This window comes from Cavia porcellus, unplaced genomic scaffold (assembly GCF_034190915.1).
Source record: "Cavia porcellus strain 051 isolate PalLab524CR breed Dunkin Hartley unplaced genomic scaffold, mCavPor4.1 scaffold_4, whole genome shotgun sequence".
NCBI classification, from domain to species: domain Eukaryota; kingdom Metazoa; phylum Chordata; class Mammalia; order Rodentia; family Caviidae; genus Cavia; species Cavia porcellus.
In genome coordinates, this window is record NW_026947487.1 from 20679268 (window position 1) to 21255983 (window position 576716).

The window sequence follows — 576716 nt, forward strand, 5'->3', positions numbered from 1 at the left end:
GCGCTTCAGCTCTGCCCTGGGAGGCCCACTTCTCAGGATGAGAGGATAATTCACTCGCTATAGCCCATTCAATCTTCAGCCTCTCGGCTGACGCTGCCAACAGAAGTGCCAATTAATGCCAATTACAATGGTGACTTTTCTGATATGGGCACCTACTCTTATAGGCCATCAAACAGCCATCATATATTAATGACTGTCACTCATTACCAATATGGGCGAAGTTTGAACTAGTGACCTAGAGGAGAACTGCTCTTTATCCTACTTCCAACTCCCTGAACCGTCCAATTCCCCTCCCTCTTTCTTGGCCAATGTTCTTAATTATAGTTTTGTACCTGAATAATGAATGTGCTGCATTTTGACAGCGACAATCGCTAAGACTTTGACAGCAGAAGTGCAGATCCTGACTACTATTTAGCAATCCCTGTCACAGCCTTCAGGCCGTGAGGTCCAGTTCAGACCTTCAGGGGGCACTATTATTTCCTTTGTCATTTAATCCAGTGCATTTTTTATTTGTCTTTACTACTCCTAAGTAAGGGCAGCATTTTTATGCAGATACACGTGTCATGGACTTCGAGGAGGATGGTGCCGTTAGGCTTTCTTATCTGCTCATCATTTCCCATAGCCTTATGAGGCAGAAACTCCCCACACAATTAAATATGCTGCAAATTAATCTGGAGGTGCACTTTTCCATTTGGAAAAAGGAAAGTAAGTTAATACAACAAACATCCAAATGACGGAGATACCGAGCTCCCTATGTGGAACAGATACCTTAACTTTCTTTCCTTAAAAATCATTTCAACCCAATCTGGGAGACAGATTCTCGAATGACCAGGTGCTATCCATTGCCTTCTGTCTGCAGTCCCTGGAGTAGGGCCTGGCCATGTTTTTGGAGGCCCTCCACCCACCTCCCTGGACTCTGGGACAGAGGACAGCCTAAAGCAGTTGGTGCCAGCAGTCTCAAATGTGCATGCTTCCTGCATCCTGTAAGGAAAAGACCAGATTGCTCCACAAAGCTAAAAAAGTGGCAGAAAAATGTTCTTGTTTTCATTCTTACTCAACGATGCTGATGCCATAGAGGAAAGAAACGTGGAAGTAAGAATCGCAGTATGGGCTTTTTCTTTCTGTTAACATTTCAAGACTCCCCATCTCTAAAAGCACCACCTAAGATTTTAAATAAAACACACTGATGTTATTATTGTCCCCAACCACTCACTGAATTCTACTGAGAGCTTTCCATACATTATAGAATATTTCATCCACACCAAAGGAATTAATGCCCCATTTAATGGATAAATAAATTGAGGCTCAACAAATATCAACTAAAATGTGCCACCAAGCTCAAAAAGGGTTTGGGCTCAGGACTTTCAACCTCCAAAGCAAAAGCTCTCTTCACTATATTGCCCTACAACATCTTTGTTCATAAAGTTTTTTCCTTTCTCTGACTACATTTGGATTGCTACTATTTCAACTTTTAAACAGTTTGTATGCAAGATGTTGTTTTGTGTAAAGAGGAGGAAAGATTGACAAATCTAAACCAAACAGGGAAGAATTATAAATATTTTGCTTCACTATCACAGCTTTCTCCATATGCCTGAAATAAAATATTTCCAATCAGGATCCACTGCTGCAGAAAGCTTACCAACAAAACACGTCTTGATTTGTGCGTAATGTGTGTAAATGTAAATAAATTTTTTTAAAGAAACAATTGAAATACGACATTTATGGAAAGTAACTGATTTTCTTTCTTTCTTTCTTTCTTTCTTTTTTTAGGCAAATGAAATCTAAAGCTGTACAGACTACTGACAGACTGACGACTGGGTCAGTTGCCAGAATCTGGTTAGGAAGTCAGGATGAAGGTCACTAATTTCATTCTGTTTTATTTCAACAGGACCTTGAAACAAAGAACACAGCCTTAAATAGATGGTGAGAAGGGATGGGCTATTAAACTATGGCTTTCCTGTCAATTCTGTGTGCTTTTTAGAATTAGAAAGATGGTATTTTAACAGAATAAATGTCTTAAATTTTATCAGAAAAGTATAATAGCCAAGAGCCACATCCGGAAATAATATTTGTAGCAGTGACTGATTTTCATTTTTGTGATGTTATTTGTATTTTTCTTCCTATTTCCAAAAATTATAATTTGAAAACAAAATCAGCTAATTTTTTTATGAAGTAGATATCTGAACTTCAGAGAAGGTATTTTTCAGAAATTTTTGTACTTTGTCCACTTTTTTTCTACAGTCTATTTTGGATATTGAATTTTATCATTTTTCTCATTAATTAACAATGAAATCATATATTTTGCCACAACAGTTACTTATAAATTATTTTTCAATAAAATTAACTTTAGAGAAGCGAATTAGCATGACATCTGATAAATTACTAAAATATGTTTTTGTCTTTTATTAGAGTAAATGTCTAAATAAATTCATAATTAGTGTGAGCTGTGTGGCATACACAAAATTATTATACACAGTAGGATTATAGTTTAAAGAGATTTCCTTAAAATCTAAATACAAAGCCCTACAAGTTATACTTAGTTCTCCTCAAAAAATTGCATTTTTCTAACTAATAATTTTAAAATATACCTTATGCTATTCTCACATACACAGAAGGCTAGAGAATAAATCTAGTAAATAACATAAAAGGAAACTAACTAAAAAATAAATTAGTCACAAAATTCAAAAGAAATCCAAATGTGGAATAGATACAAATTCAAAGCATAAATCCAAAATGAGGCGTAAATATCTAACAGGGCCCCGAGTGTCCTATTAGTCTCACACTGCCACACTTTCCCTAATACTTGAGTTACCGCCAGCATCAGGAACAGCCCGTCACACAAGTTGTGATATAAGGGCCACACCCAACATTTCATAGACCGCATGGTCAACTCAAAACAGTCAAGATTGAAAAATACACCTCACCACCTCAGGACAGAAAAGAGAGAGCATTTTGTTTCCCCTTCAGCTGCAGAAACTTCTCCATTGGAAAATTCCTTCCAACATCACAACAGAACAGAACCGTACGGGGCTGTGGACTGAATGCTGGTTCCCAGCTAAAACGCAGATGTTGAAACTCTGATTTCCAATGGGGTAGCATTTGGAGTTGAGGTCTTCTGGAGGTAAAGGGGTTATGAAGGTAGACCCTTCATGATGGGATTTGTGGCCTCATAATTAGAACAGGAGGACTTGTTTTCCCTCCCTCTCCCCTTGCCATGAGAGGTTACAGAGACAGCCCTTAGGAGAATGTAATTATGCTGACACCCCGAACTCTGTTCCAGCCTCTAGAACTATGAGAAATAAAGATTAGTTACCTAAGCCACCCAGTCGATAATATTCTTGTCACAGTAACTCAAACTAAGATGTCTGACACATCAGTGAAGGATTAAATGTTCACATATCTATACCTAGGATTCCCCTCCACCAACACTGTTTCTAACACTAGTGAAACCTACCTCTTCAGAGCAGGACTTCTGATGTTTTGAATCTGGATTGGCTCCAACTTGTCCCAAGCTTGAAACTCCATAGAATGGCACAATCCCTCACCCTTGTAGCAGAAGGGGATACATTCCAACATCCCTCGTGGATGCCTGAGGCCAATGATACTACTGAAATCTACATGTACTGTTTTCAGTAGAAATCTACATGACAGGTAGCATATACAGCATAGATACTCTGGACAAAGGAATGATTCAAATTCCAGATGAAAAGTCATGGGATAGCATAGAGTTTCATTATGCTTCTCAGAGTAATGTGTAATTTGATACTTACAAAGTATTTAGACCACAGGAAGCTGAAATCACAGAAAACAAAACTAGAAATAAGGAGGGATTACTATGCAATTCCTGATACAGCTATGCTTTCCTGTTGTGTAGTTGGCCAACCTGAAGTATTCACCATGTTAACCTTCCATGGGGTGGGTAAATTTCTGTGATGTTTGCTTTTCATGCTGATCTCAATGAATTCTCATGCTTTCTTTCTTTTTTTTTTTTAATTTTGAAGGTAGTAAAATACGACAGAACATAGCAAATTGAGACAGTACAGTGAAATTGGTACAGAATGTCACAACAGGTTACCAGGATAACAGTAACAGGTGCCATAGTATAGTTATCTTCTCATGCTTTCTTTTTATTTTATTAGCACTTTATTAGCAATTAGCTCAAGATCATATATTAATGGAGAAAGGTTTCTCTTTTCAACACAACCTAAAATGGGTGGTTCAAGAGCCCTTGTCAGGCAATTTGGGTCATACTCCCTCTGCAGTCTTTCCTCACCCTAGGAAAGAAGCTTCTGCCTGCCCCCCTATTGTATTCTTTACCCCTCTAATCAGCCCTCTCCTTTCCTATTATGACTTGTATCTTGCAATCGCCCCAAAGCTTCTTGTGCTTATAGGTAGAGCTCTGTGGAGATGACTGGACCCAGGGTGTGTAAATATGAATTAAGATTTTGTACGCTATGCAATAGGCTTGTCGTCTAAATGGAACAAGGGAAAAGAGAGACTGGCTGCAGCTGCTGCTGCTGCTACTGCTTACTGCCTATTCTACCATGAACTGTTTCTCCTCTGCCATGTCACTCTGCTTCATAGCCAGCTGCCTTTGGATTGAAGCCTTTCTTCTTTTAACTTGTAAATGTTGAGTATTTTTGTCCCAGCAACAAAGAAGTAACCTACGATAACTCCTCAGGAAGAATTTCATCCACAAATTATAAAAGAAGCCCTCTTGATGATGAGGAAAGGAAACTCAGTCCTAGAAAGCACCATCTTCCCTCATCCTCCAGAAGTCACATCCTTTCTTGACTCCCTTTCTGTCCCATTTTATCCAACTCACTTCACAAAATCAGACTCCATATTAGCATGGCCAAGAGACCAACTGCATGTGTTGATCAGTTTTCTATCACTATAACACAAGTACCTGAGAGACGCAACTTAAAAAGAGAAAAGTTTTATTTTGGTTCTCAGTTTCAGAAATATAAGTCCATATTCACTTGGCCTGGTGGCTTTTATGCCTATACTAAGGTAATTCATCATGGCAGAAACACTTGGTAGAAGACAGTTGCTCACCTTATGGTAACCAAGAAAGGGACAGGACCACCAGGGACAAGATATAAGCCCTGAGGGAATGTTCCCAAGAATCACACTCCATTCATCTAGGTCCCATAAGTTCCCAAGACTTCCCACAAGTTACAAATCTATCAATGGATTGATCTTTAGCAAAATCAAAGCCTTCATGATTCAATCACTTTACCAAAGCTCCACCTTTGCTTCATTGGGGACCAAGCCTTCAACTCATGAGTCTTTGAGGTACATTTCAGACCTAAATCATAACACTTCCTCTAAGGCAATAGCAGGAGGTACATGTGAGCAGGATCTCCACTTGCAAACTTCACAATCTTCTGGCTCCAAAGAATTCTTATGCCATCTTATTTATGAACACATTTTGAATAAGAACAAGTTTTTGCCCCATAATATCTGTGAAGTGTCAGGTCCTTTAAGCTTTCCCATTCTGGCTCTTAAACATTCCTCACTCCCATGGGGCTGGGGATTTAGCTCAGCGGCATAAGGGCCTGCCTTGGAAGCAGGCAGTCATGAGTTTGATTCCTGGTATCAATTAAAAGGAAAAAGACAAAAAAAAATTTTGCATTTTCATACAATCCTAATAGTTTATCATGATCAACTTCCCTGGTTATGTAACCCTAAAAGGTAGATACACACTCTAAGGTTCACAAATAATTTTTCTTCTTATTTCCATCCAATAATTGTTTATCAGATTGCATATTTTTACACAGGAATTGTAATCACTTAATCATCCAAACTTTCCTTTCTTGCAAAGATAACCCTACTGTGGGAGAAAAAGTAATTATAATCCTATTACAATTTCTATCTTGTTTGTAAATTTATACACTCTCAGCATAAATAACAATGTTAGTGACTAGAATCTATAATCAATGCTGATAATCTCTTAAACTTTTTGCTTGTTGTATATTAACTTCACAGAACAATATTACAGTGGATTGTGATTTTGACATATGAGCCATTAGCTTATGAATCTTGCTTTTCAGAATTTCTGATTAAATGTTTTAATTTAAATGGAAAATAATATTTAATGTAATATCTAGCCTAAAGTGTCTCCGAAGCTTCAATTGCAAACAATCTTAATAAAGAATGTTCTTGTTTAATCTACAAAATAAGTACATTTGATTTTAATTACTTGGATAATGACCAAGCAAGTACATCAGGCACATCCCTCCAAGAGATAATGAAAGACACAGAGGAGCAAACAATATTCCTGCGAACAGACCATCACATTCTGACTCTGAGGATGACTCCACTAATGAAAATCTGTCTTGGCAAATGACTCATCTTCTGAAGACTGTTCTGAAGATGTTGGAAATCAGAATGATGCATGTGAAAATGAAATTAATCAATATGAAGATGGGGAACAGCAGTCTATCACAGAAGGGCTGTTTGATAATAATGAAATTGAGGAAACAGCCAGTGGTAAGGAAACAAATGAAAGCACAGGAAATGTCAATGATAATAATGAATAAGTAACTAATTCTTAAAATGCAAGAGGAAGAATTAGCAAGGAAGACAAATGGTCATACATATAAATAACAAAGACATGAAACTACAATTATTTTTAAGTTCACTATAAGATTCTGAAGTTACAAAAACACTAATAGGGTAGTAAATTTAATATAGAGAGGAATCTAAAATTTTCAGAATATCATATCAATAATGAAGCTGTAGGGAGTGTCCAGTTTGGCAGGCACTATCCTAGAAGAGGAAGCAGCAGTGGAGGATAAGACTAGAAAGTTCTACTGGGTTTCCAGGAGGCATCTAGAAATGTCAGGATGAAAACTCTTCACAATTAACCAGAGCTGCTTTGATCACATTGCTCCAAGTCCAGTGGGCTGCCTTCACCGGCTTCCGTGCATCACAGCAACGTGAGAGTTCTGTCTCTGCGGCTGTGTGGTCTTAAAAGTATACTTTTTTATCTCAACTGTATGCTGTTCACCAACTTCAATTCCCTAATACATGCTAGCATTTGCAACACCAATGTGCAGTTCACACAATCATGTGTTGCCACCTGGAGTAATTAATAAGCTATTGTTTAACTCACTCCTATCATCTAAACATTGGATACACTGGCCAACACTTTATATTTATCTTTCCTGCTTGCACATAGATAGACTTTAGATTTTTATTTGTTTGTTGAGTTTCATTTTTATTTTTCAACAAAATCAGCCCCGTATGTCTGAGTGTTTTTTCTTCTTGTGCTACAACTTGTCAGCAGTGTTCCCTCAGGCAAGACCATACTCAATCTAAAGCCCAACATTTAATAAGTACCAAGTGTTAAAAAGTTAAAGAAAATTACATTGACTCTCTCAGTCAGTGAAGGGATGGAGATGGAGAGAGAAGGAATGGTTTAGATAACTGTATTACCACATGCAAATACTACTTTAATTCAATTATTTTAATTCAATTTTTTAAAATGCATCATAGGGGTCATTTAAAATGAGAACTGAAACATTATAATTGGATTTGGCAGTTAGAGCGTTTGTTGGATTTTCTAGGTCATTTCTGTGAAGTTGTAAGAGCATAAAGCAGTTTACAGTATGTCAAAGATTGAATGAGAAGCCAAGGGAAGGACAGTGTGTGTGGACAATTCTTTTAAGTCATTTGGAACAAATTAGAGAATTAAATCAGATCAGATTGGGTAAGGACATTGTGAAGAATGAGAATGCATTGAGTATGTATATAGGATAAAATAGAGGAGGGAGAGAAAGAGATTGGAGGGGGAGGGAGGGAGAGAGAGATACACACAGACAGAGACAGAGAGACAAAGAGAGATGTCAGGGATACAGGGGAATGGTGGCCAGTTCTGGTTTGCAGAGATGAGTAAGGCTCTAACTGCCTTTGAGAAGCCCAGAAGCTGAGACAGAGGCAAAGGAAAATGTACACAAGGAATTGCAAGTCATGGAGAAGGTTAGGGCCATCAAGAAAACTGGACATCTTCCAGATTGTGCCTGCCAAACTGGACAAAAGGCAGTTTGACTACAGGGAAAAAGTGAATGAAAATTTTGGAGAAAACAGTGATGCACACAGTAGTATGAAATACTATTGGGGAAGATAATTAATAGAAAGCACTTTGTTTGGGCAGAGGATAAAATATGGACTGAAAACATAGTTTGGGACCAGAGAGTAAAAAACTTCTTCTATTCCGCTCTAAAGAATTTGAAATTCATTGCATTCATTTACTCTCGAAACATTTTGTGAAGGACTATTTTCTTTTTCCATTTTACCTGGCTCTGTATTGTTTCAATTTTTACCTTGATCATGCAGTACGTATGTAATAAAGTAGAAGAAACACTTAAAAGCATTTATCAAGTGACCACTGTTTGCCAAGCACTGTGGAAAAAAACATAGCCATATGAAATCTGTACCTTCCAAAAATCACATGACAAAAAGATGATAAGGTAGAACAAAATGACTTGCTTTGGCAGGTAGCGTGCAAGTGGGAGAAGTGGGTGATTCCTCTCCACAGGAGAGTGTTTAACTGTTTGCTGTGCTCCAGTTTACTCTTTCCCTGTTATAGAAATCATGGAGAACACTTGAAGACAGACCAAAGCACCCTGCGATCTAGGCCAGCACAGGCAGCACAGCACAGGTGATACAGATTCGGTCACCAATTCAGCCGCAGAGATTAGGGTCTGTTATTGTAGTGTTAATATCCTGCATATCCTGATAGTCTGGGGCGACAGCCAAGTCACAGAAGTGATTTGCTCGCTATTGTTGGCATCACACTTGTTTAATGCTTTGTGGCTTTTCACAAGTCATGTGATACACTGGTTTTTGGCAAACAAAAATTGGAAACCGGTATTCTTGTGATACATAAGCCCATACTTAACTCACTGGAAGTTTCTATTTTCTCAGATGCACAAGCTTTGAAATATTGATGGAATTGATATATGGTGAGGTATCCGAGGATTCTTCACTTCAATGCTACCAACACCCTTAAACATCTCTCTAAGTTTAGTTTTCATTACTCCCACCACAAACCAACTGCCTGAAAAATGAAAGAATTAAATTTTTCTTCAATTAATTTCTGTCTGTTCTTGTTAATGAAATTATTTCCCTTACCTAGAATATCTTTTACTTACTATAGTCCAATACTCAAACATGGCAGATGCTATTTTCATAAAATATTTCATCAATCCTTTCTGTACCCACAGACACACACTTGCATGTATACACACAAACACTCATGAAACATACAAAGTAATGCTTCCCACAGATAAAAGAAACAGAAAGAAATTAAATTTTGCTGTCTCACTATGTGCTTGGCACTGTGTGATTTTTATGTTTATCCTTTAATTCCTTGAGTACTTCATCTACTTCTCTCTGGTGGCATTTAATATCTGTACCTTATTTCATACACTCTCTCTCTCACTCTCTCTCATTGATGCAGACAACATCAATGTCATTCACAATCCCCATGCTAAGAGCTAGCATCCAGCAGGGCTACATAACTTTTTAATGAACAAACCCATGTCATCAATTTTTATGTCTTTAACATATATTTATATGTAAAAATAGTTTTGAAAGGGGGGAAATTTAATTACCAGTACATAGGATCTCTGGTCTCTACTATTATGCCCAATTTCTTGGCTTACAAACTCATTTGAGTACCAGATTGCCAGATCCATTTAAAACCTGTATTTTGTCCCCCAAAAAGGCACAGGAAGCCCGGGTCCTATCTCAAAAGGCCTTCCTTATGAAGACATTCAGGGATTTCTCTGTTACTCACCTCATGAGCAGGATCACTTATTATCATAAGCCAAACTCACTGTAGCCCCTGATCAGTCAGAAGACACCAGTCAAATTGTGGGAGGAAGCCCAGAGAAATGGTAAAACAGCTTTAGGCTTCACGGGACACTAATTAATCATTTTGGCTAGAATGCCCCTCTCCCCATGGAGCGTGATGGCTTCCAAGGAAGTTTGGATGAAACATTTCTCCAGATGGATCCAGTACCTACATTAAGACTCCGCCACCCACACCCTTATGTATTCATTAATTTCTCCATGAAATGTTTGATAGTGTGTGGAGCTGCGGATCTGTGCTAACAGTAGACTAAAAACTACGTTATGCCACTATTCCCCTCCAATTATTCGTAGCTGAGTGTAAGTTGAAATGGAGGCAAATAATTACAATGATGTCATTAACAAATATTAAGCAATTTGAAGTGACCCAAACTAAAGTTTTAACTGTAGCAGAATGGCAGCATCACACTAATATTGTGAAATGCAGCTCTATTGTTCACTGCTTTGCTCCCAGCTAAAGAAATAAAGCATCTGCTAAGCTTAAAGCTATACAGGAAAAAAATCTCTCGAGTACAGTTCCCTTTGCTCATTGCATTTCAACCACGGTTATACAATGAGAGCTGCGTGTGTTAGAGTGAAACACAGACAGCATTGCCCCATTGCAGGGACGAGGAGAGTGAGTCTTAAAGAGGTAAAGTCTTCTATGGTTACTTGACTTGCATCATAACAGGCAGTGTCAGCATTCAAAGCCAGCTTTCTCTACTTAAAGCCTAATTTCCTCCCAGAGTTACATTTCATCCTAGCATACAACATTTTATCAGTTTTTGTAGCGCAGAGGCTGAATTTGTTTAAAAGACACACATAGAAAAAAACTTTCAAAAACCTAAATTTCTGCGAAGAACAGACTATAATTAAAAAACTCAGCCACAAAATATTAGTTTTGTCTTTACCTAAAATTAATAACTATCAGCTTGATTTGCAAGACTGTATAGCAAAGGTTAAAATAAATGTTGATAAATTAAGACTATTAACACAGACCGGTAATAATCTAAACAACAATTTGGTAGTATTGCTATTGTACGCTTTAATGAAATGAAAATCTGAATTGATTGTATAAAGAAAGAATCTCTTGTTTATTCTAATCTTAGTATTATGGTAGATAATTTCACCAGCAGTCCTGATGAAAATGTACCTGCTAAAACAACGCCACAGGAAACTAATGATTATAATGAATCTACTTCTCGCTGAAGTACAAAGACTCTGACTCATAAATCGTTTAAAAATTACTGAAAGCAAACAACTGATCAAGACAAATAAATTATTATTTTATCATTGTTTATGTGTCTTCTACTTTAATTTATTACCTACTTCTTGGGGAAAATGATCAAAGTACCTTTTAAATATTTGCATTTAATTTTAACCTTTACTATCTTTATGCTGCAGAAGCTTTTGAAAACTGAATACTAGGAACCTTTGTCTAATTGTCATTGTAAAATGGCCATTTAACCTTTTCAGTTCCTCTTCTTCAGGAGGTTATCAGCAGACAACTGATAAGTAATATTAGCATTCACCTCTCAATACAATATTTTGCCTATTTTTAGAACTTTACAAGTTGATTGTAAATTATTAGTCAAGCAGAAAATATGCTTAGATACCTATGTTTTTTTAAAATATTTTTTATTCCAAAAATGTGTCTAAAAATCAAGATAGTGCAAGTTCCAGCCCAGCCTGGGCAATTCAACAATGTGGCAAGAGCTTATCTCAAAATGCAAAATTTTTTTAAAAGGTGGGAGTATGACTCGGGATGTAGGTCAGTGTGAAAGGGCCGGGTTCAATCTTTAGTACCAAAATAAAATAAAAATTTTACATGCACTAAAAATATTAGTTACTGTGAGAAGGAATTCTGACTTTAGCCAGGAGTGATTTATTATTCAATGAAATATATCAATGTTTATCTGTTTATCTGCTTGTGCAAAATACTAAGTGCCAGTGACAAAAATATCAATGAAACATTGTCCCTGCCCTTAAAGAACACCAAATCAGGGCAGTGGGAACCCTTTATAGTATCTGTCCAGCCAAGTAAACTTTAAAATAGCACCTTTGTTCCTAACAGTATCCACCTGATTTCTATTACTTTCAAACAAATGAAATTTTTAAAATATAATGCTTATGTGACTAATTCCAATATAAAACAATGACTATATCAAGGCATGCAGAACAAGCTCTGGAAGCCCAAAAATAGTCACAAATCACTAACATTGCAAAATTGCTTAACAGAAAAAGCAAGATTTGCTGTCAATTGCCCTGTATTGGAGATCACCTCATCTCCATGTCAAAAGAGCCTTCTCCAGCTCCCAGCTCCCCCTGTAACCCACATAAGATAAAGAATCAACTCTAAGCCCCAGCCTTGCCAAAATCTACTTACTGACTCTAGCAGCTTGAAGCTTGTCAAAGGAGGGAGAGTAGGTCACCAACTGAGCTGACTTACTTACCCAAGATCATACAGTCTTCAGCAGCTTTCAAACACAAGTATTCTGATTCTAAACACCATTCTTTCCCACCATACTGGTCATGTGGCTATGGGGTACTAATAGAGGAATCTTGCAGAACCCCAATGCCTCTGGACTCAAAGCCAAACTCTTTGGTGCAGCATTCAAAACCTTCCTCAGTCTGGCTTCCACCATATCAGACTCTGTCAGCTCCTCAGCTTGGCACCTCTGATCCTGGTTCCCTTCATATTCCTCTCAGGACTATGGCCTCCGGCCTACTCCTCTATGCTTGAAGCTTTCTCCAGCTCTCCACAGGCAGAGTCTTTCAGTTCCTTCTCTGCCTGACTCTGCCTTTCAGTCACCCTTCAGAGTAACAGTTCACCGTAAGTACTCATTCCTGCTCAGATTGTGAGCATGTGTGAAATTAGCAGTTCCACCAAATCACATTTGTCCAGAACCAGGTAAGATTAGAGATGGCTTAGAGAGAGGAAATGTGGATTCAATATGGGTAAAACACTTTGCCCATCCAAGAAGCACAGTGCCTGCAATCACACTATTTGAGATGTTTCTTTAGGTATAGCGAAACTTGGTCTTCTATTAATATGAAAATGTTTAACCTAGGTAGGAATTAATGTGAGGTACATTTCTTCTATGACAATAAGAACTAAGCCATGACAGAAACAGGTGCCTAAGAAATAGGGTACAGAAAAAAAGAAGAAAGGTCAAAAGAAAGGGACATCCAGATAGCAAATAGATACTTGGCAGAGCTTAGGAATCATGCATTTCATTGATTAGAAAAGCAGCAATAGACATCACTATCACTGGTATCACCAGAATTCCATTTCATTCTCTCAAAGAATTTACTGCAACTAATGGTTTGAAATGTTATTTCAATTGATTTTTAAAACATGACAACTTACATTTCCTTTTGCCATTGTGCTATTACCATTGATAAGGCCCCGGCCACAACATTAACAGATGAGAAAGGCCAATGTGACTATTTTGTTTAAAATTATTAGATAATGTAGTAGATATCAATTCAATTTTTGGTCAGTTAGCACCAAATAGAAATGCTGAGTACCCTTTGTGTAGTTCCCTAGGAAACACACTTCCAACTGTTCTTTTTTTATACCAGCCACATGGAAAGGAGTGAAGTATACAAGACCAAGGAGAAAAAAGTAGCTCAACCCTATTTTTGTTTTGTCAGTGACCTGATATATCGTATCAGCCACACTGTGTAATCTGCGTGGAGGTTTCTTCATGCACAAAATTAGGATACTAATGCAGCTCCCCCTCATAAAGCAGAAAATGAGAAATAACTAGTTAAGTGCATCAAAAACTAGAAGCTGACTAGTTCAATGATAAACAAGGTAAATTAGACAGAACTTTTGTCACAAAATGGCCTCGTGATGAAAACTGTTTTATAAACAAATACAATCATCTTTAAAAGAAGGCATCAAAATCAATTTTACACCTAGCATACTTCATGACCCCCAAATACAAAACAAAGGTTTGTTTTCATTTTACTCTTTCTTCTGGAATCCATAAGGCTGTTTCTGGCTTTAACAACTGCAATTAACAGACTACCAGGAATCAATTTCTTTCTGTGAATGTAAAAATCTGGTCTCATAACAGCAACAACAACCGTAATAGCATCAGGAAACAAAGCGTGCTTTCTTTGCATGCTCTTGTTTAATTCACATGGTTCACTTTACAGGGAAGGAAACAGGGAGATAAAGAGTTTAAACAAATAACCTGATCACAGTCACACACTGGAGTCACAAAACTCAGATCCACAGTCACACCCTAGTATTTGTGGCTTTACCACAGCGTTTCTGGCCTGGGTGGGCTTCTCCTTTGGTCTAGGTTGTTAGGAAACACATCTAGACCGCTTGGAGAGTTGTGTGTTCTTAATACACGGTTCACTGCCCACTCTACCTTCCTGTGTTCAACTCCCAGCTGGTTGCTGAGTCATAGCATGAGCACAGTCCTCCACCAAGCACCGTTCTTTCTTTGCAGACACTATTTTTTGATATCTGTTTTGGACTTTGCATTGTAAAAGGAACTGACTGCTGGCTGTGCACAAATGAGACTTAGAAAGACAAGATTCCAGGTATGAATATCAAGCCGAACTGCATATGAAATGCACTTTCAAGGGAAAATATGCACATATTAATCATCAGTACAGAATTACAGCCTTCTTTTTTTTACTATGTTGGCTATTATAATTGACCAGTATATTGCAACAGTATTTAAATACTGTAACATTCTAAAAATAATTTCCTTTCTCCATTAGGTCTCTCTTAATTTTTTTTCCTGCCAGCACCCTCCATGTCAGTTAACAACCGTATTCTTTACATAATTCTAAAATATTGAGCTGTATGCTAAATAAGTAAAATATTTTAAGATAATGTCCTGGGGGAATAGTATTTCATATTATAACTCAATATGCCCTAAGGTAATTATTCAGATATCAATATGCAAAATAGCAGTATGTTGTAGTACCTTATATTTTTTATTTTGCTCCTTCACAGCAAGTAATAAATTTAAAGGTGAAAAGAAAAACATTAAAGAAAAAGTTTGCAGTTGATTTTTTAAAATAAGATTGTTTGCCTAGGGAGAGAGAAATTTCACTTGGTTCTTTCCTAATTATTCATGTAAATTAAATTCTACAAGTGAAGAAAAATTCATAAAAGTCATACTTACTCATCTGAGAGGGAGATATGGCATATGAATGGGGCCCATAACCTCCGAAGGTGAAATGTAGAAATATCACAAGCAACTCCCACATTAAGTTAAGTGAACCAAAAAAAGGGAGATTCTTGGTGTGAAGGAGACTTCAAGGATTCCCTCCCTAATCGCCTCTTAATAGTCTCCCATTCTGACACAGGAAACAAATCAAGAATTCAGAGAACATGGAATTATTAATCACTTATATTTAATACCAAATGTAAGCACTACTGGACACAGTTTAAATTTTAAAAACCGTTTAAATGTAATGCTTAAAATGGAAGCAGGGAATGTAATTTAATTTTCTAAGACATCATATATGGCACATGCTAGCAAAAGTTAATTGTGCATTCTCATGTATTTTCTGGAATCCACGGTTTTCTTCTCCAAAGATTAAAATATATCACAATGAAATTAGTCATAAACTACTGCAGACTTAGATCCTGACTAATATTCAGTATTTAAAACTAATTCAAATCTTACAGCAAGTATTTATTGAATGCTTCTTATATGAAGCACTGTGCTAAACAACACAATAGCTTTTCAATAATCAATCCTTTCACAAAAAAACTAATCATGAAATGGGAAGTATGTCAATCAGTCATGAGATTTTCTTACTTTGCATATTTCCAGGATAAAATTAACGGTTGTAAAGGAAAGAGAAATCAAATCTGGTGACTAGTTGAACATGGAGGATGAAGCTGGAGAAAAAAAAGATAAAACAAAAAAATAAATCAAAAACAGACACTGAGACATGACAGAAATTGGAGGAGACATAAAACCAGGATGACAGTTGAAGCACCATGCATGGGAAATTTAAAGTAACAGCCTGATATTTGGACAGATGTATCCTAGGTATTTGTGGGCATTTGACAAAACATTGAAAACACTGAAGGACTCGCTTAGAACATAGTTAAAGAAAGTTCCAAGAGTACTCACAGCTAAGACACAACCTCTGAATCTGAATGGAAAGACAACACCTATGGTTTAAGAATGTTTTTTCAGGGGCTGGGAATTTAGTTCAGCAGCATAAGTGCCTGTCTGGCAAGTGCACGCATGGTCATGAGTTTGACCCCAGTACCAAAATAACAACAAAAAAGAAAAAGAATGTGTCTTCTGAGCCAAGGATTATAGCTCAGTGGTGCAGTACCTGCCTGGTAAGTATGAAATCCTGTTTGATTCCCAATAGAATAAAAAAGTTCTTAACTCAAAAATGTATTATCCAATAAGATACACAAATGTTGATTACACACATGAATAGATACCTGACTTCAAAACTCTTTAAGAAAATATATATTGATGCCACTTCAAAAGAATGCCTATAAAAAATACATACATACATAAAATAAATAAATAACATATATAACATAAATAGCATACAAGTATATGCACATATATGATATTTATATACATAACATATATATACATTCATACATATTCATATATATTCACATATATATAAGTATTGGCAAATATATGGAAAAATTGGAACCCTCATGCATTGTTAGTATAAATGCAAAACGTGCAAGTGCTATGAGAAACACTGTAGGAGTCCTTGAAACATTAAATACAAAATTATAATATGATCCAGCATTTCTCATACAGGATACATACCCAAAAGTATTGAAATAAGGTACTCAAGAAGTACTTGTTCACCACTGCACATAGTAACATTATTCACAATAGCCAAAAGGGAGGAAAACACAAATGTCCACTGACAGATGAATGGCTAACATATTGTGGTGCACACCTAAATCCGTAAAAGAAGAGCAGAATCGTGACAGAGGTTACAACAGGGATGAACCTTGAAGACATATGCTAAGTCAAATAAGCCAGACACAAAATAACAAATAATGTGTAACTCCACTACCTCAAGTACCTAAAATAGGTAAGTTCATACAGCCAGAAAGCTGAGAAGAGGTTGACATGGCCTGGAGGAGGGCAGGATGTGGAGTAATTGCTTCATGCATACAGCATTTCTGTATAATGAATAGCTCTGGAAACACACAGTGGTGAGGTTTGCACAACACTGAATATATCTAATGCCCAGCAGTGTGCAGTGATTGAGGAAGAGTGATCAGTAAAACCATGAGAGAAGAATTTAGACCCCAGGGGCCATGGAAGGCACACAGGACAAACAGAATTTCACACAGAGCCCTCACTTGCCATATCCACCAAACCAGTGAGCACATGAACACTGCCCTCTAACCATACACATTATGCACACTGTAAGTAAGTGGCTCTATAGATCAGAAATGTGTTATCTGACGGCTCTCCATGGGTTGTAGCAGCACAGGTAGTCATTTCGGGCCTTGGCATTGATAATCTAAGTGTTGGAGAATCTAAACCCTGGGCCAATTATATTAACACATCAATTTAGTTGGCATTTGTTGAGCAAGCTGCACACACGTCCAGAGCTAGTCATTAGAGATACTGAAGATTACTCATAAAGCAGATAGCTATCAACCAGGAAAGACTTCAGGAGAATGGTGAGAATCCCTCCCCCTTACCACACGGTGTTTGGTAGAATGTGTCTGCCTAGAATTCATGTGTTGACACTTAATCTCCAGTGTGACAACTTTAAGAATGGAGCCTTCAGGAGGTGATGAAATCATGAGGAAAGAGCCCAAAAATAAGATTAGTGACCTTATAAAAAATATATAAGACAGTAGGATGAGCTGGTTTGCTAATAATTAGTGTTATACTTCAAAAGAACTGGTAGAGAGGATTTTGAAGGTCCTCAACACACGAAAACAGTAAATGTCTAAGGAAATGGATATGTCAGTTATCCCAATCTGACCATTTCATGTTTTATACAGTACTGAAAGGTCACATTACACCTCAGAAATATAGACAATTAGTTTGTATCAATTAAAAGAAACATCCATCGTTTTTTAAAAATGCGAGGGAGCTGTTAGCACCCTCCACCACGTGAAGATGTGCCCACAAGGGCCATCAACGAAGCAGAGAGTGGCGCCTTCCAGGCATGCAGCCTGCCAGGACCAGATCTTCCCACCCTCGGGAACCGTGAGCTATAAACTTCTGCTGGCTATAAATTATTTTTCCAAAGGTATTTTGTTATAGCTGCCCAAATACACAATGAAAAAATGTTTCCCTAAAAACATTCAATATAGCTACAAAGCTATTAAATCTTTTATTTCATAATCATAATAAAAAACAAAATTCATACTCAATTCAAAGACAGAGCACACCAACTCAAATTTCTCCTGCATTAAAAATGTTAAATATCAGCCTTTTTGAAAAAAAAAAAAGTTCATGAAGATTTTACTTCTCACTTTTACCAAGGCTGGCAAGATAATTCAGTTATATTTAAAGAATCCAAAACTTACATTGTTTAAGTTTAACAAAGCTAAATATTTTGACATCATAACTTTTTGTTCCCTGTAATGAGGCAAATATCTCAAATTTTCAAAATATCAAATACAATAAAATAATAAACAGTTATGAAAGTGTATATATTTCTCTTTGAAGAAGCTTCAACAATTTCATGGAGCAAAAGGGAATCACAGTCTCAGCTATAATATTAAGGTGCCATATATTTTTTAATCAACTAATTTATTTTTAAACATCTTTTAGGAAAAAAAGTGACAAAATAACACTTTTTAAAACATATCGCATATTTGTATTTTCCTTAATATTTTAACAGTAAATATTGCTTCGTACAGTTTATTTGTTCATTGAGTGCTTTGTTTCTGAATGATTATCAGTTATTAATTTAACCATTATTTACTGAGCATCTACTATGTGCCGTACATTATACTATTGTATTTAAAGCTTACAAAAAGGGAGCTGAGAGGATAAGAAAGAAAAAGGAGTGTACGGAAGCAGGAAAGAAAAGGGCCTAATCTCTTTTTTTTCCTTAAGGAAGTGAGCTGAAATACAGCTGTGTGAGTACCATGGGAACCCAGAGATAAAATAACTAATATCTCTGTAGCTAAAGCATGGTACCAGCTAGTTGGGGACTTCGGGGTATTAAAGATATGTTCCTGCCTTTCTTAAGCTTTTAACTCTGCACGAAGATAGAATATGTACACAAATATACAAATCCATCAGGGTGCTAGTTATGAGAACCATGCCAGTAAGACAAAAATATACTTTGCTAAGAGACTTCCTTCTCATCTGGCTAGAAAAAAATAACAAAACTGCACTTCATGGAATACATTCGAAGAGGCAAGCACTTTGCTGAAGTTTTTGTACTCATAACTTTCAAACATGACTGTCAAGATTTCCAGGCAGCTTCTAATATGGCCCCCATTAGCTCTGCCTCCTGATACATTCTTGTGTGACTCTCCTCCCCACGATGATGGGTGGGATCTGAGCATTTCTTGTGGTCAATAGGCTGTGCCAGAGGGGATGAGATGTCATCTCCTTGACAATGCAATGTCTGTTGTGCTAGGACATCTTTCCCCCATCTGACTTTGAATAAGCAAGAAACCATATGGTTTAAAAATACAACACCTGAGGGCAGCCTGCATCCTCCAGTGAGCTAGAAATGGAGGCCCTCACTTCAGCAGGCCCAAAGGCACTAGCTTCTGCCACCTTGGCTCTGCACTCACATGCCTGTGGAAGCACAACCTTCCGCAGTCAAACCTGCCATAACACAGAGCCCCTGCTCACCCCAGATCACAGCTTCTAGAAGAGACCCTCGCCAAGGCCTTGTCTGGCCTCCTGGGCCACAGAAGCTGTGAGATTATAGTTAATGGCTGTTTTAAGCCATGAGTTAGTAGGGACATTGTCTCCATAACAGGGAACAACTAAAGCAGACATTGTCATGCCGTTCTAAAATGAAGAAACCACAGTGTTGAGAAGATACGATCACAAAGAGCCAGAAAGCAAACTCAAATCGATGCTCGTACTCTTTGCAATGACTTATGGAATGCTTTATGACAAAGCACCTGTGTGCAGTAAGTCAGAAGGCAGGTGGAAAAAGAAGTCATTTCTAACTGAAACTGATGCGTAGCGTGAAGGAAAGGCCCCGGACAGGGATGTGCATGGCATGGTTAACAACAAGTGTCCTGACTTTACTAAAAGAAAATACAATGATGTTAACTATAGGTTCTCCATATTTTCCTGGGCTGGAAAGGAAAAGAAAAAAAAGTCGTTATTTTTTCAGTACCAGATATCACTGACTTGCCTTCATCTACGGGACGTTTAGCATATAGTTCATAGCAGAGTGTTTTGAGAGCACCGGAGGGAATGTTGTATGTTTTATATCCGCTCATCTCTGAAAGCCACAGTGCCATTCCAGCCCCTGGTAGTAGTCCACAATAAGTAGTAATCAAAAGAAAAGTGGATGTAAAACATTTCAAAGAAAATGTAAACATGGATGCCAACAGACGGCACAAATGTGAAGAGGAATAAAATCTGATCACTTAAAACTTCCTCTCTGATGACAAAGAAGAAAGTCAAGATGGAAAGCCAATTTGAAAGACGGGTTAGTAAGTCTGAGATACATTAGGAAATTCATGTAGGACTAGAAACTGGAATCTAAAATCTGGCAGCTGCTTCAAAGAGATGGGTAGAATCAAGGACGTGAGTTCAAAGATAAGAAAACTCTGGGTAATAAAGGTATACTGTCATATTCAGACATGCGCATGCATACAGAAAGACAGAAGTCAAAGAGACTGGGGTGGTGGCTCACAAGGTATAAAACACAAACACATGGGATCATGATAACTTTAATGAACAAGTACGTAATAGTTGAGTCTTAAACATCCACTCCATCCTAAATGATTAGTCCCCACCAAGATTAATGATGGCCCCCAAGAACTAGTATTGGTCTAGAGGGTACACACTTCCTGTATTGGCTCAATCATATTGAAGGGAAGAATTAAATTTCTGAAGATGGAACGGTTTTCTAAATATTCCTAAAGTAACATGAAACAACAAGTAACCATTAGCCACCATTTTGTAGCCATAATCTAAGCAAGTATGAGAAAAAGGCCAACTGGAGGAGAGAGAAGGGCAGAGTTCACAATAAATTAAAGCCACAGCCCTGACTTGCTTTGTCTGGATTTCACCATCCTCCAGGCTTCTTATTTAAAATATTTTCTTATTTAAAATCATATCACTCACCATAAAATGAAAACATATTGACTAATACACAAAAATCAACTTTTCTTAGCTCTGTTAGAGAGTCACAGGGCAATAAAGTAAACTAAATTTCAAAGGTCGATGTGTCCCCTCCCAGGAGGGACATGAGCCACTGTTCACACTCAGCACAGCCTGGAGGAAAGGGTGGTAACCAAGGAAGAGATGAGTAAGGAGCCGGTACAAAGCAGGAGCTTCCTCAGTTAACAGTGACAAGGGAAGAGCAAAGCTTAAAATGAGGGGGAGAATGGAGAGAGCACCTCACTGCTCTACGAAGGCCAGATTCCGTCCTAAACAAATTATACAGCAGGGTAAGGAGTGAACTTGAAATGGATTTACCACTGACTGACTGATAATGGCCTTTGGGAAAAAACATACAGAAAATATGGGAGAGACAATATTAAAATACAGAAATAAGGGACAAAATAAGTTACAATTATCAATAAAAGGGGAGCCACCCCAAAAGTAAACAGCGTGACAACAAGCCTGGGCAACAATCCACAGCAGGTGGCTACAGGGGTTCGGAGTTCCTCAAAGGCTTGATGAGTGCACCAAGGATAAGACTTAACTCATTTGTTCCTCAAGTAAGTTATACTAGTAAGTCAGCAAAATGCAGAGGCATGGTAGAGTTGAACTTCAGCAAGGCTTACGACAAAGCCTTTCCCACTGGTCACACAGTGAGGAGGGAGCTACTGGTACAAAGAACCCTCACACTGTTTTGTTTTGTTCTGTTTTTTTCTCTTTTTCCTTTTAAATAAATAAAAAAAAAGAACAACCTTTTAAATAAATAAAAAAAAGAACAACCTTTTAAATAAATAAAAAAAAAGAACTACAATAAGAGAAGAACAAGAATATGAAGAAACAGGGAATGCAACCCCAATCAAAATACCATTAGCACACCTCACAGAACTAGAGAAAACACTCTCAGAATTCATTTTTAACTAGGAAAGACGTAGAATAGCAAAAAAAAAAAAAAAAAATTCTGGGCAACAAAGGCAAGGCCAGGGGTATTACAGTTCCTAACTTGAAACTATGCTATTGAGATACAGTGATTTTAAAAAATCAGCATGGCACTGTCTAAAAATAGACCAGAGGATCAATGGAATAGATTAGAAGAAGCAGACAAAACTTCAAACACATTCAGCCACCTTATCTTTCCCAAGGGGCTATCCATATTTACTGGAAGAAAGCCTGTTTCATAAATGGTTTCATAAACTGGTTTTTCACATGGCAAAAACTAAAACTAGTATATTCCTATGCACTAAACTAAAATCAAAATGCATCAAAGATCTAAATATTAAGTCAGAAATACTAAATCAGGGGGCTGGGGATTTAGCTCAGTGGCATAAGCGCCTGCCTTGCAAGCAGGCAGTCATGACTTCAATCCCTGGTACCGATAAAAAGGAAAAAGACAAAAAAAAGAAACACTAAACCTGCTGGAAGAAAGAATAGGTAGAATTTTTGAAAACATAAGTGTAATCAGAGAGTTCATGAACAAAATGTCAACTGCACAGGAAATTCTACAAAGAATCACTAACTCAGATATCATCTTATTAAAAATATTTTCAAAAATAAATAAATAAATAGCTTTTGCACAGCAAAGGAAATCACCAATAGAGTGAAAAGACAACTCACAGAGCAGGAAAATGTTTTAGCCAGTTGTTCTTTAGACAAAGGACAAATATCTAGAATATATAAAGAACTGAAAAGATCAGATCCCCAAATTTAAAGACTATGTCCAAAAATCACTAACTGAGATGAATAGACATTTCTCGTACGTAAAAGTACAGACAGCAAGTAAATACATGAAAAAATGTCAACATCACTGGTCATTCAAGAGATTCAAATTAAAATGATGCTGACTGGCTGGGGATATGGTTCAGTGGCACAGCTCCTGCCTGGCAAGGGCAAGGTCCTGAGTTCCATTCCTGGTACAAAGAAAAAAGGAAAGTGAGAGAGAGAGAAAGAGAGAGAGGAAGGAAGGAAGGAAGGAAGGAAGGAAGGAAGGGAGGGAGGGAGGGAGAAAAGTGCTGAGACTCCATTCCCCCAAAAAGAATGGCTATTATGAAATCAGCCAATAACAAATGCTGGCAGTGATGTGAGGAATAAAGAAATCCTTCTCCACTGTTGGCAGAAGTGTAGACTGGTACAACCACTATGGAAAGCAGTGTGGAGATGCCTCAAAAAACTAGGACAGAGGTTCCATCTGACCCAGCTGTTCCCTTTCTCAATATGTTCCCAAAAGAATTCAAAGCATCATACTACAGCAATATATGCATACCTATATTTCTAACAGCATAGATTGTAATAGTTAAATCTTGGAAACAACTCAAATGCCCATCAACCAATGAATGGATAAAAAAAGTATTTTTTATATAATCCAGTACTACGCAACCATAAAGAAGGATGAACTTAAGACATTTATAGCTAAATGAATGGACCTTAAGACCATACTCTTAAGTGAAATAAATTGGACACACATGTAATAGATATTGTGAAATAGGAAGTAATTGTTTAAAGAGAAAGGGTAATCGAGGGGAGAAAAAAATGAGGAAAAAGTATGAAATGGGAACAAAGCTTTGTAATAAGGAGGGCAAAAGAGATTGAAGAACAAGGAATGGACTAGGAAAAAAGGGGGAATTAAGATACATCATGTACAGATGCAAATTCCCTACATGAATATGATAAAAATTATGCATATCTAAAGTATATCAATAAAATTAATTGTAAGAAAATTTTTTAAAAATAGAGTGATATATGCTCCTTTAAAAATAAAAAAAAAAATTTTTAAAAGAACCAGGGACTATAGGAATTTGAAAGAAGAGTAGTTATTCTAAAGAGTATCCAAGGAAGTGACTTTGTATTTGAAAAACTACTCAATTAAGGTAAGACATTAGTGTAATTATTAGGACAAGCTTAACAATAACACTAATGATTAATGTATCACTGACTTTATGCCAGTTATGGTCATAAGCATCATATTTTTTATTCTTCACCACACTCTTCTTAAGTGGGTATTATTTTCTCCAGTAAAAATAAGAAAGTTGAAGCTCAGAGAAGTTAAATAAGTTGCACAAAGTAACATAGCTAGAAGTGGGACTAGAATTCAGGTCTGAGTGTAAGGGCTGCGTTCTGAGGCTGGAAGTCGTCCTGGAGTTAATGCAGGGCACCGATGCAGAATAAGGAAGAGAAGCACCTGGCAGCGCGGAGAGACCAGTGTAGGGCTGAAGTGAACGGCAGGATCCTAAAGAGTAGGAAGCAGTACAAAGCCAGTGGCATGTTAGGCAGAAGGGACAGATGACAGGGCCGAAATGAGCCGGGGGACAGGAAACAAGGGGCAGGGACTTGGTTGTGGAGATGACGAGATGGGAGCAGAGTGGTGTGAAATGCGGTTAATGAAGCAGATTGAAAGATGGTACAATTTAACTTTCTACTAACACTGACGTTAGAAATGGCACCTCCGTGTACATCATGCTCAATCTGGTCGGCACCCATTCTACTGCTGATGGAAGTGCACAGACCCATTGGTACTGACGGGCTCACAGGGCCTACGTAATAGACATTTCTACAGCCCTCTTTAGTTACTCCAAATAACTTCGCTACTCTTAATGACTTCCTGATTAAAACACTTAGTTTTTCTCACAAGTCTCAAGTTTTCTTTATTGATCAAGCAAGGCAGAGACATAAAGTTTAATGTTTTTATTGTATGCTCCATTAATCTCATTTTTCATTTACCCCCCATATGCAACACTGAAACAGTAACAATTTGTATAAACTTTCAAACAGTAAAAGATACTACTAGTATATGTTGTCGCATATTATAATAACCTAAGCATACAACATTTTTCCAAACAATATACAGCAATGTGTGCTATTTAAATAACAAATCTGGAATGTGTGCTATTTAAATAACAAATCTGGAATTTGAGGAAGCAATTAAAGTTTATTAGAATAAATAAGAAAAGTTCAAAAGCAACAGAGCCTTTTAAGTTTTTGTGGTTAATACACACATATTAATATAGCCATAATCCAAAGTAGCACTATAAATGGGAGCTAACATTATTGTGCTTGTATAAATTATAATGCATGTACACTTTACAAATTTTAGGTTTAAATAATGCAAAGAAAATCCTGTTTTTATCTTAACTTACAAAAACAGTTGGTCACCTGGTGAGTCCAAGGAAAGTCTAAAGTTTTCCGTCATTTATAAGCAGTCCCCTGCCCTCCATGTAAAATCATTGGCTTACAGAGTGAATCATTATAAATCTCTCACAAGCTTTTAAACCAATCAGTCAAGCTTAGAATGCAGTGATTTGGAGAATCATAGCTCTGAGGCTTTGGGGCCTTACTGTGCAAGGGTAATAAATGTAAATGATTTTGTAACTTGTAGAAACACAGGTTAGTTTGCTCTTTACCTCCCAAAGAGCAACCGGGTTTGACTAAGGAGGTTTATTGTGATCCTAGGGAAAAAAAAATCTATTATGTCATTTTCTTTCCTGAATCCTGGGGAAAAGAGTAACATAAAAAGCAGTTAATCTGTTAAGCACACAAAGCCTACCATGTAGAAAACTGCCACTCAGGAAGCCTCGATTCTTCATATAATTTGTAGCATACCCAGTGAGAAATGAGTCTTTCTAAGCAACATTCTATAAGTGGTGCCATTTACTCAATTTTTCCTCCTTTGGCAAAAGACTTCACTATAACACAGAACGTTCATCTAATGTTATCACCATTCATATCTATAGTTGCTTTTAAGAGATAACATTTAAATTCTGCCAATAAATCTTCTGCACAATTTGAATGATTTTTTTCAATTTGAGACTTAATGTTACAGAGACACCAAAAAGATTTACTGAAAATGACATTTAAAATGAAAATTACATACGTATTGTAATACACTTAATGTAAGCTTAATTGTACACAGCAAAACTATAAATGATGTCAAGTGAGGCTCTAATTAAACTTATAATTTCTTCTCAAAAGGCATCTAGTAAAAATCTCTTAATCCAAAATAGGTAATAAAATGCATCTCACATGTCTGCTCTGAGTTTGTCACTTTGTGTTGTTTTATTTCTGTCCACAGTCTTTATGTGTATGCTCCAGAGTGCCCTCTGGAAGGTCATGTTGTCACAGTGTCAGAATACTGATTACTGAAGCCAGTTCACTCTTCCCGTGAGCTGGAACAAACCATGGGGCCCAGAAGGAAACCCAGTCACCCTTCCTGAGAGACGGCAGGAGCCCTGCTGGACCTGACTGGAGGAATAACAAGGAGCCAGTTTGCCCTTCCCATGAGCCAACTGGTACACCAGCTGGGAGACAAGAATACCACCCCACAACCCGAAGCAACCAGCTGATTTGAAGAATAGGCCGAGTTGATAGCAACTGAGGTACCAGAACAACCTAATACTATTATATTGCTTGACTGACTTTGCAGGCCTGGGGCCAGTAGTCTGAGCACATTTTAAGAGGATAACATTATACTATGGGGGCAAATATGGGGATTTCCTTCTGTCTTATTTTTGAAATCCAATATTGTTCTCACTGTTTTGTTTTCTTCCATTTCAATGTTTTGTTTTATTAAATGTTCAGTTTTGATTGGTTTTATCTTGTTCTGTTTTGTCTGATTTTTATCATGTCTAATGGTATGTGCAGCAATTTTGAAGATAACAAGAGGCATTATGGTAGCCATTGTTGATTTCCTATCATCCTGTTTTGAAATCCTGTATCACTTGCACTGTTTTGTTTTGATTGCCTATATTCTGTTTTATTTGTTTGGTTTTATTTTCTTTAAAATATGCTTTCATTGTTTTGTTTTGATTGGTTTTATTGTTTTGTTTGATTTCATTATGTCTCATAGTCTGGACAGCTATTTTGAGGAAAATGAGACATTATGGAAGCCATTATTAATTCTGTATTAGCCCGTTTGAAATCTTGTATTATTTTTTCTGTTCTGATTAGCTTTATTCTGTTTTGTTTGGTTCAGTTGTATTCTCTTTGAAATAAAAAACTAAAAATAAAAAATAATACCGATTATTTAGTGTTTGCTTATATGCTCAATGTTCAAGTCTTACACAAACAAATTCCTCAAGCAGACATTGTGAAGTTCTTTCTACTCATTCCCTCCAATTTCTCAGGCCCATTTTAGAACTATCTGTTCCCACCCATGGCTTCTTCATTTTTTGCTTTCATATATGGAAGGTAGTTTAATATCCTTTTAGCAGGATTCCTATATGACATCTAAATGACAGGAAGGAAGAAAAGTCCTCAATACCTGCAGTGGAGGGAAATTCAGATAATATGAATAATCCTAATATAAAACACTCCCCCTTATCCTGTGCTCTTTCCTCAGCCTCAGCTGTAATTTTTTGGAAAGTGCTCCTATTTCCCCATTTTGTGCCCAATATTATATAAGTTAAGCTTATAAATGCCAAAAGCTATAAATTGTGTATCGCTTTATTAAACCAATGATTTGTATTTTATTCAGCAGGACAACTTTCAAAGAAGGTAGCTCCTGAGTTAGCTGAAAAGAGCCACCGTAGATAGTATATAAATGAAATTTAAAGATAGACATATAGCATGAGATATATGAATATAAATTATCCTTTCTAATGAATCATTTGTCTTCATTCATTCATTCATTCATTCATTCATTTATTTTTGGTGCCAGGTATCAAACACAAGGCCTACAAGCGTACTAGGCAAGTACTCCACCATTGAGCTACATCCTCGGCCCTATGCATCTCCTTGATTTGCCTTTTTTGGGGGGAGGAGGTATCAAGGATAGAACTCACGACCTCACACTTGCCAAACAAGCACTTGTGCCACTGAGCTAAAACCCGACTCTTGATTTGCCTTTTTTAAAGTTTTTATTTGCATTAGTACGTGTTTGCAGTACATAGTGATTATGTTTACTGGGGGGATTCGGTACATGTACATCACATCTTAATTCCTTTTATATCCCCTCCCCACCCACTCTTCCCCTTCCCTCTCTCCCTTGGTCCTTCCTCATTTGCAAAATATCTCTCTGCCTCTTTCCTATTACATATTTTTCATTTGATTTTTGAAACTACAATACAATTTACTATATTTAAGGCACAGAGGTAGCATGGCATACATTAAATCTTCATTTCAATAGAATAATCAATACTTCCTGTGATAAAACCAATTTTTTTCTTTGAAAATTTGTTACAATGGTTGACTAAAAATGATTACCAATAGAAAACAGCTAATTAAAAACAAGCAAAAATTGACTGAAAATTGGCTCAAAAAATTTATCAGAAATAAGGGAACTTAAAAATAAGAATATTTTGAACATATCTTTACAGTTTGACCTCATTTCCCTTTTTTCTCTCCAACATGAATACAAAAAATTACTAGTAGATTGACAAAACACTTATTGGTGTATATAAATAGTTGTCAATTTCTCTGTTTAGTGAAGCCTTCAAACTTCAAGACAGGTTTTATTAAGTATATTTATATAAAATATTGACAATAATAAAATTAATAGTGTCACATACTAAAAAGTCCATCAGCTCTGCTTTCATAAATATATTTCAAGAGAAAAATGAACTCAAGTAAGATCTTATGGATGATTTCCACTGAATATAAACAAAAATATTGGCACTATAGTTAAACAGTAAGATGAGCTTATCAGAGGTTACAGAATGAGTTTTCCTGGCACTTTTTCCCCTCAAAATCAGTTTTAATACATTATTTGGAAATAGAACAATTAATTTTCTGAAAACAAAAGGCCTTACAAAGCAATAGCTCCAGGCTTCCCCACGAGTAGCCCTACCATTTCATTCTCATTTGGTTTTGTATGTGTGTGTAGACTTGTGTTTTTGTTTGTAGACAAATGAGCTCTATTCGTTTTCATTACAGTCATGCATCCTGGAATAATTGTTCAGCCGACAGCAGATTATATTTACAATGGTAGTCCCATAAATTTCTAATGGAGTTAAAAGCTCCCAGTTACTTCCTGATGACGTAGCCCTTTTGACATCATAGTGCAATGTCTTACTCATGTGTCTGTGGTGATACTGATGTAAACAAACCTACTGAGCCACAAACCATGTAAAGATACAGCCCGTGCACTGATACATGGTACATAATTCTTAATAATGATAATAAATGGCAAGGCTACTGGGTTATGTATTTTCTACATGATACTTTTACCCTTATTTTAAAGTGTCCTTTAAATTATAAAAAAAAAAGTTTTCTGCACAGTATACCATGTCATGCCAGCAGCAGCCTCAATATTTGATGTTTACCAGTTCTCTAGACTGCATCTTTTTCCCTTGACAACATTTGCTCTTATTGTTGCCTTGTTCATCATGGGCTGTATCATATTTTAAATGTAGCATTGGTGTGTAGCGATAGGACCTGGGTTTGTGTCACTACACTCTGTGTTGCTCACACTGCTTAACTGCCTCGAGACAGATATATCCTCATCATTAATCTACGTGTGATTCTGTTTACAGGGATGCTAAATTATATAGGTACTCTCACATTCAGGTTTGCTGTCTATGAATTGAGTTTTACATTTCTTGGTCAAGTTTCCAGTCATTGTTATGTAAAGTGATCCAGTTACATAGTTTAAGAGTGAATTTATTAACATTAATTATTGTTCATACAAAGCAGAAAATACAATCTTGAAAAAAAAGTTTAAGTATAATATCATGGAGCCAATATTTCAACAGTAACATACATCAGGTAATAAATAGCTCCCTTTGATCATTGTTTTTAAAGTCTCTTGAACCATGCTTTGATTAGTTCTATTTAATATTTAACATCTGGTTAGTCAATTTCAATCTGCAAGAAACACTGCTGGAAAAATTCTATGCTGACTAAATACATTTATAATAGTACAAAGCTGACATGTAATTGATTTTAGTTCCCATAAAAAGATTATGTTAACTTTCCTTAATCTATATATTTGTATTTTCTGAAGTCTAGTGAATTCACACTAGGGATGCTAAATTTTATTTCCTATCAATATTTTATGTAAAATTGATAGGATTGTATTTTAGTCTAAGTACTACTTTCCAATTTCTCCCTTGAAAAGGAAATAACATGCTGAAAAATAGTACTACGCAGCTGAACCACTAATACAATAGAGACTTCCGGGATAGCTGCAGTCACTGAAAGGCTTACTGCAGTGTTTTCTCTAGGCTCTCAGGCCCCAGAGAGATTTTTAGACTTGAAAAAAAATAAAAATTTTTATTTCTCGCACGCTGAGTTTGACTTTAAAGGATTTTTGTTTAGTTTATTTGTTATTGTTGCTGTTTTAGTGGGAAGTAGAGTTTTCTGATCATTAAATAAGAAAACATTTGCAAATTTTTTTAAGTTAGTGTTTTGGTGATCATTTAATATTACTGCATATGAAAATATCTGAATATTGTTGATTCTCAATTCAAGTCATAGTTCAACTGATACATTGATGCTCAGAAACCTCAAAAGAGAAAAGCAAAAGATAGTAGACATTTGTTTGTTTATTTATAATTGTTAAATTAACAACTGTATATTTACTATTGCATGTTTTGAAATGCACATATTATGATAAGCCTAAATCAAGCTAATAAACAAATGCACATTTCACATATTTATCTTTCTTTGTAGTGAGAACAATTAAAATTTATTGCTTAGCAATTTTTAAGAATACAATGAGAGCTGGCACTTTTTACATGGCTATATTCTTTCCTACATCTTGTAGGAATTTTCTGGGAGTATATAAAATGACAAATACGTTGGTAATAATTCCATTCCATTTTAATAATATTTATTGAGCATTTGTGATGGGATAGTTTCCAAGGGGCTTACAAATTAAATAGAAAAACCATAAATTTTGCAAAAATATAAATTATTATTGCTCTCAAGATACCAATAGTCTAAAGAGGAAATATACACAAAATAGGAGACGTGCTTCAAAGACAGTGGTTTTTTAATGTGCTTAATAATCTCTGTATCCAACCCAGAGATTCTTTTAATAATTCTGGAATAAGGTCTAGCATTATAATAAAATTCCATACAATTCTAATGAAGATGGCTCTAGACAATGGAATGAACTTTCCAAAGTACTCAATGAAAATCCTGCACAATATTTATAGTGCTACCTGTCTAATACAGATATCAGATGTAGGAGGCACACTGTTCCTTGAAATCTGGGTAAGATTGGTTCAAAATTCAAAACTGGCCCTAAACCCTCTTAAAAACTTCTGTGTATGCTGAGGAAGTAAATTTTCAGCCTTCATTTTCAATTCCACATCTCCGCTCTCTACTTCATTATGTATTGTTTCTTTTCTTTTCTGCACAGGTTTCCGGACGTTTGAACTTCTTTCTCTTATCATTCTGTCTTATATACACACACACACACAAACACACACACACACGAATCAGAATTTTACTGGCTCTGAACTTTGCTGGAATGATGTGATACACTATATGTAAAGCAATGAATAATACTTAGAATCAGTATTCTATGGGCATACTGAATTGTCAGATCATTCTGTAGGATTACCCTTTATTAAGTTAGTAGAAATGAACTACTGTAATTTCTTGATCTTGAAGAATAGATGACATTTTAGGATGTTTCATCCTCCAAACTCTATGATTATATAGGTAGTTATTACTGTTTGCTTAGAACTTTTCTCTAAGACTCCCTAAAACAGTGTATTTACATATAATATAAACTTAGTTAGAAACTTGCAGTAGTAAGCAGTTCATTTAAAATTTGGGGGCCTGAGAGACTAAATAGGAAGTCAGAGGAGTCATATGCTACGGAACTGTTAAATCAACAAAGGATAATTCAGAAGTTTGTCAGAAAACTGCACATACATTTCCCATTTCTGCCTAAATTACACTACCCCTGGAAAGGGAGAAAAGGTCTCCAGACTCCTCTCTGTGAAATGGAAAAACCTCAAATTGATTCAAACAGCAATATGAAGTTATACTATTTGTAAAAAATATACACCAAGTACATAATCACATTCAGTTATACATCAGTGACCTACATAATGTGTTAATGTGTTATTATTCTTAAAGTGATTAGACAGATCCAAAGAAAGAGGGAATCTTTAGGAAGAGCTCCACAAAGGAGCAGATACTTGAAGTAGGGAAAAGATACGTATATATTCTTTTTCTTTTTCAGATCATTTTCTTTATTAGTACAGCAGGTTTGCAGTATATGCTTACATTCCTTGTGTGGAGCTGGTGCATGTACGTAACACATTTTAATTCTTTTTTTCATTCCTCCTGCCTTCCCTCCTCTCTTCCTCCATTCATCTCTTGATCCCCCATCTTTATTCTCTCTCTGTATTTCTTTTGGATGTTTGCAGTACATAATGTTTACATTCCTTGTGGGGAGTTGGTACCCGAACATAAGTCATCTTCATTCTGCTTTCAACATCTGTCCCTCTCCTTTCTCCCCACTCCCTTCAACTCTTGATCATGTTTCCTTTTGAGAAAGCTTCATCTCCCTATGTCCTATTTCTTTTATTTTGCTCTTTATTTATATTTTGACTTTTTCAAATAAGATATGCCATGCAACATTTAGGCATGTGTATCTGATTTACTTCATTTAATATTGTGCTCTCAAGTTATACCCATTTTCCTAAAAATTACTCAAGTTTGTCCTCTTTTATGGCAGAATAGAACTCCGAGGTATATAAATACATTTCCTTTATCCATTCATTTGTTGATGGTCATATAAGCCACTAGGATGGATACACATTGTTAAAGAGAAATGGAGAGTTAAGAGTGAAATTGATGATACATTGGTGAGGAACGACAAGGATATAAACCTGGTCAAACTGCATACTCTTTTGTGCTACTGAAAATGAAATTAAATAGTTTGAATAAACTCAAGTGGCTCATGAACAATGTCAGAGATGTAATTTTCAAGCATATGATTAGCAGATAGATGATGATTGCTTTAGAGCTTGGGGGAGATTTAATGCAAAATTAAAAAGAGAGTAACAATTTTTAAACAGTTGAATAGAGTTTTAAAGACATCTAGTAGAATATGAAAGCATCTCAATAAGTCTAATACATCAGAAGTGAATATGAGATTATTATGGTCAGTAATAATACCCAAAGTTTACTAAGAGTATATTATAGGCCAGGCACCATTATGTATAACCTTCCAAGTATTAAATTATTTTCCTCTACAACCTATTTATATAGTGTTACATGCCCACTTGACAGATGCGAAAGTTAAGATATAAAGTGGCTAAGTCATATGCCCAAATTTGCACAGATATTAAAGGAACTGAGATTTTAGGGCAAGCACTGAGTTCTTGAATCTGATCTGTTAAGAACTGTAACTCCCTGAGGATTTAGCAATATAAAGAGAAAGAAAAGAAACTAATAAATATCACCAAGCAAGAACTGTAAGAACTTAGTGGTCAAATAAAAGAAAAGAACTGAAGAAGACTCCAAAGCTTGCAGTGTAAGAAACAAAAGGATTAATCACGTGTTTAATAACTATTTAACTTTTAGAAATGTATTAGTGACACAATAATAGAAAGAGATGAAGATGTATTTGCCAATCAATATGTGAACATCATTTCTGTTAATGCAAGAAATTTTCCACATTGAAAAAAATAGATTAGGAGCTGATTGTGTCTCTTAGTAGCTATCTTTAAAGTATCACAGCAATTTTTCATGTGAGATAATACTCTGTATTTATGTAACACCTTTCTTCTAAGGAGCTCAAAGCATTTTACCACAGCACATTACCTTATTCATCCTCATAACCATCCCCTTTTAGGAAAGGAAGTGTCAAGTATAATGACCACAATTTTACAGATGGGAACACTAAGACAAATGGAGCGAGCGACTTGCCAAGATCTCAGAAAATCCTCTAGCAAAATGCAGTACAGAAATGATGCTTTTTTAAAAATTCAGATTCTCTTCCAATCTCTTATCAATGATATGCCTCAGATTTGCCTTACCTTTTGACATTACTTTATCTATAAATTAGCATGTTCAAATCAAATCATAATCCAGCATGATCTGAGCAGTGGGTGTCATGAATTCAGTTAATTCCTAAGTGAATAAATTTATGCAAATGGTAAAAGTATACTTCAATCCTTTAAAAAGTCAAAACTGTCCACATGCACTACGCATTTGTTATACTGATTTTGACCCTGAAGAAGATTTGCTACATATAGAAGTTCAATCAAGATAGGGAGGGGGAAAGGGTAAGAGATAAATATACATACGCAAGAGATAGCATAGCAAGAAATCAAGTCTCTTTAGAAGAAATTAAGTACTTTTGCCTATGAATAAGATGACCAAGGCCACTCATGGACTGTGGGGAGAGAACCATTCTCCCTGGGAGGTGATCCCCGCCAGAAAACCAGCCCCACAGGCGGGTTGCTAGTGGAATAGGGACAGCTACTCCCAAGCCCCTCTCTCAGAGTCAGCACCATTTGCAGACAGTAGGGGAGAGATGCACGCCTCACGGGAAGGTGATCCCCACCTGGAAACCATATCATTTTCATTGTTTTGTTGGGTTGAGCTTTATTCTCTTTTGTTTTGTTTGATTATGTTAAATGTGATGGCAGGAGCAGCTATTTGAAAGACAGAAAGACATTATGGTAGCCATTTTGGATTTACAATTGGCTTGTTTTGAAGTCCTTTATCACTGTTTGGCTTTTATTGCTTCTATTCTATTCTGTTCTGCTCAAGATTTACTATGTTTGAAGGTATCTGCAGCTATTTTGAAGACCACAAAAGGTAATATATTAACTATTGTTGGTTTTGTTAGGTTTTGATGCCCTGTGTCATTTATACTGCCTTATTTTGACTGGTTTTTATTGTTTTATTTTCCTTGGTTTTATCATCTTTAAAATAAAAAAAATTAGAGGACCAATAATAAATCCATAAAAATCCAGAAAATCTTTTAAACTCAAAAATTATGATAGTGCTTGCTCCTATATTAAGATTTCTATCTCATTTTTAATTCATCTCATTGCAAAGCCAATGTAAAATGAGTTGATAATCACGTGCTTCCATGTTCAGTCTTAAAAAGGGAGAAAAGAAAGAAAAAGTGTCAATTTAAAGAGAAAAGGCTGTTGAATATATCCACTTCCAGAGTGCTGTTACAGAACCCTTATGCACTCTGTGGGTGGTGAATACAGTATACAGTAAAGTGAAATAGATGCAGAGAGACAATCTAAGATCAAAGGTTCAACCACAGGCTCAGACAACTGAAGGCACATATGCATTTTACCTTTCCTCCTTAGGCTGCATAAACTCTGGGCTTGAAATGTGTAAAGCCTTTCAGAATCTCAACAACAAGTTGGCAGGATATTGCAGTTCAAACGCGAACTGGAATAGCTTTTTCAGTGAGACTCTATGGAAGAAAAAAAGATTATGAAGTCAAATGATGTACAACGATGTGCCAGAATCCGTATCAAATCAGACTCACCAGTATTCTCAAAGTGGAGAGAGTATTCAGGAAGCTAAGTTGTATCAGATTTATTCCACTGTCTATAGTAAGTACAGTGTTCCATAGATAAAAAACCTCGTGTTTTTCTCCACTGTATAGCTGCCAATAATAACTACAGTTAACATTCACCAACAATAGTCAACCATTTTGTAATTAAAATTAAAAGTCTAAATAATTAATGCACATTGTCTGGTGACTCATACTGTTATTTCAGGTTTTGCGTTTTCTAAAACGCCAAATTCAATAATCTTAAAATTGACCCTGAGGAAAAAAAGTAGTTTTTCAATAACAAAAATAATGCAATGTAAAGTTAATGATGTACTCAACAAGTATATTCTGAACACTTGCTATGTGTCAAACATTGTTGAGAGTTATAGAGATAAAGCAATAACAGAAACAAGTCATTAATTTCTTGATTCACACACTCCAGAGAAAGATGATAGAAATAATTAAAAGTTAATCAATTAATTACAATATATGTTTGGTGGTGATAATGGCCAAGAAAAAAATCTGGTAAGAAATCAGAGTGCAGTAGAATGTAAAGACGTAAATGGGTAATAGAACATCATATCCTGTACTGCTTGGGTCGTCAAATTCAGAAACAATCTAAGGAAATTTTAAAAAATTATTTACATGATACCTTGCCAAATTAAACAGTTAAGGAAAATCCATAATTGCTGGGGGGAAAAAACATATCCATTCTGCCTTTCTGTTGATTGCTAGGATTTCTTCCATACGAAGATGATGACCATCAAGCCTTTCTTTCATCCTCTAAACACATACTGAGGACCTACTATGCACAAACCCAGATGTGTGCTAAATGAGAACCAAATTTTGTCCTCAGGGAAATTATACTGTCACTAGGAGGGCATAAAACTAATGTTAGCTATGAAAATGCTATAAAATAAATGCAAAGAATTGAATATTCTCATCTAAAGAGCTTAAGAGAAACTTCATAAAGTGGTAGCTATGTAGGACCATGGATGTGAGAAAGATTCAGGCTGAAGAGCAAGAGCAGAAAGGAGATGATAGAAAAAAAGGTTGTGGTTTTTAGTAGAACCAGAAACATAGAAAGTAGGTAGAGATTATGCTAAAAGTACAAATACATCGTGGACAGATCCTGGATTGACTTGAATGAATAGATTGTAACTTTCTTCTGTAGGAATATTTCTGAAACAACAAAAGACAGTAACACTTCTGAATGAGAGAGATACCTCTGGCATCAAAGCAAAGAAGAAATAGGAAAAATAGAACAAAAAGAGTGTTAGCTGTTACAGAAATCTCGCGGGAAAGAAAAAAGTCTAACCCGAAAAAGTGGAAATAAGAATTGAAAGTCGAGAATAAACTAGGTGCTCTTTTTAACTGGCAATCAATTGGTGAGGGAAATGGAATGGTAAAGATAGATTGTGTGTGTGTGTGTGTGTGTGTATGTGTGCATGTGTGTGTGTGCGTGTTGGAAAATAGGGCATGTCCGGAAGTGTCTCAGATATTTTTTGGAATAAGTCTGACTGTAAACACCCTACTTGAGACTTATATGTATCATTCTACTTAAGGAAGAATATATTAAAATGGGTGTTCAATACTGATAGTTTCTGAAAATATAAAGCCTCAAGCCAGTTACTGCCCAAAATGAAAGATAACAGGCTGCTGAAACAAGTATATAACATAGAGCTTAATTATGAGTAAAAAATGTTATGGAAGCCCTAGTAATTAATGTGTGCTCTTGAGTAATTGGTAGAAAGTATATTTACCAATCTTAGATTTAATATCTGTGACTCTTTTATTCATGGAAAAGAATAGAGAGTAAAATGATTTGATCAGTCTTCCCCTTGCCAAAAACAAAGATTCACAATCAAGAGTCATTCTCTTCTGACTTCAAATCTTTGGAAAGAATAAGGACTTTCAACTCCCTATAAGAGAAATTTTCCAAAAACTAATGCTTTTCAATGTCAGAGAGTTCTTCGGCTTAAATTATTCCTTATGACTTACTCTTTTATATCATTTTGAGTAATTCCTCTATCACCTTTTTAACTTTCAAATATTTGTATAATCTTATAATATAGTTCATAGTTATTACCTGCCTAGCTATATATTTGTCTACTTAAATCATTACTTATAAATTAATCCTTTCCTTCTCTTAATCATTGCAATTGCTTTCTCCTGGCCTGGTTCTCTCTGGTTCCAATTTTTCTGTAAAGTATTGCTTCTCAGTGTCTAAAGTCTAACACAGTATTCTAGGCTTAGATTGTATTTGGATACTTCCTTCTTTATTACTTAAATGTAATTTACAGTATACCATTGCCACTATAGATACTACACCAGGTACAAATATACTTCACATTTTAAAGATAATCACTTTCTTTGATAAAGAAGATACTCATTTTTATATAATACTTGCCGGCTGTTAGAAAATAGAATATCCACATTAGTAAAGTAAGTTACTATCCACTTTGGTAAAGATTTTTTTTTACATTTTTTTTAAAGTAGACTTTATTCAATGAGTATGTTCTTTTCTATTTTCTCTTACTTCTAGGATGCTCGTGTATTTATATTCACATTTCTAAACTTGATGACCATTTGATAGAAAATTTCACACATCAGTAAGCCAATTGGTAAAATACATATATCTGACGATTCCTAACTGCAACAGTATATATACTATGATTATGTAAAATGTCCTTTTGTCAAGAAATTCACAATGAAGTATTTAAGAAAAAAGATATTATGCCTATTAAATATTTCTAAATAAAACACACACACAAATGGAGAGACAGAAAAAAAAGGATAAGCAGTATAAGAAAATATTGACAGAGAATATGAATAAGGACATATAGAATTCTCTATACTAATCTGTGTACTTTTCTGTAAGTGCAGAACTATTTATTACAACTATTTCAAAATACAAGTTGTGTTTTTGATTGGTAATTTATCACTTAGAAAATGTTCTCACATATACTACTTCACTCAGTCCTTCTCATAGCTTTTTTCCTATAAATGAAAACAAACTCAGAAAATGTCAGAACTGAGCATCAAAGGCTTCTGATTCCAAGTATGTGGTTCTATCTACTGCTGCTCTATATTGAAAACATTACTCAAATCAACGGCCTTAAGGTATTTTAAGTGTTTTGTTTCATTAAGAAATGTTTTTGCAAGCAATTGTTCAAATAAATGAACTTAGGCTTGTTTCTCCACATCCAAAGGCGTCAAAAATAAAAAGCTTATAAAAAACCCTCTGGATAACTAGCAGAACTCACTTGAGCTATTCATTCTACTAGTGATCACCTGTTCCTTGTACTTTTCACAGTGTATCATGAACTGGAATCTTTTTATTAATTTTAAAGCAGGTAAAACAAAACAGAACAAGGCAGATTAGAAGAAAATAATATAAGGGACATAGGATTTCAAAGCAAGAAAACAGGAGATCCAAAGTGGCTACCATAGTATCTCTTGTTTTGTTCTAAATAGTTGTCTATATCTTCACACACAATGAATTCACACAAAACAAAATAGTGTAAAACTGATCAAAACAGAATAATAAAAGCATTACAGGCCTTCAGAACCAGACAATAGGAAAATCAACAATGGCTACCATAATGTGTCTTGTTATCTTCAAAATAGCTGTCCCGTACCTTCAGGTATATTGAAATTAAACAATACAAAATAGGCTAAAACCACTCTAAACAAAGAATAAAAGTATTACTGGATTTCACAGCATGACAATAGGAAATCAACAGTGCATTCCATAGTGTCTCTTTTTCTTCAAAGTAGCTGCTCATTTCATCACGCATAATGCAATTAATTCTCGTAAACTGTTTAGGAGAAATGAACTGGAATCTTAAATATGTTACAATAGTAAATATTCAATGCCCAGTTTATTCATGTAATCTAATCAAAAAAGAACTTGCAGGAAAAAATTTAACATATGAAATTAAGGTCCTGGAAATCCTCTGATTTCTTTTTGGCCCTGAACACATCTGAACAGCATGCTAGATTCCTGGAAGAATCGGGGATGCCCCAAGTGTTCCCATCCAGGCTACCCCACACATTTAATGAACTGAGAACTCTAGTGGCCTGAAACAGTAACCACAACTAACCACAACTAGACTCTCCAGGATGTTTTCATATGCTAAAGATACATTATGAATAGGTCTTTTACTCAGACTTAATGATTTCCACAAGCCATGCTTTAGTTTCAATAATTATTTTCATCTGTGATTCAAGATCTTTTTCTTGAACAATTACTATCCATCTATATCCAACAGTTGCATCACTCCCAATATTTTTATTTTTGTTCAATGTATACCGATTTCCATAGTCAACTATCTTATCATTTTATACCCTTTGGAGATGAAATGAATAATCAGTCTCCATAGAACAGATTTTATTACATAAAAATTATTTCCTCTGCCTAGGAACTATTCACCAGCCAGTTAAATAGTTAAAGCTCTTTCCTCCTGTCTCTGGAAAGATTGACCCTGAACTGACAACAAAACCCTAGGTGGGATATTTAAAGCTTAAGCAAGTGGTCAGTTAAGTGCCTATAGAGGTATAAGGACAGACAACATATTTGGTATGCTAATGGAACCTATTTACTTCAAGGAAAGTGACAAAAACATCAATCAAATCAGAAAAGGCTATTAAGGATTGTTAACTCCCTTTCAGATGAGCAGTGATTTCCATTGGGATTTAAATAAATATTCATGAAAAGAACCAATGACAGAAATTTCACCAAATCTCACACCACGGTAAGGTGGACAAAACCTTTGCACAGTTTATGAAAAGATTTGGCTTCCAATTTTATGAGACTTTGAGTATTTGCACTAGGCTTTTCCTTTTAAAATATCAACAAAGATTGGCATTCTTTTGTCTATTTTAAACTCAATGTACATTGATTTAAAAATATACCAATCTCTCTGTAATTCTCAAAAAACTTAGAATACTTGCATTTTTCCCTACCATAAAAACTGCATCATTGCTAATGCGTTGGTATCTTACAGACTGTATTTCAATTAAAAGGAAAGAAAAACCTGTGGAGATATAAAAGATTAACAAAGCAGGATAAGGCCTTAATTTAAAACTGCATACAAATTATATGAAGGGCAATTTTTTATTAAATAAGTCAAGCATTTCCACATTTGTCACTTCTTGGTGACATCTCTGTGCAAATTTACAATAAACATCCCCAAAAATAAAACCCTACTAGAAAAATCCAGTTCAATTCAATTCAGTAGATATCTATTGATCTACTCTGTTTTGAGAATTGCTTTAGACCATGTTAGAAACACAAAAACACAGTACAATCTTCATCCTAAAGGACTTACAACTGAAATGGAAAAGTAAACAAATTAAAAAAGCAATTCTTAGACAATATAGAACACCATTAAGTAAACATTAAACATATAAGAAAAAGAAACAAATCAACTGTAGACCTCAAATTTCATGTTTCTAGCAAGACTTGAGGAAAGATTTAGAAATATTGGGATAGGCTAGATTATGAAGGAAATTGAAAACCAAAAGAATGTTAGAATTAGTAACTAATGTATTATGAAATTTCTTAATTACTTAACTAACACAATAAAAATAGAATTTTAGGAAGCCTCTAATGTGGACAAAATCAAAGAGATAGAGACAGTTTCCAAAGTAGTACTCCAACTATGAGCTGACAAACACCTACACATAGTAAGAATAGTGAGAGAAATAGAAAAGAAATCACCAAAATAGGAAACTTGAAAGGAAAATTGCCAAGAATTTGACTGGTATTTGGAAAGAAAGGAGAAGTCATGGTTTTGTATGTGATGGCACCACTGGCAAAAGGAATGAATGACAGGGAAGGTTACATGGAAGGCATAGACATTTCATTTTGGAGATGCTGATTTTTGAGAAGGTATACCAGAATGTGAGTAAAGCATGAAAGTAGAGGTTCCAATCTGAAATCCTGAGGCTTGGTTTTCCCACTTGGTTATTAACTAACAATAGAATTATATAGTACTTCTCCATTTTCATCTCTCTGCCAGAGTAAATTTTCACCTCAAAGAAATCTTCATGAAATTATCCTTGATAAGATTCATACTCCACTAATTGAGTCCCTTCTAACTGCCAGTCACCATGGTAGATACTTTCACACACATTATCACATTTAATTCTCACAGCAACTGCATGAAGTTGTTTATCTAGAAAGTCTAATTAATTATATTGTAATGAAAATGCAACTGCCAAATATTAATCAAGTATTCATTGAATTAATTAGACATATATTGTTTGATTTCTAATCCTATACTGCTCCACTGCCCAGATTCCAATTTTCGTTTTAATAGACATTAATAGCACAACATAACACAAAGAGTAGTTCAATGTCATATAATGTACATGAATAAAATGCCTTAATGAAAACTGAAATATATTGGGTGATGAAATACACAAGTTGCAAACTAAGCTCAATTTTAGACAAATCACTAAATTTTCTTGAGTCTTAGTTACTTCATCTGTCACACGAAATTAATGATTGTTTGGAAGTTATTGTATGAATCAAAGAAGCTATTGGCATGAAAGCTTTTTACTAAACAGAGGGTGTAAACCCAAGGTTTAGAGAGGGGGGAAAGTGTACCTCTGATTTTTAAAATCTTTCCTTGAGATTGTTGTGAAGATACAGGGATGTGGATGGTAAAAGTATTCTTTCAATTCCCATTACCTGGGAGACCTTGTAGTTCTCATCAGGTTCCAAACAACCATCCCTTCGCCTCCTGAGTCTGTACCCAGATGCATTCCTGCTGCTAAGACTACCAACTTGCTATTAATGATGGTTCATATGGCTTTACTCAATCATTGTGGTAACTCTTGACTTTGAATCATTGAAACTCATCAATCACTGAAACTCACCAATGAATTGAGAAGTCCTTTAAAGAAACAGAAGAATGCAGACTGAACATATCCCTGGATATTACCTGTAAATGTGAGTTGAGTTTACCAAAGTAATTTACTACTTCAAAACAGAACATTAAGAGGAAAGCTATAAATCTATTTAGCACAAACTAGTAGTTTACCTACCAGTTCATTTTAAGTGTCTATATAATTACACCTTAACTCAGGCAGTACTGCAATGTGAGTTTTCAGTCAATGATGAACCTTCATTCCTTGGGAACTAGTGAAGCACTAAACTGCAGAGGTGTGGGTTACACCTCTGTCCTTGAACATGCCCCCCACCTTTCCAAATCCTAGTCTTGTTTCCTTATTTGGTATGCTTCCCTTCTTTGTCTCAAGCTACACAGTTCACTTCCATCTTAATGTTGACATGATATTTTTCAGAGGCTGCTCTGTCTTTCTACCCACAATTGTTCAACACAGAAGCACCATAAAGCAGTACTAGTTGTCATTCACTGCCATTCTCTTCTCATTCTATCTAATGAATCTGTGCAGTGCATGAACTATAAAAGCTGTACCTCTCCTGGTGATTTCTTCAGTATAAATGCACATAAACAATCCCTAAAATACCTTTTACCTTGGTGTCAGTGGGGTGAAAAGGTTCTGGAAACTCTATACCTTCAGCTAGGATAAGAACCCACGGCTGTCAGAGACTGAGAAAGATGGTAAAACAGTATGCAGCAGAGTAAACAGCCTTTCTGAGAGAAATAGTCCAGACGCTGGAATACAGCATTGTGGGGAAGACAAGAAGAAAGAAAGTGGGTACTCTCAACTCAGGAAGAACCTAAAATGAGAACTGAAGCCCACAGAGAGAATAAAAAAAAAAAGACTTAAACAGAAGAGGGTGGTAGCTGGACATGCTTTCACCTGGAGCCAATGTCACCAAGTAAGAAAAGCTGTTGAAACCTGGGAACACACTTCACAGTGAAGGTGGTGGCTGGTGAGCCCAAAGACCTCTAAAGAAAGACATGGTGGCAGAGGGAAGCAGCCGACTGGAGAACTTCGCTGGTTGACAGTCCTCTCATGGGAGTGGGCAATTGGCCAGGGGCCATTTTAGAGTCCAGCAGGATAAGCCCAGAGCCAGAATGGCAGGGGGATTTATTCAGCCACACCTACCTCAGAGCAGCCTGGTGGGAATTGCTTGGACTGAATCCCACCCCTGTACTCATTCCAACAGCCATGGCCAAGGTTTCCCTAAAACTATCCCCAACCAGCCCCATCTCCTGTGCATACTTTACCTGGTGAAGGTTCCTTGCTGTTAACCAGCCTGGGAGGTAGGCAGCAGTCTCTCTGACCCCTGCTTGCACCCCAGCAGCCACCAGTAGCCCTACACCAGTGCACCCAATAGTCAACATCAGATATCCCTAGCCAGCATGGTATAGAAAAAACAAACAGTCTCACTTCAGAGAAGTTGTAGCCAACACAGGAAGTGCTAGGGACCCCACTACCCGCTTGTCTGGAAGAAACCAGAAACATGACAAGAGGACAAAAGGCAGTCTCTGGCCTCCAACCCAAGCAGTACTGGTCCAGGAGATATAAAAATGGAAGAGATCAGGAATCACACACCTGAAGTTTCTGAAGCAATAGCAACTGAAATAAAGATACAACTTTAAGAGGCTATAAAAGAATTTAGAACAGAAATACTATCTCAGGTAAAAGAAGAAATGAGAAACATAATAAAAGAATTGCTAAGCACCTCTAAAGAAGACACAGGTGGAAGAACAGAGGAGCATAGAAAAATGCAGCAAATCATCAATGAAGAATATAAAAAAGATTTAGAATATATGAAACAGATTCAAAGAGATTACCAGGAAATTAAAAACTCCATTAAAAGCTAGTAAAACTGCTTGAAAGAAACTTAAGATAGACTCTCAAAGCTTGAAGACAGCTTGTGATCATGAAAGGAAAGATCTCTTAAAAATAAACAAAGAACCAGGAAGTAACAATACAAAGGCTACAAGATGAGAAGAAAAAGTATAATTTAAGAATAAAAACAGTGAGTGAAAAAGAAGAAATGCAAAGGCTATTTACAGAAATAATTAAAGAAAACTTCCCAAGCATAAGAAAAGGAAATGATATTCAGATAAGTGAAGCATACAGAACTCCAGCCAGCTATAACCAAAATAAATCTACACTCAGCCATATAATAATCAAGGTCCCAGGAATTTGACATAAGGACAGAATATTAAAAGCTGTTAGAGAAAAGGAACAGATCACCTATAAAGGAAAACCCATCAGAATCACGACAGACTTCTCGACACAAACCATCAAATTAAAAAGAGCTTGAAGTATTCCAAGTCCTGAAAGACTCCAACCCAGATTGATGTACCCTGAAAAACTATTTTTCAAATTTGATGGAGAAACAAGATACTTCCATGACAAAGAACAACTGAAGGAATTCATGACCACCAAATCAACCCTACAAAAAATACTGAAGAACATTTTGGAGAGAGAGAAAAAAGACCATGGTTTCAGGACCTGTGCAGAGGAGGCTCACTGAACAGGGCAGACAGTGGAATGATGGGGAAAAGTAGGCAACCAATGGCAGGAAAATAGCATGGCAGAGATGAGGCAGAAAAGGTTGGCCATAATCACTAATATAGATGGCCTTGATACACTAATAAAAAGAAACACAGGCAGAGTGGATCAGAAGACAAGGTCCATCAAAATACTTTACATAAGAAATACATTTAACCCAAAAGGGGTTTATAGACTGAAAGTCAAAGATGAGAAAACAATGTTCTATATGACAGGGAACCAGAAAAAAGTGGGGGTAGCTTGCCCATTAGCTGCATATTGGTTAGAAAGCCATGACACTTTTATAAAGCTACAAAGAACAATAACCTTGAGGCTCTCGTAGGTAAATGGATACAACTTGAGATCATGCTCAGGAGTAAAATGGTTCAGAATGACTTAGTTGAATAGCACATTGCCTCCCTAATATAAAACCTAAAGGAGCTAGTGGGATCCAAAATGTACAATACATCCTGTGAAAATGAAAGGGGAGGAACTGTCTAAAAAGGGAAGACAGTGGCCATTGTTACTCTGTCATCATGATTTGAAACCCATATTGTTTTCATCATTCTGTTTGGTTTTATTCTGTTTCAGTTTGTCTACTTGTATTAGATTTGATGGCATGGACAGCTATTCCCAAGATAACAGGATATTATGGTAACCATTTTTTATTTCCTGTTAGCTTGATTTGAAGCCCTGTTTGCTTTCATTGCTTTGTTTTGACTGACTTTGTTCTATTCTGTTTTGTTTGGTAGTATCAATACTGAAGGTATAGGCAACCACTTTAAAGACAATAAGATTCACTATGATACCCATTGTGGTTTGACTATTATCTTCTTTTGAAGTCCTGTAATGTCTGCATTGTTTTGTTTTTACTGGTTTTGTTCTGTACTGTTTTTTTTCAATTTTATTATGCCTGATAATGCAGGCAATTCTTTTGAAGATAACAAGAGGCATTATGGTAGCCATTATTGATCTCCTTATATTTTGTTTTTAAGTCATGTACCATGTTCATTCTTTTGTTTTGATGGATTCTATTTTGTTTTGTCTCGTTTGGTTTTATTCTTTTCAAAATAATAATAAAAAAGAATCCATGGCTGTCATCTGCCACTCAAGGTTCCCACCCATGCCAACTTGCATTCTTTCTCTCTGCAAATCTTCCTTCTCTTTCCAATTTCTTTTTTTTTTTTTTTTTTTTTCTTTTTCTTTTTTATCAATACCGGGGATCGAACTCATGACTGCCTGCTTCCAAGCCAGGTGCTTATGCCGCTGAGCTAAATCCCCAGTCCCCTCTTCCCAATTTTCAAAAGCTGCTTACCCACAAATTTTGCCTCAGTCTGGTCTATAGTCAGGATGAACTGTCTCATTAACATGGACTAAACTACATAGTGTCTTTGTGTACTGAAAGAATGAAGTACACTTCTTATTTTCCTCAACTATGTGTGCTGCCCCTCAATGTCACTATGTCAATTACTATTTATGATGCTACCACCTATGGTATTATGCTTAGAACTTACAAATGTTAGGTTAAACCATATGAAATTACTAGATTTAAAGGCCAAACATAAGTAACTTCTTATGGGCAATGTAATATTTTTCATTAAAAACTTTCAACAATCTTTGAAAAATAGAATTATCTCCATGTTAGAAGTAAGAATACTAAAATTGAGATAATCAACTAGGCTACAATCAGACACTTAAGGAAGTGGTGGAAGCCAATTTAAAAATGACTACCAAAATGCTTTCATCCTACTTACGCTCACAATGATAGATTTTTGTGGTAGATAGTAATAGGAGAATCCAGGATCATAATTATAGATAAACAGTACAGACTAAGATCAGACACAAAGATGATAATATAGAGGCAACAGATAATCATAAATTTAAAGAACTGTCCCATGAATGACAATAATATACTATTCTTCCTTTCAAACACAAGATCGAAAAAAAGTGCATATAACATCACAAAATCAGCCGGAAAACAAAGAAAATTATCCTGGCAATCTAACTTTTAAATATAGGAATGACTGTCTCATAGATCAGTCACTTTGTTCTCTCTTTTTTTTAAAATGAGTAATATGAGGAATGCTAACAAAATATAAGGAGCCAAATGGTCAAAAAGTCTCAAGAGGTTGGCATCAGGACACCTGAAAGTTAAGATGGTAGAACAGGCAAATGTGGAGGGCATCAGTTGGCAAGGAGAAGTGCCACTCTGATCTGCAGTTGCTACCCCTGATATCCCTAGTGAGGGACTCTTCACTGAGCAGTGCATCTCCGGGGCAAGGGTAGAATGAAAGGATTGGATGACTTAATTCTGCTATGGAGAAAAAAAGAGAATTAAAGAGAAAGGGTTGTGTACATTACATAATATGAAGGATAAATGAACATCTAATGAAATTTAATAAAAGTACAATATCTTGGTACTGTCTAAAGTCAGTGAAACGAAACAATACATAAATTAAAAAGTCAGTGAAATGAAACAATACATAAATTAAAAAGCCAATGAGATGCAAGGCCATTCTTCAGCAAGATAAAGTGGAAAATTTGACCCAGGCTCTATGTGCCGCAGGACACCAGAGTTCTACTATCATACCCTGGAAGCTGTTGTCACGGTGTCAAAATGAGACGCAAACACATATTTTTCCACCTAATGAGGTCAATTTCCCTTCCCTCACTGAATTGCAGTCACGAACTTTCTCTGATTTGAAAAAAAAACATATGGGTAAATTACAGATGTTTTTAAAATAGAAAATTATCCATAAATTCTAATCTGAACTGTGATAACTATCTTCATATTTTAAATTTCTTCTCCAGATTTTATCTCTGTAATTAAGGGCACTGTGAACACAAAATTCTTACTCTGTTTTTGATTTATTATTACACTGTTAACATGTCCATATGTTTATAACTATCATACTAGATGTCATCATCTGCAGGACTTTCTAGGACTTGTTCTAAGCACTCAACTGAACAGCAAGAGATCTGTGGTGGACACTGGACGATTTTGCCTGCCCTCCTTACTCCCCATTGTGCAGAAGGTTATGGTAAGTAAACCCTTTTTCTTCTGAAGTTCCACTGTGCCCCTACCCTCGTTTCAAGTACAGTTGACCCTGGCCCGAGTTGGGGAAAGATGGGTTTAAATGGACTCATAGGGGGATCACATGACCCTAATCAGTACTGTGACTCACAATCTCATGAAAGAAAGATTTCATATCTCATGTATTCGAGTTAGAATTTGAACCCAGATTTACACAGGACCACTACAGACAAGAGCTTCTCTAGGACTTTTTTTGAACACTTAGTTACAGAGTGCCTGATTTTTCAAATACTTGAGCCAATAAATAAATCTCCTTTGAGGTTTAGCCCATTTGAGTCACATTTCTATTTCCTGGAGCCAAAAGAACCTTGAATGATACTGTATCTGTGAAACTAGTCAGAATAAGAGTAAGAAACAGAGTTTTAACACGTACAGTCTTAGATTTAAGGAGTATGTAGAAACTTTCTTTGTTAATGTATGCATTGTACCACAAAATAAACTAAATGTAGTAAGATACAAATTCGTGTTAGTATGAGGTTAATTAAGCGACTGGGATGAGCCTGAGAAGGTAGCAGGGTTCCAGGGTCTCACTGTCTAATAGGAACTCAACCCCGTCCCTGCTGCTGTCCAGCGGGAACTGCCCATTCTGGCTCATATGGTGGGGACAGTACCATTCAAGGTACTATCGCTGACTGAAGCTCCTGGCCCTGGAGACTGTATGGTTGGAAAGTTTTGTTGGCATGATCAAGGCAATTGGGTTAAAAGACTGCTGAGCCTTCAGGGACCTACCTTCTTGGAAACTCTGAAGATTCTTTACCCCACCTGGCCCTTTCCATGCCCCAGCCCCACAGAAGAAAAGAATATATCTCTCTCCTCCACTTCCCTTTCTTTCTCTCTTTCTCCCGCTAACACACACACACACACACACACACACACACACACACACACACATACCAGAGCTAGGTAAGAGCTCTAATTTAGAATACTCCTTGGGGTGGAAACAAAGATTAGACAAAGGGATATATCCAATTTTGTATCCAATTACCTCTATCTCAAAGAGTTACTCCAACTTAGTTTGTGAGATCTTACTCAAATACAAGCAATATGGTTTTTTAAAAATACATGCATGCACGAGATAGATGATAGATACATAGATAAGTGATAGATGGATAGAAGATAGACAAATAGATAACTTGTATCTTAAATTTGTACTCTGTGAGGCAGGCCCTGTTTGCTATGGACATTTTACAGATGAGGCAATTATCCAATATCCATACCATGAGACTGGCTTCCTTGAGTCCTTCATTTTGCATGTGATGACCATGACCCACGGGCCGTCATGACTGGTCCATGCACATCCAGCCAGCCAATTACATGAGCAGGGCTGGAATTCACCTCCCATGACTCGAATTCTTTCTCTCCGTTAGGCTCTCTTTGGTTATTCTTTCTCAGAAAACTTAAGAACATATATAGAATTGAAAAAAATACTTTTTGGTGATTAGAAATGTCAAGCTTTAAGCAGTGCAGAAGAAACTGATAAAGTTTGAGGAGCAGGTCATTTTGGAGTCTGTTAACAGACAGGTTAGAAAAAAGACATGTAGCACAACTTTGGAGGAGGAAAAGAAGAGCCTGAACTCACATCCTATTTTGAACTGTCATATTTACTTTCTCCACTTCCAGATTTAAAGGGAAATAAAACTTTAATGGGAAAAATATCCATGGGGGTTCAAGAATTGATAAAAAATAAAATGTTTACTATTTTTTTAGTTATTTTTATCATTGGAAGAAATTAAATTGTTGAGACTCTTTTCCTATTTACTAAATAATCTCCAGAAAGATCGTCAAAAACAAGTAACTACAAGCAATGGATAAACAGGAGTAGGTAGAAACCAGACACTGTGGGATAAGAGATTAAGAAAATCAAAGTAACAACCAGGAGTCATTTACTCTAAGATCAGTTAAACTCAAGTCAGGGAAACTGGTACTTGAAACGCCCTCTGGAGAGAGTGCGGGAGCCCTTCCCTAGGCCGCTCATCCTAAGGAAAAGCATCAGAGGAAGCAGTGGCCGGTTCCTCATCGCTCTCAGTGCAGCACTCAGATCAAATCCAAGCACAAATCTCTCGTAAAGAGCTTGGATAAGCACTGCGGGTGTCAAGTAAAACAGACACGGAGAACCGTAAGGCGGCTTATTTAGCGAGCTAATTGTTAACTTGTAGGAGGCAGTGGATGGTGGCAGCGATCAGGCATGGCCTGTCTTCTGCATGAATGAATCCTGCACATGGAACTCATGTTCGTATTTACATTTATAACTTACAGAATTTCTGTATCATTGACCTCAAGCTGATAAACAAAATTACAAAGTTCATTTTAATTTCACAGACTTAGCCAATCTCATCAGTCTCCCCATTAGGTTTTCATATTAAAAGAGAGAGGGGAAAAAATGTGAAAGCATATGTTTATAGCCAAGAATAAATATAACAATAATAAAGGAAATAAAAGCGAAAAACTAACCTTGGCACAGTTACTTAAATTTTTCCACCTTTCTCATATGGATAGTTTCCAAGTTCTACCATTTCAAAGAAAACACCTCATTGAAGAACACATAATTGCATGCTGTTTCCATTCTTTAAATGTGGGAAATGAAGCCCTTTTACATTCACATCATCAGCTGTGCCCCAGGAAACCTTCCATTCTTTCCAAATTAGTTTTTGTATCATTAAGCCAATCAACATTAGGTGCTTAGAATTATTTTCTGGAATAAACCCTGAATCATTACCAATATCATGTATGTAATAAAGTTAAATAATGACATCATTAATATAACATACAAGCACTGACCCTAAATGACCAAAACCTGAAGAAATCAGGGCAGACCTAATAAGAATCAGGCAGAATGCCTAATGAAAATCAAACAGCAAGCCTAATAAGAACCAATGTATTTTGCCTCTCCTTCAAATTCACTTTTGATTTGCTTTTCATAGGAATCCCTGTTTGAAGTAGAGTAACAGCCAGCTAGAATTCTCAGAGCTAACTCTGAGATGAGTTAAGTCCCAGGTGGTTCTCTGGGCCATTTGATCTGGGACAAGAACCATTCACTCAGGCAATAAGCAGTTGTCAGGCACTAAGTATGTGTTATCATAACATAGACTTCAACTTGGCTGTTTTCTTATTCAATATTTATTGAGCACCTAATACAAATTGGGCAATGGTGCTAGACTCAGAAAATGAAACAGAATATAAGAAATACTATAACTGTGCTTTTTATATGCTAGGCACAAATAATATATATTATTTATTAATAATTTAATATTCCCAACAGCCCTATGAGGATGTATGTGCTTTACTCCATGTTACAAGTATGTAAAAATCACACAGATCTAGAGACTTATCCAAGGTCACACTGGGAGGGAAGGGCAGAGGTGATGAAAAAAATTCAGTCTGTCTCCACCTCAAGCATTATATTCTATTCACACTATGTGCAATTGCTACTCTTTTGACCTACAACATTACAAATATATCCCTGACTCATACCCAGAACTCAAGCTATGTTTGGGGAGGCAGATACACACGTATGGCAATAAGGGACTTTTTGTGGCATGATTATGCTCCCGTCAACAGGTAAGGATGCTTAGCACCGCCCCACATTCCCAGCCAGTGTCCTGTGGCCTCATTTATAAACGCAGGTCTCTCCACAGCTTTAGTCTTCACCTAACATCCAGCCACAGATACAGTAAGCAAGCAGATGATGTGCTCCAGTGTGCCCTCTTCTTTCTTTTTCTGAGACTCTGACTCTTCTATTCATAACTCACACATTGTATAGAGAAACAAACAAAAAAGAGGCAGTATTTATCTTGCCACAGAAGGAAATGCAACTATCACAGGCAGGGACGACATGGTTGTGTTCAAAGGAGACTAAGGTCAAGTCCACAAGGATTCTGGATGGAATTCTTTTTGTAGTGTTCTTTTATGCAAATTGCTGTATTTATAAACTTGATCATGTGATTCATGTTTTGTAAAGACAGCTGTAAATCTTAAGGATTGGATGTAATTTGAACATACATACATCTTAAGTTTCTTTTAACAGAACTATCTTCTGTTGTACATATTAGATGACGGTTCAAATCTCAAAATATTTCACCCCTACTCACTGAACTTCCTGTGTTCTGTTATGGGAAGATCAGAAACTAATCTCATTCTGTCCATGATTCCTTATATATATTAAATATGTAAAAATGGCTGACTAATATAATTTGTATATGCAATTAATCTTTTGTTTCTAAGACTATCAGCCCCTTGAAAGCAAGGAACACATCTTTTAATTCTGAATTTTTCACATGTTAATGGCATACAATCAAAATGTGGTTGCCTGATTGGTTTATTTAGGTCTCAAGTAGTATTTGTAAGTACTACAGAGCCCCAGTAAAAAATTGTGTGTGTAGCCTTGATGTTTATAATCAAAAAAGGGCTGAGTTGCAGGAAGCAATGTTTTGTCAGTCAACCATTAAAAATATTCCATATCGTATTATGTCTATGCCGGGCCAAAATGGACCAACATGAAATACTTCATCTCCTTGGACAACAGATCCCGTAAATTATGAAAAGAAAATGGTATTTTATGAGAGCCAGGCAACCTCATTTTCTAGGCAGCACATTTCATTCATATTGCAGTTATTAATAGGTCACTTACAGGATTCATAACTGGTGCCACTGTGTGAAGGTACCCACACGTGGACAAGCACCGTGGTGAAAAGTAGTATATCAGCTCTTTCCAGAGCAGTAACTTTATCAAAACTATCACGGGTGACCTCTGAACCCCACTGACATTGCCTTACTGAATTTTGCCTTGTGTTCACAAGAGTGTCTCTAGTTTTATTTTGAGTTTAAAATATCCAAAGTCTCCTTTTCACTAATGAATTTTGCCTACTAACATGATCATTGTCTCTGTAGAAGCCTGCATGGGAAAGCGCCTGTTTATACTTCGACAGCTCTCAAATCGGCTAGTCCTTTCCATCTGCAAACATCGTCAATATTTTTTCAAATTAGAAGTTAAAGAATGCACAGGCTGAGATGTCACCATAAAGTGAGCGGGGGCAGAAAATTAAGGATTAAAATCTAAATCATTACCTCTCATGCAAGGTAGAGCAAGAAGCATCTCCTTAGAGAAATACAGATACAGTGTACCAGATAAGGCATTCTGCAGTTTTCATTATAAAGTTAATATTTATCTTACAGCATTGAGTTTATCTTACCAACATATCTCATTCAGAAAAAGAAGAATTTCTTGATTTACCACATTAAAGTAAATATTGCTATGAGATATGTGTTAAATTTTTAATAAAAACCACCCTATCTTGGTTGGATCAAAGAGAGCTGCTTCAGCTGAGATACAAATAAAACCAAATAAAAATATGTAATCCCAAACACAGAGCCTCACAGCACGCTTTGACCAACCTGTCCATGACAATTGCATTTTATGTGGCAGAGCTTTTCACAGCTTCAGCTAAGTTGATTATAAGCCAGAATCTTAGGGCTGAAATGTGATGCTGACCTACAGGCCAGCATTTCAGAATAGCAAGCTCCTCAGGCCTGAATCATGTTCCCAAAAAGTGAAATCCAACTCAGTTAGATTTGTACATATCCTCCTGTGCCTTGGGTGTATATGTATTTTTAGCACGGGTGATTTGTTAGCACCATGTATTTTTCTCTGTATGGGGTAGTTTGCTCTCACTAATCCTATATTCCTGCAATAAGAATCCTATTACTGGAGAGCAAAACCAACCTGATGTAGTGATCCTGCTTCTGCCCCTCATATAAAGGAGGCTGAAGAGTCAAACGAGAATGCGTCTCCATGTTTCTAGGAAGTGACTCCCCAGAAGCCTGGGGTAAATTCCCTGAAATTCCTTCTATTCTGGGATGAGTACGAGAGGGACGAGAACCAAAGATAACACGAGCATAGAAAAGAATATTGCTCTAGATCTTTAGGTTCAAAAGGAAAGAACAGAGTCAAATCCTGAAATAAGTACATTTGAAGACAACACAACTCGTTCATGCTGCCCCTTGCACTAGAAGAGCACTACAGTGAGCCCTCCTCCCCAGCTAGGTGTACACTCCTGCACACTTGAACCTCAGCTCTGCCACCTACTAGCTAGTTGTTGTGGTTTGTGTATAGATGTCCGCCCCCCCCAAAGTCTCATGCAGTCAGGAGGGTGAGCTTCTAGAGTTTTGATTGATTCATGGTCCAATGCTGAAATTATGGGTGTGAGTGCTACACTAACCCTAGGGCAGGTAGCCAGCGTGCAATATAAGCAAGGAAAAGAGCCTTGTTCTCACACTCCTCCCCTTTGCCCATTTTGCTCTTTTTTTGCTGTTACCACTACCATGAACTATTTTTCCTCTGCTTCACCACCCTTCCTTGGAGCCAGTTGATTATAGACTGAAACCTCTACAAACTGTGAGCTAAATAAATCTTTCCGTCTTTAACTTTAGCTGCTGGGTATATTCTCAGAAAAAAGAGAAAAGTAACTAAGACACTTGGGTGAGCTTCAGGAAGTTTCATAGCTCACTATCTTCATCTATAAAATGAAGATAGCCACATCTGTAATCCCAGGACATGGAAAGCTGAGGCAGGAGAATCACCAGTTCAAAGCCAGACTGGGCTACATAGTGAGTTCAAGGCCAGCTTTAACTGCATTCTGAGACCTTGTCTCAAAAATTTAAAAATAAATGAAAATAAAAGTAAAAGATAATAATTATAACTATCTTTCAGCATTGATATGAAAATTAAGTTAGTCAATATTTGTTGCATGATTGGATCAAGTCTAACATATAATATAATAAATGGCAATAAGCAAAGTAAAATAAAATGTTAGTTTTGGCAGCTTCCTTAATTCATATGATCAGAAAATTGGAGAATTCAAACCTACTTCTTTTTGAACTCCATGGTTTTTTCTTCTGCGCTTTACGCAATGCATGAGCCTTTCAATGACAGAGGTACTTTTTTTCTTAATAAAAAGAAAAAGCTAACATTTAGTAAACATTCTGTATGTGCCAGACAATTATCTGTTAATTATCTCATTCAGTTCTCATAAAATCCAGTGAACAGAATGCTATTATTAGTCCCACTTTGACAGATGAAGAAATGAAGGCACTGAAAGGTTAAGTAAATTGTCCAGGTTAATGCAGCTACTATGAAGCAAAAATAAGATTTGAAGTCAAACAATGTTTGTTGGTTTTAGGGTTTTGGTTTTTTTTTTTTTTTTTTTTGTACCAAGGATCAAACTCACGACCTTGTGCTTGCCAAGCAGGCATTTGTGCTGCTGAGCTAAACCCCAGGCTAAAGTCAAACAATGTTGAGATTTGTTTCATAGGAAAAAATGTATCCTACTAAATACCTAAAGAACTTAACTTTTTCAAAAATCTCATTCGAAGGTTCCTCCTACAGCAGGCCAGCATCCTATGCACAAGCTAATATCCAGACCACCTGCACATCCATGAGAACGAAGGACTGCTTCAAGACAGAGGTTAGAAGTGGCTTGGTTATTAGCAATCTTATAGCAAAAGCCCACCCATAAAGTCTTTTTGTATGCTTTTGATCAATGAAACCAAAACCAAATTTGAAACTGCTTTTAAACTGTGAAACAAAGGAAACTGAAATTTGTTTCTTTTCTTTGGACACACACACAGTCACACACATAAACACAAGCAAAGAATTTAGGCTGCTTATTTAAATGCAACAAAAAACTTCTTCTAAAAAATAGTTTTCCTGTGGGCCAGGAATATAGCTCAGTGGCACAGCACTTGTTGGCAAGCAAGGTCCCGAGTTCAATTCCCAGTACCAAAAAAAAAAAAAAAAAATTACTCTTCCCCTTATACTTAATGCATATTCCCATATTCCAAGTTAACATGCTATTATAATAAAAAATAAAATGCAAATTTTACAGAATATCATGAATCCGTGAAATCAAAAGATGTTTTGTCATAAGACTATCCATATTATACGCAAAGTCAGTAACCAAAAATAATCAGTTAAACTAATTTAATTAAAGGACATCGTTGCATACATTGGTGAAGTTCATGAGTAACTCTACAAAAATGCATTTCTGAGATATTTTACAAATAAGCCACAACAACAAGTCCTCTTCCTGGGCAAGAGCTGAGCTACCAGAGTGTAGATTGGATTCCACCTTAGTGGGAAAAAAATGTCCTTAATGGGGATTTTTGGTAGTTGTTACTGTTTCTACCTAAAATGTCCTGCAAGGACTCCAGGACTTCTGGGAGTGATGCCATGGGTGTGTGGTACTGGGTCATGAGTGTGTGGTGCTGGCTTGGTTTGGATAGTTCCGAGTGTGACTGGAAGGATTTACTGACGAGGGAAGACCCACCCTGGATGTGGGTAGCACCAACCGGTAGCCTTGTAACCAGGATGGAATAAAAGGAAAAGAAAAAAGGAGGGTACTGCTGTTGACTAAATACAAGAACAGCCAGTATGTTTTTTATAATTGCATACTATTCAAGATAAACCCCCACTCAAACTCTTCTTTTCTTAATCACATTTTGGTCAGCATTTTTAAATAAATTCACTTCAAAAAACCTTTCCTCTGCTCCAGAACCAATTATCCTCAGATAACAGGAGGTAAGCAGGATATGCTCTCCCAAATTTCTAAAGGAGCTTCCAGTAAGAAAGCCTACCTAAGTCATAAAAGATTATAACAAGAGTAATTCTGCTATCTGGTGGCAAAATGCATACACAACAAGATCAAAATGGACTGAGTATCAAAAAATAGGTTTGAATTTGTACTGTGTTTCTTGATAGTATCTGATCTTATAATCTGACCTAAAAAATCTTGTCAAAGAATCATTACCATTATGGGTAAAAGAAAGAAACAGAAATGATGGAATATTACTGAATACTGCATGCTGGGTCTTACTGCGGGTCTTAGAATTCAATCTCAGTGAAAATTTAGATCACTAAGACCTTCCATCACCAACAAAGAACAACTCTCCAATTCAACCATCACAAAAACAAACTGGCCAATTTGCCATCCTGATATAAATCCCTACTCCAACTTAGAATCACACGAAATGAATTTCAGAGCAGGAAGAGATCTTAAACATCATTTAAGCTGACATACTCATTTTACAGAAGAAAAGGCAGTCTAGGTTTAAGTGACTTGTCTAAAGATACGACTTGTTTGAGCCAAGGAAGTGACTAGAATCTGAGTCTCACAACTTGAAGGTCAGTGGTATTCTTTCCTTTCTCTTCCCTGCAAAATAACTGTAGATACCAGAGAATTTCCACCAAAGCCTAGTTCACCTCGCACTCTCCCCTCACTGAGCCTGTTTCTTCCATTTGATAAGCAGTAAAGTGGCTACATCAACAGAGGGTTTAGTATTTCTTTCCAAACTTAAGCACTAGAGCATTAAACCCAAACAGTGGGCTTCAGCACACCTGCACAGCGCTCCAGGGACAGTTGCTTATAGATGGTGCCCTCCTCACTCCATGGCCAGGTGGCCTTGTACAGAGCATCACCCACATAATGGGCCTCAAGGAGTTGTCTCAGGGCCAACAGTATCAGCATTCCCCGAGATCTTGTTAGACATGCACATTTTGGGGTGCTATCCTAGACCTGCTGGGGAAAACTCTGCAAGTGGGACCCTGAATAGTCTGCGGGTTTAACAAGCCCCTCAGATGATTCTAATGGATGCTCAAATTTAAGAGCCATTGGTCTATGCAACCAATGCACTTGCTACCTAAGCAAGTTCTGAGGTGGCCCGTCTGAAGGTGGTTCATCATAATAGAAATACCAGCTGATCTGGCAAGTATGCCTTGTGTCCTAAATTTTGAAGCAGTAGCACAAACTTTTCTTCTGGCCACAACCGTCTCTCCAGCTACTACTGACTCTTTGCCTTCCCTAGATGCTCTTCTGCATCTAGTCATTTCTCCTTCCCCGGCTGCCACCTCCTCGCATTTTCGCTCTGCTTTTCACTTGCACTGATCTCTACTTCCTGACAGCCAGTTTGACCCTGCACTCAGTCCCTTGGCTTCAGAAGAATCAAGTAATCTCACTACCTAGCGAGGTCTACTAAGTGAGTGAAAAACCAGAGAAGGCTAAACGATTTACCCACTGTTACACTGTTCTTCCAATTAAATAAATACAATTTTAATTTTTTTCTGATAGGTAGATTTCTTGCTTACATCCAGGAGTTCAGCCCCTCAAAATCATGTCAAAGCTCGATTCTGTCATCACGGAACTGTTCTGCCTGGTTTAGGCTCACCACAAAATTTCCTGAGCGTGCCTTTTACACTTTTCAGCCAAGCTTTGTGGAAATAGTTATAACTCTTCAGTACTTAGTCCACCTAAGCCCTTCCTGTGGTTATGACTGAGATGCTGGTTCTCATGTTTCAATCTCAATAACTGTTGTGGTTCAGTTCATCTTTCAACATACTCACAAGGGTTTTACTTCATTTTATTTTACAGAAAACTTTGGCCAAAGGGAGCCCTTTCTTCTGATAGAAAGGAAGGAAGGAGAAAGTGGAAGAGGAGGAGGAGAAGGCTGCAGCTCCTATTTATATGCTTAGGAGGCTGAATGTCACATGATGCTCCTCTGCCTAATAGTTTATCCATGTGGCACAAGGATTTCTTTTCTCACTACCTAGTTTATGCCATGCAGGTGGATATAGCAGTTAAGAGAAGGAGGTGGAGAAAGGAGGGAACTTTATTTACATGGAGCTCACATTTTAGGAGAAGAGACAGTCAATACTTAAACAAGTAAGAAAATAGCAGTTATACAAGGTGAATGAAAATGAAACAAGCAGAGAAGCTTACAATTTTAAATAGAATCCCAAGAAGGGAACATCTTCATAATTTTTAAAAATTTCTCATGTATATTGTGGAAATGTGAAACAGTGGTCTCCCAAGTCTTAACTTTTTAGTGCTTATTGATTTCTAAGGACTACTAAACACAATTTACTTTTAGACCATTCAAAAATGTGTTTACCTATATATTCTAGAATCTTCTAGAAGTTAGTATAAAGCTTATAATTTGTCTTTTTCTGACTTTTTCCTTTTATTTTATAGAATCAGTAATTTTAGAGATACCAGTGAGAAAATACAACTGCTGGTATACACAAAACCAGGCAGAAATTGCAGTGACACATCTGCAGAACTATTCGTTTCCCAACACAGAAAAATACCGTGGAAGTTACTATTTAGAAAATTTGTTTTGCCCTTCTGTGCCCTTATCTACTGAAAGAAAAATATCAGTGATTATTATTATTATTATTATTATTGCCAGCTTCACAATCTACTAAAACTCAGCAATAAAATGTGAAATGGCTACACGGGTAGAAAAGAAAATCACGGGAGAAAAAACAGGATGAACCTTTAAAATGTCTTTCGCAGAGAACTGTAGTCACCTTTTTGTCTCGGCTTGAACTACTGAAGACATAATTTATTTATCCAGAGCGCCTCGAGTCAGAGTGTCTGCTTTGTCCGGGGGATAACTTTTTTATGACATTTTATGGCTTGGTTCACACAGGAACAGTCAGTTCAAGTAATTCGGCCAAGGTCACATGCCAAGAGTTTCTGGTTTTGTCTGTTTTAAAACTGTAGAGCTTTCATGGTTTCCTTTGCCTATCATACTTACCAGGATCCACTGTCTCTGTCTGTAATTCCCTGCCCATGTTTGCAGAAAGATTTGAAATGTTTCACTGCTTTAACTGTTTTCTTCCAAATTTGACTGTTATACAAATTGCTTGACATTCAATAAAATAAGTTTTATAAAATACCCAGAAAAATGAGATATAATGGTTTGAAAAAAGAGGAATAGTGTGAAGATGCTAGTTAAAGCAACCAATCAACAAAACAAACTATACAAAATAAATAATATATTTCAAGCAGATTTCCCAGGTCATAGGCAAAATCTGATGACCTACTTAGCTGTTTGCAGAAGACTTCTAGTGATGGGTTAATAGATTGAGCTACCACCTCCTCCAAGTAAACTACACTGATGAATCCTTAGGCTGCTGCTCAAGTCTCTGGACTACACTGGCCTTTTGTACAATGGAAAAATTTATATTCTGCTTTCTAGTTATCAGTTTTCCAAAATGACTGCTCCTGATTCCACATTTTCTTTCTATACCACATTAGAATGTTCCTTCTAGAATTCTTTCTCTTTCCTTGAATTTTCTCCTTAATTTTTTCCTCACCAAAATTCTCCTTTTTGCCTAAAACAGTATTTCCTAGTGTAAAAATTTTACAGGATCATTGTCAAACATCTGGAAAAGACAAGTAAAATGAAAAAATGTGAGTTATTTCTAATAACCAAAGACAATCAGGTTTACAGTTTGTGCCTATCTTTTCCATATTTTTCTCTACCAGTATGGATAGCACTTTTTTATTATATCAGTAGTTTGACTATTTATTAAAGTGTAAAATACTAACAAAAAGTGCATGCATCAATTATTGTTTCACAAAGTGAGTGCTCAATAGCACCACATTTCAATGTGCTTTTGGACTTTATGCTACATCAAGACCTTCCCTATGTGACAGTGTTAGAGCCGCCATTCTGAAACCTGACTGCCGAAGCTGAGCACTACAATTGCCTACTGATATGACTCAGGATACATTATTTAACCTTCCCAGGTCTCTGTTCCCTCATCTGTCAATAGATTCCCCATTATGCATATTAAATGAGTGAATGTAAATAATTTACTTAGAAAAATCTGAGCTATACAGCATATGCCAAAGAAGCTAGTTATTATTACTATTGTACAGTGTCTGGAGAATCTTTTCTCTCATAATAGTCAAATTTTCCCTCATATACTTTTTTCCCCTTTAGGAAGTTGGTTAACTCCCCTAAATCTTCTCTGTTTTCTGATTTTCTTGCATGCAATTAGGCTAAAAAAAAAAAAAAAAAAAAAAAAAAAAAAAAAGCAATCCCCATCCTACTACAAGCCTCAGGTTCCCATCTGAGTTGACTCCCTCACCTGCTACTGTCTTTAGCCTATCTTTGCAAGAATAAATTCTTTTGCGCCCTTCTATAAACACTTCTAAATCAAACTCTTCACTCTGCTTTAAATGCATATTGCTTTTTAAACTTTTTTTCTTACGTCTGGCTTTGGGCTTATTATCTCCTGCCTCTCTGAAATGCTTTTTCCTTCATGTTTTCAGAATTCCTCACCTTTCTCATGGTAGCGCTCTCTTACCTCTGGGCTCAGTATCGCCCCCAGCTGGCAGCTCACAAAACACTTCCACGTGTCTCTCGTTCTGCGCAGCAGTCTAAGACAAAGCTGTACTATCCCCAGTTTACTATCAAGATAATGTACTCCTTGTCATGAAAATCCATTCCACCCCTGGCTACAATGGAAGCTAGACCAAAGGTAGTGTGCTCCTTTTCGTTTCTTCACTGTGGGCCGTATTTATTCTGGGATTCAGATATCACCATGTTATTGTTATTAATAAAAATAAACATTTGAATGCCTTCTGTGTATCTGAGCTAAATGCACACCATTATCAATTTTCTTAACAATATGCTGATCATCTGCTATGTGCCAAGTCCTGTGCTCCATTTGCATGTGCTAGGGGCTCCCCTGATTGTAATCTAATTTCAGGTTATGTAAAAGAGCGGTGGATGACACCCAGGAGACCCAGATGCAACGTCTGCTGACACATGTATAGAATCATCTTGTGCACTTCTGCACCTCAGACTCCTCATCTACTCTGTGGAAATATAATCTGATTCAACCATCTCACATGACTATTATGAAGATCAAATAGGATGTGCAAACACTTTGTATGTTTTTTAAAAATATAAAAGTATCAAGGTTATGCAATTATAAATACATGCTTTCTGCCCTGGTGGTACACAGTTCAACTGAGAAGAAAAGACACATACATAAGAAAACAAATGACGATATGAATTGGCCTGTGCTAAATGGCAGAAGGTGCAAACATACAATAATTTAGAATGTGAAAATGTAGCATTGTACTTTTAAATTTGCAAGACTAAAATATTTTGCATTGTCACCTATTTTATAAATGTTAAAACTGGGAATACATTAATTCTTCTTGTGGGGATTACTTTCCAACAGGAAACTGGATTACTTATTTGGGGTTCAAAAATGTTTCTAAAGCCTTGTATTATTGTAGGAGTCCTTTATCTAAGTTCATTTCATTCTCCTACACCTGTTCCAATGAATTGCAAGAGTTATTGCCCCCGACTTCAAAGGTGGAAAGAATAGGAGAAAATGTAAGGAAGCTGCTCTTTGATCTCCATGTACATCAATTACAGGTAATAAATCCCCCCGCAGTCAGAGCTAGACAGAATCTCAAAAGCACATGGACTTTTCCTATTAGAAAATATAAACCAAATAGTGACTATTTGTTGTTTAGATTTATTTTGTGAGTAATGCAACTGAAAAAACAACTTAGCATTGAAGGATGTATCATTTTTAATCTCAGCACTTTTAGCTACTGCCAACACCAGATAGAGTATCTTATTGCAATAATTCAAGGATTTCTCTATTAGTTTCTCTAAGCCCTTAAAGCAAATGAAGCTCTTATGATATAAAACACCTTCTTTCTCTATTTTTTTCCTCAGCTTTCAAGCCTAAATGCATTTCAGGGTAGAATTTTAAATGAACTAGATAAATGAAATTCTATCTAACTGTATTAATTTTTGACACTCTTTTTATGATTCTTTTAAAAAGAACATTGAAACGAATTGCTGCTCTGGCTGCTGGATGGTCATGATGAATAGTATGCTACAAATAATGTTTTTTTTTTCAAACTTTTGAAAGAACAATTTAGATTTTTAATCTCATGGGGGGTTTACAAACACCTTAAACTGATCATTGACAAAGGAGCTGTAAATGAGGTTTCTTAAACAAAGAAAAGCATTTCTATATTCAAGGAAGCATTTTCACACTTTTTTCTCCTTGCTGTGTAACTTTTTGTTCCCATCACAATATCTACATGGAGTTTCGTCTCTGACCTTGAAGGGCTGGTTTTATCGAAGCTTCCTTTCAGATCACAGATGACCTTCAGCTGATATCATTGAGCTCTGACCTGCCTCAGTGATCTGCTCACACAAAATACATATGCTGAACAGTGCTGGTGTGTGCAGCAGGGGTAAGTGAATTATTTACAAAAATTTGAGTTGACACCTTTTATCAAATGTGGAAAGATGAAGACAAAACAGCTGCTATTGCTGTCGTAAGCAATCTGCTGGTGATTGAATAAAAGTGTCAAGAAAATGGCTGCTTGATGGCCTTTTGTTCTCCCTCATCCAGCTTGATGTTAGTTTGAGCTGTCAGTTAGGAATCACGGCAGTGTGATTTATCAATAGACTGAGTGACCTTCTATTTTAGCTCGTGATAGAACTAGAAGACAGCACCCTCTACTGCGAATATATAGCACTTCCCTTAGTGTGCCATTAGTTCGAGCAATTGGTTTGCATGTGCCAAAAGCTACTCACCCTTGGGATAATTATGGCTTTTTAAATTTTGTCCCGCTTCAATTGCCTCCGTACACTTACTAAAAATTAGTAAAAATCCAAAGAAGCAACTTCAAGCATATTTCTATACCTTCCAGCAAACTAATTTAGAGAATCAGTATTTGAGATAAAATGCTTCCTCCTTGCTAATTAAACTGCAGAATAAGGAAACATTATCTCCGATAGCAAACTGAATCTTTAAACAGTGTTTTAGATTATAGTGATATGAATAACCCAGCTGTACTAACTCAAATTATTTTATAGTCTCTATAGAAAGAAGGATTTGGACTTACTTCCTGACAGAATACTGTGGCTCTTCTGGGAAAAGATATTAGTATCAATCAGGATCTTGTAAAGTCTAACAGATACGAAGCCATACTGACCAGGGCCTTATGAATGAATATTCCCACTACCTTCCCATAACATAAGCACTTTTTATAGCAGGCCTTTCTGTTTCAATAGGTATTTACTTAATCTAGGACCACATATAAAATGAAAGTAAGTTTTGAGAAAAATTATATTCTGACTGCTATTAAAAGGAAATATTAAATATATTTCAAAGAATTAAAGTAACATCCAGTTTTTCAATACCTCATAATTGTTTAGTATTCAGATCTAATTTTCTGTAATTCAAGGCAAATTTTTTTTCTTTTAAATACACTATATACATCTGTATATAAACCTATCTTTTCTTTAAGGCATTTCATAATATGCTCTCATTTAATTTCCCATCTTGTGTTTATAAATGAGAAATCATTGTGCCAGTGTGATTTGGAGGATTTAATTCCTTAAAGGTATTTTTTGGAACCACATCTTCCTTCCATCTCTTAGATGTAGTTTCCATTGCACTATAGATTAAGGCAGATCAAGTTAAGAATATATAAAAATGTGTGCTTCGCTAATTCACAAAATTTCACATTACTAAATGCTCTTTCCTCCTCTGACTTAACTTAAGCAATTACATAGCTACTTCACTCTCACTTAAATCCACAAAAGCAGCACACCTTGATCTGAACTTGCACTCCAGATCTCAGCTCTCAGCCTGAGCTTTGACTTTTTCTTCTTCTTCCTGATATACATACACACCATGACTTGTTCATAAAAGCTCTGCAGCAAAGTTGAATAATATGTAAATTTTATGTTGTAATGAATTAGGTCCTAAGATCTTTAAAGGTCAGACACCTGGTATAATACATCACATTTTTTAATATCAACTACAAAATAACTGTAATAAATTTTTCCAGCACCACATCCTCACACACTGTTACCCACAAGGAAGCACCAAAGGAAATGTGTCATTTGTCAAAACATACAGAAAAACTGGCATGTGTAAAGTCACTTTAAAAGTAGTGCTCAGATTAGAAATAGCTTTCCAAATGATATTTGTGGTTAAACAAAGAAAAGATACATTAGTGCCTAACCAAAATCATCTCCTGATGTATTTTACAAAAGGATAGAAATAATCAATACTCTAAGATATGCGATAAAATGGTTTTAATTAGTCAGATGATAATGTATAATTTTTTAAATAAAGAACCCTATTTGATTTTCTTTAGGAAAAAATTCAACAGGCATGGAAATTCAGCCTGGATGGATAAGTGAGTGGGGTATTACAAAAAGGCACAGCTATCTGAGATACAGAAATTTGGGAGTTGATATTATTTCTTTTACAATGCCATTTGCAAGCTTCATTTACAAGTTCCTACTACAGGAGCCTGCTTGTTAGCAAGAGAAGAAAAAATTTACCCACAAATAAGCAGAATATGGGGATTTTTGCTTTAAAAAATATAAACCCACATCATTATCATCTACCACATGTGCTTATTTCTTAATGGTATATTTTGTTGGCTTAACATACAAGGGAAATAAACACGTAAGCAGAAATGTCCATTTCTAGAATTCTGGTGTGAATTCCTATAGGTCTCTATTATATTTAATGCCATTGAAGTGTTTAAAATATACATTATAAATGGTTAATTTATATACAGTGTTTTGGTTTGGAAATGCATCTTCAGATAGAAATTGAAACTGTATTTGAGAAATAATTGAATTTATCAGCTTAATATTTGTGTTTTAAAGTTGAATAAGCTTTGGAAAGGACTGTGATGATTTTAACCCCAATTTCACTTTTTCCAATGTATTCAGTGGTGATTTTGTCAGCATATACATATGGCATCAGTCAGTAGTCACAAAACAAAGTGGAATTATTGTCCAGATCATTAAGAGGCACCCCATGAGCAGGACAATTGAAGCCAGTATACTTTTAGTATTTGAAGGTCCTGGAAAATTACCAAATCTCACCCTCTTTAATACATATACATAAAGTCAGCCAAAATAGTCATAGCCTTTATAGCCAGGCCCTAAATGGATTTTCTAAACTGAGAACAATATGTTGACGTGAAATTCTCTTCCAACAAGCGGCTGGACACCTGTGTTCTTACACCCAGTGAACCCAGCATAGAAAGTAGTAGACAAACTGAAGGAAATGAAGAGGTTGAGAGTGAATTTTTCAGTCTTTCAATTAATTTGTTCAAAATGACCAAAGGACAAAGAAGCAATTTAAAGAAAAAAAAATAAGTATAACAGAGGAAAGAAATTTAAAGTAAAATGACCCCCCCCCTAAAAAAAAGTTTTACATCACGTAATGAAAGTGTAGTGGGAAGAATAGACTCAGAACCCCACCCAGATATAAATCTCTTCACTTTTCTGGAAGTAGTTTGGGGGAGGAACCTGCTAAACGCCTTGGATGTGTGACCCATTCTTTCCTACAACAAGGTACACTGAGCGCTTCACTTCTGCTTCTCTTCTTCGGTCAGAGAGCACTCAGCACTCATGAGCACCGGGTCTCCCTTTCCCCGCCTGTCCCAGCTCCCAGACTTCTGCCAGGACTCATCTGGGCACTTTTCATTCATTCAGGGGAATCAAACAGAAATCAGAATATGGTATGTATTCAAAGTTATTCATCATCAGGAAGACAAACAAATTGCCCTCAGGTATTTGGGGGGGGATGATCAATATCACTGATCACTAATCATCAGGAAATGCACCTGAAAACCACAATGAACTATCACCCCACTTCAGTTAGAGTGGCTGTTATCAAAAAGTCAAATGATGCCAAGTGCCAGCGAGCATATGGAGGAAAGACACACCTTTCCCTCTGTTGGTAAGAATGGAAGTTATTACAGCCATTACAGAACAGTCTGCAGGCTTCACAAAAAATTAAAAATAGGTCTACTGTATGGTCCAGCAATATTAGTGATACATGCAAAAGGGATGAAATCAGTGTGTCAAAGAGATATCTGCACTCCCATGTTCACTGCTGCACTACCACAATAGCCACGATGGAAAAAACCAGCCTATATACCCATCGACAAATGAACAGATAAAGAAAATGTGGTGTGACACATTTACTCAGCCATAATAGGGATGAAACCCCATTATTTGTAGCAACACAATTGCACCTGGAAGAGCATTATAGAAAGTGAAATAATCTAGGCACAGAAAGATAAATACCATCTGATCGCACTCATTTGTGGAATCTGAAAAACTCATTTCATGAAAGTTGAGACTAGCTGGAGGCTAGGAAGAATAGAAGTAGGAAGGAATGGAGACAGAGTCCAACAGGTACAAAAATAGTTACACGGGAGTACTAGGTTGTGGCATTCTGTTGCACAAGTAGTGTGACTCTAGTTAACATTGTTAAATTGTATATTTCCAAGTTACTGGAAGAATTTTGAAGTTCTTATAACAAAGAAATAATAGATATTTGAGGTGATAGATATTCTTCATACCCTAATTTTATCATTACACAATCTATGCATGCATCAAAACATCGTGCTATTCTCCGTAAATAGGTACAATCAATAGTCAATTAAAAATAAAATTTAGTACTGTATATATAAATAAGGATACTTACCAGTTTTCGAAATAGAAAAGCAAAAAGTCAGGATTGCAAATTTGCATTTACAACAATTTTGGCATATGTGTACAGTATATACACAGAACAGAAGAGAACTAACTACATTAATGTGTCAGCAATAGTTATACCGCAGGGCCCAGCCAAAGTGGCCTAGGCCCCAAAACTGACCAAGGGCTGCTTTGGTACATAAAGTTTTATGGGAAGACAGCCATGGTCAGTCATGTAGCTGCTCTCATGTTACACCAGGGTAGAATAATTGCCACGAAGGTTGCATGGCCCACAAAACCTAAAATATTTACTGTTGGTGGAGCATGGTAATCCCAGCACTCAGGAGGCTGAGGCAGAAGGATCACCATGAGTTCAAGGCCAGCCTAAGCTCCATAGTGAATTCAAGGTCAGCCTGAACTACATAGTGAGACCCTGTCTCAAAAAACCAAAATGTTTGCAAATTTCAGGTCTCTGGATTTGGAATAGAGAAGTTTTAATGTTCTTCTTATGTCTCCATATTTACATATTCTCTGCAGATAAAAATATATGATGGTTATAGTCAGAAAAAACACAAATAATTTTGTTCTTTCCCTTGTTCTAGGGATATATTATACAATGATGAATGTTATCACCAAATCCAATTTGGTCCTTAGCCATGGATAAATAGCTTAAAGTGGGGGCTATAAAATTACTATTTATGTCACAAGCATTTGTTGTTAATACTCACTGTATCTCAGGCAATGTGCTACTATAAACTCACCCAAATCTCATAATTGTTATATGAAATAAGAAGTATTTTATCCCCTCAGAGATAAGGAAACTGGAAAATAAGGGGGTTAAATAATTCACCCCCCAGTCACTTGCTCGTACCTTGAAGCCAGGGTTCAAATCCAAGCCAGGGTTCAAATCCAAGCCAGGGTTCAAATCCAAGCTAAAGAAGTGCTATGCTACTTCATGTTACTAATTTTTAAACTATCTTCTTACAAGGAAAATACATTTTGTTTATGGTCAAAATAGTTCTCCAAAGTACACAACTAAAGTCCAAAAACATTTGCAGAGACTAAAAGGGGTAAGAGGTGAGTGGGAAAGGGCAAAGAAGGGAGAGGCAGGAGGCTGAATTTTCACAGTTCAGACTGTATTTAAAATCGAGGTCATGAAAAGAGTTTGCTCCTGGAGATGGGCTCTTCAAAGAGGAAGAACCCATGAAACGTGTGTGTGTGTGTGTGTGTGTGTGTGTGTGTGTGTGTGTGTGTGTACACAGAGATTTTGAGGACTAGCAAGTCCAAATTCCATAGAGTATTCCGTCAGGCTAACGACCAAGGCAAAATCAGTTTGGAGACAACATTCTCTTTCTCAGTGATCCTCAGAATTTTTCACCTAAAGATTTCACCTGATTGGAAAAGGCCCACCACATTATACAAGGTTTTCTGCATTCATCAATATACTCAGTGTCTGCTGATTAAATATTACTCTCATCTAAAAATACCTTCACAGTTAATACCTAAACTGGTGTTTGATCATGTATAGGTGTATCATAGCCTAGTGAAGTTTACAAACAAAATTAACCACCAGGGCAAGTAAATAAATGAGAAGAGACAAAGAAAGACATAAGAACTAAGAAAGACATCAACAATTGATTGTGGGATTCGAGAGGGGAACACACTCCTTATCCATCGAAGTACACTATCTAGTAGGAAAAACAGGAAAGCAGACAGAAATGTCACAGCTGCAGTCAGGCTCATGCAGTGGCTCCACACAGGTGTTTGGAAACATCTTAATGTAGGTGACCAGTAGATGGATGGACAACCTGGGGAACTGGCCTTGGGATTTAGTCTGGAAAAAAGGAGGCTTGGTCAAGGGAGATGGTGGTGGTGGAAAGAACCAGAAAGGATATCAAGGAACCTACTACCTAGCCCTTGGTCCTCTACTGTGGATAAAAGCATCCATACCACTCTGGTGAACAGAAGGGCAGGGTGCACGAAGTTGGGTGAAGGTGGTCTGGTGTAAGCTTTCGTGGTGAGGGTCTAAGAATCTGTATCACTTTTATACCTTTATAGTTTCCTATTCCAGGAGGTCCAGGGGACTTATTGTATTTTTTCAGTGATGGCAAACAGAGCCCAAAATGAGGGTCAAAGAAGTGTTCAAGTAACACCCATGGGAGGTAATCGAGCATAAGCAGATATCAGACACAGCCGAGTTCCTTCACACTAACTAGACAGCCCGTGTGTGATTTGTTAGGAATTTGTGTTGGGTTAATGTTGCTGCTATCCCATGAGCATGCTGAGGTGACCAGTAGATGGATGGACAACCTGGGGAACTGGCCTTGGGATTTAGTTTGGAAAAAAGGAGGCTTGGTCAAGGGAGATGGTGATACAGTACATGTGGGTGCCTTTTTGGGTGGGCAAATGTGCAGTGCAGAACAGAGACAAGATGTCCTGGGAGACCTTTGGCCTTTGGGCAACTACACGTGACTCAGGGCACATGGAGCATGGAGTTGTGTAGGCGCAAAAGTCAAGTGGAAATCACAGTTTCTCTGAGTTCGTAGGCCATTTTAGGTTGAGTGTTTTTCAGATTAGTTTGCTACAGATTCTACTTTCCCTCTCCTTCTAACTCACTTCATCCCATCCCTTGATTGCAAACTTAACTGCTTTCTTGTGTATCCTCTCCCCAAAGAAAATGTCCATGTTCACTGTGGACCAATAATTGCCTATTTGTTTATTTGGGAACAAAAGTAGAATATGCACTCCACCAAGGTAGAGTTTGTTTTCTGTTTGCTATTCTATCCTTTGTTCCTGACAGACAGTAGACAGATACCACATCCTGCTAACAAAAATGACATGGAAGTCAGGTTAGTCTCCTTTTATTTTGGACACCAACGACAGTACTTTTAAAGACTATAGGAAAGCCAGGAAGATTGCTTTACAAAGCATCTGGCTCATGATAAATGGTCAGCAAAAGTCACTTGTTATATTTCTATAAAAAAATTAAACAAACTAAAATTAATTTTCCATTTAAAAAATGTTAAGTAGGAGCTGGGGATTCAGCTCAGCGGCATAAGCGCCTGCCTTGCAAGCAGGTAGTCGTGAGTTCAATCTCTGGTACCGATAAAAACGAAAAAGACAAAAAAAAATGTTAAGTAGCTATACATGTAAGGATCAAATTATGAGAGGATACCATACCATATTGAGATATTCAAATTTTAAATTTTGTCTGAAAGTAGGGTGGAACTTGCAGAGAATTTTAAGCAAAAGAATAGTACAAGTCACATATAGCAGTTGAAAAACCAAATTGGAGTGCAATTTTGAAAAGTCAGAACAATAGAAAAAAGATGAAAGATTGGAAAAGGTCTTCCAAAAGTAAAATTGGCAGAAGATGTCAAGCAGTTCAAGAAAAAAAAGAATGAAACAAAGTAAAAGAAAATGCAGCATGAGTACTTCGGTCTTAATAGAAAATTTCTTAGCAGTATGTTTATAAATATCTTCCAAGATGGTTTCTTTTTTTCTGAAGATCTTTAAGAGTAAGTTAAAGGAAAAATATTTATATATATATATATATATATATACGTGTGTGTGTATATTTTTAAGATATATATCCAGATTTCCAAGATAATTGCAATTATTATCTATCATTATATCTACATCTATCTATATATATATATATGTATATCCAGATTTCCAAGATAATTACAATTATTATCTATCTATTGGTCAAGGGAGATGGTGGTGGTGGAAAGAACCAGAAAGGATATCAAGGAACCTAGTACCTAGAATCTATATCACTATATCTATATCTATATATCTATATCTATCCATATAGATATAGATATTAAATATATAAAAAACTTTTAAAAGATGGAGCTATCTTTGCTTGGTAACCAAAGACTTATACTTGACCCTAAACTGATCTACTCTTGATGCCACAATTTCAACTGAAACTAAAAAGCAGACACAGAAGTGTATGGAAATAATGTATAGCTTTTATAAGAGTTTAACCATATACACATTTTTCTTTATATCTTCTTACATTGCTTTCATTTACTTACAGAACTTTTCCCATTCACCTTTAAATATACCATCATTCTCTGCCCATGGGTTTTTTTTTTCCAATCATGTTCTCATTATGTCCCATCACTTTATGACAATGACATTGCTGCATAGTGACTTCATTACTGTAAAGACACAATATGAGCTTACAGCTGAAAAAAGTATAATTAAAAACATAAATTACGGCTGCTGTCAAGACAACAGACATTAACACTGAAACTTAGAACATAATGCAGAATAGGTTAGGTTTATGCTACCTGAAATCATTGTGAACCTTGAATGTTTTCCCTACAAATAATCCACCCAAAGTTATTTCATCTTTTTAAACAAAGAAAATAGAATGAATCACCCTATACTGCCTCATTTCTAGGTCTTTTCTTCCACCAATACATGCTATGCTGACATCAAAAGTGTTATGAGAATGTATTAAAGGCCACTGAGAGACATTAGTATAAAGTAGATGGGATTTTAAAAACCAACAAAGTTATGAATATATGCACCAGCAAAAATCTTTAATCTTGTACAGGGTCCAAGCAAACTTATCCAATCTCTAAAAAAAATGTGATGGTTCAATTGCCATCTGCTAAGTAAAATCACAGCCATATCAATTATTTAATTGGGTACAATTTTAGTCCTGGAAATCTTTTTCAGGTATGTTTCTGCCTGGAATGATGGACCCCTATCCAGAGGGCTGAGTACAAATAGAAGATGCTTGGCCACTGCATTGGAGGTGCTGCAGTGGGAATCCATTATTAATTTCAAACAGCTAAAATAAATGTGCTCTAAGATTACCTCCCACATAGGGGTTTTCAAATCTGCACACACACACACACACACACACACACACACACACACACATCCTGAAAACACTGACACTCTAAAATAACATTTCCTTCCAAAACTTTGGTTTCCTCTTGGGTGAGTACATACCAATGTTTGTGTAATTATGTAAATGTAGATATATACCTATATGCTTTATAGACACTTAAGTGTTTTATTTGTATATTTGTATCAATATATATAAATAGGATGTAGACACATAAAATAAAACTGTGAATACACCAATTCAACGGTGTCCTAGAGTCTTTATACATAATTCTATAAAAAATGGTAAAAAGGAAATGTATCTAAGAGCATGAATTCCTAAACATTTTAGAATCTTCCCTGCTCTATGGACCCTAAGAACTGCAATAGGACAATTGTTCTGCTGGAGGTCTAATACAAGGAAGCACAAGGTAATATATTTTTTTAAAAATATTTTCCATTCTTTAAGCTCCACTACATATTTCATAATTACTGAAGAATTGCAAAAAAGAAACTAAGAGGATTAGCCCTACCAAATACAAAGAAATGTTCCCCTAATGTTGAATAGCAGATTATTTACTCCTGTACTCCATTATTTCACCACTGAGGAATCTGCATATGTGATAAACAAGTAGACTCTTTGAAGAGCTATTTGTCATGTTTACCAAAACGTGAGGTCTAATTTCTGTTAAAATATTTTTCAATATTTTTAATGAATTTTAATAAAGGTTTATCAGGCACTTGTTATGGTGCAGAACTTTTATTAAATTCTGTGATCCATAAAACGTTTTTTTGAATGACACATAGTTTAGTTTTTCATTTAGAGGCTATAAAAGTGTTCACAAAAGTTATGTTGAAAAAAAAGTGATTGAAAGTGCTAAAATACTGTACAGAATATAAAATCCTTTCATAGACTTTTTATGACACATGAAACATGAGTCTTAAAGGTTTAATGTTACTGACTTTTATACAAGGCTTTTTAATTCTTGATTCCAGTTATGGTTCTGCAAATGAACTGTGACATTAAAAGGAATCAGGCTGGAACTGCCTGGGCTCACTTTCTAGATGAGCTCGGACTGGCCAGGGGAGCTTTGCCCTAGGACCCACCCCACCCGCAGCTGATTAACACTCACTGGCTTCCCCGAACAGAGGAATGAGCTGCTTGACAGACTTCCCCTACCTAAACTCAGTATCAATGCTGGGGAGGGCAATCAGGTACTATTAGCAAATATGAAGTGTGAGGGATTATTATGCCTTCACTCTTGTTTCTCTAATGCTGCACACCATTTACTGCTACAGTTGCAATGTTGTCTTGGTGAACCACCAAATAGTGTTGTCTGTCCCATTAAATAATGGATAGAAACTCACATTGCCTGCACTTTGAGAGATTTTAAGTTAATGCATTCACCTGAATCCAGTACAGAAGACACATTATTTTTAATTTAAAATATTGGATTAAACAAATAAAGTTGCCAATTTTTGTAAATTAAAACAGTTGAGACCATACTCATAAGTGAAATAAATCAGACTCGCATGTGTAAACAGCATATCATCTCCCTAGGGTGAGAAGCTGAAGGAAATAATATATGTGTGTATATATACATATGTATAATAGTTCAGATAGTTACATCACTGATTTCTCTGAGTTCATTAAAGAGAAAGGTATTATTATTATTATTAAGTTAGTATTATTCAGACAATTAAATGGAGATAGCTTGTGCTCTGAGTAATTGGTTTGAAGACAACAATGCACAATGTATTAACCATTGTTACCCTATTGTGTTTTGAAATTGTTTCTTTTTTTCTCTTTAAAATAAAAATAAATAAAACAATTGCAAACTTCCATTTCTTCAGTCTCACTGTCATTTTCCAAGATTATCTAAAAATGTTTTAAAAGTCTCAGTGGAGGTTTGTGTTAAGAGGAAAATAGATCAGTACATGATGTGTCAGATCAATATAAGAAGTTCATGTGGGTAATTTAGATTCGACTCCAGACTATAATATGCACAGCTTAAAATATATTGAGTAATACTTCAAAGCTACAAAACATCTTCTGGGTGTAGACACTGTTCTTGCTAATTACTTTCCTAAAGGAACCATGTAAAGCCCAGTTTCCATCTGTTGATATTGTACTATGAAAACTGGGGAAGATAGAGAGTATAGAAAACAATGAAAAAGTCAGGGTATTGAAAGAGTAGATACTAGTCCAACTTTTTATAGTAATATTGGCTCTGTAATTCACCAACATATTATCCAATTATAGCAGTATATGATGTACAGCATTAAACAAACCAAGATGAAGTAACAGTAATTCTTCACACTTCAGCTATCCTGATAAGGTATCTATGTGCCCTCCCCAACGTTAATCATCAATGGTATATTCCAAAAGGCTGAAATGAAATCTCTGTGCCATATATGGTATTCATAGCTCATCTGTTTATTTTAATAAAGAATCCCTTTCTTACTTCAAAATTATTTTAATATGAAAATGGTTAGACATTGAATTTCACAGAATGAGTCATAACTTAATATCCGGCATGTAACCAAAAGCATGACCAAATATAGTAAAAATGTCTACTTCCTTATAATCTGTGAGTTTCTAATATAAAGCATGTGATTCTAATTCAGCAAAAGTTATGAAATAATTTCTCTCTATATATCTTAGCACTAGATATTTTAAACTAAAAGCTCACAAATTTTACTTCTAGTGTACTTCAGAAATTATTGAAAGACATATTTTTGATACATTACTATACAGTACATTAAAGACATATTTTCATTAACTTACATGATTTTATGTATTATCCATTTGTAGCTTAGTTTATTATATGCACTGTCTGTAAGACATTAAAACTGCATTTCAGCCTGAATATTCTATGTTAGGACTACTCATTAAGACAGATTTGCTGTTCTCTTATGTATGCTAAATTAATAAACTTTTACTAAATTGCCAAGTGATTTCTCTACTATATGATCTCTGAATATTACTTCCCTCTCTATTACCCAAGAGATGAACAATACAAAATTCAAAATACTTAGTCCACTAAAGCCAAGAGCTAACAAGCAAAAATCCTTGCTAACATTCAAGAAACTATGAAAAAGCTGTCCAGAGGGACAGAAGATTCTAAAGGCTATGGCTAGAAATCCAAGCTAGCTATAGGTTGTAGGGGGATATTCCTTACAAGCTTAAGCAGTATTTTAAAGATGTAAAGATCAAACATCTTTCAATTCACTCGCCACATAAAAATAAGTTCATAGGTATATTTAGCCTTCTATAATTACTATGTCAGGTTCAACTACAAGATACTATCATAATACCAATAGCTGTTGTAATGACTTCTTAATTGAGGTTTCTGCTTTCAAACTTGTGCTGCTCTCTACCACCCTATACATTGTCCTTCTAACTCAAAGCTCAAAACTAACTTCTCACACGTTTAATGTTCCTTTGCATTTCCTCCAACACCTCCGAGTGCTTGAGCACAAAAATTCCGCATCATTCCTTGACCAACCTAGGATTTCAAAACCTCGGGGGTATAGCTCAGTGGTAGAGCATCTGACTGCAAAACCTCTTTGCTGGGTGTCCACTGCTGCCACTGACCTAATGGGCTCCTTCTCCTCCTCTCTCTCAGCTTGGCAAACTCCTATGATAAAGCGCTTCCTGGTACAAACTTTTCTGTTCATGCTCTGCAAATACTTCAGCTATCGTAATAGTGATAATTAACATTTATTGAAGCACTTTTTATACATATTGTTAAATTTAATCCTCACAAAAAGCTGATGAGATGGCCAATGTTCTGGTGCTCATTTTATAAGGAGGAAACTAAGGCCTGAGTTGAGTAGTAGACCAACTTAATACACTGGTAAGTGGCCAATCCAGCAGTACTTCTGACAGCTGGACAGTCAGGCTCCAGATTTGTGCATTTAAGCATAACTTTCCATTGATGTGGCAAAATACCTATGAAAACCAACTTGTGACAAAAGGTTTATTTTGGCTGATAGTTTCAGAGGTTTCAGTCCATGGTTTACTGTCTCCATTGCTATGAGCCAGATAGCAGAACAGCATGGCAGAGAGAGCATGGCAGACCCGAGCTGCTCACCTCATGACAACTAAGAAGGGAGGAAAAGGAGAGGAGCAAAAGAGGGACGGAGGGAGGGAAGAAAAGAGTAAAACAAAGAAGAAGGAGGAGGAGCAACTGGGAAGGAGATAAACACCCACCTCCAGGCACTTTCCCAAGGACCCACTCTCTTCAACTAGGTATCACCTCCTACATTTCCATTCACTCCCAATAGTTCATCAAATTATAAATCCTTCAATGGAGTAATCCATTAATAAGCTCAGAGACATGATCCAGGTACTTCCCAAATGCCCCACCTCTGAACATCGCTTTCTTTGGGACAAAATATTTAACAAATGAATTCCAAGGGCACATGCAAACCCAAACCATGTCAACCACTCTTTCTTGATTCCCACTCAGGTTAAAAATTCCTCAGCCAGGATGGGTGTGGCGACACAGACCTGTCGTCCCAGAACTGGGGACACTGAGACAGGAAGATAGCCACGAGTTCAAAGCCAGCCTGGGCTACAAAGTGAGTTCGAGGTCAGCCTGAACCACACAGTGAGATCCTGACTCAAAAAGACAAAAGAAAAAACCAGCAGCAGAACCTGCCTTCCCTTCTGGCCTCTTTTCCTCCTTTGTGCCTCCCCCATACTCTCAGAACCCAGCCGTATTAGGTACGCGTGTTTAGCACATCAGTTCCTCACCCTGAAAACCCTTCCTACTTATTTGTCTGGTTCATTTTTTCTCACACTTCATGTGTCAGCCCTGGTGTCCCCTTCTTGGTCCCTCACACTGAATGAGTGCCTCCCCACAGGCCCTGCATACATTTCTGGTGTAGCACAGACCGCTCCCCGTACCTCACCCTTGAGTGACTGCTTCTCTTTCCTTCTCAAGATCAAGGCATTTCAGCCAACACTGCTCTTCATCTCCACTCCTAGCACCTGCCTCAGTGTCTGCCACATTTGAGTGAATTAGTGAATTAATGCACGAACTAGTGATGCCGACTTTGTTAGTTACATTTTATCGTTACTAAAAAATTGGTCTTGTAAACTGTTCACCTTTTATTTTTGAATGAAGGACATTTTTGTCCCTTCTTAACTTCTTAATGAAAGATTCAATTTGTGAGTTATACGATCCCATTCAATATTACATTTCTTAATTCATTATTTATTTCACTTATATATGAATGAGCAGATATATATTATGTAAAATTAAAGCCCCAAAGTAAGAATTAAAACGATATTTTCTCCTAAACTTTTTATTTCAAAACTTACAACTTAAATCTCAGACTGAGACTGTAACTCAGTGTCACAATTTTGCCTACCGTGGGTGAGGTCCTGGGTTCAGTCCCCAGCACCACAAAAGAAAAAAAAACTTAGATGTTAAAACCGGTATTTCCAACCTTCTTGTATTTTCCTAAAGAGTTCAACAGTCATTTGAAAAAAAAATCAAAGATAAATATTACAGAGTTCATTATGTGACCATCTATTTTGCTGTTCCTTGTTAAGAAGCTCATGTTTTCCTCACAACCTTAAACAACTGACATTATTATTCCCATTTTATAGATAAAAAACTGAAGAATTTTGAGATTAAACAACTTACTGATGATGCTTAACATGTTGGTGCTTCTTCTTCCAAACAAACTAATAGAAATGAGAAAAATGGAAGCAGTTATATTTAGGGCAAGGCTCACAATCCTCAGGCTGCCAAGCAGTGCATCTGGGGCTTTGCGGACCCAGGTCACAGAGCGGGAGGTGAGAGGCTGGCATATGAGCTAACCTTAGTCCATATTTACAGCCATTCCACGGCTCTGATTGCCACCTGACTTCAGTCTCCCTTCAGATCAGCAGGACATTAGATTCCCACAGGGTCGTGAGCCCTGCCCTGAGCTGTGCATGTCAGGGACCTAGGCTTCAGGCTCCTTACAACAATCTAATGTAACAGGGATAGAAATAAAATGCAGAATAAATGTAATGTGCTCGAATTATCAAAAACCACCCCTCCTTTCTTTCCATGGAAAAATTGTCACCCAAAAGAGGGCCCTGGTGCCAAGGCGGGGGACCACTGATTTAGGGTATGTAAGAATTTTGGTGAGATAAGAGGTCTCACATACTAATTGTAAATCTTTATGATGTCTTAGTGAAATGCAGACAGCTCAACAAATGTCCCCTCCTCCAGCCTGTGTGTGAAAAAAGAGGCTTTTTTACCTCTGCCTCAATATTCACGTTGCCTCTGCCCTTGAGCTCATAAGGACAATTTCATTATTTTGTGATCACTTAAAATTATGGTGATTTGCTGACCACACATTATATACAAATACTGCTTCTAATCTTGTCTTCAAAAAGCCTATATCTAGTGAGGAAATAAATATAGAATGCAAGATGGAAGGAATGTGCATGTCACAAAAGATATATGGATAATTGCTAACTGCAACTACACAAGGAAGACAGTATTTCTACTTTGTGAAATAAGTAGAATTTGAGGTAAGTTGGAACCGGAAGCACAGGGAAAGTTTCAACAAGTGATGGTCAGGAAGGTGTAAATTTGACCAAGTGTAAAAGGATAGAGGTTACACTGGGAAGACTCAGAGCAGACGGGTCAGAGATGGGATGTGAGGGAGAGGAGGGCTGGCGTGTTCCTTGAGACCTACTACAACAGGAGCTTGGATAGCAAGCTAAGAGGCTACGTGAAATTCTTTAGGAACCGAGAAATTAATGAAGATTTTAGGAAAATGTTTTTTAAAAATATATCTAGTAAAAGGGAAAAGAAAGAAGTCAGAGACAAAAAATTATGGGACTACTTCAAAACTTCAAACATAAATAATAAGAACATAAAGGAATGGGGGAAAGGAACAAATTCAGAAGATGTTATGAGAGTAGAAGTGCTAGGACTTGTAACAAATTGTGCATTGTGAGAGAATTCTCAAGGTTTCAGCTCTTCTCATCTTGGAACTATTGATGGCATCATCCAAGCTAGAAAACACAAACTCAGAGTGAAGGATGACTTTGATCTCTGGACATGTTATAGTCTGTGGAGCAAGGACTGTCCACTGAAGATACTAAATCGTCAGAATTGGACTTCAGAAGAGATTCCATCCTGAACTATCCACTTATAAATCACCGGGAAAGAGAGAGTGGTTTGAAATAAGATTTGAATGGATATCTATTAGGGAAAAGTGATTGATAGAATATGAATATTAAGGAGTTTCCAGAAAAATTATACTTTAAAGTGTAATTTTGATTTTGATATTGATAGAATATGAATATTAAGAGTTTCCAGAAAAGACCACACTTTTAAAAAAGTCAAATTATACAAAGCAAGGAAAGAGTATCAACTTTTATATTTAAAACCATCTGGGAGAATTGCCATGAAGATGAAAGTTGTGTGAGGTTTGGATTAGGACACAAAAGCTGCATATTCCCGAGGACTGCTCTGGGCAAACGTGCATGTGAACACCTTCATGTAAAAGAGTAAGGCATAGGTGAGTTGTTCAGGAGTCTTTTTGACTCAGTAAAACCAAAATGAGAATACTGTATCATCACAGATCCTGTTTCCAGACCCTCTTAGAGTGTTCACGTCCCTGGGAGAAGACAAATATATAGAAGCACAGGGACAATTACATAAAACTCGGGACACTGATATAAACTACTGCATTTAGAAAAGAAGAAAATAAAATAAAATTAATTTCTTTTCAGGCTGGAGTTTTTTTAGTGATTATTATATGTAAAACTGCAGGTGATACAAATTAGAATTTTAAAAAATGATTCCTGCCCTTAGAGACAACTCGGTATCTGATTAAGTAAAAAATGTGTTTATATGCCAAACACAGTAGTATACACCTATAATCCCAACACTGGAAAACATAGGCAGGAATGAATTCAAGGCCAGCCTACACTACATAGTGAGTTCAAAGCCAGCCTGCACTACAAACCAAAACTCTGTCTCAAAAAAAAAAAGGTGCAGGGAATGTGGTTATAGGGCAGGGGTGTATGTCAGACATAGACTGCTTGTCCAGCCTGTGGAAGGAAGGCAGTTCAGTTCTAGCATTAAAAAAATAAAGAACATGTTTATACTTAGACATATAAGATCTTAAGTATTTTTCAGAAACTTTAAATTGACAGAGAAAGTGAGTCAAAGAGAAAAATTTTTTCATCCAAGACATACTAAAAATGCATTTGAGAGGAAGATGGCACTACATCCCTTTAAAGGAATAAAGGGTAACTGGAGACAGAGATGAGACACAAAGGAATTTTAAAGGATATATATGCTGCATTAGCTTAAATTAACACGTTCTCTTATTTTCATCATTAACAGGAAAAAACAATAGCATGAGTACTTATTGTCATGAGAGCACTTGATATCTGTGACGTAGGAACTAATTGAACATTAGATGACAAAGAGCCATTAAGCCCAGGCATGATTTGGGAACGTCAAGATTACAATACTTGGGGGAAAGGAAGGAACAGAAAAAAGATGAACAAATGGAAACAATCTCTATTCCTAAAGAGGGGAGGAGGAGTTGAAGGGAGGGTAGGGAAATGGGGGAAAAGACAAGTACAGGTACAAATTCTCTACGATGAACGCGATCACTATGTGTCTTAGTCATTTTTCTCCTGCTGCTGAGGCAAAATACCCAACACCCAACATTAAAGAAGGCAAGGATTATTTAGCTCACAGGTTGTGGGGATTTATGTCCATCATCATCTGGCTCCAAGGCAGGATGGCATGGCACAGAGGCACCAGTTCAAGGTGGCAGAACACAGCAAAAGCAGCAAGAGCAAAACAGGGAGGGGAACAGCCTCTTTCCTTTCCTTATATTGTATTCAAATTATCCACCCTGGGGTGGCTGTGGGACTCACACCATCTCTTGCCTGCCTCTGGTACAGAATGAGAATGTTTACAAAGTGGGAACCCATGCCTGCCTCAGGCTAACTCACTGAGTTAAACCTCTAAACTCCAACTGACACAATGAATGACATCCTGGAGGGCTAAGGGCATGTCCTCTACACACTAGATGAAGAACTGCTGTGTTATTTAGTTAAGCATCTAGATTTCTCAAGGTGACACAATATATTAACCATTATGCTATGTATACCTAAATTGTACTAATAAACTTAATTAAAAACAAAAAAGAAAGTTTCTATTGGGAAAAAATTACAATACTTATAGTCCTCTGCAAATTATTAAAACAGTCTATAAGCTAACAGTAACTTTTCAGACCACAAAATTGAGTAGGTTTGAGAATAAATCAGTGAATATCCCGTATTCCCTGAATGTAAAACCTAAGAATCCCTAAACTAAGAGTGATCTCCAAGGGAGAAGATGGTGATATTAAAATAAACTGAGTCAGCAAAATGATTCCAAAGTTTCAGACTGATTTTGGCAAAGAGTGAATAAATAAATGGTCAGTAAATACATCAGGGATGCAAAGAAGCAATGCAAATAACAATCTATATTTTATAATTAAAGCTTAGCTAAACTATCATTTAGTCACAATGATAATTTTCATGGAACTATAAATACCAACAGGGGATTTGTAGAGAAAAATTGCCTTGTAGCATTTTTGAAAAAAATTAATGCATATTCAATATTGATCTTGATTTGTGCATGTTAAACTATGCCTTCTCAAGTAAAATATTCTTGAAGAAGTCAATAGTGTGCCATAATTTCATATGACACTAATAAAATAACGCAAATGACAATTCATTTTTGTTTACTTGTCTATGACTTAATGGATGGATAAATTTTGTTAAAAGAGGAAGCAAAAACTTGGTGCATAGTAGGCATATTTATAAAACAATTGTGATTGATTTTTTCTGGTCACTTTCCTAAGAGAGAAACAATCAATCTCTTGGAATTCTTTCCAGAAAAGTGCTTTTATAGCTGTTGATATATGTTATGAATTTCAGAGAACCGTAGCCACATATATTAGGTACTTGGTTTCATTCCCTAAGATATAATAAAGTACTGGTGTTGCAAATAAAGTCCAAGGAATCTAAAACTATGCAAAACACTCACATTATAATGACTTTATGTGTAACTGAACTAATTCTACTTAGTCAGAATTGCCGAAATTAGTAACACTAAAGCTGTTTTCTTGTACTCAAGGGATGCTAATAAAGGGGAAAAATAACTGAACAGTGAGATAGCCAAGTGAAGTCTTAGATTCAAGGAAAAATACAGAGCAAATAAGGACTATTTCTTAACTAGTCCAATTTGGCTATTCACTCATTGTGAACATGCAATGAATTAAGAACTTCAGTTTGCTCAGTATAGCAATGAAATTTGCAGTAACTGGTTTGCAGGAGAAAATACAACACTGGGTCATAAAAAAAATAAATCTGAGCCTGATTGTCTTTGGTGTTGCTTATTTCCTAATCCTTCAAATTCTCAGATACCTTAACTCTTTCAAGACACTAATAAACCATGTAAGTTATAGTCAAAACATTAAAGTAACAGTCAAGATGCCACTTGAACCTGGAAACTCACAGCCCAAGAGTGGACAAGGAGAATTCCTCTCAGGGCCACACAGTCTAGAGGAAAATACTGCTTGATCACTGTGTGAATTTGACCACCCTACATACAGAACCAAAATATTTATACTTCAGGGAAAAGGATAGTTATCAAATACAACTAGAATTGGTTCCTATTTGTAATAGGACTTAAAACAAAATTAGATTTAACCCCCTCTTGATCTATTGGAGTCTTTCTGATAGGAAAATTCATCAAAAAAATTAGACATCCAAATTAAGAAAACTTTTCCTCACAATATAAAGAATTTAAGTCAAAATAGACCAGAGAACTAAATGGGAAAACTAAAACTATAAAATTTCTAAGGGAAAAAATTTATACCGTTGAGTCAGGCAAACTTTTCTTAGATCTGACCCCAAAAATATGATCAGTAAAAGAAAAACACTGATCTTTACCAAAATTGAAATCTGTTCTTTGAAAGACACTGTTCATAGAAGGAAAAGACAAATCACAAATCTGGAAAAAATATTTTACAAAGTGTATATTTGACAAAGACCTTCCATCTAGATATGTAAAGAATTCTTAAATCAGTAATTTAAAAATTACTAATTTTTTAAATGGGCAAAAGACTTGAACTGACTCACCAGAAAAGTAATGTTGATTACAAACAGTATATGAAAAGATGCTAAACATATTAGTCACTAAGGAAACACAAACTAAAGCCACAGTGAACTACCGCGAATACTTACTAGAATGACCAAAATTCGAGGACTGGCCACACCAAGTTAACGAGCATGTGGGGTGACTGCAACCTTCATACACTATTGTAAACCCAAATATCGAGTTCAGTCACCCAAGTATTGTAATCCTCTTTCTAGTTTTCCTCACAATCCAAAAAGTTATATTTGTAATCCCATTGAGACGTTATTGGAATCCCAGCTGATCAATTCCAGTCTACCACCAACAATGCAACCCACGGCGAGAGTAAAGACACCAAGACATGTTCCAAGTTAAGGGCAGCCAAGGGGACCCAAGTCCATTTTCCATGAGGACATGTGGACAAAGGCCCCTATCCTAGGCCTCTCCCAGCATTTATTATCTTGTGAAGAAGGGGATGGCTCAGGGATGAATGATAATCAGGATGTCGGGATTACTGAGTAACTTGAGCTGGCTGGCCAGGTACAAGAATGGCATTTCTGTAATTGCAGAGATAGGGTCAGTTTACATAACCTGATTAAGGTAGCAGTAGAATTGTTTTGGGGGGCTACTGCTTTGATGCTTGATATGTTAACTCTTGTGCCCTGGGGAGTCATAGCCTCTTATCTTGATGCTTCTACCAAGTTGACATTCCCGGAGCAAAATTGCTCTGCATCTCCCCAGCTCAATCCTGTTGTGGAGAGCACTACGCGAGGAAACAGGACTGTCTGATGGCCAGACTTTGCACATTAACACCTCGGCTAGCCTTATTTGCAATGCTTAGAGCCAATTGAAGAGAGAAGGAAATATCCTAGCCAGCCTTTCACATATCAGTATCAGGAAATGAGTCCCCAAGTAATCAAAATCACAGCAATTATTTTGGATCCAAAGGGAGTCACCGGAGTTGTCTCCCACAATACACCACTGGTGGGGAAGTAAAATGGTACAGTCATTTCAAAAAACAGTTTGACAGTTTCTTAAAACATTAAGTAGACACCTGCCATATAACCTAGCCATTGTATTTCTAGATATTTACCCAAGAAAAAGAAAAGTGTATGTCCACACAGAAACTTGGACTTGAAAGTTCCTTGCCACTTTATTTGAGATAGCCAAAACTCAAAATACCACAAATGTCCTTCAACAAGTGGTAGTAAATCCACACAATAGTACACTAATCAGCAACAAATGATATACTTCAGAAAAACATGGATAATCTCAGAAAAAGTTGTAAAAGAAGCTAAGCCAAAAAAACCATATAACTCATTTATATATGATCTCATATATATAATTCTAGAAAGTGCAATGAAACTAATTAAAAATGAAATAGGTCAGTGGCTGCCTGATGGGTCAGAAGATGAACACTGTAAGGTAGTCTGAGAAGAATAATGAGGGATCATAAACGGGAACAAAACGTCAGAGCAGTTGGGTCTCCCTAACATGTTCAGCATCTTTTTTTTTTGAAAAACAATAAAACCAAGGAAAATAAAACAGAAGAAAACAAATAAAAAATGAATCAGTATAGTGATACAGGACTTCAAAACCCTTATGAAATCAACAATAGCTACCATAATGCCTTTTGTTGTCTTCAAAATACCTGCAGATATTTTCAGACATAGTAAAAATCAACAGATCAGAAGAATAAAAATGATAAAGCCAAAACAGTGAATGCAGTAAAGGACTTCAAAACAAGCCACTACCAAACCCAAAATGTCTAGCTACCTTTTAAATAACTGCTCATGCCATCAGATTTAACAGAATCCACCAAAACAAAAAAGAACAAAACCCAACCCAACAAAACAATGAAAATGATATGATTTCCCTGTTGGGATTGCTTCTTGGTGAGGCCTGGATCTCTCTCCTCTCAATCCAGGAATGGCACAGACTCTCATAGAGAGGCTTGGATGTGGCTGTCCCCACTCCGATAGCAGTCAGCACATGACACTGCTTTCCAGATGGGGATCACATCCTGGTAAAGCCCCTGGTTCTCTCCCCCACAACCCCCCGAAGTCCTTGAATGGTGCAGAGACTCACAGAGGGAGGCTTGGGTCCATGTTCAGCATCTTTAGAGTTAACTGAATTTACTTTTTGAGACAAGGTCTCTCTGTGTAGGCCAGGCTGAACTTGAACTCATTATCCTCCTGTCTCGGTCTCCCAAATACTAGAATTACAGGCATGATTGCTGTTAGGGTGTGTGTCTACTTGTCTTCCCAAAGCCTCCTGTAGTCATGGGGATGGGCTGCTAGGGTTTGTCATTGATTCACAGTCCAATGCTGGGATGATGGGTGTGAGTGCTACACCCGCCCAGGGGGTTGGCCTGCATACAGTATAAGGGAGGGAAAGAGGCTTGCTCTTTTTGCTCCTTCCTTTTTGCTATTACTGTTTTTTCTGTCTTGCATTGCCATGGACTATTGTCTTCTGCCATGTGCCACTCTGCCTTGGAGCCAGCCAAGTATGGATTGAAGCCTCTACAAACTGAGCTAAATAAACCTTTCCTCCGTTAACTTTGAGTGTAAGGTATTTTGTCCCAGCAATGAGAAAAAAGTAACCAAGACAACCACCATGTCCAGCATGCTCAGCATCTTGATTACAATGCTAGTTTCATGGCCCTAAACTTTTAAAATAGTATAGTTTAAATATATGTACCATATTGTCATCAGCATACTTCTATAAAGCGTGTTTCTAAAACTGAAAGTCTCATCTTTTTTGTTTCACTGGAGTCTTCTAGATACATGTTTAAAAAATCTTTTTAGCATTGAGTCCACTCTGTTATTGGAATCTCAGGTTATAACATCTTCAAACTTCTTTGTGGATGCGGCACTTCCATGTGTGATCCCACTTCACTAAATCAGTTATACAGTTCTTGTTTGTGAATCTAGGAAATACAACAGGCTCTTAAAGCTAATCTTTACTATGTGTGTCAAATACACTCTGAATGCTTGATAGGCACTATTCCTTTTACTATTCCTTTTACTATTTCCTCTATTTCTAATAGAGGAAATTGGGACCTATGAGGGTTAAATAACTTGTTAAAGGTCACACAGCAAGTTAGCTCTAGTGTCAGGAATTGAACTCAAGCAGAGAGTGGAGTACAAGTACCTAAATACTGCTCTGCATTGCTTCAATGTAGTACAAGAATGAGTGGCCAAAAGGTGATTTAGTTAGTAGGAAAAAGTAATAAGAGGAATATTAATTTTCTAAGGCTGCCATAACAAAGTACAAAAACCAGATAAGGTGATACAGTAAACATGTATTACTTCCCAGTTCTAGAAGTCCAAAACGAAGGTGTTGGTAGAGCTATGTTCTATCTGGTGGCTCCAGGGAACAGTCCTTCCAGCTTGCCTACCTTCTGCTCTTTGCTAGCAGACTCAGGTCCCTCCATGTATAGGTCCTTCACTCCAGCCACGTGATCACTTCACTGTATCTTCTCCCAATGTAACATCTCTTTCTACTTTCAAATGTCTTTCTTTTTTTTAATGAGTCCTAGACACAATGGACTTCACTCCACCCTGAAAACTACCTCATTTTAACTTGATTACCTCTACAAAGTCCCTATCTCCAAATGAGGTCACATTCTAAGTTACGAGCAGTAGGACTTCATCATTTCTATTTTGAGGATCTTAATCCCACCCATAACAAGAAATAACAAGTAGTAAATTCAAAAAATGAGAGAAAACTGTATGATCTGCCTTTATAACAATGAACAAATTCTTTATCTTAAACATTCATGTACTCTATTGTGAACGTATAGGACTGTAAAAATGTGTTTGCAACCAATGTATTATTTGGGAATCTGTCTTAGTTACTTTTTACTCATCGCTGAGACAAAATACCTGATGCTCAAAGTTGGGAAAGGAAAGGTTTATTTCTTACAGTTTTGGAGGTTTCAGTCCACACTCAGTTGGCTCCAAGGCAGAGTGGCATGGCAGAGCCGCAGTTCACGGCAGCTGCAAACAGCAAGGTAGAAACCAGCAAGAGAGCAAGACACACCTTCTTCCTGCCATTACATCACATCCTGGCTCCACCCCTATGTGGGTGGAGCAGTGACACCATCAGTCCAAGCACTAGACAATGAACCAATCACAAATGCACAATGCAAGCTCATGAGGCCTGAGGGCCACAGACATAAACCATGACAGAATCCTTAGGAAAAATGCTTCGTATTCATCTTTCCTTGATCAAATCAAAGCCACAATTTTCTGTCATTTTCAGATTTTCACAAACAATAAGATCACTATATGGACATATATTAACTTCATTCTTTTATTTACTCTATGAATACTAATTGAGTCCTTTATTGCAGGAACATTAATGGCTATTGGAGGAAGATTTAAAGTATCACAGTCTGGAGGAAGGGTACCCAGAGCACCACATACAGTGGCATGAATGTTTTAATAGAGGCTTGCAGAGAGTGGGTTCAGAAACAAATTCCTCCAGAAAAGGAGTGATGGTATTTCCAGAGCACACTTTTGTTTTTGTAGGTCTGTTTGAATGGTTTTTTGATTTATTTTTATTTTAAAGAGAGTAAAATTAAACATAACAAAACAGATCATAAGAAAACAATTTAAGAAATACAAATTTCAAAGCAAGACTACCAGAGATCTTCACTGTCATATTGTCTCTTGTTTTCTTCCAAATAGTTGTCCATATCTTCACATACAGTGATTCATACCAAACAAAATAGTACTAAACTGATCAGAACAGGATGACAAAGGCATTTGAGATCTTCAAGACCAGACAAGACAAGAGAAGTCAACAATGCCTGCCATAATGTCTCTCGTTCTCTTCAAAATAGCTGTCCATATCTTTATGTATGTTGAAATTAAACAAAAGAAAAGAAACTAATATCACTCTGGACAGAGAATAATAGTATTGCTAGATTTTATATCATGATGCTATGGAATTAGCACTGGGTATCTTAGTGTCTCATTTTCTTCAGAGTATTTGTTCATTACATTGTACATTATAGAATCTATTCTTGTAAACTGTTTAGAAGTTCTACACATGCGTGAATCTCTACATGTATACCTATTTTTCTGTATTAGAGGGAAAACAATTCAAATCAAGAAAACAAAACAAATTTCTATAAAAACATGAAATGAAAAAGACATATAAAACCACAATACTAGGTGATCTACAGTAGTTACTATAATGTCTCTTGTTATTTTCAATAGAATTGTATATATCATCAGGTATAATATAATTGAACATAGCACTACATAGCAATATTAATAAAAACAAAACATTGGAGGCATTATAGAACTTCAAAAGCAGTTAATAATCAAACCAGAATGGGTATCCTATTGCATCTTGTCGTCTTCGGAGTAGTTGTCTCTGCTCTTAGACTTGATACTATCAAGCATACCAAATTCAAATAAAATCAGTCAAGACAAAACAGTGACCTAACAAACCAGATTCAAATAAGATCAATCATAGTAAGACAGTGTAAATAATACAGGACTTCAGGTTAAGTTAATAGGAAATTAAGGATAGTTACCATAGTATATCCTGTTATTTTTGCGATAGCTGTGTGTGCCCTCAAATCTAGTACAAGTAGACATACTGGAACAGAATAAAATCAAACTAAACAGAGTGATAAGACTAATGTGGCTTTTAAATCCTGATACACTATTAACAATGTCCTGGGGGTTGGGGATTTAGCTCAGCAGCATAAGCGCCTGCCTTGGAAGCAGGCAGTCGTGAGTTTGATCCCCGGTACTGATAAAAAGGAAAAAGACAAAAAAAAAAAAAAAAAAAAACCAATGTCCTCTGCCTTCCTTTTTTAGACAGTTCCTCCCCTTTCACTTTCTCAGGGTGCTTTGTAATTTTGGGCCCTACTAATTCCTTTATTTTTAAATTGGGGGGCATCCCACTATCTACCTAAGTGGGTCTGAACCTTTTAACCCCTAAGCTTGATCTGAGCTGTATTTCTTTACCTACTAAAGCCTCAAGATTTTCCTTCCTTATTATAGCTGAGTATTCTCCACTGCATAAAAGTGTCATGACTTTCCAACCTATCTGCAGCTGCTGGACAAGCTGTCCCTATTTCTCTCTGGTTCCCTGTCACATAAAACATTATTTTCTCATAGTTGACTTTCAGTTCACTAACCCTCTTTCAGATAGATTATATTTCCTCTTCAGAGCATCTTGTTGGACCCTATCTCCTGATCTACTCTGCCTGTGTTTCTTTTTGTTAGTGGATCAAGGCCATCTGTGTTAGAGATTATAGCCAGTCTTCTCTTCCTCATTCTCTGCTATGCTATTTTTCTGCCATTGGTTGTCTACTTTTCCCCTTCATGCCACTGTCTGCCCCATTCATTGAGGCCGCTCTGCCACTGGAATCCTGGTGATTTTTTCTCTCTCTCTAGAATGTCCTTCATTTTTTTGTAGTGTTGGATTGGTGGTCATGAACCCACAGTTCCTCTTTGTCGTGGAAACATTCTTGTTTCTCCATTAATTTTGAGAGTCAGTTTTTCAAGGTACATCAATCTGGGTTGGAGGTTATTTTCTTTCAGGGCTTGGAATACTTCACTGCAAGCTGTTCTTTATTTGATAGTTTGTGTTGAGAAGTCTGTCATGATTTTTCTGGGTTTTCTTTTATAGGTGTTCTGTTTCTTTTCTCTGACCACTTTTAATATTCTGTTCTTGTGATGAATTTCTGGGATTTTGATTATTATATGTCTAGGTGTAGATCTGTTTTGGTTGTAGCTGGCTGGAGTTCTGTATGCCTCAGATATTTGAATATCATTTCCTTTTCCTATGCTTGGGAAGTTTTCCTTAATTATTCCTGTGAATAGCCTTTGTAATTCATTTGTGGTTACTCCTGCTTCTTCATTCACATTTTTTATTCTTAAGTTATAGAACAACTTGTCATCTTCCAGCCTTTGTATTGTTACTTCTGGCTCCTTCTTGTTTTTAAGAGGTCTTTTCTTTGACAATCACACATTGAAAATCTGTCTTCAAGTTTTAAAAGTCTAACTTTGGTTTCTGTCAAGGAATTTTTCCAGCTTTCATGGAGTTTTTAATTTCCTGGTAATCTCTTTGGATCTGTTTTATGTATTCTAGATTTTGTTTATATTCTTCATCTCCTTCTTCTCCTTTTTCTGGGTTCCTCCATTTTTCCATCTGTGTCTTCTTGAGAGGTGCTTAGCATTTCTTTTATTAATCTTTTTATATCTTGCCTCACTTGATGTAGAATTTCAGTTTTAAGTTCATCTATGAGGTCCCAAGGGTATTTCTTTATGTCTGCTGATGCTGTGTCTGATATTGCATGTTTGCTGCCCTCGATCTCTTCTGTATTTACCTCTCCTGGACTTATTTTCCCTGGGTCCATGGCTGGAGGCTTTTTCTTATTTCTTTCTCTTGTATTGTTTCTGGTTTCTTTCAGATAGATGTATGGTGGAGATTCTCAGGCCCTTTCCATATTGCTTACAGTTTGTCTGAAGCAAGCTGGCTAAGGGATTGCTGCCCTCTCCAGTTTACTGTTGATCTGTGAGGTACATGCAGGGATGATGTGGGCTGGCCCCTCTCCTCTGAGCCAGTCAACCAGCAAGTGCCTTCACCCTGTTAGTCTGTGCTATGTGGATGTCACAGGTTCAGGACAGTTTCCTCCCTGGCTATTGGGTCCCGACCAGGGGCGTGACCCAGCCCAAGCAGATCCCACCAGCCCTCTTTGAGCCAGAAGTGGCAACTGATGCCACTACAGTTCCCAGTTCAGACCCATCCTGCCCAACTCCAATATGTTGTCCAGCTGGTCACCCCCTTTGTGGAACCAAATTACTAGCACTCACCATGGGTTAATGCAGCTCTCCACATCAGTTCCACTCTCTGTTGCACTGCATCCTCCTGCCAAGGGCCTTGGGCTCACCAACTCTCGATTTCATTGCTACCATGACTTCAGCATGACTGTGAGTTATCTGACTCCAAGGCTTGCCCAGCACAGTGTGGGACTGGCTCCAGTGAGAGTGAGTCTGGTTCCAGCCTTTCGTCCACATTTTTCCTTCCTTCTTTTCTTTCTTTTTTCTTTTTCCTCAGTTTCTTACTGGGTTGTGAGAATCCCTCCCCTTTCACCTGGTCTTCTCCATGGTGTTAAATTCCAGTGTCTGAGTTGTTTTTCTCAGAGAGGCTCTTTATCCTGCTACCTATCAATCCGCCATCTTCCCAGCCAGATCCCAGAGCACACTTTTGAAAGGGCATTTCAGAACGTTCAATGTCAATGCATTTCATAGAGAATGCTTGTTCTTCTCTTAAAACCCATCCCACCAGCAGTCTTCCCTATCACTGCTGGAAGTAACTTGGTTTTTCTTCCTTTCTTGGAGAAGGTAACTTAAGAATCATTCTTCACTCCTCTCTCTCTCATACCTCTATCCAACCCATTAGGAAAGGCTATTATCTCTACCTTCAAAGTCAATCCACAGTCTGACAACTTCTCATCAACTTCCTTTCTAAGATAACCACCATATCTAACCTGGAATGGAACCCTACCTCATCTTGACATTTCAAATTTTGTCACCTTGTGAAGTCCACACTGAACAAAGCATCCATTATCATCATTTTAAACTGTTAGATCATCACAGTTCTCAGTGATGGCTCCCCTTTCACTCACACTGAAACCCACAGTCTTTAAAGGTTTCCCGTAGAGCCTGCAGTGTTCCTCATTCCCTCCAGTGACACCACTGTCGCACAGACCCCTCTACCCTACTCACTGCACTCTGGTCACACTGGCTTCTCGCTGTTCCTACAATAGGAGAGGACTGTCCTCATGTTAGGATCTTTACACTGGGTGTTCCAATTACCAAAACGTTTTTCCTCCACATAAACACATGGCTAATTCTTTTTTAAGAGTAGAAGAGGTAAGGCTGGGGATTTAGCTCAGCGGCATAAGCAGCTGCCTTGCAAGTAGGTGGTTGTGAGTTCGATCCCTGGTACCAATAAAAAAAAAAAAAAAAAAGAGTAGAAGAGGTTTGTTGCAGAATAGGATGGGTATAAGAACAGCTCCTGAAAGAAAAGAGGGGACTTCAGTGGGCTGCTGCAGAGGTCATCTCTCCAAGAATGTTCTGTGGGGCAAAACTGCAAGATAGGTACAACATGGTCAAACAACAATCCTTCAATAAAATGACAAGTACAGCCACTTAGCTAATATTGATCCAGTTGTGAAGTGGGACATGTGGATGACATTAATCTTGGTTGATAATCTAGAATCTTTTCTTTAATCTTGGTCTTAGTCTTAATAGTCTTTGTCTTAGTCTTAGTGGATGAGAGAAGATGGTTACCCCCTAGTGAGGTAATGGTCTACTTCTATGGGAAATCCCAAAAGGACAGTTCCAATAAGAGTATAATCTCAAACTTCTATCTCCCCTTAGGGGATTATGTAAATCCGACCATCCACATGACTAATTCTTTCCCCTTCTTTAAATCTTACTCAAGTGTACCTACCCCAAATACTCTATATAAAATTGTATCTCACCTTTCCAACAAAACTATCATCTTACATTCTCAATTCTTTTTACCCTGCTGTAAGTTTTTCCTCAGTGCACTCATCACCTTCAACTTTCTCTAGGTTACTTAATGATGTTCATTGCCAGTCTCCACTAAAATGCAAGCTCCAAGAAGGCAGAGGTCCCTGTTTTCATCATCAATACATCCACAGATGCAGTGACTGTTACACAATGTTCATGAATCTTCTTCAGTGATCTTCACAGATCACGGAGTAAATGAAAAAGGAATTCCAATGGCAAGTCACAATTGCCACTGGAACATAAGATACTCTTGGGATAATTAAAAAAGGTAAAATTAGGACTTCAGAGGCTCCCTTCATGTCCTGCAAATGAGAGATAATAAGTGAGGGAACAGTCATCAGATATACACACGGAATGACTGTGACTGTATTTGCACATTAAATCACACTGCCATAATGTGAATCAACCATTCCCAACTTTCAGAGTTCACCAAAATAATTTCTAAAATGGTTTTCATACTGTCATAAATTTCGTTCATCCTGAGTACAATAGAAACATAGTTGTTCAGAGCACAGCCTGCATTTAAATTGCAATAATAGCTGATGGACTTGATCAAATGATTCAAGTTCTCTTGTCTGCTCAGTAAGAAAGTGGGTTCTTTTGAGACTTAAAGAGTCTAAATGAGCAAACCAGGTAGAATGGTGCCTGGACATAGCAAATACTGCATACATTTTCATAGTGCTACTTACTATGTATTCATGGTAAGCAAAATTTTTGTTTTATCAGTAGTTTCCTTCCAGCCTTGATGGTGCACATCTGTAATCCCAGCACTTGGGAGACTGAAGCAGGAGGATCACCATGAGTTTCAGGTCAATTTGGACTAGATAAATGAGTTCAAGGTCACTGCACTACACTGCACTACATAGTGAGACCCTATCTCAAAAAGCTAAAGAAGAAGAAGGAGGAGGAAGAGCCAGAGGAGGAAGAGGAATAAGATTTCCTGAACAAGTATCATTTAAGTTAAGCAAGTCTAAATATTTTAAAGGAATAAAGATCTGATATTTTTAAACACTAAAAGTGCTGTATAATAGATATTTTTAAATACTAAAAAAAACAACGATATTTTATTAAGTTGCAAAACTACAAGTTCATCTTCCAATTGTTTTGAATTTTCTAAATTGAGCAAGCCTCGTGAGCATCAGTATTTGTAGTATTTTCACATATTTTAAATTAGCAAAATTTAAAGATGTTGTAATTGAAAAAGAATACTTCAGATAATGTGTTCTGTTGTGCCTGGTCTTTAAACTTTGTCTTAGGTTTCCACAAATTCCAATCTAGATGAGCTGTATTCATTAAAATCCCACTGCTTGCTTTATTATTTATAGTTTAAATGTCTCTCTGTTTGAACAAAGAGCAGATCTTCTTCTGGCTGAGACACCTGCAAAGTGCCGAAGCACAAAGGCCATGATTCAGAAGGCTGCAGTGCAGTCAAAGAGCAATTACTTTTGCATGTGATAGGAGACAGTCAGCTTCAAACACAGGACATTCTTGGAGAAGATTAGTCCAAATTACATTTTATTACTTTGGCCCACATGAATGGTCTAAACTTCATCTATTTCTTATTCTAATGGAATTCCAACTAGGACATTAATATATTGTTTATGACATGTTTGGAGTTCTTGTGTTATCAGTATGCATTCATGAGAGAAGCTTCAAACACTATCAGATAACAGAGAGCTGAATGCTGGATGTTGTACAGCACAGGGGATTTTATCATCTTGTTGAACCAGTGGCAGTGATTAAATTAAACTGTCTGAACAAAGCTTTTGCATGTCAGACTGTTGAATGGCAAAATGAAAGAGTGACACACTTCAAAGATCAGAGGACAGAAGAGAGGACCAGAAAAACATAGTTATGTAACTATTTACTACATTCAGAAACAAAATTGATAGTTAAGAATAATTTCCACTTTACTTGATCTTTAACCTTTTCCATATTATTTCCTTCATTGTCTAGTTTCGTTTTCCCCCATTCTGTTCATATTGAATGTTTAATTTAACTTGGAACATTGAGAATGGTTACTTTTGCTCTTTTTGAGCACAAGTTATATTATTTAATTTCAAATTTTTCTCTAGTTATCTCCAAGTAAGATATTTTAGAAAAAAATGAGAGATTCCCACAATTTATAAATATAATTTTTGTTTAAAGAGAAAAACATTTTCCCGTTTCTAGAATGAAATAAAAATTTACTGTGCTAGAATAAAACTAAAATTATTTCTAAAAACTGAAACACTATGATATTTGAACTCTTTCAATAAGTTTATCAAGGGGGCTGGGGATTTAGCTCAGCGGCATAAGCGCCTGCCTTGCAAGCAGGCAGTCGTGAGTTTGATCCCTGGTACCGATAAAAACGAAAAAGACAAAAAAATAATAATAATAATAAGTTTATCAACTGAAAAGTTATCTAAAAAGTATGTAATTATATCTGGGATATACAGTAACCTTTATAGAAATCAGCATGTTTCCTGTTCGTGATATTTTTAAATCAACAAACTATTCTAACATTTATTTATTATCATCTTTGTCAGTCAAAAAATTGTTTTGTTAGTATTAAGAAAAATGCTATTTCTTCTCAAACAAAATGAAACTGCAAAAAAAAAAAAAATCCAGCAAAAGCAAATTGAATTTCAGAACTGTTTCCATTACAAAGTCTACATAGCTCTAATTCTAAATTGCTAGGTAGATTGGCAGTTTTCTTTTTATTTAAGACTCTAGATGAACTATTCATAAATTTTTTAAAAAGTTCAATATGTGCACAGTAGGAAAAGGTAGGTTTTCAGATGCTATTACCCTTGGTTAATTTATCAATTTCTATTTTTACTTCAATTTTGACTGATAGAAATTTTGAGAGATTTAAAATGATGCCACTTTAGAAATTAATGCTGGTTTCTAATAATGTTTCTTTATAATTTAGTTTTTCATTTTAATTTATCACAAAAGGTAATAACTTCTCATAGAGATTCACTACTCAGAGGCATCGCCAACATTTTAAATTACAAAATGCTTTTAACTGAATTCCACTGAAATGTTTAGTAGCAAGAAAAAAGATTACAGAAAAAATAAGAACAAAATCAACCATTTTCTTAGACTATTCCTCTGTGAATAACCATGTCAGTGTGTATGCTCTGCAAATTTACTTAGTTTTCTCTTTAACTGGTACGTATCCAGGTTATGCTGAGTGTAACATATGAAATATAAGATAAATGAGAGTTTAATCAGATTTGTATACAGATAGAACAAAACATGAACTTTAAGTTAGATGTGGACTGATTCTAGAGTTAACATAAAATATTCTCGCTATGGAAAAAGTATAAAAATTCTTAGAGCTATACAATTTAAATTTCTTTGAGATTTTGTTATGAACTATATCTTCAGGATATGCATTTTTGGTTATATAATTAAGAAGGAAATACTTTTGGTTTTTTTATTAAACAGAATGCTAATTGTTATGCTTTCAAAAGTATTCTGTTTTGTATGCATCCAACTCTTCTATAATCCAAAAAGCAAACAAATAGCATACATAAAATTTAAACAGTGTAATAAGTTACATAAGCATCAACATTCATTCTCTGAGCACAAAAAATAAACTTTTATATTTCTCCCTACATTTTACACAAGTTATTCATGAATTGAATAAAGAAGGAAATCTCTGTGAAGTCATAAAAGCAGAAAAATTTAGTATATAATAATCTTGCAAAAATATAACAATGTTCAAATAAATAATATTTACATAAGCAATAATCAGGAAATTCCAAAATAATCTCTCAGTAACTCCTCTTTCAATTAAGACATTAAGAGCAGCATGTGACAAAACTCATGAGTTATCGCTAAAACAAAACTTTCAAAATTTTATTTCAAAGAAGAGAAGGAAAATACAATGTTAAAAACTAATAAGCAGAGATTAAAATTTCAAATTATAGGTAGATGCTATGAACACAAAACTTGGGAGCCAAACAAAGAATTGTTGATTTTACTACATGAAAACTAAAAACTTTTGTTTGGCAAAGATATTCTCAACAAATTTAGAAGATAAATTATAGTCTAGGAAAAATATTTATTATACAAATAAAAGATAGAATAAATAAAACAAAAATAAGCAAACCTCAGAAAAATAAATATATTTACACAGCTTTAAAAATATGATTTCTCTTTGACCTATGAGTTCTATATTTAGCAATTCATCTTATAAAAATTTTTAAAGATGTATTCACATGGCCATTGCAACTAATTTACAATATAGAGAAATGAGAAGTGATAGGTTCATTGGTGAAAAAAATCACAGTACAAATAATAACAGCTAATATGCAGCAATCAAAAGGCTTTTTGAAACATAAACAAAACCTATTTAATGGGGAACTAGTGAGAGGAAGCAAGTTATGGAACAGTACATAAAGTATGGCCAAAATTACGGTTTTCAAAAGATGAAATGAGGGTGGTAGCTTTTATGAAGGAGCTGAGAAATGTGCGCCAATCCCATAACAATGGTTAGCTCAGAGAATTAGAGGTATGATCAGTTTCAGTTCCTTCCCTCCAAAACCCCCAATGACACTATCAGGCTGAAGGAACTCAAGCTGCTTGTCCCAAAGGATGTTCCCTAGCTGGGTCATCTAACTGGTGGTGTTGTGTAACTAATTCTTCCATAACCCATGTTTTCTGTAACTGAGAATTAAGTCTAATATCTTGATTAGACATTTAGATGAGAATTTTTGGCAAAATATAAACTGTTTTCTGTGGGGGGATAAGATTACCATTAGGGCAGGAGAGGATAACGATATTTATTTTTGTGATAAATATTTTAATATTATTTGGGGCTTTGCAATAAACAAGTACATGAGCAATCTTTCAAAACAGACTTTGCATTGATACAGAAAAAATGTAATAGTGTGATAATCATATACTTAAGGGAGAAAAGCAAATTATAATGTAAATAAGATGGCTATTAAAAAGATTGTCCATGTATATGTGCATATACATGAGTACAAGAGTATACAGAAAGACATTTATCAAGATAAAAAATTGTGGCAGAAGTTACCTTTGAGGTGGGATTGATTTTCCAATTGTCTCAATTTTGCTTTTGTTCTACTTTTTTTTTTTTTTTTTTTGGTACCAGAAATTGAGCTCCAGACTTTGTGCTTACCAGGCAGACACTGTGCCACTGAACTATAACCCAAAATTCCTAATTTCTACTTTTTCTCATGAGTATGTGACATTTGTGTAATGGAGAGCAATTAGATTTTGAAAATGATAATTTCTTACAATGAGGAAAAACCAGAAGTGTATATGAAAACTCAAAAGCAGTAATATTAGAGGAAATGGCTGGTTCTCTATGAAAATAACCAAACTTTGTGAAATATGAGGCTTATTTTCCATAGCCATGCATTCCTAGGAAATGTGTCCCTAAAGGCATCCTTACAAAGTAGACAATATTTTCCATATTTCATTACAATTGTGTGTGTTTGAGGGCATCAGATAGGGAAATATGTTTGTTTCACAGAATTTTGCTGAAAAATCCATAACTATGACCAAATTTCATTCAAAATCATACTAACAACTATGACTTGGTATAATAACTTAAGATATAAAATTATATTCTAAACAGTAAAAAATAAACAAACATGAATATAGTGCTTATTAGTATACGTGGGTCCTAGAAGAGTGTAAAAATCAATACATAAAAATATTATAAATTTGACCTTTTAAACCTTCATTTTGTAGACACTTGTTAAAAAATTCTTAATGAGCATCTTTCTATATTGAGAAATGATATTTAAATCATTCTAAATAATAATTTAAACAGTTCTTGGCATTGAGACCATTCACATAAGCAAGTCATTTCAACACAATCTGGTAAGCTTTTTAAATTTGGAGACATAAGGTCTTGGAAAAAAATGAATGCATAAATCTTTTTTTCTTCTTCCTTCAATTTATCTTTCCTATGCTCAACAAGAGTGCAAGTTTAACTGGGAAAGAAAAATTTTCAAGAAGAGTTCTAAATAGTAGGGAAAGTCCCAGAACTTCTTCTTATGGTTAATGGTTCAGTGGTGGCAGGGCTATGGCACACACGCTGCAGTGGGCTGTTTGTACACTGAATGCTCTAAAAGATTCACCATCACTGGTCTAAATTAAAGTGGGACTGGTGATATCAATTAAGAGGGTAAATAAAGTTTCAGGAACATATAACAGCTATGTCTGTCTTCTTGTCGCTTCTTTAGAATCACAACAGACCAAATAGATATGAAGAGACGTGAGGTATGAGAGACTATTTTTTGTTTTTGTTTGGTCTATTTTTTACAGTTCTAGGAACCCAGCCCAGGGCCTTACACATGCTAGGCCAGGGCTTCATCACTGAGCTACATCTCAGCCTCAGAGAATGATTAAAATTTGTTTTACGAAACTTTAGGAAATTAAAAACATAATCTCTACTTCTGAAGTTTTTTTTCTATCCTAAGTGAGACAACAAAGTAAACCAACCACTTATGGCTGAATCTCTCTTACCACCATTTTGCCCAGGAGTTAAATTGTAAGATATACAAGAAAGCACCTACTTCAAGGCTCTGTGTACAGAAACGCTCAATGTTTCTCTTTCCCTTATACCTCTTGAGTGATGCAAAATTTACAGAGCAAAGTCACTTTCAACAGACTGACAGTCTTATTCTAAACCTGGGGATGAAAGTGCCTCCACACAGTATTATTTAATACAAAAAAGAATAAACTTCTGCCACAAAACGGATGAGCCTAAAAAATCTATGCTAAGTGAAAGAAACAAACACAGAAAGACAAACATTATATGGTTTCCTTATGAAAGATCTACAATAGTCAAATTCAGAGATACAGAAAGTAGATGTTACCAGGGACGTGGAAGTAGAAAAAATGCAGTTACTACTTAATGGCTATGGAATTTCTTTTTGAGATGATGGAGAAGTTTTGGAAGTAGTGGGAATAATTGCACAGCATTGTGACTATAAATGATGCCACTAAATTGTATCCTTAAAAGCAGTTAAAATGAGCCAGGCATGGTGCCTCATGCCCTAATACCCCCACTTTGGAGGTTGAGACATGAAGACCAAAAGTTCAAGCCTAGCCTGGGAAATTCAGCAAAACCGTGTCTCAAAATAAAAATAAAACATTCTACAGATATAGCTCAGTGTGAAAGCCCCTGAGTTCAATTCCTAGTATTATAAAATAAAACAAGCAAATGAAAAGTCATTAAAACGGCCTATGTTACATTTTTTTAAAAATCTCTCAAAAAATAAAACAATTCTTCATCCAAAATATGAAAGTTGTGAAAATTGAGAGTTGCTTTATATGACTCATTTGATGGCAGAATGTGACTTGATCTGAACAAATTTGGCTGAAACCATGATGTAAAATTGAAATGACTCTAGTTAGTGTTTACTTATCTTACTTAGGGCTCTCTGTTTAGCAGCATAAACATTCATTCTGTCATGGTGGAAGGACTAGGGATCTCTCTCCGGCCTCTTGAATAAAGCCAGTAAACCCATTGTGAGGCTTCACACTCATAACCCAACCACTCCCCCAAGACCCAGCAATTAGCAACATGAAGTATGAAGCATACAGATCTCAGCTCAACACTGTCAACACTTCCTGGAATCTATCATTTCATGATAAAAAATTAAGACAACAATACAAGGAGGCAAGGACTCTCCTGACTGTCTCACAGTGGTTGCCTTCAGTTTCTCCCCAAAGCAACCCCAAAAGAACCAAGAGGTATAAGACAACATGTGGCACATCAGGCCCCAGCAAACTTTTAAGGCCTATACCATCACCGCTGACAGTCCCATTTTCAGACTGCAAGTGACAATAGGTCCCTTGAGCAATTCTCACTGTTTTCAAGAACTCGAATTCTGCAGCACAGGATTTCTTGTAACCAAACCATAACGGAGACAGTTTGTGGCCTTGACTTAAGTCTGGCTCCATCCTCCACATTTAACCTGGATCTGCAGCACGTATGGATGTCTAGCCAAGACAAGAAATATTCTCATTTATTTGTACCAAGCTACCAAACTTTATGTGAAACTTGTCTCTGTGAAATACTATTTTCCTATGAAAAGATATGATTTATTTTCCTTTGGTCACAGTAATCACACCAAATATTTGCCTTCTTTAAATTCTCAATCAAGTAGTTTTCTACCAAGAGCGAAATATACTTTTAAAATTCTCAGTTATATAATTGTAAGGATTTTTAAGGATATTAAAGATAAACAACATAATAAGGAAGCGGTCACAATGAAAAAGAATGACATTGTAGAAGGATTCTGAGAAGATTTCAAATTATGGGAGATTGGCAAATTCGTCTAGTGATTCTTAGTCTCCACCTGAGGATACTTATAAGAAGATGAGGATCTACTGCTAATAAAATCACTGCCAAACTTAATCAGAAAACAAACTCACAGATACCAATACTGGTGACAGTGAATTCAATAAATAATACAGTATAGTTTCTCAATATTTTTCTGTAAACTATGACTTTTTGTTTGCATTCTTTTTGGAAATACTTAAAAAAATCCACAGAGAACTAAGTATCACTTTACATAAGAAAAAAAAAAAAAGCAAAATCCACTAAGGGACAAACTAGAACCAGAAGGTACACAAAGATGTTACCTACCACAATGGTTAGTGCTGTATTGTTTAAATTGTAGAAAAATTAGAACCCATCTAAATGCCCACCAAAACATAAAATATTGGTTTGCAGTTTAAAAATAATGAGTTGAGTATGCACTTACTGACATAGAAAGATGTCCATGGCTTATTATGTGACTAAAACCACCTGTTCACCCATATTAATGGAGTGGTTCTGTTCTTATAAGAAATAGCGTGTGAATATGTACACATTTACATGTACTTAATTCTAGCATAAGTATTGACAAAATGGTAGAATAATAAGTACTTTGTTGTTCACATTGACTATCTCTGGGGATTGAAATTGGAGAGTCATTAGTTATCTACTGCTGTAAACAAATTACTCTGAAACACTGCAGCTGAAATCAACGAGCATTTATTATCTCACAGTTTCTGTGGAACAGAAATCAGGGCCCTCTTCGTTATGTGATTCTAACCAGAATCTCCTGTACAGCACAACCAGGTTGTTGGCTGTGTCATCTCAAACCTTGAGGCTCATTTGGAAGGAGACCCAGGTTGGCTGGCTTTGCAAGATAGTTTCTGTTTTGATTGTTTTATTTTTAGTTGAATAATGATTGCACAGAGAATGGGGTAGTAAGTGATCTTTCAATACGCGTTTCCATCACAAGTCCATGTCAGGCTGCCTCAGTTCTCCTACACACCTCTTCTCCATGTGCCTCTCCAGGAGGATAACTAGGACTTCCTTTAAAAAATATTTTTATTAAAAATTTCATTTTTTAAGAGCAATTGTTAAAAAAAGAAGAACAGCTGTAGATTTACAACAAAATTGAGAGAAAGGTGCTAGGTATGGTGGCATACATCTGTAATCTCAGCACTCGGAAGGCTGAGAGAGGAGAATCATCATGAGTTTGAGGTTAGCCTGGGCTACATATGTGAGTTCAAGGCCAGCCTACACTCCACAGCAAGACCTCATCTCAAAGAGAGAAAGAGAGAGAAAGACAGAGACAGAGACACAGACTCAGAGAGACAGAGACAGAGATAGAGACAGACAGAGGAAGGTACAGGAATTTCCTATATACCCTCAACCCCCACACATGCAGAGCCCCCTGCATTGTAAGAGCCTATCAGAGCACATTTGTCACAACTGACAGATCTACACTGACACATCTCCATAGATTACAATAGGGCCCCCCACTGGGTTGTACATTTTATGGCTGCATGACCTATCCACCAAGACCATATTGTACAGAGTATTTTCACTGCCCTAAAAATCCTCTGTGTTCTATTCATCCTTTCCTCTCCCCTCATCCCTGCCAACCACTGATCTGTTTACTGTTCCCACAGTATGATCTTTCCAGGAAGTCCTGTGGTTAGAAGTATACAGTAAGTGACCTTTCATTGTCCACTTCTTTTCTTTCATGTAGTAATATGAGTTTATGTTTCTTCCTTGCTTTTCATATCTTGATAGCTCATCGCTTTTTAGTGCTGAATAATTTCACCATCTCTTTATCCATTAACCTACTGAAGGATATCTTTGTTGCTTGCATGCAGGTTTAGTAGCTTTCAGCAAAACTTCTGTACAAACATCCACATGTAGGTTTTTGTATAGACATATATCTTTCAACTCTTTTGGGTAGCAACAAAGAAAAGAAATTTCTGGGTTGTGTGATTTTAGTTTGTTTAGCATTGTAAAGAACTGCCGAGCTACCTTCCAAAGTGTGTGTAACACTTTGCATTTATGTGGCCATCTACTCTTACGCACTCACACAGGATTTTTTAAAAATATATTTTATGCAAATATTTACATAAATCCCAAACAGAATGATAATGTCTTCAGTAAGCAGTTTGCATTACTCTGGGGCAAGTTGAGATGAATGAGTAACCAGGCAGCAATGAATGATATATATGCACAAGTCAATTCAGGAGAGACTTTTTAATCATGTTAACTACAGTGAGAAAGTTACAGTGTTATTAGTGATCACTATTAGGGATATAACAACACAATTAAGGAGAAGTTTTCATCTTCCCAAAAATTTAGAAACATTTAATATCTAATGTTCCCTGTGTCTACTGAAGGTTATGCTTCTTAATTGGTATTTTTACCAAACCACCTGTAATGGTTTTGCTGAATAGATGGCTCAGCTGTGTTACTTGCAAGTATAAATTCCTCTGGAGCCAGATTGCCCAGATTCTAATTCCAGCCTACCCTTTCACCTTAGGGAAGTTATTTAACCTGGCTTTGTCACTTTTCTCCTTTATAACATGAGAGTTGATATAATAATATACACTCTCCTAAGATTTTTATAAGGATAAAATGAATTAATGTCCACAAAACCCTTAAAGTAATACCTTGCACAGAATCATTCAGTTGTAATCAGATCTTATCATTGTATGTATTTTTTTTACATCTGACTTGTGGGGAAAGTTCATGTAAGCAGTTTTTGCTTTTTTTTTTAAAGACAGGTCTTGCTATGTAGTCCAGGTTGGCTTGGAATTTACTATGTAGCTCAAATTGGCCTCAAACTCACTGTGATCCTCTTGCTTCAGCCACCTGAGTGCTGGGATTGCAGGCGTGCACTACTCTGCCTAGCTAGCAGAAGCAGTTTGAACTTGAGAATGGTTTGCTACAAACTAGAATGCACGGTCCTAAAAGAAACAGGGATCCCAGGAAGACCTGAAATGTCCCTTTTGTCCTTGATGTGGCTGAGATAATACTGACTACATTTCCAACCCTCGCACTGAGATTCTCAGTGGAGCAAGTTACAAAGTGTGGTGTGAATCGTGGGTGTTAGCAGTGGTACCTGGGAATGTCAAGGAGTTCTGAAGATGTAGGTGGGAATGGGCAGGGCAACCTGGTGCCAACCCAGGGAGTGGGAAGACCTTTCTTCTGATGGCTGAAGAAAGCTTAGACACTAAGGATGTCAGCTGACAGGTAAAATTCCAGGTTACAATTATTGCAGCCTATTTTATGACTTTTACAATATATTATATTAAATTGTGTGTCAGCATAAATGGTACCTCAATTCATGAACTTAATTCATTCCATGATTCTGGGGAAGATGGCCAAGATTGTGCTGGTTACCCACTGAGTATTTTTCGAATGGAAGCAAAATTTTGCAGAATGCTTCTCTTTGTGAACCAAATTTTTTGTAAAGAGAAGCATTCATTGACCTAGGTATCACTGAATTTCTCAAGGTAAGAACATTTAGATACCAAATGGTCCACTAAAAATTACTTTTCATTATGGCTAAAAGACAAATCTCATAAATAATGAAGGATTCTCTGCCTCCTACATTACACGGTTACATAGGTGTCCTAGACATAAAGCCTATGGGTCACATTTGGGCCATCTCTATTTTTCTTCAGTCTTTTAAGGAAAGTGCTTGATAGACCAAAAGGACAGACAACACAGCATGCTGACAAAAACCAACTGAGTCTGCACATGCTGTTTCTTCTGCCTGGACTCTTTTTGAACCAGACCTCTATGAATATCACCAATTTGATTTCCAGGTCTTATTTAGAATTACAGAATCCAAAACCAATTTTCCAAATCTCTCCAGACTAGGAATTCCCCTCCATTATGGCAGTTGTGCTCTTAATTGGGATGACTTTGTCATTAATGTGTATTAGTTTTTGAGTTTCTGAAGCATAAAGGCTCTAACTGGTTTTGGAATCGGTATTATGTAAGTCATGCCTTGCAAGTGGGAGGTATTCAAAAGAATGAATGAATGGTTAAATGAATGAATGAACAAAAGCAGGCACTTCAGGGAGATGGAAAGATAATTCTTTAGTCCTTTCTTCATCTTGTTTTGCTTTTACTTAAAACTGAGTACACTTCTGTCCTTTGTCCTTTTAGAGTAATGTGGAGCTAAGGGGAGATTCCAAGAAAAAAAGGCATACCAAAAGCTAACCACTGAAAGCCAGTTCTGGTCCAGGCTTTAAGGAGTCCTCAAGGGGTTTTATGTGACTCATGCAAGCTGGCAGATCAGGAAATTAGAAATATCAGAGCAAAATCCCTAACTGGGAAAAGAGCTGGTCTAAAATAACTTTTGCTTTTCCTGACTTTAAGGAATACAAGCTAGACAGACGCAACAGACTGAGTAAGTCCTTGTGTCCCCAGACTTTTACATCAAAACCCTTACCCCATGTGATGGCATTAGCAGTTGATTGAAAGGGTTGGTTATTAGATCGTTAATAGGATTTGTGCCCTTGCAAAAGACCATGGAAACTTCTGTTATTCTCCACATGTGAAGATACAATAACTAGCAGTCTGCAACCCAAATTAGAATCTTCACCAGAACTCAGCAGTGCTAGTACCTTAATATCAGATGTTAGCCTTCAGAACTGTCAGCCTTCTGTCGTTTATAATCCTCCCAATCTATGGTATTGTGTCATCGCAGTGTGAGCAGACTAAGGTAGATGAAACAGAGAAACAAAAACCCAAACTACAGACCCTCAACTAAAGCTTATTCTCACAGAGGGCAGCTCTGTCCACCACTGCCGTGTACACTGAATAGGTATGACTTGGGAATAAAGAAGAAAGGACCTCAAGAACAGAAAGGAAACTGAGCATTGCTGTTGAACTGCTCCTCGGCCATCTGTGAGTCCATCTGTGGAAATATGCATGCAAAATGGCAAAAATGCTGCCTATCCCTTGCTATCATTGGTATCGCTGTTAAAAATAGCGGTAGGTCATCTAGCATATTTATGGAAGGAGTCGGTCTCAGATTAGAGATAAACAAATACCACTATATTCCATTTACGGAAATCAGAGCTCAGCAGTTAAATGCCACTAAAGAGTCACTTTTCTAGCTCAGTAGAACTATGGAATTCTTAGAGTTTAAATGGGTTTCATCAGATGGAAAGAAGTAACATTGGAAAATGGGGAGACTGAATGTCAAGACAAACACCTTCTCCACACAGAACAATGGAATCCAGCAAAGCAGAGTGAGTCCACCACGCTCTGCTGCCACCATGATGCCACTGAGCCATCCACGGACTCCTGTTCTGATGTGAAGTTCAGTGTCTTTGGTCTTACTCTAAAGTCCTCAAGGAAACACAATTAGGTTAAAAGTGATCAAATCTTCTCTGGAATATTAACAAATTATTTAAAATACAGGGTTTCTCCATACTGAAAGTGTATTCTAGAAATGACAGCTTGCTTAAATATATATACATCATGGTACTATACAAGCTTTTAATTTTTTTTGTCTTTTACAAGCTTTTATTTTAATTACTGAAATTTTCCTAGATTGTGCATTTTGCTTCAAGTACATGGTTTTATCATGTTTGTCAAATTTTTACTAAGCAAGATGGGTTTTTTTTTTTTTTGCTACATTTTACCCATCTTTTTTAGTTTGAAGAGAAAAAACCAAAAGAAATAAAACAGAATTGAGTCAATCAACACAAAACAATGAACATGATACATGACTTTAAAACAAAATACAAGGAAATAAATAATGGTTACCATAATGCCTCTTGTTATCTTCAAAGTAGTTGCCTATACCATCAGACTTGATACAATCAAACAAAACAGAATAGAATAAAATCAGTCAAAACAAAACAACGAAAGCAATACAGGCCTTTAAAACAAGGTAATAGGAAATCAATAATGGCTACCATAATAGATTTTATTATGTTTGAGATATCTGTCCATGCCATCAAATATAATAAAATTAGACAAACCAAAACAGAATAAAACCAGACTAAGTAAAACAATGAAAACCACTTGGGTGTCAAATCATAACAGATTAACAATGGCTCTTGCCTTCTGTTTTTAGACACTTCTTCCCCTTTCATTGTCACAATATGTATTATGCAGTTTGGATCCCACTGACTCCTTTAGTTTTTTATACTACGGACACAACATGATATTGACCCATGTGACTCTGAACCATTTCATCCATGAGCATGATCTCAGGTTGTATCCATTTACCTACAAGAGCCTCAAGGTTATCTTTCTTTATAGCTGAGTAGCCTTCCATTGTATGAAAGTGCCATGACTTTCTTATCCAGTCTGGCACTGACGGGCAAGCTACCCCACTTCTTTCTGGTTCCCTGTCACACAAAGCATTGTTTTCTCTCCTTTGATTTTCAGTCTATTAACCCCCTTTTGGGTTAAATGTGTTTCTTGTATAAAGCATATTGATGGACCCTGTCTTCTGATCCACTCTGCCTGTGTTTCCTTTTATTGGTGAATTGAGGCCATCTATATTAGTGATTACGGCCAACATGCTCTGCCTCTCTCTGCCATGCTATATTCCTGCTGTTGCAAGGCATTGTCTGCCCCACTCTGCCGCTGTTCCTGGAAACATGGTCTTTATATATATATATATATATATATATATATATATATATCTCTAGAATGTCCTTCAGTATTTTTTGTAGAATTAGTTTGGTTGGTCATGAATTCCTTCAGTTGTTCTTTATCATGGAAGCATCTTGTTTCTCCATTAATTTTGAAAGATAGTTTTGCAGAGTACATCAATCTGGGTTGGAAGTTATTTTCTTTCAGGACTTGAAATACTTCAAGCTCTTCTTGATTTGATGGTTTATGTTGAGAAGTCTGTCATGATTCTAATGGGTTTTCCTTTATAGGTGGTCTGTTTTTTTTTTTTTTTTTCTCTAACAGCTTTTAATATTTGATGATTGTGTCAAATTTCTGGGATCTTGATATTATATGTTCCCTTGATTATTATACTGTAGTTGTGGCTAGCTGGAGTTCTATATGCCTCACTTATCTGAATGTCATTTCCTTTTCCTATGCTTGGAAAATTTCTGACATTATTTCTGTAAATAGTTTTTCAATGTCATTTGTGTTGATCCCTGCTTTTTCACTCACACCTATTTTTCTTAAGTTATGTTTCTTTTGGTTGTCTTGCAGCCATTGAATTGTTACTTCCTGGTTCCTTGTTATTTTAAAGAGATTTTTCATTTTGTGATCATAAGCTGCAAACCTATCTCAAGGCTTGAAATTCTACCTTTTGTTTCTTTCAAGCAGTTTTGCCAACTTTCAATGGAGTGTTTAATTTCCTGGATATCTCTTTGAATCTCTTTCATGTATTTGAAATCTTTTTTTTACATTCTTCATTCAAGGTTTCCCTCATTTTCCTGTGCTCCTCTATTCTTCCATCTGTGTCATCTTTAGAGGTGCTTAGCAATTCTTTTATTACGTTTTTCATTTCTTCTTTTACCTGAGATAGTATTTCTATTCCAATTTCTTTAATAGCCTCATGAAGTTGTTTTTTTAGTTCAGTTGCCATGACTTCAGAAATTTCAGGTATGTGACTCCTGAATTCTTCTGTGTTTACATCTCCTAGACCAGCTCTGCTTGGGTTGGAAGCCAGAGTCTGCGTTTTGCTTCCTCATCTTGACATATCCTGGGTTCTTCCGGACAAGTGGATAGTGGAGTCCCAAGCACTTCCTGAATTGGCTTCAATTTCTTTGAAGCGAGACTGATTACTCTAGCCAGTGCTGGCTGCAGGTATCTGACGGTGACCATTGGGTGCAGTGGTGCAGGGCTGTTTGCTGCTTCTCCCAGCCTGCTTTGGCTCACTGGTACCTAGTGGAGTGTATGTGGCAGGCGAGGCTGGCTGCTGCCTCCAGGCCAAGCTGGTTACCAGCAGGGAGCCCCCACCATGGCCTTTGAAATGTGCATAGGGCAGGGCTGGCTGCCCACCTCTGGGCTGAGCTGGTTACTGGTGGGGAAGCTCTGCAATGGCTGCTGGAATGCACACTGAGGTGAGGCTCAGTCTGCGCACTTTCCAGCAGTCTGCTCCCAGCTAGGAGCTGCTGGAGAAAGCTGGCCAAAGTTCTGGTTCCAGGCGTATGTTGCCTAACTCCAAAATGGCTCCCAGCCAATCACTGTCTCCTGCTGGAGGACTGAGCACTCTGCACTCACCACCAGCTAGTGCAGTTCTCTGTGTCTGCTGCTCCCCTCCACCCTTGGTCTCTTTGCATAGGCCTCTGGGCTTGCCAGCTACCACCAGCAGTGTGATCATGGGTCCCCAGGTTCCAACAGCTCCTCTTGCACAGTGTGTCCTGCTCCATGTAATGCCACCAGCTACTGCTTTCTTCTTCATTTAAATTTTTCTTTTTTACTCTCTCTGTGGGCTTCAGTTCTAACTCTAGACTCTTCCTGGGTCCTACTTACTTCCTTCTTGACTTCCCCACGATGCTGTATTCCAGCATCTGGACTGTTTCTCTCAGAGAGGCTGTTTACTCTGCTGCTTGTTGTCCCACCATCTTCCCAGAACTCCCCTTACCCACCTTTTTTATAGCATAATATGCATATAGTCCTCAGCATAAGAGCAGGAGCAAAGTTCCAACTAATAATAACATGGGAGACTATAATTGTGAAGCGACCACTTACACAAACTGTGTCTCATACCATTTTTATGAATTTTGAATTTAAATTAACCTTACTATTTTGGATGTCAATCCTTAATTTTGTCCCTAGGTTTCATCATCTTATTTGCTTCCTGTTCCTAATTCTCTATACGCACGTAAAGGAAATTCATAAGATGTGGCATTGATTAAATGTTCTTTGCACTGCAGGAAATGTGCCTTTTTCTTTATAGCCCACGTCCTTTTCCCAATAACCTTTAAGGTAGCCACTATTGTCCTATCTATGTAAAACAAGAACTTTGAAGGTGACTGTTATGGTTGATAAACTGTGTCAATTTGAGAAGTTTAGAAGTTTAAGAGACTCAGCAGGGAGCCAGGATCCTTACTTTGTAAATATCCTCTAGTGGTGCAAGAGGAGGGCAAGGAGATTTTGTGAGTGCTGCACCTGCCCTGGAGTGTGGAGTGGCCTGTGCACAATCTAAGGGAAAGGACCAGGCTTACTCTGCCCCTCCCCTTTTGCTCTGGCTGCTTTTGCTGGCTGCTGCCTTGAAGTGCTGCCCCAGTGCCATGCCACCCTGCGCTGGAGCCAGATGATTATGGACTGAACCCTTCACAAACAGTGAGCTAATAAAGCTTTCCTTCCTTCATTTTGGATGTTGGGTATTTTGTCCCAGCAAGGAGAAAAAGGTAACCAAGACAGTAACTGAGGTTAACATATTCAAATTCACACAGGTAGGGTGTTCAGCAATACTGTCTTCTCTTCCCTGAGAGCAGACTTCCCTGAGTATCGGTACTGAAGTCGGCCATAGGATGTACATGGGTCTGCAGAATGTTGATAAGACATGACCCAGCAGAGCCCTTAAATCTGCCTCATGAACTTGTATTGACTATTGCTTCCTAGTGATCTGCTATGAGAAAAACATGCTTCGGATGGTTGCTGTCCATCCTGGGCCACATAATGAAACACACATGGAAGAACATAGTAGTCACTATTCCTGATAATCCCAGGAATATGACACAGTGTAAAACTGAGTTAAAACTGTAACTCAGAACCCGGAGCCTAGCTAAACCATGTTATCACTGACCTGCAGATTTCTGAACAGAAAGTCAGTCTGTACTGTATTATGCCACTAAATGAGGTACTCAGTCACTATAGTCTGGACTTTGATCCTGTCCCCACTCTCCAAATTCGTATGTTGATTCACTGTTCCCCAATGTGATGGCATTTGGAAACGAGGCCTTTGGGAGTTATTCAGGCAGAAGAGTGGAACTGTCAAGAATGGAACTACTGCACTTAGGAAAAGAGACACAAGAGAAATGATACCTTTGCACCATAGGAAGACACAGCAAGAATGTGTCCAGCCACTACCCAGGCTCTCAACAGCAAGCAAATCAGCCTGCGCCTTGATCTCGTACTTCCCAGCCTTCAGAGTTGTGAACAATACATTTCTGTGGTTTAAGCCACTCAATCTATGGTGTTCCCTTGTAGAGACCAAGGCTGAAAAAAGCATTTGTTGTGTAGTGCAACTGAAGTAATGTAGATAGCAAGTTGTGCAGGTGGGCTTCAAACCTATGTCTGTTAGGTGCCAAGACAAGAGTGCCCGCTTCTTACACTGCCATCTCTGCAAGGGTACAATAGGGAACTTAACATAAGATACATATCTCCAGGCTGGGAATTTAGCTCAGTGGCCTAAATGCCTACCTGGCAAGTGTGAGGTCCTGAGTTTGATCCCACGGAACCACCAGGGAAAAAAAAAGATACATAGCTCCACAGTCCAAGGATTGTAGGTGAAGTGGTTTTTTGAAAAGACAAAGAGAAGGAAAGCCCTGGCAATGAAGAGGGAAGCTCTGAGCCTTAGAAGCCCCTGAAGAAAGGTGATCATCTGTGTGGTCAAAGGCCTTTCCTGCTTGTGCTCAATCCCAACCTCTCCTTTTACCAGCTTGACCTGCGGCTTCTGGAAACCATGGAGAAGACAGGAGCAATGCGTGCAAACTTCTCCAGAAAAGTTCTGAAGTAGCTCTTTTACGCACGTGGTTCTTATCTTTCATTTAAAAGGATAGGGCATACTTCTGCCTGTATTTCCGCTGCTTGCAAGGATCCAGAAAACCACTTATGAGTCAATATTTTAACAAATGCTCAAATGTAAGTGGTTTCTTTTTGAGAGCCTATCACTTTCTGATAGGAAAGGGACCCAGAAATTCATAATTGTGGTTTTCATTAAAAAGCATCCTTGGCACTTTTTACAGCAAAAATCATTAGCAATTGTCTTTTGGCAAAATTCCAGGCCAAGCAATTATATCATACCTGTTCGTGCTCCTCCCATGATTTCAAGTGTCATTCTTCTTGCTTTCTTCCTTGAAACAATGTGATGTTACTATGAATGCCTAATTCAATTCCAGAAGTCAGTGAGCCATGGTTTTTCTTTTTTCAATACCAGGGCTTTTTCGAGTTTTAATTAACTAATCATTATAAAGCAATTGTATGAAAGGAAATATGATATTTATAACATTGATATCAAATGAATTTGTAGTACTTAAAGTCAGTAACATCATTAAGAGAGAAAAACTAGAAAAATTTTTAGCTCTCATCCAATCTCAAAACATGTTATTTTGAGCAATAGAGTTAAATCTGTATTTCAGGTTCACTTGATGAAAGGTGGATCACTTTACAGCAGGAATAAGATATTCCAGATTTTATTTTACTTTGGGTTCTAATTGATTAATATTACCCTTGAAACTATTATAGATATGTTCAAATCAGACAGAAATGCTTCTCTAATTAATTGTATTAGTCAAGATTCCTCAAATAAACAGTTGCAAAGTGCCGTGTAGGTGTGTGAGTTTTTATGAGGCAGAGCACTGAGGCAGAGAAGATGGGTGTTTTAAGAAATTGACTCAAATAGTAGGTATTAGAAAGTCTGAAACGTGAGGGCAGGCTGGCAGGCTGGGCATTTCTTGGTCTTCAGTCTTGTGACAGTCCAGAAGAATTCCTTTCTTTGGGGATACCTCAGTCTTTTCTTTTAAAGCCTTCAACCCATTGGAGGCAGCCCATCAGTATTCTGTGGGGTAAACTACATTACTTATAGTATGAACATTAGCCATATTTTTGGAAAAAAGCCTTCACTGCAACATCTAGACTTTTGTTTGATAAAATGGCTAGACACTATAGCCTAGCCAAGTTACATCAGAAAATTAACCATTACTCTCACTGATCAGCAAAACAGGATGACTGTAATCTAGAAATTCTTTAGACAATCAAATGACACATGGAAAGAAAAAAGTACAAATTTTTTTCACTTCTATTTTTATTCCCCAAAATTATGTTCATCAAAGTTAATGCACAGAATGACACCAATACACTACTCAGTCTGCGTATGGGCTGCCTCGTGCCATAGCTAACATTTAACATGTGTGGTGAAGGAAGAGTGGAGAGTTCGAGGCCCAGAAGCCCTTTTCTGCAGAGGTCACATTTTCAAGTTTACCTGAGCAGGACCAGGGATTTAGCTCAGTGGCACAGCAGCTACCTGCCAGGCACAAGATCCTGAGTTCGATTCCTGATACCAACATAAAAAGTTTACCTGAGCCACTGTTGTAGACTGATAATGAATCCTCCCCAAAGATATTTGTGTCTTAATCCCAAGAACCCCTGAATACGTTATTTTGTCTAGTGTATTATAATTTAAACAACAAAAGTGAGACAGAAAGATAGATAGAGATAGATAGATATAGATAAATTTACTAAGAGGATCATTTTATGTGATTTGGAAGACTAAGAAGCACTACAATCTGCCATCAGCAAGCTGGAGACCCAGGGAAGCCACTGGTATAATTTAGGCTGAGCCCAAAGGTTTGAGAACCAGTGGAATAAATGCTGTTAAAAGGCAGGAGATGATGAGATATGGCCAGCACAAATAATATGGTAGAAAGAACAAAAAGGGTACAAAATTTTCTTTTTCCACTTTTTTTCTGTCCTTCCCTTCACTGTATTGGAAAGTGCCTTCCACAACTGGGAGCGCAGTCTACTTTCCTGAGTCAAAAGACTTAAACACTAATCTCATTTGGAAACATCTTCACAGGTACACCAGGAACAACACTCATTCCTGGCATCCCACGGCCAAGTCAAGCTGACATATAAAATTAACCATTACACATAGCACAAGATTATTTTGGAAATGTGGATCAAGGTGAGGACCTTGAGGTGGGAATATCTAGGTGAGAATATCTATGTGATCACAGTTGATTATAAGAGAGGCACGAGCCAGAACCATAGAGAAGATGACATGAAAACCAAAGCAGACACTGGAGCGATACCTTGAGATGGAGACAGAAGAAGAGGCCACAAGCCAAGGAATACAGGTGGCATCTGGCAGCTTGAAAAGGCATGAAAACACATTTTTTTCTTAGAATTCTCAAAAGGATACTGCTCTGCCAGTACCTTAAAGGATTTTCACCCAGTGAAATCCATATTTGCATTTAAAAATTCATTAACTATAGAAAAAGTGGAAATGTCTTACTAAATTTCAACAAAATCCTTGCATCATTGTTAAATGATATTTTAAAATGTGTATTATGATTTTATACAAGCATTGCATACTGCAATTACGAGTTATTGTGTTTGTGAGTTACTTCTATGGCACCCATTAAACCATGCATTGGGGAAAAAAAAATCTTAGAATCACATCTTCAATCTATTTGATCACAAATGAGTAAATCAATATTTTAAAAGTAATATCATGTATTAGTTCACAAGGAGAGCCCAAGATCTTATCAAGTCTCTGACCACACTGTTCTGCCACTGCCCTACTGGGTGTCTCCTCTGGCCATCAGAACACAGAAGGCGGTTTCCGCAGAGCCAGTTGCCTGGAAAGGGAGAAGTGGAACTACTACTGAGGGGTTCCCAGGGCAGCTGGCCAGCTTGCACCTCATTCCAACTTAAGCTGTTTATTATTCGCTCTGGGCACCAGTCATCCAGCCTCTAACTGTCGATTTCTAGACAGTGAGGCAGATCATGATTACACCGAGGCTATCTGAAAAGAAAGGAGAGGAGAAAGCCAATGAGAGTCTTTGCCTCCCCAAATACACACGTATCTGTTTAATCATCTTCCCTCTGGTTAAGAATTTCTCTATTAGTTGGTGCAATAGTAAAAATGTTTGTGCTCTCCACCCTACATTTCATGCTTTGAACTTTTAACCTTCTCCCCACACAGATGGTATGAAAAGGTGGGCTACTGGGGAGGTGATTAGGTTTTGAGGCCTCCATTCTTACCAGTGGCTTTCATACCCATAAAAAGGGGGCTATTGGCTTTTCCACTATTGTGTGGGGATGTAGAGAGAAGCAGGTCCCCATCAAACGTCAGACAACAGCATCTGCTGCACCTTGAGCTTGTTTTTCTCAGTCTTCAGAACTGTGAGAAATAAATTTCCATTTTTTATAAGTCACCCTATTTGTGACATTTTGTGATAGCAGTCCAAACAGATGACAGGAAGGAGGATTATATTTCCGAATGTCCAAATCAGAGCTTCTTCTCATTTCTTCTACCATCATATGTAAAGACAGGATACTCACTTCTTCTAGGCCTTTTCTTCCTTACATCTCCCAGATTTATCTGCAACATTTAACCTCCTTGGTTTTTCCTCAGCATTCTTCATGTCTGTGGCAGTTAATTAGTTAATGGTCAACATGCGTGGCAATGCCCAGCTGATCTGAGTCATCGTGGTTATCAGAATGATGTAAAAGGAGAACAGGAGAGAAAGATTTTATTGCTGATCTCCCTCAGAGAAGCTTCGGCTGTGCTCCTAGGCTAAGCTCTGATCTTTACCTGCCCCTCTAATAGTTGTTCTCTTGCGAGGATCTCTGATTTGCACCTTCCTTTGGAGAATCCCTCAGTGTCTGGCTATAGCCTTGCGTGGGACATGGACAGCACTCTTGCACTCTTCCAAAATTAATTCTTTTTCTTTGAAAAAAGCATCTACTTAACCTTTGTTTTTAAAGTGTATTTTTGACACAGAATTGTAGCTAGAGTTTAAAAAAAAACTTTAAATATCTCACCCTATGGGCAAATACTGTAAGCTACTCTTGTAAATTTGTGGTCCTGCATTAAATTGTTCTCTTGCAAGCACTAATACAGTGTCTCAGGGCACAGTCTCCAATTTTAATGACTACGTGAAAAATGTTGGCAGCTTGTTAAACACACAGCCTTTATTTATATTTTTTTTTACCCCAAGATTCTCATTAAGTACAAGCAGAGTTTAGGAATCTGCATTTTCAATAAGCCCTTCCATGCCATGGTCCTCAGGCCTAGAAAGGTATTTCTGTGATTTGACCTATGTTTCCAGCTGCGGCTTCAAGATGGATCCAGATTCTGTATCCCTTGGTTTACTTTATGTTAGAGCCTTAAATCTGCAGTATGCACCAATCGTTAATCCCAGTATTCATGAGGCTGTGATAGGAGGATCAAAAGTTTGAGCTTGATGACAAGTTTGAGTTCCACCTGAGTAACTAAAAACTCTCAAAGTAAAAAAGGGCTGGAGATGTATGTCAGTGGTAGAGTGCTCTTGGGTTCAATCCCCAGTACTCACAACAAAAACAAAAAAATACAATTGTTAACCCTTCCTGCTCCAGTTGTGAAAGCTAACATGTTACTATTCTGTAATTTTGAAAACAATGGCTTTCCCTCCAGCCTTTTTTCACCGTGTTTACCTTAACTTCCCTAATCACCATTTTTCTAATTAGGTGCACTCAAAAACTTCAAAAAGCCTCAATCATCACCAAATGTTTAGTGACACAAAGGAATGTTCCTAACTGCTTTCTCTTTGAATTCATCAACCTGCAGTAACTATCTTGATCTACTGATCTTGCCCTAGTGCTAGCTACTCTTTACTGGTCTTTACTTTCCAGCCAACCCAACATGCAGCTGCTAGATTCATCTTCCCTAGGAAAAATTCGGATTCTAGAAAACTTCCATGACTGTTTTACATCAAATTTAATTCAAACACATTTGCTTGTAATTAGTGTCCTTCTCTGAGACTAAGTTCTCTCCCACTTTTCACGGTAGATTTCCTCTTCCCAAATATCCCAGAAGCAAGATGCTAACCACAGTGTGTCAACTGTTTCCCTCTGTTTTGTTGCCTATGGGCTTTTATGTGTGCCCAAAAGCTTAAAGTTTTATACTGTCAAATTTGTCAAACTTTGATTTATTTTGCCTTAAGATGCCTTTTGTGGTTTTTGTGAGTCATCTTGGGAAATATACCTTGTTTTATGTTATTCCAGTACATACCTTATCTTAGACTGTAAGTTCTTTAATACTAATGCTATCTTCTTCGTAGAGGTAATGAACATATTAATGAGCACCTATGATGAGCTATTGTTTGTAGCATCTTATAGATTAAATTTAACTCATCTGGTCCTTGTTTTATCCTGATGAGGCAGATACCATTTAGACACCTTAAACAGATGTAAAAATTGAAGAGACTTCCATAGACACATAACTGATCACATAACAAAGTCAGCCAACTGATAATTCTTGTGGAGTCAGAATTAAAATCTAGGCAATTTGACTCCAGAAAAGTGGCTATAACCTACAACTATATACGCTATTATGTGTTGAAAAATAATGAGTATGTGACAAGTACTTAATGAATAGGTGAAATTTAATTATATAGATAAACTAGCTTGCTATGTCTAAGGGAGTTTTTATTTTTATTTATTTATTTTTTGTAGTGCTAGAGTTTGAACCTAGGGCTTTGCAGATGCTAGACAAGCATTCTGACACAAGCTACTTCCCTAGTCTTATATGTACTTTCTTAGAAGACTACAACGAAGTTTATGAGGTGCTGAGGGGCCAGGTGTGGTGGTTCATGCCTATAACCCAGCAGGAGGGAGGCTGAGTCAGGAGCATTAAGGTCAGACAAGTTCAAGGTCAGTCTGGGGTACACAGTGAGTTCAAGGTCAATTTGAACTACACTTTTGTCTTGAAAAACCACAAACCAAACACCAAACCAAACCAAAATAAGACAAGATGAAACAAAGCAAAACAAGAAAAGAAGCCACAAGAAATGAATGGGTAACCATATTGTGGAATCCAAACTAAACTGTGTTAGGAGGCTCCGTGTGTCATGTGCCTAGTGACTAAAAGGAAAATCTCAGATGATGAACTGGAAAAAACACAAGGTGGGGGTATCCAATTCAATGGGCCGTTTTCCACATCATTTTGGAAGTATTTTGTAACAATTTCTTTGGCAACTGACAGCAGGGATTTAAATCAGCTATTTCTTCCTCAGAATTCCTCTCCAAAGAATAATAATGGCTTTGCAACTCTGAAGGAAATGTAGCCCCTTCTCAGATACAACCTTATCTGGACAATTGCCATGGTATTCATCACAGCTGTCGCTGCCCAAGGCCCATTAGAGGTGTGCTGAGTGGAGAAGCACAGGGTTGGGGAGCCCAGGGCAAAAACCCCTCTGCACTAGGGGGCGGAGTCCACTCAGAGCTGGGTCAGCACAAGAGCCACTTGCAGACTCCTAAAGAAATGACTCAGGTTGTAGATTTACAAAGACACTCACAGTAACACCAGTGGGAAGAGCACAAGTAAGAGCTTATTGCTGGATTTCACTGGCTTCAGTGCAAGAGCAAAGGCAGAGTTAAAGATCTCAGGAGCTAGGTGCAGGTGATGGTGTTGGCTTGGCTCAGAGTTCTGCGGTGTTTGTTTCTACTGAGTAGTAAGCTGCTCTGGCCTCTGTTTCTCATGCAGAAAATGTTAAAGCTGGGAATGTAACTCCTTGATGATATATAGAAACCAGGGCACAGAAATGTGAAGTGACTAACCAGGGCCCACAGGTCACAGGAAGGAGGACTTGAGGTGCCTGAAGTAGGGCCCCTGGGACGTGCTGAAAGGAATGCCCTCTGCACATCTAGCATTGTGTTTCTTGGCTTAAAAAAAAATTCTCCAGATGATTCCCATTTATTTGAAAATGTTTGTTTTTAACCCACAGTTGCCTTGACAAAGCAGCAGACATAAAAAACAGTCTCTTGTCAATACACCTGGGAAGAGAAGTTACTTAGAAATTGCATCGTCCTTGAAACTAATTTACTGCACTGTGTGAGTGGATTATCCTCCCAAAGCCCTTGGCTTGCTTGATTCCCAACAAGATCTCACGTCTTGGCTATACACTGCAGAGTTTTCTAAGCTAGAGACCTGGGAGCTGGGTAAAACCTTCTGTGGACAGAGAGCAGGCCTGCTGGAGGGCTCGCAGGTGTCATTTCCACCTTCACCTCAATGCTAGAGGCTCCTGCCTTTGTTCCTGAGGGCTGTGGACATCATGATGCCCTCCTGAGTTTCACCACTGTTTTGCTTCTGTTGGGAGGGAGGTGATCAGCCAAGACTAGGAGGGAGAGAACCCAGGTTCTAGCACCCCCGTGGCAAACATCATTTCATTTTCATCAGTTCTTTCACTTCACATTGGCTCACCTTAATCTCTCCTACTCTGTTATGCTTTCATTTGGAGAAGAGGAGCCATGTTTCCATTCCCACCACCACTACCTGACCAGGAACAAACATTCTACAAGCTTTTATGAACTACATGAATGATTAGGTTGTACTGCACTTCATTATCTCTGGTTATCCATCCTTTTTCTTCCTTTGGTGTTCATGAGTAACTCTTCAATTTTTTAACAAGTCAGTTCTATCTAAGATAAAGTTAAAAGTAATGGCTGAAACATGGACATTTAACTCATATTTTATAATTTGATATTATTACCAAATTATACTAGTTTTCCTAATTCATTCCTTTTTCATATAACTCATTTATTAACTACATTTTTCTTTTCTTTTCTTTCTTTCTTTTTTTTTTTTTTTTTTTTTTTTTGGTCTTTTTCCTTTTTATCGGTACCAGGGATCGAACTCAGGACTGCCTGCTTGTAAGGCAGGCGCTTATGCCGCTGAGCTAAATCTCCAGCCCCTAACTACATTTTTCAATGAAAGTCTGTGAAACAATTTTCTCTTTAGTTGTAAATACACCAGAACAAAACTAAGATTGTTTTAAATGCAAGTACCTGGTCAAGCCTTCTGGTTATGAATGTCCCTAGAGAATTTTTGTTGGTAAATTACAACCAACACAAAAATGCAAGGTTAAAAATTAGAATTATTACCAATGTTAAAGGAAAAATAAATTATACACTTAACATTTGTGTTGTATTTATCTAGTACACATGGTTTTTATTTTTTCTTTTAAAAAAGTTCATTTGGAGTTTATAACCATGATTATATCATCACTCTTATGTACATCATTACCTGCAATATATCATAAGATATATCATCTCAATTGTGTATCTAATTATGTCCATGTGGATTATAAAAATGTTTGTCTTACTTTAAAATCATATTTAAGTATTGCCCTTTATCTGAGGACATACATTAACAGACAATGTGGCAATATTCTAAAGTCAATGAAATTCTATCAATATCTTAATTGAGATTACATATATCTACTTATAAAAAAACTAAAGTTTTTCTCTTTAGTTTTAAGCTTAATATGATTAAACTGGTTATAGAATAATCAGTTGTCTTATAATCATATTCTACCATTCAAATTAAAATGAAGTATACCTTCCTTTATTAAAAGTCTGCAGAATTGATTAGATGACAATGTAATTTCCATTACAAGTGCTTCTTCTGCCATCTAGTGGAAAAATGAAATCTATAAGGATTTATAATTTACCTTCGAATTCTATTGTCTCTTTAAAATATTTAGCAAAGGATTACTTGAAATCTCAAGAAAACAAAGTAATAATTTCTCTCAATGCTGATTTATTCTGCACAAAAGTGGATAATCCTAAGTATTCCTTATGTCGCCAAAATGACTATATATAGAAAAGTGTGAAGGATGTTTCTGTCTATAAAAATCACCCAAGCCATCAACTCTAAAGTGATACATTAGTGCCAATTGTTTTACATAAATGAATTTTCCTTCATTATCAAATTGGAAGATACCTTGAGTCACTGCCTCCTTTCTGCTCCCTTCAGTACTGTAACTGTGTAAACTGCAGGGTGAGCAGTTTGAACTAGAGGTGATTTGGACAGCTCCTTCAGCCTTTAGAAACTGCACCTCGTGCTGAGACATGTATTTGACCTTGCAAGCCAGGATCCATTCATGTGTGTGTGCATGTATGTCTGTACATCAGAAAACAATGTCATAATATACTAATCATTACATAAGTGAACATTTTGATATGGTTCATCCTGTTCAACTTTGTTATCACTTCTTTAGTATTAACATTTTAAACTGACTTCATGATCCATGAATTGTCTCAAAGCTTGAAAACAACTGTTTCTGAAAAGCACACACACACAAAACACCTCACTTCTCCTACTTTAAAAATTTACAATAATAATCTTAAAATTATAATAAAAGGAAAGGCTAGACAAAAGCTGTATGATACAGATTGGTTAATGAAGGCAAAGACTTTGAGATCTCAGTGAAGGGTATTTTATCTGGGGAATGCTTGCAGTGATTATTAGTAGCATCATGTTCTCTCTCATAAGAATAGAAGGCTTGGAGTCATCTTCAGAAGCACCTCTTGGATGAAACCGGCTGCCCGGCTTTGTAGTCTTGGTACCCATATCTCTGCGCTCCTCTTCCTCTCCACTGCCTTTGGTCCCTGCCCTCTTTCCCCAGGGAGATCCTGGTAGCTGTCACACTCGCTGGCTCCCTCTCAGCCCTCTGGCCCATCCTTCGCCCCATGATGCTGACACTCTTTCTCATAGGTCAGATGGCGCCGCTCAGGGACTCTTCTACCTCATAAATAACACCTGAGCCTACTTTCGTGGCATTTAAGACCCTCCTTGCTTGTGCTTTGTTGGCACTATTTAAAATTAGATGATCTCCCTTCCTGTTAGGCCAGGAGCAAAGTCTGTGTTTTTGGCTTTTCAAATGTACTACATTTGCCCCAGCAGTTGCTTAGTATTTATGGAAGGCACTGAACAAACTTTCTTTCTGAGCATCCACTCTGACAATAGTGCTATGCGCCCTACATTCCTATTGTTGTTGTATGAAGCATTCCTTGAACTCCCCTTTATTAAAAACTAATTTGATTTTTTAAAAAATCAAATTTTTTTGGACTTGCTTTTTTTCCCTGGGTTTTCTGCCTTACCCTTTGAATACAGCTCAAATGCCATTCCATGCAGGAAATTCCCTTGGTCTCAGTGGTGTGAGCTCCGGAGGCCCACTACAGGCACCTCCGTGTTCACTCAGTGCTCCTGCCTCCCTCCCTGGTTTGAGAATCTACTTCAGTGTATCTGCCTCACTTGGCTACGAGCACCATGACTGTACAGAAGATGCCTTGCACATCTTTCTAGCCTCTGGGACTAATCCCTGTGTGGGGTATGTTCATTTACTTAAAAACATTTGTGATACATCTTTTTCAACAGCAGAACCGGAGCCTACTAACAATCATTTCTAAAATAGTTCAGCCAAGTCTTTGATAGGCTCTTTTGGAGTTTGTGCATAAATTTCAGAGCTGAAGTATAACAAAGCTTTCTGGTTTGAATTATCACCCTGTTAATGCTTCTTCTATCTACTGAGTACTGCATGCTACTGAAAATATCAGTAAGTACAAAAGCCCATGCAATGAAGGCCCTATTGGTAGTCCCTCTGCATAATGAGCTGTACTTTCTCTTCCTCCTCCTACCATATGTGTCTCTACAAGCTGCGAGTGGGCAGGGAGTCCTTTTATTCACTTGTGTACTCAGCAATTAACAAGCATGCTGTCTGTATATAGTAGACACTCAATAAATACTTGAATAAAGAATCATAAAAGATATAAAGAACTGTAAAGAATAAAAAACAAAGATTAGATATAGTGTTAGGAGCTTCTACATCTAGGGAAACAATTACCTAACCATTTTGACTGTAATGTTCTATGCTTTATAGATATCAAATCCAATTTTGTTGAATTGATGACTTGAAAGCTAATTTCTATTTCCAGCAAAAATAATAATCGTTTTTGAAGAAAACCAAGAATCTATCTCTATTCTTAAAGGGATATAATCAAGGGTAAAACAATAAAAATGTTCACCAGTACATCACTGAGTGGGTTGTTTCTTGCCATTTGATAAGGTGGTGTGGCTGGAAAAGGTTTCCCAAAGGAGAGTTCTTTGTCAAGAATTTTGACAAGTATGAGATTTTACCCACCTGAAAGCTGAAAAGTTAATGTCCCATATTTTCAAAGATGACAGTAGAAAAAGTAAGGCACCTGGGTCAGAGACAAGGGACGTTACGACAACACGGCTGGCATCAGGAGCTGTTTGTTTGCATTTTTTCTCTTTCCAAGCCCCACGGCGGTGACTAATGGTCTCTGAAATTCTCCACATACCTTGGGTTTGGATCTAGCACAGGAGTTGCCTCGTTTTTTTCAAGAGGCGTGCTAGGAAACCTGTCCAGTTTTTGTCATTACAGTGTTACCTTGGTTAGAAAACATTTCTGCCCTCTATTCTGGTGGAGGCACTACCTCTGTTTTCAAGACTGCTTGCTACAAAAGCATCAATAAAATGGCATCCCAGAACAGAGAACTTTCTAACAGCTTTAATTTGATTCTTGAAGACTGAGTGTGATTTTGTCAAACAAAAAGAAGAGAAAGAACATTCCAAAGAGAAAAAAATTTCATGTGCAAAATTTATCTGTAAAATTGAAATATTAACACTTAATTTCACAAGGTTGCTATGCAAATTATTAAGTAATATATGTATGGCAACTAATCTAGTGCCTGATATGTAACAGGCACTAAATTGTTAGTTTTTTTTTTTTTTTTTCTTTTTGATACCAGGGATTGAACTCACAACCTTGTGCTCACCAGGCAGGTGCTTAAGCCACTGAGCTAAATCTTCGGCCTACACTGTTAGTTTTATGTATTTTGGATGTGATGTTGTATACCAGATATTAAGAAAATGGTTTAAATAATTGAGCAACTGCTGTATGTCAGGCACCAAGACACCAGGCTTGCCCTTTTGAAGCTTATAATGTGCTTCACGGGTAAAATAGAAGACAGTAGTTCTATCTTTAGTATATTAGGCTACATTTGTAGAGGACCCACCATTAAGGTTTTGTGGCAATTCTATGTGACTAGGAAGCTAAGTAGATATGAAGGAGAACATATTTAATATAAATTGACAGCATATCCCAGTCAAGAACTTGCTCTTCCAGGATCACACTGAAAAAAGATTATTCATAATGGTAGCAGGAAGATTTCATGGATTATCACCATCTCTTTATGATTAAATTTTTTATTTGCTAAATACTTATTGACTGTTCATTATAAGTACTGGAATTTTGAGGATAAAAAGAAGAAATTGCCTCAAAAGCATTTGTCCCAAAAGACAAGGAGGTGATTTTTCTACATCAGTGCACAGCCACATTAAGAGTATCAGTGCATCAGTGCATAGCCACAATGAGAGGTGGGAGACTCTCAGAGATCTTATGATTAGGGCTTTGATTTAAAGATAACTAGCATGTTGATTTACTGGACAGTCCTAAAAACTTGATCTTGACTAAGGAAAGAAATTTCTTTCTTTAATCTGTGAAAAGGGTATACAGATATTTGCTTTGTTAAAAGGCTTACAGACCTATGCCTGAAATATTTTTATTAATAAAACAGGTTTTCTGAGAGTAGAGTTGCAAAGATCATTTCTGCTTTTGCAGTGGAATTAAGTGTTAAATTAGATGTACTAGAGTAGGGTATAAAGGTGGTTTTTCTGGATGAACTGCGGTAATCGCATGGTGTTCTATCTCATTTCTAGCATAGTGCATTGTCTAGAATCTGTCTCACAGGCTAGCTTGTGAGGAGTAGGGTGGGGTGAGACAGTGCGCATGGTTAACCATGAAGAGAAGTGAATTACATCTGAAATGGAAGAGAACCAGGATGTGCAGACAAAGCCAGAGGGAAGAGTGTCGACCTACAGGTCTATTCGTGGATCAGGAGATGGAATCCAGCTGATGTAAAATAATGGCCTTGTGTTGGGAGGCTTAAAGGAATGATGAGTCCTGCAGTCAAATGATGCCAGGCGCCTAAAATCTGTCTGCACCCACTAATCTCACCCACTTGCACTGCCTTGCTGGCTGCATTTTTTCAAGTTAAATGGTGTTGACTTGCTTTTCCCTTGAGAGGGGAAATACATTATTCAGAAATATCTTCATATGAATTCCTTTAGCTGGATCTATGTTTGTCAGAAAAACAAGAAAGCCTGGCACAAAATGTTTCAAGTGACTGAAGATTTGTGAAATTACAGGTAAGATGGGGTATTTTCTCTTTTCACAAGTTCAGAGCTTCCTGTTTAACCAGACTTCCTGCTAAAACCCTAGAGATTCTCAAACCTCCCAACACCGCTGAAAGGGACAGGACAGGGATCATAATAATCTAATACAATTTTCTGTATTAAAGCAGCTAGCGGTTGAGTCTGCAGCAGCCATCCTAACAGTGCAGGGCCCCCAAGGTTAGTGTGCAACAGGCATTTCATGTAAGAGCAGCTCAGCAGAGTTCTCTAAAAGCACTTTTCTGTCTATGCCACACAAAATACTCTTTCCCAAATTTCTGAATTTGGCTTTGATAAAATCCTTTCCATTTCTATTAAAGGAAAGTAGAAATGGTGCTTATCCAACACAAATTAAACCTTACAGGACTTCTTCCCCTGGCTACTCTCCTTTTCCATAACTTTCTATCAGTAGACATCCAAGGAAGCTTTCATTTAGCCAGCTGCTTGCTTCTATTTTACATGATGGTTTTTGGTGTTCAGCAGGAACAAAGATCGCTGCTATTCCCATTGGGTTTATCAGAAGCAACTGAGAACAATGAGCTCTTTTAATGTTGAAGGTAGAGATTTAAAATTTATTCATAATCTTTACTTTTTCTCCCAACACATTCTCAACCCCTTGGGGTCTTTTCTGTTAATTAGCTATGCAAGCCTTGACAGCAAAATTTAGGTACATGTTAATCCTTCATTTTTATTAGTGTGGTATCTTATTCATTTTCCATATATAAACACAGTATATGCTTGTATTTATAAATATATTTTAAGTTTCAAAAAATATATATAAAAAGTTTCTGAAAAGAGCTTTCACTGATGAAAAAAGCAGCATATTTTGAATATGTATCACTCAAAATCATTCAGCTGCTCCTGAAATTAAGGTGCTGGGTAAGTCTAACATGTAAGAAAAATAGAGCTTCACATCTACTTAGTTTCTACTGTAGGCCAGGTGGTATGCTATGGATCGTACACCCGTCATCTCCATTTAATCTTCACAATGCTGTTTTGTCCTCACCCTACCTATTAAGTCTTGATGACAGCATTCAGAATCCCACTTTGTGTGACCCCAAAACCAGAGCTATTTACCAAACACTGGGGTCAAAAAAATCTTGACAGACTAAGTGATTTCCTATAATGTAAGATGGGCACCAAAAACGGTGACACATGGGACACTGCACATACACTGCAATAAATGCTATCATGAAACTCTTTTGAATACTCTTCTAACTCTACTTATATCACCAAAAGAAAACTTGGTTCTGAATTATGTCTCAGACTAACACTTGCTACCTGTTTTTGGCTAAACAAACAGCACATCTCAGAATCCATTTTTAAGGACAGTATCTAGCAAAGGTATCATTTAGTATTTAATGTTCCTCGTAAATATTTCATGGCTATGGCAAATGAAGTCATTTAAATCTTAATTTTCAACGGCCATGCTGGAACCCAGGCAGCTGCACAAAGAAGCAGTTCGCCCCTCCTCTTGGTAAGCCTTTCCAGCTCCAGCCAGGAGACCCAGTCAGTGTCTGCTGTGAGCCTAGCGGTGTGTAGGCTGGGAATCAAACATCCCAACCCCCCACCCTTGCCATTAGCAACTGGGGACAGACATCTGAGTGTCTCTTGGGAGGATGATTGTATGCAATATAGCAAGTATGAGGAAATCTATCTTATTTGAAATCAAATGTTGCTTTCACTGTTTTGTTTCATTATGATTGTATTACTCTGTTCAATATTCTTTCCATTGTTTTTATAATATTCTGTCTTTGATTTTGCTATACCTAATTGGCTAGACAACTATTGTGAAGATAATGAGATATACTATGGTACCTATTACTATTATCCTGGTAACCTGCTGTGAAGTTCTGTACCAATTTCACCACACTGTCTCGATTGGCTTTATGTTTTGTTCTGTTGTATTTCTACTCCCTTCAAAAAATCTTAATTTTCAAAATAAACTTTTTTAGCTTTCTCAACTTTTATTTTTTGGCAATACTGAAGATGAAATCCAGGGGCCCAGGTATACTAAACACTCTGCCACTGAGCGACACTCCCAGTCCCCTAGATTTTTAAAAACTGAGTTTAAAGAAAAATGTTTAAAAATAGTAACTCAGTTGTCTATAAATGTGGGTTAAAAACCCAACATAAAGATATTCCAGGAAATGTCAATATTGGGAGCACAGATGCAGAGACTCTAGGTGAAAACTCTCATGATACAACAGAAAAAATAGGGTTGAGAGAAATGTACATGTCAGCATAAAAGCTGCCTACATGCAGTTTTTGAAACAGCCAGGCTGGTGGAGCACCCTAATAAAGCCAGCACTAGGGAGGCTAAGACAGGAAGACTGTCATGAGTTCAAGGCCTACCTGAATTAGTGAGACTGACTCAAAAAATAAAAACGCAAGTATCAAAATGAACTGTGTCCTCACAAGCAAGCCAGTTTCCACCATTGCCCTTGTTTTTCTCCTAGGTTCATCAGATTATTCTTGACTAACAAATACTGATTAAAATTAGAAAAACTAGAAAATCTGTTTCTTCCCAGTGCAGTCATAGTTCATTTTCCTCTAGCAAAATGATGAGACACTGAATGGGTGATGCTTAGACCACTATGATAACTGGCTATTTAGACTGAATCAGATGTAATTTATTTTCATAAAACTTGCCTGTTTATTTAGATACTCCAATGTATAGCAGTCAGCAAATGCACATATAAGCCCTAGCTGTTACAATAAAAAGACCATTTGCTAGTAGGGGATTAGGCAGACAGGTACCTCTAAAACATTTAACAGGCACTAAAAGCTTTTCAGTATTACCTCTGCAAGTGCAATCATTACAAACACCTACTTAAAGGCTTTTGATTTAACTCTAAGTGTACAGCTGGCAACTTACTGCCCTCAGTTGTTAGAGGTGATAATGGGGACTGCTTTCCCATGCCTGCACTTCCACTAAACTACTGGCAACCCACATGACACCTCAACATTCTGCTCCATTCTGATGGATATCGTTACCAGGGATCAAACTCACGACTGTGCGTGATAGCAAGGAAGGCACTTATGCCTCTGAGTTAAATCCCCAGCTATTGTTAAAACTTCTTGAGGCTGCCTTTTAGGGTTGTGAGGCATGCCATTTTTTTTCTTTTAACATGCTAAAACACTCTAATTTGATATATATGGGCACAACACTGAGTTTCATTAAAAAAAAAAAAAGGATATTATCACAGGATTCCCAAGTATAACACTTGCAGAAAATGAGTGATTTTAACCTGTTCTTCACAGTACTATAGATCTACTGAGAGGCTACCAAAAAATCCACTAGACCACCATGATCACCAACAGCCCTCATGAGCACAAATGGGGCAACCATGCGAAAAATAAGCACCTACCATTAGTCTTCTGTCTTACCAACACCTACTTTTGGATCCTCAATTACCACTCAGCATCTGATCCCCCATATCCTTTTGCTTCTCCCTTTTTACCCCATGAGATGATACATACCGACAGCATTGAAGTGTGTGAGCTGAAGTCACTTACCAGAGTTTAAATACTGACTCTGCCACTTCCAAAATTATTTATCACTTTGTACCTCAGTTTCATTATGTGCCATCGGGCTGATACTACCTCTTCAAGTATGTAGATAACGGCTCTTAGAAATCCAGTCTACCTATTCAACCATCCAGTGTGTATTTAGAACTTACTAGGTGCTGGGCACTGTTCAAGATTCTTAAGATACTGAAGAACAAAACCAAGAAAAGTCTTTGCTGTTGTGGGTTTTTTCAGAAAGAGGGAGATGGGAAATAAACATAATCACTAAGTAAAATATATTAGAGTCCTAAGTGCTATAGGACAAAAAACTATAGATGGGTAAAGGGTGTTTGGAAGCTTGGCAAGGGTGAGATTCAATATGTATGTTAAAAATGATGTTCCTAAAATAAAAATCACTTTCCTAAGAAAAACAAACAAAATCTTAGAAACTTAGTCAATTCAATTTCTTCTCTATTTTGAAATCCTATACCTGACATTAAATTCCATGTGATTTTGGTAGGATTTTTGGGATCTATCAGGGTTTAAGCAGTTTTGCCTGGGTCACAGTCTAGTCCTACCTTGTCCTATCCCATCCTTCAAATTCTGGGTATAAGTACAAACGAATGAAAGAGATGAACAGGCATTGCATTTGCAAATCAATGTTTAGGAAAGCATTACTTACAATAGCCAAAAGGTAAAAATAACCCAAATGTGCTAATAGATGAGTAAACAAAATGTGGTAATATACACACAAAGGTAAAACGGAAGAAAATTCTGATATATGCTACAACAGTGGCGAATCCTAAAGACCTTGTGCCGTGTAAAATAAGATACACCAAGATACTCTATGATGCAACCTACATGAGGTACCTGGAATAATCAAATTGACACAAGGTAGAAAAATATTTGCAAGAGCTGGAAGGAACAAGAATAGAGAATTACTGCTTAATAGGTATAGTTTTAGATTAGGAGGATGAGAAAGTTCTAGAGGTGGAGAGTTGAAGGGGTTGTAAAACAATTTGAATATTAAGTCAAAAAAACATAATCTATGTTTAAATAGTCTGCAATCATATACCACAAGCATATTAATACTTACAGACTACCCACAACTGAATTCACAAAATACATTAAATCAAAAGCACATGCTAATACCATCAAAATGGCTTTATTTTTGTCACTGACATATACATAACACTGCAATTTTGTTGTTTTGTTTGGTTTCTCAAATATTACTTAAGTGTCCATTAAAAATATACGTTTACATTCAAGAAATGACACACTAGAGTCCTCTGTAAACATAATTTTTTAAATATATTTTCCTACTTTGTTTCATACATAAATAACTTAATCTACAAAATCATAAATAAAACCATCAACTCTTAAGGCCTAGAAATATACACAAAATTTGGAGTATGAGGAAAGAGTTTTGATTGTATAAATAACAGGTAGTATTTGCCATTTTTATTATCAGTCGAATGCTTCTTTTAAGTTCTGTCTTCTCACTTATTCCGCCAAAAAGACTTTTCAGTTTAATTGTAAAGATGCCATACTTTTTAAAAGTCAAAGTAGTCAAAAGCCCACATTTTTTTTTAAATGTCAGAGAAGCTATTTAAATATTGCTAAATTTTATTAAAATTATTCAGGTGTCTGAATAAAAAGAAATGCTACTGAAGAATGAATTCTTGTACAATATTTGAAATGGCATCTAACAAAATTTAAAATTTAAGAAATAGTAAAATAGGATTCTATTAGCTTTGCAAAAAAATTTCACTGAGATTCTGTTATAGCAACAGAACCAATTCTACCTTAATTTTCTTTCTTTCTTTTCTTTTCTTTTTTGGTACTAGGAATCAAACTTACCACCTTGCACTTGCCAGGCACTTACACTGCTGAGCTAAATTCCCGGCCCTATCCTAAATTTTCTAAAATTCATTCTCAGAACATCACTCTGATGAGTTAAAATTTCAAGGATAAAAATAAAGGCAAATGAAGATTTTGGAAACCATACTTATAATTCCTTAACCACACTTATCTGGTTTTAAAATGACTATAAATCTTTACTTCTTTAGAAAATAAAATATTTGTTAGCTTCTGTAACTGAGGAGAAGAGGGCTGAAGGGAGGAGAGGGGAATGGGAAAAAAAGCAAGATATATCACGTACAGTATAAATTCATTATGTATATCTAAAATATACCAAAAAAATAAAGTTAAATATTTGTTGAAACATACTGCCTACTAATTTAAATAACCACTCAAGATTATTAGGTTAGCATTCCAGTTACTTTTATGTAATAAAAGTAAAAAGGAATTTTGCATGTTGGCTACATTTCATTTTATAAATTATTTTGTAGGCCTTTATAGGATATAAAACTTAGAAAAAATCCCCAGTATTCCTATTAGATTTAAATGATTTAAACTAAAAATAATATTACACTAAGCACAGTCAGTACTTTTAAAATTTTAAAGTTCCTAGAAGTTTTATTTTTTATTTAATACAAAAATGACTGGCTCACACTAACTACCGAAACTTTTAAAAACTAAATGTTCTTTGTTAAAGAGCTGATTACAAGAAATGTTCTCTATGCTCTTATTTTAAAAACAAGATTCTGGTATGCATAAGAAATCTAAATCAAAATTCACAATGGTGGCTGAAATCGTGTCAACTTTCGGCCTAACACAACATAAATCCACACTTGTTATGCATAAACAATTCAAAATTAAAGTTTATAATGGAAATGTCAACAAGTCATAACTAGCGCACATCCCTGCTGATGGGTTCCACTATACTTCAACCAGGCACAGCAGATGTGCACAGCTGCCAGACAGACTGCTTAGAAAATTAAAGCTATCAGAGCTATAAATAAGGAATATGTAACTATGGACACAGCAATGCCAAAGCATCAGGGCTATTTAAAAAAATGAGTAAGATGTGATGTAAACACATTGATAGTTCCTTCTGTAAGCCACTTTCCATTGATTTATAAAGCTATGGTTTTATATTCTTTTTAAAAGGAATTTTTTTCTACACTGCTGCATGCAGTAATTTTACTATACATTCTTGACAACAATGCAATCTTCAAATCCTCTTGCAGAGCTTGACAAATCTTATCAAGATTTCTCCAGAAAGTCAGCTTGTATTTTCAGCAGCCTAGAACACAAAAATAAGACTCATTATTAAAAAAAAAAAAAAAAAAAAAAAAAAAAGATGGTAAAAGACATACCAGGGAGATACATTTAGTCAATACTACACTGTATTTAACAAAGAATTATCCTCCTATATTACTGAGCTACTTTTATCAGGATTAATACAGTGGTCTTCATTTTTGCTGTACATCAGGACTACCTACTGATTACTTACTGGTAGGCTAAAGTAGAATACAGTTATATCATCTTAAATATACTTAAGAAAACATGTAAAAGTGTACTCCTACTGCAAAATTAAAATATGATACAACTTGGTCCCATAGCCTTCACTGGTTGTTCCCTATGTTTTATTACAGTACAAAAAAGGGAATTAAGAACGATAAAAAATTCTACAAAATGGAGAAAACAAGAACAAAATAGGATCATAAATATCTAGCTAATCCTGTTTCACCTAAACCCTCAACTATTACACTTTCCTAGATGAATCTGAAAAATTCCCAGACACATTATCATTCATCACTAAATGACTTGGTATGTATGTCTAGAAAGTCTTAAAATATTTCACACACCTTAAACAGTAATATCTTACTGCCATATGGACATGATAAACTTAATTTAAAACATTAGGCTTTTAACGCATAATCATATAAGTGGTTTCACAACATTATGAATCTGTGAAAGTGAAAGGTAAAATAATAGAACTTTGTTACTATTTTTTATAGCATTAACGAAAGAGCAAAAGAAAATCTGTCTCAGATCTAGTTTCTTGCAACATTTCAAGATGTTCCTCATCTATATTTTAGTCTAAAAAAAAAAAAAAAAAGAGAGACAAGTACCATAAAATTAACTCAATATTGGAAATTGTAGATAAAACACAGGCCAGAGATATAGCTCAGTGGCATAAGCACCTGCTGGCAAGCACACAGTCCTGAGTTCAACTTGTGATACAAAAGGCAAAAAAAAAAAAGAAAAGGAAAAAACCCATAAAAACAGCAGAATGAGCAGAAAGGTTTTTTTTATCCTAACTTTAATACCAAAAGAAATAAACATAAAATATGAGAAAAATTCATCAACAGCAATGATATGGGAATAAGCCAATGATACGAGGATATGCTCGTGAGATCTGTAAAGAGGTTAGCAGGGAAAGTCAAATCTGGCTGGCACAGTGCTGGGCCAAACAGCTGCCTGCCCATCCCACCAGCAGCAGTCAGGAAAGGACAGTGCCGAATCCAGGGAGAACCAAACTGACAGAGCACTATTTCACAGTCAGTGAAATTAAGCCTATTTTAATTTTTAAAGCAGCATTTGACTATTTGGAATGGTGTTCATCGATATCACCACTGGCTATCTCTTGCAATCTTGAATGATCTTTTGGTTATCCTTTTTTTTAACTTTTCTGATTTAAATTTTTATTTATTTATTTACTTATCTTTCTTTTTATTGGTACCAAGGATTGAACTCATGACCACCTGTTTGCAAGGCAGGTGCTTATGCCGCTGAGCTAAATCCCCAGCCCCATGATTTAAATATTTTAAAATCATGAACATGCATGAATTTTATACAAAAAAAAAAAAATACAGATTACAGAGCAAGAACACAAACCATACCTTTCTGCAAGATACCACACCCTCTCAGTGCAAGGTCTGAGAAAGCTGAAGAGTATAGGTCCCGCCTCAAAGCACCCCTCCATACCACTGATTCAAAGGACTCAGGGTGAGATCATAGCAACTGAGGTGAAAGGCATAGCCTGATGTTTGTTTGACTGACTCTGTAGGCCTGGGACTGGTGGTCTGTGCATGTGTGGAGGATAGCAGTGTGCACTGTGGCAACTGTGGGGGATTTCCTTCTGTCTTATTTTTGAAATTCAATGTTTTTGTTCCGTTATATTGTTTTATTTTATTCCTGTATCTAGTAACCTGACCAACTATTCTGAAGGTAACAATATGCAGTTTAACAACCACTGCTAAATTTCTATCATCTTGTTAATGAAAACCTACTTTTTTGTTTGTTTTTTTGTTTGTCATTGTTCTCACTTTGCTTTTGATACCCCTTCCCCTTTTTTAGTATGGGGACTGAATTCATGACCTTGCACTTACCAGGCAAGCACTTGAGCCACTGAGCTAAATCCCTGGCCCTCTCATTTTGCTTTTGTTGTTGTTTAGGCTTGTTTGCTTCCTGATTTTTTTCTCTTCAAAGTAAAACATAATAAAAATAAATTATACAAATTACATAAACTGTCCTAAAGAAGACAACAATTTTTCTTAGCTAGAAAACTTTGATGATCTCCACACTCTTAGGTTTAATGAGATCCTGGTACACTGACTTTAGATCATGGAAACTGTTTTAGAGCATCTCTGCCAAAGACTGAGCTTCCATACAAATGATAAAATTTCTGTTATTATTACTGATTGTGCCTCACTATGGTCTAGAATGTGTGAGGCTTTGAAAACGCTATGTCAAAAAGGGGTTTCTGAACATCCTTTCCTAATTCCCTAGGTTACATATTATCTCAGAAAATGCTATGTAAAAACACTTCTGAGTTCTCCTCCATAGCTCTCAAACTGCAGTAATGTATCAAAATTGCCTGTTTTTTCAAATTTCAATATACTACAACAAAATTTCATGTAGTTGTAGAAGATGTGCATGAAATAATTTGCTATAACTTCAGAAACATAATGAGAAAAGTCTATAGTACTTTTTATTTTGCAACAGTTCTGAGAAAATACTGACCCAAGGAATGTTCCCATGCACAGATCAGTAATAACTGCTTTGCTTCCAATAACTATTTTATCCTTTCTCAAACAGCTGGCTCACATTAGTTTTTAGATTTTATTGTAGGAAAAAGCTTTGGAGTTAAGTAAACAACTTACTTAACAAGTCATATACCCCAAGTTAAAATCCCAGCTCAACCACATACCATAAGTATGCAGAGTCAGTTACCACAGCTTCAGTTTCCCTAGTAGGATACTACCAGAGCACTACTGAGGTATTACCATGTCAGTCAGGGAAATAAAGCTACAGCAGCCTTGAGAGCTTAGGATCTTATAAAGAAAGTGCTCTTTACAAATACAGGGTATTCTTACTATATTATTCAGTGATTGTTCTTTCTGTTATGAGAACCACATATTTGAGTTTTAAAAAGTCAAATAACCTGACAAATGAACAAGGGATCTGAAGACACCTACCATAAAACCTGGCCAAAAAACAGAAATGTCTTCAACTTCAAAAATGTCTTCTGGTTATTCAGAAATGCATATAAAGCCAAATGAGGAACACATGTATGTCCAAGAATGATTAAAATGAAAAAAGGCTCACAACAATAAATACCAATAAAGAGTGAAGGAAGGGAAACTGTTGCGAGAACTACACATCACACAACTGTTTTAAAAATAGTTTGTTGACTATGATCTATTCAAGTGGAAGCTATACCCAGTCTACGCTTCAGCAATTTTACTTCTAGTTACACATCAGACAGAAATGCATGGATACACACATCAAGAGACAGACTACAAGGCCCAAAGCACCATTATTTGTGATAGTCCTGCAATGGAAAGCTCTATGCTCAAAAGAAAGGATAAAGATTGTGGTATATTTGAAGAATGAAGCATACTTCAGAGAAAAGGAATGCCTTAACAGCTGCACACAACATAAATGTACTCCACAGATAATCTTAAACTTAAAAAAAAAACCTGATAAAAAGATTGCTACAAGATTCCATCTATATGGAGTTCAAAATTTTACAGAATTAAACTGTAGTATTTAGAGATCTATGTTTAGAGTCCACTACAAAGGTCAAGACATTACTAGAAAAGAGGGCAGGAAGGAGACACATGCTTTGTAGGGTGCTGGCAGTAATAGTTAGTACACTCTTTTTCTTTTTGGTCTTTTTTTCTTTTTTATCAGTACCGGGGATCGAACTCACAACTGCCTGCTTGCAAGGCAGACGCTTATGCCACTGAGCTAATAAACCCTCAGCCCCTTCTTTTTTTCTTTTGAGACAGTCATGCAGTGCAGGCTGGCCTTAAGGTCACTTATGTAGCCCAGGCTGGCCTCACACTCACAGCAATCCTCCTGCCTCAGCCTCATTATAGGCATGTGCCACCATGCCCAGCTAGAGTGCCTATTTCATAATGAATGAATCTCTGCTCTGTGAATATGATTTACTTTCCATGTTAGATTTAATAATCAAAAGGTATCTGAATCCACAAAAACAACCTCAAACTTTGGTAGTCTTTGGAAAATACTCTGAAAGACAAGGAAGTCACATTTTTTTTTATACTCTATTGTCTTAGATGTAAGAAAAAAAGAAATCATTTTATTGTTGAGCAGATTTTAATGGGACAACTTGAAGTTTCACTATTCATGAATTGGTGTTATATAAACACAGAAATAAAGGTTACCAAGACATTTAAGTCAGAATGTATGTGCAAGCAAGAGAGGGAACTTAATACTTTTCCTGCTCCCACCTTAGCGATTTAAAGGTGGTCAGCCTGAACCTGGAGAAAGGTAGCCCTCTATGCATGGTGGCCACAGCACCTCCAGACTTCTCCATTATCCTGAGGACTACACATGCTCACAGTTAAGTTACTACCAGTTTCCCCCTTGTAGGATGCCAGCAAATTGACAGCTTTCCTTCACTTTACTCAGCTCCTTTCAGCCCCAGTTGGCAGTGTTCATTGTGAGATGGATGATGGGCATCTCATACACCTCTTCAGCAAAAGGTTGCCTGGCCACACTGTCATGCCATCCAGACATGCCAAGAGTTTTTCAACTGAACTGCCATTTCTATTCTCTTAGCAATTCCTTTCTCAATTTTTCATTTCTCTCATTTTATTACAAGCACCAACGAAAAACCAGTGTGTACCTTTCACATTTTGCTTGGAATTTTCTTAGCTAAGAATTCCCATTCATTGTTTATATATCCTAAGTGTCCAAGTTCATCATTTATACATTCTCTTTCCTCCCAACAGTACAACATAATTCAGCCAAGTTGTCACATTATATAAAAATCACTTTCCTCCAGTGCCCAGAAGTGTTCTTGTGTCTGAGGCATCACCAGAATCGCCATTAACATTTATACTTCCAGCAAGACCCTGACCTTATGCTCTCTGTATTCTCTTGAAACAACTAAAACTTTTTCTACAGCTCTCCTCTTTTCTTCCCCACGACAGTCATCCTTGATGTTCTCAGTTCCTTCAGGTCTCTTCGAGGCAACGTAAGCTTTTTCCATTAAGTTCCTTAAAACTTTCTAATTATTACCCAATTCCAAAATAAGTTTTTGTTCCAGCAGCACCCTCTTTTCCAGTATTAAAATCTGAATTAAGACACTAGGGCTGTATGACAAAGTGCTAGAACCTGGAAAATACAACGGAAATTTACTTTTTCATATTTTAGAATCTAGAAGCCCCAAAACAAAGTGCTAGTAGGCCTTGCTCTTTCTGAAGAGTATACGAAAGGGCCAGCCCTTCCTTGTATCTTCCTAGCATTCTGATAGCAGATAATGATCTGTGGCTTTCCTTGACTTGTATATGCACCATTCTAATGTCTGTTTTCACATTGCAAGCGCTCCTCCCCTCTGTCAGTATGGTGTTGTCTCTGTGGCTGTGTCCAATAAATGAGAAGCTACCCTGATGCAATACGACCTCATCTTAACATGATTACATGTGCAGACACTACTTCTAAATAAGGTCATATGCATCAGTATCAGAGACTGAGTCACACATCTTTTTTGGAGAGGTAAAAAATTCTACTTTTTACATGATAAAATTACAAAAATAATCAGAGGTTTCTGGAAAAAGATTATGTGATCCATGGCAGTAATTTTTGTGATCTGCAAAGGCTGCAAAGCTTCTGGTGGTTTTTAGAATCTCTCCTGATGGTGTTGATAATCATTTAACTATCTTGCATGTAACTTTATCCTTAATTAATTTTCTAAACACAGTGTCTTTCAGAATGAACTGATACATGCATGAATTTCTAACCTTTAGTGCTTCAGTAGCCTTGCGAAGCTCCTTAATGACCGATGATAAAGCTTCTGGGTTAATGCCTTGTTCACAAAGTCGTACACAAATAGACAGAGTTTCCATATCTAAGCCAGTGTTCAAAATTTTTGAAATCTCAAGCAGAACTGAAAAAAAGATATTACAAGTTTTAAAAGCTTATAATATTTAAAATATACACAAATTCATATGTTCCTACACAATATCAAGAAACTAGCATAGGGCATGGTGGGGCGCACCTGTAACCTTTAGCATTTAGGAGGCTGAGGCAGAAAGACTGCTGTGCATTTGAAGCCAGCCTCCTGTACTACACAGTAAGTTCGAAGCCAACCTGAACTGCATGGCAAGACTTTGTCACCAAATAAATAAATACATACATACATACGTCCCGGGAAGATACCAAGAAAAAACTAACTCCTTCACCCTTTCCAAACAACTGACTGATTCAGAGAAACACAGGCTGGGATAGCCACTGAAGTAAAAACAAAACACAAACTTTAATGCCTGTGTTGTTTGATTGACTTTGTGGGCCTAAAGCTGGTAGTCTGAGTATCTATCTATAGGACACCAATATGCAGTATAGCAACAATGGGGGATCTCCTTCTGAAGGTAGTAGACATTGTTAATTCCCTCTGTTTCAAAGTCCTATATCATTTTCATTAGTTTGGTTTGGTTCTGTTTGACTTTATTATACCTGATGACATGGGCAGCTATTTTGAAGATAAGATATATTATGGTAGCCATTACTGATTTCCAATTATCATGTTTTGAAGTTCTGTATCACTTTTGTTTTGTTTTGACTGGTTTTATTCTGTTCTGTTTTGTTTGATTTTATTATGTCTGATGGTATTAATAGCCAGTGATTTTAAAGATAACAAAGGCATTACAGTAGCCACTGCTGATTCCCTATCACCCCATTTTGAAGTCCTATATCACTTTCACTGCTTTGTTTTGATTGGCTTTATTTATTTGGTTTTATTCTCTTTAAAATAAAAAAAAATTTAAATGTTAAAAACAACAAAAAAAGAAATCAGCACATTTCAGGATTTAGAATCAGCATGTAACAGTGTCTTCAGCTTTAGAATCTGAAAAATAAACTTACAACCTCCCTTTACATATCACCCTTTTATTCCTTAAGAGTATCTTCTATCACTCATTCAGGATCAGAATTATTAACATCTTATTTTCTAACTCATTGATAAAGATTTAATTAGTTGTAAAACATTTCATTTCATAAAAATATCACACTTTAAGGCTTAGGTTGCTCTCATGCTTCCCTCACTAAAATAATAGTTTGATAAGCATCTATCTGCACACATTAAGCTTTGTTTTATTTCACTAGGTTACATATGCAAAAGTAGAAGTGCTTGGTCAGGAATGTTTACATTTAAGGCTTGTAGAGTTTTTACAAACTTTTGACAGAATAACCATCCTCTGAATCTAATAAAAAATGAAAGCTAGTAGTTTTTAACTTCTTCCAGTACTATGTTATTGTAGTTTATAAAAGCATCTATCTTTGACATAAGAAGTGCCAGCATAGAAGAGAGCTTAGGTTACCAAAGTAATTTTCCAAGAATCCCTTCTATTACAAGATGCAAATACAATGATTTTACTGAACGTTGTTTAATGCTGCTTTTTTCCCCCAGAGTGTGTTTAGAATCTTTAGTCAATTATTAACGTGTTGTCCAATACACCCTGTATCATTTTCCCTTGCATTATGTTTACAAAGCGATTCCCCATGAAAGATTATACTCACCAGCAATGTTTCCTAGCAGTTAGAATTTATCACCACTCCCCAAAAGTTCCTTAGACTCTGGGTAAAAGATAAATTCTAACTTTTCCTCTCACAATAAGCCAGTCTAGTACAATTTATTGAACGACTTATCTTTTATTCTTCAACGAAGATGACACTTTTATCAAACAAATGCCCATACAGATCTGTTGCTTGTGTTGGAGCCATATTTTTAATTAAAACTTAATTACATGCAACAGATTACATTCCTGTCATCTTCCATTGTATATAAGCTCTTATTCTCTAGGTAAACTTAAGACATTTTCATCCATTCCAGTAGCACATTCCACTGCAATTATTTTAATTTCATGAAAATACGTTTTACTTTGGGAAGAATGGACAAGTTACCAATATCATGGTATTCATGATGTTCATGAAATGGGCCCTTACCACTTTTTAAAATCAGATACTCACTTTCATCTCTATAGAAATTTGAGTTTTGTATCTTCCATGTCTCCATTAAACTTTTGAATAGAATACAATTGTATTGTATTCATCTAATTTGAGTATCTGTCATTTTTGTGTTAATTCACTGCATTTTTCCATCAAGGGCCCTCTTTTCCCATTTTGCGTATCTTTTTGGTGGTACCAGGTATTGAACTCGTAACCTTGTGCTTGCCAGGCAGGTGCTTATGCCACTGAGCTAAATCCCGGCCCATCTTACATGTCTTGCAGTCCTCAAAGATGCAAAAAATTACCAATTTTACTTTGTTGGGTGCTGAATACTTTTTGTATCAAGTATTTCGGAGTCGTGTGTGAATATGGTTATATGGAAACTGACCTTTTCACAACTTGAACTTTTTTGGCAGAACCAGAGATGCTGCTTAGTATAGGGCTGATTATTTCCTGCTACTGAGGCTGGAGTCCTCCAAGCACCATTCTCTAGTGTTTCAGCAAGTCTTCTATTCTCTCAGGTAGAATGTCATTATGCTGAGCCCTGGGTGAGCACAATGTCCTAGTGTTCCCCTAACCTTTGGAGTGTTTCACACTCAAAGAGCATTCCACAGATTTCCAGAACTGTCTGTATGAGTTCTCTTCTCCATCTCAGGTACCCTGTCTGGCAAATCCTATCTGTGTTAGTCACCCTGTCCCTCCAACTCCTTCTATCCCACTTAGTTGTCCTCTGGGTTCCCCTGCTGCACTGAAGCTTAGAAACTCGCTGAAGGCAGTGGGCTGGTACAACAGAGGGCTCACTTGTTTCCTGCCTCTGTGATCACTGTGTTTCCCCGTCCAACACCCAGTGTCCTGAAAACCTCTATAAATTTTACCTGGGTTTTATTTTTTTTCAAGGAGGGGTAAACCTGGTCTGTTTCTGCAGGTTGGCTGGATACTGAGAGCCCATCTCTTTCATTTTAGTTTTGTAGTTCAATTACTAATACTTTGCTCTGTAGTTACAGCCAACCTACTATTCATGTTATTTGCCAAATTTACTATTTTAAGAGTTCAATCACTTGATCCTGTTTCATGAACTAAATGCTGGTTTTTACCCATTTCTTATTTTGTGGCTGGTATTCCTGATTTTACCTATTTAAGGCTATGTTCATAATGCTGTTTTTCAGGTTGGTCTCTTATATTTATTTCTCTCAGTGTAAACAAGCAGCAATACAGTGGTTATGAGTGTGATTCAAAAGCCAGATTATGAGGGTTCAAATTCTAGCTTTATTAGTAGGCAATTTAATCTCTGTGCCTTTCTTTCACCATTCTGAAAAAAACAGTATTTATAGGATTAGAATAAGAAATAAAGGACACTCTTAGGGTAGTGCTTCATATATGGTAGGGCTTGATAAAAGGGTTATTACTATACTTTTTCATTTTCCATTTTAGTTGTTTGTGTTTTCTCACTTTGATGCTTTGTGATCCTTTCTTGAAAACTCATCCGTATGCCATTCCTTTTGGATTCCTGGATTGTCAACATGTTCCTGGATATGGAATCTAACCCTGGCTTCCGCCCTCTAAAGCAGGTCCTTTAGAAGTATCTTGGCTCTAGACCCAGAAAACAAGGATGGTGTTTCTCAGTGTCTGGCAGTGGCAGATGGTAGGTTTCTGATCCCAGGTTCACACAGACAGGGCAGCATGCTTCCTTGGGTTCCACTCCCATCCCCTGCTGGGAACCCATCTGTTCCTCTCTTTTGGGGGGAGCCTCTCTCTTCTCATCAGTGGAGATCGCCTTTTCTTGTTTTTGAACATGGCTATTCTGATAATTACATCTTTTTTTTTGGTCTTTTTCCTTTTTACCGGTACCGGGGATCGAACTCACAGCTGCCTGCTTGTAAGGCAGGTGCTTATGCCGCTGAGCTAAATCCTCAGCCCGGAAAATAAGTTTTCAATTGACCACATTGATTCTTCACTTTTGTTACTCTTCATTTTTGAATGTTTTCATAAATGGATTGTTTAATCTGTTTATTATTTGAATGAATACTCTTTTTTTTTTTTTGAATGGGTACTCTTAGTAGGTTAGAAATTATACATTTTTATTTTATAGCCATCCACCATAACAAATTCTGATATATATAACAATTTTTCTATTGATTCTCTTCTATTGTGTGGTCAGATGTTTGAATTTATAAGTTGTCTAAACATCTTGAGCCCACAATGGTAAGTGAAATAAATCACGAACAAACTTAAACATCATATGGTTTCTCTTAAATGAGAAACCCAAATTATAAATAGAATAAAATAAGAAATACATAATATGAAGTAGAAGACAGAGCTTTCTCAAATGGGAAAGGGGTCAAGAGACAAAAAGAGGGGGAAAGAAAGGATGGAAAGGAAATTAAAAATTGGGATGTGCTATGTACATGTCACAACTCCACACAAAGAATGTGAACCTCATGTACTGCATATATGTACTAATAAAAATTATTTTCTTATCCTATGATATTTGCTAAAGTCTTAAAAACAGTATAGTATTTTTAAAAAATCCAGTTGAAGTGGGTGTTTCTAATTCTACTTGGGACATATTTAACAGCATTAAAAATGATGTGGGTGCCATGTGGCTGTCTTTAATTAAAAGCATGCTTTAAAATGTACTATTTTTGGGGGGCTGGGGATTTAGCTCAGTGGCATAAGCACCTGCCTTACAAGCAGGCAGTTGTGAGTTCGATCCCTGGTACTGATAAAAAGAAAAAAAATGTACTATTTTCTTTTGCTAAGACTTAAAAAAAAAGAAATAGGAAACAATGTTGAGCCTTACTAATGGCTTTTCATCAGTCACTGAAATAATCAAGCAGCTCTTCCTCTTTGACCTAGTATGCTTAGTAAATTATACTGACAGACTTAACTGCAGCTGAAGAACACTGAGCTTGGGAGAGTCTTATTTTTCATTAGGTAAGCTTCATTTTATCCACTCTCACTGCTGTTCCTTGTAAACACACTATGAAATGGCTTAAGGAAACAGCATTACATTCAAGGCCTTGTACTGTTGGCTTATGGCTCAAGATTGTGTAAGTATGCTTAGGGCCCCCCAGTGAGCTTGATTTCCTTATAGTGACACTGCACTGAGCTCCAAAGCAAGCCTGAAACAGGCAATGGTGCTCCTCCAGCACTCTTAAGACTCCTTAGGAACCCAGCTACTATGTGTGAGGAAACCTTACATTCAGACAAACCCTCTGGAGGGCCCTGCTGATAGCGGCATAAACTAGCAGTGTGAACTGCGATAGCTCTATCTACCTGGAATGTGAGCAACAATTAAGGAGATGCGTCTGGTCAATATCTAGAACTCTGAGACAAGATACTTGTTTATGCCACTAACTTTGGGGCAGTCGGTTAGGCTGCAACAGGTAAACAGAACACATCACCATTAACTTTCTGAAATACTCCTCTCTCCCCTCAGTCCAAGCTCTTCATGGCAGAACCCTACCTATAAATGTTGAGCTTTATTTTCCCTCCCTTTCTTTTTTGGTGGTACAGAGCCTGAGCTACAATCTCCGCCCTTTTATTATTATTATTGTTGTTGCTGCAGTACTTTACATTTTAATATTTTTTGAGTTTGCTAAATTGCCCAGATTGGATTCAAACTTGTGATCCTCCTGCTTCAGTCCATGAGAGTACTGGGATTACAGGCATCACTTCGCCTGGCTTATTCCTGACTTCATACTTTTGTTCATGCTCTCCTGTCTTTACCATTCGTTCTTTTAGTATAATTCCAGGTGCTTTCTCAGTTCTAATACTTTTTTCTTTAAGCTTTCTTTTTTTGAAACTGACATTCACCCTTACTATCTCTACAAACTGTAATTAATAACTATTTCCTAAATCTTACTATATAACTGGTACTTACATGCATTTTGTGCCTACTATACTACTACTGGGAAGATAATTGGACAAGACATAAATTTCCAGTTTTCAGATGTCAGGTCTAGGAGAATGGTACTAAAGTAACTGACTTCTATGGTTTAAAGGTGTGCAATAAGGTTCTTATGTTAGAAACTTCACCCCCAATGCAGTGGCTTTGAGAAATGGGACATTTAGCTGGTGATAGGCCAGCAGGGTTCTGCCTTGAGGAATAGATTAGTGTCATTATCTTGCGAGAGATCAGTGATTTCCTGATACAAGAATGAATTTCACTCCTTTCCTTGAGCGCATGGACTGTTCCTGTTCCCTTCATCTTCTTCCACGAAATACTGCAGCACAAAGCCCTTGACAGTTACAGGGCAGTCCCACCTTTGAACTTCCTAGCTGCCAGAACTATGAAAACTATGTGTTTTTTTAATAAATTATCCACTATCACATATTTAGTTACAACAACACAAAGACCAAGATTGATTCTAGTTCTAAGAAAATTAAAGAACAGCATATTTTGAAACAAATTAGAAGGGCATTGTACCAAGTTTGGAAGGAACCAGTGTTTGAAACCTTAGATCTTAAAAGTGAGCAGGAATCAACCAGAAGCAGGAGTGAAAAGTGATCACGAAGAACACATAGGCTAGAAGAAACTTGGTAAATTCACAGACCTGAATAGCTGGTGTGAAGGCAATGTTATCAAGGGAGTGAGGGGATGCAAAACGAGAGACGAAGGGGACATGCAAATCCATAAGTCTCATTAATGATTTAGAACTTTGGGAAGACTCAGAAAGTATCAAATGGGAGTATAACAAGCTCAGGGTGCATTTTAAAGAGACGGGCAGAATATGGAATGAATTTTAAAAGGGGTTGAGAATGTGTCACATGGAGCCCAGTTACTGCAATTTCGGGAAAGACCAGGGAATGGCAGAGACAGGAAAGATTACGACAAGTGATCAAATCTGAGATGAGTGACGAATTGAAAGGGTTCAGTCATAATGGGCATGAAGGAGATGTGAGAAAACCAGACTGAGTCCCAGGTTTCTTAAATGAGTAGAATGTGGACAGTGGCATAGAATATCCATTTGTTTCACTGGAACTGCCTTACAGGGCCACTCAAATGATGCTCTTAACTTCTCTATCATGCATTTATAAGTTTACACCTGATATATAAAGAAGTACTACACTGATACCTCTACTAAGGAGTATGTAGTTGTCAGAAATTTAAGTAGTGGTAATAAAATCAAAATTAAAAAAACAGTATTACTAAAATTAGATGAGTTAAATCAAAAGGAAATTTCTAGAAAAAATAAAAACTAACATATGCAGTTAATAGATTTCAAAATGCTGAAAGAGGCAAGTAAGTACATGAAGAGGAAAGGATAACCAAAAAAACCTGTTTTAAGAGCAAATGTTGAAAGACAACATTGAAGATCTACAGATGAAAGCTGAGGATCTTATTCAACAGATCTTCTATTACATCAGGCCTGGATAGGTTAAGGTTCCTTTCAGAGTAAGTATGCAGATGAAACAACAAAGTGTACCTATTTCCTCCCATGTGTGAAGTTATCTGTGACAAAATCCTTTCATTTCACCATTAAAATGAAAATTTTTTACCACTCAGTTCTGCCACTGTTCCAAACCACTGGCATTCATTAAATCACTGCCAGCTAAAAATCACTGCCAGCTAATACTGACAGAAGGGAAGACAATGTGGCAGACAAAAGCTGCTACTGAGAAGAGAAACGGGACTCAAAAATTTGTCATGTTGGCTCTCACAGACTGACTTAAATACGATAAAAGCCCACATATCTTGTCCTTCAATTAAAAAAAAAACCCTCTGGTATTCAGTTTTTCATGTTTCTATACTCTAAATGCACATCAATTCTCAGAAAAATACCTTGATGATGCAACCAATGCACACTATTAATTCTCATGTATCTATAAGAAGTTTCCCCAGACACATAATAGAAGTTTTCTACGAAAATAAAATGTCAAGGTCATATAAATAAGGACTGTAAACCCAGGTAACATCAAATTAGCTAAGCCAGTTTGAGAGCTCACATATGTAATCCCAGCTACAGCATATGGGAGGATGAGGCAGGAGGATTGGTAATCCAAGTAAGACCATGTCTTGAAAGAACGAGAACTGGCTGAAGTGATACACCGTACACCCCATCCTATTCGAAAACACACTGGCTTTCAAGGAAACATACAATAGATTACATGGATACACATTCTTCATGTGCATATATCCACTTACAAAATTTAAAAAATGAGCTGTGAGATTATCAAGAAGGATACAAAAACAGGCTACATTCTGTTTCTTAAGAACAGAAAAACAAAATAGATGCTGATTTGGTATAAAGTTTAGACGCTAAAGTTCAAACACTGTATGTAATTCTTGAAAAAGAAAGCTGCAGCCACTACAGAAGAGTTCAGAAATGCTATTATCAAAAGGGGCCACCTACTGCAAGGGACTGCTCAGAGACTCAGCAGGCTGATACTGCCTAACGACAATTCTAGAGGGTTATATTTAAGATAGAAACTGATGTGGATGAAATCCCTTAAAAATGTCAAGATGAACCACAAATGACAATATTTAACATACCTCGAACTTATATTGATGGATACAAATGGACACAAGGACAGGTGTCTGCAAATGGAAGGGCAAATGATGCAACAGGAAAAAAAAAAAATCCCACTGACCGCCCAGGTTTCCCTTTACCCGGTAATCTTTACGTATTCACACTAAGCCTGAGATAGGGTTTTATATAATGGGGTGGGGGTTACTAGCTGAGATGTTTAAATGGCTCGTCCGAGCCCACGCCCCACGCCATGGGACGAAGCAGCAGAGCCGACGTTAGAAAGTAGCGATAAACTAACCCGTAAATATTGATCTACCTGGCTCGGAACGTGAAAACAGACGACACCCCTAACATCCGGGCACTGGCGCCACTCGTGCCAAAAGCAACGGGCAACTGTGACCATAGGCGACCAGTTTATTCTCCAGATAGTTAAACAAGACCTGCTGAAGAGCCGGGGTCGGGGTGACTCAGCACATGCTGGTCCTGTCAGTGCGGGTTCCCCTGCGGGGTTACGGCTGCACGCGGAGGCTCCGGCCGCGTATGGAGAGCAGTGGGCGGGGCGCGCCCCAACGACTCAAGGACCAAAGGAAATTCGAGACGCGGCCTTCCCAAGCGACGTGGACATGCTGCTCCGGGCAAGAAGAGCACGGCGAGTCCTTCGTGGGGCCCCCAGGCAGCGGGCCTCGGCTCCGGGGAGCACAGGCCCGAAAACGGGGGCGCAGCGGGCACTCACCGTCCATGGTCTCCCTCACCGCACTGAGGTTCGCCGCTGTCCCCGCCGCCCCGGCGCCGCTGCCGCTCGCCATGGCGCAGGCCGAGGGAGGCGGGAACCGGGCCTGACCCGGAACTGGAGCGCCTTCCTCTCCCGGGCAACCCCGCCGCGCGTCCCGGCTCACGCCGCCAGGCTCCGCCCCTCGCGCTCGCCGCCGGCGTGGGGTTGCGTTGATTTGAATTTGGAGCCTCGCTCCTCAGCGCGGAATGTAGAGCGAGGAGTTGCCATTCGAATTTACTTCGCCGCCGCGTTGCGATTGGCCGGTTCGCGGACAGCCGCGCGACGCGATTGGCCAGCCGTTCGGACGCCCGGAGTCCTGGTTGGTCTAAGAGCTGCGGAAGCTGGGAGTTAAAGAGTCTAGCCTTGTCGTGGGACCTGGCCGGGCCCCCTGGGAGCACCCAGGATTCGAAGCTGAGGGCCTCCTTTAAATACACACTTGTAGGTACGTTCTTTGCAGTTCCTGGCCTTTCTTTTTGACTAGAACTGGAGAGTTCGTTTTTCCCAGCTCCAGATTTGCCTGCCTGCTCGATCCGGGGTGAATGGGGCGCGGGGCGGGGGGTGTAGATGTGGAGTAGAGGGGAGTCCAGAAGTGATCGCTTAGGCGTGGGTTGACACCTTCCCTGCTGCTCACCCAAGAACCGTAGGTTTTGAGTTAATTTTTTGTGGGCTATGTGTTTATTGAATACACTTAAATTTTCAGAATTAATAGCTGCGGTACTTTGTATTTTTAACATATGTACTTCTGATTTCTTTTCAGTTTGCTTTCTGTGCTATGGGAGATGTCAAAGAATTAAAAATGCAGATAACACCGGAAACTCCAGGAAGGATCCCTGTTTTAAATCCTTTTGAAAGCCCAAGTGATTATTCTAATCTCCACGAACAAACTGTTGCTAGTCCTTCTGTTTTTAAATCTGTGAAATTGCCAGTAAGTTGTTTTTGACGAGTTGACTATTTTTGACTATTTTTCACTAATTGTAAGTGAAAATAATAACTTTAAATATCTTTTACAAGGCAAGGGAAAATGGAACATATATAGAATGGAACATGCATATTTCCTAAATTTTAAATTGGTAGTGTTCATTATAATCGAGTGATTACGCTAATTGGCTAGAAAAAATTAGCATTTACTTTCTAAAAAAGTTAATTTCTAATTGGTACAAAACAAAAAGTTTTGGGTAAAATGAGTACCCATGATACATGAGTACGTTGTATAATACTTCAGTCAAGACAAGGGTATCTATCTCTTCTCTTAAACATTTATCATTTCTTTGTGGTAAAAACACGCAAATCCCTGCTTTTTGCAATATACAATACATTATTGTTGCCTGAGGTCATTCTACTATGCAGTATCACATCACATCTTACTCGTATATAACTAGTCTTTGCTTTCTTGGAATTGAAGTAACATGTTAGCTTATTGTAGTTGTAAGTAAGTGAGTAAGTGTAAGTGATTGAAGATATGTCTACTAATTCCCCATAGAAAGTAAGCTGTGTCATCCTAATTTGATCAACAAATGTTACTGAGCGTTGTTATGCATCGGATATGGTGCTTAGCAGTTAAACTGCTTACAAGTTAAGGTTGCTAGACACAAAGCCTCAGAAAGCTTATACTCCATTTTAAGTAGTAGCTAATTTTTTCTGATAGACACCAGACAGGAAATATTTAGGTTTTGCAGGTTATCCAATTCCTATGAAACTACTCACCTCTGCATTATTCCTGAAGTGCAAGCTTGAAAGTAAACAAATTTTTAAAAGACAAAAATACAAATAAATGTGGCTGTGCCCATTAAAGTTTTATTTAAGGACTGAAATTTGAATTTCATGTAGTTTTCACATAATGCAATGTTAGTATTCTTTTGAGTCTTTCAACCATTTAAAAATGCCAAAACCCTGCTTAGTTTGCAGGCTGTTGTAAAAACAAGCCAGCCCCTCAATTAGTGGGATAGACACAGTAAATATGTGCTGTTATTAGAGGTTAGCACAAAGGTGATATGGAAGGGAAGGTGTTCTTTAAGAAGATTAAGGAAGTCCTTCATCACTTTTATTAATTTTGCCTTTATTTGCTACATTAGACTTCTTTTTGAAGTCTACTTTTGTTAACCTAGTTAGTTATCTAGGAAAGCTGCAAACAGGTGACTGTTTCTGCTGCAGTTTATCAGCTGTGAGTAAGCATGCACTAGAGGAAAACCGAGCCATTTTAGTTTGTCAGTGGTGGCAAACCTGTGGCACACATGCTGCAGTGGGTATACAGAGCCCTCTTGGACACATGAGCTGAGTCACTGCAGCAAAGGTTTGACAGATCATTAGCATGCACACAATAGCAAAGATCACATTAGATGTGGAAAAGTGCACCAAATTCAGACTTTTACCTTTCAATAAAAAACTGTTTGTATCACTGAAAGCTCTGTTACTGTGTTTTTCTTTTAAAACAAAGATATTAGTGTATGTGTTGTTTTTTCTAAATGAAAACCTCAGTATTCAAGTTTAATTCCAATATTGGCACTTTGTGATGAGTAAGTGGGTTTGGGGTTGCAGTTTGGGTTCTTAATCCCTTAGAAGTTTCACCATCACTGGTTTATATTGAATCATTTCATTAATCTGATCACCACGATTTTTAATTGAATCATATTAAAATTTAGTTATCTTTTCATTTTAATAGAAACTAATATTGGAATGACTGCAGTTTAACTTTTAAAGCTACAGTATCGCTGCATCTTGTTTTAGGCCTGAATTTGTCCAGGTTGTATTTCTAATTACATTTTAAAATTTGGAAAAAGCTTTTAATTCTGGTAATTGAATATGGAAAGGCAGCATTTGTTGCCATTCGTGATTATTTTAAGAATCAACTATTTTATGAGCTTTTGCAGCCACTTTTGTAGTTAGGACTTTAACTTCAGTTTGTTGTTAGTGAAAGACCTCTGATAAAAGAAATTTTTATTTTTACATGGGCCTGGTATTTCTATACCTTTATTTTGTGATTTTTTTCCCCCTAGTATTACATAATTTTTAAAAATCACACAGCAGATTTAGATGTTTTAGAATAGCTATGTCAGGCCAGTTGATTTAGTACAATTCAATTACTTGAAAACATTAAATTTTAAAATATTTTTATATTACAATGTACCCATTCATGTTATTTTGGAAAATGACATTAGTTAGCATTTTGAAGAACTGTTTTAGTTTGCTTTTATTAATAAGTTCACTGTCTTTTGTTAAGACTCCAGGTGAATTTAGGTGGTCTATTGATCAACTAGCCGTAATAAATCCTGTAGAAATAGACCCAGAAGAGATTCATCGTCAAGCCTCATATTTAAGTCATTCTCGGTAAGTTTTCTTCTCTTGCATGTAAATGTAATAACATATTATTAAGTGAAGAGATATACTAAATTCTAAAGGTTGAATATTTATATATGTAGAGATACCAATGTAGAAAAACGTCTGATGTGTATTTTTTCTGCCTAAATGAGTTCAAAGAACTGTATCCAGAAAGAGACCCTGGCTAACAATTCCAATTCTGGGTATGAATCCTTTTCTTTTGAAGATAAACTTCATCCTCTGCTACTTACAAAATAGCTCTGCTCCCCACCACTTGGTAAAGGGAAAGGCATTGTAAAATTTGTGCCCTTTCCTGTGATGTTGCTTCCGACTTGTTTTTTTTTGTTTTGTTTTGTTTTGTTTGCTATAAAGTGAAATTCTAATTAGTACCCGTGTATGTTTATGGAACTCGCCTTAAGTTAATACCTACTGAATGCAAAAATAGTCAGTAGCAACAGAGAGCTTTTTAGGCATCATCCAACTTTAATATAGTTCACTGGGAATTCTGAATTGCATTTTCTTGAATTCTATGTAATACCTGAGTGCCTTATACTTTGTTGTGTTCTGTGAATTTCAAAATAGTAGATTTGTGCTGCTTAATGATGACGCGTGTAGTGAGTGTACTTGTTTAAGGGAAAAGAGCTGGTTTTTGATTACAGATTGTCAAGTAGTGGTTTGAAGGACTCTTGTTTTAGTAGAGTTGGACTTTTTTATATTTGAGAAGCATCAGGTACATGATATGATCAGCTTTTAATTTTCTGTCTTGAGATTGATATGCCCTTAGTCGAAAAATAGGGTTCCTTTTCCCTCTGACTTTAAATTCTTTCACACAATGATTCACACATATTAAGACATTCTTGCAAATACTTGTCTGGCATATTTACTCTGTCCTTTCTTTGCTTGGTAATTTGCTGACCATTCATCCATAATTAGTTCTTTTGATGTCCATTTGAATTGTTGCAGAAAGGGATTAGAATGGAGATAAAGCCTAAAAGGATTTTGAGTTAAATTTAAATAATACCTTTGAAGAGAAGGTAAAAGAATATCTAAAAGCTAGTGATTCACCATTAATGAATACAGTAATCTTTTGGATATAGTATCATTGGATTCAAACTCTATCCTTTATTATTCTGCCTTATCTCTTCAACATATTGAGTCCTGGATAACTATTATATTAATAAAGAGATATTTACTAAGCACTATGAGACACCAGAGAAACACTGAAAAAGTATATTGGAATATTAGATTATAGGGTATTTATTCTATCTCTTAAGAACTAAAGATACAATTAAACCACAGATGTAACATTTTTATACTTTTGTTGGATTTATAAAGAGAATATTGTGATATTTCAGTAGATAGTTTTGTAATATAGGAGAGGCAGAAAAAAATGGGAAAACACTGATTTAGTTAGCAAATGTAATTCAGTGAATGGCTCTACCAGGAACAGTGAAAATACCTTTAACATGCTGATTCATTTTTCAAAATAGCCATGGTCTTCCATTCCTCATCTTAACTAATCAGAACTCTGACTTCATCCTTTCCATGCCATAACATACAGAAAGATGCTGAGACATACTAGTGTATAAACAGATTATGCTTCTCTATGCAGAAGGTGACTAATCCTGAAGGTCTATGACCTTCCTCCTTGTGCAGAAATCAACATAGAGAACACGATTGTTAGCAGTGTGCATTATACCAGTGTTCAGTGGTGTGCTGCTCAGGGTATTCTCCTGTATGATTTCTTAGAACCTTCTATCAGTATTTAGCCACACTGTAGTATTTTACTGCTTCCAGCAATCAGTAGTGCCTTTGGTGAAGCAGCGCAATGTTTTTGAGTGAAATAAAGGTAGATCGGTGCTTACTGAAATTATAATGCACCATCATTTGGACTTGGTTATCTCCACGATGAGAATGAGTTACCCTCAAAATGGCTGTTGGTCAAGTTGGTACATGTACATTATCACTGTAGTTTATCTTCTCATAATTCCTTTTCTTGAGAAACCCATCAATGTCAATTTCTGAAACATGTATATTCTTACAGAATTTTGTTTTAAGCCAGGACAAAATGGAAAAAAAAAAACGATTTTTTTTTTTTAAAGTCTTGCCATTGTGACAGTAGAATGCAAACATACTTCTTGGAAAAGAGTAAAGAAGTGGTCCTGCAAGGCTGACTGCTGAATTCTTGGCAAGTATATGCCTATGCTTCAGACCCGACATTTTATATGGAATCCTATAGCTGAGAAATTCATGTTGCCTGATTGCGCAGTGGAACAAAGTGAAGCAGGGAACTCATCCGGACTAAATTTTATATCATTGTGGTTTTATTTTAGAATTAATATTTTTATCTTTTTATTCAGAACATACAGATGATAGTTTCTTTCCTCTATTTCAGAATAAAAGCTTATCCTAAAGTTACCACTATAATAAATTTAGCGTAATTGAAGAGACAGAATTTGGACAATTTTAAAATTTCTGTCAAGTTAAATACTTAATTTATGTTGATTAAAGGACATACTTTATTCAGAATATTTTATATCATTGATAATAATTTAAATATATTGGTGTGATCCTTTAAAAAAAAGTGTTATTCTGGTCACAGTTTGAATGGGAAAGAGGAAGGCAACCTTAAAGCTAAATGCCGAATTTCAGAATACTGCCATTAACTAAATGTTACAAGATGCCAGTTTTTCTTTTAAAGTGAGTTTAACATTTGCCAGTTTTCAGTGGAGGGGAATTATTTCTTTGAAAGGTTATTATTTTAAATGTTCACTAAGCTGAAGTAATGGCATGGTTATTTTTCTTCTTTATCTCTGTATAGAATAGATAAAGATGTGGAAGACAAAAGACAAAAAGCCATTGAAGAGGTAACTTAAAACTATCTCTGATCATTAAGCCAGTTACGGATTAACTCTGCATGTGTGTCGCCTCTTTTAGGAAGACTTTCTTCAGGTCCTGCCCTGTCCATCTCCTCACAGCATCCCTGTGCTCCGCAGCTGTGTGAAGCACCCTTTGTGCGCTAAGGCCAGTGATTTTCAGCTACTCGGTACTTAGTACACACACAGACTTGCGATGCTTGCTCACTGTTCGCTCCCCTGGACGACTTTTTGGCCAGTATTGTGCTTCATTCTATTTATTTTCAGGGCCCAGCAAAATTTATCTTTCTTGTGCCCTCAGAGTATTAAATAACACAAAATTCTCTTTCAAGTTGGAGTTTATGTAAAGGAAGTCAAATATTTTTGGGCCTTCAAAATCTAGATTGGAATACATAATGGATTTGCCATTTATTATTAATATTTAAGCTTTTTAAGATGATTAGTTCATGAATTAAAATGTAGTTTGCTAAGTATACAGTTTTCTTTTTAAAGTAAAAAAAAGTGAACTAATTTTTTTACATTTTGCTCTTTTATTTGCTGAATTCCTTAGAGTGTGAGTGAATATTATCTATTTAGTTTTCCCAAGAAAGTCTGCAGACCATGGCAGCATTTCTGATTTTTTGTTTTTTTCTCTAACTTCTTCTCTGCACCTCTATTCCTTAGCTATACTCGGCTTTTCTTCACTCCACAAACTTAGTTGGTGGCATATTCTGAGGTCAGAGGGTATACGTACACACTGTAGTATTGTGGATATTGAGTTGATAGCTCATTTTTAGGAAATCGTTTCATGTTTACTCATTCCAAACATTCTCTACCGCTTTAGCTCCAAATTGTTCATTGTCATTATATCCAATCATAATTCCTACCCAGCTAAGTATACTTAGCTCTTTCTAATTTTACAACATTTTAGAAAATGTGCTCTCTTTAGAATCCTTAAAATTTAAAGGGAAACAGTAGATAAAATTTAAGACAATTAAAGAATGATAGAGTTCACATATCAAAAACATTAAATTTTTTACATAAATTTCTAAAAATAGGATAATTGTATGTTCATGGTGAATACAAAATTTCAAATGCAGAGGAAAAATATAAAATGAAGACAAGAAACTCTTGTTCCTCTATCTTGACATCCAGAGGAAACTGCAATATTTCTTGTCTATAATTATATTAATTTATGTATATAATCACATTTATCCATTATTTTAGATAATTAGGTTCATTCTTTTCATACTGTTTTACATCTTGCTTTTTTTTGTTGAATAACCTTAGATATTTTTTGGTAATTATCACATAAAGATTTTTATATTTCATATTGATATTTAACATTGATAGATATTTAAGCTCTGTTCCTTGTGTTTATATCATAGTTCTGTGATTAGCTAATTTATTTTGTATGTTTGAAGTGCATTTGCTAAATTAGAGGTTTGGTAGATTTTCACTTTGGGTAGATTTTCCCCTGTCTTCCCTCCTAAAAGGTACCCATTTATACTTCTGGTTCATTACAGTATTGCTTGGTTTTTTCCTATCTGCAATATGAGTTATTAGTTTTAAAAATACATGATATTCTTAATACTATAAGAATGTTTTGTTAGATTTTTATTTTTTTTTAAATTTTGAGTGGACACATGCATATCACTTCATAAGTTTGTGAATGTTTCTCCTGCGAGTTGTCTATATCATCTTTTCCATTCCTTTTATTTTTTCATCTTTTCCTCATGATTCATAGGTGGTTAATTTGTTATTGTATGTGTAGCCAAATAGAAGGAAAAAGTCTTCCCCAAAAACATAGGGAAAGGAAAAATACTGCAGTAGGAATGAAAGGAGAAGAGTGTGTATCCACCCAGCGGCCATACGGTTGTAGAGTGTGGTTTGTCATGATTGCGGCTCTTTCTGGAGTAAATGCTCTGGGACTGCTGACCTGGCCACTGCTAGGACATGACAGAAAAGGGAAAGCGCAGCTGCCAGCATTGTATGTAGGAATCTTATCACATGGACACAGAAGGTACAGTTAATCTCAAGAACAGAGATACTGGCAAATAAAATCAAATGATTAATATGATGAGTTTTGAATATTCTAATGTAATTTATTTATACATTTAGGTGATTTGCTATTTAATAATGACTTTAACAACTGGTATACAAAGATTCCTGAAACTTTAATAATTAGACCCAGAGAGCTAGTACAAGGTAACACCAGCTCATCTTTTTTTTTTTCAACACTAGTTAATGTATCATACATTGTTATCTTAGAAGTAGTTGCTTAAGTTACAACCTTTTACACTGGCTTATTTTTGTACCTGTATCTCTGTGTGTTCCATCCCCCTTAACTTGCTCTGCCCCCAAAATAAATTAGAAGACAAAATTAAACATATGTTTCTATGATTCATACCTTAGTTTAATTTATTAAAGTGGTTAATTGGAAATATTATGATTTCTTTTTATATATACTTCCCATTTTTCCCTTTTCCCTTTGGTTGTTTGTGATTTTAAGTATTAATAATTCATAATAACTATAGAGTTAGTGTATGAATGATCAGTGATTATTTGAAAATACCACAGGTACCTTTTCATATTTGGGCCAAAATTTATGCCTAATTGTGAACTTAATTTTCCTAGTTTTTCACTAAAGATGTTATCGTACCCTCTCCTTGGACTGATCATGAAGGGAAACAGCTTTCAGAATATCATCCCAATAAATGTGAGTGTACTTCAAATTATATGAGTAAACATCATAAGATAAAAAATTTTAAAAATCAGTGAATATAAAGCAATTCAATAAAGTATCAGTATTTGTTTTAGTAAGAAGCTTGCATAAAATTAAATTTTTGGATAATAGGATTTAACTCCTTTTAGAATAAGAATCAAAGTTTGGCTAAAACATATTCTTTTTTCACTATTACAAATTAACTTTTCTTTATGACCATTATAAATATCAGTTAAAGTAAATCTTGAGGGCCCAGAGATATTTTCTCATAAAGGTAAAAATGGGTAGATACTTAAATGACTTCAAGGATGGTGTATTAGAGAGATTACCTGCAAAATTAATAAGGCAATTAAAGGGCAAACTAATAATCTTCCAATAGCTTCCTCCAGGCAGTGGTTGTCTTATATTTATTCTCTCTGCCTTTTGGGTTGTGAGCAGCATTTGGATACCACTAATGTATATACATCACTTGTCTTTGTAACATGCGTTAATTAGTTCCACAGTGTAATAAGAGTGTTTGTTACATGCTTATCAAAAATACAACAATAATACATAAAGTCAATTGAACACTTTGACTGCCAGGACAATACTAAGTATTCCTTACGAATCCTATGAAGTGAGTATGGTTGTTGACCCCATTACATAGGTGAGGAACCTTCATTTTAGAAAGGTTAGAACTCTTGTACAGAGTTGATAAAACTGGTAGAGCCTAGATTCAAAACCAGGCATCTCGGATCACATTTGGTAATCTCAGCCATTACACACCAAAGACAGTATGTGATCTGGATCTCCATCTGGATTGTAAACCCACAACACTGCAACTATAAACCAGAGGGAAAGCCTTGATTATATTATTCAATCTGTTTGGACCTCTGTTGTTTTATTTGTAAAACACAAGGATTAGACTAGAGAATTGTCTGCTACATCCTTCTAGGCTCCAAAATTCTGTGTTCAAGTGATATTTTTTTACAGTCTTTTCTCCCATTTTTATGATGAATTTTATTAAGATGAATCAGCTTTACATAATTTTTTTAATGTCATCTCATATTTTGAAAACTTGTTTTAGTTAAAGTGGTATTGTTTCAAGAGGGCACAAAAATCCTGTATATTGTGATAAGCCAGTTCAGCCGGGATGACACACTGCAGTAGTTAGGGGAACGGGCTCCAGAGCCATGCTATTTAATATGTTGTGATGAGATGATTCTCCAGGAGTCTTGCATTTTTGCATATCTTATAATGAGTGGTTCAGACAGATTTTGTCCCAAATTATCTTTGCAGGTGTATTTTATGGTGACCGTCCCTGGAAGACAGTCAGTGTGCCCCTCCTGAGCAGAGGGTAGGCTTATTTTGCTGTCTAGTAAATAAACAGGTTGGCTTCTAGAGCAGATTTGCTTACAACTCATCCTAAGAATGGAATTTCTCGAGTTCAGGATTCATCATGAAATCCATGTAACTTTTTATAACTCGCAAAATACCTGAAATCGTCAGTTTATAAAGAAGAGAGGTTTATTTGAATTCATAGTTTTGGTGGTTTGAGTCCGTGATCGGCCACGTAGCTTTGGGCAATGGTGGCATGGAATATTGTGGTAGGAGCATGTGGCAGAGGAGGCCCGTTCAGGCCAGGTGTAAATGAGATGAGAAAGACCCTTCAGAAGCATGCCCAAGATGATGAGAAATCCACCCATGAGACCCATCTATTAATATTTTCACCACCCCGGTAGCACCAAGCTGAAGACCGAGGCCATAGGCCTGTGATGGTTAATCCTGATTTAAATTCCTTTAGAGTGAGAAGCTCCTAGCAGATCAGTAGAGCACACTCCTGGGTGAGTCTGGTAGCCTTGGGTACTGTAAATGGCCCCTAGCTACTCCTGTCTGGCACTGTTCCCCACTCTGCTTCACAGCTGCCATGACCCCCACACTCACCCACCCATCTCCAAGCAGGCCCCTTTGAATAGCACATTCAGTGAGAACTTAGATTTCATAGGTGGAATCTACAAAAGTCAAACTCACAAAAATACAAAGTAGAATGAAGGTGAATATTAGGGTGATGATAATCAAAAGGCATAAAGTTTCAGTTAGAAAGAATACATTATGATATTCAATTGCATAGCAAGGTGATTGTAGTTAATATATCTTTTTAAATGGCTAGAAGCAAATTTTAAGTATTTTAACTAAAACATAAAGTACATAAGGATAGCCTTACAAATTAGCCTTATTCATTCCACAATGTGTACACCTATCAAAATATAATGTTTATATATACTATTGTCACTTTTTAGAAAATGCAAAACAAAGTTTAACTTGTCTTACCTCCTTATTTGCTCTGGTAATCTGTTAATTTTATCTTTGCTTGAAGTTCAAAAAAAAGCTAACAAAAACATGGCTAAGTACATACCTACAAATGCACATATCTATTCTCAAAATATTATAAAAGCTTCTAATCTGTAACTTTTTAGTCCAGAAAAAGTAGGCTAAAATATGTGAATATAAAAGGTATGACTTTCCACTTAAAATGTTTTACAGGTATTAACATAAATAGTGACTCTCCAGTTGAGAGAAAGCTAAACATTCATCCTGAAAAAAGCAATGGTGCGTATAAACACAAGCTATAAAGAAACTGTTTGATATTTGAACCCAGTTTGTGCAGTAGCATATCACTCTGGAATTGAAATTGTTTCCTTTTTGTGAATGATCTGTGTAACTCTATGAGAGCTGATACATCCAGTTATGTTTTACAGATAGCAGTAGTTTGTTGTTTTCTTGTTCCAAGTATAGGAATCATTTCTGGTTTTGGAAAGCATTCTTTTGAAAATATGTTAATATGGGAAATCTCCACACAAGTGTAGGCTGGCTTCTTTTTCAATTTAGAGTACCAGTGTCACAGCCAGGGGTGAACTTTTACATTAACACATTTAATTATCAGTAGCAGAGAGTGGGAAACTACTTATAGGAAGGTGGCATGGCAGGTAATAGAATGTTTTAAGTGGAATAATTCAGCTGCTTCGAACAACATGGGGAGATGGTTGATTAAGAAGCACATGCTAAACTGAATGTCACACGCTTTCATTGGTTTATCCATGTTTGTATGTATGTATGCATGTATTTATTTATTTATTTGCCTGCTTGCTTCCAGCTGCTTGTCAGACATTGCTGTCTCTTCCTGTGGATTTTAATTTAGAAAGTATATTAGGTAAATACTGTTTTTAAAATCTTTAATAACTTTTATCAAACATTCTGTTTTGTTGGCTTTCTGTAAACGGGAATAACTGGCACTGCTTTTTTCTTAAGTGGGGAAACTATACTTCTGAATACCTCTTTTTCTTGAAGTGACCTAAATTAGCTTTTATATCATAATGAATTTTTCTGTGCACATAAACTATGACTATTTTATTGGCACTTGTAAACATTAATAATGAAGCATTCCAAAAAATAATGACTGATGTAAGATGTTAACCATCACTGTATATAAGCGTACACAGTTAAACTTTGTCTTTTTTAAAAACTCAAACGTTGTACATGTTGGTTTTTAAAAAGTATTTGTAACAAAAGTGCAATTGCTCTTCAAAAGTCTAGATTTTCCTTTTATTCTACTAACCTTGAATATAGGTGACTATTTTAGGGCTAATGAATTTGCCGATCAGTCTCCTGGAAACCTCAGTTCTTCGTCGCTCAGAAGAAAGCTCTTTTTAGATGGGAATGGAAGTATCTCTGACTCCTTACCATCACCTTCACCCCGAAGTCCTCAGAGCAGTGCTCAAGCATCACTTGAGGTGTTTTATTCAATAGATTTGTCTCCTGTACGGTGTCAGAGTCCTCTACAGACACCAGGCTCGGTAAGAAGAATATTCACAAGTGGCTGATTTTGTTTTACATGTACTTAGATACTGACGTTTGGAATTCACTCAAAAGGAATAGTTGCTTATGGAGTATTATTCTTAGTGAACATTAACTTGGTTTATATATTTTTATTAGTCTTAAGAATGTTTTTATTCAGACTCTCCAATTTTGCCTGGGAGAGGACCTAATTTATCCTAAGTCTCAAAGACTCTCAGTGTGGAATATGTACTGCATCATGACAGATGTACAGTATAACACAACTGGATTGGCGTTCATGGAGTAAATGATTTAAAAGATTTGCACAGACAGCTGCTTGGTGCAAAATATAATGGTTTGCTTAAACACAATGCATTTATATTTTGACTAACATATGCTAATTCAAAATCTTTATAGCAGTCTTCTTATTAGCTTTGTTCCAAGATGTCTTTTGGTAGTTCTTGTGAATAACTCCTAATTTGTAAATGTATTTTAAAGATGAAGACAGATAGCCTGCAACAAGGGTCGAAGAGAGCCATAAAAAATACGTTTATTTATTACTTATTTATGTTATCATAGGGGCAGTTTTCTTCCAGTCCTATTCAAGGTAGTGCAAAGAAGTACAGTTTGGGGAGCATAACGAGTCCTTCGGCTGTTTCTTCACCTACTTTCTCACCAGTAGCACTTCAGATAGGAAAGACACCACTCTCAGGTATGTCTCATAAAATACCTGCTCAAAACTTTTGTGGTGTCAGTATTTGTTACTGAAGACCCTCATTTGCACAATTCTAAATGATCACTTTTATCTAACGTTTAGAAACTTTGGGGTTTTTTTAGGAATAGGTTGCCTTCAAAGATTGAAATTCTCAACAAAGTCCTACTGTAATGTTAAATGTAGTTTCTTTAGCAATATTTACATGAAACTTCTATCAGTGAAAGATAACAATTTTAGAGACGTTAGTTTTTAATATGCCTTCTGATCTGTGCGTTTAGATTTTGATAATTAGATATTCATGGTGTGCTTAAAAAGAAAGAAAAACAATGTATTTGACTAAGATTTTTTAAAGCAAATATAATGTGTAGAAATGGACATATTTCCCTGAAAAAAAATCATACCAATTTTTAAGAAGTTCACCATTGTAGAAAACCTATTCAGACTGAATGAAATTGAAACCTTTCTCGTTTGGGTCTTGTTTATGTGTGTGTGGGGGTGTATATATATAGATACACATGTGTGCATACACATGCTTGTGCAGACTTACCTCCTACCTTTTTTCACAAAGCATTTTCTTTTATATATTTTCATGGGTCCTTCAGGATATTTAAACCTCTCAAAAAGTGTGGTTGCTTTTGCCTCTGAGGGTTGGACCGAGGCACCACGCGTGCAAGGCAGACACTGACTGTTGTTGCTTCTGTGTCCTTTGTTTTGAACCGTTAGCAAGCATTTAAATTACTGCTCATTTTTCTTTATCACAAAACTAATGATTATTCTACATGTATATTGTTACACATATATATAGCTTAAATTCTCAGAAATGAAATCATTGGCTGTTGTATTTTGGAGGATTGTTAATTGAGGTTTCAGTGCTATTTTAAATAGTTTCTCATTGCTTTAACTTCCATACTTTTTATTATTTTTGTGGTTGAATATCTTTCATGTGTTTATTTACCTTTGCTTTTGCTTGTTTTTTAAAAAACTGATTTTTGTTAAACTAATGAAGTTAGAAGTCATCATTAAGCTTTAAAAAAGCATTATCATTTTGACTACCATTAGATGCTTTATTGTGATTATTTTCAAGGGTTTTGCTTGTCTTTTACTGTTGTGTATAATATTTTACATACAAAGATATTTTTATATTTTTACCTTACCAAATACAGCTGTTAAATTACTGATTTTTTTGTACATGAATAATTTTGGTATCATAGCAGTATGCTTATGAGAAAATAATATTTAAGATGGAAAGTATTTTAGTTATGAAAAGAGCTACAGAAACTATTTCTAAGTCTCTTCTTGCACATTCACCTTTGCTATTGTTTTGTAATTTTTTGTTGTTATTAGTTTGTTGTAATTTGTTGTTATTAGTTTTTGAGGCAGGGTCTTACTATGTTAGTTCAGACTGGCCTTGAACGCTCACTATGTAACCTAAACTGGCCTTGAACTCAAAGATGATCCTCCTGCTTCAGCCTCCTGAGTGCTTGGATTACAGGCATGCGTCACCATTTCTGGCTCATGCTGTTGTTCTTCACATCAAAAGGTCACTTTAGTAAACAATACAGCTGTCATAGAAATCCAGTTTTTCAACTGATGGAATGTGGTTACCATTTTAGCCACAGTTTTTGTTTTTCATGTTTTTGTAATGTGATTTTTCTCTCCATTCTTTTAGAACAGAGAAAGTTTACTTTGCATTCTCCGGATGCCTCATCTGGAATATATTCTAATGGAATTACTAACCCATGTATCAGAAGTCCTTATATAGATGGCTGCTCACCAATTAAAAATTGGTCTCCTATGAGACTCGAGGTGTGTAGAGGTCGTATTCCATATCGAACCTCACTGATCCGAATTCCTTTTGCTGTGGAGACTCACAGTGAAGATGAGGAAGAGAAAGAGAAAGTTCCTTCCCCAGATGTCTCATCCCCAGTCAGTGATGCTGTGGGAGGACCCCTGCGGCAGTTGATAAGCGATGCTTCTACCCCCAGCCCGCATTTAGTGGTGACTGCCACATCTGTTACACAGCGGCCACCTGGCACTTCTGGGAAACAGCTAGCTCTTCAGGATGTTGGGAGCGAGAAGAATGACACTGTGGACATGGTTGACACGCTAGAGATAGCAGATGAGAACACTTGGAGTAAGGAGCCAGCTGATGATGGGAGCTTGCCTGTACCTGATTTTGTGAGTGGAATTGGCTTTAGCATTGAAAACTCACAAATGTGCATATCACCTCTTGCCGAAAGCAGTGTTCTTCCTTGTGAAAATAGTAACATGCAGGTGAGATGTGTGAAGAGTCTGTTGGCCTTTATGTCCTTTATGTATGTGTTACCCATTTTTCTAAGATTATACTGTAAAGTAGATAATGGATATGTAAGTATGAGGACTCTAGCATTTTTACATTTAAAAAAAATATAAAAGCTGGGCATGGTGGCACACGCCTGTAATCACAGCCCTGGGGAGACTGACAAGAAGCATTGCGGTGAGTTTGAAGCCAGCCTAAACTACATGCAAGATCCTGTCTCTAAAAACAAAAACAAAATATCAAGTAATGCTAGGAGAGTTCCTTTTTTTTTATTAGAGCTAATTATGCTCTTTATTATACTTACTAACATTTATTTGGAGTAGGAAAAGATATGAACAGAAAAGAAATGGAGCAGCTTCATTTTTATGGACTGCTAGAATTAGGCAGCCTCTCAGAATTTCTCTTGTTTTGAATCTTATGCCATAGGAATGTAGTTTCTGATGTAATACTCTAAAAATAAAATTTTAACTTTATCTTTACTAACTTCCAGGGGGAAAGCAAAGTTTAGAGCACTTTTATGTGTGTTTTTTGTACTTTTTAAAAATGTGACTTTAGCCAATACTTTTAATGTACATTTCCGATTTCCCAAAGTCTGGCAACAGAAAAATCTTAATTTATTCAACACATATATTTTATCACCAGCACATACATCCAAAGATACTGTTCTACTCATTGCACTGTTCTGTGAGCAGAGAATATTGGAAGGACCTTAGAATGGTTGAAAGGAGAATTCTTAATTGCCATAGTAACATCTGGCCCTTAGACAGCACTTACTACTGCTAGCATTGATCTGGGTTCTTCATATGTGTTATACAGGTGTACTTTTATCTGCATTTTGTAGGTGAGGAAACTGAAGATCAAAGAGGTTGAGTAAATGCTCTGAGTAGGTGATGGAACCAAAATTTGATCCTGGCAGTCTGACTTCGCATCCATGTTATTTATTTAATCCAAGTCTATACTGCCTCATAATATCATTAATACCTAGAATTTTACTTGCAGGTGCTCTTCTAAAGCAGTTCATTCAGAAATAAAAATATACATATAAGTATTTATATAACTTAACTTTCACAACAACCCTGTAGTGCTTTAGTGTTGATATTTTGTGTTTGCTGAAGTTGGGAACTCCTGGAAGGATTTTAAGTAATAGGAAATTAACCAGGCATGGTAGCACATGCTTGTATTCCTAGCACTTGGGAGACTGAGGCAAGAGGATCACTGCAAGTTTGATCCTAGTTTATGAGTTCAAGGTCAGATTGAACTACACTGTTTCAAAAAAATTAAATAGAGTATCTTGCTCATACATTTATACTTATATTTCCCATCCTGACTTCTGGGTTCCTTGCTCAAAAAAGATTATATTGAAATTGCTTTTACATGTTTTTTACCTCCTAGAGTGGTTTTATAGTAGAAAAAGCACCTATAGTTAAACAGCCTTAAAGGTATTATTACTGTTTTTTATTTTCCTGCTTTCTTTGTTGGCAGAGCATTTATAAAGGGATTATAAAATAGTTTTGTTGAAATACACTTTGAGAATCATCAAATTCAAGTACCACTCCAAACTTACCTGTATTCCGTAGCTACTAGTAACTTCTCATCTGATTTTTGCTTGAGTACCTGCAGAAATACTCCATTTCTTTTTCAGACTTCTCTTACTGTTAAAGACCTCTTCCTTACATTGAGTTCTAAAATGTGGTTATGTCTGTGATTTCAACCAAGTATGCTCAATTTTACCCTTTTAGTCATATCATAATGTTTCCCTTTTGCAGAGCTTTTTGTGGTTCAGCAATGTTTCCAGACATTGTTTTCTACCACGGAGGTGTCCTTCAAGCACTGGGATACTGCCAAGTTTCCCCAGAGCCTTTTGATTGACTTCACTTGATTGTCTGGCTTTCTAGACTGTCCTGCAGTCATCACCCTAGAAATTCCCTTCACCTCCTGGGTTCCGTGGCCCTCTGCTATTTACTGTGTCCCATTCTTCTCTATCTTGGTTTATTTTCATTTTACTGGAATACATGTTCTGGTAGCTTTCTAAGAAAGAGTGCATTTTTAAAGATAGCTTATTTAGCTGACCTTACTGTTAGAATGTAGTGTAATGGTAGCACAGAGAAATTTGAGTTCTTTAGATTAGGTTCAAGTCCTATAATTCTAGAAATAAGGGGGCTTTAAACCCCTATGATTTACTCTGTCAAAGTAATTCTTTTATCAGACATATTTCTAAGTCGAGGATGAGAAGATTGGCTACTAGGAATCATAGAAGACACAGCATGTCTGATGAGGTATTCATTTTTTCCCTCACATTCAGGTTTAGAAATAATTGTCCTTTACAGTTTGAATGCATGGTTTCATTGACTATTTCAGTATGTCTGGTGAGAAATGTGAAACTTTCAATGCTTAATCTTGTAAATTGTCTCTTTCATTTTTTTCCTCATTCTTGATGATTTAAGACCTTTTCTTTTTACACAGTGTTCAGAAATTCTACTGATGTTCTTTGGTGTCTGTTTGCAGCGACTACAGTCAGCCCTCAGAATGCCCTTATTTATGGTCTGTAACCTTAAGCCTTTCACCTCTTAGATCTTTTAATAATTCAGTGATTTTTACTGTTTTCTCTAGAACTCATTTTGATTCTCCATCTTAAAAACAACTTGGCCAAAGGGTTTTAAATCTTTTGGTTCTAATTCCTGCGTCTTTAATTTCTGAACTCGTTTTTTTTCTTTTGAAATGGACAATGTGGCTACTGCGACACTGTATGATCCAAATTGCTTCACTCTTCACCTTCATTTTGCCTCCGTTTTTCTTTGCTTCAGTCCCCCTGGCTTTTCAGAAGTTTGAGTTACCTGTGCTCTCTTCTGTTAATGGGCCTTGGTACATACGGTGAAGAATTTATTTTTATCCCACTTCACCTAGCTCTTTTTAGTCCACAACTTATTGGTCACAATCTTAAGAAACCTCCCTAGATCATGATGGTCAGGCCAGACCTCTTCGTATGTTTTCATAATCTTGCATTGTTGGTCAGACCATTAATCAAGTGATCCTGTATGTTTTTTATGCAGAAACACTGACACATAATAACTACTCATTAGATAATTGTGGAGTGAAAACAAAATAAATACATAGATAAATTCAGCCAGGGAATACATAAAGTAGAAACAATGGGCTAAGATTTGAAACTCAGAGGAACAGCTGAAGGTTTGGATAAAGAATATAAGTCCCAGAAAGGACTGAGAAGAGCCAGAGGTAAAAGGAGTGTGAGGCAAGCATAGTGTCGTGGGACAAGTTCAGCCAAAAGAGTAGTTAGTACTGTCACATATGGGCAAGGAATGTCGGCCTTGGTAAGTGGTTGTTGACATGATAATAGAAATCATTGGTATTTGAACACCCTCTGAAAAATGGAGGGAAAATCAGAGAAGATGAAGTCATGAAATTGTGTGTGAAGGTAACTTTTTGAAGCAGCTTAGGTGTGAAGGGAAAGAAATGAAGAGGAAAGCACTAGCCTTTCTGTTTTTTCACCTTGTTTTTAGTTTAGATGGGAGAAGCAGCATATTTAAATATAAGCAGTGGAAATAGATAACGATGGAAGACAAGATCCTCTGAAGCCAGCAAGCAAAGGAGGCTGAGGATGTTCACGTAGTGCTGAAGTGCTGGAGCCCAGTTTCAAGGAATGCCCAGCTAAGGCATGGCGGTTCAGGGTTAGAAGTCATTTACTTAGAAAGCAGATGTCAGATGATTGACAACACATTTAGAAATAGCTGTAAGAATATGGAATTTAGGGGTGGGGATTTAGCTCAGCAGCATAAGTGCCTGCTTGGCAAGCCACGAGGTCATGAGTTCGATCCCTGGTACCAAAAAAAAATATGGACTTTGCAACTAGAACTAAGCTTCAATTAGGATTAATTTTCTTCTTTCCAGACTCTGGGATCATAAGGCAGGATCCACTTGACACTGAGAAGAACATGACTTTTGATCTTTTTTTAGTACTTTGTTCTTCCCAACAGTAATGATGCCACCTTGATGATACCTGTGAGAAGTAACAAGATGGCCTGTGACACCTGCTCGGGACATAGGTGGCACTGACACTGTTAGTGGTTTAGATGAAATGATGAGGTCAGGTACCAGGTGAGGCTCCTAGGTAGGGTCCTGCTCTTCCTGTCAGTGTGCCTTACTTGCTCCTATACTATTAACTGTCCCTTGATCTACTCAGTTACGTATTAGTGTTGAGTTCTGAGCCAGCCATTTGGCAATAATAAATAGCAGAAAGACAACTAACTGGCAAATCATCTGCAAGCAATGTGGTTTACATTTGTGATCATGTACCTACCAATGATAAAGCAAAGTGCTTCCCTTGAAATGTAAGGTTATATTGTTTTACATGTCACAAGGCTTTTGTTCTACTGGAACATGATGAGCAAATATACATCCATTCCAGAAAACTAGGAACACTTTTTCAGGCTTCTAAGTGATACAGTGCACTCTCTAGGCTGTTGTAAATCATGAGGGAAGCGAAAGTAGTCTTTCCTGTTTCTCATTTGGAAGGAAGAGTCAGGTGATGGTTTTGTGTATGATTATGTCATGCTCGGCATTATGTAAGTAAATGTATATAATGACTACAATGTGGGCTTTGGAGCCTCAGATCTTCGTCACTCCCATTTCATACTGTATGGCATTGTGAAAGTTAGCCTTTCTGAGGATGGTTTCCTCATCGGCAAACAAGTAGCAGGGTTGTTGAAAGGAGAAAATAAAGTAGAATTATATACAGCACCACATAGGACCTGGCATTTTCATTATGTGAATGCTTATTATTTATCCCGCCTTATCTAAAGTTGTGCTTTTTATGGCTTCAGTCATACACTTCCACATTACATGGAAATGCAAGAAATAAAGAATTCATGTCTTAAGTTGTAAACATTCTGAGTAGTATGCTGAAATCCTCTAGGGACCCTCACCATGACATCTGTCTCCATCTCCATACTGCCCATTCAGTCACTTACAGCATCATATGATCACAGTATTGCACTGTTTATTTTACCTAATAATATCCCTAGAATGTAAAAGATGCTGGGATATGTACGTGTAGTAAAAACATTTTTTACTAACCATAGTTCCAGGCATTCCTTGGGGGGTCTTAAACTATATCTCTACTCTATGTAGCATCTTTTTTCTTTTGTTGACTTGGACCTGAACAACTTAAGAGTGCAACAGTTTTTATTAACTTGAAAACCTAAGTGTTCATCTAGAGTGATTATACATCTGACATCATTGTGAACAATCAGGTAAAAGGAAAGGTAACTCACCTTTTAAATGTGTATGTGCATGTTTAAGTAAAGGTGGCATGCTGATTTTGTAGATTTTACTTAGAGGTAAAACAAAACTATGTAGAAAATGAGTTAGAAGGTGAGGTTGACTGGATTCCTCCCTTTATTTATGGGTATGATCACAAAATAACAAAAGGATTCTCTGCTTGGTTGTTCACTACTATAAAAGGACAGAAGTTGCATTTCATTGGAAGGAATTATAAAGTTATACATTAACAAACAGTAAGTTCTGTTAGAACTTCTTTTTGTGTATTACTTTTAATTTCATTCATTATAGTAAACATATTGTTCAGATGTAGTGAAAGGTAGCATACAATGATTCAAATAGTCTTTCATTTCCTCCCAATAAACTTTGTTAATTACATAAGTGAATTAGTTTGCAATTTTATCCTTTGTGTTTCTTTTTTTTTCTCTTCCCTCCTGTCAGATGGATAGTGGTTATAACACACAGACTGGAGGAAGCAATATTATGGATACTGCTGTAGCAGAAAGTTACTGCAAAGAATGTGATGCACAAACCTTTGAAATAGAGACCAGATTTCAAGTTTGTAATACAAAGGTATGGAGAAAAAACAAAGCTTGCTATGGTTGTAGGTCAACAGTATTTACTGTGTGACTTTTCCAGCCTTCCCCACTCCCCATTCTGTTTAAAGTTTTTCATGTTTGTGCCCTACCCTATCCTGCTCACATAATGGTGGCAGGCAGCGGCTTTTAAATCCAATTATGTTTCTAACTCTTCATTTGGAATAGCCAGTGAAATAAGCCCCTTAAAATTAAAAGGAAGTAAATAGAAGAATTTGATTATTAGGGAAATATTACAATTGAAAGATTGAGATTCAAAACATCTAAAGTTGAGTTGTTTTCTTAAAACCCAATAGCCTTTAAAGATTCTGGTTGCATGCAGACATTTAGATATAACAAAGGTACATTATCTTGATTTGGAAATTACTGAGTGATGGCTATTGTAACTTAGGCACTGGACAGTATGGCCTTTGACTTTATATGCCTGTTTATTATTAGGCACTGTAAACATCAGCAAATGTGCAACAAAATGTAACTCCCCAAATCAACTTAAAAGGCTACCTTTTTTCTTCATTGTGCCTTCTTTCATTTTTTTAGTATAGCTGCAGTACATCATGATTGCATCCATTGGGGGCAGTTGGTAAAACATCTTTTTTTTAACCCCTTTCTCTTTGTTGGATTCTATTTCAACTGAAACCAAAGTGTTTTCTTTCCTACAGTAAAACCATGGACCATGGAGGTATTAGATGAAAACATCAAGTCCATCTCAGTGCAGAACACCTCTGTCAAAAGCAAAGATTACTGCTAAAGCTCTTCGTGTATTTTTTTTGCAAAGGACTGGGGAAAAAGTGCTTCAAGTAACATTGTGACCCTTTTTTCTTTCTCTCCTTAATGTGAAAAATCAAGGGCTTAGTGACGTAGAGACAACAGAAAAGTTCCTATAACGTGAAGTTGCTGAAATACAGTTCTACTTTTTATCAATAAATATTTTTGTATGTATCTGCAGTGATATGTTTAATAATTTAAAAACCTTGTTTAAAAAATCCTATCCTATCCTGTTGATTTTTCCTGTCCTGACAGAATTAGTGAACTGCTCTGGACAGAATTTAGCACTTGTTCTAAGTACTTGAGAAAATGTTAAAACTGTAGGCACCATGTATTTCTGGGTAAAATCTATGAACATAAATACATGCATTTCAACTACAACCTATGAAACAGAACTCTGAGGGATATAAAACTGATTGAAGAGGAGGGCATTCAATAGATTTCCCCGATTTTAATTCTTGAACTGTTTATTTCTGTGAGGAAATTCTTATTTCCCATAAGTAACTGCTAATGTGAACCTACAAAGGCAGTGTAAATAGCATCATTATGTGTCTTGCTATCTGTAAGGAAATGTGGGAGCCAGAGTAAATTACACCACCATTCCTATAGCAGGGACACCACTGCAGTTCAGACTTGGCTAGGGAAAGGGAAAGAATGGAGTATCAGACCAACAGTGGAACTAGAGGACAGAACTAGAAAACGAGAGCCCTGCAGGGCTCACAACTATGAAGGGTTGGAGATTTGTGTTGTTAAAAAGAGCTATTTTTTTAAAGTCCCCTGTTGGCAGTTGATGGATATATTTAGAAATATCTGTGGAGAATGTGTATTTGTACTTAATACTTTTTAAAGAACTTTTTCATTCAAAGAGTAGCCCTAGAAAATGTACATTATCACTGTGTCATTTTCTTTCTTGTTCTGTGGAGAGTTCCACACATTATTGCTAACCTTCAAATGAGAACAAAAATCTTCTTTCCTGCCTTAATCACAGACTTTAGACTCAATAAAAACTTAACTAAAAAATAATCACTGTAGGTAAGAGTTCTGGACCTTAAGAATAGGAGCCATCCTGGGTATTGTTTTTTTAATAGCATAGGTCAAGAAGTCAGTCAGGATTATAATCTAGAATAAAATCCCTCTTGTCACTATAGACCATAAACCTCAGTTTTCTCATCTGTTAAAAAGGGTAAAACAGCCCTAATAGGGCTTTTTGAGTTTTGAGTGAAATATAGTCATGCTTCAGTGTCCATGGGGAACTGGGATACTGGACAGGGAAATCCACAGCTGCCCGGGTCCCCCATAAAAGGACAATCTGCAAAGAACCTAGGCACTTCTATCATATACTTCAAATAATCTTGACATCCCTTGTAATACCAAGTGTCATGTAAATGCTGTGTACACAGTTATGCTGGATCATCTGAGAAAAAAGCCTATGCGTGTTTAGTACTGACAGTTTTCTTTCCTGAATATTTTCAATGTATAGATTCAAACCCAGATAAGACCCACTGCAAGTCCATATAACCTGCTTAACATACAAACTGGCACTAGAAATGAAACATTTTGGATTACCAAAAGCAGTGGTCTCAGGGGAAAACACAAGGTTCCTTTCTCATCATCTTTACGGAATTAAGGTCTGATTACCATTTCCCTGACACCCCACCCCCAATGTGGACAAACAGACATACAATTAGTAATAGCCTTGCTTTGTCTACTGCAGGTAAACTGGCCTAGTCAAACAATTTTTAAATGGGTGGTAAAGGAAACTCAAGTGGGTAATACTTGGGGACACAAACATTGTATGAAACTTGACCATTAATGAGGGCTTAATGGAATTCATGCTCTTTTGTTCAAATACTGTCTAAAGCTAATAGCAGCAACAATGTGTGCCATAAGTGCATTAGTCAGAAAAAGTCTAGAATGTTTGTGCCTTTTACACTCCTGTCAGTCAGTCACTGACCTCATCATTTTCATGGACCAAAGTCTACTAGATGTTATCTTCCTTCAGTGAAACAAGTCTGTCTCAATTACTGAGTGCCCACATGACTAAAATACTGTAGTTACACTCATTCAACATGCGTGCTGACTTACTTGCCAGTATTTACATGGTACTGCAAATTCTTGGAAGGCAGAAGTAGTGTTATCTGACTGGTGATAAAACTTGTACACCATGAGTGCTTTAGAAATTGACTGCAGGTTTTAAGGTAACCCTGTCTCAAAAGTATTCTTGAAGACACCAATTTAGTATAATCTGTTTAGCAAGGGAAATAGTCAATCTGGCACACCAAATGTTTATTGTAATTGGTTTCTTTTAAATACGCCCTTAATACAATTCTCCCTCTCCTGTGCAAACTGATAACAACTGCAATTTAAAAGCTATTGTCTGTTTTCTATAAGTAACAAAGACATTTCAAGTACTGTATTTTCTGAGTTTTAAAGCCTTCTTTTGGGAGGACACTGGAGCTGAAGGTCAAGGATGATCACACTTAACACCTAGTTACAAAAAACTATTTTCCCAGTCAGGTCCAACTCTTAACAATCACCTAACATTCAAGCCTGTCAGGGACCACAGGAGACATTTGATCAGAGTGAGGGATACTTTAAATTCAATAAATTAAAATGGCAAAGGAGATTCCATACCAAACACTGATGGCTCCAAGATTTAGGAAGGATTATTCTTTGTGTCCAAAAATGTCCTGTTTCCCTCTATAGGGAAATAAGTTTGGTTTTTTTTTTAAACCAATATAAATAATCAAAGAACTTACACAAAACTAATCTGCTCTTAAATGAACATATGAATGTTCCATTTCAATGATCTTTACAGATGCCTCAAGTTGCTATCCTGTCATTATTTAAGTGATGGATATTCAATTGAATTTTTCTGCATTAATGGTTCTGCTCAGTCCAGAAACGAAATAGTGTGATATGACAAGACAGACATAGTCAACAGTTTAATAAAAATGCAAATTCCTGAAATTATTAAAATGTATTTAAAAGTAACAAACTATCACAGAGGCTCAGAAGTATTCTCTCAAGTTCTTTTTTATAAAGGAAATCAGTCTTTGAAGTTTGTTATCAAAAGTAGCTACTTTTCAAGCTTTCTCCTCTTCTCCTCTGGTTCATTAATGTCCATGTTTGAAATCTCACTAGGAACGCTTATTCCTGGGATCTAAAGTAATGCAAACAGGGAAAGATAAGGTGACTGATTAAAAGTATAAATACGAAATAAATCTTAACCCTCATCTTCCAATTATAACTGCTCCTTCCATTTTAAAATGATGGGGTAGAGTGAGGGAGAAAGGTACATAAAGGTTACGTACACAAAGTATACATATTTTACCCAGTTATTAATGTTTCAGAAATGTAAATGGTAGACAATCTCAGGAGAGAAGTGTTCTTAACTATGAATTCTTTTTTATGACTAATTTACCCACTGTAGCCTCTGATTGCTAAGAGAACATCAGAGGCCTCAGGTGTGTTGGGGCTGGACACAGGTTAAGAACCAGTATGTTAGGTAAAACACATACACTGAATCTTCAAGAGTGCAGATTACACAACTAGAAAAAGACCTGGCAAAAGACCCAAAAGATCTTTGATACAGGTATTTTGACACAAGGACCTCAGAAGAATCTCAGATGTCTGGGATCCTATGGCCTTAGGAAATCAGAAAACAGAACATACTTTGTAAATATTTGGATTTCACACTATCAAATTCTAACACTGCACACAAATAACAACTACAGAGATAGACTGAAAACTGCTGGTCAACTTAAACACCAGCTAACCAGAATCAACATGGTGCTGAGTGTGGCTGGCCCACCTGAAGATTGTCGACAGCATAAAAAGGAGACCCGGAGAGGAAGAGTTGCTGTTGTTTGGTGGTTTTGGTTCTGTTGCTGTAAGTTCTCCTGAAGAAGCTTATTAAGCTTCTTCCCTGATATGAACTTGGCTATTCTCATTGTCAAAAGGAGCTCAGAACCTTGTTGCTAAGAAAGGCTGCAGTTCACTTTGGGGGAGCTCTGGTCCTTACTTTGAGCATCACTTCCTGGCTCTGGAGGAAATATGGTGTGCTGTTTGATCTCCAGAAGCTTGTCAAGCTGACTTCCCTATAAGAACTGGCTGTTTTCACTGTCAGAGGAGCTCAGGACCTCATCTTCACTGAGGATGGCTGTAGTACTTTTTAGGGGAGCCCTGGTACTTACTCCAAGCATTGCTTCCTGGCTCCAGTGCAGAACCCTCAGCCTACTGGCTCAGATTTCCTAGCTTCTACCACTAGAAGATCCATGAAACAGACTTGCGTAAGTCACTGTTGTGGGCTGTAGGTCTTCAGTTTGACTTGTGGGAGTCACTGTCACGGGCTCTGGGTCTTCAGCTGCACCCATGCAGGATACTGCCATGGGATCCAAGCCCTCAGCTGGATTGTCTAGGTCTTTAGTGTGTACACAGAGTTCCTGTACTTACTTTGTATTTGACTCTGTGGGTGGCCATTATAAGTAACACAAAGTGTACTGTATTATTCTCCTTGCAAACCCTCATTACAATAATTCCTCTCACACAGTTTGTTCTAATGTAGGGAGTTTGGTCTCACCTGAGGTTCTACCAAGGCCATTCGAATTTTCTGATGCTGAAGATTAGATGAGTCTAACATGATTTTCACTTTAACTTTATCAAACACATGGAACACTACACCTTCTATTTTAAGTGAAGGTGCCTAAAAGAAAGGAAAAAGAAAAAGAAAACCACATTTTATTCTTAAATGCTTCTTACACTCAAGGGTCTACTTATAGTTTACCTTTCATAGTAAAAGTTTACACTTAAAAGTTATTTTTATTAAGAATGTATTCACCTGTATATAACAAAAAGCACAAACCTAGGAGTTTCACATAAACATGACATATTTATTTGCATACTTCCTCTTTTCCTTAAGGTCATCTAACATACACTCACTAACCTCAGGATTCTCACCCCACTAAGCAGAAAATATTTGTCTAGTAGAGGAACACAAAATATTCAGGTATAGATTATTAAGTAATCTTTCAGAATTGTAAGTGTACTGTTTATGGAACTAGAGACACTCAAAATTACAACAAGAAGCCAAACACGGTGGTTCACACCTATAATCCCAGCACTTAGGAGGCTGAGGCAGGAGGATCACTGCAAGTTCAAGGCCAGCCTGGGGTAGGTTCTGAGGATAGTGGTACGCAGTGTGGCACCTAGGGGGGAATCTCCTTCTGAGGGTTGCAGCCATTGCTGATTCCCTGTGGTCTTGTTTTGAGGTCCTTTATCATTTCCATTGTTTCACTGGGTTGAGTTTTATGCTCTTTTGATTATGTTAAATCTGATAGCAGAAGCAGCTATTTCAAGTATAGCAAGATGTATTATCATAGCAATTTTGGATTTACCACTGTTTTTTTTTTTTTTTTGAAGTCCTTTATTGGATTCATTGTTTTGTTTATATTATTTTATTTTATTTCATTCTATTTTTTGGTACCAGGGATTGAACTCACGACCTCTGAGCTAAATCTTTGGCCCTTGTTTAATTGTTTCTATTCTAATCTGTTCTGTTTGATTTTTACTATTCTCAAAGTTATCAGCAGCTATTTTGAAGACATGACAAGGCATTATGGTAAATACTGTTGATTTTATAATGTTTTGAAGTCTTGTGTTTCTTACACTGGTTTTGATTGCTCTTATTATCCTCTTTACAATAAAGAAAATTAAATTTTTTAAAAAAGACAAAAAAACCCACTCCTTCCCAGAGCTATGAATAACCATTATCCCTTTATCTACCTACAGTACGATTTTCCATACAATAAAAAAGGACAATACTTCTATATGGAAAGGTATCATGAAGTGAGAAATTCTGTGAATAAACTCATATCTTAGCTAGCACAGTTAATATGGATAATCTGGCACATATTCAGAGATTCAGTTCTTTAGGATACAGAAAAAAGCTTTACACTATACAATTACCATTTGTGAACGGTCAAAGTTCTTCCATCCCAAGAAAATGAAACATTAGATATACTGTACCTCATCATCATAAATAAGTTGTGGTTTTGGTTTGTCTTTTTCCTCAAAAAAAACTGTCCCTTCCAAACCATACTTTGGAATCAACACCACAATCGCATTCTTTCTGACAAACAGGATATAGGCTTCTTCACTTACTATTCCTTTGCTTTTGAAAAATAACTGCAAAATAACACAGTCTAATTTAAATATCTTAAAGTATTTTGAAATTCACAAAAATAACTTTGAAATTAAATAACACGAACTACAAAACTTCACCGCTCAGAGAATTACTAACAGAAGCCAAATACCTGCGTATGAAAAGCCACTGATGCACGCTGAGCATATTGAGCCATTTTGTGCCGGAAATTGAGGTTTTTACAAATATCTGCAAGCTTGTGTTTGTCTGTTAACTCCGGGTAAGTACAGTCAGCCCCAATAGCCACAGCCAACAATCGATGAACAATGATGTCTGCATATCTAGATGTATAAAGGAAAATAAACATGGCATATTAGCATAAAGGTACCTTTTAAATTCAAAATTCTTTGATTTCCTTTAATTTCATAAGGTACAAATACCTTCTGATAGGAGAAGTAAAATGTGTGTATATTGGAGATGCTAAGCCATAGTGATGGAAATCATTGTCCATTCCAGAACAGAAGTACACAGCTTGCATCATACAGCGAGTGGCTAGTATTCTTAACAGAGTGTTTAGATATGGAAAAGCAAGAGACTCAGCTCGGTCCAAAGAGTCAGCCAATGATCTCGCTGTATCAGTCTTAATTTCCAAATTCTATATATAAAAGAAAGGAAAAAAGTATCATATGAAACATACCTACATCAATAATATTATGTCTTCAAAAATAAAACCAAATAGCGAAGTGTGGTGGCACACACATGTAATCCCGGCACTCAGGGAGGCTGAAGTAGGAAGATCAAAAGTTTGAGCACAGCCTGAGAAATTAATGATTTAGTAAGACTATTTCAAAAACAAAACACACAGAGTAAAGGGCTTGAAATGTGTCTCTGTGAACATTCTGGGTTCAAGCCCCAATGCCACAAAAGAAAAACAAACAACAAAATACCTAAATACCATAGTCTGAGCAAACATAGTATCGAAGTTGTCATGATGTTATGGACTCACACTTTTATCTTTTAGCTAGGAGGACTAAAAATAACTTTATATTATACAATAATTGTTTTGTACAATACCAAAGCTTAATTTTCTGAGTGCATTTGAAGGTACCGAAATATCAAGACTAGTGAAGTTCCAAAGGACAGAAGGAAGGTGGGAACAGTGTGCTGTTTCTCAGAGTCTACTTTGTGCTTGCTGGTACTTGTCAAGGTGAGGAAAATCGAAGATTTGGTCCGTTTCAGCGTTTCTCGATTCTCTTCTCCAGGTTTTTTACATTCAAAGCACCCACTTTATTCTACTTTAGAGAGATCACTCAAACATATTTAAATCTTTCTTTCTCTAGCTAGGTTTTAGGAAGTAAGACACTGAGAAAATCCCCTAACTCAGAGAAATCCTTATAGCAGAAAGCAGATTTAGTTTTGATGAATACAGTAAGGACAGATACACCATTAATGTCTGAGCTAAAACTGGAAATAACACCAACTTGTTAGAACAGTGTCCTGAGACCCACTGCTACCCCTTCAAAGATCTGTTAGATGGGAAACATGAGGCCTTATCATAATATAAGAAAACCCAAAATAAATTAACACCATCTCAAGGGTACATAAACCTAAAGTAAAGCCTACTAACTAGAGGTAAGGGCTGGAAAAAAGTGCCTTTTCTATACTATTCTTTTCTACATATGTGAAAAATAGTTGTCTTTTTTCAAAGAAATATGACATAAAAAGGGCTAAACTGAGTTGAAGAAAAACAAAACAAATTGTTAATCTCTAAAGTTAGGTGGTTCAAAGAGGCCATGGAAAAAGGGGAGAAATACAGACGAACTTTATGTGTAAAGGATACCATAAATAACAGCCTAGATTAAAACATGTGGCTTTAGGGTTGGGTACGCCTTAAAAAGGATTTTATTAAGCAGATGATTTAATGTCAACATAGGAAGACAGAACCATAATCAGAATGGATGAGTTCTTTTTCAGCAAAATAATTATGTGCATATTTTACTTTAAGAAACAACAAAACTGTTATGGAGAGGTAAATAAAAATTTTGTAGTGCAATGGTTTGACCATAACACAAGGATAATTTTTCAAGTGAGGTGACCTTACCTTGGATTTAGCTGCCTTAACAAGGACTTCGTAATTCGATGGAGGTGGAGCAGGATGTTTTCTTAGCAGAGCATGTTCAGAAAATTCTTCATGAATTTTTTTTGCAACAGAGATATTAGCAAGTAACATAAACTCTTCTACCATGGAATTTGTTTCTCTGTAACAGAAAAAGCATTAAGCCAGGAAAGAGAATCTGATCCTTTCTTATATTTAACTTTTTCCCCAGGTCCCTTTCTACCTACAACATAAAGCATTTCCTACACAAACATTCATATGTATGCACGTGTGTCCTTAGTAATTATGTCTTGTTCAATTCTCACTTATTATGCTAACAATCTTTTGGGCATTCACTGTAAATATTTTGTGCTAGATGACTTTACAAATTGCACTCAAAAAATGAAAGCTTTATAATCTTTATCAAAATCTGAATCCATACAATTTCAAAATTTTAATCAATCTGATACTGCTTTTTTGTATACCTGTATTATTCTTAAATAGTTGGAACTTCGTTTATTAAACTATCAGCCCTCAGAGTATATACCATTTTTTCCCAAGTCACTAAACATGTCGTATCAATCTTTCATTCATGTTTCCATTTTTAGTAACATCTATTTTCTTGACAAGATTTCTTAATTATATTAATTTTTTTAATTAGGAAGACCTCCAATTACATGGGGTCATTCCTTAGAAATGTCATTTATTTACTTTTGGAAAAAAAACAATGTTATAGATTAAGAACTGGTGGTTAACTTAACGCCAGCTGGATTACATCAGCATGGTATTGAGTGAAGATGCTCCACCTGAGGAAAGTTGCCAGGATACATAGGTGAAGAAGAAGGGAGATGTTGAGGGTTGAGGCGTTAAAAAACGGAGGCATTGTGGGTTTTCCTACGAGTTGCTGTCTGAGCTGTTGGTTCTCCTGGAGAAGCTTTGGTCCTCACATCGAGCACTGCTTCCCGGCTCTGGAGGGGAAGACATGTGCTGCTTGGTCTCCAGGAAGAACTCGTCACGCTGCTTCCTGGCATGTACCCAACTGTGCTTGTCTTCAGAGGAGCTCGGGGCTTCCGTGTCGCTGAGGACAGCTGTGGTGCCTTTCAGGACAGCCCTGGTCTTTGTTGTAAGTGTGACTTCTCGGCTCCAGTATAGAACCCTCATCCCACCAGCCCAGCTCCTTCATCCTGCTGGCATAGACTTTCTGGCTTCCACCCACTGACCCTTGGGTCTTCCCGGCACAGATCCGTAAAAGAGACTGGCGTGAGTCCTTCTTGTGGATTCTGGACCTCCGGTTGGACTCGTGGAGGCATTGTCCTGAGCTCTGGATTTTTATCTGGACTCATGTGGGACACGGCCGCGGGATTTAGGCTTTTGACTAAATAATCTATGTCTGTGGTGTTTCGGATAGATTTCCTGCATTTTCCTGTGTTAACTTCTGGTGACCATTATAAAAAATATTATAAACTCCATGTCCTAATCCTAGTTGTTCTCTGTGTACAACCCCTGACTACAACAAACAAGAAGGGGGTGATTTTCCTACTTTCATTCTACTCTGGCCATCTTTTCCTCAAAGAAGGTTTAATATTGGGGTCCTTGTTAGTACTGATTAGACACATGCAGATGTTTCATTCTAATGAATTTTTAGAATGTTAGCTCTGACTCCTAGCACATACTGTCCCAAGTTTAAAAAAAAAAAAAAAAACCCTGAGTATATTCTGATTTTTTAATCCTTGCTCATCTACTAGAAAAGCAGATGCATATGGGCATATATATATATATATATATATATATATATACACACACACACACACACACACACACACACACATACATATATAGACATTTATGTTTAATTTTCCATGTAAGAGACATGGAAACATTCCAAACTGCTGAGTCAAAATTATTCTTGTATCTTACATCTTAACTAAATAAATAACACAAGTACATCAATAACTAATATCCAAATAGTCTTCGCAACATCCTACAGGTAGATATCATTACAAATTATAGCTTTACAGAGAGAACCTGAAGCAAAGAGTGGATATATAACTTGTTGAAAGTTGTGTAAGTAGTAGCAGTAGAAATCTGAACTTAAAGAGTTTGGCTTTCACGCCTATGTATTTAACACTACCCTGTCATACCTCGGTGTACTTCATACTAAATACTTAAGTAATTAATCAGGGAAACTTTTACCTACTATAACTATTATATTGAAAACAGGTCAAATCAGAAACCAATTCAAAATAAAGCAAGTCAAATTGGAAAATTGTCTACTAACTACCATTTTATGTAAGAAAAACTAAAGTAAGAGCATCTTTACTTTTCCAAATATTTCATAAATGAATAAATCCATATAAATCATAACTTAAAGACATTCTGAATCTATATATGTCTGTTATTAATGTAAATATGAGACACTACACTTAAAATGTTATCTACTGTCCATCAGAAAAATCACACACCTAAGTTCCTTGGTCTGTAGGTCTATAGGATCATGAGTTTCACTATCCATGTGGAATCGAACTTCTGGAGAAGAAAGTGTCAAAGCCCTAAGTAAAAATTAAAGAGGTGAATTAGTCAAGTGAGCCAGTAATGCAAACAAAATTCTGGAAATACTTCAAAAGTAGAAAACATTGCTGGGGACGTAGGTCAGTGACACGGTGCCTGCCTGCTAAGTGCAAGGTTCTGAGTTTAACTTCCAGTACAAAGAAACAAAAACAAAACCAGATGTGTATCAAGAGTTGTTCTTTTGAAGGTTTTTATGCTCCTTTATAGGAACTGCTTTACTATTTCATAGATTTAAAGTTAATTTAACAAGTGAACAATAGCAATTTACGAAAAGCTCCCTATGCTTCTGAAAGCTTGAATATATTCTGCACCCAACTCTAAGTTTTTGCTGAGCTACATAACTTTGCAACCATAAAGATGACTGGCAGAATTTTATATACTATGGAAAATGTATAGTATTGAGTTGAGGAAAACACAGACAAAGGCAAAGGAATGTTGCCATACAGAGGGGTGGTGGTGGTGATTATAACATCAGAAGATGCACAGTTATTAAGCACACTCTACATGAATTCAAGCAACAGAAGAGATGTATAATAAACTACTACTCCTAGTCGGTTTCAAGGACTGATGGCCATTCACATGTGGATGCCATATGTAAGATAATATACTATGCTAAAGGATTTACATGAATGGTATTTAATGAGTAGCCACATTGTCTTTTGAAAAGTAAATCCTTAAAACGTTACACACATAACTCTAATGTTTATATCTAAAGCTAGTTTCATTACTTTCAACCTGAAAGTAAAAATTTTCACGAGGTGAGACAGTCTTGGACAATGATGGAAGAAAAAAAATGAGTTAAGGCAAGTGAAGTGAGATTCTAAGTCCTCCTCCTCATCTACTCCTCATCTTTATTAGAAAATCTACAAAAGGAACACCAGAGAAGGAATCTTGACTTTTTGTCTTATGGTACAATATTCTACATCAGGTCCAATACTAATTACATGCAGATCTTTTTCTTCACAGAAACTGTAAAAATGTCATTTCTATCCAAGACTATTAATAATTAAAGGCAAAAGAAATTATTATTTTCTCTATTCACTCTGAAGCTGAGAAATTCAATACTATCCTTTATTAACAGATGACAGTCTTGGAAAAAGTTTTTAGAATAAAAAATCCCTACCTTTGAAAAGCTACTTATCAATACAAATTTGTGCCTTGTACTATAAAAATATTAGAAATAATGACTTCAGCTTATTTTATTTTCATTGCATTCATTATCCATTCATTTATGATGTTAGAGACAGAACCAAGGACCTATACCTGTTATCTATGCACTATACTTCTAAGCTGTACCCCTAGCCCTATTTTGCTTTTGAAAAAAACTTTCTAAAAATCTCTTTACACAAATTTGTTTCTGATGCCTAATATACCAGAAGACAGCAATCATTTTATGCCCGAAAAATACTCCAATTATATCCAGCTAACTTAAACTTCAGCAATAGGTTTGGTCTAGTTTGATAGCATTTGTTGGGCTTTAAAAACGTACTTCTTAAATAATCTCACACTGCATATTGACAATCATATGGAAAAACAGAAAACCGAGGTGTGAGGAGAAATAACAATGGCTAAGCATAGTCCCTTAGAACACCACTGTCCAGTGCAACTTTCTTCATTGATGGAAATGTCCTATAGTTGCACTGTCAAATATGGTAGTCACTAGTCACATGTGGCTCAGAGCAGCTACAAATGTGGCTGGTGAGATGAAGGGAATCCCAGCACTTCGGAGGCCGAGCCAGAAGGATCGCCATGAGTGCTATGCTAGTCTGGGCTAAGTGAGTTGCAAGCTAGCTTGAACCACACAGTGAGACACCATATCAAAAAAACAAAAACAAAGAACAAAAAAACCAACCAGATAGCCACATTTTATGAAATAGTGCTGATGCAGAATTTGCTATCACCAATAACTTTTTAGTAATTGCTTCTGACACAATCCTAGATAGTGTATAACCTTTCCAACTCTAACGTACAATGAAGACTATTTGCATTTACTTAAAACACTTGAAAATGTTTAATCTGAAAAACATTTCTAGTCAAAACTGAACAATCCATATAAGTCTTAAGGAGTTTTTGCTTTCCTAAAATTTCTCAAAGAACTTTAAACTAAGAACATTTTTTAGTACAGCAACTTCTGTGATAGCTTATATCTAGATATTTTCCCAAAGCTAGTGCACTTGTAGTGGGCAGTTTTGAAGGTGGCAGGACAAGAGGGTGAGAATGTGGATTAAGGATGTGATACTGAGATTAAAGAGGTGGATGATGGAAGCCCCATCCTAGGTATGGGAGTCACCAATCAACAGGCTTGTGGCCTGTATGAAAAATAAAGGGACAGAAAGAAGGCAGACTTGCCATTGCTGTTCACTGACTTCTGCCTGCCACACCATGAACCGTTTCTCTTCTGTCATGCCAGGCTGCCTTGAAGCCAGTCAACTAGGAACTGAACCCTCTAAAATCTCTAGGCCAAAAAAACACCTTTTCTTTTCTAATTTGTGGGTGGTGGGTCATGAGAAAGTAACTAAAGCAATACCTGAACCTTAATCTAGAATCAAGCTGCTAATATTTAAAAGTTAACTAGCAGAAATGAGATGTCTCCACTTAAGTCTTGATTCAGACTATTTTAAATAATTCAGCACTGTCAATACTTAAGCACTCCAAATAATTCAAGTTATCTTAATATCATAATAAATAAAATACATCTTAATAGGGGGCTGGGAGTTAACTCAGTGGCACAAGCGCCTGCCTTGTAAGTGTGCAGTCATGAGTTCGATCTCTAGTACCAAAAATAAAAAAAAAAACCTAATAGATATCTTTGAAATATACCCTTTCTCAATTCTTCCTTTTTTCAGAATTTTAGCGAGTTTATTTAGTCCACGGAGACTAGTGGTAATATCATCATTCATGGTTGCTGAATCAATTCTCATCTGTGCTTCAGCATAAGTAAGAGAAGCCTGAAAAAAAAAGCCCTTAAGTTAATATAACTCTCATAAATGATAAAAACTGGCTTAGTATTTAAACAACTTTATTTTATCTCATATTATTTACATTTTAACCACATTATTTTATCTCATGTATCCACTACATTAAAAAAAAACTATGACATCAGAAAACCAGAACAAAAAAATTCACAGCTTAGAGTGGTTATACTTCACATTTATGATTTCTCAATTATCTCTCATCTGAGGTATTGTACAACATAAACATATTAAGCAAAAAAATAACAGTATTATTAAACTGCTTAGGCTTTAGCTATTTTTAAGTTTCAATTAATACATATTCAATTAGGACAAAATGAAGGACAATGTAGGAGAACCTGGAGATCCCCTCCTGTGTATCTTCCCAAAAGAACTAGGCTTTTGTTTTTTTAAAGGTTGCAAGTTCTTTTATTTTGTTGTATTTTATTTTGGTACCAGGGATTAAATTCATGACCTTACGCTTACCAGGCAGGTGCTTGAGCCACTGAGCTAAATCCCCTGCTGTTTCCCAAAAGAACTAAAAACATCATACCATAGTGATATATACACCTCTATGTTTATAGTTGCACAGGCTGCAGCCAGATCTTGGAAACAACCCAAGTGCCCATCAAATGCTGAATGAATAAAGAAGAAGTTCCATGCAGAGAAAGCATGGAAAAAAAAAAGAAGTAGTAGTTCTTTGGTACAATGGAGTACTACTCTACCATAAAGGATGCACTGAAGATACTTCTAGGAAAATGGATGAACCCTGAGTCCACACTCTTATGTGAAATACACTGGACACATATGTGGGAATACCACACTGTCGCTCTAGTATGAGAAACCGAAAGTATAAATAAGGATCAAACATATAATAGGTTGTGAAATAGGAAGAAAATGTTCAAACAGGGAGGTGGAAAGGACAGAAGGGAAAAGTTAACAAAAATGAGAAAGGGAAAAGACAGAAACAACGCTTTTGTAAATCAGGAGGGGTCGAAGGGAGGGTAGGGAATGGGGGAAAAAAAAACAAGTTCTATCACGTACAGGTACAGATTCTCTATGATGAATGTGATCATTATGTGTATTTAAAATATGCCAATAAAATTTTAAAAAAGAACTTGGAGGAAAAAAAAAAGGAAAAGGATGAGAAAGATAATCTGGGGGCATTCTGTCGGAGCATGGTCTCAGAATCTAACTATGACTTTTAACATCACTTCTATGAAAAATATGTGAACTAGAACGATACACATGCTAATTTGTTTTACATGCTAATTTTTAAAGCAGTGATCATTTTTAAGTAGGAATAATGTCTATTACTGGGGTTCAAGAGTTGGACATAAATAATCATCTACTTGGGCTTCTCAAGAATTGGCTGAATACAGGACACTGCTACATAAAACCATGTTCTCAGAAATATCAAGTTAAGCAAATAACTGAAAACACAAAACTAGCTTTGGCTTTATAATAAAAATACACTTTTACGAGCCTAAGTTTTTCAAAACAATCTAGGAAACTGTTAAAAAGACTTTAAATATTAGAAATGAAGTATGAAACTAACCTTTGAATTAATGACACTTTTGGTAAATCTTGTTTTTAAAATTTCAGCATTATGATTCATTTCCCAAATACATGAAAATGCCAGCCTATGAGTAAAAGCAGACAACATTTGTTGATGTGAATCAGTTAAAATAGTAATTACAATTGTCTTATGGACAAGCATGTATAAATACCTGTCAACGTTACATCTTAAGGAACATAAATTAGAGCTAAGCAACTCTGGAACCATGTCAATCCTCTGTAAGACAGAAACAGAGTCTCTGATTACTTAGGTACATCTGTATGTTTACTTGGTGTTCTACTATCAAATAGCATTAACTAAACAAGGAGAAATAGAGTGTTCTGGTCTTTTCACTAGGAGAATTACAAAGTCATCGAGTAAAAATACCTGACTATGGAAAAAGACTCATACAAAATTGGTACAAAAAGCAAGTAATAAAAGAAATTGGATTTCATACTCATCAACTTAAGCATAAATCCTCAATACCAAACACCTTGCTATCCTTAAAGTTTGAAATTTGTGATATGTGATAATTGACATAAGCTCTACCAAGTCTATAATTGAACCTTACTCAATGTTTAACAAGAGATTACACAGTGTTTTGAAATAAAAGAGAAAAAAATCAAATTTTTATGGAAAAAAGCTATATGGAGAACTCTGACCATGAGTCTATAACAAACTAAGCTTAACCTTCCCCTCATTTGCACAACTGTTCTATATAAATTTGAGACCCATAACTAAAAGAAAAATAAGAGTAATACCTCCATTCATGAATCTTTCTGTGCTCGAACAATTTGGTTCAGCACAATAGTGGTTCCATTCTCAAACTCTACTTCAGATGATAAACATGACCCACAGGAACCCAAACGCAACCATCTTCTCCAGGATCACGGAACAAATTAAGTTCATAAACTGAACTGTGCTACACAAACATTTTGGTCAACTACATCTAGTTGTTATATATACTGCTAAATACCAAAGAACTACAATGTTTTCAATGATTTAGGCTACTTTACACCATGCACAGTTTTTCTTTTAGTTACAGTATACACTATTTCAAACAGTTACTGTTAAACAACTTCACAGTGCAAATTGAGAGTTAAAAGCATTTTAAATTCAATGTATTTACCTTTTCACAGAGATATACAGTTGTTCCTCTTCTAGCTGATTCTTGATCCAAGGCATTTCCTGGCCTAATAAAATGGCTAACATCAGCAATATGAACACCAACCTTAAAAAGGTAAAAACAAAAAGATGGTGATATGCATTATTAATAGAGTTGACACACCATGAAAAGAAATTTAGGAACACATAGCCATTAGTTTTTGCAGCTATAACCTTAACATGACTAATTCACGTATTTTATGTTAGATGAATAGAAAATAAACTCAAGAAAAGAATCATATTTTGGTAAGAATATCATGACAGTATCAATGATGTTGCAATGTGAGTACCTCCAAATTCCCATTTTTAAGCTCTCTACAATGCAGAGCATCGTCTATATCAGTACATCCTGGTGGGTCCACGCTACAAACACATAGATGCCTCAGGTCTTCTCGGTTTTTCATGTCCTAGAAGATGCCACATTATAAAGAATAAAATCAGTTCAACAGCACAACTGAAAGGGAAAAATTAAAATTTTAAATAAAAGCCTGCCCAGAATACCTGCCAAGACCAAGCAGACATGTCCGGCAGGCCCAGTAACAGAACACCTCTCCCTTTATATAAACACCCATCTTTGCTGCCTTTGTAACAGATGGCCTCACAAAGTAACTTCAAATATAATGGGGTACTTCTTCCTTTGTATAACCCATGCTTTGTATAATTGATAGCCTTACAAGGTACTTGAAATGTTTAGGCTCTGTTCACAATCCATTAGAACACCCAACCCTTCAATCATGTGTGCCAAATTTTGCCTTTGTGTCTCCCCACCTACTTTCCTTTTAAAAGCCCTGAAACTCTGCTGTGCAGGGCTCTGACCCTTTCAGAGAAATTCTAGTCAGAAGCCCACCAGTGTAATAAACTGCCTCCTAAACCTTCTCGGTACCATTTTCCCTGCATTTGGTCTATTGTCTGTAACACAACTGCAACACAGCTGTTGTGAAATCATTACCTGGATAAAAACAACTTCTTGATGACAACCACATGTGATTTGCAACCAGTGGTTTTTATGCTTTTGAAAAATCTGACACTAGTGTCCGCAACCTAGAAAATTTTATCTTTCAGTGAACAAGCAAATGATGAATATAATCCTCAATAGTGTTGATTTAGCTGAACATGGGGGAGGCCAGACCACTGTTTCTATATATTTAAAAACAAGAATTAAAAATAGGCAAGATATACTAAGTTAGTCACTATAACTGTTTTCAACTTACATTTTCAGTAATGCTCCAAGGCATCTTTGGAAGGAAGCTAAGCACAGCCTGTGAAAAGGGCTGATGAGGAACGTCATGCTCAAGTAACAAAACTTCTGTTTCAGTCTCTTTTTCTCCAACATCGCCTAAATTTCTTACAAAGTGTCCCTAGGGCCAAAAGGTTTTATTAGAAAGGCATATTTTATAAGTATTTTATATTATTGTATTAAATTCTTTAGCATTTTATATATCACTTCTGAATTTCTAAATATTCCTTTTAAAAAATGTTCTTATAGCTTCTTCATAATGACCCACTGGTTAATTTCATAGCTGAAAATGACAAGACGGAAAACAACTACTTTACCATAAAACAATAAAACTCCGTAAGGGCCCAGTTCTAATCTTCTATTTATTGCCTAATAACTTTGAGGTTTAAAAGGTGTCTGAAAAACAATAGTTTTGAAATTTGTTGACTAGAATTCATTTAGGATTCAAACACTTTTTCAAACTCAGCAAAAAAGTTGTTTGGCATTTTGAATAAAAGTAAGTACAAGGTTTACAGTGGAATTTCATAAAATTAATTTTGAATTTTGGTATTCTATTTAGTAACGGTATGAAATATTCCTAAGTTACTGTACAAATCTTAAACGATATCTGATTCTGTCTTCATTAAAAGCAACATTATTCAAATTGTTAAATATCTTAACATAAAATCAGTAATTTTAAGCTTACATTTGGATATCTGGAATTTCTGGGCCAGCCATCAATAGCAACAATAATTCTTCGTCCTTCTAATGCAGAAGCCTGTCTGGTTTCTATCCGAATCCGTGGAATTCTTTTATCAGCAGGTGTAAAGAGATGTCTTCTTGACTACAGAAAATTAGGGAAAAGTAAGTTTGTTTTGGTGGTGTTAAGAACAACCCTATGGTGTTTCACATGCTACGTAAGTAGCCATGAAAAAAAGTTAACACAAACAAAATATGGAAGTAAGTACAAAAGGAGTTCTGAGTGCTATTAAATATTTATCACTTTTTATTAATAGGAACATTTTCTTTACTCACCTCCTTAATAGCGGACTTGGAAAGCATGCCACAATATGGTCTCCAATTTCTTTTTATTATTCCTACAACTCTACCTGTAGGCCTTAACATTTTTTCATTTATAGTAGTTTTAAGCTGAAATATAAAAATTAAAACCTTCAGCCATTTTTCTTCTTAGTGAGATTTTCCTTCAAAATTAGAAGTACATCCATCAACACTAACACATTCAAGTACCAAATTATGACAGAGAACTACAGAATCACTGGACTTCAAAATTCTAGGCAAGAACATGCCAAAACAAGCCACAGTGTTCTATGATAAAACAATGCGAAAATGGACAATTAAGAAAAAAAACTAAATAAATGTCAGAAATCATTCTTCATTTTTAAATAAGGGTTCATGACTAAAACAGATACAACCCTAGGAATCAGTAGACTAGGACTTTATACTAGTTAACACTAATAGATAAGCTATGTGGTTATAATTACTAGTTCACTTTTGGGTCTTATTACTGATTTAAAAAGGCATGTACTTTACAGGTTCTTCATTATCCAAAAAAAACTCGCAGAATGCCTTCTGTTTGAAAAGGATCTTGGCGGCTACACTAAGACTCCATAAAACTGAAACTAACAAACAAAACCACCTGATGGACAAGAGCTACAAATGTATTTCAACTATATTATTTTTGCAACTCTGAAACAGGAAATACAGTTTAAGTAGATTAGTTCAAAAGAAAAAAAATTAACGCATTCTCTTAATAATACAGTAAGAGATGAAATACTTAAACTGCCCAAATACAAAGGCCCAGAAACATATGCTGAGGAAATCTTAACATTACATAAAAGTATTTCAGAAATTTTTATTTACTTAGACCTCAATAATTCAGATTTCATACTGAATGTCATAGATTTGCAGTTATAAACTCAAATTAATACTCTTTGTATTTAAACCTATTTGAGTGAATTATGAAAGTAAAAGAAGACTAGCTATACACTTACATCAAAAATCAACTATGCTTATAACACATAATGCACCTACAGAGCTGTAATTTCATTCAATAATCTGAAAACAATGAAACTTATTCAGTCTCTCCAAGGCTAACATGTTTGTTTAGAAGCACTGTTCAGAGCTCCAGACATGAAAGTGGAGCCTGTGTGGTCTCATACCATGCGCTCTGTCTCCTCTTCTTTCTCCACATCATCTTCATCCTGACCCTCATCCTGTAAAACCACAGGAGATGGCGCTACCCACTGATTCTTGGGGAGAATCTCCACGGCCACAACATCTTCATGAACAGCTCTGTTTAAATGTTTAAGTCCTTGTACAATTATCTGTTTAGAACAACACACAGCATGTACCCAAATACTTTAATATCAGGATGTGAAACTATCCAGAAGTTCACATGTTCTAAATATCTTTATGTAATCCAACAGCACACCTTTGTTATACACTCAGTAACTATAAAGTAAGCAAAAAAAACCCAGAATACAAAAAAAGGTCAGAAAATACAAGTTGTATTCATGGCTCTACTGTAACTTGTAAAGGTATCAAGAATTTTGGGAAAGCTTAACTTTCTAAATCTCAGGGTCCTGATCAGTGAAATGAAAATACAAGAACACTTTTATAGGCTGGGCTAAAGATTAAATGAAGCACTGTATGCAAAGTGTTGGTAAATAGTGACCACTGAATGACACATAAATAGTATTTGCCATAATGGGTCATAATATATAAAATGGAAGCATCTCATTTTTTTTTAATAATGTGATGGGTTAGATTTTTGTTTTTAAAATTGGGCTGCAGGGGGCTGGGGATTTAGCTCAACGGCATAAGTGCTGGCCTTGCAAGCAGGCAGTCGTGAGTTCAATCCCTGGTACCGATAAAAACGAAAAAGACCAAAAAAAAAAGGGCTGCAGGTGGGTACGGTTGCACATGCTGGAAATCTCTGCACTTGTCAGGCTGGGGCAGGAGGATCATTATGATTCAGGGCTGGCCTAGCCTACACAGTGAGTTCAAGGCCACTCTAAACTGCACAGCAAGACTCTCTCAAAGAAAGAGGCTAACAGAAAGTTAGTCCTTATTATCAATGAGCAACTTCCTAAAAATTTATTAATTCTACTAGTTTATATGACTTCTTTCAATATAAATTAGGACTGTAAAGCAAAAAAATTACCATAGAAAATTTTAAATACTTAGTGTATAAAATACACTTATGTCAGTGAATAAAAATTTACATACTTACCTCTTTATTTTCTTCAGTGTCTCCATGAATCCACACTGTAGCTTCTAAGTAATTTTCTCTGCTAGCTCTAAATGTTCCTTGAAGGTAAATACCAGATTTTACACCTTGTTGTAGCTTACTTAAGGGAAGATGCTCTGAAAATATTATTTTCCCACTTTCTATTTCTTTCTATGAAATAAGCAAACCAAAAGATGTAGTCAGTACGTCTCTGTTCATTCAGTATAGAACTATCATTACTACCAGGTAACTTTTCAAAATCCACATTATAGTATATATGAAAAACTTCTCTCAAGAAGGGGATCTTCTTTGCAAGATCTAACACAATGGCCGTAAGATACAATTTTCTCTTAAACAATCTATAGATGACGAGTACCAACTGAGGAAGCTGAATTTTATAATTTAAACATTCATATGCAACTAGTGACTACATAATACACAGGGCAATCCTAAATCTGTAGAGTAACCCAAAATTCAAGTCCAACTTTTATCTTCTCATTTCATTTTAGTTTTGTAAAGTAGCTACAGATAAGGGATGGGAGAAATGTCATAAAGACACTATCCTACAATAATAGCTACCATTTAAATTCACTGTAACTTCATGCCAGGCATTGAGATAAAAATTTCTAATAATTTAGCATTATCTCATTTAATTCTCTTCACAATGCTAGGAAATCATTATTGCTAAATACACTTTATATGAAAAGAAAATGAGGGCTGAGTCTGACTAGTGCTTTTACAACGTCCCTCACATTGACTGCTGCAGGGACCTCTTTACTCACCTCTCTGCCTGTAATCTTGCTGTAGGCAACAATGTAGTGTCTTTTATAATGACATTAGTGTTCTTACACATTAACCCCAGAACGCTCCCTGTCCATATTCTCATATAGCCTGAATTTCTCTAATTCTGCCACATGAAACAGGGAGGTCAGAATCCCACCTGTTCTCTTCCCCTTGGGGCAGACTTTTACAGACATCTTGTGAGACACTTGAAGGATTACTGATGTACTGAAGAAATTCTAGGTCATTATCCAGCACCGTTTCTTCCACTCTATTTTTTTTTCTGATTCCCCTCCCTTTGAACTGTATACTGTCTGCACTGCCTCTCAAACACATATTACTTATTCACAAATCTGCCACAGGGTCCACTCATTTTGTCAACAAAAACAGAGCCACCATATGACAGTCCTTATTTTAGAAAATTAATTCATTTAGGAATGGCATGTTAATAAACCTAATAATACGGGCTGTTGTCTATAACCCAATACCTACTTCAATTCCAATTTATTGATATTTCAATTTTTAAACCTAGCAGCTATAAGTCTCACATTCAAAGGTAGCTATTTTAGTATTTTTACTTTTCAAAACAGATCAAACTGACACATACCCCGTCTTCAGACAAACAAGCAAGACGATCTATGAGTTCAGGATTAGCAGTCAAGCTCTTTATATATTCTTCACCTGAAAAATAAGTTAATATTGTTCTTAATAAATTCAAGTGTCTCGTCTGATCATAATTTTTTTATGAACTTCCAAACATCAGTAAATGCATCTACATTTAGGCTTACATGTGAATGCTGGTATTCCTTCTTCCACAGCTTTCTCTTTGTTTTTGCGGTCATTTGTTATGAAGATAACTTGTAGCTGATTTTCTGCTGACATTTTGTTCAGATGTTCATTGTACCATTTTGCTGCCACTCGAATGGCTCTATCATTTCTGTCATTAGCATTTTCTCCCTGTTCTTGTTCCACATAGGTCTCTCTATATGTAAGGGAAAAATAAAAAGAAATCAACAGAAACATATAAGAACTTTTCAGACACTGAAACTGAAAGTGAATTATGAAAGCCAAGAAAATGAAAAGTCAGTACGTATCTGTTTTACTTTGATTGTGCAGAGTTACATATCAGAGAAAAAATACATGGGATATTTATAGGTAAGGTTTTAAAACAACAATTTGCTTGGAAAAGAAAAAATTATGTATAAATAAAAAGTGTGATACAATTGTATATCACAAAAAGAAAAATTTAAGATCAGAATTTATACTTCATGATGGGGCATTAAATAGTTTACTGAAACAAACTAATGAACTTGGTAGGTGAGACAACACTTTATTCAAACTATGAACTAACACACATTCCTCATCATAAATTATTCATGGTAAACATTCAACAAAAGGCAAAGACTAGAGACGGAAAGATCAGATATACTTGAGACTTCTTGCTCCTTCTAAGACTACCCACTCTGAATCAGGACTGCGTTACTCATTTCTTTTTGCTCTTCAAATCCAGATTTAAGCACACTAACAAAATTCAGTGCAATAGCCTCTGGTGTCTATAAAAACATTCAATTTTACACTTACTTCATAGATTTTAAGAATTGTTTTATTCTCTACCATTAAATGTACTTGCTAATGCTTTAAGTTTATCAGTGAAAGACATGATAAGTTTGAATTTAACTTTGATGACGAGTAAAAAAAAAACCTTAGATGAGATTTGTTATTGTCCTAAGAGTCTTTCATAAACCCTAGTACTAGAGCCTATTTACAATAACTTGAATGAACAAAATTACTAACCAAAGTAGGAATCTGATGAACACATTCAACCAAAACTTGGTCTATGGAACTGAAAAGCAAGTAATTTTCCTGTTACCACTACCAAAAAGATACATGCATAAAAATCTGTATTAGTGTTCTTTATAAGAGCAATATTTACTTTCATGCTGTAAGAAATTTAAGAAATCATTTTTTTTAATGTGCACAATCTGATGGGATTCATTAACACAACCAAAAGTCTAACCTGGTTGTTCTCAATCAGGGGTTGAATTTGCAGCACCACCCTCTCCCCCAAGCAGGGGACCACAGAGCAATGTCTGGAAACGCTACATGTTACAACTCACTGATGGTAGCAGAAGGGAAAGACTAGTCATGTAGTGAGTAGAAAATGGGGATGCTGTTAAAACATCCTATAATACGCACAACAGCTTGCCCACAACAAGCATTACCCAGCCCAAGACATCAACAGTGTCAAGGCTGAAGAACTGATAAAGTATCAGACACCCATCACAGATTATTAATGTAAGATCAGAAATAGGCAGTATCATATTTTTTTAAGACTACATACTGAGTTCAAAGGTCTTCAGCCTAACAAACAAAAAACTAAAAAAACAGAAATCCGGGCATGGTGACTCACATCTGTATTTCCAGCATTTGGGATTACCAAAATTGGAGGCCAGCCTCCGCTACATAGTGAGTTCAAGGCCTGTCTGAACTACTTAGCAAGACGCTGTCTCAAAAAAAAAAAAAAAAAAATCTATTTCTTAATCTAATCTTCAGTGTGATTCAGTTGTAACGGATCCATTTAACAAATTTACAGCCCGTTAAGAATAAATCTGATTCATATTTTTTAAATCTTTCCTTCACAAACTCATATGCCTTATTGTATTACCCTATGATATACATATAATACAGTATTCCAAGCTACACTTATCTTGCAAATCTATTGTTGATCACATGCTAAAACCAATTTAAAATGAATACACTATGGAAATAAAAGTAACTGGCACTAGAGCCTAAGAGTCAATACATCTTGGTTTTAGGTTTGATCTCCCCAAAGCCTAGGTGATCTTAGTAAGATTCATTGAGCACTATGGTTTTTTTCAATAATGTCACAAATTACTCCTAAGAATCTTCTGTCAAATTTAGACACTTATGATTTTGTAATACTTTATATTTCTTCTCTTACCTATGGTGCTCATTAGTGAATGTATAAAAATGCTTTTCTAGGTTATTAGTCACATCCCGAATTCTTTTATATACAGGGGCACTCCGATTTCTCACTTCTTGGAGAACCGTCTGTAGCACAATTACATTCCTGATGGCAGGGTCCTCGAGTACATCAATCTTAAAAAGAAAAAAAAAGTTACTCTTTCCCCACGTTCATTTAGAAATTCTTTCAAATATAAAACTATCAGTTTAAAAATACTATATATAAAGCCATGGAGTTATTCTGCTATACAAAAAGTGACAATAGTCACTTAACCCTTCAGGCCTAACCAGTAAGAGCACACAGAAAGAAACTGAATTCGTAGCATTACGGTTGTTCATAAAGAAATATGTGGCCCACAGTTTTTGTACGTAGGCACTTACAAGCTGCCTGGGGGTCGCAAGCTGAAAGCCTCAGAAGCCCAGGTCTTCGGCTTCCAGGCACTTATAATCTAAGGCAGAAGAGACACCAGGAGTTAGAAAATGAACCTGTCTAAAATTACTTAAAAGTCCAAAACTGAAGGGGGTTAAGGAAAAAAAAAAATTAAAAAGCACAAGAAAAAAAGCCTCGGCCTGGGAGAGAGTAAGAGCAGATCCTGATGGGGCGTGCCTCTAAGTTTGTGACACTGTCGCACACACCCAACTCTCCAGCTCTCAGCTTCCCTATCTGCCACATGCCTGCCAGCCGACGCACCTGGTGCAGCAACACGTTGGTGTCGGGCAGCAGGTAGTGCGGCCGCGGCCAGAGGCTGCTCGCCTGGTCTTGGGGCTGCGGCTCTAGCGCCGGCTCCCCGTGCGCCCCGCCACACTCCGCGCACCCGGGAGCCCCGCAGCCGATGTCATCTCGCAGGTAGTGCTCGCGCACGATCTTCATCACGCCGCCTGTCCGGGTCTTCTTTAAGAACGTCTTGGACTTAAGCATCTTGCCTCGCGATCAGTAGAGAACTCCAGTCCCCCACAGCAAGCTTGCGGCGCAACTATGTCCCGCTCCAGGGCTCAGTTCTTCACTAGATTCTAGCGGGAACCGCATTCCGGAAAACGCTAATCCTGAAGTTAGTTGGCCCTCCGCCGGCCTCGAGGATTGGGCGAGAGCAAGGAGCGAAGTGACGTCATTTCCGCCCTCGGCTAGGCGGAGCCCGCGTCTGACTCGAGCTCCCAGCCTGCACCGCTTCCCGCGCCTGCGAGGATATTGGCGGCCTAGGTGTTAGTGGCCTTATGTGCACGCCTCAAGTTCTCGTGGGGTGCTGGGTGGTTGTTTTGGTTACGGCTGCTAATGTTCCCCGACCCTGCGAGGGGAGGGACGGCCACCAGAGCGACTGACTGGCTACGCCTTTGCGTCCCCTAGGTGTGTGAGGTGGTGGTGGGTCCAGCTTTGGATGTCCAGCCTTGAAGCTTTGGAGGTAGCTTGCGGGTGTCTCCCTGTCTTTTCCGCGCGGGGCGAGGGATCCTCTTTGTGGCCAAGTTTGGGACTTAGTGTTCACACCGGTACTGTGAACAGCCCAGGTTCTGAGCCCTTGTGATCGTTCGCCCCCGTTAACTCCTCTAAAACGGAAACCGACCTTTCCTCCCCATACACCTCTTTAACTATGAAGAAAACACCAGAAAATACCATAATTTACCATATCACATAGATAACGGGGGCGCTAACATTCTTGTGAAATCCTGAGGCTTTAGCCGAGCTTTTCCTTTTTTCTGCGATCTAGCTAGTCTATCAAAACTGCCTTTGTCTCAGTGCTTCCTCATTAAGAAAAAAAAAAAAAAGCCTTCAATGATGCCTCGTGTTTAAGGCCATCCAGTTCTGACACTTAAGTGTTGGAGGGGAGAAGGTCTGGGAAAGTCACTATTCTAATTAAAGATTTGCTACAGCTGTTGTTTTCTCGCTGTTAGCGCTATAGCAACCCTAGTACCTGCATGGTTTCCTTTTTACTACCCCTGTTTAAAACCTTCCAAGATTTTAAGTCCTACTTCTGTATAACCTTAATCTAACTCAAGTGATGTCTCCAAGTTTGTGTTGTCTTTTATGTGCATTTTTGGGTATTAATGGGCTCTGACCTTTATGTCTTACATTTTTTGTGTCTTCTAAGATTTTTACATCAGGAACTTTTTAAAAAATGTCCTGAGGGCCCGAGTTCGGGGGCCTGAGGATGTAACTCAGTACCCAGTGCGTTTGCCTAGAGTACTCTCGGCCCTGGGTTCCATCTCTAGCCCTGGAAAACAGTAAGGGCTAGGTTGACGGTAGCAGTGAATGAATCAGTGTTTTATTTGAGCTATAATTTACCGTAGTAACCTGTCTTAGATTTGAAATTCTCCAAATTGTTACTTAGGGTATCTCTAGTATCTCAATATTCTTTGCTTTCTATTAGTGTCTCAGTATATTTAAGTTAATAATTTTTAATCTACAGGAGGTCAAGTAGAGAAAAACTGACCCATAATAGTAAAAGATGTCTCGAAAAATTTCTAAAGAATCAAAAAAAGTGAACATCTCTAGTTCTCTGGAATCTGAAGATATTAGTTTAGAAACAACAATTCCTACAGATGATATTTCCTCATCTGAAGAGCGAGAAGGTAAAGTCAAAATCACCAGGCAGCTAATTGAACGAAAAGAACTGCTTCATAATATTCAGTTGCTGAAAATAGAGTTATCTCAGAAAAATATGATGATCGACAATTTGAAAGTGGATTATCTTACAAAGGTAAGAGCAAGCATAAATTTTGTTACTTATATGCTTGATTTTCTTTAAGCCACAGATTAGAATTACATATTTTCTTTAAGCTTTAGATAAATAAAAGTAAACTTAGTCCAGCACAGCCTTTTAATACTTTGAAAGGTACAGTTATTTAAATATGAAAAGGAGTGAATTCTGTAGGCTTAGTTTTTAACTTATAGTACTGTATGAGGTATAGATTTTCTTAGGTATAATTTCTGTCCAAATTGTTGTCTGCTTCACTGATCCTGATATGATTAGTTTGACAAGAAAAATAAAGATCATAATTACATTATTCATTCTATATTGTCCTTTGCCCTAGAAATTTGGTTAGTACCTATTTGCTGATTACTGTCTTTTTTCTTTATTTTTTTTTTGGATAGTTACTGTTACATATTAGAAGTCATAAATTTATGTACCATAGTCTTCATATTAGTGATACTTGCCATCCAAATAAAAGGTTGTCCTAGTCTACTGGTGGCAAACCTGTGGCTTGTGTGCTACAGTGGCACACAGAGTGCGCTGTCAGCCCGGGAGCCAAGTCCTGCATTGCCTTTGCAGCCATTGTTAGTAGTTTGTGATAGATATGTGGATTTTGGATTACAGTTTTGGCACTCAGTATCTAACAGGTTCAGCATCGCTGTCCTAGTCATTCTTTTCTTTTCTTTTTTTTTGGCCATATGTGATTATTTAGAGAGCAGTTTTTGTGAAATCTGGTAAAGCTTTCACTAACCCTAAGAAGGATTAGATAGTATATTAGATAGTATATTTCTGTAGGCCTACTTGACTTTGCGGGGAGGTATTGTCTCTTTTAGCAGACTAGGAGGGCAGGGACATATTTGTTCTGCTGGTGTGTCTCTAGCGTCTAAAACATAAATGAATGACCAATCCCTGTTTTGCTCTTGGTGAAACAAAACCCCAGTTAATGGCAAACCCAAGGCCATTCAGATGGAAATGAGGGTACCAGTTAGGATTCAGATCTAAAAATCTGAAGCCTATACTCTGCAAAAGTGAATATCTAAACATTTGCTTTTAGATGTCCTACACTGTTACCTCCCTAGATTCGAGCACTTGGTACGATATCAATGGATCCTCTAGTTTCCTCTCCCTCTTACTTTTCTCATGTTACTTTTGCGCCATAACTATTCATCTCTACTTCTCAAGATTTCCTTTAATGCAACTTATTGAAAAAGACCTGAGTTAATATAGCCCATTCAATAATTTACTTGCCCAGTAAACAAATATTTCATTAACCATATAACAGTTTACCCCATGTGTCACTTAGGCAGCATGTTTATTTACATGCTGACTATCCCAAATATCTCTCAGGCAGATGTCATTTCAACCTGTCAATCCTTGCATTGAATAAATTCAATAAAATTGTTTTTATATTTCCTGTTACAATATAAAAACTAATGAAAAAATATGTAATTTTTGGTCATCCTGTATTTAAATAATTGGACTGGTAAGTGGTTAAGTGCTGTCTTACTTTTCTTTTTACTAAGACAAAATACCCAGCATCCAAAGTTAAAGGAGAAAGGTTTATTTGGCTCACAGTTTGTAGAGGTTTCAGTCCATAGTCTGCTGGCTCCAAGGCAAGGTTGGCATGGCAGATAAGAAACAGTCCATGGCAAATAGGCAGGTGAGAACACATTAGCCCTCTTTCTGTTCCTTATATTTTCTATGGACTCCCTGCCCTAGGATGGGTACTCACCTTATGAATCTTAGCCAGAGCTATGCCAGACTAATCAGTGGACTGATTTAGTAATCACACACTCTTAGATCCAGCTGCCTCTGAAAAACTCTATGTCCCCCATGACCATTTGAGGCTTAGCATGTAGACACAAATTGTAATGAATGCTGTATTTACTACATCCAGAGCTACATTTTCTTTGGCCTCTTTTGTTTTCCATTTGTAAGGTACTTGATTATCAATAGTTTTTCTTATTTTTAGGTTTTACATTATAGAAATGAGGACAGATTCATGTCAGGCTGTCTAGTGTAACAGATCACAGTTACAGTTCAAGTTACAAACTGTGGAATTGAGTTTCAGCCTTACCTGTTGCCGTAGGCAAATTCCTTCACTTTTTAAATTCCTTGATAGCATATAAAATAATAATGGTATACTGTATTTACTTCAGAGGATTGTCGGAAAGCTTAAATTAGTCAATGTAAGGTCATAGACATCTTATGTATTGTAAAATATACTTACGTTGTTATGGTTAATTATAAACAGTATACTTTTAACTGTACTTGTTAACACTACTTTGTTGCTTTTTGTACATTCCCTCCCCCAGTGCTTAATAGTTTTTGGAGTAGTTTTCTAGTTAGACTACAAGTATAGAAGACTAAATTAGTCATATTACTGAGCTGATGATACAAAATAATCGTTGATTCTAGTAAGGCCATTGTTTCCTTTTGGTGTATTTATCTTCTTTATTTCCATAGCTCCTTTTCCTTTTTCTCACCCTATGCAACTATTTTAATGTTTATCCTTTTGTTCATGTGTATTTTTGAGAATGGATGTTTTAAATTTTTCTTTACAAAAGTGTAAGATATATTCTGTTTTTATTCTTTATTTCTTTTTTGTATTCAATAATTTGTTGGTTTTTTGTTTTGTTTTGTTTTGGGGGGCAGTAAGGCTTTGCATGTGCTGGACAGGCACTTTACCACTGAACTACCCTCTATTCCTTTTCAGCTATTTTAAGAAATCATGCAGATTATTATACATACTCTATTCCTTTGATTTCAGTTCTTAGCAGTTCTGTCTGTGTGTCTACCAATCCATCTATGCACTTCCACAATGATAGGCCACATATGTTGCCCCTAACTTCTGCTGCCACAGTGTAGGATTGGCTTTCTTTAGACATTTCCCTGCTGGATCTGTGAGCATTCTTTGACATACACACGTATATGTGAATATATATATTTAGTTTAACTAGATTCACTGTCAGATTCTCTGCAGAGTAGCTGTTGTATTCTTTATTCCCAGTGTTTCACCTACTAAATGAGTACTAAGATTATTCCATTTAGAGACCCATTAGTAATAAGAGAAAAGCCAGTCTTCCAAAATTCAAATCTCAATTATAAGATGTATCATTCACATGTATTTTAACTAAAACTGCCATTTCATCTGTTATGTGCTATACGTTAAAGATGTACTCTAATTTCAGATGCTAAAATGTGAGAAAGTAAGAGTCTAGATGTATTAAAGAATATTTTTAAGCAGGATTTGGTATATGCCTGTAATCCCAGAACTCAGGAGGCTGAGGCAGGAAAATCACTGCAAGATCTAGGCCAGCCTGGGCTATAAAATGAGCGCAAGGCCAGCCTGCATCATACAGTGAAATCTTGCCTCAAAAAAGAATATTTTTAACCATTCATTAGCATTTTCCAAAGCATTATTGGGGCTACAAAGATGAAAATAATCTGTTTTACTATTATAAAAAAATAATTTTCCTTTCTGGACTGGTTAGAAGTTATAGGGAAGATTGACTTCTGCTGTGTGTAAGACTATTACTGTTATTTATCATTTAAATGATACGGCTTTAAGTTAATGAGGTTCTTGTTATTAGATACATTTAAGTAGGTCTGGATAGTTAAGGGATATGAATTTTATTGCTTATTTCTCCTCTTGAAAGCAGCTGTCCAAGGTTTCAGGGATTATGTTCAACAGTTAGCATCAAACTTGGAAAATGGTGGCTGCTGGTGACAGAAGGCACCTGGCATGATTACTGCTAGATATCATTAGAAGCCTCAGTTCCTTTTAACTTTTTAACATTTGACTCTCACCCCAAAATCTTAAGATAATTGATCTGTCTCAGTGTCATTTTCATGTTACAGGTAATAATAAGTGTGATAAGAAAGGAACATTTATATGAGTCCTTTTAAAGAGCTCCTCAGAGCTAAAGCCAGTGACCCCAACTGACTAGAATTATATAGTATGACCACCCCTAAGAATACGAGATGGAAAGCATAATCTTTTTATTACTGTTACTAATGAAATCCAGACTTAAGTCAGAAAAAAGGGAAAAGTTGATGTCAGTAATTTTCTTCTTCTGTTCATTAAAGTCTTTTTTTTTTAGTTAGAAAATGTGTCAGTCTTCACTTCTCATGTCAGTTTGGCAGCAGTACTAATGTTTGACATGGCTTTATTGTAGTTTATGTTATTTCATTGTTCGTATGATCATGCTATGCTTCTTATCATGTTTGATTCCTGTTGCCTAAATAGGATCAAACAGGTCTAAGATAATTTAAAAAATACTGTTGCCTGGTTCAATGAAAATGAGCTCTGAGAGAATCTAAAAAGGTCGCTAGCTGCTTAGGCCAAACTTCCTGATAGTAGAAAGGTGTTTCACACTTTCATCTCCATCCATTACTTGCTTCACTTACTCCTTTTCTCTTCATTCATCTTGCCTATTGATTTTCAAATGCTAGAAACTTACTTTGTTTATCCTTGTGAGAGACTTGTGGGTTCCTTAGTACAGGTTCCTTATTAGAGTGCTTTCCCAGTTCATTTGTCACTGAGGGATTGAATTTAGAAATTAGTTGAAATTGTACAAGTTGTAACCCTGAAAAAAAAATACATATATATATATATATACGTACGTATATATTTTCCCTAGAGGTAGCATATTCTTAATTAGCAAAAGTAGAAATTTTGAAGGATATGGCCACATGTTGCTGGGATATAGCAGTTAGTATAAAAGTCTTTTTGAAGGAGGTTTCCTTTTTTTTTCTTTTTTAATTTTAAAGATAGTAAAATGCAGCAAAATAAAACAGAACAAGGCCAAACAAAACAAAGCAGCAAAATTGGCACAGAACTTCAAAGCAGGATACTAGGAAAACAGTAATAGCTACTATAGTATATCTTGTTACCTTCATAATAGTTGTCCATTCCATCAGTATAGCAAAATCAAACCAAAAACAAAACAGAATAAAACCAACCAAAACAGAATATTGAATAAAGCAAAACATTCAGAACAAAGCAAAACAATGAGAACAATATTGGGTTTCAAAGCAAGATAGAAGGAGATCCCCATATTTGCTGTATTGCGTATTGTCATCCTCCCAAGTGATGTTTAGACTGCTGGCTCCAGTCCTGCAAAGTCAGCCAGACAATACAAGCATTTAGTTGCTTTTATGTACCTTAGTTGCTATCAACTGTCTTCCGAACCAGCATGTGGCTGTGGTAGTGGTGGTAGTGGGGTGCTCAGCCTGCTCACTGGTAGGCTCACAGGAGGCACTAACTTTTCTCTTCCTGGGAGCCACATGTCTTGCATGGCTTGCACAGTTTAGCAGAAAGGCTGGCTGGTTGGCTTCTTGTTGGATCCACCCAGTCTTAGCATGGCAGATTCTTGGTTCCTTTTCAAATGATGGACTTGATAAAAAAATAAATGCATCTTTAAGGTCATGTGGCAGAATCACAGCTATGTTTTTTTCATTAAAATTTTTTTTTTTACTTTAAAATAGGAGTCAACACATTGGGTGTTGTGGCACGTGCCTTTAATCCGACTACTTGGGAGGCTGAGGCAAGAGGATCATTGCATGTTCAAGTTCAAGGCCAATATAGTTTAAGGCCAGTCTCACCTATATTGTGAGACCCTATCTCAAAAACCAAAACAAAACAAAAACAAAATAGGAAATCAGCCAATTTTCTCCAAAAGGACCAAGAACTATTAATTGCTCTGTGGGCCATATCTGATCTATCGTGTATTCTTGCTTGTTCTTGGTTTTTCAAGTTTTATTGGTTTTTTTTTTTTTTTCACAAACCTAAAACTATAAAACCCATTCTTAATTCATGGGCTGCACAAAAATAGGAAACCAACTGGGTGAGGCCCATTACCACTGTTTTTTTAAAATTTAATTTTATTTAAAGAGAAAGAAAAAAAATGGAGAAAAAAAGAGAGTAGAAATAATACAGAATTACAGAAGAATAAGCAGTAAGAAATCACCAGTTGATAAGTTACATATTGTCATCTTAGAAATAGTTGTTCAGGTTACAAAATTAAAGTATGTAAAGTGACATTCAATAGTGACATTGCCAACAGTTCTGCTCAATGAGCCAACAAAAACTTAGTAATATGCTTATCAGTCCTACACACTTGTTTTTTATCTTAAAGAGGGTAAGATTAAGCATGTCAAAACAGAACAAAACAGTTCAAAAAGAAAGTTTAAAGAAACACATTTCAAAGCAAGTCCACTGGAGATGTTCACAGTCTATCTTATTGTCTCTAGTTTTCTTCCAAATAGTTGTCCCCATCTTCACACACATTGAATACCTACTGCATATTATAGAACTAATCAAATCATTATAGGATGATGAAGACTTTTTAGGTCTGCAAGATCTGACACTGGAGAAGACAATAATGACTACCATAGTGTCCCTCATTCTCTTTGTAATAACTGTCCTTATCCTTTACATATGCTGAAATTGAACTTAAGAGACTAATATCACTCTGAATAGTGAATAATAGTATTGATAGATTCTATATCATAATGCTACAGAATTAGCATTAGGTTTCTTAGTGTCTCTTCTTTTTCAGAGTATCTGTTCATTACATCTTGCATTATATAATCTGTTCCTGTAAGTAGTTTAAAAAATTCTTCCCATGTGTGGATTTCTACATGTATTTCCATCCTCTCTGTATTATAGGGAAAAATAAATCATAACAAGACAGCAAAACAAATTCCTAGAAAAACATGCAGTGAAAAAGACACAGAAGACAACAATATTAGATGATCTACCATAGTTACTATGCTTTGTCTTGTTATTTTCAATAGACTTGTCCACATCATCAGGCTAAATATAGTTAAGCATAGTATTACATAGCTATTTTTATAAAACACAACTTTGAAAACCATGTAGAACTTAAGAGCGGTTAATAATCAAAACTGGTATGGATATCTTTTACATCTTGTCGTATTCAGAGTAGTTGCCTCTACTATTAGACTTGATACTATCAAGCATACCAAATTTGAATAAAATCAGCCAAGGCAAAACCGTGGTCTAACAAACCAGCTTCAAGTCAGTCATACTAAGACAATGTAAGTAATACATGGTTTCAGTTTAAGTTAATAGGAAATTAAGGTTATTTACCATGGAATAATCTGTTATTTTGGGGTTAGATGTCTGTGTCCTCAAATCTGATATGAATGGACAGACTGGAACAAAATAAAATCAAACTAAACACAGTGATAAGACTACTGTGACTTTTTAATCCTGATACACTATTAACAGTGACCTCTGCCTTCCCTTTTTAGGCTTTTTTTCACCTTTCCCCTTCTCAGGATACTTTGTATGTTTTGGGTCTCACTAGCCCCTTTAGTTTTTAGATTAGGGGGCCAGCCCGTTGACTATCAGAGTGTTGCTGAACCTTTATACCCCTAAGCTTGATCTTGAGCTATACTCCTTTACTCACTAAAATCATAGGGTTTTCCTTCCTTCCAGCTGTGTAGTTCTACAGTGCCCAAAAGTGTCATAGCTTTCCAATCTATCTGCGGCTGCTGGATGAGTTGTCCCTATTTCTCTCTGGTTTACTGTCGCATATAGCTTCGCTTTCTCATGTTTGACTTTCAGTTTATTAACCCTCCTTTGGGTTGAGTGTATTTCCCATTCAGAGCATCTCAATGGAGCCTGTCTCCTAAACTACTCTGCCTGTTTTTTTTTTTTTTTTTAGTGTATCAAGGCTATCTATATTAAAGATTATAGCTTACAGTCTCTGCCTCATATCTGCCACTACACTTTACTGCTATAATTTGTCCACCTTACTCCCTCATTCCACTATCTGCCCCGTTCATTGAGGCCTCTCTGCCACTGTTGCTGGAATCCTGGTATCCCTTCCTCTCTCTTTCTCTGAAATGTCCTTCAGTATTTTTTGTAGGGTTGGGTTGGTGGCCATGAACTCCCACAGTTCCTTCTTGTCTTAGAAACATCTTATTTCTCCATTAATTTTGAGAGAGAGTTTTTCTGGGTACATCAGTCTTGAGTGCAGATTATTTTCTTTCAGGGCTTAGATAATTTCCCCCAGGCTCTTCTCAATTTAAGAGTTTGTGTTGATAAGTCTGTTGTTATTTTGATAATTTTCCCATTGTAGGTAATCTGCTTCTTTTCCCTGGCTGCTTTTAGTATTCTGTTCTTTTGGTGGATTTCTGGAATCTTGATTATTATATGTCTGAGTGTAGATCTGTTTTGGTTGTAGGTGGCTGGAGTTCTGTATGCCTCATTTATCTGGATATCATTTCTTTTTCCTATGCTTGGGAAGTTTTCCTTTAATATATCTGTGAATATTCTCTGTATTTCATTTTTAGTTACTCCTGCTTCCTCACTCATGTGCTTTACTCTTAAGTTATGTATCCTTCTGTCGTCTCTGTTGTCATCTCACTGCATTATTCTTAAGTTATGTATCCTTTTGTCGTCTTCTAGCCTTTGAATTGTTTCTTTCTGGTTCCTCTTTCATTTTTCAGATGTCTTTTCTTCCTGGATCATTTATCATAAATCTCTCTTCAAGTTTCAAAAGGCTAACTTTAGTTTCTGTCAAGGCATTTTGCCAGTTTTCAATGGAGTTTTTAGTTTCCTGGTAATCTCTTTGGATCTGTTTCATGTATTCTAGGTTATGTTTAAATTCTTCAACAGAGACTTCTCTGTCTTTTCTGATTTTCTCTGTTCTTCCATCTGTGTTCTCTTGGGCGGGGCTTATCATTTCTATAATTAATCTCTTTGTATCTTGCCTCACTTGGATCAGAAGTACATTTTAAATTTGTCTATGAGGTCCTGAAGGTATTTCTTTATATTGACTGATGCTGTGTCTAGCGTTGGATGGTTACTGTCCTGGTTCTCTTCTGTATTTACTTCTCCTGGGCTTATTTTCCCAGGTTTGGCAGCTGGAGATTTTTTTTTTCTACCTCTTGTCATGTTTCTGGTTTCTTTCAGACTGGTGTGTCCCGGGGATCTCTGGCCCTCTCCCTATTGCTTAGGGTCTTTCCGAAGTGTGCTGACTGGAGTTTTTGCTGCCCTCCCCAATTTGCTGTTATTTGAGGTACACACAGCGATGCAGGGATGGTGCAGGCTAGCCTCAAGCCTCTGTGCTAGTCAGTCCACAAGTTAGGCTGTACCTTGTGGTCATAGAGTTGTGACAATTTTGTATCTACTTATTGGGTCCCAGCCAGAGGCATATTTCAGTCCCAGCAGACACTGTCAGTTCTCTCTCTACCAGGGGTAGCTGACTGATATCACTGTGGTGCTGGTCTCTACCCAAATCCAAGCTGTCCTCCACCAGACCTCTCTGCGCCAGGGGCGACTATCTGATGTCACTGCGGCACAGGATTCTGCCCAATTCCAAGATGTCTTCTACCAGTACTCTCTGTGTCACTGATGTCGCGTGGCGCCGGGCTCTGCCCAATTCCAAGGTGTCCTCCAGCCAGCGACAACAGCTGCAGGACCCAGTCTCTAGCCCTCACGGGGAATCAATGCAGATCTTCTTGGGTCTACTGCACACTGCGCCACTTGTCTTCACTTTGTTCCCAGCACAGCACAGATGAGTCAGAAAACTATGTGGTGTCCGGCTTCGGAGCCCAGGAGCTTCTCACAGTCTCCGGCACTGCCAGGCAGCTCCGGCTGCTTCGCAGGGCCCCAGGTCTCAATTTCCAGCAGTCTCTGAGAGCCAATATAGCTTTTCCCCCTCGATCCACTGCTCACTGTGCTGCGTCCTCCCGTTAAGGGTTCGGGATTCGCTGACTCCTGTTACTGGCAGCTGCGGTCTCAGTGCGACCTTGGATGTCTGGGCGCACCTAGTACAGCACTGAACAGGTCTCAGTGAGCACGTGGGGCTTCAGCTCTGCACCCACGCTTTTCCTTCCTGTTACTAGTTTTAGTTTTCCCTTCGGTTACCGCCTTGGTTAGTAAGAATCATTATCCATTCATGTGACACTCTCCATGTTGTCATATTGTAGCACCTGATCTGATTTCTCTGCAGAGCCTCTGCACCCAGCCTCCTAGCAAGCCACCGTTTTTTCCCCACTGTTTGTTAATATCATTGGGAGATTTTAGACAGTTGGTGTTACATGTCCTGATGTATTCAAAGTGACACGCAAATGGTAGAGGCACTAAAGTAGAAGCAGAAGACTGGAGTTTATTGCCTAATGTAAGGTTCTACTAGAGCCATCTATTGAGAAATGAAAGATTTGGAGAAAACTGATCTGGGATATAAAACATAATGTCTATTTTAAACATACTAAACTTTAGATTCCTAATAGACTCTTAAGTAGATTGTGAGTTAGAGTTTTAGGGGAGTCTCCATTGACAGTATATCTGTCTAAATACACTTCAGCTAGACATGGCATGTAAAGCCATGAAATTTGATTATTTAGGGAGAGAAAAGGGCCATAAACCAAGTTAAGAAACTGTCCAACATTTCAAAATGGGTTAGAAGGGAATCCAGCAAAGGAAGCTGAGGAGCTTCAGGTGTCCATTGTAATTATAAAAGAGATCATGAAGGAATATCATAGAAGCCCGAATGACAATGAAGTTGTCAGTGTTGTCAGTCATGCTGTCAGGAGAAGTAAGCACTAGACTGGGCATCAAGGACTTTGATAAGAATAGTTTAACTGTACTAGTATGGACCAGAGCTGTACTGGCCTCATACACTGAAGGAGCAGAGATGGTGGTACAGCAAAAAGAGTGGTGTGATGAGGGAATGTTGTTGTCTTGGTAATGGGAGATAGGATATGTTTGCTTAGTTGTCGAGATAATCCAGTAGATAAGGGAAACTGAGTGATGCAAGAGGAATTTGCTTAAATATGTTAAGGACTGCTGCTAAATTTATTCAAAAAGGCAAACAATAATTTCCTGGGTTGAAAGGGAAAGAACAAAAAGCTTTCCTATATAGAGTAAGCAAAATCTAAGAACCTAGATATTGAAGAGAAAATACACCATTTTTAAAGAGTGGCCAGCATTTATTGCCACTGAACAGAGTTAAGCACATAATGGAAGTGGTTAGCAAGGGTCAGATGAAGAACTACTATATTAGAATTTTTTGTGAAGACAGTAAGAATCCTGTGAAGGATTTAAAACTGGGTAAGTTTTTGGTATCATTTTTTCGAAAGGTAAAATTAAAAAAGATAGTTACAGACGCTGACAAAATTGTAGGCAGGAAAATCATTGAGGAAACTGTTGTAATATTCCAGGCAAGTATATTCAAATATTTTGTTTTAGAGTCCATAGAGAAATGCACTAAATACAGAATTAAATAAGATCAGTTACTTATTTATTTATTTTTTTTATCGGTACCAGGGATCGAACTCATGACTGCCTGCTGGCAAGGCAGGTGCTTATGCCGCTGCGCTAAATCCCCAGCCCCTACTTAATTGATTTTAATTGTTTATAACAGTGCCCACATAGTAGTTAATTAAAGATGCATGGCACTCAGGTAAATAAATATGAGGACTGAGGGTATAACTCAGTGGTAGGATACGTGTGAGGCCATGAAATTGTTCTCCAGCATCAGAAATGAATGAATGAATGAATGAGTGATCTGGAGTGCAAATGCTGGGTCTGACCTAGAAATAATTACTTGGGTAAGGTAGAAACATGAAGTTATAGTTGTCAGCGTCTCAGTAGTGAAAAATTGTTAAAATATAGCTTGCCAAAAAAATTAATGAAGCATCAGTTTCAAACCATAGTATGAACAGATTTTGCAGTTTGCGGACACAGTCATTATTGAATAGAAAAAAACAAGAAAACATAGCCATTTTTGTCCTATGTAAGTGTTTTTTTTGTTTTTGGTGGAGTTGGGGATTAAATCTAGGGTTTCACACATGCTAGGCTATTGCTTTGTCACTGAACTACACCCTAGTTCTGTTTAAAAATATTTTATTTTAAGCTAATGTTTATTCTTTATAATAAATTTGAAATATATATATTGTCTTATTCTCTTGTTTAAGATTGAAGAATTAGAAGAGAAACTTAATGATGCACTTCATCAGAAGCAGCTACTAACTTTGAGATTAGACAACCAATTGACTTTTCAACAAAAGGATGCCAGGTAAGGAAATTTAAAAAAAAAAAAACCAGTATTTAGCAATTAAAAGTAACTCTTTACCTGTTTATGCATGTTATTATAAGCTAAAATAGAGAAATTTTGCTAGACATGGTGGCCCACACCTATCATCCCAGTGCTCAGGAGGCTGAAGCTGGAGAATCACCACAGTCTGAAAAAAAACCAAAAAACTAGCCAAACAAAAAAATTGTAAAATAAAACAGAGAAATTTTGTCAGAGCTGATAATTTTCATGTCTAGACCACCAAAATGCAGATTATTTGATATAGTATATAAAACACAGAAAGTCAAAATTCAACTTTCATTAAGTAAGCATGGGTCAATGTAAGTGAAGCACAGAGGAAGTGCTCTAAACACCACATGATTTGCTGTCTAGGTTACTAATCTTTTTTTACTGTATGAAACATACTGATAGATTGTCATGGCCTGTTGGAATTTCCTGACTTGAAGTACTTTCTATTATACCTTCATTTTTTCTCTAGCTTAGCTGAGTGCTTATCTGGAATCCTTCTGTTAATCTCAAATATGCTTGTGCCAGTTATACCTATTATACTTACATAATTTAATTAAAAATTAAATAAAGATGAGTACTAAGAAAATAAGAATGAAAAGATTGTACAGGAAAAAGGAGAAAATGAAGGAAGTGTGGTTTCTTGGAGATTAGAAAAGTTTATCAAGGAAGGAGAGGTTGAACTTAGTAGTCGAGTTCTTATTTAGTGTGCATAAAAAAAAAAAGGAAGGAGAGATTTACATGTGGAAAGTGTATCATTAGTTCATGGGTATAAAAAGAATTAAGAATCATTAACAATCTGGATGTCATTGGGAGCCCAGAGATCTAAGGAGAAAGATAACACTTGGGTTTAAGAGAAAGAAATTAGAGACAAAACAGTATAAACCCTTTTTTACAGTTCTCCCATAGGGACACAAATCAAAAGGAAAGTGAAGTGGGATTGAGTTGTGATTTCATTTGTTTTAAGATAGAAGAAATAATGTTTGTTGACTGAAGTAATATCGTAGGAAGGAGGAATAATTGGATTGTTCCTTCTTAAAGTTTTCTGGTGGGCAAGTAACTAACAGTCTGCTATGTGTCCTTTGAGAATGATCACTGTGCAGATATAGCCTTGGTGATTGAATGAATACTTTAGGGTGGTTGTGTTGTTGTATAGCTTAAAAGGGATTCCCTTCTTGAGGCCACACTCATAAGGGAAATAAATCAGGCACGTGTGTAAACATCTTCTCATCTCACTAGTGTGAGAAGCTGAAAGAAACAACGTATATACATGTGAATATATATGTGTGTGTATAAATATAGTTATGATAGCTATCCCACTGATTTCTCTGAGTTCCTTGAAGAGAATTTGTGCTGGTATTGTTCGGATAATTGAATGCAAATGTCTTGTGCTCTGGGTGAATGATTTTGGGATGACAGCACACGTATGTACCATTGTTGCCCCGTGATTGACATGTTTTGAAATTTTGTCTTATTTTTTTTCTTTGAAATGGATTTGAAAAAAAAAAAAAAAAGATTCTCTGAATACTGGAATAAAAGAAATGAAAATTACTTTAATAAGTAGGGTCCAGAACAGATGTATGAGACTTAGAACTTAAGCAGAACAAATGTATACTTTTGTAATTTGAATTTTCTAAATTGTTCTTTTAAAATATTAACTAATAAGTTATGTGACTACACATTGACTAATTGGAATGGAATTGCCATTTCATGTTTAATTGGCTAAATAAGTGTTTAACTGGATCTACTGGACTTTATTTTTCCTGATTTTTTTATGACTATAGAGAACATTGAGAAAGTTAAATTTCAAAGATTCTTTAAAGCTTTCTATATATTATCTCCTTACATAGAAAATATCAAGAACTAATGAAACAAGAAATGGAAACCATTTTATTGAGACAGAAACAACTAGAAGAGACAAATCATCAGCTAAGAGAGAAAGCTGGAGATGTTCGTCGAAACTTGCGTGACTTTGAGTTGACAGAAGACCAGTATATGAAACTAAAAGGTTTTCCTGAAGATCAGCTTTCTATTCCCGAATATGTATCTGTGAGTATCTTGTAAGAAAAATATATTCAAAGTATTATACATATTTTATGTATTAGCCATTACTTTCAAAGTACTACTTAATGAATTATCTTATGGTATTGATCTGAAGAGTGTATTATTCAGCTTACCAAATTTTAAAAGTTCTTCACCATTGATGTCCAAGGTCAAGCAATAAATAGGATTCTGAAGTTATGAACTATCAAATTTTAGAAATAAATTATTTTATCAAAAATGATAGTTGATAATGGTCTCAAAATGAAAATTGTGACAAGAAACCACAGGTAAATTATTGCCCGGTGTTGGTTAGGGATAGTGGTAGGAGTGGAGTTGGTGTGGGTATAAAGGTATATGATGAGGGAGAATTGTGTGGTAAAATTAGTTCGGTATCTTGCTTACCCTGCTGGTTAAACAGATCTGCACTTGTGATTACAATATAGAGGTCTCAAATTACATGATCCTAGTATTCCTTTATATTCTTAAAATCCCTGAGGATCTCCAAAGGCCTTTTGTTTATATCATGTAGGCCATATCTGTCACGTTTGCTATGTGTGATTAAGGGATTTTTATAGACAAAAGAGTTCTGAACCAAGCATAGTGCCACATGCTTGTGGCCCCAGCTACTCTGGAGGCAAAGGCAGGAGAACTGTTTGATTCCAGGAGTTCGAGCCTGATCTGGAGAATATAGCAGGATCCTGTTTTGAAAAATAAATAAATAATAAATACATATTCCATTAGCCTTAAAAGCCATGATGTTGTATATAAAGGAGTTTTGGCTTGTATGCCTGTCCAATAAATTGTTCTCTTCTAACTTGCTGGTGGCTTTTTAGTTTTATAGGACTTTGTCAGATGGAACACTTGGCTGAATTAGGTAGCAAATTCCCCTGAGAAAATTATGAATGGGAAGAAAAATCTGAACTAATGAGAAGTATTGATAGGAAGGATATCTCCTTTCATCCTGATTATTCCTCACCCTGCAGTGGCAGTGGTAAGCACAGCTCTGCCAAGAGCTTGAAATAAGAACAAAGATGAGGGCTGGGTGACCTCCAAGGTGAAGTAGAGCGCTTGCCTGGCGCGTGCAGGGCTCTGGGCTCAATCCTTAGCATCACAGAGGAGAAGTAGACTTTATCTTTTTATCAGATATTTGTTGTTTTTCATATATTTAGGCATTAGAGATTGAGCAGTCTACCAACTAAACAAAACTTCTTGTCTACATGGTGCTTACCTTTGAACAGAACAACACGGAAGTAATTTAAATATCAGTGGAATGTGTGGTGTTAGGAAGAACAGAAGTGATTAGGAGTGCAACCAAGTGGGGTGCTATGTTAAACTGGGGCAAAAGAATTAGAGAGGTTTTACTGCCAAAATGACACTTGATGTAAGACTTTCAGAAAGACAAGGCCAGGGGATTTAGCTCAGTGGCACAAGCACTTGCCTGACAAGGTTGTGAGTTTGATCCCCAGTACAATCAAAAAAAAAAAAAAAGAAAAAAGAAAAAAAAGAAAGAAAGACAAGGCCAGAACTATGGATTCAGACGTGAGAAGAACTGTTCTCATAGAGGAAGAAGCAAGACTAAGACTCGTAAACACTTGATGGTGTCCAGAGAATTTATTAGTAGATAGTGTGGAATGAGCAATACCTAAGAAATAGGGAGTAGGTAGTAATAGGGTGTACAGAGAAGAGAAGGAAAGTCTGTTGGTGGAGAGTTACAGACTATCTAGTTCTTTGTTAACTGAACATTGAGTATTAGTGATAGGTTGTTTTGCTTAATTGTAGTTATTTCCTTTTATTAATGACAACTGAACTCAAGTTATTTCTAATATTTATCCATGGGGGATATATTCCAAGAGTACTAGTAAATGACTAAAACTATAGACAGTACTATGTCCTTAATAGTATATACTGCATTTATTATACATACAGACCTAAAATCGTTTAATATCCAAGTTAGACATGATAAGAAATTGATAGTAGCCAATAATAAAATTAATCATTATAACTTTTTAAAATTAACTTATGTATTTATTTTGCAATGCAGGGAATTGAAACCAGGGCTTCAGATATGTTAGATAAGTACTGAACCACTGGGCTATAATCCCAGCCCTTTAAAAAATTTTTATAGGGCTGGTAATTTAGCTCAGCGGCATGAGTGCCTGCCTGGCAAGTGTGAGGTTGTGAGTTTGATCCCAGGGGTACCACAAAATAATTTAATTTTGACACAAGATCTTATTAAATTACTCAGGTTGATGTTCAAATTTTGAGTTTCCTGCCTCAGGCTCCTAAGTAGCTGGGTTTATAGGCATATACCACCATGCCCATCTAACAGTACACTTTTACAAAAAAATTTTTAAAACTTACAAGTTTTTTTTTTTTTTTTTTTTTTGGATTTTCTATGTTAATGCCTTTGGGTAGTGGTAAACTATGAGTAAATGAAACCATGGGAAATGAAGCATGAATAAGGCAGACTATTATACTGCAAATTCAAATTTCAGTTGTAATTTGTGCTTTAAGATTACTTGTTATTTCTTTTCTTTTTTTTTTTCAAGATTCGGTTCTATGAACTAGTGAGTCCATTGAGAAAGGAAATCTGTGAACTACAGATGAAAAAGAATGACCTATCAGAAGAATTAAGTACAAATAAAGGCCAACTGAAACAACTGACAGAGGTTTGTAAGGTTTTGATCACTAATAAGAAGTAGCTTCAGTTTTTTCTATGAGGAATTTCTCAGTATTTATAGCGAGGCAGGTCAAAGTCAGTGATGGAGAAATGAGACCAGAGAATGCTCACTGCTGTGATCTTCAAAGGTAATGAGAAAAAGGTTAAACTGGAAGTAGTCATCTTAAAAACTGAAAAGATAAGTTCAAGATACTGACTTGTAAGCCATAATTTAGCATTTTGTGTTTAACTCATTTTCATAATTAAGCTGCTCCTGAAATCCCAAGACGAACCATTGTCTTAGTTGCTTTCCTTATTGCTGAGATAAAATACCTGACATCCAAAATTAATGCAAGAAAGGTTTATTGTTGCTCATAGTTTGTTTCAGTTCATAGTTGACTGGTCCAAGGCAAGGTGGCACATGGCAAAGGGGCATTGAGAGGCGAAACAGTTCATGGCAGGCAGAAGGCAGGAGAATAGTGAGGTAGCTCCCACACTTTGGGTGGTGCCACCCACACACAGGGCGTGCCTTCTCATTATCCATACCCAGAACTATGTTTAACCAGTCAGAGACTGATCTAGTAATCATGCACCCTTAATCCCAGCATCATAACCCTAGATCAGTCTACCTCTGAAAAGTCTCATGAGCTCATAAGACTTTGGGGCAAAGTCTCTCTTTTTAATGTTACTCTGTCAAGAAATTATGCATGAAACAAGAAATGTAGGGCAGGCTATACAGAGGATTTCTTTCAGGTATCCTAAGTAAGAGAATACTTGTGACTTTTTGCTAGTATGACTCTTTAAGTTCTGATTTGACTAAGACTGACCCCTTTAGTCCCTGTGTATAAGTACTAATAGCACCTCACTCATTTTTAAATGAATATATTCCAATATAGTTGATAAATTATATAATCATAACTCTTCTATTTATAGGAGAGTCAACTAATGATTAGCTTGATTATGGCTTTGACCATCTATCCCACAATACTATCATGTTGTTATAGTTTGCTAAGAAATAGTGATAGGTTGATTCATTTTACTGTATTGGGTTTTCTTTAAAGAGAATAAAATCAAACAAAATAAAACAGAATAAAGCCAATCAAAACAAACCAGTGTAAGTGGCACAGGACTTCAAAACAATAGGAAATTAACAGTAGTTACCATAATGCCCCTTGTTGTTTTCAAAATAGCTGCCAATATCTTCAGACATGGTAAAAATCAAACAAAACAGAACAGAATAGAACTAATAAAAACAAAACAATGAATGCAATAAAACTTCAAAACAAGACAATAGTGAATCCAAAATGGCTACTATAATATATCTTGTTATCTTTGAAATAGCTGCCCATGCTGTCAGATGTAACAAAATCAAACAAAACAGTAAAACTCAACCCAGCAAAACAATGAAAATGATATAGGACTTCGAAACAAGATAATATGGAATCAACAAAGGCTACACCATCTTCAGAAGGAGATCCCTTATAGATGCCACACTGTGTACCATTATCCTCTGAATAGACATACACATATGAGTTTCATATTTTAAGTCTCTTTTTAATGTTACTCTGTCAAGAAATTTGTTAGGTGAGAAGAGAGCTAGAGGAGCTGCCTGACCTTATTTCTGTTGAACTGTATTTTTAAAATCACTTTGTTATTTGGGACTGTAAGAATAATTTCTCTTAAGTACATGATTACTCGGGCCAGATAAAGAAAACAGTCTGCAACTCTAGAATTATTATTAATGTGTGTTACATTTTTACTTCATAATACAGCAAGTATCTTATCTTTTCACACTGAAGGGTCAGCAGTGTTTCATCCTTGGTAACATGTTTAGTATGTTATTGATCAAAAAGGTAGATGATAAGAAAGGATAGTTGATATCATTTGAATTATAGGGTTCATAGATATTCTGATGCACTAATAACTCTTAAACATAGAAATGTTTGGAAATCTATTAATCAGGGTTCATTGGAGAAAATGATATATGTGGAGAGGATTAATTAATTGAGAAGTAAAAGAGGAAGAAGATTTATTTTAAGCAGTCAGCTTACACAGTTGTAGAACTTGGGCAAGTTTAAAATCTTCAGGTAAGCTAGCAGACTGGAGTAGGGAAGAGTAGTTCAAGTCCTGTCCTTCCTTTGAAAGTCAGTCTTTTACTCCTGAAGCCTTGAGGTGATTATGTAAGGTTCACTACTCACATTATGAAGAATAATCTGCTTTACTCAAGTTTACTAATGTAATGTTAATCTCATCTGTTAAAAAACATAACTTGGCAAGAGCATGTGAAATAATACTTGGGCAAATATGGCCTGACCAAGTGGATACATGAAAGTAACCATGTACACATTTATCTCATAAAGTTTTATTACCGCTTAGCAAGATGTATAATCATTTTTAAATACTTTCCTAAATTTAATATTATAAGCAGAGGACTAAATCAAAATCAGAAAAAATTAAGCAGTATCTTACATACTTAATAAAAGATACCAGAAATTCAGAAAACATGATGTAGACATAATAGAAGTAATCATTTGTCAAGAGCTCTAGTACAAGTCAACTTACCAAACAGTAAAAAAAAAAGAAAAAGTAAAACCAGCAATATTAAGTAACTTATTTTACTTTAAAATGAATTGGAGGAAGCAGTGTTGGGCCTGGGAGGAGTAACAGGAAGCAATTTGCACTTCCCATGAGACAGAACACCACCCACGTACACCCCCACACACCCCCATAAGCAGCCAGCTGATTTGAAGGATAGGCTGAATTGATAGCAACTGAAGTACAAAAACAATTTAATGCTTGTGTTGTTTAACTGACTTTACAGGCCTAGGGCTGGTAGTCTGAGCATCGTTAAGAGGATAGCAATATGGAATATTGTAACGATGGGGGATTTCCTTCTGTCTTGTTTTTGAAATTAATACTGTTATGTTTTGTTCTGTTTCATTCAGTGTTCTGTTTTGATTAGTTTTATTCTGTTCTTTTGTTTGTTTGATTTTATTATGTCTGATGGTCTAGACAGCTGTTTTGAAGAAAATGAGACATTATGGTAGCCATTGTTGATTTCCTATTATCTTGTTTTGAAGTCCTGTATTGCTTTCATTGTTTTGTTCTGATTTAGTTTTATTCTGGTTTGTTTTGTCTGGTTTTATTCTCTTTAAAATACAATTAAAAAGACAAAATTTTTGTTAATTTTGTCTTTTGAGATAGGGTTCAAGCTGTCCTTTAACTCACTTTATATCCCAGGCTGCCCTTGAACTCACACAGTCGTCATGCCTCAGGTTCCCAAGTGCTGGGATTATATTTACTTATTTTGAAGACAACCTTGAGTTTACTGTGTAGCCCAGGCAGGCCTAAAATTTCCTATGATCCTTCTCCTTCAACCTCCCAAGTGCTGGTTATAGGCGTGTGCCCCAGGCCTAGCTAAACAGCTTATTTTTAAGAAAGACTTTTTAATGAGGAGATGGTGAACACTACATATTAATGTTAAAAGAAATCTTGCTAGATATTGTGGTTTTTAAAATGGTTCATTACATTACCTATAGCTGTAGCATGTTTTTGAGGGATTAAAAGACATTGTTTTGAGTTGTTGTCTTAAGTAGAAAAAAATTTTGGCCGCTCTGTCCCCTTACAACTTCTTCTGTAAAATAGAGGTGATAACGTAACAGTACCTACTTCACATGGTTATTATTATAAGGAAGGAAATTCATTCCGTAAGTAGAAATTGTGTGTCTGCTGTGTGACAAGCGTTGCTATAGGTATTTGGTATATCTCACTGAACACAACAGTAGTTCTTGCCTTCGTGGAGTTTCTGTTTTAAAAGAACATCTATAAAACATACATTTTAAAAGAAACATTATAGATAAGTAAATCATGTAGTAGATAGGAGATAGTAACTGCAATGGGAAAAGGAAAAAGTAAATGAGGATAAGATGAATGGCGCACTGCATTGGAAGCAGGAGAGAAGGTATTCAGAATTCTCGAGGAGCTTAGAAGGTTGCAAAGACTTAAGGAGAATAATAAGACAACCTCCCAAGGAAGGGTTTTCAGGCAGAGAAAAAAGCCACTGCAAACTCAAAAGCATGACTTGTTTATAAAACAATGAGGGGCTGGTATGACTGGTATGGTTGAAAGGAAGTGGATAGTTGGGAATAATAACAGAGTTCTGTTCAAGTCATTGGAAAGATTTTGTTTTTAACGTTAAGTGAAATGAAATACCATATGTTCAAGATAGTGGTTTTTAAAGAAAGCTGTCCTTGCTGAGAACAGATTGTAGAACTGTAAGAATAGGTACAGAGAGAAGTGTTAGGAGGCTGTTTTAGTTTTAGTGGTCCAGGCAAGAGGTGATGGTGCTTCAGACCAGGTGGCAGCAGTGGAAGTCATGTGAACTGATGGGATTCTGAATGTGTTTTAGAAATAAAACCAAAGAGATTTTCTTATGAATTGGATGAAGAATATGAAAGAAAAGGATCAAGTTAATTTTGAGGATTTTGACCTGAATAACTGGATAGGTGGAGTTCACCTGAGATAAGTGCGATATATCTGAGGCAAAAGATCTTAGTGCAGGGGCTGTGGATTTAGCTCAGTGGTACAAGTGCCTGCCTGGCAAGCACGAGGCTGTGAGTTTGATCCCTGGTATCAATTAAAAAAAAAAGAGAGAGAGAGTTTAGGTTTTTGACAGACTGAGAGATCTGTTAGGTGCATACTTGCAGATAGATAGATGTGCAAGTCGGAAGTTGAAAAGATACACATTTGTGAGTCAACAGCATAGGAATAATCTGTAATGAAGTCCAGAGAGTAGTGAGTATAGAGAAGCAAACTGTGCCTACACTGTAGGGTACTTCACAATTGCAGTGTAGGAGAGAGAAAAGAAATAAGCAGTTAGGCAGGAAAGCCAGAAAATTTCATATCTTAGAAGCTAAGAGAAAAATGTTTGTCTAGGAAGAAAAGTGCTGAACTGTCTCAGAGGTCACTGGTAGATCCAGTTAAGTGAAGACTGAGAATCTGTGTTAGCAAGGTTGTTGAGAACCTTGTCCAGATGGGTTCTGGTGGAGTAGGGTGAAAAACTTGATGGCAGTGTGTTTAAGAGTAAACAATGTTTTATATCCAGTTGAGGAAAACTGCGAGTAACCTTCCTTGAGTAATTTTGCTCCAAATGGGAAAAAAGAGACAAGTTTGACAGTGACAGGAAAAGTAGAGTCAAAGAGGGTCTTAATTTGTTTCTTTTGGATAAATTCTTAAGCATGAAAATTTTCACTTTATTGTTTACAATTTTTATTGTATTTACATATTTATTTGTCTTTTTGAGACATTTGATACCAGGAATCAAACTCAAGACCTTGTACTTGCAAGGCAGACACTATGCCACTGAGCTATATTCTCAGCCCAGTATCTCAAAAATGACAGTAATGACACCATGGTGACTTACTAAGAGAAAGCAATACATTTGTTAGGTGTTTCTTTTTTTTTTTTTTTTCCCCAATAAAATCACATTTTTATTATTATTGCTGACATGCCTAATTCAGCAAAATCCCCTTTGATCAGGTCATATTATTGGGAAAAGACATTCATAGAAAAGATATATCCTCTAGAGCATTTTGTTTTCCTCTCTTTTTTACAATGATAATTACAATTTTATTACTCCCACAGTTCTTATTACTTTTTTTTGAAGAGAATAAAACCAAATGTGACAAAACAAAACAGTCAGTCATATCAAAAGGATGGACATAGTACATGATGTAAAAACAGAATGTAAGGTGATCAACAATGGTTACCATAATGCCTCTTGCTATTTTAAAAAGAATTGCCTATATCATCAGTTATAATAAAATTGAACAAAACAGTAAGAACAAAACCAATAAAACCAAAACATTGGAGACATTACAGGACTTCAAAAGAAGATAATAGTCAAACCATAATGGGCATCATAGTGAATCTTATTGTCTTCACAGTTGTTTCTTTTTTTTTTAAAGATAATAAAATTCAACAAAACAAGACAGAACAGAACCAATCAAGGCAATGCAGTGAAATTGGTACAGAACTTCAGAGCAGGATACCAGTAATAGGTACCACAGTATATCTTGTCATCTTCACGGTACTTGTCCATTCAATCAGGTATAGCAAAATCAAAACACTATAAAACTAATCAAAACACAATATTGAATAGAGCAGAACAGTTAATCAGAACAAAGCAAAACAGTGAGAAGAATATTGGCCTTAAAGACAAGATAGAAGAAAATCCCTCATATTTGCTCTATTGCGTATTGTCATCCTCCTAAGAGATGCACAGACGGCTGGCCCCATGTCAGCATAACCAACCAAACAATATAAGCACTTAGTTGCTTTATGTACTTTAGTTGCTATCAACTCCGGCTGACCTCGAAACCATCCAGTTGCTGGGGAGGCGGGCACAAATGATTCTCAGTGCACAGGCTGGTAGGCTTATGGGAGACACTGACTTGTTCTCTCCTTGGCGCATCCATGGCTCACTGACACCACTTAGTGGGAAGGCTGGCTTGTTGCTTTCTTGGGTCAGTCCCCAAGTTGCAGCATGGCTGATTCTTGGGAAATGCTAACTTGTTCTCTGTTAGGTGTTTCTGAGTTTCAAATTTTTTTTATTTTTAGATATACAAGTAGATATTGATAAAGAAAATATTTAAAAACACTAATTTGAAAAAAAATTTCATAATAAAATAATTAGGGAATAACAATGGCTAGTATATTGCATATCATGATTTTCTTTTTTTCTTTCCCCACCCCCCACATATCATGATTTTAAAAGAATGGCAAAAGTGATATTCAGAATATAATCATACACAAAAAAATTTGTCTCTTACAAAGAAATAAATAAAATTTTATTTTCATTGAACAAAAAACCAGTAGTATAAATGAAACATTAGCATTTGTTTTAAAATATTTTTGAAACAACAGAATAATTTGAGTAGCTATTTGAACTTCTGCCTACTTCCTATTAATCTGTCTTTTTATTTTGTTCTGTTTCTATCTCTCTTGTTCTTTCTCTTTCTCATAAGAAACCATGTAATATTTAATCTTGCATGTCTGAATTTTTCACTTATTTCACGACATTATGATCTCAAGCTCCATTTCACTATCAGTGCCTCAAGTTTCTTTATGGTAAAGTAATACTCTGTTTTGTATAAGTACCACATTTTCTTTATCCATTCATTTGTTGATGGACACACATGGTATTTTCAAGATCTAGGTATAATAAATTGTGTTGCTGTAAATATGGGTATGCATGTATCCCTGTTATATGATGACTAACTCATTTTGGAAAGATTCCTAGAGGGGAGACAGCTGGGTCAAATGGAATTTCAATTTTAAGAATCTCCACACAAATTTCCATTGTGGTTGTACTAGTTTACATTCCCACCAACAATGTAAAAGAGTTCATTTTCCTTCACATCTTCACCAGCATTTGTTATTATTTGATATTTTTGATGTTGGCCTTTCAGGAGTAAGATGGTATCTCAATATGGTTTTAATTTGCATTTCTGTAATGGTTAGCAATATTGAACATATTTTTATGTGTTTATTAGTCATTTGTACATCTCTGCAAAGTTTCTATTCACTTGAATTGTCCGTTGTTTTGACTGGAACTTTTATTGTAAGGGATTTAATGTTTTTGAATTCTGTGTTATTCTAGATGTTAGTCCTCTGTCTGATGAAGAACTGGCAAAATTTTTTTCCGGGCCAAGGATTTAGTTCCATGGCTTAAGCACTTGCCTGGTAAACACAAGGTCATGAGTTCGATCCCTGGTCCTAAAAGAAAAAAGAGAAAGAAAAATTTCTTACTCTGTGGGTTGTCTCTCTATTCTATTGGTTGTTTCCTTTGCTCTGCACAAGCTCTTTAATTTGATATGATTCTATTTGTTCATTCTTGGTATTATTTTCTTTGCTGTTGAGGTTCTTTTTGGAAAGTCCTCGCCTATTCCTGTTTTGAGACTAGCAGTTAAGGAAACAAACTTTAACAGTATTTTAAAACTCTGTTCATCTTGCCTTATCCAAAATGGTCTTTTTTTACCACATGGTGGCAGCATATATCCGTCTTATTTTTTTCTTTTTAAACCAGTTTGAGTTACTTGGAAAATGTTTCCGACCTAGAAGCCAAGTATTTCATTAAATTACCTTATTTTCATTTATATTTTTTACTTCATAGCAACTGCTTATAACCAATCAAGTACTATTTTTTTCCCTAGTAAAATCCTGTAGATGTTTACCTAGGTTAAAGTAGTATAAGGTTACATATTTCTTCCATAGTATGTATTCTTTAGATCAAAGAAGTGTCAATTGTTACATAATTATGCCTCCCAAAAACATTCAGAGTCACACAGTGACACAGTTAATGTTACTTTGTTTTTGTTCATATAATCTGCTAGCTCATGCCAAGGATGAGGTGAAAACTGTTCTAGAAATTTTATAGAATATAATTCTTCACCTTTAAAAATAAAATAGCATCTTCATTTGCCAATCATATTAATTTCTGAGATGTTCTTTCATATTTTTCTAGGTATTTAGTTATTTGGAAGTAATATTGAGACACTTAACACTGGAAAATAGGGCTTAACTTTTGCTTCAGGTCAGGAATATGTAAATGCAATAATGTAGGACAGCGTTAGCATATGTTGAGCTGAATTGTTTATATATAAATTTGTGTGTGGTATTTAATGTCTGAGTAATTATAGATACCTTTATTTCTTATGAATTTTCTTTGTAGCGCTTCCAAACTTTGGGGTATCCCATGTAGCTACAGCTATATACCGACTTTTTTCTTTTTGCTATTGTGGGATTAATTCAATATATTTCTTTCATTCCAAAGAAAGCAGTGTTAATAATACTATACAGTATAAGACATTAATGAGTCGGCATTTAATAAAGCTGTTACATTTCATGAGGAAGTGGGGAAATATTTCTCTCTTATGAGAACTCTGGTAACTAGGAAGCAAAAAGTGTTTTGTTCAACATAACTTCCTTGTTTGGAAACGTAGCAACATTTCTTGAGAAAAATTCTGCAAGATTTCCTGGAGGCTTTTCATAAGTATTCATATGTAAATAATCCAATTAGTTTTATTTCTATGATAATAAGGTATTTCATTTCTTGTTATTCAGGTTTTTATGTTTCTGAAATTTCTCTGCTGCTCAGTTGATAGGCTTACAAGAAGTTTATAATGTTATTATGAGTTCTAATTATCCTAAAATGTTGGAATATTCATTAATAAACCATAACAGATTTGTCTTTTGTTAAATTCAAATAAGCACACTTAAAATTTAAGTTCCATGTATATTTCTGTAGATTCTGTCTGATTTTGGTCTAAGGTAAAACTAAGAACCTCAATCTTTAATAAACGTCTCAGGATTCTAATGTGGTAAGTAGAGTAGACCATGAACACAAATTATTTTAATGTGTTTCTTATTGTTTATTTATTGAGGTTGAAAGCCTTTGAGTTCTTAAATTTCATTATGTTCTCTATTTTAATGCTATGCCTTTTCTTCAATATAAAGATAACATATTTTAATGTATTTGACATGCTCAAGACTATATTTGAGAGTAACACTATTGAAAGTATTAGATCTTGTTACTAAATTCTGTTTCTTGCCTACACCTGTAAAGCCTATTGTTTTTCACAAACTTACTAAATTTTTATAAGTAATGTAAATTATTTACAGGTAAAAGTGTATCGGGAGAAAAGTTCATGGGAAAACTAAACAGCAGTTTTAAATGCTGTATGTCATCAGGAAGAAGCTTCATTTAGCAGACTGTTTCATATGAGGAAATTACTTTTTTAAAAGTGTAATATGACATTTTTTCATTTGCCTATTGCATTTATGATCTTAACCAGATCTATTGATAAATGAGATCTAGTAACACTTACGATTTTTAATTTCAGGGGCAAGTTTTGAGGGGTTTGTTAGATTTTCAAAAATATTTGAACCAACTGGCAAAGAAGGTATAGCATCACATAACTGCAGGGGAAACTAACTTTTATTTTTTTTTTTGTCTTTTTCCTTTTTATCGGTACTGGGTATTGAACTCATGACTGCCTGCTTACAAGGCAGGCGCTTATTATGCCACTGAGCTAAATCCCCAGCCCCGGGAAACTAACTCTTAAGGGACCTTGTTACCAAATAACCTTTATTTAATCAGAGATACCATGACCACTTCATGCTTTTTATCTCTTGTGTTTCTCAACCCAAATTCATAGACATGTTATTGTTGTAAGAATTCTTGATCATTTTTTTAACTTTCTTACTTAATGTCTTTAATGATTTCAGAAGTTAATAGGTACATATGTTGGGTATTTTGGATTAATAGTTATAAAGGAGTACTATCACTATAATATCATTGTTCATGTTTTCATTTAATACTGTCATCTCAGTAACCCACAACAATAATTTTATAAACAGCAGTTAATGTGTTAAATATGCATTATTGCTAAATAAAGGTGAGTTGCTAACATGGTTCACTGTATGAATAAGGTTTCCATAGGTGAAATGAAGAAAATTTCTGACAGTATTGGCTTTTCATGCTATTTGGTATAGTCATGCCAAACTTGAAACTAAATAAATTCCCATTTGTTTTACCATTTCAAGGCTCCATTACATACTCAGCATAGGCTGCTGAACATAAGATGCATTGCTGTTCAGGTGGAAATAAAGGGATTCTATTTTGAACATATTTCCTTTCCTTTGAACAAGCTAGACTTCCACTTATATATTGCTACATAACAATCACCCTAAAGTGTATTGTATTAAAATAATCTATTATTTATTACAGCTCTGAAGGTGAAAGGTTTTAGCTGGGTATTTCTCACCTGACTGAGGCTTGGGTGGTTTGAAGTCTTCAATCAGATGTTTGGAGTAAGGATGAATTGGCTGAAATATCACTCCCTTCCCACTTGGCTTTCTTAGGCATCCTTTGACATGGCAGTCTCAGGAAAAGGCAGCTGACATCCTGCACAGCAAGTATTGAGAGAATTTAGGTCAGAGTTGAAAGACTTTTAAGACCTCACTTCACAATCCCAGAACATCATCTCTGCCACATTCATATCATTAAGAGAAATAGATTATACTTCTTAGAGACTAGGTTGCCACATACAAAGGAAGAAATTGATGAGAGTCCATCTTGGAGATAGGCTACTACCATTTGGAATTTCTCTCCTCTGTCTGAGGGAGAGCCTGGAGACCATGAGAGAGACTTAAAAGAGCAGCAGACAGATCGTTGGCAGAGCTTAGCCTGTAAAAAAATCTCTTTTCTCTCCTTCAGCCTCCCACCCCAAATAAGATGGGTTAAATCATCTTTGCATCCAGAGAGCTGAAGAACAGACTAAAGTGTTTCATTCAAAGAAGGAAATTTCCATTTTGACTTTGAAATCATCCATAGCTGTGTTTGTTTATAAGAAATATGCATAACGCAAGTTTATGTAGAAAGATTGAAAAAGGGATGAGCTAAGAATTATGACAAAGACAACAAGAAAGTAATACTGATATCCGACAAAGTGAAATATATAAACTAAAAAAGGTAATAAAATATACTAATAAATGTTGATTTTATAGTCAATAACATGCATATTAAATAACATACTAACTGTGAAGTAAAGCTTAGAAAAATGAGGAAAATTTGATGAGATTACAATACAGTTCAGAAAGTTTAATACGCCTTTTTGAAAACTGGATAGATGTAACAGACAAAATAAAGCTATAGAAGAACTCACAATCACTAATTTTGATGAAGTTGCTCTATAGAGAGCCTAACATTCTTTGAATCAAGAAATCATTGGAAATGATAATATTTTATTTCAAAATTCTTGAGGCACATTTAAAACTGCCAGAAGAAAATCTATGCTCTTCAAATTCCTTTGTTATTAAACAGGCAAAAAATAAAGACATAACATACTCATTAAGAAGAAAAAGACTAGAAATAAGGTGTTTGAACTCAGAGGACATGTATCAAGAAAATAACACACGTAACTGGCAACAAGCTTAAAAATTCAAAATGAAATGTGCCAAGAAAATGTAGCTTACTAAATTGACAAAAATGAAGAACTTTAACAGTTACTATTAAGGGTTACAAAGCTGAAAAAGAGTGTACAACTGATAGTTACCACCTTGTTGATGGATAGATTATCCTCAGATGAGTTTACAGTTGATTTCTATTAGACACAGCCTGTTATAGTTAATTGATACTATTTCAGAGACCTGGGGGACCTGTATAGGGCTTGCCTGACAAGGACAAGGTCCTGAGTTTGACTCCTAGTACCCACCAAAAAAACAATGCTATTTCAGGCTGTTGAAAATGATGGAAAATTCAAAACAAATTATCCATTTTACTTATTACTACAGATGCAAAATTCAAAATAGTCACAGATGAATTTTATCCATTGTATTAAAAGCATAGTATTTTATGATTAAACAAAGTAAATTTCAGGACAATAATAACCCATTACACCAGGAAGTTATGAATATATCAGTAGACGCACCAATAATTAGGGTTTTCTTCGTTTGAGTCTATTTTGTGAAAGAAATACTTTCTGTCTTCCTTCTTTAACAAGGAAGGTAAACAACTCATGAAACTTTGCCATTGAACATGTTAAGTGCCATCACTTAAGAAGGGAGAGGAGGCTATAAAAGTATTTTCCACTAGTAACATGTTAATGAAATGCAGTTAATTCATATTCTGTTATTTTTCTTGATTATTTGGGGGAGAAAGTTTGGAAGTAAGAAGTATTGTACAGATTTGAGTGTGAACAGATGATTTTAGTCTTGAGAAAAATAAATTCCCTAGGATTGCCAATAAAGGTATGAAAAAAAAGATGCAATCGGGAGAAGGTAAAAAGTACTCAGTTAACCCAAAGCTCAATATAAATTTCAAAACTTACATACTCATCTAAATGTGATACTATTATAGAAACAGACAAGTATCACTAGAATAGAATATGGAAATCTCACTATATATCACAACAGTGATGTTCAGCTGGAAAAAAATTTGTTTAAAAAACTGCTTAAAAATTATCCTCAGTTTCTACAGTATGTTAATATTACTTTGATATGTGTTAAAATTTTCAGGAGAAAAATTAATCATTTACTTTAATAATCACAGAATTTTAAGTAGTTTACAAATTTTCAGAAGCTATCAAAATTATTATAAGAATTGTAATTTAGCCTTTTCCTCAGTTGTAGATATAGGCAAATATACCAATTTTAACTAAAATTCAGTTCTGGAATTTCACTAACCACAGGTGATCTGTGACTAATGCATTCGATTCACAGATACAGAGCATTTTCATTGTAGAAAGTTTCATTCTATTGCACTGTTTTAAAGGGCTGGGAAATCTTGGCCAAAACATGAGAATCCAAAGCTTAAAGAAAAAGACAAAAAGATACCACATAGAAAATTTAATATTTGGGGAAAAAATTAGAATGCAAGTGATAAAATGTAATACCAATACAATTTAAAGTTCTTAGCAAGAAAAAGGCAACCCAGTAGAAAACTGGATAAAGAAATAGATATTCAAAAGAAGCACAAATCCAAATGGCCAGATAGTCAAACTTGTTGGCATTTTGGGAAATATGCTTGAAGTAACAATGAGAACTAAGATTGCAAAAAATGAAAAAGATCTGGTATCTGTCTGGATGTAAGATGTACATATTGCTGCTGACAGAAAAGTCAACTGCTGCACCTGTTGGCCAGCTACCCAGAGCAAAGTAGAAAGTGAGCACCCTTCACTGTTGACACTCCGTACCCTAGAGTGCACAGTGTAGTGACAGTGTGCTGCATACATGCCAGGGAGGTTCACTGTGGCAGTGTTTGTGGCAGCAGGCAGGAAAAGAGAAGTTGAAAATGGCAGTGGAGGGACAAGAAGCAATAAATGCCTTCAACACAAGTGCAAGGCCACGGCTGTGTAAACCACAGTACAGTCTGTATTGTAATACCAGGTGGCCTTTATTATAATTCATTTGAATTTCCACAGGGTACTGCTAAGTCAGAATTCAGATATTACCATTTTTGTTGTTACGGAGGGGAAGTCCCTGCCATTATTTTTTGTTGTGTTGTTTTTTTGTTTTTGTTTTTGTTTTTTTTTTGTCTTTTTTATCGGTACCGGGGATCGAACTCACGACTGCCTGCTTGCAAGGCGCTAAACTCCCAGCCCTGTCCGTGCCATTATTTATATGAGTGTGTGTGTGTGTCTGTGTGTGCGTGTGTGTGTGCACATGCATCTGTGTATACATGAATAGGAAAAGGTGAGTGTTGTTTAACATGAGTTTCATGAGGATAAGGGTCAAAGGAAAGGAGAGGGAGGTTCTTTTTAAAATCCTACTTTTAAACTCAGGAAATTCCCATGTATGTTTATATTCATTTCTTATGTAAATCATGTTTGTGTGTGTTTAAATATTTTCTAAAATGTTAAAATGTTTGAAATATGTAATTATGATAATTTACTAATAAACATTTGTTCATTCTGCATAATTTAACTTAAATCCTTTGGGCAATGTGTAGAATTTTTATGACAGCTTAATAGCTTGGTCATCTCCAGTGTTAATTTAAATTTGCTTCAGTATTCACTAAAACCTATGATTGGAAATTTGTTTCGGTTTGCTGAATAAAATATTGGCAGTAAAAATTATGTCTCAACATATCAACATAGCCTCTGTGGTGCGAATTCACCGGGTCTCCGAGCTGGGACTGAACAGCCACAGCAGTTGGCCCAGAGCTGCTGACTTGCAGCAGTAAGCAGCAGAGCTGGAGGGGAGGCTGACCCCTCCTTCCAAGCTGGTGTCTACAACACAGATAAGAGATACATTGTTTTCATCTAGATTGTTTGATTTGTTGCCCTTCAAAAAAGATTTAACTTTTACATTTGAATTAGTAGTTATTCAAATATAAAAATGAAAAACTAGCATGTAATATATTCATTTTTTAATACAGAACAAACTATTTATTTATTTATTTTGTCTTTTTCCTTTTTATCGGTACCGGGGATCGAACTCACGACTGCCTGCCTCCTTGCAAGGCAGGCACTTATGCCGCTGAGCTAAATCCCCAGCCCAGAACAAACTTTTTGTCTATCTTTAGAAGTCAGAATTTTAAGGAAGACCTAGTTCTTGAAAATCTCAACAATGATAAAGGAACTGTAGAAGTAAAGCAGATTTTGTTGTTGCTTTAAAACACAGTCCATAATAATCTAAGATTAATTAGTTTTCTTATTTTCAGTAATAGTTTCTTGGATTAGGCTATTTTTGTCTTTTTGAAATAGAATCTCGCTATGCAGTTCAGGCTGGCCTTAAGTTCACTTCCTAACCTAGCCTGGCCTCGAACTTTGATCCTCCTACCTCAGCCTCCCAAGTGCTGGGATGACAGTCATGTACCACCACACGTGGTGGGATTAGGCTGTTGATAATGTGAAACTTGTGGGAATTCTGAGGAATGAATTCTCACTTCTCCAGAGCAACTAACCAGCCATTTCTTATCATTCACTGAATAACTCTCCAATGTGAACTCCTGATTTGAATTACTGACTTTAAATGTCAGAATATCATGTTTCCAAATTTCTAGTTGCCCTATCTCCCCACAGTCAGGAGATCACTTCATTTAGATTGCACTTTCTTTTCAGTTTATATGGTATGAAACAAAAGATTTGAATGATGCTTAGAAATTCATTACATCTAAAGTAATTGTCTTTAGGTTACACACTACTGTTTAAAATATGCCTAGTTAATACCATCTTTACTTTTTGTAGAAGTTTATGCTCAGTGTTACTTTGTGAAATAATTTTTAAAATATATCTTTAAGAAGTAATTGTAATGGTTGAATTGAGAGACACCAAAGTTAACTTTGATTTATGACACATATTTGAACCCATGGTAGTTGTAATTGAAACTTTTTAAACCTCCTTTATGAGTAGATACTATTTGCTGATCAATGGTTTTACAGTTTTCACAGAATAGATTCTTCAAAAAACAGGAACTTGAAGAAAAAAGTTAATTTGGGGTGATTTTAAGGACCTAGATTGTAGCTCTTCCTCTCTGCTAGTGCTGGAACCCTGGATAATTCATTCAGCCCTTCTAGGCTTTAATGTCTTTATTTAAAACTAAGAAGATTATGTAGTATGTTATCTTGAGTGAATCTTTTTTTTTAATTTAAAGAGAAAAAAACCAAAACAGCGAAAGGGTACAAGTAATACAGAATTTCAAGAAAAAAAATATACAGTAAGAAATCACTAGTTAATAGATTACATATAGTCATCTTAGAAATAGTTGTTCAAATTACAAAATTAAAGCATACAAAGTGGACATTTAAACAGTGAGATTGCAAACAGTTCTGTTCAATAATCCAACAAAAACTTAGTAATATGGTTTTCTATCTTACACACTTAAATATACATGCAGTTATATCCTTTAGATCACTTTCTTTTCCTCTTTTTTTTATAATAACAGTTACACATTTTGGGTTTTATTACTCCCACAGTTCTTATTACTTTTTTTTTTTTTTGAAAAGAAAAAAAAACCAAATGTGACAAAGCAAAACAGAACAGAAGGATGCACATAGTACATGATGTAAAGACAGAATACCAGGTGATCAACAGTGGTTACCATTGTGCCTCTTGTTATCTTAAAAAGAGTTGCCTATATCATCAGGTATAATAGAATTGAACAAAACAGTACAGAACAAAACCAATAAAACCTACACATTGGAGACCTTAGGGGACTTCAAAAGAAGATAGTAGTCAAACCATAATGGGCATCATAGTAAATCTTACTGCCTTCAAAGTGGTTTCTGAAATTCTCTGGCTCTAAAATGGTTAGTTCCTGCTGTTTGGAAAAAAGAAAAAAGTAGCATTACATTATAAAAATGAAAGGCTATTAAGTAGTTGATAACTTAGTCAAAATACTCTAGAGGTAAGAGTTTCAGTTTTTTATATCAAATAACCAAATACTGGAGAAATATACAAGACAAAAACGTGTTTTCACCACCCCAATATGACTGTCTTCTTTTCAACTCCTTATAGGCATATAGCTGCTTTCTGCTCAGGTAACATTTGCCACATTGAAGCACTTTTGTTTTTCAAAATGTTTAAATATACAGATACATAAAGAAATTTTAATTCTACAACTTGGTGGATTTTTCACAAAACAAATCCATCCATTTAGCAGCAACTCATGATATGACAGAAACCTCATTTATGCTATCTCAAAATCTTTGAGAAAATTCTATACATATGTTGTATAGAATATTGCTGTTTCAGCTGTGGGATTTTAGTTGTAAATATAGAGTAATATTTCAGTTGGAAAATAATTCATTAAGTATTTATTAATTATAATTTTCTAAACTGTAAGCAAATCATTTTAAAAGATAGTTTAAGTAGTTATTAATTGTAAGTAATTTTCTAAACCCTAAATGAGCCATTTTAAATGATAGTGCTATGTAGTTCAGTCATGTGGAAAACTATAAAAAAAACTTCTGGGTATACAGAGATAAGACAGGTTTGGTTTTGTTGGTTGGTCTGTTTTTGGTTTTTTGCAGTATTGGGGGTTGGACCCAGGGAACACTAAGCTGTATCCTGTACTCTTTATTTTTTGATTTTGAGACAGGATCTCACTAAATTGTCCAGGATGGCCTTGAACTTGTGAACCTCTAAAGCCTCCTGACTAATTGGTATTATAGGTGTCTACCGCTCTGTCTGGGTGATAAATTAGATCTTCAGAGAACTCAGTCTTATGTGGATATACAGAAGGGGAAGGCTTCTGTACCAGGTTAAAAAAAAAGAAAAAAATGTCATTACAATATCATTTCTGGCTAGAGGTAACCTGTATTTCCTTGTATGAATAATTTAAGAAATACAAAAGATGACATTAACCCTAGAAGTCACTTCCTTTATATTAGAAAGTTGGCAAATGATTGAAAATTGAGTACCTTGGGTTGTCCTTATTTTCCCCGTGTATTTTTTAATTAAAAATCAAATTTGGCCACTATCCTGTGTATTATTATGTAGAAATTTTTTGTATGACCTTTATGTTTCAGAAAATTAAAGTTTTTGCATTTTTTTGCTCTATTAACTGTCCTATTTTGCACACATTAATTGCGGACTTCGTATTTAATAGAATACTAGAAATTGATACTAATATAGAAAACTTTTTAGGTTTTCCTTATGTTGTGAGAGTAATGGTGCGCTCTGTACACGTGATAATTTTTCTGGCAGAACTAAAAAGAAGATAATATGAGAAAACATAAAGAGTGATATCTACTCAGCTTTGAGACTTGTAGTGCGTGCTCCCACAGCAGTTGATGCTGAGGGAACCAGAGCCCTTTAACCTTTCCCACAAAATTATACAAGGTCTTAAAGTTTGGTTCATTTATAGAAAACATGGTACCTTACCATTTTCTAATGTCATGCCTTATTCTATTTTAGTTTCTGATAAGTGAGGCAAATCATTTGTTTTGTCTTTCAAAATACAAAAATTGAAGGGAAAGTTTTTCATTTGTAAAGTCCTAAAGAAAGTATTGGTGGAGCTGGGCATGGTGGTGCACTTCTGTAATCCCAGCACTCGTAAGGCTGAGGCAGGAGGATTGTCAGGAGTTTAAGGCCAGAATGAGCTACATAATGAGTTCAGCATCAGACCCTGTCTCAAACAAACGAAAGACGAAAGGGAAGTAATTGGCAGCAAGGATCCTTTAGTGAATTTTTGCTTCTTTGCTCATATGGTATCAACATTTAAGGAAAGAAAAATATGTGTGTGTTTCATATATACATATGATTTATGTGTCACTTAAGTACGTACACCACATACATACACAGATACATAACAGACCTTCTCCTGTGGAATCACATACCAGGAGTTCACATCCTATACATTTCATGCCCTAACACTATTGTTCTCTCTAGATCTTTATACTTTTAAATTTTGGGCTTTGATCCTCACTAAAAATAAAATAACTTGCTGCTTTATACATCTGTATCATCTGGACACTGACCATCTTCCTTGCAAACCACTAGGACATTCTTCATATAATATGGAAGTTTTGCCCTAGGTGTAGCCTCCTTTTTGACTTCCACAGCTGTCAGGGTTACTTCTACATCCTTGACCTTGAATTTTATTGTCTCGTGCCTCCTCTGCTTTCTCAGTCTTTATCTTACATTTGTGCCTTGTTGGCCGCAACTAATTTACTTCTAAAGTTATCAGTTCATTTTGGGCCACTAAACATATATTTCATGTACTTTCATGTTTATCAATAATCTGTTTCCAGCTCACTGAAACAAAGTTTCCAATTCATATAATTGTCAGTCCCTTCCTGGATTTTCTTTCTTCTATATTATGTTACCAGTGTTCCGCTTTTCTCTTGCTGATGTCCCTTAATTCTGCCCTCAGCTCTCTTATCACATCAGCTTGTAAACCTCGTCTCATTTTTTTCTGAATACTCCTGTCAGAGTATATAATGCTATAACCACCAACACACCCACACAATTGTTGGTTATTCTGTTTTTTTCTAGCCCTCTCTTTTTCTTCAAAGATTATTTTAGGCATTAATCACTCTCCTCATGTCTCCAGCTTTCTAATTTCATTCTCCTCATTCTCAGTGATGACTTAGTATTTTATTTCACAGAGAAAATGGAATTCCTAAAATGAGAACTCCCACAATTTCCTGCCACCAAACCTATAAACGTACTCACATTTGCCCGCATTTTGGTTAGTTTGCTTTTTTTTATGGTTCATATTGGGAAGATTCCCTCAAGGAGTGGAAAAAGCATATGCCTTTGATATTTAAGGATAGAAAGTATTAGGATAAGGAGTAGGCCATGACCTGATAAGAGCTACCTTAAAAAGTTTTTAATACTATATGCTAGCTGGGAAAAAGTCTGTGCTAAATCTGATTCTGCTTAGACTGGTGTGTACCTGGACCCTGGATCCCATCCCCCGAAGCCTTTTTAGGTACCTAACCCTCTAGAATATTTCTCATTTCTCCCAAATTAATACTTCTTCAGCAGTTATCTCTTTCCCAGCAATGTTAGAACATTTTCAAAGATTGGATCAACCCTGTTTGCTCATCTACTACTTTCTCCACTTTCACTATTAAACTAAAACGAGTTGGTTGCCGTTTTGGAGTTTGACAGGCCTGGATTCCTTGTTTCTCATTGTCTGCGATTTGACTCTTGAAGGCTGTTTTCTCATTTGTGAGGATAATCTTTATACTTAGTCATAAACTGTTGGGATTATGCATATAAAATAGCACAAAACAAGGACATACTGAGTGTTTGGATATATTTGTTTAGTTTCCAGCTCTCTGCCTTCTGTCTCTAACCGCAGATACTTGCAGGTTTTTGTTTGTTTTCTTGGTGGTGCTCACACTAAAGCCTGCTTCATCTCCTCAGAGCACTCTCTCCTAGTGTTCTTAACACACACACCTCTGGCTTCTGTTAATGCTCTTTGAGTTCACTGACCTGTTATCTTTTGCTCATCCTTTAAGTGTTTATATGCTTCATAGTTTCATTTTTCTGGATTCTTTCATGGTCATTGTGTCCTTACTCACCTGTAAACTTGTCAGGCATGGTGGTGCATGTCTGTAATCCCAGCATTTGGGAGGCTGAGGAAGGACGATTGCCACAAGTTCGAGGCCAGCCTGTACTGTGTAGTGAGTTGAAAGCCTGAACTACATAGTGAGACCCACGAAAAAATCAAAATAAATAAATAAACTTTCAACTTGTCTATAATCTCTCTGGAAGCCAAAACAAAGAAGAAGCATTATAACTATTAGTTTATAGCTAGCCAACATTTCTATGTGTTAGGCCTTTTTATAATCACTTTGTGTGTATTACTTGATAGAATCTTTACAAGAACTCTGAGGAAAACCCTGAAGTAGAGAGGTAACTAAGCTGTTTAGTGTCATAGTGTAGGTATTTTAGTTCTGACAGTTAATTGTAGGCTTACCTCCTACTCATAAGACTATGCTCTGAGAGGAGTGTGGTGGCACATGCCTGTAATCCCAGCACTTAGTAGGCTGAGGCAGGAGGATCATTGCAAGTTTGAGACCAGCCTGGGTTACAAAGTGAGCTCAAGGCCAGCCTGAAGTGTGTGGTGAGACCCTCTCTCAAAAAGACACATACAGGGGCTGGGGATTTAGCTCAGCAGCATAAGCGCCTGCCTTGTAAGCAGGCAGTCATGAGTTCAATACCCGGTACGGATAAAAAGGAAAAAGACAAAAAAAAAAAAAAAAAGACACATACATACAGACTATACTCTTCCAAAACAGTTACATTATAGTGTTTAGAAAGATAAAGCAGTATTCAGGGAAACTACAGTGTCTTTTAGGATTTATGTCTGAAATGATGTGTGTGATGATCATTTGGGAAGTAATAGAGCACACTCACCTGTAATCTTACAATAAATACCAGAGTAACATTCCATTCTTATAAAGAACTTCAATGGAAAATAACATAATATGAAATCAAAACATGCTATATACAGTTTTCCCATAGTTAATCTTGCAATAGGCCCTTTGATAGTTTTGCGACCTACATTTCAGCATTATGCTGAATAAGTTTTGGAGGAAAATAGTTGTCATACTCAACTTTGTATCTATAGTACCTAGCCCAGGACCAGTCACATAGAAATAATTCATCCAGTATTTGTGAAGTGATTATGACCACACTTAGCTGATCAACTATCAAAAAGGAATGACTCAGGGTAGGTTTTGAGGGATGGGAGCTAGAATTAATGGTTGGCTGCAAGATCTGGTGAATTTAAAGTGGGGAAAGTAAGTAGGAATTAGGCTCATGAGTCCTGCTTTCTCTCCAAGTGTTTTAATCATAGAGTGCAGTTCTTTTTATGCCTTACTGGAGTGAAATAGTAAGGACAAGTACTTTGTTTTGTTTACCACTAGACCTCCATAACCACACAGGACCTGGTATACAATATAAAATAAAGTAAATGCTTTGGAATAGGACAAGAATTGAATATGGAAACTTGGAGATGTAATAAATAGTCAGTGAATATAGCTGCCAAATGCCATCCCAAGGAAAGGTGGTGTCATAAAGACTTTATGATGTACCCTCACCCACCTCATTCACTGGATCTGAAACTGGGCAACTTCTGAGTCTTCCCCAAAGTTAAAATGACTGTGAGAGATAAACATTTTGAGTCAATTCAGGACACCAAGGCAGCCATGATAGTGCAACTACAGACGAGAAAGACTTTCAGAACTCATTTGCAAGTGGCAAGAATGCCAGGATGAGTGTGTTTGAAGTTAGGGGTGTGTTCTGAGGGAGATGAATAGCAATGTGTCTTTTACTACAGTGACTTCTTTAAACATCTTTTATATCACATCTTATAATTTGATAGTGCAGAGACTAGTTTTCTGAAGGAGGCAGGTATTCGGATTACTGTGGTTATTCTGGCAGTGGTAACAGGCTACATAATATACTCAGAGAACTGCAAATCTCCATTAGAGTAAGACATACTAAGGATGGGCCATTTATGAACCAGTTTAATGTTTTGACATTCCTTTTCCCAGTCTCAGTAGTTTTTTTTTTTTTTTTTTTTAATTTAAGGCGAAAAAGAAAAAAAAAGGTACAAATTACACAGAATTTCAGAAAAAATGAACGGTAGGAAATCACTAGTTAATAGATTACATATTGTCATCTTAGAAATCGTTGTTCAAGTTACAAAATTAAAGCCTATAAAGTGAACTTTCAAACAGTGAGACTGCAAACAGTTCTGTTCAATGATCCAACAAAACTCAGTAATATGGTCATCTATCTTATACACTTAAATATACATGCAGGTATATCATTTAGATTACTTTCTTTTCCTCTCTTTTTTATAATGACAATTACACATTTTGGGTTTTATTACTCCCACAGTTCTTATTACTTTTTTTTTGAAGAGAGTAAAGCCAAATGCGACATAACAGAACACAGTCAGTCAAATCAAAAGGATGGGCATAATACATAATGTAAAAACAAAATACAAGGTGATCAACAATGGTTACAATAATGCCTCTTGCTATCTTAAAAAGAATTGCATATATCATCAGTTATAATAAAATTGAACAAAACAGTAAAGAACAAAACCAATAAAACCAAAACACTGGAGACATTACAGGACTTCATAAGAAGATAATAGTCAACCAGAATGGGCGTCATAATGAATCTTATTGTCTTCACAGTTGTTGCCTATACTTTCAAACTTGGTACTATCAAGCAAAACAGAATAGAGGAAAATCAGTCAAAACAAGATGGTGAGAGCAATACAGGGTTTCAAATCAAGTTAATAGGAAATTAAAGTGGGTTTCTATAATATATCCTGCTATTTTTTATTTATTTTCCCTTAATTAAAAAGATAAAGTAAATAATTAAAAAAGGAAATTGAGATAAAAGAGGGCATAACAACAAAACAGCACAGGTCAAAACATAATCATTTAAGCAAAATAGTGTTTCACCACAAGATATCTCAACATAAAAGTAGTTACCATAATGTCTCTTTCCTTCAAATCTTTGAGTATAACTTCATATACTCTAGCATCAAACATATCAAGACAATGTAAAACCATTGAAGAGAATGACAGTATTACAGGGTATTTAGAATCAACTAACAGAAAATGAACAATGGTTTCTGTATAATCTCCTTGTCTATAAAAGTTTTTATTTATATTATCACATATAATGAAATCCAATAAGATACAACATGTTAAGACCAATGGAGACAGAAGAACAAAAGCTTGATGGGACTTCAAAACAAGATGATACTAAATCAGCACTAGCTATTATGATGTCTTGTTTTCTCCAAAATAGCTGTTCCTACCATCCAACCTTCTCTGCCTCATTTCTGTTGAGCTCTTTTTCTGTCATTAGTTGTCAGTTTGTCGTCTTCATTTCTCTTTCTGCTCCATTCATTGTGGCCTCTGTTTCTGCCACTGTTTCTGGAATCTCGGTATTTTTCTTTTTTAGAATATCCTGTAGTATTCTCTGTAGAGTTGAATTGGTGGTTGCAAATTCCCCTAGTTCCTCTTCATCCTGGAAGCACCTTGTTTTTCCATCAATTTCTAGGGACACTTGTGCAAGATATATCAATTTTGGCTGGAGGTTATTATCTTTCAAAGCTTGAATTATTTCTCCCCACACTCTTTGTGATTTGATGGTTTGTGCTGAGAAGTCTGCTGTAATTCTGATGGGTGTTCCCTTGTAAGTGATCTGTTTCTTGTCTCTAACAGCCTTTAATATTCTGTTCTTATATTGAATTTCTGGAATTTTGATTATTATATGCCTGAGTGTTGTTCTGTTTGGGTTGTAGGTGGCTGGGGTCCTGTATGCCTCATACATCTGAGTATCTCTACCTTTTGCTAAATTAGGGAAATTCTCCTGGATTATTTCTGTGAATAGCCTTTGTAGTTCATTTGTTTGTGTCCCTACCTCTTCTTTTACGTTCTTAATTCTTAAGTTATAGACCCTCTTATCATCGTCTAGTCTTTGTATTATTGCTGTTTGTTTCTTTGTTATTTTTAAGAAGTTTTTCATTTCATGCTCCCATATTACAAATCTGCCCTCCAGTTCAGATAATCTATGCTTAGTTTCTTTTAAGCTGTTATGCCAGCTTTCAATAGAGTTTTTAGTTTCCTGGTAATCGCTTTGAATCTGCTTCACATATTCTATGTTTTCTCTATTTTCTCCATCAAGCAATTCTCCCCTTTTTTTTCTGTTCTTCCATTCTACCATCTGTTTTTTCTTGGGCGGTGCTTAGCATTTCTCTAACTATTCTATTTATATCTTGCTTTATTTCATTAAATACTTCACTTTTGAACTCATCTATGAGGCTCCGGAGATATCACTTTATGTCTATTGGTGTTGTGTCTGATATTGCATGTTTTCTGTCCTCATTCTCCTTTGCATTTACCTTTCCTGTATCAGTGTTCTCAGGATTGGGAACTGAGGACCCTTTCTTGTTGCTCCCTCTTCCCATACTTTTTGTTCCTTCCACATAAGCGTATATAGGAGGCCCAGTTTTTTTCTTTGTTGGTTACAGTTTGTTTGAATCTGCCGGCTAGGTGTTCCCGCCTACTGCCATGTACTAGGGAGACACAGACCTGGGCAGCCTCTGCTGGGCCTACCCCTCCAGGTCAACCTAGTGAAGGCTCCACTGCTAGGGTGCACCGCCAGGCGCTGGGTTCTGGTTTGGGTAGCCTTCTGGGTCTTAGTCTGCGGCTTCACCCAGACCAAGCACTCTACACCAATCCCACTTGAGAGGGGAATATGCGACTAAAGTCACTGCAGCATCCTATTCTGGCTAGTCTACCCGGTCCCAGAATGTCCTCTTTTGGAGACTCCTAGTCTATAGAAGGGTCCCCGTTCCTCTCACTCACCGCAAGTCGATGCAGGGCATCCTGCCAGTTCCGCTCTCAGCTCTGTTCACTGATTCCCGCTCTCAGAGCTCTCGCGTCTCTTTCCTTGCTCTGCCAATTGGGACACAGCAGCAGCAGCAGGAAATTAAAATCACAGCTTCCAGAGGTGCGGGTTCCAGCTTCTGTGCTGAGATTTTATCTGTTCCGGTTATAGCACCGGGATTGCATTTCCAGTTGGTTTCTCTCAGCTTAGTTCGTTCCTGTGGGTCGGCAGGGTTTATCTCCCCTTGCTTAGGTCTCCTCACATCGCACCATTCCTGGATTCTAAGCTGGGTATCTCAGAGAGCCTCCGTAGCTGCTGTTATCTATGTGCCATGTTCTCCCCTCAGCAGTTTCTTTTTAATGTATTGCTAGTATGATGGGAGTTTTAAAAAATGAATATAGTGATGTATTCCAAGGACCATAGAATTTATTTTTGCTGCATGCCTCAATTATTATAATTGTTTTAATTTAAAATACTATTTAAATAATTTAATAATTGAGATATTATTAAATTACTCATTAACTATTTTATTGCAGATACTGATATTCATATGATTCCTCACCAGAACTGTGAACTTCTTTGTTTTTTTTGTCATTTCTGAATCTTCAGTATCTAACAGTAGCTCAATAAATGTTGAAAAATGACATTTAACATTAGTAGTCTAGTAACTGAAACATACTTGTCATATTTACTCTTTAGAAAACTGTTTAGGTTTTAAACAAGTGAGCTTGCAATTTTGTGAATTTAAGATTATCCTTGAGTAAGGAAAAAATCATTAAATACTGCAGAAAAATTGAGAATTTCAAAAAATTTACTCACTAGGACATTAACAGCTTAAGAGAAAAATACAGAATTTGATCAACTATGTTTACTTTGAAATGTCTAATTATTCCTATGATTTGTAGACATATGAGGAAGATAGAAGAAACTACTCTGAACTTCAAATTAGATGTCAACGTTTGGCCTTAGAATTAGCAGATACAAAACAGTTAATTCAGCAGGGTGACTACCGTCAAGAGAATTATGATAAAGTCAAGAGGTAAGTAAGGATGGCTCTAGTTCCCTGTATAGTATGTGTCAAAATCATTGAATTCTTACCATCAGAATCATTAATTCTCCTCTTACTTTTTTCTTCATTTCATAAAAGCATGTATGTTTGGCAATTTTTTGGGTCTAAGTTATATTTTTATATTAGATCTTTGGATTTTATTTAAAAGTTGCTGTTCTCTAGTAAAAATAGAAAATGTGTAAATATTTTCAAAATGTTATTCGATGATTTTATGTATAGAATCAATTTAAATACAGCTGAATGAAAGATACTCTTTAGTGGGAAAAAAATACTATGTAAGGCTGTGATAATGTATTACTCCTAAGTAAGTATAACAAATACATTCCTTTAAGTAACTTCAGTATACTACAGTGTATTCAGTTGTTTATGCAGTAATTTAATGAACGTTTAACCTATATATTTCTAAGTAAATCGCTTCATTTTAAGTTTTCTCATTTATGAGATGGTACTCATATAAATTCCCGTATTATATAAACTAAGTAAATATAGAAACCTTCATGAAAATTTATATATGTTTATAAATTATATATGTATATATAGTAAGTGACTTTATCCTAAATATTTATTGCTGAATCTGCTTTCCTGCAGTATTTCTTAGAATATAGTATCAGACAGTTAATGCAGGTTAAATAGATACTTTAAATTGTAAAATTTAAGTTATAAATTTATATAATAAGTGAATTTGCAAAGATTTGGCTGTTCAGTGTCCACCTTTCAGTGCCCCCTCTGACATGTGGTACACATTAGGTATATATTATTATTTCAAAATATAGTAATTATTGGAACTTAAAATCTATAAGAATGTACTCAGTGAATTCCTGAATAAAGCTGATGTCAAGCATTTTCTGTACTGCAAACATACTAAGAAAAATCAGGGAAAAAAGCATTTTCAAATACTAGCTTATGGCGGTGACATGATCCTTCCAAGTTGATATTTTGATGTCCTTCCAGGGTAAGTCTGTAGCAGTGACAGATGAAGTGTAAAAAGGATAGTGTATTCAGAGGGGCCATGCGTGAAAGACGTATGAAATGAGATGAGTCATTTGTTGATGATAGCAGCTGGGTGATAGAAACATGGGTGTTCATTATATCATTTCTATTTTTATACGTGTTTTCATTTTCTATAATAAAACCTCGGAAAGGAAAGTAGGACCTTGATCAGAAAACATTGTAAGCTGGGTTAAGTCGTGTACAGCTGCAATCCTACTGCTTGGGAGGCTGATGCAGGAGGATTGCTGCAAATTCAGTGCCAGCCTGGGCTACATAGCAAGACCCTGTCTCAAAAGGACTTAAAAAAAAACAAAAAAAAAAAAAGCAAACAAAATTAAAAAAAAAAAAAAAAGAAGAAGCACGTAATAATCATTTTCATGTGTTAGAAAGGGAACAGAGAAACAAGCAAGAGGCACTCATACTGTGAACCTTTTGGTTTACTGCAGAGTAGATGGGTTTCAAAAATGTAAGGTAAAAAATACTCCCACCTGGGTATAGGTGGATGTGCCCTTGATAAATTCTCATAAATGTACAAAAAGAAGCAACTATAGGTTACTAATTGCATCATTATTAGAAAGAATGCTTTTGTTTGTTTTTGTTTTTTGAGATAGGGTCTTACTGTGTATGTAGCCCAGGCTGGCCTCAAATTTGCAGCAATCTTTCTACCTCAGCCTCCCGAGTCCAGTATTACAGGCATGTGCCACTATGCCAGGCTTTAAATGCTTTTGAGTAGCAGAATAAAAAGTCAATTGTGGTTTATTTTTGTAATGTAATTTGTAATATAATTTTTGTAATATAATTCTAAAATATGGCAGTTAAAATCATTAAATTACATCTGAGTCTTTTTTCGTAATGCCTTACCTTCTAGTGTAACATAATATTCTTGGTTTTGTTTTGTAAATCAGTTGCTTCAGCTCTTTTTCTAAGGCATTTTGATCTGTTTCAGTGAAAAATACGATTTAGAAATTAAGGAGGTTTGAAAGTGGAAATCCAAACTGTTCAGGCATAGTGTCTGCTGAGCAGTGTGGTAAGTGCTGAGTTGCAAGGGATTTTTGACTCTCACTGAACTGAGCTATGTATAAATGCTTTAAAAACTTTAACTTCAAGGTAAAACTGAAGATGATTTGTGAAAAAAAGATAATTGTATGCCTAGAAAGTTTCATTGTGTATCTTTTTAGATTACCAGTCAGTGTAAGTTACTTTTTTTTTTTCCTTTTGATGGTACTAGAAGGACTTCACATTATACTGAGCTACATCCCCAGCCTTTCTTTTTGATGAAAGCAGCTCTTCCTAACTTGCCCATCCTGGGCTCAGACTTGATCCTCCTGCCTCTGCCTCCCAGAGTGCTGGGATTACAGGTGTGTTCCACCATACTGGCTATATTTTTTAAAGGTAATAAATTGATATTTGATTATCTGAACAAAGTTTTGAACAGAGTCCCTTCTAAATTTGAAAAGTAGATCTTTCACAGTTCATAAAATGATTCCAGATCTTCTCTGCCTTTCTGTTCAATTTCCTGATACATAGTCACATCTTTTAAAATGTTCCCTTTAAAAGAAGATGTAGAATTTATACAAATATTTGAATGTTGCTTTAATAGTGAACGTGATGTACTTGAACAAGAAGTCCTTGAGCTTAGGAGAAAACATGAAATACTTGAAGCCTCTCACATAACTCAAGCTAAAGAAAGAAGTGAATTATCAAAAGAGGTAAGCTTATAGAGCCATTTTATTTTATTGTATGATAGTAATGGAAAATAGCATAAGGCAAAACTGTGGGATAGACATTTTGCCTTTATGATGTAGTTGCTGGGGAAAAAACTTTTAGTAGTTCTTGTGGGATAGACAATTGCAAGGTGGGATTTTGCTTGCCTTTTAAAGAGAAGGTTTTGTGTGGTGAGTTAACAGCATGATGGAAGAAGCTAACAGTGGCTGCTGTGAAGAGGAAGACATCTTCCTCCTTTCCTCCTTCCTTCTGGACGCTGCTCTGTCCTTCCACAGGTGGCTACCTTACAGCAGACCGTTACTTTGCTACAAAAGGATAAAGAATATCTCAATCGCCAGAACATGGAGCTCAATGTGCGCTGTGCCCATGAAGAGGATCGCCTTGAAAGGCTTCAGCTTCAACTCGAAGAGACCAAAAAGGCCCGAGAGGAGATGTATGAAAAATACGTGACATCCAGGCAAGATTTACAATATTTTCTACATAAATTAACAACTTTTTTTAGGGAATTGCTGGTTTGAGGGAAAGATGATTCCTTAAGGTCTCCATATGATGATATTAAGTAATACTTCATTTCCTTATATTCTTTTCTAGTCTAAGACAATTTGATTTTCCTAATAACATCAAAAGGCCCTATTTCTTTTAGGCACAATCTTTTTAGTTGCCTATAACTAATTCTATAAGTGATTTTGGAAAGAAGGTATGTAAGTATCTCTATAGATGTGTCATTTTTAATAAAATCAAGTATGCTGACGTTTTCCTGACTGGACCATAGAAGAATGAGGCACTAGTGGATGTTATTTTCAACTCTTACATTCTCTCTCCTTTTATATATGTGTAAGCTGATAGAGTTCCTTTAGAATCTATCAAAAGCTAAAACAAGAGAGGCTGAAGCAGGAGGATCATGAGTTTGAAGCCAGCCAGGACTACATAGTGAGACCCTTTTTCAAAACAACCGCAACAAAAAAAACCTAAAACAAAATTGAAATTATTCATAACTTTTTTCTGGCCTTAGTATGTTGTCTTCAGTGTGTAGTATACTTGCTGATATAGCTGTCGTTGCAAGTATTATTATAAAGTCAGACTTATTTTTTAAAAATGTTTTTTAATATTATGTTTATCTCAACATAAACTACACCAAATTATTATTTTTAAATGAAAGACATTCTGTATCCATTTTCATACTCAGCCATATGTGTTAAATAGTAAAATATTTTTGATTGTGAGTATCCAACATGAGCTACTAACATTTTACAAAGTAGTTAAGCCTTTGGAGTACTACCTTTAACAGGATGAAATCTAGCTTGAAACAGTATGTTTAGAAATCCTAAAACTTGAGCGTATGTGCTGCTGGAATGAACACTAAAACTATATCTAAAATTAAGTCCTCCATATATACTATATAGAGCATATTTGATATATTAAAATCTTACGTTGATGACAAAAGCCTGGTTTTGTTTTGTTTTGTTTTGTTCACAAAATACATTCATGGATATTCCTTTGACTCTTTGCAGAGATCATTATAAAACAGAATATGAAAATAAACTACATGATGAACTGGAACAAATCAAGTTGAAAACTAATCAAGAAATTGATCAGCTTCGAAGTGCCTCTAGGGAAATGTATGAAAGAGAAAACAGGTAAAAAAAAAAAAAATAGAGATTGTGTGATAGTTTATTTCTCTTTGCTTGGAAGTTATAGGTTTGTGCAATTAAATACCATTTTTCTGAGATAGTGCTCTAAATATAATTGAAATATGAATATTATAGATAATTTAGCACAGTGTTTGTTAGACTTCAGATATTTTTTTTACTCCAATACTGCCATGATCTCTGTTTTAGTCTTTTTGCCTTTAGGTCAGTTCAGAGTGAGGAAAAGGATAAAAAAGAAATTAAAGTAAGTAATAGGAAAAGACACCAGTAACTTTACTTATAACACATCAACAATTTCTCCTGAAAACTTGAAAATCTGGAATAGTAATATGAAATACTACCTATCTCTTATTTAGCTGCTAATTCTAAAAAATGTTGTATTAGATAATATTGAAATCGTTTGTTCATGGCAGTTTTCTTGGACCAGTATATATGCACTTTGCCTACGCAGAGATTTGGCAGCATTAAAGGAAAACTTGCTAGCTCATTCGGTGGCAGTTGTTGCCACTGACTAAACTTATAGTAATACAGCTTTTGAAAATTTGTATTTCAATGGGACAGTTATGCTGAAATTGACTTGTAATATTGCTTTACTAACATTAGTTTGAGTGTATGAAGTTTTTATTGTTGACAGCAAGACTTTAAACCTGACTTATATACATTGTAATCTTATTTAGTATTGTAATATATAATTCCTATTAGAAGTATACTAGCAGAAAATTTGGGGTTTCCACCCCTCAATTCTAGAAGAAACAGCTGCTGTTTTAATACTGTATTCATAAGATGGCCTATATTGTCAAAAGTACATTTATAGAATTATCCTTTGAGTAGCAAATTGCCCAAGATATTTTTTAAATTGCTGTTAAATTGTTATTTTAATGTGATAAGTTTGGGGAGATTTTTAAGATACTCCTGCTATCATTTTGAGTAGTATGATTTACCCTTTGATTCCTTTTGTGAAAATACTGTTTATGTTGACAAGAGAACAGATATACAATTTATAACATCTTTTTGATATTTTCTTCATATCATACAGTATCCATAAGTTAAGTAAAATATCAGAACATTATTTTCCTCATAAATTTAGCATGCATAGACTTTTATCTGTTTCATCTTAGATTAGCATATCAGTATTATATGCCCAAGGAAATTAATCTAAACTTTACCCTGAACAAAAAGGAAATCATTGATTGTAACATTCAACAAATATTTATTCTCTTTTGCTCCTTCTCTTATTCTTTCTCTTAAGTGATCTTGAGATAATTACAGTCACAATTTAAGATTTATGTTGATGAAGAAAATAGCAAAAAGTTTTGTAATTTACAGATTCTAGTTGACCATTGATTATAGACTAAATAGTGCTGTGGGCAGTGGCAAAGCAAGGCAGAAAATGTAAGTTCAGAGGGAAATTGTATTACAATTCCCTCGTATTACACTGGAATAGTAATATGAAATACTACCTATCTATGGCGTATTACACTGATTTTTTTTTTTTAAGTTTTCCATATTAGGAAAAACACAAACACTTTGGCTGTCCTTACACTTATTCTATTTAATATTTGAATTTCAAATTACAAGGGAGTACGATAATCTTTTCTGTAATTAAGAACTCTGAAATCCTTCATGTATCGAATCCTGAAAAGCTATTTTTCAGGTACCTCAAAGAAATATTGCATCGTTATGTAAATAACAGTTTTAGCTTACTGTGTCATGAGCTGGATGTGGTGGTGCACATCTGTAATCCCAGCACGCGGGAGGTTGAGACAGGAGGATCACCATGAGTTTGAAGCCAGTCTTAGCTACATAATGAGTTCAAGGCCAGCCTGAGCTACATAGTGAGAAACTGTCTCATAAAAGGGAAAAGATGACTGTCAGGAATATTTTCTTTTTGACCTTGTGTATGTTTGCACATATGTGTGTGTAAAACTAACATGTTCAGAAAAAATATTTAAGTATACATTCAATAATTTTAAATACTATTTAATCAACATCAAAATTGAAAGTAGAAAATACAGCACTGCAGAAATGCTCTTGAGACCCTTCCTACTTAACTGCTTCCTTCCCTAAGAGTAACTTCTATTCTATTTATGTTCATAATTTTGCTTTTTTTTAAACTGTGTCATAAGCTTCTGCACAGTATAGGTGATTTTCATACTATATTGTCATCACATGCAAAAGCATATGATGATATTTATGACTTATTTTCCTTGCCTTATAATTTTACAATTCCTTTGCTATTGCAGTTAGCAGTCTATTCATGTTCATGACAGGTATGTTTTTATGAATGTACATGTTTAAGGCAGCAGGAGATTGAAGAGAGATGGATACCGAGATTAATGAATTCCAAAGACATTCTTCATCCTTTGCGAAATTTGCCTGGTCTCAGCCCTGTATTAGGAAAGAAGCATCCTTTTCTTCTGGTCACTTGCTGTAAGGGTTCAAAATGCAGACCAAAATAAGAGATGTATGCCTATTATATGCTGAGCTTTATGCTGGAAAACTTTGCATTCAAGCTCTCCCACAATTCTTAGGGCAGCAAATCCATTTATTTAGCAAATATTTATTGAGACCTACATATGCTAGCAATAATCTAAACGGTATATATAAGTGGTGAACTTTGCCTTCATAAAGCTTATAGTCTAATGGGGGTAAAAATAAGTAGAGAAACAGTTATCGTAAGTATGATGATAACAGAAAATGACTGAATACAAAGGATGAGGTCAACCTGTCTCTGTAATCCTCCCTTAGAGGATTCAGGGAAGACTTCATGGGGGTAGAAATACCCGTACTGACCACTGCTTAGTGACAACAATAAACTAGAGTATGGAAGGGAGGGCACTTGGGAATGAATGTATAATATTTATCAAAATCTGGAGGCAAGACAAGTGTGCAACTTTTTGAACAAAATGAAAATAACTTATTATAGCCAAAGCATAGACTGAGATGCTGGGAATTACAAGAGTTGAAACAGCAGGATAACAGAAGACTGAAGAGTGCATAAGACCTGTGGGATATATGTGAAAGTTTATGGAAGGCACGGACAATCTGGTTTTCTATCAAGAGGTCCCTGCAGTATAGAGGATAGATTGGAAGAGTAAAGCTTATAAACAAAGAAGCCATTTTGGGGGGTTGTTTCCATTGAGACATGATGATGGAACTGAGCTTATAGTAACTGAGGCAGGAAGAAATGGGCCAGTTTTGAAAAGTGTAGGAGAAAGACCAAACAAGAGGCGATGACTAAGTAGGGCAGAGGAAGGGCAAGAAGATAAGGTTGTTAGGTTTTGGTTGGACAGCCACATGGATGGTGATTATGGTGGTGTTGTTGCTGCTGTTGTTGAGGCATTGGAAATTAAACACAGACCTTTACCCTGAGCTGCTTCCACTCTGCTTTTTAAAATGGGGTCTCAGTTACTAAGTTGCCCAGACTGAGCTCATACTTAACGATCCCCTAGCCTCATCTTCTAAATACAAGGTGATAAATGTAGTTTAATTCTATTGATCTATGGGATGTCCAAGTGGAAAATATGTCTGTATAAGATTATGCATTCTTCAGAAAGATCTGATCATGAAAGAGACCTATGACATGGTAATACCATTTCTCTTTTATAGATTACTACTGTTCTCTTGTTCAGTTCTGTTATGGATTTTACGGACTTTTGTTAACTGATCTAACTGAAATGCATAGGATTATTTGGTGTAAAATGTATGATTATTCATTAACAATCCATATAGCATTGTAAACTTCGCTATGTATTCATTTTGAGAATTTCCTCATTTTTACTTGCTCAAAAAAAAAGGGATCTTTTAAAATGTGCCTATCATAAAATAAATTTAGATCTATTAGCCCTTCTTCTCCAAGTTGATTAGTGGAGATAGGTTGGTCAAGCTGTATGGAAAACAGCCAACAGAGGCATGTCTAGAAGCAGGAAAGCTGAAAGCAGATTTCCCTGTCTCCAGGCTTGTTATGGCCCCAAATCCACAATAAGATAGACATCTGCCTTGGAGATTCCTGGGGTTGCCTTGACTCTGGAGGCCCCAGCTGCAGGCGTAGAACTGAGCCCAGGCATCTTCACCCCAGCACAGACAGTTGCCACCAGGTGGTGCCAGACTCCAGCCTGAGCCCACTCCCACACAGTGCTGAGCCTGCCATTGACAAGCTGACTGCTGTTAACTTCACAGTAAGTCCAAACTTGTATTTTGTATGACTGAATCTTTTTGGATCATAGTTTCTGCATTATTTTATATTTGAACTACAGTTAGAACTTATGTATCTCTAGGCCCTCCAAAGGAAAAAATTTAAGTTTAAAATTTTTCTTTTGAAATTTTACAATTTAGTATAGTTGAAAAAATGTCTTGAGTATTCTGTTATACAGAATATAAAATTCATAGCAAGTTTGTGTGTGTGTGTGTGATTTAACCTGTTGCTTTGAATTTAGATATATAATTGTATCCATTGTATCTCATCAAAGTGTGCTATTACTGTAGGAGATAAAATGGAAGAACTACTTATACTTGCATATTTGTACTTAGTTCCTTTTCTGTCTCTCCAGTAAACATTTTTAGAAGACAGTAAAACGGTTAGATTAGAGAAATATATTTTGCCTTTAGTTTGCTTTCTGTACATTAGAAGTTAGCAAGAGAATGCCTTTTATTTCCTCTTGAATGAAGAAAAGGCAGATGGAACTAACACCATCTGATCTTGGTGTGTGACCTTGTACTCATTTCAGTAGTTTTTGAAATTAAGGAGTTGAGAAAAGAGGGAGAGTGTAGAAGATAGATTTAAGAAAGAGAGAGGTAGGCAGGCATCACCATGCCTGTAATCCCCTCACTGCGGGAGCCTGAGGCAGAAGGATGGCAGGTTCAAGGCCAGCCTGGGCAATTTAGCAAGATTTCAGAATTTTAAAATGCAGCTCAGCATTAGGACCCTGGGTTCTGTGGGCTCGAAGGAAATGGGAAACTTGGATATTTGGATATATTAAAAAAAAAAAAAAAAAAAAAAAACGTGAACTTACAGTATAGTGAGTTAGGCATCTTACATTTTCTATAAATTCTAATTAAAGTATCAGGTTAATACTATGAGAAATAATTGAAGAAACTCTGGTTTTAAGATTTATTATATAAATAACTTCTAGTAGCTATTTTGTACTTAAACGTTTTGGATTTTCTTACAGAGTTAAAAATGTTATTCCTATGTCTGAGAGTATGTTATGTGTGAAAGTATGTTTTGTTTAAGAGTATGTTATAAAAGAAACTTGGAAAAACTAAAATTACATCCTGGCTCTGCCACTTACTAGCTGAATGGCAGAGTCACTTATATCCCTGAAGTTCAGTTTCCTCTTTTATAAAAATTAGCTAAAATAATACTTCACTGGGTAGCCTATGAAGGTCTAAAGTAATACTAAGTATGAAACTATATTAAAATTATAAAACTGTATATAAATTGTGGTCATTTTAGTACCTTTGCCTTTTATAATAAATAAGATCATATTGTCCATTGTATTAACTACTTAAATAAGTGTTAATATTTAACAGTCAGCTGATAACTTGGAATCATTACCGTTAAAAGGAACTGTTACAAAATATAGAGGGTCTTCATGCCATTTGTATTGTCTACATTTCTGCATAACTGGCTAATTTATTTATTCCCCAATTAATGATGTGAAATAATAAAGTAAGGGGAGATAAACTCAACTGATAATTAGGTAAAAAAACCTAAAATAAAATCAGCTTTATCTCAGATAGTCTTATTATCATAAACAAAGAGAATTATTCTGAGTGAAACTGTTAAAAGGATGAATTTGTTACAGGAATTCATGTTGTTAATACTACACATAATATGGAAACTGAAATTGCTGCACAATTGTGTGAAAGAGTAGGCAGTAAAGAAAAGGAGATTGAAGAGATGCTTTTTATGGGTAATATTTTATTACTTTAGTGATTTCTTTTCCAGCCATCTCACTAAAAGCCATATTGACCACAGTTTTTTTTATCTTCCAAAAGATACTCAAAAAGAAACTTTAATGACATAAACTTGGAATAATGTAGACTGTTAAGAGTTATATTACAGAGCTTAAATCTTGGAGTCCAGGTTTATTTTCAAGGGTCAGTTTAGTATACATAAGGTATACAACAAGTATACTGGACCTAGTTTACAGGAGTTCCATTCATCATTTTAGTAGTGTATGTCCTAATTGGTGCTTAAGCAAATAAACTTCTTCTGTTTGTATCTTCTCAGATATCTGTATAATTTTTAAGTTCTTTCATGAAAGAAACATTAGTATTCTACCTGTCTTTTTAGTTTGATTATTCTGACTGTAATGACTGTAAATAACGCTTTCAGTATCGTAATTCCTAAGTAATTGTAAATGGATTTTTATCATCTACTCTCTTTTATTGTTAACTTTATTATTTGTGCCTCCAGGTGATTCCCACATAGACTCACTACTTAATTAATAACATTTAAGTATTTTAGGATATTTAAGGTATTACAGATAGGAAGCAAGTTCACATTGTGTAAGAGTTTGGATTTACCTGCATTGTATAGGAGGCAGGTAGGAAGGCTGAGAAAGTAAGATTAGCCCAGATTTATAAAGTTCCTATTATGATTGGGGAATTCTGGGTAGCTTTATAGTTAAGTGATATGATTTACTCATTTTTTATAACTGGGGTTGCACGGAGGGGTGGGTTATAGTTCATGAAGGTCTCAAGTGAGGATGGTTGATTAGGTGCTTTGAGTGAAGATGAGAAATAGAAAAAGAGTAACGACTGAATTTAAAGACTGTTTAAGGGTAGAACTGACAGGATGTGGTGATTGCCATAGGAGAATCTCTGATTGCAACTCTTCTGCTTAGGTGGTCACACAATGGTGATGGGTGCTGTGGCATGGCTATTGACTGACAACTTGCAGACAAGATTCAGAATGGTAGCACTTCATTTCTGGTTGTTTATAGATGTGACGTCTCTGACCAAGGCCAGACATCACATAGTTTATTATTAATGATGTCTCTCTGTTGTGCCTCTTTTCTCTACGGGCCGGAATGGGGTAGGAGTTACTGAAGCCTCTCCAGCAGTTTTCTCCATTTTCCTTAGGATGCTATTACAAATACTCCCATTTTCATTTTACACACTATAAAGTGTGTAAAGGACGCAGTGTATCCTGTTTATCATTTTCTAAGTGAGCACCTTCATACTTTTTATTTAGACAACATACAAACAGTAGCTACGCTCAAGTAGTTAGCATTCATCAAGCATTGTCCTCAATACTTTACATATATTGTAGAAAGAATTAAACAGGACAAATATTCTGAAATTAATATCACTTTATAAATGAGGAAACAGATACATAGAAGGTATAATTTGCATATTATTAGCAATGTGTTATTGATAAAATGAATTATACCTGATTCTACTTTGCAGAGCATACTGCTTTCAGCTGATCAGGGCTATGAAATTGACTAAAGATGTCTTAAAACTGTAATTTTTTAGGTAGTTTACTCAGAAACTCAATCTTACCTGTCAATTGTACTTCACTTTTGACAGCTGAAAGCATTTATACATTTAGAGAAAAATATTACACTTCAGTGTTCTATTAAATAGTATGATTTAATAGGACCTATTTCTCTTACACTGGTTTTAAGGCTCGTTTTATTATTACTAGTCTACTCTGGTCACTAGTGAAACACAGTGGCCGCCTGCTTCTTCACTAGTTAGGCATGCTCCCACGTTAGGACCTGTGTGTACAGTGTCCACTACTTAGCCATTTACTCCTAGGTAAGGCCATACACGTAGAACTGTTTTCTCATGTACCTCAAATCCTTAAATGTCATTTGCTCTTTGTGATCTTTTCTTACTTCCTTGTTTAAAATTGGGAAATCCCTCTTTCCCCTGCCTTAAGCTCACTAGCCCCTCCTTTGCTTTATTTTTATGCAAAGTAGATAAGACCTACTAACACATTCATGTTCATTTATTTTTTGTTTGTTTCCTACTAGAATGTAACCTCCATTAAGAGTAGGAATTTTCATCTATTGCTCAGTGCATGGTACGTAGCAAGTGCCCTATGTATATTCATCAAGTGAAAGTAAGAATTGAGGCTTCAAGGCCATATAATGGGGAATCATGGTTATCATGTACTTTTATATAATTGAATCATTTCCTACACTAGGGAAACTATTCGGTGTTCACAGATGCGAGTTTGATTTAGTTCACTTATGAGTATGGTTTCAGGCTGCACCCATTTATTGATAAATACCTCAATGTGGTCCTTCTTTATAGCTGAGTAGTACTCCATTGTATAGAAATACCACAGCTTTTTTATCCATTCCTCAGTTGATGGACAGTTGGGTTGTTTCCAAGATCTGGCAATTACAAATTGTGCTGCTATAAACATAGGTGCGCATATATCACTGTAGTATGATGCTTTCAGTTCTTCTGGGAAGATGCCTAGAAGTGGAATAGCTGGAACAAATGGGACTTCCAATCCCAGCTTTTTGAGAAATCTCCAGACTGACCTCCATAATGGTTGCACCAAGTCTACACTCCCACCAACAGTGTAGGAGAGTCCCTTTTTCCCCACAGCCTCTCCAGCATTTGTTGTTGTTGGTTTTCTTGATCCTGGCCATCCTTTCAGGAGTGAGATGGAATCTCAGTGTGGTTTTAATTTGCACCTCCCTAATGACCAATGATGATGAACATTTTTTCATGTATTTATTTGCCATTTGTATTTCTTCCTCTGAGAAGTGCATATTCATCTCAGATGCCCATTTTTGGATTGGGTCTTTGAATTTTGGGGTCTGATTTTTTTAAATTCTTTATATGTTTTAGACAAAAGTCCCTTGTCTGAGGGGGAGTTCACTAAGATCTTTTCCCAATTTGTGGGTTTTCTTTTCACTATGCTGGAGATTTTTTTTGACTTACAGAAACTTTTTAATAAGAGGTGGTCCCAGTTATTGATTCTGGGAAGTATTTCCCTTGCAGTTTGAGTCCTGTTCATGAATTCTCTACCTACCCCTATGTCTTCAAGGTTTCTACCTAATTTGTCTTCCAATAGATTTAGTGTTTCTGTTTTAATATTCATATCTTTGATCCATTTAGATTTTAATTTAGTACATGGTGATAGGCGTGGGTCTAGTTTTAGTTTTCAGCAAATGGAGAGCCAGTTTTTCCAACACCATTTATTAAAAAGACTGTCGTTTTTCCAGTGAACTTGCTTGGCTTCAATTTTCACTCATTAATTGGAATGGCTTTATTCTGGGCTGTTTGATATTAACAGCTACTTTGAAGAAAATAAGACATAATAATAGCTAGTACTGATTTAATACCATCTTGTCTTAAAGCCGCACCAAATTATGGCTCTTCTGTCTCCATTGATTTTATCATGTTGTATCTTGCTGGATTTTATCGTATGTGGTAGTATAAACAAAAATTGTTATAGGCAAAGAAATAATATAGAAACCATTGATCATTTTTTCTGTTGGCTGGTTCTAAATACTCTACAATGCTTTCATCCACTTGAATAGTGTTACACAGTCTTGATATGTTTGATGCTATAGCATATGAAGTTATATTTAAGTATTTCAAAGAAAAAGACACTGGTAACTACGATGAAGTCGGGTTATTTGGTGGTAAAGCACTAGGTTGCTGAAAGTGTCATGCTTTAACCTGTATTGTTATGTTGTTATGCCCCCTGTTATCTCATCCTCTCCCTTATTCATTAAAAAGTTATTTAATTTAAAAAAAAATAAACTGCCAAACTGTAAAAAAAAAAAAAAAAGTATGAATTGATACCTTTTTTTAAGTGATCAGGGACTGTCGGCTTAGGTGGCACCCTATATAAAGATTTCTAATAGATCTGATGAGCACTGAGCATAGTTACTGGGTGTAGAAATTAACTCACTTCCACCAGATTCACCTAGTTTCATTTTGATACAGCTGTTTGTTTTGCCTATATCTAGATGTCCCCCCAAAATTTCATGTGGTCAATAGGTAGAGCTTCTTCAGAAGTGGCTGCATCTAGAGTACATGGTGCTGGATATGATTCATGGTGCAGTGCCAGGATTAAGGATGTGTGTGCTACTCACCCTTAGTAGCCTGGATAAGATAAAGGGGGCAGGAGGATGCTGTTAAGGTCCTTTGTTTACTTGTCTTTGCCATCTTCTGTGTGACATGAAATGATTCTACTGTGACGTCCCTCTGCCAAGCCACCCTGCCTTGGAGTCAGGTGATTATGAACTGAAACCTCTACAAACTATGAGCTAAATAAACCCTTCCCTTTTAACTTTGGGTGTTAGGTTTTTTGTTCCAGCAACTTGAAAAACTAGTTAAGCCACCCACAGCTTTCATTTCATCAGCTACTTTTTAAGCATCAACACATTAATAGATTCTAAATGAATGTTTTGGTATATGAATTTTTCATATACATTTAAATATGATGTAGATTAGATAATTAGCTGCTTTCAGCCCAAATTTTCACATGTAGATAATGAAAAAGTGTGCTTGAATACCAGTGGTCTTTGTCCATTTTATATAGCAGAGTACCTAAGATGGGATTCTTCTTGGTGGTTTTTGTGGGAGAAAAATACTAGAGGATTAAATCTAATGCCTTCACATTGAACTACATTCCATCCCTAGCTGGAAATTGAACTCAGGACCTTTGCACTGAGCTACACCCCAGTCCTTTTTATTTTGAGACAGGGTCTTGCTAAATCACTAAGTTGCCCAGCCTGGATGCAAATTCAGTGATTCTCCTGCTTCAGCTTCCCAGAGGTTTGCTCTTACATGCTTATGCCACTATGCCTAGGTAAGACTGGGTAATTTATAATGAACAGGAATTCATAGATTCACTGTGCTAGAGGCTGAGAAGCTCAATATCAAGGCTCCAGTAACTCTTTATCAAGGTACAGCAAGGTGCCTGGAAAGATCTTCATTCTATATCATCAAGTCGCAGAGGCCAAAGGCAAGAAAATAAGCAAGAACAGGCAAATTTATCCTTTAATAATGGCATACATTCCACTTAGAAGGACTTCTTCGTGGCGTGCTCACATATAGAGCTCACCTTTTAATACTGATAGAGTGGCAGCTAAATTTCAAAATAACACAAATTCTCTCACGATGAATGTGATCGTTATGTATATCTGAAATATACCAATAAAATCTGATTGGAAAAAAATTCAACATGATTTTGGAGGAGACAGAAATGTAGCATGTTTAGCCAGCAGTGATCTCAAAAACTTTCTACTCTCTTCAACTCCCAGCACCAAAAAAAAATTTCTACTCTTTTTTTTTTGTACCAGGGATCAAACTCATGACTGCCTCCTCGCAAGGCAGGCACTTATGCCGCTGAGCTAAATCCCCAGCCCCAAAATTTCTACTCTTAAAATGCTTAACTTCCTCCAAAAATTTGTGTTAAATAAGATTTCCACTTTACTCATTTTGTTTATATATCTTATTTGTTCATTTTGGACCACTAATGTTAAGGTAAAATTATTAATCATTGATTATAAACAGAAGATAACCTACTTATAACTCTTACCTTTTATACCATTTTTAAAAACAAAGTATCACCTGTAATCCCAGCGCTCAGGAGGCTGAGATAGGATTGCTGTGAGTTTGAGGCTAGACAGGGCTACAAAGTGAGTTATAGGCCAGTCTGAACTACAATACATATTGAGACCCGTCCCAAAAAGATCGAAAAGAAAAAAGAAAGAAAAAGAAAGAAAGTCAGGTACAGAAATTAGTTTCATGTTTGTTCCTGCAGAAAAATGTGGAGGTAGAGGTAATTAATTCATTTTCCCTATAAATGAGTTTATCATATAAAACAAACAGCTTCTTCAGTCCCTGTTTGTTCTAACTAGGAAAAACATACTCACTTTTATTAACCAAAATTATTTTCACATGAAAGCAAAAGAAGCAACTGCTTAGTTTATTGTGCCCATGGAGCTCCACAGAGAACTACGTTTTCTTCCCATTTATTCCTGGTGAATTTCAGGTTCTAGGGCATTGCTGATCGGTATCCAGGCTGAGACATGCACATGCCATGGTCCAAGTCTCATTCGTTCCAATTAGAGTTTCAGAGGTTCCCAGTCTTCATTCTTGGAACATTTTTCTTACCACTTTGCAGATATAAATTTAGATTTGGCCTATGGTGCTGTGAACTTTATCTTGTAGAAGTGAGAACATACATACCATGTAGTGTGTTCTTATGTATGTTTTAGTTGGAAGTTTTTGAGTTGTGAGATATTTTTGAATAAATTACATATATGAAATCATCTATTGCACAAATGGTATTGTGAAATATGAAGTGTGCCTATTTTATTTTAGCAGTCTGTTTATTAAAGGAAATGGTTAAAAACTTAAATTTTTCACTTGAATGTTATAATTTAGCCATATCTCCCAGTTTGCCCAAGAATACTCTACAGTAGTTTATGCCTACTTCTCTGTTATCATTATTATATCATCTTTTGCTATTAAAAAAAATTCCAGGTTGAAAAATACGTTTGTAGTTACTCTAGTAACCAAACCATAGTGAGTAGTAACCAGTCATACTAAGATACTCACTTCCCCTTTGCATTTCATATAAGACAAAAATTATTTTTTCCTTCCATCTTTCCTTTTAATATAATTCCCACATATAAACATAGCAAATAGGAAGGTTGGGAGATGGAGCTAGTTGGAATCAACCTGAAAGAATCATATAAAACATAGTTTTGGGATCAAACACTAGCTTTATTTATCAAAGTTTTTAAGGACGATACATACTAGTCCTTCTGTATCTGCAGCTTCCACATCTACTGATTCAGCTGTAGATGAAAGATACTTTGAAAACAAACTGTATTGTACTAAAAATATACAGACTTCTCCTTGTCATTATTTCCCTAAACAATACTATATAATAACTGTAAGTAATCTAGAGATGATTTAAACATACATGAAAGCATATGTGTAATCTACATGCAATACTGTACTATCTTTTTGTTTTTTGCATTGTTTTATATAAAGAACTTTAAGGTTTTGATACTCACAGGACTGGGGGTATGGGAGTGTCCTGGAACCAAGCTCTTGCAGATCCTCAGGGTTTGGGAGTTTCTGTATTCAGAAACATCTGATATGATGCTGGCCATATAACCAACTTCTAGCATCTCTCTTATTAGAGTGACATTTAGTTGTAATCTCAGTTTGGACTTTTAAAAACTGAGTTTCATTAGTTTATGTATGTTACAGACAGCTGCTGTTGGTGCTTCAAGTTTCTCTTTTGAGAAAATTTGAATTTCTGATATCTTTTCGGTATTTGTTGTATTTTCTAATGCATTTTAACATTGAGAAATGGATTATTTATTAGTTGTATGGAAGTTATTTTATCTGTGGCAGACTATAACCCATCTGGCATTTTATCAAACCTGTCTAAATTCTGAAAGAACGTATTATACACTGAAACATAAAAACCAAGTGTATAATATATTCATAATTCTTTTCCAGCTAGTTTCTATTTAACATCTACTTATGCCATCTACTATGGGCATATAATATCAATCTCATTATGTCAGAACTTAAGCCAAAACAGAGTTTACATTCCTGTGAGAATCTGGTGTCACTGTTGGACTGACAGGCAGCAGCACACAGATGGTGATGTATGCTGGAGCATAGATGAAGTTTTGCCCGCCTCTGTGCCTTGCCTGCTGTGTGGCCTGGTTCCTAACAGGCCAAGGGCCTGTACCTACACACATCCACGGGCAAGCCTTACTAACCTGTTAGCCATCTGTTAATCCAGTGAAGTTGCCCTATCAGGATTAATGGTCACACCCTATTAAAGACATGGGGGAGTGGAGTGACTGCATACTGTGATTGAGGGCACAAGTTTTCAGCCAGACTGCTTGAGTTCACAATTAGGCTTCATAGCTTACCTTGCTGTGTGACATTAGGCCAGTGTTTAACCTTGTGGTGTTTTAGACCTCCCTCTTAAAAGATGGAGGTACTGGTACAACTGTGACTTACGTGATTGTTGTGGCAGTTAAACAAGTATGTGAAGTGCCTAGAATAGCTCCTGGCATGTAATAAACACTCTATATGTTTACTCTTACTAAATTGTCAGTGGAAGAATACATTGTTTAATCCTCTGAGACTAGTTTGAATCATGCCAATTGATGATATTAAAGGAAGTATAAAGTAATGCAGTTTGTGAAGTAGATATGGAGGGGTGTACTAGCTGATGAGAATGGCTTTGCACAGAAATCTTACCCATAAGCATCTATGAGAGAACTTATTAATAGAAGCTTTAGTTTCTGGAATTTTTTCCTGTTAATTTTTGTTTTCTTCTGAATTGCCTTACCAATTCAAGATTTAACTTATATCTCAGCTTTTAAAGTATTTTCCTTCATTCCAGTATCTTTTTCCAGTTAAAAATACTAAACTTCTCTTTATGATTGTAGAATTTTGTTTATGCCTTTACATAGCATGAACAACAGTTAGCTGGATCAATAGATTGTGACATGGTATATGTATTAGTATACATCGTGTAAGTCCTAACGCTAGCTTTGTTCTGAGTTTTATTTCATTTCCCTTGGTTTGGTCTTATTTCCAACTCCACTGATACAAGGAAATACAGTTAGGGATTGATGCTTCTGTGTCTACAAACTAAGTATTCATGTTTAATTAATACTGCAAATATGACCTACTTGTAATTCTGTTACTGAAATAACATAAAATAATGTGTCTATATTTGAAAAACAAATTGAAATCTGTTGAGGATGATTTAGTGTTTAAAATATGTAGGCCATCTAGGAAATAAAGATATATAAATGTTCAATATATTTTGAGAATGTTACTGTCTTCAAAATTAATTTTGTGTTTTGTTTTGATAATAGAATATTTTTGAAGATGATTGCAATCAGGATGACTTCAAAAAATAGCAAAATGGCCTTTTGTAATAACTACTTTAAAATACATTTCCAGCTCAGCGGCAGCTTAGCTCAGCGGCATAAGTGTCTGCCAGGCAGGCACCAAGCCGTGAGTTCGATCCCCAGTACAAAAAAAAAAAAAAAAAATACAATACATTTCCACTTAGATAATAAGTACAAAATAAATGCAGAATTATAAAACTGTAGATGTAATTTATCTTCTTTTTAATAAGTTTCCTTGCTCCAGTTTTTTGGTTTATTTCTGACACACAAACTCATTTATGAATCTCTAATGATTGACATTTTAAAATTTTAAATTTGTTAATATTGTCATGTAAAAGACTATAGTGGCATAGCAAAGTATGATCACTAAGGATTTAAATTCAGTTTTTACCGGGACAGATTATGCAAAACATATGACCTTTCAAGACTCTGTACTTACATTCTCTATGAATAATAAAAAGCCAAATTCTGTTACCCAGTCTAGTTCCTTTTGGAAACAGAGCGATGTGAATTAAACTGCATGGGTTTGGAGTAAGTCATAGCTGGATTCAGACTTTGGCCCTTTAATACTTGGCTGTGTGACTCAAAGCTGAACTTCAGCTTAGTGAGTTAGGAAAAGACATTATGTTATACTCAATATTGATTTGTATTAGAACTCTGTTAGTGGAAGACTCTTTTAAACTGATTCTGAGGGAAGCTTAGAGTTTTATCTTTATTAAAACACAAATAGAATTTGATCTTTCAAGGTTTATAGCTGGCTGAATAACCTACTAATTATTGTTGTTACCTTCTGCTTTTTGGACATTTAACTGTCACCGAATGCAGTGTTTTGAAGGTCAGTTGCAGTTTCTAATGTCATCACCTCTGTAAGTGGATGACTTCGTCTCATACCCTGGTGTTGTATTCCTTAATCCCTACATGAATATTGATTCATCTCAGCTCTACCTCATTTACTGTAACAGTCCTGTCCTGTCTTGTCATCAACTAAAATTCTGCCACAGAGTACTGTTCTGTCTCCCAATCTCCATTCTCCAACAGCAATCTCAATTATTCATCTTTCACGTACAACTACCAGAACTTAATCTGTTTGTCATCTTATTAGGACCTGCAGTCCTGTCCTTTCTACTTTCTCATAGTTTATCAGCCTTTCTGTGTTCCTTTCTCTTCCTTTTCACTACAATTTAGATTCTAAGGTCCATTGTTTTAGTTGGTCTCTTGCCCATATCCCAGGAATATTCATTCCCTTTTTAATTCTTTGACTTCAATTAATATAACTTTCACTTAAAATATTTCATAAAGCGACTGTCCCCTTCCTGAAACCTTAGGGTTTTTGTGCAGATGTGAATAATTACACTGATTTCAATGAATTATAAGGATTAAGTGAGCTAAAATACATACACTGTGTTTACACTGCCCTCTGAACCATGTGGAAAAAAGAAAGAAATATTTCAACCTGTGGACTTGCATGACTGACATTGTCTATGAAAAATCATACAATAAAATTTTAATATCCAGTGAGTTCTGACATTTAGAGATAGACCAGGCTTGCATTTACTTCACTAGTTGCATACTGCTCACGATCCTCACCACGCCAGGCACACTCACGTAATATAAATGTACATCAGAGATTCACACATGGGGAGAATTTCTAATAGTTTACAGGAACAGATTATATAATGCATGATGTAATGAACAGATAATCTGAAGAAGAAGAGACACTAATAAACCCAGTGCTAATTCTGTAACATTATGATATAAAATCTAGCAAAACTATTACTCACTGTTCAGAATGATATTAGTCTAGTCTCTTATGTTCAATTTCAGCGTACGTAAAGATAAGAACAGCTACTATGAAGAGAATGAGGGACATTATTGCAGTCACTATTGACTTCTCCAGTGTCAGGTTTTGAAAACCTAAAAAGTCTTCATCATCCTATTATGATTAGATTAGTTCTATAATGTTCAGTATGTATTCACTGTGTGTGAATGACCGGAGCCGCGGGAGACAGGAGACCAAACTCGAGCAGGATCAGCTCTCAAACTTTATTACGTACAGCGAACCGGACCTAACAAGGTCCGCCACCCTCAATGTTGGTTCCTCTTCCGCCGTTGGGGGCAGGAACAACCTCTTATAAGGGGAAGCAGTATCCAATCACAGAGAAGCGCGCCTAACAAGCTGATAGGCTAGCGTCACGGGTAACTGGGCAGATATGACAATTTGGCGGGCTTGTTCAGGCCGGGAAGAACCCGGAAGCAGGAAATGGGCGCCATTCATAGGCGGCTTCCCACATCTCCCCCTTTTTTATTTATTAAAATAGGATGGTCTGTGGGTCCCTCCAAGGTGCCTATGACCTTGTTGCTGTTAGACACCTAGGAGTGGGCCTACCTTGTAGGCCGAGGCATGAGAGAATGTAGAGGTCTATACCCTGCTGTGCATCACCCTGTTTTGTGCATATCCTTGCACCAGGACCATGCTCAAGGTGAGTGGTTCATTTTTTCGCAGGGCCAGGCTTTTGTGAACCGAACCTGGATGCATATAGACATTCATTCCTGCCTTCCCCCCAACCTTTGAGGCAGATGGCACTGCAGTACCCTTGGTCTCGCATCTCAATGCCAATAATTTGACTCCGGGAGGGACCCCTGGCCTTAAAGGCCATATATATCTGAGTGGAGCCTGTCTTAGGTTGACCGGGAGGACGTCTCCCGTCTTACCCGTCATTGGCTTGCCCACTCAGCTTTTATAACTGATGTTCTGCAATGTGAAGGAGATATGCGGCGGCCTGCTGGCCTGATGGGCCACCTGCTGCCATTTGCATGGCTGCCATAGCTGTGATCTTAACCTGCTGCTGAGTTTGTATGAGGCGATCTAACAAGCATTTAATAACCACAAGCCCCACTAGGATGGCCACGGCAATCAGGATCCAAGTAGTCAGGTTGGGCCAGGAGAACCAGGAGGTGACGCGTTCCCACAAACTGGCTATTTATAACAGTGTTGGTCAAATTTGTGCGAACAGGGGTGATTAATAGGAACCCACAGAATAGAAAAAGCTCCAAACCAGACATTTTAGTTTGTAGATGGTCTCGGGCGCTGAGCGTCGGTCCCAGAAGGGTCGAGTTGACTTGTGTCCGAGGGCTTATCCTCCTGTGCTTTATCAGGAACTGGTGGGGAGTTTACTGCTCGCGTCAATCTTTCTGGGACCCACAGCGGCTCGCAGCCTGGTTCCTGTGGGAAGACACAAACCGCACCTTGGGTCCAGCTAATCACTGGATCCGGGCCCATCCATTGTCCTGTAAGGACATCTTTATGATTAAGGTTTAAAAAATTTATGGTAAAGAGTGCCAATGATATTCTTCCTTTGGGCGTTAGGCCGTGGCCACCCAATTCACGGCACAGGCGTGTCCACTCTTCTAAGGACCTATTTTTGTTAGTTCTTAGGACATCACGGCACTCCTTAGTGCACTGTTCAAAAATCAATTGTTTTATGAGAGGGTGAGTCGCCTCAGCATCTGGAAAAATCCTGTTAGCGGCCTCAAGCATGCGGGCCACAAAGTCTGAAAATGGCTCTCCCTGCCCTTGTATAATTTTTGTAAGGTGACCCGTATGTTCTCCCTTTCCAGCCAGCCGTCTCCAGGCCTGGAGGCCACAGCGGCTAATTTGTTCATAAACCTGGCGAGGGTATTGAGTTTGATCTTCCTCAAAGGCTCCTCGCCCTAATAGCATATCCCTGTTCCATTTTTTCTGGTTATTTTCCCTGTTGGCTGCCGCCTGCTCTACACAGAATCCGGGGGAGAGGCAGGCGCGTGCCAGTTGGGTCCAATCTCCAGGAGTTAAAAGCAGACCTGCCAATGCCTCTAAAAGCGCCATGGTAAATGGCGCATTGGGCCCATAAGCTGAAACTGCGTCCTTGATAGCTTTAAGTTGTTTAATTTCTAAGGGCTCATAATATCCTCCTCCTCCCCTGCCTCCTACTTGTACCAGGAATGCATGGAGACCGGAACACTCAAAGGGAAGCCGCAACCATACCCTCTGGTGGAAGGAACGTCCTCCTCCCTCCCCAGATGGGGGCGCAGAAGGCAACCCAGGAAGTAGCTCTCCCTCTAACCAGGGCGGTGCCATAGGTTGTGGTGGCAGCCCAGGGAGCAACTCCTCTTCCGGCCACGGCGGTGCAGTGGGGCCTGGCGCCCTGAAAGGGGCGATCGTGGGTCGCGAACTTGCCAAAGGGCGGAAGGGCTTAAGCTCCTCCCGTAAGGCGGAGTAGCTCGGGCAGGGTGGTGTTTGGTTCCCCTTTTTATCTTCCCGAGCCCTAAGTTCCTCTTTTAACAGTGTAGGAGGGTCATGCTTAGCAAAGACGACCTCCTCTTCTGAGCCTTCCGAATCCGAATCAGAATTAGAGCCCTGAGGGTCCTCCGGAGACCCACAATCGGCAGTGGCTCCGGGCTCCTCTGAGCATTCCGATCGAGCTCTATCAAAAGCCTGTCAGGCTGTATTAGCGAAGCGAAGGCAAAACAGATGCAAAGGGAAAAGAAAAGAAAAAAAAAACCCAGCGTCCACTCGTGTGGCGCTCAAAATATGTTAGGTGCGTCCACCCAACCCAGGTGACCCAGTACTCACCTGTCCCGGGAACCGCTGTATCTCACGTAGCTGATCAGGGTGAAGAGAAGAGGCGCTCGCGGCCTTCCGTTGTTATTGAGCCAGGTCCTCCGTCGTACCGCAGGCGACAGCAATCGCACCTCCCGGCCGAAGAGGCACGTCGCTGAGTCTTTTATTCCCCGTACGGGGGCCACCAGATGACCGGAGCTGCGGGAGACAGGAGACCAAACTCGAGCAGGATCAGCTCTCAAACTTTATTACGTACAGCGAACCGGACCTAACAAGGTCCGCCACCCTCAACGTTGGTTCCTCTTCCGCCGTTGGGGGCAGGAACAACCTCTTATAAGGGGAAGCAGTATCCAATCACAGAGAAGCGCGCCTAACAAGCTGATAGGCTAGCGTCACGGGTAACTGGGCAGATATGACAATTTGGCGGGCTTGTTCAGGCCGGGAAGAACCCGGAAGCAGGAAATGGGCGCCATTCATAGGCGGCTTCCCACATGTGAAGATGGGGGCAACTATTTGGAAGAAAACTAGAGACAATAAGACAAACAGTAAAGATCTCCAGTGGACTTGCTTTGAAATCAGTGCTTCTTAAAATTGTTTCTGTATGATCTGTTTTGTTCTGTTTTGGTATGTTTAATCTTACCCTCTTTAAGATATGGGCAATTCTTTTGAAGATAGCAAAAGGCATTATAGTAGCCATTGTTGATCACCTTGTATTTTGTTTTTATATCATATACTATGTCTATTCTTGTTTAACGATCCCATTTTGCTTTGTCACATTTGGTTTTATTCTCTTCAAACAAAGTAATAAGAACTGTAGGAGTAATAAAACCTAAAAATGTGTACTTGTTATTATAAAAAAGAGAGGAAAAGAAAGTGCTCTAAAGGATATAACCGCATGTATGTTTAAGTGTGTAAAACAGGTAACCATATTACTAAATTTTTGTTGGATCATTGAACAGAACTGATTGCAGTCTCACTGTTTAAATGTCCACTTTGTATGCTTTAATTTTGTAACTTGAACAGCGACTTCTAAGATGACAATATGTAATCTTTTAACTAGTGATTTCTTTCTGTTTTTTTGAAATTCTGTATTACTTCTACCTTTTTTTGTTTTGCTTTTTTTCTCTTTAAATAAAATCCTTTATAAAAAAAAATATATATATATATATAAATGTACATCAGTCACGAGTTCTAATGGGTCCTTAAGATTGTCATGTAGTCCATCTCTGAGCTTGTTCTATTTATGGATCTTTGAAGATACACCCTTAATGCATTTGAAATAGATGCAATATTTGTGCATTTTAGAAATCTCCGAGAAGCGAGGGATAATGCTTTGGCTGAAAAGGACCGAGCAGTGATAGCGGAAAAGGATGCTTTAGAAAAACATGATCAGCTCTTAGACAGGTAAGTGTCCTGCAAATGGAAATGTTAAAATTTCAGTTTCTATTTCTATTACCTTTTCTTTCAGAAAAAATATTTAAAGAGAAATGTAATTTTAATTTGTAGTATGACATGCATTATTTTTGCAATATATAATTCTTACATGTTGAAAACATGATACAGAACATTTCAGTCATTCTAGAGAGTTCTGTTTACGCCTATTTCAGTCTGTCCTTTCCCCTACTCCCCAAAAGCAACCACATTTTGATTTCTGTCACTGTGATTTAGCTTTGTTCTCCTAGAATAAAAGTAAATAGAAGTGTGTATGTATATCCTCTTGTGTCTAGCCTCTTTGAATCAACATTATCTTTCATTCATTTTGTTACTGTATCGATAATTGTACTCCAATTTCTTATATTCAGTTGTTAAAGGACACTGTAATTGTTTCCTGTTTGTAGTTACCATAAATAAAACTGCTATGTACCTTTGCACATTTGGCTTTTTATGAGCATATTTTTGTTTCTCTTGAATAAATACCTAGGAGTAGAATTGCTAACCATAGAAAGATAAATGTTTTACTTTAGAGAAACCACACAACTTAATTCCAAAACTGTTGTACATTCCCTAGTTCATTTTTCAAAATCTATGTTTTAATTATGTTAAAAAATTAATTATAAACATATTAATTATGTTTGCTGTAGGGAATGCAAGAAAAAGAATGATTTATCTTTATCAGTGCAACAAGATACTTCTTTTGTAATGGGCCTGTTAAAAGCAAAATCACTAGTCAGATGTGGTAGCACATGCCTGTAATCCCAGCACTTGAGAGGCTGAGATAGGAGGATGGCTGTGAGTTCAAGGCCAGCCTTGGTTGCACTGTGAGTTCAAGGCCAGCTTGAACTGCATAGTAAAATGCTGTCTCAAAAAGACATAAATTAAAAAAAAAAAAAAAAGAGAAAGGAATCACTGATGAGCATTAATTATCATTATGTTATTGAACATTAAATTTTAAATTGTGTATTATAAGAGGAGTTGAAAGTGGCTACCTCTTTTTTTCAGTTTTTATTTTTTACTGGTATGCATTTGTAGAGTTTTTTAAATTTTAAAATAATTTCATATAGAAAAGTTGCTAAAATAGTACAGCTTCCATATATATTTTTCACATACTAAAAAACTAGAAATTAAGAATTAAACTGAGTGATTTTGGTTTTTTGTTGTTTTGGTTTGGTCTCTGGGGTTTTCTTGAGACAAGATCTCACTGTGTATTCAGGTTGACCTTAAGCTCACTATGCAGCCCAAACAGGCCCCAAACTCTTGTGTATCCTTCTGCTTCTGCCTCCCAAGTGCTGGAATTATAGGCATGCACTACATGTGCAGAAATAGTTGTTTTAACTGATAAATGAAGGCCAGAGGATTAATTTGTGATTTGAATGGGGTCTCCCTATGTTGCCCAGGGTGGCTGTAAGCTCTTTGGCTCAAGTGATCTTTCTGCCTCAGCTTCCCAAGTGACTGGAAGGTATGTGCCACTGTGCCCAGCTTCTGATTTTTAATATAAGCAATATATACATTTTGGGCTCTGGATGTAGCTCTAGAAGAGGACAAACAAATGCATGAGTCCCTGAGTTTAATCCTCAGCTCTGCCCCAGTACAAACCAAAAACAGAAAACTCACATATTTAACTAATTTGGTATAAAAAACAGAGAAGAGTGACAAATAAATGACAGGTTGAAATTAATAAATCTTTTCAGGCATAATTAATGAGTTGATTGAATTTTATGGAATAAACATAAGAACATACACTTCAGAAACCTAGTGGCGTGATAGGCTTAGCAGTGAACTGTGAAAATGAGTTGGAGATTTCAATATGGAGATTTTATCCTACAGTAACAGAAATTAGAATGTGGTTGGTGATTATCTTACCTGCTTTGAAATCCTGGAACCCAAGCAGGGAACTAGAAAACCTTCAGGGGAAAATGATCTAATCCGTGGAACGATTCAGTTATGTCCTATTGTGCTGGACTGTAACTCTCCATAAATATTTGGAGCTTTTACACATGACAGAGCTCATTTTCTGGCTTGGTAACACCTAAAGTAGTAGAATTGGGACCAAGCTTACAAGAAATAAAAACTTCTTGAACAGCTCTTTTCAGGATGCCTTGGCATCTAATATATTCTCTGTCAGTACAAGTGCTCAGCCATTCAGTTAGTATGTGCTTGTATGGACTGAAGCATGAAATGTGTAATTTAATGAGTTTGAAGTCCTTTCCCCAGCCCCCACACCTCATTTGCCATACATGCACATTCCTTTTGGCTCCTCTGAGCCATACGGTGGCCTAACTCAGAGGCCCTTTTGGTCTCCAGGGGCTTCTGTGTCCCACAGCAATGCTTCCGAGTGATGGGATTACAGGGATGAGCCACCATACTCACCTTCAAGATCTTTTCTATCCTGATGTTATTGGTGACACAACAGCTTAGAAGAACGGATGAAAAAAGAAGGATGAACCCAGGTTAATTTTGAGTGTTCATATAAAAGCGCTCTTCATTCCTTTCCCTGTGTTTTTACAAAGCAAAAGTCTATGAGGTATTATGTATTTGAAAAGTAGACTATGTAAATATATATTTTGTGTGTGTATATGTATATATATATGTATATATGTATGTATATATATATGTATATATATATATATATATATGGTCAAAGTCAGAATAAACAAATGCATTTAATGTTTACATGGAATGTAGTTTCCATGAATTGAATTTAAGTAAAGCTTCTGACCTGCCTATACATAATTTTCTGGTCAGGTATAATTAGTGTCATCTTTTTCTTTAATATGAGCAATTTTTTAATTTATTAATTAATTTCTTTATGGGTAAGTACCCTGTGTTTTGATAAAGAAAAGTATAAGGGGTGTGCCATTGTCAAACTTGAGGAAAAAAGTTTTTTTACTCAATGACTTCAATTTTCTACAAAGGAAGGGGCTTTCTTAAGCATAGAAGACCTATATATGTCCCAAAGTCTAGCTCAACAATTTCTATAATCATAAGTAATAAATACCCAGCTTTTATGAACATAAATATTATCTCATGTTTTGGTGCTTTGAATTACTGTATATACTTTGAAGATTGCCCTAGGGAGAAAATTTTAAAATTCAACTAGTGTAAGTAAGAGGTAGAATAAGTTGAATATATTTATGAGATCTTGGATGAATCTGCAATTCAATTCTTTTTTTTCCCCCAATAATGAAAGTTGAACACAAGCAATATACCCCAGCCCTTTAAAAATTGTTAATTTAGAACAGGGTCTCCCTAAGTTGCCCAGGCTGGCTTTGAACTTGCAAACCTCCTGCCTGAGCTCACAGTAGCTGGGATTGCAACATGTGCCAGAATTAACTCTAATTGTATTTTTTGATTGTAGCTTTTAAAAGAAAAAAAATATATATATATATATGCTGTGCTTTGGCATACATTTTGAAATAATTTTCAGTTTATAAATATTTTAAATGAATATTAGTTGAAGTTACGTTTTCATTACCCACCACTTATTTAATAATGGCAGGTGTGGTGGATTGCTAACTGATGATCAACTTGTAGTACCAGCTGAACTGAACCAGCGTGGTGCCTACTGTGGATGGCCCACCAGAGGATTGTTGTCAAGATAAAAAGGAAACCTAGAGAAAAAAAGGTTGTATAGTTGGTTGTCCTCATTGTTGTTGGTTCTCTTGTTGCCATTGGTTCTCCTGGAGAGATTGTCAAGCTTCTTTACTGATATAAACTCAGTTGTTCTTATCATCAGAGGAACTCGGCACCTTGTTGCTGAGGATGGCTGTGCTACTTTTCAGGGGAGCCCTGGTCATTGCTTTGAGCTTTGTTTCCTGGCTCCAGTGCAGAACCTACTAGCACCGATCTTCCATCCCTCCTGCACAGACTTTCTAGGTTCCTCCACTGATCTCTGGACTTTCCCAGCGCAGATCCATGAAACAGACTTGCATGAGACATTGTCATGGGCTCTAGGCCTCCAGTTGGACTCTTGCGGGCATTGTCATGAGCTCTAGATCTTCAGCTGGATTCATGCAGGACGTTACCATGGGATCCAGGCCCTCAGTTGGACTTTTTGAGTCTTACTGTGTGGACAGATTTCCTGCATTCATATTCTTTTGTATTTGATTCTTTGGGCGACCATTATAAAATAATACCATAAAGTATGTGTTCTGTATATAATTGTTTCCTTTGCAGACTCCAAACCACAGCAGTAGAATTTTTGTCCTCATCTTTTGCTAGTAGAAAATAAACTAACATGGAATAGTAGGTGAGTAGAGTGATTTTCATGTACACTGAACTAATTTAGTAGTGGATATAGAAACTAACCTCCCTGAATTTCCATTCTTCTTGTATCTCCAAAAAAGAATGATTTCAATTTGCTTCTATTCTGCCTTTTTATCTACTTTAATCTGCTCCTGCCTTTTTCTAGCAGGCAAGGAATTATTTTTATGATTTGCAAGGTAAACTTAATGGGATAAAGAATATTGACATAAAAAATTAAAGCTATAATATCCAATTTTTTTTTTACTTAACAAAAATGTGCTAATTTTATTCATATTATCCCTAGTCTTCATGTTATACAAAATAATTCATATCATGATTTGTTTTGAATGGAGAAATTTCTAATTCTGAATCCTGTACTATTACTTTTTTGGTCATATTTCTTTATGGAAGATAGAACATATATTTATATATTTTAAAGGAAAATTTTAGTATCTGAATTTGTTATTATTTTAAGTTTTTGTTATTTTATAAAATACCCTAATAGGTCACTCTAAGGAGCTTCTTAGAAGTTACAAGATTTATCTCTGTTACTTGATTTCTCGTATTCCTTAAATTTGCTTTTGTTTTCCTCTTTACTTTAGCTATTGTTCCATTTGACATATATTCACTTGGATAGGTTTATGTGTCAAGCTGAATTTAGGACTACGTTACCACAGTGGTTCTATTTCCTTCGCAGGAAAGGCCTTAGAATTAGTGATAATATGGTAGACATGAAAGCACTAGGTAATGTAGTGTTGAGATGAAAAATACCTGTTACTTTTCAGGCTGGACACAAAGCTCTAGGAGAAATTGATAAGTAACTCCCTTATTGGGATCAGTGTATGGGTTTTATCTTTATGCTACCTATCATCTTCCTTCCTTTTTCCTTGTCCCACCAGAGGCAGTGGCCCAGGGAATCCTTTAACCATTTATGAATAATTTATTACATAAGACTGTGTAAGTTGCCCTATTTCAAAAGTGTTGTACTTCTTTTCCCTTCCACAAAAGGTCAGATGATTTTCTGTGCAAAAAATCAAAATACAGAAAAAGCAGTTTGAAATTTTTTTCTGTTAATCCTGATCTAATTTGTTTTGTTTATTTTTGGGGTTTTTTTGGGGGAGGGTGGTGTTAAAGATAGGTTTGCTTTGTAGGGTTAGGCTTGAACTCACTACACAGCCCATGCTGTCCTCAAACTCACAGTGATCTATCTACCTAGCCTCCAACCCCTAGGAATGTAAGTGTATACTACCACACCTACCCAATCTTTTTCATTAATTAAGAACTGAGGGAGATCTGTGTCTGAAAATACTTACTGTGGAACAGCAGAATTAATGATGAATGTTGTGTTGTTAACGTGAAATCCTATGATCTAGAACATCTTTATATAAAAATAGACTGTAATACTCTGCATAATTTTGTTCTACACCAAATAATTGGTATAGAAAGTGGTATTTCCATATTGTTTGACATAAACACAATCCTTAGTAACTGAATGCCTATCTTTTTTCAAGGGAGAAATTCATTTTTTCCCCTGTAAATCAAATCTGCTCCAGCAGTCTGTCTTGCTCTGTATCTTTTTACCTTCTTGTTCCAGATAATTTCATATATACATTAAAAACTATGAGTATCACTCAAAACTCTTGTGTCTTTTACCCCAGTTTCATTCCTTTTTAACACTTAATTACATGTTATGCTTTTTTAGTATTTTTTATTTTATGAAGAAATATAACAAAATTTTATAATAAAATAATAAGGGAATAGGGTTAGGGTTAGGCTTGAACTCAGATATACTGTTAGAGTTTTTTAGAGTGCAAGACCATAAACCAAAAAGATTCTTACAAAAAAGAAATACTGGGCTGGGGATTTAGCTCAGCAGCATAAGTACTTGCCTGAAAAGCGCAAGGTCGTGAGTTTGATCCCTGGTACAAAAAAAAAAAAAAAAAAGAAATAATAATACAAAACTTTCTTTTCAATGAACAAAGATAAACTAGTATTTTAAATGAAACTAGCATGTATATGAAACTATTTCTGAAACAATGAAATATGTAATTTGGAGTATTTCTTTTTTATTGAAGGAGAAAAAGAAAAAAAGCAGAAAAGGTACAAGTAATACAGACTTTCAGAAAAAAATAAACAGTAGGAAATCACTAGTTAATAGATTACATACTGTCATCTTAGAAATATTTGTTCAAGTTACAAAATTAAAGCATATAAAGTGGACATTCAAACAGTGAGACTGCAAACAGTTCTGTTCAATGATCCAACAAAACCCAGTAATATCGTTATCTATCTTACACACTTAAATGTTCATGCAGTTATATCATTTAGAGCACTTTCTTTTCCTCTCTTTTGTACAATGACTATTACACATTTTGGGTTTTATTACTCCCACAGTTCTTATTACTCTTTTTTGAAGAGAGTAAGACCAAATGTGACACAACAGAACAGAGTCAGTCAAATCAAAAGAATGGACATAGTATATAATGTAAAAACAGAATACAAGGTGATCAACAATGATTACCATAATGCTTCTTGCTATCTTAAAAAGAATTGCCTATATCATCAGTTATAATAAAATTGAACAAAACAGTAAAGAACAAAACCAATAAAACCAAAACATTAGAGATATTACATGTCTTCAAAAAAAGATAATAGTCAACCAGAATGGGCGTCATAATGAAACTTATTATCTTCACAGCTGTTGCCTATACTTTCGAACTTGATACTATCAAGCAAAACAGAATAGAGGAAAATCAGTCAAAACAAAATGGTGAGAGCAATACAGGGTTTCAAATCAAGTTAATAGGAAATCAAAGTGGGTTACTAAAATATATCCTGCAGGCTGGTCCCTGCTGGACCCGTGAATGGAGCGGCGGCTGCAATGAGTCCTGCCCAGACTGAGAGAACCTTCTTCCTAGCCTGTTTACCAGGCCAGTCCCCGCTGGACCAGTGAGTGGAGCAGCGGCTGCAGGGAATCCCGCCCAGACTGAGGAACCTTCTTACTGGCCTGTTTACCAGGCCGGTCCCCGCTGGACCGGTGAGTGGAACAGTGACTGCAGGGAGTCCCGTCCAGACTGAGGAACCTTCTTCCTGGCCTGTTTACCAGGCTGGTCCCTGCCGGACCATTGAGTGGAGCAGAGGATGCAGGGAATCCCGCGCAGCCTGAGGGAATTTTCTTCCTGGCCTGTTTACTAGGCCAGTCCCTGCCAGACCGGTGAGTGGAGCAGTGGTGGCTGGGAATTGCGCCCAGCCTGAGGGAACTCTCTTCCTGGCCTGGGGACCAAGCCCTGATTCCCTGCCGGGTCCAGTGAGTGGGGCCACCGCAGGGAACGCCATCCCAGACTGGCAGAGTTCTCTCTCATACCTGGAACAACACTTGAAGCACCAAAATACAAGAAGATGACAAAACAAAAGACCAAAATGCAATCTCAGACTTCCAGCCCATCCCAAGAAAGCCTAGGAGCCATGTGCATAGAAGAAAACACATGCCACATAACTGAAATATCTGAAATAATAGTAACTGAAATAAAGAAGCAACTCTGAGAAGCCTTAAAGGAATTGAAACTAGAAATAATCTCTCAGGTAAAAGAAGAAATGATGAAAGAAATGAAGCAGGTGCTAAACATAGCTAAAGAAGACACAGTTAAAAAATTGGAGGAACTAAACGAAAAGACAGGATCCCTTGATGAACAATATAAGAAACAAACAGAATACATAAAACAGCAGCAAAAGATATATAAGAAATCAAAAACTCCATTGAAAGTTGTAAAAACCGCCTCAATGAATGTGAAGATAGACTCTCAGACCTCAAAGACAAGATTGCAGCCAGTGAACAGGAAAGAAAAGATCTTTTAAAAATAACAAGAAATCAGGAAATAACAATTCAACACCTGCAAGATGACGTAAAGAGAAACAACATAAGGCTGATAGGGATAAATGAAAAAGAAGGGGACAACATAAAGGATATCAAGAGGATATTTAGAGAAGTGATAGCTGAAAATTTCCCAAACATGAGATTGGAAACTGATATCAAGATCAATGAAGCATACAGAACTCCAAATAGCCATAACCGAAATAAATCTACACCCAGACATATAATAATGACCATCCCAGAAATCGAACAAAAGAATAAAATATTAAAGGCTGTCAGAGAGAAAAGACAGATGACCTATAAAAGAAAACCTATCAGAATCACAGCACACTTCTCAGCACAAACAATAAAGTCAAGAAGAGCATGGAGTGAAGTATTTCAGACCCTAAAGGGAAATGATTTCCAACCTAGGCTGATGTACCCTGCAAAACTGTCCTTCAAAATCGATGGAGAAATAAGATACTTCCATGACAAAGAACAGCTGAAAAACTTCATGATCACCAAGCCAACCCTGCAAAGAATACTGAAAGACAGCCTAGATACATTTAGGAAAAAAACCACTAAACAAAGCAGACATTTAAACAGAGCAGAAAGATAAAGATGCAACAGCAGAAAGACAACATGTCAACAATAAACCAATATATAACAGTTCTAACTATTAATGTAACTGATCTCAATGCACCAATAAAAAGAAACAGACTGGCAGAATGGATCAAGAAACAAAATCCAACCATATGCTGTCTACAAGAAACCCATCTAACCCAAAAGGATACTCACAGACTAAAAGTCAAAGAATGGAAAACAATACTCCATGCAACAGGGATGCAAAAAAAAGCGGGGGTAGCTATTCTGTTTGCAGACAAACTGAACTTCAAAACAATAATGATCAGAAGGGATAAAGAAGGTCACTACATACTGGTTAGGGGAAAACTCCAAGAGGAAGAGATAACTAACTTAAATATATATGCACCAAACTCCAGAGCACCCAGTTATATAAAACAAGTACTAACAGAATGAAAAACCAAATCAGCAGTAACACAATTCTAACAGGAGCTCTTAACACACCATTGACACCAATGGATAGATCAACCAGACAGAAAGTCAGCAAAGAAATGAAAGAACTGAATCACACCTGTGAACAAATGGACTTAGTAGACATATACAGAGTACTGCACGCAACAACAACAGAATACACATTCTTCTCAGCAGTACATGGTACATTCTCTAAAATAGACCGTGTATTAACTCACAGAACATATTTAAATAAATGCAGAAGAGTTGAAATTATCCCTTGCATGCTATAGGATCATAGTGCTATGAAATTATAAATTAACAACAGAAGATATTACAAAAATCCCACAAACACATGGAAACTGAATAAAACACTCTTGAGTAATCAGTGGGTCACAGAGGAAATTAAAGAAGAAATTAAGCAATACCTACAAGAAAATGAAAATACAGATACAACCTAGCGGAATCTGTGGGATGCAATGAAAGCCGTCCTCAGAGGAAAATTTATTGCACTGAGTTCCCACATCAGGAAAACAGAAGGAATACAAATAAGCAGCCCGATGCTACATCTCAAACAGCTAGAAAAAGAAGAGCAAGTAAAGCCCAAAGCCAAAAGAAAAGAGGAAATTATAGAAATCAGAGCAGAAATCAACGCAATAGAGACTAAGAAAACAATCCAAAGAATCAATGTATCAAAAAGTTGGTTCTTTGAAAGAATAAATAAAATCAATAAGCCCCTAGCCAACGTTATTTTAAAAAGGGAAGAAAAAGCTCAAATTCATGCAATAATAAATGAAAAAGGGAAAATCACTACAGACTCTATAGAAATACAGATCATCAACACCTATTTCTAAAACCTCTACTCTCAAAGGTTTGATAACACAGAAGAAATAGGTTCTTAGAAACATATGAAGTACCAAAGCTCGATCAAGAGGTTGTAAAACTGCTGAATAACCCAATCTCTATTAATAAAATTGAAAATGTAATTAAGTCCTTACCTACAAAGAAGAGCCCAGGCCCAGATTGATTCACTACAGAATTCTACTAGAAACACAAAGAAGACCTAATACCAACACACCTCAAACTTTTCAATGAAGTTGAAAGGGAAGCAGTCCTTCCCAACTCATTCCTGGAAGCAAATATTACTCTAGTACCAAAACCTGAGAAAGACCCAACTGAAAAAGAGAGCTACAGACCAATCTCCCTAATGAACACAGATGCAAAAATCCTCAATAAAATATTGGCAAATAGGATGCAGCAAATCATCAAGAAGATCATACACCATGACCAAGTGGGATTCATCTCAGCATGCAGGGATGGTTCAACATATGTAAATCAATAAATGTAATCTACCATATCAATAAAGCCAAAAGTAAGAATCACATGATCATTTCTATAGATGCAGAAAAAGCCTTCGATAAGGTCCAACATTCCTGATAAGAACTTTACAGAAAATTTGAATAGATGGTCTTTACCTCAAAATGATAAAGGCCATCTATGACAAACCAACAGCCAGTATCGTACTAAATGGCCAAAAATTGAAAGCCTTTACTTTAAAATCAGGCACAAGACAAGGATGTCCTTTATCACCACTCCTATTTAATATAGTACTGGAAGTACTAGCCAGAGCAATTAGACAAGAGAGAAAAATAAAAGGGGTAAAGATAGGAAAAGAAGTTAAATTGTCATTGTTTGCAGATGACATGATACTCTACATAGAAGACTCCCTAAAATCCATTGAAAGACTCTTAGATATAATAAATTCAGTAATGTAGCTGGATACAAAATTAATACTCAGAAATCAGTAACATTCCTATACACGAACAACAAAATCACAGAGAAATAAGAGAAGCCACACTCTTCACACTAGCAAGCAAAAAAAAAATGAAATATCTAGGAATTACTCTTACAAAAGAAGTGAAAGACCTATACGGGAAAAATTATAATACACTGAAAGAAGAAATTGAAGATGATCTCACAAAATGGAAAGACATCCCATGCTCATGGATAGGAAGAACAAACATTGTGAAAATGGCCATTCTCCCAAAACTGTTATACAGATTCAATGCAATTCCAATAAAAATACCATCAACATACCTTATAGATCTAGAGAAATCCCTCCTAAAATTTATCTGGAACCAGAAGAGACCTAAAATAGCAAAGGCAATTCTAAGCAGCAAAGGCAAGGCAGGAGGTATCACAATCCCTGACTTGAAGTTATACTACAAAGCAACAGTAGTAAAATCAACATGGTACTGGAATCAAAACAGAGCTGAAGATCAATGGAATAGATTAGAAGACACAACCACAACTACAAACACACTCAACCACCTTTTTTTTTTTTTTTTTTTTGTCTTTTTCATTTTTATCGGTACCGGCGCTCAAACTCACAACTGCACCTTATCTTTGATAAAGGAGCCAAGCAGGTTCGCCTGAAGAATGACAGTCTCTTTAATAAATGGTGTTGGAAAAACTCACTCTCCATTTGCCGAAAACTAAAACTAGACCCACGCCTATCACCATATACTAAATTAAAATCTAAATGGATCAAAGGTCTGAATATTAAAACAGAAACACTAAATCTATTGGAAGACAAATTAGGTAGAAACCTTAAAGACATAGGGGTAGGTAGAAAATTCCTGAACAGGACTCAAACTGCACGGGAAATACTTCCCAGAATCAGTAACTGGGATCGTCGTCTTATTAAAAAGTTTCTGCACGTCAAAAAAAATCTCCAGCATAGTGAAAAGAAAACCCACAAACTGGGAAAAATCTTAGTGAACTCCCCCTAAGACAAGGGACGTTTGTCTAAAGCATACAAAGAATTAAAAAAGCCCAGACCCCCAAAATTCAAAGACCCAATCCAAAAATGTGCATCTGAGATGAATACACACTTCTCAGAGGAAGAAATACAAATGGCAAATAAATACATGAAAAAACGTTCATCATCATTGGTCATGAGGGAAATGCAAATTATAACCACACTGGATACCATCTCACTCCTGAAAGGATGGCCAGATCAAGAAAACCAACAACAACAAGTGCTGGAGAGGCTGTGGGGAAAAAGGAACTCTCCTATACTGTTGGTGGGAGTTTAGACTGGTATAACCTTTGTGGAGGTCAGTCTGGAGATTTCTCAAAAAACTGGGATTGGAAGTCCCATTTGTTCCAGCTATTCCACTTCTAGTCATCTTCCCAGAAGAACTGAAAGTATCATACCACAGTGATATATGCGCACCTATGTTTATAGCAGCACAATTTGTAATTGCCAGATCTTGGAAACAACCCAAGTGTCCATTAACTGATGAATGGATAAAAAAGTTATGATATTTCTATATAATGGAGTACTACTCAGCTATAAAGAAGGATCCCATTGAGATATTTATCAATAAATGGGCGCAGCTTGAAACCATACTCATAAGTGAACTAAATCAAACTCACATCTGTGAACGCCGAATAGTTTCCCTAGTGTAGGAAATGATTGAAATATATAAAAGTATGTGGTAACCATGATACCCCATTATGTGGCCTTGAAGCCTTATAAAGTTTTCACTCATTAATTGGAATGGCTTTGTTCTGGGCTGTTCAATATTATGGCCTGTGATGCAATGAATAGCTATTTTGAAGAAAACAAGACATCATAATAGGTAGTGCTCATTTAATACCATCTTGTTTTAAAGCCCCACCAAACTATGGCTCTTCTGTCTCCATTGGTTTATCATGTTGTATTTTGCTGGATATTACCATATGTGGTACTATAAACAAAAATTGTTAGAGGCAAAGAGACAATATAGAAACAATTGTTCATTTTTCTGTTAGCTGGTTCTAAATATTCTACAATGCTTTCATCCACTTGAATGGTGTTACACTGTCTTGATATGTTTGATGCTATAGCATATGAAGTTATATTCAAATATTTCAAAGAAAAAGACACTATGGTAACTACTATTAAGTCGGGTTATTTGGTGGTAAAGCACTAGGTTGCTGAAACTGTCATGCTTTGACCTGTATTGTTATGTTGTTAAGCCCTCTTTTATCTCAACCTCTCCCTTATTCATTTAAAAATTACTTAATTTTTTTCTTTTTTAAACTAAGGGGAAAAATTTTTTAAAAACTAGCAGGATATATTACAGTAACCTTCTTGATTTCCTATTAACTTGATTTGAAGTCCTGTAATACTCCCACTATCTTGTTTTGACTGATTAGACTCTGTTTCGCTCTGTATGATAGTATTAAGTATCAGAGTATAGGCAATTACTTTGGAAGCAATAAGATTCACTTGATGCCCATTCTGGTTTGACTATTATCCTCTTTTGAAGTTCTGTAAGGTTTACAATGTTTAGGTTTTATTGGACTTGTTCCCTTCTGTTTTGTTCAACTTTATAATACCTAAGGAGATAGACAATTCTTCTTAAGGAAGCAAGAGGCATTATGGTAACCATTGTTGATAACTTGTACTCTGTTTTTACCTCATGTGCTATATCTATTCTTGGTTTTGACTGACAGCTTTGTTTTATCATGTTTAATATTTTTGATTGGATCATTGAACACAACTATTTCCAGTCTCACTATTTGAATGTTCACTTTATATGCTTTGATCCTGTGACCTAAAGCACTGTTTTAAAGACAATAGTGTGTAATCTGTTAATTGGTGATATCTTACTGGTTTTTTTCCTTTGTAGTTCTGTATTACTTGTACCCTTACTCTGTTTTGCTTTGTTCTGTTTTTTTCTCCTTTCCATTTTAAATTTAAAACAAAATATATATATATATATATATATATATATATATATATATATATATCCTGCTATTTTTTATTTTTCCCTTAATTAAAAGGATAAAAATAAAAAAGTAAATAAAATGGAGATTGTCATAAAAGAGGGCATAACAACAAAACAGCGCAGCTCAAAACATAACCATTTAAGCAAAATAGTGTTTCACAACAAGATAATCCCAACATAAAAGTAGTTATCATATTGTCTCTTTCTTTGAAATCTTTGAGTATAACTTCATATACTGTAGCATCAAACATATCAAAACAATGTAAAACCATTCAAGGGAATGACATTATTACAGGGTATTTAGAATCAACTAACAGAAAATGAACAATGGTTTCTGTATAATCTCCTTGTCTATAAAAGTTTTTGTTTATATTATCACATATAGTAAAATCCATTAAGATACAACATGTTAAGACCTATGGAGACAGAAGAACAAAAGCTTGATGGGGCTTTAAAACAAGATGATATTAACTCAGCACTAGGTATTATGATGTTTTCTCCAAAATAGCTGTTCCTACCATCCAACCTTCTCTGCCTCATTTCTGTTGAGATCTTTTTCTGTCATTAGTTGTCAGTTTGTCTTCTTCATTTCACTTTCTGCTTCATTCATTTTGGCCTCTCTGCCACTGTTTTTGGAATCTTGGTATTTTTCTTTTTTAGAGTGTCCTGTAGTAATCTATGTAGAGTTGAACTGGTGGTTGCAAATTCCCCTAGATCCTCTTTATCCTGAAAGCACCTTGTTTTTCCATCAATTTCTAGGGATAGTTGTGCAAGATATATCAATCTTGGCTGGAGGTTATTATCTTTCAAAGCTTGAATTATTTCCCCCCACGCTCTTCGTGATTTGATGGTTTGTGCCAAGAAGTCTGCTGTAATTCTGATGGGTGTTCCCTTGTAAGTGATCTGTTTCTTGTCTCTGATGGCTTTTAATATTCTGGTCTTATATTGGATTTCTGGAATTTTGATTATTATATGCCTGGGTGTAGCTCTGTTTGGGTTGTAGGTGGCTGGGGTCCTGTATGCCTCATACATCTGAGTATCTTTTCTTTATTTATTTTATTTTTTTTGTCTTTTTTGTTTTTTGTTGGTACCAGGGATCAAACTCACAACCGCCTGTTTGCCAGGCAGGTGCTTATGCCGCTGAGCTAAGTCCCCAACCCCACATCTTAGTATCTTTACCTTTTCCTAATTTAGGGAAATTCTCCTGGATTATTTCTGTGAATAGCTTTTGTGTTTCATTTGTTTGTGTCCCTATTTCTTCTTTTATGTTCTTAATTCTTTATAGATCCTCTTAATCATCTTCTAGCCTTTGTATTATTGCTGTTTCTTTGTTATTTTTAAGAAGTTTTTCATTTCATGCTCCCACCTTACAAATCTGTCCTCCAGTTCAGATAATCTATCCTTAGTTTCTTTCAAGCTGTTATGGCAGCTTTCAATAGATTTTTTAGTTTCCTGGTAATCTCTTTGAATCTGCTGCTCGTATTCTATGTTTTCTCTATTTTCTCCATGAAACAATTCTCCCCTTTTTTTCTGTTCTTCCATTCTATCATCTGTTTTTTCTTGGGCGGTGCTTAGCATTTCTCTAACTATTCTACTTATATCTTGCTTTATTTCATTAAATACTTCACTTTTGAACTCATCTATGAGGCTCCAGAGATACCGTTTTATATCTATTGGTGCCGTACCTGATATTGCATGTTTTCTGCCCTCATTTTCCTTTGTATTTACCTTTCCTGGATCAGTGTTCTCAGAATTGGGGACCGAAGACCCTTTCTTGTTGCTCCCTCTTCCCATATTTTTTGTTTCTTCCATACAAGTGTAAATAGGAGGCCCAGCTTTTTTTTTTTTTTTTTTTTTTTTTTCCTCTGTCAGTTACAGTATGTTTGAATCCGCCAGCTAGGTGTTTCCGCCCACTGCAGTGTACTAGGGAGACATAGAACTGGGCAGCCTCTGCTGGGCCTGCCCCTCCAGGTCATTCAACCTACTTAAAGCTTCACTGCTAAGTTGCACCGCCAAGTGCTGGGACCTTGTTTGGGCTAGCCTACTGGGTCTTAGTGTGCGGAGTCACTAGGCCAAGCACTCCCCACCAGTCCCCCTTGAGAGGGGACTATGCGACTAAAGTCACTGCAGCGTTGTGTCCTGGCTAGTCTGCCCATTCCCAGAATGTCCTCTGTTGGAGCCTCCTAGTCCATGGAAGAGTCCCCATTTCCCTCACTCACCACAGGTCAATGCAGGGCTCCCCGCCCATCCCGCTCTCAACTCTGTTTGCTCATTCCCACTCTCAGAGCTTTCATGCGTCTCTCTTCCTGTTGTCCCAATTCTGACATAGCAGAGGCGGCAGGAAACCCAAATCATGGCTTCCAGTGGCCCAGGTTCCAGCTTCCGGGCTGAGACTTTATCTTTTCCTGTATAGCACCGAGATTCCATTCCCAATTGGCTTCTCTCAGCCCAGTTCGTTCTTGGGTCAGCAGGGTTTATCTCCCCCTGCTTAGTACTCCTCACTCCGCACCATTCCTAGATTCTAAGCTGGCAATCTCAGAGTGCCTCCGTAGTTGCTGTTATCTGTCCGCCGTGTTCTCCCGGAAGTCCTTTGGAGTATTTCAACCTCTCCTTACTTTAACTTCTCCTTACTTATGTCTCTTTGTCTATGTGTATGTTTCTCAAATAAGAGAGACTGTACAATGTTTGAGTTTTTGTGTCTGACATATTTCATTCTTCTACTCTCTTAATTTCTCTCCTTCCCTGTACACACACACACACACACACACACACACACACACACACAATGTTTTTCTAAATAATTTTAAGAATCAATTGAATACATACATACTTCTACCTCTTCTCAGTACATTTCTTAGGAATAGCAGTATTCTTGTGTAACTGTATTACATCTTTCAAATTGAAGATATCCTTGATAGCAATACTTTCATCCATTTTTATCAGTTATCCCACCTATGTTCTTTTATAAAAGCATTTTTTTCTGCTCTGGGATTCAGTCAAGAATCATATGGCTTATTGCTTATCATGCCTCTTCAGTCTTTAATCTAGAACAGTTTTCTACTTTCTCTTTTCTATTTGTTCTTATAGCATTTAGTGTTTTTCTTCAAATTTTATGTTTATCCTCCTTTTAGGATCTTATCTTTGCTTAACTTTCAACTCAATAGTAGGAGATGACCAACAATATTTTAAAATTCAAGCTATACCTTTTTTTTTTCCTTGTCTTGTAAGTCCAGATTTTTAGCCACATGCCTAACATTTTTGTTAGAATATTTTTCTGGAACTTTAAACTTAATATTTCTGGAGCATCTTCCTATGTTCACTTTCCCCATTTACTTCAACTGACACATCATTCCACTGTTTTTAAGCCATTGGTGTTTGAATCTTCAGAATACTAATCCTTTCTCTTGGTTTCTGTCTTTATAACTTGTCAGATCTCATAGATTTCACACTATGGTATCTCTAAAGTTGTCCTCACTGCTGTTGCCATCATCCTGGGTCAGCTTCCCATTGTTTCTTGACTGGTATTGTGTCCTAATCATGGATGATACCCTCTTAATTGATGCTTCATCTCTCTCTACTCAGTTAATCCTCTTGTTCAAACCTGTTCTTCCTCTCCTAGTTTTTGTTTTCTGATGTCATCATTTGCCTAGCCACTTGAACAAGACAATGGATAATTCAGAACTATTTCTCACCCTTAGTTTCTTTTCTGTTTATTTAACCATGAAATATGTTTTGATGCCTGGCATGTGTCAGGTGAAATCCTAAAGTGCTAAGGAAGTATATGTACTAAGGGATGCATTAGGAAGTAAATTAGACATTGTGCCTACTAAGTTGAGGGAGACAAAAAACAAACAATTACATATATAACTGTTCTTATAATTAATATATTTTGATGATTGTTCTGACCCAGGTTGTATAAGGACAGATAATGGCTAACACAGATTATACTGTGGTAGGATAATCAAGAAAGGGATTTCTGACATTTAAACCCACGTCAAGTTAATACTAATTTCTATATCTAATCATTTCCTTCCTCTTACTCCTAGCTGCCACTGTAGTCAAGCTTTTATTTTTTTCCTTGCTTATATATTATCATAGCCTCTAAAGTTACTGTCTCCTTGCTGTTAGTTAAGTTCACTCTGTTCTAGTCCCTCATTCTGCAAGGATAACTGAGAATTCTGATCATGTCCATCAACACAGTAGCCTCCAGGCTACCCTTACAGCTTAGTATTTAAGAACATTCACAATATCCTCAGTCTTTCCAAATTCATCTTTCTGTAAACTATCTCCCATGTACACTATACAAGTTGATCTCTTTGCATTCTCTATGTGTTTATCTTGTATCTATCTTTTTTTTCTAGGAATGACTTTTCTCTTGTTCATACCTCATTTCCCAACTAGGCAGATACCTATATTTTTAAGACTGAATGCAGTGTTATGTCTTTTGTGAGACCTTAACGTCTCTTCAAAAACATTTAAGAATCTTCTCTGGGTTTAGCATAGTATTATAATTGTGTGCTTACAATTTTCCTCCTCTGAAGTATTTTTTTTCTAAAGTATTACAAACTTTAGATTCCCCATATTTGCTTCTCTACCAAGCCCTCTACTAAGTGTTTTTGATATAATCCTTAATGTCTTTAAGTTTTAATCCAGTAGTATTTTCCATTTTAATTTCAATTTAGTTTTTCATTGTCAAGACAGTTTCTAAAAAGAGTACTCCAGACTATGGGACTCGTCCTTATTTTTCCGCCCCACTGCTTCTCAAATCTAAATGAATTTTTCACCTGGAGATTTTTGGGGTGGTTGGTTGGTTGGTTTGTTTGTAGAAATGAGTTGCTTCTCCAAATGTTAGCGATACCCAAATATATTAAGGTTCCAAAGAACTTCAGAAGTGATTACAGAGAAAATATTGATTACCTGCAAAACTGAAAATATGCGCGTGTCCTTATTCTTTAAAAGGCTGAAAAGGAATGATCGTAGAAACTACATCCCAATAAACTTGAACGTGTTTCACCAAGAACGTTCTAAAGGGCTGGGAATATAGCTCAGCAAAGGAATAAGCAACTGCCTGTCAAGCACGAGGTCATGAGTTCAATCCCTAGTACTATAAAAAAAAAAAATTCTAAAACGGATTATTAAGTATATACTCAACATTTTGAAAGAGTGAAAACTATAATCTACCATTAGTTATAATCTACTATTAGTTAACTTGGTACATGTTATAGTTTAGATCTAAAATGACCCCTAAAAGTCTCTTGTGTTCAGAGATGGTGCTTTTGGAAGGTGATTGGATCAAGGGGGACTATAATGATTGGTGGATTGATCCATTGGTGAGTTTATAGCTGAATGTGTCATTGGGGATAGTGCCTGAGTAGAAGAGAGGCGGCACTGGGAGTGTGCCTTTGGAGGGTATTTAACCCTCCCTACCTGCTTGCTTGTGTCTGCTTCCTGGCCACTCTGAGGTGAGTAGCCCCTGCCATTTCTGCTTTGGAACTAGCCAGGCATGCATAGAACGAAACCATGAGACAGAATAAACTTCTCTTCCTTTAAATTGCAAGTATTGGGAGTTTTGTTCAGCAACAGGAAAGTGAGTAATACAACAAACTAATTTCTACTGGGTTTTTTTTGAGGTGTTTACTAGAATCTCAAGAGGAAAATACTAACTATAGAAGGAATTCCAATTTAAGGAAGATATTTTACCAAGATTAAAAATATCTGCATTGAAAAATATGAAATAAATAACTAGTTAAATGATGAGTTTAAAGATTATAAAAAGTTTCAAGGAAGGTTGATAAACTTAGAAGAACATTATTAGTTAAATGCTTTTAGCCTTTTTACTAGACTTTTAGATTAAATTTGTTAAACCTCAATTTTATGGTGGCCTCAGTGAATAATAAGAGTAGTTGTTTTCAAATTTCATACTTTAAGCAACACTTCTTCAGTAAAGTAAGCACCTTAAATCTGTTACACAAGGGGTAATCAAAGTATTTAGTAAAAATTTATTACACTAAAAAACACATTGTCATTAATTCCCCTCAATATACTCCTCATTTCTCACTTCAAACACACTGTCCTGTTATTGTTGCCACTTTTTGAAGCAGTTTTGGAAGTCTTGTGTGTCTTTATGAGGTATGATCAAAAATACAGTGAATGCTGATGTCAACTGGCATCTACCAGAAAGGCAGGCTTGTAAAAACATTATGCCATGTCCTCTTCCTTCTTATTCACTGGCTCTGGCACCATATAATTTCTGGCTCTTCCACAAAGTTAAAATGACCATGAAAGATAAACATTCTGAATCTACTCAGGATATGGAAGCAACCATGGTAATACAATTAAAGACAAAATAGAACTTACAGATCTACTTCATAAAGTAGCAAGAATGATGGGTAAGTATATTTGAAGTGAGAGGGAATATTTTGAGAGGAACTAATGGCAATGTCTTTTTCTATACTTAAAAATTTAAACAGTTTTTCAGTCATATCTCAAACACCCGAAATACCCATTTTGAGTTTTGTTTTGTTTTGTTTTTTTTAGACAAGGTCTCACTGCAGTGTAGACTGGTCTTGAACTCACAGTGTGGCCCAGGCTGACCTCAAATTCCCAGCAATCCTCTTGCTCAGCCTCTTGAGTTCTAGGATTGCAGGCATGCACCACCACATGCAGCAGAGGTTTCTTCTGTCCCTCATAATTAGCAAGGGAATAACTAACTTAGCTGGGTTTTGCATAAAATCATAGGCTGGGAAACTCTGAACTATAGGGTATAAAAGAACTTTTCTTTTGTGCATACTACAATGCTAAGTTCAGTTAATGGAGGACTTCTAGAAATAAAGATTTTGTAAGGCATTTTTATGATATTCTCCATATCCCTATAATGTGAACAAAAATAACAAAACAAGAAAAACCCCTTGTTTCCATTGAAAACCAAGAAAAGCCCCCCAGTATTGCTCATAAGTTTCAAGGAATAGTGGTCAGATACAGTATAATCAATATCAAATGAAAAGCGAATGTAGGAGAATTCTGTAACTCGGCTTAATAGAGGAATGAGATAGAATGTAGAAGAGATTCTTCAGTGCTCTATCCATATCTTCTAAGATGGACTTTCCAGCAGATCTTTGTACAATGATGATTTGTATGTGCTCTGTCCCATAGCAGAGCCACAGATTCCTCTTCGGGTTGTTTTGAGGGAAGAATGCAAGCCTGCTAGACTACCTCACACACACATAGTTCATGCAGAGATCAGTGAAGCTGGCTATGTAGTAGTAGAGCACTTACAGACCCAAGGAAGGCCCGAGGTGTGATTCAACAGCACTACAAAAAGATGCAAAAAATAATTAGCAGCTGATGGTGAGGAGAAAAGGGCTGAGATAGGAGTTAAGTAAACTACCTGTTAATGCAAGGAGACAGCAGGGGTAATACATAGCTGCCAAAAATGAGAACATTTTGCAAGATTTATTCTAAGCCTAAAAGGATTTTAGATAACAGAACAATACTACACATTGTTATCTTCAAAGTAGTTTCTCAGGCGCAGGGATAAAACAAACCAGTAAAATTGAACAAAACATTGGATTTAGTCCCCGCAGTGGACACAGTGCACACTGCCATCCTCCAGGTAGATGCCCAGACCACCAGCCCAGGCCTGCAGAGTCAACCAGACAATACAAGCATCAGTCTGTTCTTTTCTCCTCAGTTACTGTCATCTCACCCTGAGTCCTCTGAGTCAGCTGGGGTTGGGATGATGCTTTCCCGTTTGTCAGTCTGCAGACCAGCTGGCTCATAGAAAGGCATGGTTTCTCTTCTGGATGAGGCTCTTTCCAGTCCCCATGGCAGAGTCCCTGTCATGGAAAGGCGTGGTTTCTCCTCTGAATGAGGCTCTTTCTTATCCACATGGCAGAGCTTGCTTCATAGGAAGGCGTGATTGATCTCAAGTTCTTATTCCATAATTATGCTTTATTTATATATTCATTCAGAAATATTTATTAATCTTTTGTTTTAAGCACTGTTCATATACATCTGGCACTTAGCATTTTATTGAGGTGAAACAATGTCTGTGTTAATGGAACTTATATTCTTATAATGTAAATCAGAAAATATACAAATAAATAATTACTTTTAGGTACCTAAAAATATTTGAAAAGTGTAAGACAGTGTTAATCAGGGAGATTTTGAGTCCAAATGATATCCTGTGACGATTCTTGAATCATAATATCCATATACCCAGAAATCTACTTCAGACTTTTATCTCACCAACCAGAGAATCAAAGAGCTCATAAATCAAAATGTTAATGTGTAAAAGATCTGGCAGTAAACATTTAGAATGAAATCAAATCTTAAGTGTTATCATTTTGCTCATAAAGCATAGTATGGTCATAACTGTTAATTACAACATAAAAGATTGTACTAGGGATGTAGCTCAGTGGCACAGCAGCTCCTGGTAAGCATTAGGTTATGACTTCAGTCCCTACTACCAGAAAAGAAAAGGTAATTTAACAGGAGTAAAGATAAAATAGCAGAATTTAGTTGTAAGAAGTGATAAGATGAAAGATGATAAGAGGAAAGAGTATTTATATATAACATATATCTCAAATCTGTAAAAGAATAGCTTTATCAAAAAAATATGCTTAAACATATCACTTAATAAGTCGGACCATTGATAAAGCAGGCTCTATCTTTATTTTCATATCACCAAAGAAATAGAATGAAAAAGCAAGTAAACTCCTTTTTTTAACAAAAAATAGATAACAAAGAGCAAAGAAGCAAAAGACAACCAAGCTTGTCTTTTCTAACAGGAGTTGTAAATAACGTGCTCATTATGTGAGGAAAGATACAATAGTTCAACTTTATAAGACCTAATGAGACAGACAATTCTTAAGGAAGCAAGAGGCGTTATGGTAACCATTGTTGATAACCTTGTACTCTGTTTTTACATCATGTGCTATGTCTATCCTCGGTTTTGACTGACAGCTTTGTTTTATCATGTTTGATTTTATTCTCTTACAAAAAAAAGTAATAAGATCTATGGGAGCAATAAAACCCAAAATGTGTAAATTTTGTTGTAATAAAGAGAGGAAAACAAAAGTACCCTAAAGGATACAACAGCAACTGTGTGTAAGCGTGTTAAATAGATGACCATATTAATATTTTTGTTTGGATCATTGAACACAGCTATTTGCTGTCTCACTGTTTGAATGTTCACTTTGTATGCTTTGATCCTGTGACCTGAATAACCATTTCAAAAATGATAGTGTGTAATCTATTAACTGGTGATATCTTACTGTTTTTTTTTTTTTTTTGTAGTTCTGTATTACTTGTACCCTTACATTGTTTTGTTTTTTTCTGTTTTTTTTCTCTTTTTCCTTTTAAATTAAAAAAAAAAAATTAGAAAGAAAATAAAAACATCCAAATTCCACATCAATCAAGTGACAATATTGAAATGACAATATTATGGGCCAGGGATTGGGCTCAATGGCATAGGCACCTGCCTGGCAAGTGCAAAGTTGTGAATTCAATCTCTGGTACCAAAAAAAAAAAAAACTTCTAAAATGACAATATTAAAAAGGCAAAAAGAATGTAAAAGATATAAAAGCTGTTCTAAAATTACTTATTAAATGTTATTTTAAAATACTTCAGAATCTTGAGAATTCTTTATGACAGTGGATATACAATAAAGATATGTTCATCAGGCATTATGCGTGGGCTGGGGAGGTAGGGATGTGTAGGTGGTGAGTGCTTGCCTCAATCCCAAGCTTGGGGGAGGGAGTAAATTTTCCATGAGAGAAAATGCTTACTGTCCCACGTTAGGTTATGGACTCTGCCCAGGGAGCTCAGTTGTTACCAGAGGTGATGGTCACAATTAAAAAACTTGGTCTGGGGGTAGGCATAGTTCAGTGTACAATTAATAAAGAAAAGAAACAGAACTCAAACAACTTGGCTCCTGTTTTTAATTATAAACATTTATTAATTGAATCCAGTGAGTTTACAGTAAACTTCTAATTACAGATATATATTTCAATATGTGACTTATTAATTAGCTCAAAAATGTATTGCGAGTAAGACTAAGGTTTCAGATTCATTCATCTTACAGAGCCCCTTTTTGGGGTTGGTGTCTAGGGTCTTTTTGAGTCAATCAGCTCCCCTAAAAATGTGCACTTTCAGGTGGAGAGGGTATGAGAGTATTATAAGAGAAAAGACTGAATTATGTGCTCCTCAATAACATGTTTGTAAATGGGGGGAGAAGCATGATTATTGGGTACGTTTTAAATTGTTTCTTAGAGGTCTAGAATCATAGTTGTCCGTTATTCATTTGAACTGAGCCAGAGAGAGAAAAAGTATGAGTGCATGTGTATGTGTGCATGTTTGTATGGGCTTTCTTTATAGGCTGCTGCTCTGTAGCAGGGGGTGGGGTTCCTAGATTTACATTCGATCAGTATACTCACATCCTAAAAAAGATGTATAAGCCATTAGAATGCTAGCTAAATCAAGTCCTAAAGCCTAAAGTTAAAAGTAAGGTATTTTCCATGATGATATTAAAATATGATATTTACTGGAAGCAAAGTCCAGAGAATTAGCACAGATGAAGTGTGAGTGTATTTCTCCCACTTGTAAATGAGCTCGTATTTCCTACAGTGTATATTCTGGTTCACCATGAGTCATTTTCAACATGTTTCAATTTAATTCCTAATACATTTTTAAACTTGGCAGGCATATTTAGATGAACGTTACTTCCAGTTTTAGAGACTGCTTCTAAATTATATTTCACTCTTGTAGTCATCACGAAAAGTTCTTTCAGTAAAAAGGAAGCCAGATTGAATGGAAATGTATGTTTTGGAGAAGAAAAAAAAGTTAACCCTTTTAAATGTTATTACTACATAAACCTTCTTAAAATTATCTTTAAAACTTGTAGTTCTGAGGTTTTTTCTAATGATATAAAATACTTAAAAGAAGAAAAGATACCATTTATCTTGGATAACAGTAAGGGTAATATTTAACTCTTTGAATGCCTAGCACTCTTCAGATGTTCTAGATGTATTAACATTTGTAATACCCACATAATAGGTACATAGTTTTATTTTTTATAAGCCACTTAGGACTGAAGTTGCAAAACAGAGACTTGACAGTTCTGGATGTAGAACTACATGTTTTTCAAAGCAAATGAGTATATGGGGTATTTTGTATATTTCCAACTCTTAGTACATGACTACCATTTATAAATTTGTACAGTCCCCTGAATCTTCTGACAGATTTTGTTTGGCCAACTTATAGACTGACTTTTTAAATATTTGGTTTTATTACTGAGACTTTCACAGTATGCCTTGTTCTTTTTAACACTTTAAAAGTTCATAGAACCACAAGAGATGGTGTGTGCCTGTAATCCTAGCATTTGGGAGGCTGAAACAGGAGGATCACCCTGAGTTCAAGTCAGCCTGAACTACATAGTGAGACTCTGTCTCAAAAAACAAAAAGTTCACAAAATAATTTTTACAGAAACTTAGATTGCTCAAAATACTCCACTCATTTTGTAAGTGATGAAACAAGTCTAAAGAGGTTATATGACTTCTTTTGTGTTGTACTGTTGTTGGAAGCAGGACTAGAATTAGGCATCTGTTCTCTGTTTCCATCCTAGTTTTCCATTATGTTGCACTTATGGAAACAACATGTGAAGCAGAGTATTATGATGTTACACATTAACAAATACATTTTTCTTCTCAGATATGCCTATTAAAAGCAACAAATTCAAAAGTTTAATTAGCAGTGGTTACTATAATAAACTACCAACAACTTGGTGGTTTACAACAACAAAATACATTGTCTTGCAATTTTGAAGGTCGCATGTCTGAAACGATCGTTGGTGTGGTTTTACTCCCTTGGAAGACCATGGGACCATCTTGTTATCTTTGTGGTTTCTGGGGTCCCAGGTGTTTTTGGCTTATGACCACACGTGCACAGTGTCTGCCTTTGTCTTTACATGGGCTCCTCTACTTGGTTCTCTCAGAACATGCATTTGATTGCTTTGTGGCCAGTACAGATGATCTAGAACAAGACCCTCATCTCAGAATGCTTAATCATTTCTGCAAAATTCTTTTTCTTTATAAAGCAATAGTCACATCTGTTCTGGGATTAGAACACAACCAGTCCTCTAGGAACCACTATTCAACTCATACGTCTTTAATCATGTAAGTTATGTTTATTTGGGTTCTTCAATTAGAGGAACATTTTATTTTTAAATTACTCAAGCAAAATTTTATAAGATGTCAGGTAATTTTAGCTGTGAAATTTTATGATATTTATATGAATTATCTTTTCAGCCTACTAATATGCCAGTTAGCAAACTATAAGCTCTTGCCCAAAATGACATGTATGATTCATGGCATATATGTATTGTAGATCAAAAGCCATCTTGCATAACTTTTTAATAGCATTGTTTAAGAGCACTGTGACAGGGCTAGCGATTTAGCTCAGTGGGATAAGTGCCTGCCTGGCAAGCACGAGGTTGTGAGTTCAATTCCTGATACCAAAAAAAAAAAAAAAAAAAAAAAATAGAAAAATCATTGTGACAGTGACATTAAGGGTTAATACACAATTGGACATTTTTAACAGACACAGTATAAAACTCTAGCTTCCAGACAAGCTGTATTAACTTATTAGACCAGTTATTTATTATTTTCTCTATAAAACTTAAATTTTTACTCTATAATATTTGAGATTGAGCCAGGGGTTTAGTTTAGCTGAGTGGCACAAGCACCTGCCTGGCAAGTGCGAGGTCATGAGTTCAATCCCTGGTACCAAAAAAAATTGAGATTTATTGGATAATATTTTGATTGTTTTAGTGCTATAAGGCCTATTTCATAATTTTTTGTCCTGGTTAGAGTTTGTTTATTTCATTCTAACAGACATTTCATTCTCCTTGATATGAATGTTAGATGTAACATGTAAAGTTTTATGGTATAATACAAATAGGTGATTATTTAGGTTTTGCTTGTTTACTTATTTATTTATTTGGAAATAGGATCTCACTATGTAGGGCAGGCTGGCCTTGACCTCGTTTATATAACCCAGGCTGACCTTGAATTCACAATGGTCTTCCTGTGTCAGCCTCCTGAGTGCAGGGATTAAAGGCATGCACGGCCACACCTGGTGATTTTGGCCTCTGTATAAATGTGTGTGTGGTACTGGGAATTGAACTCTTCACATTATTACCAAATGTGAAGAAATTCTAAAGATCATACCATGTATGAAGATACTGTCAATTCATTTTACCTGTTAAAAGTATAGCTATGCATTTTAAGTTCTGAATAAATGTCACCTACTAGATGATTATCATCTAGTTAAGAGATTTTTTAAAGTGAAATTATATCTATGGTATATTTTCAAAATCATAAGTAGAGCAATTTGTGACCAAGTTTAGTAAAATTATTTCATGCACATGGATAACTTTTACTGCTACAAAGATCTCAGAAGAAGGACTGAGGATTTAGCTCAGCGGCATAAGCGCCTGCCTTGCAAGCAGGCAGTCCTGAGTTCAATCCCTGGTACCCATAAAAACGAAAAAGACAAAAAAAAAAAAAAAAGATCTCAGAAGAAAGAAGTCTCTTTCTCAACTTGTAATATAATCTGACTTCTAGGAATTCATACTGACTGTTGGGCTTTTCCTTGTGTCTTTGGGTTTCCATGTTCTTAAATTGATGGATATTTTTAAAACTTCAAGATAATTTATTTTCACTTTACAAATGGAAAATCTGCATTATTTGTAAAAAGCAGAAAGTATGTTAATGCATCTTCAAACAGCAAAGCTTAAATGGTATTCATATGTCTGTTTATTATGATTGACATATTTTAGTTGGTTAGGACCCCCAGGTGTGAATTTCTGTTAGCTAGATTATTCAAAGTTTCTCTAAAAAAAAAAAAAAAAAAAAAAAAAATATATATATATATATATATATATATATATATATATATAGTGCCTAAAATCTTAAGAGATTGAAAATGACCAAAAAATATTTCTCCTTTACTCTAGGCAAAAATGCATCTCGATCATTCTAGTCAGATAGGCTGTTTATATGTAAACTCAAAAAGGAACTCCTCAAATAACTGCAAATCACATGAAATGTTGGCTGTGAAATTGCTCATAGAAGTAGTTACAGGAAAGTTAAAGAATGGTAAATAGCTTGTCATTTAGAAGAATGGGATGTTCCATATGTCAGTGCCAAAAAACATGCTTATTTTTTTTGTTTGTTTGTTTGGTTGGGGTTTTTTTTGTTTTGGTTTGGTTTTTCTTTTTTTTTTTTTTTTTTTTTAAACAAGGTCTTGCTATGCAGTTCAGGCTGGTCTTGAGTTCACTTTTTAGCCCAGGCTGGTCTCAAATTTGCAAGGATCCTCCTGCCTCAGCCTCCTGAGTGCTAGGATTATAGGCATGAGTCACTATGCCCAGCTCAACATGTTTATTCTTATTTTTCACTCTTTGCCATTAAACTGCATTTGATTCAGAAGTAGTATGTTTAAATGAGAAATTATGCTGTGAAATTCAATCACTTGTATATTGTAAGCATAGTTTTTTGAACCCAAAGAAGTAATACTTATCATACATAAATTATATTGTTTGATAAAGGCGTTAATCTATAATTTTTGAAAATTAAAGCTATGAACTGAACATTTTAAAGGAATACAATGTCAACCTATTTTACATATTGCTAGCTCTCTATTTCAACATAATATCTAGTATATTCAATAATATTTCTTTTATTTACATAAACTATTTTATTTATTTATTTTGTGTGTGTGTGTGTGTGTGTGTGTGTGTGTGTGTGGTACTGGGAATTGAACTCTCAGGGCCTCATGCATACTAGGCAAGTTATATCCCCAGCCCCAATAAACTATTTCTTTAGTATCAGTACCTGTAGCCCACATAAATATCATGTATGTTTCCTTAAGAAACTTAATTCTTAACCAGTATTTATTCCAAATTTTAGACACTACTGTATTTACAAATTATACCACCAAACTCCAGCTGAGGGTTATGTCTTTTTAGCTTTTTAATTATATAACCACATATATGTGTATGTATATGTATTTTGGATGATAGAAAATATTAGAGAAGTAAAATGGCTTAAGTGTTTTCATTAGCTTTCAATAAAAGAGTAGCTATCTATAGTAATTCTAAACCAGGCTAAGTTGCTATCTATGGTAATTCTAAACCAGGCATGGCTGTAATCCCAGCACTTGGAAGACTGAGACAGGAGTACTGTTGTGAATTCAAGGCTAGCCTGGGCTACAAAGTGAGTTCAAGGCCAGCCTGAACTACATAGTAAGACCCTGTCTCAAAAAAAAAAAAAAAAATCAAAAAAACTATTAGCTCTTAACTATGAGTGAGGTAGTAATTTTAGAGTTCATTTAGATAGAATTATGAAGTAATTATTAAAAAACTATCTTATGACTGAATGTTTGTGAAACTTATGAGCACTTTTAAGAATTTTAATCAAATATCATCAATCAGTTCTAAAATTTTTGTTTGTTTGTTTGTTTGTTTGTTTGTTTTGAGACGGGGTCTCACTATGCAGTTCAGGCTGGCCTTGAGCTCACTTTGTAGCCAGGCTGGTCTCAAACTCGAAACAATCCTCCCACCTCAGCCTCCCAAGTGCTGGGATTATAGGCATGAGCCACCACGCCCAGCTAAAATTCTTTAATAATGTTGAAATCTAATAAATGAGTAAATTTCTCCTCATGTAATCATACAGAAGGAGCATTCCATATAGCTAAAGTCATTTACCCTCTACCATATTATATTAGAACCTAATGGAAATTAATCATTATAATACACTCTTCTCTGTTAGAACTGTTTTTGACTGAACTTTATAGACTGTTATCTAATTTCCTTTATGTATTAATGTTTGATGAACTGTCATTTGTCAACCCCAGATGTTTAACATTTCTTGTTCTGTTTACTTTTGTTTTAATAAGAACCAACAGTATAAATTCAACACTTTGCTGAATACATCAAAAAGCAAAAGAGAAACCTCTCTCTCTCTCTCCATGTTTTGAGAGGAGAATGTGAAGAAAATATATAATTTATACTCATCTTTCTCTTTGTTGAAGTATCATCTCTCAACAGAGCAAAAAAGAGCTAAAAATATTCTCTGAAGTTCTTATGATGGGCCAGAAGTTTACAATTTAGTGTTCAGGGAACCTTTCTGTGTATATTACATGACAGAGAATAAAAATTTCAAGACATGGTTTGTTTTTAAAGAACTAAAATATGTGTACACATGCATACTTTTATTTTGTTTTATTTTATTTTATTTATTTTATTTTATTTTGAGACAGGGTCTCACTATGAGTTCAGGCTGACCTTAAGCTTACTTTGTAGCACAGGCTGGTCTCGAACTCGCAGTGATTCTCATACCTCAGCCTCCCAAGTGCTGGGATTACAGTGGTGGCATGAGCCACCCCTCCTGGCTTCACATATTTGTATTTTAAAGCAAAAAATGTATAGAAAGATAAAAAGATAGATACATAGATAGATAGATATATTAAGGAGCCTATAGTGGACTGTTATTATCCCTGTTTATTTAAAATAGAGTTATGAATGACTTTTAGAGAAGTATATATATATATATATATAACAAACATTGAAAATGTGAAATTTGACATGCAGTTACATGAAATTAGAAGACTTGTGCACAGTAAATGGAACAATAGAATGAAAATACAACCTACAGAATGGGAAAAAACTCTTGGCAGTTATGCTTCCAGTAGGATATATAAAGAATAGAAAATATTAATCGTCCCATAAAACAAATGACCCAGTTTGTAAATGGGCAAATGAACTGAATAGATGTTTCAAAAGGAATAGAAATGCCAAATAAAAATGTTCTCCATCTTTATCCTTTAGGAAAATGCAAGTCAAAACAACACTAAGATTCTGTCTTCCCCCAGTGAGAATGGCCAGCACCAAGAACACAAAAAGCAACAAATGCTGGCAAAGATGTGGGGAATAGCAAATCCTTCTGCATTGTTGATGAGAATGTAAATTAGTACAACCACTATGGAAATCAGTAGGGAGATTCAAATAGGTATATTCTAGGTATATTCTCCCCAAAGTTAAAAACATCATGCTACGGTGATATATCCATGTTTATAGCAGCACAGTTCACAGTATCTAAGCTCTGGAATCAGCCCAGATGCAGGTGAGATAGATACACAATGGAATATTATTCAGCCATAATGAACAATGAAATTGTTTCGTTTGCAAGAAAATAGATGAAACTGTTTTCCTTAATACTAAGTGAAATAAGTCATATACAAAAAGTTAAATATCACATGGTTTCTTTTATATGCAAATATGCAATATAAATGAATCAGTTAAATAGAAGAGAAATGGTAGGAAACAAGAAGGCAGACTTTGTGGAGGTAGGGAATGGGATCGGGTGAGTGGTGAGTAAAGGGATTCAAGAGATCAAGATGCATCATATGCATGTACGTTTCCCAAAATGAAATCACTACTGTGTATTGCAAACTCAGACTAATAAAAGAGAAGCAACCTGACCTGCAGATATAAAGGAAGGGATTTCAATGATTTCATAAACCTTTATCTAGATAGAGCAAAATTAAGGAATTGTTAGGAAACAACAGGCGACTTGATGCCATAATTTTATTGCTTGGGTTCAGGTATGCAAGTAGGAAGGAGATAAAGATAAGAGTTTTATTCTTTCATAGTCCTGAATATCAGAATAGCTTAAATGTACTTTAGTGTGTAGTGGGGCCTGACATGATGAAAATCAAATTTTAGAAAATTAATTTCACGGTAATGTATATGCATTTCTTTGGGGTATATTACTTAGCTTCCCACTGATAGGAAAAAGTACTTGATATACACAGCTTTCAGGGGGAAAAAAGCTCATTTTGGCTCACAGTTTCAATCCATGATCAGCTGCCAGAGAGAAAGTGCTCACTTCACAGCAACTGGGAAGCAGAGCAAGCAGGAACCAGAGAGGGAGAAGGACCAGGAACAAGAATTCCAGGTTATGTGCCCCCCACTGACCTGCTTCCTCTCACTAGCCCTACCTCCTACAGCACATGCAGCTGCGGATCCGCAGCTGAGGAACCCAGGGTCAAATTACCTTCTTGAAACTCCACCTCTGAACCAATGAACCTTTGCCAGGACATGTTTTGATCCAAACCATAGCACAGAATAATGCCTTCTGCCCTTAATGGAAATGCCAGAAGTCCTATTGACTGTTGACAGTGGGTTGGTGGCATAGGAAACAGAAATGTGAAAGACCAGTTTTTGAACTATAACTGGGAGATGATGGGTGGCAGAGCTTTTTCCACCCTGCTCTCTTCTCTACCCAGTCCTTCTCTTCCAAATGGACATAGAATTCTTTTTTTCTATAGGAAATAAAAATTTAATGTAGTATTTGGGTCATATGCCATTGTAGGGCTTAGGCTACATTTCCAGGTCAGTGGTCTTTAGCTAAACAATCACAATCGTAAGTACCTTTGTCCCTTTGCCTTCTTTTGTTTACTGGGACTGGAAATAAACAGAAGTAAGCCTCACTTTCCCCAGTCCTATCCTACCAGCGACCTCTGAATTGTGATTTACTAGAAGCCCACCTGATCATAGTTACAATTTTATTTCTTTTTTGCTATCATCATCTTTTCATTTTTAAGAATCTTATGTGAAGGATGCTGCTTGTGATGGATCATTAATTGGATTCCTCCAGATATCATCAGTACACAATCCCATCATGACCAACAACGGGTGAACCCTACAGCCTGTATACCGGAGAAACAACACAATTCATGCTTATTGCTCCTTCTGGAGGAAGATTTCCTCCGTTAGGATATTGGCTCCTTTATTACTAGGTGCAGGACTTTGGGGAAGTTATTTAACCTCTGCTTTAGTTTTCTTATGTATAAATTTTAATGATAACTTAGAATTGTGAGGATTAAATGAATCTTACATAGTGTCACATAACTGTTAACTATTAGCTACTATGGTTTTTATATGATAACTGACTAGAGATGAAACTATCTTCAGGTATTATCAGTGATTCATGCAGAATTGTCTGGGTATTTGAGATGACAATGATTTCATTATCAGAAATAAGACTTGAGAAAACAAGTGATTCATGGGAGAATAAAGGTTATAATTTTGATTTAGGTCTTACATCTGAAATGCTAATTCACCACTCATGTGTAGACAAATGGGAATAAATAGCTCTTGCCTGGGTAAAGGATCAGTGCTAGAGACAAAATTTGGGGCACATTAGCAATACTGAAACCTGTAGCAAAAAACTTTGAAATTTGGAAAAAGATTTAATAAGTGCTGGAAATTTGCAGTGGTTCCATTGGGCTAAATTGAAACCTGTAGCAAAAAACTTTGAAATTTGGGAAAAGATTTAATAAGTGCTGGAAATTTGCAGTGGTTCCATTGGGCTAAATGTTTTAGGTTTGTTTCTCATTTGATTAATTTTATACTCAGTTTTTATTTTCATTATCTGCTTTATGTTAGAAATTAAAACAAAAGAATTCTTTTTTTCTCAATACCATGGCTACAAACTAAAACTTACCCACTAAAACTAATGACTTAACAACCTTGAAAGATGTAATTATAAAAAAGACTAATTATATACGTATATATTAGTATTAAAGAGTTAAAAATTAGAAATTAGGTTTGGCATATACTACAGTGATACATGTGTTTGCCTCACATGTGATACCTTAAGTTTGATCCCCAACATCACACAAAAAAAAAAAGAAGTTAAAAATTTTAAAATACTGTTTGCAATAGCATCAAAAACATTAAGTACTTCAGATATAAAATAAAAGTGTGAAGCAAATATGAGACCTGTGCATTAAAAGTTTGTAACTATTTCTGAGAAAAAAGAAAGACTTATAGGAGTGATATAGTCATAGATTTCAAGTCTTAATATTACTAAAGCAGCAAATTGATTTATAGACTCAAGGCAATTAGAATCAAAAAAATCAGACTTTTTGTACAGATTGATCAGCTAATGTAAAATTTACATAGAAATTCACAGGACTAGACTATCCAAAGCAGTTTTGAAAAAATAGGAAGGATAACAGTGCCAGGATAATTCAATGAGGAAATTACAGTTTTGTAACAAATCATACTGTAAAAAGCACAGCAACAAAAAATACCACTGCAGCCATTGAATCCAACACCAAGTGTTGACTAGATTATGGATTATTTAGAATGTGATGGTGTGAATGCAAACTTACTTACTTTATTACTTTTTAAATTTTTATTTATTTATTTATTTATTTTAAGACATGATCGCACTATGTAGTTCAGGCTGGCCTTGGATTTAATATATAGCCAAAGCTGTCCTTGAACTCAGAGTGATCCTCCTGCCCCAACCTTCTGAGGGTTGGATTTACAGGCATGTGCTACTGAACCTGGCTTATATAGTCACTTTAGAAAGCAGTTTGATTAAATGAGAGAATTGACTAAAGCGGCACAGAGATTTTAGGGAGTAATAGAAATGGTATTCATAATTAATTGTAAATGTTTTTCAAAATAATAGCTGTATATGCTTAAAAATGAGTGAATTTTTTGTATAAATTATACCTGGGTAAAGCTGAGTTGTTTTTAATAGACCTTTTTATTTTATTTAAGGAGAAAGAAAAAAAAAGCAGAAAAAGGGTACAAGTTATATAGAATTTCAGAAAAAAAAAACAGTAGGAAATCACTAGTTAATGGATTACATATTGTCATCTTAGAAATATTTGTTCAAGTAATAGACCTTTTTTTTAACAACTATTTCAAATCCATAGCAAAATTGGGAAGGTACAGAGATTTTCCACCTAACCTTTACCCCACACATGCATAACCTTTCCCATCAGCAGCTTCTCCTACAAAATGGGTATATGTGTTATAGTTAATGACCTACACTGACACAGCATTGTCACCCAAAGGCAATAGTTTACATTAAGGTTCACTCTTGATCCACCCACTCTTTATTCCTTTACTCTAACCTTGGTCATTCTGTATGTTCAGACAAATTTATAATGATATGTATCCATTATCTTATATAGAGTACTTTAAATTATAATACTCTGTAATTTTGCTGTCTTTGTAGTTTTGCTCTTTCCAGAATATCATATATATGTGGCCTTTCAAACTGGCTTCTTCCACTTAGTAATATGCATTAAGGTATTTGCATCTCTTTTTATAGCTCTGTAGCCTCTCTCTTTATTTCTAGATAATATGCCATTTTATAATATTTCTAAATAATATGGCATTTTCTGGATATTCACCTACTGAAGGACATCTTGGTTGCTTCCAAGTAGTGGCAGTTACTAATAAAGCTACTATAAATGCCTTTCTACAAGTTTAGGGGGTTCATTTTGTTTTGGTACTAGGGATCCAATGCAAATTTAATATAGATACAAGTTTTCAGCTCCTTTGTATAGATACCAAAGAATACAGTTGCTGGATCTTATGCAAGAATATGTAGTTTTATAAAAATCCAACAAACTACCTTCCTAAATAGCGATACCAGTTTGCATTCTGGCCGGCATAGTAGTTTCTATTGGTGTACATCCCCACCTACATTTGGTGTTGTCGGTGTTCTGGATTTTGGCCATTCTAAAAAGTACAGAATGTACTAGTATCTCATTTTAACTAGGATTCGTCAGTAAAACACAGTTGGGCCTATAGTTTTTTGGTGTAAAAGATTAATTACTGATTTAACTTTTGCACTCTTCAGATTTCTTGCCTTCCTTCCTCCTTGTTTTCCTTTTCCAGTACTAGAGATTGAACCTAGAGCTTCACACATGCCAAACAAGTGCTTTACTACTGAGCTAGACTCTTAGCCCCTAAGATTCTATATTCCTTTGTGTCAGTTGTAACACATTATATCGTTCAAGGAACTGGTCCATTTCATTTTTTTTTTTTTATAAAATCTGTGGACACAGTTGTTCTTAACTTTATTATTTTAGTGACTATAACATCAATAGTTATGACTGCTTTTTCAGTTTTGAGCATACACAGTGACACATGCATATAATCCCAGCACTTGAGAGGCTGAGACAGAAAGTTTGCCACAAGTTCAAGGCCAGCTTAGACTGCAGTGAGACCCTCTCTCAAAAATAATTTTTTATATGAGTAATTTGCATCTTCTCTTTTTCTTAACCTGGAGAGAATGCAAACTACTAATGTAAAAAAAAAATCACAGCTGTACAAGCAGCTGGCATTCAAGTTGAAACTCAAGATTTAAGTCGTAAGTTAAATCTAAAATTCTGGTCATAACCCAAGTTGTATGTGAGGCCAGTTGTAACTCAAGGGTCTACTGTGTTGACATGTCCTCAAAAACCAGAGATTCTTCTTGCTTCATCCAGTGTACTCATTAAGACCATCTTCATTTTTGATCTCTGTATTTGTAATTCTTAAGATTTCTGTCCTGCATACATCACCCATCTCTTCTTGTATTGCTGTCCATTTTATCCATTAGAGCCCTTAGAATATCAACTATAGTTGCTTTAAATTTGGTTGTGATGCTTGCTTTGTTTCGTCAAACTTGAGTTTTTACTTTGATTTTTTTTTTTTTTTTTTTTTTTTGGCTGAAGGACTTGGTTTTTTATTGTTGTTTGTTGACTTTTAGTATATATTATAGTTTTTCTCAGTCCAACATATGTGCTGGGTAAAAGAAACTACTGTAAATGAACCTTTAGTTACAAGCTTTTTTTAAAAAGTGGGTAAAAAATTCATAACCAATAAGCAGTACGTGTACTTTTCTGTACTTACAGAAATTTCTGTACTTCTACAACAGAAATAGAAAAGTAGCAAAAAGAATTGAAACTAAGGTCTCTGTTTTCAACTAATTCATGCAGGTAATGGGGTATAAACTAGATTATAAAAGTGAAATTGTAAGCCCGGTGTGGTGGCTCATACCTGTAATCCTAGCAACCGGGAGGCCGAGGTGGGAGAACTGTTGCGAGTTTGAAACCAGCCTGGGCTACAAAGTGAGCTCAAGACTAGCCTGAACTGCATAGCGAGACCCTGACTCAAAAAAAACAAAGTGAAATTGTAAGTTCAACAACTCGAAGCAAATTATAGATTTCAACTCTAAATGAATTTATTTTATTTGGTTTGATTTGAGGGATTGTTTTATTTTTGTTTTTCATCTTTTTGAGACAGGATTTCACTGTGCAATTCAGGATGGCCTTGAGTTCACTTTGTAGCCTAGGCTAGTCTCTAATTTGCAGCAATCCTCCTGCCTCAGTCTCCTGAGTGTTGGGATTACAGGCAGATTTGGTTGTTTTGAGACAGAGTCTCCTCGTGTAGTCACACTGTGAGTGATCCTTCTGCTCCAGCTTCCTGAGTGCCGAGATTACAGGCATGAGCCAACACACCTAGCTAAATGAATTTAAATGTAGCAACTCTAAACAAATTGCTAAGGAAGAAAGCATTAGCTTAAGGAAATGAAGAGAGAAACTGAGCTTTTTTTTTTTTTTTTTTTAAGTATACAAGAAAGCTAAGCATGTTTGTGAACAGTGGAGTACTTTTGTAAGAGAAAATTTGAAAATGTAATCAAGAAGTGATAATTGTGTTTAGTATCAAGAGATCAACTGAAGACCCACAAGATTTTTCAGACCAGATAAGAACTGTTGTGAGTTAAGAGTGTAATAAAAGAAAGAAAATTTAAGGGTAGAGGTTTTTTATGTTAGAAGTGAAGGAAATGGAAGAAGTCCTTGTTGTCTGGAGCTTCAGTAAGAAAAAAAAAAGCCAACAAGTGAAATAGGCTTATCAAATGAAGACTGTGAGTGACTGGAGAATTGCAATAAAAGGCAGTTTTTAGACTGGCCACACAGAGAATAGAATAATCTAATAGCCTTGAATGAAGTTATTCTATGCAGCAGTAAGAGCCAGGTCACGGGCTTTGTCAGCATGCTGTCACTAACATCCCAGAGCTTTTTCTGTTTCCAGTGAGAGGTTGACAAAATATGACCTGCTGGCCAAATCCAGCCCTCTTCTGTGTTTGTGTAGTGTGCAGGCTCACAGTTGGTTTTATATTTTTAAATTATTGGGAAAAATCAAAATCCATTGATGGGTTTATAGCTTAATACGCTGTTGAGAGATAATGAAAATCTTAGGAGGTGGAGCGTAATTAGAAGTGGGTCATCAGGGATGTGCCTTTGACAGGCGTATCTTGTCCCCACGGGGTGTGTATGTGTGTGTGTGTGTCCCTGTGTCCCTCCTTTTCTGTCTTCCCTCTCCGAGCACGACAACAGCGTGAGTGACCTTGCTCCTCCGTATGCTCCCCAGTACATTATGCTTCAGCACAGGCCTAGAACAATAGAGCCCAGGAACCATGGACTGAAACCATGAGCCAAAAGAAATCCTTCCTCCTTAGAGTGATTTCTCTCAGCTATTTTGTCACAGCAGCAGAAAGCTAATTACACAGTCACATTGTGGCTCCACTACCTTCATTTTGTTATATCTCTTTTCTACACTTACTATTGATTCCATCAATAGTAACAACCTCCGGTTGTGGGTGTATTTTTGGTTCATGCTTTTTTTTTCACTCTTTAATAATAGAGTTATTTTAACATAAAAGCCCAGAAATTTGAGACTGGCCTGAATGCAAATTTCAGTTTTGCTGCTTTTTTGCAAGTTATTAACTTTTGAATTCTTATATTTTTATCTCTGTAAAGAAGATAACCCTAATTCTGCATTAGGATTTTAAAGATGAGTGTGTGAGGGGGCTGGGGATTTAGCTCAGCGGCATAAGCGCCTGCCTTGCAAGCAGGCAGTCCTGAGTTCGATCCCTGGTACCGATAAAAACAAAAAAGACCAAAAGATGAGTGTGTGTATGTGTGTGTTTGTGTGTGTGTCTAAAATAAAAACACAAAGCACTTAAAAGTTGGCTCTTTTTTGTCTTTGTCTCTGTGCATGCTGACAGACATGCCACTTCGAGTTTCCTCTCAGTAAGTGCCTTTCATCACTCATCTTTTATCACAAGCCTCTGTCACCCATTTGGGTCATAGTTACAATAGCAAGTGAAAGAACAGCAATAGGAGGCAAGGCAGTTGTGAATACACCAGATTTCTGCCATCCAGACAGGAGAAAAGCTGGGTATGGTGGCACGCACTTATAAACCCAGCACTAGGGAGGCTGAGACAGGAAGATTGCTGTGAGTTCAAGGCCAACCTGAGCTACAAAGTGAGTTCAAGTCCAACATGAACTACAATGAGATCCTGTCTCAAAAACAAAACAACCTAAACCAGAAGTGGTGGCACACACCTATAATCCCAGCACTTGAATGTTGAAGCAGGAGGATCATTACAAATTTGTGCTATCAACTGAGCTCCAGGTCATTCTGAACTGCAAATAGACCCTGACTCAAAAAGATAAAAAATACAGTACAATACCATAAATGAATAAGCAAAATGCTCTATGGATAGGAGAACAAAATATAGCCAGAAATTGAGGCCCAAAGGAGGTCAGAGAAGGCATGTCTTCAGAATAATGAAGTGGGCTATTAAAATGTTGAATTTTTACTCAGTTTTAATTTTTCTGATTGTATTAAGTACATTTCATTTTTATTCTGAAGTATACACAATCATAATAGGTGGCTAAATACAGACTCAGGTATTTATACATTTTTCTGGAACTCAATAAGCTTTGTCATTTGTTGAACTACTGTAGAAAATCAAAATATGATTGTGATGCCAGTATGTGTTTACTGAATGCCTGACTGGCAAAGCATGGATTTAATATCTACTTGTTTGAAGAGCCAAGGTAGTAGTTTACAGAAAATCTAATAAGTAGTTACTTAGCCCACTAAGTAATGAGAGAAATTAAGAGATGGGGAAATTCCTAACAAAGTGATTTAGTTTTCTCAGTGTTATGTTTTTCTTCTTCACTCCTATTTGCATGTCCTTAATGGGCTTTATTACATTCCTAAACCTAGCTAGTGAATCACACCTAAGGTCCTAAATTTTGTGTATAGATTTTGCAGTAATTTTAACTTATCACAGAATTTGGACCACGTTATCTCACACTAACTGTGTTTTTTTGCATTTGTTTTTAAAATGCTGTCATGTCTCCTTTTACCACCTTAATCATTATCCAAACTGTATATTTTTAGAAACTTTAATCTCTCTTGTAGCTCAGTCATACCCAAACTATAATCATTTTGGTTTCTCCTTTCTTTCCCTATAATTTGTTTTCATCTTATACTGACACCTACACCTGGAAATAATAATCTTAACTCACTGGTTTTGTCATACTTCAGAAGAGATTATCCTCATCAGATTAATTTTTGATACTTTAATGTTTTCTAACCTGGTTTGAAGCTACTGAGCAATTTAAATTTTATAGCACCTAAATATCTTGTGATTAGTATGATTTCATTCATTTAGTAAAGATTCAGTGAGAGTTTATAGTAGGCTCTTTGAATCCAAAGATGAATTAGACAAGACTCACACAGCCAGGTAACTTATACTTTAAATGTGCACGGCAATGTTGTAGGTATTTTACTTGTACTAGTTTAGTCACTCAGAACTGAACATGATTTTTCCCTAGATGTTTTCATGTGTTAGCTCTCAGGTTAGAGCAGTGACATCTTGAGATCTTAGAAGTTCCACAGGTGGTTTTGCTTGTCCTCCCTGACTGGGCTAAATGAACTTATACTTAAGACTGGGAATGGTGGCGCATGTCTATAATTCCAGTTAGTGGGGAATGAGGCAGAAGGGTTACAAACTCAAGGCCAGCCTGGGCAATTTAGTGAGCCCTGCTTCAGAATATAAATGGGCTAGGGACAGAGTCTGGGGATTTAGCTCAGCGGCATAAGCACCTGCCTTGCAAGCAGGCGATCGTGAGTTCAATCCCCGGTACCGATAAAAAAGATTAAAAAAAAAAAAGGGCTGGGGGCTAACTTGGTTCAATCCCTAGTACCACAGAACAAGAAGAAAAAAGGAATGAAATTTAGGAGTTACCCTTGACACTTTGAAAAGAAAATGTCTTGCCAGGTGGTGTAGCTCTACTACCAACCCACCTGGGTAAGTGAGTTCGAGGCCTGCACGACGTAGTGAGACTCTATCTCAAGAGAAAAAAAATGTAGACTTGCCTATTATTAAGACATTGATCAAATCAGTTAGTTACATATCTGTTTCCTTTTGCCTTTTACGGTACTTCATGTAGTAATTAATTTCCTTTCTCTGAGCTGTATATTATGAAAAAATAAGATAAAACTAAGACTACCTTCCATTTTGCTATTAATACTTCTGCAGTATTTGTAAAAGCATCCCTTAAAGAGTACTTTTTCTGATGACCTTTTAGATTCAGTTTGTATGTCCTGATTTTTTTCCACTTAATGTAGTCTGACACAACTACACATTGAAAGCAGCATGAAAGAGCTTTTGAGTGTTGTGAAGCACTGGTGTAATAAATACTTGTGGTGCGGTGGATGATTGAAGCTGAATTTTAAGTGCTTGTTGTATCTCCACAAAAGAGAAAACAGCGACCATTCAAACACTGTTATAAAATGTTTTACTCTAATTTTATCTCATGTATGCTTTGAATTATTTCAAGGCAACATTCTTTTCATTATATGTGTTTCACTTAAGTGCTTTTATCTTCACATACCTGCAGAGCCTATTTTTGCCTTCATATGATAACCAAATATTACTACATGTTGTTTATTAATGACTACATATTTTATTTGATCATGATATGATAGATGCCTTGAATTACTCTAAATGCATGCTTGAAATTCTTATAAATCCATGGTACAGTTGTTAAACATACTCAGCGTTTTTAGCTCAGCAAAAAAGATGTCTCACATTCATTTAAGAATTAGTTTGTAAGCCAAAAATGACAGATGTACTATTACAGCTGAGAAGTGAACTGGTTGGAGAAATCTCTAAATGGGAGAAACACTTAGACAAACACCCAAATGTCTTTAAAATTCCTTTTCTTATGTTAATCATTGTGGCCACAATGATGATGATTTTATGTTTTTCTCTGTTTGCTTTTCAAAGATAAGATGTCACAATGGAAAAGGAACACCAAAAGTTGCTAGAACTGTTATTGTATAATTCTATATGTATATTTTTTAACTTCTGTAATTATTTCTCCAATTTCAATTAAAAATAACTTTGTTTAGTACATAGGTATGTATTTTAAGATTTTGAATATTGAGACAAACTGTGAAAGCAACCTTTTGGTAACAGCTTCAAAATAAAATCTGAGATATTTTTTATTTTAATGTAAACATGAAGAGACAGCAATTTTATTTATTTAATTTTATTTTTTGGTACCAAGGATCAAACTCATGACCTTGTGCTTGCCAGGCAGGCACTTAACACCAGTGAGCTAAATCCGTGGCCCAAGAAAGCAATTTTAAATGTATCCCTTAATATTTAGTAATTGTTCCTGTATTTACTAACTTGGAAATACCTACATGTGACATACTTCTTGAGTAACTTCTCTCGTTACATATAGTCATTTTTTGTTGGAGAACATAAATGTGCCATTAGGAGGACATATTATATGTGCCAAGTTCAGGGTAAGCTCACTGGTACAGCATGTGCTTAGCATGCATGAGTCCCTTGGATTTGATTGCCAGAACCAAAAAATAAAAATAAATATATCTAACTGTTGTAGCTTGTCATGACTGATGCCATCTTGAGCTCTGCATTTAACTAGTGCCCTGTATTTGACCCAGGAAAATGGAAAATCACTCAGGGTGTAAGTCCCATGAAAAAGCTGTATGCACAAGAGAAAAATTAACCTGCTCAACAACCAGAATTAATTTAGATTCTAGCTAAATTCTTTCCAACAGGGTATCTTTTGTGATTCTCTGTTTAAAAGCTTTGTAATTTTCCAGTTCAGGGCCACTCAGTGAGACTCTAAAATGGGTCCACGCAAGTGGTCGCTGAGCTCAGCTAGTTAAATTCCAAATTTATCAATTTGGCTGCTTAGATTCCTATATTGTTTACAAACCCACTTCACTAACATATCAAGTGGATGTGTAATGTAAATAACAAGAGATTCTGATATGTTCTTCTTGCCAACTGATATGTAAATTGATATAACTTAAGAAAATTACTACTATATTTAAATATTGAAGACATGATTTTAAAAGTTCTTTTTGTTTTGTTTTGGTGTTGTTTCATTTGCGGTACCAGAGACTAGACCCATGGCCTCACATATGCTAGGCAAGCATTCTACTGCAAAGTTATTTTTAACTAGATTTTTACAACTCTGCCTTTCAAAATTCAATCATAAATTAAACTGTTAATTAATAATAATACTGAAATTCTTTTCTTTTTAAAAATAAATAGTTAAAAACTATTAGATTGAGTACTGTAGCTGAGGACACTTATATTTGGGTGAGAATGTTAAAAAAAAAACTAACCACCAAAAATTTATACTAGATATTGATGTAGGGGTAAGTACTTCATTCTATGTTTGGCTAATAGCAGTTATAAGAAGTAAAAGATGCTTAACCAAAATTATTTTCATTTTTAAAATGGGTGTGGTGGCACATGCCTATAATGCCAGCATTTGAGAAGTTGAGGCAGATTCAAGACCAGCCTGGGCTACAAAGTGAGCTCAGGGCCAGCCTGAACTACTACATTGTGAGACCCTGTCTGAAAAAGAAAAAGGAAAAAAATTATTTTTAGTTTAAATGTTTCATATGAAAAAATCTTGAGTTGCTATTATTAGTAAAATTGCTTTTAAGCCAAACCATGTAACATAAAAACTGGTATTTTCCCCTCAGTTTTCTTCTAGTTATCTTTCTCTAGAAAGGATATTATTTCTTTGGGTTTTATACTTCTTCTTTATATAACTATAAATGTCTTTATGTGAACTATAGATTTATTCATGGCTAAATATGTATTTAAAGAATGACTTAAATTCAAATTGGAAAAGAAACACATCAGAAATATATGGAAACAAATGAGAATATTCACTAAAGCCAACAGGTTAGGGACCCATAAACTCCCAACATGAATAAACTCACCCGATGCTAGTACTTGATGGAAGAAATCAGGTAAAAGAAGTGAGAGTGGCTAATTGTTTAACATAAAAGATTTATTAAGAATGGAAAATTGTGACACAATGAAAATAAAATTTATAAAGGGGCTTAATGACACAGGAAGATATTTCAATTGCACTGGGTAGACCGGGTAGCAAATTCCATATGAAGACATAATTCTCATGTATGACGTGCACAGCAAACATTTTTATCGTTGCTTGATGTGCAAGCAAACAACTTGGTGAGGATTTGGGGAACTTTCATATACTTCTAATAGCATTTTAAATTAATATAAAATGCCAGGCATGGTGGCACATGCTTGTAATCTCAGAACTTAAGAGGCAAAAGCAGGAAGATCACCACTAGTTCAAGGCCAGCCTAGACTACATAGTGAGTTCAAAGCCAGCCTGAACTACCTAGTGAGACCCTATCTCAAAAAGCAAAATGAAATTTAATTTAGTTTAGTTTAAAAATAAATAAATTGGGGCCAGAGATATAACTCAGTGGCACAAGTGACTGCCTGTCAGGTGCAGGGTCATGATTTCAGTCCCCAGTACCAATTAAGAGAGAGTGAGAAAGGGAGGGAGGGAGAGGGAGAGAGAATAAACCAACCACTTAGGATGAAAATCGGGTAGTATCAAAATTTTAAATCTTTTGGCCCAACAATTCTACGTCATAATGGCATTCACATTAGGGCAACATTAATTGCACAGGAGGCAATTATTAGGATGATCTTTGAAACATATATAATTCTGTAATACATTTTGAAAAACTAAATGTTTATCAGTGTAAGACTAAGTGAATTAGAAATAATCATTACTTATACATTGTAGTTTATGATACATCATATGAAAAGAATGAGGTATATAGTGTATGCATGTAACAATACAAGACATTAAATGAAAAAAGGGAGTTCTAGAAAAATAAGTACTATGCACAACGAAAAAGGACACTGAATGGCCTTCCATGTCTCGTACATATGCATGCTCAGTGAGAAGGAGTGAGTCTAGAGAGCTACACAGAAAACTGGTGACAGTGGTAATCCTTGAGAGGAGAAAAAAAGTTGAAAGTGATGAAAAAGAGGTACATGTAATCTTTGTTATGTTTAACGTTTTTGCCGTAAGAATGGATTTGATAAATTGCTTATATAAAATTGAAAATAAATTTGAAACTATTTGTTCAGAGGAAAGAAAGAAGGAAGGAAGGAAGAGAAAGAAAGCAAGAAAAGCAAGCATCAGCAGTTACCCTTATACAAAATTAAATTCTCTCTTGATTAGAATTGCCAGCGTCTGGCTTTATTTTTGCTACAGCTTAATCCCTCAGAGGCTCCCAACCTGGAAATTTAGCCCATCTCTTTCAGAGCCCTCCTTTCAAGTACAGAAAGTTTTCCAGCAGTCTCTGCCCCACTTGCTTGTGGAATTTAGAATTAGATTATGCTACCAACACAATGGATTTGGTGGTCCAAACATAGCTACCTGCTCCCTTGTATTCTAAGCCACAGTATGAGATGCTGACCCATCTCTGCATTTCAATGAAGTATTAAAAATATCCTTCAGAGGGGGAGGAGCAAAGATGGTGGATAGATAACAACCGGCTACAGAAGCTCCCTGAGATAGTCAACTTAGAATTCAACATAATACAGAATGGGGAGCCCCAAACAGAGTGAGATGAATTCTCTCGTCCCAAGAAGTTAAGGTGACTTGCCAACCATCCGAGGTCTCGCTGCGACTGGCCAATGCTGTGACTTGCCGGGGTCCTGCTGTGACATGCTGAGAGGTCTCGCTTCAACTGCCCGAGTTCCTGCCACGGCTTGCCAAGGCCCTCCCCTAACTGGTCAGGTCCCGCCTCAATCTGCCAGGGTCCCAGAGCAACTTGCCAAGCCTTCTGAGGTCCTGCCCCTTTTGAAACTCACTGGAGACGCAGTTACATTGAGTTTGGGGGTCAGCAAGCTGAATGGAGAACTCATTTGGCGGGGAGCCTACATTGACCTGTGGTGAGTGACTAGAGTGGAGCCATTCCATAAATAGGGGGGCCCCAGCAGATAACATTCTGGGATAGGGCAGGACTGGCAAGTACAAGGGAGAGCAGTGACTTCAGTCAATTGTTCCCTTCCAAAACGGGATTGGTGGAGTGAGCTAGACCTAGGTCACGTGACCAAGGTCAGCAGTGGCGTATGCTAACCACACTGGCCCAGTGGGGCCTCAGAGGTTTGGCTGGTCCAGAGAGAGGCTTTGTTTTGTTTCTCCCTCTAATATAGAAAGGATAAAAATACATGTTAAGACTCATGCATGTGTAGAATCTATAAACAGTTTATGAGAACTGATCACATGACACATGATGAAATGAACAGATACTTTGAAGAAAAAGAGATAATAAAATACCCAGTGGTAATCCTGGAATGTCATAATGTGAAACCCAGCAATAGTATTATTCTTTGTTCAGAGTGATACTAGCCTGCTTGAGTTTATTCAATCTCAACATACTTGAAGATATGGATAACTGAATGTATGTTTAAGTGTATAGGATTGACAACCATATAACTAAGTTTTTGTTGGATAGTTGAACAGAACTGTTTGCAGTCTCACTGTTTGAATTCCCACTTTACATGTTCCGTTTTTGTATCTTGAACAACTATTTGTAAAACGACAATATGTAAACATCAACTAGTGATTTCTTACTGTTCATTTTTTTCTCTGAACGTATGTATTACTGTCTACCTATTTTCTGTTTTGTTTAGTCTTTCTTTAAATAAAATTTTAAAGAAAAGAAAATTCCTTCAGTTCTTTCTGCTGTTAGTCTGCCTAAAGTCTGACCACTAAGATCAGTCTCTGAACCCTTACCAGTAACATATTCCTTAATATATTAACAAACAACCCTTACCTGTGCTTAGCTTCTTTTGCCAGTCTACCTTGGGGTAGAATCTTGTTTCTGGTACTCTCTCTGTGCACACCTGCCCTCCATGTAGACCAATGCCTCACCTCACCTGCTTGATATTCCCCCACTTGCAAACTAGACTGTTTGATGTCTTCATGGAATGACCACTTCCTGGACTTGGTAGTTATATAAATGTCACCACCAAACACAATATTTTTATGTACTTTGCCTTAGACTGCTTATCAAACAAATGAGATTAAGTAACTGGATTTAAATGTACAAAATAAAAAAGAGTAAATATCCAATTTTAATATATAAGAAACCATGAACATTTTGTGGGTAAAATTCAATATCAGTTCTCATTGAAATAAAAATCTTAAATAAAAGGTTAATAATGAGTAATTATAGATCTCCCACCTTACTACTTAATGATGACTTTGTTCATAGAGTTGAGAATGAATATGTATAGCTTAATAGTTTGAAATGTAATGAATAGAACTTCTTTCAGGGCCTGTGTGTTAATATTGCTTATGTGAATGCTCTTATGAAAATCTAATGTTAGTTGATCTTTAAGTTCTCCTGTTTCTGAGACTCCTCTTTGGTTATTTCTCAAGATCCCACAACACATCACATATTTAGAATCATCATTTTTCCAGACAGAGCACCACCTATGAACTCTCTTCTTTGTAGCTTCCTATAAATAGTAACATTAATTTCACTTCATTTTTTTTCTTGTACTTGTAGTCCCCAAATTTCTGTCACAATGAATACTTTGTTAGAGCAAATAGTTCCTACTAAGACTTAGTCTTATTTTTAAGATTACATGGGATATATGGGTGGGTCTTTTGAAAACTGAAAATCTAGTTGCAGAATGTAGCATAAAAACTACAGAAGTAGCTCCAGCAGCAAGGAGCTTAGGACCCAAAAAGCTCAGCCTGACAGTTTCTGGTAACTCCCACCTAACTTGCTTTCTGATACAACCTGTCACATTTCACTTTGTTGACTGATAGTTCTCATCTCAGTCTCTCAATTTGAACATCTTGTTTGAACTAAGTCAACATTATTCAGGCATTAACAACTTTCTGTTTGACAGTACTAACCTCAAGGGGTCAAAATTCCCATAAAGTAAAAGTATAATCAGAATCTCCACCTATTCCAGTGTGGGTTACAACCACACTGGAGAACAGCTTGTCAGTTCCTCAAAATGTTAATAGAATGTCCATATAACACTTGTGTTCCTGGGTATACAGCCAAGAGATGTGAAAGCCTGTTTCCACAAAAACTTGCACACAGATGTTTGTAGTGTCATGACTATATTCATAATAGCGAAGAGTAGAAACAACTCAGATGTCCATCAGCTGATGAAATGAATAAACAAAATGGGATACATCCATACGTTGCATATTATTCAGCAATAAAAAGAAAGAGGTAGTGATTCATGTTAAACAGGAACATGGAAAAGATCATGAGACCACATATTTAGTATTCTACTTACAAAATGTTCAAAGTAAGCAAACCCACAGACACACAGAGGCAGTTAGTGTTTGCCAGTCAGGGGATAAAGGAATGGACATGAGGTGTTTTTAGGCTGGTAAAAGTGTTTTGAGAGTGTGATCTTGCACAGCTTTTGGATCATTTAAAACTATTTGAATTATACATTTCAAAAGGGTGAAGTTTATGGTATGTCATTACAAATTTATCAACATTTTCTCTCTATACAAAGGTATTTTTAATGAAATTGTTAGAAGTTTTTCATAATTAATACTATAATTTCATAAAAAAGTTAAACACATCAAAAGTGATATCATCTTGTTATATATCAAGTAATTTATAATAGTTGTGTATGGCACTTCCACCAATCTGAATGTTAGATACTTTTAGCAAGAATAGAGTACCATATAGCAAACATTTAATACTAATGTTCTGTTTGTATTGTCCCAAAAGTCAAATGACCTGTAGAAAAGCATTTTTAAGTTGTCTTACCTTAAGAATATCAATTAGAAATACCATTTTATGTAGCAATGGAAGAACCATTGCTACAGACTGAAAATTGAATTTGAAAACCAACCTGGCACTCACTAGCAGCTTGTTCTTTTTAAACTGTTTGACATTTCTGAATCTCAACTTCCTCATTTTTAAAATACTTGCTAGAGCTGTTGTGAGGATTAAATGAGATCCCAGAGATGAAACAGATTATGCTCTTTGCTTCCTCCACCTGCACATACTGTTTCTGCCCCATCCTCTGTGTACCTTCTCCACCTCACACACACACAACACACGACTACACAAACCAAGTGTCGTCTCTTTTCTATATCTTTCCAGTGAACCTGGAATGTTATTTTGAATGGAAACACCATACCTTATCAATTTTTTATTCGTAATTATCTGCCTGCCTTCAAAAAACTTTAAGAGGGAAAAGAAATTTCCACATATAATCGCCACATATAAATATTTCAGTTTATTGTGTGTGTGTGTGTTTTTTTTTTTAGTTTATTGTGTTTTAAACAATAAAGCAACCACATATCTCTGTGTGGGTGTATAATGCCCATTTCCTTGTACAGTGCCTCAAAAATACCTGAGTAAATGAATTTCAGCATCATATTCAGCATTATTCTAGGTTTATAATACTTTCCTGAAAAGATACAATATATCTTAGTTTTGCTTTCTGCTAAAACATAATCAACTGAAATATTTTCAAAGTTATATGTGATGATTTATATGTTCAGGGAAAATGTTATTACTACTTATACATTCGGAATGAACAGAATGTTCTTTATCTGTGTTATAATAGTGCCATATTTATCTTCACAGTTTGTACATTGTTTCCTGGTAATGTCCACATAGATATGTTTGCTAACAGAATTTTATTTTATGAGAGTTTGTAGTTGAATGTACATATTTCATGCCTTTTTCTCCACCTATTTTATTTAGAATTAGAATGAAATAGAAATCTTAAAGACAAGCCTATAAATTTAAGAAAACTTCAGAAAATTATAGAAAATATGTCACTTTAGCAATGTAACTGAAACTTGAAAAAATATAGTTGGAGCCGTATTTAATGACATGACAAAGTGAGTAACATGAGTTACTAAACTGAATGTATATATGAAATTTTAAAGCTGTTAGAAGTAAATACAGATAAAGCTTCAATGTCTTATAAAATGATACACAATAATTATTTTTGAATGCTAAGTGTAGAATGAGGAATTTAATTGGTATGTTATGCTCCTTGAACTAACATTTTCATATATATGCCTACCTAAATTATTTATAGAAGTTTTGATAAACACATATCAATTATTAACTATATGATATAAGGTTCTGGAAAGAGATGTTAGCTTTATGTTTATATAAATCATGTAGATTACTTACTTAGAAGCTCCTATCTATTTCTTTCAGGTACAGAGAACTACAACTGAGTACAGAAAGCAAAGTAGCAGAATTTCTCCATCAAAGTAAATTGAAGGCTTTTGAAAGTGAGCGTGTTCAACTTCTTCAGGAGGAAACTGCAAGGAATCTCACACAATGTCAGCTGGAATGTGAAAAGTATCAGAAGAAGTTGGAGGTACTGATAGTTTTCTTTCAATGTTAGCATCTCATGTAAACTCATGTTAGCATCTCTTGTAAGGTCCTTAAGTGCAGAGTTTATGTAAAGTTTTATTTGTCCTGGAGCACCTCACATTGTCCTCACAAAAAGACAAAAAAAATGTATGGATTTCAGAAAAATGCATACTACAAAGGACCAAGTTGTTAGAAGATAGTACAATTACTTTAAATGCTTTTGCTAAGAAAAATGTAATCTATACATTAAAAACCAGTAGAACTTTACTGACATGTATAAGAAACTTAGTCTTCTAGGAAAGGGAATCTTCAATATTAAATATTTTCTAGTTTTCATCAAGTAACATATCCTTTATAATAAGATTCTAACAGCTTGCTATTTTTTAATTCTGTAGTATAACTGGAAGGGAAAAGTAAAGAGCAGCCAATATCTTTAAAGAAGATTTTTCAAAACAGTAAAGGAAATGTATATGGCCAGGCATAATGGCACATGCTGTAATCCCAGCACTCAAGAGGCTGAGGCAGGCAGATCACCAGGAGTTTGGTGCTTGTCTGGGCTACATAGTGAATTTAAGACCATCCTGAATTACAGAGTGAGACCCTGTCTCAAAAAAGGGGAAAAAAATGTATTCTAACACAAGAATAATTAAAACACAAAAGAGTCCATAAATGACATAAGATTTAAAACTCTAAAACATATTTACCTAAACTTTAAGTTATTTATAAATTTAAGTAAAGATCAGATCAATGAGAAAAATATGGATTGAACAATAAATGGTGCTCCAATAATCATTTGAGTATTTAAAAAATATAGTTGGAGCTATATTTAATGACATGACAAAGTGACAAACATGAGTTACTAAACTGAATGTATATATGAAATTACAAAGCTGTTAGAAGTAAATACAGATAAAGCTTATTTGGTATCAGTTTTGAAATTAATCTGTTATTGATTAAAGCAAAGAAATATGGGAGAAATAAAAACTATTTTTAAAAGTCTGAATAATACAAAGGCAAATTGAAAATGAAGAATAATATTTGTGTTATGTGTGATAAAGGGTTCATGTCTTTAACTTAAAAAGATCTCTTGCCCGTTGTGGTGCCACAGACCTATAAGCTCAGCTAATCGGAAGGCCAAGATAGGCGGGCATAGGAGAAAGGCAACTTGAAGGCCAACCTGGGCAATTTAGATAGTGTCTCAAAACAGAAAACTCACTGCTCCCCTAGTTAAATTCTTCCAATACCCACACACACACACAGATGTGCACATGCACACAGCCCACCCACACATGCACACCCTCCACACACGTGTATACATATCTCTTGCCAAGAGAATACATCTTCCTCTTCTAGACATCTACCTAGATAAAGAGGTAGAAATGTAACCTTCCATTTTTTTTTAACTTTCATTTGGGTCTGTGCATTGTTTTTAACATACCAGCAAGAGTGCCTCAAATAGGAAATCTCATGCAGTAAAAAAATGGAAGCTGGGCATGGTGGCACACACCTGTAATCCCAGCTCTCAGGAGGCTTGGGCAAGAGAATTGCCACAAATTTGAGGTCATCCTGTGCTACGTAGTGACTTCAAGGCCAGCCTAGACTGGATGGTGAGAAATTGTCTCAAAAAACACAAGAAAATGGAAAAGCTCTTCCAAACTTGGTGACACAGGCCTGTAATTCCCTGCTACTCAGTAGGCTGAAGCAAAAGTTTAAGCCCAGGGCTGGGGATTTTGCTCAGCAGTTCAAGCGCCTGCCTGCACGGTAAGCACGAGGTACAAAAAAAAGAGGTAGTTTAAGCCCAGTCTGAATAACTTAATGAGACCCTCGGAGGACTGGGGATGTAGTTTAGCACTACCTAAGTTCAATCTGCTTTACCAAAGAGAGGGAGGAAGGGGTAGTGGAATAATGTTCGTGGTGATCTGTGTTAAAAGCCCAAAAAATTTTTAAGAGAGTGTATTTCCAGGTCTTTGCCAGTATCTGACGTGCCATCAGTTGAGTTGAAGGGATTCAGTGGTTTCTAACTGGATACCTACTAGGTAAAATGCTTTTTACTACGTCTTATTACTTACACAACTTTAGTAAGAAATTGTTTCTATCTGCAAGAAACTAACAGTTTGAGCCAAACTTTGAATAGAATGTTGTATAATGGCAGTATTCTATATCTGTACTATCTATAGTCAGTAGCCACTGCCCACATATGATTATTTAGTACTGAAAATGTGGTTAGTACAGCTGATGAAATGTCTTCCTTTAATTAATCTTAATTAATTTAAACCTAAATTTAATTAGCCACAAATGGCAGGCTAATGGCAGATGACTCTTAAGCTATATTAGAGTGCATGCTAGACAGTTGACAAGATCCCGTATGTCTTCACTGTGGGGCAGCAATGAGTTTTTAAAATAGTTTTGTCATTAAAAAAATAGTCTTTTCTGTCTAGTAGGATTTCTTATATGGTTTTGAATAATGACTAGGCCTATGGTGTTCAAATTAGTGAACCTGAGACCTGAATCCCAGTTAGTCACTGCTTTCTGGAGAAGTTACTCATTTTGCCAACGAGAAATAACAGCAGCTGCCTCATACCTTATTATAGAGAGCCTCTTTGGCTCAGATGAAGCACCCATTTATTCTTAGCACCTATTAAAAGTTCTCAAAATACTATCTTTTCAAACTATAGAATTTTTGGTTTTGTACAGTAAGAAATACAAGGAAAATTAAAGTATTCCTTCCCAAAAGGTAACTATGAGTATTTGTAGATAAAAAGATAAATGAAAGGTTTTTTTCTACTTTTCAGATCTCATAAATGTGGCAGGTAAACACAAACATTTTATGCTTCTAATTTTCCTTTCTGAATATGAAAGTTTCCCATAGTTATAAAAATATGTAGCTATAGGTCACTAAACAGAAGCTAAGAGGCAAAGAAACTGAATTAGCCAGTTAAAAGCCTTTTCCAATTTAAAATTTGTCCAATATTAAAGCATTTTCTACAAATTATAATGTAAAGCAATTATAGGGTAACCTTTCATAGAATACAGCTTTTGTATAATCTAGAAATACATGTGCTGTTTATATCAATCACATATCTAAATACTTCTTTTTAACCATTTCCATGTAACTGTCCTCTCAAAACTACTTTGAGGCTGGAGATTTAACTCAGCAGCTCAAGCGTTTGCCTGGTAAGAATAAGGTCATGAGTTCAATCCCCAGTACCCCCCCCAAAAATAAGTACTTTGATTTGTACATTCTAAATGAGTGTGTTGATGGGTGTGATAGTGCAGTCACAAGGTAGAAGGATGCTGTGAGTTTGAGGCAGGCTCGGGCTACATAGTGAGTTCAAGGCCAGTTTGAACTACATAGTAAGGCTCTGTCTCAAAAACACACAAAAAAGAATGTATTAGTTTTTAGAAACAGTTTGGCAGCGTATTTGTAAGGATACACCTTAAATACTTAAATAAAAGCTTCATGCACAGATACTCATTACAATATTAGAACAAAGAACTGAAAACTAAAATCCCATGAAAAGAAAAAATTACCAGGAGGGAAGGTTGGTGGTAATCCAGCCGATATTTTATAACCACAGAGTAACATGTAAAATACACCGTTGTCATAATATTAGGTGATGGGCTGGGGATTTAGCTCAGTGGCGTAAGCACCTGCCTTGCAAGCAGGTGGTCGTGAGTTCGATCCCCGGTACCGGGGAAAAAAAAAATCCTATCCATAATATTAGGTGAAAACAGCCCCTTTCACAACCACATACACTAGATTTTTAAAAAATGTATGAGTGCCATAAATTTATAGTAGTTATAATTGATTAACAAATAGGCTATAGATGAAGTTTATATTTTATTTCTATTTTTTTTTCCTTACTGAAGTTAAATTACTTAAGGTCACACAACTAGTATCTCAGCTGCTGTGATTATAATTCACATCTGACCAACCTGTCCTGAGTTTCCATAGTTTTTAACCACCATAAAAGTCTAGTAATAAAGTACTTATTGCAAAAATCCCTGAAACATGATACTTCTGAAAAATACTCTGATTAGTAAAGTAAGTAAAATTACCAAGATAAAGAACCTCAGAAAATAAAGCCTTGACAAAAAGCCAAAAATGGCAGTGGATAAATGTGTATATGTAAGGCACATACGCAGAAGTTGTACATGGTGAGTACTTCTAAACCAAAACCATGTCAAGCATGTAAAACTATTTCCTATCCTTCTTCAGACATATGCTGCAGAGTAACAATGTGTAGCAGCCGATTCTTCAGTACATTTTCACTTAGACTTTCTCAAGTTAGCTCTAATTTGGAGTTTGTCTTTTGCAAGTTGTGGCTTAACTTTTCATAATTCCTAGCAAAATGCCTTTTCATATTGAATCACTGTGCTTAAGAATGTCTTAGGCCCCAGACGAAAGGGATAGATGAGAGAAGCTATTTATATTGAAAGACAGAAAAGCATTTCTCTTGTACTTCTGAAAACATTTTACAAAACAGTACTTTATAACACAAACAATACTTATGGGGCTGATGTTTTCCAAACCTTCCCTTTTTTACTGGTTGTTAACCAATCCTCCTAAAGGTTGTAACTTGCAGTTTGAAAACCACTGTCCTACAGGTCTGACCACTTAAGTCTGTGGATGCAGGTAACTAGTAATTATTATATTCCTTTGCTTGGAGGCCTTTTGTAGACAAAAACTTTTGTAAAAGTGCTATGACTTAAAATCTCTGGATGATAAAACCGAAACTCAGGGGAAAATTTCTTTACGTTTTTCTTCTTCTGTTAAACTAACCCTTGGAATGACAGGAACTATTCAGTCATCATTGTGTCTCCAGTGCCTAACACAGTGCTTCTCTTATGGTAGAGATTTGATAAACATTTAACAAAAGGGTACATGGTTCAATTAAGACTAATATAGTACCATTTCTAAAAAGTTCCTTTTTTAGATCTATGGATGGTTCTTGTTTATAATGGAGTTAGAAATCATTTCATGAGAGGTAAAAATAGTGGGATTTTCTGTGAGTTTCACTCCAAATTCTCATTGATTTGTAACTTGGGGATGACTATTTTAATTTGCTTAATTAATTGGCAAAGCCTGCACAAATACCAGCTTTATATGTTTGTCTTTTTAAAGCAATTATTGACCTATAATTTTATATTATTACTCAGTTAATAAACCTTTTAAAGGAAGACAATGTCTACTACAAGAACTTTATATTTGATAAATTCATGAAGTATGATTGACCTATTTTATGCCTCCATATTTAAATACCTATATTGGTTGTTCCGAAAGAATCTTTAATATAAATCTACCATAGGTTCAATAATCTAATTATTCTTATGCTTTCCAGAAACAATAATGAATTTATTCCTAGCAGACACTGAGACAAATCCATAGTAAAAGAGAATCTCCAAACCAGAAGTTCCTGAAATTCTCTCCTCCATGTTATGAAAAGACTTATTATATCTCCCAATTTAATACTTTTTAAAAATCTCTTCTTAAAATAATACTTTATATAATATACCATCTTTAGCATTTTCGCTGTTTACCTCTTTGAATATGCATTTGTGCAATTTCTCTTTTTTGTTTTAGTTGGGGAGAATGGAGTACAGATGAAAAGACTGTAAATAGTGATTTAAGACATACTGATTCATTTTCTGTCTTTCTCTACTAAGGATTAAACCTAGGGCCTTCGTGCTGAGCTACATCTCCATCCCCACCCACTTTTGTAAAAATTTAACTCAGAATCTCACTAAGTTGTCTGGGTTGGTCTTGAACTTGGTACCCTCTAGGCTTGGCCTCCCAGAGTGTGGGGTATATAAACATGTTCCATCACGTGTGGTTCTGTCTTGAAAGTAAGATTAATAAGTGTTATGAACCTGAGGATTCTTTTTATATTATACTACAATGTAATGAGCTCCATGAGAACCCAAGATTGTTCAGTGAGAAGAGTTTTCTTTTAATGAATAATAAGATTCTAGAAATCACATAGCTAGCCAGCATAAGTAAAGAAGAACTAATACTAAACCAGTGAATTACGTTTTTCTGATCCAGTGAGAGACACTAGAAATCATCCTAAAAATATTATTCCCGTGTTATTTCTTCTGCATTGTCCAAAGGAGTATATCCAGATGATAATGCTTTGCTTACCTTGGGGGTAAGTTTTGGTGAAAATTGAAGGAAATGACACAGGATGAGGTAACGAAAATTGAATTACGATTTTTGCCTGTGAAGAATTAAAATTTGGTCTTTTTATCTTCTATTTTTCCAACATCAGAGAAAGCACATAATCATAGATAATAAATAAGGTGTACATTATGTCATTACAGAAAATAAGTTCTCAGAAGATTTAGAGAATTCTGGGTAATTGAAGCAGGGGAGCACTCTTTCTATGAGCTGTTTCATACAAAGTTCTAGTAATTATATTTCTTAGGATAGAAATGTTGCATTTCAACATTTTCAATGTTCTACATACTCTGCTAAGCACGATAATTTTATCATCTCATTTATTCTTTCCAATAGTGTTCTGAGGAAGGTCTAGAAAAAGTAACTAATTGCCTAAGATCACAGCTAGTAAGCATCAAAGCTACATTGAAATTCAAATCTTTGCAATTCCAAATCATATTCCTAACTGTAATATTGTCACTTCTCAGAAAACAGTATTACTAAAAAAAATTTTTTTTAAAAAAAGGGAACAATATTAGTTATGCTGTGTTAGGAAACAGGTGTAGTAACACTTCAGAGTTGAGTCAATATTTGTAAGTAAACTTTCTGAATAATTGGAATTCAAACATTGCTTAGTCATGAGAAGCATCTTCTTTTTCAGCTAATTTATTATGATCATAGAGATTCATGCATTGAGTTACCACTGACGAATGTAGGAGTTTTTTCTGTTACACAAAAGGGCTCCTATTTCTCTGTCTTTGCATCTCGTTTTAATACGTTTTTAATCCTTTCTTTCTTTACAAAGATATTTTCTTGTATTACTCTAACTACAAGTTCACATTTGGCCTTTTGATTGGCTGCTCTAAATTTTTGACTTCAGAAAACCAAAAATGTTATTGAGACCATGGAAAGGGTAGATGCAGCAAACTCTGGTGAAAGACTGAAGGAATTATAATATTTGTGCTGTAAAGAGCTGTGGTCCTGGTTAAATGACCTTTAGATAAGTATGAAATTACATTTTTTTGAATTCTAACAAGCAAATACTAACTTTACTCCTTTAACCAGTTCAGACTTTTAAATTCATTTTTATTTACCTCATACAATAGTGATAAAGTGCTTCATGAAATTCAGTTTAAAACAACTGAATTATTTTATTTGTGTTTTGTTTTGGGGGTTTTTCTTTTTGGTACCAGAAATCGAACTCAGGACCTCCCACTTGCCAGGCAGGTGCTTATGCTGCTGAGCTAAATCCCTGACCAACAACTAAACTATTTACCTGAGAAATAAGTGTATATTGTTTCCTCATTAGTCATCTCAATTGAACTGCTTTCCCTTAATATTTAAATAATTTAAATTAGCCTAAATATATCTTAGTATGATCTTTTTGTCTTAACTAGGAACCTATTTGGTTCTTAATTCTATAATTTTTTTTTCACTATTAGGTTTTAACTAAAGAATTTTATGGTCTCCAAGCCTCTTCTGAAAAACGCATTACTGAACTTCAAGCACAGAACTCTGAACATCAAGCAAGACTAGACATTTATGAGAAACTGGAAAAAGAGCTTGATGAAATAATAGTGCAAACTGCAGAAAGTAAGTCTCCCCTTTCTTTCCTCTCTAGTCCACCATCCAGTGTCTTCCTAACAACAGAAGACACCTGGCATCCAAAGGACTTTGAACAATTGGTGACCATTTTTTAAGGAATATTCTGTATTTTAAATATTAGTTCATATTCATTTTGAACAGTTGTAATCAAGGAAAAAGTAGGCTAAATATGATAGATGTTGTCTAGTTCACTCATTCAGCAAGTGAATTAAGTTCCAATTTCTATCTTTTAGGAAGTGGGAATATAGAATTCACAGAAACAATTCTTACCTTATAAGCGTTCTTAGTCTAGTCTAGAAACACAACATATTAACAAGTAATTAGGGGCTGGGGATTTAGCTTAGAGGCATAAGCACCTGCCTTGTAAGCAGGCAGTTGTGAGTTCGATCCCTGGTACCGATAAAAACGAAAAAGACAGAAAAAAAAAAACCAAGTAATTAAAGCACTGGGTGCTGTAAACACGCGGTAATGCAGCTCTGAGGGGAAGTAGAGAAGAGATCATGTGAAGGCAAGGAAAGTCTAAGAAGAGAGATAGACGATACTTGATTGAGTTTTGAAATACAGAAATTCATTGGCTGTACTGTGCTTTATAATCTCTAGCCTTTAATTTCTAATTCTTTTTCCTCCTCTTATGCTATCTTCCTGTCTTAAAGGGGTATTTTTAAATTAATCTATTACTGGTAAGTGTGATATTTGCAGGAGTAGTACATTTTTTATTTTCAAAACTCAAGAATCAACTAGCTTTTTTTTGGCAGGGTTTCACTATGCAGATCATTTCAGGCTGGCCTTGAACTCACTTTGTAGCCCAGGCCTGTCTCAAACTCCCAAAAATCTTGCCTCAACCTTCTAAGTGCTGGGATTACAGGCATGCATCTTCACACCCAGCTACTCTGGCATTCTTATACAAGTGAGTTTAAACTGAATCTGAATCTAGATAAGGTTCTATTTAGGGACACATTTTCATTTTCTTATTTTCCATTTCCACCATCAGTGTCTGACAACTGGAATAAGTTCCAAACTTAAGTTCCATTTTTTCACTAGCCAAAATATATCTCTGAAATATAAATTTTATCATGATATACAGTACCTGCTTCTCTGAAATCTTTATTAAAACAGCATAAAGTCAGATTCCTTACTATGACTTTTATGATTAGACTCTTACCCTTTTAGTTTTCATGCTTTCCATTCCTTTACATGTCACACTATTTTTAAAGTTCCATGTTTCTTAACTCTAACTTACATGTCTCTTTGTTTAGACAACTTAGTAATAGTAGGAAACTTCTTCAGTCTAATGACAGGAGCTATAACCTATGACTAGTATTCTATTGAACACTTTCCCTATTAAAAAACAGAATGAAAATAAACCAATAAAAAATGCTAGGGAGGCTATGGGGGAAAAGGACCCTCTCCCACTGTTGGGGGGAGTGTAAATTGGTACAACCAATATGGAGATTCCTTAAAAGGCCAAAACTAGAGATGCAATTTGACCCAGGTATACTCTTTGTTGGGTGTGATCTCTGTGTGTATCAAAGGTATACCAATAAAATTAATTTCAAAAATAAGTAAAAAAGAATAAAACAAGGATTTCTATTTTCATGACATATTAAACACTATTTTGGGCCTGAGGATTTAGCTCAGCGGCATAACCCCCTACTTGTTAAGCACAAGTATGTGAATTTTGATCCCTGGTGCCAAAAAAAAGAAGAAGAAGAAGATAAACACTATATTTGATTCCCTAATCAATGAAATAAAGCATGAAAATGAGAAATCGAAGATACAAGGATGAAGATACAGCTCAATGGTAGAGCATTTGCTTGCAATATACAAGCCTTTAGATTTGATCCCCAGTACCACCCCAAAAAAAGATCAGAAAGGAAAAAGCTATTTCAAATACAAAACAAGCACTAAAGCTGTAAGTTAATTAGCAAAATAAAAAGTCATTGAACAACACTATGCTAGAAGCAATCAGAAACATAAATATATAAAGCAAGCCAGGCCTGGTGATGGGTGCCTATAGTCCAGCACCGTCGGAGGCAGAGGTATGAGGACCACAAGTTCAAGCCCTACTTGAGCAATTTAGAAAGAACATGTATCAAAAATACATGTATCAAAAATATTAAAAAGAGCAAGGACTGTGACTCAGTGTAAAGGTCAATTCCCACTACCACCAAAAGAAAAAAAATCCCACAAAATACTTAGGATTATGTTTGTGTCCATCCCCCCCCGGCCAAAAAAAAAAAAAAAAAACACAACATACTGCTAAGAATAAGGAAACTTCCTGTGCATCAATCCTCCAAACTAATTCTTGTCCTAAACATAATGGCAGCAGGTTCTTTTGTGTTTGATTTATATGCAAAGACAAAAGACATAGAATAGGCAAAGCAAACTTGAATAAAAGGACATTAAAAAACTTTTGTTTTTTGGTACTGGGTATTGAACTCACAACCTCGAGCTTGACAAGCAGACACTTATGCTACTGAGCTAAACCCCCAGCCCAAGATTGGAAAACTTACACTGCCTACTTTTCAGTGTGCTAGAGACTTAATGTAGCTTACGGTACTAGTGTCAACAAAGAATGAAACAGACCTACTCAGAAACATCCATTCATAATTGACTATTTGATTTTTAATAAAGGCAGCAAAGTAATCAACTGAAGAAATGAAAGTTTGTTCAATAAATAGTAATAAAAAACTGGACATGTTTATGGAAATGAACCTCAATACATCAATAATAATTTTAAATGAGACCTAAATATAGCTGCTAAATCTGTAAATCTTCAACAGAAAATAAAGGCATTTCTATAACAAAGATTTTAAAACAGAACCCTGGAAAATTGCCATAAAAGAAAAAGTGACATAGTGATCACAATCAAAAAAAAATTTTTTTTTATTTTGAAAGTATACAACAGAACAAGTCAAAATAAAGCCAACTAAGATCGTACAGTGAAATTGGTACAGAACTTCACAGCAAGTTAACGGGATAACAGTAATAGGTATCACAGTATATTTTGTTATCTTTATAATAGTGGTTCTTTCAATCATGTATATCAAAATGAGATGAAATATAGAACACTACAGAACTTACCAAAACAGAATAGAAATTGAATAGAGCAGTACCATTAATCAGAATAGAGTGAAACAATAATAAAAATATTTGCCTTCAAAGAAATGGTAGAAGGAAGTCCCCCTTATTTGCTATGGTCAAACTCCCAGGAGATGCCCAGATTTTTGGTTTCCATTTGCTAATGGGCGGGGGTCAGGGAAGTAGGATATTAGATTCTAGGCCATGTAGCAGTAGGTTCACTATTGCTAAGCAGGGAGGCAGAATGGTCATTTGTTTTCACAGCGTCCTAAGTTCCAACATGGCGTGGATCTCAGGAGACACTGCTGGTTCTTCCCCTGGAAGGGCTGCAGTCTGCCACCCTGCCTCTGCTTACCAGGGAGGGGAGGTGCTTGCTTGGCTTCCTAGAGTCCTAATTTCCAGCATGGCATGGATCTCAGGATACACTGCTGGTTCTCCCCCTGGAAGGGCTGCAGTCTGCCACCCTGCCTCTGCTTACCAGGGAGGGGAGGTGCTGGCTTGGCTTCTCGGTGTTCTAAGTTCCAACCTGGCGTGGATCTCAGGAGACACTGCTGGTTCTTCCCTTGGAAGGGCTGCAGTCTGCCACCCTGCCTCCACTCACCAGGGAGGGGAGGTGCTGGCTTGGCTTCCCAGAGTCCCAAGTTCCAAAAAATTTTTTTTCTTTTCACATCTATTTTAAAGAGAAAAATAAAACAAAAATTTTAAAACAATAGTAAAAATGGTATATGTATTCTGTATTGTGTATATATATTTATTGTTTCACAATCAAAATTTGAAAGTACTCTTCAAAAGACATGACTAAGAATGGAGTATTCACACCACAGACTTTTATATCTGACAAAGAAATGGTATCCAAAATACGAAAATACTAGTAGGAAATATTTGTAGAACAGACAAACAACTGGCATCTAGTTGTGATAAGACTGGATATTACTCTCCCGAAGATGTCTGTGTCCATCTCTGGAAACTATAAATATTTTAGCTGAGATAGTCAGATATTTTGCAGGTGTGATTATATTAAGGATCTTGGGATTATCTGGGTGAACTCAATATAATCACAAGGGTCTCTAAAAAAAAAAAAAGGTAGCTAGGTATGGTGGCACACCAGGAGGTTGAGGCAGGAAGTTTACCATGAGTTCGAGGTGAGCCTGGGCTACATAGACAGTTAAGACCATCCTGAATTCCAGTGTGTGAGGTCTTGTCTCAAGAAAAAGGGGGGAGGGAGGAGATGATGACTGGGCATGGTGGCATATACTTGTTATCCCAGCCCTCAGGAAACTGAGGCAAGAAGATTGCCAAAAGTTCAAGGTCAGCTTGGACTACATAGTGAGACCTTTTCTAAAAAAAAAATAAATAAAATCACACACACGCACTCACACACACACATACATATATACATACTGGAGATATTAACTCAATAATAAAGTACCTTTGGGTTAGATCCTAAATACCATCAAAAGAAAAAACTAGAAAGGAAAAGGTGATGTGGTAGTGAGCAAATGCAAAATTACTACCCAGTTGTTTTGAAGATTGAGGAAGAAACTAAGCTGAGATGTATGGCCATCGTCTGGAAAGCTGACAGAAGCAAGAAATGGATTCTCCCCTTGCGTTTCCCAATAGGACCAAGCCTGCCAACACTGTGACTGTAGCTCAGTGATGTGGCTTCTGACTTCTAGGACCGTGAGATAATAAACTTTATTATTTCAATTATACAAAGTCTGGAAATATCCCAGCAATAGAAAATTAATATACCAGTATGTATAATGGACTGAGCAGCTCAATAATAAAAAGAAATAACCCAGTTTAAAATGTGGGCAGTTTGAACACTTTAGAAAGGAAGATACGTGATTGGCCAATAAACACAACAAATACACAACACCATTACTTATGAGGGAAATTCAGATTTAAAACCCAGTGAGATAGCACCATTACACATCCACCACCACAATAGCTCAACTGAGAAAGACAGCTATATACAGTGCTAGTGAATGTGGGGAACAATTGGCAGACTTTATAAAACTAACAAAAGACCTATCCAGTTATCTAGCAGTTCCACAATAATTATTAACTGTAGTGAGAAGAAAATATGTGATAAAAACATTTCTAATGGGAAGACTCACAGGAGCTTCATTCATAATAGTTAGAACCTTGCCACCTAAAACCAGACATGGTGGAATGTACCTGTAATCCCAGGACTCTGGGAGGCTGAGGCAAGAGAATTGTAAACGTAAGCCCAGCCTGAGCAACGTAACTGAGGCCTTGTCTCAAAATAAATTAAAATAAGAAAAAAGGCTGGGCATTTAGCTCAGTGTGAAGCCCTCAATTCATATCCTAGCATCGCAAAAAAGAAATGAGAGAAATAGAGGAAAGAAAGAAGAAAAGAAAAAGAGAGAGACAAAAACAAAAGAAAAAGAAAAGAACCAAGACAGTAAAACAGTTAAGCCATCAAATATTCATACAGTAGCATAGTAAAAAGATTCAACTGAGAAATTCAACAGAATGGACTTACTTAGTCTAAGAAAGCTTTCAAAAAATGTACTATATATTTAAATTCATATAAAATTCAAGAAAAAGTAAAAATAACCTAATGTAAAATAATGTCCAAATACTGGTATCCTTAGTGAGTGGTTGTCACTAAGAAGTAACTGGGGAAACAGACACAAGGGAATTTTCTGACTTTTCAGATGTTCTGTGTATATCTATAGGATTTTTGTGTTACACATGTGTGTATATCAAAACTTTTATTCCAAAACTCATTATTTCTGCATTTTGTCAAATACAATTTAAGTTTTTAAATTGTGTATAAATACTGAACTGTTACTGATAAGTTGCGTGGAGAAGTGTTAAGTGGTGATGTGTACAGATATCACAACTTACTCTGAAAGTATACAAAGTAAACTTCCGGGAGAACATGGCGTACAAATAACAGCTGCCACGGAGGCTCTCTGAGATTACCAGTTTAGAATCCAGGAGCGGTGCCGTGTGAGGAGTCCTACGCGAGGGGAGATGTACCCTGCCAACCCAGGAACGAACTAAGCTGAGAGAAACCAACTGGAAATGCAGTCCTGATGCTATAACAGGAACAGATAAAATCTCAGTGCGGACGCTGGATCCTGCGCCATTGGAAGCCGTGATTTGAATTTCCTGCTGCTGCTACTGCGTCCCAATCCGCACAATAGGGAGAGAGACGTGCAAAAGCTCTGAGAGCTGGAATTGGTGAACCAAACAGCGTTGAGAGCGGGACTGGCAGGGAGTCCTGCATCGACCTGCAGTGAGTGAGAGAATGGGGACCCTTTCATAGACTAGGAGGCTCCAATAGAGGACATTCTGGGAACGAGCAGACTAGCCGAAACAGGGCCCTGCAGTGACTTTAGTCGCATATTCCCCTCTCAAGCAGGAGTGGTGGGAAGCGCTTGGCCTGGTGATGCTGCGGACTAAGATCCAGTAGGCTCGCCCAAATCAGGTCCCTGCGCCTGGCGGTGCACCCTAGCAGTGAAGCATTCAGTAGGTTGACGTGGAGGGACAGGCCCAGCAGAGGCTGCCTAGGTCTGTGTCTCCCTAGCACACTGCAGTGGGCGGGAACACCTAGCCAGCGGATTCAAACAAACTGTAGCAGACAAAGAGAAAAAAAAAACTGGGCCTCCTGCATACACTTGTAGGGAAACAACAAAAAGTATGGGAAAAGGGAGCAAAAAGAAAGGGTCCTCAGTCCTCAATCCTGAGAACACTGATCCAGGAAAGGTAAATGCAAAAGAGAATGAAGACAGAAAACATGCAATATCTGACACAGCACCTATAGACATAAAGCGGTATCTCCGGAGCCTCATAGATGAGTTCAAAAATGAAGTATTTAATGAAATAAAGCAAGAAATAAGTAGAATAGTTAGAGAAATGCTAAGCACCGCCCAAGAAAAAACAGATGGTGGAATGGAAGAACAGAAAAAAAGGGGAGAATTGTTTGATGGAGAAAATAGAGAAAACATAGAATACGTGAAGCAGGGTCACAGAGATTACCAGGAAACTAAAAACTATTGAAAACTGACATAACAGCTTGAAAGAAACTAAGGATAGATTATCAGAACTGGAGGACAGATTTGTAAGGTGGGAGCATGAAATAAAAAACTTCTTAAAAATAACAAGAAAACAAGCAGCAATAATACAAAGACTAGAAGATGATAAGAGGATCTATAACCTAAGAATTAAGAACAAAAAAGAAGTAGGGCCTCAAACAAATGAACTACAAAAGCTATTCACAGAAATAATCCAGAATTTCCCTAATTTAGCAAAAGGTAAAGATACTCAGATGTATGAGGCATAGAGGACCCCAGCCACCTACAACCCAAACAGAGCTACACCCAGGTATATAATAATCAAAATTCCAGAAATACAATACAAGAACAGAATATTAAAAACCATCAGAGACAAGAAACAGATCACTTACAAGGGAACACCCTCAGAATTACAGCAGACTTCTCGGCACAAACCATCAAATCACGAAGAGCGTGGGGGAAAATAACTCAAGCTTTGAAAGATGATAACCTCCAGCCAAGATTGATATATACTGCACAACTGTCCCTGGAAATTGATGGAAAAACAAGGTACTTCCAGGATAAAGAGGAACTAGGGGAATTTGCAACCACCAGTTCAACTCTACAGAGATTGCTGCAGGATATTCTAAAAATGAAAAATACCAAGATTCCAGAAACAGTGGCAGAGAGGCCACAATGAATGGAGCAGAAAGTGAAATGAAGAAGACAAACTGAAAACTAATGACAGAAAAAGAGCTCAACAGAAATGAGGCAGAGAAGGTTGGATGGTAGGAACAGCTATTTTGGAGAAAACAAGACATCATAATAGGTAGTGCTGATTTAATATCCTCTTGTTTTGAAGTACCATCAAGCTTTTGTTCTTCTGTCTCCATCGGTTTTAACATGTTGTATCTTACTGGATTTTATTATATGTGATAATATAAACAAAAACTTTTATAGACAAGGAGATTATACAGAAACCATTGTTCATTTTCTGTTAGTTGATTCTAAATACCCTGTAATACTGTCATTCTCTTGAACGGTTTTACATTGTTTTGATATGTTTGATGCTAGAGTATACGAAGTTGTACCCAAAGATTTTAAGGGAAGAGACACTATGGTAACTACTAGTATGTCGAGATTATCTTGTGGTGAAACACTATTTTGTTTAAATGGCTGTGTTTCAACCTGTGCTGTTTTGTTGTTATGCCCCCTTTTTTATCTCAATCTCCTTTTTATTATTTACTTTTTCATCTTTATCCTTTTAATTAAGGGAAAAATTAAAAAATAGCAGGATATATTATAGTAACCCACTTTGATTTCCTATTAACTTGATTTGAAACTCTGTATTGCTCTCACCATCTTGTTTTGACTGATTTTTCTCTATTCTGTTATGCTTGATAGTACCAAGTTTGAAAGTATAGGCAACAACTATGAAGACAATAAGATTCCTTGTGACGCCCATTCTGGTTGACTATTATCTTCTTTTGAAGTCCTCTAATGTCTCCAATGTTTTGGTTTTATTGGTCTTATTCTTTACTGTTTTGTTCAATTTTATTGTAACTGATGATATAGGCAATTCTTTTTAAGATAACAAGAGGCATTATGGTAACCATTGTTGATCACTTTGTATTTTGTTTTTACATTATGTATTATGTCCATCCTTTTGATTTGACTGACTCTGTCCTGGTTGTCACATTCGGTTTTACTTTCTTCAAAAAAAAAAAAAAAACTAGTAAGAACTGTGAGAGTAATAAAACCCAAAATGTGTAATTGTCATTGTACAAAAGAAAGGAAAAGAAAGTTCTCTAAAAGCTGTAACTGCATATATATTTAAGTGTATACGATAGATAACCATATTACTGAGTTTTGTTGGATCATTGAACAAAACTGTTTGCAGTCTCACTGTTTAAAAGTCCCCTCTATATGCTTTAATTTTGTAACTTCAACAACTATTTCTAAGATGACAATATGTAATTAACTAATGATTTCCTACTGTTTATTTTTTCTGAAATTCTGTATAACTTGTACCCTTTTTCTGTTTTTCTTTTTTCTCCTTAAATAAAATTTTAAAAAAGAAAGTATGCAAAGTATAGTACAGATGTATAGTTTAGAATCCATGTGTTGTTCACATGTACTGTACAATTCTTTTTTTCCATGCCTAAATGTTTTCCTAAAATCTTAGAAAAATATGGAGATTAACGTTCTTGTGATAACTAAATCATCTTAAAAGTACCTTAGAATAAAATATACTTACTTGTACTAGAAGATGAATTAATAGTTCTCTATCATTTCATATCAGAAATTAGAATATTAGCCTAATGGTCTGATGAATACGTATTAAGCAATAAAATTTTAAAGATATAAATGTATTCTTTTTTAGTACTAAATTGTGTACAACTTTTGAAGATTTACCACCTACATCAGCTAGTTTCAGATGACATGAAAATGAGTAGACTTTGTTAATTAGAATGTAGCCATAAAAATTATAGTATCTTAGGCTTTAATTCCTTTTTACAAAGTTAACTTTATTCCTTGAATTTGAAGAGTTTAGTTTTTAAACTAATTATCCTACCTCTGAAAACTGATCCTGGGTCATCCTGAAAAATCAACAAAATTAAATAAAAACATTTACAAATATTTCTAAAATCTTTACTACAGAAGGGCCAACCAGCAGTTTCGTGCATAAATACATTATAGTCATATAAATAGTCAAGATTAACTCATGGTATAAAATATTTGACTTTATTTTAAATCCAAAATACTCCTGAATGTAGGTTCTCCCTTTTTTAAGCATAAAAATAATGATTACTAATAGATATACAAACATTTTTATGTCATTGACTGATTTACTTTAGTTTTTATGGGCTTTGATGAAATTTTCTTTTTTAAATCCTAACTTGCAGTAAAATGTCATTGCATTTGAACTTTTTACGTGACAGAATGACATAACAAAGTAGAATTTAGAAATAAATTTTATTCCAGAATTTTTTTGTGTGTGGTGTACAGTTCAGGCCATCAATACTTGGTTAGTTCTGCACATTTTCTTCAGGCTAGCAGACTTACATATATAATTTCATTATTGCAAGTTAAAATATCTAACTTGTTCTGATAAAATAATGAAAATGTTTCCTAATCAAAAAATTAATTATCAAGAAGAGAATTAAGGAACTGGCTTTATCATTATTTATCAGATTTTATAGCATACATTTTATGTAAAACAAAAAAACCTTTGAATTCTTCAGAGTAACAAATGTATATTGCTGTGCTTCACAACAACAAATTATGTGATAAGATGTAAGCCCTCAATATCTTTTAACTGTAAATCAGACAAGTCCAAGCGAGCATATACTTGAAGACATTTACTTCTAGGTGCAGATGAGTTGTTGTAGATTTTGCATTAGGCCTCTTTAAGTTCCTATTCTTCCTAATTCACTGTTATAACCTCATTTATTTTCACTCTGCCATGCTTTTTAAGGGAAAAAGAGATCATTTCACACAATGCATTTTCATGTTTTTCAGTTGAAAATGAAGATGAGGCTGAAAGAATTCTTTACTCCTATGGCTATGGGGCTAATGTTCCCACAACAGCCAGAAGACGGCTGAAGCAGAGGTAAAGTCAATATACGATTTATCTTACTGATTTACTCATGCTACATGTAATTACACTGTTCATTTTGATAATGTACCGAGTTGAATGACAATATAACTTTATTCTTTTTTCTTATATTTTATACCTAACTTTATTCTTAATGTACATAAATATTAAATTGCTTATAAAATAAAATGAAGATAATCGTGTATTTCTTGTATATTTAAGTGAGTCTAGTGGTGAATAAAAATTAGAATTTTCATAGATTTAAATTCAGTGATACTTATGCCATTTCTATTTTATTTTCACATTATTTCAAGTAAGAACTAATGGTTTGTAGCTATAATTTTCATATTTGAGCTAATTATGCTTCATTTTTTCTCTTTAATTCTTGTTTTTTATTTACCTGCATACATCCTTTGACACTGTGTGTGTGGGGTGTGTGTGTGTGTTATGTGTCTATATGATGATTGAAACTGTAAAAGCCTCTGTGAAGACCAAGAAAACTTAGAAAGATCCACTATGGCTTAAGAGCTACTACTAAAAAGTACACTAACCAAAAATTGTACCTGTACTTACCAGCTTTCTACTTGACCTGCCTGAGTGTTTTTCACTCTCCTCTTTGCAAAAACCTCTCACTACTCCATTTTCTACAGCACCGAATCTGAATGTCTTTGCCAGACTTCCAGACCCTCCATAACATGCCCCACTTTGCCGTCCTTGTTTGCTCCTCTACCCAAAATGGAAGTGGGGTGAGCACTTTGCTTGTAAAACACCTTTTTTCTCTATTCCAACTGAAGCCTTTCTCTGATTAGCACTCATTTTCCGGATAATTTCCCCAGCTGTCTGGGGAATTCTTTTTTTTTTTTTTTTTTTTTTTTTTTTTAATTTTATTTAAGGAGAAAAAAAACAGAGAAAAGGTACAAGTTATACAGATTTACAGAAAAAAAAATAAACAGTAGGAAATCACTAGTTAATGGATTACATATTGTCATCTTAGAAATAATTGTTCAAGTCACAAAATTAAAGCTTGTAAAGTGGACATTCCAACAATGATACTGCAAACAGTTCTGTTCAATGATCCAATAAAACTCTGTGATATCATTTTCTATCTTATACACTTAAATATACATGCAGTTATATAGTTTAGAGCACTTTCTTTTCCTCTTTTGTCTGGGAAATTCTTAAAGGTCAGGAAGTGCAGCTTGTTTTCCATCTCTACCTAGCTCCGTGGATTATCTAGTAGAATCGTTTCTTCATCTGAGAATTTGAGGATTCAAAATTGATTATTATTGCTTTTCTGTGTTTGTGTGTTTATTTAGGTTTTTTTGAGACAGGGTCTGACTGTGTAGTTCAGGCTGACCTTGAACACACTTATGTAGCCCAGGGTGGCCTGAAACTTGTAATCGTCCTGCCTCAGCCTCCCCGGTGCTGGGATTACAGCCATGTGCCACCATGCCTGGCTATGAATTAATTTAGGCATATGAAGATATCACAAAACAGTAAGAAAAGTAATCCATCATACCTTTGATAATTTTGTGCAAACTGAAGTTACAGTTTAGAGAATAAATGTCTTTGTCTATTTAAGGATATAGAGCACTTTATAGGAAGTAATAAGAGGATTTTTAGAATTTATGTCTCTTACTGGCTAAACTAAGTATCTGCCAAATTTAGGTCAAGAATAGATGAATAGTAGTATATCAGTGAATAAAATAGTTAATCCTCCCCAGTAAAAATTCAGGTATTTCTAAATTATGTATTATTTTAAAAATTCATTATAGCCTGTTCCTTGTTAATGCCTCCAAAGGCCACAATAAGCAACCTGGGATATTTTATAATTTTAAATATACTGTATCTCTGGTTTTGAATCCAGTGTGCTGACGGAAGAATAGAAATGTAGTTTCATTGGTAAAAAGACTTCTTACCCATCGGAGTGATAAATAAAATCTGAAAATTGAAGTTTAAAGGAGAAGTTTCATTTTCTTTTCTATTTTAGCAGCCAAATCCTTCAAAATAAAATCTTATTATAAGGGAAAAAAAAAGAATTTTACTGTTGTGAGCTTTTTTTAATCCTAGAAGCTGAGTTCTTCTGAAATTGAAAGCAGTTGTTACTGTACCTCGCTATTTTTTTAAAGAATTCTCTAAAAAGAAGTTGGTTTTTTATACTTGAAGATTTAAAGAATCACAACTGTTTCCTATTCTAAATAATCTTAACTGTCCAAATATTTCTAAAGATTTTATCACTGAGCTATCTGCGTGCCTTGAACAAGTGCCTAATGAGTGTACTATTAATATCTAGTGCCAGCTGGTGCCAGGCATTCTTCTCATGGTGAGCCAGAGGGTTATTTTGAGGAAGTGCTTCTCAGGTCATCTAAACTGAAGAAAGGAAAAGTCTGGAGAGTGAAAGAAGACATTTATGAATTCCTGTCCCCATTCAGCTAACAACTTTTATTGAGTGCCTACTGTATGCTCAAAATTGACCAGTGGTACAAAAGACCCCAGTTGAGGGTCTGATGCATCTTTGAAGTTTACAAAGTCTACATTTGAATTTTTTAGGAAATATTTATTAATTAGACAGTTGTTTCTGCTATCTTTATGTTTTTGTTTGTTTGCTCTTTTGAGACAGGATCTCACCATGTGTAGCCCTTTAGGCTGCCCTTGAATTCATTATAGCCCACACTGACCTCAGATTTGTAGTGATCTTTCAGTACCTCCCAAGTACTAGAATAACAGTCATGTGCTGCCATGCCCGGCCAAATTTAATTTATATAAGACAAAAGCAGTGTAGCTTTTAAGAAAATCTGTAGTTAATCTTCACATTTGAAATTAAAGCAATGGGATCTGAAGGTGAAGACAATGACTCAAACTGTAAATGAAATATGTGTATGATACACTTTTCATTATATATACATAGCGTATACCAGAATATTTTAAAGGAAATTGTTTCCTGGCTACTATGCAATATATTCTATTTTTTACTAAATTTGATTTAAAATTAATATGCTTGAGGGAAAGAAATATTTTAGGGTAAGACTTGCAGATTTCTGTTTATAATATTTATCTTACAAAATTCAGAAAAGTACTGGCAATTCTACCATCCAAAATAGACATTTGGAAATTTGTGTGTGTGTGTGTATATATATATATATATATATATATATATATATATATATATATATATATTGTCTTCTAACATACTTAAGGTATTGTGTGTAATTCAGTAGTTAATCTTTTATCTATCATTTTGTCCTGAACATTTTCTTGTCAGTGAATATTCTTCATAATATCCAAAACTTTAAAGGCTTCTGTTTTGGGGTACTATATTGCTGTGCAATTAGACAGCCAGTGAAAAATTTTATTAGTTGTCTATGGCTATCCAGAAGTATTAAGAAATTAAAATGAGATAATGAATGTGAAGTTCACTATACCATGCCTTAAAGAGAATAGACGTTCAGTAAATGCTAATTGGTTATATCAAGTTATATGTTCTTAAATTCTATAGAATAAAGAATAGGTTTCCAAGACCTTTTACTAGCACAATTTGAGTATTCATTAAAATAATTGTGTTTCAAAACTTTAATGAGACATTTTGAAATGTATGAAACATGGACATAAAACTGGGTTTTACATTAACTTTCTTTGTTAGGACATAGCATTATATTGCCAACTTCCTACAAAATAGTAACATAATCAACTTTCCTAGTTTTAAAAATTTTATACTTATAAAATAAGGTATCTTACACCTGTATGAAGTACATATAGGTATAAACAATGGGAAATATTGTATAACTTTCTGGGACACAACTGTGGAAAGTTGAAAAGCTTAAAGTAGATTAAAATAAAACAGACTCTTATTGACTAAACTTGAAAATCTGAAGTATTGTTTTTGTTTTAGTAATGAGCTGCTTTGAAAATAGCAAACAAGATTTTCTAGTTGTGGGGTTTGCTTGTGGTATGACTAAATGAGTGACACCTATGCCCTAATATGGTCTCAGTGTGGCCTCTGCTTGTTTTGGCTGTTCTAGATGTTGAGAGACTTTTCTAAAAGGTTTTAAAACCTTTCAAATTGTAAAATTTACTGCACACTACTGACTTTTTGTTTTAGTCCTACGTGGTTTAATAAAGAGCTTTGGGTTGAAACTTACAGTGTGCTAAGCTTCATAATAAAAAAGTAAACAGAAGAAATAGACAAATTTTATACATTCTAGAAATTTGCCTTTTTTTCTGTAGTTATTATCTATATAGGTTCTCATTCTTAGCTCTAGGAAACTTATACTTACTTCATTTGCATTGGTTTTAGGAATTCTTTTTAAAAGTTACTGCTGTTCCACTCATGATCAGTTTGAAAGTATAAATATACAGAAACTAGTAGGGAGCGTGATATATAACTATAGAAAATCAGTGTGAGACCACTGTGTTGCCTTAGAGAGTGGCTAGCACAGAGACTATTTTCATGCCATGCTACTAGAGACAAAACCCTGATATGCTCAAATTGAAAAAGATCAGAAGGCCAAATGTCATTTTAGACCAAGTAACTCATTAGCATGCCTTATACATATACTTGTTTACCTGGAGTTTTGATAATTCGAAGAGAACCATAACAGCATTTAGGGCCTCAATAAAAAAGCAGAAATCTTCCACCAAGTTTTGATATCACAGATAGAAATAAAACCTGCAATACAGCCTTATCAGGCCCTACTGGCTAATGCAGTGTGTACAGTAATGGGAGGTACTGACTGCCAGTAACAGAGGTGAGAGAAATAACCTTTATGGAGAAGTACAGAAGATGAGAAAGCTAGGGGATAATCCTTTGTGGATTTCACCAGGTAACAGATGACATTTTGGTTTAATTAAATAAAACTATTCACTTGTGGTAGTTTCTAGTTGAGGTCCACCTAAGTTTGGTACAAGTAAAAATCACACAGCAATTAATGTAATTACAAAGAACTACAGTTACCTTATAAAAACTTTGCTTTCTTGAGAATTTCAGTGCATTCTGTAACAAAAAATAACATTCAGCAAGAGTCATTTTCCTGTCTGTATTTGTAGTTAGTTCTTGTTTTGTTTTGTTTCTGGTTTGTTTGTTTGTTTGTTTGTTCTACTATGGGTTTTTTTGGTACCAGGAATCAAAGTCAGAGCCTCAGATTTGCCAGTCGTGTGCTACGCTGCTGAGCTACATCCCCAGGCTTGTAGTTATTTCTTGCATAGAATTGAAAAGGACTTGTTTTCATTGTGTGCATTGTGTTACGGAGATAGAATGTCAGCTGTAGCTGATCACTTCTTCACTTGTCTTGCTTGGAATTAAACTCTGTTTACCGTGAGTACCCCAGATTTCTGAAGAGGTACTGAGGTTTCGCAAGCTTGGAATATAGCTTCTTTTCTTTCTTTCTTTTTGTTTTTGTTTGGTTGGTTGACTTTTAGATAGGGACACTATGCAGTTCAGGTTCAGGCTGGCCTTTCTGTGTAGCCAGGCTCAAATTTGTGGTGGTGATCTTCTCTTTCAGCCTCTAAGTGCTGGGATTACAGGCATGCACCATAACATCCAGCTAGAATGTACCTTCTAGCTATTCATTGGGACAAAATTTACTCGGAAAAATATCAATCAGTGTACACTAACAATGACTTAAGACTCTTACCATTACATGAGCTATATTTGAAAGAGAAAAGAGATGAACACATATGAAAGAAAATCAAGAAATGCCCTGAAATATATAAGTTAATGCTAGGACATGTTGGTCAGAAAAACAGAGATGCAGGAAGACTACTACAGTCAGAGGATGTGAAATTTGAAAAGAACCTTTAAGAAAAAGTTGGATTCCAAACTGAAAAAGAACAGGTCTTCAGCCAGGAGGACTGGCAAAGTGGAGAACATACAAAACCTGTTCATGGCACAGTGAGCAGACATTAACGGAAAATGGAGTTAGTTCTGACAAGACAGTGGAGGACCTTGATATTTTTAAATAGTTTAGATGCAGGTGAAATTTAAAGTAGGTAGAAAAAGGACATAAGTATCAATGCGTTAAGAAATACCAGTGTCTAACAAGCATGAGGTTTTAACCTTGTATGTAAAGAAATTTAAAGCCAAGCATGGTAACACACACCTCTAACCCCAACCAAGACAGGAGAATCGCTGCAAGTTCAAGAATACTGGGGAACCTTCATTCTGGTTCATATTTGTCAGCTTTCTGTCACTGGGACAAGATACCTGTCATACACAACTTGAAGGAGGAAAGTTTATTTTAGTTTATGACTTTAGAGATTTCAGTTCATGTTTGGCTGGCTCCAGGGCAAGAACCTCATGGTGAAGGGACCCAGTTGAGGAAAGCCAAATAATACATTGTGTAAAGAATGTTATAATCCCAGCACTCCGGAGGCTTAGGCTGGAGGATCATTGCAAGTTTGAGACCAGCCTTTACTGGGGTTCATATCAGGTTAATAGGAAAACAAAAAAGTTACTATAATATATCCCACTATTTTTTAATTTAGTTTTCCCTTAGTTGAAAAAAAATGTAACAAAAAATAGATTAATTTAAAAAAGGGTGGAGATTGAGATAAAAGAGGACATTGTATTAGAACAACACAGGTCAGAACCGAACAATTTAAGCATCATTGTGTTTCACCCCCAGATAATCTAACGTAATAGTAGTCACCATAGTGCCCCCTTCCTTGAATTGAGTAAACTGCATATACTATAGCATCAAGCATATCAAGACAGTCTGAAGCTATTCAAGAGAATGAAGAAGTTACAGGGTATTTAGAACCAGTTAACGGAAAATGAACAACTGTTTCTATATTATCTCTGCCTATAAAAAACTTTGTTTATACTATCGCATATAGTAAAATATAGTAAGATACCACATGTTAAAACTAGTGGAAACAGATGTACAACAGCTTGATGGGACTTTAAAACAAGATGATATTAAATCAGCACTAGCTTTTATGATGTGTTGTTTTCTTCAGAATAGCTATTCGTACTATCATCAATACTAAAATCGAACGACTCAGGTTAAACCATTGCAATTAATGAGTGATAACATTATATAGATTCAAACCAATATGATTGGGAATCATGATTACCACATACTTTTATGTATTCTTATCATTTCTTACACTAGGGAAACTATTCGGTATTTATACATGTGAGTTTGATTTATTTCACTTATGAGTATGGTCTCAAACTGCATCCATTTATTTATAGATATCTCAATGTGATCATTCTTTATAGCTGAGTAGTACTCCATTGTATAAAAATAGCACAACTTGTTTATCCATTCCTCAGTTGATGGATACTTAGGTTGTTTCCAAGATCTGGCTATTACAAATTGTGCTGCTATAAACATGGGTGCACATATATCACCGTGGTATGATGTTTTCAGTTCTTCTGGGAATATGCCTAGAAGTGTAATAGCTGGGTCAAATGGTGCTTCCAGTCCCAGCTTTCTGAGAAATCTCCAGACTGACCTCCACAATGGTTGCACTAGTCTACACTCCCACCAACAGTGCAGGAGAGTTCCTTTTTCCCCACAGCCTCTCCAGCATTTGTTGTTGTTGGTTTTCTTGATCTTGGCCATTCTTTCAGGAGTGAGATGAAATCTCAGTGTGGTTTTAATTTGCATTTCTCTAATGACCAGTGATGGCAAACATTTTTTCATGTATTTATTTGGCATTTGTATTTCTTCATCTGAAAATTGTTTATTCATCTCAGATGCCCATTTTTGGATTGGGTCTTTGAATTTCAGGGGTCTGGTTTTTTTTAATTCTTTATATGTTTTAGACATAAGTCCTTTGTCTGAGGGGCAGTTCACTAAGATTTTTTCCCAGTTTGTGGGTTTTCTTTTCACTATGCTGGAGATTTCTTTTGATGTGCAGAAGCTTTTTAATAAGAGACGATCCCAGTTATTGATTCTAGGAAGTATTTCCCGTGCGGTTTGAGTCCTGTTCATGAATTCTTTACCTACTCCTATGTCTTCAAAGTTTTTACCCAATTTGTCTTCCAATAGATTTAGTGTTTCTGTTTTAATATTCAGATCTTTTTGATCCATTTAGATTTTATTTTAGTACATGGTAATAGGCATGGGTCTAGTTTCAGTTTTCGGCATATGGAGAGCCAGTTTTTCCAACACCATTTATTAAAGAGACTGTCATTCTTCCAGTGAACATGTTTGGCCCCTTTATCAAAGATAAGGTGGTTGAGTGTGTTTGTAATTGTGGTTGTATCTTCTAATGTATTCCACTGATCTTCAGCTCTGTTTTGATTCCAGTACCATGTTGATTTTACTACTGTTGCTTTGTAGTATAACTTCAAGTCAGGGATTGTGATGCCTCCTGCCTTGCCTTTGCTGCTTAGAATTGCCTTTGCTATTTTAGGTCTCTTCTGGTTCCAGATAAATTTTAGGAGGGATTTCTCTAGATCTATAAGGTATGTTGATGGTATTTTTATTGGAATTGCATTGAATCTGTATAACAGTTTTGGGAGAATGGCCATTTTCACAATGTTTGTTCTTCCTATCCATGAGCATGGGATGTCTTTCCATTTTGTGAGATCATCTTCAATTTCTTCTTTCAGTGTATTATAATTTTTCCCGTATAGGTCTTTCACTTCTTTCGTGAGAGTAATTCGTAAATATTTCATGTTTTTGGTTGCTAGTGTGAAGGGTGTGGCCTCTCATTTCTCTCTCTGTGACTTTGTTGTTAGTGTACAGGAATGCTTTCAGCCAGAATTCTCCAGGAGAAAAAAAAAGGAATGCTATTGATTTTTGAGTATTGATTCTGTATTCAGCTACATTACTGAATTCATTTATTATATCTAAGAGTCTTTCAATGGAGTTTTGGGGATCTTCTATATAGAGTATCATGTCATCTGCAAATAGTAATTTAACTTCTTCTTTTCCTGTCTTTACGCCTTTTATTTCTCGCTCTTGTCTAATTGCTCCGGCCAGTATTTCCAATACTATATTAAATAGGAGCGGTGATAAGGGACATCCTTGTCTTGTGCCTGATTTTAAAGTAAAGGCCTTCAATTTTTGGCCATTTAGTATGATATTGGCTGTTGGTTTGTCATGGATGACCTTAATTATATTGAGGTAAAGACCATCTATTCCAATTTTCTGTAAGGTTCTTATCATGAATGAATGTTGGACCTTATCAAAGGCTTTTTCTGCATCTATAGAAATGATCATGTGATTCTTACTTTTGGCTTTATTGATATGGTGGATTACATTTCTTGAACCATCCCTGCATGCCTGGGATGAATCCCACTTGGTCATGGTGTATGATCTTCTTGATGATTTGCTCCATCCTATTTGCCAATTTTTTTTTTTTTTTTTTTTTTTTTTTTTTTTTTTTTTTTTTTTTTGGTCTTTTTCCTTTTTACCGGTACCGGGGATCGAACTCACGACTGCCTGCTTTCAAGGCAGGCGCTTATGCCGCTGAGCTAAACCCCCAGCCCCTTTTTTTTTTTTTTTTTTTTTTTTTTTTTTGGTCTTTTTCCTTTTTGCCAATATTTTATTGAAGATTTTTGCATCTGTGTTCATTAGGGAGATTGGTCTGTAGTTCTCTTTTTCAGTTGAGTCCTTCTCTGGTTTTGGTACTAGAGTAATGTTTGCTTCTAGGAACGATTTAGAAAGGATTGCTTCCCTTTCAATTTCATTGAATGGTTTGAGGAGTGTTGGCATTAGGTCTTCTTTGTATTTCTTGTAGAATTCTACAGTGAATCTGTCTGGACCTGGGCTCTTCTTTGTAGGTAAAGATTTAATTATGTTTTCAATTTCATTAATAGAAATTGGGTTATTCAGTAGTTTCACGTCTTCATGACCTAGCTCTGGCACTTCATATGCTTCTAGGAATCTGTCTATTTCCTCTGTGTTATCAAACCATTGAGAGTATAGGTTTTTGAAATAGGTGTTGATGATCTTCTGTATTTCTATAGGGTCTGTAGTAATTTCGCCTCTTTCATTCCTTATTGCATGAATTTGAGCTTTTTCTTCCCTTTTTAAAATAAGGTTGGGTAGGGGCTTGTCAATTTTATTTATTCTTTCAAAGAACCAGCTCTTTGATTTGTTGATTTTTTGGATTTTTTTTTTTTTTTTTTGTCTCTATTGCATTGATTTTTCTGCTCTGATTTTTATAATTTCTTCTCTTCTTTTGGCTTTGGGCTTGACTTGCTCTTCTTTTTCTAGATGTTTGGGGTGTAGCATCAGGTTATTTATTTGTATTCGTTCTGTTTTCCTAATGTGGGAACTCAGTGCAATAAATTTTCCTCTGAGGACAGCTTTCATTGCATCCCACAGATTCTGGTAAGTTGTATTTGTGTTTTCATTTGTTTGTAGGTATTGTTTAATTTCTTCTTTAATTTCCTCTGTGACCCACTGATTACTCAAGAGTGTGTTATTCAGTTTCCATGTATTTGTGGGATTTTTGCAGTATCATTTTTCATAGCGTTATGGTCTGATAGCATGCAAGGGATAATTTCAACCCTTTTCATTTATTTAAATATGTTCTGTGAATTAATAGATTGTCTATTTTAGAGAATGACCCATGTACTGCTGAGAAGAATGTGTATTCTGTTGTTGTTGGGTTGTATACTCTGTATATGTCTATTAAGTCCATTTGTTCACAGGTGCGATTCAGATCTTTTATTTCTTTGCTGACTTTCTGTCTGGTTGAGCTGTCCATTGGTGTCAATAGTGTGTTAAGATCTCCTGTTAGAATTATGTTACTGCTAAAAAAAAAAAAAATAAAAGAATTATTTTACTGCTAATTTAGTTTTTCATTTCTGTTAGTGCTTGTTTTATGTAACTGGTGCTCTGGAGTTTGGTGCATATATGTTTAAGATAGTTATCTCTTCCTCTTGGAGTTTTCCCCTAACCAGTATGTAGTGATCTTCTTTATCCCTTCTGATCATTATTGGCTTGAAATTCAGATTGTTTGCAAACAGAATAACTACCCCCACTTTTTTGGGGGTTACTGTTGCATGAAGTATTGTTTTCCATCCTTTGACTTTTAGTATGTGAGTATCCTTTTGGGTTAGATGGTTTTTTTTGTAGACAGCATATGGTTGGATTTTGTTTCTTGATCCATTCTGCCAGTCTGTTTCTTTTAATTGGTGCATTGAGACCATTTACATTAATGGTTAGAACTGTTATATATTGGTTTGTTGTTGACATGTTGTCTTTCTGCTGTTGCATATTTATCTTTCTGCTCTGTTTAATTGTCTGCTTTGTTTAGTGCTTTTTTTCCTAAATGTATCTAGGCTGTCTTTCAGTATTCTTTGCAGGGTTGGCTTGGTGATCATGAAGTTTTTCAGCTGTTCTTTGTCATGGAAGTATCTTATTTCTCCATCGATTTTGAAGGACAGTTTTGCAGGGTACATCAACCTAGGTTGGAAATCATTTTCCTTTAGGATCTGAAATACTTCACTCCATGCTCTTCTTGACTTTATTGTTTGTGCTGAGAAGTGTGCTGTGATTCTGATAGTTTTCCTTTATAGGTCATCTGTCTTTTCTCTCTGACAGTTTTTAATATTCTATTTTTTTGTTCAATACCTGAGATGGTCATTATATGTCTGGGTGTAGATTTATTTTGTTTATGGCTATTTGGAGTTCTGTATGCTTCGTTGATCTTGATATCAGTTTCCAATTTCATGTTTGGGAAATTTTCAGCTATTACTTCTCTAAATATCCTCTTGATATCCTTTATGTTGTCCCCTTCTTTTTCATTTATCCCTATCAACCTTATGTTGTTCCTCTTTGCATCATCTTGCAGGTGTTGAATTGTTATTTCCTGATTTCTTGTTATTTTTAAAAGATCTTTCCTTTCCTGTTCACTGGCTGCAATCTTGTCTTCGAGGTCTGAGATTCTATCTTCACATTCATTGAGGTGGTTTTTACAACTTTCAATGGAGTTTTTGATTTCCTGTATATCTCTTTGCATCTGCTTTATGTATTCTATTCGTTTCTTATATTGTTCATCCAGGCATTCTATCTTTTTGTTTAGGTCCTCCAATTTTTTAACTGTGTCTTTAGATATGTTCAGCATCTCCTTCATTTCTTTTATCATTTCTTCTTTTACCTGACAGATTATTTCTAGTTTAAATTCCTTTAAGGCTTCCCAGAGTTGCTTCTTTATTTCAGTTACTATTATTTCAGGTATTTCAGGTATGTGGCATGTGTTTTCTTCTATATACGTGGTTCCTAGGCTTTCATGGGATGGGCTGGATGTTTGATGTTGCATTTTGGTCTTTCGTTTTGTCATTTTCCTATATTTTCGAGCTTCAAGTGTTGTTCCAAGTGAGGGAGACAGTTCCCCTGGACTGGGACCGGGTTCCGCACCGTGGCCCCACTCGCTGGGCCTGGCAGGGAACCGCGGCCTGGCCCCCAGGCGAGGAAGGGTGTTCCCCCAGATTGAGGCGGGATTCTGTGCCTAAGTGACTTGCTGGTTCCAGCAGGAAACCGTGGGCTGGTACTCAGGCGACGAAGAGAGTTCCCCCAGACTCAATTATTCTTGCCCTTTTTTCTATTTGGATATAATATTGCATTAATATACTAAATGGATCTTTTAGGGAAACCTGGAAACCTTTATGCCATTTTTGATATATGTGTGAAGAAATACATTTGGTTGGCTCTACAAGTGAGCTTTTTAAAATTGTATTGGAGTGCAGTGTTACAGTGTCATCCATGTATCCTAAATCGCATAATAGTCACTGTCCATTCTGCCAGCATCAGTTCCTAGAAACTTTTTAAATAAAATTATGCTATAAGCTAGTAACCAAAACAGTGTAGAGCACACTTAAGACATAGTAAGAACTCAGGTGTGTTAGCACGCAGGTAGCTGAGGCAGGAGAATCACAAGTTTGAGGCCACCTAGAGCTAAGTAAGTTCAGAGCAGCCTAGATTACATAGCAAGACTCTGTCTTTAAAAAAAAAAAAAAAAAAAAAAAAAAAAGCAATCATGACAGAAGGGAAATTCTTTAACTGTGATAAGAAAGAAGTCCTGGTTTTAAAGTTTAAGCACTAGAATTTTTTTGAACCAGTGTTTTGCATCATGTGATATTTTTGATTGGTAAATGGTATTGTCATATCTGCATAAGAGCATTATACAATTCCCAAACAAAATAAAAAATGCCCAAAGTAAATGAGCAATTTAACATTACTAAACTTAATGTCTTTAAGTCATTATCTTCACATTGTTAGTCATGGGTGACCTTTGTATCTCATTATTTCTTGCTTCTCTTTGAAAAAAATACAAAATTTTATTTGCATAAAATTTCCATCTCATCTGTAACTATTTTGTATAGTTGTATTTGATTGTGTTCATTGTATAGTTGCATTTGATTGTGTTCATTGTTCTGTATTGAATATTACACAAATAATGGTTTATACCTTCAACAGATGCTTTTTGAGAAATTACTGCATACAAAAGACTCTACTGCTAAGTTACATGGGAGACAAAAATATGAACAAAAACTTGCACCTGTCTCATGAAGGGTGAAAATAAGAATGAAAATGTGACAGAAGATACCTTCACATTTTTAAAATTAACCTAATGAAAAACAGAACTACTGATATAAAATACCAGTGTTTCCAAACACTTACTAGAATCAACAGATTTTCGATGTAAACATAACACAAAATTAATTAGCATTAAGATTTGTTTTGTTGGTAAAGATCTTGATATTCAAGTTGAATTAGAGAGTCTTGCTATATTTTCATTGGAGAATAAAAAGCAGGATACCCATATAAATGCTGAAAAACTATAAAGAAAGCTGGGTATGATGGCACATGCCTGTAATCCTAGCACTTGGGGGGGGGTGAGATAGGAGGATCATTGCAAGTTCAAGACCAGCCTGAACTGCATAGCAAGACCGTGTCTGAAAAAGACAAAAAAAAAAAAAATCTGTATTAAGTTAGTGGTTCCCTAAAGCCAGTGGGGCTAGGAGATGAGAAGGCTTGTAAAGAGAAAGCGAGGAGGATGGAGAGTAACGGCTAGTGGACATAGAATTTCTTTGGAGGGTAATGAAAATGTTCTACAACTAGATTATAGTGATAATTGCACAACTTTAAATATACTGAAAGTTGTTGAATTGTATGCTTTAATTGAGTGTTTGTTGTAGGTTAGTTGCATGTCAATAAAATTATATACCGAAAAATTAAGTATCAATAAACCTTTAAAAGTTTTTAAAAGAGAATGGTTTGAACATTTCCTTGCCATTGACCAATATCTATTATACATTTTGGTCCTTCAAATGAGAAGGGAAATAAGGGAGGGGAGAGGAGGAAGAAAAGAATGCATAAGAAAGAAAAGAGAATAGAAGGAAAAAGTAGAAACAGGTTTTATAAGAAGGAGGAGACAATGAGTTGAAGGGTGTAGAGGAAAATAGGGAAAAAAAAGAAGAAACAAGATACGTCTTGTTCAGTGACAAATTCTCTTTGATGAATTTTATCATTGTGTATATCTAAAATTACCAATAAAAATAATGACAAATAAAATTCTGTAAGTGCATATTAAGTGAATAAACAGCCATTGCATATTCAAAAATAAAATAAAATAGTCATTGCTGGGAATGGTGGTGTAATGACTATAATTCCAGCATTAGGGAGGCTGAGGCAAGAGGACTGCCTTGAGTTCAAGGTCAGTTTGGACTCTCTAGTGAGTTCAAGGCCAGCCTGAGTTACACAACAAGACCCTGTCTCTAAAATTAAAAGGGGAGCCCAGTGATATAACTCAGCGGCATAGCACCTTCCTGGCCAAGTGCGTGGTCCTGAGTTTGATTCCTGGTACCACAAAAATAAAATAAAAAGTAATTAAAAAGGCATGTCTTTTTCTATTCTAACTTCAACTGATTTGTAAGGTATAATGCTATGTCAGTTGAAAGGATGGAAGATTAGATCTAAATAAACATTTTTTCAAATCGTATCTTAAAAATGGAATTGGGGCATTTCACATTTAATGTGATTTTAAACACCAAAGGTCAATACAAAAAATGTGATAATACAAATCATCAGAGGGATGATTTCCTTTAGTACAGGGTCTTTTCTTTTACTATGGACATTCTCCAACTTTTATGTTTTCTCCACCTCTACTTTCAACAGAAAATCTACTGAGTTGTATTTTGTATTATAAAATGGATTATGGTGTCTGAGATAAATGGCTGCTGGTGAAAGTGCAGTCTTATTGTTCATAATATCTCAACTAATTTCTTGATTTGTTTGTAATTGAGAACTTTTTTACAAAAATGAAGAAGAGCTGTAAATTGCTATGTTGTGGTCTTTTCAAGGAAGTATAATGTAGCTGTTCACTTTTATAGCAAGAGCTAGAAACCATTAGCATAGTAATCAGTGTATCAGGGTTATGTTATGGAGATTTTAATGTTACTTTCAGGATTCTGAATTGTTGGATTGTTGGTCTCCACTATTAATTATTTGGTTCCATCTTTTTTCTGTTAATATTTAAATGTTATTGAGAAATGTCAGTTCTCAAGCACAAAGTATTTTAGATAGCATTCCACTTTTGTAAGCATTAATTTTCTCATTTTATTCACTTAGTGTCCACTTGGCAAGAAGAGTGCTTCAGTTAGAAAAACAAAACTCATTGATTTTAAAAGATCTGGAACATCAAAAAGACCAAGTAACACAGCTTTCACAAGAGGTAAATAATTTAAACAGAAGAAGGGTATATAAGGAAACACAGTGTTCATTTTCATTCTTTGTAACTCCTTTATTTTATGAGTTGTTTTTTTTTTTTTTTTTTTCAGAAAACCTGTTTGCGAGTACAAAATGATTTCACAGTTTATGAAACTTAACTAAATGTTAAGGTTGTATAAACAATTTACAGTGTTTGGAAAAATTAAGAACCAAAGTGAGATTAAGTCCTCAGACTAAGTGTAAATGCAGCTAGTCAAAGCTTTGATTTCTGAAACTATCAGCTGTCAGAATAAGTTTGGCAGATTTTGGAGTTTTTTAACTGATACCTCACTTTTTAAGTATATTTACCTTTTATTTTTGTTTAGTGGAAAATCACTTATTAAACATTTTTAACTTAGTTTACACTAGAGAATCAGTTTCATATTTGCTGTTTTTCTTACCCTTATATTATTTAAAGAATATCCTTACATTTTACATAGCATTTTAATACCCTTATTAAGTCAGTATTCATTTTTGTTTTGAAATTTAGCCCATGAAACAATTACAGTGCATGCAAGCTACCACCTCATTATTCCTTTTATTTTCTGATGTTCAGATAATTAAGTTTTTCTTTGTTAATATTTTTAAACTTTTTTTTAAATTTTATTTTGAATGTAGTAAAAATACAACAGAACAAGAGAGAACAAAGCCAATCAAGACAATATAGTAACATTGGTACAGGATACTAGGATAGTAGTAATAGGTACTATAGTAATATTTTAAAACTTTAAAGCAATTCATATTTAATGGATTTTTTAAAATATTAATACATACCATGTATTCCTTGTTTGCCTAAGGACCTATTCATATTTGTCTTTAAAATATCATTGGGCTAGGGGTTTAGCTCAGCAGTGTAAGCACCTGCCTGGCAAATGTGAAGTCATGAGTTCAATCCCTGGTACCAAAAAAAAAAAGAATATCATCTGTTAAAGCACTTTTAATACTATGATATTAAGAGGATTTCTATCCTAAATTTTTTTAGGAAACAAGTATTTTATATTAGTACAGTGCCTGGTACAATAATCACTAGTCAGGGTGGAGACCGCAGGGTACTAACTCACGCTAACAATCAGCTTTCCAAAAGTAATGTGAAAGAGGACTCTCATTTGTAGTATTTGCTTGTATCTGTGGCGTGTAACTAATATAAACTGCCACCATAATGTCACTAACCATGGATAAGAGCAAACATTGTCATCAGCATACCATTACCCATGTTTGCACCACATAAAGTAGGCATTTGTAAACTCAGAACTCGTTTCTCTCTAGGATATAATAAAATAATTCAACATTGATAAGTTTTTGAGGATTTGTTCCCTTGGTTTTAATAAAATTGATTTTATTGTAAATTTAATTTAGGCCAGGGATTTAGCTCAGCAGCATAGGCACCTGCCTGGCAAGCACAAGGTCATGACATTTTCGATCCTGGTACAAAAAAAAAAACTTAAAATTTAAAAAATAAATGAATTTATTTTAATTTTTAATTATAGCTGCACTTCACAGCCAACTCACAATATTACTAAAAATGATGATACATACCCATAATCCTAGTACTTAAGAGGCTGAGACAAGAGGATCACCATGAGTTCAAGATCAGCCTAGTCTACATAGTGAGTTTAAGGCCACACTGAATGACATACCAAGACACTGTCTTAAAAAGACAGTGATACTGTCTTTGACACTGATAAAAAGAATTTATCAGTTAGGTCTCACAAGTTACTATAAGCTTAACTCCAGCACAATACTAGAAAGATGAATAATTGAATAATTACTGAAGCAAATTAACCTTTGGGCAGGTGCAGTACTAGTAGTCCTAGCTCCCTAAAAGCTGAGACTGCAGGGTCATGAGTTCAAGCCCAGCCTGAACAGACTAACAGGACCCTGTTACTCCCTCCAAAAACATTTCCCCTAAATAAGCTTTTGCTTGCTAGTATAGATATCTCATATTGGTTTTGATTGTATAATCTATCAAAGTATTCTTTTTAAAAATAAAATATTAAATACATGCTTGCATATTTATACATCTTTATATTACTTTTTTCAAAAAGTTATGTGCCTCCCTGAGTGCTTCAGATAATTCAAATAAGAATTTCTAAAAGTGCATACACTTCACATTAGGAGAAAAAAATAAGAAATTGAGAGTATTCACAGTTGACTAACTTTATATGAAGCAATTTTAAAATAAGTTGTGGCTTATGTTTAGGAAAAACTTTAAATACTAAAATGTTTGTGATGCAAAATTAGTATGATGGCTGGAACTTGCCTTGAAACATTCCATAGGAGCCAGGTCTTGTGTAACACATCTATAAGCTCAGCTTTTTGAAAGGCTAAGGCAGGAGAGTCACAAGTTCCAACTTAGCCTGAGTACTTACTATCTAAGACCTTTCCTTGAAATAAAAAAAAATTTTAAAGGTTGAGGATATAGCTCAATGCAAAGGCCCTGAGTTCAGTTCCCAGTACCACATACAAACACAACAAAAAAAAGCGGGGGAGAGGTATCTTGGTTACTGTTCTCTTGTTGCCAAGACAAAATACTGATGCCCAAAATTAAGGAAAGGTTTATTTAGCTTATAGTTTTTGGAGATTTCAGTCCATACTCAGCTGGCTCCAAGGCAGCTGTGGCATGGCACAGGGGCAACCATTCATGACAGCAGCAGATACCAAAGACAACAACAGCAAGAAGGAGAAGCATGCCTCCTTCCTCCCTTGTACTGCCCCTGGATGGGTGTAGGACTCATTCTGCCAATCCAAGGGCTAGACAACAAACCAATCACAAACACCAGATTCAGCCACTTTCAAAAGGCCCATTCCCCTGCCATAACCACATGAGGCTTTGGGGGACATCTAGAGGCAAACTTATTGTTACAGAAGGAAATAAAGAAAAAAAAATTCTATGACATTTTTATCAATAGATAAAACAGAAGTCACAAAATGTTGCTAATGTTTGAAGTTAGATGTCTTTATATATAAGTTTATTACTCAGCTTTGTGTTTTTGTATAAGTTTGAAAATGTGACAGCCAGACATGGTGGTACATACTTGTAATCCCAACACTCATGAGTTTGAGGTTAGCCTGGGCTAATAACAAATTCAAGACCATCCTGGTCTATGTAGCAACTCTGTCTCAAAAAAAAAAATAAACAGTAGGAAATTACTAGTTAATAGATTACATATTATCATCTTAGAAATAGTTGTTCAAGTTACAAAATTAAAGCATATAAAGTGAACATTCAAACAGTGAGACTGTAAACAGTTCTGTTCAATGATCCAACAAAAACTCAGTAATATGGTTATCTATCTTATACAGTTAAATATACATGCAATTATATCCTTTAGAGCACTTTCTTTTCCTCTTTTATACAATGACAATTACACATTTTGGGTTTTATTACTCCCACAGTTCTTATTACTTTTTTTTTAAGAGAATAAAACGAAATGTGACAAAACAGAGTCAGTTAAATCAAAAGGGTGGACATAGTACATAATGTAAAAACAGAATACAAGGTGATCAACAATGGTTACCATAATACCTCTTGCTATCTTAAAAAGAATTGCCTATATCATCAGTTATAATAAAATTGAACAAAACAGTAAAGAAAAAAACCAATAAAAACCAAAAAAATGGAGATATTACAGGACTTCAAAAGAAGATAATAGTCAAACCAGAATGGGCATCATAGTGAATCTTATTGTCTTCACAGTTGTTGCCTATACTTTCGAACTTGGTACTATCAAGCAAAACAGAATAGAGGAAAATCAGTCAAAACAAGATGGTGAGAGCAATACAGGGTTTCAAATCAAGTTAATAGGAAATCAAAGTGGATTACTATAATATATCCTGCTATTTTTTCCCTTAATTAAAAAGATAAAAATAAATAATAAAAAAAGGAGATTGAGATAAAAGAGGACGTAACAACAAAACAGCACAGGTCAGAACATAGCCATTTAAGTGTTTCACCGCAAGATATCCCGACATAAAAGTAGTTACCATTATGTCTCTTTCCTTGAAATCTTTGAGTAACTTCGGATGCTGTAGCATCAAACCTATCAAAACAATGTAAAACCATTCAAGAGAATGACAGTATTATGGGGTATTTAGAACCAACTAACAGAAAATGAACAATGGTTTCTGTATTATCTCCTTGAAAATGAAATATTTAATTTGGAGTATGCCTTGGATTTTACTTCTTTCTGCCTCAAAAATATATTGCTAAAATCAAAAATAATTATATAGACTAGTTAGTCCAAAGATGATGGTATTATATTGCTGTTGCAACAATAAACTATTCATGACAGATGCCTATAAAATAGATTAAAATTGTCTCAGGATCTGTGCTTTGAAATAGATTGAATATTTAAATAAATTTGGACATTCTGAGACGTAATACAGATACACACATAACTAATGTTAGAATTACTGCATAATTATATGCTGTTTAGATAATGACAGGGATTATGCATAAATGAGTTGCCAAAATGAAAATGCTAACTAATACTCAAAATGAAACAGTACTTCCTTTTTTGGCAGGTTTTGGGGACATAATCAATATACCCTAAACTGTGTATATAAAGTACACAGTATAACTGTAGACATATGTATGTACCCATGAAATTATTACCAAGTGCACATACTGAACATATACACTCCCCAAGATTTCCTGTGTCCATTTGAAATCTCGTCTTCCTGACCCTCCCATCCTAGCTCCCAAGTGACTACTGATTTGCTTTCTTTTAGTCTGTATTTCCTAGCTTTCCCGTAACACACATACTGAGTATTAGTCTCTTTCCTGTCTCTTCAACACAGTAACCCATACCCACACTTTGTTTCACATTTCCAAGCAGATTCAGGCTATGGTTGGATGGCTCCAAAGCAGAAGTGTCATGGCAGGGGGCATGTTCAACCCATGACAACCAAAAAGCAGGGAAAACACCCTTTCATTTTCTGCCTCAATGCAAGCTTCCTCCACCAGACCCCACTCCCAGTAGCACCTTCAGCCATGAACGTATTGGTGAATTAATCTACTATAAGCATAACGCCCATCCCTGGATCTACGACGCTTTGGGGAACGTTTTAGGTCTAACCCTAATACATTTTGTAGGCTCTTTCTTTTCAATCTGTCTTCATTCTATTTCAAAATTTATCCATAGCTCATTTCCTTCCATTTCTGAGTAATATTATGCTGCATAACTGTACCACAGTTTATATATTATTGTTGATGACACTTGAGTCATTTCCAGCCAAACAAAGGTGATACAGATATCCCTGGTCAAGCCTTTGTATGAACATATGCTTTAGTTTTTCTTTAGGCAAATATCTGAAATTAGAATAGCAAGATCTTATGATAGGTGTTTATTTAACATATTAAGAAATTGCTAAACTCTTTTCCAAGCTATTAGTGCCATTTCATATTTCTACCAATAATGTATGAAAATTCCAGTGCTCCCACTTCTTGTCTTGATATAGCCAGACCTCTTAATTTCATTCATTCTAGTAGGAGATGTAAAGTAGCATCTCACTATGGTTCTTCATTTGCATTTCCCAAATGACTAATGATACTGAGATTTCATTTGTGGTTCTTTCTCCTTTCACTTATCTTCTCTAGGGAAGTATCTATTCACAGTTTTGTCCATTTTATCAAAATGTCCTCTTATAATTGAGTTTTGAACATTATTTATAAGTTCTACATTCAGATCCTTCATCAGATATGTGATTTGCAGACCTTTTCTCCTCTTTTGTGGCTTGTCTTTCCATCTCTTAAGAATGTTTTTTGAGGCCATATGTGGTGGTGCACGTCTGTAATTCCAGCACTTGGGAGGCTGAAGCAAGAGGATAGTCATGAATTCAAGGAAAGCCTGGGGCTACATAGTGAGTTAAAGGCCAGCCTGAACTACATAGCAAGACTCTGCATCAAAAACATAAAAATAAAAATTTTTAAAAAAATTTTAAAGACTTTTTTGCTGGATGGAGTGATACATACCTATAGTCCCAGCACATAGGAACCTGAGTCAGGAGGATCTCTGTGAGTTGTAGGCCAGCTCAAGGCCAGGCTGCAATACATAGCAAGACCCTGTCTCCAAACAAAAAATAAAAATAAAGAAGGAGAGAGAGAAAGACAATGTGTCTTCGAAGAAATGTTTTTATTAAGGACAGCCTATAGTTTTATTCCTTATGGATTATATTTTTCATGTTGTATCTGAAGTATCTTTGCCTGGTGTGGTGATGCATGCCTGTAATCCCAGCACTCAGGAGGCTGAGACAGGAAAATTAAAAGTACAAGCCCAGTCCCAGCAGTTTGGTGATTTAGCAAGACCCTTTTCTCAAACTGAAAAATAAAAAAGGGGGGCTGGGATGTAGCTCAGCCAAGAAACTGAGTTCAGTCCACAGTACTATGAAATAAAATTTAAAAATGTCGTCTTCTTTTTTATTTTCATTTGTTTCACTTATTCTTTGTTTCCTTTTTTCTTTTTCTGCCTTCTTTACAGGAAGCATTTTTTATCATCTCATTTTATCTCATTGTTGTTTGTTGTTTTCTCATTACAGTGCTTGCCCTAGATAATATGGGAATGCAGTATGGGTATATAGCCCAGTGGGGCGTGGAGCCTGAGGTAGAGGGAACGTTGCAAGTTCAAGGTTGGCCTGTACTACATGGTGAGACCTGTGTCAAAAAACAAAAAATGAGCTGGTATTTTATTGTCATATTTTATTTATACATGTGTAAACTTCCACAATATATTGTTATTATTGAATAATTGACAGTATGATAAAGAGAAATATTAAAGTGAGCAAAATAATTACAGTATCTGGTATTCTGCACTTCTTTGTATGGCAGCTCACTGTGTAACCCAGGCTACCCTTGAATTCATGGGGATTCTCCTGCCTGAGTCTCCCAAGTGCTGGAATTAGGGATGTGTACCCCTCCTCCCAGCTGTCTGTTTTTCATGTTTCTTATGCTTTATTTTTTTCTATTATTTTCCTAAGGTAAAATGTACATAACGTATTAGCCATTTTAAAGTAAGTCATTTGGCATCCATTCACAATGTTGTGCAGTGACCACCACTGTCTTACTCTAGAAACATTTTTCACCCTTTTTTGGAGGGAAAGGTACTAGAAATTGAACCTAGGGCCTTTGTCCTGAGCTACATTCCCAGACCTTCCTTTATTTTTTTAAAAACAAGGTCTTGCTAAATTGCCCATATTGGGCTCAAACTTGTGATCCTCCTGCCTCCAAAACAATCGTATCTCCCCATAGTGAAACCTTCTACCCATTAAGGAGTTCATTCCCATTGTCCTTTGTCCTGCAGCTGTCAACTTGTTTAGTGTCTATTGGATTACTTATTTTTGGATATTTTGTATAAATGGAATCACACAATACATACTCTTTTGTGTCTTCTTTCCCTGGGATTCTGTTTTAGAGAGACAGGGTCTCACTATGTAGTCTAGGCTAGCCTTGGCCTCACCATGTAGCCCAGTATGGCAATCTTCCTGCCTTAGCCTCCTGAGTGCTGAAATCACAGGGGTGTATCCCCAGGCCCAGCTCTCTGAGCATTCTCTTTTTACTATACATTCATATTGTAGCATATACCCGTAGACTTCATCTGATTTTATAGCTAAATAACATTCCATTGCTTATATTTACCATCATTTATTCATTCATGAATAATCATTTGGGTTTTTCCACCTTAAACCATCATGAATAATACTGCTGCTCACGTAACAAATGTGAGCATGTTTGAGTCCTTATTTTTTGGAAAGGTATTTTCCGTAGATAAAGAGTTAAAGGTTGAGTTGGCCACTGCCTTCCTTCTATAAGTTCTTGAAAGATGTTTCTCATCCTCTTCTAGGTTACATTGTTCCTGCCAATATACTGTTCTCATCCTTATCTTTGTTCCTCTATAAGTAATATGCCTTCTTTTTTAGATACTTTTAAGATTTTCCTTTCAGTATTGACTTAGGCATTCTGGTGATGTGGTTCTCTTCACATTTCTTATGCTTGCTCTTGCTGGACTTCGTATGTATGTGACTTCATTGACCTTAGGCTTTTAAAAAATAAACAGTTTTTGATTTGTTCTTTTTTATATCCTATCTTTCCTCTTTTCTTTGGGAGATCCAGTTAGATATAATATTCTTCCTCAAGTTATCTTACAAGAGAATAAATGATGTTCTGCTCATTGTTTTATTTGTCTTTTTTCTGCCTTTCGCATAATTTCTGTTTTCTATGTCAAGTGCACTAAACTTTTCTCCAGTATCTAATCTGCAGTAAACACAATCTGCTATATTTTTCATCTCAGACATTATGGTTTCTATTTCTAGAAATTCAGTTTGGATCTCTTATATATCCACAATTTTCAAGCCTTATTTTCTTAAACATGGGAAATACCATTCCAATAACTATTTTGATATCCTTATTTACTAGTTCTATTATTCTGTCATTTCATGATTCATTTTAAAGACACTGACTTATCTCATTATGCACCAAATAGTCCTGCGTGTCTTTGCATGCTTATTTTATGCATATTTTATGGGATACTAGACATTGTGAATTTTACTTGGGTGCTAGATGGTATCATGTTCTTTTCAGTTTCTGTTGACTCTTGTAGAATGTGGCTATTCTTAGAAAGTTTGGTCCTTTCAGATCTTAAACTTTTATAGACAAAGGATTAATCAGTCTATCTATACATGGCAAAATCCTGTTAAACCATCATGTCCTATGAATTAATGATATTCTCTTCTTTGGCTGATAAGAATAGCTATTTTTCCTGCTATTTTATAGACTATTTTATAGACTAGCTATTTTAGAGACTTGTTATTAGTAATTTTGTAAGTAGTTTTACTTGCAATCTCCATACTTTTAAAAAATTTTTTTATTTTATTAGTACATTTTAGATATACATGGTAGGGGGCCTGGTATTTAGCTCAGTGGAATAAGTGCCTGCCTAGCAAGCACGAGCTTGTGAGATCAATCCCCGATACCAAAAAAAAAAAAAAAAAAAAAAAGATATACATGATAATGTTCATCATAGGGAATTTGTCCCTGTGTATCATAGGGAAGATACATAATCTACCTTGCTGCTTTTTATCCAATTCCTCCCCTCCCCTTCTACCCTATTCCTCCCCTTATTTATAAAAGCTTTGATTCCATTTTTTCCTCTTTATTTTTTTCCTTGACCCTTCTTTCCTTTCTCCCTTCCCCATTTTGTTTTCTTTCTCATTTGAACATTTTATTCCCATTCTCCCAATATCTGTTACCTGTTTTGGTCCTTATTTACACTATGAGTTTCTCACACGAGCAAAATCTGTACACTGATTTCCTCAGTGATTGTACCAGTTTATCCTCGCACCAACAGTGGAGGAGGGTTCCTTTTTCCCCACGGCCCTGCCTGGCAGTTCTTTACCCACATGCACTGTCCACTGCTATGTAATCACTGAAGAGGGGCTCTCTATAGGTTTTCAGAGTTCTTCCTCTTTGTAGCCTTCTTTTCACTACTGTCTTAGTTATTAGTTACTTAGTTATTCACTCATTGCTGAGACAAGATGCCTGACACCCACAAATTAAAAGAGAAAAGATTTATTTCAGTTCATAGTTTATAGAGGTTTCAGTCTAGAGTTGGCTGGCTCTAAGTTAGGGTGGCATGGCAGAGAGCCATCACAGAGAGAGAAACTGTTCATGGCGGGACAAGGAGAAGGCAGGGAGCAGCATCCTCCCTTTCGCCTCATCTAGGCTACAAGCCTTTTTAAGGACGTGCCAACCACACCCAGAGCAAGGCTTCTTACTCTCCAGACCTGTAACAGCCCTAAGCCAATCAGTGGACTGATTTAGTTGTCACACCCTTAATCCATGTTCACAAATACTATATCTAGCCACTTTTGAGAAACCCCACCAATGAGTGCATGAGGCTTTGAGGGACATCTAGACATAAGCCATAGCAACTACTCTACTGCATCAACTCCAGCCACCTTAGTTTCTACTTCTAGCAACTGGTCTTAATGTGGTGAGCTTGGCGGACTCTTCCTGCACTGTAGCCTAGAAACTCTCCAGAAGATAACCTAGGGCAGCCATCGGGATGGGCTGCTTTATTTCTTGTGTCTCGTGGTCATTGTCCTTTCACTGCTTAATATCCGTTGATTTTACACCATCATTTCATTAGTTGGTACAACATAAAAGAGAGAAAAATTAATGAATTTTACATAAAATATATATAAAATCTGCATATATGTGTATATGCCCATTAATTCTAAAGAAACCACTAAGCGTTTCTACAGTAGAAAGTCCAGGTTGCAATGTCTCTTTCCAGTTGATCAATCCTTTTCAAATCTGCACTATGTTCTACCACTATTGACCAAGTAGCCTTGTTCTTGCATCCTTAACACATACACATATTCATTACTTTTTCTCTCTTTTATGCTGTACCGTAACCCTTGTTCACCATGACCTTATCTCCTAAGTTGTATCTTGTTAAAGCTAATGTAATTTCAGAACATTTATCTTATTAAAAAAACTTTACATTGGTATTTTGTACTTGAAAGGGACTTCAAAATAGAATAAAGTTAAATCTATATGTACTAACTTTAAAAGACATACCATATTGACAATTTCAAAAACATGATACTGTTTCTGTTCAAACATAGAAAAAATGAAAAAAATTGTGAAAATAAGTCATGCCAAAAGAACATAAATACCTCTAGTTATGCACTATAAATATAAAGTAAGCTTTATTAAGGGAAGACCTACAAGCAGAGAATTAACTCATTTCCCAAGTACTCTTCCTGCATAAAAATATGTTTATACCTGGCATAAGCGTTCTGGATGCACCCCTAACAGGTCTTTCACAGAAGGACTCCCCCCGTAATGTTTGCACATTTAGAGAGAAGCAGGCCAGGAGACATTCTGGTACCTGTAACAATGGAAAAGAGAGCATCTGAAGCTTAGCATCTGGGATCTGTCCTAGTGGGCTATGGGTGTCTCCCCATATATCCATATTTGTCTCTTCAACATATAAACAGTGCTTGCCTCTGGGATTAGAGTAGGTTAGTAAGAAACAGCTCATTACCATAGGCTTTCTTGAACTGTATTAATTTATTCCAATCTTTATATATTACTGAGTAATTTGTAAAAACCTACATAATTTTTTTTAAAAGATAGAGGTTCAGTGATCAGCATTGTATCTAATTCATATTAGTTGCAGAGAAATGTTGATTCATTCAAACTGGATCTTTCAAGCCAGGGCGTGGTGGCTCATGCCTGTAATCGCAGCACTGAGGCTAAGGCAGGAGGATCATTGTGAGTTCAAGACTAGCCTGGGCTACAATGTAAGCTCAAGGCCAGCCTGAACTGCATAGCAAGACCCTTTCTCAAAAAAACAACAAACAAACAAGCAAACACCTGGATCTTTCCCATCCAGAAAGCTTGAACATAGCTTTCTGGAAATTATGCAAATGAGCAACAGAAACCTATTTTTAAAACATATTTATAGCCAGGCATAGAGTAATTCCAACACTCATGAGGCTGAGGCAGGAGGATCCCTGTGAGTTCAAGGCCAGCCCGTGCTACAAATTGAGTTTAAGGCCAGCCTGACCTGCATAGTGGAACCCCATCTCAAAAAGACTAAATAAATAATTAATAAAGCATATCTATAAATAAAAATTTCATTCTAGCAGTATTCTTTGTTATCCAAGATGTCACTGGCAAGGAAATCAATGGCTACCTCCATATAGATGCCTAAATACATTCCTATAGAAATGGAGACATTTTGGAATGATATACACCAGAAAGAGAAATCATTGATGTTCTTAGCGTTGTGGAGGAGGCACTAAGGAGTTTATGTTCCACCTGGAGTTTGAATTACTTACAGCGTCTAAGAGTTATTTTCTCCTTCTCTCCTTTCCTGCCTCATCTCCTTCTATTTCATTATCAAGAGCAATTATATTAAAGGAATGTAGAAGTGTTCCAGAGTGTCAGAAAAGGAATTTACTGGAGGAAAAATTCAAAAGCTTCTAAAAACATTAAATATGCCCTGGAAAGCTTTACAACTGAGCAATAAACAGGAAGGGCATCTAATGTATGCTCTGGCAGGGGAGAGAAAAAAAAAAGATGAAACAGAAGGCGAGTGTCTGCTTTGTAGCCTTTGAATACTCAGGAGTAAGTTTCAGGACATAGCAGCGATGTTGAGATACCTGATTTCTGCAGACATGGTAACTACCTGGAGAAAGGAAGCCTTTGCTCTTTTGAGTTGCCACTGACAACTGCTAAGAGTGTCCTGCCCCGACTCTAGTGAGCTGAGGCTCTTGGGAGGAGTGTGGGGTACAGATGACCCATACAGTCCCACCCCCACATTTTACACAGAGCGGCCATATGCTGACTGCAGCCTACAGGAACTAAATCTCATGAGGGAGCTTCCCTGTTTCATCTCCCCACCCACTAGGGACTGAACCCGGGGCCTCACTCACAGTGACAGACAAGTGCTCTGCCATTGAGCCGCATCCCCAGCCCTTTTCTTCCTTATTTTGTTTTCATTTATTTATTTGTTTAATTTTTTTTGAAACAGCATCACTAAATTACCCAGGGTGGCCTCAGACTCACATCCTCCCATTTTAGCCTCCCAAGTTGCTGGGATCATAAACATACGCCACTCCCAGCTTCCCACAATATTGATAAGAAAAAAGCTCTGCTCTTTTATCCCACCAAGGGGAAGACTGGATGATGCTGCCAATTAAACTATGAAGCAGTGCTTTGTTATCACTTTCATTTTTCCCCCCATTTTAGACCAAGCTCTGTTCAGACCTTGGCAGTGATTTTTATCATACATTACACAATTGTTTCTATACTTTTTTTCTAACAAACTTTCAGTGCCAGATCGTATTGTAATCTTTCACGTTTGAAATCACAGTTAGACTTCACACGAAAAGGATTAGCCATAATCAGAACTTAATTGAGATGACTGTAAGCAGCTAAGACCAAAGCTGTTCCTGTGTGCTCTTGGCTTACAACAATTAAAGGTGCAATAACATTCTCCTCAAAGAGATGCAAACTAATACGATTTATGCTGTCCTTTACCCCTAGAATGCTTCCATCTGTTGATATTTAATAACAGTGGCTTGTATTTTACCACTAGAAATAACTAGTTTTAAACAAATAACTACATTTCTTGAATTTTACTTAATTTAGCAAATGAAGTTTACCCATCCATCAGAAGTTTTTCTGCAGCTCAGAGGTCCCTGGGCGCTTGTGTGTTAGGATTCCCAGTGTGTTAGGTTCCCTGCCTGCCCCACAGTGGCTCACACTGACCTTCTCATCCTGTCTCCTGCCTTCCTGCCCCTGAGCCATGTAGCTTTTGCCGTGATTGTGCCACTTCGTGACCCTCCCTGCTGTTCTCTTTTCTCTGTCCATTTGGTGGATGTTGACTTGCCCAGTGCTCAGTTTCAGCATGGTTTTTTATTGTGTCTTACTTTATCTTGTTTGTTGGTCTCTATTAGCCACCACTTACAAAATTTCATTCTGTTATAGCATACACAGCACTGTAGATATCAGACAGAAAGCCTGAAGCCCTGCCTATAGTCCAGTCTTCTGAGCATCTTTTGTCCTAAAGTGGCACACTCTAATCCTCCCTCTCTGGATTATCTCAATAATTTGATTGATGTTGCTCTCTTTTTTAAACCACTTACCTTGGGTTTTGTTGTTGTTTTTGGTACCAGGGATCAAACTCATGACCTTGCATTTACCAGACAAGTGCTTGAGGCACTGCGCTAAACCCCAACCCTCAGTGTTCTTTTTAAATGTAGTTCTTGCTGGGTGTGGTGGCCCGTGCCTATTACGCCAGCACTGGAGAGGCTAAGGCAAGAAGAGGATCCTTGCTTTTGAGATCAACCTGAGTTACAAAGTGAGCTCAAGGCCAGCCTAAACTGCATAGTAGACTCTGTCTCAAAAAGACAACAAATAAAACAAGTTTCAGTAAAATATTTCTGTCAAATGAATGGATTACTTCTGAGGGAAAAGCCAGAAATGAAGCGCAGAAGGAGTTAGCTTTTAAGACAGACAAAGGTAAAATGAGAAGACTCTTGAACAAGACTCAACCCCAGACATCCAGTTCACCAAAGGCAAACCCAGGGGGCAGCAAGGCGGGACAGTCCCACTTGGCCTCTCTTTCAGTGGTAACAACAAAGCAATTGAATGAGGCTCTGGGGAAAAAAATCAAATCAGAAGTAATTTCTCAGTTACTACAGAGATGGTACCCACAATGAGACCATGCTTAGTGACTCTAGAGCAAATACAGACCAAAATATAGACAACTTTAAGAAAATTATGAGAGCCGTGAACGGTTAGCATAGAAAAGAAATGCAAATCTATAATGCAGATTCAAGCAGGTATCTACGAGAATAAAAATTCTGTTGAAAGTATTCACAGCAGATTGTGAGGACAGGATCTCAGGTATAGAGGACAGGTTTACAGTTAGCAATCATGAAACATTTCTTTAAAATAGCAAGGAACCATGAAAAATCAATCCTGCAGCTGCTACATGAGGCAAAGTATAACTTAAAATTGATTGGAGGCAATGAAGAAAGAGGAAGAGATAGCACAAGTGACATAAAAAAAAACTGTTCAGATATCATGGCAGAAAACTTCCCTGGAAAGAAAAAGAATTTGACATACAGATAAATGAGAAATACAGAACTCCAATGAGATTAAAAAAAAAAAAAAAAAAAAAAACCTCCATGATTAAAAAAAAAAAATCTACAGCCAGTCATATCATAGTCAAGATTCCAGAAATTCAGCACAAGCATAGAATCATAAAAGCTCTTAGGGAAAAGAAACACATCACCTATAAAGGAAAGCCCATCAAAATCACAGCTAGCTTCTCAGCACAAACCCTCCAGTCAAGGAGAGGTTGAAGTAAAGTATTTCAAGTTCTAAAAGAAACAGCCTTCAATCCAGACTGATGTACCCTGCAAAACTATCTTTCAAAATTGATGGAGAAATAAGATACTTCCATGACAAAGAATATCTAAGGAAATTTATAACCACAAGACCAACACCAAAATGTTTTGAAGGACATTCTAGAAAGAGATTAAAAGGACTCCAACTCCATGAACCCCAACAAAAGGAACCCACTAGGCAAGACAAACAATTAAACAGAGGGTGGGAAAAGAAAAAAGAGGGGGAGCCCATAACAGAAAAATAACATGACAAGGACAAGTCAGTACATATCAGTTAAAAGCATCAATGTTAATGATCTCAGTTCACTAATCAAAAATACAGACTGGCAGAATGGATCAAGAATCCTACAATAGCTGCATACAAGAAACACATTTAATTAAAAAAATTCAAATACAAACAGCAAATAAATATATGAAAAAATGTTCAACATCACTGGTCATTTGAGAGATGCAACAGCACTGAGATTCTACCTCACCTTTGAAAGAATGGGTAACATCAAGAAATCAACCAATAACAAATGCTGGAGGAGCTGGCGGGGGGGAGGGGGGGGCCTTTCTCCACTGTTGGTGGGAGTGTAAACTGGTGCAACCACTTTGGGAATTAGTGTGGAGATTCCTCAAAAACTAGGAATAGAGGGTCCCACTTGACCCAGCTATCCCCCTTCTAAGTATCTTCCCAAAAGAATTAAAAATGTCATACCACAGCGATACATGTGCACCCATGTTTATAGCAGCACAATTTGTAATAGCCAGATCTTAGAAACAACCTAAATACCCATCAACTAGAGAATGGATTAACAAGATGTGGTATTTTTATACAGTGGAGTATTACTCAGCCATAAAGGATAAACTGGAGACTTTTATAGATAAATGGATACCACTTGAGACCATACTCATTTGTGAAATAAATAAGACACACATGTAAGCATCTTATTGTCTCATCGTGAGAAGCTAAAAGAAACAACATATGTATCTGCACTTGTATACAAAAAATGGCTAAAATAGTTTTTAAAAATTCAAAATAATACTCCATGCAGCAGGAACACAGAACAAAGCAAGAGTAGCTATTTCATTAGTAGAGGAAGTAAATTTCAACTCACGATTGATTAAGAGCGGAAAAAAAAGGTCTCACTACATCCTAATCCAAGAGGAAGACATAACAGTCATAAGTATATGTGCACCAAATATCAGCATACCCAGATATATAAAACAAATGCTAATGGACATAAAAATTCAAATAAGCACTAATACAGTTGTATTGGAGGATCTCAATACCCCACTGTCACAAAAACTCAAATCAGGTACATAAATATTACAAGTAAACCAAATTTGAACAAATGGACTTAGTAGATGACTACAGAGCATTCCACCCTACAACATTAGAATACACATTCTTCTTAGCTGCACACAGAATGTTCTACCAAATATACCGCACACTAGCTGAATTGAAATAGACCATAGTGCAATGAAATTGGAAATCAGTGGCAAAAGAAACTGCAAGAACTTCATAAACATGGAAATTAAATAGTACCCTCCTGAACAACCAGTGCATCACAGATGAAAATTAAGAAATTAAGCTGGGGATTTAGCTCAGCAGCATAAGCGCCTGCCTTGCAAGTGCATGGTTGTGAGTTTGATCCCCGGTACCAAAAAAAAACTTAAAAAAATTGAACACAACAGTTTGCATTCTCACTGTTTGAATGTCTACTTTGTATGCTTAATTTTGTAACTTGATCAACTATTTCTAAGATGACAATATGTAATCTATTAACTAGTGATTTCTTTTTTTTAATTCTGTAATTGTACCCTTCTACTGTTTTTTCTTTAAATATTAAAAAAATTAGTTTTTACAATTAAATAATAATGACAGTATAACATACTAACACATATGGGACACAATGCAAGCAGACCTAAGAGGGAAATTTATACCAGTAAATACCTGTATCAGGAAAACATAGCAAGTACAAATAGACAACATAATAGTGAACCTCAAACTTCTAGAAAAAGAGCAGGCTAAGCCAGAACACTCACGAAGGTGGAAATTATAAAGATCAGAGCAGAAATTAACACATTGGAGACTAAAACAGTAATACAAAGAATCAGTGAATCAGAGTTGGTTCTTTGAAAGATTAAATAAAATTGACAAACCCTTATCCAACCTTATCAAAAGAAAAGACTCAAATTCACATAATTAGGACTACAAAAGACAAAATTAAAACAGATCCTGTAGGAATCCAGATCATCCATACCAACTTTGAAAACTTGCATTCTAATAAGATGGCAAATGTAGAAGAAATGGACAGATTCCTAGATAAATATCAATTATGAAAGCTGTCAAGAAGATATAAAAATATTAAATAAACCTATATCAACCAGTGAAATTGAAGATATAATTAAAAACACCAACAAAGAAAAGCCCAGGCTCTGATGGATTTACTGTGGAATTCAATGAGAACTTTACAGAAGACCTAGTACCATTCTCAAACTCTTCAGTGAAACTAAAAGGGAAGTTTTACTCCCAAATGCATTCCTGGAAGCAAGCATTACCTTGATACCAAAACTGGAGAAGGACTCAACTAAGAAAGAGAACTACAAGCCAGTCTCCCTAATGAGCATAGATACAAAAATCCTCCGTAAGATACTGGTAACAGTACAGTAAATCCTCAAGAAGATTATACACTGTAACCAAGTAGGATTCATCCCACGGATGCAGAGATGGCTCAACCTATGTAGACCCATAAACGTAACACACCATATTAACAGAATCAAGGACAGAAATCATATGATCATCTCAATAGATGATGCAGAAAGAGTTTAGCAAAGTCCAGCACCCATTCATGATAACCCTACAGAAAATTTGAATAGATGGTCTTTATCTCAGTCTGATAAAAGCCATCTATGGCAGCAGCCAACATCATACCAAATGGACAAAAACTAAAAGCTTTCTCTAAAATCAGGAGCAATGCAAGGATGTCAACTGTCTCCACTTTTATTTAACATATTCCTGGAAACTTTAGCCAGAGCAGTTAAACAAGAGAAATAAAGAAAAGGAATAATGATAAGAAAGGAATAAGTTAAATTATCATTATTCACAGATGACATGGTACTCTACATACAAGACCCCCAAAAGCTCCACTAAAACTTCTAGACTTAATAAGCAAATTCATTAGCATAGCTAGACAGAAAGTCAACACTCAGAAATCAGTAGCCTTCCTATACACAAGTAACAAACTCACTGAAATCAGGGAAATAGCACCTTTCACAGTAGCACTCAAAAAAATGAAATACTTAGAAATCAATCTAACAAAGTATGTAAAAGACCTCTATATTGACAACTACACTCACAAGGGGGATTGAAGAAAATACCAGAAAATAGAAGGACATCCCTTGTTCTTGGGTAAAAGAAACCAGTATACTAAAAAGAGCCATACTTGTAAAACTTCTATGAAGACTTAATGCAATTCTGATCAAAATTCTAATAGCATATCTCACAGACTTAGAGAAAACAATCCTAAAATTCATTTGGAACCAAAAGAAACCTAGAATAGCAAAGGCAATTCTGAGCAACAGAGATGAGGCACGTGACATCACAATCCCTAACTTGCAATTATACTACAAAGCTACTTTGATTAAAAATAGTGTGATATTGGCAAAAAAACAAAACTCCTGAAGATCGCTTAGAAAAATGCAGAAACAACTCCAGACACACTGAGCCACCTTATCTTTTACAAAAGTGCCAAACATACTCAGCAAAAGGATCATAACTTCTTTACTGATGCTGGCGGGGGGGATAATGCTGGGAAAAACTGGCTCTGCACATGTGAAAGATTAAATCTGGACCCATATCTTTCACCATGCACTAAAGTCTAAATGTATCAAAGAGCTTAATATTAAAACAGAAATATTAAATCTGCTGGAACATGGAATAGGTAAAACTCGAAGACACTGGTATAGGCAAAAACTTTACGAATAAAACCCCAGCTGTGTAGGAACTACCACAAAGAATCAATAGTTGGAATCTCATCTTATTAAAAAGCTTTTGCACAGCAAGAGAAACCACCAACAGTGGTTTTTCCCAAAATGTGGGAAACCAACTGTTCTTCAGACAAAGAATTACCATTGAGAACATATAAAGAACTCAAAAAAATTAGTCCTTCCAAATTTAAAGAGCCAATCCATAAGTAGGCATGTGAGATGAATACACATTTCTCAGGTGAAGAAATACAGCAAATAAATATATGAAAAAATGTTCAATATCACTGGTCATTTGAGAGATGAAAATTAAAACAACACTGAGATTCCATCTCACCCCAGAAAGAATGGCTAACATCAAGAAATCAACCTATTACCAAATACTACAGGGGCTGTGAGGAAAAAGGAACCCTTCTCCACATTGGTGAGAGTGTGGACTGGTACATCCACTGTGGAAATCAGTGTAGAGATTCCTCAAAAAATTAGGATTGGAGGTCCCATTTGAACCAGCTATTCCCCTTCCGGGTATCTTTTCAAAAGCATTAAAAACATTGTATTGCAGTGATGTTATGTACACACAATTTGTGCTGCTATAAACATGCCCATCAGCTAAGGAATAGATTAAAAAGATCTGCTCTTTTACAATGGAGTACTATTCAGCCATAAAGAAGGTACACTAGACACTTGCAGGTAAATAGATGAACTCAAGACCATGCTTATGAGTGAAACAAACCAGATGCACATGTTTAAACATCATATTGTCTCCCTAGTGTGAGAAGTCAAAAGGGTAAATAAGACACAAAATGTGCAATAGATATAAAATGGTGAAAGCTCCAAAAGGAGAGAAACGGGTGGGGAGTAGAGAAAATAAGGAAGAGAAAAGAGAAAGTTAAGAGAGTGATGCTACTAATTTCTCTTAGTTCATTGAGAAGAAAGGTTTGTGCCAATGTTTGGACAATTAAATGCTGATATCTTGTACTCAGTAATTGATTTAAAGATAACAAAATATACAGTATATTAGCTATTGTTACCCTCCTATTACCTTGTTTTGAAATTTTGTCTTTTTTTCTTTTTAAAAAAAGAAAATCATAGATAGCGGTGATCTGAAAAGACCACATACAGCCTGATTCCCACTAGCATCCAGGCAAAGTGAGACCTAGGGAAACAGTAAAAGGACCAGCGTGGGCAGGAGTTTGGGGGAAGCAAGAACAAGTAGGCGGCAGCGGGCATTCTTCGGGCAGCAGAAGCCTCGTGTGTCTCGGACGTGCTGGCTCTGTGTCGGTACAGCAGTCTACGCCTGCAAATGCACAGCGCCAACAGTGAGCTGTGCCTTGCACTGCAGATTCTATCCCCACTGCTCTGGAGGCTGAGGCAGGAGGTTTGCTTGAGCCCAGGCAATGGAGGGCAGCCTGCAGGCAACATGGTGAGATCCTTTCTCTTGGTAAAAAAAGAAATCTGTTTTTAAAAAGGCAAAGAACAAGGAGACAGTAGCTGGAATCTGAAGACAGCAGATAGATAGAAAAGCAAACAGAAAGGAAAGCAAAGGGGGATTGTCAGTGACTCAATTCTGTGTAGGCAGTTGTGCCCACTTTGTGCCCCTTGTTGCAGTTTGACAGTCCTTGGCAGCTGGTGTTTCAGTACCCTCTGGAAAGTAACTTTTCAGGAAAACTGTAACTTTGTGTCTTTACCTGGTTAAAGAGCTTGCTTCTTTGCACTGTTTCTGGGATGTCTGTGTTTGTATTTCATGTGCTTCTTGTCCTCAGGATGTAGTGTCTTCACATGTTCTGTGGCCATGCTGGGTAGATTGGGACTAGACAGGAGCAGGTGCTAAATTAGTGGAGTGTGATAAGGGTTCATGAAGAGGACTTCACGTGAAGAAGAGGCTGTTGGGACGTGACTGAATCACAGTACTAGAAATGGCTTTTTAAATACTAATAATTTTTAACCGTGGCTACTGTATCTCATGTTTTTGAAACTCCTGATATGGAATTATAAAAAAGTAATGTGTATTTTGATAATGATGAACCAATATTTATCTTCCTTGTAAATGGCTAACTTGTTAACATGAACAAAATATTCCCTGACAGGCCTGTATCTAACCTTGCCAGATACTTAACCCAAGATGTGTTTGGTTCATTCTGGGAGAAAAATTTCATGGGTCCAGGATGGTATGCTAGAACTTCTTTAAGCTATGGTTTTGTAGGTTCAAATATTAGGTCATATGCATTTGTGTATGTGTAATCACATGTCAGCCACTACTGAAGTGGGGAAGACAGTGACTTACTTATAAATTACATTGCTTATATATCAGACACATAAAGTAAGTATTTGATCTCTTAACTGGTTTACCAGGCAAGTGACAATATAATTTTTTTCATTTAAGAGCTATTTACAAGTATACAAATTCTTTAACACAATATCAGCAATGTTATACAATGAGCCACTGAAATTAATTTTTGAGGGGTGGCTTTGAAAGAGAAAAAGTTTCTATTCCTTGAAGTTAGCATGTCATGCTCTGACTCTAATCTCTTATCCTCCCTGGTCTCCTAGGCTTTTGGTTCTCATTAGATCTGTACTTTCTTTGGACTCATTAGGAGTCACAGTCCCGTAAAAAGCTTTGTGTTTTCCCAATCCCTGAGGCCCCTCCTGATTTTACTTCTTTTCCTACCCAAAGTTAGACCTTGACAGCCATCTGAGCACTACAATTCTGGCACTCTGTAGATTGCTTTGTTGCCAAGTTCAGCCATGAGGTGTTTCTGTTAACTCTTGCCTTCGGCATAGTATTGTACAATCTGGTAGTTGCTCTGAAAATACTTAATGGAAGGAAAGACAGAGAATTTTTGGATTTGTGGTAATATGCTGAAAAAATCCTTGTGGAAATCTGTTACTTTTGCTGCTTATAAGTTTACAGATTTCTGTCAAACACCAGCCAGGACCCCGCCCCTAGCCCACATGTTTACTTTCCTGTATCTGTCCTGCTTCCACTATCTGCTTACAGTTCATAACCTCCCAGATCCATTCATTCTAGCATCTGGCTCTTTACTATAGCAGAGCCATCTAAGCTGCTTTTCCTTGCACCCCTTTTACCAGAGGGTCTTTAACTATCTTTATTCTTTGTCTTTTTTTCCCCTTTCAAACATTTATATTTGTCATATCTCCACTGTTAACAGTGACACCTCTCTCAGAAGTCACTGGAGAACTCCTATTTGCCAGTATTCTCTTGCGTGTGCCCGTCCAGTTTGGTGTGCCGGTGGTATGCCTTTCTGTCATGTTCGTCACTTTAGAGCACCTTGTTTTCTTGTTGCTTTACAGCACTGTCCTCTTGGCTCTATCTTAGGTAGCTGTTTAGTCTACTTTGCTGATATCTTCACTTCTTTGAACACTAAGTGTAGGTGTCCTTAACAGGTCTGCTCTTTGATCTGGACTTGCACCTCAGCAGTGGTTCTGTAATGCAATAAGTTAAAATCTGAGGTTCGAGTTTAAAAAGGAAGCAATCAGCAGCCTGCCGTCCCAGATCAGGACAAAGCAGGTGTAGAATGAAACCCAGGAATATGCATTTTAACAAGCTCTGATAAAAGTGACCAAGGGCAAGGCCTTGCAGAAATAATGCTTTACAGCCCGGCCTACTTCAGTGAGCTCGTCATTCCTGCATGCTGGTTAATGCTCACATATTTTACATCCTCCTCTGGCGAATTTCTTACCTGGCCTATGCTTCAGGAATCTGAGGCTCAGAAGCAGAGTTGATAATCAATTAATGAGCGGGTGTTTGGTTATTAAATAACCAAAGGCTTGCAGAAATATTGGTGCCTAGCGTCCCCCGCGTCACCCTCCCTGCACCATGCAGAGCCTCACAGGGCTGCTAGGCTTCTTGGGCGGGTGCTCTCCCAGGCACCTGGTCGGCTGACCTGTGTGTGTGTCTCACACACAGAAAGCAACTCGGTGTTCAGTTGCATTCAGCAGCGCACTTTGTCCCTGGCAGGAAAGAACCCCTTTCCTGGGAGTTTCCATGAAAGTAAACTCCACAAGGAAAAATTCCACATTTAGGGAAAACACACATAATGTAGACACCTTTATATCCTTTTTAAATTCTAAGAGAAAATATAATTTTAGATTATCACCTAGGTGGAATTTAAATTAGTATTTGAATCACAGTATGTAATTACATTTTAATCAGGTGCTGCTTTTCTCTGAATCATATCCAAGTCACTGAAACAAAGAATAACAATTCTATAAAATGTTGTATCATTGTATCGTGAGTTTAATCCTGAGTCATTTATTACAAGTATGGTTCCTGAGTCATTAGTTACTGAGATGCCTTCCTATGAGGAAAAGATTAGTAACAATAGGCAAAGTGCGTGATTGTGAAACTTTTTAAATACTGATTACAATACTTAATCAGTATTGCAGTAGTTACAGAGCCTTTAAAGCCACATTGGAATTAGTTAGTTCAATTCTGTTCAATTACATTTATTTCAGAAATAAAAATTGCCGTAAGTATCTGTAATTGTTGTCATGAAAAAAAATTGAACTAAAATTTGTGACTCCTGTTAGCAGGTACTGTGAGGTACTGTTTGTACCACTGAAATTCGGTGTGATAAAGCTGTAAATAGCTGGCTGGCTAGGTGAATTCCTGCGGGGTGGAACGGCCTCCCCGCAGCTCTGCTGGGGCAGCACCACGCCACCCCGACCCGGAGGCGCACAGCGTGGTCTGCGCCTGCTCGGAAACACAAAGCAGCTGTCAGCTCCGTTTATTCAGCGAGGGTCAATTCTTTGAAAACAAAGTCACGGCAATTGTTTGATTTAATTGGCTAGAGAAACTGGTTATACAGGTTAGTAGGCTTAATCGAGCTGCATAGTTGAATGTTCATAAAGTAACTTAATATAATAATAAGATCCCAGTGACACTGTAATAGATTTTAAAGAATGATTACCAAAGCAAAAAAACACATTAAAGCCCAAACCATCCAGCATAGGTATAATGCAATTTCTTTTTTTTTTTTTTTATGTATTTTTTCTGTATAGTCGTGCTTTCAAGATAATAAATTGTGACCTTCCCCCGTGAAAAATCTTTTCTTTCCCTATTCATTTCCTTTTCTTTATGGTTTTCCTGGACTGTATAGTTAATATAACCGTAAAAAGTTTTTTCTGATATAATTTAGATGAAGAAATGCTTCCATAAAGCAGCCCTCCGGCCGAGAGGACCTTCTCTCACAGGCGGTTCTGGGGAGGGGCTCCCCTCCATACCCCTGGCCTGGTGGAGGCAGCCCAGCAGTGCGCTCCCGGCCTCATTCCTCGCCTTCCACTGTGCCCCGCTGGCCCTTCTTGCTCCTTCTGCTCCTGAGCTGCTGATCACTTCCTGATTCATTAACGTGGGAGGAAAACCCAAAAGCTGACATGCTAAAATCAATTGTACCTGGCTTTCTTTTCTTTTTTTAAAACAAAGTTTCACTATGTCACTCAGGCTAACCCCAAACTCAAGATCCTCCTACCTCATCCTCCCAGAATATAATTCGTTTGGTGGAAAGAAAAACTTATACACATCATTTTTTTTATCTCAGAAAAGCAGCATCTCTGTAGTCTCAATTGGATTTATTAGTGTCTACAAAAGAAAGAGGGGAAATTTTTAAACATATATAAGAGGCTGGAAACTTGCTCACAGAGTAGTAATATTGTGAGCTTGTTCTGTATAATAAAACACCTTCTGTCTGATTTGTCTGTCCTCTACATCATCTTCTTCTATACTGGTAAAAAAAAAAAAAAACTGGGTGTGGAAGCGCACTCCTGTAATTCCAGCGCTTAGGAGGCTAAGGCAGGAGGATCACTGAAAATTTGAGACCAGACTGGGCTACCAAGTGAGTCCAAGGCCAGCCTAAACTGCAGAGCAAGACCCTATCTCAAAAAGACAAAAAAAAAAAAAAATCAAGAAATATCAATTTAAGACATCTACAATACAGGAAGGGTTTATTATAGCATTATTTGTACTGTTCAGAACTGATAACATTCTAAATGTTTTACTGTAAGCATTATAATTAAATTATAATGATCTTGATGTGTTATGAAAAAAATAAAGTTGTGCATAATAGCAATGAACAATCCAAAAACAAAATTAAGAAAATAATTCTATATACAGTAGTATCAGGAATAATCGAGTTAATCAAATAAGCAAAAGATGTATGATGTTCATAGAGACACACTTAATGTTAAAATGACAGTACTTTGCAAAACAGCCTACGGATTGTTATCTCTATCTTAATCCCAGTGGAATTTTTACAAAAAATAGGAGAGCCTATTCAAAATTTCATATGAGACTTTAAGGAACCTCCAATGGCCAAAGCAATCTTAAAAAGAAGAAAACAAATTTTGAGGCATCTTGCTTCCAGATTTTACAAAAATGTAATAATAAAACAATGTGAAAAAATGTTACAGTCATAAAGACACACATATACACCAATAGAATTAAAAAACAGGAGATCAGAAATAAACATCGATGCATATACTTTTTAATGTTTTGGGGTGTTGTGGTGGGGGTTGTTTGATTTTTGAGACACAGTCTTGGTTGTGTAGTTTAGGATTTCAAACTTGAGATCCTCCTGCCTCAGGCCTTATGAAAGCTGGGATTATAGGAGTGTACCACCATACCCAACTGAGTTTTTTGTTTTTTATTACTGGGAATTTAACCCAGAGCCTTAAGTGCGCCAGGCTGGCACTCAACAACTAAGCGACATCCCCAGCCCTTTTGGGAGTCAGAGGAGACAAAGTCTCACTAAATCGCCCAGATTACTCTTAACTTGTGGTCCTCCTGCCTCAGCCCCCAAGTGACTGGGATTACCGGTGTGCACCATGCCTGAGGTATGTAGTCCATGGTTTTTTACAAGGATGTCAGCACCATTTGGTACAAAAAGAACAGTCTGTTCAACATATAGACCTGGTAAAACGGAGTATCTTCAAACAAAAGAATGAAGGTGGACCCTTACATTATACCATACACAAAAAGTAACTCAGAGTGGATCAGAGACCTGAATATAAGAGCTAACAGTATAAAACACATAGAAGAAAGCCAAAGAGGAAATCGCTTTAACCTTAAAATTTGGAAGTAGTATAATCCCGGTGCAGTTTGAGAGCAGCCTGGACTGTGTAGTGGGTTCAAGGCTGATCTGAGCTACATAGCAAGACCCTGTTTTAAAAAACAAAAACAAGCAAACAAATGGAAAAAAGCAGTGGTTTCTTCCAAAGGACAGGCACAAAAGATAAGTTAGCCTTCATAAATATAAAAGCTTGTTCATGAACATGACAAGGATGTTCACTCTCACAATTGTTATTCAGTATAGTGCTTGAAATGTCAGTTAATTAGCTCAAGAGAGCAGTAAAAATAGGGTTACAAATAGGAAAAGAAGTCAAACTATCTTGGTTCACAGGTGATATGATCCTGTACTTAAAAGACCCTAGGTACTTTACCAAAAGACTTCTACAGTTGATAAATGAATTCAGCAAATTAGCAGGATATAAAATCAAAATAAACAATTCCTTCACTGTACACCAATAGTGGACTAAAAGAAATCAGAAAATTCCATTCACAGTAACCTCCAAATAAAATAAATTACATATGTATCAATGTTTCTCTACAATGAAAATTTCAACCAGAAAATAACCTAATAAGAGCACAAAATACACATACAGACCAAAGTAACAGAATAAAGAACACAGAGACAAACCCATGTAACTGCAGCGATCTGATTCTGGACAAAGGTGCCAAAAATATGTTAGAGAAAAAACTTCTATAACAAATGGTGTTAGAGAAACCAGATATGCATTTGTAAAACACTGAACCTGGATCCTTCTCTCTCACTTTGTACAAAAAAAATTCAAAAATGGAAAGTTTAAGGGAGGGGAGGGGGTTGGGGGAGAAAAGAGTTATCAAATTATGTGCAGGTACAGATTCCCTGTGATGAATATGATAAAATGAATGACAAATATGTACTAACAAAAAATACAAAGTTTAAAAAATGAACCAGGGGCTGGGGGTTTAGCTCAGCGGCATAAGCGCCTGCTTTGCAGGCACTCAGTCGTGAGTTCGATCCCTGGTACCGATAAAAAATAAATAAATAAGTAAAAAATGAATCAAAGACCTGGGTTTAAGATATGAAACTTTGAAACTGCTAAAAACAAACAAACAAAGTAAAAAATAGGAAAAACACTTGAAGCCGTGGGTATGGGCAAAGCCTTCCTGAATAGAACTTGAATAACACAGGAAATAACAGCAAGAATCAATAGATAGGAGTACATCAAACTTACAGTTTCTACACAGCAAGAGAAACAACTAACAAAGTGAAGACAGCCTACAGAATGGGGAAAACATTTTACCAGCTACTCCTCTGACAGGTTAATGTATGTAACATATAAAGAAATTTTAAAAACTTAACACCAAAAAAAAATCAATCAGTAAATGAGCAAAGAAATGTATTCAATGTTGTTAACCATTAGCAAACTGCAAATCAAAACTACATTTTGACAGGATGACTATCAAAAATACAAAATACAGGGATAGGGATGTACCTCATCAGCCAAGTGCCTGCCTGGCAAGTGCAAGGTTCTGAGTTCAATTTCCAATACTAAAAAAAAAAAAAAAATTGCTGGTTGGGATGTAGGAGGAAAGGAACATTTCCATGCTATTCATATAAAAATTAGTACAGTTGCTATGGAAATGAGTATGGAGATCCCCCAAAAACTAAAATTAGAGCTACCATTTGATCCAACTGTATCAGTCTTTGGTATACTCCTGAAGTAATTGTCTGCATGCCATAGGGATCCCTGTATACCCAGGTTTATTGTGGCACAGTTCATAGTAGCCAGGATGTAGGACCACCCCTAGCAGTCCAACATGCACAAACAACATATCTAACAATGGAAGAAGGACCTTCTGTCATTTGCAGGAAAATACTGTGGAGGACATCATGCTGAGCAAAATAAGTCAGGATCAGAAAAACAAATATCTCATATTCTCCCTAATATGTAGACCCTAAAAAAGATGACAAGAAAGTAGAAGGGAAACTACTGTAAGACAGGCAGGAGGGGGAAGGGTGCAAGCAAAACAGAACACTGAAGCCCCCATGAAAGTGAGGCGAGTATAGAGGGCAGAACAGGGAGATGGGGTGAAGACAATCAGTGTGTGTTATGTGCATGCGGGAGCCTGTCCACGAGACCATGGATCTGTAGAACCCATCCTAGAAAGTGCAAGACCTGTATGTAAACTTGTGCTTCAGAGTGCATTTATTACAAGAGTAAACCCACATAATGGAAGAAAATATTTGCAAATTATGTATCTAGTAAAAGTATCCTCTAGAATACATAAAGAACTTCTGCAACTCAACAGAGAAATTAAAATATGGCAAAAGGCTTGAGTAAACATTTCTCCAGAGATACAGCTTCCTGCACGTGAGTTAACAAGGGTTGGACAGGATGTAGAGAAACTAGGAAGTAGATTGTTGGGAAGAATACAAAATGGTACTGTATAGCTTTTCTAAAAAATGGCAGCAATTTGTCAAAAATTTAAACATACCCTAGCAAGTCCCCACTGACAGGTGGATACTCAAAAGAGTTGAAAACAAGGTACACAGGTGTTCGTGCACCAGTGTTCATCACATCATTACTCACAGGAGCCAGAAATGGGAACACCCAGGTGCCCATCGGGAGGGAAACAGTAAGCACAGTGTGCTACAAGCCTACAGTGTGGTGTATTTAGCATTATAGGGTGTTCTCATACTGTACAGGACAGAGTCTGAGCAGACGCCGATAGCTGTAACTGCTTGGGGCACTTCTGTGAGCTGTCCAGAAGAGGCAGCCTTGAGAGCCAGAAAGTAGGATAGAGATTTCCAAAGCCTGCGGGAGGAATATGCTTAATGAGCACAGTTTCTGTCTGATCTAATGCAAATATTCTGAAAATAAGTAATATATTATAGGGCTGGGGATGTGCTTCAGTGATTGAGTGCAATCCCCGGTACCACCACTACCAAAAAACACAAAGCATGTACAAAACTACTTTGTCAGTAATTTAATAAATTCTTTGAGACTGGGGGTGTCAATTGTTCAGTACATATTTAACACACAGCAAACCCTGGGTTCAATCCCCAGTATCCCTGCCCTCAGAAAGACATTAGGGATGGTTGTACCACATTGTGAATGGGCCTGATGCCACCAAATTGTACACTTTAAGATATGTAAAGTGGTAACATGTATATTTTAAACACAACTTTTAAAAATCTATACATAGTAATTCAGGTACATAAGTCATGTATTTATTTTAAAAAGAGAATTAAAAGAAATGAAAAATTAGTAAATCGGCCACTGTAGTGGTGCATACCTGTAATCCTGGCACTTTGGAAGGCTGAAGCAGGAGGATCTCAGATTTAATTGTCCCGCCTGGACAATCTAGACCCTGTCTCAAAATAAAAAGTAAACAAAGAAGGGTTGAGGGTGTACAGGAGTCGGTGCAAAAGGCCTGGATTCTCAATCCTCAACGCCACAAAAAAAAGAAGAAAGATTGGTAAATTATGTGATTGTGTATTTTCCATAGAAATAAAGCTCAAAAAATACTCATTTTTAGCTAATTTAAGCTGGAGCATTTTTAATGATTTAAGTCTATTGTCAGATTTTCTAAAGTTTAATGAACTGTGTGTTTCTTTAGCGTGACAGAGCAAATTTGCTGTTAAACCAGACTCAACAACCGTACAGATACCTGATTGAATCCGTGCGTCAGAGAGATTCTAAGATCAATTCCCTGATGAAGTGCATAGCACAACTCGAGAAAGATGTCAGGTAAACCATCTACACCTTTCGTCTGAGCAATAAAGACACTAAACATAATGCTATATAGATGAATTTAGATTGTAATTGTGAAATAATACAGATTTTAAATAAAATAAGACTTGTACTGCTCTCAGAAAGCTGGGTGACATCCATATCAAGTATTCGTATTGCACCCTGGGAGTCTTAGCGTGGAAATAATGTCGCTCTGTTTCCTAACAAAGCACTCTAGCCGCGGGAGGGAACATAACAGCTGTCCTGTCCTTGTCTCCTGGGGATGAGAAATGCCCCAAAGGAGAGGCAGACTGGGCACAGGTGAAGTGACTTAACAGGTCAAGTGTGCACACTGATACAGATTCATGTTGATTTTGCCAAGGAAAGCTTTAGGCTTTTCTTCCGTGACACTTACATGAAGCAACCCATGAATTAGCTTAAGGTAAACAAATACATTCTTTTCATCTCCTTAGTTTAAAATTGTTTCCTTTTTGAGACCTTGTCTCAAAGCCTAGCTCCACATATTAGTCACTCAAATTCTTGACCTGTTCATCTGCACGCTTCAGTTTTTTAAAGTGAAGTAAGATCGATGCTATGTGTTGTGAAAAAGATTTTAGCTCTTGAGTGGTTGGTTAGGTGGCTTAGTTATCATTTTTTATGATTATCATAAAATTCTTATTATAAACTTTTCAGGATGAATTATTAACCCATTGTAAATGAAGAATTCAGTGGGAAATAAAAAATGTTAAATTAAGAAATTGGAAAAAATAAAGAGAAGATGAATTGCAAAGTAAAATGAGGGGTTTTTTGACAGATTAATCAGAACAATTCTCAACTCTCATTTCCATCATACCACACAATTTGTCCAGAACTTTACTCATGAATTTTTTGATGATACAGCAAAATAAAATCTTACGCATTTTAAACATTAAAATAACAATTTCTTTCTGGATTAACTTACAGTTAAAATATATATGTAACTATAGTATATCAACATTAATTGATTGTATTATAAATTTATATCAGAGACAATAGATACACTATAATAAATTTCATCATCCATTGGATACTTGGTTATTATAGTGTATAGATACACTATAATAAATTTCATCATCCATTGGACACTTGGTTGAAAGAGAAAGTTGAACTTTTTCTTAGTATGTTACATGTTTATTATATTTGTTTTTATTTTGTTTTATTTTGTTTTTCTGAGCCAGGGTCTGTCTGTGTAGTCCAGGTTGGCCTTGTATCCCAGAGAGGCCTCAAACTCACAACAATCCTCCTGTCTCAGCCTCACAAGTGATGGGATTATAGGCATGCTCCACCACACCCAACAAAAATTTTTTAATATTGAATTTACCTTATAATCTTAGAGATGCTGCATAAAGGCTTGGAAAATTTACCTCTTATAGTTACTTATAAATATTATTTGTATACTAATGTTGTTAAGAATGAAGATGACTGGGGCTGGGGGTTTAGCTCAGCGGCATAAGCGCCTGCCTTGCAAGCAGGCAGTTGTGAATTCAATCCCTGGTACCTATAAAAACAAAAAAGACCAAAAAGAATGAAGATGACTGAAAATGTTTAACACAGAGAAAAATAATAGTAATTAGCTAAAGGAGAAAGTTATAAAGATGAACAAATTCAACCCTAGAAAAATTAAGCAGCTTATTCTTGTTTTTGTTGGATATTTTTGGTGGAGGATGTTTTATATTTTGTTTTATTTGGATTTTGGTTTTTCTTTGCGGGTTTTTTTGGGTTTTTTTGAAGCAGGGTATTACTAAGTAGTCAGGATCTCTTGTATTCACTGTTAGTCTAGGCTGCCTCAAATTCATGGCAGTCCTCCTGCCTCGACCTCCCAGGTACTGGGATTATAGGTGTATGCCACCATGCCTGCCTAGCCGCTTGCTCTCTAAGAATACATAGTTTTGCAGAAGAGCCAGAATTTGAATCCATATCCATCTGCAAATTCTCTACTAACCATTATGTTATACTGCCTCCCTATGTTCTATTCCAACTATGGATAATGTTTCATTAATATAACTAAGGAAGTAAAGCAAAAAATGTAAAACAGTAATTAAAAGTGGAGGTTTGAGTTGATAATTGTTAAAACTGGATGACAGATACAAGTTTGTTGTATTTTCTCTCTTTAAAAATTCTATAAAGGATCACTATGAGTTTGAGGCCAGCTTAGGCTGCAAAGTGAGTTCAAAGCCAGCCTGAATTGCCTAGCAAAACCCTGTGTCAAAAAGACCAAAAAATAATAATAATAATTCTGTAATAAGCCAGGCATAGTGTAATCCCAGCACTTAGGAGACCAAGGCAAGAGGATCACTGTGAGACCCACCCAAACTGCATAGTGAAACCTTGTCTCAAAAAAACAAAACAAGGGGACTGGGGATTTAGCTCAGCAGCATAAGCGCCTGCCTTGCAAGCAGGCAGTGGTGAATTCAATCCCCGGAACTGATAAAAAGGAAAAAGACAAATAAAAATCTATAATAAACTTGGTTTTATTTTGTTTTTTAATATTTTTAAAAGGAATTGAGGCTGAATGGATTCAGATCTAGCCCAGTACAGTACTTAGTTTGAAATTGGGCCAAGTTAGTGAAACACAAGCTCCCATTATAATATGGAGCTTTCTGCAATGATGAAAGTAGTCTATGTCTGTACTGTGCAGTAGTTGCCACCTGCCATCTGTGATTAATGTGCATTTAGAACTAAATTTTTAATTACGACTACACTAAGTTAATTTTAATTCTAACTGCTTTATGACTAATAGCTATATTATTGAAGAGCACAACCATTTTCTCATCTCTGAAACTGGAGTAGTGTTAATAGCACCTCAATTGTATGGTTGTTCTAAGGGGTAAGTGATGAGAGCTTTATATTATATGTAGGATGGTGCCCTAACATTACATATACTCAAGAAGGTTTGCTTTCTTTAATATCTATAAACCATTAACACATTTGTATATTGTATTTATTTTAAAATGAGAAATAAGCTGGACTTGCTGGCACACACTTGTAATCCCAGCTATTCAGAGGCTGAGGCAGGAGAATTATAAGTTCAAGTCCAGCTTGGGAAATTTCATGAATCTCTCTTTCAAATAAAAATTTTAAAAACATTAGGGATAGCCAGGCGTGGTGGCACATGCCTGTAATTCCAGCATTCAGAAGGCTGAGGCAGGTAGATCACCACATCTTCGAAGCCAACTTGGGCTACATAGTGAATTCAAGGCCAGCTAGACCTACACAGAGACCTCATCTCAAAACAACAATGAGAAAACTACTAAGGATGTAGCTCATTCATAGAGTACTTGCTTAGCATGTGTGAGGCCTTGAATTCAGTCCTCAGAACCGCAAGAACAGAAAAAAAAAAAAGAAAAATCCTGAAAGGTATTTCTCAAAGTATGTTAGCGTTAAACAAAAATTAAGACTCCCTTAACAGTGACAGTAATTACAAACGCTATACCTACTATGGAATTAAGTACCAAATTGTGTTTGCTAAACAAAGTATTTCATAAATTTATTGTATATGTTAGTAGATTCTGAACTCTTATTTTGAAAGGTACAAAACCTTGCTCTTAAAGCAATTGCCTGTAAGGTACAAACATAAAGAACTTGCAGTAGTTTGCCTGTGACCCTGAGGTGCTTTTACAGAGATGCTGTGTCCATGTGTAGAATGACCCCGAGAACTGAGCTCAGCAACCAGGCCCAGTTACCCCAACACCCTCAGGACTGTGCACCCTCAGCTCCTCACCCTGCTCCAGCCAGTGGGTTTGTGGTAGTGGAATCACCCTGGGTTTGGATCCATATCAGCCTGGCTTCTTTTCTTGTGATAAACATGTCTGTGCAGTGTGCTTATTAATGTGAATCTCAAAGCCTGGATGTAAACATTAAACAAAGGAAAATACTGTATATAAAGCTTCTGGCACATCAAAGAAATTCATAAGGGTTACCTCCACTCCACTCTTAGCCTTTATTAATTCAAAATTTAAACATTATATGATTAGCCAAAAGGATTACTAAATTATGTTTCTTGAAAGTTTTCTGTTTCTCTTTGGTACTTTGATTTTAATTGTAAGGAATATTTATATCACCATGAATATAAAAAAGTATCATATAAAATAAAAGCCCGATGAAAAGGTAGTTTTATTTTCTTAGAAAAATCAACAGGATCACATTGAATACTCACCCTGTGCAAATTTAGCTGTTTATACGATATATTCAGTTTCTAGAGTAAATAGGCACTGAAAACAATCATTACATATGTGCTAACAGCTGACATTTGAGCTGTCACTGATATCTGCTTTAAATTCCCTTATCATTATAGTAAAGATCCATTCTAACCATAGTATAGTTCCATCTCCTCTGCCAAGCCACACAGACAGTCTGGTTTGATCTTTACCTCAGAACTGAAGGAAGCATGGAAAGAGAATCATTAGCATAAATTTTCTTTCCCTGTTGTCAGTTTATTCTTAACTAGTAGTTAAAAAAGAGAAAGACTACATTGTCAACATCCCTTACAAGGCTAAGACTGAGTATATTGATCCAGGAAGTTAAGAAATAATATATCAGGAATATGTTTTCATATAGCAGGTGAAACAACCATAAACGTGGATTTCTAAGTAATAATTAACAGTGAGTTGAACAATTATGGGTGTAATATACCATTCAAGATAGATGTGCTTATAAGGAGATTTGTTTTGTAGTTATTTTATGAGTCACACACAGAAGCTTGGTATTTTTAAAGGTAAGTTTCCACTGTTAAGAAATATGTCTTACAAAGACTAAACTTCTATTGAGTAATTACATATGTCCTAACAGAACAGTGACTATAATAATCATTATATTGTTTTAGAGACCCACATGTCTAAGGTGGTCTCCTTTGTGGTTTGAGTATATTATAACAAATACTAAGTTTGAAAATCTGTCCTTGGGCCGGTGGTTTAGCTCAGCAGTGTTTAAGTGCCTGCTTGGTAAGTGCAAGTTCATGAGTTCAGTCCCTAGTATCAGAAAAACAAAAAAAAAGAAACTCTGTCCTCTTGTATTCTAATCTCAGGAATGTTGTCCATAGGGTCCATAGTGTTTGGGATAAGCTGACATCTTTCAGATAGGATACAAGTGCTCTTTAAGCCAGTTTATCCACCCACTTTTTATTCCATATAATTGGAGGAGAGCTGTTTCACTGTAGAATATTTACTTTATTTTTAAAAAGTTAAACACTATCTATGAAGCATTTCTAAAAAAATTATCCAGTTAATCCTATAGTTTAGCATTCCATGCCCACTGAACTACATTTTAGGGAATGAGCCTGCTGATGTTTGAAACGGAGATCGAGTATGTGTGTGTGCTCTGAAAGTTCGCTTGCTTACATTCATGTGTTGTATAGTGTGTACACTTGAGTATGAGCATAGGCACTTACATGCTTCCTGAAGACTCTGGTCCTCTGTGCTGTTTTGACTTTAATTTTGAGGAAAACTCTTCAGGGTAATTCCAGCTACAGATGGACACAGATTTTACAGTTACAGAAACCAGGGGCCGTGGCCGAGGGTGGCACTTAGTTTCCCCAGCTCCTCGGCTGAGTAGGATCTCTGGCGCCTTCCTCTGAGAGTCAGTTTGTTTTTCTGCTGAGCTGCTTACCTTTATTGGCACATAATTACTGTTTTCCTCTGATGCCTGTTTCCATCTAAGTTAGTAATACTGCCCTGCATTTATGCAGAGTTTTATGCATTCAATGCTTTATAGGATCATTAGATAATTCACATAGCCCTTTGACACACATGAGTGTTTTCTACGCTTACAGATGTGAAAACAGAAGTTCAGTGTGTTGTGTGTATCACGCATTGTTCCATACAGCTGAGTCAGTGGCACAGCTGGAAATGGAAGTCAGGCCTGTACCTGGTCTTCCTTCTAGAAGACAAACTGATGTTTCCTGGGAGAGTTGCTAGGAAAGGGAGTATGTAAGCTCTTCCTTCTTAAAGCCTTGGAATTAACCAGGTTTTCTAGAATGCCTGCTAATATTCTTTGAATTTAAAAAAAAAACAGCCAAGTAGGTTTGTAAAATAACTTCCCTCTTTTTTGTCAAATCCAGCTGGTCATGATGGCTCATGTAATGCTACTACTCTGGGAGGCTGTGGAAAAGGATCACAAATTCAAACTCAGCCTGGGCAATTTAGCAGCTTAGACCCTGTCTCAAAAGCAAAAAAAAATGGGGATGTAGCTTAGTGTGGGAGTCCTGGATTCAATTCTCACTACTGCAAGGGAAAAAAAACTGTAAACAAAAATCACTTTCCACATACTGATTCATTTATCTAACTCAGTTAGCACCTAGTTATTTACAAAGTGCTACTTGTAACTTCAAGGATATACATGCATATATATATATGATTTCCAGTACCTTGTATTTTAATATTTTGCCCACATAAACATTCTTTTTCCTTTTTAGATAAGGCCCACTACCTCTTCTTACATTTAATTTTTTTGTTGTTGTTTTTTGTTTGTTTGTTTGTTGATTTGAAACAGTCTTCCCATGTAGCCCAGGCTGGCCTTGAACTCATAGTGACCTTCCTCACAGTGATCAGCCTCCGAATTGCTAGGATTAGAAGTGTACACCACCATTCCTGGCTAAAAGTCAACTTTAAAACCCTGATTTTATGCCCCTAATAGCAGAAAAGTATTCTCAGAAAGCATCTCAATTGCATTGTTAAATGGTTATTAAAAGAGTCTAAAAAACTTGGCAAGTCATTAAATTAAACATTGTAGTGCCTAGTCTGGTATGTTTCTTGACTAAAAATTTACCTTTAGTTCAGATAATTAGACTTACATTTATTCTCTTGCTATTTACTGTTGTAACTAAATTTACATTAACATGATCACTTTTTTGAACTTGAATTTTTTCTAGCAATTTAAATAAAGAAAAATCAGCTTTACTACAAATGAAGAACCAAATGGCATTAGATTTAGAACAACTTCTAAATCATCGTGAGGTATTTATTTCATTTTGTAATTATTTTTACCATTTTAAGTATTTTCAAAATCCATGTTGGTTTAAGATTATTTGATATTACTGGTTTGAGACAGTTGACTGCGTTCATTAATGACTTATATTTGTGTCACACTGTCAACCTGAGATACACCTTATTTGTAGAGTTAATTCATGTTTGTGGAATGCCCCTTCTTGCTGGCCAGTATTGATTTGTTCACTTCTCTGTCACTGAATTTCTGCATTATTCAACTATTATCTGATTTATCGCTTTCTGCTCTGAGACAGCAAATTTCTTTAGTGTACCCTTATGTGTCATTTTATGCTCAGTGTCCAATATGTAGTATTCATCTTGAGCCTTAAAGTTCATAAAGTTTTCTGTTTCTCACCAAAAATCTTTAAAAGATAATTTCCATTTTATAGAAGAAAAAATGATTTTTAAGTAGCTTGCCAAAAGCCAGTTAGTACCTCAGAGATGTACCCAGTTTAGTTTTTAGTTAGATTTATTAAGGTAAAATATAAGAACAGTAGGAGTCACCCTTTTTCTTTCTGTTCTTTTTGACAAATGCATGCAGTTGTGTAAATACTGTGCCACCACAGTCAAGTGATAGAATAACTTCATATACAAAGTCTCTGGTGCACCCTGTAGTTGATTGTTTTCCCAGGCTCCTCCATTAACAACCACTGATCTATTTTCTATACCTGTAGTTTTCCTATTTATAGAATGTCATATAAATGAAATTACAATGTGTTGCCTTTTGAGTCTAGCTTTTTACAATGAGTCCAATACATATACTCTATTATATGATTGTTACGGTTTGTTAATCCATTCACAGTTAATATACATTTCAGTTATTGTTTATGTTTTGAGATATCTAGAAATAAAATAATATCTTAAATATTATACCTTGTTAAAATATAGTCAGATTAATATCACAATATAAAATATAAGTAAAGCAATTGTAACTGACTGTACAGGGGGTTTTTTGTTGTTTTTGTTTTATTTTGTTTTGTTTATGTGTTTTTATGGCTTTTTGAGGCTGTCTCCCTGTGCAGTTCAGGCTGGCCTTGAACTCACTTTGTAGCCCAGGCTGATCTTGAATTTGCAATGATCCTCCTTCCTCAGCCTCCCAAGTGCTGGGATTATAGTCATGTGCCATTATGCACAACCTGTATGGATTTTGTATAAATGTATATTTCCATTTCTCTTTGTTCATACCTTGGAGCACAAATGCTGAGTGAAATGGGTAAGTATATGTTTATAATGAACTGCCAGGCTTTTCCAAAGGGATTATACTTGTACAGTTTTATCTGTGGTGCTTGAGAATTTAGTACCTACATATCTTCACCAACATATGGTATTTTTAAGGCTAATGTGTTAGTCCTAAGCATTTTTTATACATTATTGTCTTACTTTAGCCATCTTTTCACCGTTTTGTTATTCTAAAAAAGAAATATTCAAAGCAGACCATTGATTTATGACTGTCCTAAAGACATTGTTTGCTAATCTGGAAAAAGTAGACCAAATGTTTGGGAATAAATTAAAGGAAGAATTACATTAGAGGGCCAAACTGAAGATGATTACCAGAAGCCATTCAAAGGTGCATATCCTGGAAATAGTATCCAAGGAACTGCAGGGTCGTTCCCAGCTTAGAAACAGGCTTTGGAGTAAGGGCCTTTAGGGTGTCTTAATGGAAGGAGTAAAGCATTTAGAAGGTATCCCTGGATGTGGGTGAAACAGCTCAGTGTGAAGGCCATGTGTTCCATCCCCAGTACCACAGGAGAGAAAAAATCAAAATAAGGGCTGATGTACTGTCTCTTTGTTTTGTAAAACTACTCAAGGCAGTTTACTAAATACCTCACATAAGTCATATAACTTAATCTTTACTGCAGTCCATTGGTAAGCATGTATTACTGTCCCCACTGTTACAGATGGAAGTGTTACAGCTGCTGAGTGGACTAATTCACCCATGGTCGCATACTGTCAAAATTAAAAGTAAATCCATGTTTTTTCTATGCTGGAGGGGTGAAGAATTTTCTCTTTAATCCCTGTTAGACCAAAAAAAAAAAAAATTTCATGATGTTATTGCTTGCATTAGTTCTTTTATGTTTCTTTTATGACCTAGTTGCCAGAAGATTCAGAGTTGAATGTCTTAATGCAGGTGTTACGATCTTTTTTCTTTCCCTTTTACTTTTGCTGCCTCAGAACAATTTTGGTGGGTAGACAGGAGGATCAGTGGGATTTCTAGGCCAGCCTGGGCCACTGCAAAGCAAGATATTGTCTCAAAAATAAAATAAAGGGGCAACCCACTTGGGACCCCTTCTGTTTGTCTCTTGTACAGAAGCTTGCTTTCTCTCAATAAATATATTCTGCTCAAATAAATAAAAATAAAGGCAAGGGTTATACCTCAGCAGCACACTACCTGCCTGGCAAACATGAGGTTGTGAGTTAGATTCCTGGTACCAAAAAAATAAAATAAAATATAAACCTTAGTAAGAGTCTTAAAAAATAATGAAAAAGATCTCCTGATAATATGTTTATCGATAATTGTAACACGATGTGAAACAAACAAACAAAAAAAATTGTGTGTGTGTGTGTGTGTCTACTGACTCTCCAGAGCTCAGCCAGTCAATTTTTTCTTTTTTTTTTTTTTTTTTTTTTTGAGACAGGGTCTCAATGTGTAGTTCAGGATGCCTTCTTCAATTTGTTATGTAGCCCAGGCTGGCCTTGAACTCACAGCGATCCTTTTGCCTCAGCCTCCCAGAGTGCTGGGATTACAGGCATGAGCCACCAAGTAGGGCTACAAGTGGATTCTTATGCTAAATAAATTTGGTAAAATTGCGGTTTTTATATTTCCTGTTGTCTTACAAAAATTAACAAAGGTATGCAAATTTTGGTCATCTTATATTTAAATAATTGGATTGATAAGTGGTTAAGTCATTTCTCTTTAGAAATAAACAGTTAAAAGTAGAAAAATATCTTTAGCCAAACGTCTAAGTATAGTGGTACTTCAGTTCACAAACTTAATTCTTTCTATAATTCTAGTGAAAAATTGAACAACAAGCAAATCAATTCAGTGTTGATTTTGTAGTGAAATTTGATTTGTCCAGTTTTGTTTACAACCAGAATCGTAGAGAGAATTAAGTTCATGAACCGAAGTATCACAGTGCTGAGCTCAGTATTTTAAGCATCTGATGTAAAAACCCTTTTTCTCATGGCTTTTAGAGCTGTATTGAGGGGACCAGTAAGAACCTGTCTCACTTTTCTCACTGCTGAGACAAAATACCTAACACCCAGCATTAAAGGAGGAAAGGTTTATTTCAGCTCAGTTTGTAGAAGTATTAGTCCATATTTGGCTACCTCCAAGGCAAAGAAGAAATAGTGCATTGTGTGGCAAGCAGCATCAGCAGCCATTCCTTACCTGCCTTTTCCCTTTATATTCTGGGAAGGCTATACGCCTATTTATTGGTGCCACCCACCCAAGGTAGAGCTTCCGTTGTCCACATCTTTAATCCCAGCATCACACCCTTAATCAACAAGTACACACTCTAGTCCAGCCAGCCACCTTCAAAACTGCCCACCTATGACACGAGGCTTTAGAGGTCATTCGCAAAAGCCCTCACATAACTTCTCTTAGAAAGCTAGTCCAAGCCAGGCATGATGGTGTACAGCTGTAATCCCAGCACTTGGGAGGCTGAGACATGAGGATTGCTATGAGTTTGAGGCCAGCCTGGACTCCATGAGACCCTGATTCAACAAAAAAAAAAAGCAAACAAGCAAGCTAGTCCAGTATTCAGAGAGGATTGGCAGTGTCTGAAACTACACCAGTAATGACTTGTGGGCAAAAGTGGACCAATCAGAAAGGTATTTAGGAAGCAGAATCACAGGACTCTGGATTTAGGGACTGATGCAGAATGGAGGAAGGACAATTGATACCCCAGCTTTTGGCTTGTTTCCTGGATCAGAGGTGCTGTTACAAAGGACATTGGAGGGGGAGTTTGGGGAAGAAAAGCCCAAGAAGCATCTAAGCTGACATACCCAGTAAATAGCGCAAGTAAGCAGACTCATCCAGACAGATTTGAGGGTTATAGCATGCAGGGAAAGAGAGCGAGACACTGATGCTCAGACAAAAGGAAAAGTGCTTACACACAGAGGAGTCAAGAGGGCCACTAGGAGACAGCAGAGGCAGCGAGTCCCAGGGCAGCTGTCGAGAGGAGGGCATTCTGCACACTTGGATGTGGTATCGGGTCAGATGAGATTGAGACCAAAAGGGAAGTGTCATTTGTTGCCCAAGCAGTTTGCCTAAAAGGAAGATTGCAGTGAATTAAAGAGTAGAAGGGGAAAAGTAAAGGAAAAGCAGCCAGTCCTTACGCGATGTTAATAAGAGAATGCAGAATGATCGAGGAAGGCCCTGTTATCAAGATTATTTTACCTCCTTGATCGGAAGTAAACCCGTTAAAGTACTGAAGTCAAATAGAAGAAATACAGAGAAAGCCAAATAGAAACACATTAAACATAGAAACAAGGGGGCCCCTAGAAGCACTGCGTGCAATGGGATTTAGCTTGCGCTGAGAGCATCAGCTGTTTGTAGAAGGATTCTGTGAGGATAAAAGTAAGTTTCTAGGTTTGGCGATGTATTGGTCAATTTTCTGTCACTATAGCAAGTACTTAAGATACTTAAAAGAGCCTTTGTTTTCTGGAGGGATACTTCATTATGTGTTTTGCTTTGTTTTGTTTTGTTTTGTTTTGCTTTGCTTTGTTTTCAATGCTGAGCTGTAAACCAGAGCCTCTGCACCGAGTTACATCCCCAGTCTGTTTTATTTTGAGACAAAGTCCCTAAATCACCTAAATTGCCCAGGCTGAGCTCAAGGATTGTGCCATGTCACCAGCTTAAGAAAAGGTCTGTTTTGGCTCACAATTACGATGTTTCAATCCATGATCACTTGTCCCTATTGCTTTTGGATCTGCAGCAAATGGGTACTTCACAGTGAGGCCATATAGCTGAGCAGCACTGCCCACACTGCAGCAAAGGGACTGGCATACACCCAGGATCTAGAGCCATGACCATCCTGGGGGCCAAGCCTTTTTAACACAAAAACCCTTGGGGGATATGCATCCAAACTCCAGCAGGCAGTAAAAATTTAAGGAGTTTGGATGGGATCGATGTTTTCCAGTGGAGACATACATGATAGTTGCAGTTTTGAGGGATGCTTGTTTTGTTTTTATAGTACTGGGAAATGAACCAAAGGCCTTTGAACTGGGCTACAGCCCAGCGCGCTGCATGTTTCAATCTTGTGACAAGGTCTCTCGGAATCACTGAATTGCCCCAGGCTGTGCTCAGACTTTCATCCCTCCTGCCTCAGTCTCCCAGAGTGCTAGATTACAGATGTACACCACTACACCCAGACAGGAAAATATAATTCTGAAATAGCTGTATAATAAATGAATAGTATACATTACAGAAAGATTAAAGAACTATCATCTTATTTCAGTATTTATGTAGTACCATTCTCAGACAGACAGCTAGGTTGATTATATCATGCCTTGTGTTGTATGCACATGTATTCATGTTCAGCTCTGTCCTTAAAATGAAGGCTGAAATGACCTTTATATTCCTTCTCTCCTCTACATTGTAAAATACTGTGGAAAAGCTAGCAGATAAATAAGATTTGGGTTCATATTGCAGTGTGCTACTTAATAATTTCATCCCTTTAAACTGAAGGTAATATTTACTTTAAAGGATTGTGATATAGTTAAGTTCCTGGTATTAAGAATAACTCAACACATCCCTTTCCTCTCTTCCTTCTGCTTCAAGAGTCAGAGTCAGGCATGGTGTACTCTATATGCCTGTAATTTCAGCACCTGGGAGGCTGAGTGAAAAATAATAATAATAATAATGACATTTTAACTAGGAAAAGCACCAAATCTCTTTTACACCCTAGAACAGTTCCAAAGAACTGTCTCAAAGTAGCTACTAGAAAGTCATGTCTGGAACATTTATCTAAAACAGCTACCCCTAAAACCCAGGACTTGATAATTGCAGCCACTAAGGATTGTATTTGTGGAATGAGAGATGAGACTCGTCTGTTTCTGAGACCTGAGGTATGTGCTCCTCTCTGTCAGTGTTTCTGATAGTAACATCTCTCGGGACCCATAGTCACCTCAGTTAGAATTTAACCAGAATTAGTCAACCAGCCCTTACTGAGTACCTAGAATGGTCTCAAACCTGCCTAGATGTTGGACTAATTCCTATTATCGTAGATAACTGGCTTCTTAGGGCAGTGTCTGTCACTTAAGGAAAAGTGAACAGCTAACCCTGCAGTTAGCCAGGTCTCGGAAGTGGCGTCACAGTATAATTACCATTCTTCTATGGCATGCTTATATTTCCAGATTCTAACTCACATGTTCTTGTGATTTCTCGGAAGATTTCAGGGGCACTGCAGTGCCGCAAGTGCCTTTAGGCAAGCTGCTTCATAAAGGGCTCCAACAAATTGCATGTTTCTAGATGTGTGTCACTCTTAGTTTATGCTTAAGGGTTTGAAATATTCTTAAAAACTACCTTTTTTCATTTCTATATATCTATGACAAAAAAAAAAAACCTGAGTGGGTAAGTTAATTTTTCCTTAAATGAAAATACATTTTTCAGATTGACATACTTCTCATCAATAACGGTGCTCTTTAGGCAGATACACTTTTTTTTTTTAATTTTATTTAAGGAGAAAAAAAGGAAAAAAACAGAAACGGTGTATAAGTTATACAGAATTTCAGAAAAAATAAACAGTAGGAAATCACTAGTTAATTACATATTGTCATCTTAGAAATAGTTGTTGAAGTTACAAAATTAAAGCATATAGAGGGGACTTTCAAACAGTGAGACTGCAAACAGTTTTGTTCATTGATCCAACAAAATTCAGTAATATGGTTATTTATCTTATTCACTTAAATATATATGCAGTTATAGCTTTTAGAGAACTTTCTTTTCCTTTCTTTTGTACAATGATAATTACACATTTTGGGTTTTATTACTCTCACAGTTCTTACCACTTTTTTTTTTTTTTTTTTTGAAGAAAGTAAAACCAAATGTGACAACCAGGACAGAGTCAGTCAAATCAAAAGGATGGACATAATACATAATGTAAAAACAAAATACAAGGTGATCAACAATGGTTACCATAATGCCTCTTGTTATCTTAAAAAGAATTGCCTATATCATCAGTTATAATAAAATTGAACAAAACAGTAAAGAATAAGACCAATAAAACCAAAACATTGGAGACATTAGGGGACTTCAAAAGAAAATAATAGTCAACCAGAATGGGTGTCACAATGAATCTTATTGTCTTCATAGTTGTTGCCTATACTTTCAAACTTGGTACTATCTAGCATAACAGAATAGAGGAAAATCAGTCAAAACAAGATGGTGAGAACAATACAGAGTTTCAAATCAAGTTAATAGGAAATCAAAGTGGGTTACTATAATATATCCTGCTATTTTTTAATTTTTCCCTTAATTAAAAGGATAAAAATGAAAAAGTAGATAATAAAAAGGAGATTGAGATAAAAAAAAGGGGGCATAACAACAAAACAGCACAGGTTGAAACATAGCCATTTAAGCAAAATAGTGTTTCACCACAAGATAATCTCAACATACTAGTAGTTACCATAGTATCTCTTCCCTTAAAATCTGGGAACAACTTCGTATACTGTAGTATCAAACATATCAAAACAATGTAAAACCGTTCAAGAGAATGACAGTATTACAGGGTATTTAGAATCAACTAACAGAAAATGAACAATGGTTTCTGTATAATCTCCTTGTCTATAAAAGTTTTTGTTTATATTATCACATATAATGAAATCCAATAAGATACAACATGTTAAAACCGATGGAGACAGAAGAACAAAAGCTTGATGGTACTTCAAAACAAGAGGATACTAAATCAGCACTAGCTATTATGATGTCTTGTTTTCTCCAAAATGGCTGTTCCTACCATCCAACCTTCTCTGCCTCATTTCTGTTGAGCTCTTTTTCTGTCATTAGTTGTCAGTTTGTCCTCTTCATTTCGCTTTCTGCTCCATTCATTGTGGCCTCTCTGCCACTGTTTCTGGAATCTTGGTATTTTTCATTTTTAGAATATCCTGCAGTAACCTCCGAAGAGTTGAACTGGTGGTTGCAAATTCCCCTAGTTCCTCTTTATCCTGGAAGCACCTTGTTTTTCCATCAATTTCTAGGGACAGTTGTGCAGGATATATCAATCTTGGCTGGAGGTTATTATCTTTCAAAGCTTGAGTTATTTTCCCCCACGCTCTTCGTGATTTGATGGTTTGTGCCGAGAAGTCTGCTGTAATTCTGATGGGTGTTCCCTTGTAAGTGATCTGTGTCTTGTCTCTGATGGCTTTTAATATTCTATTCTTATATTGGATTTCTGGAATTTTGATTATTATATGCCTGGGTGTAGCTCTGTTTGGGTTGTAGGTGGCTGGGGTCCTGTATGCCTCATACATCTGAGTATCTTTACCTTTTGCTAAATTAGGGAAATTCTCCTGGATTATTTCTGTGAATAGTTTTTGTAGTTCATTTGTTTGAGGCCCTACTTCTTCTTTTATGTTCTTAATTCTTAAGTTATAGATCCTGTTATCATCTTCTAGTCTTTGTATTATTGCTGTTTGTTTTCTTGTTATTTTTAAGAAGTTTTTCATTTCATGCTCCCACCTTACAAATCTGTCCTCCAGTTCTGATAATCTATCCTTAGTTTCTTTCAAGCTGTTATGCCAGCTTTCAATAGAGTTTTTAGTTTCCTGGTAATCTCTGTGACCCTGCTTCACGTATTCTATGTTTTCTCTATTTTCTTCAACAATTCTCCCCTTTTCTTCTGTTCTTCAATTCCACCGTCTGTTTTTTCTTGGGTGGTGCTTAGCATTTCTCTAACTATTCTACTTATTTCTTGCTTTATTTCATTAAATACTTCATTTTTGAACTCGTCTATGAGGCTCTGGAGATACTACTTTATATCTATAGGTGCCGTGTCTGATATTGCATGTTTTCTGTCTTCATTCTCTTTTGCATTTACCTTTCCTGGATGGATTGGGGACTGAGGACCCTTTTTTGTTGCTCTCTTTTCCCATACTTTTTGTTCCTTCCATACAAGCGTATGTAGGAGGCCCAGTTTTGTTTTTTGTTTTTTGTTTTTTGTTTCTCTTTGTTTGTTACAGTTTGTTTGAATCCGCCAGCTAGGTGTTCCTGCCCAGTGCAGTGTACTCGGGAGACATAGACCTGGGCAGCCTCTGCTGGGCCCGCCCCTCCAGGTCAACCTACTGAATGCTTCACCGCTAGGGTGCACCGCCAGGCGCAGGGACCTGATTTGGGCTAGCCTACTGAATCTTAGTCCGCGGCATCACCAGGCCAAGCGCTCCCCACCACTCCCGCTTGAGAGGGGAATATGCGACTAAAGTCACTGCAGGGCCCTGCTCCGGCTAGTCTGCTCATTCCCAGAATGTCCTCTGTTGGATCCTCCTAATCTATAAAAGGGTCCCCATTTCTCTCACTCACCACAGGTCGATGCAGGGCTCCCTGCCAATCCTGCTCTCAATGCCGTTTGGTTCACCGATTCTAGCTCTCAGAACTTTCGCACGTCTCTCTCCCTGCCATGCAGATTGGGACACCGTAGGGGCAGCAGGAAATTCAAATCGCGGCTTCCAATGGTGCGGGATCCAGCGTCCACATTGAGAGTTTATCTGTTCCTGTTATAGCATCAGGACTGCATTTCCAGTCGGTTTCTCTCAGCTTAGTTCGTTCCTGGGTCAGCAGGGTACATCTCCCCTGGCGTAGGACTCCTCACACAGCTCTGCTCCTGGATTCTAAACTGGTAATCTCAGAGAGCCTCTGTGGCTGCTGCTATCTGTCTGCCATGTTCTTCTGGAAGTCGCAAATACACTTTTTAAAGTTGGAAGGTGGGTAGCTCAGTTGTAGAGCACATGCTTTGCATTTGTGTGACCTTAGTTCATTCCTGGCACTTTTTTTTTTTTTTTTTTGGTCTTTTTGAGACAGAGTCTCACTATGGAATTCAGGTCGACCTTGAGCTCACTTTGTAGCCCAGGCTGATCTCAAACTCACAACAATCCTGCCTCAGTCTTCCAAAAAATACTAAAACTAAATAAAGTTTACTTTTTTATTTGTTGGATTTAATGAGTACTTTAAAGAAAGACCAGAGGGGGGGCTGGGGATTTCGCTCAGCGGCATAAGCGCCTGCCTTGCAAGCAGGCAGTCATGAGTTCAATCCCCAGTACAGATAAAAAGGAAAAAAAAAGCCAAAAAAAAAAAAAAAGAAAGACCAGAGAACTTTTAGTTGGGCTTGGTGGTACATGCCTGTAATCCCAACACTTAGGAGGCTGAGACAGGAGGATCGCTGCAATTTTTTCATGGTTCTGGGGGATTTTTTTGGTTTAGTTTGCATTTGTTTGTTTGTTTGTTTGTGACAGGGTCTTAACTGTAATTCAGGATGGCCTTGAACTCAAGGCAGTCCTACTGCCTCAACCAAAATACAGGAATGTACCACCATGCCTAGCTGATTGCTATAAGTTTGAGGCCAGCCTGGTTTGCATAGTGGGTTCAAGGCCAGCATGAACTATGTAGAAAGACCCTTACTCAAAAATAAATAAATAAATAAATACCCTCTATCCAAAAAAAAAAGCAGAAAGTAAAGGGAATGGGGAGGCTGACAGATAATTGTTGTAGTGAAAAATCTAAAACATACATATATAATGTCATATTAACCTGTAAGGTTTTAGAATGCTTAGTTTTTCACCAGGTGTAGTGATGCTCATCTGTAATCCCAGCACTCAAGAGGCTGAGACAGGAGGATCACTGCAAGTTCAAGGCCAGCCTGGGCGACCTATTGACACCCTGTCTCCAAAAACTTTTTTTTAAAAAAATGCTTTTTAAATTTTTTCTGAATAAAGGTGTGTGAATAAAATTATGGTGAATTTTTAAAGCATCTTTCTACCAAACTGTTTAAAATTCTTTCAGGGAAGTGTTATGCATTGCTTTCAAACAAGTGTATCTGAGAATAAAGATTTAGAGAAAGAAAAAGTTTTAAATTATCTGTGTACACTGAGAAAAATCACCTTTGCTTGTGTCTTCTAACAATGAAGAGAAGATTAGGTCATAGATACTCTCATATAGATACTTTACGGCAAATTAGTAAATAATAACAGTGTTTACTATTGATAGCTTAGCTGAGGCTTTAAACCAGATGTAGAACATTTGCCCAGCATGCACTGGCTTTGATCCCTAGCATTGCTTTTTTTAAGAGCCTTTTTTTATGTCTTACTTTAACATTCTCTTTGTACAGTATTTGCTAATTTTATTTTACATAAGCCTTGCAGTGTTCTTAGACTCAGTTCAAAGAAGTGGCAACTTAATCTCAGAGTTCTGTGGAATGTTAACTTACTTCAGTTTTGAGTTGTATAAGAACAGTTGTATTTCTTTTAGAGTGTATTCTGTGGACCATAAAATTTATACAGACTTGTATAGAACCTGATAGAAGTAGGTCAGAATTGTTTTGGCTTCTTTAAGTATTAGGCCTTCTTCTTTAATCTTTTTATCTTCTTTAAAACTACAAATATCTTTGTTATATCTTTCAAGTAAACTGTCTTGTGTGAAGCAATATAATATCTCATCATAAAAATATTTTATCTGTGTACATATCCTCTTTTATCTTTTTATATAACATTTTCATGTCTATTATGTGTCATACAGATCTGTCAGTTACTAGTGTTTTTTTAAGAATGAAATGTGTATTTTCCCACTGCATTTTTTTCCTTTTAAATAGGGTTATAGTTCTTTGACTTAAGTAGATTTGTATTACTATGTAAGGAACAAAAAAATGACCCCATATTGTCACTTCTAACCCTATGTTTTTATGACTGTCTTAGAATAGCAGCAGTTTATAACAAACCAAACAATTGTAGGATGTAAAGAGACACACATACACTCATGACCTGCAAACTCTGAGTCTCTGAAAATGTGCGTCAGCCAGAAGAAAATCCTAACAATGACACGAGATAATTATGGTCATAACTGTTAGGAACCATCCTGGAAGTATTTTGATATAAACCTAAGTCATTGATCCCAGTTAACCAAGGGGCTAACACACTAAAAGAAAAATGCTGGGAATACATCATGGAAAAAATACAGGCCCTGGAATGAGCCACATTCTAAAAACTGGTACTCAAAACGAAGCATGGGGCCTGAAATCTGAGACTAATGCTGAAAATAAACATAAATACACTCCAAAACCTGTGAGGTTGTACTGAAACAGTGAAGCCCAGCAATGACATGAAAACTGTTAGGTCAGGGAAACCAGTGTACTTGATGAAAAGCAGGCATTAGGGGACAAGGATGCCAGAAGGCAAAGAAGAACAAGTAGTCACTCAGTAATGAGATGAGCTACAGGGTCTGAGAAACCCATCAGAACAGGATCAGGGTCCCACGCTGTGTTCCAGGCCAGCAATGGCTGGCTGAAAGGATGGGCCCTGCCAGTGTAAGACATCAGTACCTGGAGACAGTGTCCAGTGAGGGTAGGCTGTATGGAAACCGCAGCATCTGTTGGGTTTTTCTGTAAATGAAACCTATCCTAAGAAATGAAATCTGCTTATTAATTTAAAAGGAATAGCTCTAGATTTCAACTCAGGAGCCTCCTGCACTGTTGTTAACACTGTCTTCCTCCACCTGCACCACTAGATTCCAGGCTCATATCCAGGCACAGGAAAGAACGTCCCAGTGGTTAGTTATGTCCCTGAGGCTGTGACACACAGTGATCTCCCCTTTGCTGTCACGTTTGCGCTCTCAAGAAGCTTCTAGTCACAAATAGAGTATAGCTCCAGCACTGTTGTCACCCCGAATGTATCCGAACAAGGAGTGAGACCCATTCTGCTCTGCCATGGCAAAGTCTTGGTTTTGTTGTAGACCCAAACTTGCATTGCTAGGAGACAAGATAAGGAAAACAATCAGGATGATGAAAGAATGCTTCGCAGTAATAAGTGAGATGAATGAACTGGAGTTATTTAGAGAAGATAAGACTTAAAGTTTTTTGGTTTTGTTTTTGTTTTTTTGTCTTTTTCTTTTTTATCGGTACCAGGGATTGAACTCACGACCACACACTTGCAAGGCAGGCGCTTATGCTGCTGAGCTAAATCCCCAGGCCCAAGAGAAGATAAGGCTTAAAGATCAAACATTCAAAAGAAGTAGGAGACTTGTCATTAATGTCTCCAAAGGCTGGAATTCAATCCAAAGGGAACACTTTCATTTTGTATTTTGTTGTTTTTGGGTTTTGATTTGGTTTGGTTTGGTTTGGGTTTGGGTTTTTGGTATTACAGTATATGAAGGAAAACCTACATTGATAGCTAATTTGTCTTCATTTCTCAGGGCTGAGTTGGCTGAAGATGCCTCTTTTTCCTTTTTTGCTTTTTTAAAAAATTGTATTAGTACATTTACAATGTACATAATGGTCGCAGTCATCATAGGAGTTTGTACCTGTACATGATCTATCTTGCTATCTTTTATCCCACTGCCCTCCCCTCCCTCCAGCTTCTCTCCCCTCATTTATAAACACTTTGTTTCCATTTTTTCCTTCTGTTCTTTTATTTTCTTGTCTTGTCTTTCCTTTCCTCCTTTCCCCTTGCTTGTTCCCCTTCTCATTTGCACACTTTCTTCCTATTTCACAATACACATTTTGGTCTTTAATTACACTTTCTAATCTTACACCAGAGAAACAGTGCAGTACTTACACATGTGTTTCAAAGTTTTACTTCACTCAAGTATGGTCTCAGGATGTATTCACTGAGCTAGCAATGTCTCAAGCTTATCCTTCTTTATAGCAGAATACAAAAAACACACATCTTTATCCATTCATCAGTTGATGGGCATTTGGGGTGTTTCAAAGATACAGCTATTATAAACTGTGCCATTGTAAACATGTTTGTGCATATATCGCTGTGCTATGATGTTTTGAATTCTTTCAGGAACATACCCAGAAGGAGAATAGCTGGATCAAATGGAACCTCTAATCTTAGCTTTTTGAGGAATCTCCACACTGATTTCCACAATGGTGGCACCAGCCTACACTCTCACCAATAGTACAGAAGGGTTCCTTTTTCCCCACAGCCCTGTCAGCATTTGCTATTGGTTGATATTTTAATAATAGCCATTCTTTCTGAAGTGATAGAATCTCAGTGTTGTTCTAATTTGCAAGGAGACATCTTTTTTTAACTGATAACATATTAGTGACATGTTTACGGGATACAGTGCACTAATTCAGTATATGTATACATTGTATACAGAGGGATTTTTTAAATTATGTATAAATGTTAGGTTAAATAATTCCAAGATCCCTTCCAAACGTGAAATTGAATATATTCAAACATCTTGCTAAAAGTTAACTGCATTATTGTGTATGTAGTAACAGAAAGACCTGGATTTGAATGTTGCTTTTACTTCTTAGTAGTTAAGTAAACTTGGCCAAATTTCTTCAGTCTGCTGAGCCTCAGTTTTTGCCTGTTGGTATTTGAGAGAGAATTAAATAATTATGTAAAATACTTAACACAAAGCCTGACACATTGTAGATACTCAGTGAATGTTAATTCTTGTCCTCTTTCTCCTTCCAGACCTAAAATCTTTATATACTGATACTGAGGTAAAGAAGCAAGACTAGGGTTAGGTGAGCCTGTGTACATATTTAGATGAAGATCCTGGAAGGCTAAAAACAGCTGTTTGCAGCTGCAAACATTGATCCTATTTTTCTAACATTTTTGCCATACAAAACCTATTTGTCTTTTGTTTGTTTTAGTAATATAAAATTCTTTTGCTCCACTTAAAGAGTATGGGATAAACAGCTTTTGATTACATTTACATTTTCTTTTTAACACTTTTTAAAAATCAGCACCAGCGATCAAACCACACATGCTAGGCAGGCACTGTACCACTGAGCTACGTTTCCAGCAGTTTGCTTTAGGGAAAAATTTGATCTGTTAAAAATTCCTACTGAAACTCTTCACCATTATAACAACCTGAAGTCTGAAATATGGTTTCAATTATTTTAAGGGGGAAATGTCTGGTTAGAAAATACATAACAGTTTGACAGAATGATCCTGGCAGTTCCTCAAGTGATTAAACAGAGTTACATATGTCTCAGCATTTCTACTCAGTATTTGCCCGAGAGAAATTGAAACATGTGAACAGAAAACCCACACAGAAATGTGTATAGTACCATTATTCATAATAGCCAAAGGTGGAAACAGACCAAACATCCCTCAACGAACACAGGGTAAAATGCCCCACCCCCACCCCGCGTGCGCCCCATTGTTGAGCATCATCTTAGGAACTGATATTAGGTGTACGTCCCTGGTACATGCCGCAGTACAGTTGGGCCTTGACCTCTGTGCTACAGGGCAGAAACTTTTCACAAAAGATCACATAAATAGGCTTATATTCCTGTGTAGTCAGAAGGTAAATGAACAGTCGTTTAGGACCATTGTGTTCACTACATGGCAGGATAGAGGGGCACAGCTAAAGCAATCAAGCTGTCTTTGTAACATGATGAAAATATTTGTAAATTGACTGTGGTCAGTGTGCTGCAGATGCTTCTTGACTTAGACTGGGGTTACATCCCTGCAACCTGCCATGAGTTAAAAATGCACTTCATACTCCTAAGCTTCCAAGGCTATAGTTTCACATAGCCTGCCTGAAACTCACAGTGTTTACATTAGCTCATATTCCAGCAAAATTATCTAACAAAACCTACTATATATGAAGATACTAGGTACCTGTATCATATTTATTTACTGTCACCCCGAGGTGACCCACAGCAGAGCCATATGGGGCGCGCTGTCAGTGTCCCTCACTGGAAATGTGTTGGGCTGCACACCGCACCATCATCCACCTGGCAGGTGCTTGCCTCACTGCTGTTACCTCAAAAAGAGTACTGCTCTGCGTGTTTCTAGCCCAAAAGATCAAAAGTAAGAATTCACAGTATACTTTCTACTAATGCATTAAGTCAGAATATTCTAAATCTAATGGGCATGGTGGCACACGCCTGTTATTCTGGCATTCAGGAAGCTGATACAAGAGGATCACCTCAAGTTGGAAGCCAGTCTGAACTATATTGTGAGAACCTATATAATGTTGAGTAAAATAAACCAGACACACAAACTTAAATACTGTATGGTATCTCTCATTTTGAGGTAAAGTACAAACAAAGAATAACAGAGGATAGATAGAAGGGGATAAGGGAATGGATCTCTTGCATTAGGGAAGAGGACCAAGGGAACAAAGCTAAGGGATAAAGAGCAGTAGGGAAAAAGTGAATAAGAAAAATAAGGATGTGCCCTGTACAGAAACCTAAACTGCAATTAATGTAAGATGAGCTAGGAGTAATATTAACAAAGTCAAATTGTTACATGTGGCCCTGTCTGTATGCTATAAGCCATTCAGCTGGGCATAGTGATACCCACCTCTTATCCCCACACTCTGGAAGGTTGAGACAGGATGATCACAAGTTAGAGCCCAGCCTAAGCAACTTAGCAACTTGATGAGATCCTATCTCAAAATGTTAAAGTACTAGGCTGTGGCTTAGTGCAAAGGCCCTGGGTTCAATCCCCAGTACATACACGCGCGCACAAAGTTGAATATTTAAATGGATGAATTTCATCTCAATAAAGGTCTTGTTTAAATAAATAATACTGACAAAATGCTGATAGTTGTTGAAGTTAGGGAGTAAAAACTGGGAAATCTAAGATGTCATGTTTCTGTCTTTCAAATTTCTATAATAAAATGCTTTTTTAAAATATGCTTATAAGTGCTGGGGATTTAGCTCAGTGACATAAGCACCTGCCTGGCAAGCACAAGGTCATAAGTTTGATCCCTGGTACAAAAATAAAAAATAAAATATGCTTATACTTGGCTTAAATAAGGTTGATTCTTTTAAACTTCCTGTCACCTTAAGCAGAAGATACTCAGAATTATCCGACGAACTTAGCTTGTGGTATCGCTCCATATAAAAGCACTGCATTTAACCTCCAGTGAGGCACATAGTTTGCATTATGCTTGTCAGAGCTATTTTCATCAAGAAATGCTATCTATGTGTCCCCTTGCCAACATCTTTGCAGAGTTTACAACTTTGAGCAATTTATTGGCATCAACTATGCAGTACCGTTAAGCAGCTGCTCTGCAGTTGAGCTGCTTTAATATGCCACCACTGTGCAAACAGTTAATACTCAATGGCCAAGGTATGCTGAGGGATTCCAGAGATCAGTTTCCCTTGTGGAGATTGTTTGGGCAGTAGCAGTCATCATCACAGTCACCTAGAAGTTTCATGAAAAAGTCCTTCACCTTTTGGTTTGTTATAGTTTTATTCCAAGTTTCAAGTCCATGATTAATTTTCAATGATAAATTTTGATGTATGATATATTTATTATTATAGTTATGGTAATTTTCTTATGTACTCAATACACTACAATTACTATACTACTAGCTTTTTTTTCCTTTGGTACCTAGGATTGAGCTCAAAGCCCTCACACTGAGCTACATATTCAGCGACTACTCTCTTTTTGAGCAGCTTCTCACTAGTGTGCCCAGGCAGTATTCAAACTTGGAATCTCCCTGCATTAGCCTGCCAAGTGCTAAGATCACAAGTGTACACCACCATACCTGGCTATACTATTGTCTCTTTAAAAGTTAGTATTTGCTGGGGATGTAACTCAGTGGTTACAGTGCCTAGAGTGCTTGTTGCCTATTCAGACATAGTACTGCAGAATAGTAATTAGTATAAAAGTAGAATTAGTAATTAGTATAAAAGTATATCAGAATTACTGACTTATGAATCACACTGTATCCATGGAATATTATCTAAAGTTCTCAAATGAACCCAAAGGTAAAACAGGAATGGCAGTTTTACAGGATCTGAATTTTACAGTGAACAATATTTCTAAATTGTTAAAATATAGAAATTTTTATAAAAACCTTTGGACACAATTTCTAAGTTGAAGCAACTGCCAAGAATAGGCTAGAATTGACGAGAAGGAATGGGCTTCAGGCTGGGACCCTACCCGCTCTGTCATTCTGGCAGGACAGTCTGCTTGCTACGAAGGGCGCGTCAGCTGAAGTCTGCAGCAGGATAGCTTCCCTGTAGATGAGGACCTGCTCAGCTGTGTCGTTCATATGAAGAGCCCACAGCAGCAGGGGGAATGCACCTGAGCTGGTCCTTCACCCTAAATGGACCAGACAAGCCAAAAGCCATAGGAAACTAGAAGCAAATTAGCACGAAAGGAATAAAATCAAAATAAACAGAAACAACTGACACCCTTCCCTCCTGAAAATAAAACAAAACACTCTGAAGTAGAAGAGAACTTACAAGTATTATAATTAATTTCTTCAGAAAACAATATTTTCATAAGAATCAATGAACAACAGATGTTTTTAATGCTTTCAAACTTTACTAACATCAAAATCATTGTTATTATGAGTAAAGATATCAACATGAAGCAGAAAAAGTCAAGAAACTCTCCTAAAATTTAGAGAAGGTGGAAAGATGGAACCAAACATGGAAGAGCTAGATGATATAGAAGATTCCAGAGGTGAAGATAGATAGAGATCTGGAGAGAGAGCCAGAGAGCAAACACAAAGGAAAAAGCATCGGCATCATAGTTCCCCAAACTGTGGCTGTAAAAGACAAGCAAGTAATACTGTCAGAGCACAATGTTTTCCCATAGCACCCCCCAAAAGTAATAAACCACATGCTGTCAAATAACAGAAAAAGAGAGAACTCACCAAGGTAACAGTTAAAAGAAATTTCAGAATAACAACCATACATCAATCTAAAAAACTCAGTAGAAAATCGACCCCAACAAACATGATTAAGAAACTACATAATCTTAGATAAGAAAAAATAAACTGTTTCCATTAATGAGAAAAGAAAAAGGCAGAAACTCTGAAAATGTCAATAAAGTCAAGTTAGTCCCAGGTGCTTGGGAGGCTGAGACGAGAGTCTCAAATGTGAGGCCAGCCTCAGCAATTTAGAGACACTATTTGGACACATAAGAAAGGGATTGGGGAGTGTGGCTCGACACCCTCTGAGTTCAATCCCTGATACCACAAGAATAAAAAAGAATCCAGTTGAACTTGAAACTTGAAACATGCTTGCTTGATCATAGGCTCCTTTCTACAGCTACCCATACTGTCTGCTGTGTGTTTAGAACTGTTAGACTGTAGTGCACATATACTTACCCATCGGAAAAGGGTAGTTACAGAGGAAAAAGCAAGGCAAAGGGAAATAAAATGCAAACTGCAGGTTCAAACAGTAAGATCAAAATTGTAAAGGGGAAAGAGAGCCATCAACCAGGAGATAAGAGTATGAAAACCAAGCCAAGTTAGGAACAAACAGAAAATTTCAGCATGACTTCATCATACCAAGCATTACATTTTATAGGGCAAATATGTTTTCTGATTCTTGCATTTATGTTGGTTTACTTGCTAGTTTATTTGGTCGGTTTATGAATTGGAATCTCGTGAATAGTGACAATTTCATTGTGACATTGGTAATATCAACTAGGACAGGGCAATTTATGCCAAAAATTTAGATAAGAGATACATTAAAATACATTCCTAGCTGGGAAGGGTCAACATTATAACGAATCAATTCTTCCTGATTTTTAATTCTGCAAAATTCCATCCTTATTCAGTCATTAGCACCTAACACACCAGGATGCGGCACGTGAACAGACAGATCGTCAGGACAGTTTCCACCAGGTACTTAGGGCAGGTCAGCGTGGGATAAAGACAGCTCCGTGGAGAGGCAGGTGTTCCAGGCAGGCTACACAACTCGAGTGGGGAAATGTTGGAACCATACCTCTGACCGTGAGCCAGGGTAAATCTCCTACAGATCACAAAGACCTAAATGTTTGGTAAAGAAAAGTAATAAATAAATAAATAAATAAATAAAAAAGAATTTAAGGAAAACATGGAGAAGGCCATAAAAGAAAAATTGACATATTCAGCTACATCACCATCAAAAGTTTTGCATAGCATAAGAAAAAACCAAAAAGTAAAATGAACATGAAAAACTAGATGACTGATTTCCCTGACATATAAAGAATTCCTTGGAATGTATAAGGAAATGGATGGCTGCAAGTTCAAGACCAGCCTTGGCTACATAGTGTGTTAAGGCTGACCTGACCTACATAGCAAAACTTTGTCTAAAAAAGACAAAAATAAAAATACAAAATAAATGACATGTATATGAAAGTGAACATTTACCTAATAGAAAAATGGACCAAAGATACGAACGGAAAAGGAAAGAACCTTAAATGGAAAGCTGCTCAAATTTACAGCAGAAATGCAAAATAAACATAACCAAACAGTATAATCATACTGTCAAAAATTCAGAAAGGTAACACAAGCATACATTTTATCAGTAGGAACCTGGTGCTTGTTGAACTGCAGTATGCTGCCTGAATTTGCTCAGTTAGTGATCAGGTCAAGAATAGGCATGTCTTTGACTTCTAGCCTAGCACTAAAATATTTCCATGACGTGCTTGATTCTGTGGGCTGTGTGTATTATGCTATTGGGGGTACTATTTGATGTTAAAGTGAGATTTCTTCTTTCATATTTATCACTGATATAAAAGGAATCATAAGTCAAACATTATAAAACTGTAAATAATACAGTCTAAATGTTATTTGGGTGTCCACTATAGTTATATGATCCTAATAGAAATTTTACATCTTCAAATAAAAGTCTGTAAAAAAAAAAAAAAGAAAGAAAGAAATTTTACAGAATTGGGTTGCCTTTAATGGTTTTTTGGCCAGACAAGGTGTCACATGCTGTAATCCCGCACCAGGATGCTGAGGCAAGAGGATCACTATAAGTTGGAAGCCAGCCTAGGCTACATAGGGAGCTCAAGGCCAGCCTGAATTACATGAGATCCTGTTACCAAAAAGCAAAACAAAAGTAAAAATGAAAAATAAAATTTGAAAAATGCAAAATATAAAATAAGAAGTGTTCTTCACCTGGCAACTATGCTAATATTGCTCCTACTGTCAACTGAACAAAAGTAATGCTGTTGTTGGGCATGGTGGTACATGCCTGTTATCCCAGCACTCAGGAAGCTGATGCAGGAGGATTGTTGCAAGTTCAAGATCAGTCTGTGCTGCGAAGTGAGCTCAAGGCCAGCCTGAACTGCATAGCAAGGCTGAGTCTCAAAAAGACTCTCTATATTTATACACATAGCTGTTGTCAAGTGCGGTGGCACACACCTGTAATTCTAACACTCAGAGGCTGAGGCAGGAGGATCACAAGTTGAAGCCTAGCCCAAGCAACTTAGCGACTTCTTAAGACCCTGTCTCAAAAGTTTTTTTTTTTAAATGTTAAGGGATGTAGCTCAGTGTGAAGGCCCTGGGTTCAACCCCCAGTACTAGAGGGAGAAAAAAAAAAAAGTGCTATGATCTATATCCCAAATTAGGCTGATCCTGAGTAAGGCAAAGACACAAATTTGCCTTCTGCTCTGCCCAACATGAAAGATAGGCTGTTTCCTGTATGTGCTCCTATAGCAGCAACAAAGAGCAGCGTGGCCTCCTGCAGAGCCTGGGCGGGGAGTCACCTCCCTCCTGTCTCTGTCTCCACGTAGCCCCCACTTCCAGCAACTGCAGTGAACTAACCTTGCCTTCACCTTATTTATTTATCCATAGAATACAGGTAGATCTGTTGTAGGTAATTTTTTTTCTATTATTTATCTTCGTGTCAAGACAAAAAATAAAAGATACTGGAGCAGGAAAGAGAAAAAGAAGCAAGAAAAAAAAGAATAGAAGGGGAAAACAAACAAAATATTTGTAAATGAAGGGAAAAGAGGGGGAAAGGAAGGGAGGGGGAATGGGATAAAAAGAAGCAGTAAGATAGATCATGTACAGGTACACACTCCTAGGATGATCATTGTGATCATTAGATATATCTAAAATATGCCAATAACTTTTTTTAAAACCACAAAATAAGAAAGTTATGAATTTGATATGCTGGGAGATACCTCTTGGTAAGTAGGACAGGGCTAAAATCTATCACACACCAGACATATTTAACATTAAATCAGTGGCCATAGTCTTCACTGTCAGGGAGAATATAAATTAAATAGCCATCTGGAGAGCCACTGTAGTAGTACGGTGGCGTGGTAGTGTCCGAGGCACATCCTGTGTATGCACTGTGGCCGCGCCAGCCTGCTCAGCTGAGTGCTGCAGAGGAGAGCAGGAGTGCTGCCCCCCTCTCCCTCAGTTCCTGGCCTGGCCTGGCACTGCAGCCCATGAGGGTGTAAGTCTTAAACTCAGCAGCTCGAGTTTAAAATACCCACTCAAGCTAGCTGGTTCTAAATAGAGCTAGTGACAGCCAGAAAAGAAAGGCCTGTAGGAACTTGCACTGACACAGAGCTGATGTCTATAAACAGATCGGTAGCAGGGAGCAGAGCACCCTTCTCTTGCCGTAAGTTTTGTCTTGGCATGAAAATGAAATAAAGTAATAGGAAAAAACTACCTAGTACACAGTCTCCTGCTGTTCTGCAGAGAAATAAAGTTGAGTTGGTCATCTCTCCATAATTTGTGTTTGATGAATCAGCTTAGTAATAAATCGTAAGTATCAGACTAAAGGTCTTTCCATGGGAAAAATAATAGGCAAAATAGACCTGTAGAAGAGGAATGAGTGAGATTTTTTTTTATCCAAGTTCTTTTAAAAATCCAGCATAATTAACTTTTCACCCCAGAAGCACAGAAGAGCCTACTGGTAGCTCTTAGCACTTGCCTATCCTGCCGAAGGCCCTGTAAAGGGTTAAGGTTACATTTGTAAGGGTTAAGGTAGAAGCCCCAATGCTAGATTAAATGTAATTCCTGGCTAGGCATGACGGTGCATACCTGCAATCCCAGCACTTAGGAGGCTGAGGCAAGAGGGCCACTGTGGGTTCAAGGCCAGCCTGAACTACTAGCAAGATCCTGTGTCAAAAAATAATAATAATAATGTTTGAACTGCTAATTAGTAGCAAAAAAAAACATGATTTGGGTTCTTCTTAGAGTCTTTGTAAAACTTTATAAAGAAATGCAGTAGTTCAAGAGGAAAGGGGGAAAATTAAATGCCTGATTAATGTACTCAGTAGCTGTGTGTAGAAAAGTCAGGTGGGCAGTGCAGACCCCCACCCAGCAGTCAGTGCAGTCTGGGGACGAGGTTCAGGGGTGCCCACAGGTGACTCAAAGTGCCGGAGAGCCTAAGCTACGCATAGCGCATCGGTCACTGCACCCCAGGAATGTTATCTTACCACTGTCCTCATTTATGGAGTATAATTGCTTTAATGTTGTTGCTGCTACTTAAAGAAAAATATTTTAACAGCAGTCATTATTAGTCTGTGCCAAAATCTCACTCGCCTGTTCCTTGTTCCCATATATCAACAGGAATTGGCAGCCATGAAGCAGATCCTCATTAACATGCATAGTAAACATGCAGAGAACAACTTAGTTTTTACTAAAATGGAGGCGAAAAATGTGACAGAGACGCATACACCCAAGACTCCAAACGTGCTTAGAGAACAAGAGGAGAGTGTGTTTCTACCCAAGCCGACCCTCTTCGTAAGTACTGTCCAACCCCCTGAGCACTAGAGGAGCTTTGCCACTGGAGTCATCTTGACTTTTTCCTCTCACTGAAATTGGTTTTTAAACTAATTTTAAGCAGTTTGTGTCAGAGCTTTGAAAGGTCTGTGTTAAGTTTTTCAGAATGTGGGTATTAGCTTTTTTACCAATGTTAGTTGGAATATGTGTTTCCAGTTAACATCCTGAGTTTGCACGTAAATTATCCCAAATCTAGGACTTTTTCTTCAACAGTTCAGGTTCCACTCATAGGGGAATCAGAAAAGCATCAACTATAATGTTCTAAGTTAGATAAGGAGGAAAGTGATGATGTAATCCAGGTGTGGTGGAAAGGGTTTATAATCCCAGTACTTGGGAGGCTGAGGCAGGATGATCCTGAGTTTGAGACCATATTTGTCACTGAAACTCAAACAGAACTGTGACATGGGGGCAGAGTTGGAGCTGGGCTGTGATGTGAGGAGGAGGCGAAGTGAGGACTGTGCTCTTCCTCTTGAGATGCAGAAAGATGACTCTAGAAGGCCCGTTTGCAGGAAGCACTGGCCCTTGGACTCCCAAATGCACAGTGGTTGCAGAGATGTCTGTGGCTGCAGAGGCACGTGTGGCCCACAGGGCAGTGTTCCTGTCATCTCCCTCTGTTCGTGAGCAGAGCAGGTACTCAGTCCTAGCAGATACTGGCTGCACAGGGAGTTTAAGGCCAGCCTGAATCATACAGCCAGACTGTGTCTCAAAAAAAAAAAAGTTTGAAGCCAGCTGTTGCAGTACACGCCTGTAATCCCAGCATTGGGAGGCTAAGGCAGGAGAATCACCATGATTTCAAGGCCAGCCTGGGCTACATAGTGAAACTCTGTCTCAAGAATACCCACTTCCTTCCCTAATCACCTACTTTCTCTCTCAAGATAGCTTTTGACTGGCTAGCCCAGTGAGGTGAACCTTTAGAGACTCGTACCCAAACTGCAACCCAAACCTGCTTATGTGTCACGAAGTGCCAACACTGCCATGAAACCTGAATATTGAAGTTTTAGTTAGAAAAACAACTCACACATTAGCATCTTTTTTTTTTTTTTTAAAGAAAAATAACACATGTGCCATAAGTTTGACACCACTGACCAGCCTCACCTTTGTCTTTCCTAGAAAAGCCTGGGGCTGTTCTAATCTTCTTTAGAACATCTTTTCTTTTTCCTTATTTGAGATCATGTACTACCATTTTTTGTTTGTTTTTGAGACAGGGTTTCGCCATGTAGCCTCAGACTCATAGTGACCCACCTGCCTCAGCCTCCTGAGTGCTGGGATTACAGGCATGTGCCACTAGGCCTGGGACCATGTACTGTCTTGCACTAGTTTTGCACTGCTTCCTAGCAAGCCCAGTCAGCCTTCCTTCCCTAAGAGAAGTTGGGCTTGGCCTCAGAGGATTCAGAAGTATTTATTCCTTTCAGTCCCAGCCTCTAACTTTTGTGAAAAACAAAGTAATTTTATCTACCCAACATAATCTTCCTTTTCCTCAGAAAAGTGGTACTGATTAAACACTAATAGATTCTTAATCTCCAGCTCTTTTTCTAGATTCCGGGAATAATCCACCAGAGATTTTTTTGTCTGCCATTATCAGTCATCGTTCAAATTTTAACAAATACTCTCAATATGTTGAACACCCCCAGTTACATATTAATGTCACAGTGGACTCCGAGGTGAGGCAGAGGCCCTATCTTATCTGGAGCTTGTCTGCAGAATCGCCCTGTAGCCCTGAGCATCACCCTGGTGGGTTTCCAGCTGATCCGTCGTCTGTCTCTGCGCCGGCTTCCTTAGCTCTTCCCCATGTCTGCAGCTCAGGTTACTGTGGGACCTGTTGGCACTCTGTGACCACTGAAGATCTGTAGGAACTTACTTTCCTTATAAAATTATAATTATCATAAACCAGCACATACAGATTAAGGCAGTATTCCTTCCCATCGTGAAAGCTGTTCTTAGCCAAGCGTGCGGCACACATCTGTAGTCCCAGGCTGAGGCAGGAGATCCCAGGTTGGAGACCAGCTGGGCAGTTTACCAAGATTGTCTCTTGGCATTAGAAGGAGTTTGCGATGTGGCCCAGAGCACCTCACAGGCCCTGAGTTCAACTCCAGTACTGAAAAAATGGTTATCTCTAAGTAATTTGAGATATGTACCTTCATCTAGAAGAGGCCAGTGGGGCATGCCTGCAATGGCGAAGCAGAGGCAGGAGGATCACTGCAAATTTAAGGCCAGCCTGGACTATAAAGTGAGTTCAAGGCCAGCCTGAACTGTCTCCAAAAAAAAAGAAAAGAAAAATGCTTTACAAAACTTAGGCAGAGTGCAATGGGCCAATAATCACAGCACACAGCAGGCTGAGGCAGGAGGATCCCCTTAATTGGATACCATCAGGGATTCATTTTTAAATTGTTCATTAAGCATTTACTTTATGCCAGGTGCTATTGTAGGAGGGAGAGATAGAAAAATTCCTGTCTCTAGACTACTGTGTTCTTTCTTATGTGATGGCCTACCCTCACATTGTAGGATGTTCTTTTCCTACTTTTACTTGGCCCAGATTCACTACTGTTAAAACAAAAGAACAATAAAAATCCTGCCTCCAGGCCAGGTGTGGTGGCACACATCTCTAATCGCAGAACTCTAGGAGACTGAGGCAGGGACATCACAGGTTCCAACCCAACCTTAGCAGTTTAGCAGATTTAGCTAGATACATTCTGTTTCAAGATACAAATTTTAGGAAGGCTGAGGATGAAGTTCAGTACCAAGATCTTGGCCTCGGTCCTCAAGGCTGAAAGAAGCAGAGGGTAGCGTCTGTGGAGACCTGCATACCCTACCTCATCTTGGCCTGTCACTCCCTGCACAGCCCGGGAGTGCAAACTGCGCCAGTGGGAGCCCTTCCCGGGGAGCCGAGACACAGTCGAGGGCTGTGCCCCAACGCGGTGGTCAGCACAGCACTGACAGTGCGGACGGAGGGCCCTAGGCCGCTGGCAGCACCCTTACCCTGGCTGTGCAGGCGGCAGCTGTGCGCTGCTGGGCCCAGCCTGTGGAGAGAAGTCAGGTCCTGGAGCACTGTCCTGTCCACAAGCTAACGGACTAGCTGCTCTGAGCTAATAAGCCCTGAAGAAAAGCGCTTCAGGGTTACTGTCCTATAGGGTCATCAGCGACCCGCAGAATGTGTCCTCTGAATCACCATGGGGTTGCTATAGCTTCAGCTGTCACATCTGCATTCCGAGCAGGAAGCCAAAGAAAAGGGCAGCAGTCCCTCTCCAAAGGAGCTGCCCCAGCATCTCAACACCTATGCCATTGACTGCAGCTTTTTTTGTTGCTGTTAGTTTTCTTTTTCTCTTTTTCTTTGTGGTTTGTGTGGCCTGGCACTCACAATGTAGTCCACACCAGCCTCAGATTCCTGAGTTCCTCCTGCCTCGGCCTTCTGAGTGGTGGAATCACAGGTCTGCACCCACTGTGCCTGCAACATGGGCTAGAACTGAGCAGCACAGGGCCTGATAAATGCCATTTCCAATTAGATGAACCTGTTGCTCTCCTAATGAAATTTTTTAAAAAGTCAGTTATACATACTCACTAGTGAAATAAGCCACACACGTGTAAACATCGTATTGTTTCATTAGTGTAACAAGCTGAGAGAAAAAACATGTATATGTGTATACATATGTATATAAAAATAGTTAAGATAGTTATACTACTAATTCCTCTGAGTTCACTGAAGAGAAGGATTTGTGCTGGCATTGTTCAGACAATTGAATGCAGATGTCTTGTGCTCTGGGTGAATGATTTGGAGATGACAATGCGCAATGTATATACCATTGTTACCCCTGATTGACATGCTTTGAAATTTTATTGTAGTTTTTTTCTTCTTCTGTTTTTTTCTTTTTATATTTGAATAAAATGGATTTTTTAAAAACTCGAAGAAAAAAATAACAATAAAATTTTAAAATAAAAAAACATCAGTTCTGTTACTGAGTAGGGTCAAATAGGACTGGGGTGTAGCTCAGAGCTAAGGCCCTGGCTTGATCCCTGGCTGTGCCACCAGAAGAAGTTAGGCCTGAGGATGGAGCCCAGGGGAGAGTATGGCTGCGCCCCAGTGCCCCTTGCCTGCGCTCCCACGGTGGGGGAAGATTGGCCCACCAAGCCCCTCTGCCAAGGACTGCTGCAGACAGAGGCACACGGCTCCCCACCCCCTGCTCCCAGAATGACTGCAAGGTCGAGGAGGACTCCGAGGAAGGGGAAGCGCACACGGAGAGGGGCCGCCTGAAGCCACCTGTGTACTGAACTGAAGGCACTGATTAACAATGCGTAGGCAACCTCCCAAAACCAGTCCCCTGGCAGATTGGACCAGATAGTTAAGACGAGGTTATACCACTCTTTACGGTCTCTTTCAAAAGAAAGAAACAAATGAAATACTTCCAGCTCACTATTCCCTTTAGACCAAAAACCAGACACAGTACAGGGAGACTACAGACCAACAACATAAATGCAAAAATGTGTGAGAATTTATGAGGGCAGTGAAACTTTTCTGTGGGATATTATAGTATATACATGTCTTTATTTGGTTGTTATTTTGTTTGTTTGTTTGTTTGTTTGTTTGTTTGTTTGTTTGTTTGAGATAGTGTCTCACTATATACTTCAGGCTGACCTTGAACTCCCAGACTGGCCTCAAATTTGTGCTAAGCTTCCTGCCTCTGCCTCCTGAATGCTGGGATTACAGACACATGCCAGCATGCTTAGCGATAATGTGTACATTTCTTTAGAATGTACTCTGTCCAAAACCATAGACCCTGCGCCACCAGGAGTGAACCCTGGTGTAAACTTTTGACCGGTTCTGGGTGGTAACGATGTGGCACTTCCCTGGAGATGTGCCAGTGTGGGAAGGGGGTAGGTAACACCAGTGGTGTCAGGCAGGGAAGTCTGCACACCAGAAACTGCTTAAACATTTTTAAAAAATAAAAATGCAGGGATGGTGGAGCACATCTGGGAGCACCCAGATAGCTAAGGTAGGAGAATCCCCACAGGTTCCAGGCCAGCCTGGGCTACATAGTGAGTCTGAGGCCAGCCTGCGCTATATAGTGAGACTCCTGTCTCAAAGAAACAAAACAAAAAACATATAGACATATGCTGCCATTCTTTTCTGTATGCCTGTGTACATGTATACTCAACGGTACAGCCCAGCCTGGTGGTGCACACCTGTAATCCCAGCAGTCAGGAGGCAGAAAGTTCACTATGAGTTTGAGGGCAACCTGGGCCACATAGTGAATTCAAAGCCAGCCTGAACTATATAGCGAGACCTTGTCTCAAAAAAAAAAAAAAGGAAGGAAGGAAGAGAGAGAGAGAGAAAGAAAGAAAGAAAAAGAGAGAGCATATGGCTCTTTAATTCTGAGCAGATGTGAATGGGAAAGAAAAATGCATACTTAATTTTTGCAGTAAATGATAACAGAATCAGTGCTTATCTAAGTTCTGAGCATCCTATTCTGCCACAGTTTCACTTGGCTGCTCTTTTCTTAGCGCTCCATCCAGCCCAGCTGTTTTTACGCTGGAGGAAGCAAAAACCCAAGAAATATCCTGATAAACGCTCAGCAACTCAGAAGATTCAAGACACGATGGTTTGGGTGTCACAAGTCTTCAGTAAATACTGAGTGAACAAATACCCACATATAAATGAGACAGTTCAAAGGAAGTTGTGTCCTTGGATTGTTTTGTGGGGGGCCCTGTTTTTGGTCTTTTTGAAACAGAGCCTCGCTAGGTAGTTTAGTCTGGCCTTAAACTCACTTTGTAGCTTAGGCTGGCCTCGAACATGTACATCACCACAGCCAGCTGTACTTTCAAGTATATATTACATAGGCATACAGAAAAGTATGACAACATATACCTTTTTTGAATTTTTTTGGTTTTGCTTTTTTGAGACAGGTTTCCTACTTTCCCCTGCCGGGTCGTAGCTCCTTTCCCAGGGAGGACGAGCCCTCAAGTGCCAGCTGACTGGAGTGAAACAGCTGCGAACCCAGGCTTTGCAGAGCTGCCTCAGTTCCCTGAGTCGCCTCTCTTCCCCTTCTAAGTGCTGTGCTTGCTTTTCTTTTTCAGACTAAAAAGGAAGCCCCCGAATGGGCTAAGAAGCAGAGGAAGACGGTGTGCTGCGCTGGACAGGAGGGGCGCTAGTGCTGCCTGCTAAGCTGAGCTTCACCCGCAGCTGAGACCTAGTGTTTCAGATTGGAAGTGCTTTCACTTTTTAGGGGATGCTATGGCGTTATTTACTCCTGAAGTTCTTCTTATGATGGGAAAAAAAGTATCGTAGTAACGTACTTCACCAGGCGTGGTGGTGCTGGTCTGCAGTCCCAGCACTTGGAAGGCTGAGCAAGGCAGATCCGTATGAGTTCAAGGCCAGACAGCTACATAGTGAGTTCAAGGGCAGCCTGAACTATAAAGTACAACCTTCTCTCAAAAAAGCAATAAGAAAGGCTAGAGATTTAGCTCAGTGGCATAAGCGCCTGCCTGGCAAGTGCAAGATTGTGAGTTCGATCCCAGTACCAAAAAAAAAAAAGAAAAAGGTACTTGCGTTTTTTAAATAAATAATTTAAGATTCATTTTATCTAATGTTAACAAATTTCAGCATACTCAAAATGTATAAAGTGCAAATAATATTATACTTTGCATTTGGTGTTATTTTGTTACAAAATAAATATCATATCCCAGGACTTAAATTTTGGTGCTTCTGTAATTTTTATGAGTGTGGCTTACAACTGTTCTGATGAGTAAATTTTCTAGACTACCTAAACTTTGAGTTTAAATATCATAATACAAATATTAAGATACCTTATTGGTTTTAGTTTTTTGGTGTAGGGTCTCCATGTATAGTTCAGGCTGGCCTTGAACTTGGTCTACTTGCTTTGGCCTCTCAAGTGCTCGGATACAGGTATGGCATCACCACTCCTGTTTTAGAAGAGGATCTGGGGTTGTGGGTTAGAAATAGAGCCTCTCCTCATGTGCCCTGGGTTTAAACCTTAAGACTGCAGGGAGGAGCAGAAACTGGGCACAGCTCTGGGAGGCTGAGACAGCACAATCAAGTTCAGACCCAGCCTCGACATCTTACAATGTGGCAAGATAATGTCTCAAAAAAATCAAAAAGGGCTGGGGATGTAGCTCATTGTGAAGGCCTTGAGTTGAATGCTCAATACCACAAAAATTGAGAAAGAAAATAACAGCTGGGCTTGCTGGTGCACACCTGTAATTCCAGCAGTGAGAAGGCCAAAGCAGGAGAATCTTTTGTGAGTTCAATATCAGGCTGGGCTACAAACTGAGTTCAAGCCAGCCTGAACTGCGTAGCAAGACCCTGTCTCAAAAAAGAAAAAGGCCAGGGATTTATTTACCTCAGCAGCTCAAGTGCTTACCTGGTAAGCATGAGTCATGAGTTTGATCCCCAGTATCAAAAGGGGGGGAATTATAACAGAGATGATATAGTTTTATTGGTTAGGGTTTGCTGTGGTTCTTTGTGCCACAACCGCCCCCCCTAGTGAGCAATCCGCCCCCAAGTGCATCCCTCCCCTAGTGGGACGCTTTCCCCGGCCTTCTTCAAGGCTTTCCAGGTGAACAGCTTCCTTGCCAGAGCAGAGTGGAGCAAGCTGAGCAAAGCTGGTGCAGGTGGGCAGGGCGGAGCGGCACCAGCAGGACACCCTGTGCTCGCCTCTGCCTCAGGCCGCAGGAGAGGGCACCCAGTCCTCACGGGCAGGCCTTCTCCTGTTTCACTGTGGCAGCCGAAGCCATGGCACAGGCGTCTCTGTTTTGATATGGAGGCTGAATCTGTGGCTCCCTGTGACTTTCACTTAACACACCAGTTTTCTCCACACCGTCCACATTCTGCGTGGATAATTTTTTTTGTTTTGTTTTGTCTTTTTCCTTTTTATCGGTACGGGGGATCCAACTCACGACTGCCTGCTTGCAAGGCAGGCGCTGATGCCGCTGAGCTAAATCCCCAGCCCCTTGCGTGGATAACTCTTGCTTGATGATGTTTACCGTCATCCCTGGCCTCCCTGCAGATGCTGTGACACGCCTGACAACCCATTTGTTTCATTTTGGTTTTTGAGCCAGGGTCCCTAGGCATTTGAGGCAATTCTCCTCTGCCTCAGCCTGCCGTATGCTGATATTACAGACATGTGCCACACACCCACATACACCACCAGTATATTTTGCGGGGTGGATTTTTGAGACAGTCTCTCTAGGTGATTCACACTGGCCTTTAACTCACTATGTACCTAAATCTTAACTGCAAACTCAGTTAAACTTGGGTCTCACTCCTCCTGCCTCAGCCTCCTGAGTACTGGGATTACAGGTACAGGCAACCACCAAAGACATCCTTGACTGACATTTGCATTGCTTTTGCCTCTTGGCTACTATGAACCTCCTCACTTTGTAACCTGACCTCATCCTCTTCTGGCCATGTCATTTTCTTATTTAGAAATAAATGTTTTCAAAAAGTAGGCATAACATCCTGGCTCTTTTCTTGGTAAATGTTTCACGAATTATCATCCAAATTAAGAGGAATGGCTACCATTATAAAGCTCATTGTGCCGGCCAGTTTCTGTTTCATGCTTTCTATTCCTTCATTTATTTAATCTTCCTAGTACCTCTTCCAAATAAGCATTATCCTCATTTTTAAAGTGAAAGACACCAAGACTCAGAAGAAGTAACTTTAATGGCCCAAGATCAGAGACACAATAAATAACAAAGGGTTCCGACTGAGTCTGATCCCTGGCTGAGCTGTCTCCAGCTGGTCCACTGCTGGACTCCCAGGAAAATGGGAACCTCTGGCAGATTCTCCTGGGATGGGGGGAGGTGGTCCTGAGAGTACTGTGCTCCTGTTTCTCCTTTCCTTTCCTTTCCTTTCCTTTGTCTTACACACAGGCTGCCACTATGCAGTCCAGGTTGACACTGAACTCACTGTGAATCCCAGGCTGGCATGGGGCTCATAGCAGTCCTTCTACCTCAGCCTTTTGAGTGTTGGGATTACAGGCCTGCACCACCACACCTAGCTCCTTGGTTCTTTTTATAAATTATTTAAAAACAGAACCAGTACATGAGTGCACCACCTCGCCTGGCTGGTGTCATTTCATTGGGACACTAAAGATGACATCTTTCAGGAACTTGCCCACATTTACTGGTGTGTAGATGAGAACATGTTACCGGGCTCCTTTGGCTTGGTTTTGGCCCTGGGGGTTGAACCCAGAGCCTTACTTCAGGTGTTCAGGGTAAGCGCTCCCCGGCTGAGCAACACCCTGGGCCTAGCCCCTCTGTGCCTGCCTCCGCACTGTCCTCCATCCTTGGCCACAGAACCGTGGCAGTCTCCACAGTCCCCCCACTGCCTTGACCCTCTTCTTCCGCTCAGCTTCGTCACAGGTGGTTTCTACTCCCTCATTCGCAGACGCGTAACCTGGGGCCACAGTGTCTTCGGTTGTAACCACAGCTGGAGTGAGGCCCGTGAGCTGAGGCCGGCCTGGGTGCGCAGTGAGCCCCTTTCTCAAAAAACGGGAAACCAAAAAATTCCCTTGTATGGTTTTGTGGGGCTTTTGTTGTGTTGTGTTGTGTTGTTTTTTGGGGGCTCGGACTTAGTAGCAAGCAGGAAACCCTGTTTAGTTTTCAGTGCGGGAGCTCAGACCCAGCGCATGTTCCAAACGCTCTCCCACTGGGGCTCTGCACCCAGTCTCTAGGCTGCACCTTTTCATTTTTTATTTTATGTTATTCAAATTCACTTGATTTCAAAGAAGAAAAAAAGATAAAATTTCAAAACGTCAGGACAACGATGGTACATACATTGTGCATTGTCATCCCCAAATCATTCACCCAGCACACAAGATGTCCGCATTCAGTCATCTGAATGATACCAGCACAAACCTTTCTCTTCAGAAACTCAGAAATATCAGTAGTGTAACTTATCTTAACTACATATATGCATATGTTGTTTCTTTAGCCTCTCACACTAGTGAGACAAAATGATGGTTACACACGTGTCTGATTTATTTCACTTTTGAGTATGGTCTCAAGTTGCATTCATTTACCTATAAAAGTCCCCAGTTTATCCTTTGTTTTGGCTGAGTAGTACTCCATTTGTATAAGAATACCACATCTCTTTTATCCATTCCTCAGTCGATGGGCATTTAGGTTGTTTCCAAGATCTAGCTAATTAAAAATTGTGCTACTGTAAATGTGTGTGCACATATATTGCTGTGGTATAACATTTTTCATACTTTTTGGGAACATACCCAGAAAGGGAATAGCTGAGTCAAATAGGACCTCTAGTCCTAATTTTTTGAGGAATCTCCACACTTATTTCCACAATAATTGTACCAGTCTACACTCCCAGAAACTGGAGAAAGGTTCCTTTTTCCCCCCGAAGGCCCTCCAACATTTGTTATCGGCTGCTTCTTGATGTCAGCCATTCTTTCTGGGGTGAAATGATAGCTCAGTATTGTTTTAACTTTCATCTCATCTCTCAAATGACCAGTGATGTTGAACATTTTTTCATGTATTTATTTGCTGTTTGTATTTCTTCATCTGAGAAATGTGTATTCATCTCAGATGCCCATTTTTGTATTGCGTCTTTAAATCTGAGAGAACTGATCTTTTTTCTTCCTTATATGTTCTCGATAGTAATCCTTTGAGAAACAGCTGGCAAACATTTTCTCCTATGTCTCTCCACTCCGTGGGATGACAGCTGTTGGTTCTCTGCAGTAGGTCCTGCACCATCTGGGTTCTGCCTATCCCCGTGTCTTCCATAGTTTATCTACTTCCAGCAGATCTAATGTTTCTGTTTTAATATTTAGATCTCTGATCCATTCCGATTTTAGCTTAGTGCACGGTGAAGGATATGGGTCTTTGGCATGTATTGAGCCAGTTTTTCCAGCACCATTTATTAAAGAGGCTATCTTTCTTCCTGTGAATGTGTTACAATGTCCTCTTTTATCTCAATCCCCCCCCCCTTTTTAAATTAATCTATTTTTTCTTATTTTTTTCAATTAAGGGAAAAATAAAAAATAGCAGGATATATTATAGTAACTTTTTTGTTTTCCTATTAACCTGATTTGAACCCCAGTATTGCTCTCCCCATCTTGTTCTGTCTGATTTTACTATATTCTATTTTGTTTGACAGTACCAAGTTTGAGGGTATAGGCAACCACATTAAGGCAATAAGATTTACTATGATGCCCATTATGGTTTGACTATTATCTTCTTTTGAAGTCCTGTAAGGTCTCCAGTGTAGGTTTTATTGGTCTTGTTGTATACTGTTTTGATGAATTCTATTATACCTGATGATATAGGCAACTCTTTTTAAAAATAGCAAGAGGCAGGGGCTGGGGATTTAGCTCAGCGGCATAAGCGCCTGCCTTGCAAGCAGGCAGTCGCGAGTTCGATCCCTGGTACCGATAAAAATGAAAAAGACAAAAAAAAAAAAAAATAGCAAGAGGCACAATGGTAACCATTTTTGATCACCTGGTATTCTATTTTTGCATCATGTACTATGCCCATCCTTCTGTTCTAACTGACTCTTTTGTTTAGTCACATTCAGTTTTATTCTCTTCAAAAAAAAAGTAATAAGAACCGTGGGAGTAATAAAACCCAAAAAGTGTAATTGTTATTGTAAAAAAGAGAGGAAAGGAAGGTGGACTAAGGGATATAACCACAGACATGTTTGAGTGTGTAGGATGGAAAACCATATTACTAAGCTTTTGTTGGATCATTGAATGGAACTGTCTCCAATCTCATATATGAATTTCCACTTTATATGCTTTAATTTTACAATTTGGACAACTGTTTCTAAGATGACAATATGTAACCTATTAACTAGTGATTTCTTACTGTATATTTTTTTCTTGAAATTCTGTATTACTTGTACCCTTTTACTGCTTTGTTTTTTTTATTTCCTTTCTTTTTTCTCTTTAAATAAAAAAAAAACATAAGGTAGCTTAGTGCATCTGGAGTTATTTCTGCAACTTCTAATCTGTTCCATTAATGTTTGAGTCTGGTTTTTGCCAATACCATGTTGTTGTTATCACAGTAGCTTTACAGTATAATTTCAAGTCAGGAATTGTGATGCCACCTCTTTTGTCTTTGTTGCTCAAGATTGCCTTTGCATTTCTAGGTCACTTCTGGTTCCAGATGAATTTTTTAAATTGTTTTCTCTAATTCTATGAGATATGCTATTGGAATTGATTGGGGTTGTATTGAATCTATCTAATAGTTTTGGAAGTATGGCTATTTTCACTATATTGCTTCTTCCTACTCAAGAGCATGGATTTTCTCTCCATTTTCCGATATCTTCAAATTCCTTTCTCAGAATATTGTAGTTTTCGATATAGGGGTCTTTTATATCCTTTGTTACAGTGATTCCTAAGTATTTCATTTTTTTCGAAGCTACTGTGAAAGATGCTATTTCCCTGATTTCTTTCTCAGTGTTTGTTATTCATGAACAAGAAGGCTATTGATTTTTGAGTGTTGACATTCTATCTAGCTATGCTACTGAATTTGCTTATTAAATCTAGTAGTCTTTTGGTAGCGTTTTTTGGGTCTTCTATGTAGAGTATCATATCATTTGCATATAGCAACAGTTTAATTTCTTCCTTTCCTATCATTGTTACTTTTCTTTCTTTTGATTGTCTAATTGCTCTGGGTAAAGTTACCAAGAATATGTTGAATAAGAGTGGAGACAGTGGACATTCTTGTCTTGTTCCTGATTTTAGAGGGAAAGTTTTCACTTTTTGTCCATTTAGATGATGTTGGCTGTTGGCTATCATAGACAGCTTTTTATCAGATTGAGATAAAGACTATCTATTCCAATTTTCTGTAAGATTTTTTTCATCATAAATGGGTGCTGGACTTTGTCAAAAGCTTTTTGTTGCATATATTGAGATGATTATATGATTTTTTGTCCTTGACTCTGTTAATATAATATGTTTATGGATTTACATACGTTAAACCATTCCTGCATCCCTAGAATGAATCCAAACTTGATCATAGTATACAATCTTGATTTACTGCATTCTGTTTGCCAGTATCTTAAGGATTTCTGTATGTTCATTAGGGAAACTCACCTGTAATTCTCTTTCTTAGTTGGGTACTTCTCCAGTTTTGGTGTCAGGGTAATGGTTGCTTCCAGGAATAAATTTGGGGGTACTGCTTTCTTTTTAATTTCATTAAAGAGTTTGAGAAGTAATAGTGTTAGGTCTTCTGTAAATTTCTCATAGAACTCAGCAATGAGTCCATCAGGGCCTGGGCTTTTCTTTGTTGCTAGGTTTTTAATTCTTCATTTTACTGATAGATAGTAGTTTATTTAGGATTTTTATATCTTCTTGATTCAGCTTTGGTAATTCATATGTATTTAGGAATCTGTCCGATTCTTCTGCACTGTCCATCTTTTTAGAATGCAAGTTTTCAAGGTAGGTATAGATGATCTTCTGGGTTTCTCTAGAGTGTGTTATGATTTCACCCCTTTCATGCTTAACTGCATAGATTTGAGTCTTTTTCTTTTTTTATGAGATTGAATAAGTGTTTGTCAATGTTATTTAATCTTTCAAAGAACCAACTCTTTGGTTCATTGATTCTTTGTATTTTTTAGTCTCCAGTATATTAATTTGTGCTCTGATCTTTATAATTTCTTCCCTCATGAGCTTTTAGCTTAGGCAGCTCTGGGCTGGGAATTTAGCTCAGCAGCATAAGCACCTGCCTGGCAAGTGCGAAGTTGTGATCCCCGAAGTTTGATCCCCGGTGCCACAAAAAAACAACAACAACAACAAAAAATTGTTCTTTTTCTAGAAGTTTGAGATCCACCATTAAGTTGTTTATATGTGCTTTCTCTGTTTTCCTCTATAAATTTCCCTCTTAAGACTGCTTTCATTGTGGCCCATGAATTCCAGTGTTGTATTGTCATTATCATTCCACCGTAAAAACTGTCGAATTTCTTCTTTAATTTCATCTGTGATGCACTGGTTGTTCAGTAGGGTGCTTTTTAATTTCCATGTGTTTATGAAGTTATTGTGGCTTCTTTTGCCAGGAATTTCCAATTTCATTATGCTCTGGTCTAATAGTATACATGGGGTAACTTCGATTCCTTTGCATGTACTTAGGCAGGTTCTATCAGCCAGTGCATGGTCTATGTTTTCCTCTCCAGGGAGCACGGCAGTCGGTTGGACTGAGTCACTTGGAGCACTCAGCATCTACTGCTGCATCCCACTGGGGCGTTTCTCCCAGAGGCCTCTGCAATTCCTGTTTCTCCCAAAGGCCTCTGCAATCCCTGTTTTCACTGTGTCTGGAGATTCAATCTTCCTTTCTCAAGCCAGGAACAAGGGAGAAAGGAGACATGGCCCCATCCTTTTTCTGCACTGAAGTTTGTGTCTTCACCTTCTCTGAGGGCCCGGAGATTTTCACGTAGGACAGTAGGGCATGGCAAAACTGGCTGGGAAGTCGATGTGACCTACTTACCTGTAAGATTCTGGACACACGCACAGTACAATTCCCAAAGCCCTGCATGTGGACTTCTTGTGAGAACTCGAGCAGGTTACCTAAAATGTGACCTAGACCTGGCATCACCCTGAGCTGTGGGATCCAAGCACCACCGCTCAGGACCTGTATGTAGTTTTCAGGTTTCCTCTGAATTTGGACAGTACAAATGACACCGATCCCGAGAAGAACTCAGTGTAGTGGCTTTCCTCACTGTAGGCTGCCTGCTTTCTCCCATCTCCAAAGTGCTTTTATTTTACTTTTTCCTTTTACTTGTCCCAAACTCATTCTGCAGAGCCAGTTTTTCCCTCACTCTTCATTTACTTTTTTCAAATAAATTTTGTCACTGCTTTTTGCTCATTTTATTCAGTTTGTTCAAGACAAAAAGAACCTGGAATCTAACTCCAGAAGGAAAGATGAGCGACCCAGAACCCCCTACGGCTTATTTAGCAAGCCAGGGTGAGAAGGAGCTACCAGATAACAGACCTTCCTGGTCCCTGGGATTCAGCACCCTCTTCCTTCTCTCCCCCAAGAAGAAAAGGTTCAGTGTCTGGGTCCCAAATCTTGGAGAGATTGATTTGTTGCTGCTCGCTGCTCTGCCAGCTTCCTAAAAGTCTTAAGTTTTTATTTTGTTAGTGAAGTTTGCAGCACACAATGATTATATTTACTACATAACACATCTCAGCTTTTTTCTTCTTCCCCACATCTCAGCTTTTTTCTTCTGCCCTCCCTGCCTCCTTATTGCCAACATCAGGTGCATTTATTTATCTTGTAAGTCCTTACAAAGTTAATTGTCACACATACAAAGTAACAGCCCGACTAATAGGCCAGAAAGCATGTAAACACATAAAACAATTACACAATCAAGATATGTTGTCCATGCTGGATTGCAATAACTTATCCTTCTCTTGTTTTTTCCTGCTGTCATCTATACTCTTGAAGTTTGTATTTATTTATTTATTTTGTGCTGGAGATCAAACTCACAACCTCGCATGGCCAGGGAGGCTCTTACACCACCGGGCTAAATCCCAGCCTTCTATCATATACACTCCTACATGAGTTTTCTATCTAAGAGAGACCATGTGGTATTTAAGCTTCTGTGTCCGTTATTTCACTTAATATGGTCTCAGTGTGCATCTGTTTTCCTACAGGTGTTCTGTGATTCCTTGCTGTGCCACTGTAGCACTCCGTGGTGTGTAACTATCACGGGCTTTATCTGTTCATCTGTTGATAGACGTGCAGTGTAGGCTGTTTCCCAGATTTAGCTTTTTTTTTTTTTTTTAATCGGTACCGGGGATCAAACTCATGACTGCCTGCTTGCAAGGCAGGCGTTTATGCCGCTGAGCTAAGTCTCCAGCTCCCCAGATTTAGCTTTTAAGAATTGTACTGCTATAAACATGAGTATGTGTGTATGCTGTAATATGATGTCTTTAACTCTCGAGGATCCCTAGAAGGGGAAGAGCTGGAGCAAATGGAATTTCTAGTTTCAGTGTCCCGAGGAATCACCACACTGATTTCCACAGTGGCAACATCGGTCTACATTCCCACCAACAGCGGAGCAGGGTCCCTTTCTCCCCGCAGCCCCGCCAATATTTGTTATTGATTTCTGGATGACAGCTGTTCTTTCTGGCGTGATGTGGAATCTCAGTGTTGTTTTAATTTACATTTTTCGAGTGACCAGTGATGTTGAACATTTTTTCATGTATTTATTGGCTGGTTGTACTTTGTCATGTGAGAAGTGTCTATTTCACATCCCCATTTTTGTACTGGGTCTTTAAATTTGGGGAGTCAGTTTTTTAAATTCTTTACTATCTAGATATTAGTCCTCTGTCTGGGGAGTTCCTGGCAAAAGGAAAAAAAAGAGGCTAGTGAGTTGGGAAATTTGGGTTACAGCAAGCCCTCAGGAAGTAAACAATCATCAATGAATGCTTAAGCACTTATAGGGTAGTAGAGTTTTGTATCAGACCATAGCCCCCCAGCCTTGCTAATCAACGTTAAGGTCACTAAAACAGATGCAGGCAGAATTCAGTGCCTCCAGGATGTGTGAGGCAGGGTGTGCAGCAGCACTGAAGGCAGGCGTCCCTGGGCTGCCGCCAAGGGTCCTGTGGCTGAAATAAGGAGCCTGTCTCACCGTTGCAGGTTAAGTCAGTGATTTGCTGGCTCCTGGTACAGAAAAACAGTTTTGGTGACGCACCCATCACTAAGAAGTAAGGGCCGAGTTTGCTAGATTTTGGTACACACAATGCTCAGAGAAACGAGGCACATTTTGAGTCAGACCTAGGTCAGCTGAGGGCTGTTTTTAAATTCAGGAAGGAGAGGGAGGGATTGCTTGAGCCCAGGAGTTGTGGACCATCTTGGGCAACACAGCAAGACCTGCCTCAGAAAACAAAAGGAAAAGAAAAATAGCATTACATGCAAAGTGTCTTTGCCAAGAAAGAAAAAAAAATTAACCTGAATCAAAACATCTTCAGGCAAAGCAAGAAGAGAAAAATCAAGCTGAAAGACACGTCAAGGCAGCGGTTAACCAAACCTGGGAATGTTGCTTGTTTCACTTATTATTTTTATTTGCTTATTTTTTGAAGGAAAGTCTGACTATGTAGCCCAGGCTGGCCTCCACCATACAGCGATCCCCTGCCTCAGCACCCCAAGGGTTAGGGCTACACGCATACCACCCAGCAATGTTGTTGCTTGGACTTCCTTCCTTCTAGCCTTTTTCTGTAGACCCGTAAAAAACTATTATTTACTGTTTTTTTTTTTTTTTTTTTTTTTTGGTACTAAAGATTGAACTCACAACCTCCTACTCGCCAGAAGGCATTTATGCCACTGAGCTAAATCCCTGGCAAACAACTACTTTTAAATAAAGGGGAAAATCTTGAATTCCTGTTGACACATTTAACTTGAATTGTTTTTTCTAATTAGAAATCAAGCCTTCAGGAGCTGGGGATTTAGCTCAGCGGCATAAGCGTCTGCCTTGCAAGCAGGCAGTCGTGAGTTTGGTACCGATAAAAAGGAAAAAGACCAAAAAAAAAAAGAAATGAAACCTTCAGTTCTTCGCCTTTGTGTGTGTGTTTAATTTTCTACTCGTGTGTTCCCATCACCAGATGCCCAGGCCTCTCCTCCTCCTCCGCAGGTGACCACTGTCTCTGTGTCAGTCACCTGCTGTACCACTAGCTGGCTTCGGAAGCTTCAGTCCACCCTTGATTGTCTCATTGCTATCTCATTGATTGTTGTTGTCATTTTTTGAGACAGGGTCTTGTGATGTAGTTCAGGCTGATCTTGAACTCACTGTGTCCTCTGGGCTGGTCAAAAAGCTTGTAATAATCTTCCTGCCTCAGTCTCCAAATGTTAGTATTACAGGCATGCGCCACCATGGCCAGCTGGGTCCTGATTCTGGCATGGGCTCAGTCCTCCTAGGCAGCTAAAATGAACTCTCCACATGGCCAGCACGGCTACCAGTGGGCTGGGGCCACATGTGCCCCAATCCTGCCTGGCTCCAAGCCTCCAGGAGCTGCTCGGCAACTGTCCCAGCCCTTTGAGCTACCACACTGGTGCAGTGGCCTCCTTCCTTTTCCAATGGCTTCTCTCTCCCTCCTGAGCTCTTCTTCCCCCAGGCCTGGGGTTGCCTGTCCCCACATGTGGGAGCCAGACAGTGAGAGCAGGGGCAAGTGCTCAACCCTGCAGGACAATGGCAGGATGCACGGGGCCACGCACTTCAGTTTATAGGGGTCAGCCTTGCTCTCCGGCTGCCTGGCCCTCGGACATTGTCTCCAGATGTTTATTTGTCCTGTTGGGGTCCACCTGAGTCTCAGCACAGATCCTCTGACGTCTAGTGACTTCCTGTCTCTCTGAGCCTGTAAATGCCAGGCTTGGATACTACACATGACACCTTCACACATCGTGCCATCTGCAAAAGTTACATGGATTTCCAGGGTTGCTATGGTAATGATTTTGAAGTCGTTGTCCAGATTTCTAATGTCTTAACAGTCCTCTTAAAAAGAAATACTTAAGTAGGTAACGTGGTTGTCTTGGTTACTTTTGTCTCTCCATGCTGAGACAAAATACCCAACAGTCAAAATTAAGGAAGGAGAGGTTTATTTAGCTCATAGTTCATGAAGTTTCAGTCCAAAATCCGCTGGCTCCAAGGCAGGGTGGCATGGCACAGGGGCAGTATTTCAAGGCGGCGGAAGACAGCAAAACGGGAAGGGGTAGCCTCTTCTCCCTTATGTCAAAAGCAGGCTACCACCCTTGGGTGAGTGCAGCGCTCACATCATCTCCCTGCCCTCCTCTTGCACAGGCTGAGGATGTTACAAAGTAAAGGCCCTGGCCTCTGCTGAGTCACTTAGTTAAATTTCTAACCTTCTCAAATTGACTCAGTGGTCAACATCCTAGAGCAGTTATGCTGGTCCTCTACACCTCAGGATGTGGAGCTGCTGAGGCACATAGTTAAGCCTCTAGACTTCTCAAACTGACACAGTGTATCAACCGTAACAGTGGTGCACACCTGTAATTCCAGCATTTAGGAGGCTAAGATAAGAGAATTGCCAAGAGTTCAAGGTCAGCCTGGGCTATATAAAGAAACCCTCTCTCAAAAAATAACAACCCAGAGCTCCTGGGCTCAAACCCTACTTACTGTATCCCCCAAAAAGTGTTTCCTAACTCAAGTTCTTTCAGATTGCAGGCTGGGCTGAGGAAGCCTGGAGGACCAAGGCTTAGCATGCACAAGGCCCTCGGCAACTGTCCTCACCAAGAGAGCAAAATCTCCATGCTCAAGTGCGTGCAGGCATTCCACACTGCCGGGGGCTTCTCTCACACATTCCTGTCCTCGCTTACTTTGATACCTCATCAGTCATCAATCTCAGCCCCTTTCCTTTCAGGCCTCTCCCTTTGCTTCTGATAGGATCCTCTTGATTTACTATTATTAGTACAGGTGGATCCTTATCATTTCCAGTAAGCAGCACACTTCCAGGAAAGTACTATCAACTCTATAAAATGTTGCTTCACCTTTTCTTGATTTTCCCTCCAGGATTGATGATTGAACTGACAGCCTTCGTGCTGAGCTACATCCCTAACACTTTTAATTGTTTATTTTGTGATAAGATCAGGACTGAAGCTTGTGATCCTCCTACCTCAGCCTCCCAGAGTGCTGGGGATAAAGGTGTGTGCCACCATGCCCGGTTTCAAACTGTGTCCAACAGGAGTTAAAGCAATGCTTGGAGCAGTGCTACCAGGGCACTGTTTGTCGATACCCATTGCCTGTGGAGACGGAGGACGTTTTGAGTGAACACAACCATCACAGTGCCTGCTTGTCCTCAGCACCCAGGACTGTGCCACAGATAATGGCCCAGCTGTCACATCGGACCGGCAGGGACTGTGGCATGGCTGTTTTCATTTGCTGGGGATGAGGAGCAGGGTAGAGCTCAGTGGAGGAATGTATGCTTCAATTGTAAACTTAATCGGAAAGTGTTTGCATAGCAAAAGAGTTCTGGAAAACAGAGCAATTTATTAACATTTAAAAAGTAGTATTTCAAGTTGTGAAGTGTCTTTCTTTCTTTTTGGTTTTTTGAGATTCAGTCTATGCAGCCCATGCTGGCCTCAAACTCACAACAATCCTCCTGCCTCAGCCTCCCAAGTGCTAGAACGCCATGCCCAGCTCATGAACTGTGAAATATTAAATCGCACAAATTACAGTTTTGCAAAAAAAAAAAAGGAAAATACATAAACAAGAGAAGATGGCAGTATTCTTAGGCATCCCAGGCACAGCAGTACGTCTTAAGAATGGACACACTAAAGCTGAGGCAGGAAGATTGCTGTGAGTTTGAAGCCAGCCTGGGCTACAAAGTGATTTCAAGGCCAATCTGGACTGCATAGTGAGACCCTGTCTCAAAAAGACCAAAAAAAAAAGAGACATCAGGAAAATTGTGTAATGAGCAGTATTAAAGAAGTGCTGCTGGGGGGCTGGAGATTTAGCTCAGCGGCATAAGCGCCTGCCTTGCAAGCAGTCGGTCGTGAGTTTGATCCCTGGAACCGATAAAAATGAAAAAGACCAAAAAAAACAGGTAAAATAGAATTTAGCATTTCGTTGTTCTGTAAATATTCATACAGAGAGGTAAACCAAGCTTTATTTGCTTTTTCAGAGGCTCACTGTGTAGCCCAGGCTGGCCTTGAACTCTTGGTGATCCTCCTGCCTCAGCCTCCCACACAACTGGCTCATTTGCTTTTGGTTTGTTGTTATTTGTTTTTGTATTGTTTTGTTTTTTGAGACAAGGCTGGCTATGTAACCCAGGCTGGCCTCAAACTGACTGACACCCTCCTGCCCGAGCCCCCTAAATGGAATGACAGGCGTGCGCCACCCCACCCAGCCTCATTTGGGTTTTATAGGCTCAGAGGTTTGCAGTTTGGGCAGGTTGTACAGAATGCCGGTACGATTTTCTTCAGCATTATCAATAGTGTTTATTATTTTTTTTTCCTTCGGTATTGGGGATCAAGCCTGACGACACTGTGTCTCCAAGCTACGCCTCTTGCCCTTTTTATTTTGAAACAAGTGGGTAAATTGCCCAGGTTGTTCTTGAACTTGCAATCCTTCCCCTGCCTCCTAAGTAGCTAACACTACAGACGTGCACTCATACACCTGGCTCTAAATTTATTTACTGCAGTACTGAGGATTGAACTCGGGGCTTTCTCCACTGCACTAATCCCAGTTCTTTTTTAAATTTTGTATTTTGAGATGGAGTCTTATTAAGTCACTAAGTCAACCAAAGTAGCATTGACTTGCGCGATCCTCCAGCCTCAGCTTGTCCAATGCGTCACCAGCCTGCAACAAAGACGGCCACTCACGCAGGGTGCACTTTCACATTCGGGAAGGAGCCAGGAGGGCTGCAGGGGCTGCGGGGGCTCTGCACAGAGCCGGGGCGCCTAGCCGGAAAGGAGGGCGCGGCGCCAGCACAGCAGGAGCTGCATCAGCACGGCCCCCCGCACGCGCACGGCCCTGCACCGTGACAGCCTCCCGGGTCGGCAGGGAGCCCCGAGCCGCTCCGCCGTCTCCTAGTGCCCAAGCCTAGCGCCCTCCGCTCGCCCGCCCCTCCCCTGTCCTGGCCTCTCGGGTCAGCGCGCGCGCCTGTGCGCCTGTGGTTACCGCGCCCTTGGCACCTCCCTCTTCCGGAGACACTTCGTGGCCCCGGTTCAAACCTGGAGATCTGCTTCCTCCTGCAAGGCGTGAGGACGCCCGTACGCCACCGGAAGAAAGCGGGGCTGGTAAAATGGTAGAGTTTAAAACTGGTTTTTGTTTTGAGACAGGCTCTCTGTTCAAAATGGCCTTGAACTTGCAGAGTTCCTTCTGCCTCAGTCTCCCAGAATGCTGTGTTTATTGGTGTGTGCCATCATACTCAGAGAATTTTTTAAAATTTCATGATATGAAAAGTATTTTTTGCTAAGCGTGTAGTGCACGACTGAAATCCCAGCGCTCGTGGGCTGAGGCAGGAGGCTCACTGTGAGCTGTAGACCAGTGCAAACTACATGGTGAAACCCTGTCCCCCCCCCAAAAAAAAAATCAACAGGCTGGTGCAACGTACAATGTGGCTCAAAATTATAATCAACCAATAAGACTACAGATACAGTTGTTTAGGTAATATTGCTCCAATAGTAGCAAGGGCATATCATATGGAAGGCATCATTAACCTTGGTGGGTAATATTTACTCTTAGTCTTGGCGGGTGGGAGGGGATGGCCACCCCTAAAGAGATAATGGGAAATTTCAAAAGGTGATACCAATAATCTCAAACCTCCGTTCTTTCCTTAGGGAATTATGCAAATCTGGCCTTTGTGATTTTAATCTTGGTCAGATGTGCCGCCAGCCACAGTCCTGAAGATGCCTTCTAGTCTCTGCACTGACGCCCTCCGGGGCCCCCTGCGGACTGCCTATTTGCTACCTAGTCTCTGCCTACAATGGGAGGATCGCTGTGACTTCCAGGCCAGAATGGGCTCCATGGCGAGATCCCGGCCAGCCTGAACTACACGGCGAGATCCTGCCCCCCACCCCCGCCAAAAAAAAAAAACTGAAAACCAATAACAGCACAAAGTCTTTGGATAACAGAGATGGACCTCCCCAATACTCTCCTCCATTCTGAGGCGCACCTGTCAAATCCCCCTCTGTTGCCTTTGTGACCTCTAAAGGCTTTTTCTACCTACAATTCCAACTCCCGAGCTGTCTACAGAATGTTTCCTCTTTCAGTTTTTCATTGCCCTACATACTTTTAAAATTCTTCAAAACTTTACTTTGACAAACCTTCAGATTTGCAGAAGAGTTGAAAGAATAATGAAAATCTCACTTACTTTTTGCCCAGATTGCTCAAATGCCAGCACCTTATCACATCTGGCTTTATCTTTTTTTTTTTTTTTTGATCTCCTTTGTTTTTCCTGAGCCTTTGGAGTGTCCTTTGCAGATACACTTGCCTTGACTGAGAGCATCAGCTAAGGAAGCGCAGCGCAGAGATTAACATCAGGAAATCTACAGGGCTGCAGCGCAAGTTATCTAACCAAGATGTTGTTCAGACATCACCAGTTGTGCTGGGTACTGGTGGCGCCCACCTGTAATTGCAGTATTCAGGCGGCTGAGGCAGGAGAATCCCTACAAACTCAAGGTCAACCTGGACTACATAGTGAGTTCAAGGCAAGCCTCTACCTCAGAGCAAAACCCTGTCTCAACAAACAAACAGAAAAAGACATCACCAGTTGTCTTTAGAATGTCTTCTGTTACAAAAGAAAAATTCAAATTACTCACTTCCTCCAGGGGGCATGCCTCTTAAATCTCCTTTTCTCTAGACTAGTTCCTCAATCTTTTTGTCTGTTTTATTTTCTGTTTTTTGAGGCAGGATGTCCTCTATGAAGCTCAGCCTGGTCTTCAATTTGCAGCATCCCCCCTGCCTCATCCTCCCAAATGCTGGGGTTATGGGTGTGCCCCACCACAGCCTGGCTTTGTGCTTTACATTTTTGGGTTCCTGTCAGTTTCTTGCAGATTATCAATTACTCCTTTGATCCAGTCCCCCCTGGTGTTCATTCTTTTGTGTTTTGGAGCTGCAGCTCCATAGGTAATCCTTTCCTTTCATCTTTATCTGTCTCCAGTTTCATCTTCCAGCACACCTCTTAGTAGCTGTGACCATTGTGAGTCTGAGCTCTTCATATCTGAAATTGGGACACATAGCCCTGCCTGCTCAGTGATGGCGGGGAGAGGATGACAGAAGTGACAGATTGGAAAGAAATTCACCAGAAGCCTGCGCGAAGTCATTCGCTTTTGCGCGCTTGGGCTTCTCATGCCTTGGCACCAGGTCACCCTGGCATAAATGCATGGTACTTCACCCAGCTGTCTCTAAAGCCAGGATCTGGGGCACTCACAACTAGTCAGGAACTGGCGGCTTCATCTGACTCCTTGCCCTTGAGCCTGCAGTCAATAAAATGTCTAAAGCATTTCCCACAGGACCTCTTCCTATTGTTATTACTATTGCCACCGTTGTTGTTACCCAGCCAGAGGATGTGAGATCGGACCACCGGTGTGTCGGGCACAGTGTGGGGGCACTGCCCGGGGCCTTTTCTACCCTGCAGTGCTCCCGACTCTATAAGGTCACTATTATCTCACAGCCAAGACAAGAATGGACTGAGAGCAATCAAGTCCAGGCCTTCTGAGGCTGAAGAGCTAGAGTCTGATCACACTGACTTTCGGGAACATAAATCAAAGTCCCTTTTTCTCTGTTACCTTCAAATTTCTGCTCAACATTCTAGCCTCAAAGACCCTTAAGAATTCCTGATTTTTTTCTTCATTCTTGTCTCATGGATTATTGTATAATTTCTGACTTTTGCCATCCCAACTGTTAGGCACTCCCACCCCTGAGATGTGGATCCAAGCTGTGAATACTATGTTCTTCCCATTTCTTTTAATCATTGATAAAAATATTAGGGGCTGGGGATTTAGCTCAGCGGCATAAGCACCTGCCTTACAAGTGTTCGGTCGTTGAGTTTGATCCCTGGTACTGATAAAAAGGAAAAAGATAAAAATATTAGCAGAGCCTGTAATCCCAGCTCACAGGAGGCTGAGACAGGAGAATTGCCTCAATATCAAGGCCAGCCTCAGCTACTTAAGGAGTTCAAGGCCAGCCTGGACTAAATACCAAGACCTTGTGTCAAAAAATAAAAGAAAATAGTGAGAACCCAGCAGGAAGCCCAGCAATAAAAGATGAACATTTCCTTGGTTGACATCATTGCTCTGTCTTTCTAAATAGTACATTTTACTGCCTGGTGGGCTTATTCACCTATCACTACCTTATCCGCAAGAATAACTAGAGGCAGTTTCTCTTTATGCCTCTAGCGTCCCCCCAGGCTACCAGTCCAACCTAACTTGCCTCTATTGAAATAATATTGGCCCCTAGTGATTACTGTCTTTCTTCTTACAAATTAACTCTTTAACAATCTATTCTAGAATCTTGATGGGTGTGGGTTCCAAAATTCTAGTTCCTTTTTAACAATGTCACTGACTTGCCATGTGACCTAAGGAAGGTCACTTTTTTGTTTCTTTTTGAGGCAGTGTCTCAACTATTGTAGTTCAGGCTGGCCTTGAATCCTTATGCAGCCCAGGCTGGCTTCAACTCTGGGATCCTCCTGCCCCAGCCTCCTTAGTGCTAGGATTACATGGGTGCACTATCACCTGTAGCTTTGGGCAGGTCACTCTTAACCTAGCTATTTTGTTTTTAAAACAATGAGAAAATAAAATCTACCATTTATTACACTTACAGTGCTTATAACATAACATTATTTGGTTCAGGCCAGAATCCATACAGGAAGTGTGTATTTTACAGATGGGAATACTGAGCCTCGGAGAGATTTAAATCTTCACCACACACCCTGGCTCTAAGTAATGAAGCTGCTAGATGTATAGTCCCACAGTGGCAATTTTGTGCAAAGTCCTCATGCTATAATTTATTTTTATGATACTGTGTTCACTAATTTGTTCATTTGTACCAAATGGTGTAAACTAAAAAATGTGTTTGCCCAGCCAGGTATGGTGGCACGTGCCTGTAATCCCAGCACTTGGGAGGCTGAGGCAGGAGGATTGTTACAAATTCAAGACCAGCTGAGGCTACAAAGTGAGCCCAAAGCCAGCCTGAATTGCATAGGAGATCCTGTCTTCAAAAGAAAAAAAAAGTGTTTGCCTAAGGATCGGAGGCCCTCTACCCACCCAAAAGATTGCAATTCCCAAGGCGTTTCAACGGGACAAAGCAGCCTTGTCAGATGTTTGACACACACACGATTCAAAGCCGGCTGCGTGGCCATTTGCTGCATTAACTCTTGAGCCAGAGCTCGCTGCTTAGACAGCAGAAGCTGAAAAGAGTTGTTTTCTTTCCACTCTTTGGCACTTGAAATTGTTTATCAAGGGCGAACAGTGCCATTTAGAAACCTGTATCATTTCAGCATGCGCATCTCTAATGGAAGGGAGCTTTGGCATGCACAGAGCGGCAGGGTGCCCCACACTCTGCTTCGAAGCAAAGGTTTGAGGACAGCTATGAGTGAGCCCGGATCCGGATCCGAGCCAGGGAAGGTGCGCACTGAAACTCAGTGCCGTGTCTCAACCCATTTAGCGCTCTCCCACTTGACTGACATCTTTGTTTTCCGCCTTTGATCACTGAAAGGTTGACATTTTCAAATCAAGCAACCTGGAGAACAGACAAGGCTACATGAAACATGCAAGATGACCTTTCTGTTACAACTGTGTTGACACCAAACACCACGTTTGGAATTTGTGTCTCTAGAAGTTCTTCCTTAGCATCTACAGGTTGGGGTTTGGAAAGGGAGGCAGGTATACACCCTACTGCATCTGAGACTTCTGGGAAACCCATCAGGTCCTGGAAACACCAGATTAGCCCACACCATACCTGTTGACACAGTGGAAGGGTGTTTGTTCTGTTTGAAGACACTTCAGAAATAACAATTGTAAAAGAGATTACAGCTTTGATCAGAGAATCTGAATCTCCTTTGTTTGACCATGAATAATTGGTCTTTGTAATGTTAGTGCTTCTTTTAAGGAATATCAGATCTGTAAATACACCTTAATTACAGGCAAGCGGTTTTGGAGAGAATTTGTGACAGCATTTTATTGAAGGTCTTTTCTAATTCTCCTTTAAATCTAATTATAGTAGAAAGTTTATTTTAGGCCAAACAGCAAAAGAGCTATAATTATTAGTGTTTTCAGTAATGTTCACATAGGTCAAAAAAAATGTATCTGATTGAAGGATAGGATTTAAGTCAATGTTTTACTTTTCCTATAATATAAAGGAAAAATGGTAATTTTTAAATTTAATTAAGATGTACTTACTAATTATGCTGACTGATCAAAAGCCTGTTTTCCTCTAACTATATTTAGAAGCCCTACATGAAAATCTACTACATAAATAATCAATGATTTATTTCCTTTCCTGTGCTGAGGAGTAAGCCCAGGGTCTCCCATTATTAGGTAGGCAAATGCTCTACCACCGAGCTATGCCCAGTCCTCAGATCTGGTGTCTAGCAGTACAGTACTGGGAATTGCACTCAGCCTTCATACACAGCTACTGTTTTACTTGTTGTTTTGAGACAGAGTCTCTCTAAGTCCAAATTGCCCAAACTGGATTTATTTTATTTTATATTTGTCTTTTAAAAGACAGGGTCTCACTATGCAGTTCAGGCTGGCCATGAGCTCACTTTGTAGCCCAGGCTGGTCTCGAACTTGCAATGATCCTCCAGCCCCAGCCTCCAGAGTGCTGGATTTATAGGCATGTACCACCATGGCAGGTTTCAGATCTTGTCTCTAATTTGAAAATCAACTAAATAATCCAGTCAGAATAGAAGAGTACAATATAGCAAAGGAAACTTTTTTTTTTTTTTAAACAAAAAGTTCCCCACTTTCCATTTCTTGGCCCTTGGTTGAACTTGGTCGTTGCTATAGGAAGATACACAAATGTCAGTGTAGAGAAGGTGAAGTGTCGCTGAAGAAGAGAGGAAACTAGATTGCTAAACTGTAGATAGGGTGATTTACTTAGATAGGAGGAAGAATTTCTCAACAGCAGGGTGAAATCTCGTGTGGAGATGCTTTGTTAGTTGCATGTTTTATGAAATGGTATGTGGCAAAGCCTGCTGCAGAGGGGGCCCATTCCAAGGCTAACAGTTGCAGCTGATTGACTCCCAGAGCCTTCGGGCCCTTGGGACACTGCTAGCCGCCTCCACACAGCACCCCTCCCTGGCTCTGGTGCTGACATCCACAGCTGAGCGGACTTTTTTCAAGACTGTTAACCTCCAAACTCATTGTCCAAAAACTCTGACTAAAAGCCTCCCGTGATTGTATCTGAACAAGATATCTCTGAGGTTCAAAGCATCCTGAGTTAGCACATTCAGAGTCATTCTGTGTATTCTGTTTGTTTCCCAATCGTGGTAGCCACAATTCACTTTGCAGCCTGGCCTCCATTCCAGCAGCCTGCAGATGAAGAACAATGACCAGGCAGCAAGGAGATTACCCTGGTATTGCTCCGGGTGTCACCCTACACGATGGAATGAGGGACCTTGGGGGAGTTCATTGTCATCACAAAACAAAAAATAACCTTGCAGGTAATAGGCCATCTGGAATTTAACAAGGCAGCACATTTTATTTACATTTACTTCAAAAATGACACACACAGCAGGGTGTGGTCATGCACACCTGTAATCCCAGTACAGGGAAGGCTGAGGCATGAGAACTGCCATGAGTTCGAGGACAGCCTAGATTGCAAGGAGACCCTGTTTCAACCCCTCCCTTAAAAATGATGGCGCACAATATGTATGAAGACTATTTATTTATTTATTTTTGTCTTTTTTGAGACAAGGTCTTGCTATGCAGTTCAGGCTGGCCTTGGGCTCATTAAGTAGCCCAGATTGGTCTTGAGTTTGCAACAATCCTCCTGCCTCAGCCTCCCGAGAGCTGGGATTACAGCTGTGAGCCACCACACCAGGCCCCACAAATGACATTTTAAAAGTAGCTAACCTGTTACAGTTATCATAGGGAATAAACAGAACTCTCTTGGGCTGTTCTTGACAATTAATGGAACAGAAAGGTGGTTGCAGTAATGAGGAAAAGCAAATTATTAAAATGGACAAGTTATTTATATTTGAAAATAAACTGCATCTCACACTGGAAAATTAGGTCACAGGCAATTTTGCATTACAACACGAACATGTCATTAGTTTTAATTTTCCACAACAAAGATTTTAGGGTAATTTGCTTTCAGTAGATTGGAAGCAGTTCCTCTTCCACAGCATTATCATTCAGCACCTCTCCTGTTACCATTAGAGACTGTTTCTTGGGCGTCTCTTTTTCTTTAATTGTTAAGACTCGCAGCCTGGGTCTTTTTGCCAGGGTGTCAACACGGCACAAGGCTGACCGCAGCCAGCAAGGCCCGAGATGGCCAGGGAGCTGCCCACCGGCCAGGGCGTCCGGACCGAGCGCAGAGGCACACACTGTGATCCCGGGACAGAGGCGCCGGCCCGTGGCCCTGCCTTAGTGTTTTAGGGGCTGAGTGGACACAGTGTTGTTTGTCTACTGTAAAACTCGGTTACTATAGAGGAAGAACAATAGCCAGTTACATATTAACCATGGCAGGTCGTTCTGGTAGCAAACTCAAGGCCCACGGATCAAGCACCATTGGTCCCTCCGAGGAGCGGGCGGCCCTTGGAGGGATGCCTCTCTCCAGCAGGGCTCAGGACAGGGTCATCCTCCCGCCTGGGGGGCTTCAGGGCCTGGGTCAGTCCCTGCAGCTGCATTCCTTCCAACACGGATCAATCAATCAGCTAATGTTAAGGGTGAGATAAGAGAATATTTTTAAAGAAATGAATGACAGAGTTACTGGAGTTTCAAAGCTTTCTATGAACTTGTTTCCCAGCATAAACTGTGGTTTATTTTCAAGCGTAAATAACTTTTCTATGTAACCTTATCTTCCGGGTCCTTCCTGCAAACTTCATAGATTATACAGTGGAACTCATAAATATAGGTAGAAGGTAACTTAAATGGCTCAAACAGAGTTAACCACACACACCGTAGTTAAAACTTTATCACTTTCTGTCATAAACCTCTCCCTCTGCTTTAAGAGATTGACCACGCTATCATAAAAATGTGTTATTGCCATGAGTTCCTCAGGAGTGACTTGCCTGCCTGCACATAGGGGCCTTCAGCTAGAGCTCCGTAACTGTGCGACCTGCGTGCTGAGGCACGTCGGGGTGGCCAGCTGTGTTTGTGTGCAGGGTTGAGTGGGCACTGATACCAATTAATCCCTTCGTATCATAACTTTTTGAGACACATCTCTATGTACTTCAGGCTGGCCTCCAGGTCACTCTGCAGCCCAAACTGGCCTTGAACTCAGGTTGATCCTCCTGCCTCAGCCTCCCAAGAACTACACCTGGCTTTTTTCTAATTTTGGAAGATTAGCACAGTACTCACTGCAAATAAGGACAAGTGGGAAAGTACTATGCTTTTCTTTTTTTGAGACTATGTGCCCTAGGGTGGGCTCGAACTCACCACTGTCCTCCTGTCAACCTCCCGAGTGCTGGGATCATAGACGTGTGCCACCACACCCTCTTAAAATGATTATTATTAATTAAATATTTTCTAGAGAGGTAAAAACCCAAAGTAGTTGGACAGGGAAATTGAAAGAATCAAAAGCTTCAGACCATCCAACTGGCTTTGTAAAATGCTGGACGGCAAGCATCTGACTGACAATTCTGAGCTGCTGACTGCAGAACTGTATTGTACAGTGTATGTGCAAGGGATTAAGAAATTAAACCCCATCATTGTGAGTTTATAACTTTTTAAATTGGTGGCAGGCATAGTGGTGCATGCCTGTAATCCCAGTACTCAGGAAGCTGAGGCAGGAGGAATGCTGTGAGTTCAAGGCCAGCCTGGGCTACATAGAGAGACTCTGTCTGAATAAAACAAAATTGGTGCATATTAGTTATCAAGAATAATGAGCCTTACTGTGGGATTTTCATACATACTTATAACATAGTTCGATGAACCTAACATAGTTTGATGAACCTAAAGCCTGCCCTCCCTCCTCCCCCAGGTCCCACTCTCTTTTCGAATCATCTGTCTTCCACTTTATTTTTAAGAGTAGGAAACTTTACTTAAGGAGGAGACAACTCCTGAGAGACAAAAGGGAACCTGAAAAGAGGGTTGCTGTGGACTCCAATTTTTCTTTCTTTCTATACTGGGGTTCAAACTCATGACCTTGTACTTGCCAGGAATGTGCTTATGCTGCTGAGCTAAACCTCCAGCCCTTGCTGTAGACTCCACTTTATAGAGGTGGTTTTACACAGACAAAATCAAGAGGTGGGTACAAAATTATTATCAACCAGTAAGACTACAAGTACAGTTTCTTAGGTAATATTGATCTAATGGGGAAGTAGGTCACATAGGAAGCATACATGAATGACCTTGTTAACCTTGACCGATAGTACAGTCTCCCCTTGAGTTTTTTTTTTGAGGGATGACCTTACAACATGTCTCACTGCAGTTTTCCTGCCTCAGCCTCCCAAGTGCTGGGACTACAGGATGCGCCACCATGCCTACCTTGTCGGTTTAGGTTTAGCCTTAGTGGATAGCAGATGCCCCCCACAATGAGATAATAATTTGTTCATAAGGGAAATCTCAAAAGGGCGGTGCCAATAATCTGAAACTTCCATTTATCCCTTAGGGAAGTATGCAAGTCTTGCCATCATGATTTTAATCTTGGTCCAATGTGCCTCCAGTCACAATTTTGATGCATTCTCATCTTCTGTTCTGACTCCCTCCAGGGCCTGGCCCTGCTGACTGCCTATAATACTTTTACCTAACTCAGATGCCTATAATATCTGACCCCCATCATGAAGTTGTATCCCCAACTGCCTTGCGGGGGGTGGGGTGGGGGTAAGGGTCAAAAACTGTTCTGGCTCCTTCCGGCTGGCTGAAGGGATGGTAGCTGTGGGCATCAGGGACAGTCCCCAGAGGTCTCGGTGGACACCAGCCCTTCTCAGCTGGGCAGGTGGACAGTTTTAAGTCTCTTTCTAGTTATCGCCCTGGGCCTCCAAGATGCCACAGGACCTCCAAATGATAGCAGGGAATCAGTGTAACTCCTAACCTGCTAATGTCTGCTACACCGAGCTGAGCTCCTGTTCCCCAAAATCAAAGAATGAACTCTGAGGAACCACAGAGGTTAAGAGTAGGAAATTTTATTGAGAGATAGCTCCTGAGAGACAGGAGGGGACACAGAAAGTGGGTTGCCTTCTCTTCTATTTTTCTTTTCTTTTCTTTTTTGGTTTTCTGAGACAGGGTCTCACTATGCAATTCAGGTTGACCTTGAACTCACGTTGTAGCCCAGCTTCAAACTCACAGCAATACTCCTGCCTCAGCCTCCCAAGTGTTGGGACTATAGGTGTGCACCACCACACCTGGCTGCTTTCTTTTCTTTTCCTTTTTGTGTGCAGTTTTTTGTTTTGTTTTGGTTTGGTTTGGTTTTGGGGGGACAGGGTCAGACTATGTAGTTCAGGCTTGAACCCACTATGTGATCCAGGCTGGCCACTATGTGGTCACTGACAGTGATCCTCCTGCGTCTTCCTCTCGAGTGCTGGCATTTTAAGGTGTAGGCTATCATGCCCAGCTTTCTAAAGACAAAATTTCACAGTATATGAAAAATGTATATACTGATTGATTTTTTTCCTTTTTATCTTTTTGAGGCAGAGTTTCACTATGTAATTCAGGCTGGCCTTGGACTCTTAGCAATCCTCCTGCCTCAGCCTCTTAAATGCTGGGATTACATATACATATCATATATATATGTATGTGACATAAATACATATATTTAAAGACAGACTCTCACTGTATAGCCCAGGCTGGCCTGAAACTCAAGGCAATCCTTGCGAGGCTTCAACCTCCCAAATGCTAGGATTACACTCATGCACCACCACACCTGGCTCTTGAATTATATTTTACTAACATTATGAAACTTCCATTTTCCCTGCAATCCCAGTGAGGTGTCATTTTTGTGCAGCAGCCCAACATAAATGCTATTCCACAGCTGTGCTAATTTGCATGCTCCTGAGTCTAGGGCGCTGGGAAGGTTTTCATGTTTCTTGATCATTCTTCACTTTTTTTTAGTGAATTAAGCTCTGGGCCGCCATTGCCCAATATTTGGGGCTGCAATCTCATTTAATAGTTTCTTATTAATGTTTTGTTTGTTGTGTCTGTTTCTTGAGACAGGGTCTCACTATGCAGTTCAGGCTGGCCTTGAGCTCACTTTGTAGCCCAGGCTGGTCTCGAATTTGCAATGATCCTCCTGCCCCAGCCTCCTGAGTGCTGGATCACAGGCTTGGGACATCACACCCGGTTTGTAAATTTCTTTCTAGAGCATAGAATTGGATCTGATCAGTGAACGGGCAGGCGGGCAGCCACGCCAACCGGTCGAGTCCCTTTCACCCTCAGCCCATGGAGCTCCTGCCTGGGTTTCCTTCCACTCCGTCTCTTGCTTTGCACTGTGCAGTGCCTCCTGTTTCTCCAGGGGTTGACATCTGTCCTGGAGCCCACGGTGGCCTCTCTCTCTTGCCACCGTCCTTTGCCATGACAGGCACTGTGTATTTCCACAGGCTCTGTGTAAACATTCTGACTTCGAGCAGACAGCGCCATTCATTGAAGGAGCCGTGCACTCGCTGCGCTCGCAGCATAGGATTCTGCACTCTAGGGGCTGCGGTTCTGGTACTGAGCCTCGGGTGTTTGCACTGAGTTCTGTCCACAGCCCTTTTTGATCCAGGGTTGAACCCCAGTTGGGTGGGACTTGTCGTCCTCCTACCTCAGCCTCCCAGAGTGCTGGGATGACAAGTGTACACTACTCACAACGCCCAGCAAAATTCTGATGCCATTTTGGCTGCTGTGTTAAGGAGACTTTCACAGGGCTGGGGATTTAGCTCATCGGCACAAGTGCCTGACTAGCAGGCACTAGGTCATGAGTTTGACCCCCGGTTCCAGGAAAAAAGGGGGTTTTACCCAGGAAAAATTTGAGTCTAACTCTTCCCTCCACTCATATACACTATGAGAAATTCACGTATGGGTTTCTTCAATTTGTCGCGTTTTGTTTTGACGTGTGTAGAACCTGTCTTTTGGTGCTGTTTGTCATCACACCACTCAGCTAATTGTTCTAAACTTCAACAATAAAGTTGTGACTCATGGTAATAAACTGGTTTTCTCAAAATTCTCTGATAACTCAGGCTGCATAGCGAGTTCAAAGCCAGCGAGCACCATGTAGTGAGACCCCATCTTAAAACACCAAAAATCAGAAGCAAAACTAGCTGTTCTGGGTGTGTGAAGCAGCAGACAGTATTTTTCTAGCTCAGGTGACAGAACACTAAAACTCAGCCCGGGCAGGGTACAAGTGTTGGTGTCCCACTCTCTCAGGCCACCTTCTCACAGGTGTCACCCGGCTTCGTGCTGGTGTCCCAGAGCAACCCTAGCATGGTAGTGTCTTGGCTTGTTTTTGTTTTTTTATTTGTTGGATTAAAGGAAAAAAATCTATAGGGGAAGGGGAAAAAGAAAGCAAGTTATACCATGTATAGGTACAGATTCCCTATGACGAATGTGATCATTATGTATATCTAAAATGTACTCATAAAATGTGCTCACTGATTAAAAAAAAAAAGGAAAAATCTAATGAAAAGTCAAAATCTAGTCAAATTAAAATTGAAATTTCATGCATCAGGTTGGTCTTATTAATACAACTGCTTAAACTGTGCTTACTTTTATCCCTTTTATTTGTTTATTTATTGAAACAGAGTCTCACTGTGTAGTTCAGGCTAACTTTGTAGCCTGGGCTTGGCCTTGAATTCAAAGAGATCCTTCTGCCTCAGCCTCCTGGATACTGGTTTTTTTTTTTTTTTTTTTTTTTTTTAAAGACAGGAACTCACTATGTAGTTGCTTGAAAGTCACTTGTAGCCATCACAACCTTTTATCAGAAAATATCCAGGGGGTATAGCCTAAAAAGACAGGGTGCTCTCCTGCATAGCCAGCTATATTTCCAACTTGAGATGAGTGCCATCATGCATGCTGTGTTCTGTGATACAAGCTTCATGCTCAACTTCTGCTTCGACCCCAGGCATGTCCCATGGCCCAGAGCCTGGGGGACCCAACTCGGGGCAGCTGTGCAATGAGGGCCCAGTGGCCCTGCTCTGGATGGCAGTTCCCCCTCCAGCCAGGCTGTGGTTTGGGGTGAGGTTAGTGTCACCATCCCTTGGGTTATCCCCAGCTCCATCCTCTAGCTCCATCCCCAGCTTGGCTTCTGCCAAGTTCGCATTGTTACATCCAACCATCTTCCCTGTAAGAAATGCGCAATCCCTAGGAAATACCTGCAGGCTACAACTGGCCTGTTCACCTGCAGAATATCATTCGGCACTTGAGCATCCATGGATTCTGGCTGAAATCCACCACTTTGCTTGCAAGTGGTGATTTTTCTCATTCTTTTTTCTACCTTTTATATGGCGTATTAGTCTACTTTCTGTTGCTGTAACAAGACACCTGAAGTAGGTATTTTTATGAAGAAAGGAAGGGTGACTTTATGGCTCAATGGCAGAGCACGTTCTTAGCATACATGAGGTTCTGGGTTCAATCCTTAGCCTCAAAAGAATCAATAAAAAGGGAAAGTGGTTTGTTTATTGGTTGGTTTGTTCTTTGACACAGACTCTCACTAGATAGCTGAGGCCGGCCTTGAAGCCACTGTGAAACCCTGCTGGCCGGGTGCTTACAAGGTTCTTCCAGGGTTAGGCTAGGCTTTCGGCTCACTTCCTGCAGGCCGGGACAGCGGGGTCACTGCGGGACGCTGGGAGGGGGCTGGTGGCTGCATGGCAGGTGGTGTCCGGGAAGAACACGAGCGAGAGATAACATGGAGAAACAGGAAGCCGGACAGATCCTAGCCTGCCTCGCTCCCTGTACAACCAATGTGGTGCTCTTGAGAAGTGAGTGACCATGAACTAGCCCCTCCCGTGGGCACAGCCACACCAGACACCACTGCCCTCAGGGCTGAACCCCCAGGACAGGTGTCCTTGAGGGCCAAACCACAGCAGGTGGCACTCTAGCAAATTTTTCTTCTTGTATTTCACCAAGCCTGGTGGAGCACATCTACAATGCCAGAGCTCTAGGAGGCTGAGGCAGGAGGCCGGAATATCCAAACACGACCTAGGCCTCTTAGTGACTTAGTGAGACCCTGCCTAAAACTTTAAAAAATTCAAAGAGCGGGGAAGCAGCTGGGGATATAAGGCCCTGAGTTCAATCCCCAGTACCACAAAACAAACAAAATCCAAAAAACAAAAAGCTTTTTTTATATATGTGATGTTGTGAATCAAAGTCAGGACCCTTATGTAAGCTAAGCAAGTTCTCTCTGAGGCAGATGCCCTGCCCAGACATTCATTTACTGATTGGTTTTTTTGAGCCCCTGCCGTGGTGTGTAATCTAGACTGGTTTTGAATTTCCTGTACTCTTCCTGCATCAGCTTCCTGAGTTCTGGGATTATAGGTATGTGCCACCTTGCCTGGCTCATAAATTTTTATTTCTAATTTTATATCTATTAAGACTAAAATTGAAGCAGGCATGGTAGTGCACACCTGTAAGCCTAGCACTTGGGAGGCTGAGGCAGGAGGATTGTTACAAGTTCAAGAGGAGCCTGGGCTCAAGGCCAGCATTAACGACATAAAGAGACCCTGACTAAGAAGACAAAAAGAAAGAAAAAGAAAAATTCTTCCATGCCTTTTTGATTATTTTAGAATTTAATACTGAGTATTTAGAATTTAACACTGTACCTCTTTAAAGATGAGTGCAACTTTGATGTAATTTTAAGTATCTATGGATTTTATCAAAAAACTGTTTAACATAAGCAAGCAGAAATCTTCTGCTATTGTTTTTGTTGTGGTTGTTGTCATTTTCCTATTGTTGTTGTTTGTTTGTTTGCTTCTTGATTTTTTTTTTTTTTATCGGTACCGGGGATCAAACTCATGACCATGCGCTTGCAAGACAGGTGCTTATGCCACTGAGCTAAATCCCCAGACCCTCTTCTTGATTCTTCCTTTTTTTTTCTCTGTAAATAAAAAAATGAGAAAGTAAAGCAATGAAATAAAATGAGAAATCCAAAGTAACTGCATGAAAAAAAAAATCTGTTACAAATTTTTGCTGATTACTTGCAAAATCAATTAAAGCACATTTATATTTGCATTCAAAACATTCCACAGGTTATCTCTTTCTAAATGCAAATTCCTCTTTGTGATCTCTCTTCAGCTTTTTTTCTGCAGTAGATTATGAAAATATAACTGTTTGGTTAAATTGTATATAGTTATATAGTTTCCTAGCACAAGGTGTTGGAGAGTTGTAGCTACCCTTGGTGGTTTTGATTGGAAAATCAATTTTATCATCACTGACAGTTCCAATTAATCCTCACTGGTGGGCTGGCAATTTAGCTCAGTGGCATAAGTGCCTGCCTTGCAAGCATGTGGTCATGAGTTTGATCCCTGGTACCGATAAAAAAAAAAAAAAAATCAAGAAGCAAACAAACAAACAACAACCAGTGTGATTGTTGACAGTACAGCAGTTGTTACTCCGCTAGTAGTTTTGATTTGTATATAAATATATTTTTCTATGTTTCCTAGAAGAATAATCATTTTTTCGATTTATTTTTGTTTTGATGTTTGACAGGGTCTAACTAGCTGTGTGGTTCAGGCTGGGCTTGTACTCACCACAACCCTCCTGCCTCAGCCTCCCAAGTGCCGGGATGACAGGAGTGTGCCACTGTACCTGGCTCAGGTTTTCCATGTTGTGTATGTGGTTAGCTTTCTCTACATGCGTGGTGAACTTGTCTTCTCTAGAAGTTGTGCCACTAACCTGCCAACAACTGGGTACCAAGGTAAGGCATGAAGAGCTGGGATCGGTAGTAGCACTGTCCTCACACACTTCCCTTATGATCAGTGCTAACAAGGTGTTTCCTGGGTTGTGCTCGCACCCCCCACAGCCGGCCTGCAGCCCGTCTGGCATCTGGCAGGCCTCAGACAGTGATTGGCTCCCTGCTGCCCATTGTGATGCTGTGGATGAGGCCTCCCAGGGTTCTAAGAGCAGTCCAGTCACTGTTTCAGCCCAGGGTTTTCACTTAGCTTCGCTGTCTTGTTTGGAGCCAGAATTCAAACACTGTTCAGTTAAACTACAGGACGCTGGCCTCTGACTCAGTTCAAGGCATTTATATTTATGCCATTTTTGTCTGCCTTATTAACAAAGTGAAAAAAAGCAGTCTCCATCTCCCAAAAAGGTAAAACTCCACTTTGTTTTTTGATATATTATTGTTCTAAGATTAGATAAATTACATTTAGGATTAAGTACATAAGGGGAGCTTTGTGAAGAAGTTTATGAAGGACACGTTTAACCCAAAACTATATATAAAATTTATTTCTTAAGAACTAGAGGTACAAACAGTACAAAAATAGAAGACCAAGTTCTTTTCTTTTTTTTTTTTTTTTTTTTTATATGTGTGTGAGCTCTTTTCTTTCTTTCTTTCTTTCTTTCTTTCTTTCTTTCTTTCTTTCTTTCTTTCTTTCTTTCTTTCTTTCTTTCTTGTGGTACTGGAAGTCGAACTCAAGACCTCATAGTGCCAGGCAGGCTGCTGAGCTGTCTCCCGGCCTAAGCAGCCCCCACCCACATCCACCCAGTTGTGACCTGAGCTGTTTTCTTATTAAGACATCTTTTCAGTTTATTCAAAAAATGAGATCTTGTAAAATTAAATATTTTAACTGCATATTTAAATTGCATGTTTTTCATCACAAGGCAATGAACAGAGCATATTTTCCTCCCATCTCTTAATCTTTTGAATCAAAATGCTTCTAATTCTGGCTAATCTCAAATAGAAGCTTCTATTTATTTTTATTTTGTCAATGACTTCATGTATGCCTTCAAATTGTTATTAATAAAAAAATAAAAAGATTAAAAGTGTGAACTATTATTATTAGTCTTTTTGAGACTAATAATAGGGTTTCACTATGCAGTTCAGGCTGGCCTTGAGCTCACTTTGTAAACCAGGATGGCCCTGAACTCTGCAACAATCCTCCTGCTTTAGCCTCCCAAGGGGCTGGGATTACTGGCACTGGCCAACATGCTCAGCTGTGAACTTTTTTTTTTTTTGGTCTTTTTGAGGCAGGGTCTCCCTGTACAGTTCAGGATGGCCTTGAGCTCACTTTGTAGCCCAGGCTGTTCTGGATCTTGCAATGATCCTCCTGCCTCAGCCTCCAGAGTGCTGGGATTACAGGCGTGAGCCACCACGCCCCTCTAGCTGTGAAACCTTTTAGAGGACAATAATTATCTCTCTCCTAAATGACTCAGATTCTAATTGGACACTCAATGGATATAAAAGCTACTTTAAATTAAATCATCTTACCCCAGAGAAGAGTACACTCCCTTATCGAAATTATCAAAACTTATTTCTCTAATCTCGGGTTCTTTTGTGGCCCATTGTCACCTGGGGATCTGATTCTGACTGTCCCGGAGTGGAACACGGTGTGGCTACTCTCCCAGTCAAGGCAAATGAGATTTAGTGGGCTGCTCCTCCTGATCTCCCACTCTCCAAACTCTTGCTGAGGTTTTCGACAACTGCCTGCCTTCCTTTCGCCAAGCTTGCGTGAACATCGCCCCTGTGATTGCCTCATACTTGCCGCATCTCATCATTCAGAAGCTATTTATCTATTTTTTCCATGGCCTCCTTCAACCCCCACCCCAGGGCTGGATGCCTGCTCAGCCCCCACACATTCAGGCGTATTCATTCCCGTAAAGATAGTGACACTTAGGGTTTATTCTAAGACTAAATCTGTGTTGCCAGTGACTAAGGGCTTAAGCATGCACACTGCTTCTTCGCTTGCTTACCCTCCTACCTAACTGGACTGCTCCACATTTTTCTTTCTTTCCCGCAGAATCTCCTGTTTTGGCACCGCGCAGTTAACACACCACTGCCAGGCTGCTAATTGATTTTTGAAACCTGACGTTTGTTTTTTGTTTTCTCCCATCTTCCCTTAATGGTACAGCACTACTAAGCAGGAAGGAATGCAAAGAACTAGAAAGTTCAAAGTAATTGAGGATCTGTCCATTCACACTGTCTGGCTTCATGCCAGCATAGAACCTGGAACATTCGAAAAATAGTTATCAAGTTTTAACCCTTTTGCTAAGTCAAGGAAGGAGGTTTGTGGCTGTAGCGTTTGTGTGAAGAGCAACAGCGAGGGAGCTTGGTTGGGCATGTCCTTTATATGTTCAGAGCCGCATGGCGAACACCTCAGAAAAGGATCACTTTCCAATTGCCATGCAATTGTACGGGGCTAAACTGGTTATTTTCTGTGAGACTGCAGAGTTTGGTATTTCAAAGAAACAGTGCTTAATAGTGACAGCCTTAGTTCATGAGTCTTTATGCCAGAGATGAAATTTAAATTAAAGAGAATTTAATTTTTAAAAATTGTAAATGCATTAGTTTTGTGGCCAAAGGCAGGTTCATATCTGTATTCATCTAAGAAAAATAGAAATGAGAAAGAAATTAACAAGGTTATAAAAATATGTCATCAAAAGCTTATCAAATAATTGTGTGTTTTATTTACTTTGTTGTGCTTCTAAAAATGCACACTTTTTATAAATGAAAATATGTTAACAACTAGTGTGAAATTTAGAAGCCTTTCCAGGGAAAGAAATCGATCTCATCGCAGTAAAAATTTGGGTGGAAATACAGGCCATTGAAACTGAGCTACAGATAGTGAACTATTTAAAAGCAAACTAACTTAAAAGCAAATTAAAATACAGATAGATACCAAGTTGTGCCACCTCCGAGGTTTGGGTTAAAGTCAAAACTGCACAAAAATTCTATTAAGAATCTCTGTATTACATGATCAAGCGATCTTGTTATCAACATTAAAAAAGTCTTCAGAAGATCAGTGTTTTAAAAAACTACATTAAATCTCATACCAATTTCTCGAACTTGTTTTTTAAGCTGTTTAATTACACGGTTAGGTTTAATATTAGAGAAAATTGAGCTAGCTTTTTAAAGATGAAAACGGGCAGCCTGAGAGTGTTTACTTAGAAAAAAAATTGCAAAAATAGTTTTGAAATAAATAGTACTTTGGTATCATGAAAGTAGTCATCAGCCGTTGTCTGAAAGCAGCGATCACAGCTATAAAAATGAATCATGTAGTAACAAGAAAGGAAGGAAAAAGTCTGTTTGACGACATAATTTTACCTTTTCTAAAATAAATACATCTAATATTTTACGTGATTATTAACTCGTCCACAGGTGGAAAAAGAGACCCATACCTTTGACAGATGTAGTCTTTGAAGGGAACTCTTTGCTAAGGACCTTTAAAAGCTGCTTCACTCGGAGGCGGTGAGAAAACTGCTGTCCACGTACAGTGTCTAATGCTGTAGTGTGCTGTCAACATATGCACGTACGGAGTAATATTCCAGGCATTTTTATTACAGTTTATTGTTCCGGCTTCCCAATAAGCCAGATAAAATCATGTACAAGAACATTAAGGATTAAGGAAAGTGGTTTCCTTTCGTGATTACTGGTAAAAACTCACTCTTCCATTATAACAACGTAGTAAGTGGATGGTGATATATTTGTCTTTTGCTTTTCACAAACTTGGATTCCTACTTTGCAAAGGTGCTGAGTATCTAAGGTTTGCTGGCTTCCGTGGTTGTCTTTTCGTAGGAAAAGGTGTCACGGTACTAGGTAAATGTGCTATGTTTCTCTTCTGTAAATAGTATTAAACTCCATTTTCCCGTGCTAGCAAAAAATAAGTCAAAGATGTAATGTCTATTTAAATACACATTAGGGCTAGTCGTTAGTGCTTAAATTAGATTCCACACTTTGGCTAGAATCGACATGGTTTAAATATTAAAAACTTCAAGACCTCCCCCCCATGAGAAGCGGGCTGAGTGTGGAAACTTCTAGTCGTTAAATACTGAAGGGGTGGGTTGGGGGCCAGCCTTGCTTGCAAGGACTTAGAAAAATGCTTGCCAGTGAACCCTTTTGCAGGGCACACCGAATTTGCTTTGCTACGTGGGTACATTCACTCTTGAAGATACATAAGAGACAAGAGCTGTTTTAAACTTGTTTATTATACCGCCCCTAGTTTTCGGCTCGAGACAAGTACATTTTGTATATTTAAAAATACACGTTCATTAAACCAGCCGCTGAAAACCTCAGCGCCCCCACCTAGCCAGCCGCCTTCTGGGTTTCAGCTTCTGAGTTTCAGGTCCTTGCACAACACCTACGACGTGCAATACTCTTTTTCGCCCTAATCCTGTTTGGGAACAGTCCGAGGCGATCTCCCTCCGCGTCTCCACCCCTCATTCCCCCTCTTCCTAGATTCCATCCGCTGCTCTCCTTCCCTCCGCCCCCGGCTCCGCCAGCCAGATCTGTCAGAGAACTTGTGTACAAACTGCGCGGCCGCCCTGCGCGCGAAGCTCGTGGCCCGAGGGGTGCGGTCAGCCCTGCAGGGGCGGAGCCCCGGGAGAGCTTCTCTCTTCTCATAGGCTGGCCGTTTCGAGTTTGCGGTCCTCGAGGCCTCGGGATTGGTGGAGGCGCCGTCACTCAGCCTGAGGGAGCCCGCCCCCCCTGAGTTGGGTGAAATAGAGGCGGGCGTCAAGTGTCAGTAGTCGCGGGGCAGGTACGCGCGCTCGCAGCTCGCTCGTGGAGGTCTGCACCGGCGAGAGCGGGCTCGGGCGAGGAGAGAGCGCGCTGGGGCGGGGCGGGAGAAAGTGGCCGCTGGAGGACACTAGCACTGACGCGTGGCGGAGCGGAAGAGTTTTGCTTTTGGTCCGCGCCTTCGAAGACTGACTGCTTCGGGTCGAGGGGTCTCCCCGGACCCTCCCCGCCTCCGCCCGCGGCCCCGCGCCGAGCTCGCCCGCCCCAGCCAGCGTGGGCCAGGTGAAGAGCGCGCCCGATCCGCGCCCCGCGCCCGGAGCCGCGCCCTCGAGGGTCCCCATGGCCACGCGGGTGCTGACCATGAGCGCCCGCCTGGGCCCCGCGCCCCAGCCGCCGGCCGCCCAGGACGAGCCCGTGTTCGCGCAGCTTAAGCCCGTGCTGGGTGCCGCGAACCCGGCCCGCGACGCAGCGCTCTTCCCCGGCGAGGAGCTGAAGCACCCGCACCACCACGCGCCGGCGCCGCCCGCCGCTGGCCCGCGGCTGCCCCCGGAGGAACTGGTCCAGGTAGGGAGCCGCTGCCGCCGCTGCCGCCGCCTCCCGGGCGTGTCCTGCCGCTGCGACGCGCGGGCGACAGGGGCCGCTCCAGGCCGGGCGCGCGTCGGGGCGCACGGGGACCGCGCTCGGCCGGGAGCAGACTGGGGGCGGGCGGGGCGCCGGGACGGTGCCGGGAGCTGCGCGCTCCCGCACGGGGGCGGCTCCTGCGTGGGAGCGGTGGGACCTGAGCGTCCAGCTCCACGGAAATGCTGCCGCGCCTTCAGCCCCCTCCCCCTCCAGGCCGGGCCCCCTGCACCCTCCCCTGCCCTCCGGTTCCCTCCCCTTCCCTTCTCCTGGCGGGTTCGGGTGCCGCGCGGGTTAGGGTGCTGGGGAGAGGGTGCATACTTCGGGCCTCCCCTTGCTTTCGAAGCGATTGCGGGTCCGCGTTTGGGAAACGAGTGGATTAGGAGTAGTCGGTGGTACTGGGGGCGCTTGTTTTTCCCTTAAAAAGGAAGGCGGAGAGAGGCCAGGGTGTTGTTTTCTCTGTGCGCGTAAATGTCCTCCCGAGCCGCGCCGAGAGCTGGCAGTTGGCTTCTACACTTGCCCGGCAGCCGAATTAGAGCAACCGCCTGTTTCTTTCGCCCACGCACGGAGTCATATAGCCCAGAAAAAACTTCCCGGGACTTTTAGCTTGTCCCAAGGAAAGAAAAAAAAATTGGAAACATACCCACATGCAAACAGCTGGAAGAGCTAAAATCAGAAACCACTAACCGCCGCGGGAGCGCAGTGCGCGAAAGGGGTTAGTTGGGTTTATTTCAAGACGCCCAGTTTCACAGCACCTCGGTCGCCTTGGTGTGTTGTGTGTTTGCTGCCCATCACCTACCCCGAGAGGGCTGCTGGTGCCTGCCGGGTCTTGAGTGGACATTGGCGTTTGTCAGAGCTGTGACTCACAGGACGGTAGCGTTTATTTGTATTTTTAAATCGTGTTTATCCGAGAAATCCCGGCCCCCATCCACACCGTACAATCTGAATGGTTTGAAGTCCCAGTTGAAACGCTTTGGGAGTATTCGCTGATGACAGTGCCAGGTTATTTGTGAGCCGTTCCCTCTAATGGAGTTTTGTTTTTCTTTTTTGAAATTCCCTTTTCCATGTTAAGAAATAGGAGAAAAATTCAGTCAAGGGGAGAAAATAACTTTGAAAAGACTGAGGCAGCTTGTTGCAAGCCGCTCTAGGTCCTCGAATGGAAAAATCACAGTTTGTGGACTGTTTGGTTATTTCAATTTGGCAATGTTCTGCTTAGGAAACACAAGAGGATAAGGGATGACGGAGCTTTTTACAGAGTAAGGGGGAATGTAGCACGGGCTCACTGAGATGAATATGTGATAAATGTATTGCTGGTGACTGCCAGCATACAGCAGCCTGTCCCACCCACTGGTTTCTTAGCACCAGTCTACCAAAGGAGTGATTTTCCCTAAGGTAATTAAAGATCTGTTTTAGATAGGAATATGAATAGGAACATTACATTATCGTATTAACCAATTACTGAATCTCCTGATTACATCAACATTTAGATCAAACGTTGAATGTGAAATCGTTTTTGTTTCAGTGGATACTGTGTTTTGCTGAAAACATTGTATTTAAGTTTTGAACTGCAAGGGGGAAGTCACTGAAATAGCCAAATAATATTTTATATTAGCTCTTTCAGAAATATCTAGCCAAGGCAAAAAACCAAAACCAGACCAAACAAAAAACCTTTTTAAAGGCTTGCACAGCTTTAAAAAATTTTTTTAAGAAAACAAAGCATGTTAAATTTAACTGAGCAGAGTTGAGACAGTTTGGCAATACTTTGATACTGTAGTCTGCCTCTAAACTTGACTGCTTGTACAGAGTGATACTTATTGCATCAGAAAGGAATATATTTTGTTTGCCATTTTTCTCCCCTTGATTTGCCTCTTTCTTGGCTTGATTTGATAAAACTTGAGCAGTTTTATCAAAGATATATTATGCAGACTTTCATAGGCTTTTGGTAAAACAGTAATTACACAATCGACAAAATAAACATGGTCTGCTTACAAGTAGCACCTATGAGTTTGCTCTAGTACTTTATGCGGGGCTTGTTGGGGGGAATTTTTTAGTTTGTGTTTTCTTCCTGAGATATGTCAGATAGATCATAAATGTTTGTATCTCTTCTTTTTCAGACAAGATGTGAAATGGAGAAGTATCTGACTCCCCAGCTTCCTCCAGTTCCAATAATTCCAGAGCATAAAAAGTATAGACGAGACAGTGCCTCAGTGGTAGACCAGTTCTTCACTGACAGTGAAGGGTTACCGTACAGTATCAACATGAACGTCTTCCTGCCTGACATCACTCACCTGAGAACTGGCCTCTACAAATCCCAGAGAGCGTGCGTAACACACATCAAGACAGAACCTGTTACCATTTTCAGCCACCAGAGTGAAACGACTGCCCCTCCCCCTCCTCCTCCTCCAGCCCCGACCCAGGCCCTGCCCGAGTTCACCAGTATATTCAGCTCACACCAGACCGCAGCTCCAGAGGTGAACAACATTTTCATCAAACAAGAACTTCCTACACCAGATCTTCACCTCTCTGTCCCTCCCCAGCAGGGCCACCTGTACCAGCTCCTGAACACACCGGATCTAGACATGCCCACTTCTACAAACCAGACAGCGGTCATGGACACCCTTAATGTTTCCATGTCGGCCGCCATGGCAGGTCTTAACACACACACCGCTGCTGTTCCGCAGACTGCGGTGAAGCAGTTCCAGGCCATGCCCCCTTGCACGTACACCATGCCAAGTCAGTTCCTCCCCCAGCAGGCCACTTACTTTCCCCCGTCACCACCAAGCTCAGAGCCGGGAAGTCCCGATAGACAAGCAGAGATGCTCCAGAATCTAACCCCACCTCCATCCTACGCTGCTACAATTGCTTCTAAACTGGCGATCCACAACCCAAATTTACCTGCCACCCTGCCAGTTAACCCGCCAAACATCCAGCCTGTCAGATACAACAGACGAAGTAACCCGGATTTGGAGAAACGCCGAATCCACTACTGCGATTACCCTGGTACGTGTTCCTCTCCTCAGTTGCAGCACCCACAGTGTGTGTGTATGAGAGGTGTGTGTGTGTGCTTGCTTCTTTTTCTGCAGCCTTAGCCTTTGCATTTGCATAGAAAAGCTGTACCTGACAGTGAGAAAATAAATTCACCCACTTTTTTGTTCTTCTCATATACCATTTGAGTACTTTACCCAGCAGGTAATGAACATTTCATCTGTGTTGCTTATATTACGTATTAGAAAAAATGGCCAAAACATTCTAGGAGAAGTTGCCTTGGACTATTTCCTCTTGAATATTAAAATTTTAATTTCATTTAGTTACTTGAGGTTACTGTAATGAACTGCAGTTTTAAATTCTAGATGAAGTGCTGTGGAAAGAGACCATTGGTACTGTCCATAGGTAAAGAGTGTCCACAGGACTGATGGAACAGTGGTTCTGATAGTAGTTCTCATTCTTGGGATATGTGACCCAAAATACAAATTGGTGACAGCAACAAATATTCTCCCTGTTGCTGTTATAAGCTAGTTTATGGTTGATGCAGGGCTATTGTCTGTGGTACCTGATATGGCATGACATGCTAAGTGAAAAAAATGAGAAATACAGATTTACAGAAAGTTAGAGTCATTTGGGATATAGTGGCTTAGTATTGTCAGCTCTGCATCTCTTAAAATTAACATAGCCAGATGTGGCACATGCCTGTAGTCCCAGTACTCAGCACTGTGGAGGAGGATCACCACAAGTTTCAGAGCACCGTGGACTGCAGAGTGAGTTCAAGGTCAGCCTGCACTATATAGCGAGACCCTGTCTCAAAAATAAATAAATAAATAAATAAAACCATTTAGTATAATAGCTCTTAAATCACTGAAGTATACATTACTAGTAAAAAGAACTTACTGGAATATAAATAGACATTCTCCACTTGTCGCTTGGCTCAATTACCTGTGTTCTTTCCTGCTGAGTGATTTTTGAAACAAATCACTTTATGCCTTTAATCAGATAATGGGGAGAGCTCTTTAAGATTTTTAAGACTGTAACTTCAAATATTTCATCCAGCATGAAATTTCTTCCGTAAAGCCAGATTTTAAACACTGAATCATCAAATGTAATGATTTCAAAAGAATCTCAATGACAAGCCCTTCTTCCTCCTCTCTTTTATTTTAGGTTGCACAAAAGTTTATACAAAGTCTTCTCATTTAAAAGCTCACCTGAGGACTCATACTGGTATGTAATTTTCTTAAATCTGTGAGTTGTGTAAATAGTATAAGTGGTATTCATCCTTTTAAAAGCTAGTGCATGTTTGATCTCTCCTTTCTTCTGTCAACTTTTATTTTTTAATGGCCTACCTTTTCAGCACTGGCTTGGCTCAAAATGCAGCTCCCTGAGAAAGTCTGGTTCCAGGAAGGCTGAAGCTCGCTTGCAGAGGTCTTGTCCTGTCACCTCTCAATGAATTAATTACCCAAAAACATAAACAACAGTGTTTACTAATGGGCTTTTAAAAACCTTTAATGGTGATGCTATTCATGTCTTAGAAAAGAAAATGTCTCCCTCCGGAAGTAAATCATTTTGCTTCAAAAAAGCCATTTTAAACACATGAAAACTTAGATTTAGCACGCACAGCGTAACTGCTTAATAATACTTTATGTTTGAATACCCTGTTTAAAGTATTTGTGTTGATACATTTTCTGTGCTAGATGAGCGGTCTCAAATTGAAGAGTACTAAAATCAGGGGGTGAAAATAAGTTATGGTTTAAGTTATTCTGTCCCCAGACTATACTTGATACATATATTTGAGGCTTAATCTTTATTCTACTTTATATTTCATCCTTGTTCAAAACAGAATTTTAAATTTAGCCTCTTTAATTTTATAAGTGTTTTGTTAAATTCATAGCAATCACTTTTAGAAGCTTTTTAATTTCAAAACTTTCAGAACCCGTTTCATGATGCACGCTTTATTAAAAGGCTCCACATACCTGTAATATTTTCAAATATATAGATGATTAGTTACTATTTGTAATTTTCTTTAAAGAATAACCCTAAGGGTAAGGTCTTATATAAACTGATTATACTTTTTTCCTCAATAAATACAGCCTTACCTAAAGTTCAAAGAATAAGTTTGCTAATAAAAGCAGTGACCTAGCAAAATGTATTATTCCATCATTGCTATGGAAACCAAAGTATTCAACAGTTCCTTTGAATGGGTTGTTGGATTAGTGTGAGGACTTGAATCTCCCCAGGCTAGATGTTACTATGGAAATTGAGTTTTGATAAATGAAGTAGTTATCTCTAACTGCTGCATTAAAAAGTAAAAGCCTTTGAACAAAGGTCAGGGCTGAGATACAGCTCTGAGGGATATGGTTGCAGACATTTTGTATGCATGTAGGGAAGCATTGCTTGATATCACGATGATAAACACTGCTGTTAAAATCCAAATAGTGTTGGCACAAATGTGGTAGGTAATGGGGCTTTTTGAGAAACTGGTTTTTAAAGAAAAGTTATCTCCTGCATTTATCTATAAAATGAAAGGGCTGTTTTGGCTTGAGTTTGTTAGATGTAGGCAAATTGATTATATAAAAGGAAAGATCCTACATAAGCAACTCAAGGCAGAAATTGTTTTTAGTTAAGCACACATGAAAAAAGCGTATAATAAAATTCAACCTAAAGTTTTTAAAATACAAATGACAAGTGCTAGAAAAGTACTACATATAGAAATCCTAAACTATTCTCTTACAGCCTATATATTGTGCCAAAGAAATACTGCAAATGAGTTTTTACCTGAAGTTTTGATTAAGGCGAGGTGGAAATAGCTTAGAAAATTTGAATTGTGTTTTTTTCTCTTGGAAGTCCTTGAAACTGGAGATAACAAGGAAGGGCGTACATTTTCATGAGGCTAAAGTCTGCTAATAAAAGAAGAGTACAATCACATAGAACGATGTTCATCAACTGCTTATTGCAGGGATGTAGTCAGGCCATATCTGAGTAGCCTTTCAACCCTTGTCAAGGTTTAGTGCTCTGAATGCTTGTACCTAGGATTCTGGAACTTGACCTGCTGGCAGAGAAATTTAATAGTGGGCTGTCTGAACAATACTCACACTAATAAAAAGCAAACGAAAGGGGACCTAGGCCTTGTGTGAATCTCGTGCATCAACTTTTTCACCCGATCATAAACAACTGGCCCCCAACATCTAATGAGTGAGACCATATAATCTGGTTTAATAAAGTTTTGTTTGATAGTCTTTCAAATGCCCTGGGAGGGTTTGTACCCGACTTGCTCATCTGGCTAAACCCGTTCTTGGGTAATCATAGAGCATTGAGGTTGTTTTCTCTTCATTTCTGGTTTCTAGACAATGCCTTTTAAAATTACGTGTGCTCTCTCACTGCCTTCCCCACACCCCACCCGTTGGAGGTTCTCAGTGAATGTGTCCGGAGCCAGCAGAGGCTTGTGTTTCTTGCCCCCCACCCCGCCTTTTAAAGGCTTACATAGATGAGGCAGTTTTTCTAAGTAACTTCTTGTTTTGTTTCTTTTTATCCTCCTGCTTCCCACATGGACAATTAAGGAACTTTAAAAACTATATGACAGTGTTGATCTTGTATTTGATGACAAAAGACACTATTCTTTACATGATTGCAGTTTTGTAGGCAGAGTTTGAAGCACCCTAGCATTTCTTTGGAAAATAATTGTAATTGCTTTAAAATGTCAAGTTACTATATGGTTGAAAACTGATTTAAGCAATTCAAGCAACCTACATCTGAGTTCTGTTTAATTACACATTCTGGATTTTTAGAATTGTAAAAGATTCTTTGAAGTACTTAGGTTTCAAATTGAACCTAAGCAAATAAAATAGTCTTTCCAAAGCATAACTTTTTTTTTTAGAAACAGGGATTTGGTGTGTAGCTCAGCCTGGCCTTGGACTCCTGATTCTCCTTCCTCAACCTCTCAGGTGCTGGGGTTACAGTTGGGCACCACCATACCTGGGTTTTGTTTTTGTTTTTAAATTTGGGATCAGTTTTTTAAATCACAAGTATCATGGCATTCCAGATTTCTAAGTTCGTATACTCAATTAATTTCTTTCAAAGCATACATAAATAACCCAAAGCTCTGCCTTCTTTGTATGAGCAGGCAGAATGCCCAGAACATAATTTGCCTCTGTTCTAGGGAATAAAATCTCATCCCTGTGTGTCCATACAGGAGACGCAGTATGCTGGTGGGGTCCTCTATGTGGGTGGGTGTTGCAGGCTGTTTGTAACGTGTGTGTGTGTGTGTGTGTGTGTGTGTGTTACCACGGTCTCCTTTAGACGTAATTACGACAGTTTTGGCTGCTTCTCAACAACAGTATCAGTATGTGATACATTTTCAAATCAAAACTTGTACTCTCAGTAAATGGGGAGGGGAGGATGGGCTAAAGGGAGAGGAGGGGAATGACGAGAAAAGAGAAGCAAGTTATATCATGTTTAGGTACAAATTCTCCATGATGAATGTGATCATTGTATATACCTAAGATGTACCAATAAACTCTGATAGGAAACTGCAAAAGAATTACTTTTAACAGCATTTCAGAGAACATTCTGTAGACGTCTTTGCGTGTATACTACAGCTGTACCTACTGCTGTTATTCTGAAATTGCTGCCTGCACACTGAAAAATTCATAATCGTTCTGCTCGTGTGAATCAGCGTGACTGACAGCAGCTCACAGGTTTTGTGCATGCGTGCGGGCCCTGCTGTCTCAGGCCTGCGAGACAAGTACTCTGCCACGGAGCAACGCGCTGGCCCATTTTCCTTAATTCTGTAGTGAAGGTTTACGTCATTTTTCATCTCCAGCTTTGTGGAATGTGGGAAAGTAGAAGTGCCTCAAAGAGAAATCTGCTCAACATGTACGCTGGCTTAAGCCGCCCTCAGACTGAGGCCCCAGGTACTCTGTTCTGCGAGCCACAGGTTGACAGCTTGAAACACTGCCACAGCAGTGCAAACAGAAACATAGCAGGCGCACAAAGTAGACTTTTTTTTTTTGAGTAAACCACTCTATTCAAGATGCTCTGCAAGAAAGAATTCCACATTAAGTCTTGGGAAGGACTTTTAGCCTAAGTCTCTTTTTTTTTTTTTTTTGTCTTTTTTATTTTTATCGGTACCGGGGATCAAACTCACGACCGCCTGCTTGCAAGGCAGGTGCTTATGCCACTGAGCTAAATCCCCAGCCCCCTAAGTCTCATTTTAAAGGGGTGAATTTCTGCGTTTTTCCTTTCTTACACACGCTTTCTTTCCCTATGACATAAGTAAGCTGTTGCTGTATATATAATTTAAAATATATAATCTCTTCTTGAAATTTTACTTTCCAGTTGGATACTAAATCCTTAGAGGCTGGTGTGTTGGTGTGCGTGCTTATAATTCCAGCACTCTCCCAGGCTGAGGCAGGAAAGTCCCAGATACAAGTTCAGTCCCTGAATATTTAGTAATCAAGAACTGTCTAAAAAAAGGGTGAGGATGTAACTCAGAGAAGGTCCTGGATAAATTTCTTAGATTTTGGTTTAAAAACAACATTGATAACAAGGATTTTTTATTACAAGCAGTTTGCCATTAAAGGAAAACATTTTGAATGTTCTGAATGTAAGTTATTAGATTTTTGTTTTGTTTTTGGTGGAGCTATGGAGGAGTGAAAAACTATAAAAAGTATAGGAAGCATTTTATTTAAGGCCTTCATAGATGGAGATTGTACAATCTGAATCTTGTATAAATGAATATTGCTTTTGTGTATAACCTTTTTTATAGGGAGAGATAATATAGTATTGCGTGTTTAAAAACTACACTGGATGCTGGGCCCTGGGCTTGGTGGTACACTCCTGTAATGCCAGCACTCAGGAGTCTGAGGCAGGAGGATTGCTGTGAGATCAAGGTTAGCTAGTTAGCCAAGGCTGTGTAGGAAGTTCATGCCCAGCTTGAAGTAGAAAAATGTATCTCATTTAGCATTTACTGTATCGGTATGACTAGTTACCATTCCTTAAAATTACTTTCAGTATATTTTCACTTGCAACTTTGAATTTTCTTTTTCTTTTTTTCTTTTTTTGGTACTGGGGATCAAACTTGCAACGTCATGCTTGCCAGGCAGGTGCTTTTTTATGCTGCTGAGCTAAATTCAGCCCTGAATATTATTTTCTATATTGACGGGTTTAGGCTTATAAGAAAGAGTTAAAAAAGTAGCTTGAGAGACTTGCTTGTTCAGACCCCAGGAAAGGCATTTGTGAGCATGAAAGAAAGCTCAGAAATAATTTCTTTTTAATGACTCACTGGGAAGATTAAACTTTGCTTCTGGTACTTGTTCTTTCATCTGAAAAACATTTACATAGGAAATTGATCAAACATTGGTTTGAGATGATAAAGCTTATCAAAGGTTGAGAAGTATAATTAGATTCAGCAAGCATGTTTTAACTGAATACAAATCTCCTCTTAACCCTTTTTTTTTTGAATTAGTGGAGAAGGGAGAAGATTGTTCATAAGTAGATTAAGTAGATTTGCTGAAATTGAGATAGAAACAATCAACTGTGACGTCAAAGGAATGTGTTTTTAAAGTAATAATTTAATGACCCAAGAATGGTACTTTAGCAGGTATTTTTAGTTCTGTAGAGTGCAATAGTTTACCCGATGACCTACATCTTTTCTGATGAAAGATTAGTAATGGCCTTACTTGGGTAAAGGATCTGAGAAGTAGCCTTCCTGTGATGCCAGCCTGCATTTATATTCTAGGGTGTCTACCTATGACTTTCACTTAGAAACATCTACAGCAGAAGTGGAGGAATAAATTTCCCTTTAGGCTGCTTTATAAGAAGGCAGCTAATGCTCAGGGCCACAGGTTTTGTGCAAATAAAAAGAAAAGCTACCTCGAGCTCATTCCGTGCTAAGCAGATAGGACTTCATATGTATATCTTGGCTAAACTTTTAAAGCAAGGGCGGAAGTACTTCATCGACATCTTACTTTCTAAGGTAGCTTGGGCTCTTGTTACAAACTGCGTCTGAGGGTTGTGTTTTTGTGAGGAGCCCCAAGCGCTGCTGGTGTTTGGTTTCCTGAGGCCACAGTGCTGAGATGGCTTGGTGGAGCTTGCTGCGCACATCGGGGCCCCTTCCCACCTGCTGACCCCACTCCACACGCCAAGAGAGAACCCTGCACTGCCTTGGAGCAGCACCTGAGAGCTTCTTGCTTTAGCCCAGTTCTTTAAAAGCATTTGTATAGGCTTTTATTTTTTATTTAATTTGTTGTCTTCTTGAGACAGTCTCGCTATGCAGTTCAGGCTGGCCTTGAGCTCACTTTGTAGCCCAGGCTGGTCTCCAACTCAAAAACGGTCTTTCTGCCTCAGCCTTCCGAGTGCGAGTGCTGGGATTACCGGAGTAAGCCACCACGCCCAGCTTGTATAGGCTTTTAAAAAACAATTACTAAGCGATTTCTTCTAAAGAGGCCTAGGCACACTTCACCTGCATACACCTGTAGCCACATCACCCCTCCTCAATGGTCCCAGGTGGGGGAAGCCCACCCTTTCTCTGGTTTTCTACAAAAGTGGTAACCTTATTTATTTATTTTTGTTTTTTAGGGTTTTTTTTGAGACAGTCCAGCTATACAATTCAGGCTGGGCTTGGGCTCCCTTTGTAGCCCAGGCTGGTCTCAGATTGGCAAGAATTCTCGTGTCTCAGCCTCCTTGAGTGCTAGGATTACAGGCGTGTGCCACCATGCCCAGCTCGCTTCCCTCCTTTTCATGATGAAAACCAGTTAGGTGGCATAAGCGCCTGCCTTGCAAGCAGGCAGTCATGAGTTCGATGAAAGGAAAAAGACAAAAAAAAAATTGTGTAGAAAACCAGTTTTGGCCGAACACAGTTATTTCAGGGAAGTGTAGGGCAAGTGTGGCACAGCAGGGTTGGAGACATATGCCCATGATCCAAAGACAAAAGCAGCTGGCAGAAGGCTTCACACAGCAGTGCATGTGAAAGTGAAAGTCAGGGGCTCAAAAATGGGTGCCATGTTTTTCTTTTTTTATAACGGTCTCGTTAGTGATAGTGTTGAATTTGCTAGGTGGCCCAGGTTGGCCTCTCAACAATCATCCTGCCTCAACCTCCCACGTGCTGGGATTAGAGGCGTGTGCCACCATGCACAGTTTAAAATAGGTGTTTTTGTTTGTGTGCTTTGTATTTTGAGACAAGGTCATTACTTCTGTAGGCCTTGAACTCAACCACCTTGCCTCACCTTTCCTGAGCATCGGGATTATAGGCGTTCACCACCACTCCCAGCTTTTTTTTATTCCTGAGATTGAACCCAAGGCCAGGTGAATTTAAGCGTGTGCTCTACTACTGAGTTGCCCCATAGACTATTTCAAAATAAATTTAAGTGTCTGGGATACAGAGAATTAGAACTCTTGGTTATAGTTTTTTAGAAGAGGTAAGATGAATTGGATTTTTGTTTTTTTGGGGGTTTCTGAGACAGAGTCTTGCTATGTAGTTCAGGCTGATCCTGAACTCACTACATTGCCCAGGCTGGTTTTGAACTCAGCAGTCCTGCTTCAGCCTCCTAAGTGTTGAGATCACAAGTATACCCCACCAGGCCTTTTTGAGACAAGTTCTCAGTTTGCAGTGGAGGCTGGCCTTAAAGTAGTCACTTTACTTGTGACTGCTGGGATGATGGGCATATACTACCACGCCCTGCTGATGAATTGGATTTTAATGCAAACCATAAACTGATAGATCCCTGGTATCACTGATAGTAAACTTAGATTTCTTACTGGAAGAACTTTCTTAGGAAATCCACCACACCCACTTTTATCCTTTTATTCCCTCAAAGTGGGTGCATTACAAACAGGATTATTGTGTCCAGTAAGTATTCGATATTTGCAAATGTTTTTTAAAGCGGTGGTGGTACTGGGAACTGAACCCAAGGCCTTTGCATTGAGCCAACCCTTTATTTTCTTAGTAACTTTGCCCAGGCTAGACTCCTTCCCTGGCCTCCCCAAGGCTGGGTCCCCTTCACTGGTGGCCCCACTCTTCCAAATGTGGGAGATCAGTCTCACGGAACCTTGCGCCTGCCAGGCAGATGCTTATGCCACTGAGCTAAATCCCCAGCCCTCAAGTGGAAACTTACTAGCATAGATATATAAAAATAAGAATCAGTGAGCTAAATCATCACCTTACTTGATCACTTTCCTCAGGTACCTGGACATTATTTTTCCACTGGTTTTTTTTTTTTTAGAGTTCTTAATTTTTCCTTTTTGGTTATTAGAAACAAATTGACATACTAAATTCTGTAAGTCTGTCTTGGTGGGGAAAAAACCTGTTACTGTACTTAAGTTCTTTGAGATCAGAGAGCAAGTCTTGTTTTGCAAGGTTTTCAGTATAAGTTATGTTATCTGTAGTAAGCCTTGGGTCAAATTCTGATGGTATTTATTTAGTCATTGTGTTTGAGACTGTTTTGTTCTGCAGTTCAAGACTCACTTTGTAGCTTAGGCTGTCAATCTCACAGCAGTCCTCCTGCCTCAGCCTCCTGAGTGCTAAGATTACAGGCATGCACTCAGCTTCTGTTGGTTTTTAGCTTCTATTTTCATATGTAATTGATTCATCTTTTGCCATCAGGAAGCAGATAATGCAGATTTCATGTAATAAGCTCTAAAAAGTGATTTACTGTAACTTACTGTAACTACAGCAGTGTTTCCTTGTGTGACTTTTCTTAAAAGAGTATATATAGTGTTCTTGAGAAAGGCCTTGGTGTGAGTATACAGTGTGCTCAGAGCAGAGAAGCCTCCAGTTCCAGGGTGGCAGGTTCAGAAGTTGTATTTTTTCTCTTCATCACAGTAAGAAAGATGTGTTGGTTTTTGTGCAGTAGTTTTAAATATGAACATTTTCTGCCTCACTGAAAATCACCTGATCTGGGAGAAAGGACACTCACTGTGGTCTTGGGCCAGGACCCCTGGGGCTCCTTGCAGGACTAGGAACTTTGTTTGACTACTGACCATGAGGGATGCTGTGAGCTGAGAAGCTGTTACTTATCCTGCACAAGTGGCTTAGGCTCTGAGTACATTTGCAAAGTACCTGTGTTCTTTGTATCATTCAGAGCAAACGGGAGTTTGCTAATGGGAGACTTAAGTGGGACCTTAAGGAAAAGAGGCAGGCAGAATCCTGCTGCTGGGCCCAGGCCCTTCCCCCTCCAGGGAGCCCTGGAGGGTGGCCTGGGTGGGTGCTTGTCCCTTTCATTGGTTCAAAGGCCTGAATAAAATGTTAATGGCTTATCAGTATGGATAGTATGAGTGTTTAACTTGGATACTTTTCCCAAGATTAGGAATTATCAGCAAACTATTTTTATTCGTTCCAAGGAGAATAAAAAATGCAAACTTTATTTGAGGTGAAAGCTGAAGGCTTTCCATGCTGCACTGATTTGTCACATTTTTCTCTTTGCCTTTGGAAAGTTTCACATTAACAGCATGAGAACTTAAAAATACAGCTGATGTTGAAAGAGCTTCACTAAATATTTTAAATTGGTGGTGTTGGAAAGGGATTCTGTAAAAATCCAATTAAACTTTTGAAAGCTCTGTCCTGTTGAAATATAATGTGAAGGAAGTCAGTTTGGTTTCCCAGAAGTACTGCGCATGGTGTTTTTGGCTGAGGAAGAAAGGCTTAAAGTCTGCCGTTTGGCCAGAAATTGGGTACCAGCTTCCTCCACAATGTTTTCCTTGCACAGTGCTGACACTTGAGCAAGTCCCACAGAAACTGCCTCAAGTGGGCAGAGCTGTCCCTGCCTTTAGCGAAAGACTGGCCCCTGTAAGTTGCACTCCAGACACTGGCAGCATTCTTGCTTGACCAATCTATAGATGTGCATACATTGAGAGCAAAAGCCCCAAATGTTTTAGGAACTTTAGTGGCTACTGTATTTCAGCCAATCAGTAGAGTAAACTTTAAAACATATTAGTGCAGTTTATTGCTGTGTAGCCAATAAAAATAGTGAACAAAAAGACTCTAGTGTCCCTTATTTCTTAAGTAAACTCTGAAAATACAGTTCTGCTATTTAATTATTAAAGTTAACAAAATAGAATGACTTCTTTTAAAATCAGACCTCTCTGGGAAGTTTTTTTTTTTTTGCTTCAGACACAAGAAGTAACCTTTTCCCATTAAATGATAGTATTTAACTGGTATATTTGCTTCTGCGATTTATTTCCATGAGGAGCGAAACCAAACAAACAATTTTGTGCAAAATTGTTTCTTCTATTTGGTTATAAATGCAAAATACTCCTGATACTGAAATGTTTTTATGTATCCAACAGTTATGTAAATGTAAGTGAAAGAAAGTTGATTTATTTCTTAATTTAGGTTTGAGTGTTTGGCTTTCATCTCTAATTAGTATCTTTTGTGAGAAAAAGAAAATACCCAGAATAGAGATGCACAGCTCATAAACGAGCCTTGGGTCAGAGCCAGGAGAGAGAAGAGCCTGGATGTATAGCATGGAAGGGGAGACGGGATCCCGAGAAATGAACAGGACCAGTTGTGTGGGGCCTGCCCGGTCTGTATCTTGTACCTGGCACTGTAGGGGGACTATGGTCTAAAGCTGTGGAGACTTCAGGCATTTGGACCATGTCTGTTACAATTCAGATTCAGTAGTCCTGCAGTTCCCTAAATATGGTACTGCTAAATTAAGCAGAAAGGTTCTTCAATTTCATTGGAAAAGAAAGCTTTTCCAAGGTTCTCTGAGAAAAAAGCATTTTTATTTATTTGTATGTATGTGTGTGGTTTTTTTTTTTTTTTTTTTTTTTTTTAAACAGTCTTCTCACTGCTATGCAGTTCGGGCTGTCCTTGAGCTCACTTTGTAGCTCAGGCTGGTCTTGAACTTGCAGCAATCTTTCCGCCTCACCTGGGTAAAAAATTATTTTAAAAAGGAATTCAGGGAAAATTCATCCATCTGAACACCCAGCTGTACACTCACAGGGCTTTAAGATGCCCCCCTTTCCCCTTTGAGTGTTACTAAGGTTGAACCCAGGGCCTTTGCACTGAGCTATTTCCCCAGTGCTTTATTTTTATTTTGAGACAGGGTCTTGCTCAGATGTGAAGTTACCCTGATGGAATTCTCAACTATAGGATCCTCCTGCCTCAGCTTTCCATAGAGTGCTGGGATTTGGGACATGCATCTCCTGAGCCAGCTTCTTGGTGAAACAGAAAACAAAAACTAAATGCACATATCAGCGAATAGAGTTGTCTTGTGGTTGTTTCTTTTCTTTTCTTTTTTTTTTTTTTTTTTGTGGTTGTTTCATAGTCTGACTCTTAACCAATGTGAACTTATCAGCACCAGACTTTGTGGATAAGGGATTTATAAATGTCCCTTAATATGCATAAAGTTTTAAAAAAACCATTCCATTTTAAGCCAGGCATGGTGGTGCATACCTGTAATCCCAGCACCCAGAGGCTGGGGCAGGAGCATGGCCACAAGGTTGAGTCCAGCCTGAGCAACACATCAACTTCAGGGTCAGCGTAGGCTGCCAAGAGAGGTGTGTTTCCTTTTACCTCCCCCTCAAAAAAAAAAAAAGCCATTCGGTTTTTAAACAGTCTTGTCTTCCTTAATCCATGAATGGGCTGTGGATTTATGTGCTAGAGGGATTTAAGGGAGTGAGACTGATGTTGATGCCGGTGTGTGGGTGTCTGACCTCAGCAGACCACCTCATCCTTGTGTTGCTCTCACAGGTGAAAAGCCCTACAAGTGCACGTGGGAAGGCTGCGACTGGCGATTCGCGCGGTCGGACGAGCTCACGCGCCACTACCGCAAGCACACGGGCGCCAAGCCCTTCCAGTGCGCCGTCTGCAACCGCAGCTTCTCGCGCTCCGACCACCTGGCGCTGCACATGAAGAGGCACCAGAACTGACCGCCGGGCCAGCTGTCAGCCACCCGCTGCTCTCTCCGTGAGAAAGAAAGAAAAAAACTGGAAATGTATATTTTGTATATGTGACAAAACAGGGAATACATTGTATCAATACCAAAGTGTTTGGTCATTTTAAGAATCTGGAATGCTTGCTGTGGTGTACATGGTTTCCCTCAATCAAGCAGGTTTCATCTCATGCCAGGCAGCCGCATCTGGACGAGGGGAGGCTGGGGTGAGGGGTGCATGGTGCTCGGTGGACACCGGCCTGACTGTGAAGGTGGCAAGTGCCAGGAGAGGAATGGATTGATGTGTGTGTCGAGATTTTCCTTGACGTGGCATAGGTTTTGTCAGGATGAGGTAATTCCTTAGGTACCCAGCGAACCCAGCAATTCTCAAATAGCCATTGAACAAATGTTTTTTCTCTTTAAATATATATAAGTTGCCTATATTTGCTATTTGAAATTTTGTAAATATGCAAATCAGCTTTATAGGTTTATTAGAAGTTTTTAAGGATTCTTTTGGGGATAATCATACTGCTTTTGAAAATAACCATGGATACATTAACAGTTAGAATTTGTGGTGAGATACCTCTCAACATTACCAAATTCGTTTCTTTAGAGGGAAAGAATAATCATTCAAATGAACTTTAAAAAAGCAAATTACATGCACTGATTAAAGTAGGGTTATTTTAAATATAAGAGTTTTATATGAATTGTAAACTGAAGAGCTTAAAGATGGTTACAATATACAAAAAGTGAAACCTCTTACAATAAGCTAAACAGTATCATTTTAAAAAAGGACTTAATAGTTTCACATATGACAATGCTGAACTTAAGATGCAGTTTTCATATACTGAGCTGTTCGCTTGTGCAGTACTGTTGGTTAAATGACAGTTTATGTGGATTTTGCATGTAATATACAGTGAGACACAGTAATTTGACCTAAATTACAGTGAAGTTTAGTTAATCTGTTAATACTGACTCATTGTCTGCCTTTAAGTATCAATGGTATGTTGGAAACTTAAAGAAGCAAGAGCTACATATATGCAATATAAACTAGTAATGTGATGCTGATGCTGTTAACCAAAGGGCAGAATAATAAGCAAAATGCCAAAAGGGGTCTTAATTGAAATGAAAATTTAATTTTGTTTTTAAAATATTGTTTATCTTTATTTATTTTGTGGTAATATAGCAAGTTTTTTTTTAGAAAAACAATTTTCATAACTTGATAAATTATAGTTTTGTTTGTTAGAAAAGTTGCTCTAAAAATGTGTAAATACATGACAAATGGTGTAAATAATTTTGTAAGAGGCTTAAAATGTTTATACGTGGAAACATACCTACATAAAAAGCATAAATTGGTTGCTGTTTTGCTTCTTTTTCCCTTATTTTTGTATTGTGGTCATTTCCTATGCAAATAATGGAGCAAACAGCTGTATAGTTGTAGAATTTTTTGAGAGAATGAGATGTTTATATATTAATGACAATTTTTTTTGGAAAATAAAAAGTGCCTAAAAGTGTTTTGGTGTGCCTTTTTTTTCTTTACCTGCAATACCAAGGATAGTTTGCAAATTCTATTCCTAAAACTGAATTGATTAAAGAAAAACCAGTTCCCAGATATTCTTAGGCAAACCATGAAGAAAGAATACTTACCGTTAAGATACAGACTGAACTAGGAAGATGACAAATTGGGCCCAGCATGGGGATTTAGCAATTTAGAGCCTGTCTCAAAAAAATTCATTTATTTGATGAAAAGCAAGAAGGGACGTAAGAATCATGAACATGTGTTTCTGCCCACTTCCCATACTCGTTGACCCATTCAGTACTATTCACTAAAAACAACTTGTATGTGTTAATTTTGTGATTTTATTCTCAGGTAAGCAAAAGCTTTGGATTTCCATTTTTTCTTTTTGGAAGATGGTTGAACGTTTAGTTAAATGGTTTTTCTCCATTGCTGGGGGTCACATTCTGAGCAAGTGTTAACACCACCTACACTGTTCCCTAATAAAAGTGGATTACTTTCCGTAGTAACCCTTTGTCTTGGCTTTTCAATGCAAGGAACTGGGGCTCCCCGAGAAATGACTGATTGTGGACATGGAGTAGCAAACAAATTATTCCTGGAATATCTTATAATGCCAGGAAGTGAGGTGATTAAAACAACAATGCTAGAGCTATGACATGTAAAAGCAACAAAAAGTAAAGTTGGGTTACAACCTTAACTATGAAATAGCTCCATGTGCATACTGATATATGTAAAGAACTGAAATAAAAGTGTACAGCACAATTCCAAGCAATTTCTGTAGGTAGATGCTGCACCCTCAAGAAGATGGGAGCCCACGCTGACCTGCCCAGCTTGTCTGCAGGTAGTGAGGTGAGCTTTCTAGGGAGCAACGTCAGCTCAGTGGAGAAGTCTGCCGACACCCCTGGCCTGCTGATCAACATCCACCTCGACATGGGGAGGTCACGCTGAAAGTCTGTACCTCGAAAAGGACAGGGTGAACGCAATCTTCAGTGCAATCAGGGAACCCAGATCTCACCCTGGAGGGCTTTTCTACGAAGTCCTTGACTGGTGTTCAAACCTTCCCTAGTCCTAAAAAGCCAAAATCGGAAGCAATCACAGCCCAAAGAAGCTTGAACAGGTGTGAGAGGAAACCCTGAGCAGACCTGAGGCAAGTCAGGAGCTTAGAAAATGGACCTGTGTTTGTTCATTGGTTGTGACAAATGGGGTCACACTAATACACACGGTCAATAGGAGAAACAGCCTGGGGTTACAGGAATTGTATTATCTTTGTACTAATGCTGTAACTCTGAAACAAGAATCTTTTCAACGATGAGGAACGATCACTTATTCTCACAGTAGTTGTGGGAGGGGTTTCTGATGTTCTCACATCTAAAGTGGAAATTGTGGTTGTGTCATTTGGCTCGGTTAGCGAACCCGACCTCACTCATTCCCAGGCTTCCAAGTAATCTAATGGAAAAATATTCCCTGTGAACTTCTCATTCTTTCATGGAGCAAAAATAAGACAAAACCCCCTTTTCTTTGGTTTAAATTGACTTTTAGAGGTTGAAATTAAAAATCAAGGCTAGAGGCTTTGGAAAGCAAAAACACTTCTATAGGTCTGGAAACCAGCCGGTGACCTGTGAGTATCCAGTTGAAGTTGGTACGTTGTATCAGTTCAGTGTTCTTGTGCCTATAAACCTCGCTCCCGCTTGGATTCCCAGTATTTAACTGTATTCCGCTTCCTAAACACTTCCTGTAATCAGCATCCTGCACCACAGCGCACCACCGAGCTTCCAGGTAGTGCCTGGTCCTGGTCGTCCCCTCACTGCTACCCTGTTTGTCAGCTACCTGTTCAAAACCTGGTCCGCCAGAAGCTCGGTTTGGACTCTGGCTTCATGAGCTGCATTCACTAGAGCTGCTTTTGTGTTTGGAGACTCAATACTTTCGCACTGAGTTATTCCAGTTTTCATTGGGAACCTTACGTTTTTCTTCCTCAGCCTGTCAGCCTTGGAGGAGAGCATCACTTTATTGTTACAATCCGCCTGTTCTTAGGATGCCTTTATGTTTCTGGCTGATAAGAGGACATGTCCAAAAAATTACATTCTGGTGCTCTGTGAATTGGTTTAAGCCACCACAGCAATTGATAAATCTAATGTTTGCCAAATTTCCTTTTTCATACTGCAATGTTGATATACGCTTGGTGCTGGAGTTTTGATAAGGTATGTGAATGTGGAACTAGGATTATAATGCAAGCAGACATGTAATGCCCTGTGCCTTTTTCAACATCGTTCATTTAAAAGGGTAAACAGCTTTCGAAAGACCTCAGTGCCTGAAACACTTTTCAAAGCTGTGGCAATTTAATTACTTATCATTATTATGTCTGCTAACTGATGATCTAAGCCTGAACATATTCTGTTTCGTTGTAAGAAGGTTACAGTTAGACCAAACTTAGGCAGTACTCTAGACTCCAACTGGCCGGGATGTATTTATATGACTTGATTTCAAGTAAGTGAGACATTGCGTCACAATGATCTTCAGTTAATTTTCATTTCCCTCTCTGTGAGTCGTCCTTCTCTGCTTCAGTCTCGTGTCCTGCTCACTCTGGCACTTACACTAAGTGCTTCGCTACGGCATCCAATGAGAGAACATAAGCACGCCCTGGCTCGTGCACATAAAACTTCAAAATCTAGCTAGATTCCTTTCCCTATCTATAGCTAAGCCCCCAGACCTTTCTGGATTAACTCGTGGGCTGCTTCATCACAGAGGAGGGCTTTTTTCCTCCTTTACTAAATGTAGTCTCTTATTTGAAGTGAACCAGAGCCTGTGTTTGGTTAGCTTCTTCACTGCAGTATGAAACTAACCAATGGGTAACTTCTTTTTAATTAATTGCACCAGACTTTTAGGTGACCAAGCCTAGATGTTATTTAGTAGTAAGTGTTTTAACATTGACTATTGAGCAAAACTAAAAATATAATAAATCACATGGAAGCTCAGTGTAACTGGAGAATTCCATGAAAACTCAAATTTTTATTTTTATTTTTCTTTAAACCTGCAATCTTCCTTTTATGGTTCCCTCTCAGCTTATGTTATCTATAAAAGCATTTGGGTCATAGGAATGGTAGTATACTTGAATATGAAGGTGAAACCGTCATGCTTTTTGGCAACCAAAGACATTGAATTCATCTCTCTCCATGTATATGAAGTCCAATAATTGCATTGTATTCAGTTGGAATCTCGTGTATTGCTCAATTTTTAGGAAGAAAGTTTTATATAATATGCCTGATAATATATGTTGAATATTAAATTAAGAAGCTTGTGTAGGTCTATAAGCAAACAGAGATTGTGCATCGCTAATTTTGCAACTCTCTAAAAGCCCACTCGAATGCCTTTAAGGCAAAGACCTCTAAAGAGAACAGGAGAGGAAAAACACCAAACCTGTGAAAGCCAAATGAGCTAGTTTTAAGGGGCAACAAACTGAGCAGAACTGAGAACAGATATTGTTTTGTTTTTTTGAGACAGAGTTTCACAATGTCACTCAGGCTGACCTCAATTCATGGCCATCTCCTGCCTCAGGCTGTTGAGTGCTGGGATTACAAGTGGGTGCCACCAGGCCTGACCAAACAGCCAACTCTTAAACTAGTGTTGGAGAAAGCCAGGAGCACCTCATTTTAACTCTTCAAATCTTAAGAGATCCCAGGCATGTGTGTCACTAGGTACCTGTAGAAATGGAGCTAATATTATTCCCTCTCCAGGTGAGGACACAGCAAGAAGGCATCATTCATAAACTGGCATGTAGGTTGCACTCTGAGTGGCCAGTACCTGGGTTTTGGACTTCCTGGCCTCCAGAATCACTCACCGGCTTCTTTGCATAATGTTACCAGTTCCCAGTATTACTTGTCTCTGCTATAACACTGTGCCCAGGGTAGCACAGGACCCCTTTGGACAGAGATAATGGTGACAGTGTGAGTTCCTCAGTACTTAGGTCTGCAGTGACCTGAGGTCCAGTGGGGGGCTCGTCAACGTAGACCAACTCTTACAATGCACATACCTTGCTGAGTACATTTTAATATCTCACGAGTTTGAAAGGAACCAAGATGTAAAAAAAAGTATGAACTGATACATTTTTTCTCTTTGATCTTAACATGAGTGAAGAAAGTATGTATTTTATTGTTAAACGGGAAATTTTAAATGGGGAATTTTAAATTAAATGGGAAGTCACAACTCTTTAAAAAGTGTTCCATCATTAATGAGAATTGTGCATGGCCAATTAGATCAGACTCTTGGTCCCATCACCCAGGGAGACACCTATCTACCTGCTCCACAAAGAGGTGGAGTGCAGAAGTTCTGGGTGGCTGAAGGGCTATGAAACTTTGCTTCTAAAGAGATGGTGCTCAATTTTACTGCAAAAAATTGCATTTTTGGGCCAGGGACTTAGCTCAGCAGCATAAGTGCCTGTGTGGCAAGCATGAGGTAGTGAGTTTGATCCCTGCTACAAAACAATTTTTTTTTCATTTTTGTTAAACCAGGGATTGTGGTGTATGCCTGTAATCCCAGCACTGCGGAGGCTGAGGTAGGACTGCAAATTTGAGGCCAATTTGGCTTATGCCTATAATGACTTAGTGAGTGAAAGTCCAGCCTAAAATACTCGGCAAGACTGTCTCTAACCACCAAAAACCCTCACAAAAAACAACCAAACACAACAACAACAACAAAAGATTTAAGACTATATTTTTCATACGAATAAAACTGGTTAGAGTACAGCTGACAGCTGGGTCACTTGCCTGCCATACACCGGCCCTGGGTTTGATTCCCAGGGAAACAAAAGCAAGCCTGTGAAAATTAACCTTCAAAACTCTCGGGGTGCTAGGACAATTCACATTGCCACTGTGGGAGTGAGGGCCGGTCATGGACCACTTGCTTAAACAACTTGGGTCCATGTCTGTGCTAGAAGATTAGAACTACTCTATTGCTCTGGAGAAAGGGTTTCTTCCTCCCCTCTTTCTTAAAAAAACTTTAAAAAATGAAACCAAAAAGCCCAAAGTGCTTCCGGCAAGGCTTTGTGAACCTAAGTTTGTGGAAAATGTTACTGATTCAAGGCTTTCAATTTTCACTGCCTTTGGGTTCTGGATTCTCTCGAAGGTAACTGGAGGGTTGTTAAAACCACAAGGAATTTAGCCTGGGTGAATGAGGGAGATCTTTTATTCCTTCTCCTCCTCAGGAAGTGGTGGAGTGGTGAGATTACATGCCTGTAATCTCAGCTCTTGGGAGGCTGAGGCAGAAGGATTGCTGCAAATTCGAGGCCAGTCTTGGCTACATTGTGAGTCCAAGTCCAGCCTGAATTGCATAGCAAGGCCCTGTCTCAAAAAAAAAAAAAGTGAAAAGGAAAGGTGTTATAAGTTGCACTAGCAAGAAAGTTCCACAAGCCACTGTAGAAACAGGGCCTTGAAAGATGTTATCCTTCCAATCCCTTCGCTGCAATTCATAAATTTTGCACAGACATAGAGGTTTCCATTGAGTAATGTTGTAATTGTAGCGCCTTAGAGATACACTCAGGGTGTCTTGAAGACTGATTTGATTGTTGACAAAACATTCACCAACTAGGCATATTATAAAACTGAAAGGACCAATGAAACTTCACAGATTGTACCCTTCAGGTTTACCCATCAGAATGTGAGCTATTTCTTTGTTGAAAATGTGTAACGTTTCCTGCCTTAATGTGATTCCTATGAAATTACTGGCAATGCTAACGTTTTCAACAAAAGTGAAACAAATGACTTTTGTTTTATGTTTCTTTTTGAAACTACCTGTAGCCCTGGAGTGGCATCAGATAAGTTAGGTCTAAGAGACTAAAAAGTAAAGACAATGAAAGTTAGGACAATTATATGGGGGTAAGAAAAAGAACCAGAGTACTGGGATTTGTTAGACACAGAGGCTCATATCTTTGAGAGATTTTGTTTATTTATTTACTGGGGTTATTTTTTGTTTGTTTACTTTTTGTTTTTTGAGACAAGGTCTTGTTATGCAGTTCAGATTGACTTTGAATTTGCTTATGTAACCTAGGCTGGCCCCAAATCTATGGTGATCCTCCTGCCTCAGCTGCCCAAGTGCTGGGATTATAGGCATGTGCCACTATAGCTGGCTAATTAGAGACAGTTTAGTCTACAGTTTTTAAAAGCCAAAATGATAGCATCACTTTGTGGATTTCAAAAAAAATTTTTATTAGTTTATGTGATAAATGGTGCCCATGTTCAACTGGGGGGTCGATACACATACATATGGTCGATACACATACACATACATAGTCATTTTTTTCCTTCTGATCATTTCTATTCCCCTGTCCCCTGCCCTTTCCTCTCCCACATTCCTCAAACCCTCTCCCCATCCCTATCTTCCTGTTTTGTAACACATCTCTGTTATTTTCTCTTTAATTTTTTTTTTTTTTTTTTTTTTTGTCTTTTTGCTTTTTATCGGTACCGGGGATCGAACTCATGACTGCCTGCTTGCAAGGCAGGCGCTTATGCCGCTGAGCTAAATCCCCAGCCCCTTCTCTTTAATTTTTAATATTGTGGTCTTTTATATTAGAGAAACCATGTGATATGTGATAGCCAAAACTGTTGTGACTTTCGCTTGACATTATTAGCTCAGGGTCCATCCCTACCCATGGGGTTTTTAACAGATCACACACTTGACAGCCCCACAAAAAGTAGGGAGAGAACACCGGGCATGGTAGTGCACGTCTGTCATTGTAGCACTCTGGTAGGCTGAGGCAGGAGGATCACTGTGGGTTCTAGGCCAGCCTGGTCTACACAATGACATATAAATAAATTAAAAAATTTTAAAAAGCAAGGAGACCGTAAATGGACTTGTATTGTTGCAAGGACTCCACAGATTATGTGAAAGAGAACGATATAAACTGGATTGTGAGAAGGGAAAGCATAAACTCCTTGATTCACCACTTGCTATATAGTTGGGTGTGGTTTGAGTCCCAAAGTCCACACATTAGAAGCTTCGCCCCGAGTGTCCTGAGAAGAGATGTGGGGATCTGCAGGTGGGAGGGCCTTGTAGGAGCAAGACCTTGGAAGTGATCTGTGCAGGTTTCCTAGAGTGAATGAATTAGTGCCTGGAAGAGAGTGAGCTGTTACAGAAAGAGCGAGACTGGTTCCTTGCCTGCCTCTGGCTTCCTTTCTCATAAGAAATTTCTTCCATATGTGTTCCCACCTTTCGATGCCATCCGCCTCAAGCGTCTCACAGAGATGGAGCAGGAGCTGGCTCTTGGACTTCCGTAACTGTGAACTAGATAAACTTCTTTATAAGTTACCCAGCCTCATGTATTTTGGTATACCAATGAAAAGAGAAGGAATGTAGCAGCAGGAGAAAACACAGAGATACAGTTAAATTCTAAAAGTAGACATAAAGATACAAAAGAACAGTAAAATGATGGACGTAAATCCTACCATATCAGTTATCTCAGTACATTTTTGGAGCCGATCATTCCTTATTTTTGGTGGGAGGATCCTCTGGGTCTAATGACATAGATATAATGCAAAGGTGTCCCTATTGTTCTGGGATTAAATCTTGGATGTAGCCATTATTAATAACGACATTGGCAGGGGCTGAGGATTTAGCTCAGCGGCATAAGCGCCTGCCTTGCAAGCAGGTGATTGTGAGTTCGATCCCCGGTACCCATAAACACGAAAAAGACAAAAAACAACAACAACAACAACAAAAAAAACAACGACATTGGCTTAGTGACCTCTTGGCAAAGATCTTTTTTAAAAATTTCTTTTTCCAAATGCATTTTATTTCAAAGAGAAAAAAGTTTGGGGCTGGGAATTTAGCTCAGCGGCATAAGCACCTGGGTTCGATCCCCGGTACCGATAAAAAGGAAAAAGACAAAAAAAAAAGAGAGAGAAAGAAGTTCTTTCTGTTGTTCTGGAGATTGAACCTATGGCCTCATGCATGCTGGGAATCTCTGTACATTGAACCACATCCTCATCCCTCAGCCAGAGGCTTTTCCCCCACTTTCCTCCCCTCCTTTCAATCTGTCATCCTGTCCTTATTTGCAAAAGCTTTGTTTCTATTTTTCCCTTCTATTTTTTTTTTACTTTTTATTTTATTGGTGTATCTCAGATATCCACAGTGACCACAGCCATCATAGGGAGCTTGTGCCTGCACATGGTCTATCCTGCTGCTTTTTCCCCCATTCCTCACCCCTCATTTACAAAAGCTTTGTTTCCATTTTCCCTTCTCTTTTTTCTTGTCCCTTCTTTCCTTTCACTTTCTCCCTTACCTTGTTCTCTTCTCATCTAAAAATTTTCCTTCCATTTCCCAATATATCTATTATATATTTTGGCCCTTATTTACACGTTCAGTTTCTTATACCAGAGAAACAATGAGGTGTTCACACATGTGTTTCCAATTTACTTGACTGCGCGTGGTCTCAAGGTGCATCCAGTGAGCTAGAAATGTCTCGAGCTTATCCTTTATGACAGAATAGTACTCTGTTGTAAAAAACAAAACCCCACATCTTCTTTATCCATTCCTTGATTGACAGGGATTGGGGCTGTTTCCAAGATTTAGCTATTATGAACTGTGCTTCTATAAACATGGGTGTGCACACATCAATGTGGTTTGATGCTTTTAACTCTTCTGAGATGATATCCAGAAGGGAAATAGCGCTGTCAAATGGAACCTCTAGGTTTTGGTTTTTTGAGGAATCTCCACACTAATTTCCACAGTGGTTGCACCAGCCTATACTCCCATCAACAGTGGAGAAGGATTTCTTTCCCCCCATATCCCTAACAGCATTTGTTATTAGTTATTTCTTGATGACAGCCATTCTCTCTAGGGTGAGATGGAAACACACTTCTCAGATGAAGAAATACAAACAACAAATAAATATATGAAAAAATGTTCAACATCACGGTCATTTGAGAGATGCAAATTAAAACACTGAGTATCTATTTAGAGGATATCAATATGCAATATAGCAACTATGGGGGATTTCCTTCTGTCTTGTTCTTGAAATCCAGTACTGTTCTCACTGTTTTGTTTTGCTCTGTTTAATTGTTTTATTTTATTCAGTGTTTCATTTTGATTGGTTTTATTCTGTTCTGTTTTGTTTGATTTTATTATGTCTGACTGTATGGGCAGCTACTTTGAAGATAACAGAGACATTATGGTAGCAACTGTTGATTTGTTCTGAAGTCCTGTACCACTTTCACTGCTTTGTTTTGATTGGCTTTATTGTTTTATTTTGTTTGATTTTATTTTCTTTAAAATAAAATTTTTAAAAAGATATGGGCCTAGTTTTAATCTTCAGCATGTGGCAAGACAGTTTTTCAAGCACCACTTATTAAAAAAATTATCTTTATTCCAGAGAAGGTGCTTGGCTCCTTTGTCAAAGGTAAAGTGGCTGGGTATGTCTGGAGTTGTTTCTGTATTTTCTTTCTTTCTTATTCTTCTTTTAAAAATCTTTTTTGAGACAGAGTCTCACTATGTAGTTTAGGCTGTTCTTGAGCTCACCTTGTAGCCCAGTCTGGTCTCAAATTTGCAACGATCCACCTGCCTCAGCCTCCAGAGTGTGGGGATTATAGGCACACACCGCCACACCAGCTATGTTCTGCACTTTGTGATCTGTTCCATTGATCCACAGGTCATTGTTTATTGCCAATACCATGCTGTTTGTACCTCTGTAGCTTTGCAGTATAATTTCAAATCAGGGATTATGTTGCTCCATGCTTTGATTCTGTTGCTCAGACTTGTTTTTGCCATTGTAGTTCTCCTCTGGTTCGAAATGAATTTTAGAACTGTTTTCTCTAATTCTCTAATAAGATATGCTCTTGGTATTTTGATCAGGATTGCATTAAATCTGCATAACAATTTTGTAAGTATGGCCATTTTCACTATATTAGCTCTGCCATCCAAGAACAGAAGATATCTTTTTATTTTCTGATATCCTCATGAATCTCCTTTTTTTAGAGTACTGTAATTTTCAAGGTAAAAGTCTTTTACTTCCATCATCAGATTGATTGCTAGGTATTTCCTTTTTCTTGATGTCATTATTAAAGGTATTGTTTCTGTAATTTCTCTTAGTGAGTTTTTCATTTGTGTACAGGAATTGCTATTGTTTTTTTTTTTTTTTTCTTTTGGTACCAGAAATGGAACCCAGAACCTTCTGCTAATGATTTTTGAGTGTTGACTTTATACCCACCTGCATTGCCAAATTTGGTTACTAATTTTAGGAGTCTTTTGGTGGAGTTTTTGGGGTCTTCTATATAGTGTCATGTCATCACCACATAATGATAACTTAACTTCTTTGTTTCCTGTCCATATTTGCTTCTCTTGTCTAATTGCTTTGGCTAATGTTTTCAGAACTATATTGTATAGAAGTCATGATACTGGACCTTCTTGTCTTTGTCCTGATTTTAGAGTGAAATTTTCCAGTTTTTGTCCATTTAGTATGATGCTGGCCATTGGTTTGTTATAGATGGCTTTTAACAGATTAAGATGAAGATCATCTATTTCAATTTTCTGTAGAGTTTTTGTTGTGAATGGGTTTTGGGTTTTGTCAAATCCTTTTTTTGTTTTTTGCATCTATTCAGATGATCATATGGCCTTTGTTCTTGGCTCTGGAATGAAATCTACTCAGTCATATAATCTTCTTGATGATTGCTGCATTCTGTTTGCCAATATCTTGTCTAGGGTTTTTGTGCCTGTGTTCATTAAGGTGATTGGCCTGTAGTCCTCTTTTTTGGTTGGATCTTTCTCTGATTTTGGTATCAGGTTAATGCTTGGTTCCAGGAATGAATTTGAGAGTATTGTTTCCCTTTCACTTTCATGAAGGAGTTTGAGAAATAGCAGATCAGGTATTCTCTAAATTTCTTGCAGTGAATCTGTCAGGGCCAGGGCTTTTCTTTGTTGGTAGTTTTTTAATTTTTATTTTTTTGAGATTGGGTTTCACCGTATGGTTCAGACTGGCCTTGAGTTCACAAGGTAGCCAGGTTGGCCTCATACCCATGGTGATTCTCCTGCCTTAGTCTCCCAAGTTCTGGGATTACAGGCACACACCACTACATCTGGCCACATCGAAGTAAGTATTGTTGTCTTCTATATTTGTACAGGATCTGTTGTGATTTCACCTTTTTTATTCCTGATTTCTTGGAGTTGAGTCTTTCCTTTCTTTGAAAAGGTTGGCTAAGGATTTGTCAAATTTTTTTATATTGGGGATCAAACTCATGACCTTGCACTTACCAGGCAAGTGCTTGAGACACTGAGCTAAGTCCCTGGCCACTTTTATTTAAACTTCTAAATAATTAACTATTTGATTCATTGATTCTTTGAATTATTTTCTTAGTTTCCATTGCATCAATTTCCCTCTGATCTTTATAAAATCTTCCCTCACACAGGCTTTGTGCTTGACTAACTCTTGTTTTTCTAGAAGCTTGAGGTTCAACATTAGATTGTTTAGTTGTGTTTGCTGTTTTTCTGATTTGAGAATTCACAGTTATAAATTTCCCTTGTATGACTACTTTCATTGCATACTATAAGTTCAGTGATATTGTATTGTCATTATCATTTAATTGAAGAAGATGTCTAATTTCTTCTTTAATTTTAGCTGTAACCCACTGGTTGTTCATGAAGATGTTATTTAATTCACATGTTTATGAAGTTCTTGTGGTTTGTTTTGCCATTGATTTCCAGTTTCATTGCACTATGGTCTGACAATATGCATGGAATAATTTAAAGATTTTTTCATTTAGCTAAGCATGTTTTATGAGCTAAGTTATGGTTTGTGTCTAGATGTCCCCCCAAAGCCTCATAGAGTCATGGGTGTAGGATTCTTGAATTTGTAATTGATTCATGATCCATTGCTGGGATTATGGGTATGGGTGCTACACCCACTCTAGAGTGAGTGGCCTACATACCAGGGACAGAAAGTCTTTTCTTGTGCTCCTCCTTTTTTACTCTGGTTGCTTTTGCTGTCTTCCATTGTCAACAACTGTTACCTTCTACCATGAGCCACCCTACTTTGGAGCCAGCTGATTATGGACTGAAACCTTCACAAACTATGCGCTAAATAAACCTTCCTTTCCTTAACTTTGTCTCAGCAATGAAAAAAACTAGCTAAGACAAACTAGCATGTAATTTATTTGGGGGAACATCCCATGTACAGCTTAGAAAAATGCATATGTTGATATTGTGGTGTGGAACACTCTGTAGATCTCTACTGAGTTCATTTGTTGTAAAGTTTGGTTCAGCCAGTTGAGGTGGTGCATATCTATGGTCCCAGAACTTCGGAGCCTGAGGTAGAAGGATTGATGTGAGTTTGAGGCCAGTCTGGGATACATAGCATATTCAAGTCCACTCTGAACTACACAGATAGACCCTGTTTCAAACAAATGAACAAACCCATAAAAGTTTGTATCAATTCTGATATTTCTTTGTTGATTTGTCACCTAGCTCACCTGTATATTTTTGACAGTGTTATATTCAGATTTCTCACTACAAATGTATTTCTGCTTATTTGATTATTCATGTTTGTTAATATTTGTTTTGTATAGTTAGGTGTGGTGGTATTTGGTGCATATATATTTATGATTGCTATCTCTTCCTCTTGGATTATTCCCTTAACAAGGATGTAGTGTCCATTTTTGTCTCTAAATCACTCTTGGTTTGAAATTCACTTTGTCTGAAAATAGAGTAGCTACCCTTGCTTTTCTCTGGGTTCCTGTTGCATGAAGTATTATATTTCATCTTTAACTTTCAGTCTATGAATTTCTCTTTTAGTTAAATGTGTTTCTTATATGTAGCATATTGTTGGATCTTGCTTCTTGATGTATTCTGCCAATCTATTTCTTTTGATTGGTGAATCAAGACCATTTATGTTAATGTTTGTAATTGATATGTATTGAATTATCCTGGTCATGTTATTTTCCCCTTGTTGTTCCCTTTTTTCTCTTTTATTTAATTGCTTGTCTCGCCCGGTGAGTTCATGCTATTTGGGTTCTTGAAGGTGTAGTCCTTGTTATGTCTTTCTAGAATGTCCCTCAGAACATTTTGGAATTCTGGTGTGGTAGCAAACAAACAAACCTACAGAAGTTTGTGTTTGTTCTGATATTTCTTTGCTGATATTTCACCTAGTTGACCTGTCTATTTGTTACAGTGGGATACTTTTTGTCATGGAAATATCTTTACATGTTCACTTTTTGTTTTGTTTTTGTATGAGGGATCAAACTTACAGCCTTGTGCATGCCAGGGAGGTGTTTATGCCACTGAGCTAAATCCTCAGTGGGATGTTCAGGTATATTTGTCATGGAAGCATCTTATTTCTCCATCAATTTTGAAAGATAGTTTTGTGCCGGGAGAACATGGCGGACAGATAACAGCAACTACCGGAGGCTCTCTGAAAAACTAGGCTCAGAAGCCATGTATGGTGTGGACTAAAGAGACATAAGCAGGTGGAGTTATGCTCTGCTGACTCAGGAACGAAATCGGCTGAGAGAAACCAACTTGGAATGCCGTCCTGGTGCTAAAACAGGAACAGAAAAGTCTCGCTGCTGAGGCTGGACCCTGCGCCATTGGAAGCTGCGATTTGGGTTTCCCGCCGCGCGGTGGCTGGCTGCCTCTACATCAGCTCGGCAAGGAGAGAGACGCACGGAAACTCTGAGAACGGGAGTCTGCGAACGGAGTCGAAAACAGGACGGGCAGGGAGGCATGTTCTGACTTGTGGCGAGGTGAGTGAGAGAAACTGACACTCCACCACAGTTTGACTCCAGCGGACTTTCTGGGCCCGAGCAGTCCAGTCCTGCGGGAGCAGGGCGTGGTGGCGACTCCAGCCACACATTCCCCTCTCCGATGGGATTGGTGAAAAGTGCCTGGCCTGCGTGACGCTGCCGGCGGACCCCGTAGGCTGGCCCAACCCAGATCCCAGAGCCTGACGGAGGCCAGGAGGGGCGGGCCCCCGTGTAGGCTGCCTGGTGCGCAGCGGTGAGTGGGAACACCTAACCGGCGCAATTCGATCAGACTGTGGCTGACAGGGAGAGAAGCTGGGCCTCTCATATAAGCTTGCATATATAAGGAACAGAGAATATGGGAAGAGGCAGCAACAAGAAAGGCTCCTCGGCCCCCAATTCTGAGAAACAGGCAATAGTGGACACCGCACCAATACACATAAGGCGCCATATAGAGAGCCTCATAGACCAATTCAGGAATGAAGTTATCAACGACCTGAAGCTAGAAGTATGCAAAATAGTTAGAGAAATGCTAAGCCCCACCCAAGAAAAAAACAGATGGAGGAATGGAAGAACAGAAAAAGAGGGGAGAATTGTTTGATGGAGAAAACAGGGAAAGCATAGAATACGTGAAGCAGGTTCAAAGGGACTACCAAGAAACTAAGAAGTCTATCGAAGACTGGCATAACAGCTTGAAAGAAACTAAGGACAGACTATCTGAACTGGAGGGCAGAATTGTAATATGGGAGAATGAAATGAAAAACTTCTTAAAAATAACAAAGAAACAAACAGCAATAATACAAAGACAAGAAGATGATAAGAGGATCCATAACTTAAGGATTAAGAACATAAAAGAAGAAGTAGGGACACAAACAAATGAACTACAAAAGCTACTCACAGAAACAATCCAGGAGAATTTCCCTAATTTAGCAAAAGGTAAAGATACTCAGATGTATGAGGCATACAGGACCCCAGCTACCTACAACCCAAACAGAGCAACACCCAGGCATATAATAATAAAAATTCCAGAAATTCAATACAAGAACAGAATATTAAAAGCTGTCAGAGACAAGAAACAGACCACTTACAAGGGAACACCCATCAGAATTACAGCAGATTTCTCTGCACAAACCATCAAATCACGAAGAGCGTGGGGGGAAATAATTCAAGCTTTGAAAGATAATAATCTCCAGCCAAGATTGAGATATCCTGCACAACTGTCCCTGGAAATTGATGGGAAAACAAGGTGCTTCCAGGATAAAGAGGAACTGGGGGGATTTGCAACCACCAATTCAACTCTACAGAGAGTATTGCAGGATATTCTAAAAAAAGAAAAATACAAAGAATCCAGAAATAGTGGAGGCCACGACTAATGGAGCAGAGAACAAAGTGAAGAAGACAAACTGACAGCTACTGACAGAATAAGAGCTCAACAGAAATGAGGCAGAGAAGATTGGATGATAGGAACAGCTATTTTGGAGAAAATGACATCTTAATAGGTAATACTGATTTAGTATCATCTTGTTTTGAAGTCTCATCTAGCTTTTGTCCTTCTGTCTCCTATGGTCTAAATAAGTTGTATCTTACTGGATTTTATTATGTATGATAGTATAAGCAAAAACCTTTTAAAGACAAGGAGATTATACAGAAACCATTATTCATTTTCTGTTAGTCGATTCTAAATACTCTGTAATGCTGTCATTCTCTTAAATGGTTTTACATTGTTTTGATATACTTAATGCTATAGTATACGAAGTTGCACTCAAGGATTTCAAGGAAAGAGACAATATGGTAACTACTTTTAGGTCAGGATTATCTGGTGGTGAAACACTATTCTGCTTAAATGGTTATGTTTTGATCTGTGCTGTTTCGTTGTTATGCCCTCTTTTATCTCAATCTCCACTCCATTATTTACTTTTTTAATACTTTTTAAAAAAATTTTTATCCTTTTAATTAAAGGAAAAAAAATAGGATATATTATAGTAACCCACTTTGACTTTCCATTACCTCGATTTAAAGCCCTGTATTACTCTCACCATCTGGTTTTTAACTGATGTTCCCCTATTCTGTTTTGCTGGATAGTATCAGGTTCGAAAATTTAGGCATCAGCTGTGAAGATAATGAGATTCATTATAACACCCATTCTTGTTGACTTTTATCTACTTTTGAAGACCTACAATGTCTCCAATGGTTTGGCTTTGTCGGTTTTGTTCTTTACTGTTTTGTTCAATTGTATTATAACTAATGGTATAGGCAATTCTATTAGAGATAGCGGGAGGCATTATGGTAACCATTGTTGATCACCTTGTATTATGTTTTTACATTATCTATTATGTCCACCCTTTTGACTTGACCGATTCTGTTCTGTTATGTCACATTTGGTTTTACTCTCTTCCAAAAAAGTAATAAGAACCATGAGAGCAATGAAACCCAAAATGTGTAATAGTCATTGTACAAAAGAGAGGAAAAGAAAGTGCTCTAAACTATATAACTGCATGTATATTTAAGTGTATAAGATAGAATATGATATCACAGAGTTTTATTGGATCATTGAACAGAACTGTTTGCAGTATCATTGATGGAATGTCCACTTTACAAGCTTTAATTTTGTGACTTGAACAATTATTTCTAAGATGACAGTATGTAATCCATTAACTGGTGATTTCCTACTGTTCATTTTTTTTTCTGCAAATCTGTATAACTTGTACCCTTTCTCTGCTTTTTTTTTCTTTTCTCCTTAAATAAAATTAAAAAAAAAATTCAAAAAAAAAAAAAAAAAAGAAAGATAGTTTTGTGGGAGTACATCAGTCTGAGTTGGAGGTTGTTTTTGTTTAGGGCTTGAAATACTTCACTCCAAGCTCTCCTTGACTTGAAGATTTGTGTTGAGAAAACTTGTGATTCTGATGGGCTTTCCTTTATGGATGATTTCTTTCTTTCTTTCTTTCTTTTTTTGGTACCAGGTTCAAACTCATGATCTTGGCCTGCCAGGCAGGTGCTTACTCTGCTGAGTTAAATCCCTAGCCCTGTTTCTTTTTCTCTAATAGCTTTTAACATTCTGTTCTTGTGTTGAATTTCTGGAATCTTGACTATCGTATTCTTTGGTGTAGATTTGTTTTGATCATAGTTAATTGGAGTTCTGCATATCTTGGTTTCTATATGTTAAATTCTTCTTGGGAAATTGTCTGCCATTACTTCTGTGAACAGGTTTTTAAATTTAGTTTGTACTGTCTTCTGTTTTTTCATTGACACTGATCAAATTTACATTATTCTTCTTTGTGTCATCTTGTAGCTGTTGGGTCAATTTTTCATGGTCCCTTGCTATTTAAAAAAAAAATTTTTTTTTGAATCAAACTTAGGATCTCATGCTTGCCAAGCAGGCACTATGTTGTCAAGCTATATCCTGACCAAATGAAACTTTCTTTTCATGATTATTAACCATAATTCTTTCTCCTATGTCTAATGTTCTGTCCTCACACTGACTCCTTCTGTTGTGTATTTTTAAACTCCTGGGTATCTGTTCGAATCTATTTTGTGGATTTCATTTCTTTCCTCTGTTGGGTGCTCATAGTTTGAATCAATTTCCTAAGCTCCTCTATTTTCTTATAATCTGTATGTTTTCTAGATTCACTTAGCATGTCTTTCATTATGGTCACCATGTCCATAGTTATCTGAGAAATTATTTCTGATTTGATTTTTTTCCTAGAGCCTCATTCATCTGCTTTGTTACTTCTACTGTTGCCATTTCAGAGAGTCCAGGTGGGTGACTTTCAAATCGTTCTACCTCATTGGCCCTAGATTTGCCTTTGGTTAGCTGGAAGTGTGGGTTGCATCTTGCTGAAGTGTCTTCTCATTTTTTTTTCCAGTTTAATGGTTAGGTTGATGCTTGTAATTTGCTTATGGTAAGTAGCTTTATTTTGTAGTGTTTAGAACACTTAGGAAATGGTTACTTCTCATAAGGGTCTTCCAGATACAGCTGGCTTTTTGGGTTTTGTGTCTGTTGCTAGAACTTACGTATTCAGTTTATTGGAGAAGAAAAGTTGTGCTTATTTGGCCTACCTCCTGGTTCTTTAGTACTGTTTTTTTTTTTGATATTTTTTATGACCCCCTAGGCAATCTCAGTTGTGGCATACAGGAAGAACTGATTAGAATAATTATGTCATCTTGGCTAAGGTAGCAGAATCAGCAATAACAATAGTATCAAACACAGCCCAGAAAAATGACAAACTGTGGTAACTATTAATTTGCCACCTTTAACCATATGAACTAAATTTGTGATTATATAATAAAATCTGAAATGAAGTATGCAGTATGTATGCAGTAAATAAGCCCTCAGTATGGTGATTTTACCCTTAACGTAAAAAATTTAAAAGAAGTTGGTAGAAAAAAAAGTAAAGAAACAGGAGAAAAGGACACAATTAGAAGTGAGGCTGAAGGACAAAGAAAGATTATGCAGACTTTGGGAGACTAGTGAAGAAGACAGGAGGGAAAGAGAAGAATTAAAAACAAGAGCAGAACATCAGAAAACTAGAAACAATATTCATACTCATAATAAAACAAGAACAAAGAAGGAAGAAAGAAAACAGAACAAAAACAACGGGAAGAAAAGAAAATAAGAAAAAAAGTGTCCAAAGATTTTTTCTGCTATCACTGGTAGGCAAAGTGGGCAGACAGATCCCAGACCCATGCTGATTAATCCCAGTAAGCCAGCCTTAGATTTACAGTTTGAACTTGGCTCTCTGAGCTGCCGACTTGCACTGGTGTTGCCTCACCCAGCACTGAGAGTCATTAAGTGGAGCCAGCAGCGGCTCTGAGTTCCAAACTCAGTTGGCCCCTCTCCAAGATGGCTACCTGCCAGTCACCTTCTCTTGGGGACCATCTGAACCCAATAACTCAACAGCCCCTGCAATCTGTTGCACTCACTGCTCTGTTCCATTGGTGTGTTTCTCTGTGGAGGCCTCTAGGGTTGTCAGTAGTCCTCATGAGTCTGCAGGTCAAGCTGCCCATCCTTTGCAATGAGTCAGGGCGCAGGAGAAAGCCTGCTTGCAACCTCTTCCTGCTTCACTGAAGTCTCTCCCTTCCTTTCCCAATGGACTTCAATTCTTGCTTCAGATCCTTGCCGGGTCTTGGGGACCCATCCCCTCCTTCTCTTCCTTACCTTGCTATTTTCCAGTGTCTAGACACCAAATCTTGGAGAGGCTGTTTCTCTGCTGTTCACCACTCTGCTCTCTATGGTAAATTTTCACATGAGCAAAATAATGCCCAAGAAGTTGCAATGACTTGTTTTTCTTCATAGAAACACAGTGACTCAGAGAGAAAGCTGAGAATTCTGATTTCCACTCCATGGCTCCTTCTGTAATAGTACATCATTTCAAGGACAGCAGACATGTTATAGGGCCTCCCATCAGAGTTGGGGAACTAAAGAAATGACCAGAGGAAGCTCTCCCAGGCTGTCTTTGGGATGGGATCTGTTATAGGATGTGGCCAGCTAAGCCCAGGCTTAGTAAGAATGGTGAGTGAGCCTTTATAAACTCATTAATTCCTGTGGCAGGAGAAACACAGCTCCTGACCCTCCATCTCCCTGCAGGGCAGGACCAGAGCTACTATACACAGAGCACACTCTAGAGCCTGTGGGCCTCAGGGAAGTGCTTTGTGCTCATTGGAAACAACTTCATCCTGGCCAAATATGACAAGCTACCAGCCACCAAAGGAGCAGAAGGATAAGCACATTCCTGATGTTTACACCTGAAGAAAAGGCGAGAATAAAGGGAAAAAGGGCCTTGTGCCTGGGCCTTTGATCTTCTTTACCTGCTGTAGGCTTTTCCTCCCTGCCACAGACTTCATGGGCAGGAAGTGGTGACATCACCCTGTGTGTGTCAGCCTGCCTGGGTCTGAGTCATCAGGACTGTCCGCAGAGTTGTCCCTGAGATTCCCAAGTAGACGGTCTATTCCCTGCACAAGGGCTGGGTACTGCGCTGAGCTGTTCCTGCCCATCGAGCTGCTGGATCTCCATTCCGCTGGAGATTTTCTCATTCTCTGTGGTACCTCTGTTATTAACATTTTGGTATAATAACCAACTCCATGTTGGAATGTCATAAAAATAGTTGACTGAATTATAAGTCATGTTAACCACTCCTGATTGTAGGACAAGAATGTGGTCTCCAATGATTTGCTATTACAGTGTGATACGAAACATCTTGACAGTTAAGTGACTGTGCTTGGGTTTGAGTGTTTCTGTGCCAAGGGAGTTAGGGTTTCTAAATTCACATATATGCAGCTTTTTATTATGGAAATTTACAAATAAATACAAAACAGCATAATGAATGTTTACTCACCTTTTTTTTGTATTGAGGATTTGAATCCAGGTTCTCTTCACTAAGCTACATGCCCAACCTTTTTATTTGTTTTGTATTTTGAAGCAAGCTCTTACTGAGTTGCCTAGCCTAAGCTTAAACTTGTGATCTTTCTGCCTTATCCTCCCGAAGTGCTGGAATTACAGGCCTGAGCCCTGTGGTTTCTCTTCCTCATCTTCTTCACCCTGCTTTAACAATGATCAGCTCACAGCCAGCTTTCACATACCCAGGCTTTCACCTGCTTCCGGTCTTTTCTCCTCGTGATTACTTGAAAACAAATCTCAAACAGCATCATATTTCATTTGTTAATATTTCAGTAGGTAACAGTTAAAGATTACTTTTAAAAAAAATATGACTAGTGTACCATTTTTCCCTTGTAAATCAATAACTTCCTAATCTCATCTAGATATGTTATTTAAAATTTGAATGGGGTTTTTAAAGTTGTTCTTGAGAAATATGTCTTGCCAGGCACAGTCATACATGCCTGTAATCCCAGCATTTGAGAAACTGAGGTTACACAGTGAGCTCAAGGCCAGCCTGGACCACATCGTGGGACCATCTCAAGAAACAAAAATGGAAAGACAAAACAAAACAAAATAGAAAAAGAATATTTACTCTACTACCAAGAGTGCTGCCCTTGGGAACAGAATTCAGGAGAGAAAAGCGAAGTAGATGAGGAGGAGCTTGCCCAGGCAATGCTGATGTGGAAAGAAGAGGCCAAGAATCGGTACTGAAGCCAGAGAGAGACCGAAGCCGCAGCGGCTGGGCACTCGCCGTCCGAGCCCTGAAGCGCGGTCTGGAACAGCAGACACTATCAGAAGGCAGCTGTGCCCATCTCGGAATAAAACAGCTGAGCTCGACAACCCCGGCAAACAGCTGTGCTGCCCTTGGACTTGGTGCTACATTAAAATTAGATGTTTTCTTCCCTCCGGCTTTTTTTTTTTTTTTTTTTTTAAGAAGAAAAAAGAAACAATTGAAAAATTTTATTTCACCCATAAATGTTACACTCAAATCATTTGCAAGCAATGCACAGCGAAATGTGAGTAATTATGGAATCTGACTGATAGCGTTGTCACGCGTAGAGACCCTCTGCTGTGTTCGTTATCCAGCACGGCTGAATTATTTAACAATTGCCTGTGTGTGGCAAGAGCTCTGTAGCATAGCTTCACTCTGTACAAAGTGAAGTTCAGTTGCAAATTTTCAGGTATTTTATTTGTAAAAAATACAAAAACATTCTATTGAATTATAGGAATTTAAAATTGCTTTTAGCCAGGTGCAATGGTACATTACATACCTGTGAGAGCAGCACTTCGGAAGCTGAGGCAGGAGGATTGTTTGAGTTCAAGGCCAGGTGGATTGCATAATGAGATCCTGTCTCAAAACACCAAAACAAACAAACAAAACAACAACAACAAAACAAAATGAAAGTTTTTAAACAGGTACTATACTATTCCTTTTCCTTATTAAAAAATGTTAAACAATTATCCAAATAGAAAGAGCAATTCAGATAAAGAAAAAATAAAACACAGTTTTGATTCTTTCTTATAACAAACCTGCACTCTTCTACTCTAGGAGGCTGAGGTAGGAGAATCTTAATTTCAAGACTAGTCTGGGTGATTTAGTGGCTTAAGAAGATCCTGTCTCAAAACAAGTCAAAAAAGTTGAGGATTTAGCCCAGGGCAAAGACCCTGGGTTTGATCCCCAGTATCACAAAGAAACCCCCAAAGCAAACCAAAATCCTCTATAACTGTCCATGAAAACTTATATTATTTTCTAATTCTTTTTTATACTACAAAGTGTTCCAAGCTCACTGTAGAAAACATTTACACTGAGAAAAGATTGCCCTGGCTCCACCGCTGGTTTTTCAGGCGTCAGCCTGGTATTCCGTGTTGAATAACATTCACAGAAAGCGTTTCCATTTCTGCCACTCACAATCTATTTCACAAGCACAGGGCTACTGGGGACATTCTCTGGGCAATCTACTTTGTTTCCCACATGCCTTGTGGTGATGCCCGTATTATTAGATGTTTGCCATGAAATCATGCAGGATGAGGGATCATTTCTTTACATTTCTGCTGGGTGTGGTAGTGCATGCCTGTAATCCCAGCACTGGAGAAGCTGATCCAGGAGAATCATCATGATATCAAGGCCAGCGTGGGCTGCGTAAGTTCAAGGCCAGCCTGAAGTACATAGGGAGACTTTTCCTTAAAAAAAAAAAAAAAATTGAATTTCTATCCATCATGAATTAATATTTTGGAAAAAAATACAAAATAAGAATGATTCAATAGAGCCATTTTTTTCCTCAAGCATGGTAGCACAAACCTGTATTTCCAGCCCTTGGAAGGCTGAGGCAGGAGGACTGACGTTGGAAGTCAGCCTGGGCAGCCCACCAAGATGCTGGCTCAGACCAGAGTGGGCAGAGGTGAAGCTCAGTGTACAGTGCTTGCCTAGAATACAGGAGCCCCTACAGGAAACATAATTCCCACATCTTGCTTTCACTGGGATTAATTCTCTTGGCTACTTTTCATGAGCTAAGTTTATTGCTTTATCATAGGCATACACAATGATCTCGTTCATTATAGGGAATTTGTACTTGTACATGATATAATTTAATTCTTTTATTTATTTATTTATTTATTTTGGTACTAGATTGAACTCATGACCTCACACTTGCCAGGCAGGCACTTGTGCCTATGAGCTAAATCCCCAGCCCCGTCCCAATCACCTGTTTTCTGTCAGTATCATGTACTTTTCATCTCTAAGAGTTTCACCGCGATGACATTACAGAGTAGGTACTTTTTTCTCTGGCTACTTTTAATCATTCAGTATACTGAGTATTTTGACTCACCGCTATGAGTATATGACAGTTCACTGTATTGCTGAGTAGCATTCCATTGTATGCATATACTGCAGCCCATTTGTTCATGCATTTTTTTTTTGGAGACAGTTTCTTGTGTAGATCAGGCTGGACTTGAACTCATGTAGCTCTGCCTGGCCTTGAACACGTGGCAATCGTCCTGCCATCCAAGTGTTAGAGTTACAGGCATGTGCCACCATACCTGGCTGTCTGTTGATAGCTATTTGGTTGGTTTCTGTTTTGTTGTTGTTGTTAAACACAAAGCTGCTGTAAACATTTGTGTACATTCAAGTCCTTTAGCAATACTAACTTTGAAATTTTTCTCCTAATGACTTTTCCTTTCCTACATCTGTCTTTGAAAGAGTAGGAGTTTTTCATTGTGATGGTCGGATTTTGAAAGTTGTAACTGGCCATCACTAATGAGAAAGCCAGTTCCAGAAGGGAAAAATAAGAACCCAATAACACAGGAGGCACCATAGTTGGCACCCTCACTCCCTGCCAATCAGAAAAAAGGCAGTTATTTGTTATTGAAGAGACAACATATCAGAGCCAGCTCAATGCCAGCGACAGCCTCAGCCCTCCTCAGCTGTCTCCTATTTTTGGTATTAACCTAGGGAGATAAGAGAACTAGAGAATCTACCTGCCTACAGCGGTAGTTTAGCCATCAGAGCTCCTATAAATACTCTTTGTATTTGGTTGATAATTGCAGATGACAACAAAATAGACCACTGTATTAGCTGGCCCAGGATGGCTCAGTAAACCCCACCGGCTGGAAGGCTGCAGCTACAGGGATTTGTAGCCGCCTGGTCCTGAAGGTTTAAAGTGCTGGCAGGCTTGTTTCTTCCTGAGCTCTCTCTCCTTAGCTTCTTGATGGCTGCCTCATGTTTGCATGGGGTAGCCCAGTTCTATGTTCTAGTCTCTCTTTTCCCTCCCTCGGTCTGTCCTTTCTTTGCTCCCTTCCCTCCTGCTGGGGATCTGGCACAGGGCCTTGGACAAGCCAGGCAAATGCTCTACCCTTTACAGGTAGAGTCCCCCCGCTTTACAGGTGTTCTTTCCAATGCCAGCCAGTCATAGCAGATTAAGACTCAACCTAATGACCATTAACTTTAATTATTTTTTCAAAACCCTGTCTCCAGCTGGGTGTGGTGGCACACGCCTGTAATCCCAGCACTCAGGAAGCTGAGGCAGGAGGATCACTACAAATTGGAGGCCACCCAGGGCTACGCAGTGAGATCCTGTCTCAAAAAAACCCAAAATCCTCTCTGCAAATACAACCACATTCTGCGGTATGGACAGTGGGGACTTCACTACACGAAACCCAGTTCACCCTGTAATAGGCACCTGAGTGACCGCAGGACTATACTTCTATCCAACGCCATGGGGATTAAAGTGAGGGTTCCTGCAGGACCCCGAGAACGAGCACCCAGTGAGCAAGCAGCCTACACAACAATGCAGAGGAGCTGTCTTTTAGTCATGTGTTCTGTCCTCCTCCTCTGTGAGGTCCAGGAACTGGCTCGGCACAGGAACTGCAGCATGTGTGAGGTCCCTGAAACAAACAGCACCTTCATCTTCCTGGGGTCCTTTGGCCTTGGCACTGTTGGCCTCGTGGACACAACAGTTCTTTGGAGCCTCTGCTGGCCACCGTGGCATTTTAGCAGTAGTCCTGGATGCTACCCACTGGGGAATGGCGTCCAGTCCTTAACTGTTACAGCTGAAAACCCAGTCATCACCTGCTGTCCACTGCGGGGAAATGCACCCGAGTGGAGAAGCCTTGGTCTCCAATTTTTCTAGTTTCCAAGGTGAATCAACTACTGGACAACACTGATTAAAAAACGAAAGCAGCTGCCATCGATGCAGGAGGACCTGTTTGGGATCTGGTGGGCAGCATTTACTGGTCTTGCTACCAAGCCTGCAGCCCTCACTGTTCATTGGATGCTCTCCCCCGGGGCCTGGCTCTGAGGACACTAACTAGTGAAGCTGGAAATCGTGATTGATAATAAAGTGCAAAAGCTGGTAAGGATTACTCGGTTAAACAGGGTGTGGTGGTACGTGCCTGTAATCCCAACACTCGGGAGGCTGAGGCGGGAGGGATGAAAATCCGAGTCTAGCCTGGGCAATTTAATGAGAGCCTGTCTCAACAACAGCAACCCCAAAACAATGAACAGACAAAAAAGGAGTATATCATTAAGGGAAGAATGCTACATGCCTAGAAGAAATATGGATAAAGTGCTGGAGGGATTAGAGGAGGAAGAGATTTTTCACCTTTGATTTTAGAGAAAACTCATAGGAGAGTGTGCCTTGCAGGTTCGGAACCTGTGGCAGTTGGCAGGTGGGGAAGATCTCTGGATGTCAGAACACGAACAGAGCCACACGACGGGAAACAGAGGTTTGCAGTGAGGAAGTTCGGCAGCAAAGGAGGAGGGGTGTGGGAGCAAAGCCTTCTTGGGGTCTGCTGGGCTTTCGCATCCCCCGGTGGACTTGGTCCCCAGGACAGTAGTCACACTGCCATGGATGACCTTCCCATCTCTCCACACGCGCACTCTCCGCGTCTCCTGTTCCTCAGCACAGCCTGAGAAGTCCTAACCTGAAAATCCAAACCCGGAAACTTCGAGTATCAACATGAAGCCATGAGTGGAAAATTCCATGCCATGGGACTCTGTCTCGTGCACACAATTACTAGTAATATTTCCAGTTACCCCCAGGCTGCATGTACAAGGTGTGTCAGAAATGAATGGAAATTTCATTTTCAGAATTGAAACTCTCCTCAAGACATCTCATTATAAAAATACAAGTATTCCCAAATCTGAGAAAATCAGAAAGCCACAGGCAGGAACAGCTCTAGAGCAGGGGTACTGCAGCCGTAGGAAGAACATGTCAGCTCTCACATTCTCACCTGCTGCCTGCGGCCCCAGGTCCCCTGCCCCACAGCCTGGTAGGTTTCTCTTCTGCTCTGCAGCCAAACTCCCAGCCCCACAGTGAGCAGGATGGCTGGGTCCTCTCACAAATCGTGTTTTCCTGCCTCTTTTTCTGGTCTACCTGGAAAATGTCACCTCATTTTTTATTTCAGGGCAAAAATGGCCCATCTGGAAGACTTCCAGATGTCCACCACCCCTACTCCGGGCAGACTGAATTCACTCTTTTGTGCATCCAATATTTTATTATGATGCTCCTGTTACTTATATGTTTTTCCTTTTATTTTTTTCATAGGATTTTACTATGTAGCCCAGGGTGGCCTCAAACTGAAGGCGATCCCCCTGCCTCAGCCACCTAAGCACTGGATTACAGGTGTGTACCATCACACCTGGCTGCAGTTCTGGCCGTGCTGTGACTGTGTCCATGTTCTTACCCCTGTTGTCTTGACCTTTTCATTCAGGCAAAGCCAGGATTTCTGGGCTTCCCTCTCAGTGCCTTCTCCTCAGCCTCCAGGAGCCTCTCTGTGTCACCAAGTCATATTCTGTGTCTTTTTTAAGTTTAGGTTTTCCCAGGTGGGATCAGCGCCCTGCTTTTCACACCTGCCTTTAACCAGTTAAACTTCATAGCCAAGAGTTAAAGCTACTCACTTGGCCCAGACCTGAAGGTCCTGGAGGAGGACAGGTCTTGCTTTCTAAACGAATGCGGCTTAGGCCGGCGTTGGTTCTTCTACTTGGTTGGGTGTCACCATCAGGGAAACCAGCGAAGCAGCCACTGCCTGCACCATTTCAACCTCACTGACTCAGAATTGGGTGTGTGTGCAGCGAAGGGGGCTCCAGGGAAGACTGCAGGAAGCTCAGCAGCTTAACAAGTGTCCCAGGTGATCCTGATACCAGATTTGAGGTCAGAACTCATAGCGTAAGTGACAGCAAGCATAGGGACAATGAGGACAAGTCAGACCTTGAGCCTGAGGTGGGACTTCACCCGCAGGGTCCTCCAGGCATTGAGCTCTCTCTGGCTCTTCATTTTCACGGTGGCTAAGTCACGGACTAACTGCAGAGGTGTAGGATTGCTATTTCACTGCTATCAAAAGCAGGAATTTCCAAGTAAACAAACAAATCTGAATTCTTCTTATCTTACAATCCTGGAATTGTTAGGAATTTTAGAGGTCATTGGGTGGAATTGGAAGATTCCCTCAGATGTCCACAGGACAAGCAATGACATCAAGATTAGTGAGGGCAAGCAGGCTGCCGGGGAGGGTGTCTCCGAGGGGCACCCTCGGAGGGGACGGGAGAGAGGCTCCAGAGAGATGAAGCTGGGGACTGCAAGGAGCAAAAGAAGGGCAATCAGATGGGAAGGGAGAGGGGCAGGAATGCGGGTGGAATCTCTCATTGCTTTTAAGCACAAAGGAAGGCAATTACTGCCCAAACTTTCAGGAGTAATCTGCTCGCAGCCCACTCTGATGCTAACCCCAGCCTTGCCCTCGGAGGGCTCTAAATCTAGTGGGATAAACAGTCCACAATGGAGAGAGATACGTCTCACAATAGAGGCTACCTCCACAGCTTGGAGTGACGTAGGAACACGAGAAGACATTCCAGCCATCTGCAATCGTCCAAGAGTCTGCGCATCCCTTGTGATTTTATTTTGATAACATAGGCTATAACAGAAAGTTAAAAATACACGAGCTAAGCAGAAATACAACCACATCCAGGTTTTTTTGGAATTGTTAAATTTAAGTGTTAGCCTGGATGCGAGATACTAGAGAAGGTGAGCCAGGATGGTCTCGAGTTCGAGATCCAGCTTGGGCAATTTAGTGACTCTCTGGCTTGCATCCACACGCAGATAAATAAGGGCCAGGCAGGCAGCTCAGTGGCAAAGCACTTGCCTGTATGTGAGGCCCAGGGTTCCATTCTCAGCACCACAAGGAGGAAGAAGAAAGAAAGTGCTAGAAGGTATCCTGCTAGGAAAGCCATCAGTGTTCCTAAAATATCTGGACCATACCAGATGTTACTGAGAAGTGGTTATTAAGAGTACAATAAAGAAACCATTTTTAAAAAGGCTTTAAGAGAAACAAATCTGGGCAATTTAGTGAGAACCTGTCTTAGAATAAAAAATACAAAGGGTTGGGATGTATGGAATGTAGCACCCCTGAGTTCAATTTCTAGGACCACCACAACCAAAAAAAGAAAGAAAAAGAAAAGTTCTGGGCATGGTGGTGCACTCCTATAATCCCAGCACTTCGGAGGCTGAGGCAGGTGGATTGTGGCAAGTTCCAGACCAGCCTGGGCTACAAAGTGAGCCCAAGGCCAACCTGAACCGCATAGGGAGACCCTGCCTCAAAAAGAGGAAAGAAAGAAAGAAAGAAAGAAAGAAAGAAAGAAAGAAAGAAAAGAAAAGAAAAGAAAAGAAAAGAAAAGAAAAGAAAAGAAAAGAAAAGAAAAGAAAAGAAAAGAAAAGTAGTGCCTATCTGGCAAGTGTGAGGTCCTGACTTCAATACCAGAACCACCACCCCTCAAACTGCACTGCACTGAAATAAATCTGTACAATTATTATGTGTTGATCAGAATTTTAGACAGTTTAAGGAGAGAAGTATTAACTACTTTGATCATTACATAGTGTGTGTACTGAGTTATAACACAGATCCATAAAGTCTTACAATTAAATTAAAAAATAAGTAAGTTACAAATAGAATTGCCTGTAGGAGACCAAACAGGGATGAGTATCTCTTAGAAAATTTTCTAGAACTAAAATGAAGTTTTCACATTTCCCCCTCCTATTTTGTCTCCGACTGTCTCTCGCCCCACCCAGGGCTCCCTAGGTAAGCAGCCTGGCTTCAGTCTTGTCTTTCTGCCTCAGCCTCCTCAGTGTTATGATTATGGGCATGTACCACCGTGCCCGACTCCATTCTTGTTGACTGACTGATCAAGGCAGGGTCTGGCTGTGTAGCCCAGGCTGGCCTGGAATGTGCAAAGATCTTCTTGTCTCGGTGTGCTGAACACAGAGATTACAGGCCTGCGCTGCTACACCTGGCTCCATTCTTTTGAAAAGTCACCTACATTCTTCTGTGTTTCTGTAAAGACAGCGAGTATTTCTTTGAGATAGTGCGATGAATGTGACACTTTGCCTTAATCTCTCTCCCTTGCCGGCTCCTGTAACTGCAGAGCTGTTGTTGGGTGGTGTGGAGCAAAGGTGTTTATTGCTGTGATTGGAACACCAAGACTGTAAGATGTCCTGGGGGAAGGCTGGAGGGAAGCGAGACGTCAGACAGCTGGAAGGTGTGCCCATTGGGTTATCAGGGTGGGGCTGGTGCAAAGGAAGAAGAGGGACTATTCATATTCAGAAAGAAAAAGCCTTCTTTCTCTTCGTCATCGTCCTCCTCCTCCTCTTCTTTTCCCTTTTTTGGTTTTTAGGAGAGTCTCATTACATAGTATATTCCAGGCTAGGCTAGAATTTACAGTAATCCTCCTGCCTCAGCCTCCCTGTGTTGGGATTCCACCATACTTGACTCAAATAAAAATTTTAAATGGTCTTCATTTTTTCCTCTAAGATTTTTTTGTGTGATAGAATTTTGCCGTTTTATACAGTATTTCATTTTTAACAACTAGAGTGAATCAGTGCTACCCAGATTTAGTTATTAATAGATGTTTTATAATTCAGCCTTCTCCACTAAGCCTGTGCTTCCTTTTTCTGGCTTTCTGCTCCCGAAGGAGCCAGGCAGATGAAAGGTGCTTACTGAACGGGGGCTGCAGCTCTGGGATGGCACGCTCATCAGCAGTGGGTTCCACTCCACCCTGCGTTCCACTCCCAGCAGTAAAAGAAAGAAAGAAAGAAAGAAAGAAAGAAAGAAAAGACCTTATTGACAGTGCAATACATTACTGCACACACAGTCCATCTCATTTATAAAACATGCATTCATTCAGTTTATAATTCTGACCTGTTATAAAAAATTTTGACATGTTATAGTTTAACATGTTGATTTGATAATCCTGAGTCATTTCAGAAAATAATTTCTTCCAAGTATCAGGAAGATATTTTCTAGGCAGGTCTGAGTTCAAGTGGCTTGTTCACAATTCACAGTTCAGAGGCTGGGGATTTAGCTCAGCGGCATAAGCGCCTGCCTTACAAGCAGGCAGTCGTGAGTTTGATCCTGGTACCGATAAAAACGAAAAAGACCAAAAAAAAAAAACCTCACTGATCACAATTCACAGTTAGACTCTAGACTCTACTGGGCCTTCAGCATGGTGGCCTGGGAGCTAACACAGCCGCAGCTCGGGTTACAGGGCTTTGGCCTAGTGGCCCTGGGCAAACATGCATGCCTGGACTCCTTTACATGCATAAACTGTGGTTGGGACTGTAGTGTTTGAAATCCAATTGCAGGTGTATTTGCAAATTGGATTTTGAGGGGGAAGTTTAACTAAATCCTTTTGAAAGCGAATCCCTCTACCACTGAGGAATAAAGAAACAGGAAGAAAGGTGACAATCAAAAACCTATTAACATCCAGTTTCCAGAGAAGAGCCTGACTGTCTAATGACACTTATGCTCTCATAGCTAGGTATTTAACAGTCATCTTGTGTCAGCTGCTTCCCTTATCACTGCCACGTGGCAAATTTTTCGTTTCCCTTTGTTTCTGAGACTTCAGTCCCAAACACCATTAGCTGCTTAAAAGGAGCAAACAATTCAGGAGAGAGAAGACAGGTACTGTTTTCTGTCCATCTCGACCTCCAGCATGGGTTCAGGAGGCATCCACAGCGTGGTAATCACTGACACTTATCCTATTTTCCATGCTATTTATTCAGTCTTCAAAATCCTCCAAGTCATGGCCAAGCAAAGGCTAAATCAACCAGCTGTGCAAAGCCTGAATCCCGTCACTTGAGTGGCTGAGGCAGGGAACTCATGAGTTTGAGACCAGCCTTGTCTATATAGCAACTTCAAGCCACCCTAGACTATGAGTGAGACTCTGTTCCCCACACTCCACCACACTCAGAGCCCTCGAATTTGGAATCCAAATGGAGGTACATATCATGAAACTACAGGAAGAGATTATTTTCACTGATTCATCACTTACACTTTAGTTACATACTTACTGTATTTGCCTATATACATATATATATATATATATATATATATATATTTTTTTTTTTTTTTTTTTTTTTTTTTTTTTGAGAGAGTCTCTGTGTGAACTCACTATATAGCACAGACTGGCTTAGAACTCACTGTGATGCTCCTGCCTCAGCCTCCTAAGTACTGGAAGTACAGGTGTGTACCAACATTCCTAACTCTATAATATTTTGCTTTTGTTAATTCCAATGCCTTCATTCAAAACTTTCACTGTGAACGCTCAGTTTTGCTCAGGATTCTGTTTACTACTGTTGCAAACCTCTGAAATAGGTGAGAGACCGTAGGATGGAGAGGAGGAGTAAGGTGCAAGTAGAAATCTAGATCTCATATTTCAGTCAGGTTGCAAACATGTGATGAGCAGGGCTCAGAGGTCCCTGGTAATTACACTTAAGGGAACCCAACAATCCTCAGATCAAGGCCAGAACTTCTCTTTTGGTTTTGGATTGAGGAGGGGTACCAGGAATTGAACTGAGGACCTCACACTTGCCAGATAGGCAGCGTGCCACTGAGCTAAATCCTCCGCTAAGGACAGAATTTCTAACCCATTGTGTTAACATAAATAAAACAAACTACAGCAGTTCCACATTTGATCGCATAAAGGTTGTGTAGCTGTATACTGCTTAACTCGGAATGGCTGAGCCTACGATCTCAGCACTCTGGGAGACTGAGGCAGGCAGATCACAGTTGGATCCCAGTCTAGGCAAATTATTAACTTGGTGAGACACTGTTTCAAAAGAAAAATTAAAAAATGCTAGGAATGTAGTTCAATGTAGAGACCCTGAGTTCAATCCTCAGTGCTAAAAAAAGGAAAAGAAGAGGAGAGAGAGAGAGAGAACCAGCTTTCTTCCTGGTGTGACCCATCAGTTCCCCGGTTGACTTTTGTTGTTTGGGGACATCTGGGCAAATACTGGCTCAACTACAAACATCTGTCTTCTGTGGTGATTAGAATAAGGCAATTCTAATCAGGAAAACATAAAATTATCAAAATTCATTATTTCAGCTAATTTACAAAATAACTGTGGCTTGGTCGGCCTAGTATGAGCGTAGCTTAAAAAGTGGGCTTGGGATTTTATTTGATCTCTGTTGGGTTCTGTGAATTCTATGAGCCTGTTAAAAATACATGGCATAAAAAAGAGTTTTCTGAAGGCAAAACTTGCTGTTTGACAGACTTGTAGGCCCATGGGACCCTGCTCAGGAGCACAGGGCCTCACCCACGTGAATACAGCCGTGCCACACTTACCGGAGTGCTGGGAGCAGCTCCTAACATCACAGGACAAGGGGAGCATTTGTTAATCAGAAAAATTACAACCTATTCATACTGATTGTTTGATTATTTCTCTGCTGACCTCTGAGGTCCCATTGTTGGCTGAATTAGTTATAGTAACTTATATTTATTTTAGCAACTAGCCATTATGACTGCAAACTTTTCTTATCGCCAGATGATTGATAGGCACATTAAGAAGTTGTTCAACAGGTCGCTTGGTTTGAAGAAATGCTGAAGTCCTGATGAGCTACTTTTTTTTTAATCAGTAAAGAGTGGAAATTAATCCAGATAAATCCATGGTAACAGAAATGTTATTTTCAAAGTACAATGTCATTTCTTTGAATTTGATTCCGCTTAAAACAGTAGATTCTCTCAATACTTGTTCATGCATTTAAATGCATCTTGGGATGTTGGAGAACGTTCTGGAACAAATTGCTCTCCTCATGGTGAGTGGAGAAGGTGTGCCAGGAGAGACAGCGCCAGGCAGATGACGGTGATGGGGAATCTGTCGGTACGAATTTGTTTTGAGTTTTCTTCTTTCTGTTTAGCTTTTTTTTTTTGTATAGCCTCCATTTTAGAAATGTTTCTCAGGTCTTCAGATAAGTTAGCCCCACAAATCCCTACCCGTTTTTTCCACTGTGACGGTGTGGTGTTGATTTTTAAGCATTAGCAGGGCAGTGTAAGACAGATAGTCATAGCTATCCGATAGGTGGTTAAAGTCCTTAGTTTTGTGCTAATGTTGGGTAGCACAGGCCCAGCAGGGCGTCTGGAGCAGGCTGGCTGTCCTTTGGTTTTGTTCTAGTCCTTCTTCCTGAATGCACAGGAATTGTGGTCAGCACAGACACAGGTCTGAACAGGCACACAAAGAGTTTGTGACTACAAACAAATGACTGAAAAATTTCTCTGAGAAGGAAGCCAGATAATGTTGCTACGATTCATCTTCCAGAAAGCACCTGGTTGTGTCAAGATACCACACAGCACCTTGACTTCAGAAGATGACTTCTTGTTTTTGGTACTGGAGATAGGACTCACGACCTCACACTTGCCAGGCAGGCGCTTGGTGCCTTGGAGCTTGACCCCCAGCCCCATAGAATGACTTCTTAATGGATTTTTTTTTGTACTGGGAATTAAACTCACAACCTCACACTTGCCAGGCAGGCACTGTGCGGCTGAGCTAAGACCCTGGTAGGATGATGACTTCTTGTATAGAACTGTGCCATCTGTGTGTGTGTGTGTGTGTGTGTGTGTGCGTGCGCACTTGGTACTGCTGAGTGAACTCAACACTTTGCACAGGACACTTTGCACGGTCTGCATCCCCATCTGGTTTTCTATTGACACAAGTTCTCTGTTCTCTGGAAGTTGTTAGGGTTGCTTGAACTTCCCCATCCTCCTGCTTCAGCTTCCCCAGGAGCTGGGACTACAGGCGTGCACCACCGCACCTGGTGAAATCAGGCCGTGTCACACACCTTTTATGAAGGTAAGTACCAAGCAATACAACGACGTGGAGGGCATTTTTGAAATACAGAACGACCAGGAGAGCGTGAGGATTCGGTGACAGAGAGTTCCTGTCACTGACCCCAGCCTCGAGTCACCTGGCTGTGCTGAGCGTGCGGAGCCTTCAGCTGGTACCTCCATGGAGGGTGGGGACAGTGGCAAAATGGAAGCGTCTGATCATTAATCAAGTCACAGCCTCGAGTCTTTCTCCCCTTCCTCTACCAGTTGCCTTGGAAACACAATTCCTTGTCAGTTTTTTAAATTACATTAATATTAAACCATGACTTTGAATCAGGAAGAATACAAAGTATCTGAAGAGTAATATTTATATCTTCCATGTGACATTGGGATCACATGGATAAACGTTAAAAATGTTCTTGAGAATGTAGAAAAATAAGGAAACAGAGTTCAAAAATAAAGCACAGAACTTGTTAGACTAGTTTCTGTTTAAAACTCGGTGGGTTACACCTCTTTGTTTTAGACCATCTAATAATTGCAATGATCAAATCCTTTGAATCTCCAGTTCCTGCTGCAAAGTTTTTTTGTGGGATACTGGAGATGATCGAACACATGTCCTTGCACTGGCCAGGCAGGCGCTTATGCTGCTGAGCTAAATCCCCAGCTCCCGCTGCAAAGTTTTGATGAAAACATTGTATTTATTAAACTGTTCTACTCACACATCTTTCCTCCAGGATGTGCTTCCCATATGTGCTGTTTTATGACATTATGGTTATCGAAAGGCTAGATGCTGCTGACTTTCCCAAGGTTTATATTTACATATCATAATCACCCCCCTTTGGAACACTTTAAAGCAATGTGATCTGTTCAAAGTGGGCGTCAGAAGACCTGTTTCTATTTTGACTCTGACATGTGCTTTGGGGAGGTCAGTTAATTCCTGAGTGCCTCGCTCTTCCTAGCTGCTTAATGGGGATAATAATATCTTTCTTCTACCTACTTCACAGGGTGGCTTTAAAAAAAGGAATTAATTAGTTAATGTTTGCAAACCACTCTGAGATTCTTTGATAAAATACAAAGAACTTTTATTTATGACAATAATAAGAGTGTCTTGGCCCTGTAGCCTTCCTTTCATCCAAAGATCCCAAAGTACTTTACCACAGGCCCATAATTTCACAGAGGGCTATTCTGATGGCTGATGCACCTTGAAGAAACAGATGGTAATGAGCAGTCTGGGTTTGCACTGGAGAGTAATTAAGTCTCCTCTGGGCTTCTTACAACATTTGCATAAGCTTCCCACTCAAGAGAGGCTCCACTTTCATGGAAGAGCCCAGTTGGGCACCTTCCTCATCCCTCATCACTGCTTATGGGGAGTCACAAGGGTTAGGAATTTGGTGGGGTTTTGGTTTGTTTGTTTGTTTTCTGTCTTTTTGAGATGGGGTCTCACTATGCAGTTCAGGCTGGCCTTGAGCTCACTTTGTAGCCCAGGCTGGTCTCATACTTGCTATGATTCTCCTGTCTCAGCCTCCCGAGGGCTGGGATTGCAGGTGTGCACCACCACACCCAGCTGGGCTGGGAATTTGGAACATGAACATTTGCAACCCCCAAATCTACCTGTTGAGAACTGGTTAAGGCTTGGCAGTAGACAACTGGTAAATTAGTCTCAACATGCAACAAGGATGCCAGTCCCATACAAGACCTGGGCTCTCCCCAGGCTGCCTGGTTAGATCAACTTCCGGCTATGCACAAAGATGAATTCTGTGCTACTCTGTGTACACATGGAGGGCTGTTAAGAAGGAAAGGGGACAGGGTGGTCCCAGCCTGAAGTTGTTTACTATGTATCTGAGAAGATGCAGCTCAGCTACAAAGAGAACTGGGAGTGTACAGAAGGAGGGGTATAATTAAAGGCTAAGCTGTGTAGAGCGGAGCAGAGACACTGACAGCAGGGAGTTCTCGTGGGTGGCGTGGTTCAGGGAACTACTGCTGAAGAGGTAGCTCTACAGGGACATAGTTTCTGAAGCTCTGATGCGTGCTGGGGACAGTGTGCTTGTGTTGGGAGCCAGGCAGGGGCTTGACCTTTCCCAGATATGGGGGCTGTTGTGCCCTGGCTGGGAGGAATCTCCCACAGTACCAGGAAGTTTCTTAGGCAGGTGAGGAGTTTGGACTTCATTTAATTCACTTCTTTCTTTCTTTATTTTTTTTTGTCTTTTTCCTTTTTATCGGTACCAGGGATCGAACTCACGACTGCCTGCTTGCAAGGCAGGCGCTTATGCCGCTGAGCTAAACCCCCAGCCCCAATTCACTTCTTTAAAAAAATACTATGAAGACTTTAGACCCCAGGACCTTGAGGCCGCAGTGTATTGGAGTCATTCTTTGGCACCACAAGTAGGAATCACTAGAGCGGGAAAGAGCCCTAGTGCCAGGAGGCTGGCTGGGATCCGATACAGTAATCAGAGGGGTGGAACTGTATGTAGAAGGGTTGTGATAGAATTGGAGAGAAATTTGCAAAAATAGAGTTTTTAAATGAGAATTCACCACAGGGGGGGGCTGCATCTTACTCTCATAGCAACCCAAAGAGATGGTAACATGCATCCTTGTGAGCAGGGATTTTCTGCCGTGGAAATGGGCTCATAAACTAGGAAAATGCAGGGGTTCCTGATGTTAAAGTGGGCCCTTTATTCATGGAGGATGCCCCAGGTTCTGTCGGCACTGCTACCATGCACTGAGAACCTGCAGGAGAATGCGGTGAGGGGAGCAGACTGCACTTGGTGAGGTGTGGGAAACGTTTGCGAGAGGCAGGCTGGGGATCTCCCTTCCTCTCCACAGGAAGCGCCAGGACTGTGAAAGTTCAGGAGCCATCCAGACCGGCAGTGGGCCCAGCCCAGATCCAGAAGTCAGGATGGTTAAGCAAAGCAGGAAATAAGAGTAGCCGAGGTGGCTGCTATCAGCCTGCCAAAGAGGCTCAGCGGCCTGGGAATTCAAAGTGGGAAGGTTTAAGTCCCAGGCAAATGAGTTACAGGCAGAAGCTAGCACCTGGCCATGGGTTCCCCTGTGCTGATGCTGGGACCTCCCTCGCCTTCCCTGGGTGGGCACAGCCAGCTCAGCCATTTCCAGTTCAGTTTCTCAAAGGGCTAGCACTGGGCAGTTCTTGATGTGGACCCTGAGGAAGCGAGTAGTATTTCCAGGTTAGAAAAAGTGAGAGTGTCAGGCTGAGGGCTGGATTTTCTGACTCTTTGGACATCCTGGAAGCCCAGGCTTTAAACATTTTATTTGGACCCAAGATGAAGTCGGGGATAATTCCAATTAGATTAGAAACAGTTTAAGAAAGGAGCTCCTTTCTGTTCCTTTCTGAGGTTTTGAAAGGGGGGAAAGGCTAAAATAAAATAACAGCTGAATTTAAACCCACGATACCTAAAACACTGGCTGGCTTTAAAACTCTCCTACACATGCTCAGCGCATTAGCTGTCATTTCTAAAGCTTGCAATTTGACTTACGAATCTACACACTGATTACATTTTGGATACATTTGGCAGCCAAAGTAGATCAGGAAGTCATTATTGGATAAAAAAGGGCCACACAGCAGGAAGTTTTTATTGGCAAATACCGACTTACGTATTCACGGGATCCTATTATCATAGTACTACAAGGAATCTAATGTCCTACTCATGAAGGTCTTTGCTAAAAGGTGTCCAGAGAAATAACAGTCTCTTGTCTTTTAATGACCTGCCCCTCTTCCAACTCTGTAAACCATATTCCAGCCTCCAACTACCATTGTCTCAATTTAAACCCATTTTGAGGGTTATCTCCCCTGTGAATGTGGAAAACAGTTATCATCTTTTCTTTCAAAAGCTTTCACATTCGAGAAGGCTGCAATTACATCCCCTCAGTTTTCTCAGCTTTAAGTGGAATAATATACATGTGTATTTCTGACCTTTGTTCACTCCTTGGAGGTGTGAAGCGTGAGACTGTTTTATGAACTGTCTTGTTTACCACTCATAAAGGCCTGGGATCTGAGCATTTTCAGCTCCATATAAGGTTATGGAGATGGGCTTGAGGTTCAGAGGTTAACATCTCTCAAGCAATAGACAGGAGAGCCAGACTGAAAAACTGTGGGGGTTTTTTTTTGCTGGGGATCAAACTCGCGACCTTGCGCCTGCCAGGCTGGCACTTATACCACTGAGCTAAACCCCCATCAACTGTTGTTTTTAATTGAAAAGGAAACCAGATTTTCCAACACTTTGAACCAACACCTTCAACTACTTTCCTTTTCTTCTCCTCCTCCTTCTGTCTTTTTGAGACAGGGTCTCGCTGTGCAGTTCAGGCTGGCCTTCAGCTCACATTGTAACCCACGCTGGTCTCCAGCTTACAGTGATCCTTCTGCCTCAGCCTCCTGAGTGCTGGGACTATAGGCACGTGCCACAACCACCTGGCTTCCTTCCTTCTTTTTATGAATTTTGATTTTTAAAATTTTTATTATTAAGTTTATTTAGATATACATAATGATCACATTCATCACTGAAAATTTGTACTTGTGCATGATACATGTTGGTACTTCTCGTTCCCTCCTCTTCAACCTCCTTTTCTTTTTTGATTACCCTGTTGCATAACGCCATTTGTCCCCACCTTCTTTCCTCTCCTCCTTGCTTTTTTTGAGCACTTAAGGTCTCATTGTTTTTCTTAGCTGTCATTAAAAGTATTTATATCTATGTCATATGCATATTTTGCAATATTTATATATGATAGTCTCGCTCTTTTTTATTTAAAATGGAAGTTCCCTGCAAGTCAAAACCATGACTTCTTACCCAAAACACAGTGCTCTGGGCCTGGTCTTACAGTACAAGGAGCAAAAGGGGTCATGCGCAGAGGAAGAGAGAGACATATGCAGAGTCAGACCGTTTCCCTTCTATTCTGTACAAATGTTGTCAAGCATTGCACAAAACAAGTCGGGTGGTTCTGGGGTCAGAACCCCTGAGCTGAAATACTAACTCTAAAATGTGCTGTCTATCCTACTTGGGAAAAGTTCCCGTAACTTTCTGACAACCCGCTTTGTTTTTAGGAAGATGGGGTGAATGAATGCAGTCAGGTGGGCACTTTGCATGGTATTCGCTGTGACTGTGCTATTATAACTGGACTATCGCATGGTGTGTCTTTCTCAAAATCACTCTTAAGAGCAGAGCCGATCCTTCATTTTTTTTACTTCCTCTTCCTCCAGCCCAGTGCTTGCCTCTTACTAGCCTTCAATATTTTTAATATTTGTTTGGAATAACATCTCATTATGTTGACCAGGCTGGCCTCCAACTCCTGATGATCCTCCTGCCTGTCTGCTTTCTAGGTATGACTGTCCATCATTCTCATGAGAGATGTGGGTTTCCTGTTGTAGGGTAATTTTTGATGGTGAACTTATCTTCAAATATATGTATCCCCTCAGCCCCTGTACTGGGGATTCAACTCAGAGCCTTGAGCTACCACCACTCCAGCCCTTTTAAAATTTTCTTTCTCCTTTCTTTCTTTCTTTCTTTCTTTCTTTCTTTCTTTCTTTCTTTCTTTCTTTCTTTCTTTCTTCTTTCTTTCTTTCTTTTCTTTCTTTCTTTCTCTCTCTGTCTCTGTCTCTGTCTCTCTCTCTCTTTCTTTTTCTTAGAGACAGAGTCTCTCCAGGTTACCAAGTTGTCCAGGCTGGTCTTGAACTGGTGGTCCTCCTGCCTCAGCCCCCAGAGTGCTGGGATTACAAGAGTATTTTGTAATAACTAAATGAGTAATCCAGGTTGGATTTCAGACTCAAAACCGAACACAAGTTAAGTTTATAAACTGTACTTTGTTCTAGGCCCTCATATAACAGAGGTACTCAAGTAAATATTCAAGTACTTGAAAACACCAGTGACTGTATTTTTATTTCTAGTATTTCACTTAGCTCTATTTCAGATAAAGATTTTCTTCTTCTTTTTTTAAAATCTTTTCTCTAATATGCTCTACTATGCTTAGGGATTCTCTTTTTTCTTTAGTTCATTACACTTTGTGTGTGTGTGTGTGGGGGGGTGCTGGGGCTGGAACAAGGCACAGTTCTTTGTACATTTAAGGCAAACTTATTTTAAAGCCTCTTTCAGACTGTCCTATTATCCTGGTTCCTGTACCACAAATCTTTCCTGTGTTTGGGTTTGGTGTATCCTTCTCATGAAGGATATGGATTTCCTGTTGAGTTGTAAAATTTGTTTTTGGTGCTAGGAATTGAACTCAGGACCTTGTGCTTGCCAGGCAGGCGCTGTGGTGCTGAGCTGTGGCCTCGACCCCTGTGTTGTCATTTTTGATGGTGAACTCATCTTCAGGTGGGAGTTGCGCCTGGACTGTGGCAGCACAGATGAGACGGGTTTCCATCCGTCTCTGCCGAGATCTTGCAGGCAAAGGCGAACAGCAGCGTCTGGTGTCCAAATGAGGCCTCGAGAAAGCCCTGCAGATCACTTCTTCCACCAGCCTGTGGTTACACCACTTCCCACTTCCTAAGATGTTGATAAGGGCCTTGTAAAAGGTCTGCTTCCTGCTGTCCCCTTCCCACTGTCACTCTGATGTGAGAAACTAGATGATCCAGATAGATGAGTTATTTGAAACCATGCTACTTTTCAGGCTTGAGTTTTCTTAAGAGTGTTTACTAAAGTGGCTGAGTGGTGACTTTTTCTCCCTGGAACATAGAAGGAAGCTCATGGGTGGGTATTTTTTAGGGACTTACTTCTTATAGCCTGCAGAAGCTTTCATGGTATTTAATATACAGAAGTAGTAAATACATTTAGCATTACTTTCATAAACAGAACATACTTTGCTGTATTTTCCAATACGTAGGCTAGCGAGCCTTCTCTGTCGCACACAAGCCAAATCGCCCCTGACCTTGCAAGTGGACAACTGAAATCTTTTCCAAATCTAAAAGTAGATTTAGAATAATTCTGTAACATTTACAGATGATCCTGCAAGCCACCAGGAAATCTATATGGGATTTTCTAGCATGAGAGTAGTTGCAATGGAGCACTTTAGTACCTGATTCTTATAGTTCTGCACGTTGAAGACAAGCTCATGTTTCCTTACCTCTCCAGATAAAATCACATTGAAGAACTTCATTTTTCTTGCTTACATTGGCTAGATTTTGCAAATTGGTAAATGGAGCTTTTGAAATTTCAAGAAAGCCCTGTTTGGAATTCTGTCACCTGTGTACAACACTCGGAAAGATAGAGTGTGAAAGATAGCACAGTTGGTAGTCCTGACAAATGAAATCTGTACAAGTGTGGAATTCCCAGCCAAATAATTGTAAGTCAGTGAAAGCACTTGAGGTTGCTTTTCTTACTTTGCATCATCTTATACTTACGAGCAGCTCTTTTTAGTTCTGAATTGTATCAAATCTAATACAAGATAACTCTCAATATGGAGGTTCAATGACAGCATTTTGTGATAAGTAAGAGTATTTTTAGGGTGCACTTGGTTTCTAAAAGGCTCAGTGTCACTGAATTCTGGAATTTCTGGAAGGAGATGATGAGTAATCCTTTGAGGGTGATACCTCAAAGGATTCTTTTTTTTTGGTCTTTTTTGAGACGGGGTCTCACCATGCACTTCAGGCTGGCCTCAAGCTCTGTAGCCCAGGCTGATCTCGAACTTGCAATGATCCTCCCACCTCAGCCTCCCGAGTGCTGGGAGCCACCATGCCTGGCTCAATACCTGATTCTTATAATAGATGTAGAACCAAGAGATTGGAGATATCAGTGTTTCAAGGATGGGTAGATCACTGGTTTTCCCAACAGGGAGGTTATAGTGTAGGGAAGAGTTATAGACCCAAGGCAAAGGCAAGGGTACAAGGTGACAAAATGCTGTCTGGCTGGTGCGTACAGCATAAGGAGTTATGGGAGTAAATATACAAAGTAATTGATTATGTCAAGTGGAAAAAGATAAGGAAGAAGCAGAGAAAGAAGGTAGCTTCCTGGCTGCTCATGGGATGAGGATTTCACTAGGAAGACCACACTGGATGGCATTTGTAGTAGAAGGATTAGCTTGAACAAAGTCGGCTGTTGACTGCCAGGATACTGGATGCAAAAAAACAGTTCAGGCCTGGGAACATAGCTCAGGGCACAGTACCTCCTGACAAGCTTGAGGTCCTGAGGTCCTGAGTTTGATTCCTCATACCACTCCCTGACCCCAAATTCAGAACATAATTTATCTATTCTAAATGAATTAATACCTGGACCAGAGTCCTCACCTCTCTCTGGTCAGGAAATGCAATGCATCTCCTTTCAGAATAATGCACAAGTGGCATGGGACTTTGCTTTTGGGGCCTTGGGCTGCCTCTGTGCTGTCTGTTGCTGAAGCTCCTGGGGTCCCTCCGAAGGCTGTGCTTCGTGCCTCCTCTTCAGAGTGCTTTTTCTCAAATAAGTCTGAAGGCTTCCTGGGAGCTGGGCTGGAGTTGCTTGATTCTGGATGCAAACCTATTGAATTCCCCTATTTCCATCTGGCCCTGAGCACTACCCTCTGCTGTGCCTGGACATCTGTGCCTGGATCTGGATCCTGATAATGAGCCTCGCACCTTGCATGAGGGTGGAGGGGTGTCACCTGACCGCAGAAGGTAAGGTCACGATCTGGGCCCAGGTGCCCTTTACAAGACATTTGAGTGGCTTCCTCACATCATTTCATAGCCTGATGCTTCCAGCATTTGAGCCCGAAGGCCAAAGTGCCGGCTTGCAGTCCTGATACCCTCGGTGTGCTCTGATAGTTCACCTCTAGCCGTGGCCAAGCTGGTGGCTTCTGTGGTGGCTACAGATATGCAGCGTTTACCCATGAAGACATTTTTACTGCTTCTTGTTGGTTTATGGAAGATGGTAGAAGGGTGTACTGCTCTATCTTTGTAATACACAATCTTTAGGTTAAAATTTTTTCCCCTTATTTGCTGTCTGACACTTTCTAGTTTTTGATTGTTATTGTTTTTTCCCTCCTCAGGCATTAGACTTTTCTTTGCTATTAGGCTTTTTTTTTCTTTGTATTAAAAATGAGAATCCACCCTTGTATTGCTGTCTTAATTTTTATTCTTACAGAGTTATTGATGCTCATATTTTTAAAAATTTATTTTCTGGAAATGGTCTCACTATGTAGTCCAGGCCAGCCTCAAGCTGACAGTCTTCCTGCTTCAGCCTCCCACACAGTGAGATTACAGGTAAGTGCCACCATGCCCAGCTTTAGTGCTCATGGTGTAAAGCGTTAGTAATGTGCTTTGTTGTTGTTATTGTTGCTTTTATGGAAACTGAACTCAGGACCTTGTGCTGCCAGGCAGGCATTTATCCCAGGCAATGTGTTTTGTGGTGTGTTTCAAAGACACTAGGGACAACAGTCAGAAATGGAAATGAAAGAACGAATTAGGGAGGATTTGAAATTAGAGATGGACTGAGTATTTGTCTCTATTAATATTATGTAAATTCTGTAATAAATTAACTTTTATTAATACCTTTAGTTAAGACTATTAAATTTTTTTTTAAACAATACTGGGGGCCAGGGGTATAGCTCAGTGGGATGGTGTCTGCCTGGCAAGCATGAGGTCCTGAGTTTGATTCCCAGTTCCAGAAAAACAAAAACAAACCAGTACTAGAGATCGAGCCCAGGGCCTCATGCATGGTTGGCAAGCACTCTGTCACCGAGCTGCATCTGTAGACCATTAGTCCTTTAAAGGGTAAAATTAGGCATCATTTGCCTGCCTTTCCATCTCCTCTCCATTTTCTGGATTGCTAGAAGCACCCGCTATGGAACTTTTAGCTGTTACTTTTGGTGATTATATCTAATCACCAGATAACTGATTATTACACTGCTTTATCTGTATTTTTCTGTTATGATCTATTAACTTCCTGCTGTGGAAGATGAGAGTTTAGATCTCTTCTACCAATCTTTCTTTTCTCTCTTACTTTATTAGCATCTGTCCTTTTTGTCTCTCTATCAATGTTTAATTTTTGTAGTTATCTCTTCTCCCATTTACTTCTCTTTTGGGAATGCTACTTTCAACAAAAAATTTTTTCCTGTAATTTGAGTAAGATAAAAATGCATGTTTAGTCTTTTAGTCCATCATCTTCAACTACAAATCCTTTCATTCATTTTTTTTTTTTTTCCAGTCCAAGGGGTTGAACTCATGACCTCGTGCTTGTCAAGCAGGCATTTGTATCTCTGAGCCAAATCCCGGCCTCCCTGTCATTCATTTTAAAATTTCTGCTTCTGACTGTTGTCCCGAGTGTCCTTAAAACTGTATTCCAGAACTCACAAGCCATGGCACTTGGTTGAGGTTGGCTTGCTCATCTTTCCAAGGTTGAGTAATTCAGTCCCATAAATGTTGATGAGTCTCAGAGTTTCTGCAATGTGAACAAGAAAACAGCACTACTCTGTTGACCAATTTCAACTACTTTTTCTGATCTGGAGCTCATAAGTACCCTAACGCCTGCTCCAAGTTTGGGAAGCAAATCTGAAGCCATAATTCAATTGACACGAGAAAGCTACTTGTGTTACAGTGGTGAAAAAGAGACCAAATTTCACATTATGATAGGAGACTCCTCCCCTTACTGGGTAACTACAGAGACAAGCAGAGTAGCACAAAGATATTCTATAGTAATGTGGTCCCCCCACGCCCCACTCTCTAACAGGGAGCCTCGCCTCACCATTTACTAGGGTTAACGTCTGGGATACAGAGGTGACCTGACTCAGTGGGAACTCTGCCTGTCTCAGGGTTTACCTCAGAGTGAGTGTGCTTTTCTCCTGCTCAACCTGATTTAGGAGGAAGCAGAAATGTGTGGCTCAGAACACACACACCGCCACGTAAACTTGAGTGGGGTCCATTCCTGGGGAGACTGCCTTGCACAAGAGCCCTTAGTCTTTATGAGCTCCTGTTTCCTCACCTGCAGAGCAGGAAAACGAATACCTGCCCCGCAGGTTTCGTGAAGATTAAATTCGATAACCTGTAGGAAGTGCTTACAACAGCCACGGCCCGGGGACGCACTTGCTGTTTGCAGTTGATGGCACTGTGCCTCTGTGCTCTGCAGTGGTCTGCAATTCCAAGAGTAATAGTATTTTCAGAAAACCTGTGAGTCAGACCTGTAGTGGTATATTTGGTAGCCTTTGGGATTAATTATGATACAGACATTTAAAAATCTCCCAAAGATGCCACCTCCCCCCCAACTCCCTGATGCTTAAATAAAAAGACAAAAAGTTAGGAAATCTCTAGCGATCCATCTCAGGGAAGCACATTAAGATAAGGACATAGAATTTGTTTAAATTAAAAACAAAGGGGCTGGGGATTTAGCTCAGTGGCATAAGCGCCTGCCTTGCAAGTGCATGCTCGTGAGTTCCATCCCTGGTACTGATAAAAAGAAAAAACAAAGTAAATTAAAGGCAAAGATTTTTAGCAGGTGCACCAGAGCAGATCAGAAGGGTGTTGGCTTGTGCCGTAGCTTCTGAGATTAACTTCATATTTCAAGTCGTTGTCTGTGTGTTTCCCTTTATGAAATACCACATGGTGGAACATGGAACAGATACTGGACTGGATATGAAGTTGGGGTACAAGCTGGACTCTTCCTTTCTCGAAGACCCCAAAGTGACCATTCTAATTCTATTACTGTTTTTCCATTCTATTTCTCTTTCGCTTTCTCAGTCTCTTTTCTGAGTTGGGGACAGGGTGGAAGGACTTATTTTGGAAATGCTGCACTGGCCTAGTTTACTGAAACTTTCCTGTGTGACTTTGCGGCACAGCCAGGACCTAGGAATACCTGTCCTGTTACTAAGCTGTCATCTAAAACATCCTCTGATGGCTTTAGTGTGATTTAATCACTCATTCTGTCTTTTTCAACAGCTTCACATGCAGTCACTATCGTGGATTCTTATCAATATGGGACACCAATGAATGCTTTAGAGCTCTCGGTGTTTTTGGAAACCGGTGCTTGGTTTTGGTCAGCTGCCCGAGGGCTGAATTCCCGTCTGCATTCTTCCTAACACTGCACCTCCTCAGGCCACACGGCTCTGACTGGACTCACAGGTGACGTTTTCTGCCTTGTCTTTGGCTGGGAGCTTTAAGCTCTGGTCTATGCAGCCATCTCAGCAGGGAGACAGAGGCAACATGATGATGCAGTCTGCCTAGCAGCTCTGCGTGCGGGGCGAGCTGCAGGCCTCAAAACCCCTCTTCCCATCTCCTGCCCAGAAGTGCAGGAGGAAAGGTCTTAGGCCTCAGATTCTGTCTTAGATCATGGTCTGCAATATCAAATCTGTTCCATACCATTTTGGATTGCTCCAACGATCTGGGACAAATAGTACACTTTTCTAAAAGTTTAAATGAGAAGAAAAAGGCCAATGATATAAATTTCTACTTTTTCTCTTCGATTGACAGGGAAGAAAATATTAGTACTTAGTATTATGCATGTTTATGGCTAAAAATAAGACTGCTTCTGAAGCACTATTTTGTTTTGAAACAGCTGTTTTACACTGTTTTTTCCAAAATCTGATCATCACAGTGTTCTATCTGCCTGATTTTATTGTTTTCTCGATATATTGTTTAAGATGTTTAGTTTCTTAATTTTTTTCTTTTCTTTATCATGATCCATATGGTTCAAGCTTTGACCGTCCTTGGCAAGATCTTTTGGTTTGATCCCTTAAGCTGTTTGTACTGATTATCAGTGAAAGTCCTCAGGGGTCTGGGACCTGCCTTTTTCCTTTGGTGTGTCCTCAGAATCAGCAGGTTCTTACGCTGCAGAATTCATTGTTGGGGCTGTGAGAGCAATTCAGCACCCCAGGTTTGCCATTCGATGCCAACTTCTCCTCATCATCCATCCCTTCTCCTTTCTTTCTGGCTCCAGACCTCTCCCAGGACATCAAAAGGAGCCCTGCTTTGCAGGGGCAAAGATCACACTCACAGGGACATTCTAAATTTAAATTGTGATTCTACTTTCTATGACCATTTCTTATTTTCTGTTTTTTCTAGAACCCAGCCCATTACTGAATTAAATCAAGTAGGGGAAAAATGCTGAAAAGAAACTAGTTAAATGTTACATCAGAAAATGCTCAGCCAAGGTTGAATAATTATTATAATTATGCCTCTTGCTTTGTTTGAAGTCATTTTGTTGTTTTGACAGTATTATGTAGTTCTAGGCTTCTTAAAAACAGAATTTATGTTACATGAATTAGAGGGTTACATTTAGAAATTAATGTAACTTTTTACTCTACTGAAAAGCATTTTTGAGGTTCATACTCTAAACGAATGAACAAGCAAACAAAGATGTAGATATACTCTGGCTAAATGTATAGAGATATATTAGAAAGAGAAGAAGTCAAAATACTCCAGACGTGGGAGAATGAGAAAGGACCGGGAAGATCTGGAGGGTTTGGGGATGGGACTGGCCCCATTCCTATTTTTCCTCACTCTAACTGGTGCCGAAATATGGATAACTAGGTTCTCGTCCCAGACATCTGTCCAACACATTACGTGTCTCTGTCCATAATGTACTTTGTCCCTGAACTCTCGTATGTCTTAAATAGGAGGTGGATTTCCTGCTGGTCAGTCTCTTCTCAAGTGAGCCCTTCACACTCATCTTTGGAAGTACTACAAAGAAAGTATCCTCAGCATTCATTTCGGCCCTGGTTTTCATGTTTCGGTTCTTGGACCAGTGGTTGGTTTCTTTGGAGAGAATCTCAGACGGGTATGCCAACTGTTACAAAGTTGTGGGTATCAAGTTACAACCTGAAGTTAATGTTCAGCATCATCAGAATATTTTAAAGCAAAGTCACCAAATACAGAGCCTGTGCAGAAAACATGTGACGTTGCCTTTCTCTTTGTAGTCTTTCAACAAGCCTGGCTCTATGGAGCGCAGCTTATAGTGCTTTACTCAGAGATGGTGTGCTGAGCTGCAGTTCCTAGTGAGAATCCTCCAGTAGGAAAAGCTGGGAGGAATCTGAATTCGAACGGTGATGGTAAGTGACTACACACATGTACCGAAGTAATACTTCAAAAGTAACAGAGAAATATATGCAATGCCATCAGTTTCATAATAGCAACAATGCAAAAATCACAAAACCACTTTATAAAGACTTTGAATGAGATTCTTGTATGAATGTTTCTTAAAAAATGTATTCATTCTCTCTGATCTCATAGAAAAAGCTGTTGCATTTTCCTTTGTATACCATGCTGAAGTAATCTCGGAGAGCAGCTGGCTTTTAGTGCACTGAACTTTCTGTTCATTGTGTGTAAATAATTTATTGGGGAAAATGTTTGAAATGAAAAATGTGCTTTCCTATTTTTTTTTTTTTTTTACCTGTACCGGGGATTGAACTCATGACCATGCGCTTGCAAGGCAGGCACTTATGCCGCTGAGCTAAATCCCCAGCCCCATGCTTTCCTATTTAATTTGTAATAAAAATAAAACAAAATTTTGATGACTCCCTTGCCCCTTCTTCCTTCCCTTCCTCCTCCTTTCTTCTGCCTTCCTTGTTGGTCTTTTTGAGAGACACTCACTTTGTAGTCTAGGCTGGCCAAGGACTTGCTATGTAGCTCAGAATAGCCTCAAACATGATCTTCCTGCCTCAGCCTCTGGAGTCCTGGATCACAGGTGTGCACCATCCTGCCTGGCTCCAAGACCTGTTCAAATCTTTGTGAAAATAGCTCCAAACATGGAAAGTAAAAGCTTAAGAGAGCAGACTTCTTAAAAAAATAAAATCTGTCAATTAAAAACTTAGAGACTCTTAGAAGACAGAAGTCTCATCTATTTTGTTCATTACTATGTGACTAGTGACTAGGTACATATTTTTCTGCTGGAAATTGCTCTTTATAGTCTTCTGTACAATGACTATAGATCATGTGAAACCAAAATCATTTGCTTCAAATTTTCTGAGCTTTCTGAATTATTATTATTATTATTCTGTTGGTTCCACAGCCTCCCTGTCCCCTTCCTATCCCCTTTCACACTACTCAGTTGTCCTGGGTCTTTAACTTAGGGTCAGAGACTTTAGATTCTGGGATAAAGAAACTGTACAGTGGTAGAACCAGTTTTGCAGGGTCTGGACAGCAGGGTTGCTGGATAGCAATGTTGCTATTATGAACACAGGAAATGTTCAAATGCAGCCTACAAGGTGCAGGAGCACCTGACCACGCAATCACTTGCTCTTCCTTTACCTTAGCTAATGCTCTACTCTATGTCTTATTTATTTATTTAATACTTTATTTTGACCAGGATATTATTATTGACTTGTATTATTATTGATTTGTACAATAATTTAATTTTACCTAGGCTGTCACTCTCTTAGCTGTCTTTTTAGTAATTAAAAGATACAAATACTCCTTGACAAGTGGTAGAGTTATACCCCAATAAACCCATTTGTAAGTTGAAACCATGGTAAGTCAAAAATGCATTTAAGCGCTGGGAATGGTACAGCATGCCTGTAATCTCAGCTACTTGGAAGGCTGAGGTAGGAAAATCACAGTTTAAGTCTAGGCTGGACAATTTAGCATAATCTTGTCTCAAATTAAAAAAATAAAATGAATTGAAGACAGAGCTCAGTGGTAAAGTGCCCCTGGGTAAAAAATCTCCAGTTCTGAAAAAAAAAAAAGCTTAATACCCTACTTTCAAAAATCATAGCTTAGCTTAGCCTACTTTAAACATGTTCATAACACTTATATTAACTTAGAGTTGGGCATCATGAGAATACTTATCATACCCTGTATGGCCAGTTAGGGTTAATATCCAAATTCAAAGTATGGTTTCCACTAAATGTAGATTGCTTTTTCTTTTTCATAGAGTCAAAAATAATTATAAGCATAGTCATTGTAAGTTGGAGACCATCTGGATTTCCAAATTTAGGGCCAAATCAGATGTACCTGTTATTCTGTTCCAGAATTAGAATGATTTGGACATACATTTGGGTACTTAAATTGTCTGTTTCAGACACTAGAAGAAGTTTCTCTTGTGAGACAGCTGACATCTTTTTAAATTCACTGCATGGAAAGAATATGAAAATTGACCTTTGCAATTAAAAGCTGATAACTAATCAATGTGCAAGGGTTAATCATTTAGTAAACTGTTGATAGCCTATGGCTAAAGGTCACTGCTGGGCTAATTTAATTTCATGTTTTTAAAAGATAAATTAGATGCATAATGATTGTTTAGTTATACGGAAGCAGAAAGTTTTTTGGCAATCTATCTATGACATGGTTGTGTGTTTACATGGATGGTAGACAATCTGTTGAGCATTGGATTCTCAGTGTCTCACGGTTTCCCACTTAGCAAACCCACACACTTGGGCATCGTTTGACTAAGACTTTACAGAGGTTTGCAGTGGTTCAGCAGAACTGCTTGGCTCACCAGTAAGATTCACTTCAGGACCAGGCTGTGCTCCCCAGCTCGCCTCAAAATATGTGCTCCGCAGGTGCCCATGTGCTCAGGTGGGAGTCTGCGTGAACCTGCAGCCAGTTTCATCTGAGCAGCCGAAAATACGCAACACCAAGTTAAACCAGATGGTGAGTATGGATTACTTTAGATAAACTCAACTCAGTGCCAACAGTTTTACATATATTTTCCAATCAGTTAATTTTAAAATGCTTTAAAAGGAAGCATTCAAAGCTATACCCATTTGACATGAAAAGTGAAGTAAAGATGCTAAAAACAATCAGCATTGTGATTTTTTTCTTCTTACCTGTTTATAAAGAATGGGGGGGGGTATAGCTCAGCAGTTCAGTGCCTGCCTGGCAAGTGAGGGTCTTGAGTGTGATCCCAGGTACAAAAGAAAAAAAAAAAAAAAAAAAAAAGAATGTGATATACTGGTTAGCATAAGTTTAGTTCCTAAGGTTTTTGTTTGTTTGTTTTGTTTTTTGCCTTTTTGAGACAAAAGTTCACTATGCAGTTTAGGCTGCCCTTAAACTCACTTTGTAGCCAACGTTGCCCTTGAACTCGCTATGGTCCTCCTGCCTCAACCTCCCAAATGCTGGGGTTACAAGCATGCACCTCCAATCCCTGCTCTCTTCTGAAGTTTTATAGCTGAATTCAGGAGACGTTATTAGAGCTGTGGAACTATTGAACTCGTCTCTTCATTGAGGACACAACGTGGTGATGGCAAGAAGCTCAGAGATCCACTGGCTGACTAGCCCTCATCTTCAAAATAAGAAAAAAGAAAAACCTCTCCTCAGCCTGCAGCAAACCCTTCTGGAGAGGGGGTCCCAGGGCGCTGGCGCTCGGTCCCATCCCCTGCTTGGCACCACCACCAGAAATGGCTCCTGCCAGGCCCCTGTCCTCACGTTCCTTGGATGCATTTCAGGCCCTTCATCGCTGGCTTCCTGTCACCACCCACCACCCTTCACTGCTTCCTGTGGCCTGGGTGAGCTCTGCTTGGGGAGACAGGAACAGACTATCACTGCACACTGCTGGAGCAGCGAGGGTCTCCGAGGGCGCACGCACGCAGTCCAGCGCTGGCTCGGTTCCCCTGGCTCGGCTCTCTCCCTGCACTTGGTGCCCTGCTCACCTTGGCAGGGAGAACACTGCAGCAAGTCTGGGCTTCGTGGGTACGCAGGTGCCTGTAAAGGAAGGGGAAGTGTCCTCTCCAGGAGCTCTGCGCCGAGGAGCCTGGCTCGCATGGACCTCCCGGACTCCTCCTGGGGCACTGGTCCTTGCTGTCCCAGCAAAGGCAGTGGGACTACCCTTCCACAATCAAGCCAGCTCCTGGAACGGCGACGTTGGCTTCTTGGAGCCTCGTGGACCCACGGGGCAGGCACTATGTGAAGAAGAGCAGGAACTGATGCCAATTAGGAAGCCAGCAGTGGCTACTGCCACATTCTCCTGCCTCACCCCATGTCTGGTTGGGGGCCCCAGCTTCCTCTTCCTTTGCGTAGCCCCCAGACCATGCTTGCTTTTTTCTCTCCTCACTGCTCCGGGACGCAGGACAGCTCTCAGGCTCCGAAGGCTGTGTGCCTACCAGCAGCTCCCGAAGATAAAACTCCAGGCTATGGAACCCGTAAAAACTGTGCTCGTTTTCTTCTGGTCATGTATTAATATCTCTACTTGATCATCCCACGCACACGGCCCATTCAGTTACACCCCCACCTGAACTCGCCAACACAGCCAGCACATCCTTTTGAATTCCCAGTCTTGATAAACAGCACCATCAAATGTGATGCCCTAAGTTACTGGGGATCACTTTTTCTCTCTGAAATTGAAGCGGGCTTGAAGTCACGTTGATTTAGCACCTAAAATTTAACTTGGGCCACAGCTATGAGAATTCTTTCCTGTATCACTCTCTCCTTCCAGTGTAGGGTGTGTTCTTCAGGAACCCCTGGCCCTTGCATAGTACCTCTGTAAGAGTATGTCTGTCATTCTTGGTACTCTGGACTGTAGGGATTTCATCTTTCTATTTTTTTTTTTTTAATTTCCATTCTCAGCAGAGTCTCTTGAACATGGTAGATGCTTAGGAAATGTTACCTGATTATGACTGCAGTCTCTAAACTCCACAAGCCAGTAGTATTTCCAGACACTCTTCCAAGCTCTGACGTCTGATGCTCTTTCTTGACAGACTGGGTCTTGCAGTTGGAGTGGGTGGAGTCAGTGGGAAAATGCCAGAAACTGTGCCCTGAGGTGGTGAGTGCCAGGTCAGGGCCAGTGTAAACAGTGAGAACCTGGTCAGGGACCCAAGTCGGCTGGGTGAATCTAGGAAGCTAAGGCACGAAGCCAATTGGGTTGATATCTGTGTTTCTAAAGAGACAAGTGGGAGGAAAATGATAGCGTGAAGGTCTTAGAGAAAGATACACAGAGGTGCTTCATTTTGTTTTTAATTCATTTAAGATGCTGGGCTAGAGCTACAACTCAGGGGTAGAGTGCTTGCCTAGCAGGTGTGAGGCCTGGGTTCTACCCCCAGAACTGCAAAATGAATGAATGAATGAATGAATGAATGAATGAAAAAACTAACAAACAGGCAAACAATCTCAGGTTGCTATAGTAACGGGAACACACAAAGAATACATTCCCAAGGGGGCTTTCATGGTTTGGATGTAACACAAGATAATGTAACAGACATTTACACGCTGATGTCAACAGTGCAAATGTGTACAATATCTGCACACCTACTTGGGAGAGGGACCCTAGAAAGGGAAGTTGTTTGTTTCTTTTTAAAAAATACCACCTCACATTTAGTATTTTAGCTCTGCAGATGTCCTTAAGACAAATCATTTCCTCTGATACTCAGATGAAAGTTGGTTGGTCCCAGTGTCAAAGAAGGAGCACCCTTTCGCCTCACGCTCCCCAGGACTATACCTCCATGGGAACATTTTCTGTGGCTTGGGGCTAAAATCATAAATATGAGCAGTGGTTTTTGGACAGTGATTTTATGTAGAAAAAAAAGTTTACTTTAGGTGTATGAAATTTAATATTTAACATGGCAAATCTATAAACCACATACTTGAATTATAAATTATCAGTACTGGGGTTTCTTTATGTTTTTATGTTTAGCTTCTAAATCTTTTTATCACATCTAGTAGTCTGATAAATTTTAATATCACTTTTTTTTAACATCACTTTTATGGGAATTGTAAATAATTTTTTTAAAAAAAAATAAGGCCCTTAAATATTTAAACAGCATTTATGTATTAAATATACATGAAATTCCCACACTTAAATGCTACAGTAAATGAGTTAAAAAAGAAAATTCTTCTTAAGTTGTTCTAAGCCTGATACACGGAACATAAATATAGATACCTTTAAATATTCAGTAGTGTTATGTATAGTTAGGTTTCAATTGATTTAAGCACCTTATGCATTTAATACATTTTAATTATATATTTAAAATTTATAAGTTTGGTCTTTTAATGCAATTGGTCAAATTTTCTTTCACTTTGCAAAGTACATTTTTAAATGTACAAATGTTAGTTGAATGGGTTTGGTCTTCTCATTTTTCTGTTTAATTGGAAATTTTCCCATGGCTGAGATATGTTTACTCTCTGGATAAGATTGTATCTCAAAAATTTTTTTTTCTCAATGATCAAGGTTGCATATGGCTGAATGCATTTTTGGAAACTATGGGGCATACTAAGCCTATTTGTCATGGAATACTTTCAGATTCCTAAACTCTAGATTCAAGAGATACATTTCCTAATTCTTTATCAATCGATATCTCAAATACCTATCTTCTCTCCATTCCTCCGTTTTCCCCTTCCTTCCTTCCTTCCTTCCTTCCTTCCTTCCTTCCTTCCTTCCTTCCTTCCTTCCTTCGGTACTGGAATTGAATACAGGGAGTGATAACTACTCCACCCAGCTTTTTATAAAATTTTATTTTGAGACAAGCTTGCCAAGGTGCCCATTCTGTCCTGGAACTTTCCACCCTCCTGACTCGGCCTCCCAAGTAGTGGGATCACAGGTGTGCGGCAAGTACTCTCGGCTTTCATCACCTGATTGAGCTTTGCATTTCTTTAACTCTTAGATATTTAAATGCTTTGTCCAACACTGGATCTAAAGATTATTGTATCTGAGAAACTTTGCACTCTTTTATGTTCCTGTTTTATTAGGACCACAATGCTGATAATCTAATCTGAAATCATCCTATTGAAATCTGGCTATCCTTCAAGGCTTTCTGTTACTGAAATCACAATTTTGAAGGTCATTCTGGTGACTTAAATCAGCCAGTTAGTTCTTTCATCGGTAGACATTTCTCTAAACTTGGCTGGGTCTTACGTTTAGGTCTTAGCATCAGTGTTTCCTGGTTGGAGATTTCCTCTCTGATTGCCTTTCTAAAAAGAGATTGCCTTCCTTTATCATTTTGTATCTTTTAAAAAGAATGTTCTTTCCATCACATAAAATAATCTGTATTTGATTTACTAGTCTGCTTGTTTGATTTATTAGTCTGCTTTGACTTATTAGTTTGCTGTTCTCTGGCTGTAACTATAACTTGTGCATGTGGTGGTGCGGAGCACGGTGAAGCGTTGTGGATTCTGGGAGGGCGAAGCTCCATGAGGATGAAGTCTAGTGCAGTATTGTATTTATTAATTATTGTATAATGAAGTAACTAAATCTGGGCATCTTGACTCCCAGCTACTTTGGAGGCTGAGGCTGGGGGATCTTGAATTGGAGAGCAGCCTGGACACTACAGTGAGATCCTATTTAAAAAAACAAAACAAAGCAAGCTGGGGGCAGTGTTGAATTCTGGAAGGCTGAGGCAGGAGGATTACTTGTTCAAGCTCAGCTTGGGCAATACAGCAACTTAGTGAGACCCTGTCTTAAAATATAAAAGGAAAGGTTTATAGGACATTAAAAAGTACTGACCGTTCTATGTATTTTCCAGGCTAGGTTCTAAATTTCAGTCTTCTTGCTTCAGTCTCTCAGTGTTGGTATTACATGCTTCTCTTCTCTTTTTCTTCTCTCTTTCTTTTTTCCTCCCTCTCTCCATCTCTTACTTCTTTTTGAGACAAGCTCTTTCTGTGTAACTCAGGCCGGCTCCACACTTGCAGTGCAATTCTAGGCATCTACATTTGTCCTAACACTGCTTCTGCACATATTTTTAATTTGTTCTAAAGGTTTCTCCATACAGTGAACTGTAACCTCGGACGATATGTAAACAGATTGTAGCTTTTTCTTTTGAGGGGTGAAGTGCTGTGCTACATCTTTAACTCCTTTTTACTTTCATTTTCTGTTTTGAAACAGTTTTGCTAAGTCCCAAGTTGGCCTCAAACTTGCAACTCTCCTGCCTCAGTCTTCCCAGAAGCTGGGGACAACAGAGGTGGGCACGCTGCCTGGCTCAGTTTGGAATTTACTCAGGCATCACACCACTGAGGCTCAGCCACGCCCAGCTGCTCAGCACCAGTCAGGGTAGCCACCTGTCAGAAAGAGGCTCACATCCCACAGATGCCACGCTTTAACCAGTGGGGCTGTCTCTGCACCTCACTTCCGTTCTCTGGCTCTAACTATAACCTGTGGTGGTGTGGAGCATGGTGAATCTTTGTGGATCTGGATTACCTGATTCTACAATAGTGAAGAAATCTAATTAAGATGGGCAAGACTAGATTTGTTGTAGTTTTCTCCTTTAATACCACCACAACCAGGATCACACCAAAGACACTCTTCTTTGTTCTCCATTTTTGTTCATATTTGTCCCCTCGGTGCCTTCTTAGTGTGTATACAATAAGCACCAGGGAAATATTTGCTAAGTGTACCAGCATGTAGCCAAATATTACAAATTTGTCCAGTGTGCTTTGATAAAGAAGTATTAGTGTGTAGACTTCAATTACAAGAGACTATATAGATAGACAGACAGACAGATACTTTTTTTTTTTTGGTGGTGGTGGTGGTGCTGCAGATTAAACCTCGGGCCTTTCCACTTAGCTATGTCCCCAGTTTGTTTGTTTGTTTGTTTGAGAGAGGCTCTCTCTGGCTGGGTTGATAAAGTGAACCAGTGACCTCAGACTTGCAGTCTTTCAGTCTCAGCCTCCCAGAGTGCTGAGGTTACAGGAGTATACTCCATTTACCAAGAGGATAGTTGAAAATAAAACATTGATCAACCTGAGCTCACAGCTGATGCACAAAGAACAGACACACACAGCGACACACACATACACCTTCAGCTACTAAATCTCATAGAGATGGTGCAACACTAATTAATCCAAATCTTAGAATCAAACCTTTGCCAACCTGTAAAGTTTAAGCATTTTGGAGAGAGGCCTAGATAGACAGCATGCGTGTTTGTTTCAGATATTTTGTGGGAAAAGCCATTCTGACATCCTAGTGCTGGGCTGCAGTGCAGGGAGGCCTGCTTCCTCCTGGTTTCGATTACTAATACTGTCCCAGAGTAAACAGAAACATGACCCTCCATTACCGCGCTGCAGCCTGACTACAATAAAATCTCCCCTAATGGTACCAGGGGGAAATCGACTACTCCTGAAAGATATTTGCACATTGTTGGAGTTTCTTGACCTTAAGATATCTTTTTGGAAGCATTTAAGGAACTAAAGAAAGAAATTGCCCTTTAAGTAGACCTCGTGACAGAGGTAGGTGGGAAAATAATTACAGTGCATACCAGCCCTTACCTTTGCACAGGGTAACTCTATGACAAATGCTAAAGCAAACAGGCCAGGAGAATGCCAGAGTATTCATTCACTCCTTTCTGATAAGAGAGGCTTATGAATTTTTATATCTCGAAAACCTTTGTTTTGCAGGGTTTGCTTTAGCGTGTTGCCTTGTACTCCCTTGTGTGGACCCTGAATCACTTTAGAGTCTTTTCACTGAGTTCCTTAAGGCCCAGCATCTAGGGTGTTTTGTGTGAGAAGCGCAGGTAGGGCCTGTTTCTGTAAATGATTTATTTCCATGGATCTGTTCCTTTAATTGATTTGATATTTACTTATGAAAGTTCTTTCTTTGCTTGCCCCTTCGCCCCTGCTGAGGGCTTTTGTAAAGTGTGTGTCTGTCATAAATTGGCCCATTCCTTCCCAAACCAGTCATTTCTCCCAGGTTCATTATAATGTTTTTACAAGAACCTGGGCACCGTTTGCGTTCTCTCTCTCTCTCTCTCTCTCTCTCTCTCTCTCTCTCTGTACTTGCAGTTCTCCTGCTTCAGCCTCCAGAGTGCTGTGGTTGGAGATGTGTACCACCATGTCTGGTATCATTTTGTACCCTTTTGTTTAGCCTGTGGCTTGGGAAGGCTTTAACCTGGACCCAGTCAACTCTGCAATTCTGATGCAATGTTAGCATAAGAATAACACAATGGTAATAATCACTAATGTGGACTATTCGTTTATATGCAATCTTGCATAAATTATCAATAACATTTTTTTTTTTTTTCTTTTTGAGACAGGGTCTCACCAGGCAGGTCAGACTGGTCAGGTACTCAAGGTTCTCTGACCTCCCAGTCAAAATGCTTTCCACAGAAAGCTTTCATCCCAGGAGACGCTTCCGAATGCTTGGCACAGTAGTTGTGGGACGAGGTGCACAACCTGTCTCAAACTGAGTTTCATAGCAATCATGCTGTTTTGTGTTTTAATTGTTGTTTTGGCTGGTTTGTTTGTTTTGCAGGACTCGGGATTGAATTCAGAGCCTTTGTACTAAGCTACAGATCTAACCCCTTTATATTTTTTATATTTATGAACAGAGTTTCACTAAGTTGCCCAGGTTGGGCTTGTACCTGCAGTTCTGTCTCAGTCTCCAGGATGCTGCTGTTATAGGCACCTGCCACCTCTGAACTTTTTATTTAGACAGAACTTTATATTTTTTGACAGAATTTAAAAAGCTAATAAAAAATTAGCAGAGCTTTCTAAAGAAAATCTTTAATCCCAGCTCTTGGGAGGCTGAAGCAGGAGGATCCCTAGCCTGGGCTACAAAATGAGTTTGAAGCCACACTGGGCTACATAATGAGTCACTGACTCCAAAAACCAAAACTCACTCCTACCTCAGCCCAGTACTGGGAGGATTGAACCCAGGGCCTTCAGACAGAATTACAGCCTGGCCTTTAAAAAACTGGCCTTTAGGGTCTCACTGAATTGCTCAGTTGCCCAAACTGGGTTCAAACTTTCAATCCTCGTGCCTGCATCTCCCAGAGTGCTGAGACTGCAGGTGTGCAGCATCATGCTTGGCAAGAAGAGTTGTTTTTAACGTGACCAAAGCCTGAACTCAGTCAGACAGAAGAGACCTAAGGAAGAAAGCTGCTTCCAGAGGCTTCCACTGTTGCCGGCCACTCACGACCTCATGGTGTAGAGGACGCCCACCCCGACCCCTGGCTTAGTCTTCGGGTTTGCTCAGGGGCCTGCTGGAGGCTGAGTTTCAGAGGTGCTTAAGACAAGCCACGCTTCGTGGACAAGGACAAGCCTGTTCGGCAGTCCAGGGGACTCCAGAGCTGTGGATGGCGGCTGCAGGCGCCGGTCCATTAGGTGTGCTTTCCAGGCCGCTGGGTTTCATTCTGCCTTTATCAACATAGATATTTGCCCAAACGCTGCTTTCTGTTTTAACCTGCCTGCAAGGAGGAAAGTATGGTTAATGGGGAGGACAGATCAAGGGCAAAACCGCTCATTTTTCTGCATCATGGAAAATATAGGATGTGCAGGAAACGTATCCTTTGCACTGGCTTAATCCTTTCAGCGAGGCTGATTTCAATGAGCACCATTGTCCCGCTCCTATTGGAGCATGATAAAAATAGAACCCTTAGAAGACTCTGTCTATAGAACCGAGTGAAAGGGAGAGTTGAGGCAATTGTCCAGATAATCCAAGCAAAAACAAAACCAAACAAAATAAAACCACCCACTGTTGAGGAAAAAACAGCGTCGGGAGCCTGAATGATCCAGTCTGCTTTTCTCCACTGTTCAGATCCACCAGCTCTGCCATCTATATTTACTTTTTCTACATCAACCGAGCTTTCTACATAGACCAAGTTAAACAGTGTTTCCCCCATCTTTTCTCAAGTACTACCTCAAAAAATACCTTTAAGTGTCCCCCTCTGCCCCAGTTTCCAATAAGAAGGTAAATCTCACCTTAGACGTACGCATGTTCTTAGATAAAATAGGAGTAGAAAGAATGGGTGGCTCTGGAGTTCGGGGAGGTTTCTGTTTCCCTTGGTTCTGTGATTTAATGCCTTTGATCAGGAGCCATGGGCTGGAGATGCTCTATCTACACACTCACATGTCTCAGACCTGTGCTTCATGCCTGGCTAAGTGCCTGTCATGTGTGTTACTTGCTAGTACTACCGCCTCGCTCACCTAGAAAAGCCAGGAACCAGTTTCCTCTGTGAGGACAGCTAGTACTCTTCCACTGGGTGCTGCTAGATGCCGTGAGGGGGTGTCACAATGGCCGGGGTTCCCAGAGATGGGTTTCCCACGTCCACGTAGTGACTTGCTTCTCGTCTGCTTTTCCCTTCTGCGTGTTCCCCAGCAGAACCCGTCAACCAAGCCTATGAATTTTTCTTTCCCAGTGTTCTTCATCCTAGCCTTTACTTTCCTATTCCCTGACTTTATCTTATTTTCTCAGCTCTCCTAATAATCCCTGCTTTTGTCTGTCTCACTTCTAATCCACCCTACGTAAATGCCAGAACAATCGTCCTTGAAGCTTCACGTAATTTCCTTGCACAAACATCTTCAGTAACTCTTTGTGACCTAAACCATTTGGCTCCAATTCCATGCACTGGCATTGAAAGTGCTTGTCACTTTGGTTCTGGTGACTTCCCAGCCTCTTGTGCCCAGCTGGCATGAGGAAGGTGGGCCCTTTCCCTCTGTTGCCATCAGAAGCCCACTCCTTTCCTGACCATCAGGGACATCACTGTTTTACCCACCATGCTTTCTAACTACCTTGGAAAAGAGTAAGTACCTTCCAACTAGAGACACAGAATCTTAGAGTTAAGAGGCAGCTCCTTGTATTTTGGATAAGAATTCTCTCTCTCTCTTTCTCTCTTTCTCCCTCTCTCCCTCCTCCCCTCTCTCCCTTTTTCTTTTCTCTCTTTCTGGGATAATTTCTGGCTCCTCTTCTGTCCAGCAGTAGCACACATAAAAAAATGCTCTTATACCAAAGTCCCTCAAATATTTAATGAATACCATCATAGCTATCTTGATCTATCCAAACACAAATGCAGATTCTCGAATCATTTCTTATTTAAAGTGGTTTTTGAGTCATTCTCTAACTTGGTCATTTTATCTGGAAGTGGTCCATGGTGTTAACAATAATCTCAAGATGTAGATTCCAAGGGAAAAAAACCCCATAACTTTCCTGGTACATAAATATTCATTACAGAAAACTTGAGATAAAATATTTATACCCACTTAGTTGGCACATAATGCACTGTAGTATTTATAGTTTGTTTGGTTTTTGGTCATTGAGAAAGGAAGGATAATTACCCTGTGCCTTGGTTTTTGGTTGTAACCTAAGTGATCAGCTCCTGGAAACCAGGGACTATGACCTGCAACTGCTCTGCTAGGTGTGGTGGTACATACTTGTAATCTCAGCCTTCAGGAGGCTGGGGCTGGAGGCTCACTTGGGCAACATAGTGAGTTCAAGGCCAACCTGGACTACATAGCAAAACCCTGTTTAAAAAACAAAAGCAAGCTGGGTGTGGTGATGCATGCCTGGAATCCTAGCACTTGGGAGGTTGCAGTAGGAGGATCACTGTAAGTTTGAGGTCAACCTGGGCTACAAAGTGAGCTCCAAGTCAGCTTGAACTATATAGCAAAACCCTGTCTCAAAAAGACAATAAATAAGTAAATAAATAAATAAAATGAACCAAAACAAGGCAAACACCTCTCTGTCCTTCAACAAAAGCCTCCAGTCCTTTCAGTTATTAGTTTTTGCTTTGAGACAGAGTCTTGTTAAATTGCCAGGCTGATCTTCAATGTGAAACCCCCCTGCCTCAGCCTCTGCAGCAGCTGGGATTAGAGATGTGACTGTTACTGATGTTGGCTGGATGAGATGCAGAGTCCTCGGTCCTGATGGGAAAGGATTTTTTGCTTCGCCCCTGAGCACCAGTGCCCATCAAGTTTGCTTTTCGCCATGGCAGAGGCCAGAGGGAGAAGCAGGCCTGGATCCCAGGGGAGTCTGGGAAGAACCAGTGTGGTGGGTCTGGTGTCGTTCAGAGCGCTGAGAAAGCATTGGGGGAGGTGGCCCTGAGAGTAGAACTTGAGTGAAGTAAGTCCTGTGCTGTGGAGGGGCCATTTTCATGACAGTTCTTCTGAAGGAGCTGCCACGTGCACGAAACAGATCACAAAGGCCGAGTGCTGAACAGGGCCATGGGGAGCCAGAGCCGCTCGGACGCCCGGGGACTTCTGTGGTGCCAGCCACAGAGCGCCCTCCTCGTTTCTGGGAGGGGCAAAGGCTTTAGCACCTGAAGCCTCTGGCAGGAGTGTGTGCACCAAGCACGTAGTAGATGAGGTTATTTTTCAGCAAAATAAAGACTGTGGATGTGATCAGTAAAATGCATATTATCAAAGCATCGCTGAAATCACACACACACACACACACACACACACACACACACACACACACACAGTTCCCCGTTTTAGATAATGAGAGAAGAAATCTGCGTGTGAGTGTGAGGAGGCGCCCAGAACAGGAGCAGAGGCCGGCGACACAGGGAATGCTCAGCACTGTGTCTTTACCATCTCATACACTGATGCTCTGCACCACAGTCCCCCTAGGTGTGGCTTGCAGTTCTTACTTTCTCTGGCTTCACGGAGGTATAATTGGCAAATACAAATTATATACATTTAAGGCACACAAATTCGATGTTTTGATGTAGCAACTTTTCCTTTAAAGAAAGCTCTGGGCTGGGGATTTAGCTCAGTGGCACAAGCACCTGCCTGGCAAGCATGAGGTCATGAGTTCAATCCCTGGAACAAAATTAAAAAAAAGAAAGAAAGAAAGAAAGAAAGCTCTGAATTCTAGAGATCTAACGTGCAGTGTAGTGACTATAGTTAGTAACACTGTATTGTGTTTTTGAAATAGACTGTAAGAGTCCATATTAAGTGTTCTCATCACATACACATAAACACACACATAAGTGTGTGCGTTTGTTTTGTTTTTGGGGGTAGCATCTTGCTGAGCAGTTTAGGCTGGACCTGAACTCACTATGAAGTCCAGATTGGCCTTGAACTCATGGCAATCCTTCTGCCTCAAGCTCCCAACTACCGGGATTACAGGAGTGTACTATCAACCCTTGGTCACATATATACACATTTAAAATTAAAACTAAAAAACTCAAAGGTTACTCCTGAGATAGGAGTTTTCTCATGGAAGGTGAGAAATGAGCAGCAAACAGAACTCTGTGAGCTTGGGGCTGGATGATCACAAGCTTGATCCCAGGTTGGGCAACTTAGTGATTGAAGGAGCCCTGTCTCAAAATAAAACATGGAAAGTGCTGGGGACATAGCTCAGTGCAAAGACCCTTAGTTCAATCCTTAGTACCAAACAAACAAAAGGCAGGGACAAGCAGCAAACACGTGCTCAGGGCTTGTTTTAGATGTTTTCTTGGACTGTGGCAGGGTTAAGAAGACTGACAGAGAAAAAGAAAACTGACTTACCTCGAAAGGGCTCTGTGTTTATTTCTGGGGTGGTTAATATTGTCTTTGTGGTATGCCTAATAGCTTTCTTATCCTCTCCTTTCTAATGCTGGGCTAGGCCACTTGTTATGTTTATAATGATTTTTGTTGTTTTTTGAGACAGGGTCTTCCTATGTAGCCCAGGCTGGCCTTGAACTTGCTATGTGGCCTTGGCTTGTCTCGAATTTGTTGTCCTCCTGCCTCAGCCTCCCCAGCGTTGGGTTACAGGCCTGCACTGCTTTCTTGCCTGGCTGGCAACAATTTTTGTACACTGATGCATTTAAGGAACATAGTGTGTATGTGTTTGTATTCTGGCTCTCTGCCTGGCCTCTCGCTCCGCCCCCGACTAAGACTGAAACCAGAACTTTTACACATCCTGGCCCTTTTAAAATTTCTTAATATTTTGAGACAGGGTCTCACTAGTTGTTAAGCTGTCCAGGCTGGGCTCTAACTTTCTGTCTGTCTTTCTTTTTTTGGGTACTGAGAATTGGACTCAGGACCCCACGCTTCCCAATTGGGCTCCCACCTCTGCTTCTCAGAGGGCTGGGGTTACAGCTCCACCAGTGCCAGCTGTATTCTGGCTTCTTTCATTTAATACATTGTTCATTTGCCTATGCCATTCAAATTTAACTTAAAATAATTCTTTCTCTATATTTCTGTATGTGTATTCAAATATATATGTATACATATTATGGTAAAACCTTGGATTGCAGTAACTTGTTCTGTGACTGTTTTGCAAGAGAAGCAAACATTTCTAATAAAACTTAACTTGATGAATGAGCAATGTCTTGCAATTAGAATAGTTTATGTCACAGAGTGTCACAAGATCACAGCTGAGCCAATAGCTTTCCTCTCTATCTCTGTCTGTCTGTCTGTCTATCTCTCTCTGTCTCTCTGTCTCTCTCTCTCTCTTTCTCAGGAATTTCCAGTGATCATCACCCAACAGTAAGAGGTTATGGAAGAGATCTCATCTGCAGAGGAGGAGGAGAAAAAGGCAGAGAATTCCTCAAATGAGATTAGGGAGATATGGGAAACTAGGAAATTTTGTAGAAAAAGCATCACTGGAATAAAGATGTTGCAATGTGAGAGAGGACTCTGTTTAATGACAAAGCAATGTCACATTTTCATGAAATCCTCCAAAGGACGCAAAGACAGTGTCATTGGATAGATTCCTTGTGACGCTGCACAGAAAGAAAAGATTCCACTGAGCCAACAGGCAGCAGTGATTCCACGTGGCTCCCCTCTCTCTTGTGCACCTCACAGCAGCCCTGAGAGTTTAAAAGGTAACTGCAGGTTAATCCATCACTTTTCATTATATTTTGTGTTCTTTATTAGTTTGTATCATATTAGGATTATAATCATTTTATTTTATTCTATTTATAATCATTTTAATGTTAATAGGTTTGAGTTGTAGAATGAATCATCTGAGTTTCCATTATTTCTTATGAGGAAATTTACTTTACTATACAAGTACTTTAGATTACAAGAATGTTTCCAGAATGAATTATCCTTATAAATAAAAGTATGTCTGTCTGTATGTATATGTGTGTGTGTATATATATTGTCATTTTGCTCTTTAAAAACATTTTATTTTATTATTTTTTGAGACAGAGTGTTGTGTATAATGCAAGATGACTTTTAAACTGTTTGCAATCCCCCTGCCTCAGCCTGCTCTGCCTCAGCCTCCCACATTCTGAATTACAGCTGTGTGCCACCACAGCGGGCATTATTTTATCCTTTTTTCATTCCATTTTGCTGTTTTGTGTATAATTTCTGAGATTTCACCATTAGAAACAATGCTATGGTCTGCAGTGGTAGACATGTTACTCTTCTTCCAGGAATTATTCTGTGGCAGTTGCCAGCTTCCTGGGAGAATTCCCCCTAGAAGTCCCCAAGCTCACAGCACAGACTTGGGGCAGACTCAGGACTTGACTGTAATGACTCAGGCTGAGCCAGCCCTCCCCTGGCTCGGTGTTGGGCTCCGGATGCAGAGCCAATGCGATGTGGTGACCCTCTGCCCTCTGGCCAGGGTTCTGAGACACTCACACTGTGTCCTCAAAGGCTTCTCCAGTCAGAGCGCATACAGGTGACCTGCCGAGACTGTTCCACCATCCCTAGAGAGCCTCAGCATGACTCCCAAGGGAAGCAGAGTGGAACCAGGAGACAGGAACAATAGAAAACAGAAACAAACAAGCTGTCCTTTGAATTCTGCTGCAGGCTCTTCTGCACCTGGCCTTTCTGTCTGGTGAACCAGTCCATCCTGACCACGTCAGCACATCACGGAGCTCGAGTGTGCACACACAGAAACACATGCAGACCTCGCCCGTTTCTAGGTCTGTTTCCGTGGAGAAGGAGCCAGCGCAGTCTCTGTGTGCGAATCCTTCTCCAGCTGATGCTGTTTACTGAACGCTTGCAGTTAAGTCTTCTCAGTGATCATTTTAAGCAGCTACTGTTACAACCTTCAGCTTTACACACCAGGAAACTGAAGCTCAGGGGAGCCACGAGCAAATGCTGGTACGGTCATGTGGCTGTGACAGGCAGGGTGGCACTGGAGGCCAAGCTGCGTGACAGCTGGCCCTTTGTGAGTCTTCACTGCCCTTATTCATGGCCTAGGGGTGAAGTGTGTTGTTTTGTGAGAAGGCACAGACCCTGAGCAGGAAAGCCTGGTGAAAGGGAGGGGAGCTGGGTGGGGCCTGTGGTGGGGCTGGGAGTACATGCTCCCCGGTGATTACAGTCAGTGGGGAGGCTGAGGCAGGAGGATGGTGAGATGGAGGTCAGCCCAGGCAATCTAACAAGACCCTGAATCCAAATAACGTATAAAAAGGGATGGGCGTGTAGCTCCGTGGTAGAATGCTTGCCTAGTGTGTGCAAGGCCCTGGGTTTGAACAGCAAGGCAAAAACCAAAACAAAACAAAAAACCTATGGGACAGAATTGAGGTCCCCAGTGAACCTCTGGTGGCCATGTGAGCCATGTAGCTTTGGACAATCCAGCAACCTCTTGCACCTCCTACTCACATCATCATGAGAGATAAGAAATTATTTAAACCAGGCATGGTGGTGTACACCTGTAATCCCAGCACTCAGAAGGCTGAGGCAGGAGGATCATTGCATTTGGGACCAGCCTGGGCTACAGAGTGAGCTCCAGGCCAGAGTGAATTGCAAACCCTGTCTCAAAAAGACAAAAAAAAAATTTGTTGTTTAAAAAAGAATTAGTAATAGAAGAAAGAAAGAAATAAAAATAAAAAGACAGACAGACAGACAGACAAAAAGAAAAAAAGAAAGAGAAATTATTGTTAATGCTCTAAGGTCCAGGTTTGTGATGTAGCAGTAGACACCTGACGCCGAGCTCTGCGATCGCGTACAGACAGGGAAGGCCCCTGTGCCCGCACTGGCATTTGCCTCTTTTTCACCGCCAAGGTCCGGATTCCAGCTACAGTCTTTCCGAAGCAGCGTTCCTTCCCTTTCGCTTTGGAACCTGGCTGTTGGTACTGCAGGGGCCCAGCTGCCTAAGGGAAAAACGTCGAGCTCGTTTCTTTTGGGGGGCTCACTTTGATTCTCCCTTCTCACCCAATCTCCAGAGGCACAGAGCACACAGCTGGTGCCCGTGCAGCCCGATGCCCGATGCCCGGAGACTTGACCCGCGGCTGTGGTGGAGGGAGGAGCCCCTGGGGGTTCTGAAAAAGGGGGAGTAGCTCGGCCTCTGGGTAACACTGGAGAAAAGCCTTTTTCGGCAGGTAGGGTTACCTCCGCGGGAGTGGGCACAGCTCCTGTCCCTTCAGCTCCTGTTGAATGAAGGACCAGGTGCTATCTGGCAGGGCAGGTGCAAGGAGCCCACCTACCTACATTTATCCTTTGTTTATTTATTTATTTATTTATTTATTTATTTATTTATTTATTTATGGTAATACTGAGGATTGAACCCAGGGCCTTCCCACTGAGCTATAGCCTCAGCTTTTTCTTTTTATTTATTTATTTTAATTTTAGTTCTTGAGTCAAGGTCTCAGTGAATTGCTAAACTGACCAGATGGGGCTTGGATTTGCAGCACTCCTGCCTCAGCCTCCCAGAGTGCTGGAATTACAGGCACGCACCACCATATCCAACTGACTTACGCTCTTTGAAGCCTTACTCTGTTTTTTTTTTTTTTTTTAATTAGTACAGGTTTGCAGTACATGGTGACGACATTCATAGTGGTGTCTGAATTTAACACATCTTAGTTCTCTTTACCTCCCATTCCCTTTCCTTCTTCCTTCTCCTTCCTAAAGGTTTATTCTACCATCTTTTGTGCAAAACCTCCTCTTGCAGCATCCAATTCCCAAAGTGTTTAGCACATTTACAAATGATTATTAAGAAGCACTTGAATCAACCTTCAGAGTGCATTGTATCAGATGCAGAAAGGCATGTTGTTAGCCAGAAATCAGGTCACACCGCCTTCTTCTCTGTGGACATCGATGTCATAGGAGTTGGGAGTCACAGCACAGTCTTAGCTCTTCATGTTACAGACAACTCATATTTCCTGTGCCTCCTGGAAATGGCTCCAAGAGACCTGTCCGGTGCCTGTGGGAAGGGCACCCTCTGTCCCAGGAGCAGCAGGTGGGCAGATCGGCCGTGTTTTTCCTTCTGGGAGGCTGTTGGCTCTGGGTCTCCTTTCTGGGTCCAGATGCCTGGGTTGGAGTCTCACCTCCTCCTCCTCTCGGTCACCACATGACCTCGTGCAAATCCTTCATCTCTGTAGGCCCTGACTTTCTGGTTTGGAGAATGGAGGTGGGTGAATGAGAGAATCTCTGAGACTCCTGAATGAGAGAAGCTTGGATGCTGATGTGTGTGCTGAGCTGTGGATTGACATCTTCAAGCATCACCGCACTTGCTTTCAATGGTTCGCCTCCATCGTCCCCCCTTTGTTGAGACTCAGTCAGTGAGGCCCTTTCTCTGCCTTTCAGTTTCAATGTGTCGTCCAATGGAGATTGTAAGAGATGCCTTAGAGGGACTCAGGAAGAATAAACTAATTAGTGGCCATAATGTCCAGTGGCCGCGTGGCTGCTAACTGGTCGTGATTCTAAACAGATCTTTACAGCTCCTTGCCGCTCACTGCCTGAGCCTTGGACAGTGCTGTTTGTGACCTGATGTTCTTTTTCTGTATAAAAAAGACACAGGGCGGCATTTCGGAAATCACCACGGCTGGAAGGGCTGGGGAGGTGAGGGCCTCAGGAATGCTGTGCAGTGGCGCCCTGGGCCTGAGTCCCTGGGAGGTTTCTCTGGCTGCTAGGCTGAGGTGGTGGCAGGAGAGGAGGCAGAAGAGGTGGCACAAGTGCATGCTGACCCTGTACTGTCACACTGTCCCTGACTTTGGGTTCTGTTCTGTCTTCGCCTCTGCCGTGCAGGATGGAGAGGGATCAGAGCAGCCGCAGGGAGGGCGGAACCCACTTCTTCAGTGCTCCTCTCGCGTGGGACAGGACTCCAGCCAGCTCACGATTTTGCCTGCTGACTTAAGTTACGCTTGGGGCAGTTCTGTATTCAGAGACTATCAGGTCTTACACCCAAGTGCTCAGGCTGATGCAGGGGGACTGAGTCTGAGCCAAGCCTGGGAAACTTAAGAGATTTTAGGGAGACCCTGTCTCAAACCAAGGCGAAAAAGAATAGGGGATGGTGGGAACAAAGCCCTGGATGCAGTTCTTGGTATGAAAGGTCAGGGGAGAAAAAGAAAGCAGAGAATTTATTTCAGAATATAACACCAGGGCTGGGAATGTAGCTTAGTGGTCTAAGTGCCTGCTTGGCAAGCGCGAAGTCATGAGTCTGATCCTGTTTAAAAAAAAAAAAAAAAAAAATATATATATATATATATATATATATATATACATACACACACACACACATATATAATCTACTGTGTATATCTAGGTTTTGATTCTTTCTGGTTTTTTGTTTTTTATATTTTTTGAGACAAGGTCTTACTGGATAGTCCAGGCTGGCTTTGAACCTGTGACAATCCTCCTGTCTCAGTCTCCCATGTGCTGGGATTACAGGCATGCACCAACACATCCAGGTTTGATTCTTCCTGAAGGCTTTCAGATCCTTACAGTGGAAACTGATTCCTTTTCCTTACCACTGCCATGCTGCTGTATGCACCGTCATATATTTGAAACATTTATGTATCTGTGGTGATAAAGTCTAAGTTCCTTGAGGCCAGAGAACATACATTATTTGTTTGCAAGCTCCTCAGTGTCTAGATCCCACTTTCCACATAGGAATTCCTCGATAATCACTGAACTGTGTTATGCTGTAGGAAGAAAAAATATGGAAGAAATGAATGATAAGATTTTAGGACTTCAGGGTTTTTTTAATTCTCTTGAATTTATCGTTCATGTGAATCTTATTTTTTCTTTTCTTTTTTTTTTTTCTTGTCTTTTTGAGACAGGGTGTTGTTGTGCAGTTCAGGCTGGCCTTGAGCTCACTTTGTAGCCCAGGCTGATCACGAACTCGCAACGATCCTCCTGCCTCAGCCTTCCGAGTGCTGGGATTACAGGCGTGAGCCACCACACCCAGTGAATCTTATTTTTTCTTAATTTAAACTATTAACTGTTATCTGTAAAGATAATATTTTCTGTCCCCTTTTATTAAAATTAATTAATTAATGTTTTGGAGACAGAGTCTCCCTTATGCAGTTTAGGCTGACCTTAAACTCATTATGTAGCCCAGGCTGACCGTGAACTCATGGTGATCCTCCTGCATTGGCCTCCTGAGTGCTGGGATTACCAGCATGTACCATCACATCCAGCTAGCTTTCTTCTGACAAGATGGCATGGGACCAAGTCTATTTGGTAATTTAGTTTTGTGATCTTAGAAAGCAGAGATCCAAAGGGAAAAATGAAATGAGATGAATTTTGTATGGTGCAATGCATGGCTAAATATAGGAATTAGACAGTGGGAAATGTGGCAGAGGCAGTAGAAAACCCTACTTATGAGTTGACCCTTGGGCATACTTGATTTTAGTTGTGCAGTCTCTCACTCAGATGGGTCTCTCAGTGAGTCCCTTGATAGGGTGCCACTAAAGTCCTTGGCTACCTTCTGTCACCAAGAACATTAAATAAACAACAATTTTGTCTTATGATTTGGCTGAACTTCAGATAATGATGTATATTGTCAGCAGATCCTTCTGCATTGGCTCTTACCATGTAATATGCTAAGGAGTATTTACCTTTGTACCCAATGCACTGGTACACTGGAGGTTGAATTTTCCTGCTCTTTGGTGGCAAAAGGGCGGCTTCCTGGCCCTTCAGTTGTGTGTTTTCATCTAAAAGTGAGAAAATACAGAAATCAAATAAGTAAAGTGGTTCCCTCCCTCATTTTGCAGAGCAGGACAGAGTGGGCTGGGAGCCGGAGTGATGGTCCAGGCAGCAAGAGAGGGACGGAGCCCAGGTTTCTGGCCCTGCATCCTGGATATTGATTCCCATTTCTGGCTCTTTGTGATACTGTTTAGGTTAAATTTGTAGAAGTGACCGTTTTTGCTTGAGCTTACATTTTGCTGCATTAGGTGTATGATATTGAATCAGATGAAACTGAACTCAGCGGAGATGGCATTTGATGAGGGCTAATCATTAGGATCCACCCCTCCATGGCACTGGAGCCAGGAGCGGACAGCCACCACCGGGCTCTGCCTAGCACACACCCACAGAACCGCTCCTAGGTGACCTGGGTGTATTTAGAAGCCAGGAAAGGATTTCTTAGAATGATTGATTGAAAACATATACTGCAAATCACTCACTATTCCTACTGTTTCAGGAAGGAATGCCTGATGCCCCGAGCATGCTGACAAACTGGCTTAAGCAATGAGGTGTCTGGTGACCGCACATACAAGTGCATGAGGGGAGGTTCAGCTCGTCTTCAGTCCCAGACTCTGCCTTTCTGCACTTTGACATGTGGGCTCAGTGTCCTGAGACGCTTGCTTTGTTTCTAGGCAACACCTTTGTGTTCAGGGCAACAACAAGGAGAATGGACCTTGCTCCATTTTTTTTGGAAGAAAATAAATATTTTTTCAGAAGTGTCTCTACCTCCAGCCCGCATACCTGCACATTCTTCTCATTGGTTAGAACTGTGTCATATAATTACTGTTGCCTGAAAGGGGACTGGGAAGTGTTGAACAGCATTTTTACCTATCTCTTTGATGTCACCAGAAGACATCCACTGGACATTAATATTGAGTCAGCCAAGATTAACATAATGTTGCCCAGGAATAAATATGTACTGTTGTGTTGTTTTATATCAGCTTTTCACTCTGCTGCATTGTCTGGGCTACCTTTCTCCGTAGAGAAGGCAGAAGGTAGGTTTCTTTTCCTGGTTAGAGTCCTGACAATGTACTGGTGTAGCAAACACACCTATCACGAGGGACATGCTCACTTAAACGGTCAGTGGGCAGGCGGAGGTCAAGGTGGGAATGAAAATGGAACATTTGGAGGGGAAAAAGTAGATCAAAGTGTTAGGGTCTTGGGCCCTGGAGCTGGGTTGTTTCATGTTTAAATTCTGGTTCTGTTAATTCCTAGGATGTGACTTCACCAAGTTATATAACCTCTTTGAGCTTCTGTTTCCTCATGAGTTTAATAAGCAGGGTAATAATACCTTATGCCCTGGGTTGTTTTGAGGAGCTGTGTTTGTAAGTGGATGAGCAGATGATTCTGGCTCAAGTGTCCAGCACCTCACCACCACCATCACCATCACCACCACCACCACCACCACCATCACCACCACCACCACCATCACCACCACCACCACCACCATCATCATCATCATCATCACCATCATCATCATTAGCAGCTGCAGCAAAATAAGATGTGCAGACATTGGGAATTAGGGTAGAACGAAAAGAAAGGTCAGCATCTGAGGTGTGAGAGGAGACAGTGCGTGGTGAGGCAAGGGAGGAGATCCGGCAGTTTGCCGCAGGGAGGGTAGGTTACCTCCCTTAAAGGGACTTCCTTCTCAGACAATGTGACTGACTCACACGTAGAGGTCTGTCTCTTGTCCTGTGGCTTAGACTTTGCTCCTGGAAGGGGCATATTGGCACTGGGATGGTGGAAGCCCTGAATGCTGACAGTGGTATTGGGAGGAGGAATGGGGCGGGACTTTGCTGGTCCTAGGTCTCCTGCTAAGAGTCCTAGAACAATTTATTATAGAAGCACATTCATTGCTCCCTTTGATCTTCCCTGACCTGCTTTGATTGGGTGTGAGTTGTGTATGTGTATATGTGTTCTGTGAATCACAGCGGTGCCCATTAGCAGTGCCCATTTATAACCAAGTATCTTCGGACAAGGTGGCATTCAGGCTCCCTGGACTGTATAGTTGGCTTCACAGGCCTGTGTGAGTCTTGGTCCACAAAAGGTGGGGATTTAAGACTGGACAGAAGTGCAAGGAAAAATTTAGGGGGTTTCCACCTTACTTTGGGATGGGACAATATCTAATTACCAAACAGATGCCTAGTCACCTGTACCAACTCCTGTGAGTGGTCAGTTTTGAGGCTTCCTCTTCTCAGACATAACCTGATGTGGATGAGACCATCCGACACATAGGCAGACATCATCCTTATATTAAATAACGTCACCCACAAAGCAACTGTGTGGGGAGCGTTCCAGTGGTTAGCCTTGTTTTTACAGGCGAAGAGACTGAATTCAATTTTTTAAAATAAATTCATAAAGGTATCTGTGATGTCAGGAAGGAAGAGAGACATAGTTTAAGCTCATGTGTCGGAATTTATGTTGAGATCTATGATTGATCTGGGTTAGGAAAACTCATCTGAGTGCTTCTTATAGATTGGTGCATTGTAACTATTGCTTGAAGAAGTGAAATTTCATGAAGAATTGAGCCAAACCCTTGCCATAAATGAAGAACTAACAAAAAAGGTAAACCAAATCCAGCCTTTCCGGACATCTGTTAGCCAGTGGTTGGTACAAGTGTCTTCTTTTGCCTTCAGAGCACACATGTGACAAAATGACTTGCAGATAGGTAGACTGGCCAGTGGTTTTGCAAGGTGTGGGACTGTAGGTTGATGGAGAGTTTGAAATGTCTCTGTGTTGAAGAGACAGAAAGATAAATGCTGATGCCATAAAGGATAAGTAAATGATGCAACAGGAAATTCCCAGCACTGGCAAAACATAGAAGTAAAAAAGGAATTAGACTGTTTCCACAGTGAGCAAGCTCTTGTGACAGGAATGTAGGGTGTATGGGAGGAGATACAGGTTAATGAAGACTTTAAATGTCAGACCACGGAGTGTTACTTCTCTTCAGTGGGCAGTGGGGAACACATTATGTGAAGTATTTAAAAACTGGAATCTTATCTGGGCACAGTGGTTCATACAAGTAATCCCCACTGCTCTGGAAGGCCAAAACAAGAGGATTTTAAATTCAAGCCCAGTCTGAGGAACCTAATAAAACTCTTTCTCAAAATACCCCCCAAAAAAACAAAAATAAAAAACAAAACAAACAAATAAACCAAACAAAAACAAAAACTAAGTTGGGCATGTAGCTCAGTGCAGAGGTTCTGAATTCAATCTCCAGTAAACACACACACACACACACACACACACACACACACACACACACACACACATGCACACACACGGACCATGTAAACAGAACAATTCAGCTAGGGCTATTTAGGACTGTGTGGCTGTGACTCCACATGGAAAGTGGACAGCTATTCTGATCCTCACATTCTCTTTCTGACCGTGACCCTAGGTCTAAAAGTAGGACCAAGCCCAAGAATTGTTCGATGGCCAGCAGGGTGAGTGCTTTGCACTTGCAAGTCATTGGCTCATGCTCAGTATTTCTGAGCATCCCTTCGGGTACTGTTGATCTGGTCACTAATGCACAGAGTTTTAGGGGGCAGATCTCATTGGCTTGGTGTTTAAATTATTGTACAGCACCCTTCTACAGTGTTCCTGGTAAAGCTCTCGGATCCGAGCCACTGTCACCGGACTCCTTGCTCAGTCTCTTAATGTGGCTCTGTGTACCACACCCCAGTCAGAAGAATGTCAAGAAGTTAAATGTCATCATTCATCTTTGAGAAACCCTTTCTTGGCTCCCGTGACATTAGAATTAAATCTAAAGGCCTTCCCAGAGCCCACAAGGACCCCTATGATTGCACCCTGCCCAGATTTCTGGTTTCACCTTTTGCCCCACCCCATCTCTTGTGTGTTTCATCCTCTCTTGCTTCTTTCTTGAGCACTCATAGAACACTTAGGACCTTTGCTTTTGCTGTTCTCTGTGCTTGAGATGTTCTCCTAGATTCCCACAGTGTTGTCCAGATGACTACTCAAATATCTGCTCCTTAGAGAGCCACCCTCTCACTAGCCACCCAGCATCCCATCACTGGTGCTGTCTGAATTCATCCTGATACTCAGTACTGGTCTATGTGTGTGCTGCGTGCATTGCTTGTGGAAATGGAAGTGCTGTGAGGGAAGCGTGTTGTCTATTGGCTCCCTGTGACGGCTCCAGCACCTGGAACAGACTGGGCCCCACAGCTCATGACAGTGAGTACGGGGAGTGTTTAGATTCCTCTTACAGCTTGGGAAGAAAGTGCTTCGTGTCTCAGCAGAACGTAACACCCATCTGCAGACGCTTTCCTCACCCCACCTCTCCAGTCAGTAACAGCATCCACTTTAGGCCTGTTAATGGCAGCCCACGAGTAGCAGGGTTCAGATCTGATCTAATTCTCTTGGCTGCTGTGAATAGTTTTTCTCTGGTTGTTAGTAATTAAAACAAACAAGCAGAAAGACTCATATTATTCTATCTCATTGCCAAATTGGGTATTGCTCAACTCAAAATTAAATGTACACACACCCATAAAACTAGCCAAACTGGCTATTACAATTACATAAAGTTCCTTGTGTTCATTAGCAATGTTGCCTTTCATGGGTTTATCCTGTTTGGCGTATACATCAAAGTAACAGTCATAAAGGCTTCTACAAAAATTTGGAGCATATACATGTGGAAATATTTTTAGGATTTTTTTGTTCTCAGCTGTGTTGTAACAAATGCATAGCATTGTTATTGTGCCATAAAGCTGAAGGTACACAACAGAAAAATTCAGCATTTTGTCAAAACAGTCTACGCTGAGAGCATGAGCCGAGTCACCAAAATGGCAGATGGGATTCGGTTTTGTATCCTGCAGCTCGGGAATTAGTGTCAGAAAACCAGCCCTGGTCTCTTTACTGAATGATTCATCTCTAACATGATTAACAGTTCTGAGAGCCAGCAATGTTGGCCGTCAGCAGCAGAGGTTTAGAAACTGCTTAGGTTTAATGGCACCGTGCATACAGGCTTCTGCGCGCGGGAGGCAGAGTGTCCTAAATCTGCTGTTCTTACTTCTAACAGTTTTATTTGAACCAAAATGAGTTTCTTGAGATTTCCTAGCATTCCATGAGCTTATGTGTGGTTCTTCTTCCTGAGAAAAATAAAACAACAACAGCTGAGGGGAATTAAGATAAAAATAAGCAATGAAGTCTTATCAAGAAAACCATGTAGAGTCGGGCCTGAGGGTGCATGCCTGTGATTCCAGCACTTGGGAGGCTGAGGCAGGAGGGTCATTGCAAGTTCAAGATCAGTCTGGGCTACAAAGTGAACTCGAGGCCAACCTGAACTGCATAGTGAGACCCGTCTCAAAGAGAGAGAGAGAGAGAGACAGAGAGAGAGAGAGAGAGAGAGAGAGAGAGAGAGAGATAGAGAGAGAACTATAAAAGTAGGTAGGTAGTTTCAGCAATGGGAGGCTGAGGCAGGATGATGCAAATTCAAAGTCAGCCTGCACTCCATAATCTGTCTCAAAAAGCCAACCAAACAAAACAAAAACAAAAAACTCCACCAAAAAACAAACAACAACAACAACAAACCCAAACCCACATCACAGTAACAGCCACAGAAACCACAGAGGTTTGAAGAATATGTTGAGCAAATAAGTGTTGGCTTCCGTGCAGCGATCTAAAGGCACAGCTCTGAGTCTTTTTAGATATAAGAGGTTTAGAAGAAGTGTTAAGACGGGCAACAGAAGACGGGCAAACTGAGAATGCTCTGATGTGACCATGTGTTTACGTGTGTGTCTCCATGGGTGGACGGTGAGCTCCTGGAGGCGAAGCTTTGTTTGTTTCTTTCCCCTCGTCTGGCGTGGCATCTGACGTAGGTTCGCAGAGCAGACGCACTGGTGACTGCTGTGGCTAAAACTGCACAGCTTACTCTGCCAGACACAGCTGCTTAGTGTACAGGACTTTATTTAATTTTCACCATGCTCTGTGAGGAAACTGAGGCCAGAGAGGTTATGGACCACAGTCACACAGCTAGTGAATTTTGGACCCGAAAGCCAAAACCGTTTCTCTTTGACCTAAACTCATGGTCCAAATTGTTGCTTAGATGAATTGGAGTATGTCTCACCCAGAACCCCCACCCCTGCCTGGTATCTTTGACTGAGTAACAGTTAAAATATGACAAAACTACGCAATGGTGATGTCCGGGAACAAACCAAGGTTTCGCCCCAACCAGTGTCAGTGAGGATAAGAGAGAGCGAAAGTGTCAGTGTGGATAAGAGATTGAGGGATTACTTCCAGCATTATTCACTCCAAATGTGAAGAGAGCAGAGATTTAGAAGAAAAGGGGAAACAGAGACTGCCTGAAAAGGGTTACTTAGGCAAAGAGAAAAGTGAGGGGAAAAAAATGTTTTTTGAGAGGAGGACATTTTTCATTCCCAGAAGCTTCCGAAGGAATGCTGTAAGGCTCCCTACCCCCCCCCCCCTTGCTGGGATTCCTATCCCAATGAGCCCAGTGAAAGGATTTTGCCCCAGATGGAACACTGTAGCCAGTGGGAGCCTGGGAGGTGGATCCAAGGAGGCTCTATCTTGAGGTCACCTTCCCTGCCCCTAAGCAATTTACCTGTGGCGCCAAATGAATTCCAATGGGCTACCCGTGCATCACTAATGCCCCGTAGGCACCACCCCAAACCTAAGCTACATGTATGCCCCCACACCTCGCGTGGGGCAGAGACAATGCCAGACCCCAGAGGTCATGGAGTCTCTCTCTACATTCTTAAAATAAAGGCCAATTTTATTTCATACTTCTTAACTTTTTAGCTGCACCAAAAGTTCTATCACTGAGCAGAACAGAAAAACAAACGTGAAGGTTTGAAGAAGGTTACTTCTGGATGCAGCCGGCCTCTCTGCCTGCCCTTCTGCCCCAGGAACATGTGCTCTGGAAGCAAATGCATGGAGAGTTTTGCCCACTTTTGCTTCCCGTAGTTGTGCCCTTGTGTGCCTGGCTGCCACAGGGGCTCTGCTCTGCTTTACCTGCTCTGGAGTCGCAGCAGGGTGAGGATGCGCCTGTGGTTGCAGGCTGTCCCAGGAAAACTCGTCATACTGGATATGGAAATCATGAAAGCAGAGCTGGAGGCTGGCTGTCTTATTTTCATGTCTATGCTTTCCTCTAGGAGAGGACAGAGACAGATCAAAAGGGAACCATTTGCATGTCTGGTTCACCTGGCCATTCTGGAGGTTTTAGTCAAGAGACAAAGGGCATCAGAAAGGAGAAACAAAAGCAGACAGACAAGCCAGAAAAAGCAATCAGAGGCTTGACCAGGCCTTCCCATCTCCCTAGCTCTGGTCACTCCATCCTAATTGCTTTAAATTAAGCTTTTCAAGATGATCTTCTTGGGCTTCCCTCTTTAGTTCTTTTATTTATTTATTGTCTTTTTGAGACAGGATCTCCCTATGCAGTTCAGGCTGGCCTTGAGCTCACTTTGTAGCCCAGGCAGGTCTCGAACTCGCAATGATCCTCCTGTCTCAGCCTCCCGAGTTTACAGGGGATAACAGGCATGAGCCACCACATGGCCTCTCCCTCTTCACTTCTTGCTTCTCCATCAGGACCTTTCTCTGGCTTCTTTTGGGCCAGTGGTGATTGAAGAACTGAATTCAGTATTGACTGAGGCAAATTTACTATCAGAAAAGGGAACTCACTTCAATAAAGTCCACATCAGCATCCACCAGTCGCAAGCATTTCCCCCTGGTGTGGTTACGAGAGGTCAGTGGTAGGTAAACACCCATGTGAAGACATTTGATTTGGATAAACAGAATATCGCTCAGCAGCCTCACTGGAGGAGTTTATCTGATCCTCTGTTTTTTCTTTCTTTTCTTTGTGCAGCAAAATTTCCAAGAACTGGTGCTGGTGTGCTCTCCTGCCTACTTCGGGGTAAGGGGCAGGCAGACGCTGCGAAGCCTGGTATCCAGGGATACTTTGTGACTTCCACTTCAGGGGAGACAAGAGGCAGCAGATGCATGAAAATGTGAGACCAAGCCGGGCAACCCCCAGAGCTGACCTGAGGCCCTCTCTCTTCCCTGCTGCAAGGTTCAAGGGAGAAGCAGCTGGCTGGCTAGAGCTCAGGTGTTTCTCCATCTTGCTTTGGGCTCTTCTGGGGTAGAGCAGAGCACAGTAACAGCTTTTTAATTTTGAGTGCTTCTGCCCTACAGGACAAATTGTCCCCTACCCTCACCTCTCAGGCCTTTCTGAATCCATTTTTTATTTTCTGAAATATACACAGGCCAAAAGTAATTCACATCTAATATATACCTAACCTATGTGAATCTTTCTCAAAGAAGATAGATTGATCAGCAGAAAAATAGTCACTGCTTCGAGGTCCCCAAGGTGACCTTTCGTTTCTATGACAGAATCTAATTCTTCATGAATTCATGTTTGCTGATTGGTAGCTGAGGGTTCTCTTCTTTCTCTGTTTTCTTTCTTTCTTTCTTTCTTTCTTTCTTTGTCTGTCTGTCTGTCTGTCTGTCTGTCTTCCTTCCTTCCTTCCTTCCTTCCTTCCTTCCTTTGTACTGGGTATTGAACCCAGGTCTTCACAGGACTTTCTCCAGCCCTTTATTATATTTTCTTTTGACATAAGGTCTTTCTAAGTTGCTAAACTGCCTCAGTCTCCTAGAGTGCTGAGATTATAGTTTTGCACTGAGTCTTAGGCTATTGCTTCAAAAAGACTCCCTAGGCTGCACCGTGAGCGGCCAGAGCAGCAGGGCTTGGAGGGGAGCAAAAGGTTTTGTGGAGACTGCTAGCTGTTACTTGATATCCAGAATGGCTTCTTTTAAAAGAGTGTTTTCCCTGTTGGGATGACTGGAAGAAGTTCTCCTCATTTATCATTTCTGCCTATTGGGTACTTATTCAAAAAAGAAAAGAAAATCCCATGCTCCAGGAGTCCATCTGTTGTTATGTTTCATGAGAACTAAATGCACTGGAAAATATGGCCAAATACACTGTGTTCACATTGTCTTCACCTTTGAACTGATACCAGCCATAAAACTCCATCTTGTATAGACAATCTGTTAAAATAAGTTACTAAGAAACCCAAACAGGTGTAAAGGTCGCTCCTAGTGTGAGTGGGCTTTCTTTTTGCTGTGGTTATAGCCAAACCAAAACTCGCTCTGAGCTGGTGTTTTATAGTCGATATTTTAAACTGTAAACCACATTATATGACTGTGGACCGCACCCACCAGAGGCGACTTTCCTGTTTCAGAACTCCTGTGTGATGCAGCACATAATTCATGTTCGTTGTCATGTTCTCACTTTGTTCAGTGCCTAGAGTTCACAGTCAGGGTGCTCTCCTGTATTTTATTTTATGTATTTATTTATTTACAAGCTGGGAATATTCAAATTGGCCCAGTACATTCTCCCGCATTTTAAACACGTCATGTTTCCTAATGTGTATGCTAAGAAATACATGGGCAGTGAAAAGGAAGCCAAATCCGTCCTTAGTAGAAGAGACAGAGATGTTGCTAACAAAGTGAAAGGGACTCTTTCTGGAGAGCCTGAGAAAAACGGGTCAAATTATAGAAAAAAAGCATAAAGGTTGGGGCTAAAAGCAAGGGAAGGGAAGAGGCTCCTGTCTTCTCTCTATCATTTTTAAGGCACCTGCTGTTTTTCTTTTTTTCTCTTTGAGGTCTTGAGACAAGGTTTTGCTGTATGGTCTAGACTGGTCTTGAACTCACTATGCATCCCAGGGTAGCCGTGGACTCACAGAGACCCTCCTTCCTCAGTCCCCAGGGTACTGGGATTACAGGTAAGCACGGCTGCGCACCAGGGATTTTGTCAAATGTTTTCCATGCATCTTCTTGCTGAATCCTAGTGGAGTCTCTATGAAGTAGCAAGAAAATAGGTTAGGAAAAGTATGTTCCCTCCAGCGAGAAATCAGCTGATGCAGAATTGTGGCCTGCTGAGGTTTGATCCCAGCACTGCCTGTACCCCAAGGCTGCTGCTCCCGTAGCCCTGATCTCATGAGTTTTGTGTTGCAAGGACAGAAGAGAAAGCAGTGTTTGGGATTTGACTTCTCTTTTTAATGGCTGGGTAATAAAGGGCTGGTAATAATATGGGGCTGAACACTGAGGTGGTCTCCGTCAGCCCAGGCAAACCAAAGAGCTGCTCTTACCTAGACAGAAAGAAAGTAACGTGTGACACGAAGGCTGACTTTACTTTGTCAACTTCTGAGCAGTTTTCCTTCCTTTAAATACTGAGCAGCTGTGGGTTATGACTTGTTTTAAACTCATAACTGATCGTTTTTCCCCCATGCCAAAAAAAAAACCCAAAACCAAAATCCATTGTTTTCCACAACCCACTCCCTTAAAACGGATCAGTTAAACTGCCTATGTTTTAAGTAAAACTTTTCAAATGCCTTTATCTAACAGTCTAGAAGCAGGAATGTTTCTTTTCGCCTTCAGTCTTGCTTAAGGAAAAAGGATCCTTTCAGAACTGGACACGTGAAGTGGCTTTAGCTGACGCTGGCCATTTCTCTACAATGCTCTTTTTTTTCCCCTCTGCAGATAACACATTCATAGCAACAATTTGCTTGGAATATAGTATCACTTTCCTGCTTTCATCTGTGCCATATGATTGCACAGCTTCCAGTCGTGTAAGATTGTGAATAAATATTTATTCTTCCTAATGAGAAACTGGACCCCTCTGGGCATGGTGACGCATGCCTGTGAGCTCAGCATTTAGGAGGCTGGGGCAGGAAGAACTCAAGCTGCGTAGTGAGATACTCTGTCTCAACAACAAGAAAAATTAAAATAAAATGGAAAAGAAGTTGGACCTACGAACTCCATAGTTCATCTGAGAGTCACACACAGAACTGGAGGTCTTTGTTGGCAACTGTGGAGGGAGTATGTTTTGGTGTAGCAGGCTGAGGGACATTCCTCTCTGTGACCTGAAGTAGCTGGCGCGAATGACTGAGTCAACACTTGAGCTAGATCTTGAGGGAGCACATGAATTTGGTGAGGTGAAAATGAGGAGGAGGAGGAGGAGGAGGAGGAGGAGGAAATTGCCATGTACCAAGAAGAACGTGAGAGAGAAATCGACAGACGACAGTAAACTTTCACATGGAAGGGACAATAACAAATCTTAGGAAAGGAAGATGGAAGACACATGTTCGCCACACAATTATTGGAGCAGATTCTGTCTACCTCTGCAGAAGTTTTCTAGGCTGGGTATGTGAAAGGCACAAATCCCAGAAGATCTTCAGCCAGCTCCCAGCAAGGTGGGGGAGGAAGATACATGTCCTCCATGCTTTCCTCTTTCCAGCGTCTTAATGATGACACATGGACATTTCTCAGTGTTGCTGTCACTAAGAGTTAGCAAGTTAACGACATAAGAACGCCAGGGCTATAAGTAGATGTCTCAACCTTAGCACTCCAGGCATTTGGCGTGGCATAATTCTTTATTATGGGGACTAAGACTGTCCTCCAGTGGGTGCCAGAAGCAGCCACTCCTTCCGTGACCTCCAGTTGAGAAAATCAAAAAGGCTTCAGACATTGCCCAGCAGGTCAACCATCTCTAATTAGGACCTACTGCTGTAGAATAGATAGACTCTTAACCGGCATGTTCCTTTACCCTGGAAACTTTCTGAGCCAAGGTAAAGACTTATGACCAGCTGGGTGTAGTGGCTCATGCCTGTAATCCCAGCACTTGGGAGGTTGAGGCAGGAGGATCGTTGTGAGTTCAAGACCTGCCTGGGCTCAAGTGAGCTCAAGGCCAGCCTGAACTGCATAGCAAGACCTGTCTCAAAAAGACAAAAAAAAAAAAAAAAAAAAAAAAAAGACTTACGACCTTAGAAAAGGTGACCATAGCAGGTGTGTCACTTGAGAAAGGGCAGTGTAGCTGCCCTGGAAGGACTCTAGGGCTACAGATGTGTCTTTTCTTCTCCAAGTCCTCTCTCCAATGATTGCCCAAATCTAGAAGATGGTTCGTAAATGCTGGGTAAGAGGAATTTGCCAGAGCCAAGTCTGCCTCTTGCACTCAGAGGAGAAATCGCAAGGGCCAACAGCTGTTTACTTGAAGCTCTGTCCACTTACCGGCTTATTGTGTTCTATTTAAGAGACTCTTGAATACTGTGAAAGTAACCAAGGATACCAGTGTGATCCCATGCAGCAAACATGGGAAAAGAACAGAGCACCCAACGTCCAAGCCTGTTTCTCAGGTTTATTGCCAGAGAGTAGGGCTTATAAGACAGGAGAGAACAGGCAGGGCCAGAGCCTCCCATAAGCAGGAGATTATAGTTCTCATCCTCGCGAATTATTAGTTTAACAATGTCTCTTGTCCTTGAATTTTGCATTTTGCCTTCATCAGGGAGGATGACAAAGCATCCTCGCTGGGGAACAGATCAGAATTGCTGAGTCCTGAGGTGTGGAGCTTGTGCTCCATCTGTGAAAGGCATGGCCAGTGAGCAGTGCGGGAAGGCGTGGCCCGGCCAGCGAGGCCACTGAGGCTTCTGTGGTGAAGACTCGGGCGACCCTTCTCCCTCCGACCGCTTGACAGTGGCATAAAGCATGGAAACGGTTCTTCGATTTTTCTCTTCTTGGGACTCTTTTGTTTCTTCTTTCTCTAACATCTTTTCTTTTTTGTTTTAAATTTCGAGACAGGGTCTGCTAAGCTGCTCAGCTGTCCAGGCTAGGCTTGAATTTGTGATCTTCCCATCTCATGCTTCCTTTTTGAGTGACACACTAGTTCTCATGCAGCATGTTCCCTGTGACTAACGACTTGCCTCAAAAAGTCCATGCTGAGGCTTCGAGGGAACTTCTCTCTGGAAGGCCTTTCTGGAAAAGATTTCTGATGGAGTGCCTTCCAGGGCAGCAGTTCCAGCTGATTCCTCTGCGGAGGCTGGGGCAGCTGCCCTCAAGTCTGTTCCAGGAAACTCCAGGGACATCGGCAGCACCTTTGGACTCCCAGGCTGGCGGACCGAGTGTCCCGCTGAACTCTCCAGCTGGACATCTGGGAGACAACTCAAAGGTAGCGTGGCCCAAAACGAGTGGTTCCCTGCCTCCCCTTGGATCCCGCTGCCTCGGCCTTACCTGTCGATGTCCGCTCCCGGCCGGCAGGAAAGACACACGACAAGGTCTGGCGGTGGTCAGGCTTTTCTTTATTCTCTCCTTATACAGTCTGCCCCGAAGCCTCTACCGGTCCGCTCTCCGCGGCTCCTTCCGTGCTTCAGTCTGCCCCGAAGCCTCCACCGGTCCGCTCCCCGCGGCTCCTTTCGTGCTTCAGTCTCTCTCTCTCTCGGGGGTGGAGGCACTGGCTATATATAGGATTAATAGCTAGGCAGACTACCCTGTGAGGCGGGAACTTAGTGGGGTGATAAGAAACAGGTGCCACACAGGCGGGCTCGATGAGAGGGGTAATCTAGCCCAGGCTTTTGTACTTTCCCACAGGCCTCGCAATCACCGCGTCTGATGACTTGACAGTGCCACGGCTCCCAACATCTCCCCCTATTTTATTTTAAATGATGGCTACGCGCATCGCAGCCCGTCCTGGATAGAGTGCAGAGGCCTATGCCCCGAACTGAGGCCCACCGTAGGCCCTTAGCGTAGACCCTGGTCGGCCGTCCCAGGGTCCACCAAGGCCCTGAGGCCCTCGTCCTTTTTTCTAGGGCCAGGAATGAACCAGACGGAACCTGGTTGCACATAGGCATGCACTCATTTCTCTCCACGAATCCCCTCGGAGAGAAATTTATCTAACAATCCAGCGGCTTTCGAGCGGAACGGGGTAGGGCCTGGCTTAGGTTGAGTCGTGCTGGGGAGGCACGCTCTTACCCGTCATTGACTCACCCACCCTGCTACATGTTGTTGTCTAGGGAGGAGAATGTGGGAAGCCTGTCACTTTTAAACGCGGTCGTAGGCCATGCGAGCAAGCCATGCGTATACAAGGGTAGCACATAGGGGAGCAAGCCGTTCCAGGCCCCCAAAAAGGGATTGTCCTGCAGTTCTTTTAGGGCTCATCTTGTTGTTGGGTCTGCGGTTGGCCTCTGGTGGAACAGGCCTGATCTTCAGTCGAGGGACTTGTCGCGTCAACCTCTCTGGGACCCACATTGGTTCTCGTCCCGATTCCTGCGGAAAGACACAAACCGCGCCTCGGCTTCCTCTTTTGTATCTCTGCCCTCCTTGACGGACCCTTCTCGGGAGCTTCCTCACTGTGCCTGTTCAAACACCTCGCGCACTTCTACAAGTTCTTGAGAGCTCCCCCCGTAACTACCCTCACTCTTTAGGCACGCGTGTATCATTTCCCACAATGGACGAGCAGAGACTGAAGCTCTACCCTCCCGCTCTGCTAGGGAAAGGTCTCTGCCCAACTTTTCCCAGGAGGGCAGGTTTACATGCCCTGTAGGCAGAAACCAGGGAGCAAAGCTGTCAATCTCTGCAAGGAAATTTTCTAAAGTCTTACGCCCCACCTTGAGGTCCTTGGACTTTAGGAGTCTCCGAAGGACCAACACCAAGGCTGTGTATCTTTACTTGGCATGTTTCCCATTTTTAATATATCTTCTGTTATTTTTACTTCTATGTTTATGTTTTACACTCTTTTATTACCTTAAGTTCTGGTGTTATGTTTCATACTCACCGCGTGAGGCCCAAGAAACCCGCCACTTACGCGTGAGGTTGAGAGGAGTCTACAAACCCTGCAGGTGCGCGCCACCCAGGGCCCAGGCTTATCCTCTACTCACCTGTCCTGCAGCTGCAGCACTGTGTAGGAGAATGCAGTCCACCGCCGCGTCTCGGGGTTGATCAATCCCCGGGCGGGCCTCCAAATGTCGATGTCCGCTCCCGGCTGGCAGGAAAGACACACGACAAGGTCTGGCGGTGGTCAGGCTTTTCTTTATTCTCTCCTTATACAGTCTGCCCCGAAGCCTCTACCGGTCCGCTCTCCGCGGCTCCTTCCGTGCTTCAGTCTGCCCCGAAGCCTCCACCGGTCCGCTCCCCGCGGCTCCTTTCGTGCTTCAGTCTCTCTCTCTCTCTCGGGGGTGGAGGCACTGGCTATATATAGGATTAATAGCTAGGCAGACTACCCTGTGAGGCGGGAACTTAGTGGGGTGATAAGAAACAGGTGCCACACAGGCGGGCTCGATGAGAGGGGTAATCTAGCCCAGGCTTTTGTACTTTCCCACAGGCCTCGCAATCACCGAGTCTGATGACTTGACAGTGCCACGGCTCCCAACACTTACCCACTTTGACTGGCCCATTCCACCCTTCCAGTGCTGGGGTCAGACCCTCTGAGTCATCCTTGGTGAACCAGTTTGACAGCTTTACTACCAAAGTTTATTTAGGCTCGGAATGCTTCTCACCACTGGCATCCCAAGTAGCCAGGACAATATTGTATTTTATTATTATTATTACTATTGTTATTATTAATTTTTTGGTGCCTGGATGGAACTCACAACCTCACACTTGCCAGGCAGGTGCTTGTGCCACTGAGCTAAATTCCTGGCCCATAGATGGATGACATTTTAGAGTGAGATCTTGCTCCTTCTTTCCCCAAACCTTTGAATATCTCCTAACCGCATAGTAAAAACAAAAAAAAAAATTTTTTTTTGAGACATAGCCATGCTCTACCCAGGTAATCAGAACCCACTTTCCCCGGATAGCTTGGTTTAGATATCCCCCTGAAGTGAAAACTACTACTTCATTCTACAGTTTTCCATGATCTACTTTTATCCTTTAGTATTTTTTTTTAACTTTAGTTTTTTGAGACAGTGTCTTGCTATATAGCCCAGGCTGGCCTTGAACTTCTTATGTAACCTAGGTTGTCCTCGAATTTGTGATTCTCTGTCTCAGCCTCCCAAGTTCTGGGATTTCAGCCTGTGCCGTTACCTGCCCCCCTCCAGGAAGATTGATATATTCATATAGAAATCCATTGTTTGCATTTTATTATATACTTATCTTGATTCCACTAGAACAACATGATGTTCCATTACATTTTTCATCTGAGCATAGGACAGAAAGTCAGAATCATTTATTTTCTCAATAGTTAACATAATATGATTCTAAAATGCAGTGTGCAAACACATGATAAATGGAAAAGAAGTTGAGGATTTTTTATGGCCTCTTTCTTATTTTGTTCTCTGCCTCTGTTAACACTGAGTTTTCCTAATGTTCCTATCTTCAGTCTCCTTTTCATCACACTGTACCTGCCATATTTATGTTTTATGAACTAGCTGGATAAATATATTTTAAATTTCTATCAAGATAGCTAAGCTATTTCAGTAGGCCATAGCAAATTCTCTGAAATGAAAGAAAAATAGTGTGACGAGGGCTTAGAAATGAGTGTTGAATCACTTTTGCTTTTTCCCTTCCCATTTAGCTCTGAGTGCTATATAATTGGGTTCCTGACTGATTTCCCCATTCAGTGAAAGTGTGTTTTCAGAGACCCTTAGCCAGCTCCTAACTATAAGATCACCTTTGGATGTGCTCTTGTTTTGTTTAGTGTTGTTCTGTCTTTTTGGAATAGCTTGGAATTTGGATTGGTGTCCTTGTCTTCCTTCTCTGGCTCTTCTTGTATCCTGCAAGAGCCCCTCCTTAGTCTCCAAATTGTGATCTTTATCCATCTTTCTTGCTCTATTTTCTTTTGCTAAGGGTTATAGTCACACTTTACCTATATTGAAGTGGTCAGTGCATTTGGGCTTATTGTGAACTTTAGCCTTGAATCCCCAAAGGTCGCCTGAAAAGTCTGTAAGAATCTTTCAGGCATCTCAAACACAGTGAGTTCCAAAGTATAGCCCACTATTTTCTAGGTTTCCGCTGTCTGTGTCTCTAACTCTGTTCATGGTATCCTAAGCTAGAGACACTGGGGTCTCCTCCTGACCTCTTTCTTCTGGTATACATCTGCACAGTTGCTACTTATTTCTAAAATTACAAAATATACTCCTGTGTATGAACTTTACTGTCTTGCTAGAACTGGTGGCAGTAGGGAGGCTGAGGTAAGGAGGATTGTAAGTTGGAGGTGAGCCTGAGCTACACAGCAAGTTCAAGGTGGGCCTGGGCTACACAGTGAGACTCTCTCAAAAAACCAATGAACCAACCAACCAAGTCAACCAACCCAACCCCAAAGTCTTTTGAGTATGAAGCAACAAAATCTAGAAAAATGTCTGTGGGATGTTGTGCTTGTTCTCTGAGAAGGGACATGCATTGTCTTTAGACTTTGGCCTTATAGATTAAAGTATTTTTAAGGAAATATTCTTCCTTATATTTTCTTTACTGTGTGAGAAGTGATTTGAAACAAACCTTTTTTCCCAGTGTCTTCCTCTGGCAGAATACTTCTTAAGTATGTTTTATTTTCTTGTTGTTTTTACATTTCTACAAGATATGAACATGTGCTGGCTTCTATTGGTTTTACAGTGACATCTTGGTTCATAAACTTAAATGTTTCTCTGACCAGAATCATGGAAGAATTAAATTCATGAACCGAGCTACCACTGTATCCAGACCAATATTTGTCAGACCCTTTTCTATGGTTTAGTAAACATCTCTACTTTCCACTTCAGAGGTTCAGTGGGAGAAAGAGAAGAGACAGGTTAAGAAGAGAGTTCTTTGTGTGTGCTGACTTTTTAAGTATTCATGGAATCCCTGAGACGTATACAGTCTCATCCCTAAACAGTCATCCCCTCTATTTTGCAGGTGAGGAAGCCGAGACCCAGAGATGTTGACAGTGTCGCCCCAAGTTTTTGTTACTGGTGAGAGATTTCACCAGGTTTCACATCCACATAGTCTGTTCCAGAGATAAAGTAATGAAATGTAAATCCGGGAAGTTAAAGAACAATCAACCAGTAAATATAGACTTCCATGAATTTTTCTCCAGAATATCAATTCATGATATTCTTTCCTGCTGTAACCTATATCCAAAGTTGCCAGTCATTAAAACACACAGATTGAAGGAATTAAAATTACTCTTTTTGTTTATCTATGGCACTTTTTGATCAACTTTCCTGTAAATATCAAAATAATGAAGTGGATCTCTTAGGTATTCTTGATCTTACAAATCATCTGTCATTTTAGATTAGGATGATATAATGGGAAACATACAGAAGGAGAATGACAGCATTTACACCCAATAACAAACTTAAAAAAAATTTTTTTTGATACAGGGTCTACCTATGTAGTTCAGTCTGGGTTTCAACTCATTTATGCAGTCAGGCTGGCTGCAGCTTACAGTGATCTTCCTGCCTCAGCCTTCCAAGTACTAAGACTAAAGGTGTGCACCACCACACCCAACCACAAACACAATTTTTGCACCATATCCTGTAGAATCCCCATGCCACCTGTGAAGGTTCTTTTATTAAAGAAAAGCTAAACATGTCATGGCTTGGTTGAACTTTGGATCAGCAAGCAGAAACCCAATGAACTGACTTACCATTCAGGAATGCTTCAGAACACAGCTCTGGATGATGAGGCCCATGGTGATGTGGGCTTTGAAGGAAATGTCACCAGAGCCAGACACCGAAAGTGCTTCCAGTGAGCATCAGCTATGCACACAACCTGAAAAATGAACTTAATTCATGACTGGTAACTCAGCTTTAAAAGGATAAAACAGACCAGGTCACTTAGGCTGACACCACACCCAGACCAGAGCCACCAGGAAAGGGTATAGTGATGACCCCTGGACTAGTGACACTGCTGGAGAAACAGCTCCACTACAAACCTCTGGAGTGAATCGAGCTCCTCACCTACGGGGAGATTTATATCCTACAAGAAGGCTTATAAATCTGCAGGGTTTACGCGGTGCGTAAGAAGGAAAAAGCCTTTTCAATACACTCTCTCTATTCCTTTTGCTTTTTTTCTCAGCACTGGAGACCATACCCAGGGTTGCTGCACTGCTGAGCTACATCCCAGATCTATTTCATTCTTTTTGCTTTGAGACAGGGTCCTGCCATGTCACTAAATTCCCCACAGGAGGCTCAGCCTCCCTCGGTGCTGGGGCTATAGGTGGGCACCCGGTGCCCAGTGTTCAGTACATTTTCAAGTTAGTTCTTTGGTTTAGTTACTACTACCAAGGTCAGACAAGTAGATTAGGTATGATGAATTTCAATGAAATCCCATTTTTCTGTTTCTTTCTTTCTTGTGATGCTGAGGTACACATTAAGCCACACTTTGCCTCTAAGCTGCAGGGCCAGCCCACACATTATTCTAAACTTTAGCTTACTGCGCTTTTTCAGGAAATCTTGTTATTCACAAGGACACACTAACGTTAGAGTTGTTCTAAAGTAATCCCCGCTCTCATTCCAGCCTCACCGGTTAGTTTTTTAAGTTGAGACCAAAATATATGTCTGTATATGTGTGTGTGTGAGTGTGTGCACACTCGTTTCCTGAAGTCTCTGGTGTATGGTATCAAAGTCAAGCGTGCCTGTAATCCCAGCTCTCTGGGAGGCTGAGGCAGGAGCAAGCTGAAGCTCAGCCTGGGAAATTTAGCAACTTAGTGAGTTTGTGAGACCCAGTCTTAACAACAACAATAACAACAAAAAATTAAGAGACTGGGGAAATATCCCAGTGCCAAGCCTCTGGGTTCAATCTCCAGGAAAAAAAGTCAATCTCATCAGTTAACAAGAAAAATGTGGATTATATCTGATACAGAATTTTTAGATTGAACTGGGTTCAGAGGCACATGCCTGCAATTTCAGCTACTTGGGAGGCTGAGGCAGGAGGATTACAAGTTTGAGGCCAGCTTGGGTAATTTAGCATGACCCTGTCTCTAAATGAAAAAATAATAAAAAAAGGCTGCAGATGTAGCTCAGTGATCCCTAGGTAGGGAAAAAAATTAATGTTGAACTTCAGTTTGTGCTAAAGTTGAGGTTTAATTATGTCCCTCAAAATGATGTGGTGTTTAATTTCTAACTTCTGATACCTGTGTGTGTGGAAATACTTAGAAATTGATCCTTGCAAGCATTATCAAGTTAAGATGAGGCTCCAGGTTATGAGGCTATCGCTTAGTGGTAGTTGCTTGTTTAGCATATGCAAAGACCTCAGTTAGAGCCAAGCATGGCAAAAACAAAAAGCAAGAGAGTGAAATGCCAGTGTCCACAGGAGGAGAAGAGGCACATCAGAGGGTGGCCCACATGTAGGCACCCACAGAAGGCCCCACTGTAACAGGATGCAACAGCAGTGAGCCAGGGAGCCAGAGACTATGGCAATCGCCACATCCAGGAAGGGGCAAGAAGTTTCCCCCATCCTTGGGAGGGAGCACGGCTCTGTAGACATCATGGATTTGGAACTATGGAAGAATATTTCAGCAACTCGGTGGTACTTTGTTGTGGCAGCTCCTGGAAACCAATACAAATACCGTGGAGCAGTGGGATATGGTGAGAGCAAATGGAAGGGTAGGAGGCTCCCTGGGTGAACCCCGACACGTGGCTGTTAGCAATGTTTTCAGTGCTCCCAGCTTGCTAGGGCAGTGTGGCTCTTATTGAAAGTCCTGCTTTGCAGTCCTTCCTGCTATGGATAGGGCTGCCAGTCTCCCTGAGTTCACATGGAGGGCCTGCCTAATATGTTCTTACACATTGTGTGAAGGGGAAATTGACTATTTTGGACACTGCTTTAACCCATCAGTCTCCTGCTAGACCAGCTTTGCAATGCTGCCATCAGATTGGTGGTGGGCTGCCTAGCCAAGAGCTCCGGAGAGAGCACTGCCCACCGGAGTTGTCCTGAAGTGGGCCCAAATGAACCAGTCTGTATATTCCTCCCTGCCTGGGCAGTCAGTCTGCTGATCACACCTTGGTAGTGGGAAGGGAAGTGCTTCTCTGTGCCCACTCTAGGTGTGGTCTTCTTGGGTGGCTTGGGCCCCTAAATCCTGGTAGGATGTTGAGGTGTCGGCTGCAGGGAAGTTAGAAGGGTGTATTAGAGATGAAGGACATGGCCAGTTGGTGGGGAGACAGCTCATGCTGGCTTTGCAGTGGAGAGGTCGATATAGTTTTCCTCTGGACCTTGCCTTGGTGTCCATCAGCAGGTCACCTTGGAATACGGATGATGGATTGATGAAGAAGGTACTGAACAGCACTTCAGCCATCAACAATGACTTACTTGGAGGATCAGATAACTAATGAAATGAACATACATGTGGAGGCTAAAGAAGGTGTCATGGTTTGGGTTTCAGATCTTTCCCAAAGGCCTGTACACAAAAGGTCTTGCTTGGCATCCTGTGGCATTTCTGGGAGGTGGTGGAACCTTGAGGTAGGTTCTGGATGGAGAAAGGTCACTGGGGCCATGTCCCTGAAGGAATACTGGGATTCTGGACCTTCCTCATTCTTTGCTTCCAGGCTGCCATTGAGCCAGTCGCTTTGCTCTGCCATGTCCTCTCCACCATGATGCTCTGCCATGTGACAGGCCCCATGCAGTAGGCCAAGTACCCACGGACTGAAACGTCTGAAGTTGCAAACCACAGCAAACCTTTCCTCTTTGCACGCTGATTCTCAGGTGTTGGGTCACAGTGGCAGAAAGCTAACTCACAAGGTAGCAGAGATATCAGTTGTTTTAGTGGCTTCTCTTATCACGGGAACAAAATACCTGACACTTACAATTAAGGAACAGAGGTTTATTTGGTTTGTGCTTCTAGAAGGCAGGATGGCATGGCACAAGGGCATGGCAGAGGAGTAGGTGCTTGCTTCGTAGGAGACGGGAAGCAGAGAGAGAAAGAAAGGTACGAGGCAGGCTAGGCCCTTCTAGGGCCTGCCTCCAGTGGTCCACTGTTATGGCTGTGTCTAGATGTCTCCCCAAAGCTGCACATGGTCATGGGTGGGGTTTTTTCAGAGGTGCTTGGATAGAGTGTGTGTGACTGATTCATGGTGCAATGCTGGGATTAAGGGTGTGTGAGTACTAAATCAGGCCACTGAGTGGTTTGGCACCACCTTAATCCTGGTAACCTAGATAGAGTATGAAAGGGGCAGAAACATGATATTAGAGTCCCTTGATGTTTTGCAACCTTCTGTCTACCATGAACTATTGCTCCTCTGCCATGTGCCACCCTGCCTGGAGCCAGCAATGTGGACTGAAACCTCTGCAAACTGTGAGCTAAACTTTTCCTCCTTTAACTTGTGGGAGGGAGGTGTTGTGTTTCAGCAATGAGAAAAGTAACTAAGACACCCACCTCTTCTGAGCAGGTTCTACCTCTTGATTTTTAGCTATAAACTCATAGCACCCCATGATCCAGTCACCTCCCTAAGCCCCGACTGTGATCACGCAAGGCTTTGGGAGGAGGTTTCACTATAAACCATAACACAAGTGGAGAAGTAAGGCACTATGAATGAAGAAATGTTCACCACAGGATGGTTCAGAGCAGAGGAAGTTTTGTATCTATTTCTTTGAAAGGTGAGCCTTGCAGAATATCTTAGCCAGTTTCCTGCTACTAAAAAGAAAACACTGTCCCAGGACCGGGTAATCTATGAAGAATAGAAGCTTGGCTCATGATTAAGGCGGCTGGGGGAGAGGACAGGGTGGCACAGGTGAGGGAAGGCCGTGAAGGGCTAAACTGGAGGGTAAGGTGAGGACGTCTGAGTTGTAGAAGGGTCACGCTGACAGCAGGATGCAGAATGAGCTGGAGAGGGCAAGGCTGAGAGCAGGAGGCCAATTCTGAAGTGCTTAACCGCGAAGAGTTAAGGGGCAGAGCTGGGACAGAGCGGACAGTGGGGGCGGATTGAGTTTTGAGGCGACAGCGGCTCCAGTTTCCTTGTCTTTATCTGCTGCTATCTAGTTCCTCAAAGGAGAGTGATGATGACGACAGTGATTAGAAAAAAGTCTTTTAATCTTTGCTTTTGAAGGAAGCCAATATCGTGGTGTAGGTTTGGTGTTAGAAGATGTGGTTGCCATGAGGAATTCAGTTGCCTCTGAGTCTCAGTTCCTCTTGTAGAATTCGGGTAACATCCCACCCAGATCACTGAAGCGTCCTGTCATGAGAGTTAGTGGGGATAATCATGAACGTGTAGGGATGCCTGGTGCAGAGCTGGCTCTAACACTTTCTGTGTATTCATTCAGTGCATTCCACAAGAGGTGCTTACTTTGATAACACTGCCTTTTGAAATACATATCCACGTGTGTAGGGTTTTTTTTTTTTTGTTTTTCCTTTTTCTTTTTCTAGTGCTGTGGATTGAATGCAGGGCTTTTCAGTGAGCTGTGTCCCCAGCCCTTTTAAACTTTGAGTAAAAGCCTCACTAAGTTGTCCAGGCTGGATTTGAACTTGCACCTCCTGCCTCAGCCGCGCAGAGTGCTAGGATGACAGAAGTGTGCCGCCACGCCCAGTTCCATAAAGTTTATCTTAAAATGTTAACATTGCACCACAAACTAGAATTTACCAAATGCCTACAGTTTGCGAGCCACCATGGGGGACAAGTAAACCCAAGACATTGTGTACTGTCTTATGGGTTTTGCAGTCTATTGTGAGAGTGTAAATGTGAAAAATATAAGACTAGTGAAACATTTACGTGTTTTTAAAAGGTGAGGCGACAACAGAGAAAATGAAACAAGGCAATACAGTCGCCGCTTGGACTGACCGGGTGTGTCTGTGTGGAGGGGAAAAGGCATTACGGTGTAGAGAGCCTGAAGGGCTGCAGGGGTGGAGGTCGGGCCTGAGCTGGACGCGGGGGACCAGTTAGAGCGGGTGGCAGATCAGGTGCTGGCAAGCTGCTGCTGGGCTCCTCACCGATGCAGTGTGGCCTGCGAGTGATGGGTGATGTTTAAGTGGCTGCAACAAGTTTTTAAAAGATGGCTTTGTATCAAATGAAAAGTCCATGAATAAGGTTTTACTTCCATGGTCCTGTTGCTTCTTTCAGTGTTGCCTGGGCTGCTTTTGACATCAGTGGAGCCAGCCGAGCAGTGTAACTGTGACGTCCAGAATGCGTACCGCAGGGCCCTTCACAGGGCCTCCGCTGGACTGGAGGGCCAAGGAAGTCCTTCTGGGGAGACGCTCTTGGAAGGAATATGAAAATGGTCACAAAAGGGAGGAAACTGAGGCGGCGGAGGGGAGAAGAGGGTGAGGGGGAGGCTTCTCTGTGCAGCCCGCCCTCCCCCTCCCAGTGCCTGGAGGGGACAGGAGAAGCCAGCCGGGGACCCCGGGGGTGGGGAAGGCTTCCTTGGAGAAACTTCTGTGGATTCAGGTTTAGGACAAAATATGCAAGACTTGTGACTATCTGAGTTTTGAAGCTAACTTCCTTTTTATTTATTTATTTTGCAGGGTCAGGGTTCAAATCCAGGGCCTCGCACTTGTCAGCCTGTGTTCCACACCACCAGCCCAAGCTAGCTTTAAAATGAGGACTTGGACATTCTTCAAGCTACACTTTCATAATTCTTTCCCCTTCTAAAATCAGTTTTCAATGGAAAAACCACTCTGGGCGCCTGTGTGCAGAGGGAGCCCAGGCAGTCAGAGAGTGCGGATCCGCAGAGGCCGTGGGGGGAAATGCTACTGCAGGAGGGACGGAAATCTCCAGGTGGCGCTTAGCTTTAATTTATTTACTCTTCACAGAAGATTTCATTTGATTTTTTTAGCAGAGCCTTTGGATCTTCCCATGACAGAGAGGTCCTACTGAGCCAGTGCCTCACAGCCTTCTCAGCCTCACATTTGGGCTCTGATTGGAAGGAAACGCTGTGGATCTCACAGTCAGGAGGAGAGGGTTTGCATCCGTTTCATCCCGCTTCCTGTCCTGGCCTGACTGACCCCCAGGTCAGTACTGAGCCTCCTCCAGGGCCTGCTGTGGGGGACAGTGAAGGGATTGTGCTTGGGCTGGCGCCTGTTAATTGTCAACGATGAAGGGAAGAGTCCGGGAGGGGAGGGTATTAAAAGCGATCCATCCTGGGGTGGTTAAGTTTGTTGGTCCACCCGGTGAGGCCACAGTGCCCAGATTTGAATAGTCACGGGTCTGGAGCGTGCTGTAAAGACCTTTAGATGGGAGAACATTTTGATCAGCAGACCTTGAGTGAAGCCGAACACCCTTTGTGGCAGGAGTGGGCCTCATCCAGTGACTGAAGAAAAGATTGAGGGAGAAGAAAGATCGAGGGCCCATGGGGAAGAAAAATATCTGTCTTTATGTTGATTCTATGTCTTTGGAAAACCCTAATCAAAAAACATCTAAGTTAGGCAATAATAATTTTACTATGTGAAGATACATTTGACCGACACCCCAGTGATTGAATATGCACACATGTTGTTACATGGTTAGTGAACCACACCTCCTGCTGCCCCCCTGCCCCTTACTGGGAATTGAACATAGGGCCTTCGTATTGAGCTATGGAGCTATGTGGTTTCTTTTTTGTTTTTTAAAGATTTTTAAACTTTTGAGACAGGGCCTCACTAAGTCACTCAATTGCTTGGGGAAGGCTCAGACTTGCAATCCTCCTGCCTCAGCCTCCGAGTGCTGGAATGACAGGCTTGATCCACTACACTCTTGATTACTGTGGCTACATGTGACCTCGGAATTTTTTCACTACTACACAATTATAGAAATGACTAATACTTAGAGTTGGCATTTAACTTCAAACATATTTAGTATTCTGACAATCTTATTATCTATAATGCTTTCTGTGGAATCGTCATGAGTTTTGCCATTGGATCAGTATATCTCAATTTGCAGCTTAGAAGTTAAAATTTCAATTTCTTAGTTCCAATCCTGCTAGTCAGTAAAGTGCTTTATGTTATGAAGTGAGAATCGTGTTGTTGTATTTGCCTGTTAGACAAGCTTATTTAAACTATCTTTTAAAAAGATCACTGGGTGAAAAATTAAAAAATAAAGTTAAAAAAGTCTTTAAAACTATACTTTTCTATTTCCTCCAAACCTCTGGGAACATTTTTTTTTTTTTTTCCAAATTCATTTTATTTCAAGGGTAAAAAAGAAAAAAAAAAAAAAAAAGGAAAAAATTACAACAAAATTTCAAAACATGTCAATCAGGGGAAGGGAACATTTATACATCATTAGTAAAATCTTAGTTCTGCGTCTTGGGTAAAGTCTTCAGCCTGCTGGGGTGGAACCCTTGTCTAGCACGTAGGAGGCCTTGGGTTCAGTCCTATCCCTGCTGCAGTGGGGGTGGGGAGGTTGACCAGAGCCCAGGTTGTTGTCATAGAACCCAGGGCCTTGTGTATGTTATCTGAGCTCTATTCCTCAGTTTCTCTCCTGGCCAATGAAATTTAGGAACAAGATGCCTCTCATTTGAATATGTATAATGTGTATTGAAATCAAATAAATATATGCAGGATCATGTTAAATTTTACATTCCCCAAAGCTCTTGATAAAGAAATACATTCACAAGGCAGATCGAAATTCCACATTCTTTGGTCTGTAACAGAAGAATTTTGTTTGTAACGTGTCTGAAGGAAATATATGTTACGCCACAGTATGGGATTAATATCCTGCGTCTATGGTATTCCTTTTTGCTCAAGTATTTATGTATTTCGAGATGCTATCTTTCAAGATTTCACAGCGTGCTAGGAAGGAGGAAGGACAAATTGTTCTCACCTGACTGTGAAATTGAGGTAAGCAGTTACTCATGCTCTTGCATAAGTCACTGATTGAGCCTGGAGATGTGACACCAAGCAGAATTCTGCTATTTACCAGTCCATTGTGAGCCTGCAACATTTCTTGTAAATCCATTAATCCCTTTTTCTTTTTCCTAGTTAATGACTGCTCAGTCGATTCTGCTTATCTGCTCTGAGGGAAAAGAGAACAGGCCACAATCTCAAATGGTAGAGGATACAAAAATAATTTGGATTTGGCGGTGGAATATGTTTTTGTACTTGCATTGGAACTTGGGTGTGTCTGGCACTGTAGAAATTTATAGCATTCCAGTCCAACTGAGGAAATGACTCCAGGGGACCCAGTTTTCCTTGCTAGTGTCTCAGCCACCTCCTTCCCCTCACTCTGCTCCCTGCTGAGGTCAGACAGACAGCGGACAGCACCATCCCCAGGCCTGATAGCTCACGTTGGCCTGAGGACAGCTGGCTGTCTGCCTTTCTGAAGCCCGCTGCGGGACATTCATCTAAGCCCTTCCCCAGGAGGGAGAGGAGCTGTGTCTTCCATGGAAGTTGTTAATCATTCCTCTTCCGTGTGGTGCTGGGGACTGAACCCAGGGCCTCGCGCATGCTAAGAATGCACTCTTGCTTGAGTGACACTCCCAGCCAAAGCTATTTTTATTGAATGCTTTCGGCAGTGCTAGGAACTATGTTAAACTTTGTAGTTGTTTAGGTGCTGACCGCTGAATCCAGGGTCTCACACATACAGGCAAGGGCTGTACCTCTGAGCTACACTCCCAGCCCTGTTAACCATTTTTTTTTAAACACAGAGGCACTAATGATGTATTAAGGAAATTTAAAGCAAGACTTTCACCACTGGGCAATAATAAGAAGGATATAAGACTGTGTGTGGAGGTGCATGCTTGTAATTCCAGCACTAAGGAGGCTGAGGCAGGAGGATCATTGTGAGTTCAAGGTCAGGCTAGGCTACATAGTGAGTTCAAGGCCAGCCTGAACTACACAGATCCTGTCTCGAAAAAAAAAAAGAAAGAAAAAACAAAGCTGTACGGATACAGATAATAACAAGTATCAAAGACCTTATAGAAAGGTGGAAGTATTTGATTTCACATTTTATGCTGAATGGCAAGAAGTTCTTTTACAACATATATTTGTGTGTTGGTTCAAAAAACAAACATTGCTTAATAGCTCCTACATGCCAGGAACTATTAGTGACTGAATAGATAACAGGAATTTGCACATGAAAATAGAGTAGACAACAAGTTAAAGGTGTTCAGGAAAAGTCAGGAGGCTGTTGCTTCAGCTTGGCTCCAGCTCGGCCTCAGCGCAGCGGACTGAAACTCAAGATGGAGTTGCTCCCGCTAGAGCCCTGAGCTGAGCTGACGCACAGCTGTTTACCTGAGCTTCTGAGGAATCAGGGTTAGAGCGGTAAACAGCGGGTTTCCCAAGCAGGCCTGCGCGCCATGATAATGATGTTCTCTCCTTAGTCCTTTCTCAAGAAGCTAAGGGGAGAGCCTGACGCTAATGTCAGCTATTTTCCTATTGTTCTGTCTCAGCTACCCACCAAGTGACGGGGTAACTTAGGAGTGACCAACCTACTTGATGTCTGTTTCCTTTAGTTCTTTTCTGTCTCTAAAGCCAAATTGCTTCTCTATCCATACTTAGTTTACAGAGTGAAGTAGAAAATAAAGCCAATTACAATCTTTAGATTGTGAATATTTTTTCCTGTGGTACTGGGAATTGAACCCAAGACCTGGAAACTGAGTTAACTCTTTTTTATTCTTTTCTTTTCAAACAGAATCTAGCTTAATTGCTACATTGCCAGGCTGGTCTTGAATTTAGAATTCTCCTGCCTCAGCTTCCCTGAATGCTGAGATTGTGGCTACACCCCACAACACCAGGCATCATGGCTTCATTTTTACTCTGTTGATTTCCTCACTCTGGCAAAGCATATCTTTTACTTGCTTTCAAAAAATCAGTGCAAGACGAGCAAATGCAGCCATGTACTTACACAGTACTTTAGTCAGTGACTGACCATGGGTACCGTGGTAGTCCCAGAGGATCGTAATGGATCTGAAAATGTCCTATTTTCTAGCGACATTGTGCTGCCCTAGTACAACATGTTACTCATATTTGTGGCAGTCCTGATATAAACAGACATATTCCCAGTTGTATAAATGTACAGCAGTATAATTATGTATATAGTACACGATAATAATTTTTTTGGTGTTTTGAGACAGAATCTCGCTATGTAGCTCAGGGGGTCTTAAATTTGCAGTGATCCTCCTGCTTCAGCCTCCTGATTGCTGGGATTAGAGGCTTGTGGCACCTTACCCATTTTTAAGTTTTTTTTTTTTTGATATAGGAGATCAAACTCACAACCTCACACTTACCAGGCAAGTGCTTAAAAGACTGAGCTAAATCCCCAAACCCAACCTCACCCATTTTAAAATCATTCTTTCAGAGTGTATTCTTTCTACTTTTTAAAAGTTTACTGAAAAAAAGTCTTCCCCTGAAGCAGAGATAACTGCAGACACCCGTCTTTGCATCCGTGCTCACCCAGACCTCACTAGCCATTCATACACACCTTGTCCTCCGTGCTGTGTGGCTGGACGGGGTCCTGGGGTTTCAGAGTGTGTCCTTTATTCCACTGCTGGGTTTACCTGCCACTTGTCTCACAGGGCACCTCTAAGTTGATAATCATATTCCTGCAACGTTTTCAGGGCTTAGCTCTCTTGTTTTCTCCAATGTTCTTCTAGGAGGTCCAGGCTCTCACTGATGCTCACTCTGTGTGAAATCTGCTTTCTCTCTCTATCCAGGCAATGATCCCAGGGCCTCGTGGATCCCAGAGCTGCATCCTCAGCCCTTTGAGACAGGGTCATCCTAAATTGCCCAAGCTGTTTTTAAACTGTGATTTCTCCTGCCTCAGCCTCTTGATTAGGGTGGCATCATCACACACAGCAGAAATTTATGCTGTTGCTGTTGCTATTAGGTTGTTTGAAACAAAGTCTCAAAATATAATGTGGGCTGCTGGTCTTGAATTTGATAGGTAGCCCAGGCTGGCTTTGAACTTGTAATCCTCATACCTCAGCCGCCTGAGTGCTGAACTAATGGCTTTTAGTTGGGGGTAATTCTCTTATTTAATTAATTAATTTATTAGTTATTTTGTGAGACATAGTTTCACTGTTGTAGCCTAGGCTGTTCTTGAATTACTGTGATCCTCCTGTCTCAGCCTCTCAAGTTCTGGGGTTATAGGTTTGAGCGTCATGCCTGTCTGTTGTAAATTATTTTACACATAGTTTTATATCTGCTATTTTCTCCAACTGCTGAAATCACCCTCTAATTTGGACCTAGTTTCACTGTCTCTGTCTCTGTCTCGGTCTCTTTGTCTGCCTGTTTCTCGTTTTCTTCCTGTACTGTTCTAGGAATCCAATCCAGGACCTCACACATGCTGAGTCAGCTCTATCACTGATTCCTACCCCCAGTCCGTCCTCTCTGTTTTTTATTACTGACCTTTTTGCTCTTCTCTCAGTGATATTGTCTCATGTGATTTGCCAACCTTCTCCTAAGGTTTCTATTTCTGCTATTTTGTTTCTTAATTTCCAAAGTGTCTTTTTAAAATTCTTTTTTTTCTTGTTGCTGCTGTTAGTTTGCCTCTGTGAGGATGTTAATGGTGCCTGGGCGGGGGTGGGGGGTGGGGGGGGAGTTTCCTGTCACTGTTTTTGTGTCTGTCCCTTTTGCCTGCCTTCCTTCCCCCTCGGGCCCTTTGCATTCAAGATCTTCCTGAATCCCTCAGTTACTGAAGAGTGGAGTCCTGGAGAGCAGTTTGGATTCTCAGTTGCATGGAGGTGGGCCTGGCACTGACACTCTCCATGCATAAGAAGTAGGAAATCAGGAGAAGAGATCATGTCCAGACTTTAAAATAGTCGGTATATAACATGCCCTAGACAGTTTACAGCGAACAAAAATGTACAGAATTAACACATCTGTAGGCCAGGTCTTATCAGGACTTCACTGTGTATACACAGCTGTCCTTGGTATCTGCAAATGAGTGATTCCAGACCATTATGAATACCAACACCCACAGATGCCATCTATAAAATGGCTTAGCGTTTATCTGTGACCCATGCATGTGTGCTTGTGTACTTTAAATCATCTCTAGAGGACTTATGCTACCTGATACAATGTATACTTTATGCAAATAGTTGTTTAGGGAGTAGTGACAAGGACATCTATGCTGTTCAGGACAGTTGTATCCCTCCCCCAGTATCTTTGATTCACAGCTGGTTGAATCTGTGGATTCAGGACCTGTGGGTACAGAAATCAGTCCTTTCATGTGGTTAGGGTTTTATTCCCAATGGAAGGTATTTCCATTCTCTTTCCCAAGCAGTAAAATTCTGGCTATCAGCACTCTAGGAGCTGGGTAGAAGAAAGTTTGGGGTCTCCACATTCCACTCTCTGCATGCATATTCATTTAATCTCTGTATCTGCAGGATGGCCCTGTTGCCCTTGATCTAGTCTGGCGTCTATATCCTCTCCAGAGAGTAAGTCTCCAGGGCAAGATGGGGGCTTTAATTGCTGTTTAATCATGCTGTCAGCCAATCCTCTGGGTTTTTAGCCGTGCTTTCACACTCAGTTTAAAGAGTTCCTGGACACTGCCAATTCCCAAGGTTTTGGAAGTTTATGGTATAATCTGATTAGTGCTTGGCTCTTCCTAGTGTTTGCTTTCTGAGATTGCTAAGTCATTTAGTGCTAATCTTTCTGCACTTCAGTTTCTAAAATGTAGTAGCTGTCATCTTGTAATTTTGTTGTTCATTTGGATTTATGCCTAAATGAGTCCCTTCACTGTTTTGGTGAAGTTTGAGATAGCAGAGTCTTAACCTGTATCCAAACTGATAGTCAAAATTATTAAGAATTCCTATTGGGCTGGGGATTTAGCTCAGTGGTGTAAGTGCCTGCCTGGCAAGTGAGACACCATGAGTTTGATCCCCAGTACTGCCCCCCAAAGAATTCCTATTAATTAGCCATCTGGGTCATGCAGTTTTCCCCTAGGCATTCCATAATGAAAATGCTACATGGAAAGTCTCAGAGGGATATGTGTCTACTGCGATAGTAGAGATGAAGGAAAGAGAGGAATATGAATTAAACTACCAGTTCAGTTAGTTACTGTATTGACAGTAAGAATAAATGTACCTCCACATTTGGTTGGGCAAGAATGTGTTGGATTGTTAAAGATTGCTGTAAGGCATGTCAGTTGAGTACGGAGCTTTTTGAAAGCAAGGCTAATGCTCGACATGTTAATCACACTTTTGTGGATCCAGCGTGTGTGTGTGGGAAGATCTTTGAAAGAGGAAAAAAAAGAAAACATTAAGGGGAAGTCGTATTTCCCACTCTAAGCAGTCTGTTGCCCAAAACTGTGCCCTCTCGGACAGGGGAGTGGGTACGTGTGTAGTGCCTGCTGGTGGAAACGTCCAGAAGAGCAGGGAGACTGTGGTAGTCCGTGACTCAGGAGAGACCTAGAGCCTCGAGGAGCAGGAGGAATGTAACTTCCGACGTGACAGCAATGGGCAGAAGAGGTAAGGAATGCAGACCACAGTTGTGGCCAGCAGAGTTGGTGACTGAGCCTGCCCTTATTTCAAGCACCACATTCAAACTGGCAACTGGGAACTGAGTCTGATGAATATTGTCTGGCCTATGTAGTGTTTACAATTTTTAGGAAGAACCTTGTTTTATAAACTTGTGTAGTTATAAGTCCATGTTTTTCGCTCTTTTCACAATTGGCTCAGCAGTGGCACCATGCGCCCTGTGCTTCCGCAGCCTCTGCTCCTGTCTCCGGCTCACCAGGACCCCCTTCCCGGCCCACTCTGACCTTGAGTTTGAAATCCACTTTGAGTGAGCAATGCTGGAGGCCTCCTGGGAACAGGCAACTACAGTGAAACAAGCACCTTGAAATGTGGTCACAAAGGCAATGGAGGTGGCCACGGGGGTGCACAAGGGCAATCCCAGTTATTTGGGAAGCCGAAGCAGAAGGAACACAGTTTCAAGGCCAGCGCAGGCAATTTTAGAAAGACTCTGTGAAAGGGTTTTGGCCCAGACAGGACACTGTAGCTGGTGAAGCCTTACAGGTGGAACCAAGGAGCTCCTATCTCCCCCACCCCTAGGGATTTACCCGTGATGCCAAACCAAGACCAATGGGCTACCCGTGCATCCCCGATGTCCCTTTAGGTTGCACCCCAAACCGAGGCTACTTACATACCCTCCACGCCACGTGTCTGCCAGAGAGAAAGCTGGACTCCAGCGGTCGGGGGTGTTTTGGTTTTCTCTCTCTGTGTTCTCAGAGTAAAGGCCTCTTTTGTTTTACACTTCTCATCTTTTGGATATAATCTTATCACTCTGTCTCAAAAAATAAAAAGGGACTGCGTTGGAGTTTAGCGGCTGAGTGCTTGCCTGGCATGTCAAGGCCCTGGGTTCAATCTCCAGTAATATGCACACAGAAACACTGCAAAGGACAGAATCTCAGTTTCCATAGCCCAGTTTCATCTCTTAGAGGAACTGACCAAGGGATCAGTCCAAGATGCACTTTGGTAAATAAATATGGAATTAGGTTAGGGAATTGGTTTTTGAGACCCAAAAGATAGTGGCTTTGCCTACAATCAGTTCAAATGTGTAACTCTTAAGAAGACCCTGTATTTGTACTGTCCTGTCAGGGACCAGTTAAAAGCTGTCTGGTTAAACCTCTTTCTGATAGACATTATTTCTTTAGATATATTAATACCTAAAATAATTATGATCAAGGCTTGCTCTGGCCTGAAAGCAGTTTGATGTTCCAATATCTGACCCTAACAAGAATGATAACTGGCAGCAACAATGTGTCATTTTTGGACTCTTTCTGGTGTCCTCAACTGGCACATATATTATATCAAGGAATCTTTGCAAAGCTGTGCAAGGCAAGTGTCTTCTTCCCATTCCAAACGAGAGCAAAGTAATTTGAGGTTTCTTAAGGAATCTGAGAGTTAAGCAATGTATCCAAGGTTATATAATAATTAGTGGAAAGAGTCACAATTTGAGCCCAGTTCTGTCTGATTCCAAGGCTCATAATTATTTTTTAATACTTACTGAGCACTTACTATGGATTAGTCTAAGTTTTGCTACCTCTACCTGGTGGAATGCCATGCTGTTTCTAGGGTTTCTGTTTGGAGACAGTCTTGTTAAATTGCCGAGGCTGGTCTCAAACTTGTAGCTCTCCTGCCTCAGCTTCCAAGCTGGGATTACAAGTGTGCACCACCACACAAAACTCACAGTTATTACCAGGATTCTGAATTTGTATAAACTTGCTTTTATCTGAAATCGAAACTCTTGGTTGTAGTAACAGAAGCCCACTTCAGTTTAAACAGCAAAAAGAAAGGCATAACATGTAAGTTGAAAGTTCCCACTTCAGCTGCTTCTCTAGGAGTAGAAACCTGAATCTTTGCCTCCCTCAAAAAACCAGCTCCATTCTCCTTAGCAGCCTGGCTGTCTCCGTGGGGGAAGAGGTGAGGAAGAGGGTGATGTACGTGCACGTGACCCTAGCTTTAGTGACTTGAGAATCAAAAGATTCTTCTCCCAGAAGAGAAATCTTAGGACTCCCAGTAGTTGGTTCTGTTTGGTTCACATGTGCCAGCCAACCAGTCACTGTCACTGGGAAGGGATGAGACACAATGGTGAGTCCCATAAAAACTCCGTTGTGGAGGCTGGAGGTGCAGCTAGTGACACAGCCCTTGCTGAGCATGCAGGAGCTCTAGGTTCAATCCCCAGCATCACAAAACCAACCAACCTATTCTGAAGTTGGTGGTCCTGTTAACACAAACAGGGGTGTTGGATATAAAATGTAAAAGTACCGTGCTTCTGTGCATATTGATATTTAAATTTAAGGTTTATTTTACCTAAATTAGTTCCAAAATATGTATTGTTCCCAGGATAATCTTTTTTTAAGTTAAGAATTTTATTTATTTTAAAATATACATTGAGGATTCCCCATTACCCACCATTGTACAAAACTTTTGAATGTGAAATGTTCAATCTATTTTTAAAAATTTTATTGGTACATTTTAGATATGCATAATGATAATATTAATCATAGGGGGCTTGTGACTGTCCATGATACATTCTCAGGATAATCTTAAGGTTCTCGTTCAAAATTTTTGAAGGTCACTCACTGGGCTCACTGGGTCACAATGTACCTAAGCACCAGTGACATAAACTGAAGTTGAACAGGGCAAAGCCATGCTTTGGATATTTCTCTGTGCACCATGCAGGAAGAGATGAGCAGATTTAATGCACTCGTGGGCAAAGAGGGACCTGGTGTTGAGCAATCCTCATGGGGGAGGAGTCTCATCTTTCAAAGTGGGGTGACAAGGCCCCCGGGGGCTGTCAGACCGAAGTGTTGGGAAGCTGAAGAGGGCAAGGCTGGGAGTTAGATAAAAATTCCAAGGGATCCTGAGCTACTTGGAAATGACCTGAAAGTAAAAGCAATAGCAGGTAGAGGTACAGCTCAGGGGTAGGGTTCTTGCCTGGCATGCCTGAGGCCCTGAGTTCAAACCCCACTAAAAGGGAAAAAAGAAGTGCCTTTAACATGTTTTTCCCTTTTCTTCCACTGTTCTGTGGAATGAGGGCCTGGGAAGATTTAATAAACTACGTTTTATTTGCAACAACATTGTGACCATCAGGTTTATTTTTTAGAAACATAATTATGGCTGTAGGTGTGAGGATATAATGGGGTGCAGGGGGTAGGGAGTATCCAGATGTTTAATGTGCCAGACCAGAGCTGATGCTGGCGTGGAGAGAAACAGGGAAACACTGGAGGGCAGTGATGCATGAAATACGACAGGAGGGGTAGAGATTGGTGACTATCTGGAGACTGTCTCGGGAAGGGGAGGGGAGCGACTGGCACCATCCTGCACCGGGTTTCTGGTTTAGGAAACCAGATAGAGGAAGATACCGTTCACTGAGACAAGGAGTCAGAAGGAAGAGCAGCTCTGGTTTTGGACAGCTTGACGTGGGAAGTTCATTCCTGTGTGTACACACACAGACACAGATGCCCACACTCACACAGAGCTCTCTCAGACTACACAGCACATGAATGCTGTCAGTTCTTTCCATGATATTTTTCATATTTGTTTTTTCTTTTCTATTTTTTTCTGCCATGATAATTCTAGTACAAGATAAATTTAGGCATATTACTCTTTTTTCTTTTTCTTTTTTTTCTTTTTCTCTTTCAGACAGAGTTTCACTATGCAGTTCAGGCTGGACTTGAATTCCCTTTGTTGCCCAGGCTGGCCTTGGACTTGCAGTGATTTTCCTGCTCAGGCTCCTGAGTACTGGGATTACAGGCCTGCTCCACCATGCCTGGCTTGTGTATTACATTTTGTCTTTTCTTCAGTGCTTCATGACGTGGGGACCACCGGAGAGAAAGTGCTTCCGTGCTTCACTATGGGTGGGTGTGGGCCAGGGGTAAGGTGACGGGGTGTTCTCGGAAGCAAGAGAAAGTATATTAGGGAGACTGGGGCAAGTGTCTAGCAGACTTGCTGGGAGTTTCTCATTG

General features: G+C 38.3%; 5 protein-coding genes and 4 long non-coding RNA genes across 19 annotated transcripts; 4 read left to right on the forward strand and 5 right to left on the reverse strand.

Moving 5' to 3' along the window:
- Window positions 1-129970: 129970 nt before the first annotated feature.
- On the reverse strand, window positions 129971-147564 carry Mzt1 (mitotic spindle organizing protein 1). Its single transcript, XM_003477625.4, has 3 exons — window positions 147356-147564; window positions 137947-138092; window positions 129971-131969 (listed from the first exon to the last, which is right to left on the reverse strand). Exons 1-3 carry the CDS (start codon window positions 147426-147428, stop codon window positions 131949-131951), a joined length of 240 nt encoding a protein of 79 aa, XP_003477673.1. The 5' UTR covers window positions 147429-147564; the 3' UTR covers window positions 129971-131948.
- Window positions 147565-147653: 89 nt separating this feature from the next.
- Bora (BORA aurora kinase A activator) lies at window positions 147654-169946 on the forward strand. 2 transcript variants are annotated; one of them, XM_013141457.3, is made up of 12 exons: window positions 147654-147836; window positions 148152-148319; window positions 150612-150718; window positions 153531-153576; window positions 156202-156283; window positions 158813-158878; window positions 159423-159479; window positions 159896-160122; window positions 160682-160814; window positions 162487-163091; window positions 168853-168984; window positions 169667-169946. In XM_013141457.3, exons 2-12 carry the CDS (start codon window positions 148167-148169, stop codon window positions 169667-169669), a joined length of 1611 nt encoding a protein of 536 aa, XP_012996911.1. In that variant the 5' UTR covers window positions 147654-147836; window positions 148152-148166; the 3' UTR covers window positions 169670-169946. The 2 variants fall into 2 exon arrangements, with proteins under 2 accessions (XP_012996911.1, XP_012996912.1); XM_013141458.3 differs by lacking the exon at window positions 159423-159479.
- Window positions 169947-172704: 2758 nt separating this feature from the next.
- On the reverse strand, window positions 172705-195538 carry Dis3 (DIS3 homolog, exosome endoribonuclease and 3'-5' exoribonuclease). 2 transcript variants are annotated; one of them, XM_003477624.5, is made up of 21 exons: window positions 195173-195538; window positions 194459-194616; window positions 192285-192478; window positions 192104-192177; window positions 190720-190887; window positions 189647-189811; window positions 188502-188615; window positions 188173-188310; window positions 187462-187608; window positions 186541-186657; window positions 186216-186317; window positions 185259-185323; window positions 185087-185171; window positions 183398-183525; window positions 180472-180558; window positions 178016-178172; window positions 176355-176569; window positions 176087-176255; window positions 175800-175958; window positions 174355-174477; window positions 172705-172935 (listed from the first exon to the last, which is right to left on the reverse strand). In XM_003477624.5, the coding sequence occupies exons 1-21, from the start codon at window positions 195398-195400 to the stop codon at window positions 172852-172854; spliced, it is 2877 nt and encodes a 958-aa protein (XP_003477672.1). In that variant the 5' UTR covers window positions 195401-195538; the 3' UTR covers window positions 172705-172851. The 2 variants fall into 2 exon arrangements, with proteins under 2 accessions (XP_003477672.1, XP_063102899.1); XM_063246829.1 differs by having other exon boundaries at window positions 195297-195438.
- A 78-nt stretch (window positions 195539-195616) lies between these two features.
- On the forward strand, window positions 195617-435247 carry Pibf1 (progesterone immunomodulatory binding factor 1). Of its 7 annotated transcripts, none has more exons than XM_063246830.1 (18): window positions 195617-195878; window positions 196881-197171; window positions 209124-209224; window positions 211099-211297; window positions 213841-213960; window positions 240238-240371; window positions 242992-243100; window positions 243392-243573; window positions 244628-244753; window positions 265562-265660; window positions 315883-316048; window positions 323644-323794; window positions 334438-334528; window positions 350050-350152; window positions 379766-379896; window positions 386783-386867; window positions 410338-410511; window positions 432811-435247. In XM_063246830.1, exons 2-18 carry the CDS (start codon window positions 196920-196922, stop codon window positions 432835-432837), a joined length of 2250 nt encoding a protein of 749 aa, XP_063102900.1. In that variant the 5' UTR covers window positions 195617-195878; window positions 196881-196919; the 3' UTR covers window positions 432838-435247. The 7 variants fall into 7 exon arrangements, 6 of the variants coding, with proteins under 6 accessions (XP_063102900.1, XP_012996932.1, XP_063102901.1 ...); XM_003477563.5 differs by lacking the exon at window positions 432811-435247 and adding an exon at window positions 416617-419006 and having other exon boundaries at window positions 195618-195878; XM_013141477.3 differs by lacking the exon at window positions 432811-435247 and adding an exon at window positions 416617-419006 and having other exon boundaries at window positions 195618-195823.
- On the reverse strand, window positions 261685-264754 carry LOC134475665 (uncharacterized). The gene is made up of 2 exons (XR_010046847.1): window positions 264269-264754; window positions 261685-262879 (listed from the first exon to the last, which is right to left on the reverse strand). It is a non-coding gene; the product is annotated as an uncharacterized LOC134475665 (long non-coding RNA).
- An 11568-nt stretch (window positions 435248-446815) lies between the features above and the next one.
- On the reverse strand, window positions 446816-451489 carry LOC134475666 (uncharacterized). The gene is made up of 2 exons (XR_010046848.1): window positions 451384-451489; window positions 446816-447142 (listed from the first exon to the last, which is right to left on the reverse strand). It is a non-coding gene; the product is annotated as an uncharacterized LOC134475666 (long non-coding RNA).
- Window positions 447986-470708, forward strand: Klf5 (KLF transcription factor 5). Of its 2 annotated transcripts, none has more exons than XM_063246834.1 (4): window positions 447986-448357; window positions 455452-456337; window positions 457490-457549; window positions 469014-470708. In XM_063246834.1, the coding sequence occupies exons 2-4, from the start codon at window positions 455464-455466 to the stop codon at window positions 469190-469192; spliced, it is 1113 nt and encodes a 370-aa protein (XP_063102904.1). In that variant the 5' UTR covers window positions 447986-448357; window positions 455452-455463; the 3' UTR covers window positions 469193-470708. The 2 variants fall into 2 exon arrangements, with proteins under 2 accessions (XP_063102904.1, XP_063102903.1); XM_063246833.1 differs by lacking the exon at window positions 447986-448357 and adding an exon at window positions 452718-453283.
- A 79301-nt stretch (window positions 470709-550009) lies between these two features.
- On the forward strand, window positions 550010-552877 carry LOC134475668 (uncharacterized). The gene is made up of 3 exons (XR_010046851.1): window positions 550010-550237; window positions 550329-550448; window positions 551206-552877. It is a non-coding gene; the product is annotated as an uncharacterized LOC134475668 (long non-coding RNA).
- On the reverse strand, window positions 552840-555853 carry LOC134475667 (uncharacterized). 2 transcript variants are annotated; one of them, XR_010046850.1, is made up of 4 exons: window positions 555562-555853; window positions 555372-555475; window positions 553729-554760; window positions 552840-553648 (listed from the first exon to the last, which is right to left on the reverse strand). It is a non-coding gene; the product is annotated as an uncharacterized LOC134475667 (long non-coding RNA). The 2 variants fall into 2 exon arrangements; XR_010046849.1 differs by having other exon boundaries at window positions 555372-555852.
- Window positions 555854-576716: the final 20863 nt, after the last annotated feature.

Excerpts from the sequence above, each read along its gene's own strand:
- Mzt1 (XM_003477625.4), bottom strand. The coding sequence starts at position 147,428 with ATGGCGAGCGGCAGCGGCGCCGGGGCGGCGGGGACAGCGGCGAACCTC. Across the intron at positions 138,093-147,355 it reads GGTGAGGGAGACCATGGACG|TTCTGCTTGAGATTTCAAAA; the intron begins GTGAGTGCCCGC and ends TCTTTTTTTCAG. Across the intron at positions 131,970-137,946 it reads AGGCTACTGAAGCACTAAAG|GCTGCTGAAAATACAAGCTG; the intron begins GTTAGAAATTCA and ends TTTGTGTTCTAG.
- Bora (XM_013141457.3), top strand. The coding sequence starts at position 148,167 with ATGGGAGATGTCAAAGAATTAAAAATGCAGATAACACCGGAAACTCCA. Across the intron at positions 150,719-153,530 it reads TCATATTTAAGTCATTCTCG|AATAGATAAAGATGTGGAAG; the intron begins GTAAGTTTTCTT and ends ATCTCTGTATAG. Across the intron at positions 159,480-159,895 it reads TAATTTAGAAAGTATATTAG|GTGACTATTTTAGGGCTAAT; the intron begins GTAAATACTGTT and ends CCTTGAATATAG.
- Dis3 (XM_003477624.5), bottom strand. The coding sequence starts at position 195,400 with ATGCTTAAGTCCAAGACGTTCTTAAAGAAGACCCGGACAGGCGGCGTG. Across the intron at positions 189,812-190,719 it reads ACACTGAAGAAAATAAAGAG|ATAATTGTACAAGGACTTAA; the intron begins GTAAGTATGTAA and ends TGTTCTAAACAG. Across the intron at positions 188,311-188,501 it reads CCAAGTCCGCTATTAAGGAG|TCAAGAAGACATCTCTTTAC; the intron begins GTGAGTAAAGAA and ends AATTTTCTGTAG.
- Pibf1 (XM_003477563.5), top strand. The coding sequence starts at position 196,920 with ATGTCTCGAAAAATTTCTAAAGAATCAAAAAAAGTGAACATCTCTAGT. Across the intron at positions 211,298-213,840 it reads CTATTCCCGAATATGTATCT|ATTCGGTTCTATGAACTAGT; the intron begins GTGAGTATCTTG and ends TTTTTTTTCAAG. Across the intron at positions 386,868-410,337 it reads AACTTCTAAATCATCGTGAG|GAATTGGCAGCCATGAAGCA; the intron begins GTATTTATTTCA and ends ATATATCAACAG.
- Klf5 (XM_063246833.1), top strand. The coding sequence starts at position 453,059 with ATGGCCACGCGGGTGCTGACCATGAGCGCCCGCCTGGGCCCCGCGCCC. Across the intron at positions 453,284-455,451 it reads CCCCGGAGGAACTGGTCCAG|ACAAGATGTGAAATGGAGAA; the intron begins GTAGGGAGCCGC and ends CTTCTTTTTCAG. Across the intron at positions 456,338-457,489 it reads CCACTACTGCGATTACCCTG|GTTGCACAAAAGTTTATACA; the intron begins GTACGTGTTCCT and ends CTTTTATTTTAG.